The sequence below is a fragment of the Triturus cristatus genome, chromosome 2_2 (assembly GCF_964204655.1).
Source record: "Triturus cristatus chromosome 2_2, aTriCri1.1, whole genome shotgun sequence".
NCBI lineage: Eukaryota > Metazoa > Chordata > Amphibia > Caudata > Salamandridae > Triturus > Triturus cristatus.
Genome location: NC_140582.1, coordinates 129656871 through 130233586, shown reverse-complemented (window position 1 = coordinate 130233586; position 576716 = coordinate 129656871). Strand labels below are relative to the sequence as shown.

At 44.0% G+C, this 576716-nt stretch overlaps 1 long non-coding RNA gene across 1 annotated transcript; it reads right to left on the bottom strand.

Moving 5' to 3' along the window:
* Positions 1–41482: 41482 nt before the first annotated feature.
* Positions 41483–45578, bottom strand: LOC146861973 (uncharacterized). The gene is made up of 3 exons (XR_014978352.1): positions 45494–45578; positions 45120–45227; positions 41483–42915 (listed from the first exon to the last, which is right to left on the bottom strand). It is a non-coding gene; the product is annotated as an uncharacterized LOC146861973 (long non-coding RNA).
* Positions 45579–576716: the final 531138 nt, after the last annotated feature.

Below are 576716 nucleotides of genomic sequence, written 5' to 3'. Positions count from 1 at the left end.
GGAGGCGGTGGTTTCAAGAAGAAGGCAGCACCATTATTTGTGCTCCTTTCAGCAGTCATTAAAAAATTTCACTATTTTGATCTCTGCTCATGGCCATTAGGCCATCCGTTGTGATTCACCATCTCTAATGTTTTTTCTTCTTTTACCTGCTTCTGCTCACAGTGTTCTCTTGCAACTGACTGCTGCCACTTGTTGCGCTTTCTGTACCTGGTTGTCTCTGCCTTTAGAGTTTCTGGGTCTTCAAAATACTTCTGCTTTTAATGCCTCCGTACACTTGGCTAGCACAGCCTCTGCTGCTTCTCTGTACCTGATTGTCTCTGGCCTTTAATATTTTTGTACTGTATGAATGACGGCTCTGTGTCATGTTTTGGCACAGTACCTCTTGTGTTGACTTTTTCAGCAAATTTCTAGCTAATGACAAACACACTTTCTATAAGTCCTTCACGTTCTTCACAGGCCTTGCACTGGCTGAAGTGTTGCTTTGACTCCACATCGTTTTACACTTCGAATGAGGCACACGTGACATCCACAAGTAGTTTGCTGGACCACAGCAAACTCTCCTTAAGAGCACTTTTGGTTCTTTGAGTTGCAGGTTTCAGGTAATCTCCTATAATGCTGCCAGTTGTAGCATCCTACCCCAGCCAGGGTACCTGCATATGACCATGCCACACACAGAGCTTGGTATTACATGTCTTTATTCCTCCGTGTATAACCATCAACTGAACATTCTACATCATGAGCTCTATCACCAACACCCTAGCATTTAAACCACTGTTCTACAGAATCCATCAGGAAGTAAAAGGGTCCCGTCATCTCTAACTCACAAGACAATACAAAGGCCCTCGGAGGAAGCACATAACACAGTCTACACTATTTTAGGTGGAAGGGGTTATGTATTTTATTTTTCCTGACTGTCACCACCAGTGAGGGACAGGAAAAAAACATTTGCCCCACATTCTGAGAGAAAATTCACATGGTGTGAGAGACTTATTTTTTATATATCTAAAGCAAACTCTCTGCCTTTATCCCATGCACCAAACCCCAAATCTGGCCATAATCAGGACATAATAAGTATGATGCAGGCACTGTTTTCAAATTCACACTTATAAGTTGCTGCACTTGAGAGAAAGATTGCATGTGCATAACTACACTTCACTACGGTGGAATTTTATCATGAGAACAAACGTTGTATTAATTAAAAATATAGGCAATGTAGCTCAGTGACAGTGGCTTTGTGCCGATATAAGACAAGTGATTCAGAAATATTTTTTGAGATATATTGGTCTCAGACTAGCATAATCTCTGTTTCTAAATTAACACGTTTAAGACACTGCACATGAACAGCATAGTCACAACTTGTAAATCAGGTGCCAGATTTACAAAAGTTTTACATAACACAGCAAGGAAACTTGCTGCACTCTTTTGAGCGAGAAAGAAAAAGCTGATATTTGCCATATCTCCTAAGACGTGGCATACTTCTGCTCACTCCTCGGCCTCCTGGTGCACTGTTTGTTGCCTAGCACCAATGCAGGTATCCTTGTGTTATGCTGGAAGGATTTCTGGATTACAGGCACAATTGCTTTTGAGCAGGAAGGGAATCCTCCCTGCACAAAAACTATCCTAAGCGGCATATTACTTTTTCTATGTGTGATGCAGAATACATCTCCGATGGAAGGAACAAATAACAAGGAGAAATATAAATATTTCTCCTCCTTAGGTCATCCTTGTGTGGCACACCATTTTGGCTCAATCTCAGCTTGATGTGTTGACTTGAGATTAACATCGAGTCCTGAAATGCATGAACATGTGTCAAATGAACTATTCTTTCATCATGCCACAGTTTATGAGTTTTTAAAATGAGGAAACTATGAACAGCTACAAAAACCATGAAGAACAGACTTAACAAACAATGAAGGCATGACCATACCTCATTGTACTTTATAGTGCTAAATTCTTTATGGTGCCATTCAGAGTATGGCTGATGGTCCGCTGGTCTCCCAAGCCTGCAGAGGGATGTCCTCCACCATACTCATTGATCTCCTCCAGGATGACAGAGATATATGTCCTTACGGCAGAGTCTCTGCTGACCTAATTCTGTTGAAACCCCTGAAGCTTTGTTACATGTTTAGTGGCCTGCTCTTCAAAGTAATTTTTTAAGAAGCTCCTGAAGCCAAAGTTTGTTAGTAAAAAACAAAAAATAATCCATAACTGTACAAAAATAATGTGAGTCACAATTTTTTTTTAACAATAGTCATCCTCAGGTGCACATGCTTTCTTTCCCAACCCCTTTGACTGAATCAAAATAATGCTGGACACTCAAATGTGTAGTAGGTTTTGGAATGCGCCCGTTACCAAGGCTGGGCCTGGGGTTGACATTAGTATCTGACTGGTTTGTTTTGCTGAACTTTGAGGCCCTAATGAAGCATTGTACATTGGAACATTGTGTGTACTAAGGTGCATGAGCAGGATTGACTAAACATAGTGTAAAGTCATGTCTGTCACGCAGACACGAGGACATATTGAAACAAAGCGTTTTGTTGCCCTTGCGCCACGCAAGTAGACGGAAGGGTGACGCAACTACTAAGTTAGATTTATCAAGCCAAAGTACAAGGGTGCCTGTGTTGGCGCTAGGGAACACATTGTGCACCAGCGCAAGGAAAAGACAGCAGTTGGCCTTATAGTGTTGAATACGACACATTGCTGCCCTTTCCCTTACATCGCAGTGAAGCGCAGTAAGGTGGCTTGCTGTGCTGCGCTGCGTGATTTCTTGATGAATGTGCCTTAAGTGTTCAGAAGCTTAAGCATAAGCAAATCGTGAACCAATGAAAATAGAGTCACACATAACAACACGTATGTGTATATGCATTTGAACAAAACGTAAATTATCTTGAAATACAGTAACGTGATTTTAGTAAAGTGTATAATCAGCACTGCTTTCTTTATTGCTATTCTTACATTGCTTTGTACTCCATGATAAAGTAAAACACAGTGCAACAGAATAATGCCTATATATCACACTAACAGGCTGCATTCCCTCGGCGAAACATTCTATTCATTGTTTCTCAGTTACATTACAAATCATCTTTCTGTTCTTTGTTTATATTCTTGAAAAAGTTCTCATTTGACAGTGCCATATTAATACACATGTGGGACTTTCCAAAGGAGCACAAGATGAATTTAAAATGTTTGGATGAAGACGTTATTATTGTTGTTTCCAAAGGCAGTGTTTATTTATATTCATTGACTTTGCAAACAGCATTAGTGGACAGGATTGGAATGGCACAGAAAATAGGGCCGGGCACCTGTGTAAATGTAGACCCTACTGATGAATTACAAAGCTAAAAAAGTGGCCCATGTCTGATAAATGGAGTTGTTTTTAACACGTAATGACAAGCTGTCTAATTGGTTTGGTATGGAAGACTGCATGAATTTGGCCGGCAGGATGGCGGACGCGGCTCCGCTGCTGAGGCGCGCTGCCTAAGGGGTTCTCTCTCCGCGTCCGACTGATGGCCGACTGACGGCTATGCACATTTTCCCCCACCTGACGTCCTCTGAAGCAGGAGAGTGGTGCGAGCCGAAAAGGTTGAGACGCGAGGCTAAGACGCAAGGATACTGAGGCTGTTCCCAGCTGTCTCCAATGTGCCGCCAGACACAAGCTAGCGCTACAGTTTTTGGTGCTCGCAGCGCGAGGTGGCGGTCCGGTCGCGGACCTACGAAGACTCTACCAGGGGAAGCGCGGAGTGCATTTCTCCATTTCAGGATGGCCCCCCCTCGAAATACTCGACGAATCCGGGCCGGTCAAGAACCTCCTCATGAGCCCGCTACGGAGATTAACGAGGAGGAAGACTCAGAGGCGGTAAGCACCACTGCATTACATAGTCCTGTGGGGCCCCTTAGAGAAGGCAGGGGGGGTCTCATTGGAGCCGCTGGCTGCCCTCCTTCAAACATTAGCACTACTTGCAACCTTGGCAACCTTGGCAAACCCATTGTGAATTTCTTAAAGTCTGGGCAAGCCTCAGTTTTATTTCAAGCTGTCGGTTTGGAAGCCTCCACTCCGGGATTTCCAATAGCCGAGACTCTTAATGCCGCTATTGAGTGCGGGATGGCTAAAGATAGGGGTGAACCCTGTACTGTGCGTCCTGAAAGTACAGATAACGGTCACACTCTAGCAAGTCCACTGTCCGGGAGCGTAGATGTGGAAAACGCTGGCTTGTCCCCGCTTTGCGACGCAATGCTGGATGGCGCTGGTGCTGATGTCGAGTGCCTTGAATCACCAGGAGCAGATGGGGGAGCGACTGGGGGAGCGAAAAATCCAGCTCTACCACCAACGGAGCCTATGGAGTCAAAAATACATAAAAGTAAAAGCTCAAAAACTCATGGCGTCGGAGGCAGGGGCGGAAGGGGCCGCGGGCAGGGGAAGGTCCAGGCAGCAGGATTCACTCTCGGGGCTAAAAGCTCTAGAAAACTATCTGCCAACACCCCGAATAAAGATCTAGGAGTAAGTCCATTACGTAAATGGGTCTCTACTAAAGGCGAGGTGAAATCCCTGGTTGCCAGACTTTCCAATATCGGCTTACCTGCCAGACAGAGCCATCTATCAACAGGATCGGCAGGATTGGCAACTAGGCTTGAGAAGTCTAGCTCAGCTCCTGCTACCCCGGACTCCTCGGTAGCACTTTGCTCTCCGACGGATGACCAACTTAGTAACAACGTCACTGATGGTGTATCACCCCCTACCTATTGCGCAGAACCGGAACGTGATAGGCCTCCTGCTGCTCCTCTACAACGAAAAAAAGATCAGCTGAACGAAGCAATAGCACTACAACTTTCCTCAACCACCTTAATTACTCCCGGCCTATCACCCGCGTGTCTGGCGGCGGTCCTTGGACCAACCAAGGACTCTAGTGGTGCCGTATCGGATTGTTTGACAACCCCGCAACCGGAGCCTACTCTCTCTACTGTTCTCTCAGTACTGGCAGCTCAACATGAGAAGACACAGCACTACTTTCAACAGGCCAGTACAGACAGGCAGGAGATCAAACATGCCCTGGAAGAGGTTGTCACGAAAGTCACTAATCTTGGTATTGAAGTAACAGACCTTCAACAACGGGTCGCTGAAGTGGAGGAGGTTAATATCGCTACATGCGCCTCAATTAAAGCTCAGGAGCAGCTGATGTTGACCATGCAATCCAAAGTCGAGGATTTGGAGAACCGACAGAGACGTCAAAACCTGAGGGTTTTTGGGGTACCTGAGGGGAGAGAGGGAAATGACGCTCGGGCATTTATTGTCAACCTCTTTTCTAAAGTATTTACAGATCTCACTGACTGGGACATGGATTCGCAAGTACAAAGAGCGCACCGGCTCCCTCTCTCAGCAAGCACTTCCCGGTCCTCAAAATTTCCTCGACCAATCCTGGTTTATATAGGGAACTTTTTGTTGAGGCAAGCCATTTTCTTTAAGGCTAGACCAACTACTCCAATACAATATGAATCCATGTTGATTTTTGTCCGCTCCGACCTGTGTAAACAAACTATGGACAGAAGGTGGCAGTTAAGGCAGCTCATGGATCCATTTAAGGCTGTCGGTGCGTCAGTGTTTTTGCAGGATCCTGCCCGCCTCAAAGTGATCAAAGATGGTCACTCGCACATTTTCTTTAATGAACAGGAGGCTAAAATAAGTTTACTCAAGTGGCAACATCCCTCGAAGAAATGAAAGTGGGATTTGTAATGGTTAATGCATATGGGGGGGTTCTTTTTCTGGATCTCGCCCTCAGGAGTTAAGATATATGTGGTACTTTTTTGGTGGGGACTCTTGTAATACACATTTAGTTTTATGTTTGGATGTCGGTTCTCGGTTGGATGCGGGGGGGGGCCCTTGGGGGTGCGTTCTGGTGCAGTGCTGTCCTGACGACAGCGGGGAGCCTCTTGGGTGCCCAGCCACTGCGGCTGCCCTTCCAGCGGCAGCTGTTACTCAAGGGCAGTTCTTCCCCGGCAGGGGTAGGAACCAGGGGGGGGGAAGGAGGGGGGGGGGAGGTTGGGGGGTGGAGGAAACACATTAAAAAAAGTATGCAGGCTGACGAAGATGGATTTTGTGAATTTATATCAGTTCTTTTCTTTTCTTCTCTATTTTTGCTCATATTACAAGTAATAGGAAATGTATTGGGGTATCTCATGCCTGATCTTGCGCTGGAAGGTAGGCTTTGCTCCTCTCTTAAACAATGAATGAAATAAAGTGTTCAGCCTGGAATGTAGCAGGACTGAATAGCAGAAATAAGAGATCCCTAATCACAGAAGAATTAAAATTACACAACCCTCATATCGTTCTTCTTTCTGAGACACATATAGCCAGGAAAGACAAGAAACTACTTAATCAGTTGGGTTATGATACTGTGACCTATTCGAGCCTGGGAGATTCTATTAGAGGAGTGGCTATTCTAAAGGATAAACGCTTCAGAGCTGAGGTATTACAGACTCTTAGTGATAATGATGGTAGATGGGCGATTGCCCAGCTTTGTTTCGAGAATTTTAAATATGTCCTATGTGTGGTCTATGGCTCTAATACAGATGAACCAAGGGTTTTTGATCATTTGAATATTAAACTCTTGGACTGGGAGGGAGAACTTATCGTTATGGGTGATTTTAATTGCATAATGGATTATAAAATAGACACAACTAGGCCCGGCTCCTTTCAAAGGATGCGTTAAACTAGGTCATCTATTCTTGACCTATGTCGTATCCATAACATCAAAGATGCTTGGCGACACTTATACCCAAAATTACCAGGTTACACATATTACTCAGCACCCCACAAAATGTGCTCAAGATTGGACATGGCACTAATAAGTGATAATTTGTTAAAGATTACCACTATGATTTTATGCCCTCGCATCTCCTCTGATCACAATGCGATAATTCTTACAATTGCCAAACCACACAATAAGACTCTACCTAGACCGTTCTCTTTTCCCAGATATTTGATCTCAGACTCGCAATATTTGACACAGCTTAAACTACATCTCATAGAATTCATAGACATTAATATAGACTCAGCCTCGTGCAGTACGGTATGGGATGCTTGTAAAGCAAGTATTAGGGGCTTCACTCAAGCATATACATTTAGACAAAATTTGGAACGTAAAAATCGTAACGCCCAACTCATATTAAAAATAACCACCCAAGAAGAATTATTGGCTTCAGCGCTTCAATCAAACTCACCACTGACTACAGAAGTAGGACTAAAACTTGGAATTTTAAAAAACGAAGCTAAAACTAAGCTTATTCAAAAGAGCAGCATTAATATACATAAATTAAAAATAGCACAATATGAGGGAGGGGACAAAATCGGGAAAATTTTGGCTTATAAAGTTGCTGAGGACAGAGCCCGTACTCTGATTACAGGAATTCGAGGGGATGATAATAAAATGTATAATCAACCAACAGATATAATAAAACAATTTGCTGACTATTATAGAAAGTTATATACTCCAGAAAACACCCCCAACCCAGATGCAATTAGGGACTATCTGGACAAACATATAATTAACTTACAACTCATACCGGGGATTGACTCTCTGTCGGACAGCATCACAATGGCAGAACTACATCAGGCTATATCTGTGCTACCCGCAGGGAAGGCGACGGGGGAGGACTTAATACCTCTGGAAATATACAAAGTATGCTTAGCTGAACTGGAGTGTCTCTTTTTGAAGGTATTGCAATCAGTTGGGCTCAATGGGAAAACACCTAAGTCATGGAATAGGGCGAAAATCATTTTTTTTCTAAAGAAAGATAAACCAAAGGAGGAGAGGGGGTCATACCGACCCATATCCTTGATAAACTCTGACGCAAAAATATATGCTAAAATTCTGGCACTGAGACTGGCCCCTATTCTCCCCAAAATCATCAATCCACAACAACACGGATTTATAACTGGGAGAGACACTACCATACATGTTAATATGGCTATCACGGCATTCGATGTAGCAGAGCAGGAGTCCACCCCACTCGGTATGATCCTGCTAGACGCGGAGAAAGCTTTTGACCGAGTGGGGTGGGACTACTTATGGTCCGTCTTGTCTAAGATGGGGTTCAGGGGTCAATTTCTAAGGGGTGTACAGGCTTTATATGACAACCCAACGGCCTGTATTGGATACGGGGGTTTGACCACTTAAGAGTTTTTAATACTTCGTGGCACACGGCAGGGATGCCCTCTATCACCTCTGCTATTCGCCCTTTCATTAGAACCGTTTTTGTCTGCTCTTCAGTCCCAAACCCAAATTGCACTTTTTAATTCCGGCTTACAAACGCTTAAAATAACCGCATACGCTGATGATATCGCAGTTTACTCACAAGATATTAAGGAAGCATTGAAAGGTATTGTTTTCGAGGCTAATACATTTGGGGATATATCTGGGTATAAACTTAACTATCAAAAAACTCAGGTTATCGCTAATTACACCCCAGCCTCTTCGGTCCCCGAGATTTGCAAAAATGCTACATACCTAGGTGTTAAACTCACAGCTAAAATTCAAGAAATCAACAATTTGAATTATAATACACTTACAAAATCGACTATCTTATTACTAAAAAAATGGCACAGATTACCCTTGAATCTAATTGGGAGAATCAATTTGATAAAGATGAAAATATTACCTAAATATTTGTAATTATTTCGTTCTATTCCACTGATTTTAAATAATATGTTCTTTAAACAATTAGATGCTGCATTTAGTAGATTTATTTGGGGCTTTAAAAAAGCAAGAAGATCGCTGAATCTTCTGAAAAACAACTTAAACATGGGAGGTCTTGACTTTCCTGATTTTAAGATGTATTTTTGGTCCGCTTTTGTGTTGCGTATTCGCTCTCTACTTAAAAAAGAAGGAACACTTTTTTTTCACACTTTTATGTTAAAACAGGATTCAAATATGTTTCTGCTACGAGCTAACGACCCGAATTACTACAAAAGAGTGAAATTTAAGACTGCTAAAGCTCTAATAAAGATTTGGGGCAATATATCAAAACACTGTAAAATCACCTATTTTCATTCAAAGTTACCATTATGGGGCAACCCGGGTCTGCCGGGAATATTCAACGATAACAGTGCTTATAGCTGGGCTAGGGCGGGTATCAGTGTATTAGGAGACCTTTATGGAACACATGGGTTTTTAGATTTTAATACCCTTAAGATGCTATATGATATTCCTGAAACTATGAGATATAAACATTTACAGATACATGACTACTTGATTAATAAAAAACATCTTACGACGGTCTTAGATAGCGATATATTGAACTACCTATATTCAGCTAAAAATAAATCAGTAATAAGTGACACTTATCGTCTTCTAACCAGCTTTAAAGCAAATGACTGCTCTAAATTAGCTGATAAATGGGGAAAGTTAATAGGCGTAAATATTACACCGAGGGAGATAGAGTGTTCCTTGTCAAATATCAATAAAAGGGTCCGCTCATCTAGTTTAAGACTTCAACAGTTCAGAACGAGCTGTATGTTATATTATACGCCCAAAATAATAGCTAAGTGGTCTCACAACAATTTATATAGCGATCGAACAAAATGCCCTAAATGCTCGGCCGAGGCCGTTGATCTGGTACACATGCTGTTCTCATGCCCTACTTTTGGGACCTTTTGGGGGGACATTCAAAGAGTTTTAAAAATTAAGATGGTTCAACTACCCTCATTCAACGCTGCCTCGGTCTTGCTGGATATATATCCCATCTCTTTTCCACAGGCAGGCCTGGCCTCAATCCTCATGTCTTGCGCTAAGTTAACATTGGCAAGAGCTTGGACTCGCCCTGATCCTACGGTATGGGATTGGTGGACATTGGTAACTGAGATTCACTCGATGGAGTTAGCATTAGCAAATTTAAGAGGGATAAGCTCCTTGAGCAAATACGAAAAGAATTGGGGAACTTTTATGGAATGATCCGGCTATTGTGATTTGTTTAGTACTACGAAACATTCTTCTTTATTTATTTATTTTTTGTTATATTTACAAATGTATGCATCAATGTATATTGTCTCTTTTGCCTTTTGTCAGCCTGTTTACAAATAAAAAATAAAAAATAAAAAAAAAAAGGAAGACTGCATGAATTTGAGTTTGCTGCAGCAGCAGGAAATGCTTGTTTTAATATCATCGAAATGAATAGTAAAAACCAGCCAAGCACACCATAAAACAGGCCCACTAACAGGCAGAAGACCATAAAACAGGCCCACTAACAGGCAGCAGACCATAAAACAGACAAACTAACAGCCAGAAAACCGGCTCGTGGACTCACTCGTCAGACCATCCCTTTGGCCACTGCCTGTTTGCCCTACAGGCCAGTTGAACCCTGTTAGAGTAGACAATTTTTTCGGTGGTAGTGGCATTTTCACCACCCCTACCCTGATCAGAAACAAACACAGATGAGATGGGGAAGAAGAGGAAGATCAACATATAAAAATCAGCACAGATCTGTCACTGTTGGAAATGAAGGGGTCAGATTCCTCAGCTAGTACAGAGACATGAAAAAGTGTTGGAGTGTGAGAAATGCGGGTCTTCCGAGTCTCTTAAGATTTCCGTTGGCAGAGAGGCCAAGACTACACCACTGGAAACCCAGTTGTTCCCTGGCCTCCAAATTAGGTAGGGGAATTGCAGGTTTGGCTCATCTGGATAATTGCCAATTTGCAGGGATTCTCCTATCCTGCCAGTGAGAAAGTGGATATAAGTATAGTAGTCCACCTCAAGTAATAAAGTCATTATCCTTTAAAATCAGTTAAAGCTTCAGTAATTTATATCTGAGCTCAACCCCTGATAACTAATGAACATGAGCATGCAGGCTTAACATTGAGAAAATATGTAAAACATGTAAACATACCAAAACAGCTAAAAAGTAAAAAACACAACACAATTCCAGTCCAATTTAAAAAATAAACGCTAATTTTAAAACCAAAAATGACACCAGGTAACAAAATTCCTATAATGGGAACTGGCAATATGAATAAGGATAGCACCAAAAAACACTAAATATATCAATGCAGGTCAACGGATTGTCATAGACCTAGACACAATTTCAGGCCAACCACAATGGAATGTGGGTTTGATACAGCAACCAGGTTTCACCCCATTCGAGGTTTTACCTTGGCACTTACGGAAATATTTATGAGCCATGTTGCATCACGCAATGTGGTGCAAGAGCGATGCAATTCAAAAATCAAATTAATGAAGCCATGCAAGACCACCTTTCATGGCGATGAGTGTCTTCATAAATCTTGAGTAATGCAATGCAGTACAAGTTGCTTTGTGTTGATTTACTCTGCCCTTGGAAGGCGTTTTACGGGCATTGTGTGGCTGTTCCCACACAATTCCCATGGTTTTTGATGCATTCGCAGATTTACCAGAACTGGTAAGCCTTGGAATGCACTAGAAAGATGCACCTTTCCAGGAGAGGCATAGTGAGGAGAAATATCTTTACGCCTGCTTGTTACTTCCTCTTTCCATGTGTGCTGCATTCTGGTGAAGCTGGTCATTTTGGTGGCAACAATCTGCAAGTGAGAATGTAAGAATGGGTTCTCTAGTTGGCAGGTTGTTACCCTGTCCATGTAGGGACCCTTCTTCCTAGTCAGAATAAGGGAGTAACACTTCTGAAATAACCCCAGATGGTAGAAATAGTTCAGTTCAAAGCAAATTGTAGATGTGACACCATTCACACAAAGTACCTGGGATGCGTCACACAACCAAACAAAACGGGCCGTAGGGAAGGTGATGCGTGAGTTCCTCACACTTAGAGAAGGTGATGTATCAGTTCCTTGCTCTGGGGGAGGTGATGTGTCGGTTTCTTACTGCTGCTCTGGGGAGCTGATGCACCGGTTCCTTACTGGAGAGGAGGTAATGCGTTGGTTTCTTTCTGCGTGGGAAGGTGATGAGTTGGTTTCTTACTGCGTCCCCAACGATGCGACAAACTTGAAACCTCGATACGATGTGACGATCCGGGACGATGTGTGGATTCTTCCAGCTCCCAGTCTCTAAAGGGCCAAAACAACAGCAGGCACCTCTTTGCAGGTCAGAACTCCCAGCAAGGAAGTTCAGGGGAGCTAGTGGTGAAGTCTTTGTGTCCCTGAGACTTCAGAACAAGAGGCAAGCTGTGTTTTAAGCCCATGGAGATCTTCCTCAGGCAGGAGACACAGCAAAGTCCTTTTCTCCTTTCCTTGGCAGCAAGTAGCCACTGCAGGCCAACCCCAGACAGCAAACCGCTCAGGGGGAGTATTCCTCCTCAGCTCTTCTCCTTTGAAAAGGCTCCTCTTTTTATACCCAAAACTTTGGTCTCTGGAGGCAGAGAGTGTCTGTACCAAGCCAAAACCAGTCCTGTGGGGCACTTCGCAAGTGCATGACAACCTCCAATGTCAGTGTGAGCCCTGGCTCCAGACACACCACAGGGGGGCAGAGCCATCATTGTGGAAGACAGGCACAGCCCTATTCAGGTGCAGGTGCTACTCCTCCCACCACTCCAAATGCAGTCCAGGACTATTCAGCCCAGCCCTGACTCATCAGGCTCTCCGGAGCCACTGCTCCTCTCCAGACTCTGACACTCCACAGCCAGACATGCAAAACACAAACCTAGCAGAGGCACACTGGATGGTTAGACAAGAAAAGACCTACTTTCTAAAAGTGGTATTTTCAAACACAGAATGTAAAAATCACCTTCACTAAAAGACATTTTGAGTTTAGGCATACTAAACTTAATTTTCCTACCTTGTTCCCAGGGCCAGCTGTATTTAAAAGATGTTATAAACAAACTCCCCATTCTATCCTATTGGAACAGGTAGCCTTGCAATAGTGAAAAACTAAATTGGCAGTAATTCACTATCAGGACATGTCTCACTCATCAGGGCATGTCCTACCTTTCACATACACTGCACCCTGTCCGCAAGGGTGCCTAGGTCCTACCTTAGGGGTGTCAGACATGTGAGAAAAGGGAAGGTTAGAGCCTGGCAAGTGGCTGCACTTGCCAAGTCGTCATGGCAGTACCAGACTGCACACAGGCTCTGCAATGGCAGGCCAGAGTTACATTTACAGGCTGCTTCTGTGGGTGGCACAATCAGTGCTGCAAGCTCACCGGCAGCATTCGATTTAGAGTCCCCGGTCACACACGGTGCATTGTACTAGGGACTGACTAGTAAATCAAATAGCCAATCATGGAATCACCGATCCATAACAGTAATTTACAAAGGGAGCACTTGGACTTTGGCACTGAACAGAAGTGTCAAAGTGCCCAAAGCATCTAGGCCAGCAAAACGGAGTCCGACACATATCAAAAACACAGGGGGTAAAGGCAAAAAATGCAGGGGATACCCATGCTAATGGTGCCATGTCTAACAGGCTTTTTGTCACTACCAGGACATGCCACACAGTTAAGGCATATGTCTTACCTTTTAACTACACCGCACCCTGCCCATAAGGCTAGCTAGGGCCTACCTTAGGGGTGACTAATATGTAGTAGAAGGGAAGTCACAGACGTGGCAACTACTTAATGTGCCACATCACAGTGGCAGTAAGCTGCATGCACAGGCCCTGAAGTGGCAGAGGCCGGAGACAGGTTTGAAAGGCTAATTTGGTCTGTGGTGCAAGCAGCGCTGCAAGCCTACCAGTAGGATTTAATTTACCGGCCCTGAGTATATGAGATACCATTGTACAAGGCACTGATGGGTAAATTAAATGTGCCAAACAGGTGTACACCAATCTTACCAAGTTTAAATTTGAAAGCACATGCACTTTTGCACTGATCAGCAGTGTGCAGAGTCATAAAACCACACACAACAGGCCAGAAAAAATACAGGAGGAAGGCAATAGGTTCAGGGATGAACTTGCAAAAAGGGCCAAGTCCAACAAGCTCCATCTGTCCAAAAGCAATTCTGCTCTGCTTCAAGACAGTGAGAGCATTTTACATGATCTCGCTTACTCAAAGCAGAGCAGAGTTTGCTATGGACATAGCAAATAGCAATGTCCCCGGGGTTGGCATACTGGGACATTGCTGGAGCTGGCCCTGGCAGGTGACCACCAGAAACAAGCATCCTAAGACCGGTTTCGGGGTATCACCCCTCATCAGCCAGGCTAGCTTGAATTTAGTGGTGCAGTAAGCACAGGAGCCACGTCTGTGCATACCCTTCCATATGCAAATCAGTCTTACCCTGTTTCTCATGCTTGTTTCCAGTCCAGGGAGGACCTGGCTGGGCAGTTCAGGCTGGACTGTTCCTAGGAGGAACAAGGTCAAGTCTGATTTGCATATGGATGGGTCCAAACTTGGGTGGCGTGATGAGCAAATGAACAATAGATTAAGCCCACAGCTTTGTGACTGGGGGAGAATGTTTGCATTGTTCAGCATTACGTCCACCATTTGTTTCTTTTTTCACCATAAGTGGGAAGGGTATGCCCAGACCTGTGTCCCTTGCTCATTGCATCACTGGTTTCAAAGTAGTCTGGCTGATGAGGGGGTGATGCCCCGAAACAGTTCCGAGGATGCTTTTTTCACCTCTAGGGAGGTCCTGGCTTGGCAGTTCGGGCTGGACTGTTCCCAAGAGGAACAGGGTCAAGACTGATTTGCATATAGCTGGGTCCAAACTGAGGTGGTGTGGTGAGCAAAAGAACAATGGATTAAACCCAGATCTTTGTGACATGGGGTGAGTGTTTGCATTGTTCATCATTCCATCCGTCATTTGTTTCTGTTGCTTATGTAACCTTAAGTGCAAAGGGTATGCCCAGATGGGGGTCCTGTGCTCACTGCGCCACTGGATCAAAGCTAGCCTGACTGATGAGGGGTGATTCTGAAACAGGTCTAAGGATTCTGTTTTCTGGTCCAGGGAGGACATGGCTTGGCAATTTAGGCTGAACTGTTCTCATGATGAACAGGGCCAAGACTGATTTTCATATGGCTGAGTCCACTGTGGGGTGGTTATTGAGCAAAAGAACGATGGATTAAACCCATATCCTTGTGACTGGGGGTGTATGTTTGCATTGTTCAGCATTCCAGCCATAATTTGCTCCTTTTGCATTTGTCGCCCTAAGTGGGAAGGGTATGCCCAGGCTTGGGTCCTGTGCGCACTGCACCACTGGATTCAAGCTAACCTGACTGATGAAGGGCGATGCTTGTTTCTTGTCCAGGGAGGACCTGGTTTGGTAGTTTGGTCTGAATTTTTCCCTTGAGGAACAGGGTCAAGACTGATTTGCATATGGCTGGGTCCAAACTTGGGTGGCATGGTGAAGACGGGAGTACAATGGATTAAACCCAGACCGGTGTGACTGGGGGTCAATGTTTGCATTGTTCAGTATTCTGTCATCATTTGTTCCTTTTGCTTTTGTCACCTTAAGTGGGAATGGTTTGCCCTGAAGTGGGTTGCGTGCTTACTGCCCACTGGATTCAAGCTAGCCTGGATGATGAGGGGTAATGTCCGAAACCAGTTCCAGGATACCTGTTTCTGGTCCACAGAGGACCTGGCTTGCCACTTTCGGCTGGACTGTTCCCATGGGGAAAAAGATAAGACTGATTTGCATATGGCTGGGTCCAATCTTGGGTGGCAGAAGGAGCAAACAAACAATGGATTAAACCCAGATCTTTCTTACTGAGGGTGAACATTTGCATTGCATAGCATTCCATCCCTCATGTTTCCTTTTGCTTTTGTCACCCTCAGTGGGAAGGCAATGCCCAGACCTGCGTCCCATGCTCACAGCACCACTGGATTCAAACTTGAAGGTCTGATGAGGGTTTATGCCCCAAAACTGGTCCCAGGATGCTTGTTTCCGTTCCATGGAAGACCTGGATTGGCAGTTTGGGATGAACTGTTACCATGAGTAACAGGGTCAATACTGATTTGCATATGACTGGGTCCAAACTGAGGAGGTGTGGTGAGCAAAAGAACAATGGATTAAACCCTGATCTTTTTGACCGGGGGTAAATGTTTGCATTGTTCAGCATTCTGTCCATTCTTTTTTCCTTCTGCAGCCCTAAGTGATAAGTGTATGACTATACCTGAGTGCCGTGCTCACCGAGCCACTGGATTCAAGCTTGCCTGACTGATAAGGGTTTATGCCCCAAAACTGGTCCAGTATGCTTGTTTCCTATCCAGGGGGGACCTGGGTTGACAGTTCAATATGGAATGTTCCTATGAGGAACAGGATCAAGCCTGATTTGCATATGGCTGGGTCCAAACTGAGGTGGTGTGGTGAGCAAAAGTACGATAGATTAAACCCTCACCTTTGTGACTGGGGTGAATGTTTGCATTGTTCAGCATTCTGTCCCCAAAAAGTGTCAATTTGGGTTTTGTGGAAAGTTTTTGGGTGATCTGTCAAGTGGGGATAGAGTAAAAGGTGGGTCCACTCAGACACTCATGTACCCACTTACAGACTGTCTCAGAAACTCATGCACCTATTCACAGACAAACACAGACACTGATACACCCACTCACAGACCCACTCAAACAGTAATGGACCCACTCACATACCCATGCAGACACTCATGAAGCTACTCACAGACCTACTCAGACACTTATGCACTCACTCACAGACCCATGCATACACTTATGCCCCAACTCAAAGATTCACTGTGGCACTTATGCACTCACTCACAGACCCACTGAGGTGCTCATGCATCCACTCCCAAAGTTGCTCAAACACTTATTCAGTCACTAACAGTTGTTAAAGTAGCCGTTGTTAAAGGTCTTCTGAAAAAGCCGTCGCTAGACCCCGCGGACTTATCCAACTATAGACCCATCTCGCTCCTCCCTTGGATAGGTAAGGTCGCGGAGAAGCTTGCAAATAAAAAGCTGTCCCACTTCTTAGAGGCAAACCATCTGCTAAAAAACTCCCAAACAGGCTTCAGACCAGGTCAGGGCACAGACACCGCCCTCCTGGCGGCCGTAGAAAACGCGAGGGAAATCATGGACACAGGAGGATCAGTGGCAGTGGTCCTCCTGGACCTTAGCGCGGCATTCGACACTGTCAGCCACCAGGTCCTAGCCCAGCGCCTAGAGAACACTGGCGTACAAGACAGTGCGCTGAGATGGCTCACATCCTTTCTCTCCCGACGCTCCTTCCAAGTCTGGGAAGGAGAAAGCCGCTCACCCTCAATCCCCCTCCGGTGTGGAGTGCCTCAGGGCTCGTCACTGAGCCCCACGCTTTTCAACGTGTATATGGCCCCACTGGAGGAGCTGGTCGCCCCATTCGGAGTCACGATCGTCAGCTACGCTGACGACACTCAGCTGGTGGTGACCCTCTCACACCCCAAGCTAAAGCCCTCCAACCTGCGAGACTGCCTCTCCTCCGTCCATCAATGGATGGGCGACTCTGACCTAAAGCTTAACGGGTCAAAAACAGAGATCCTGCTCCTCGGTCACATAACCTCGAGTCTCCCCCCTAACATCTGGCCCACCTGTATGGGTGACCCCCCCTCCCCTAAGACAGAGGTTAAGAGTCTGGGAGTGTGGCTGGAGACAGATCTCACCTTTAGGACACAGGCTAGGAAAACAGCCGGCATCTGCTATGGGCTACTTAGATCATGCAGAAAGGTGCTCCCCCTACTACCATTCCTGTCCCGCCTCCTGCTAATTCAAGGCTTAGAGCTAGCAAGGCTAGATTATAGCAACGCTATTTACCTCGGGGCGCCGGAAGCCACCCTCCAAATACTACAAAAAACCCAAAATGCCACAGCCCACCTGCTCACAAACACCCCAGCAAGAACATCGGCCAAACCTGCTCTGAGGAAACTTCACTGGCTCCCCGTGAGGGAAAGAGTCGCCTTCAAGGCCCTCTGCCTGACACACAAGGTCCTGCACAACGCTGGTCCCCCCATTCTGAGCACTTGGATCACTCCATACAGACCGCCGAGAGCGCTCCGGTCTGAACAGGGAAACCTTATCGTTGTCCCTAGGGTGAAGAAAACCCGCATCGGCGGCCGTAGATTTTCGGTAAACACGGCCAGAAAATGGAACGCTCTCCCCTCGAATCTCAGAGCTGAACCAAACCTCCTACGATTTAGGAAGTCCCTCAAAACCCTCCTTTTTCCCTGATTTATTCGAAGCTTTCCTGTGCCCCCCCCTTAGGAGTCCGAGGTTTCAGCGCTGGGATACTCGAGGGTGACCACGCGCTCTATAAAAACCTAAAATAATAAATAAAAATAAATAACAGACCCACTCAGACATGGATGCACACACTAAGAGACCCTGTCAGACACTTATGAACCCCCAGGTCTACTCAGACACTCATGCAAATACTGAAAAAACCACTGAGATAATCATCTACCCACTCTCAGACCTATTTAAAGACTCATGAAGCCACTCACACACCCACCGAGGTACTCATGCACCCAGTCACAGACTCACTCAGTGACTTATGCACCCATTGACACACCCACTGTGACACTCGTGTACCCACTCGTGTACCCACTCAGACACTCAAACCCCCACTCACAGACCTACTGAGACATGTATGCACTCACTCACAGACCCACTGAGGTACTCAATTCAATTCAATTGAAGAAATCCATATTCAACCTGTCCTGGCCATAAAAGAGAAAAAACAATGCAGTATAATCAAGAAAAAAAGGTGAGAAAACAGAAATTAAGAGCATATAGACAGGTGCCATCGACGGTGAATAAGTCAAAGAATAATCAACATCAGCATAAAGTGCCAAGTGCATAATAATACTATATGACAAAATCAACCACAAAAAAATATCTAAAAAGGATAAAACAATACAGTCATAAGAGTAAACGCATGTGTTTATCCATCCATGGTCTTCCTTGCTCTAACTACTGCTTTAAGATAAGAGTTCACCCTGTAACAATGAATTGGGATCTTTGGTAATTGTAAGTGATGCAAGCCCTCTCTATATCTTTGATGCCTCAATGATATTAATAAAGGTTTGTTGTGGTCAGTCACCCCTACAGCTACTAACACACCCAATCACTAACTCATACAGGGACTAACACACCCAGTCTCTCACCTCTACAGCTACACACACACTCACTCACTCAGTCTCACATGCAGTCACACAGCTATTCACTCACCCATACAGCCACTCATACACTCAGTCATTCATTCATACATGCACTAACACACCCCATCTCTCAACTATACAGCCACTCATACAACAACTCACTTAATCATATATGCAATCACACACCCTTTCACTCACCCATACAGCCAATCACACAGCCAATCACTCACTAATACAACTGCTCACATACCTATTATCTCACTCATAAAACAACTCATGCTCCAACATGTTCACCCAAAAGGCCACTCACACAGCCAGTCACTCACTCATTAATGCACTCACACAGTAATATAGCCATTCACACACCCAGTCACATACTCGTACAGTCATTCACACACCCAGTTACTTACCCATACAGACACTCACACACCCACTCATTCACCAATATAGACACTAACACACCCAGCCAGTCATCTATACAGCCACTCACAGAACCACCCACTTAATTACACAAGCACTAATACACCCACTCACTCATATAGACACAGACACCCAGTCACCCCCTCATGCAGGCACTCACACACCCAGACACTCAACCATACACCCACTCACACACCTAGTCAGTCACCCATACAGCCACTCACATACCCACTATTTCACATATACAGCTCTGTGTCCCCAAAATAAGCCATAGGTATTCATAAAGTAGTAATTAAAATTAAGAAGAAATTAGCTTTAAAGTATAAGAAAACAGCACTCTATTTTATAAAAATAATTTATATAAACCATACTTATTAGCAAAGAACTAATATCAACTGCCTAACTTTAAAATTAAAAACAACCATTTACATAATGCTTTTTATTTATGTTTCCCAAATATAGGAAACCGTAATAAAGAGAATAAGAAGAAATGAATAGCAAAATAAAATGCCACCTTTCTATACTGCGAACTTTGCTAAGAAACCTTTAATTGTAAGTATATATAATTGAATATAAAAAAATGCAAAACCCTGTAAATGTTATTAAAACTAACACAAAGCTTGTATTAAACTAAACGAAACAGTTGTATGCACTTAACTACAAAAAATGTTTTATTTTAATCAGGCTAACATCATTCGCCAGTCCCTCAAGTAAGCAATACTTAGAAAAACCTGAAGAAACAATTCTACAAATTAAAATGACAGCAAAAATATAAGCGTAAAGTAAAAACTGTGATAAATTTGTTAAAAATATTTATGTTTCCTAAAATATATTTTTAAACTCACATAAAGAGCCACTTGTATTATTCCCCAAAAAGAAAAACTGTTAGTGTCGCAAACGGGATATACCTACAGTCATGAGAGCACAAGCAAACAACATATACATTGGAAATATGCAATACTATGCTAATACTTGTTAAGGGAGAGCTACTACCAGAAATCATATACTAATTAACATTAGAGAGCATAATCACCCACTCAAATTGACAGAAATAGAAGTGAGAAATGTTTTGCTAGATCTTAGAAAGGCTAGGACTAGTTTACAAAAACCCACAGGAATGATTTCAAGAAATATCTTAACATAATGTTCTTGACATAGACATACCACCTAATTCTACTACTGCACATAAGGAATAACCGTTCCTCATCCATGATTACAAGTACAATGACATGTGAATAAAATGTTATGCTACAGAAATTGACCTTATAATACTAGATGCCGATGATGGATAGCACATTTCAATCATTCCATCCACCACTCACTCATTCAATCATACCTTTAGTTTCCACATTACTTCATAATAAGCAAAATGCCACATAGTATTAATTACTAACCCAAATCAAAGCAAAAATGAACATCTGCTTCCCCAGGAAAATTATTACTATTTTTGAACTAGCAATGTTTATCGCAATATTAAAAATCGATCCACACAAAGTCATACAAGGCTGTGTCTACTAATTCAACCAGTGTATTTGGAGAAATCTCTAAAAATCTATGCTAAATGTAGAATAATCTACAAATGCCTAATTTGCCTAATAGATTAAAAAAAATGATAGTTCTAGCATATGTACCAGCTACAGAAGTAGCTAACCACTACAATCTCATCGTATCCCCACACTAACAAACACAAAAACAAATTAAGTCCCCTAATGCAGCAGTTCTTAATCTTTTGACTTGTGTGGGCCCCCACTGAATCAATGCTGCAATCCAGGGACCTCCACTGTGTCATTATTGGAAGCTGTGGACAACCATCCTAAGCGGTTTCTGTGATTAGAACCACAAAACACAAAAGTACAAAAACAAGTGCACACCATAGAAATGCTCAAATATTGAAATATGCTCTTCAATTAACAAACAAATATAAAAAAAAATTATAATTGAATTTTTAATTTAGCTTTTTTTATATGCTTGATTACTTTTTAGTTAATTAATTTTAAATATGTAATGCCTTGTGTACCCTCCCAGGCATCCTCAGATAACAGGTTAAGAACCACTGCCCTAATGGACTACTTTAAATATACTTTGGCCACAGGCTCCAACCCAAGTTTCAAATTCCATGGTGGACCATATAGGAAGGCACCATTACTCAACATGCCATAGCAAACAATGCAATTAAAAAGGGCAAAATGCCTCAGAAGCCACACTAGGCTGGGACGATGTGTCATCATCAAACAGCTGGATGTAGGCGACGATGCAAGTTGCATAAAGAGATGCATTGGGGTAGAGCCACGCAAATTTGGAGATGCATTGGAAATAGGGGACAATGTGTCACACAGTCCCCAGATTTGCCGAAAATGTCTTCTCAACTGGATCACTTTTATCTGGTTAATTAGTAAGTGCTACCTTGTTGGGTAAATGTCTAAAGCAAATTCTGCACTACAAAGGACCACAGTGTAATGTTTCCAGTGACCTTGTGTGCATGCAATTTCAGCAACATGATTAATCCTCCAGCGTCTTCATCCACAATTCTGTGAAAACATTAATCCTCGTCAAAAGAAGATGATGAGGCTGCAAAGAGGTGAATCTTCACCAAACAGGGGTACTTCCTCTTGACTCAATTAAGTAAGTGCTTTTTTGTTTGGTGGAAATGTCCTTGTATTCCGCTGCATTAATAACGCTTCACCAAAATTGCTGGAAATGCACTTAGGGGGCTTTTGTTAAGCAGCCCATCAATGTGGAAAATGGTGGGAAGACCTTTGAATAGTACTAAAGAATACGAGGACGATTTTGGCCCTTGGGACCCCATACCCCGAGGCCTGGCTGAAATTTAATGGGGCAGTAGGGCCGGTGGTCCACCTCCACAGGCCGGTTTCAACTCTGCCAATCCCATCCTTTGGGGCCTGGCCACAAACAAATGGGGGAGGGGGCCCTGTAGCCTCCTTCCCTGGGCAAATTATATCCCCAGGGACCCCATCCTTGCAGCCCAGCTGTGTGTCACTGAGTGCCCTGGTCCCACTCAGGGCAACCAGTGTGCAGAATGGGGGCTGCAGGGGGAGCCTCCAGCCCCCACTCTCCCAGCTGGCTCCTCGTCTCCTGTGGGAGCTGTCATTGTTGTTGCACATAGGGAGCTGCTAAAAAGGCAGCTCCCTGTGTGTGTGAGCAATATTTTCACCTCCTTCCCTGCTCGCTTGTCTGCGGACAGGGAAAGAGAAGAAAACATTGCTTCCAGCAAGCAGGAGCAGTTTGAAAACTCCAACTTGTTGGAAGCGGGGTGTTTGGTTTTGCCTGGTGTGAGCTGTCAGCTCCCACCAAGCAAAATTCACAATTTGTTGTGATTTTGTGGCAAGAATGTGAAAAAAAAGCTTTTTTGCCTTGGCAGGGTCCTTCTGAGACCCCAGGACAAAGACTACAGAGTTAGGATAATCCTATCTGGCATTCCTGTATTTAACATCACACACTATAAAATACATCCTAATGATGATTGTATTCACACCTAAACAGGAGGCCAGAGATAAAGTGGAAAATAATGTTAGGGTATAATCTTCAGTTTAACCTGTAAGATTTCCACATGATTCAATTTTATACATGCACAAATCTGCATAATAAATAGATGATAGCATTACAAGATAATCTAATTAATCTAAATGTCAACCCCAAAATATTTCCACTTTACACCTTCAAAAGATTGGGCCCTGAATGAGGACTCATCATTGTGATATAATGTTAAAAGACAACATGAACATTAAATTCACAACACTCACTGATGTGTAATAAACTAATGTTATTTCCCTTTGCAACCAAGATACAAAAGAAACTGAAAGACAAAAGGACTGCTATCTCATAGATGGATTACCTATCTGTAGGGTAGAGGGAGCTTCTGTGAGGAAGACTATACTGCCAGGTGTGCTGCCAGTTCCTCTTCTGTGTCCAGACCGAATAGCACTTTTGTTTGTAAGTCCAATATGTAATGGAATTCTAGACATCTGAGATTGGACACACAACCCTCCTCTCTTACATCCTGGGGCATGTGAATTTTGCAACAAATTTCTGTTGCTATTGTGATGTGTCTCAAAGTGTCTTGTAATAGAATATGATTGATCTTTATTGGCAATGGCTTGTGAACATTTAGGAATCAGTTTTTTTGCCTGGTGTATAGTGTTGCTAATATATTTAATTTGACATGGACATAGAATACAGTAAACGGCATAGGAGGTATTGAAATTTATCAACTTTTTGATTTTTTTTTACTTTTCACATCCTGGAGCTTAGCATGTGAGTACATTTTTGCTGTTCTTACACGCTTTGCAATACTGCAGGTGGAGAATCCCGCAATGCCACTTAACGTCATATTGGTGTCTTATACAGACAAATAACATTGGACTATTTGATCTTTTATAGACCTCCCTTTTCTGTATGTGATGCTAGGATGGTCTTGTATGTCTACTCCAATTACAGGATCCGTTTTCAGAATATGCCAGTTTTTATGAATAATGGTATTTATGGCTCCTGCATCTTTTAAAAAACTAGTGATTAGCCTGAATATTTGATCAGTCTCACTCTCCAGGATAATATCTAGAAGGATACTCTGTCTAGATGTTGTTGCTAGATACTGGGGCAACAGAAAGTCACCTGCACATGCTATGTGGTTATTTGACAGTGCCTTTTGAAATTAGCACTTTGAGACAAATGGTTCACCGCAGCCCAGGGTGTCCGGACCCATAGATATATGGGCACCTTTTCAAATGTATTTATTAAGCTGCTCTACAGATGCACAGTTCACTGATTCTGGAAAAGAAACCTTATCGATGGAAAACCAGACAACTTTGGGAACTAATGCCACCTGATGCACTGAAGACATTTGAGATGGCCGTGTCTCTTCATGCAGTGTTGGAGTTAGGGGGTATGCTTTAATGGATGATTCTGGTATATGTGTTCTGCTACCAATAGTGTGATATATCTGTTTATTAAGATTTGCTTAATGTATTATGTTCTATCTGGATTTGCATTTTTTTCCATAGACTAATCAAAAAAAGTTCTAAAAAAAACAACTAAAAAAAACACACCCAGGAGCGTTAGTAGTGAAATGAACTAAAAGTTGTTAGCATCAGCAGAACTAACTTAGGCTTTTTAGCATTAGCTTCACTACTTTGGACTTCCACATCATGATAGATTTAATACCCTGGGAGTTATTATAAATGGACAAAGTTCATTTTACAAAAATAAAATAATGACATAATTACTTTAGCAGAGCATATGTCTCTCAGAGACAGTTAGAAGGTATGCAGGCTATGATGCTAGCCATTAGTTGCTATTGAATTAAGAGGTGGGAGGTCTTGTCATAAACCACTATTCAGGAGTGGCACACCGGCATAGATCTCCTAAGCCCAATCAGGATTTATACTTAAGGTATTCTCTGCAGAGGAAAGAATGGGTGTTGTGTGTTTTCTTCATGGCCAGTGTAGTTTTACCAGTGTTAGCCTAACTGTGCACATTGTAGGCCTCATTTTCCATTGCACATGTTACAATATATACATGCTTGCTTTTGTGCCGCATTGTATTTCCACATGGAACCTGCATGTTTTCGCTCTGTGTTCTTTTCCTTGGATTCAGTCTGAGCATCACTGACAAGGTCAAGCAACAATGTCTCTTTTTTATTCATTCTGGCCTGCACTAGCACCTAGATATAACACGGGAATGCAGCTGTTGGAGAAGTGTGGCTCAATGGTTAGAGCGGCAGACCCTGATGCAGAGGTCTGGCCCAGGACCAGGGTTCAATTCCACGCCTCGGCGGGTCTTGGGCTCAAAAAATTCCACGGACCTGATAATTCTCGCCTTGGTGCATATTCCAATCATGGAGTCCCACTCTGCAACTCTGGGCAATAGCTTGCTTAATCTCCACAACGCTAAGGATGCCTGGCCTCCACCTTGGGGGTGCCCAGGAGTGGACGCCTCACAGGGAAAGCCAGGATGGGTTCCACAGCGGTATTCGTACAAGCGCCTTGAGACCCTTGCGGGTGAGTAGTGCGCTATACAAGTATCAATTTACAATTTACAAGTATCAATTTACAATTTACAGTTGTTTACCTGTACGCATGTCATGGCCTATCGATTAATACATGAGCTGCAAACACCCACATTGAATGTCAATTCTGTGACAAGAACACTGCATCTGCTGAGATGTAGAGTGTTCATCTGTGTATGCTAAGGTACAGGGTCTGCCCATAATCCAAGAGATCTTTCATATAATCATTTAGATTTATTAGCAGGTGTGGGCGGTTATGTTACTCTGTCTTATAAAATGACAGCACTTTTCATTGTATCTGGATTATTGACCAAGCTAACAGTATTATTATTATGCATTTTTTTTCTAATTGTGGCACGTATACTGCATACAGAGCAAAATAGTATCAAAAATATTAAAAACTCCCTTCGTGTCTCTTGTTTATCTTATTGTGGACAAGTACAAGTGAGAGAGCAAAAAGGTGTGTCTTGTCACCTTGATCCCTGGGAGAGTCAAGAGTGTTGTGTTCTGGGGATGCCAATTCACTTGTTTCTCTGGTATGGCTAGAAGGGCAATTGAGGACCCACAGCTAGTCTCACTCGGGCTCATGGATACTGAGTTAGTATGATGACTCAGTCTCCTGCGTGCTGATGTTCCATGGTCCCAAATATGTTTCTGTTTTAGAGCAGAATCCCTGAAACATGGGCAGGTGTTAGGCTCAGTCAGATAAGGAGTGTTAGGAGTCAGACAAGCTCCTGGCCATAACTTGTGCAACCTACCATGCTAAAAACACCAATTTAGCAAAGGTACACAAACAGACAAAAAAGTGAACAAGAGAATGATATGGAACCATCACAGGTGGCACAAGTTGCAGTGTGTTTTGTGTGCAGTGCTTATATAACAGGTACATTTTTGTGGTTTGACTAGTTTAAGTCAGAACAATAACTGTGTATTTCAGAGAATCTCACTGTTTTTTATATACTCTATTTTAAACTCCTGCTGCACAGTTCCAAAGGCAGTGCACAGTGGGCCTACAGCCAGGCCATGCTCCCAAACGAGCGTGGCCACCCTACCCTTCATTGCACGACCTTTGGCTATGAGCTGATGGAGCTGAATCTAGGCCCAGGCTTAATTTGCTTACGGAAAACATGCCAAATATGATGGGAGGAATGCTTGCAATAAGTATAACCACTGACAATGGCTCGGGGGGCATTCCAACCCATTTTTTCCTGGGTTGCTTGTGTTCCGGCTCAGGGAGGACCTTTCATGGCAATTGGGCTGGATTATTCTCATTGAAGGATGGCTAAGACCGATTTGCGTCTGCCTGTGTCTAATCTTCGTTGGCATGGTGTGCCAAATAATAATGGACTGGGACACAGCCCCAGAGAATTACTAGTAGCTGAGATAAATTCAACCATTCCACAAATCACTTTTTTGTATACTTAGGTGTGACTCCCTAAGTGGACAGGTATGGCCAGATGTGGGTCCCATGCACACTGTGCCACTGGAATCAAGCTATACCTGACTGATGAGCCTCAATAAGGCAAGAAATCAGTCTTGGGTTGCTTGTGATTCAGTTTAGCAAATGATCTGGCCTTGAAGGTCTGACTGGACTATTCCCACTGGAGCGGGGTCAAGGCTGGTTGTCATAATGCTGGGTCCAAACTAATGATGAATTAGGCTGATGCCTGAGTAATTGTCAGTGGCTGAGATTAATTCAAGTCTTCTACCCATCACCTTTTTGTATACTTAGGTGTGAAATTCTAAGTAGGACAGAGATGCCCTGACGTGGGTCAGTGCACATTTTAGCACTGGAACCAATATATACCCTACCAATGAGCCCTGATTAAAGGCAAAACCTGTCTAGGTTTGTTTGTTTTCTGGTTCATGGAGGACCTGGCCTGGAAATTTGGGCTATACTATTAACATTAGAGCAGGGTCAAGACTGATTTGCATATGTCTGGGACCAAACTGCATAGTGTGGAAATTAATGATGAATTGAAATGCGGTCCAATTGCCAGTGGCTGAAATTAATTTAAGCTTTCCGCCCGCCACTTTTTACGCTACTTCAATTTATTAGCTGCCAAGTATCATGCAGATTGTGGGTGTGAATCTCCTTCTCTAACCTGGCCACTAGAAACAGTAGACAAACAGTTCGCATTTTCCAATAAAATGTTATTTATTATGTGCTATTTGTACAAAACTTTTCTGTATCAAAATGATGGTAAATATTACAGTAATGTCAGCAGTTATTTTATAAAACAGGGTGAACAGTAACAATACCTAGAGCATGTTACACCACAGATTCCTTCTATTTCAATTAGATTAGCCTAACCCCCTCCTAATAGCTACATATATGTTATGAGCCTTCTGGTTATTGTATTGGCTCTGTGGTTATTAGAATATTCTTCCTATGTTTATGCCTAGCCATATAAATATCCCCACATACCTTAGAAAGTCATGCGCTATGAAGTGGTATAGCACTTTAGCATGCCCCCTTAGCAATCAGTGCATATGTCTGCACTGCCCAAATCCTAGATATGCCTTATGTCTCCTCCTCCAATGTTTCTCCATTGAGAGGGGAGGAGCCACTCTGCATAGCTTCTCATATCATCAGCCCAGTGCCTCTGTTACAGCAGCATAGAGAAGGCAAACAAATGCTGCCTTTTTGATTTTCATGCAAGTACGATTTGTGAGAGGCTGGATAACCTTGCAGCTTGTAATCACTGCACATAGTCATGCAGCTTTCAGTATTGTTATCAGGAATAATGTCAACTTACACTACTTAAAATAATATCTGGAAATAATATGGAGATCTCTCTCTCACACACACTGTTTGCATTGCCATTCAGAAGGCTAGCTTTCAAGGCCCTACGTCTTGCGCACAAACACATATTCTAAAGAGGTATTGTCCTCGTGTTGGCATACAGTCAGGGCTGGCTTGTGTGTAATGTATGTATTATCAGGAAAGCCCTGCACAAACAACAGTCTCTAATAAAAAAATAAACGGTTGACAATGAGCTTCCAGGCTCAGAGTGGTGCTAGGAGCAGCAATCTTATCAAGGGCACAAGAGGCCTGAGCTAGGAGACCTTGCACGAGAAGAGAGCTCGAATCACTTTTCAAAGTTGTCGAAAACCCTGAACGAGGAGCCAGCTGGGAGAGTGGGGGCTGGAGGCTCCCCCTGCCTGAGAAGAATTGAATTCCTCCGTTAGATGGAATAAAGATTTGTTGTGTCCGTAGATTGTTTGCTGTGCCTTTTTTCTTCTTTAATTTTGCATTTGGAAACCAGCCATTGTGAGGTATTGTAACCTCAAGTTCAGCACATAGCTGCTTGTAAATTTTATTTACGGTCTGCTAAGTGTTACTTTGAAGCTCCGTGGCATGAACAAACTATTTTCCTGCATAATTGGAGAGCTGCTTCAGTGATGTGGACAGAGTGGTGGAGACATACTGGAGATGGGTACTGGGTGTATTGTCCTTAGGCAGACTAACACCGGAAAAGAGGGCTTTTTGAAAAGCATGTGCCGTTTTTACAGTGTGACACGCTACTTTGTGGGATGCCACTTCATTGTTACCTTAAGAAATCTTTTGACTGACATAAACTATTGCTGATTGGTGCATTTGGATACATGTGTGCAATTTTCTGTTTGGATTCGTTGAGTTTTCCCTTCTCATTCACAAATTCAAAGGTTGTGTTGGGTTTTTATGTCTCTTATGTCACACTGATTGTCACGATGGCCGGGGAATTCTCTCCTCAGGATGACGCTGAAGTTAATGGGGTCCACCTCCCATCCGTCCCCAGTCCGGAGAACGTGTAACACACACGGACTATGGAGACAGGTGGGCGAGGGAAGGAAGGGAAGGAGCAGCTGGGAAAGGGATCTGGAGCGAAACAAGCACACCGTCAGACACCCGTCAGTAGTGACCCACTTGTTGCCTCCCCCCTCCCACTTTGCAGTGGTTCCTCACCTGTCACCTTCCAACCCGGGGTTTTGAGGGTTCTCTGGCCTGGCCTGCGTGACGCTCAGTTGAGGTTAGCACTGACGTATCACCGCAGAGCCCGGGCGAACCCTTGGGATCGTACCGGACGGGCAGAGGGACGCTGCCCCCTGGGAGCAAAAGCCAGCACTTGAACGGCAGTGCTTGATGCCCCCCAGAGCGCGTCCTGGATCAGGGTCACTTCCAAAAGAACGAGGAAATCGCCTCCCTGAAGGCTAAAGGAAAGAACAGTACTCACAGTTGTGCAGTGCTGAAAAAAGGAACGGGCGCTGCTACTCTAAACCCGGAACTCCATGGGCTGAGGAGCGCCCCAGTTCGCGCTTCTACTCTGGACCCGGTTCTCCGTGGGCAGAGGAGCGCACCAGTCCGCGCTACTACTCTGTACCCGGAACTCCGTGGGCAGAGGAGCGCGTGGAATGGATGTGGGACGAAAACAGGAATGTGGAAAGTTGTTCCGACGCTTACCCGCGTCGGGGCTCACCGGCGAGGTTTTCACCTTCGCGCTACCACTCTGGACCCGGTAATCCTTGGGCAGAGGAGCGCTGATGGGGTTTCCCTGGAGTCTGGAACGTTGAAGCTTGGGAGCTCCCCGCGGTCTTCCTTGCTTCAGGGAAGGCGGCGAGGTAACACTGCTGGAGACGGAGAGTCTGGATACAAGGACGAGGGTAAGGCCGAGGACGCAAGGCTGGAACGTTGATTCCGAAACAAGAGTGCGAACAGGACTGGCTGGAATCATCGGCACCGCTTGGTGTCTGTTGGCGGTTTTACCGCTGTCGCGCTCGGCCCCGAACACGTGGGGCGTGTTCTGCCGGGCGTCCTGGGAAACGTAGTTCCCCCGCGTGGCGGGGATGCAAGCGGTGTACTACCGGTTCTCGCCACCTGACAGTACACCCCCCTCCCCACCGAGTCAAGCGCCGCGAGGAGCACCGGGCTTCCCGGGACAGCGGCGGTGGAAGGCAGCCACCAGGCGGAGGGCGTGGATCGCCGACGCTGGCTCCCAGGAATGCTCCTCCGGCCCATACCCCTTCCACGCCAGGAGGTACCACACCCTGCACCGCACCAGCTTGGAGTCCAGCACCTTCTCCACCACGTACTCCCGCTCTTGCGGCTCCCAAACCGGAGGAGGAACACGTTTCACAAGACAAAAGGAGGGTTTGAGCAACGAGACGTGGAACACGGGGTGTATGTGCATGTGTGGTGGGAGGCGGAGCTGTACGGCCACGGGGTTGACGTGGCGAACCACCGCATAGGGGCCTATAAACTTGGGATTGAACACACTGGGTTTCTTGAAGGTGATGTGTTTTGTGGACAACCATACTTTATCCCCCTTACGGTACACAGGATTGGGCCTAAGGTGCTTGTCGGCCTGCGCCTTGTACCTGTCCTTTGCTATGCGGAGGTTTTCGCGGGCCGTTGTGAGGGTCGAGCGTATCTGCGCGAGTCGGTGTTGGAGATCGGGCAGAGTGACGCCAGAGCGAGGGAGCAAAAAAGGGGTGAAACGAGGGTGAAACCCAGAGGAGAGGTAGAAGGGAGTGTGTTTTGTGGATGCATGAACGGTGCTGTTATAAGCTATCTCAGCCACCCATAACCACTCCACCCAGGCTTCCGAGGCTTTGTTCACATAGCAACGGAGGTACTGCTTCAGGGTTTGGTTGAGGCGCTCGGTTTGACCATCGGATTGGGGATGGAAGCTGGTGGACAGGGACGATTGAATCCCCAGCTCGGTGCACCAGACCTTCCAAAAGCGGGCTGTGAATTGGGACCCCCTGTCCGACACGATCTCCAATGGAAGGCCGTGTAGCCTTACGATGTCCTTCAACATGAGTTTCGCCAAGGCCCCCGCTGTGGGTATCTGCCTGCACGGTATGAAATGCCCCATTTTGGTGAGGTAATCGATGACGACCACTATAGCCGTGCAGCTCTGATCTTTCGGCAGTCCCACTATGAAATCGACGGAGATCTTTTCCCACGGAGTCATAGGGGTCGGTAGTGGCCGTAGGAGGCCTTGTTGGTTGCAGTGGTCGGTTTTCATCTGAGCGCAGACGGTGCAGTGCTTGACCCATCGTAGGACATCCGGTCGAACCGACGGCCACCAGAACTGTCGCAGTACTTTTTCCTGGGTCTTGGAGATACCCATGTGACCGGCGCTGGGGGCGTCGTGACACCAGCTGAACACGAGCTTTCGGAGGCGGAGTGTAGGGACCAGAACTCGGGAGCCACACAAGGGGATGCCTTGCAACAAACGCCACTCCTTGTGGCTGCGCAACCAGGACGACCAGGCGAACGATTTGATACCCCGTTTCACTCCGTCGAGGAACGATCCGGTTTCCACTCTCCCCACCACGTTGTCGGGGGTAATGATGGCTCGTTCGGCATCTGCCAAGGGGAGACAGGTCATACCCTGGCGGGATAAGGTATCCGCCTTTTGGTTCTGGGTTCCTGGTCGGAACGTGACGAGGAAGTGGTACTCCGCGAAGAAGAGCATCCACCGTTGTTGTCTGGGGGTGAGATGCCTAGCAGACTGCAAAAACTGGAGGTTGCGATGGTCGGTATAGACCGTGACCTGGTGTTGTGCCCCCTTCAGCCAGTGTCTCCATTCCAGGAAGGCTTCCCGAATTGCTAGCAGTTCCTTTTCGGCGATCGTGTAGTTCTTTTCGGCGGGGTTGAGATTCCTGGACAAGTAGGCCACTGGATGGAGGTGGCCAGTGTCTGGATGCCGCTGTGACAGAACCGCCCCGACTGCGATGTCAGAAGCGTCTGCCTCCACTATGAACGGGAGTTCAGGTTTGGCATGGCGTAGGACCGGCGCGGTGGTGAATGCGGTCTTGAGCTGCTCGAACGCTCTCTGTGTCTCGGGTTGCCAGGAAAACGGAACGTCTTTGCGAGTCAGTTTCGTAAGAGGTGCCACCAGTTGGGAGAAATGATGGATGAAGCGCCGGTAGAAGTTGGAGAAGCCGAGGAAGCTTTGCACTTCCTTGACAGTTGTAGGTGGCGGCCACTTCACCACTGCTTGCACCTTCCGACATGACTTGTCCGGCGGGAGTCAGGAGAACACCCAGGAATTCCACTGTCGTCACGTGGAATTCACATTTCGTGAGCTTGCAGTATAAACGGTGCGCGCGGAGGGCTTGCAAGACCTGTCTCACGTGGACGACGTGTTCTTTCTCGTTGGCCGAATAGATAAGGATATCGTCGATGTAGACAATGACGGACTTATCCAGGTAGTCTCTTAAGGCCTCGTTGAGGAAGAACTGGAAGGCGGCAGGGGCGTTGCAGAGCCCAAAGGGCATCAAGAGGTACTCGAATAACCCATACCGCGTCTTGAATGCCGTCTTCCATTCGTCTCCTTCTCTCATTCGAACCAGGTGGTATGCCCCACGGAGGTCCAGCTTGGTGTACAGGGCTGCCTCCCTGACCTGCTCGAGCAGCACCGGGATCAACGGCAAGGGGTATTGGTTCTTTATTGTCACTGCGTTGAGCGCACGATAGTCAATGCAGCAACGCAACTCACCGTTGGCCTTTGGGATGAAGAAGAGCGGAGAGGCTGCGGGCGATCGAGAGGGGCGAATGAAACCCAACACGAGGTATGTGTCCAGATACTCTCGGAGGTGGCTCGTTTCGGGTCCAGTGAGAGCATAGACACGGCAACAGGGGATGACAACTCCAGGTTCCAGGTCGATGCGGCAGTCATAAGCCCGATGGGGTGGCAGCTCTTCGGCCTTCCGTTTGTCGAAAACATCCGCATAGGCGCTATACCAAGCCGGGAGCACTACGTCTTTCTCCGCCGCCGTGGCGATATGTTGCTGAGAGACCAACAGAGTGGGTGGAGGCGAGTCAGGCACCGTACAGTGTTGACGGCAAAAGGTGAAGCAAAAGGAAATGGTGTTCGCGGACCACTCTATGGTAGGTTCGTGTTTTCTTAACCAGGGTAGCCCCAGAATGAGTTTGCACCGGGGAGCTTTGATGATGTTTAAGGCCAACCATTCGCAGTGGGTCTCCCCGATGGTCATCCAGAGGGCTGGGGTAACATAACGGATGGGCCCCGAGTCCAACTCTTTCCCATCTACAGCATAGACGAGTTCAGGCGTGTGTTTGGGGAGAAGAGTGACCCCCAGCTTCTGGGCTTCGGTCTCGTCCAAAAAGCATCCTGTGGCCCCAGAATCAATCATGGGCCGAATGGTCCGTGTGGTATGGTCTATCACGACTTGAAGCTAGAGGAAGAAGTGGTCCGGCTCTGCCTCAGCATCGGCTTCCACCGAAGGGATGGAGTGGCGGCTTGAAGGCTTCCCTTCGAGGTCCTTCAAGCCCGGGCGTTTCCCGCCTCCACTTCTCCCGTCACTGCCGCGGCTTGGCCTACGCGAGGCCTCCCGACCTTAGGACGAACGGGACATTCTCTGAGGTAATGGCCTTTCTTGCCGCAGTACAGACAGAGGCCCTGCTTCCGGCGGTAATCCTTCTCACTCGAGGTTAGGGACGCTCTCACTGCCCCTATTTCCATGGGTTCGGGCCGGGCCGGGCCGGCCCGTGATCAGGTGCTCGTGACAGATCCGAGGACGGAGGGGGCCTTTCCTTTCTCCTGTGGTCTCCTTTCCTTTCTCGGAGGCGGTATTCCAACCGCGAGGCAAGTTCCATCATCGCGGCACAGGAGCGTGGTTGGGGATCTATTTGTGCAATGACGTCCTTCAATTCTTCCGTCAACCCCCGGTAAAAGATGGCTGACTGTTTTGCTTCAGGCCAGTCAGTTTCCGCTACCAGCCTCCTGAAACTGTTGAGGTATCCGAGAAAATTGGAACTGCTCTGTTTGAGGTCGAGAAGATCGCGATCCGCGGAGAAGGTATCGGCTCTTCGGTCGAAGGTTTTCTCGAACTCTTCGCGGAACGTATCCCAATCATAGAGCAGGGCGTTGTCCCTCCTGACGATAGGAACCGCCCATTGGGCCGCTTCTCCTGACAGGTACGAGATGAGGAACGCTACCCTAGCCTGGTTAGTAGCGAACAGCTTGGGTTTACAATGGAAGTTGAGGAGGACCTGAGTCATGAAGACCTGTACTTTCTGCATATCCCCATGGAACCGTTCAGAAGGGGCCAGGGGAACATGTGCGGGCATCTCTACCACTACCTGGGGCGTGGAGGCTGGGCCAATACTCCCGGCATCAAAGGGATTCCGTTGGATACGGTCCATCCGGGAGTGTAGGGCAGCGGTTTCTTGACGTGAGGCGGCTAGTTTACCCTGGACAAGAGCCAGGGCCGCCACTACGTCCTCTAAGGTGGTCATCCCTTATGACAGCGTGATCGGGAGGAGCGGTAATTCGTGGGCCGATGATTCTGTCACGATGGCCGGGGAATTCTCTCCTCAGGATGACGCTGAAGTTAATGGGGTCCACCTCCCATCCGTCCCCAGTCCGGAGAACGTGTAACACACACGGACTATGGAGACAGGTGGGCGAGGGAAGGAAGGGAAGGAGCAGCTGGGAAAGGGATCTGGAACGAAACAAGCACACCGTCAGACACCCGTCAGTAGTGACCCACTTGTTGCCTCCCCCCTCCCACTTTGCAGTGGTTCCTCACCTGTCACCTTCCAACCCGGGGTTTTGAGGGTTCTCTGGCCTGGCCTGCGTGACGCTCAGTTGAGGTTAGCACTGACGTATCACCGCAGAGCCCGGGCGAACCCTTGGGATCGTACCGGACGGGCAGAGGGACGCTGCCCCCTGGGAGCAAAAGCCAGCACTTGAACGGCAGTGCTTGATGCCCCCCAGAGCGCGTCCTGGATCAGGGTCACTTCCAAAAGAACGAGGAAATCGCCTCCCTGAAGGCTAAAGGAAAGAACAGTACTCACAGTTGTGCAGTGCTGAAAAAAGGAACGGGCGCTGCTACTCTAAACCCGGAACTCCATGGGCTGAGGAGCGCCCCAGTTCGCGCTTCTACTCTGGACCCGGTTCTCCGTGGGCAGAGGAGCGCACCAGTCCGCGCTACTACTCTGTACCCGGAACTCCGTGGGCAGAGGAGCGCGTGGAATGGATGAGGGACGAAAACAGGAACGTGGAAAGTTGTTCCGACGCGTACCCGCGTCAGGGCTCACCGGCGAGGTTTTCACCTTCGCGCTACCACTCTGGACCCGGTAATCCTTGGGCAGAGGAGCGCTGATGGGGTTTCCCTGGAGTCTGGAACATTGAAGCTTGGGAGCTCCCCGCGGTCTTCCTTGCTTCAGGGAAGGCGGCGAGGTAACACTGCTGGAGACGGAGAGTCTGGATACAAGGACGAGGGTAAGGCCGAGGACGCAAGGCTGGAACGTTGATTCCGAAACAAGAGTGCGAACAGGACTGGCTGGAATCATCGGCACCGCTTGGTGTCTGGTGGCGGTTTTAACCGCTGTCGCGCTCGGCGCCGAACACGTGGGGCGTGTTCTGCCGGGCGTCCTGGGAAACGTAGTTCCCCCGCGTGGCGGGGATGCGAGCGGTGTACTACCGGTTCTCGCCACCTGACACTGATGTTGACAATTTGAATGTGCAGCTCTTAACTCATGTTTTCATAGGATAAGTCTGATGTGTTTTCTGCTCTCCAGGGTCATCTTCAAATGTATCACTTGGAAACTGTGGGCCGGATTCACAGAACTAACTTAAGACAAAATCCTAAACTTACTACCATTTTGGTATTCACAGAAAGCACTTAATCATCAATGAGTAAGTGCTTTCTGTGAATACCAAAATGAGTAAGTGCCTTCTGTGAATACCAAAATGAGCAAATGGTAGTAAGTTTAGGATTTTGTCTTCAGGTAGTTCTGTAAATCGGGCCCAGTGAGTATATTGTCTGAGTACATAGCACACCATATGAATGTGAGGTATGCATATAAAGGAAAACCTTCCTGTTTGCCTGTGCAGTTACAAAAACTGTTTTACTGACTGATCATTATATTAAATAAGTGGTCAGATTTATGGGCTTGGAATACTCAATCTGGTATTACTAATACCATGGGTATGAGAAATATAGGGTCCTATGTTGTTCTCCTACAGCCCAGTATGGAATAGGTGTTAGTATGGACAGTTCAGTGTTGTCACAATGAGTCCAATAGTGAATGCGCAATTCCAGTCTTTTAACTTGGATGAAACCTCTGTGTATTTTCTGGGGCATTTCTCCACAGTATAAAATGCAGAATTATCCCACCAGGTAGTAATGGAGTGATGATACCTCATAACTTGTAATCCCAAACTGGCTCGCAACTCTGCTTACAAGCCAAATGGTGAATAACAAACTCGTAATGAGAGCCTAAGTGTATTTGACTCTCAGCTTGATAAAAACCGGTGTCAAGACATGAAGCAGTTACTACACACATATTTACAATGCGTGGCATTACCCCACATTTTTTACTCCGCAAAATCTTTTACAATGCAGGGCTTTACACTGCAATCCATCACGCCGAATTGTCCATTACAAGGCAATTTAATATTGTAACTCCACCGGTGCGTTGTAATGGGGAATGCGTTGTAATGGTTTGCAGTGTAAAGCCCTGTGTTGTAAAAGATTTTGCGGAGTAAGAAATGCAGGGTAATGGACTGCCTTGTAACACAGTCATTGTAAGGGTTGTTTACCCAACAGAGCATCACAGCATGAATGGTGGTGTTTTGCTAAAGATAACTGACAGTGAGCTACCATATTTAAATTTCACCCACATTAAGGCCAGCAATATTTTAATATAATATTATCCAACATAGTCCATGCAGACCCCAGCAGAAACACCACATTCTTATCACTTTGGTACAGTATTTGTACAGCCCCAATTTTGTTACTTGAAAAGGTGTTGTAATTTGTGGTTGTGCATTTACAATACAATTCCAAAAGTCAGACTTCGGAATACAAACTAGCAGGCAAATGGTGCAAGTCTTTCACATTCTGAGTGGCTCGAAATTAAAATATGTGCAATTCCCAATACGATATGTGTCAGGTTTTACTTGAATTCAATTATTTGGGGCTTTGTCCATCCTAATTGGTAATAATTAATCGATGAAGATAAAAACCCCATTCCAGTAGATTGGTCAGATCACATCCTGGTGCCATTATCCCTTTTTCTGGTGCCAGTCTCACACACTTCAAGAATCTGGGAATACTCAGTTTTATTTTGACAGTTCTCAAGGTAGGTAAGGCTCCCACCCACTCTGAAATAAACAATGATCTGCATCTCTTTAGTCGGTTCGGGCTTCTTCCCACCTATCCCGTAGGCCCAGGAAATTGTTCCTTTTTCTTCCCACTTCCCCCACTTGGATGAAACAAATAAGTGGCAATCAAGACATATCCACTCAGTTGGTCAGCAGAACGCCCAGGAGTCACATCCACTCCTAATTCATTCATTCTTCTTCTCCCTTTCTCGTCTTCTCTCCATCTGTTCTTACCTGGTTTAATTGCTCCCTGTCTCTTTCACTATCTGTGTTACTCCCTTTGTCTCTTTATCTATATTACTATTCCTCTGCCCTTTTCTCTTTCTTTCTCTGTCTGTCACTGTCTTTCTCAAACTTTCTATGTCACTGTCTTCAAATTCTCTGTCTCTCTTGATCTTCTTGCTTTTTCTCCTGTTTTCCCCACTCTCTCCAGCTTTTTCTCACCCCCTGACTCTCTCAATGCCTTTCTATGACTTTCTATGTCTGTCCATGCCTTTCACTCACTTTCCACGTGTCTCTCATCTTTACTGACCTCTTTCTCTGTCTCTCTGTGTCTTTCTATCCTTGTCTTCCTTTGCTCGAAGAGTTCTTAAGTTCAGTCAACAAAGCAACCCATAGATATTTTGTTCAGATTGCCATTACTGTCAATGGTGTTGCAAACCTATTCAATTTGAGGGTCAATCAATCAATCAAACAGGATTTGTAAAGCACTGCTATTCACCCACCTGGGTATCCAGGTACCGAGACCCATGATGCTTGGGTGGAATCAGTTAAACAACCAAGTCTTGAGTCCTTTCTGAATTCCTGAAGAGAAGGTAAGGTCCGGAGCTGGAGGACGGGGAAGTTCCAAGACGTCGTGACGTTGCAGGATATGGAACGTCTGCCACTGTTCCTTCAGTGGATGCAGGGGCTCTGCTTTTTCTCACTTTTTATAGTTTGCAGGTCAGAAACTGGGCTGCAGCCCATTTAACTGGGTTATCAGCTGAACTCTGGAAGATTGGCACTGATGGGTGATCCTCTGTGATTAATATGATGTGATATCTATATCAGTTTCAGTAAAATTAATGACACTTCCTTGATTTGGAGATTAAACGTTTTCTCATCTGGTAGTATGTCTCCTTTGTGGGTAGCCTGGCTAGCATGTGTTCTTGGTGCAAATCATACTTGATCCTAGTGCACAAGAATTCCTCCATCAATTTGATGTTTTGTCCGTGGACAAAGTATGTTATGGTGGAGTCAACAACATCTGCATCCATCCAGCTCATTAACATCTTTTGACATCACTGAATCGAGGGACCTCGAATCCCAGTAGCATTCTCTATTCCTTCCTTGTCTGCCCACCCTCCTTGATGTTCCACTGACTTGTTAGGGGCAATACCACTCAGCAGTAGGCAGCTTAAGCTGGACAAAGCCTTTTGGGGACTGCTTGAAGGACTCAAAGAAGTTCTGTTTAATGTCTGATAATCAATCTTCCTCCTTGTTCTTGTGGCTTGTTAAACCTAGAGCCATTCATCATAGAAATGGCTGGAGCTATGAACATCGTTTAGTGTGTATTTGAAGGGACTCCAATTCTCAAGAAGTTGTATTGTTTTATGTCTGCCTGCCAAACTTCCTTTCTGCATTCTGACCAGTTGGGCATATTGTATAAAAATGTTGGCACAACCCTCAAGAGGATAAATGATGCAAGTAGTGTTGTACTTAATCCTGGCTTCATTACGGAAATGCTTTCACGACATGGCAGTGATTACCTATTGAAGGCATCTACATGATCAGTACGGGGAAATACCTTTACAACGCAACTTTTACAACGCTGTGCTATTACAACGCATTTTTTACAACGCAAAATCTTTTACAACGCATGCTTTTACAACGCGTTCCATTATATGGTAAGTACTGTTACAACGCATATACCTTTACAACGCATTATTTGAAAATGCATTTACAACGCATGCATTTACAACGCATGCATTTACAACGCAAGATGTTATATGGTAAGTACTTTTACAACGCATATACTATTACAACGCATTTTTTTTGCAAAATATTTATCTTGTTTATTACTTGGGTAGCAGTAAAATTAATACTAGAGTATTATCATTTTTTTAATATAGCAATTCTAATTTAAAAAAGGTGAGTAGTTAATAAAAATATTAATACTTGAGTATTTTGTGTGGTAGAAATGTTTGGTTTGCAATTCTAATTTAAAAAAGGTGAGTAGTTAATAAAAATATTAATACTTGAGTATTTTGTGTGGTAGAAATGTTTGGTTGGTTAGCAGTTAAATAAATACTTGAGTATTAAAATAATTTTAAAAAATGCAATATTGATTTGAAATAAGTGAGTAGTTTATTAAAATATTAATACTTGAGTATTGTGACTAGTAGAAAAGTTTGGTTTGTTTGCTGATAAATTAATACTTTAGAATTTTTAGTTTGGTTTTATCTACTAAAAAATAAGTTTTAAAAAACATTAAAGAGTATATAATATTAAAATTTTAAGAAAAATGTTTGAGTACCTAATTTTAAATACTAGAGTATTTTTAACACATATGAAAAGACAAGAGTATTTATATGTTGAAAAGAAAGTGTCCTTTTATATAGAAATGGAATTGAATTTTTGAATTATTTAATATATAAATAAAATAATAATATATTACAAATATTAACACAAACATTTAAAAATATTTACAGTAATAAATATAACAATTTAACATTATTAAAATTTTAAAATAAGAAATAACAATTATAACTTACTGTTTAAATTTATTTCCCACGGTTTTCCATTTAAGTCTATGAGCGTGTTTGTCCTTCATTTATTTTGGCAGCCTCAGTATATGCAACCCGCGGAACAAGAAAAGAAGGTACAGAAAGTGAAGTAAGAGGAAGTTTTGAAAGGAAAAGACAATAGAGCCAAGGTAAGGAACATATTTAGTAATTTTACTTTTATTACATTACAATATTGGAGTTTATAAAACTTAATTAAAAATAATGACAGCAAACAATTATTTATTTCACAAATTTTATTTGATTTAAAAAACATGAAAAAAATAAACATATTTTTTCATTAATTTTTCAAAGTAAGTTTCATTTTTATAACAAAATAAAAATATTTTAATAACATATATTAACATTTATTTACAGTTGAATGTAAAAAAGTAGTCCGCCATAAATAGAGAAGCACGCGATGACGTAAGGACGTGTGCGTCGACGTAATGCGCCATTTTGCAGAGCATCGGAGGAGGAAGCAGCAGGAAGCTGATCTGCATCCAGGTAGGAAATATTTTCAGTTGATATTATAGATTAAACCTTTTAAAGGGATAGATATATAGTATGGAAAGAATAAGGGGAGGTTGCTGGAAAACTAATAGATGTTTTAAAAGTTGGAAAGCATGTCCACATTAATGTCATTAATACAGGCCTATGTCGGGTCATTAAAAGTAAGTTAGTTATTTTAAAAAAGTATGTAACTCTTTCTAAATAAAAAGTTACGGTTCAGACAGTTGATTTGTTTGTTTTCGAAGAAAAAAATGTACTGTCGATCTTCATTTCTTTGTTCAAAAATTGTGCGTACTTTTATATTTAGAATATCTAACGTTGAAATACAAATGATGATTCAGCTGCAATGTGCATTAAGGAATATGGTTTTATTTGTATTTTATACATCGGATTGAGTTTTGGTGATTGGTTTTGACGGAATTGAAATTGGATTTTTTCGGTAATTTGAAAAATGGCGTACCGATAATGATAAATGGTTCAAATACTATGGAACAGTAAATTTGTCATCATTTGTTTATTTTGGATGAAATGAAGATTTGTTTTAAAAAATGGTAAAAACCCGACTTGTTAATTTGTAAAAATTTTGTAAAAAAAAAACTTAATATGCAAATTGAATTATTGTAATTAGTTTAATTTTTGGCAAAGCAGGAAAGTAAGCAAATTCATTGTTTTAAAAAGAAAGAATGTTAGAAAGATTTTCCAGGTAGTCTATAGCCACACACAACGAAAACTGTTGTAGAATTGCCAATAGTCTCTCAGACATTTCCCTTGTTTTGACTGTTACTCGTGGGTTTAGACTACCTGCGAGTGTTTGTGCTAATCTCATTTCTTGGAAACTTTGCTCCTTCTTCAAAGTTTCCAAAAATGAGTAGAAGTTAGGATGTGGTTTTCCAATTGTATGATTGAAGGAGTTATGCCACCCCTCAATGGCATTGTTTGTTTTGGCCTCTCCCTCTAAACAACTCGTGTAGCAGTTCCACCACTCCACATGGAATCGTGGCTTCCTCCTGCGACCCGATCTGCTTAGGTGTCCAATCCATGTGTCCTCAAAATAATTTAGAATGGGTGCCAATTTTTCCTCGTTACTCGTATAATAAACAGATTCTATAATTGCAGTGTAGTACTCGTCCACACTATCGGGAGGAACAAAACAAAGTGCAGTTAATTTTTTAAGTTCAAACTGTAATTTGCTATCCCGAGAATATTCTGCAACTAGGGATGTTTTCTGTAGTTTACGCCAAAATGCCTGCGAAAAATGGAAGAAACATCCCTGAATTTGGGTATCCGTGTACGTTTTAGTGATCACATTGATCATGCTCAATTCGAAATCAATAATTATTTTTCGAGGACTTGCAGATGTTTTGCTTTTAATCACTGATAAAAGTTCAGTGTATGTTGCAGAAGTCTTATCAGGTAGCAAACTATACACTAAGGGAATTACACTATTGTTAATTTTCGCATGTATAGTGTAAATTTGAGTGAAAGGATGGGGTGTACTTTTAAACGTCCCATCCATCATCCAAATTTCACTACTTTCTAACTTAGCAAGGTTACGGGGGGTACTAAAAATTAAAATTCGTTTCTGAGGGTTTTCATTGTCATGCAGAAGGAAAGGTTCATCAGAAAAAGAAATAGAAAGATCATGAGGAATTCTAATGTCAGAAAATGTATGTGGTGTAGACAATTGAATATTACTTGCCTGCTTTTGTCTCTGAATAATTCTTCTCAAATTGGGTATTATAGGCATGTTGCTAGCAACATGACTGGGGACATGCTGTGCAACCTCCCTTAAAATGGATCCTGTAGAATCATTGGAGGTGCTTGCAATAGCTTTCATCTCATTTATTGTCTCTCTGATTTCTACATCCATTGCAGAGGCAGAGTGGTTATGTTCTGTGGTTTTCACAACCAAATTATCAACAGTAACCGCTCTGCCACTGCAATGGGTAGTGTAGTATTGCACGCACCTCCAATGATTTCTAGTTAAACTTATTCTTTCCTTACTATATATGTATCCACCATGGTTTAACAAATTTTTGCCCTTCCTGGATTTAATGAAGTTTGCTGCTCCAAGGCTAGACATTATCTGAAAAAGGAGAAAAGTTAAAAAATTTAGCCTGATATTTTAAAATATATGTATACAAAACATAACATGTACTCAATCCTTTCTTTTGCCTACTGATGCATCTACATGGAGTAAGAATAGCACATTGATACCCCTACACTATCCAACACTTTCCCTACTGCTGCACCTTCCTGGAGTTAGAATAGTAAATTGATACCCCTACACTATCCAACACTTTCCCTACTGATGCACCTTCCTGGAGTAAGAATAGTAAATTAATACCCCTACACTATCCAATACTTACCCGACTGATGCACCTTCCTGGAGTTAGAATAGTAAATTGATACCCCTACACTATCCAACACTTTCCCTACTGAAGCACCTTCCTGGAGTTAGAATAGTAAATTGATACCCCTACCCTATCCAACACATTCCCTACTGCTGCACCTCCCTGGAGTTAGAATAGTAAATTGTTACCCCTACACTATCCCACACTTTCCCTACTGATGCACCTTCCTGGAGTAAGAATAGTAAATTAATACCCCTACACTATCCAACACTTTCCCTACTGATGCACCTTCCAGGAGTAAGAATAGTAAATTAATACCCCTACACTATCCAACACTTACCCTACTGATGCACCTTCCTGGAGTTAGAATAGTAAATTGATACCCCTACACTATCCAACACTTTCCCTACTGATGCACCTTCCTGGAGTAAGAATAGTAAATTAATACCCCTACACTATCCAACACTTTCCCTACTGATGCACCTTCCTGGAGTAAGAATAGTAAATTAATACCCCTACACTATCCAACACTTACCCTACTGATGCACCTTTCTGGAGTTTGAATAGTAAATTGATACCCCTACACTATCCAACACTTTCCCTACTGATGCACCTTCCTGGAGTAAGAATAGTAAATTAATACCCCTACACTATCCAACACTTTCCCTACTGATGCACCTTCCTGGAGTAAGAATAGTAAATTAATACCCCTACACTATCCAACACTTACCCTACTGATGCACCTTTCTGGAGTTTGAATAGTAAATTGATACCCCTACACTATCCAACACTTTCCCTACTGATGCACCTTCCTGGAGTAAGAATAGTAAATTAATACCCCTACACTATCCAACACTTTCCCTACTGATGCACCTTCCTGGAGTAAGATTAGTAAATTAATACCCCTACACTATCCAACACTTACCCTACTGATTCATCTTCCTGGAGTTAGAATAGTAAATTGTTACCCATACACTATCCAACACTTTTGCTACTGAAGCACCTTCCTGGAGTTAGAATAGTAAATTGATACCCCTACACTATCCAACACTTTCCCTACTGAAGCACCTTCCTGGAGTTAGAATAGTAAATTGATACCCCTACACTATCCCACACTTTCTCTACTGCTGCACCTTCCTGGAGTTAGAATAGTAAATTGATACCCCTACACTATCCAACACTTACCCTACTGATGCACCTTCCTGGAGTTAGAATAGTAAATTAATACCCCTACACTATCCAACACTTTTGCTACTGAAGCACCTTCCTGGAGTTAGAATAGTAAATTGATACCCCTACACTATCCAACACTTACCCTACTGATGCACCTTCCTGGAGTTAGAATAGTAAATTGATACCCCTACACTATCCAACACTTTCCCTACTGATGCACCTTCCTGGAGTAAGAATAGTAAATTAATACCCCTACACTATCCTACACTTTCCCTACTGATGCACCTTCCTGGAGTAAGAATAGTAAATTAATACCCCTACACTATCCAACACTTACCCTACTGATGTACCTTCCTGGAGTTAGAATAGTAAATTGATACCCCTACACTATCCAACACTTTCCCTACTGATGCACCTTCCTGGAGTTAGAATAGTAAATTGTTACCCCTACACTATCCAACACTTTCAATAATGCTGCACCTTCCTGGAGTTAGAATAGTTAATTGATACCCCTACACTATCCAAGACTTTCCCTACTGATGCACCTTCCTGGAGTTAGAATAGTAAATTGATACCCCTACACTATCCAACACTTTCCCTACTGATGCACCTTCCTGGAGTTAGAATAGAAAATTAATACCCCTACACTATTCAACAATTATTCTACTGCTGCACCTTTCAGATTTTGGAAAAGTAAATTGTTACCTCTACAGCATCGTACATTTTAAAAATTGTTGCAACTTACAATGTTGGTCTAAATTACCTTTTTTTCCGAATTGGTTTTCTGGCAGACTCTTGTTCAGTGGTATTGGTAAGTAGGCTTGTGTAGACACTTTTGAGGTGATTTGTTGGGGAATGGATAAATAAATGTCTGGAAATGTGGAAAAAGAAAAAAATTAGAAAACAGTACGATGTTGAGAAATGTGTTTTGTACAATTATTCCACAAAAATTGCACATGTGATATAAGTTGCTGGACATAATTATTTCCGTAATGATAAACCATCCTTTAGACATGAAATATAAATCTAAAAAGGGAAATTTTAATCATAATTACATTGATTAATTATTTGAAAATTAGCTATGTGATAGTTAGTCAAATATTTAGGAGGTAAAGAATCTGTGCTGTAAAAATATACCTTGTTTTGGAGAATTTGCTTTTGTGGATGAGGTCGCTGAAGATGTTTTTCTTTGTAGGCTCCAAATTTTAGTTTTGTGAAAAAAATTCTTTTCTGTGGGGGAAAAAAGAGGATAAAAAGATAATTAACGGTGATTCGAAATGTAGTACCTGAGTATCTTTAAAATTAAACAGATATACAATATAACTAGTACTACATGATACTGTCCTAATCAATGCACCTTACTGCAGTAGGAATAGAGATATGTACCCCTACCATACACAAAAATATCACTGATGGTGCTCTGTCCTAGAGAAGAAATTGAATATTGTTTCTCAAAACTATCAATTAGTTTTCAAATTAGGTACGATACTGGAGGATTTATTGCAAAAGGAAGAATGAGTAATGTATCGTTTAAAAAAAATGGAAAAAATAACATACCTTTTCTAGTAGGTTTTTTGTTATCGTGCCTTTATCCTGATGCCTGCGTGAGGTTAAAAGGTTTTGGGGAAAAGATGTTCACTGTTTGAGAAAAAAAAAAGATAAATAATTGATCCTTTGTCAACGTTGTTAAAAAAAAAAAAAAAAAAAACGATTTGGAATAAGAAAAAGGAGTATGAGTAACAATTGGTGAGGGAAAATATACTACATATTTAATGCTTTTTTCAACAAAAATATTAGAGGTAATTTCCAAACTATTCCTAAACTAGTAAAATACTGTACATTCTTGGACTTAGATTAGAAATATTTCTCAAAGTAATATGTAACGCTTTTGCTGATGTGCTAACTAACTGAAGTCTTAGTAGAAATTGTTACGCCAGCATCATGGTAATATTTAGATTATTATGCGGTGAGATTGAGTTTTTTAAAAATAAATCATTGGCATACATGACTTTCTGAAATTTTTAAAAATAAATTTTACAAGTAAAACCATGACACATAAATAACATTTACCTTAACAATTGAGTTTGTCAGTCGTTTACGTGGTGGGGATGCCCAAATAGGTTCAGCTGCTGTGAAATGTAAAAATCTTCCGATTTTCTGGTTGAGGGAAATAAATTACTTGTTTTATTTTTGTGTTTTATTTTATTGATAATATATTGGAAACAGTTCATTTCTTCAGTTTTTATTCTTAATTGAAAAAATTTTTTTTGTGGCTTAAGAAAATATATTTTTCAAAAAACTAACGTTTAGATATATATTAATAACTTACTAGTAATTGCTCTGTTGTTAGGCTTTCTCGAGTGAATTCCGTGCTCTCTCTGAGGAGGTCGCAGTGCAGGTGACAGAGGGTCAGCTTATTACGTCTGCTCTCTCTGCTAGTTGATAATCAACTGAGTGCAAAATGGTGTCTCACTTGTATTTATAAGTTTTACTCTGTGTCTCTATTAATTTTTTTAAAAACTGCGTTCGTTGTGTTTTTTTTAATGCTTTGTTTTACTGTGGAAAATGATAATTTAAAAATGCTTTTAAAGAAATATTGTTTTTAATCATTTGATCCGTTTTGGCATCCATTTTGGAACATGTCTTTTGGTATTGTTTACATAGAAACTGTGGTAGGACAAGTTTTACAAGTGAGATGGGTAAAATGGCGCCTACGTGTATGTGTGTTATGTTTTCGTTAGTTTACTTACTTGGCGATCTATTCATGTTAAAAATGTGTATGCACTGTAATTTATTTTTTCCTTATTATTTAAAAACTTACAAATGTCTTAAAACTGATTTTTATGGGGAATTTTGAGTATTAATTTTAATACTCGAGTATTAATTTTAATACCCGAGTATTAATTTGGTACTGCATTTTAGTCGATTTACGTACAGTTCTTCTCCACATTTTAATACACTTCCCCACCCTAAAACCCCTAATTTCCCTGCATCCCGTGCCAGATTTTATTGTACTTTTAATTTAAAATTAAAAAAAAATCGCGTTGTAATGGTATGCGTTGTAATATACTTCGTTGTAACAGCTCTTTTCTTTATTGTTATAGGTTTTGCGTTGTAACTGAATTCGTTGTAAAGTAATGCGTTGTAGTAGTACTAGCGTTGTAAAAAATGCGATGTAAAGGTATGCGTTGTAATAGCATGCGTTGTAACGTCATACATCCGATCAGTACAGATCAATACAGGATACTATGTCTGGCACTCAATTTGTTCTGCAGCCTAAAGTTTTTGGCAGTGGTAGTGGCATCCCTCTTGAGAGTCCATTTAACCCCTTACCAGCAATATTTCAAAATCTCTGACTGGTTACAGAAAGGACCTACAGGCTAATGCCCAAAAAGGTATGTTGAGTGCCCCTTGCTGAGTTACACTATTGTGAAAATACAAATACACTTTACTGAAAATGTGTTTCCTTTCTTAAACTGGTTAAAGAATCAGAATTTCTTCATCCGAAAAACCTACTATTGGCCAGACAAACTACTGTCACATTCCCGTCATCAGACCCTACCAACACTTTTGTATGTATTTGATCATGCTGGAACATGTATCAGGCTTGCCCTGCTTGCCTTTTCTATCCATCAATGATACAAAAACAATCAGGACTACATTTGTGTCTCCTTGTGTGTGCCCTTAAGATATATGAACACAATTATCTTGTCTATTCCACATATACATAGTATAACTATACCCTAGAGGATGGGTAAAAGCAAACATTTTCCCAGGAGCCAAAAAGTGTGGTCTGTGGTGTGACCGAGGGCACACTGATGCAAGCAGGGTGTGGTCCTGTGAAACCGTAATGGGGGTGTAAGGTGGGTGCAGGGTAAGGGAAGCATGCACATCTAGTGGCTGGATTGTACATTTGCTGCAAGGGGTCTTTGAAAACTAACATTTTCCTAAAGTTAAGCTGGTTAAGGAAACCCTAGTTCTTTCTTTCTTTAACTGCATTTAACCTTTAAATAAATGCTTACCGGTTTAAGATAATTGTAATGTTAGTGCTGAGTCCAGTAAACAGCAACCGAGTGCTGCTGTTAACCAGGGGCCCACATGTAAAGGTGAGAAGGGCTGCATTTGGCTGAAAGCTGTACTTTGAATATCACTGCCCTAAAGGATTGTGAATGGTATAATGGGGTAGGGGTAATGTATGGTGACAACAATTAATACATCAACAATGGTTTAAAGGATTCCATTGCAAAGATTCAAGATTTGTTGTTGCTCGCTATATACAAAATGCCAATCTTTCTAGGGATCTCAGAAGCAGAGTATGATCTACATTATTATTATTAATATTGGCGTTCTTCCATAATTTCACAGTTTGTTCTTTTAACCTCTTCTGTCCTCTTTTCCTCAACCAGAGCCACTTAACATCTTATAACTGTATCTTATCACTGTATCCACATCTGCTAAATAGTCTTTATTTGGTTATGTTACAGTGGATCCCCTTTATTGAAGCATGTTATGTAGAGGGGGGGCTCACTTTTCAAAATGTTGAGTGGCGAGTTAGAATTTCAGTTAACAGAAAACATGTCATGTGAATTGCCTTGAAAGCTAAAATTAGCAACATAATGCTCCTCTGGTTTCGGGTGAGAGCTAGCTGACCCACAGTTGATGGAAAGAGGTGGGGTGGCATTGAGAAAGAAAGAAGAATATTTAGGTTGCAAAGTTAATGAATTTGTCACAAAGACAAGAGAAGGCATACTTTGAATGGTCATAAGCAAAATAACTCTTATAGTAACCTTACTTAGTCACATGCAAGAGTCCATGAGTCAATTTGCTAGAACAGAATGAGAAATGGAACAGATTTTTTATAATATTGAAGAGACAAAATCTAGCTTCGGAGGTTCTTCTGAAAATTTTAAAGGATAAGAATGTAGTTTGATTTTGAGTGGGCGTAATGGTATTTTCAGTAAATCTGTGTCAAGAATAATGTGAAATTACTGAAATTAATCAAATTACTTCAGCATAATTGAAATTCTGTGCAGGTCTATTGAAGAATCTGCCAGAGCAGCCAGAATTACCTAATGACCCAGAAACAGTGCGTAACAGTTTTTGTTAAAAACTATTGCTATGTCATAGCAGTAAGTTACTGGATTTGAATCCAGTTATTTACACTGATTGCTGTCTTCCACAGACATGCATATCATTTACATAATTACATGAACACCACTATAATCATGGACACACAATCTCTGTGGGGATGTGAACACCACTTTAATCACACACTATCTCTGTGGGTATCGAGACTCTACTATAATCACACACTATCTCTCTGTGGACTTGAACACCACCATAATCACACACTATCTCTGTGGGGACCTACACTCCACTATCACACACTGTCTTTCATTGCATTTGAACACCACTATAATACCACACTGTCTCTGTGGGTACCTAAACAACATTATAATCCCACAGAGTCTCTGTGGGGACCTTAACAAAACTATAATCGCACACTATTTATGTGGGTACCTAAACTCTACTATAATCACACACTGTCTCTCTGGGGAATTGAAAACCACTATAAGCACGCACTGTCTCTGTCAGGACCTAAACACCAATGTATTCACATCCTATCTCTGTGGGAACTTAAACTCCACTATAATAACACTATATCTCTGGCGATTTACACACTACTATAATCCCACACTATCTTTGTGGGGACCTATACATCACTATAATTTAACACTGTCTCTCTGGGGATGAACACCACTATATTCACACATTATGTCTGTGAGGACCTAAACTCGACTATAATCAAACAGTGTCATTCTGGAGACCTGAACACCACTATATTCACACACTATCTCTCTGAGGACTTGAACATACCATAATAACACATTGTCTCTGTTTGGACTTAAACATCACTATTTTCACACTCTTTGTGTGGGAACTCAAGCATTGTCTTGAGAAAATATTTCAGTGAAGGTTTGAACACAGTTATCATTACACATTGTAATCACACAATATCTTTGGAGGGAAGTGGATGTAATTACCTTTGCACAACATTTCTATGAGGAATTGGACATTCCAATTGTTACACATTATCTATGTGGATACGTGAATAAAATTTGCTTCACCCTCTACCTCTGTGGGAACTTTCATTACAGCTGTAGACACCTGCTCTGTAGAGAGTATGGTGCTATAGTGATAACATACCACAGCTGTGGGGCTCATCACACAACATCCCTATCCAGTGATCGCATACCCCCTCTTTGGGCATCATCGCACAGCATTCCTATGTGGTGATCACATACCATCTCTGTGGGCATCATGTCATGCCATCCCTACATGGTGAGCATATACCACCTCTGTGAGCATCATCACACATCATCTTTATGCAGATATCAGCATTACATGCAATGCCTAGGAAGATGTGTACTAACAGCTACTTTGACAAAAAATGTAAGTAACTGTTCACATTCGGACTCCACTTGGCCACATTACTTGACTCTATCTGTTCATTTCTCCATGGGTTAACTTTCTATTCTCCTAATATTCTGAGCATTAAGCGATCGGTTAAATGCTGTTTAAGATTGCTTCTGTTATCATGATATATTATGTACTCTGATACATTAATAGCATAACCTATCTCTCATGTGCCACTGTGGTATAAACAGATTTTGAGGTGATTTGTATATATTGATGCTAAAATAAATAATTAGCTATGTGCCTTTGATGGTATTCAGTCACAAATGGTAATTATGTAGTAGGTCCTCATAGGGATCGTAGCAGATTTTGAAGTCCCCACAGGGATGGTTCTGTGTGTGAAAAAATATAACAATGTATTTACAAATTTGAAGCTGTATCCTATATCTTGTATGTTTTCTTAATATTTTATGTCATTAGTATATTTTAAAAACATTGGGAAAGGTTAGTCCACACACGGCTGGTATCCACACATCGTCCCCACAAGGATGGTAACACATGTATGTGTTTGTGTATGTGTGTTATATAAGCAGTTCATTAAACATTCAAGCATGGGTATTTCACAAATATGTGAATAGCATCTATTCTACGAACACTCTGGATCCCTATTAGGACATTCTAATCAGATGACATAACCCTGGAGATCCACTGCCATTTGGAGAAGCTGCCAGGATGGCCCAAAGGACATCAATAGGCCTTAGGAATCTACCCATCCTCAACAAGAATCCTTCAGGTCCACTATGCCCTTAGGAAGACACAGGTCCTTTCCTATCAATGCTGTTGAGCACTCAAATAAGATTCTGGCATGGATCTCAGATGAGCGCAAGAATATCTATGACTGCGAGAAATCACTATCCCACATTTGACTGAATCCACTTTTGCCCGAGTCATTTCACTATTCTCCCTCTCAAATCGCTTCTAACACTCAGACCAATTTGCATCATGTGAGCACATGATCATGACACATACAAATGTGCATTAGGACAGTGTTTTCATAGTGTACAACTTCTGTTTGATAAACCTAAGCTAGCCTCACACAGGTTAAATTATCAGACAGAACCTGATTTTTAGATTGCTTAAATGTACACTACCCATTAATCTAGGCATCAATCCACTTTGTATAGCTTATCTCCTCAAAAATCTAGCACCAGGGAACTTATGTTCTTACCAAAAATAATCTAATATCAAAATCCAAAGGTGAAGTTTTTCACACATCACATGTCTTCAAACAATGACATGCTGTAATAGTTACAATGTCACTTTGGCATTTGTGAAGCATAGATGTCTCCAAGAAGGCAGTGGTATACTTAGATAAATAAAGTGAAGAATGGTGTTGCTAGCTTTTTCAAAAATACAGGTACTTTCTGGAGGTTATCCAGAATGGAGTTTTATTCGATCTGGGATAATAAATAAAGATGGTGTTGGTTCCATTCATTTTAACCAGTGGGATCTCCAAACATGACACAGCTTTGCCTCGAAATAACACATGTCATGGGATAGCAAGGGTGTCATGCGCCCGTAAACAATTCAGGAAATTGAGACCCCTTACCCTGGGTTTTTACTTTACAAACAGCCCCTAATTAGGATGAATGGGACCCTGATATGCCTAGCCCCTGGAGCCATATTATTGATAGCCATGCCTCTACAAACAAGGTAATTCAAAACAGTTTTTAAAGATATATCTACCTAAAGGCCTGATTAAGAGAGTACCCTTCTCGCCACATTTTTGTTTCACCTGTTCAAATTTGAGTTGGATTGGTAGCCAGGTTTATTACACCCGCAGCATAAAATGTACTCTGTCAGTGTAAACGTTCCTCCGACAGAGTGAAGGCTTTAGCATCGAATCCCAGCCTGGGTACTTGCAAATTGTCACGACACACACAGAGCTTGATATTACACATTTATTTCTCAGTGTGCAACCTTCAGCTGAACATTCTACATCATAAATTCCATCACCCACGCACTTATGTCAGGAACTTCGTCAGGAACCAAAAGTGTCTTGTCACATATAATGCACAAGACACTACATCTCCCTCTTTTTTAAATACAATGTACTAATAACACATATATACATTACAACTCTTCAATAAATAATTTTGGTGCTCTAATCAATAGCCCTTATCTGGTCATGTGAGGCCGCAGAGATATTGGAGCAGTGTTCGTGACTGGCATTGGTGACAGAGACAATGGTACAGTCATTGGGCTCTCTGGAGCCTCAGTTGGGGTCTCACTCCTGACATATGAGGTTGGCAGCGAGTGAGGCAGGTGCTTAAAATGCAAAGAATCTCATGTAATGGACGTTCCAGGACGATGAGCAGTCACCTTGTGTCCATTACTGACTACAACCAATCAAAAGGAGCATCAGTCTTGAATTTCCATTTCCGCCTGATGATGGCTTGTCTTCTCTGTTGAACATAGTGATTTGAGCACAGAGGCGTCTGTCTGCAAGGGATTCCATTTTGCGTTTGTGAGACGAAACAGTGATTGTAAATTTATCAATGTCAATAGATCTCTCAATGGTCCATTGTGGCAATTTGTTTTGTTTGGAGTTCCCTAATATTAAGGTGGCAAGGCTCTCACTTGTAGTTGAATGTTGAGTTGACCTGTATGCATGAAGTGTAGATTGAAGCACTGATTTGAGTTAAAACTTTTCCAGTGCACTGAACAGTCTTCTTGAGGGTACTCATAAATCTCTTGACCACACCATTTGCTGTGGCCAGACAAGTGTTCTTTTCTTATGCTTGATATTTAAATGCATGAGACAGTCTTTAGATTCCTGAGAATTAAAAGGCAGGCCATTTTCAGATTTCAAAATCAATGGAACACCCTCATTTGCAAAAATACATTCTAGTAGTAGTAGATGACAGATCTTCCACCAGAGGAAAATGGGTATATTCGTCAACAATTACAAGTAGATGATGTCTATTGTCCAATGGCCCAGTTGTCCAAACAAATCAATCGCAATCTTCTCCTATGCCTGCTTTTGGAGATCAGACATGTTTAAAGGATGAGGGGGCTGTCTTAGATGACAAACAGCTGCACAAATGGCATGCCTTTAACTATTTTTCAACTCTTTCATCAAGACACTGGAACCACACTTGATCCCTTAAAGCTTGTTTCTTACCAACAATTCCAAGGTGTCCCTCATGGGCTAGTTCAATGACTTGTTGTCTTGGACTGTCGGGTATGACAATTATCGACCCTTTTAAGAAGATGCCGCTGGGAGTAACTGAAAGTTCTTCTTGCACATTTTCAACTTTCTGGTATTCAAGGTCATCATGAAGCGGTCAAATATGTTTTCGTCATGACTGGTGTATAATAATACCTTTGAGTATTAGCAAATACCTGTCTGTACTCGTGGCAGTCTGATTGGTGTAAATGGTCGACATGTTTCTTGCCTTACAGCCCCTAACGGGTCGAGCAGCAATTCAACGCTGTCCACGGGACCCAGAGCAGGGGCAGGATGATCGCTAGTTGCACGCCACCCTCACGACCGAGCAACAAAGTGCTCTGTTAAATCCCGTCAGCGTTTGACCTCAAATCTTGGGGTCTCAACAAATTCCAGGCTAAACGTCATGGTACCCTATAATCAATGCTGGTGACACCAGGATGCCTAGCACCAGCATTGCGGTAGTGTAATAGTTAGGATCACCTTCTCTTCCTTCTAGATACCGGTCCTGATGAATTGGCGCTAAACCCCTTTAGGGATTGTAAGGCAAGAAACATGTCGACTATTTCACCAATCAGACCATGTAGGACCATTTTCTCCAGATAGGGCTCACTCATTTTAGCTAGGATAGTGCACCCTGTGAATAAAAACTATTTATAACACAGGGTAGTACTAGTACTATTTTAAATCACAGCACACACTTACCTCACTACCCTGACCACATACCCTCACACACCATACAGCTTCTTCAAAAAAGATCTCCGGCAAAGGACCCTTTGCGGGTGCCCGTTGGGCATTGCAGCGCTTGCCCGATGAGGAGCACAAACCCTATCATGAAGCATGACATCCTTCAGGGTGTGTGAGGGCAATCCATAAGAGACCTGAAAACTCCTCCACCTTAGGAACTGCACAATAACATTTTTCCAGTATTTTCTTGTCACTTCTTTTACTCTGTCACCTGCCAAATTCTTTAGATATTTAATGATCATTTTTTCATTTGCTTCTGCAAGGGCATCAATGAAATCTTCGAACGTTTTGACCCAGGTAGTCCATCTGTTGCCAATATTTTGCTTTTTGGCGGTATCAAAGGGAGGCGGTGGTTTCAAGAAGAAGGCAGCACCATTATTTGTGCTCCTTTCAGCAGTCATTAAAAAATTTCAATATTTTAATCTCTGCTCATGGCCATTAGGCCATCAGTTGTGATTCACCATCTCTAATGTTTTCTCTTCTTTTACCTGCTTCTGCTCACCGTGTTCTCTTGCAACTGACTGCTGCCACTTGTTGCCCTTTCTGTACCTGGTTGTCACTGCCTTTAGAGTTTCTTGGTCTTCAAAATATTTCTGCTTTTAATGCCTCTGTACATTTGGCTAGCACAGCCTCTGCTGCTTCTCTGTACCTGATTGTCTCTGGCCTTTAAAATTTTCGTACTGTATGAATGACGGCTCTGTGTCATGTTTTGGCACAGTACCTCTTGTCTTGACTTTTTCAGCAAATTTCTAGCTAACGACAAACACACTTTCTATAAGTCCTTCACGTTCTTCACACGTTCTATAAGTCCTTCACGTTCTTGCACTGGCTGAAGTGTTGCTTTGACTCCACATACACCAACCGTCGTTTTACACTTCGAATGAGGCACACGTGACATCCACAAGTAGTTTGCTGGACCACAGCAAACTCTCCTTAAGAGCACTCTTGGTTCTTTGAGTTGCAGGTTTCAGGTAATCTCCTATAATGCTGCCAGTTGTAGCGTCCTACCCCAGCCAGGGTACTTGCATATGACCATGCCACACACAGAGCTTGGTATTACATGTCTTTATTCCTCCGTGTATAACCATCAACTGAACATTCTACATCATGAGTTCTATCACCAACAACCTAGCATTTAAGCCTCTGTTCTACCGAGTCCATCAGGAAGTAAAAGGGTCCCGTCATCTCTAACTCACAAGACAATCCAAGGGCCCTTGGAGGAAGCACATAACACAGTCTACACTATTTTAGGTGGAAGGGGTTATGTATTTTATTTTTCCTGTCTGTCACCGCCAGTGAGGGACAGGAAAAAAAACATTTGCCCCACATTCTGAGAGAAAATTCACATGGTGTGAGAGACTTATTTTTTATATATCTAAAGCAAACTCTCTGCCTTTATCCCATGCACCAAACCCCAAATCTGGCCATAATCAGGACATAATAAGTATGATGCGGGCACTGTTTTCAAATTCACACTAATAAATTGCTGCACTTGAGAGAAAGATTGCATTTGAATAACTACACTTCACTACGATGGAATTTTATCATGAGAACAAACGTTGTAATAATTAAAAATATAGGCAATGCTGATTTGTAGCTCAGTGACAGTGGCTTTGTCCCGATATAAGACAAGTGATTCAGAAATATTTTTTGAGATATATTGGTCTCAGACTAGCATAATCTCTGTTTCTAAATTAACACGTTTAAGATACTGCACATGAACAGCACAGTCACAACTTGTAAATCAGGTGCCAGATTTACAAAAGTTTTACACAACACAGCAAGGAAACGTGCTGCACTGTTTTGAGCGAGACAGAAAAAGGTGATATTTGCCATATCTCCTAAGATGTGGCATACTTCTGCTCACTCCTTGGCTTCCTGGTGCACTGTTTGTTGCCTAGCACCAATGCAGGTATCCTTGTGTTATGCTGGAAGGATTTCTGGATTACAGGCACAATTGCTTTTGAGCAGGAAGGGAATCCTCCCTGCACAAAAACTATCCTAAGCGGCATATTACTTTTTCTATGTGCGATCCAGAATACATCTCCGATGGAAGGAACAAATAACAAGGAGAAATACAAATATTTCTCCTCCTTAGGTCATCCTTGTGTGGCACACCATTTTGGCTCAATCCCAGCTTTATTGATGTAAATAAATCTGGGATTACATCAGATTCCATGGGAGGATACTAACTAGGGAGCGCCCATGAACTTCCCATGGAACTTCTACCAGTATGAAATGTAACGCAATGCAGCGCAAGCCTCAGTATTGCAATACATTTCTTTACAAAGTTGTCAAGGCACCGCAAATTGCCGCTTTCATGACTTAGTAAATATCACTTAAGGACATGTGACACAAATTGGAAGACGAAACAAGGAGTAAAATGGATTATAAAAAAATAATTAATTCAACCGTCGCCTTGCTGTCAGAATTGTTGGATAAATATGAGTTGAGAAAAAAAAAATTTTGGTCTATTGCCAATTGCTTCGACAAAATGATGGCCCAACCTTATTTACTTTTTTATCACCAAAAACCCTTAATTAAGAAGAAATTTATGTTATTAAGGTTTGGAATCTATCCAACCAAAGATGGAACCCCTAAATGGGAGTCCAAATGGGCATCAAATATTTGTCGGCTTTGTGGGCAGTATGACAAAACCTTGCTGCATATAGTAACACTGTGCCCAAAAATGACGAAGGAACGGAAAATAATTTTAAAACCTATCTTTAAAAAAATGGGACTTAGGACTTGTAGATCGGCATTAATATTTTGCCTAAGTGGTGTCTATCTTTATATTATTCACCAATTTGAAAAATGTATGTTTATAGTAGAAAAGAAATTATGTAAGGTTGACACCCAAAGTAAATGTTAAATTTGTTAAGACTGTGAATAATTGATGTTGTTGCTTTTAAGGTGATGATGAATTAATTTTATGGCACTTTTTAATTGTTTGCTTTCATAATACTACTTTAAGATAATGTATTAATTGTCTGTTTTTAGAGTATTATTCTTAGATGATGTTCAATTTATAATGTTTATTATTTTTACCAAGTGGCACACGTGCACTTTATCCCTGAAAATTGTCAAGTCCTGTAAACTATTTTAAAAATTGAATTAATAATTTTGGAGTATCCCAAACTGGAAAAAGTGAATTGATTGTGGTTAATTTTATGCATTGTATCCAGGAATGTTCAATTAGATAAAGTGTGTGGTTTGTATTTATTTTGTCCTTTTTGTAATGGTTTTAATTAATCAACAAATAAATAAATCAATCAACAAGGACAGAGCAAGTCATTTGTAAATCTGGGCTTGATATTTGTCACGTGAATGTTCTTTTCTTGTATTCTCAATATGGGTAAAGTGGATTTGTAGCTTTGAAACTTAGGGCCTGATTTGCAGTTTACATAGTTTACACAGCAAACTATCAATGCACAGTTAAATGCAAACCACAGAATCCTGATTTATATTTGAATAGGCACATTCCTACATGTTATTGCACGAGTCAGTCAGCAAAGAGTCGAGCAAGAAGTGGAGAAATAGAGACAGGATTATGCCCTGAATATTGTTTTTGGCCTCAGGTCTTCCAGCTTCAGATATGAATGTTCTTGATGCTTGATTTAGATGTGTTGACTTGAGATTAACATCGAGTCCTGAAATGCATGAACATGTGTCAAATGAACTATTCTTTCATCACGCCACAGTTTATGAGTTTTTAAAATGAGGAAACAATGAACAGCTACAATAACCATAAAGAACAGACTTAACAAACAATGAAGGCATGACCATACCTCATTGTACTTTATAGTGCTAAATTCTTTATGGTGCCATTCAGAGTATGGCTGATGGTCTTCTGGTCTCTCAAGCCTGTGGAGGGATGTCTTCCACCATACTCATTGATCTCCTCCAGGATGACAGAGATATATATGCTTACGGCAGAGTCTCTGCTGACCTAATTCTGTTGAAACCCCTGAAGCTTTGTTACATGTTTAAAGGCCTGCTCTGCAAAGTAATTTTTTAAAGAATCTCCCGACGCCATAGTTTGTTATTGAAAAACAAAAAATAATCCATAACTGTAAAAGAATAATGTGAGTCATAATTATTTTACCATAGTCATCCTCAGGTGCACATGCATTCTTTCCCAACCCCTCTGACTGAATCAAAATAATGCTGGACACTCAAATGTGTAGTAGGTTTTGGAATGTGTGTCTCACGCGCCCATTCCCAAGTATCTGACTGGTTTGTTTTGCTGAACTTTGAGGCCCTAATGAAGCATTGTACATTGGAACATTGTGTGTACTAATGTGCATGAGCAGGATTGACTAAACCTAGTGTAAAGTCATGTCTGTCACGCAGACACGAGGACATATTGAAACAAAGAGTTTTGTTGCCCACAGAAGTAGACGGAAGGGTGACGCAACTACCAAGTTAGATTTATCAAGCCATGGTTCAAGGGTGCCTGTGTTGGCGCTAGGGAACACATTGTGCACCAGCGCAAGGAAAAGACAGCAGTTGGTCTTATAGTGTTGAATACGGCACATTGCTGCCCTTTCCCTTACATCGCAGTGAAGCACAGCAAGGTGGCTTGCTGTGTTGCGCTGTGTGATTTCTTGATGAATGTGCCTTAAGTGTTCTGAAGCTTAAGCAAATCGTGAACCAATGAAAATAGAGTCACACATAACAACACATATGTTTATATGCATTTGAACAAACATAAATTATCTTGAAATACAGTAACGGGATTTCAGTAAAGTGTATAATCAGCACTGCTTTCTTTATTGCTATTCTTACATTGCTTTGTACTCCATGATAAAGTAAAACACAGTGCAACAGAATAATGCCTATATATCACACTAACAGGCTGCATTCCCTCTGCGACACATTCTATCCATTGTTTCTCAGTTACATTACAAATCATCTTTCTGTTCTTTGTTTATATTCTTGAAAAAGTTTTCATTTGACAGTGCCATGTTAAAACACATGTGGGACTTTCAAAGGAGCACAAGATGAATTTAAAATGTTTGGATGAAGACGTTATTATTGTTTTTTCCAAAGGCAGACTTTATTTATATTCATTGACTTTGCAAACAGCATTAGTGGACAGGATTGGAATGGCACAGAAAATAGGGCCGGGCACCTGAGTAAATGTAGACCCTACTGATGAATTAGAAAGCTAAAAAAGTGGTCCATGCCTGATAATTGGGGTTGTTTTTAACACGTAATGACAAGCTATCTAATTGGTGTGGTATGGAAGATTACATGAATTTGAGTTTGCTGCAGCAGCAGGAAATGCTTGTTTTAATATCATGGAAATTAATAGTAAAAACCAGCCAAGCACACCATAAAACAAGCCCACTAACAGGCAGCAGACCATAAAACAGGCCCACTAACAGGCAGCAGACCATAAAACAGGCCCACTAACAGTCAGAAAACCGGCTCGTGCACTCACTTGTCAGACCATCCCTTTGGCCACTGCCTGATTGCCCTATAGGCCAGTCGAACCCTGTTAGAGCAGACAATTTCTTTGGTGGCAGTTTCATTTTCACCACCCCTACCCTGTTCAGAAACAAACATGGATGAGATGGGGAAGACTAGGAAGATCAACATATAAAAATCAGCACAGATCTGTCACTGTTGGAAATCAAGGGGTCAGATTCCTCAGCTAGTACAGAGACATGAAAAAGTGTTGGAGTGTGAGAAATGCGGGTCTTCCGAGTCTCTTAAGTTTTCCGTTGTCAGAGAGGCCAAGACTACACCACTGGAAACCCAGTTGTTCCCTGGCCTCCAAATTAGGTAGGGGAATTGCAGGTTTGGCTCATCTGGATAATTGCCAATTTGCAGGGATTTTCCTATCCTGCCAGTGAGAAAGTGGATATAAGTGTAGTAGTCCACCACAAGTAATAAAGTCATTATCCTTTAAAATCAGTTAAAGTTTCAGTAATTTAAATCTGAGCTCAACCCCTGATAACTAATGAACAAGAGCATGCAGGCTTAACATTGAGAAAATATGTAAAACATTTAAACATACCAAAACAGCTAAAAAGTCAAAAAAACAACACAATTCCAGTCCAATTTAAATAATAAACGGCACCAGGTGACAAAATTCCTATGATGGGAACTGGCAATATGAATAAGAATAGCACCAAAAAACACTAACTATATCAATGCAGGTCAACTGATTGTCATAGACCTAGACACAATTTCAGGCCAACCACAATGGAATGTGGGTTTGATACAGCAACCAGGTTTCACCCCATTAGAGGTTTTACCTTAGCACTCACGGAAATATTTATGAGTCATGTTGCATCACGCAATGTGGTGCAAGTGCGATGCAATTCAAAAATCAGATTTATGAAGCCATGCAAGACCACCTTTCATGGCGATGAGTGTCTTCATAAATCTGGAGTAATGCAATGCAGTACAAATTGCTTTGTGTTGCTTTACTCTGCCCTAGGAAGGCATTTTACGGGCATTGTGTGGCTGTTCCCACACAACTCCCATGGTTTTTTATGCATTCCCAGATTTACCAGAACTGGTAAACCTTGGAATGCACTAGAAAGATGCACCTTTCCAGGAGAGGCATAGTGAGGAGAAATATCTTTACGCCTGCTTGTTACTTCCTCTTTCTATGTGTGCTGCATTCTGGTGAAGCTGGTCATTTTGGTGGCGAAAATCTGCAAGTGAGAATGTAAAAATGGGTTCTCTAGTTGGCAGGTTGTTACCCTGTCCACATAGGGACCCTTCTTCCTAGTCAGGATAAGGGAGTAACACTTCTGAAATAACCCCAGATGGTAGAAATAGTTCAGTTCAAAGCAAACTGTAGATGTGACACCATTCACACAAAGTACCTGGGATGCGTCACACAAACAAACAAAATGGGCCGCAGGGAAGGTGATGCGTGAGTTCCTCACACTCAGAGAAGGTGATGTATCAGTTCCTTGCTCTGGGGGAGGTGATGCGTTGGTTCCTTACTGCTGCACTGGGGAGGTGATGCACCGGTTCCTTACTGGAGAGGAGGTGATGTGTCGGTTTTTTACTGCGTGGGAAGGTGATGCGTTGGTTTCTTACTGCGTCCCCAACGATGCGACAAACTTGAAACTTCGATACGATGTGACGATCCGGGACGATGTGTGGATTCTTCCAGCTCACAGTCTCTAAAGGGCCAAAACAACAGCAGTCACCTCTTTGCAGGTCAGAACTCCCAGAAAGGAAGTTCAGGGGAGCTAGTGGTGAAGTCTCTGTGTCCCCAAGACTTCAGAACAGGAGGCAAGCTCAGTTTTAAGCCCATGAAGATCTTCCTCAGGCAGGGGACACAGCAAAGTCCTTTTCTCCTTTCCTTGGCAGCAAGTAGCCACTGCAGGCCAACCCCAGACAGCAAACCGCACAGGGGGAGTATTCCTCCTCAGCTACTCCAGCTCTTCTCCTTGGAAAAGGCTCCTCTTTTTATACCCAAAACTTTGGTCTCTGGAGGCAGAGAGTGTCTGTACCAAGCCAAAACCAGTCCTGTGGGGCACTTTGCAAGTGCATGACAACCTCCAATGTCAGTGTAAGCCCTGGCTCCAGACAAACCACAGGGGGGAAGAGCCATCATTGTGGAAGACAGGCACAGCCCTATTCAGGTGCAGGTGCTACTCCTCCCACCACGCCAAATGCAGTCAAGGAATATTCAGCCCAGCCCTGACTCATCAGGCTCTCCGGAGCCACTGCTCCTCTCCAGACCCTGACACTCCAAAGCCAGACATGCAAAACACAAACCTAGCAGAAGCACACTGGATGGTTAGGCAAGAAAAGACCTACTTTCTAAAAGTGGTATTTTCAAACACAGAATGTAAAAATCCCCTTCACTAAAAGACATTTTGAGTTCAGGCATACTAAACTTAATTTTCCTACCTTGTTTCCAGGGCCAGTTGTGTTTATAAGATGTTATATACAAACTCCCCATTCTATCCTATTGGAACAGGTAGCCTTGCAATTGTGAAGAACACAATTGCCAGTAATTCACTCTCAGGACATGTCTCACACATCAGGGCATGTCCTACCTCTCACATACACTGCACCCTGTCCGCAAGGGTGCCTAGGTCCTACCTTAGGGGGTGTCTGACATGTGAGAAAAGGGAAGGTTAGGGCCTGGTAAGTGGGTGCACTTGCCAAGTCGTCATGGCAGTACCAGACTGCACACAGGCAATGCAATGGCAGGCCAGAGTTACATTTACAGGCTGCTTCTGTGGGTGGCACAATCAGTGCTGCAGATCTGTTGACTGGGTGTGAGTGTTTGATTGGTTCTGATGCTCCGTCCATCACCACCCCCTTTTGTACCGCTTTGTTTGCCATAAGTTGGCAAGGTATGCTCAGACGTGAGTCCCTTGCTCACTTTGCCACTGGATTCAAGCAAGCCTGGCTGAAGATGGCTCAAATGCCAGAAACCGGTCCTAGGAAGCTTGTTTCCGGTCCAGGGAAGGCATGGCTTGGCAGTTCGGGCTGGACTGGTCCCATGAGGCACAGGGTCAGACTGATTTGCATTTGGCCATGTCTGAACTGGGGTGGCAGAGTGGGCTAAAGAACAGTGATGGATCAATCCCAGATCTGTTGACTGGGTGTGAGTGTTTGATTGGTTCTGATGCTCCGTCCATCACCACCCCCTTTTGTACCGCAAGCTCACCGACAGCATTCGATTTAGAGTCCCCGGTCACACACGCTGCATTGTACTAGGGACTGACTAGTAAATCAAATAGCCAATCATGGAATCACCGATCTATAACAGTAATTTAGAAAGGGAGCACTTGGACTTTGGCACTGAACAGCAGTGTCAAAGTGCCCAAAGCATCTAGGCCAGCAAAACGGAGTCCGACACATATCAAAAACACGTGTCAAGGGATGGCTAATGCGGCACTTACTTTCTTCAAACACTTTGGCACAGGCGTAATCGCCGTCGCTACTACATGGACCACAGTTTCTTGGGGCAACATGCTGGTAGGACGAGCAGAGTGCGGCCAATCGGATTTGTTGTATTAAAGCTCCCTTGAGCCATTGGGCTGACGATACCTGGACCAGCACCTGCGCGCCATGAGTGGTACTTTACCCGATAATACTTTTCTGGCAGTCTACGCGGCAACCACACACTCACCTACTCCCTGCTGACGAGAGGCAACTACCTCGAAACACGTGTCCAGGGATGGCTAATGCGACACTTACTTTCTTCGAACACTTTGGCACAGGCGTAATTGCCGTCGCTACTACATGGACCACAGTTTCTTGGGGCAACATGCTGGTAGGACGAGCAGAGTGCGGCCAATCGGATTTGTTGTATTAAAGCTCCCTTGAGCCATTGGGCTGACGATACCTGGACCAGCACCTGCGCGCCATGAGTGGTACTTTACCCGATAATACTTTTCTGGCAGTCTATGCGGCAACCCCACACACTCACCTACTCCCTGCTGACGAGAGGCAACTACCTCGAAACACGTGTCCAGGGATGGCTAATGCGACACTTACTTTCTTCGAACACTTTGGCACAGGCGTAATCGCCGTCGCTACTACATGGACCACAGTTTCTTGGGGCAACATGCTGGTAGGACGAGCAGAGTGCGGCCAATTGGATTTGTTGTATTAAAGCTCCCTTGAGCCATTGGGCTGACGAGCCCTGGACCAGCACCTGCGCGCCATGAGTGGTACTTTACCCGATAATACTTTTCTGGCAGTCTACGCGGCAACCCCACACACTCACCTACTCCCTGCTGACGAGAGGCAACTACCTCAAAACACGTGTCCAGGGATGGCTAATGCGACACTTACTTTCTTCGAACACTTTGGCACAGGCGTAATCGCCGTCGCTACTACATGAACAACAGTTTCTTGGGGCAACATGCTGGTAGGATGAGCAGAGTGCGGGCAATCGGATTTGTTGTATTAAAGATCCCTTGAGCCATTGGGCTGACGAGCCCTGGACCAGCACCTGCGCGCCATGAGTGGTACTTTACCCGATAATACTTTTCTGGCAGTCTACGCGGCAACCCCACACACTCACCTACTCCCTGCTGACGAGAGGCAACTACCTCGAAACACGTGTCCAGGGATGGCTAATGCAACACTTACTTTCTTCGAACACTTTGGCACAGGCGTAATCGCCGTCGCTACTACATGGATCACAGTTTCTTGGGGCAACATGCTGGTAGGACGAGCAGAGTGCGGCCAATCGGATTTGTTGTATTAAAGCTCCCTTGAGCCATTGGGCTGACGAGCCCTGGACCAGCACCTGCGCGCCATGAGTGGTACTTTACCCGATAATACTTTTCTGGCAGTCTACGCAGGAACCCTACACACTCACCTACTCCCTGCTGACGAGAGGCAACTACCTCGAAACACGTGTCCAGGGATGGCTAATGCGACACTTACTTTCTTCGAACACTTTGGCACAGGCGTAATCGTCGTCGCTACTACATGGACCACAGTTTCTTGGGGCAACATGCTGGTAAGACGAGCAGAGTGCGGCCAATCGGATTTGTTGTATTAAAGCTCCCTTGAGCCGTTGGGCTGACGAGCCCTGGACCAGCACCTGCGCGCCATGAGTGGTACTTTACCCGATAATACTTTTCTGGCAGTCTACGCGGCAACCCCACACACTCACCTACTCCCTGCTGATGAGAAGCAACTACCTCGAAACACGTGTCCAGGGATGGCTAATGCGACACTTACTTTCTTCGAACACTTTGGCACAGGCGTAATCGCCGTCGCTACTACATGGACCACAGTTTCTTGGGGCAACATGCTGGTAGGACGAGCAGAGTGCGGCCAATCGGATTTGTTGTATTAAAGCTCCCTTGAGCCATTGGGCTGACGAGCCCTGGACCAGCACCTGAGCGCCATGAGTGGTACTTTACCCGATAATACTTTTCTGGCATCCTACGCGGCAACCCCACACACTCACCTACTCCCTGCTGACGAGAGGCAACTACTTTGAAACACGTGTCCAGGGATGGCTAATGCGACACTTACTTTCTTCGAACACTTTGGCACAGGCGTAATCGCCGTCGCTACTACATGGACCACAGTTTCTTGGGGCAACATGCTGGTAGGACGAGCAGAGTGCGGCCAATCGGATTTGTTGTATTAAAGCTCCCTTGAGCCATTGGGCTGACGAGCCCTGGACCAGCACCTGCGCGCCATGAGTGGTACTTTACACGATAATACTTTTCTGGCAGTCTACGCGGCAACCCCACACACTCACCTACTCCCTGCTGACGAGAGGCAACTACCTCAAAACACGTGTCCAGGGATGGCTAATGCGACACTTACTTTCTTCGAACACTTTGGCACAGGCGTAATCGCCGTCGCTACTACATGAACAACAGTTTCTTGGGGCAACATGCTGGTAGGATGAGCAGAGTGCGGGCAATCGGATTTGTTGTATTAAAGATCCCTTGAGCCATTGGGCTGACGAGCCCTGGACCAGCACCTGCGCGCCATGAGTGGTACTTTACCCGATAATACTTTTCTGGCAGTCTACGCGGCAACCCCACACACTCACCTACTCCCTGCTGACGAGAGGCAACTACCTCGAAACACGTGTCCAGGGATGGCTAATGCAACACTTACTTTCTTCGAACACTTTGGCACAGGCGTAATCGCCGTCGCTACTACATGGATCACAGTTTCTTGGGGCAACATGCTGGTAGGACGAGCAGAGTGCGGCCAATCGGATTTGTTGTATTAAAGCTCCCTTGAGCCATTGGGCTGACGAGCCCTGGACCAGCACCTGCGCGCCATGAGTGGTACTTTACCCGATAATACTTTTCTGGCAGTCTACGCAGGAACCCTACACACTCACCTACTCCCTGCTGACGAGAGGCAACTACCTCGAAACACGTGTCCAGGGATGGCTAATGCGACACTTACTTTCTTCGAACACTTTGGCACAGGCGTAATCGTCGTCGCTACTACATGGACCACAGTTTCTTGGGGCAACATGCTGGTAAGACGAGCAGAGTGCGGCCAATCGGATTTGTTGTATTAAAGCTCCCTTGAGCCGTTGGGCTGACGAGCCCTGGACCAGCACCTGCGCGCCATGAGTGGTACTTTACCCGATAATACTTTTCTGGCAGTCTACGCGGCAACCCCACACACTCACCTACTCCCTGCTGATGAGAAGCAACTACCTCGAAACACGTGTCCAGGGATGGCTAATGCGACACTTACTTTCTTCGAACACTTTGGCACAGGCGTAATCGCCGTCGCTACTACATGGACCACAGTTTCTTGGGGCAACATGCTGGTAGGACGAGCAGAGTGCGGCCAATCGGATTTGTTGTATTAAAGCTCCCTTGAGCCATTGGGCTGACGAGCCCTGGACCAGCACCTGAGCGCCATGAGTGGTACTTTACCCGATAATACTTTTCTGGCATCCTACGCGGCAACCCCACACACTCACCTACTCCCTGCTGACGAGAGGCAACTACTTTGAAACACGTGTCCAGGGATGGCTAATGCGACACTTACTTTCTTCGAACACTTTGGCACAGGCGTAATCGCCGTCGCTACTACATGGACCACAGTTTCTTGGGGCAACATGCTGGTAGGACGAGCAGAGTGCGGCCAATCGGATTTGTTGTATTAAAGCTCCCTTGAGCCATTGGGCTGACGAGCCCTGGACCAGCACCTGCGCGCCATGAGTGGTACTTTACACGATAATACTTTTCTGGCAGTCTACGCGGCAACCCCACACACTCACCTACTCACTGCTGACGAGAGGCAACTACCTCGAAACACGTGTCCAGGGATGGCTAATGCGACACTTACTTTCTTCTAACACTTTGGCACAGGCGTAATCGCCGTCGCTACTACATGGATCACAGTTTCTTGGGGCAACATGCTGGTAGGACGAGCAGAGTGCGGCAAATCAGATTTGTTGTATTAAAGCTCCCTTGAGCCATTGGGCTGACGAGCCCTGGACCAGCACCTGCGCGCCATGAGTGGTACTTTACCCGATAATACTTTTCTGGCAGTCTACGCGGCAACCCCACACACTCACCTACTCCCTGCTGTCGAGAGGCAACTACCTCGAAACATGTGTCCAGGGATGGCTAATGCGACACTTACTTTCTTCGAACACTTTGGCACAGGCGTAATCGCCGTCGCTACTACATGGACCACTGTTTCTTGGGGCAACATGCTGGTAGGACGAGCAGAGTGCGGCCAATCGGATTTGTTGTATTAAAGCTCCCTTGAGCCATTGGGCTGACGAGCCCTGGACCAGCACCTGCGCGCCATGAGTGGTACTTTACCCGATAATACTTTTCTGGCAGTCTACGTGGCAACCCCACACACTCACCTACTCCCTGCTGACGAGAGGCAACTACCTCGAAACACGTGTCCAGGGATGGCTAATGCGACACTTACTTCCTTCAAACACTTTGGCACAGGCGTAATCGCAGTCACTACTACATGGACCACAGTTTCTTGGGGCAACATGCTGGTAGGACGAGCAGAGTGCGGCCAATCGGATTTGTTACATATCAAAAACACAGGAGGTAAAGGCAAAAAATGCAGGAGAGACCCTTGCTAATGGTGCCATGTCTAACAGGCTGTTTGTCACTACCAGGACATGCCACACAGTTAAGGCATATGTCTTACCTTTTACCTACACCGCACCCTGCCCATAAGGCTAGCTAGGGTCTACCTTAGGGGTGACTAATATGTGTTAGAAGGGAAGTCACAGACGTGGCAACTACTTAATGTGCCACATCACAGTGGCAGTAAGCTGCATGCACAGGCCCTGAAGTGGCAGAGGCCGGAGACAGGTTTGAAAGGCTAATTTGGTCTGTGGTGCAAGCAGCGCTGCAAGCCTACCAGTAGGATTTAATTTACCGGATACCATTGTGCAAGGCACTGATGGGTAAATTAAATATGCCAAACAGGTGTAGACCAATCTTACCAAGTTTACATTTGAGAGCACATGCACTTTTGCACTGATCAGCAGTGTGCAGTCATAAAACCACACACAACAGGTCAGAAAAAATACTGGAGGAAGGCAATACGTTCTGGGATGAACTTGCAAAAAGAGCCAAGTCCAACAAGCTCCATCTGTCCAAAAGCAATTCTGCTCTGCTTCGAGACAGGGAGAGCATTTTACATGATCTCGCTTACTCAAAGCAGGGCAGAGTTTGCTATGGACATAGCAAATAGCAATGTCCCCGGGGTTGGCATACTGGGACATTGCTGGAGCTAGCCCTGGGAGGTGATCACCAGAAACAAGCATCCTAAGACCGGTTTCGGGGTATCACCCCTCATCAGCCAGGCTAGCTTGAATCTAGTGGTGCAGTAAGCACAGGACCCACGTCTGTGCATACCCTTCCATATTCAAATCAGTCTTACCCTGTTTCTCATGCTTGTTTCCAGTCCAGGGAGGACCTGGCTGGGCAGTTCAGGCTGGACTGTTCCCAGGAGAAACAAGGTCAAGTCTGATTTGCATATGGATGGGTCCAAACTTGGGTGGCGTGATGAGCAAATAAACAATAGATTAAACCCATAGCTTTGTGACCGGGGGAGAATGTTTGCATTGTTCAGCATTACGTCCACCATTTGTTTCTTTTTTCACCCTAAGTGGGAAGGGTATGCCCAGACCTGTGCCCCTTGCTCATTGCATCACTGGTTTCAATGTAGTCTGGCTGATGAGGGGGTGATGCCCCGAAACAGTTCCGAGGATGCTTGTTTCGCCTCTAGGGAGGTCCTGGCTTGGCAGTTCGGGCTGGACTGTTCCCAAGAGGAACAGGGTCAAGAATGATTTGCATATATCTGGGTCCAAACTGAGGTGGTGTGGTGAGCAAAAGAACAATGGATTAAACCCAGATCTTTGTGACTTGGGGTGAGTGTTTGCATTGTTCATCATTCCATCCGTGCTTTGTTTCTGTTGCTTAAGTAAAATTAAGTACGAATGGTATGCCCAGATGTGGGTCCTGTGCTCACTGCACCACTGGATCAAAGCTAGCCTGACTGATGAGGTGTGATTCTGAAACCGGTCGAAGGATTCTGCTTTCTGGTGCAGGGAGGACCTGGCTTGACAATTTAGGCTGAACTGTTCTCATGATGAACAGGGCCAAGACTGATTTTCATATGGCTGAGTCCACTGTGAGGTGGTTATTGAGCAAAAGAACGATGGATTAAACCCATATCCTTGTGACTGGGGGTGAATGTTTGCCTTGGTCAGCATTCCAGCCATAATTTGCTCCTTTTGCATTTGTCGCCCTAAGTGGGAAGGGTATGCCCAGGCTTGGGTCCTGTGTGCACTGCACAACTGGATTCAAGCTAACCTGACTGATGAAGGGCGATGCTTGTTTCTTGTCCAGGGAGGACCTGGTTTGGTAGTTTGGTCTGAATTTTTCCTTGAGGAACAGGGTCAAGACTGATTTGCATATGGCTGGGTCCAAACTTGAGTGGCATGGTGAAGACGGGAGAACAATGGATTAAACCCAGACCTGTGTGACTGGGGGTCAATGTTTGCATTGTACAGTATTCTGTCATCATTTGTTCCTTTTGCTTTTGTCACCTTAAGTGAGAATGGTATGCCCTGATGTGGGTTGCGTGCTTACCGCCCACTGGATTCAAGCTAGCCTGGAAGATGAGGGGTGATGCCCGAAACCAGTTCCAGGATACCTGTTTCTGGTCCACAGAGGACCTGGCTTGCCAGTTTCGGCTGGACTGTTCCCATGAGGAAAGGGATAAGACTGATTTGCATATGGCCATGTCAGAACTGGGGTGGCAGAGTGAGCTAAAGATTGATGATGGATTAAACCCAGATTAGTTGACTGGGGGTGAGTGCTTGCAATGTTCAACACTCCGTCCATCATCCCCTTTGGTTTTGCTTTGTTCGCCCTAAGTTGGCTGGGTATGCCCATACGTGGGTCCCTTGCTCACTTTGCCACTGGATTCAAGCTAGCCTGGCGGATGACAGCTGATTAGCCAGAAACCGGTCCCAGGATGCTTGTTTACGGTCCAGGGAAGACAGGGCTTGGCAGTTCGTGCTGGACTGTTCCCATGAGGCACAGGGTCAGACTGATTTGCATATGGCCATGTCTGAACTGGGGTGGCGGAGTGAGCTAAAGAATGATGATGGATTAAAACCCAGTTCAGTTGACTGGGGGTGAGTGCTTGCAATGTTCAACTCTCCGCCCATCCTCAACTTTGGTTTTGCTTTGTTCGCCCTAAGTTGGTAGGGTATGCCCAGACGTGGGTCCCTTGCTCACTTTGCCACTGGATTCAAACTAGCATGGCTGATGATGGCTGATTAGCCAGAAACCGGTCTCAGGATGTTTGTTTCCAGTCCAGGGAAGACATGGCTTGGCAGTTTGTGCTGGACTGTTTCCATGAGGCACAGGGTCAGACTGATTTGCATATGGCCATGTCTGAACTGGGGTGGCGGAGTGAGATAAAGAATGTTGATCGATTAAACCCAGATCAGTTGACTGGGGGTGAGTGTTTGCATTGTTCATCATTCCATCTGTCATTTGTTTCTGTTGCTTATGTAACCTTAAGTGCGAAGGGAATGCCCAGATGTGGGTCCTCTGCTCACTGCGCCACTGGATCAAAGCTAGCCTGACTGATATGGGGTGATTCTGAAACCGGTCGAAGGATTCTGCTTTCCGGTCAAGGGAGGACCTGGCTTGGCAATTTAGGCTGAACTATTCTCACGATGAACAGGGCCAAGACTGATTTTCATATGGCTGAGTCCACTGTGGGGTGGTTATGGAGCAAAACGGTTGCGTGCTTACTGCCCACTGGATTCAAGCTAGCCTGGATGATGATGGGTGATGCCCGAAACCAGTTCCAGGATACCTGTTTCTGGTCCACAGAGGACCTGGCTTGCCAGTTTCGGTTGTACTGTTCCCATGAGGAAAGGGATAAGACTGATTTGCATATGGCTGGGTCCAATCTTGAGTAGCATGAGGAGCAAATGAATAATGGATTAAACCCAGATCTTTCTTACTGAGGGTGAACATTTGCATTGCTTAGCATTCCATCCCTCATTTTTCCTTTTGCTTTTGTCATCCTCCGTGGGAAGGCTATGCCCAGACCTGCGTCCCATGCTCACTGCACCACTGGATTCAAACTTGCCTGTCTGATGAGGGTTTATGCCCCAAAACTGGTCCCAGGATGCTTGTTTCCGTTCCATGGAAGACCTGGATTGGCAGTTTGGGATGAACTGTTACTATGAGTAACAGGGTCAATACTGATTTGCATATGACTGGGTCCAAACTGAGGTGGTGTGGTGAGCAAAAAAACAATGGATTAAACCCTGATCTGTTTGAGCGGGGGTAAATGTTTGCATTGTTCAGCATTCCGTCCATTCTTTTTTCCTTTTGCAGCCCTAAGTGATAAGGGTATGCCTAGACCTGGGTGCCGTGCTCACCGAGCCACTGGATTCAAGCTTGCCTGACTGATAAGAGTTTATGCCCCAAAACTGGTCCCAGGATGCTTGTTTCCTACCCAGGGGGGACCTGGGTTGACAGTTCAATATGGAATGTTCCTATGAGGAACAGGATCAAGCCTGATTTGCATATGGCTGGGTCCAAACTGAGGTGGTGTGGTGAGCAAAAGTACGATAGATTAAACCCTCACCTTTGTGACTGGGGGTGAATGTTTGCATTGTTCAGCATTCTGTCCATCATTTGTTCCTTTTTGTTTTGCCTACAACTTTTGTGCCTTTTGACAAACCTTCTTGGAATTTTCCCCAAAAAGTGTCAATTTGGGTTTTGTGGAAAGTTTTGGGGTGATCTGTCAAGTGGGGATAGAGTAAAAGATGGGTCCACTCAGACACTCATGTACCCACTTACAGACTGTCTCAGAAACTCATGCACCTATTCACAGACAAACACAGACACTGATACACCCACTCACAGACTCATTCAAACAGTAATGGACCCACTCACATACCCATGCAGACACTCATGAAACTACTCACAGACCTACTCAGACACTGATGCACTCACTCACAGACCCATTCAGACACTTATGCCCCAACTCAAAGATCCACTGAGGCACTTATGCACTCACTCACAGACCCACGGAGGTGCTCATGCATCCACTCCCAAAGTTGCTCAAACACTTATTCAGTCACTAACAGACCCACTCAGACATGGATGCACACACTAAGAGACCCTGTCAGACACTCATGAACCCCCAGGTCTACTCAGACACTCATGCAAATACTGACAAAACCACTGAGATAATCATCTACCCACTCTCAGACCTATTTAAAGACTCATGAACCCACTCACACACCCACTGAGGTACTCATGCACCCAGTCACAGACTCACTCAGTGACTTATGCACCCATTGACACACCCACTGTGACACTTGTGTACCCACTCACAGACCCACTCAGACACTCAAACCCCCACTCACAGACCTACTGAGACACTTATGCACCCACTCACAGACCCACTGAGGTACTCAATTCAATTCAATTGAAGAAATCCATATTCAACCTGTCCTGGCCATAAAAGAGAAAAAACAATGCAGTACAATAAAAAAAAAAAGGTAATAAAACAGAAATTATAAACATGTAGACAGGTGCCATCGACGGTGAATAAGTCAAAGAATAATCAACATCAGCATAAAGTATAAAGTGCATAATAATACTATATGACAGAATCAACAACAAAACGATATCTAAAAAGGATAAAACAATACAGTCATAAGAGTAAACGTATGTGCGTATCCATCCATGGTCTTCCTTGCTCTAACTACTACTTTAAGATAAGAGTTCACCCTGTAACAATTAACTGGCATCTTTGGTAATTGTAAGTGATGCAAGCCCTCTTTAGATCTTTGATGCCTCAATGATATTAATAAAGGTGTGCTGTGGTCAGTCACCCCTACAGCTACTAACACATCCAATCACTAACTCATACAGGCACTAACACACCCAGCCTCTCACCTCTACAGCTACACACACACTCACTCACTCAATCTCACATGCAGCCACACAGCTATTCACTCACCCATACAGCCGCTCATACACTCAGTCATTCATTCATACATGCACTAACACACCCCATCTCTCAACTATGCAGCCACTCATACAATCACTCACTTAATCATATATGCAATCACACACCCTTTCACTCACCCATACAGCCACTCACACAGCCAATCACTCACTAATACAACTGCTCACATACCTATTATCTCACTCATAAAACAACTCATGCTCCAACATGTTCACCCAAAAAGCCACTCAAACAGCCAGTCACTCACTCATTGATGCACTCACACAGTAATATAGCCACTCACACACCCAGTCACATACTCATACAGTCATTCACACACCCAGTCACTCACCCATACAGACACTCACACACCCACTCATTCACCAATATAGACACTAACACACCCAGGCTGTCATCTATACAGCCACTAACAGAACCAATCACTTAATTATACAAGCACTAATACACCCACTCACTCATATAGACACAGACACCCAGTCACTCCCTCATGCAGGGAATCCATGATTACAATTACAATGACATGTGAATAAAATGTTATACTACAGTATTTAACCTTATAATACTAGATGCCGATGATGCATAGCACATTTCAATCATTCCATCCGCCATTCACTCATATATATCCCATACATTGTGAATAACACACTCAATCATACCTTTAGTTTCCACATTACTTCATAATAAGCAAACTGCCACATAGTATTAATTACTTACCCAAATCAAAGCAAAAATGAACATCTGCTTCCCCAGGAAAATTATTACTGTTTTTGAACTAGCAATGTTAATCGCAATATTAAAAATCGATCCACACACAGTCATACAAGGCTGTGTCTACCAATTCAACCAGAGTATTTGGAGAAATCTCTAAAAACCTATGCTAAATGTAAAATACTCTACAAATGCCTAATTTGCCTAGTAGATAAAAAAATGATAGTTCTAGCATATGTACCAGCTACAGAAGTAGCTAACCACTACAATCTCATCGTATCCCCACACTAACAAACAAAAAAACAACTTAAGTCCCCTAATGCAGCAGTTCGTAATCTTATGACTTGTGTGGGCCCCCACTGAATCAGTACTGCAATCCAGGGACCTCCACAGTGTCATTATTGAAAGCTGTGGACAACCAGCCTAAGCGGTTTCTGTGATTTGAACCACAAAACACAAAAGTACAAAAACAAGTGCACACCATAGAAATGCTCAAATATTGAAATATGCTCTTCAATTAACAAACAAATATAAAAAAAAATTATAATTGAATTTTTAATTTAGCTTTTTTTATATGCTTGATTACTTTTTAGTTAATTAATTTTAAATATGTAATGCCTTGTGTACCCTCCCAGGCATCCTCAGATAACAGGTTAAGAACCACTGCCCTAATGGACTACTTTAAATATACTTTGGCCACAGGCTCCAACCCAAGTATCAAATTCCATGGTGGACCATATCGGAAGGCACCATTACTCAACATGCCATAGCAAACAATGCAATTAAAAAGGGCAAAATGCTTCAGAAGCCACACTAGGCTGGGACGATGTGTCATCATCGAACAGCTGGATGTAGGCGACGATGCAAGTAGCATAAAGAGATGCATTGCTGTAGAGCCACGCAAGTTTGGAGATGCATTGGAAATAGGGGACAATGCGTCACACAGTCAGCAATGCGTTTGCCGTGGTTCATGCAGCAGCGGCGATGCGTCAGGGTTGACGGAAATGTACCAGTTCTAGTCAGCGTCACGTCATTGATGCATGAATTTTCTTAGTTGCAGCACTTGGTACCCAATTCCAAAGGCCCAGGACTTGATTGACACTACTTGGCAGAGCAGGATTCACAGCAGAAAAAGTTAATGTTCTGGTTGCAGGATGAAGAAATAAGTCTTTGCTATCCCTGAGTGTTCAGAAAACAGAATGCAAGCCAACAATCCCTTGAAGAGACTTTGATTCTGGGATTTAGAGATGCAGGTACAGTCATTCTCAATCCCAGGCAAGAGGCAGCAGGCAGAAGGCCAACACAGCAAAGGAGGTCAGGAAAAGGGCAGTACCTCCAGCAGCACAGTAGTCCTTCTTCCTGGTAGAATGTTCTCAGTTACTTAAGTGTTCTGTTTTGATGGTGTCAGAGGTCTAGTACTTATATCCAGTTGGGTCTTTGAAGTGGGGAAACCTTTAAAGAGATGCTATGAAGTGCACAAAACCCTCTTACCTTCCTGCCCTTGCTCCAGACTCAGTACAGGGGTATGCAACCCTTTGTGTGGAGACAGAACGCCGCACTTTCAGCTGTATTTGTCAGTTCCTCCCTCTCATCCTGCTCAGGATTAACCCGTCAGCATGCAAATAGCAACTCATTCACACCTACCCTTCCTGTGTGTGTGGCTGTATTGGGGAAATGCAGGAAGCCAGCTGTCACCCACCCCAGACCTATATTCTAGAGAGAGGCAGAAAGCACCAATTGGGTACAATAAGAAAATTGCAACTTTCTAAAACTGTCATTTTCAGAATTGCAATTTAAAAGTCAACTTCACCATAAGTTGTGCTTTAAAATTGTGATTCCAGAGACACCAAATTTTGTGGTCCCATCTCTTCCCAATTGGAAATTACACTTATAAGATCTAATAAGGCAATCTCAATGTTATACTATGGGAGAGATAGGTCATGCAGCAGTGAAACACAAATTTAAGAGTATTTCACTACCAGACCTGCAAAAAAGTACATGTCCTATGTTTTAAATGCACTTCACCCTGTCCATTGGCTGTCCATGGACTACCTTAGGGGTGACCTATATACAATAACAAGCATTTGCGATGAAATAGGTCTCACATTCAAGCGAGTTTGAGCTATTGACATTGTAAATGACAATGCCTTTTATTTATGTTTTGGGTTTTAAAACATAAATAAAAGGCATTGTCATTTGCACTACTAATAGCTCAAACTCTTGCAAATGCAAAACCTATTGAATTGCAATGAAGGGTCTTTTCCATCACTTGTCAGATTGTAAATATCAGAGGAAGAGACCGGCCTGCAACATCTTCAAAGTAGCAATAAATAATGCAGTGAAGAAGATGTGTAGGTGTTGTTAATTACACAGACACAAAGTGTGAAGTGAGAGTTATATATTATCTGATCTATAAACACTAACAAAGTGCTCCAACACCTTTTGCTCTGTGATTATACTGTTGAGGCTCAGGAGGAAGAGTGAGGGGAGCTATTTCCTGCCCTCTCCGTGATTTCAGTGTGCAGTGTGGCATTGGGTAATGTCATTTCTATCTTTGCCTTGATAAAATACACTCCAGCTGTAGCTGAGCCCTGGCTTCACATCCTGGTGCAGGGCTGTGCTTTATGGCAGCAAGGAGGGAATAAGGGATGGTCTTGGGTGCAGCTCCAGCCTCATACAGTGACCCTTCTATTACTAGTAAGTGTGAGGCGCTGAGGTGGTGGTATTGGTGGTGGTGGTATTGGCATTGGTGTTGGTGGTATTGGTTAATTTGGTGCTGGTGGTGGTATTATTATTGGTGGTGGTAGTATTGGTGGGGGTGGTATTGGTGGTGGTGGCTTTGGTGGTATTGGTTGTGGTGGTATTGGTCGTGGCAATATTAGTGGTGGTGAAACTGGTGGTGATATTAGCATTGCTGGTGGTGGTACTGGTATTGGTGGTGGTGGTACTGGTATTGGTGGTGGTGGTATTGGTGGTGGCGGCATTACTGGTATTGGTGGGGTGGTATTGGTATTGGAGATAGTATTGGTGATGGTGTTACTGGTACTTGCTTTTGGTGGTGGTGGTTGTATTGGTGCTGGTAGTGGTATTGGTGGTGATATTGGTGGTAGTGGTATTGGTGGTGGTATTGGTGGTGGTGGTATTGGTGGTCATGGTGTTGGTAGTGGTATTGGTATTGGTGGTGGCATTGGTATTGGTGCTGGCATTGGTATTGGTGGTGGTATTGTTATTAGTGGTGGTGGTATTGGTGGTGGTGTTATTGGTGGTATTAGTGGTGGAGATATTGGTGGCAGTGGCGGTATTGGTGGTGGTGGTTTTAGTGGTGGTATTGGTGGTGGTTGTATTGGTAGTGGTATTGGTGGTGGTGGTATTGGTGGTGGTGATATTGTTGGTGATGGTATTGGTATTGGTATTGGCGGTGGTAATGGTATTGGTGGTGGAACATTGGTGGATTTGGTGGTTGTGGTGGTATTGGTATTGGTATTGGTGGTATTTGTGGTGGCGTAGATGGTGGTATTGATGGTGGTGGTAATATTGGTGGTGGTGGTTTTTGGGGTGGTATTGGTGGTGGTGGAATTGGTATCAGTATTAGTGGTGGTGGTATTGGTGGTGGTGGTGGTGGTATTTGTGGTGGTGGTATTGGGTATTGGTGGTGGTGAAAGTATTGGTGGTGGTGGTGGTATTGGTGGTGGTATTGGCGGTGGTATTGGTGGTGGTGGTATTAGGGGTGGTGGTGGTGGTATTGGTGGTGGTAGTATTGGTAGTCGTAGTGGTATTGGTATTGGTGGTGGTGGTGGTATTGGTGGTGGCATGGTGGTAGTGGTATTGGTGGTGGTGGTATTTGTGGTAGTGGTGGTGCTATTGGTGGTTCTATTGGTGGTAATGGTATTGATGGTGGAGGTGGTGGTGGCATTGGCAGTGCTAATGGAAGTGGTATTGGTGGTGGTAGTGGTGGTAGTGGTATTGGTGGAGGTGGTATTGGTGGTAGTGGAAATAGTTGTGGTGGTTTTGATGGTCTTGGTGGTGGCGGTATTGGTGGTGGTGGTGGTGGTATTAGTGGTCGTAGTGATATTGGTGGTGATACAGGTGGTGTTGATGGTGGTGTATTGGTGGTAGTGGTATTGGTGGTAGTGGTATTGGTGGTGGTATTTGTGGTGGTGGAGGTGGTGGTATTGCTGGTGGTGGTGGTATTGGTGGTGTTGGATGTGGTGGTATTGATGGTGGTGTTATTGGTGGTGGTGGTATTGGTGGTAATGGTATTGGTGGTGGTGGTGGTATTTGTGATGGTATTGGTGGAGGTAGTGGTATTGGTGGTGGTATTAGTGGTGGTGCTGGTGGTGGTGGTATTGGTGGTGGCATTTGTGGTGGAATTGTTGGTGGTGGTGGTAGTGGTATTGGTTGTGGTGGTATTGGTGGTGGTGGTATTGGTGGTGATGGTGGTGGTATTGGTGGTGGTGGTGGTGGTATTGGTGGTGGCAGTATTGGTATTGGTGGTGGTGGTATTGGTATTGGTGATGGTATTGATGGTGTTGGTGATATTGATAGTGGTGTTATTTGTGGTGGTGGTGGCATTGCTGGTTGTATTGGTGGCGGTGGTATTGGCGGAGGTGGTGGTATTGATGGTGGTGGTATTGGAGGTGGTGTTATTGGTGGTGGTGTCATTAGTATTGTTGGTGGTATTGGTATTGATGGTGGTGGTGGTATTGATGGTGGTGGTGGTATTGGTGGTGGTGGTATTGGCAGTGGTGTTGGTGGTGGTATTGGTCATGGTGGAGTTATTGGTGGTATTGGTGATGGTGGTCGATTGGTGTTGGTGGTGGTGGTGTTGCTATTCATGGTGGTATTGTTGGTGGTGGAGTTGGTGGTGTTTATGGTGGAGGCGGTATTGGTGGTGGTGGTATTAGTGATGGTATTGGTTGTTGTGGTATTAGTGGTTGTGGTATTGGTGGTGGTATTAGTAGTGGTAGTGGTATTGGTGTGTGAAGTGGTGGTTTTGATGGTGGTTGTGGTATTGGTGGTATTGACGGTAGTGTAGGTGGTTTGTTATTGATGGTGGTGGTGGTGGTAAAGGTGGTGGTGGTGGTATTGGTGGTGGTGGTATTGATGGTAGTGGTATTGGTGGTGGTGGTGTTGGTGGTGGAATTGGTGGTGGTGGTATTAGTGATGGTATTGGTGGTGGTGGTATTGGTGGTAGTGGTATTGGTAGTGGTGGCATTCATGATGGTATTGGTGGTGTTGATGGTGGTGGTATTGGTGGTGGAATTGGTGGTGGTTGAGGTGGTGATATTGGTGGTGGTGGCAGTGGTATTGGTGGTGGTATTGGTGGTGGTGGTATTGGCATTGTGGTGGTGGTAGTGGTATTGGTGCTGGTGGTATTGGTGGTGATTGTGGTGGTATTGGTGGTGGGGGTGGTATTTTTGGTGGTGGAAGTAGTGGTATTGGTGGTGGTATTGATGGTGGTGGTGTTGGTGGTGGTATTGGTGGTGGTGGTATTGGCGGTGGTGGTATTGATGGTGGTGTTGGTGGTGGTGGTATTGCTGGAGATGGTGGTATTGATGGTATTGATGGTGGAGGTGGTATTGGTGGTGGTGGTATTGGGGGTGGTGGTCTCGGGTGTGATGTTGTTAATAAAACAGGCTTTTCAAAACAACCTGTCAGGTGGCTTTAGTACAGGTGTGCTGTTGTCAGCTTCAGCCCATTAGCACAGGATTATGTGCTACCTGGAATTCACATGAATTAATTTGCTAAACATTTCTTAATCCATTTTACTTGGGGAGTTTAAACAGACATGAGATTATGCCGGGTTAAATTGATTGAAAGCAGGCACCCGTGCTGCTTAAAAAAACACAAGCTGTTTCAGCTGAAAGCAGCACATGTCCGGCCTGCTGTGAGAGAAGCTCAATGTAGTAAATAGTGCTCGCAGACTAAATAACAGGTTCTGTTTAACAACTGAAGCAAAAGGGGCAGTTGCCATGGGAGGGTACAAACGAATCCAAAGGCAGTATTTATGAAAGACAATGACACAAGCCAATGAAAAATATGGGAGGGGAGTAGGCACTTCTCTCCCATACTCTACTACAGAGCGAGCAGCGCATGCGCACTTCCACTAGGCTCGACCTAAAATGAAGGTTTATGTCTGGTAAGTAGGCTAACTTACCAGGTCAACTTGGCAAAATTAGTGCTGCAAGCCCACTGGTAACATTTGATTCACAGGCCCTGGGGACATGTAGTGCATTTTACTAAGGACTTTAAATCATATATGTTAATTGTGGATAACCCAATGTTACTATGTTTTAAGTATAGAGCACATGCACTTTATCATTGGTTAGCAGTGGTAAAGTGCCCGGGTACCTATAGCAAGCAAAATCGAAGTCAGCAAAAACGGTCAAAAAGAGGTCAGAAGGCAAAAAGTCAGAGGAAACAATGCAAAGGAGGCCAGGTCTAACATTTGTTAAAACAACATTGTTTCAAGCCATGTGTAAAAAATATATTGCAATATAAAATGTATGCATATAACGTTATACTAAAACAATAACACTAATACATGTATAAACAATTTAAACATAAATGTGTATGAATGCAAATCATGATAAAAAGGTTTTGTACATGTTACTTATAGTAAAACGAGCATGACAAAAATACGCTATCTAATTCTTCTAGGGGCCTAGTCATGCATTGCTGCACAGCAAGCCACCTTACAGTGCTGCACAGGAAAGGGCAAGAATGCACCCTATTCAAGGCAATATAGTGCATTCCTCCCTTTTCCTCTGCGCTGGCACACTTTGGCAGCCTATCGCCTATGCATGGTGCAAGGGTGCGTGTGTTGCATGCAGGATTGTTTTTGTGCAGGAAGGAATGCCTTCCTGCACAAACGCAATCCTGACAGGCATATTCCTCTTTCTATGTGTGCTGCAGAACACACCACATATAGAAAGTGGAAGTAACGTGGAGAAATAAAGATATTTCTCCTTGTTGCGCCTCTGCTGGTATGGTATTACCTTTTGACTCATTCCCAGGTTTACCAGTTCTGGTAAATCTGGAAATGTGTCAAAAAACATGGGAGTTGCGTGGGAACACACATTGCTTGATACAAGAGTGACATAAACAAGCTTGTAAATAGGTCCCCTAGTTTCCGCCAACTAACCTTATTTGGGTAAGGTGTAACAATTTACTTTTTTACCATCAAGGTGCTATGAATCCATGCCAGTACTATGCAATTATAAGTAAAAGCCCATATAATGGGGATTAAGCACGTAGGAATGATAGTTACAGTTGTAGAACCACATGGAATTCACAATTCCATATGGTTTTAATGAATACATTTATCGTCTTCTCTTAGCAGTTGGTGGAGACCTGTGGGTTGGGGGATGAAGTAGAGAAGAGGAGGGCATGGGGGAGAAAAGTGGAACATGTTTTAGCAGTGGAGAGCATTGTGTGCCTCTCCATAAAAAAAAAAAAAAGGGAATAAGACTTTGCTACTGTTGCAGACAAAGCCTCTTGTGTTTTTTCCAGTTGTATTTATTAGCTAGAAATATATGGTTCTCCTACACCCAGAAAAAATAGGTGTGGAAAAACTGAGCCACTCGGAATCAGGTGCAGCAAAATTCCAAGCAGAAATTTCACTCCAACTGTTCTCAGTATCAGGGCCTTTACTTTTTATACTTAAATATCCATTCAGCAATTTGACTCAACCATTGACTTGAGACTACAGCGACTTCATGATGAGACCCAAGCCAATCAGGAATACTGACAACTAACCAAAGCCAACAATTGTAATTAAGGCTCCCAGTTTTCAGTTTTCAGTTTTTACTGATTTTTACAGATAAATACAGACAGAAAACTATATGTTTCCTCTCTGAATTTATTTTTAAAAGCGGAAAAATACTGAAAATTGTGCTTCTTGTGATTGACTGCCATGCTCTTTTTCCTGAATTCCAGGCCAACAGCTGAGCAGGCAGGCAGCAGGTCCAGTTAAAAAACAGGATGAGATTTGCTTCAATTCAAGCATATGTTAAGGCACATATGAAGTATAATGATAATATTTACCTGTGGGTGTAGTGTGTTGTTATATTTGGCTGCTTAATTTGCGAAAAAGCGACTGGCATCAAAGTCTGAGTGCATGTTCATCAGTTAAATAAATGTGGAAATTTACCACTTTACAACTCCATTTATTCTCAAAACACAAAATATGGATGAATACCAACAAGATGGTCAAAAAGTTAATATGGATGAATACAGACAAAATGTTAAAAAAATAAATACCATAAAACCGGGAGCCCTAATTGTAATCCAGAATGATGCCACATTCCATGAGCCAGAGCCTTGAAAAAGTCCCAGGCCTGTGTGCAATTTGCGACCAGTATTCTAATTTGTGAATCGACCTATGCACTAATAGGTCAGTTTGAAAATTACTGATTCCTAGTGGGTTGCAATTCAACCTACCTCAAGAATATTAATGAGTAGTTGGCAAATTGCAACCCACTTGGAATTGCAGCCATCACAGGGATGGTGACCTGCTTAGGTCAGTACACCAGCATCTCTGTGATTGCTTTTAAATAGAGCATTTTTTTCGTTAAATACAACCCGTTTTCCTTAAAGGAAACGGGATGCATTAAAAAAAAAAAATAATTGAAAAGAGTTATTTATATGTTTACGTTTTAAAATATTTTAAGAGTACTCTACCCTTAAATAAAAATGTCAACATTCAAAAAGGGCAGGGTTTTGTTGGGGAGCCCTTCCCATTTGCGAAAGCTTGCCATCTCGTCTGAGGAGGTAGTGAAACATTAATGTTTCAAGTCCGAAATTTGGTTGCAACACATTACTACTCGCCATTCCAATTCGGTACTTGGAAGGGATGCCCGGGCATGCTCCTTCCAAATACCGAATTGATATTTGACTGTAAAAACAAATTGTGATTCAGCAATGTGTTACTGAATTGCAATTTGGATTTGCTACACCAGGAAAAGACTTTTTATGAATCGGGACATTTGCAACCTCAAAAAGGCTTCGTACATCTGACCCACAATCCCTAGGTGGTCTATAACATGGGGCATAACATTCTAAGGTGAATAGCACTCCTGATCTATTCAATTGTACCCTCGAGGGGTAGTAGGACCCACACTCCCAATCAGAGTGCAGCTTGCACTACACTATTCTGCTGAAAAAGGAAAGGCATTATAGATCTAACCACATCTATGCAACTTGTCCTGTGTCTTAGCATCAACAAATCCTGTCCCTACAGGATTGCTTTATTTTCGAAGAAGGCAGCTAGCGCTGCACGCCTCTTGGGCAGTGTTTCATGTAATTTTGAACTGCCGAGAACCTGTTTAAAATGTAAACAAACCGAGTCTTCTGCATCCCATTGATATGCCTTTTCTGAGAGATAAGGTACAGCTGAGACTGCACTTTAAAAAGCAACCAAACAAGTAAACAGATTCAGCATATGAATATTAAATTGCAGTAACCTTGAGAGTGTGCTGGGTGAGCAGAGAGTTCTTTAAAGACTGGCTATATCCCCTTATGAATAATGATGTATGGAAAGATCTATTGGATTAGCTTAGAAGTCCCTAACTCCATAGAAAGGAATCAATGTTCAAAGTCCTAAACAAATCCTTTCTGACTGAGGATTTGAATATCTATATTATAAATTGGTGGTATTGACGGTAGTGTAGGTGGTTTGTTATTGATGGTGGTGGTGGTGGTGGTAAAGGTGGTGGTATTGGTGGTGGTGGTATTGATGGTAGTGGTATTGGTGGTGGTGGTGTTGGTGGTGGAATTGGTGGTGGTGGTATTAGTGATGGTATTGGTGGTGGTGGTAGTGGTATTGGTAGTGGTGGCATTCATGATGGTATTGGTGGTGTTGATGGTGGTGGTATTGGTGGTGGAATTGGTGGTGGTTGAGGTGGTGATATTGGTGGTGGTGGCAGTGGTATTGGTGGTGGTATTGGTGGTGGTGGTATTGGCATTGTGGTGGTGGTAGTGGTATTGGTGCTGGTGGTATTGGTGGTGATTGTGGTGGTATTGGTGGTGGGGGTGGTATTTTTGGTGGTGGAAGTAGTGGTATTGGTGGTGGTATTGATGGTGGTGGTATTGGTGGTGGTATTGGTGGTGGTGGTATTAGCGGTGGTGGTATTGATGGTGGTGTTGGTGGTGGTGGTACTGCTGGAGATGGTGGTATTGATGGTATTGATGGTGGAGGTGGTATTGGTGGTGGTGGTATTGGGGGTGGTGGTCTTGGGTGTGATGTTGTTAATAAAACAGGCTTTTGAAAACAACCTGTCAGGTGGCTTTAGTACACGTGTGCTGTTGTCAGCTTCAGCCCATTAGCACAGGATTATGTGCTACCTGGAATTCACATGAATTAATTTGCTAAACATTTCTTAATCCATTTTACTTGGGGAGTTTAAACAGACATGAGATTATGCCGGGTTAAAGTGATTGAAAGCAGGCACCCGTGCTGCTTAAAAAAACACAAGCGGTTTCAGCTGAAAGCAGCACATGTCCGGCCTGCTGTGAGAGAAGCTCAATGTAGTAAATAGTGCTCGCAGACTAAATAACAGGTTCTGTTTAACAACTGAAGCAAAAGGGGCAGTTGCCATGGGAGGGTACAAACGAATCCAAAGGCAGTATTTATGAAAGACAATGACACAAGCCAATGAAAAATATGGGAGGGGAGTAGGCACTTCTCTCCCATACTCTACTACAGAGCGAGCAGCGCATGCGCACTTCCACTAGGCTCGACCTAAAATGAAGGTTTATGTCTGGTAAGTAGGCTAACTTACCAGGTCAACTTGGCAAAATTAGTGCTGCAAGCCCACTGGTAACATTTGATTCACAGGCCCTGGGGACATGTAGTGCATTTTACTAAGGACTTTAAATCATATATGTTAATTGTGGATAACCCAATGTTACTATGTTTTAAGTATAGAGCACATGCACTTTATCATTGGTTAGCAGTGGTAAAGTGCCCGGGTACCTATAGCAAGCAAAATCGAAGTCAGCAAAAACGGTCAAAAAGAGGTCAGAAGGCAAAAAGTCAGAGGAAACAATGCAAAGGAGGCCAGGTCTAACATTTGTTAAAACAACATTGTTTCAAGCCATGTGTAAAAAATATATTGCAATATAAAATGTATGCATATAACGTTATACTAAAACAATAACACTAATACATGTATAAACAATTTAAACATAAATGTGTATGAATGCAAATCATGATAAAAAGGTTTTGTACATGGTACTTATAGTAAAACGAGCATGACAAAAATACGCTATCTAATTCTTCTAGGGGCCTAGTCATGCATTGCTGCACAGCAAGCCACCTTACAGTGCTGCACAGGAAAGGGCAAGAATGCACCCTATTCAAGGCAATATAGTGCATTCCTCCCTTTTCCTCTGCGCTGGCACACTTTGGCAGCCTAGCGCCTATGCATGGTGCAAGGGTGCGTGTGTTGCATGCAGGATTGTTTTTGTGCAGGAAGGAATGCCTTCCTGCACAAACGCAATCCTGACAGGCATATTCCTCTTTCTATGTGTGCTGCAGAACACACCACATATAGAAAGTGGAAGTAACATGGAGAAATAAAGATATTTCTCCTTGTTGCGCCTCTGCTGGTATGGTATTACCTTTTGACTCATTCCCAGGTTTACCAGTTCTGGTAAATCTGGAAATGTGTCAAAAAACATGGGAGTTGCGTGGGAACACACATTGCTTGATACAAGAGTGACATAAACAAGCTTGTAAATAGGTCCCCTAGTTTCCGCCAACTAACCTTATTTGGGTAAGGTGTAACAATTTACTTTTTTACCATCAAGGTGCTATGAATCCATGCCAGTACTATGCAATTATAAGTAAAAGCCCATATAATGGGGATTAAGCACGTAGGAATGATAGTTACAGTTGTAGAACCACATGGAATTCACAATTCCATATGGTTTTAATGAATACATTTATCGTCTTCTCTTAGCAGTTGGTGGAGACCTGTGGGTTGGGGGATTAAGTAGAGAAGAGGAGGGCATGGGGGAGAAAAGTGTAACATGTTTTAGCAGTGGGGAGCATTGTGTGCCTCTCCATAAAAAAAAAAAAGGGAATAAGACTTTGCTACTGTTGCAGACAAAGCCTCTTGTGTTTTTTCCAGTTGTATTTATTAGCTAGAAATATATGGTTCTCCTACACCCAGAAAAAACAGGTGTGGAAAAACTGAGCCACTCGGAATCAGGTGCAGCAAAATTCCAAGCAGAAATTTCACTCCAACTGTTCTCAGTATCAGGGCCTTTACTTTTTATACTTAAATATCCATTCAGCAATGTGACTCAACCGTTGACTTGAGACTACAGCGACTTCATGATGAGACCCAAGCCAATCAGGAATACTGACAACTAACCAAAGCCAACAATTGTAATTAAGGCTCCCAGTTTTCAGTTTTCAGTTTTTACTGATTTTTACAGATAAATACAGACAGAAAACTATATGTTTCCTCTCTGAATTTATTTTTAAAAGCGGAAAAATCCTGAAAATTGTGCTTCTTGTGATTGACTGCAATGCTCTTTTTCCTGAATTCCAGGCCAACAGCTGAGCAGGCAGGCAGCAGGTCCAGTTAAAAAACCGGATGAGATTTGCTTCAATTTAAGCATATGTTAAGGCACATATGAAGTATAATGATAATATTTACCTGTGGGTGTAGTGTGTTGTTATATTTGGCTGCTTAATTTGCGAAAAAGCGACAGGCATCAAAGTCTGAGTGCATGTTCATCAGTTAAATAAATGTGGAAATTTACCACTTTACAACTCCATGTATTCTCAAAACACAAAATACGGATAAATACCAACAAGATGGTCAAAAAGTTAATATGGATAAATACACGCAAAACATGTTAAAAATATAAATACCATAAAACCGGGAGCCCTAATTGTAATCCAGAATGATGCCCCATTCCATGAGCCAGAGCCTTGAAAAAGTCCCAGGCCTGTGTGCAATTTGCGACCAGTATTCTAATTTGTGACTCGACCTATGCACTAATATGTCAGTTTGAAAATTACTGATTCCTAGTGGGTTGCAATTCAACCTACCTCAAGAATATTAATGAGTAGTTGGCAAATTGCAACCCACTTGGAATTGCAGCCATCACAGGGATGGTGACCTGCTTAGGTCAGTACACCAGCATCTCTGTGATTGCTTTTAAATAGAGCATTTTTTTTCGTTAAATGCAACCGGTTTTCCTTAAAGGAAACGGGATGCACTAAAAAAAAAAAAAAAATGAAAAGAGTTATTTATATTTTTACGTTTTAAAATACTCTACCCTTGAATAAAAATGTCAACATTCACAAAGGGCAGGGTTTTTTTGGGGAGCCCTTCCCATTTGCGAAAGCTTGCCATCTCGTCTGAGGAGGTAGTGAAACATTAATGTTTCAAGTCCGAAATTTGGTTGCAACACATTTCTACACGCCATTCCAATTCGGTACTTGGAAGAGATGCTCCTTCCAAATACCGAATTGATATTTGGCTGTAAAAACAAATTGTGATTCAGCAATGTGTTACTGAATTGCAATTTGGATTTGCTACATCAGGAAAAGACTTTTTATGAATCGGGACATTTGCAACCTCAAAAAGGCTTCGTACATCTGACCCACAATCCCTAGGTGGTCTACAACATGGGGCATAACATTCTAAGGTGAATAGCACTCCTGATCTATTCAATTGTACCCTCGAGGGGTAGTAGGACCCACACTCCCAATCAGAGTGCAGCTTGCACTACACTATTCTGCTGAAAAAGGAAAGGCGTTATAGATCTAACCACATCTATGCAACTTGTCCTGTGTCTTAGCATCAACAAATCCTGTCCCTACAGGATTGCTTTATTTTCGAAGAAGGCAGCTAGCGCTGCACGCCTCTTGGGCAGTGTTTCATGTAATTTTGAACTGCCGAGAACCTGTTTAAAATGTAAACAAACCGAGTCTCCTGCATCCATTTGATATGCCTTTTCTGAGAGATAAGGTACAGCTGAGACTGCACTTTAAAAAGCAACCAAACAAGTAAACAGATTCAGCATATGAATATTAAATTGCGGTAACCTTGAGAGTGTGCTGGGTGAGCAGAGAGTTCTTTAAAGACTGGCTATATCCCCTTATGAATAATGATGTATGGAAAGATCTATTGGATTAGCTTAGAAGTCCCTAACTCCATAGAAAGGAATCAATGTTCAAAGTCCTAAACAAATCCTTTCTGACTGAGGATTTGAATATCTATATTATAAATTCATGAGGATGGGTCTCAAGGTTAGTGTGTATCAATATTTCAATATTTTATGACGCCCTTACTTATTTTTTGACACCGTAAAAGCAGCAGGAAAGGTGGATATTTAAGAAGTGAAGTCTGTAATATGGTCAGCATGTGGCAGCTCAGCCGCTATCCGCGCCCCGCTGATGAGTGCAGCTTTTTAGAAATCTGAATGTCTTCCATCCTCCATACACCGGTATAACGAGTAACATAAAATAAGCAATTGTAACAATCATTTATAACGCTCAGAAACCGCGCAAGTTTTTAATGATTTAGGAATCGATGAGGTCATCACCTTGTTCCATACTCAAATTTCCCGTTAGCTTAAGACACAGTTCACAAAAGGGTGAATTAGGATATGGCCAACTCGAATTCGGAAATGTTTGGCATTTCTCTGACATGCCCCCCATTCTTTTTTGCTGAAAAACGTATTGCATAAAAAGCCTCTTCTTTCGTATTCCTTTTAAGAATGTGCATTTCTCATTTTATAACCGTTCCCGTAGAGATTTTAGTGGGAGTACAGTTCGTGCTTCTTGACTCAATATAGAAAATTAAGCTGCATTCAGATACTTATTAGTATTTGATAAGAAATGACTTGACGTCATTTTAGTAAACTAATTACCAATGCTGGTTACTGCCCCATAAGGCGGGCTTACGCCTTAATCATAAACACTGTAGAGGGAATAGTCTAATGACCTGGGTGCACGGATATACAATGACCGGAAGTAATATTTCCAGGCTGTATACAGTAATGCATTGTATCATTGCAACCGTTTTGCTCGCAATGTGGGACTAACTTGCAGTCCCTGCATGTTTCTCCTGGTTAGGAGACTAGGGGCCAGATGTACGACGGATTTTTGCATGCGCAAATGGGTTTTAGACCCGTTTGCGCATGCAAAAAAACATGTGGCCCTTGTACTAACCGTATTTTGCAAGTTGCTAATTAAATAGAGACTCACAAAATAGGGTTAGCGACTCGCTATTAGGGAGGGGCGTTCCGAGGGCGTTCCGAGGGCATCCCTTCCTAATAGCGAGTCTGAACCCTATGTAAGAATGTTTTGCGTCCGCAATTGCGGTCGCAAAACATTCGCAGTTTACCACCCTCAAGAGGGTGGTAAAACATTCACAAATGTGAAGTGGTCCCCAGGGGATGCCTTCCTCTTTGTGAATGGGTGTACAAAGATTTTTTCAGAGCAGGCACTGGTCCCAGGGACCACTAACTGCCCTTAAAAAATGCAACCATTTTTTTTTTAATTCATCCCGTTTTCCTTAATGGAAAACAGGCTGCATTCTTTTTTTTCAAAAGCTGCTTTACTTATAGCAGTCTCAGACATGAAGGTGCACTGATCCCAGCAGGCCACCGTCTCTGGGAGTGCCAGCCATTCCCAATGGGGTCGCAAATTGTGACAGCCTCATTAATATGCATGAGGCGTGTAATTTGCGATCCCATTGGGAATCGAAAACAGTGTCTCAGTCACAGTTGTATATTGGTAATTATGAGTTGCAAATTGTGACTTGCAATTTGGCGCAATTTGCGAGTCGCAATTGCCAATGGTCGAGCATCTGGCCCTATTTCTACACAAAAAAACTTCTGAGGCTTATTTACAAGTCCATTGTACCGCCGGTGCATCATTTTTTTGCGGTGCAGTGTGTCAGCCCATATTTACATCGCCATGTAAGGTCACCCTGCGTGGCTTTTCACAGCCTTGTAAATATGGCCAGCTGTCACACATTACTCTGTGTGAAAGGGGTGTACCATGGGAGTTGCTCTTGGTGTTTCCACGCAACATCCATGGAACTTGATGCATTTGCAGATTTTACAAGGTTTTGTAAACCTGGGAATGCATCAGATTCCTACGCCTCCACATAAGGGAGGTGCAATGAGGAGAAATACTTTTATTTCTACTCGTTTTTTCTTTTTCAATGTGTGCTGCAAAATCAGAAAGAGGAAAACACCTCTTGTGTATGTTTTTGTCCTGGAAGGTGTTCCTTCTTGCACAAAAACAATCACCTCTACAACGCAGACACCCTTGCACCATGGCGCAAATGTGCTTGTGTTGGCGTAAGGCAGCCCATTGTGTGCCAGAGCAGGGGGAAAGAACAAGAATGCACCACATCTTGTAGATACAGCGCATTCCTGCCCTTTTCTTCTGATTTACAGCAGCACAGCAGGAAGGCTTGTTGCTCTGACGTGCGGCAAAATATTGTAAATGAGGCCCTCTCGCTTATAGAAGGTTATTTCAGGGCCAATTTCAGTGGCAGGAGTTTCTGAAAACAGAGGTAAAAATACCAGACAGTAGCCCATACTCTAAGTCAGGCACGGTGCTATCCCCTTCACAGGAGACACTCTCCACTCATAATCGGCTAATGGCACCTCATTAAATATACAGTTAAGTGCATATTTTTTACAATTACTGTTTTATAAAGCCCTGACTCAAACCCAAAAAAGGGGTGACAGATGCTGTAAAATTGAATAAAGGAGTGTAAAGGTCTTGAAAATGTTGCAATAAGTCGAATATAGCCAGTGCCTAATTTGTGCCTGTGTTTTCCAGTGTGCAGAACTAAGCATTTATTTTGTAAACTGGTACATATTTAAGGTTAGTCCATTAATTGGTGGCACTGTCAGTCTATTTTTGTTAAGAAAAAACACATAAGCAAAGTATTGAAATTATTAAACATACGATTGAAAATAACAATACCTGGAGGCTCATGGCATTCTTATAGCATTGGGTCAGCTAGTACAGTCTAAATTGTACATTTGTAGAACTGTGATAGCAAGTATGTGTTATCAGTCCTGGTATTTGGCAGCGCTGGCATTGACCTAAAGTGACACAAGCAGCAGTAGCATCCTCAGAAATATCTTTGGCCAGGCATTATTTTGCAAAAAAAAGCACTGAGCGAAAACTGGCAAAACCATGCATATTTATATGTTAGAAAGTGTGGTAAATTTGCAGGGGGAGAGAAGTATTTAATATATTTACCAAGTAAAGACGACATAAAATTAAATTTGAATGCTGTGCATCATAAGACACATGTTTGTCCTTGAACCTGAAAAAGAGAGTGATTTAGGGAATTTATGAGTCTAGTTCCTTGTTAGGATTCATGATATTCTGAGGTGTTCTCATACGCTCTTCATGAGAATGGAGGAAAATGCTGCGAGGTGATTATTGCAGGATATTACATTTGTGTGCCCTCTCCCAGGGAGGCAACTTAGAAGCAATGGTAGCATTCTTTTTATGAGCATTACCATTTATACATTTCCTAGATAAAATTATGTAAATCCACTACTGATACTTTGCCATTGACAATAACTATTGTGAAAAAATATAATGCACTTACACAAGACCAGGGGGCATTTGTACAAGCCCCTATCGCCACCACAGTGTCACTTTTTTGGACATTGTGGTGGCAATAGGGACTTAGCCTTATTTAGAAGGCAGCATTAAGCCACTTAACGTGGCTTAATGCATGCCTTGTAAATAAGGCACCCTTTCATGCTAAACTTAGCGTGAAAGGGGAGGGCAATGGGTGCTGCGGTGGTCATTCCACTGCAACACCCATTGATTTTGACGCTGCCCCATATTTATAAGGGTGGTGTAAATATGGGGCAGCGCCAAAATTTAGACCAGGGAACACGCGGAGAAATGTTTAATGTCTCTTTGTTTTGCTGTTTCCATGTGTGCTGTGTTGTGCAGCACACATGGAAACAGCAAAACACTATTGATTGTTTATGTGCAGGAAGCAGCACACATAGAAGTTACAAAACTCCATTTGAAGATTGTTTATGTGCAGGAAGGACACCTTCCTGCACATAAACAATCTTCTCCTGCAACGCAGAAACACTTGGACTACGGTGCAAGGGTGCCTGCATTGGCGCTAGGCAGCTACATTTAGTGCCAGCACAGGGGGAAATGCAGGACTGCACCATATTGTTGTAACATGGTGCAGCCCTGCGTTTCAGAAGTGGTAGAGCACAACGTTAAGTCAAGGAGGCTAACGCCACGCTCTGTCATTTCCATTGTAAGTATGCCCCGAAGTTCCATGAGTGTAAATCATGGTCCACACCAGAGTGCTGCAAAAACGGAAAAAGCAGACAATTTTGGATAATAGCCCTATGAACATCTTATACAAGAAAAAGCTAACCAATTTTCTAGAAGCTTCGCCACTTTCTTCATTTGTGTTGCTTTATAAAGCTCAACAAAAAAGTATACTTCAATCATGTGATATGAAGAGAGGTGGTAAAGGACGATGATGCAGCAATACATTTTTGAAGGCGATTAATCATGAGTTTCATAAACACAGGCATCACATAATTTATGAAGATTTTGGTCATCGTCAATAGACTAGGCCGCCAGAGGTAACAGTGTGATTGTGACCTTATCTGGACATAACCAGGAAAATCCACTAAAAATCCAAACTATCACCTTGGAAGATCTTCAATTTGCAATCTATTTGTGGATTGATTCATTAGAATGACAACCCATTAACCCATTCATAAACTCTCTCTTAGATCTCTCTTTTGTACTATATGCAGTTACACCGAGATGTTTGCCAGAGGCACTTGTTCTTGTACTACAGTAACAAGAAATTCACATATTTGTTTTCTGGAATGATATTATGACGTTGATATCTTAACCAAGAGCCTTCCTGTTCTTACATCCTGGAAGACCCAAAATCAAAAATATCATAGGTTCTCAAACAGGTATTCCAGTGTAATTGCTTGTCAGTAAATGTCCTGCAGAGTTCAGGAATTGTAGGTTTCAAATGTCTTGTAGGTGGTATTTTAATGATTGGCTCCCACTAAAGTTTGGTCTGCTTCTGCCAAGCTTACTAAATGTGCTACCAGATTTGATGTATTGTTTCTGGTTACAGCTGTGACAAAATTGGCAGGTCAATTTTGGCACCTAAATCTCCAATGGGCACTGTTTAAACTTTTGGATTGCATATATGCATTTCCATTTTGAAAATGAGCCCCTTTAGAAGTTTCCAGCTGCGAAAAATAGCGTCTGAAAAACCATTGATATACCATGAACTACATTTTTTGAATCCTTGTAGGACCCTCACTGGTTTAGAAACAGATTAGTTTGGCAGTATCTTCAACCTTAAAGTTGACTTCATTGCTCATGTAGGACTGCAAAATCTTACAAAATCTGTGTGCTAAAATGCAACTGATGTGTCAATGTCACAAATTGATGGCTTTGATTTAGCTTGTTCAAAATGGCTGTACCTTACCTTCATATTCATCTACTGAGGGTAAACATTTCTGAGCATTGATTGTCACTATGTACGACTGCATGTTTTGTCAATATTGATGAAGAGGAACGCTGGGTTGAATAATCCTAATGCCAGTGCCAAGCAAGCATCTCAAAGTTGGAAAGAGGCTTTGCTTCCACATATTGCCCTTTCAGAACTGCACAATATGGTGTACCACTTTCATGAAGACGAACAGTTCTGTACCTGTAATTACTGGGTGCCTGAATACGGGGGCCAGTTTTACTGGGTAGAAAATGCAGCTGGTATATTTAAGTTATGTTATGTTATGGTGATTAATTTATAAAGCGCAGTGGTTACCCTGGGGTGTCCTGGCGCTGGTTACCAATTTCTACTAGCTAATTACCAAGGAGTCAGACTATAGTTGAGCAATTTTAATGAGTAAACAACCAGGTTTTTAATGCCCGTCTAAAGGACAGCACATCTGGCAAATTTCTGAGCTGAGCCGGGAGATCGTTCCACGCCTTAGCTGCCCCAAAAACAAATCTTCGGCCTCCCCAGGAGACCTTTTTATCTTGGGGACCATTACCATTTTAGCACCTAATTAACGCAAATTTCTTGAAGGTGTATACCACTTTAACTGCTTCTGCAGATAATCAGACCCGATCCCATGAAGTGCTTTAAAAACAGTACTCAATGGTGTAACAGTGGAGAATTCACTGCATCTGACTCCACTTGCCAGGTTTTCCTTCTGACACCAGACCGCCGAAGTCACTCGCAGAGCTCGGAGCAAGGAGCAAGGAGCAAAGAGCAAGGAGTGTGGAGGACGCGGCTTTCTCCCTTTACAGCTCACACTCTTGCGGGCTGCGCTTTAATCCTAGCCCGCGGTTCCGCGGTTCCACGGTTCCTGTGGCCCCCTTGCAGTCCCTGTGCAGCCTGAGCGAGGAGGAGAGATCATACAGCCGCCTGTGATATTGCTTTCACTCGCTGCCGGGAAAGTGGCCCCGCTGATTGCTGACTGCCCGGCGGAACAGTTCCCTTCCTCACCCGGCTTCAGCTATTGCTCTTGGACATCCAGCGGCCTGACTGTGGGGGACCGTGCTTGTCACTTGTCGACCTTGTTGCTGCTTCGTTGGATTCGTTGGATTCGTTGGATTCCGCCAGCGGGAAGAAAGCGGGAGAGCGAGGAGCATACGAGCAGGTAGCTACCCTAACTGCCCTTGTTTCCCCTTGTTTCCCCCGCCTAATCACTACTTGGCTGGGAGGCGGTGCATGGCGCTGCCCGCCACAACTCTTCCACGATTCTAGTTCTAGCTCTCCGCGCCTCTCGACACGCGGCAGTAGGAATAGTGCGAAGAAAATACAAACACGAAGAAATACGAAGAGACGTAAAAAATAAAACATCAAGCACCGAGCACCAAGCACTACAACTCAGCAAGCCGGAGATGCGCTCAGGAAAAACCAGGGGTGCGCCTCCACTCAAGTCAAAGCATAAAACTAAGGAGGTACCCCCAGTTTCCACCGTAGCCCTCCTTTGCAGGCCGCCGCCTGAATCCAATCCACTAAGCAGCAGAGATTCAGACTTTACAGGGGAGCCTGCACTCTTGAAACCCTTCAGAAGCCCTGTGAGCGCAACCCACTTTGAGTCAAGTGTTGTGCTAACAGCGACCCCGAACAAATACATCGTACCAGCTTTGGACGCTGAGCAGAAAAAAGATATCGCAGCTTCTCACATGACCCAACCAAGGTCCCACGTAGGCCAAAATAGCAGAAAACGGGCCCTGATTACCGATTTTCTAAAAATCGCCACTATAACCGCTCCGGAAAACCAACACTACAACAACCCTAAGACCTCGCATTGTAACAAATTAACCCAGCCTAACATTGCCTTCACAAGTGAGGCCCTCATGGGCCCCTCACGGGACGGAACAGCTACAGTTACAAGGAGCAAGGACGACAGGAGTGGCTGGACAGTAACATCTAAAACAACCACTGCAGTCCCAAGTCTTCAAATTCTATCTTCTAACGTACTTCACTCCTCGGACCTGCACTCACAACCAATACCTGTCGTAACCGAGGCACAAATCCACCATCATACCCAGTCACCTAAGTCTCTCTTAGTATCCCCCTGCTTGAAGTCACCACTTTCGCCTCCACTCCTATTAGGCTTCCAAGACTCCAAAAGCCTCAATGATGATCCCATCCATTTTCAATCGACTTCAAATATTACGAGTTCTCTTGGTAACTTGATTACGCTATCTGGCAGTTGTCACTTTGTAGCGAATGAGCCTAATAATCACAACACTCATAACAGAGACAGTCCCGTACAATCATTACATCAGCTGGAAGTTGCACATAATAAATTCCAATATCCCAGCCAATTCGAAATACTGGAGAAGTCTTTTTTTCAGCCCAACACTAACAGATCCACCCCTGCCCCGTTACTTCCTCAATCTAAGGGCTTAAGTACAAGGGGCCAATCCTGCACGCCACCTAGAAGTCAGTGTCAGAGCAATTGGCTTCCAGCCCCCTCCAGTAACACGGATTACCATGATCAAGTTTTCAACGAAGAAACTAGCTGTTCCCCAACATCTTCTGTCTGGCCACTCCTGCTCAACACCCTAGATACTATAAGCAAAGCCATGACCCTCCATGCCAACAAACTTGATACCCAAGTAGATCTTTTAAATATTTTAGCCATTCACGTCCAGGGGATAGAACAAAAAATACACAGCTTTAACGAGATGATCATGAAGGTTCAGAGAGACCAAGAGACTACCTACCAATTGCGCCATTGCCACTGTACTCAAATTATCGACAAACGTGCTGCGGTCCCAATCCTACTAACAGACCTTTTGGACACCACCAAGAAGGCCCTTTTGAACAATTCTCCCAAGGCAGGGCAAGCTGAAGAGGACCTGCTGGTAAAGGATACGGCACATCCTAGGCTCAAGGAAGGCCAACTAATCGGCAGCATGGGCCAATCTTCGCTGCCAACTTCAGAAAATACACCAGGACATCTGGCCTCACCTGTTCATGATAACTCCAACACCTCGGCCTCCCAATTTTCCAACAATCATCACCATTCTCCTGGAACGCCGATTAAACCAACTAAGCCATTAACCAAGAGGGAGAAAAAACGCCTTAGAAAAGCAAGAAAAAGTAAACAATTAAATCATTCAATCAATGTAATTTCTGCCCCCCCTGCAGAGGGAAGGAAACAAATCACCAACGATGAGGTTCCACACACTCCGGCAGCAATATGCAACAAGGATTCCCCAATTGCCCAACTTGAGTCTGTCATTACACCAAGCAGCCCAAATTATACTAAAACCCAACAAACGCTGCCAGACAACCTATACAGTTTATTCAAACTACCCCCTAAGAAAGAGAAGCACCCCCTTGATACTTTGCCAAAACCAACCGTCAACTCCAAATTTATGCCCAGGACTGAATTGCACCATCCAACTACAACGAGCACTAGTGCGGAAAACATGCCTGTAGACAACGACCGGAAAGACTGCAGCAACTCAGGGAAAACTGGAAATAAAAAGGACAAACCAAGTCCGGGACGCATCGTCATCACTAATACAAAGATTAACAAAACTCCAATACTAGACAACACTAATGCCTCCCCGCCTCTGCCTTTGATGCCTTTAGGGTCTATTGAGGGAGCTCCCAAGATGGAACACAGCCCCGAACGTGTGCTGCAGTCTGAGATCTTCGCAGATAATAAAAAACTGGATTTCATCCCCCACTACGTCTCGAGGGGCAACCATGACTTTCTAACAGAAGTGTCCTGTTGAAGTTATTCAGGGCTTTACCTAACCTGAATCACATTAACTCTAGGGACATCAAAAGCATAGGGTTCTACCAGAATCAGCATTCAGTGGAACTCCAAGAATCAACCACCGCCACGTTCACTGACTCCCTCGTCACTGAGCAAATCTGGCAGCAGAGGGCTTCATTCGGAAAATGGGGCATTGAGTTAAAAAAGATCGACCCCCCACGTTATCCCAGTCCTTTACACATGCCCAAACAACCAGCGGGCCTGTTAAAAGGCGCAAAAAGGCCCAGAAAACCAAAGTCTTTTTCCAGGCATAGACTCCACGGTAAGGTCAATCACAATCACCTTTGTTCACCCCGAAGTCAGTCAGCCCATTGGACTCCGGCAATTCAACAAGCCTGGAATTCTCCAAACCAGGGCATGAAAAAATCCTAAAGCCGCCACAAATTCATCCAAAGGCTACCAAATTTGCTCCTGGAACGTGTTCGGCCTTGGGACGAAACTAGAAGATCCTGACTTTGTGGAGTTTATTCTACAATACAAAATACTCCTCTTCCAGGAAAACTGGTTAACAAAATCCACTCCCCTAGTAGGATACAAGGAATTCCAGAATCCGGCCTCAAAGGGGACTAATCGAGGGAGAGCAAAAGGGGGCCTTTCCACCTTTATTTCAACTGAGATTTCCGGATCCGCCGTGTCCATAGATCTTGATTCCCCCTGGCTGTTATGCGTCAAACTTGACACCCCTCCTTTCAATAGCTTATTGATCATAAACACTTATATTCACCCTGCATCGAAACAAAAACGGGCAAGCATCGATCATCTATTAGCTTCACTTGCCACCTTAAAACTTGCTTATCCCGACGCAAATATCATTTTGTCAGGTGATTTTAACATGTCTTTATTGCAAGAAACAAATGCCACTAGGCGGCATACTCTAGCTAAATCTCGACATGACACCCTCGGCAAACAATGCGCAGCTCACTTGTATGACCTTTCTCTGAGTATGCTTAACGGGCATGGCCCATCTGACATCCCAGCGGCATACACAAGGGTCACTCAAAAGTAAGCTTCAATCATCGACTACTCCTTCATAGACCACAATCTTGTTTCTCAGATAAATAATTTCCAAATTTTGGACAGAGCAGAGAGTGACCATCAACCGCAATCCTTCACACTTCTAAGTAATAACATTAATCCAACTCCCACTAACGCAAAGTCTCAAGAACTCCAATGCTACAACCTCAAACGCCTCATCTGGAAAAAGGACAATATCAGTGACTTTATGGCTACATGCATGAGCATCTTGGAGAAATACAATCTCGAACCATCCAGCATCCGGGCCTGGGAGACATTCACCATTGAACTAAATCAAAATTGGTCCAAATTGGCTATAGTCAAAAAAACAGGTAAATCGTTGGGGGCAGCATGGTTTACCAAAAGCCTGAGAATCCCAAAACAACAACTGAACAAAAACCTACGAAAATTAAGAACACAGGGCTCACCTCCGACTAAAGATCAACTGCTTTTAATCTCTAACTCTAAAAAGATCTTAAAAAAGATATTAAGGCGGCCAAGAAAGCATTTCAGGAAAATCTTTGGGTGAAACTCCACTACTCTTGCAACCAGCTAACTAATGGCAGGCATCGCCATCACAATTCGGACATCATGGAGGATACATGGAGAGCCCACATTGAATCACTATTCAATGAAATCTTCTCCCCAGGCTCCACTGACAGCAGCTCCCAACTCAGCAACAAAGTCACCACAAGAGACTCAATGAAAAACAACTTCCCCTGACTCAGCATCACCAAGAAAATTCACACACTTAACGGGCTAAAACAAGGGTGCGTGTTGGCACCATGCCTTTTTAACATCTATACCGCTGATTTGGATGAGCATCTTCGGTCAATCCAATGTGATCCTCCAAAACTTGGTACAACACCTATATCCAGCCTTCAATATGCGGATGACATCGTTTTACTGGCGCAAACACCAATTGGTTTGCAACGATTAATTATTGAACTCGGAGCCTATACCACTTTGGTCCATCTGACCATCAACCACAAAAAAACTAAGGTGATGAACTTTAATAAACATCATAACGCTAACCGTAAATTTACCTGGATTTTGGACAAACGACCTCTGACTGAGGTAGATTCATACAAATATCTCGGCTTCCAAATTGATCGCAGACTCACTTTTAAGACCCACATGTCTCAAGGTCACACGAAAACTAAACAGCTGCAGTTCACTTTCAAAACCTTAAAAAACAAACTTGCAGGGGGCTCCACTGGGCACTTATTAAAGGTCATAGCAGCAAAATTCCTGCCCTCCATCTCATATGGCACAGAAATCTTGAATGGCAAGGATGCTATAGGCCTGAATTTGGAACAGTCAATCCTCTTTAAGAAGCTGTTCGCAATTCCCCGACACATCCCGCAAGCTCAAATTCGCCTCGAGTATGGTTTAAAAAATCAGATCCCTGACAAACAAGGCACCCTAGTTAAGAATTACTGGAGGATGCGCGACGCAGAGGAAAACACACTCGCACATTACTGTTGGGCGGAAATTGAAAAGCAAGCGAGCTTCACAAATTCAATTTTCAAAGTTCTGAAGGCTTCCCTCTCAGCTCTGAAGTTGGAGGAGGCATGGCTTACAGCCTCCACCTACTCCTGCTTCAAACTATTGGTCAATAAAGCCACAAAACGGCTTTCCATATCACTAGATAAAATTGCCTTAGCAAAAAACAAACATGCCTGGGCCGTGATTCAGTCATATCAGAGGCTGCAACCCCAACCCTACTTGCAGGATCAAAACATTTTCTCACTTTACTAAGGCTAGGGTCATACCCCTCAAAGGACCTGACCCCAAAATGGAAACAAGCATGGCAATCAACGGAATGTCGCCTGTGTGGAGCTTGGGATGAGTCGTTACTGCATCTACTATGCATCTGCCCTGCCCTGGCAGAAAAGCGCAAAAAGGACCTCCGGGAGATCTTTAGGACGGAACAAATAAGAACTTGTAGAGCAGCAGTGATTCACTGTCTTACGGTCTCATCCATCCCACTGTCCTGCAGAGTCGTAAACTTCCTAAAAAATGCAGCAAAAGATTTGGCCAATACAGAATCCGCTAACTAACTTACGCTGTATTAGACTAACTGGTTTCAAAATCATTCGAAATTCTTGTTCAAATGCAAATTTTTTATACTTTTTATATTACCAATCACAATGTACATTCTTGAAAGTTTTATTTATGGTGGTATTCTCCACCCTTTTAAGGTTTTTATGAAATCAAATAAAAGTATATTTCTTCTTCAGTACTCAATGTTTTAAAAAGTATCCTCTTCCTGACTGGGAGCCAGTGTAGCTTCTGAATTTCCTTGGAAATTGTCGCAAATTTCGGGGTCCCGGTCAACAATCTGGCGGCTGCGTTTTGTAGCCTTTGTAATTTGTTCAGTAAACGTTCCTGAATGTTTAAGTAAAGGCTGTTGCAGTAGTCGAGCCTAGACATCACCAAGGCAGAGACCACTGTTTTCTGACTCCCTGCAGGCAGGAAAGGCAGAATTTTTTTCACTGTCCGCAAAAAAAACGTCGTACAGGAGGAAACTGAGTTAATTTGGGCCCCCAAATTCAGCTTGTCATCCACAATTACTCCCAAATGTTTTACTTTTTGAACTGGGACTGGGAGATTCCCCATAGTCACCGGCCACCAATTTGCATTCCAAAAATTTGGGGCATTTCCAAAAATGATGACCTCTGTTTTATCAGAGTTCAGCTTCAAGCAGTTTTCCGCCATCCAGTGACTCACTGCCATCATGCAATCGTGAAAGCTGTTTTCCACGCCGCCCTCCTGTCCTGGCTGCAAGGATACCACAATTTGGGTATCATCTGCATAGGATGTCAGATCGAAACCCAAGGTCTTAACAATGGGGGCAAGTGAGGACACGTAAACATTAAACAGGATCGGACTCAAGGATGAACCCTGAGGGACGCCGCAAGGCAGACTGAACGGCCTTGAGCAGAAATCACCCATGGAGACCACCTGGGATCTATCAGCCAGGCCTTGTCCTGAAGTCCGCATGCCCTTAGCTGATCCACCAAACGATCATGGTGGACCGTGTCAAAAGCAGCGGACAGATCTAATAATATCAAGGCGGCCCTTCCACCCATAACCACAGCCCTTCTGATCTCATCCGTGGTTTTCAGAAGTGCAGATTCTGTGCTATGACCACTTCGAAACCCATACTGTGTTTCATCCAGCGTCTGGGATCTCTGAAGAAAGGCCCCTAGTTGTATATTAAGAGCCTTTTCAACCATTTTAGCTGGTAACGGGAGCCTAGATATTGGGCGAAAGTTTGAGGGGTCAGCTGGGTCTAATTTGGGCTTTTTGAGAAGGGGTAAGATTGAAGCCTTTTTCCAGAGCCTGGGAAAACATCCGGTCTCAATCATAGCATTAAACACTGGGGTAAGGGCTTTACTCAGTGGTTCAGCTACTGATTTAGCAATGGTCACCGGACAGGGGTCATAAGGTGATCCGGATCTAGCCGTTTCCAAAAGACAACGTACTTGATCAAGAGGCCGACCCTCAAATTTCTCGAGTACTACTATAGGGGCATGATTCCCCCCCTGATCAACCTGGACCTGGCCACTCCCCCCTGCCGAAGGACCATTCAAGGCCGAAAAGATCACTTCTACTTTATTCAAGAAAAAGGAGGCGATCCTTTCACAGAGTTCCAGGCTAGGCTGTAGTGGAACAGGACGCGGGGAGGAGACATCATGAACAGTTTTGAAAAGAGCTTTGGCTGAGTCTTTAGCCAGCTCAATCTTATTCACCCAAAAATTTTGTTTAGTAACAAACAGTAGTTGTTTGTCGTTTGCTAACCCTTTCCTATAAGCCAGCCTATCTGCTTCCTTGTATTCTCTCCTCCATAACCGATCCAGCCGTTTACAAATAAGTTTACCCTGTTTCAGTTCCTCTGAAAACCAGTGGGCCGACGGTGGTATATTTGAGTGTGAGTCTGTGAAGGAGCTGAAGATAAAAAGTGCAGTCTGGGCTTGGCAAGTACATTCCCAGTATGCTATGCCAAAGCCACCCACAGCCTGTCTCCACTCTGGAGAGCCTCCATAATTATTGATCTGTGCCCTTCTTTTTAGCACCATAAACAAAATGAGAAATGGCTGCAGATTTGGAATACCTAATAAATCCCACAGTCAAATATTTCCTATATGGCTTACTTTTAATGGTTGTGAAGGTCCCCCTATATCCTGCAATGGAAATGTCAATCCCTTTGCATGAACAACATTTCAGACTTCTTTTCACTGATGGTGCCCTACATTTTATGGGGAATCTCATGAGATACAGCACCAGGTAAATGCGTGATTCAGGGTCTGAAAGTGCACTTTAGATCAGTGATTTATCAGTCTACTTCTCCTAGGTGCTTTTTCTATTATCCTGAAAGTATTGTAAATCATGTATTTATTGTATTTAATAACCTAGTTAATATAGGGAATATGGAACTGAAGTGTGTCACTGAAGGCAAATTGTATTCCCTCAATATATTTGTTGTGCTGCAAATGCAAATGCAAATGTTCTGGAAAATACTCATCACGCCTGCTCTCTTCGAGTGTAGAATATGTAAGATTTTAGCCTATTCCTCCAACCAAGGCAATCTCTCACATGAATCGACATAGACTAAAACATGACTAAAACATTGTGGCAGGACCTAGGGAACAATATAAACACTAACACCATAAGTAGTGGCGAAAGCACAAAAGATATCAAAACAGTTCCATGTTTTAACATACAGACTAAGTGTCAAATACTACTACTACTACTACAACGGATGTTAATGATAATCATATTAATAATAATAATCATCATCATCTTCTTCAACATCACCGTATGCAACATTTAAATTTGCTCTCTGTTTTCTGCTTATTTTGACCAGAAACTTTATCCTGTAGAATGGTAAAGTTCGCTGAGGTGGCCGTGAGGTTAAAAGACCAATACATTTCTTTGTCTCCCCAAAGGGGGTGGCAAAGGTCAAGCAATGGAGGTTTTCTCTAGTGTTATTGGCTGCTCTAGCATGGCAAGCCTTAGATAGTCTACTTGCAGCCTCCTGATGAAATGGCTACTACATAGAGTTAGATTATTTTACCTAAGTGATGGACCATATGTTGTTAAAATATGTTCTTTCCACTCAAAAATTACCCTTTTTTTAGTAATGTGGGTAACTGTAGATTTTGGGCCAAGATTTGACTGACACCCAAACAAATATGAAACCTATAAATGTCTGAAAACAGAGGTAGTTCATAGTGTTGTGACTTGCAAGGATCCCATGACATTGTTTTTACCCAGATGACCTTGCAAACCTCAAACATTGGTACAAACGTCCACTTTCCAGGTAGAAAATTCCAGAAGCTGCAAAGATCTACATAATGGACCAAGAACAGTACAAAAGAAATAAGACTATTACACAATTTCCAACTACTAATAGAGTCTCCAACTTTTGGGAAACTCTTTCTGGCTGAAGTCAATGTAGAGTTGCTGGTAGGCAGATGGGTGCGGACAAACTGAGATCAGAAAGTTCCCAATACTAACTTGTCCTCTATCAAACCAGAACTGTTAATTAATCAATATTACTGTGCTAGCATTTGATAACATTGTGTTGATCTAAATGCAGGCTGTATGTTGTGAATGCAATGCCACACACGGTGCCCATGCATTACAAAAGAGTGCTTACAATCACAGAGAGGCAGTCAGCTAAACTTGGCTTTTCTTGGAATTAAAGCACACAGCCCCATCAGTCAACAGTAATTTGTCAGCCTGCAGACCTTTTTCAGTCTACAAAAGAGAACTGGGATCAAATGACAAGGGAGGTGGAAAATAATCTGCACTGCCCCTTTCAGGCTGAACAGCCACACATTGATTACAAAAGATGACTTCTTGTAGCCTGTCTCCAAATGGACAGCTCTGCTGAGCAGATGGAAATATTGCTCATCTGGGTTAGTGGTACAATTATTGCAATACAGACAGAGAATTTTCCCAGCCTGTATCAAAGCCACAATGCGTTAAATGAACTGAAAATGTAGTGAGGTTTCTGGGGTGAACACTGATTATATTAACCGCCGCAACTTTGATTATTATTACTTGAACCTCACCTTTACCTCAACGGACCATTACTTCACTTGCCTATTAGTTTGACCTGGCCTGTTCTTTATTTCAAAATGGTTCTTGCGCTCATATTGGCAAGTCCTGGGGTCAGAATAAGAAATGTAATAACTCGGAATGGTAGGGTCAAGTAGGTTGAAACACTGATCAGTTAAACAGTGGTCTAAAAGAAGTAGTTGAATATTAGTATAGGAGTATTGACTTACACACTTTTATCTTTACCCTCATATAATACATGCTTATTAATTTTTACTATGTCAAGCCTTGAGGCAGCAGAATGTGTGAACAGTGGAATATTTTATTTGGCCTTTGATGCGCCAGACCACCCCCTTCTCTGGCCCTGATTCAACACTCCCATTCATTTTGTACTTGTACTGTGAACTGCCAATTGCATTATCGTATTTGGTAATCATGGCATTTACAGGGAACAGTAGTCCTCTGTTGGGTATCAGTGAAGCTGTGGCACCCAGCTCTTGCATTTGTCTAACAGGGGGTTGATGGAGTGCTTGAATGTCTTGACCAGAGTTCTGTTGGTGGTTGCATTATAGTGATTATATAATACTTTGCTCTGGTGTTATAGGTGTCGGCATGTTGTGCAGAAAGCCTTCAATAACAAGAGGGCCTTGGGGGTTCTGTGATTATTCCAATTCTGTCCTGCAAATGAATTGTTTATTGTCAGCAGGGTCTTTAGAATACATGGTTGTAGAAGACTTCGGCTTGCACATATGTGTTTTAATTGAGGCAAATACCTTCATATAGCTTTCCAATTTCCAAAGTAATTTAGAAGTATGTTGGCATTAAATAGAATTTGATGGGGTTAGAGATGAGTTCAAGCATTAGGTTCTCTATGGAGAAGTCTTTAAAGGATCTGAAGGTTTGGTCTTTTTTGTGGTGACATTTGTTTGCTGGAAGTACACTGAGCAGGGAGATAAGGACAGCAGAATGGTCAGTCCAGTCTAAGTGTGTGGGTGGTTTGCATTGGATTATTGGTGATGTTAAACAGATAAAATCGATCATGTGTCCTTTGGAGTATATTGGTTGAGTGACAAGCTGTGTCACGGTGAGTGTCTAGATGCGGTTGAAGATGGTGTCTCGTTTTTAGCGATCTTGTATTGTCCAGGAGGTTGAAGTCACCCAGGATGGTGGTGTGGTCATGTTGGTTGGACGGATGATGAGGAGATCTGAGAATCCATCAATAAAGTTCTTGTTCTACTCAGAAGGCCTGTAAATAACATGAATGTGGTGTTCTGAGTTTCAGAGAGAGGGAATTGGCATATCAGCAGCATCTTGAAGTTGAATGTTACTTCCTTGCCTAGTGTGTAGAAGGAGGAGGATATATGGATGACAGCAAGGCCTTCATCATTCTTATGTGCCCAGTCCACACATTTGATGCAGTAGCTTGTTGGAAGAAGGACGTCTAGGATATGTGAAGAGGTGGGGTGACTCATGTTTCTGTGAGGACGAGATGATGAAGTCTACTATGTATGGTGAGCAGAGTACTCCAGATCAAGTATTAATGTCATGTGTTGGTATGTGTGTTCTGTAGTTTGAGGGTGTGTGGTAGTTAGTGTGATGTGTATGATGTTGGTTCTATTTGTCGTGTGAATGCTATGCAAGAGTCTGGATTGCCTATATCTCAGTGAGATTGTGGGGACAGGCAGTATGAGGTGCTAAGTAAGCAACATGATAATAATCTTACCTTGTAGATTTCACTGTGACAAAGGTTCTGCCCCATGCCCCTTCAGGTCCTAACAGACCCAACCACGCAATGCCCTGTTCTGTGCCCACCTTTTACTGGGAAGGCCTGGGTGATGGGACACACTCAGGAGTTGACTTAAGTAGGAAGAAGGCAGAAAGTGATATCACTCCCTGGGCAGATGGATTATGGGAAATCCAGTGATGTCACTTCCCGTGCAGATGGATGATGGAAAAGTAAGTCCTTTTGCTTGGCTTCTTCCTTTAAAGGTGGTTTTGGCAGGAAAGCAGTAAATTAGGTTTGTGGTTAGAGAGATGATGGAAAATTCAGTGATGTTACTTCCTGTGCATATGGCTGGTGGGAAATACAGTGATATCACTTATTGTACTGATAGATAATGCTAAACAATCATCTCAAACAAGGGTATGTAGAGACTAAATGTTAAAGTCACATATGTTTGTGAGTTTTATAGTTTTTGTTGAGTAAAGAGAAGAGTGTACAGAATATCAATAAAAAATTCATCAGTGAAGTGATATTTTACAGAGAAAGCAAGCATTCTAACATGCTGTACCCACTAGTGAACAAAAAGATTTCAGCATTTGTCTCGATCTGACATTAAACTAAATGCAAACTTAGTAAACCATAACGAGAAGTGTTAAAAAGAAAGTAAAGACAGAAGATGAAGAGATGAGAGAAGGGGACAAGAAAGGACACAGAAAGAAAAGGAAATATTCAAAAATTAAAAAAAACTCTTGAAAATAATTATTATCATATCTATAATAATAAAACTCCATAAAAGCAGCATGAACATTCTGCAAAATAACAATATAAGAACAATGTTGTAAAACATGTATGTAATCAATTAGGCTGTGTTGCTTGCAAGTGAAGTCAAGTAAGTGGTGAGTGGTTCTGTAACGCCCTGAACATCTCAGGATCGTTTAACAGACACGATAATGAGAACGCAACCACTTGTGAAGGTTTAGTTATTTTAATGAAGGCAAAAATAATACAAGGAATAAACAAAGGTTATAGTCACTGGAATCCTCCAGGCTAAGTACGTTACCAGCCCACAGCACGGATGGTCCTAACCGTCCTCTGCATATACGCCGATCCCGGCGTATGCCAACAGAGGGCAGAAATGAAATGGCCGACAATGCCAATCGGTAGGCTGTGAGGGGCACGAAGAGTGTTGGGGTGAATCGAGGAGTCAGGGAAACACCCAGCCGGGGTCTCTACCTGAAGGGAGCAGCCGCTCAACCTCTTCCTCAGACTGCACCGGGACGCGGAGTCACCTCCTGGTGATGCGTCACCGATACCCCAATCACAAGCAAAGAAGACTGAACCGAGAGCAGCCGCTCGATCGATCCCGTGGACTTCCGAGTCTGTAACACGGCAAACACCTCCTGGTGTGCGTTACAGCTGGCAGTCCCTGTATCTCTGGTCGGGCTGGGAGTTACGACTCCAACCAGCATAAGCGCCACTGCGCTTTGACTCAGCCGAGTCAAAAAGCGAAGCTCAATGGTTATCCGGTAGAGCTTCCGGGTCCTTCACAGGTGACGATGGGGCAAGACACGGCCCAGGGAGTAACGACTCGACCTACCTCCGTTCTTGCCTTACTGGAGCACCACTCCGGAACACTGCTCTTCACTAAGCAGGTACGTCGGTGTAAACACAATATCCGACAGCGTTGTACCTCCCGGTTCCTCCCTTTATAGGGCGTGTTTTCCTTGAGTTATCTAACAGCTCTCCTGTTTACATAAGGGCGTGTTTTCCTTGAGTTATGTAACAGCTCTCCTGTTTACATAAGGGCGTGTTTTCCTTGAGTTATGTAACAGCTCTCCTGTTTACATAAGGGCGTGTTTTCCTTGAGTTATGTAACAGCTCTCCTGTTTACATAACCTCTCAACCGCTAAGCATCCTGGGAGATGTAGTCCGTTTTCGCTGGTTACCGTTTTCCTCCCCTCGCATGACAGGAATTCTTGACAGGTTCCCACAATTTTTCACAGTTGGCTAGTAAAGTGGTAGAATGTAGATTATATGGATGTATTTGATGGCTATGACATACCACATTCCACCACTATTGTAGAGTGATATTTTCTGTAGATTTCCGATAAGGGGTAACCACCTATGAGCCAATCACAATTAAGTGATCTACTAACTTGTCATACATTTTATAATGGGTCAAAACATTATTCATACCACCCAGAAACAAAGTAACACTAGAGAATGGAGTGTGAATCCCAATGATATCCCCTATGCGTGTCCAGACAAGCACCCAGAATTGTGATTATTTTTTAAATAAAAAAGACAAATTAAGGTAAGTGCCAGCATTTAAATTATAATGTCAACCAGTGTCTTGTTTGAGCAGTTTTAATTTGAGAAGGGATTTTGGGGTAAAAAAGAGTTGATTGTAAAAATAGCATAGCTTTGAGTAAGATTGGCTGGAGGTCCATAGTATTATCCGTTCCCCATATTTTCTCCCAAAAGGATATAAACTGAATTGTAAGTCAGATTCCCATGTCAGCTCAATTTTGAATTTTGGTCTGTCTGTTGAAGGTAATTTCAAAGCTTTGTAGATTGATGCAGCTTTGGATGAGTTAATGATGGAAGTAGGAGAGATCTGTTTGTTCTGACTTCGTATGGGAGAGAAACGGAATGAACTGAGTGTGGAGGTAAGTAATGGTACCATCAGCAATTGCTATTTCAGACATTTAGGAGAGAGAATAAATGAGGATGAAAGGGATGCAAAGCAAATGACTTCATTGTTATGTTGTGGTAATTGTGAAACAATAATCAAACTTTGATTGAACCAATAACGTTTTCCCATTGCTATAGAGCCATGTGTTGTACCAGATAGGACTTGGAACACATTTTTGGTACTGGGACAGGTGGGTTATGAAAATGGAACAGGCTTGGGATTTAACTGAGGGAATCCAAAATTTAGGGCGTTGAGACATATGAAGGATGTGCAAATGAGAGAAAAGAGAAATCAAGGCTAACTCCAGCAAAAAACACAATTTGAAATAAACATCAGGGGGTCGGAGAAACAACCTTGGCTTTGCTTGATACAAAAGGCAGTATGATACAAGGAAAAATCTGGGTAATTTACTCAACCTGAAAACTTGGGTAACTTCAGTCATTGTAATTATATGCAGGAGGGTTTTCCATTCCATGGAACTCTAGATAGAAGCTCATCGATGACTGGGTAGCATCATAAAGTAAAAATGAATGAAAGTAAGAATCATATTTTTGTGTCCAGTCAGCCCCACCATGTTAAGAGTAATGGTGACCAACGATGTGTTAGTTTAGTGATTTTGGAAAGAAGACCATCTGTATTAGATTTCAACGTGTCTCTAAAAATATTTTGGTATAAGATTCCCAAATATTTTATTTAGAGAGGCCATTTCTATGAATGAAGATTTTAAACAAAACATAGACAAAGGCATCACTTCTGAATTTTCAATATTGAGATTATAACCCAACACCTCTAAATATGGAGCCACATGTATCATGCATTTTAGCAGTCGCAAATGGCCCGATTCATAGAATCGTGTCTTTTACGACCAGTAAAATGCATTTTGGTATTAAAGAATTCCAATTTGGGATTCCGTACCGTGTTACTGAATCGCACTTTGGAATTGTGAATACATACAGATTAGGGATTGGGAAGAAGCATTTTTAGGGCATACCTTTCAAATACCGAATCATAGCGGTATGAAGGAATGTTTTGCAACTGAAATGCTGTCGCAAGTCATTCACATTTTACCACCTATTTCAAGTAGGTGGTAACACATTTGCAAACAGGAAGGGGTCCACAAGGGAACCCTCCTTCTTTGTGAATGTTCATAAAAATGTTTTTTTAAGAGCAGGCATTCTTCATTTTAGAACGCAACTTGTTTTCCTTTAAAGAATATGGGCTGCATTTTTAAAAAAAATTATTGCTTTATTTAAAAGCATTCACAGACATGGTGCTCTGCTGACCCCAACAGGCCACCTTCCCTGTGATTTTAGCAGTTCCTAGTGGGTGCAAATTATGACCTGCCTCATTAATAATAATGAGGTAGATCGATTTGCGACCCAATTGGAAGCGCTAACTGAAACTCATGGAGTGTCATACATTCAAATGGGGTTTGCCTAATTGTGATTCGCAGTGACTTGCAGTTAGGTAATCACTATTTGAAATAATGATACATGTTGCCCATGATCTTAAGACTTCCATAAATGTGAAAGGGAGGTTTCTGGTTTGGAAATATAAGGAAGCGTGTCATCCATGTAGGCTGTGAATTGAGTGTGTTTGCTTTTTAGTTGAAAAGCCCTCAGAGAGTTTCAGTCAATAAAGAAATGGTTCAAGAGCATGAATAAATAACACAGGCAATAAAGGACGTCCTTTCCTCATGGCTCTCTTAAGAGGGAAGTATGGAGATTATCCTCCATTGACCATGACAGAAAAACAGGGAGATGAATAAAGCAATGAAATAAGTTGAAGAAAACTTGTACCAAACCCATGCCAGTGGAAGGACTGCCCTAGGAAATGACAATCAAATGACTCTATCAAATGCTTATTCAGCCTATTGCCGCGAGGGAATGTTTAAGTTTGGGGGCTTTGATCAAAATGTTTAAAAAAAATAATTCATACGTTATCATTTATATTTCTATTGTTAAGAAAGCCTGATTGTTCAATACCCACTAGATTGGGCATCAAATCATTAAGGTCCCGATTACGAGTTTGGCAATGAATAGGTCTGCCACACTTGCGGTGGAGGTGCGATGGTGGTCGGGCACCATTGCACCAGCGGTCTCACCTCTCTATTACGAAAACGGCAGTCAGACCTCCAGGGTACCACGGCAACCACCAGGGATCCACGATCCCTGGCGGCCTGGGGAAGGAAGATGCTTTGCAGTGCCTCTGAGGCCCCACTAAGCATATTATGAGTTTTACCACCCCTAGCCTTTTCATGGCTGTGAGCCTGCCATGAAAAGGCTGGTGAGGGAAAACAAAGGGGGCCCTACAGGGCCCCCTGTTGCCCCCTGTGCAGGGGATGCATGCAGGGGGCACAGCCCTACAGGCACCCCTATTGCCTCTGTGCAAGGAGATTCATGCAGAGGGGCACATGACCCATTGTCCCCCTGTATGAATTCACCCACTTTCCTGAACAGCATGGACTGCACAGCTCATTTGATGCAGGAACGGCCTTAGGCTGTTGCTTTTTTAATAGGATCACAATGGGACCGTCGCACTGCCTGCCCGCCAGACAACGAGGAAACCATCCTCTGGAGGGTGGGCGGCAGCTTACTTTGGTGATCTGTGAGCGGGGCACTGGCATGGCGGCCTGTTCCCAGACCACCAAGGTCAAAATCAGGCCCCAAGTCTTAGGACTAATGCTTTGGCGAAACTCTTGCAGTTTGTATTTATCAGTGATATGGGGAAGTAGTTTTTGTATTGGGACAAGTCACAATCTTTTTTATGGAATGAGACAAATTAAATGAAGAAAAAATGCAACCGTAAACCTATCTGGGCTGAGCGCCATACAGTTGGAAGATGTTAAACTGCCAAAAACATTTCCTCCACTTGTAATGCTAGGTCAAGTGGAACCAAGTCAATATGCTCAGACTTGTGCATTTTAAATTGAAAGAAGTCAAACTTAAGGTTCTCTTCCAAAGGCTGAGATTCAGGGGTATATAGATCTAATAAAAAATCTAATAATTCTCTCCTCCATTGCAAGTACTTAACTAGTAAAGTACCGGTCTTCTTTTCACCTCCGTAATATTTAATATTAATCTTAAGTAAAGTACCACATGCTTTTTCCATGGTTGCTTTACATTGAATCTTTGCTGCCACCAGCATGTCTAAATTGGTTTTATTAGTTTTGGACATTAAATATTTGTGTTTTAATTGTATAATATCTATAAGAATTAGAGCACATAATTTCTCCAGTTATTAGATATGTTCTTTAAAATGAATCCTCTAGTGGCGACTTTAAAGGCTTCCCAAACAGAATGAAAAGTGTCTTCTGTACCATTAATATCAAAATATTTATCTAAAAATGTTTAGTAGGGTTTGAAAAACACCTTGTCAGATAATAAGGTGTTATTGAACCTCCACCTAGATTTAGATAGATTATATCGGAGACTGGGCCGGACTGGCCGGAGCGGACATCAGGAATTTCCCTGGCAGGCTGGAATGGTGGGGACCAGATTTGCAGTGTTGAGGGCTGGTTTTGTCACTGGGGATGTGTTTTGCCACAGTGCTGCAATATCAGCCCCCAATATAAAAAGCAGCAACACTTCACACTTGCACCCCCCTAGGGGGCTGATCTGACAAAATGGACAGGGCTGCTTTGGGTTCCCAGTCCGGCCCTCCTGTGACAATATCCAGGTCAGTACAGACAGGGACATGATCAGAGATCAAGTTTGAGTTAATCTCCAAATGTAATAGGCATTGGCACAAATTTCTACTAAGAAACACATAATCAATTCTGGTTTGGGACTTGTGAGGGATTGAGCAAATGGAAATTTTTTCGTGAGAGTGGTGGGCCAATCTCCAGGAGATAGGGCATTGTAGTTTATAGCGTGCTTATAAACTCTGAGGACTTTATGTGGAAGGAATCTCGTGAATGAGTGTCGGTCGAGATTGGGATCTATGATTTGATTGCAATCCCTGCCTAAAATAAAATTGTCTGCGAACTGTTGTTTCTTTTGAGCGATAGTTCTCCAGAAAATTGGGTCAGGGTGTGTGGTATCATAGACATTCATACTTGTAAAAGACATATTGTCAATTTTCAATGTAACTTATAACCATCTCCTCGCCCCGTCATTTTCTTACATCAAAAGTACTATATTTAAATGTTTCTGACGTAATATTGCCTCACCATTTTGTGTAGCATGGAGAAGGAAGAGTAAAGTTTGCCAACCCATTGTTTCTTAAGTTTTACAATGTCAGCATCAGTGAGGTGCATTTCCTGAAGTAGCACAAGATGACATTTTTGTCTAAATAAATGGGACCTAACACGTTGATGTTTAATAGGATTTCTGAAACCTTTCACATTACAAGTTGTTATTTCTGAGAGGCATTCAAGGAAAAGTGATCATTGCACATGCAATGCAAACTTAAGAATTTTAATGCTAAATTTTGAGAGAATCCTTCTGTAAGACAGTACAAAGAGGAAAAAAAAAGAAGAGAGAGATGTAATAGAGAAGGGGAATAAAAATCTCATAAAAGTAAGAAAAACATGTAGGCAACACAGGAGAAAATATCCTTGGTTACAGTATAATAGTTACAGACCAATGAGGACATCCTGAAGGATATAGAGAGTATGGAGCATCCGGAACTAGATTCAGATCCTCTGAATGGGGGAAACACAGATAATAATGAAAAATAAAATAGTGAAAAATATAGGTTGTTTCATGATAGGGATATAAAGGGACTGTAAAAAAAATGGAATGTGAAACAGGTACCAAAAAGGTAAGAACAATAGAGTAAAAAATACAACCAAAGGAAAATAAAAAAGGCAAACTTACCATTGGACACAGGCGATAGGTGTCATTGGGAGTTGTGCATAACACACTAGGGCAGGAGGAACTGAGACAGATTAAATACTCCATATAACACAATTGTGCTGAAATACAAAGGGAAGAGATACGGTTGTTAAATAGGACATTTTCTGGAGTCAGGGCGATGCCAAAAGGAAAAGAGCATTTGGTTAAACATAAAAGCAGGTTATGAAGGGTTGAGAAGGGTTAGCATACATCAGGTCAAAGAGACCTAAACCTTGCCAAAAAGATCTAAATCGGGCCCAAAGTATCCTTCATACGACAGCATTGGCCACAGGGTTTTATGATAAACTAGCGCTTAGCAGAAGGGGGTTGTAAAGCCATTTAGGGTTGGAGCCGGAGTCCAGAAGGTGTTAGAATATTGTGGTCCTATATATGAAAAGCCACAAATGAACCACAGACCCTGGGAAAAAGTATATCTGGGCCATTTGTTTGCTGTTTTAAATAAACAAAAATACAGATTTAGGAGTTCATTTGTAAACATATAACATTGCTGAGCAAGGGAATCAAACATGGCTCCTACTAAGTACACTCATCTTTTAGCAAACACAGCAGCAGCAGTTGCTGTAAACCCATAGAGATCCCCTCCATACATGCACTGATCTCCAACTATGATAGGCGGTCCCTACTAGGGAGCGGAGACCATCGTATCCACTCCGCTGGAGAGCAGTCAGGCCACCCGCCAGAATGTAAATGACCCTCTTTGTCTTATCTTTTGTGTTGCACAGTCTCTGTGTCTCTACAACCCACTAACACCTGCAGTAAGCCTTATCTTATTGATTGAGCTATCATAAGAGAGTGAAGTGCTGAAATGAAGCATACCTTGTCCTTTTATTAGGATGCAATAGCACCTGTGGCACTACGGTGTCAGTAGTAAATAACATTATATATAAAAGGTAAAGTAGTTCAGTAGCTGCAGTCTGCTCCAGTGCCCAAATAAAAAAGTAATTATAACATTCTATGAATTTAACTTTAAAGGTGTAATAACTTGCAGAAACAGCGTCTTCTTCAGTATTTCCACATTTATCAGTATAGATGTAACATCTGATTTTAGCTGAAGCTAAATCGCGCGCCTTTTCCAGCTGTAGTGTGGTATTGCGTGATTACATCAACACATTACAAATGCAGTAGTGCCACATTTGTAATGCACTTAACCCACATTACCCTAAATTGCTAAACGTCTTACAGTTTATGTGCTTCTTCCTTAAATGAAAGATGACAATATGAGTTTTTACCACAGCACACTTATTAAATATAATCTTTCTCATATAGTTAGTATTAAGAAGAGATGTTTTTCACTTTACGTCAGCATTTGGCTTTCAATCAATGGTGCATGCATTTTCTTTTCTTCATGTGAGCCATTGGTGTACACTTCAGTATTGAATTGAAAGCATTAATCTATGGGGGATTAGGTATCTTTGGCTCCTTATTTCAAGCTATTGGTTTCTTTGTTTCAGGAACACTTTACATATTCAACTGGGATATCAGTCTATAAACATTTGTCAACTATTAACGTTCAGATTTGAGGCACCAAGGGCCGAATTACAGAGAGTGCTCTGGTGGCGCAACAGACATTTGCGCCCACTTTGTACACCCCTCGGGCACTTTGGTGCTACAAAAGGGGCCGCAGATACTTGGTTTTGGTCTCTTCTGTAATACCGATAGGTGGCGTTCCCTCATTTGCATGGGGGTGAGCCAAATTCAAATGAGGGATTTCCTTTGCCTCTGCACCTGCTCTGCTCTGTATTACAGACGCGGGCACTGAGGAAAAGAAGCTCTCAGAAGGGACACTGACAGTGCACCACCAAGAAGGTGGTGCACTGTCAGTGTGCCCCATGAGAGCAGCCCTCTGGACCCCCCAGACATCCTCTTGCAGGCAGGTGCAGTCACTGACTACACCTGCCTGTAAGGGGATCTCTAATCCCCTTTGAATGTGCAGGTGGGTGCTGCCTACTCAGTGAAAACATGGAGTGGCTTCAAAGCAGCTACTCCATTTTTCACAGCGGGCAGCGCAAGTTCACAGCTGCCCTAGGGGCAGCGCATTCCCCATAATGTGGCATATTTTCATTGTTTCCACTGGTTACACCCTTTAAAAGGTGCACCCAGCACAAAAAAATGAAAATGCACCATTTACATAATAGAGGCCCAGATTTTCTTATTGCAAAACTGCATGATTTTTCTTCTCAGACAATCATCTAAAACAAAGCTTCTTTTATTGGACATTTCAACTGAGTCGATGTTGTATCTTGTATCATTTCAGTTGTTTATCTCAGTTGAAATGTTTAGTTACCATATTCTTTGGTAGTTGGGCTCTGTAGAGAGGTCTTTAGCTTTAGGCTTGTCTCTGTGAGAGTGCTTGTTCAACTGGACTGATTTAAATTATGGATACTATTTTGTCTCTTTGCAGTTCGTGATATTTTTAATATGGAAATTGCATTTTGCCACTGATATTAAATAATCCTTATATTTTCTGCAGTGGATAACTTATTAAAACTAAGCTGTTGTCAAACCTGGATGATGGATGAGACCTTCAAAATGTGCCCCAAACCATTCACTCAGATATACACCATACATGGTAATAGCCTTTTGAAAATAAAAGAATGCAGAAAATCTTTTGGTGCTCACTATACACTGTAGACCTTTAATGTAAGCATGTGAAGAGATGAGTTGAACGCAGGCTTGGAATGTTGATTTCTGACTTACACACAGCAGAATAAAGACATGTAAAAATACTCTGTGTGTTTGGTGTGGTTACAACTGGTGACACATTAGGGGATATGAAGTCAGTACACTGAAAGCTCTCTTCCAGAGAGTTTACTGTGGTCCAGAAAACTTTGCATGCCACATGTGCTGCAGTCAAAGTGCAGAATGGATGCTGGCACCAGTGGAGTCTCAGCGCAATGCCAGCCCGTATAACATGCTTAAAGTTAAAGAAAGCGACTTTGCAAGTCCATGTGTCGGTGGTCAGGAACTGAATGGAACGGCCTCAAATAAAAGGTGCTGTGCCATTACACAAATGAATGCCATACTCTGTATGGTGTAAGAATGCTAATGGTGTATGCAACCAGGTTATGAAAGCAGCACACAGATATAGTTCAGTACAAGTCAGACTGAAAATTCCTTTGCTATGGAACAGAGATTAACCAAGTGTTTGTGAAGAAACGTTTAAGCTCAATGCTGACCAAATATAATAAAATTATCTGCTTTCATGAACTAGTAGTGTACAAAGATTTATCTTCTTACTGAACCATTAACAAATATTCATTTGACAACGTGCTGGCGGCAGCCCTGGAAGGAGAGATGGGAGTCATACTTGTGGAGCTGTTCCTCCGAAGAAGTGTCCCCACCACCAAAGCTTCCGAATTGGGGTCCAGAACAACTCTTTAGGCAGCTATAATATAAAGAGCTCTGATGCAGAGCTCCAAGCTCCAGAACTCATTATGGCTGACCCCAAAGCCAGCACATCACAAGGCGCTAGAGGAAATCTGCTTGATCAAGTTCCACAAGAAACACCTGAGAGACCACTACTGTCCACCAAAATATGTCCAACTGTTGCATTTTTAATACTGCCAACTGCATTTTATACTTCCCAAAAATACAATATTGGCAACAGATGGATGGCATGGATAGAAACTTTTGAAAATGTCATAGATGCAATAGATTAAACATTTGATGAAAAGATTATAAAGTATCTGAAGAGCATGTATGGTGAAGGATTGAAAGAAGCCACGAAAAATGTTACCATACGAAGGTGAAGTGACATACTATCAAATCAAACAGCCATGAATGTCACATTTAATTCCGTAGCAGTTTGTTGAGAGACTGGATGTTCTGTTGAACCACCGTAAATTCAATGAATTTAATGTGGAGAAAGCTATCTGCCTCAGAGTAATCTATGGATGTCTGTCAGATTCCTTTCTACAATGAATGTGAAAGAAACTCTGAGCTTATTACCAGTCAGCACTAGGAAGTCTGTTTCTGGGTAGCTACGCGTTTTACAAGAAACTGTAACATAACATACAAGTCCTCAAGGATGCCCACACTAAAGATTGTGCTGATCGTCAAGTGAGTGCGTGAAGACCGAAGTGTATCAGTCATAGGCATGAAAGAAACCAGGCAAGGGACATAAGGCGATGGCTCCACAGAAAAAGAATATGTTTAACAAATGTGGACTGTCATTTCCACATGTAGGTAATTGTGCAGCCATTGGGCAGATATGCATCGACTGTGGTAAAGCCAACCATTTTGTGATAACTTGCAAGGTGAAGCGAGAAATCTGTCACCGCAGGATGACAAAATGGCGGGGCAAACGATACCTCAGTGACATTCGATGTGCTCTCAAAAAGCCAAGTGGCACACCAACTGAGGCAAATCAGCACCAAATGAAGTCGATCATCATCTAAATCTTCGACAAAGAGTTCCTCAGTATCAGTTTCCAGTGAAAGTGACAATGACAATTGTGCAATGGCAATGTTTACGTCCAAAAGGCATGTATATGTGGGACTGGTTGAATGTAATGAAAAAATCAAAAGTGAAGAAAACTCATCATGAAAAAGCCCCACAAACATTGTACAAAGATCACACTAAAAATAAACTGGTGTTCAATACCATTCATAATTGTTAGTGGTGAACTGGTAAATATCATCCCTGAAGAGAAGTATCAAGAATGTTCTCATTACCACAATGTAAGACTAAAGTATACACATGGGCTGCCTCAATGCCGCTAAAGAGTCAAGGTTCATTTGTAGCCACGATGAAACATAAGAACACAGTTGTACAAGCATCTATTCATGGTCTTCAAGAAACAACTTCAAGTGCCTGTTTGCAGAATTTCAGCACTGCTGCTGATATTGGACTGATATGATACAATGTGAATGCACATCATGAAATTGTAAGTCAATTTCCCTCATTATTTCAAGGGTTAGGAAAACTCCAAACAATGAAAGTAAAGTTACACATAAATGAGGATGTTCATCCTGTTGGTAGAAGGCTCAAACAAGTTCAATCAATCCATCAGGGGAATTGTAAGCGCGCTACTCACCCGCAAGAGTCTCAAGGAGCTGGGGGGGGGGGGCAGCAGTTCCGTTCAGCCAAACAGCCAGGTCCTCAGAGCCTTCCTGAAGGTGTTCAGGGTGCGGGCGCATCTGATGTCAGTCGGGAGCTTGTTCCAGGTCTTGGCCGCAATGTAGGAGAAGGATCTTCCCCTGGATCTGGCTCTGTGGATGTGTGGGGTTTCTGCAAGGAAGAGGTTGGTGGATCAGCGGTTTCCTTTGGGTACGTGGAGGTTCATTCTGTCGTTGAGGTATTTGGGGCCGGTGTTGTGTAGGCATTTGTAGGCAAGGGTGAGTATCTTGAAAGTGATGCTCTTCTCAATGGGGAGCCAGTGGAGCTTCCGTAGGTGTTGGCTGATGTGCTTGTGTAGCGAGATACTGAGGATGAGTCTGGCGGCTGTGTTCTGTATCGTCTGGAGCTTGTGGAGTACAGACTTGTTTATGCCGGCATAGAGGGCGTTTCTGTAATCCAGCCTGCTGGTAATGAGTGCGTGGGTGACTGTCATCCTTGTCTCGGGAGGATCCACTTGAAGGTTTTACGGAGGATGGGGAGGGTGTTGAAGCAGCTGGAAGTGACGGTGTTGGGCTAAGCAGAGGGGGCTGTTGTTTTCCTGATTTCGGAGTTCTCTAAGCCTGGTTTTCCCGCATTGCTCTAAAGCGCCGCTCGAATCCCGCACACTGCGTTATTTGCACATGTAGAATTTGAAAAATTGAAAACTGCATCAGTATTTTAAATATTTTAACTTGTTGCTCCTTATAGCCTGTTTTTCCGGTTTACTGTTAAAATCGCTGCTTAAACATTGCACATTGTGTCATTTGCACAAATTGAAATCTAAAGCTAAAATACTGCCTTACTTTTTAATTGGTTGCCAGATTGGGGGAGACTGTTCACTCGTTGTCCTGTTCCTTTGTTGCCTGCTCTCTGACGCTTGACCCAAGCGGACCCGGAAGTAGGCGGGTCCGCATTGCACCTGGGTTGACGCGTCAGCTGGGGGGGTGTTGCCGGATGCACACAAAGGGGCGCTGGGATGTCCGCGCAGCGGCTAAGCAGAGGGGGCTGTTGTTTTCCTCATTTCGTGGTTCTCTAAGCCTGGTTTTCCCGCATTGCTCTAAAGAGCCGCTCGAATTCCGCACACTGCGTTATTTGCACATGTAGAATTTGAAAAATTGAAAACTGCATCAGTATTTTAAATATTTTAACTTGTTGCTCCTTATAGCCTGTTTTTCCTGTTTACTGTTAAAATCGCTGCTTAAACGTTGCACATTGCGTCATTTTCACAAATTGAAATCTAAAGCTAAAATACTGCCTTACTTTTTAATCGGTTGGCAGATTGGGGGAGTCTGTTCACTCGTTGTCCTGTTTCTTTGTTGCCTGCTCTCTGATGCTTGACCTAAGCGGACCCGGAAGTAGGCAGGTCCGCATTGCACCTGGGTTGACGCGTCAGCTGGGGGGCGTTGCCGGATGCACACAAAAGAGGTGCTGGGACGTCCGTGCAGCGGGCGCATGCAGTGGGTGCACTGGCAGCATGCCCAAGGCGCGCCAAAGGCAAGCCCGTCTGTGCCCGTCCGCATCCGGAGCGCGCCCAGCGCCAGGACCCCTGCCTCTCCACAGGCATATCTCTACCATAGAGGAGAGCTGATGTCTCTCGATAATGCCCTATGCAGGCCCCACAATAGGGGTTTATCCTATGAAGCTACAGAGAATTGGGCCTGTACCAAATGTTCATATCAGAATAGGGGGCACCGAGAGGAGGAGGGTCCAAGCAATCCGCTGGATACGAGGCGTATAGCTTGTGTAGCCAACAACGGTAGACATAACGGGCACACCGTGACCAGAACCAATCGGCCCCAAATTATAAGCTGTATCCTTTTAAATGTCCGATCCCTACATAAAAACAGGTATCAAATTGAGGACCTGATTGAGAGCTGTTCACCAGATATAATCTTTTTAACTGAGACCTGGACGGACAGTACATTCGGTCCAGATTGGAACACTGCTCTACCAAGTGGCTATGTGGTCATCTCACAAGATAGAATAGGTAAGAGGGGGGGTGGGATAGCGGTTGCCCATTTAACACATCTAAAAATACGAGTGGAAACACCCCTAGATCTCCCCGCTGAAGTACTTTTCTTCACTATCTATTTAGGAAACTTTTTTAAGGTTCAAGGTCTATTAGTTTATCGACCACCCAGGCCTAAGGCCTCTTTCCCTTCAAGGCTCATGAATCATCTAGAATCCCGGATGGATCCCCATCCTTTTATTCTCTTGGGTGATTTCAACTACCACTTGAAACTCCTTAATCAGCCGGAGGCAGCCTTGTTGCTTGAAAATTTGGCAGCATTAGGCTTCAACCAAGTAGTCAAGGGTCCTACTCATAAATTGGAACACACCTTAGATGGCATCTTTATGAATAATATGGACCTGGAGATTGTCAACATCACGACTCTTCCTTGGTCTGACCATAGTGCAGTTCATTTTAATTTCAGGGCTGGATCACTAGTATCCCCCCTTGCCTTAAACTGGCGAAGCAAAAAATTTGACCTTTTGTCACAGGTGAATGCGGACAATTTAACTGCTGCGTTGGGATGCTCATGTCCTATTCATAGCAGGGATAACTCAGAGGCGGCACTGCTCTTCAATAAATGGCTGGCGGCCGCTGTTGAGGAAGTAGCACCGGAGAAGTTGCTTAGCACGAGGAGAATCAAACCATCCACGCCATGGTATAATAGGCAACTCAAGGCCCTGAAGTGCACTTGTAGGAGGGCGGAGCGCCTTTGGAGAGTGGACTACAGTATTGATGGTAAAGGCAGCTTCAATCGTGCCCTATTAGCATATAGAGATGCAATAATTGCAGCTAAAAGTGCTTTCTACGCGATCAAGATCAGGGAAGCTGGGAATTCAACCAAGGAGCTTTTTAAGACAATCACTGCTTTGTCTTAGCCCCCTCAGGACAACACTTATCGGCCAGACCAAGAAACATGTCAAAAGCTTGCCGTGTACTTTCAGGATAAGGTGCATGTAATTTATAAGGATTTTATGAGTCGGGACCCTAGTTCGGAGAGTCGTGGACAGTGGCTGACAACCAGTACTAAGTGCCATATTGGCCTTAGGAATTTTGCCCCTATTACGAGAGAGGAAACGTGTAGACTGGTTACTTTAACTAAATCAGGCTCACCCAAGGATCCCTACCCCCTTCAATTATGCATCTTGCTGCAGATTTGATTGCAGGAGAACTATCCTCCCTAATCAATCAAGTAATCGAGTCCGGCAGCTACCCTCTAAGCTGGAAGACGGCAATAATCAGACCGCAGTTAAAAAAGCCTACACTGGACCACCACATATTAAAGAATTACCGCCCAATCACTGCACTGCCTATTGCAGCCAAAATTTTGGAGAGGGAGTTAAACCGATCATTGACAGAATATCTAAGCTCCCACAATTTGCTTGACTCCTCTCAGCACGGTTTCCGTGCACAACATTCCACGGAGTCAGCACTTCTTGTGGCAGCAGAGGAAATTCACAGTATAGTGGATAGGGGAGGCAAGGCAATCCTTGTGATGTTGGACCTGTCGGCTGCCTTCGACACCGTAAACCATGCGGTGCTGATCCGATGGCTTCAGGAAATTGGCATTCAGGGGTCTGCGCTGTCCCTTCTCTCTTCTTTTCTGGAAGGTAGGGAGCATAGTCTGCTATGGGATGGGTTGCAGCCTGACAGTTTCCATCTGCCATGTGGTGTTCCGCAGGGTTCAGCGCTGTCATCTATGCTGTTTAATATCTATGTGACTCCTCTGGCCAAGCTCATTAGGAAGCATGGCTTCACGATCGTCTCCTATGCTGATGATTCCCAGCTCATAATCTCCGCGACTAAACAATCTAATGACATGGCTTTTAAATTCCATAGCTGCCTGTCTGAAATTATAAGCTGGATGCGGGAGAGTTTCTTGAAGATCAACACCGAGAAGACGGAGATTATCGAGTTTGGCCAGCGGAGTCCCCTGTGGAACGGATCATGGTGGCCGGTTGGGGCCGGGGAGTGTCCCTGCCCCATGCCCAAAGTAAGAAATCTGGGCGTGTTGTTCGACAACCAGCTAAACTTTTCAGCGCATGTCAACAGCCTCGCGTCATCTTGTTCCTCTGCGTAAGATTTTCCCTTTCATCGAACCAGATCTTCGTAAGACCGTTGTAGTTGCCCTTGTGCTGTCCAGATTGGACTATTGCAATACCTTACTGTTAGGGATAAATAAGACGCAGATAAAGAGGTTGCAGACTCTCCAGAATGCTGCGGCAAGGCTATTACTGAACGTCCCAAGAGATCAATCTATCTCAGGGGGAATTAAAACATTACATTGGCTCCCTGTTCAACAACGTATAGACTTCAAGCCTATATGCCTAGTACATAAGGCTGTCTTCGGTGGGGGAGCCAAGGATGTTCAGAAATTATTTATCCCCCATACTTCTTGCCGTGTGCTAAGGTCCAGCACTCGGAGTCTTATCAAGATCAATCGGATCAGGAAAGTCAGATGGGGCGGCAGAGCATTCTCAGTCTGTTCTGCTGGACTTTGGAATAAGCTTTCCTGTTCTTTAAAACTAACAGAAAATCATCAAGCATTTAGAAAACTGTTAAAGACACGCCTCTTCCAAGAGGATCGTATTTGAGGATTATGTCTTCCCTCTGTGCCTACCAGCGCCAAGATGCTTCGGCATTTGTGCGCTATATAAATCCTTATCCTATCCTATCCTATCCTTGACCTGTCTGCTCATGGAGAGGGAGAAGTTGAGTACAATGCTGAGGTTTGTGGCGTGGTCAGTGGGGGTTGGCGGGCTGCCGAGGGCAGAGGGCCTCTAGTTTTTGTTCCATGCCGATGGGGTGGTTCCAAGGACGAGGACTTCTTTCTCCTGCAAGTTGAGCTTCAGGCAGCTGTTGCTCATCCAGGCTGCGACCTCCTGAATTCCTTTCTGGAAGTTGAGTTTGGTGGTGGTGGGGTTCTTGGTGAGAGGATGAGCTGGGTGTCGTCGGTGTAGGACACTATGCTGAGACCAAGGTGTCAGACGATGGTGGCGAGGGGGGCCATGTAGCTGTTGAAGAGGGTTGGGCTGAACAATGATCCCGGTGGGACTATGCAGTCGATTTCTGAGGGTTTGGAAAGGAAGTGTGGCAGTCTGGTCCTTTGTCTTCTGCCAGTGAGAAATGATCAGATCCAGTCGAGGGCGGTTCCTTGTATGCCAGCATCGTGTAGTCTGGCTGTGAGTGTGTGGTGGGAGACGGTGTCAAATGCTGCTGACAGGTCGAGTAGAATCAGGGCTGCGGTGTGGCCTTGGTTGAGGAGGGTACGGCTCTCGTCTGTGGTGCGTGAGTAGGGTGATCTCAGTGCTATGGTTGCTGTGGAATCCAGATTGAGAAGGGTCGAGGATGGTGTTGTTTTCGATGAACCTGGTCAGTTCTGCATTGACGGTCTTCTCAGCGACTTTCGCTGCAAAGGGGAGGAGCAAGATGGACCGGTAGTTCTTGAGGTCCTTCAGGTCTGCTGAGGGCTTCTTGAGCAGAGGCCTGACTTCTGTGCCTTTCCAGTAATCGGGGAAGGAGCTGGTCTTGAAGGTGGTGTTGATGGTGCGTTGCAGTACAGGTGCGGCTCTGTAGTATATGTGTGGTTGGCAGGGGTCAGTGGGGGCCCCCGAGTGAATGCCTTTCATGGTCGAGGCAGTCTCTTCGGTCGTGATAGGTGTCCAGGAGGAGATGGTGGGCTGGCTGGCATTGCCGGAGGGTGAGCTGGCTGCGGAGTCAGGCATATGGTCATTGAAGTTGTCGCAACGGTTTTTGATCTTCAGGTGGAGGTAGGATCTGAGTTTGTCGCAGAGGTTCTGGGAGGGGGTGATGTCTGTAGCTTTGCTGCGGGGATTGGTGAATTCCTGGATGATGCTGAAAAGTTCCTTGGAGTTGCTAGATTTGGCGAGGATTCTGTTGTGGATGAAGGTCCTTTTGGTGGTTCTGATTTGTTGATGGTATTCCGTCATGGCGTCCTTGTAGTTGGTGTAGTTTCAGGTGTCTTGCCGTTTCTCCAGTTCGACTCCAGGCATCTGCAGGTGCGTCTGGCTTCTTGGAGGTTGGTGGCGATCTAGGCGGCCCTCCTGGGGCGCTGTTTGTTGGGGTTGTGTAGCGGGTCAAGCTTGTCTGTGCAGTTTGAGGTCCATATGTGGAATTCCCTGGTTGCGAGGTTGGCGTTGGTTGCAGCAGTGGAGGTTGAGGGTTCCTTCATGGGGGCGCGGAGCGGGTTTGGGTGGCTTGGGTTTGTTGATGAGGAAGTGTACACAGTGGTGGTCAGTCCAAGGGGGTTGCGTGGTGTGACTGAAGTGGACGCTGTAACCTCCAGCGAAGATGGGGCCGAGAGTGTATCCTGCCTTGTGGATCGGTTGCGTTCACCTTGCAAGAAGCTAATTAGACAAAGGTCATGTGCACACATATTGGAGTAAAAGTTAAAGGTGTACCCAACGGGTAATTACACAGAAATCAAAGAATTTTCTTGTTCTTGAAATAATGAAGATCCACATCAGATATGTCATATGCAAGTATCCTTTATATGTATTTTCATCAAGATAAATACAGTGTGAAACAAAACCACCCTTGCAACATGATGCAAGGGTGCCCGTACTGGCGCATGGCAGCTAATTTTGAAAGCACACGGATGTGTTACATTGTAATTACAACACAACCTGTGTTTTCAAAATGATGGCGCTCGGCGCAGCAAAATGGCATTTTGTTGTAAATGAGGCCCTTAATTTGTTGCTCCACTGCTCTAACACCATGGGTTTTTCCCATTGTAATAGTGCCTAAAAGAGACAGTGAAGAAGCTGTATTCATATGTGTTGACATATGTCTGGCCAAAAAGGCAGTTTAGTGAGAGACACATCCCAGTGACACATTGCTGATATGATAACTCAATTGAATGGTGCAAAGTTCTTCTCTCGACTCAACCTAAATAAAAGATATTACCAATTGGAACATGAAGAAAAATTCTGGTACATTACAAGCTTTTCTCCCCAAATTGGTTTGTTTCACTACAAGCGATTGAGTTTGTTAAATCATCTGCTGCAGAACAGTACCACGACATCATTCGATGTATTTTAGAGCCTGTAGTAAATGAATTTATCTATAGGGATGACACATTGATTTTCAGAACTACACAGAAAGAGCATGACAAAGCTCTCATCCAAGTTTGTCATTTGCTGAAAGATGCAGGCTTATCTCTAAATTCTGACAAATGTGAATTCCACAAAAAAAGCTTGAACTTCTTTGGTCATTTCTTTTCGGATGGGGTATGAAACCTGAACCAGTACAAGCATTGTCTACTGCAAATCCCCCATGAGACATCTCTATGTTACAGTGATTTCTTGGAATGGCCAGTTACTGTTCTAGATACATACAAGACTCTGCTACAGACAGTGTACTGTTACAAGAACTAATTAAAAAGAATGCGACTTTTCAATGGTCACGCAAATGTGAGAAGGGCTTCCAAAAGATCAAGCAAGCTATTGAGAGTGCCACTGAAGTGGGACAATTTCGTTCTATACTTCATTCAGATGTTGTAGTTGATGCTAGCCCTGTCAGGTTAGACGCAATCCTTGCACAGCACAACGGACAGCCAAAGACAAATCGTAGCATACGCCAGTAAAAGCCTGTCACAAATGGAACCTGATAAAGAATGTTTGCTAATATTTCCATGTGTTTCTTTATGGAAAGCCCTTCACAGTAGTAACTGATCATCGAGCACTGTTGATGATTTTCAGCAATCCCAAAGCCAAAATGCCTTCTAGAATTGATTGTTGCGGTTTAAGGTTACAAGCATAATAATGCACGATTCTTCATCGTTGAGGGAAATATCAGAATGCTGCTGATTATTTTTCAAAAGTGTCATTACAATGCCCTGGTATCATATTCAAGACAGCGGAGGCTTACACCAATTTTATTGTGAAATTGAGCAAACCAGCTGCCATGTCTTTAGAACGAATTGTCACTGCCCCGAGCCAAGACAGTGGCATGTTAAAGTTAAAAGACATTATTGTTCATCAATCGTGTAACCAGCAATATATACCTCTCACTAATGACACTGTGTATTTGAAATTCAAAAATGTAAGAGTTGAACTTTCAGTGACTTAAGAAGGACTCATTCTGCAAGGTACACAAATAGCTATTCCTGAAATTCTCCAACAGCAAGTAATTGACGTTGCCCATGAGGTACATAAAGGAATAGTTGCCTCTAAGAGCTCCCCGCTATTGAGTATGGTTTGTGTATCTCAACGAAAGGTTCAAAAAGAGTTGAAGACATGTCAACGGTCTTTCATTTCAAGTTTTTCAGCAACCTTTGAACATGTTAGAATTGCGATATCATGCATGGGGGAAACGTGCTATTGATTTCTTTGGTCCTCTGTGGAATCAACATTATTTCTAGTTATTGTTGATGAATACTCTCCTTTTCAATTGGTAGAAGACCTTTCATCCCCTTGACATGAAAAGGTTACACAAAAGTTAGATGGCATGTTTGCTACATGGGTTGTACCTGAAATCCTAAAATCTGACAATGATCCAAATGTTAACAGTGAAGCATTCTCTTTGTTTATGCTTTATTTGTCCTATAAACCACAGACCATTCCATAAAATTCAGAGAACATTTTTTTACAGAAAAGGAGAAAAAAACATTAAGGGATAGGGTAGTTTCATAACAATTCATGATTCAAATGCCATAAATAGTCATCATATACAATGCAGTTCATTAATATTTAGGGGTGGATATCTATACCTCAGTAAAAATATAAATACAATGCAATCAATGGATCATATAAACATGCAGACTAGATTGTAGGTTCTTGTAGCTACTGTCAGTTATCAACATCTATTTTTTCATTTATAATTTTTGGCTCTACCTGCTGCCTATGATTTTATTCTGTTCCCCATATTTGTGCAAATTTCCGGATAGCCCCTATCCTGAGGGAATTTAGTTATTCCCTTTCTTTTGTGTTTCTCATTTTTATTACCCATTGTGCGTGTTTTGGTGGAACCAATGATTTCCAATTTTGTAGAATCAAAGATCTAGCTATTAGTGAAGCATTAAAAACAAATTGTTTTCGTCACACCATTAAAGTAGTGTTAGTGATCCCAAATAAAATTACCATAGGATTGGGGTCTATGCTACATTTGAGTTGTTGACTAACAGATTGGAAGACCCCAGTCCAATAGACGGTCAATTTCGGGCAGGAGAAATACATATGAAACCAGTCCCGTCTTGAATGATTACATCTGGGACAATCAGATGATGTTTCTGGGAACAATTCATGCTATTTAGCAAGGGTATAGTACAATTGCCATTTTGAAAAGAATGCCATTCGTTTATAGTTTGCCCTACGTATGGCCTTGCTGGGCCATTTATTATAATCCTGCCATTGGGTTGCCTCTATGCGACAGCCCGTAATTTTTAGAAGGGTGCTTGGAACTATGTAATCATATATATGTTTCTGCAAGATGTGGTACCAGTTTCTGATTCCCACCATTTGTTTGATATACATCGCATAGGTGACGGCTTCAGAAAGTGGACACTCCGGGAGTTAAACTTTTTTAGATAGGCTTGAGATTTGAAGATAGGAAAAAATTAGGATAGAGACCTCTTTTATTTTATCTTGTCTAATTTGTCCCCAAGATTTAATTTCTCCTTGTATTACTAAATCTTTAACTTGATAGATGCCCAGCCTTTCCCAGTTCTTCACTGTCGGTGTATCAATTGCAACTCCCAGTTCCCTACAGTGTAGCAGTCTGGGTGTAAATGTGTAAATTGATACTCCTCTTTTAATCAATTGAGTCTATTCTGAATTATGCGGGGAGTCTTATATCGGTAACATTTGGGTAACTCAGGGATTTTAATAAAAGATTTTATATCTGTATTTTTTCCAATAACATTTGATGTAGATAGAAGTTAGGGCCATAATCTTGTGCTGATAATGCATGTCCAAACCAATCCAAGAGAGCGGCTTGAAAATATTTCTGTATGTGTGGAAGCCCTAGACTGCCTTCTTCTGATCTCAATCGCAATGTAGTTAATTTGGTGCATGGTTTCTTTCCTCTCCAAATACATTTCCGAACTAGTTGATTTATTTCTGTGAAATAAGTGTAGGGGATTTTGATAAGAACATTTGAGAAAACAAAAATAAATAATGGAAGTACTATCATTTTTAGCAATGCTACTCTTCCATTTATAGATAAGGGTAAATTATGCCTGCTATTAAGAATCTTACTAACTTTGTTTAGTGTTGTAGTATAATTAAGTGCGAAAAGTTGTGATCATTCGAAACCCAAATACCTAAATATCAAATAGGATTATGTGTTGGCACCCAACTCTGAAGGGCCTGGGGCATAATCTGATTGTGGCAGTTAAATAGTAAAATCTCCGATTTACTGAAGTTACTTTTTCACCCCACCCCCCAGCTTCGAGAATGCTTCAATCGGGTCAAATGTTTGTTTAATATTTGCCATTTCTACCTTAAGATGAAGTATTAATTCATCCTCGAATAATTTCAATTTGGGTGCCCCTGTTATTGGAGGTGTGGTTAAGGGGTTTTGACGTATCAAATTTGCTAATGGCTCAATACAAGGCAAATAAGACCAGGGATATAGGACAACCTTGCAGGGTTCCATTCCGGATCTCCACTGAGCCAACAGTGTATGTATTAGTAACTATTTTTGCCTGGGCCTTGTTATATAGTTTCTGAAGAAGGTCCACTATAGCTGGAGGGAAATCGAATCTTTTCAGGACCGTGAAAATAATTTTCATAATGATTGCCAATTTAGGATTGCTATTTGAGAAAAAGTTGATTCCCTGAGTTAAGAAGTTTGTATTGTTGGTAAGAGATCTTTCTTTTCACCACATTGGTCCTTGTGAACCAAACTTTGGTCGACTAGGCTGACTCTTGTTGCCATTATTTCCGTGAGAATTTTATAGTCTGTATTTAAAAGACTAATGGGTCGATAAGATCCGGGCATATCTGGAGGCTTGCCCTTCATTAAAAAGCTAACTAGCACTGCTTCAGTAAAAGTTTTGGGGATATTGCAACCTTTCAAAATCACATTGTATAAAGAAAGCAACAAATTATGAAATTATGTAGCTGTGCCAATTTTATAGAATTCGATGGGTATGCCATCGATGCCTGAGTCTTTACCACTCGGTGTGTTTCTTACCGTCGCACCGATTTCCATTTCTGAAATTGGTTCTACCAGTTGGGTTTTATGAGAAGGAGTTAAATGTGGTAATGTGATTCTATTCACGAAATATTCAATTTCTTCTAGTGGTTCAGATGTCGGAGCTCTATACAGTCTTTCATAATGGTTTAAAAAGACCTTCTTGATTTCAGCGGCATGGTGGAAATTTTGACCTTTTGTGTCATCAAAGATGGACTTCACCATGGCTTTATTATGATTTATATTTACACACCATGCTAAAAATGTACCTGCATGCTCACTTTCTTCATACCAATTTTGGAGACAAGATTTTTGATTTATTATTCCCTGATGTTCATAAAAATGTATGATATTTGCTGTGGCCTGTTTTAAATTGAGTGCCGTTGTTTCGTAATGGAATGAATGATTGATTCGACTTGCTACCTCAAACCTATATTGAAGATGTCTAGTTAATTCTTTTTTCTCTTTGATGATTCTGGCTGTGCGTGTAATTGCCTCCCTTCTGATATAAGCCTTGCAGGAATCCCATACCGCAAAATGTGAGGCAGATTTCAGATTTCTGATGGTAAACTCAGCGAGTAGTGCCTGCGTTTTTTTATTCCAGCCATTGTCTGTGAGCAGGGTTTTGTCTAATGTCCATCTGGGTCGCTCCCTAGGACCCATTTTTGCCTTGATCTCAAATACTGGGTCCGAGTGGTCAGGAAAGGAATTAGGAATAATCCAATATTCCCCTATTTCACACTGATGGGAAATTTAATAGACGTCAATTCTTGATGTTGTTTTATTTTTTATGAAAAACACATGAATTCCTTACTGGCTAGGTGCTGAGACCGCCATGAATCGAATAGCGCAAAGTCCCACATCATACTATTCAAGTATCTGGTGGTTAACGGTTTATTTTGGGATTTGTTCCTTCGGGAGAAGACCAAACCTAAATTCTGAATAAAATTGAAATCCCTTCCAATAATTATAGTTCCTAGTAGAGGGATTAAAAGTACAGCCATTTTTTCCAATGCCAAAGTTTCATCATGTAAGTGGGCCATAATAGCTGATTAAGTGGATAGTTTACTTCCCCAGTTTCAGACTGCCCATCACCCAACTTTCTAGGGGATCACTCATAGTCTTCAGGGTTGTGGTAAATAAAATCTTCTTTACCGGACTGAATTTCATACGGAATCTTAAGATAAAGTAAAATAGCTCAGAATAACAAGAGGCAGAATCCGTGGTATAGGAGGTTTTCTAAATGGGCTTTATTCCATTCAAAATGGCCGACTCGAGTCGCGGCCTTCAGGTTCCGTCACCACGAGGGTTCAGGAAGTGAAGTACAATACTTTATTGACAGACATGCATTTTTATAATAAGTACATTACAATGAAACGAATGTAGAAGGCGTAACATTTGATAAGAAAAGTGACATGACAGGTACGTAATCGAAACTAGGCGTAATAAGGAATTAAGGAAACATGATTGGCTAGGATTATCAGACATAGGTGGATCTATAAGATAATACTTGGCATAGATGCGCGCGCGGCAGCATGACGTGTGATTGACGTGCAACTAGGGGGTGAAGGGGACTTGACATTAACTCTACATATGGAGACGAAAAGTCTGAGGGGTCAAGTCAACCTAATCCCAAATCATATCTAACATCCTATGTTTAGAGAACTATGTTATCCACAAGGAAGGACTCTCGGACAGAATCTATTCTATACTAACTGTGTGTGCGTGTACAAGCGTCTAAGTGTCTATATGAGATGCGAGGGGCAGAAAACTTTCCATGGCAACAGGGCTATGAATCACTTGCAGGAGGACGGAAAGGCTGAGTCCTTTGCTTGTGAGCTAAAGGAAATGTTTACCTAAATCACTAGACAGGAATGCATCGGCTGGAGAGTAAAATAGATAATTTGAAGGTGAAATACAGCTTCTTGGCAGGCAGGCGAAGACTGGCCGAGGCAGGCACCGTTAGCTGCACAGGGAGTAGGACAAAGTTCATGGATACAGATGCGAGCTCAAGCTGAAACTGTCAGAGACAGAGAGCAGGGAAAGGCTTTGAGGACAGAATCGGGCCTACTTGCCTGAACTGTAAAAATGTAGTAATTTAGCCATATAAAGTCGGTGGCCTTTCATACTTAGGAATCGAATATCCAGCCCATCGATGGCGGATCTGACAGAGAACATGTCGACGGTAGACACACATATGTTTGCGTCTTAGAAACTGGAACTGGAGGGAACATACATGTACTTGTAACATGCATATAGAACCGTTGGGGTCCAAGATAGGGGACATAACTGATTAGGAAAATCCACATTTCCACATTCCCTCCTTGTCCCCTACTTGCCCTTCAAGAGATATCAATCTTCATCATTCCATCGATTTGCTCATGGAGCATCATTTCTTCTTCCTTCTTCTTCCGGCATTTTGAACGAGAACTGTGATATGGAATGCATGATGTGGCACACAGACCACAAATCGCTGGTCCATATTGCAGGCATAAACAACAACTGAAGAGCATAAGAAGGCCAATACCTAGGAAGGATAGAACTTTCCATCCCCAGGCTGATACCACACTCCAAAACCACCCGGACCACGTCCAAGTGCCTGGATTCTCGTGTATCTGGCTTACAATCTTATGAAGGCGTGTTATAGCTTTATATACAGATGGCGAATTTTCTGGTATGAATATGCAGCAGCTGGATCCGATGACCCTGCAAGCTCCGCCCCTATCGGCCAGGATGACGTCAAGGACAAGACGATTCTGGAGAACAACAATTCTCATCACTGATTGTTCCTCTGTCAGATTGCCTAGGGCGGCTATAGTCTCGTTTACTACAGCTTCAAGAGTCTTGGTGAGTCTGCGTATCAGCTTACTATTTGATATTGTACCTATATAGGGAAAGATACCTTTATTGAAATCTACATACTTGTCCCATGCCGTCTCAGTATAATCGACAACTGGGAGATCTCTACGCTCTCTTTTGTGTACTAAATGAACATTTCGATAATAATCAGGGGGAGCTAGGAAAACAGGTGGCAAAAGGAATGCTATGTAACAGGTACCATCCCAATCTAGAGGCAGACGCATATATGCCGTCTGACCACATATAAAGTAAGAATGGCGAGAAGCTCTAAATGAAGATTTACCTTGATCGCTATATTCTACTGTAGTAACGCATTGGCTATGGCCCATATGTATGGAACCAACTTTTCTTACACATAATTCACCCTTAACTGGAAATACTGACATAGTGGGTAGAATTAGTTCAACTTCGGATTTGACATTCAAAATCATAAGATTAGGCGTAAAATTACCTAATTTATACACTTCATTTTCTAAATCAGTTCCTGTTCTACTGGGGTGACCCTCCTTATTGGGGTGACAGACTTTGAATAAAACTAGATTCAGATTTCCCCATATCCAATGTTGTTGATAAACTGCTGTGTCTGGGTCTATGGAATTTAATAAACTAAACCATGCTCCACAGGAGCCATTGTGTGTGAACGGATGTGGAAAGAAAGGCAGAACTCCTTTGGTATTCTGATAGGGAGGGAGTCGGCCACACACCCAACAATTGGTGGCATTACTAGTCTGATGGGAATGATGTAACATACTAATGAATGTGTTATTGCGCAGCGCAAGTCTATAGGACAACTCATGTGGGGGTAGGTCACTAAAAGAATGTTCATCAGTTATATTGAAAGCACGTTTAGAAACAGGATAATACATATGCAACAATATACTTGCAGTAACTATTAAAAAACTCAAGGAAAACAAAATTAATAAAGTCACAATACAGTGGCTACGCAGTAATTTACAATAAGCATGTCGTTTCATTATGATTCTGGACTCTACATCATTCAGACCTAAGGGATACATGTCGGGACAGATTCAACCGCTTCACCTTGGAGAGGACTTAAACAATCAAATCGTCCGACAGTTTGGATCTGGACCTGAGTTTCTGCTTATAGATTTCGGTGCTACTGGCCTCAGCCAAGGGTAGCTTTGAGTCAATGGGGGAAGACACACGGGGAGTACTGTTTGTGTCAGGAGGAAGTCCATGAAATTTCTTGATATGGCTGGAATGCACCCAGCCTTTTCTTCCTTCGATCTTCACAGCTGTTCTGGTCGTCAGCAGGACCAACTTAGGAAGCCTCCACCTTGGCTCCAGTTGGGTTTTCCGATCGAAATTCCTGACGAGAACATAATCGCCGGGAATTACGTCATGAGGTTTCACCTCGGTGTTGTCGGGAAAAGCTGCGACTACCTGTGAACGACAAGATTGTAGTGCAGACATCAAGGAAGCCAGGTAATCTGTCAGCATATTACAGTCAACATCAGTTATTTTACGGGGTATAGGCGTCCCCCACATATTCGGTGGTCTACCAAAGATCACCTCATACGGGGATAGCCCTGCTCGAGAGTGTGCTACCATTCTCATGTAAAATAGTGCAACTGGTAAGGCTACTATCCAGTCAACACCTTTCTCCTTACATATTTTAGACAATCTGATTTTCAAAGTTTGATTATGTCGTTCCACGAGACCTGCTGCCTCGGGGTGTCGGACACAGTGGAATTTCCACTGATATCCCAACAAAAGTGAGACATGTTTCATTAATTCGGATGAGAAAGGCTGGCCGTTATCTGAATATACAACACGTGGTAGCCCGTACCGTGGGAAGAATTCTCGAACTAGCTGCTTGGCAGTAGTCGGGGCAGTGTAATCTGATACGGGATACGCCTCTGTCCAACGGGAGAGAGCGCAGACAACTACGAGAACATATTTGAATCCTCGACAACGTTCCATCTGAATATAATCCATCTGGAGGACTTCAAAAGGATGGTCAGGAGGCTGAAATCCACCCTGCTCTACGGGAACACTCTTTCCTGGATTAAACTGACAACATATCATACAGGTACGAACTTTTTGTTTAGCTGCTGCTCGTAAATGTTTGTTGAACCAAATGTGCTGAATGCTGTCTAGCATAGCCTTCTCTCCTAAATGTGCTGGACTGTGAACTGTAGCTATAATGGCTTGAACCATGGAATCAGGGAGAAACCATACAGATTTCTCCTTCGTCATCCATCCTTGATCTGTCTGGATCCCTCCTAGTTCAGTCCACTTCTTTATTTCTTCTGCTGTGGCATGTATCTGTATGTCAATTACGTCAAGTGCGGGATCCTTAATTGTCATACATTGTGTTGGTGCCTGAACTATTGGCTTTGTCATGTCTAATGTGCGATTCTGAGCAGTCTGTTTAGCTGTTCTGTCAGCTAAATCATTGCCTTGAGAAATGGTATCAGTAACCTTCGTGTGTGCTTTACATTTCATAATCGATATAGCAGTGGGTAGATGTATTGCGTCTAACAAGGCATGAATGAGGGGTCCGTGCTGAATGTGGGCACCATGGGAAGTTAAATAACCTCTCTCTCGCCACAGCACGCCGAAGTCGTGTACAACTCCGAATGCATAACGTGAGTCAGTGTATACATTAACTTTCTTATTTGTGGCTTGAATACAGGCTTGCGTTAGAGCAATAAGTTCTGCTGCTTGGGCTGACAAAGTATCTATACAATTTGTCTCAATAACTTTACTGTCTGTTGTGACTGCATACGCGGCCACTAAATCTCCTGTACTTGTTCTCATGCACGATCCGTCTACATACAACGTCAGGTCTGGATCTAACAATGGAACGTCTGTCAAGTCTTGTCTAGGTTTCGTCTTTATTTCAATGATTTCAACACAATCATGAGCTAGTGGGTCTGTTCCAATTACAGGTAATAGTGTAGCAGGATTCAATGTATTACACCGTCGGATCTCTATGTGTGGTTGAAACAATGTCAGTTCATAACCGGTAAGTCTTGCTATGGTCAAGTGTTGTGTTTGTGTTCGGTTCACAAGAACCTCTACTGCATGTGGTACTTGTACTGTCAATGGGTGTCCTAATACTATGGCATCGCTTTGTCTGATTGCTAAAGCTGTCGCTGCCACTGATTTCAGGCATGCAGGCAAAGCCTGAGCTACGAGATCTAATGTACTGGAAAAATAAGCACATGGCTTGCGTGATCCTGCTTGATCCTGAGTGAGTACTGACAAGGCAGTACCTTCGCGTTCTGTGACAAAGAGTGTAAAATGTTTGCTATAACATGGTGTTGCTAAAACAGGTGCTTGACATAAAGCTTCCTTTAGGCTTTCAAAAGCTTGTGTATGTTCCTGAGTCCAAGGGAGAACAGTCGATATGGCTGCCTCCTGTGTGGTTAACTGAATGAGTGGTTTTGCTAGAAATGCGTACTGAGGGATCCACTGCCTACAATATGAAGTGAGGCCTATGAAAGCCCGCACCTCCTTTTGTGTCTGGGGTATTGACATGTTAGCAATTAACTGGATGCGATCTGGTGTAAGCTGCCTTCCCTCCTTGGACAGCGAGTGACCAAGATAAATAACTCGCTGGACACAGAATTGCAGCTTAGAAGGGGACACCTTGTGCCCCTTGTCGGCTAGGAAATGTAAAACTGTCAGAGAAGCTTTTTCACATTCTGGCTCGCTTCTCGCTGTGATCAGCAGATCATCGACATATTGAAGCAGTGCAGTATTGACTGGCATGTGGATACTGTCAAGTTCTCGTTTCAGTGCTTGGCTGTAGATGCTGGGGCTTTCTGTGAATCCTTGGGGAGCGCGTGAGAATTTAAAGCTGCGCCCATTTAAACTGAATCCGAACAAGTATTGGCTTTCCGGATCTATTGGGACGCTGAAAAAGGCATTCTTGAGATCGATTACAGTAAAGAATGTTGCTTCGGAATCAATTGCTGTCAACAATGATGATATATCAGGGACCACAGGGAATTGTGGTACAATACACTTGTTTAGTTCACGCAAATCAATAACCAATCGGTACACTGGTGGGGCAGTAGGATCAGTTCGTTTAAGAATCGGAATTATCGGTGAATTACATACATTGGAGTCTGTTTCTACAACTACTCCCTGGGCAATCAGCTCATCAATGATTTTCAGCAAAGCCACTACAGCATCATGCGGTAACTTGTATTGTCGCATTCGTGGTAGTACCACTCCTGCTTTCAGTGTGACTCGATAGGGTGTAATGTTCATGCAGCCAACATCCGTAGGGCCTTGTGCCCATAGATGTACTGGTAAGGTCTGTAGTCGGGGATCCATGTCCCTAGACACATAGTGACCTTTAAAATCACGTAAAAACAACCTTACTCCTTCCGGAGAACAACATATTATGGCTCCTAGTGCTTTCAGAGTCTTAATTCCTAACAGATTTTCTGGGCATGATTTAGTAAGCAGTAAATCTGTAGTTCGTGTCAAAGGTCCTATCGTAAGTGGTAGAGGCTGTGATACTTCATTAACAATAGGTTTTTCTGAAAAACCAAGGGAAACATTTTGAGAGCCTGAGAGGGGTGCCCCTGGAACTTCACTTCGTTTTATAGTTGTTCGACTTGCCCCTGTATCGAGTAAGAATTTTCTATCTTGACCTAATAATTCACTATGTACATAAGGTCCTTCTTGATCTACAGGAATCTCGATAAGCGGTAAGTCAACTTCCCTCTCTAGGCTGGTTCATGCGTAGCGCTGATATTCAGGGTATTCATACTGTGCAGTCTGATACATTTGTCGTGTTGTGGTTTGTGTGGCAGTAGCAGGCAACGGTGGTGCAGCTGGCACAAACTGTATGGGTTGCTGTGAGGCTGGCATGGACTGTTGCTGAACTGGCATGGACTGTCCATGCTGCATAGCTCCTTGTTCATTCTGATCTTGTCTAACTAATCGTGGTCTCTCCTTTGCAATACCTGTAGCTATATTACGTTTCAGGACTGGACAATCGTGTACATAATGGCCTAGTTGTTTACAGTAATTGCAGGTTCCTTTTACAGGAACTGCAGAATCACCAGAATGTGTCACACCCTTTTTGTGACCATCTGCTGGTACTGTCTGAGAAACTAGCATTTTCATTTTTGTATCCTTCATGCGTCTATGCTCGTGTTCTTGTTCATCCCTAATTCTATTGTGATGATACTGTAACATTTGTAGCATTTGCGACGGAGTGTTACTTTGCCAGGTACTCTCGAATTTCAATATTCTATTCTTTACTGGAGGCAATGCATTTTCCACTAATTTTGTCACAAATAGATGTGGATATGAGTCACTACTTGCTTTTATACCACTATTTATACCAAAACATTTTTCAAATCGAGCATAATAATCGCTTGTGTCTTCATCTTGCTTTTGTTTGCAGGCTGTGATTGCACCCCAATCTTCCTTTTTTGTAGTTAATAAACGTGGCAGTACCTGTACTAGTAAACCTGGTAACAGTTTAACTTTATCCCCGAGCCCTGAACCTGCAGTTCGGCCCCTTTCTTCCTCTGCTAATGCTGTCCAGTCTATCTTTTGGTCTCCCACTTCCCACTCTTTTTCTTTCAGTTTTTCATAAATGCCAGCAGGCAAAAGCACCTTTAATATCGTCATAATATCAGGAAAGGTGTACTCTCCCATCAGTAACATGTCTTTAATTTCTCGGTGGAAACCCGCTGGGTCTTTATCATGACTAGGTACTACTTTCTTCATTTCTAATAATTCCATTTTTGATATGGGTGTGTAAACAAATACACGGTGAAACTCATTGTCTTCGCCTTTTATTGGGTGCACTTCTCGTAAGGGATTTTGTCTATCCATATAGTACGGCGCTCTTTCTCTGTGGGGCAGCGAGAGAGAATCCGGACTTACAAAAAGGACATACTGCTTACGTGACACTAATATCTCTTTAATTAGCTTGTTACTAGAACCTCTCCATCTGTTTGTGAGTAGTTCCGTTAATATATCAGGTAAAGGACCAGGGTCAGCATGTTGGCTCTTATATAATATGAGGAGTTGCTGAATCATATAGATTCCAGCTAAACGTTGTTCATCTGTACTGAGATTAAAAAACGTGTGTGCTACGGTCTCATCACCGTATTTTTCAGGACTGTCAATCCAGTGAACGGCTGATCTGGCTAATTCTTGCTCATCCATGGAATCGAGGAGGTGGTAACCCCTTCGTTCTCGTAGTATTTTATCTGCGGCTTGAAACGAATGTTCAGGAGACTTCAGATTTATTACAGGCGTCGGATACGTTCTGCTATTATTTGGACATACAGAGTGTATGGGATCAGAAAAACATCTAGTATTTTCACAGGATCTTCCTCTGCCTACATAGGCTATGGTCTCTGACTGTCTTGCGGAATTCCCTGATTCGGACACTTCATCTTGCTCGAACTCGTCTGTTCCCAATCTCTCTTCATGAATACGTTCTATTTCTTTACGGATTTTTCGGCACATGGCTATTATACAATTTTGCTTATCGTGTCTCCCTTCTGATATATTCTGACTCCATCTTGTAAGAATAAGCATTGCATTCGGGTCTACCCCCGAACGGTCTTGATTTCTGATCACACAGTTTATGAGGAAACGTAACAGTTCCCCCTGTATCTCTACTTTCTGGAATTCCATAGCTCTGTTAATACATCCTGGATCTCGTCCTGTTTGAACAAAATGATATATGTTATCTAGATGCGTAGTCATTCCTGGTAACCTTGCTAAATACTCTGCGGCTCGCCTGATACGTAATGATGCCAGGACCATTTCATCCTCTTTACCAACCACCGGGTCATATCTACAATTTACAAGGAGTTCTTTAAGCGTACGTTCACTTACGAATTTAGGTGTACGTGAATGCGCTGACTCTTGAAAAACAAGTTTATTTATTCTGGGTGGTGTAAAGGTACTGCTAGCACCTCCCGAGGCCCCATCTGGGGCGTCGGGTGTGAATGGGTTCGTCGAACGTGACACAGCAACTATGGGCGTCGACGCCCCTGTAGAATCGACTGCGGAGACAGATGCGGAAACAGATGTGCTTGCCGAAGCTTGCGTCGGGACTTGCTGTTGCACGGGTACAGATACCTGATCCTGACGTTGAACCCCTCCGCCAGACGGTCTATGTGGTGCGGCGTTAGCATACTCGGGAGCTGCGTCGTCTAGATATGAGGAAAGAAAGACATCTTCTGCGGTTCTGGGATGCCCTTTTGGATGTACCTTAATTGGAAATAATGGGGGTGGCAAGTCTTTTGGTATCTCTGGAGCAGCCTTAGGTAGTCCTTCGGCTAGAAGGGGATACATACCATTCATAAGAGCATTTCTTTGTCTATTTACTTGTTCTGATTTCACTCGGATACCTTCCTCAATTAATAGATTTTCTTGAACTTTATTTGAACTTTCTTTACTCCTCTCTTCTTGTCTACGTGCTTTTTCTGTTCGTCTATGAGATTCTTTACGCCATAACTCAACAGCGTCTTTCTGTGACTGTCTGACCTTTCTTTTCCATAACTCTTCCTCCACTTTCATGATGCACTCTGCATCCCAGGTTCCCGCTGCGGGCCACCTTTGACTTTCCGGCAATCCCTTGGTATAATCTACCCATAGATCAAGAAACAATATGGCATCTAAGCCATGCTTATGGTACATAAAATGCCCTGGAGTGTCCCTAGGAGGAATAGGAGCTGCTTCTTCAAGCACCCCTTTTCTGGTGGTAATCTGTCTTAACTTCGAGAAGAGCGGCATATTGACAACTGATCTGATACTTACTCTTGAACTCACTTAATACGAAAAACCACAATAATGAACAGTGAACAATGAACAATCATTCATACCACAATATTTGAACACTTTAAACATTAAACATTAAACATTTTAACAACGACCGACAATGATGACAGTCTGCCTAACTAATCACCACGCTGAATTCTTGACAGTAACTGAATACTTCGGAATACTTGATATACTGCTAAACAGTACATATACACTGCTAAACAGTGCAGACCGGATTTGTGTACCCAAATCCGTCTTGACCGGCACAACCTATGTGCGCGTCAACACGCCTCCCCGGCGATGGTACTCACCGAGTAGCTCCTTGAAACGGAAGGCCTCAGAGAAAGGACAGGACTCGATGACTGCGGACAGCGGACCCTCTGGACATCGGGATTTCGAGAAACCTGGTGGGCCTCGGTATACCTCGGATCTTGCTCTCTCAGCTAGGCTCTGGTCGGGATACTTCGCACTTCTCACCGCCTCGTCTGGGTTGATCGCAGCCTCAGTCGCCCCCGCTTGACCGGAGGGAGCTTACAGGAAATCCTGCTGGTACGCGTTTATGATCCGTCCAGCTGTGGCAGGAGACCGGGCCTGCAACGCACCGCCGGCGCGTGAGATGAGAAAGTGTCCCTGTTCGGGCGCCATTATGTGGTAAATAAAATCTTCTTTACCGGACTGAATTTCATACGGAATCTTAAGATAAAGTAAAATAGCTCAGAATAACAAGAGGCAGAATCCGTGGTATAGGAGGTTTTCTAAATGGGCTTTATTCCATTCAAAATGGCCGACTCGAGTCGCGGCCTTCAGGTTCCGTCACCACGAGGGTTCAGGAAGTGAAGTACAATACTTTATTGACAGACATGCATTTTTATAATAAGTACATTACAATGAAACGAATGTAGAAGGCGTAACATTTGATAAGAAAAGTGACATGACAGGTACGTAATCGAAACTAGGCGTAATAAGGAATTAAGGAAACATGATTGGCTAGGATTATCAGACATAGGTGGATCTATAAGATAATACTTGGCATAGATGCGCGCGCGGCAGCATGACGTGTGATTGACGTGCAACTAGGGGGTGAAGGGGACTTGACATTAACTCTACATATGGAGACGAAAAGTCTGAGGGGTCAAGTCAACCTAATCCCAAATCATATCTAACATCCTATGTTTAGAGAACTATGTTATCCACAAGGAAGGACTCTCGGACAGAATCTATTCTATACTAACTGTGTGTGCGTGTACAAGCGTCTAAGTGTCTATATGAGATGCGAGGGGCAGAAAACTTTCCATGGCAACAGGGCTATGAATCACTTGCAGGAGGACGGAAAGGCTGAGTCCTTTGCTTGTGAGCTAAAGGAAATGTTTACCTAAATCACTAGACAGGAATGCATCGGCTGGAGAGTAAAATAGATAATTTGAAGGTGAAATACAGCTTCTTGGCAGGCAGGCGAAGACTGGCCGAGGCAGGCACCGTTAGCTGCACAGGGAGTAGGACAAAGTTCATGGATACAGATGCGAGCTCAAGCTGAAACTGTCAGAGACAGAGAGCAGGGAAAGGCTTTGAGGACAGAATCGGGCCTACTTGCCTGAACTGTAAAAATGTAGTAATTTAGCCATATAAAGTCGGTGGCCTTTCATACTTAGGAATCGAATATCCAGCCCATCGATGGCGGATCTGACAGAGAACATGTCGACGGTAGACACACATATGTTTGCGTCTTAGAAACTGGAACTGGAGGGAACATACATGTACTTGTAACATGCATATAGAACCGTTGGGGTCCAAGATAGGGGACATAACTGATTAGGAAAATCCACATTTCCACAGGGTTTCCCTTTGATAATGGCAGGTGATAAGAATTGCAACCCCCCTAACGATGGCATTAGGCATGGGTGGTGAACTTCACTCCGTTTGCGGAGTTTGTGGAGTTTTCTGCACTCCGCACTGCGCAGAGCTCGTGGAGTGCATAAAACTCCGCTTCACGATGTTCAGCGCAGTTTTTTCCCGCTCGCGATTACAAACAGTTAGTTTGCGATCGCGAATGGTAAGTTCACGAGCGAGACCTGCCACTCGGGTAGAATTTCTACCCGGGCAGCAGGAATACCACCACCAACTGCAGTTCGCACTGCACTCCGCCACTTTAGTAACTTCGCGGAGTTCCGCGTAGCAAAACTCTGCGAACTACACCCAGGCCGGCATCTGCTGAGGACAAAAAGGCCTGTTTTATAAATTGTGGCCATTTGGGTAGAGGCATACTTTTTTTTAAATGTGTTTCATGAAGGAGAATGACATGTGGTTGATTTACCATTAACCATTGAAGTATGGCTCTTAAGTTTTTTTATATTATTACCCCCATTCAATTTGCATGAAAACAATATGTAGCGCCTCTTGTTCAGCCATTCATGTCGGTTAATATTATCTGACTTCTATCCATTGTATATATTATATTTCTTATTCTATTTAGATAGTAGGTTCCATTATTTCCAACCCTATGGTTGTGAAAACTGTTCTTCATTAGATCAGTGATTATTTTTTCCTTTTTTCCCCTCTACCCATCCTGAAGTGCCCTCTCCCCACAAGTCGGGCCTTTGCCCATCATGGACCCTAGCCTCCCCTGTGTCCTGGATCCCCCCGTGTACACCCTTACCCTGGCTATTGTACTTTGACATGGTAATAAGAGCTCCCCCACCACTGAGGAGATGGCGGCCAGGAGAGCAGAATAGCAAACAACTAAGGATATCATTGCTAGATTGTACCAAGATGGATAAGTATACCTGACACATTATGATCTTTCCATCGGCTTGCATGATTTCCCCTCCATCTATATCTCATAATGGCCCAAATTATATTGATTATTTCCTCTCTCTTTCCCCTCCTTGATTGAATGAAGGAGGATGCGAGCCAGCTCTAGAGACTGAAATATATATGACCTGCTTTTGAACAACACTTTAAGCTTGGATTGCTGTATTATACCCGCCTGTGCATTATAGCACCTGAATTTGTTAATCATTCCCACAACATTTTTGTGCCTTTGCACTGCTAAAATAGACATATCAGATTCTGAAAGTGAAGTTCTCAGGGAAAGTGAACATTTTTCTTTAGAAATGCTTGTGATAGAATCTGTTCTTTGATTCGGCAGTCGCCGAAGTTGACCAGTATCGTTCTTGGAAATTTGGGATTGGAAGGACTAATTCCTGGTACCCGATGGGCCCTATTGATGGTCAGGTCCCCAATATCTTTGGCGGGTTCCGGAAGAACAACTTTCCGTATCAGTTCATTTATAAATTGGACCGGAGATGTGCCCACTTCTGGATCTTCGGGAATCCCGATGAATCTTAAATTTGTACGTCTGGCTCGATTTTCCAAATCGTTCAATTTCATTTGCATGTCCTCTAGTGATGTTTGCAAGTTACTCAAATTGGTTCCCTGATCATTGTGTTTTGACTCTAATGAAAATACCTTCTCTTCGGCCTGAGTCAGAGGTGTTGAAAGCTGAAGAAAATTTTCATTGAGCTGGTCTAGTTGTTCATTGGTCTTCTGGTAAGCTAATTCCTGTGAAAACCTCATGTCGCAAAGCTCACGTAAGATCTGATTTAGAGTAATTTCAATAGTTGCTGACTGCAGGGAATAGACAGACATTGCTGTCGCTGCCGTATCTCCATCTGGGACGGTTGATTGTAGTGTGGCCGTAGCCAAAGCAGCCGACAATGTTTGATTATCTTATAGATCTTGTTCTACTTGTTCTTCTGCCGCATAATTAGAAGCTTCCCCAGTGGGTATCAAATGTGGGGGGTCTGGTATTTAGAGATTAGATTTTGCCATCACTTTTGGTCCTCCCAAAGAAAAAAGAGGGTACTTTGATTTCCCTATTGCCTTATTTGCAATTCTCTGGGTCGTGCCCTGTTGTTTATTTTGATTATCTTGGTGCTTCAGAGTTCCGGGAGCTTACAGATCTTTTGATAGAGTGCTGGAATCCAGTCCTACTACAGGTGTAGTGTCCATTAAAAGGCTCTCCATATTGATGTTTTTCACCAGATCCATTTTGATCTTTCTAACCCGCAGAGCTCGGTGCCTAGCTCGATCGGGAGATGGAGACGGAGTGAAGTGGTTGGAGGAGCGTGATTCAATGTCTGCAGTGTTTTGTTTGGAATGGGATTTTCTCCTCCTCTCTCCTGTCTTTCTTTTTTGCTGCTGAGGGATCCCTTGATATGCACTTTATTGAGTGCACGTTACAGTGTATTATTGCTACTTGTCGTAGCTTTCTAAAGTTCGTGGCTATTTGTTGGGAGGACGTGGAGTTAGCACAAACTGGTCACAAGCCGCATCCACAGTAGGCGAACCACTTACATAACCACCTTGACTTCCTCCTCTCAGGGGGAGCCTAGAGCTCATTCTCTGAGTTGTCTGACCCCCCTTAATAATGGTTTCTAGTTTCCAGTTTTCCAATTTCTCATCTCCTATACTCTTCTATTCTTCTAGTCTTCCGTTGTACCAAAGCCAGTTTGAGATAATTGATTGTTGAGCAGGTATTGTTGGACCAACTAGCCCTAACCACCATGAGGGTTTCTTTCCCCCTTCACCCCCCTTCTCTGTGCTGTTGAGTTACTATATTGCTGTGTTGCTATGTGCCCATTAAATATTTAAGTAGCGCAGCAGAGCACAACCCCGGGCACCAGGCACTAGGTGCTGCGCACTGAGCATAAGCCCCGTCATAGAGAGGGCTTTGAGTGTCTTGAGAGAGAGGAACAGGAAAAATAAAGATAGACGAAAAATATAAAAAGGGGTCAGGAGAGGATGCAGTAGTGTAATAGTTTCATAATAGTAGTTTGCAGATCATTTATTTTCCCTATTCAGGGACTCACCAAAAGCCGTCACACGGGTTGCACAAATAGGGAATGCAGTCAGGTATCCTAATCACTAGTTGCTGGTTGCTGGCTAAGGCTCAGAGCAATAGCTAGGTAACTTAGCAGCGCAAATCGTATGGTGAAGATCCACACCTGCATTCAGTCGCCTCTCGCCGTGTATCATATATACCCAAACAAGTGATACAAGTTGAATCCAGGCATCATGCTTCTCTGTTTCCTCCTTGTAGCTCCTTCAACTAAAGCCAACAGGGCAAAGACCAGATGCTGTGAGGAGAGGCTGATCACCGGCTGATTATTTATTTATTTATTTATTTAAAATATTTATAGAGCGCGGCTGTCACCTGGCAGGTATCCTGGCGCTGGTAGCTACTCCGGGGGTTTATTGCCGGGGGGGGAAAATGACTGTGGCTGGCCGGTCTAAAGGGGTGAAGGAAAGAGCCATGTTTTGATTCGTTTCCTGAAGGGGAGGAGATGGGGGATTTGGCGGATATCGACAGGCAGACTGTTCCACAGCTTGGCTGCAGTTACTCTGAACGATCTTCCCCCCGTCCTGGCCTTCTTACATCTGGGCACTCTCACAAGGCAGGCAGTTGTGGACCTGAGTGTTCTGATGGGGGTGTACCAAGAGAACAGACGTTGAAGAGGTCTGGGTCCTGCACCATGTAGTGCCTTAAAGACCAGGCAGAGGGCCTTGAAGGCAACGCGTTGCTTCAAAGGCAGCCAGTGCAGCTCGGCCAGTGCAGCGGTGGCCGAGGATCTCCTGGTCCATCCAAGAGCCAATTTGGCTGCTGCCGACTGAACTCGTTGGAGTCTGTCCAGTAGTGTCGCAGGAGATTCAAGCAGCAGGGCATTACAGTAGTCGAGGCGACTAAGAATAGTACACCTGACTACTAGTGCTCTGGCGGAGGCAGGTAGCAAAGGCAAGACCTTGCGCAGCGAGCGCATAAGGCCAGAGCAGGTAGCGACTGTTCTTGAGACCTGCGTTTCCATGCTCAGTTGGTGATTAAGCATGACGCCCAGGTTGCGAACAGTGGTGACAGGTGACGGGTTGTTGGAGTTTTCCGGGGGCCAGAATTCAGCGGGCAGAGGGCGGGGTATACGACTCGCAGGGCAGAACAGCACCTCGGTTTTCGAGGCGTTGAACTGAAGGGAGTTCTGATGCAACCAGCTCGCAGTGTCTCTTAGACATTCATGGAAGGCTTGCAAGGATATGGAATCTTCGCCTTCCCAAGAGAAGAGGAGCTGGGTATCGTCCGCATAGTTTACTGTGGTCATGTTATGTGATTTAATTAACGTGACCAGTGGTTTCAAGTAAACATTAAAAAGAATCGGACTGATAGAGGAACCCTGGGGAACACCGTGAGGGACAGGGGAGAAAACCGATTGGAAGGGAGGGAGGGATACAGCCTGTTTTCTTTCGCTAAGATAGGAGTGAAACCAGATCAGGGCCGTGCCGTCGATCCCTGCCTCTCTCAAGCGCTCGAGCAGAATCCCATGATTGACAGTATCGAATGCGGCAGACAGGTCTAATAAAATCAGGGCCACGGCTTGGCCCCTGTCTGCGCGCATTCGAAGCTCCTCCATGGCAGTGAGCACAGCAGTTTCAGTGCCATGGGCTGGGCGAAAACCAAATTGGAATTCGTCCAGAATGTGGTGCTGCTCGAGGTGGGCTGAGAGGCATTTACTGACCCAACGTTCGAGCACCTTCACCGGGAAAGGTAGGAGTGATATGGGGCGGAAGTTGGATAAACATTCTGGGTTTAGCGTGGGTTTCTTTAGTAGCGGGGTGATAAGCGCTTGCTTCCAGGGGCGGGGGACGAAACCGCAGCCGAGGGATTGATTACAAATCATCCGGAGAGTGTCAAATAGTTCGTGCCCACATGCTTTCCAGATTTTCGGAGGCAGAGGATCAAGGGGGGATCCCGAGGTGATGCCCTGTGCAACTTTTTCAAACTCGGTTTGAGAAATAAGGGGGAAAGCCAGTAGCCTATTCATAGGAGGGCAGGCTGACCTCAGAGAGTCAGAATTGGTGGAGCTGACTTCGGGAAGGGTGGGATAAGTGTGTGACGGGGGCGTTGCCAGATTGATGATGATGTTCTCAATTTTGTCAGTAAAAAACTGAGCAAGGCTGTCACAAAGGGACTGAGATGGGGGAATGGGGTTCTTAATGCAGTCGGGATGTAAGATGTTGTCCAGGATCTGAAATATACTTTTTGGACTGTTGGCCGCGTTGGCTATGGTAGAGCAGTAGTAATTCGCTTTACTCTCTGCGATGGCGAATTTGTAGTCACGGAGTGACTTTTTCCAGAGGATTTTATTGTTGTTGCAGTATCCGTGTCTCCACTTTCTCTCAGCCTGTTTGCAGGTAGATTTGAGGGTTTTCAGAGAGTCATTGTACCAGGGAGCGGGTGCTCTACCTTTAGGTTTACAGAGTTTAGTAGGGGCAACAGAGTCCGCGATGGAAGTGATTCTCGAGCTAAGGGATCTGTAATTGTCTTCCACCGAGCTGGTGGAGGAAAAACTTTCCTCCACCTCGAAGACTTTGGTGGAAATGCTGAGTTTTTCTAAAGCTTTCCAGTTCCGATAAGTGAATTGTGGTGGTGAGTGATTTATGGGCTTACTTGTTGTGGCGTTATTGATGTACAGTTTGATGAGCGAGTGGTCTGTCCAGCTCATGGGTAGAATGTCGCCTACTTGAGTTAGACCCGGGGTCGAGAAGATAAGGTCAAGCCGGTTACCTGCGGAGTGAGTGGGGTCCTTTATCAGTTGGTAAAGCCCCACACTATCACAGGACAGCAGAAGGTTGTCTAGACCTGTGTCTAGGCTGCCGTTTGGCCAAAGATTGAAATCTCCTAGGAGTATAAGTTTATTATGAGAGGTTGCCATGTTGGTGATAGTCGTGAGGAGTGCTTGCTGTTGCGAGAGAGAAAAGGCCCCAGGTGGACGGTAGCAGATAATCACCGTAAAGGTGACTCCTTGGTGGCAGTTTATAGTCAAACCAAAGAGTTCGGTTCCGGGTACGGGATCTATGTCTAAGGTGTTCATTTGCCACGAGGCTCGGAAGATGACGCCCACTCCGCCACCGCGGCCTTTGGGTCTGGGGAGATGAAGAATATTAAAATTTAGCGGGCAAGCAGCTGCTAAATCGGTCTCACAGTTTGCATGTGTCCAAGTCTCGGTTAGGAAGAGTACATCCAGATGGTGTGAATCTATAAGGAGATTGATTTCAGTGGCATGCTTCGGTAAGGATCTGACGTTCAAAAGGCCTCCTACAATTAGGTCCTTGTGGGTGAAGTCAGTTACAGGAGAAGCAGTTTCTTCAAAGGCAAGCTTACCTTCGTGCGCATACCCTCGGAGATTAAGCAGTGCATCCCGAGTATAGCAGGGGAAGAGTGGGCTGTGTAGGGCAGGGTTTGTGGCGCTAGGCGCGTCCTCGTCGCGGACGAGCGCAGACGAGCTTGCCTTAAGCGCGCCTTCAGCGCGCAGTCGGCGAGCCCGCTGCGCTCGTCAGCTGCGCTTCCGGTATTGACACATGATTAAATAGTGGTCGCTAGTGACGTAGGAGGGGGCGTGGCCATCAGGAGGTGGGCGTGGCTATCGTTCTCCCTCGGCGGTCAATGGCGCCAAGAACGAGTGGTTTTCCTTTCCCTAACAGCTAATATTCAGCTGCTGTGGAGATGAGGGCAGTGTGCAAATCAGGTATTTTTAAAAACAATACACAATTACAAGTTTAAAAATCACAGTAAAACGCCTCCCGGCTTTTCGCCTCAGGAGTTGGCCGTGTAATGGAGCCGCGCGAGTCAGCGCGCCCTATTTATCACAACGGAGGGGGCGTGGCCAGCAGGAGGTGGGCGTAGCTATCGTTCTCCCTCGGCGGTCAATGGCGCCAAGAACGAGTGGTTTTCCTTTCCCTAACAGCTAATATTCAGCTGCTGTGGAGATGAGGGCAGTGTGCAAATCAGGTATTTTTAAAAACAATACACAATTACAAGTTTAAAAATCACAGTAAAACGCCTCCCGGCTTTTCGCCTCAGGAGTTAGCCGTGTAATGGAGCCGCGCGAGTCAGCGCACCCTATTTATCACAACGGAGGGGGCGTGGCCAGCAGGAGGTGGGCGTGGCTATCGTTCTCCCTCGGCGGTCAATGGCGCCAAGAACAAGTGGTTTTCCTTTCCCTAACAGCTAATATTCAGCTGCTGTGGAGATGAGGGCAGTGTGCAAATCAGGTATTTTTAAAAACAATACACAATTACAAGTTTAAAAATCACAGTAAAACGCCTCCCGGCTTTTCGCCTCAGTTTCATTGTTTTTTTTATCTCCATCCCTCATTGTGCAGCCTTTAGCCCTCATTTCTGATGTTTCACACAACTGCAACTGCCAGCAGTAAACCTCTCTCTGCTGCACTTGCTCTCCGAATACAGCTAAAAACGATGAAAAAACGGACGGCATCAGGACCATTTTCTTCCCGCACTCGCGTTTTCATCCCAAGCTGCTGCTACCGAGCTGCTGCCCCTCCTCCTCCAGCGGTGAAGCTTAGCCACGAAGCATGGCGGGAGCTTTACGTCGGCCCTCCTCAAGCCATATCCTGGCACGAATAATCAAGAATTCAAAGAACATTGGCCTAGGGCAATAGAGGAGTGCTTTTTTGATGCTTTATATTAAGGTGATTTAGAAGGTCTTTGAATAGTTGAGAATTCAAAGACCTTCTAAATCACCTTAATAAAAAGCATCAAAGAGCACTCCTCTTCAGCCCTAGGCCAATGGTCTGGTAGAAATGTTCATATGCACTCTAAAGAAAGCTGTTCAGGGTGCTGGATTGGAGAAACTCAACCTGAATCTAATTTTGAACACTGTTCTTTGAGCTTAGCATTCAACCCCTCACTCAAAGAAAGGGGAAAGCCATGCAACTCTTATGTTTGGAAGAACTGTGATGACCAAACTGCCCCAATGGAACAACCTCAGATCCAAGAATGAGGAAGACATTTATGCTACGGACTTTAGTCACAAACAGAAGATGTAAATATATGCTAACAGACAATATCATGTAAAAGATGTCACCTTTACAAGAGGAGATCGAGTGCTTATCAGACAACACAGAAAAAGAGATTCTGATGCTTGTTTTGAGACTAAACCCTTTACTATCACTATCACCAAAGGACACATAGTGACTGCCCAGAGCCCTGGGAAGTCTCTTACAAGAGATTCCTTTCATTTTTGACATGTGACCCATTACTCACCAAACATCGATGTTAATGTGGAAACTGGATCCCAACGGACTGTTAATGACTCTGCATCTGCTGATAATTCCACCTCACCTGTGCAGATCACCGACACTTGGGCTGCCAGTTCACAGTTTCCAAGGTTTCCAATGACCCAATCAGGATGTGTGATGCAGGTGCCACAAAGCTTAATTGAAGAATTATAATTGCTTGTATATCTATGGTTATCTGCATATTTATGCATGTATTTATTATGTGTATTTATTATTTAGTTATTTATTTTGAAAAAGTTGTAACTTTGAGTGTAACAAAGGGGGAGATGTAGTGTTTTGTATTTAAAAGAATGCTGGAACTCTTTTGATACCCACTGTACACCGTGGGCCTGTGACATAAGTGATGGAGAGATGTATTGAAGGCAGGCTTAGAATGTTTTGTTCTGAAATACACGCAGCAGAATAAAGACGTGCAAAATTACACTCTGTGTGGTGTGGTTATTGATGAGTACCTGGGCTGGCAGGACGCTACAATGGGGAATATCACAACTCAAATATAACTTTTGTATATGCCCTACTATTAAATAAACAAAGTAGCACTCACTAGGACAACTTAAACCATATTAAACATTAAACGGACAGCTACTACCAACAAATAATATTAATAGACTTTAAGCAAGCCATGATTCAAACAATTTTAAAAGTCGACCCACACACAGCCATACAAGGTCAGACCGCCATAGAAAGGCTGTTGGAAATATACTTTGTATTCCCCATAGCTGTGCCTGAGCAGACACCGCCTCCATTTTGGGGATTACTGACTCAAAAGATTCCTTGTACCAGTCTGAAGCAGAGCAGAAGTTTCCCACAACATTTCCCTCTGACTGCCGGTATCGTAATACGGTGGTCGGACGGAAATCTCTGATATTGAGCGGAAAGCCTCTGACAAGCTGTCACATGGCTTTCCACCGGACATCATAATGAGGCCCATTGTTGCCTATTACAAATACACAACAGACTACTATGTTACTGTTATATCTAAACATTAGCAACACTAATTAAATAACATAAACTACTTCTACTACATGGAATTACATTTTCACAAAGAAATGTACGTATTCCCACTTCAAAATACACCATTTTGAAGAAGTTATCAAAACTAACAGTGTTACATATACTAATCCCATTCCAACGCAAACCTATTTAGGGAAGGTTTTGGACACTGAAGGGATCAGATTTACTATTCCCACTCCAATCATTTTGGAGAAGGTTTTTGACGCCAAAGTGGTCACATATACTATTCCCACTCCAATCTAAACCATTCCATTAGGGGAAGGTTTTGGACATTAAAGGAGTGACATTTACTATTCACATTTCTATTTAAACCATGTTGGGGTAGGTATTTGACACTAAAGAATTACTAATACCACTCCGGCGTATACCTATCTGGGGAAGGGTTTGGACACTGAAGAGGCCAGATATACTTATTCCCACTCCAATATAAATCATTTTGAGAAAGTTGTTTGACACTAAGGAGATAGTATACACAATCAATACTCCATAGTAACACCTACATTTTTCTGTATTAAAAAAAAAGACAAAGTACAAAACGCAATGACCAAAACTAAATTCTATGGGTTTAAAATGAACATTCAATGTATCAAAATTGTATGTTCATCATTTAAAAATAAACCTTATTATTTGATAATATTCCTAAATTGAGCACACTCTTAACATTATAATAATTTCACAATTCAAAGTAAAGAATAATGTGTTATATAAACAAAAACATTAAAAAAATATATTACATTTAACATAAAAAATATTCAAATATATACTCCCAATAATAGATTGTATACCAATATTATACATAATTGTAATTGCATTTTTCAGACTTATTTGTTTTAAAATTGTAATGTTATAAATCTACTATTTAATGCTTTATTAATGCATCATAAATATTCCACATTTGTTATATTTTCCTACATTAATTTTAATTTTGAATGAAGACATTTTTAAATGGAAACTTTATTCTAAAATATCAAATAAATTGTTTAATTAACATATTAGCAATAAATGAAAACATTGTATCATTTAAAACAATCAAATATTATAAAATATTACACATAATTTTGAAAACATTAATTTAAGACATTTGAAATTTGTAATTAAACTAAAGTTGCATAAATATGTACAATAAACAATTTGAATTTGAAAGAAATATTTTTGCTAATTTGTTTTATTAAATCAAATATTATAATATTCATGTTACAAAACCAATTTTCAAATATTGTTTTCATTTATAAAGCATTCAAAATATTTAATATATTTAATAATTGAAACATTTAATTCCAAAATGTGAACAATTCATCAAAAATGTGCATATCATAAAATCAAATTACATTCAAATAAAAAAAATAACATTTTAAAAAACTCCCCACCCTCACCCCTAAAAATCCAATATTTCACTACTAAAAGACAATATCATATATATTAATTTTACACATTATGAAAACTTAAAATAATATTTTTACAATTTTTAAAACATAATCCATTATTTTCCTAAACACACTAATTAGAGAAATTGCAAAAAATATAAAATCAATCAAACTAATATAATATATATATAAAATAACACTTAAAAATTATATTCTGTAATTCCTGGATAACCTGTACAATCCAACAAGCGCTCAGGCCCCAATTCTGGAACTGCTTTTATATTCCCAACTCAGAGCTCATTGCAGCCAACTTCACTCCACCTTCCCATCTGCGCCGGCGCAACTATATGCGCTACAAAACATCCTGATTCAGCCGTCACTCAAGAAACTCATTATTCGCATATACAACATGACACAGCGCAGCTCGCCGGTCCCGACACCCTCAGCGTTGGAGCAAAGGGGCAGAGATCTAACCCCAACTCCTACTGAGAAACAATGGATATATTGCTGTGCCCAGCTCCAACGCCTCTCACCCAACTACAAGCTCAGGCTCATTCACTTCAAATACATACATAGGCTGTACCACGTGCCCATACAACTACACAAAATGGGACTGACACCAGATGACACATGTTGGAGATGCGCTACAGTGTAGGCCTCCTTCCCCCATTTAGCATGGAAATGCCGGCCCATCTCACAATTCTGGCATAAAGTATTTGATATTATTGAAGAAGTGACAGGTTTTCGGCTTAACCTCACTCCCCTCAAAACTTTACTGGGTCACGTGGCTGAGGCACCTCCAGGCACGGGCCGCCTGACAGCCATGATACTCCTACTGGCCAAATGGCGCATTGCGATATACACTGAGGACAAGGCACGCCCAACATAAACAGGTGGATACTGGAAATCTCTTAATGCCAGGAGATGCTGGCTGCATATTGAGAGTTAGTGCCCATGGCATCAAGGCCCAAGGATATGCGGGCTCCGTTTGTCACATGGGCATCTACACGTAACGCACCACTGACCCCTACAACTCACGAGCCCGGCCTCACAAGCCTAAATGATACCACACCACCTTCACCTGGGCCCTAGCCCGGCTTCACTGGCCCATTGGGCTACTCGTAGAGCTCCCCTGCCGCACCCCTACACAAGAGTGGACTAGAGCTTCACGTACTGCAGATATCAAAAAGGGGGGGGAATTCATCTCCTGTAATCACACCGGCTTATTTCCCACAGTCAAACAATAAGATGAGGCCTAACTGTATTGTTTAATGTACCTCACCACTTAATTTGAATATGTATGGTGAATCTGCACCGCTGTCTATATCTGTCAGAACACCTGTTTGCCTGCCGTTACTTGTGATCTCTATGTTGCTGCGATGTACCTCCTATGACTTATACGATGTGTATTTGATGCAAAATATATAAATAACGTTTTTAAAAAGATGATATTCTATGAACATGATATTTTTTACAACAATATTAAAAAAAACTCTTAAAACTGTATTCTTTCCTTCCATATTGTTGTCAGTTGTATTTTTGACATCCTGATAATCTTGACGAAATATTTTGGTATCATGATATTTTGTATTTAATATTTTGTCCAAACACCATGTTCTATGTTCTCAGCAAAAAGGCAGATTTGCTTGTAAAACTTTGATGTGTGACTGAATTAAGTTAATTTTTGAGTAGCGACAGAGCACGGTGAAATAATGTTTGAAGTATATATATGGGCTGGAGAAAGTAATTATTGGTATAGCTGACAACACTTATAAGGAATAGTGATCTTACAAAACATGCAATTAAGTAGAGGGCGTTGACTTGTAGTGAGACTTCATAGTGTATTTAAGAGTGGACACTGGCTATTTAATTTAAAATTATTACGCTTTTGTGGGAATTACCTGCTATAATCTTAAATACTCTATAGCCCACTGACACCATGAAATCCAGTGCCACATGATGATCTGACATTCTCTTATATCAAGCTAGGGTTGCCTCGCAACATCAGTCAACATCACTGAGGGATCAATCCAAATATATTAATTGGCAATTAAGTAAGTACAGGTTAAAAAATATTAGCCTCTTAACGATTTACAACAATTATATAAATATAATACTATATAGCATCATTGTCATATTTGATATTTTTAATACATCAGAGTAGGATTAATAGTACTTAATATATTATATGAGAGAAATATCTATCCGGCCAGGAAAGGTCATTTTAGTTAGAGTCTTGATTTTGTTCAAATGTTATCATCACCATTTTTGCGAGCGAAGTAGATATATATAGAGCCTCTGATGCTTGACCTATTAAGAAACAGTGACACTTTGGGGCCGATTCCGATGTCAGATGGACTCAGGTCCGTCCGACATCGGTCAGGAGCCCCGACCTGCTTTCGTCGGTTACGGCCCTGCTAGTACGATGCGACCAAACAGGGTTCGGCCCCATTGTGTTCACAATTATGGATCTCTGGAGGTTGGGGTTCCCACTGTTTCAAACATTTTGATTGTTAACTGTGTAAGGAAAATTTTAAAAAAATAATTAAAAGAATGCTTAAAAATTAGTGAAATGCTATTGAAGGAAAGATTCACCCTGAAGGCAGCAAGATATGGACAGCTTAAATAAAATAAATATTAGAACCAGCTAGACATAAAAAATAAATGGAACTGGTGCATTACAGATTTACAAGACAGGGTTCATTTGTTTACTGAAACAGAAATGCTCTGTGCTGCTATCACCCACTTAAACCGAGGTACATTCCCGGTATTTTACAAGGAAGATAAAATAGTGTTTGTGGTGGGTGGGGATGCAACTTACATCTGAATAATCAGAAATGATTGCATTTTAGAGGAGAAACCTGTTAGTCAATATGAGAATAAGATAAGAAACAAAGTCTATTATGTATGTAGTATTTTGTGAAACCTAGTAATGATGTTATTCAACAGATCATCACCATATCAGGTTAAAATCAAGGCTCTAAAGGATAGTAAATTGCAATAAGGATATCCAGCAATAATTTCAGCAGTTTTAGCTTAAATCGCCAATTGAACCAAAAATGTTCCATGTAACAGATCAATAATTTTAATAGTCTATACAAATATGCCATGTTCTAAACAAAAATGATTTCTAGTAAACAGTGTGAAGGATAGACATCTTAAATGGAGAACTGCCACACAGACTGTTAGGGGCACATTTACTATTATTTCACGAAATGCGGGATGGAAAGCAATCCTGCAGCACTGCGTTAAAGGTAGAGAGCAGAATTTCCAAAAGTATGGCGTATTTCTGCTCTCTCCTTGACCTGGCACACTGTGTGCTGCTTAGCACCAGTAAAGGAACCCTTGCAGGATAGTCTAAGGGTGCCTGCGTTAGGGACATGATTGTTTTTGTGCAGGAAGAGACCTGCACAAAAATAATCCTTAGAGGCATATTCCTCTTCTGTGTGTGCTGCAGAATGCAGCACAGTGTTTAGACAGAATATTGGAAACAAAAATATAGTGGGAAAAATATAGTGTCAAGTAAATCGAGGACAAAAATATTCTATCTAACTATTTGCACTGATCTTCTCAATATTTTGGTCCTCTATGTTTTGGCACAATATTCTGTCCATGCAATATTTTTGTTTCCACTATTGTGTCAGTGATCCATGCAGCACACATGGAAAGAGAACATAAAGAGGAGAAATAAAATGTGTCCTGGTTACGCCTCTTTTGGTTAGGCACACCATTTTGGTGCAAACCCGGGAATAGAAGTCTGGGTAAATCTGGGTTTGCATCAAAATATATGGGTGGATGCATAAAAACGCCCATGTTCCACCCATGTAATGCCTACAGACGCAAAGTACTATAAGTTACTTTGTATTTACTAACCCCCACAGAGCCAGGCAAAGTGGATTTGTGTAGCTTAGTAAGTGCCAAAAATTATTTTGCATCGGGGCTGGGCCACAAAAGTGATGCAACCTTGCTGCAAAATAAAAGTTAATCTGGGCCTTAGGTTTAGAAGAAATCATTGGCTCTTATCAGGGGTATCTTCAAATGTCTTTACTCTGCATGGATTAATTGATAGTTGTGAATAAACTTAACTTTAACTTCTCTAAACATTCTTGTTATATTCAACATGTTTCTCCTCAACATGCATTCATGTTAAATTGCTGATTATTTTAATTGCAATCCAATGGCTCCCTACTGCCAACTATATTTTGTCGTACAAGTACATCACAAATAAAAGCATCCAGGGCACACTGACAATCATAATTCACTACAATGTAACTTTCTTAATAACCTCCTGATATCAACCTATCAAAAACAAAAAGATCATGGCATTGGGGTGCCCTGGTTACCCCTCAGCATTATGTCTAGTGATTTGGTGCTGCTTGAATGATGTCCTGAAATCTGTTGAGGGACATTGCATGACATCACAGTTGCAGTTAGTAAGACACAATTGCCAGGCTGTCTTGTGTTGTTATAGTTTGATATTACTAATGAGGATGGCATTTATAAGGCAGATTAACAAATAAATCATATAAATCATTGGGACAAAATCATAATTTAGATTTGTAATGCATTTTTAATAAAGAATGCTTTAAAGGTATTTCTGACAGGCGGATTTAGGCAAGGAAAGTACTTTCCTGAAACATGCAAGTTACATAGGTATTATCCTAGATAAAGAAGTATGATTTTGCAGGATACCAAACTTTTGTCATTTATCAGTTTGGGCATTCCTCTGACAAAGCTGATCCCAACAGACGGGTGCGTGATAAAACTTTGAACATTTCAAATATAGTTTTTGAAGGTCTTGACACACCTAAAGCTTCCATTGCAGAGTTTTGAATCTGACTGTATTGTTATATTTAGCTGTACCACAGCCTAACAGATACATTTGCTACATTTCATCACAAATCAAGTTAAAAAAGGGTCAAAGATCAAGCCACTCATCAAATGCATCAAATTGATACCAACAGCAGCCATAATATAAAACTGAAATCCAAGGACAGCCGAGCTGTTACAACCATGTGACAGTAAATATCTAAATGCAAAAACAACAATTGATGGACAGAATGCAGAACAATGTCATACATTCACCCCAGTACAGAGATCTGGGCCTAAATCCATTTTTTTTGCTCACCATGCCATTACAGTTTGAACCCAGCCATATGCAAATCAGTCTTGACCCTGTGCCTCATGGAAACAGTCCAGCCCGAACTGCCATGCCAGGTCCTCCCTGGACTGGAAACAAGCATCCTAGGACCGGTTTCGGGGTTTCACCCCTCTTCAGCCAGAATAGCTTGATTCCAGTGGCATGTAGAGCACGGGACCCACGTCTGGGCATACCCATCCCACTCGGGGTGACAAATGCAAAAACAACAGTTGATGGACAGAATGCAGAATAATGTCACACAATCACCCCAGTACAGAGATCTGGGCCTAAATCCATCGTTTTTTTGCACGCCATGCCATTCCAGTTTGAACCCAGCCATACGCAAATCAGTCTTGACGCTGTGCCTCATGGGAACACTCCAGTCCGAACTGCTAAGCCAGGTCCCCCCTGGACTGGAAACAAGCATCCTAAGACTGGTTTTGGGGTTTCACCCCTCTTCAACCTGGAATGCTTGATTCCAGTGGCATGGAGAGAGATATCTAAAGGCTCGATTACGGGTCTGGAAGTTCACAGACCGCCAGACTTTTGGGGGTGCTGCAGTGGCCGTCTTCTGACTGCCATGTTAAAATTAGGTGCTGCCAGGGAACCGCCATTCTCTAGGGGTGTTGTGGTGGTTTTGTGGCAGCAATATGCCTGGCGGGTCCGCCGCTGTCTTGCCAAGCATATTATGAGTTTCCTGTCTGCCATGGTTCTCATGGCGGTTCCTCCTCCATAAAAATCGTGACAGAGAAGAAACAAAGGCAGCCCTACAGGGGCCCCTTGTGCCTCAGTACCATGGGGTGCATGCAGAGGGGCACAATATTATTACCACATGAGCAGTGGTTGTGTCAATGGAAAATATAGAAGTGCATCAGCAAAAGAAAAGATTGCACTAACATTACATTAATGTTGAACACAGCAGCTTTATGCAGTCACTGAAAGAGAAGGGAGCCAGTAGTTAAAGTGGGCTGAACCCTTGCACCATGCTGTTGGCATCATTATATTAACTATACTAAATACAGCAGGTAGGATCTGTGCATTGCGCTGTATCAGAGCAATGGAAGGTTGAGAAAAACAACAAATAACAGACAAGAAAAGGCACATTGTTTCATGCTGTGATGGGTGAGCAAGTTATGAATCACGGCTTAACAGACCATCGGCGAAGCAGTCTGACCAAAAGCTCCACTCTGTATGTAAATTATTAATATTTTTGGGCGGAGAAAAAACTGTCTGGTATGATAGCTAACACTGTGACCAGAAAATGAATTCATTCAATAAGCATAAACAGTCCTCAGTGACAGATTTTCAATCGCAGCTGTCGCATAATATATTGTACTGCACGTGTTCAGTGTTTCTCAAGGCTAATGCCTGGTGTGCCGATATTTCCTTCCACATCTCAGTGCCTTTGTAACACGAGCACACCAATAAACATCACCGTTCCTGAGCAAAGGTTCACCATCTTTCCAGTTCAGAGCTCTCTCTCATCAGTGTGACTAGCCTTCTCAAAAACAAGCTGCTGTAGAACAATGCTGCTAGATGTGCACTTCCGTGTTTACAGTCCCTTGGTCTTCCTGGTTGCACAGTTTTCCCTACTAGTACTTTAATTCATACTTTCATCTAAGCCTAATAAGCCCTTCTAATGCATTCATGTTAACAGTCAGACACAGCAGGAATGAAGGTTATGGCACTGCTGACAATACCTGTCTGCCTCCGGCAGGGTTTTCTTGCCTAAGGGCCTAATTACGAGTTTGGTGGTTTTGGAACTGCCATGGGGTCGGCATCAGTCGGACCGCAGCACTGCTGGCAGTCTGACTGCCATATTAGGCAACATGCAATTACATAGAAGAAAGACCTCTGCGGTACCATCGCTATTAAATCCTGACTGTGACAATGCCTGAATATGGCAATGAGCCCGTTGGAGGGCAGACCACCATTGTAACTGCCATCCCAATTATGAGTTGCCTTACAGCCTGCATAGGGGAACAACCTTTACAACGCAACTTTTACAACGCACTACCATTACAACGCATTTTTTACAACGCATAATCCATTACAACGCATGATATTACAACGCATGACACTACAACGCATTTTTAAAAACTACCTTTACAACGCATTCCATTACAACGCATACTACCATTACAACGCATACCATTACAACGCATAATATTACACTATACTATCCAACACTTACCCTACTGATGCACCCCCTGGAGTTAGAATAGTAATTTTTACCCCTATACTATCCAACACTTACCCTACTGATGCACCCCCTGGAGTTAGAATAGTAATTTTTACCCCTATACTATCCAACACTTACCCTACTGTTGCACCCCCTGGAGTTAGAATAGTAATTTTTACCCCTATACTATCCAACACTTACCCTACTGATGCACCCCCTGGAGTTAGAATAGTAATTTTTACCCCTATACTATCCAACACTTACCCTACTGATGCACCCCCTGGAGTTAGAATAGTAATTTTTACCCCTATACTATCCAACACTTACCCTACTGATGCACCCCCTGGAGTTAGAATAGTAATTTTTACCCCTATACTATCCAACACTTACCCTACTGATGCACCCCCTGGAGTTAGAATAGTAATTTTTACCCCTATACTATCCAACACTTACCCTACTGATGCACCCCCTGGAGTTAGAATAGTAATTTTTACCCCTATACTATCCAACACTTACCCTACTGATGCACCCCCTGGAGTTAGAATAGTAATTTTTACCCCTACACTATCCAACACTTACCCTACTGTTGCACCCCCTGGATTTAGAATAGTAATTTTTACCCCTACACTATCCAACACTTACCCTACTGTTGCACCCCCTGGAGTTAGAATAGTAATTTTTACCCCTACACTATCCAACACTTACCCTACTGTTGCACCCCCTGGAGTTAGAATAGTAATTTTTACCCCTACACTATCCAACACTTACCCTACTGTTGCACCCCCCTGGAGTTAGAATAGTAATTTTTACCCCTATACTATCTAATACTTACCTTAAATGTAATTTAATATTATGCGTTGTAATGGTATGCGTTGTAAAGGTAGTATGCGTTGTAATGGTAGTGAGTTGTAAAGGTATTTTTTAAAAATGCGTTGTAGTGTCATGCGTTGTAATGTCATGCGTTGTAATGGATCATGCGTTGTAAAAAATGCGTTGTAAGTGCATGCGTTGTAATAGTGTGCGTTGTAACGTCATACATCCCCTGCATAAGGTGGTGGTCAAACAACCCAAACTGAGCTGTCAGAAAGTGAGGGATATAAGGCCGAAACTCACCTGTACTCAACTCTACACATCCAGTGCCACCATGGAGCTGCCCGTGCCACATCATGCCGCTCCTGTACCTGCTTGATCGCGTACAAAACTGACACCATTGCAAATGCAACAAATGGTAAGTCAGACTCCTATGTGCTGCCATAGACTTCTCAGCAAATAAATGCCCCGCCATGGAGCTGGCAAGGGGGTTGGGCTCCCTTGGTTGAACCTATTTTGTGGGACTCTGTTTGGGATTGTTTCAAATGTATAACCCAAATACATCAGTGTGATGCCCTTCTTGGCAAAGTCACTGACACTGTACAGGCACACTGTACATAAATGAACATGTGTTTAAATCTCACAATCAGTGATAGTGATGTGTGCATTACATTCTGTCACACAATTCAAACAGATCAACAAGTCAACAGAAAACATTTATTAAGTGCACATATCAAACCAGTTTCATGATTTATCTATAGGCTTCAAAGTTAGCATGAGCACATGCATGCATGCTATGTAAATGCAAAATGTTGGTTCCACTTATGTCAAATCTCCAGGCTGCTCCAAATGCATTGATTGACTTGTCAAAACTCCATCCTTATTTCCATACTATGATAGTTTTTCACCTTGCATACTTTGGTACTTGTAGTACACCAACGTCAAATTATATTTACACACTATTCACACAAGACTCAGTGCACAACAGATCTTTTTTTGCCTTATAACATATCAGGATGCCGTGAAGGTCAAGTTGAAGACCAATTTACCATCAATATGTGTTGTGGCATAAATCATGTTGCATGCTAATGCACATTGCACACTGATGAGACTCCAAACTTCATCACATGTCCACTACCTGTAAAGCGTAATGAAAGCTGTACTGAAGTTGTATAGTTATGTATCACATGTACCTTAGAATGTTGCCTTAACAAATTGAGGCCCAAAGTTTTGGGAGATAGATACTCCAACTTCACACAGCACAAGTCCTCATATAGCTATGTGAACATCCCAATCCTGATAGGTAGCGGTGATAACACATTCATAGATTGTATTCCTACAACCCTATACACCTTTGAAAGTTGTTGTACGTCTGTGAGAATCTATGACATGAAGATATGGGATCACTAGTCCCAATGGGATGGCACATCTCAGCACCTTTTGGTATTGCAAACTGAGATTGCTTTATAAGGATGAGTGTAGACACTCACATATGATCACTGCAGTTGTATATCTCTCTCCGTGATGCATGCCACCAGTCAGTGAATGATGTTTGAAACAGTGTTGCAGCTGAACTAACAACAGGCAAATGTACATTGGGCAACATGTAGACACTAATGTTGATGGCACCAGTGATGTTTGCACACTAATGTTACTGTTGAAGCACAACTTACCAATGCAAAGTATTGTCCAGTCACTGCATAAACTGTGCACTGTATGCAATGTCACATGTAATAGGGCCACCCACATGAGAGACAGTAGTGAGAGAACATAGCTCCTTACATAAGGAAGACAAGTGACTTGTGTGGTAAACTTGTCACCCAGCACAACTAAGAACATGACATGATTTAACACTTCACTCAGCCAGGTATTTGCTAAAAAATGAAAATTGGTTGTGGACTGGACTAAGCTGTGTTCCTGGTCATACAGACAATAAGCACAGCACAGCATATTGCACCTACTACCAGGCTTACACAAACAATTCTATTATATTTATTACATTGAGTTTTCTTCCATCAAGATTATGTTACATGTCTGCCAACTATTACACATGAAATGTAGTGTCAATCATACTACAGAATATAAGATGCAAGCCATAGAAAAGAGGTGTTCTTCTTGTCACTAGATCTAAGGATAGTACTAAAATAACAGTATTTGTATCAATATACTCTATACAGAGTGACACATTTGAAAAAGCAATCCCAAAACACTGGCCAGTATTACAAATGGAACAATAATTCAATTACGTCTTCGCAGAAAGACCCTTCTGCACACAGTAGGCACAAGACTTTGAAGGAGACTCTATATTAAAACTTTACTGGTGGTAGCAGAGCTCACCATAGAATGACAGAGACACCCTTGGGGACATTGCCATTCATGAATGTCAACAGTTCAAAATTAAAAAATCTTTATGTTTGACACAGGTAACTGCATTCACACATTAAAATGCCCTTACAGAAATAGCTATATATCGAAGCCTAACTGGAAAGTGAAGGTCATACTCCATGAAGATAGGAGTTGCAACAGGAACAACAATAGTTAGCAATAGCCGAACACTTACAAGGCATGGGCCAGAAAGTCAGCAAAACTTTGTTTCCAAATTGTGTACAGTATATATAAATAAACCAAGAGCAAGAGAACAATCCAATACGTTTATAAATGGAAATTATATGAACTAAAAGATTGTCAAACATTCAATGAAAGGAACTGAATGATAGAATGGAAATTTCATGGTTTCTGTGGATTTTTATGCCCTGGATTCCACTCAGAACAATCCATAAGTTGTTCCCACCTTCACTAGGCTGTTCCTTTCTCCCTTGTGTATTACTTTTAAATCAACTTAGTGTATCTATAACAGTTTCTTTGCTAGTTCTGGCTAACTCGCATGGGTTTTCTTTCTTTTGTTTTTTTGTAAACACATTGTTTAATTTTTTATTTTAGTTCATGAGATACAAAATTGCAGGTTAAAGATTTTCATAAATACATTACAAAAAAAGTTTCATTAAATTAGCCATAAATAGATAGGAACATGGAATCATCGAAGCCGTGCAAAAAATTCATTTGGAGTACCCAGTGACTTATTTAAACAGAGAGACCCAGGTCGATACTTGCCCCTAGATCCTCCTCCCTTTAAATCTCCCCTTCTTACCCTTCTGTTTATAAAGTGCTGTTTCTAAATTGTAGATATATATGAAGCGCCCCTTCCTTTGCTGAAACATCGGAGGTAGAGCGTCTAGCCATGCTGAGGCCACACAGAGCTTCAAAACTGCAATAGCAAAAAATATTATGCCTTCCCCAGCTCCTCTGTCAGCATCATCTACCCCTTCTAACATGAGCTGGGGAGATAAGGAGATGTTAACTTCAAGAATATCGCCAAGGAAGCCTACCAATTCCAAGCCAAGAGGCTTTAGACTAGGGCAGGTGGAGAACATGTGAACCAAGTCTGCAACAGATGCCTAGCATCTAAAACAAGTCCCCACATCCCCTCCCCATTTCCCACTTTTTGCTGGAGTTACATACAGATAGAAAATAGTTTTATAATGTTGTTATTGCAGATTTGGTGAACACAAAATTTGACACATCAAAATCAAGCGATTTAAAGAAGCTGGATTCTGATACATCAAGCCTACCCTGCCACTTCACATTGTTTCTCCAGATCGTCCCGGATCCCACCTAGTAAACAAGCATATATTTGCGAGATTGAGGGAACTATGCCCTTTGTTAACATTTCCATCAAGGGAATCTGGGTAAAGCCCGCTGCCCCCCGGCCTTCCTCAAGAGAAAGTACCTCAGCTGTAGATGTGAAAAGAAAATCCTGAGGCCCAATATTGAATCTGTCTCTAACCACTTCAAAAGACCTAATTTACTTCTCTGCTAATAAATCTCCAATCCTTCTGAAGCCCCCAGCTCCCATATGTCTAAACAATTATCGTGAGAAACCCTGGGTAGCTGATCATTCCTAAGTGGAGGAGTATACCCACTGAATCTGCCTACCCCAAGTTTCCTCTGGACACATGCCCACTTCAGAAAAGAAATCCATAATCTGAGTCTTGAACCGGGTTCTTTTTAAGTAACTCAACTCAAAAAACTTCAACAGACAGCCATTGGTAGTTGTCCCTTTCAAAAGCTCATACATTGAGGGGACAGAGCCTAACACATCTCTTTCCATTGCCTTGTTGTTAAATAACGGGTTATAGTAATGAAAGGGTGCCGCAAGGTGCTATAACTTAAAATTGGGGAGCCACACCTGCCCCTATCTCTAAGTAGGCACAGAAATGCTTTGACCCTCCTAGTCCTACCATAAAACCATATGAACCTTACCACCAATCTCTCAATTGATTTGAACCAGTCGTTAAGTAACTCCAGAGGAATCGTACGAAAAACATACAACAGCTTTGGCAATATCATCATTTCAACAAGATTGCATTTCCCCATTTTGGAGAGCTTCAAATTATCCCATCAATGCAAATCCTTCTTGATCTTTTCCATAATAGGGGATACATTTTAATCAACTATACAGTCCACCTTAGCTTTGACACTGTTCCCAAGTAGATAGCATCCTCTACAGTCCTACTATCCGAGGCAGTCATATGTTTATTTATCAAAACCTGGGTTTTAACTTTGTTCGAAAGAAACCCTGACTGATTCCCAAATTCTTCTGCTATCATTTCCACAGAGTGGAGAGCCCCATCTGGATTTGTGGTGACTATTGCCATGCAATCGGCATAGGCCAATACTTTGGTGTCCCAGCCCTGAAGAATAACAGGAGGTATGTACAGAGAGGCTTCCAGTCTCCAGAGAAAGGGATCGATGTACGATGCAAAGACCAGCGGAGAAGAGGGTCAGCCCAGTCTCATTCCCATCTCAATCAAGAAAGGCTCAGATTCCGCTTCCATTATTTGTAAAACGTGCATTGGGATTCAGATACATTACCCGAGTTGCATTGATAAAAGACGACCCCAGGCCGTTAGCCTCCATAGTCAGCCAAAGATAGTCCCATGACACCCTATTGAAGGCCTTCTGTGCATTGAGTAAGGTGACCCCCATAGGTTTCGTGAGGACCTTTGTAGTATCGAATAATGCTATTACTCGCTGTACATGGTCTGCAGTGCCTCTCCCCTGAATAAATTCATGCTGTTGGGGCGGAACAGGATGCCGTATTACACTACCTAGCTGACTCGCAAGGATTTTAGAATACAAATTGGCATCACTATTTAACAATGTGATTGGCCTACAGGAGCCCAAGGCTGTAGGGTCCTTCCCTTTCTTTAAAAAAAATGGCAATATTAGCAGAATTCCAAAAGCCTGGCGGGGGCGCACTATCTCTAACTGCTTTAAACCGCCCAAGAATTTCCTGATAAATTTCTTTAAAAAACTCCAAAGGAATCAAATATGTTGCTGCCGCTTTCCCTGATGGTAGAGCCTGAACAGCCTCCTGAAACTCTTCCAATGAGAAGTATGCCTCCAATAGCGATCTCTCCACCTGGGTAACTTTAGTACGTGGAACTAAATCCACATATTGCTCTGAAGGCTGCAGGTACCGTACAGGTGCAGCTTTATAGAGAACAGAATAAGACTCCCTAAATGCCTCTCTGACCTCCACTGGGTCTGTTAGCATGTTGCCTTGCAAACTCATTATCTGGCTAATATGCCCTACAGTCTGCTGTTCCCCTGACCTAACTGCAAGAGTCCGCCCCACCTGTTCACTATACTCATAACACTCCTGACTTTGAGCCAGGAATCTACTAGCGGTTTCATATTCCAGTTCTGTCAAGAGAGCCCTCTCGAAGGTCGATTTTCTCGCCACCTTCCCTAATTCTTCAAAGGGTATTTTGAAAACAATGGGGTTGTAATCGGATATCACTCTGGGAAAAAGTTCTGTGGTCCCTTAAGCAATACCTGTGAGACCAAAAAATAGTCCAAGTATCAACAAAAACTGGCCTTTGCAAAAATGATCAGTTTGTGTCCAGAACAAAACACTTGGTTTCTTAAAAGAACCCCCCACCCATCAACCTAGTTGGTGGTATGCTTCATCATTGGGTGTTTTTGGTGGTGAAGTGTGTGTAGTGATTTGTGATTTAAAACTGTCTACAGGGTGCCCCTCAAGAAAAGAGAAAATTTAATATGGGGGCCCTGTTCAGGGTTAAAAATTAATTGAAGCGAATGCCTTGCGAGTTTGGATTTAACTTATGTATCCAACAAAAGGGTTTACAAGTTCCAACCAGTCAATTCCATTAGCTGGATTTCGTCAGGACCAAAAAGGTTGTGAAAAGACTGGGGAGAGTTCTTCAGTCTAAGGGTGAAAAAAAGTGCGCAGTTGCTAAGGTGCATAACAAAAAGAAAACCTATTTGTTTTCTGAAGTTGTTTACCAGGAAGAAAACCGAGACACAAACAAAAATCATAAAGACACACGCAACACATAGAAATTCACAAATAGATGAGCCATGCTTGCACTCACGTGTGCATCTCACTGCGTCCGGCTTGATCAAAATGATCATAGTGGTGAGGACAAATCATACAGCTATGCGTGTATGGCATTAACATTTTAAATTCTTTTTTTCGTGTATAGATCTTTTTGGACTGTGACAGTCTCTTTAAATTGGACTCTATCCCATGTTTATAATGGGGTGAGGGCAGTATGGCTGATGGCTATAGTTCATCCAACATAGTGCAAACTGAGAAGAAATTAAGACGTGATGTATGTCTTACTTAAGTTGCTTAATGATACCTCAACATGGATCCCAGGGAGTGCCTGTAGTCACACACTAGAAACAAAAGAGAGAGAAATGAAGACTCTCATAACAGACAATCGAGTTGGTGCTGTTTCCCAGTAGAGGAGACCGGGTGCTCTTTACTTACATCATCAAGGTCTGCTACCCACCATCGTTACCTATTGCGGCCTGTTACCAGGGATCCTGAAGATGGCGTTTCTGCTTCTTCGCTTGCTTTTATGTGCTGGCGGTGGGAAGCGTCCTTGTGTAATGCGCCTCCGTGATGTGTGACACTGAGGCATGGTTTAGCATCCTAGTATGCGCTTGGCAGTGAAAAAAGACTTGGGCACTTCGCTTTGGTGTGAAAAGAGACTATTCCTAACTTGTATACTTATTAGTAAAAAAAGATATGACTAGGGAATTTTAACTGTGCACTGTGCCCCAACGTAGGTGATAATTCATGTGGTCTCTTAAATGAGGAAGGGACAACTAACTCTCATTTTCGGCACTCTATGCTGGGAGAGCTGTTTAATGAATTAATATACAGGTTTGATCTGGGTTTTGTGAATAATCTATGCCCATTGCCTGCTCCTATGCCATGGACTTCTAATGGCAGAGGATTATACTCTACAATAGATTTTATTTTAATATCAAATAGCTATGTGCCTACTCCTTATTCATTCGCTGTTGATGACATCTCTCTGAGTGACCATTTTCCCAAGTGAACACACTCATTTAGATAAAGACGACTAGTTGTTAGAAAATATGGTAATTGAAAAAACAAATGGATACACCTTGCACTGGTCAATGGTAGACCCAGACGGAATTACTAAGGCTGTGGTTGATAAATGCAATCCCGCCTTCGAGACATGTCTGAGTGAATCAGCTGCACCAGACATTATTTTATCCTCTTTCAAGTTGATAACTGATGCAGTAAGAGAATCTTTGTTTAGACAGAAATGCAGTAAGGGCCAATCACGAAGATGGTTCGACTCTGGATATACCCTGGCACATTCTAAGCTAAAAGATGCTTTACACGAGACCCTGAGAAATCTGGACAAAGTGAGGCAGAATAGACTATAAGCGAGCCATTAGAAACAGGTAAAGTATACTGGAGAACGTAGCCTGGAAGGCCCTTCATAAAGCATCTATACAGAAAGATGGCTTGGCGTTCTGGAAGGCAATCAAAGCAACTTTTTTTGACCAACGAAGCGGGACCGTCAATTGAAATTGCCATTATTTAAGAACACTGAATTAAACATTTCTGTAAACTATATAATGGCGAGATTAATCTTGATGCGATGGGTAGTAACGTTGAAGAGGAACACACTTTGGTTCCATTGTTCCCCCACTTAGATCTGCAGTTTACCTTGGATGAGGTGAAACGGGCACCCTCTGCAAGTCAGGCTGGTAAGGCTCCCGGCCCAGACGGGGTACCTGTAGATTTATACAAGTCAAACATTTCCCTGTGGGGCCCAATGATCATCCAGGTAATTGCTGCTAGCTGCCATACCCCTTTTTTATCTACTTTTGTGGAATCCAATATAGTTCCAATTTTTTTAAAGGGGGACTGGCAGGATCCTGGATGTTATAGACTAATCTCCTTATTGGATGCTATGACAAAAATTATAGACTGCATATTATTAGAACGTCTTCAGGACTGGGCTGAGGATAACTTGATTCTGTCCGACCTACAATAGGGTTTCTGTGCAGGAATGGGGACGGTAGAGCAGAGCTTAAATCTCTCAATTCTAGTGGGGAAATATACTCGAGCGAAGTAGGGAAAGCTGTTCTTAGTGTTTTTGGACCTCACAGCAGCCTTCGACTACGTGATTCACAGTAAAGTCTGGTCAACATTAGAAGCTATGGGGGTTGATGTTCAGATTATTTATTTTTTGAAGCATTTTTATACTGATGCGAAGGCTCGTGTACGTTATGGCTTAAAGGGTGAGTGCTTGGCCCCATTTCAAATAAGGAGGGGGGTCAGGCAAGGATGTGTCCTGGTCCCTTTTCTTTTTAAACTTTATATTAATGGTCTGGGCAAGGCACTCCTGAAAGGTATCAGGACTTTCCCCAAGTAGCTGGATGTCCCATACCAGCACTTTTATAAGCAGATGATGAGGTATTGATGTCCCGTACACAAGTAGGCCTACAGAGGATTTTAGATACTTTTTCAAGTTTTATGGAAGATCTTGAATTAAGAGTTAATACCTCGAAGACTTTCATTATGCGGTGTGGTCATGGTATCAAGAAGTTTAAGTACATGTTTGTGGCAGATCAGAAGATCGGGGTCACTAAGAGATTTTCGTATTTCGGAATTCTCTTTGACCAGAATGATACCTGGGCAAAAGCAGTCTCAGCAAAAAAACTCGTGCTACTAAGATCAATAAACACCCTGCCCAATATTGCTAAAAAAACAGGTAGGAGACCACCAGTAGAACTGATTAAAATGTATAAAGCAAAGTGTGTCTCCACTGCGGTTTATGGGGCAGGGGTCTGGGGATTTGCTGATCGGCCTCCAATTCAAAGGGCGGAAAATGCTTTTTTAAGATATATTTTATCTGTCCCGAATAGCACATCATCGTTTATCTGTCATGCAGAGCTGGGCCTTCCCTTTATTTCTAATCTAATAAAACTGGAGCCAGTTCTCTCATGGCACAGGCTCTAGACTAGAGAAGAAACAAAGTTAAATTGAGATATCCTGTCAGATACCTTGAAACTAGAAGGGGCCCTAAAGATTCCTCGAGTGAGATACGTTAGAAACTTCTTTCAAGATCTAGGTCACTTAGAATATTATACTAATCCAAGAACCATTGACTTAACGAGGAAGGATCTAAATAAGGAGTTTTTGAGGCTATTGGATACTATTAGAGTATTCTCTGAGATTACAAAGTTGACCGTTATGTATGATCAGCTGATTTTAACTTATTTTAATATTCAACCCTATTTAACTTTTGTACAAGGTGTCTTTGATAGATTTTTATCGACTAGAGTCAGGCTGGGGGTTTTTCATAGACTCGTTACCATTCCCAAAATGAATGATTGGGCACAAGATCTTGATACGTGTACTTGTGACAATCACTCTGCACAGTCCACGATACATGTTGTTCTTTTTTGCTAATGTTATCTTGATGGGAGGAAAGTTTGTTTATTACCGATTCTTGAAACACTGAGGCTCCGTCAATGCCGACTGGCTTTCCTTGCATTACAATTCTTGGAGAATGTGGATAATGTTTTTAGGATTGTAACTTTTTTTAAACGAGTTTTAAGTCAAAGGAAATGTATGACTATTTAATTACTTTTTATCTGTGACATGAAATATGACTATTTTCATAATCTGTAATACATCCCACTTTTTATGTATGACATTTTTATATGTTTGATATTTTAACTTATGAATTAATTGTTGTCTTAAATTTGAAAAAGAACGGGGCCCCTGGATACAGGATAAACCTTCCAAGGAAAAAACTACTTTGGAAAAGGGCAAGTAAGAATTCTTAGCTGTATGGCTGATACACTAAGTAAGAAGGAGCAACAAATGATGAATGTAAACCCAACTATAGATACATGATTTCTATAAGAAGGAAAATGATAACAGAATTGCGTATCTTTCAATTTTATTTGTTTTAGTTAAATATTATTATTCTTAATTAATTTTCAAAGATAATTTCTTATATCAAGATATAAAAAAACATGTAGTAGTGCCTATTTACAAAAAGTAGTGAAAGGGACAGTTACTTCTACTCATATCATTATTCAAAAAATACATGTACATAAATGCTCAATACAATCAATGATACAAAGTGAAGAGATGCAGTATACTCAGTTCACCAGCATTCAAGATGCTGCGCTTAATTGTCTCTGTTTTTGTATATCCCAAGATATTTACAATATATACATAAGGTCTGGAAGAGAATAGATCATCAATAATACGTGATGGAAAAACACATGGTGGAAGAACCAACGCGTTTCGGCAATGCCTTCATCAGGATTCCATCACTGTGATTAATAAGACAAAAGAATGTAAATAAAACAACGGTGCCGTTATGTACATGTGTAAACACAAAAATATGCATTAGCTCCTTCATGCAATTATCCAAAAATTGAATACAGCCATACTAGATGCTATGAACATTACAATTAGATGGTGTGGGAATTTAAAAACTCATGATCATTTCTGTTTTTTTATCATGCATGCCATTGTAATTTTCGATTGACATTGACCGCATTCATCATAGTATTTGCTCACTGACGGTTCCCATGATCACGAGTTTTTAAATTCCCACACCATCTAATTGTAATGTTCATAGCATCTAGTATGGCTGTATTCAATTTTTGGATAATTGCATGAAGGAGCTAATGCATATTTTTGTGTTTACACATGTACATAATGGCACCGTTCTTTTATTTACATTCTTTTGTCTTATTAATCACAGTGATGGAATCCTGATGAAGGCATTGCCGAAACGCGTTGGTTCTTCCACCATGTGTTTTTCCATCACGTATTATTGATGATCTATTCTCTTCCAGACCTTATGTATATATTGTAAATATCTTGGGATATACAAAAACAGAGACAATTAAGCGCAGCATCTTGAATGCTGGTGAACTGAGTATACTGCATCTCTTCACTTTGTATCATTGATTGTATTGATCATTTATGTACATGTATTTTTTGAATAATGATATGAGTAGAAGTAACTGTCCCTTTCACTACTTTTTGTAAATAGACACTACTACATTTTTTTTATATCTTGATATAAGAAATTATCTTTGAAAATTAATTAAGAATAATTATATTTAACTAAAACAAATAAAATTGAAAGATACGCAATTCTGTTATCATTTTCCTTCTTATAGAAATCATGTATCTATAGTTGGGTTTACATTCATCATTTGTTGCTCCTTCTTACTTAATTGGTGTCTTATTCTTTGTGCTTTTATGATTGTTTTATATGGCAATAGAATAAAGCCTTCCTTGACCTTGACCTTGACTAGTATTCGTGTAATTAACATTACAAAATGACGAAAATTACGAAAATTATTATTTTATGAAAGAGAACATTTCTCGACAGCGATCCCGGTGAATGGGACATCCCTTCATTATGTGTAATCAAAATCAGCAAATATGCGGTGTGTTAGTTGCGTGTTGGATATCCCACAACTAATGTTATTCCAGTTCATATTCTAATATCATAAATGGGTTTTGCGACAAGAGGCCAAGGTTATTCTGAGTCATTGTTTGGTTTTTAGTCGTGGATGAGTTTATGATGCCAGGAAGGGTCCTATAAATGTGGTTATTTTTCTGCACAAAAGTTATGTCCAGGTTAAAGAATTCCACAGAATATTATCATTTAACCCCTGTTTGTGGGTTGGAAGGCTGTTCGTTATTTAGCAGTACCTTCTCAGATGGGACTAATGTGTTGTTGACCTGTTCGATAATCAGCCTTTTGATGTCATTAGGTGTATGCCCTGCTTTCAAAAAGTGATCCGTCATTTTAGCATTGCGTTTGCAAAGGATGTTGCTTCTATGTTCTACGATCCTTATATTGATCTTCCTGCTGGTCATGCCAATATACCTCAGATTGCATGGGCATTTAATCATGATGAGGTGGGGGGCTAAGTAATAGGTATAACCAGGTTCCAGATTTTTCAGGCTGGGCCAGGCATCAATCACAAGATTTTCAAAAGATCTCAGAGTTTGCAGTTTATGCCCAGCATGGTGAGTTCTGCTGTTGCTGCATCCCCCTCTAGACCCATTTAAGTTTAGGTCCCTACATACTATATACGGTGTAGGCCAAGAAGGCAGCTCAACAGTTAGAAAATTAAATAATTCGAAGTCATCAAGAAATGGAACAGAAATTGAACACAGTGTAAAGGAGCTATTGCCTACTTTATTCTCCATTATACCCCATCTGCCATGTTTATCAGCTGAGGTTCAACCAGGTATGACACTATTTCACTTAACTAAGATAGCTACCCACTTAGTCCTTACATCCTGAGTAGTATGGCATACCACCTTAAGCCCTAAAGAATTCAGAATGACGCTGTTACTCCGGGATTTATGTGTCTCTTGCAGGCAATACGCACACATCTGCTGTTAGAAATGTAACATCCTCTTGAACCTGTCTTCTTTTAGAGCTGTCATTTAACCCACAGATGTTGTTAGAGGCTATACAAGGCTTATCCATTCCCCACCCATATTGCTTTGACCATCAGCCTTACCCACCTAAGTCAGACAAAAACCAGGCTAAAGTGCTACCAGGCTAGGCTGAATTTTGTATGAACCTGCCTTTCATCCTTCAATACCACTGTGACTTCCAACATACTTAGAGTACCTCGCTGCAATTTGAATACCATACCATCCTACACCCTTCGCCCCCACCCTTGACCATCCTCCCTCACCCAACAGGCCCTTCCCTTCCCACCAGTGAAAGCAGCTGGACACACCAGGTCTGTGTGATGTAGACAAAGTAGATCACCGTGAGGTCCCCACCTACACCCACCTCCACAACCAAACACACTAGTGTAATAACCTCAGAACTCTCCCTCCTTTCTGCTTTGAGAACTCCCAAAATTAAACATAGCTCAGAGAAATCTAAGACACAGACGAGAGGCTATACATTACTTCTGCCTGCCAGAATCTGCCCAAGATGTTCTCTAGCTTTTATTTCAGATGTAAAGAATGTTACAGCCCCTCTAACTACTGTTTTTAATCTGGCTGGTGCCAGCAGAAAGGCTTCAAATCCAGCAACTTGATAAGGCTTCATAACCTGCCGTAGACGCCACATGCGGTCTACCATTATATGGCAGAAGTCAGGGCAAAACAAAAAGGAGGCCTCTGAGTATTTCCTTCTTGTTTCTGGGCAAGCCTTCTCAAAAATGGCTTGGCGCAATAGGAAATACCAAAAAAATCTAGAATTGCTCTTGGCCGCCCTTGATCTCTGCTGGCCTGTGTAGACTTATAATGAATTAGCAAAACCGGTGGACCCTTTGGACTTCAGACTCCCAGTTCCATCCTGTAAGTTGGGGAAAGGCGCTCCTGAGATGGTCTAGCATGAAGGTTCGGATGTCGTCCCCTTCCAAGCCTTCCTCAATCCCAAGGAAAGAGAGATTATTCCTCCTTTGATGGTTCTCCAAATCTTCCAGTTTCCAGAGAACATCTGTAAGCTGGGCATCATGATACTTAGCTTGCTCTCTCACCGTTACTAGCTCAGTCTCCACAGCAGTAGTTTTCTCTTCTATATTGTTAAGCCACTCGCTGATCTCAGTGCAAGCCTTCCCGACCTTCCAGACAGCACCTTCCAGTTTATTTGTGGCATGCTGGCTTTTTTTCCATCTGCATGAGTCTCTGCCCGGTGCTCTTTAATTGAATCAAAAATCAGGGCCACAGCTGGATCGATAGTTGCTGTCCCAACAGCCTGTGGTACAACCAGGGATGTCCCTGTCTGAGCTAGTACTGTGTCTGACATCCTCAAGTATTTTTGTGTGGGAATAATCCCATTATAACCCGCTACCCATAATGTATTTCTTACTGTTCTTCCACAGTTCGGAGTTGCCCCTTGAGCTTTTCTGACATCTTTGATGTTTCAGGGCTGACGTTGGCGCTTCAAGTGTGCTGGAGCCATATAAAGAAGTGCTACCCCCAGCCTCACTGAGCCCGGAATTAGAGTCCTCGGAGTGAGAGCCGTCAGTGAGCGAGAAAAATTTGCCAGCCCCATCGGATGTGAGGTCAACCCCTGCCATACCATTCGGCTCTATATTTGGGGCCGGCTCGCTCATCCCACCTCCAGATTCTACAAGTCGGGAGTCTTTCACAGTTCTAAGGCCTTTGCCCAGGGCATTCTGAGACTTCTCTCGCAGGGTGCTATACACTTCACCCTGTTCACCTATTGACTTTAGCTGTTAATCCCCTGATGTACTTGAGGGGAATGCCCCAGCCGCTGCTACCTCAATCTCTTCCACTGAAACCAAGCAACCAGCGGAATCCCAGACTGATTATCCCGATTGGGCCACACTCCAATCCTGCTTATTCCTTTCCGGCTCCAAGATAGTTTGCTAGGGGGCTTGAGACCCCACTGCGTCCTTAAGCCTAAAAAACCTGGTGATAACCGGTTGTGGTAGGATAAATTGTCTTTACTCAGCCCAAGATCGCCCTCCTCAGGGGCCTGAGATTCCCCTGTTTTTCTAGCTAAAACCTGGGAACAATCTGGCATATTCCTCCTCCTCCCTGCACCCATATTCTCCAGCTGACCTTTGGGGTTACGAAAGTCCATCGGCTTACCTGCATTCCTTTCTGTATGAACTGGGAGAGACTATTGTCTCAGCCCTTGTGCATGTGATGTAGTCTGCACTGAAGAGGGCAACATCTCCCCCTTCTCTTTGGCTGTTTAGCCACTTTCGGAGGCATAGTACACCGTTCTATGGGGATTAGCCCTGCTGAGGGAGCCCAGAACTGACTCCGCCACTGCCCTGGAGATTCTTCATGAAAGACACGCCCACCTGCTCCAAACACACTGCAGAATCGTGTCAGAAGCCCTAGGACTGCGGTCAGCGCACCGGCATGCCTCCTCAGGAAATCCAATGTGGAGGATGTGGAAGGCGTGCTCACCATGCCGTCCCAGGAAGCCGCTGCAAAGACCGATCTGATCTGCTCTACTGCATCAACGGGAAGACAACTCCAAGCCGTCAAGCTGTCAGGGACAGGAAGTGCTGCAGGTAAGAGGGAGCAGAGGGTGTGGGTGGTGGGAGCTCGGACGCGATAGGACTACACTGACGCCATCTTGCTTTCCCTATACAACTGACCTCATAGCATGGGTTTTCTATGTGTATATCTTATGTAATATCTTTTTTAACTTGTTTTTTAAAACTCTTCTGCTAGACTGTCAGCCTTTGGGTGGTCTTCCCCAAAACCTCTTTGACTACTTTACATTCAATCTTTGCTGAAATTCATTTTTGATTCCCTTAGACCACTGTGCAATTTACCTCTGCTAACCAGTGATAAAGTGATTGTGCTCTCTCCCCTAAGCATGGTTTAATTTGCATAAACCTAATTGGCATATTTCATTTACTTTTAAGTACCTTGTAGAGTGGTATACTATATACACATGGCCTGTAAATTAAATGCTGCCAGTAGGCCTACATCACTTATTGTGCCACTCACTTCAGAGGCATTGTGTTTGCTTTGTTTGCCCTAAGTTGGCAGGGTATACCCAGATGTGGGTCTGTTGCTACTTTTGCCACTGGATTCAAGCTAGCCTGGCTAATGAGGAGTATTACCCCGAAACTGGTCCCATGATGCTTGTTTCTGGTTCAGGGAAGACAAGGCTTGGCAGTCCAGGCTGGACTGTTCCCATGAGGCACAGGGTCAAGACTGATTTGCATATAGCTGGGTCTGAACTGGGGTGGCGAAGTGAGCTAAAGAACGATCATGGATTCGACCCAGATCCGTGACTGGGGGTGAGTGTCTGAAAACTTTTCAATTGTGCACTGCCAGATACGCCAGTAATACTGACATATCTGTCATTCCTTGCGACATGATGCATCATACAGTAAATATGACGCATCCATCATGTCGCTAGGAGGGTGGAGTGAAAACTGTTGCATCGCTGTTTTCACGCAGCGATGCAACAGTTTTCATAAATGAGGCCCTGAATGTTTAAAATAGAGAAACGTCTGTAATAGCGAAACTATAAAAGGCATGTATTAATTGGTACGACACATAAAAAAAAAAAAACTTTTCCCAATTGATAGATTCTGTGCATAGAACCAGTTGGCAATGAATAAAAACGTCATTTTCATACCTAAAAAGGAGCTTGCAATCATATATTGGCTGATGGTGGAATTGGAAGATGGGGCTTTTATACTGCCAACGGAACGGTGGGGAAGATGCTTGCTGGAGTCTTCGCTGGGAAATAAGTCGCAAGTATCAATGTCTATGTTGTTTAAAATAGTAAAACCAGCACACCTAAGAAGAAATCACCTTTTCTCATCCACAGAGCCTACTGGACGCCTCAGAGGTTGTCAAAATGTGGGAGCAGAGGAGACGTGGCATGCCCTAAGTGCGGCAGTCCAAAAGAGGATGATGTACATATATTTGTAGAATGTCCTGAGATTCAGCCATTCTGGAGTGATGTGAGTAGGGCTTTGTCTACTGTGCTGGTTATGGACATTAAGGTAAGCGTCTTTTTGGTTATTTTTGGATGTGTAGATTCCCTCGTAATAATAACAGATAAGAAAGCAAGGTTGCTTTTTTATTCCATTTTGTTGGCACGCAGAGAAATATGCAAACAGTGGATAGCTGTATCCCCTCCCAGGTTCTTTGATTGGCTGACTTCTAATAAATATGTTGCTAGTCTGGATATGAAGGCCTTTAAAAAGCATGATTTCTGGTCTCCCTTAACGGAGTGGTGTGAGCAACAAATGAACAGCGAAGTCCAATGATATGCCTTCTCTGCCTCGTTTGGCTATCTGGTCTCCTCTTTGCTTCCCATTCTGTGCTTCGGCTCATGGGGAATTGCAGGGGAGTGATAGCGAGGGAGCATAGAATGGAAGACGGTGCTTCAAACAAACGAGGGCGGAAAAGGCTGAAGCCAATGTCTCCCTTTCTTATTTCTTATCTCTGTCTCCCTGCTTCCAGAACAAAAGGGCATGATACTCCATTCACAGGTGCAAATGGCATGGGGGCAGATTTATGTTTCCTGGCGCATCCCTGCAAATCAGCAGGGATGCGCCAGGGAAGATGCGTCACGCAAGTTTGCCCTTGCGCCACCGCAGATGCGCCGCATTTACAATGCGCATGCGGTGCATCGTGGCGCAAGGACAAGCAGATGCGTGACGTATCTGCCGGCGTAAGGTTGGCGCAGTGTTGAAGTTGTGTCGCAAGTGCAACGCAACTTCAGCACTGTGCCAACCTACCCCATTCCTAACATGGTGCGTCAAGCCTTACGCCTGCTTCAAGCAGGCGCAGGGTTTTGACGCATCAGCGTTGGGAAAGTGACTCAGTGAAATCTTATAGATTTCACTGAGTCACTTTTCAGGGGCATTCCTGCGATGGAATGCCCCCCCTGCGTGGAAACGCCCACATGAAACCTGACGCAGGTTTCATGTGCCGCAGGGCTTTACACCGTGACGCATCTCCATAGATGCGTCACGATGTAAATAGGGCGCAACGTGGCGCAGGGTTGACGCCGCCGCCGCGTCACAAAAGTGACGCAACGGCGGCGTAAAAGTGGCGCAACTCCAACATAGATCTGCCCCATGGTGTTTTTAGAGGCAAATGAGGCAAAAAAAAACAACAAAAAAAACGTCATTTTCAGGAATGCATTCCATCAATGCATATTTCATCTCCATTAGGAGAGTTCCTTGGAAACTCATTCATGAATTTTATCACCGAAGGAGCCCTCTTATTTACAAAATCACAGAGTAACTTAATCTGAATGTGTTTTTATATTCAGGTACACTTACATTAAAAAGTGACATTTGCTGTACGCTTTGGGGGCCTATTAGGATGGCGGGCGGACGCACCCTTGCGGTGCTGGGACCGGCCGCCAGTGGTGCGGTGATCCCGCACCGGCAATTAGGATGCCACTGCCACCGTGGCGGGGGTAAATTGCATGCAGGCGGTGAATAATGGCGGGCGGATCGTCACCGCTATACGGGCGGTGGCGATCCACCCGCCATTATAATAGACCCCTTTGTGTCTGCTACTTTAGTTTTGCTTCCATGAGACCCAACTCGTGCGGAGACATTATTGAACAACCAAGGATGCTACCCCTAGAAAATATGAGACATTGTCTGGTACTTGTAAAGCTGCGAACAAACCACCCCTAGGGGGTCTCAAGGCGCTAGGGGCCGCCGGGTAGATTGAGTGTAGTAGGGCTCGTCAGGGGTGTTGGGATCAATAGTGCAACAGGTGCTGTGGCACCGGGTCTCAGGAGAGTGAGAGGCCCTCTAAAGCCCCGATTTAAGTGTATTCCAATACCGTATCAGGGGATGGGACAGGCATGCCAAACCCTTTTAAAGGGTCCTGCGTCAAAAACGTTGTGATTGGACACCACATGTGGCAAGCACTTATTTCTGAGTTAAACAAAAAAAAGTGAAAATACGGAAACTCCAGCTTCCAACACCATCTACTGGTTTTAGCTGTGCTAGCTGCATCTGTAAATAGGATCGACTTGTTTCTAAAACTATAAAAGCGCACAGGGCCCTGACAAAGAGTGGGGACTGGGCTATAAAGTCCCCTCTGCCCCACCCCACCTTTTTCGACAGCCATGATAAGGGGCCAATTTCCCTTAATTGCAAAAGTGCCCATAATGCCCTTTCTAGGGAGGTACAGCTCTCAGTTGCATTGCTTTATGGGCTGGGCTACCAGATATTACCAGTAAGACATATCTCAGACTTTAAAATGCGATAAAAAATATAAAACCTAGGATAGCACCTTTATCTTTGCGAATGGAAATTTTGACAACTTTGGCCAAGAATCTCTGCGCTTTTAACGCGAGAGAAGCACTATGCCGTCTAGACTGACATTTTTCCGTGCCGTGAGATTGCATCTTCTGCAGTAGTTATTTGAGACAGCTAAAGGTCAGTATGATTGATGCGACTCTGTAAAGTTGCATTCCCTTGTCAGAGCCATGCATAGACATTTGCAGTGTAAATGCCAGGATAAAGAATGATAAAATCCCTACAGGTGATTATTAAAGCAGGCGTTTGGGTCCAATCAGGCCCACTTTGCCGCGAGCCATAAACATGGTTTGCGAGATGAAAACAGTTTTTTAGCTCTGAAAAACAACTTGTGCAATTATCTCTCCCTTATGTTATGGCTCCCAATATATGGTAATGTAAGTAGCCGTCATTCATATCCCAGTGACTGCAAATGTAATAGTTTTGTAGTAATTAAATAGTAAGGCCCATATTTATCGAGGTGTTGCGTTGCACTTGCACCACGCAAGGGGGCGCAAGGGCGACACAAAACCTAAGTGAGATTTATCAAGTCACGCAATCCCACCTTGTGTGGCCTTATGTGGTGGATAAATCTAGAGTTACGCAAGGCAAAGCAAATCTCTGCCCTACTTTGAGGCAAGGAGGCATTCCATGGGTGGAGCAATCCGTGATTTACCATTAGTGGTAGGCCTTGGGAATGCATCAAATTGCTATGCCTCCCCAGGTGTGACGTAATGAGGAGAAATACCTTTGTTTCTCCTAGATTTTTCCTGTTTCATCACATGCTGCATTCTGTAGCACACATAGAAAGAGGAAAAAGCCACTCTGGATTGTTTTTGTGAAAGACGTTGTCCCTTCCTGCACAAAGCAACCCTGCCTACAACACAGGCAACCTTACAACATGAGGCAAGGGTACCTGCTTTGGTGCTAGGAAGCCAAAAGTGCACCAGCACAAGGAAAGGGCAGGAATGCACTCTATAATGTAAAATAGGGTTTAATCCTACCAGTTTTCTTTCACGCAGCGCAGCGGGGTGCCTTGCTACGTTGCGCTGTGTGAAACAATGATAAATCTGCCCCTAAGTGTTGCTATTACAGAACGCAATGTCACTCATTTGATTGAACTTCAAAGGCTGACTGGCTTTGCTGACCCAACAGGGTTCATCTGGTGTCTCGACCCACTGAACTAAAATTTCCAGATCAGGTTTTTATGACAGCAGAGAAGTAGAGGTATTGGATATCAAAATGTTTTATTATTACCTCACTCAGGGTTCGTCTTTAGCATTGGTGCCCTTTTTCCTCAATGCAAGAAGGTGAGTTATTTGCTTTAGTCGGCACCAATAAATCAACTCCAGAAGGTACATAAAATATTTTCCTGTACGTTTTTTTGTCAGTGATTTTAAGAACAAAAAAGTAACTTTGTTTCTGATGAAGCTTAGGGGCATGTGTACAAGCCGCTATAGCCACCATAATGTCACTTTTATCGATGTTGAGGTGGCGATAGGAGCTGCTCCTCATTTACAAGGCAGCGTTAAGCCACGTAATGTGGCTTAACGCTGCCTTGTAAATAAGGCCCCCTTTCACGCTATGCTTAGCGTGAAAGGGGTGGGCAGTGAGTGTTGCCTTGGGCGTTCTACTGCAACAACTCGTATGTACAAGGGAGGAGTACATAGGAGACAGCGCCACAATTAAGACCAGGAAAAAACTGGTCTTAAGTTGGCTAAACGAGGAGAAATGAATTATTTCTCCCTCGTTCTTGCTTTTTCCATGTGTGCTGCCTTGTGCAGCACACATGGAAAAAGCAAAATGCCGTTGATTGTTTATGTACAGGAAGGTCCCCTTCCTGTACATAAACAATCCTTTAAAAAAAATGCCATTTTGTGACTTTCATGTGTGCTGCATGAAGCAGCACACATGCCAGTTACAAAATGACATTGTAGGATTGTTTATTTGCAGGAAGGGACACCTTCCTAACCATAAACAATCTTCCCTTGCACGCAGACACCCTTCCACTATGGGTTTACATTCTTGAAAATATAGTGCAGCCTTGCATTTCACAAGTGGTGGAGAGAGGCGTTAAGCCAGGAAGGCTAACACCTCTCTCGGCCACTTCCTTGTACATTTCACCCTTAGTCTTAGATATTTACATTAGCTTGCATCACAATTTTAATTTGTGGCGTCCCTGCATCTTAGTGTTAAAATCAGGAGCAATAATACACTTGAGCAAAAAACTTCAAGGCAGGTTTGTTTTTGGGCCCAATGTGTTGAATAAAGAGGAGCAAGGGAGCATGGTACATCCAGAGGGGTGTTGGGAAAAGTTCAAGCGTGTTTTCTTCACATGGAAATTGCAGAGTTACATTATATTTCGGACAAATAATTTCACAGGCATAGGGCAAATAAATAAATAATGCTGAACCAATATTCTGAACATTGGGGCCGCACCTTACCTCCATCACCCTTGCAATACACAAGGTGATACAGGGCTACGCAAAAGCTTATTTGAAATTGACAAAGCCCCGCAAGGCCTAATTTGAGTTCCCTTCTGTGGCTTTGCTAAGAAATGTAACATGCTGTGTTGCATTGCAGTTCAACTTGGGAGGCTTTCTACGGGTGGAGCATGGGCATTCCCATGCATTCATCCATGGGTTTTGGGGCATTCCTAGATTTCCCGAAGTTAGTAAAACTGGGAATGAGTCAAATTGCTACGCTATACCCAGTGACCCAGAACAAGGAAAAATCTCTTCTTTTCTACTCAATATTTCCTCTTTCCACATGCAGCACACATACAAAGAGTAAAATGCCTCTAAGGATTGGTTTTGTTCAGAAAGATGCCCTTCCCAATATGTTATGTTTCCAATCCATTGTGAGTATTCATCATGGAGTCTGACCATGGTTATATTTCCACATTTGCATACACAACCCTGAGTTTCTTGTTTCCTTTCTTTCCCAAGGTTTCAGCACATTCCCACACTCTAAGTAAAGCTGTTGCAGAGTACTAGATGGAACTAGCAGTAACAATGTCAATAGGTTTGGCATTTGTTTTGAGCTACTAAACAGATAACATATAGGGACACATGCACATACTCACAGACCAACACACAGGCATCCAAACATTCAAGCCCCAGTACAAACAGACCAACTATGATCCATATCCCTGTGCAACCTGGTACACAGTGCTAATCACCAGGGATGTAACAGATGTTGTTCATTATGTGAGACATGACTGTTGTGTATTGAGAGTGTTCCAGTTGAGGTACAGTTAAGGGTTTAAAATATACCATGATAGTTTTGAATTATTACCCTTTGTTGGTGTATGAAATATATTTCAGTTACCTAGCTCCATCAACGCTTCCTCTAAATCAATTGTCCTCATGTACAAGATGTTTGGAAACAGGCACACCTTGAAGCAGTACAAAACATTGTCAAACTGGTGATATTAAAATGCATGTAGATATCACATGATAGCAAATGCCTGCTGTGAGGAAATGGGGTGTATTATATGGTGTGGTTGTGCGACTTCACCATGTAATGCCCTTACTAACCCCTTTAGGACCCTTAGGTTTCATCGGTCAAACCCGCAGCTCAACCCTGGGTAGCTGTGGCACTGAGCAGCAAGGCTTGCACAGAGGAACGAGTGTAAAACATTTAAACAGCACCAAAACAATTGAACAACAAATTAGCACGACACTCAAGAAATTCAACACAAATGTATAAAAATAGACTATTTTTATAATAATTTAACACTCAAATGAAAAATATCCACCGGAGAATTCTTGAGATCTATATTTTACCAGCAATATTAAATCAAAGAAATTTTACTCACCGGCAAATAATTATCAGCAAAGGCAATAAACCGGACACTTATGGGGTCATTATGATAACGGGCTGATCGCCACCGCCCTGCCAGCGGAGGCGATCCGCCCATCATCACAACATGATTTACCCCCCCGCAATATTATCATGGTGGGAGGTACCGCGGCAGACGTAAAGTCCGTCTGACGCCTTTCTGCCGGTTGGCAATCGTTACGATTGCCGGCCATGCAGAGCTGGGGCATGAAATGGTGACGGTGCCTTCCACGCACCGCCATCCATATCATGATGCCGGGTTGTCAAGGATGTTCTATGGCGGCGATGCAACCGTGGAAAGGCAGGTGGGAATTGCTTTAGGGGCCCGTTGCGGGCTCCCGGTGGTGGGGGGGTGGGGGGCTGCACTTGGGGGGTACCTATGGTACCCCCCTACATTGCCATGTGCAAGGTGGCAGGCACCGCACGGTGCCTGCCACCTTGTGCATGGCAATGCAAAACATGCCATTTTGGCATTGCGGCGGGTGCACCCGCCAAAATGTCAAGATAGCAGAATGCGACCGCCAGGGTTGCGGTCGCATCCTAATCAGTGGTGCGGGACCAACATACGTCTGGCGGTTGGTCCCAGCACCCGCCTGCCATCCTAATGGGCCCATTAAAAATGTTTTCAAAGAAAAATTAGGTGAGTGTCAATGTGGTTGATTAGAAGTTCTTGGAGCCTACAAATGTGGCTGGGAACTAGTCAGGGGCACCATCAAGGTCCTCAAGAACAGTTTCCTTCACAGAAGAATCAGTCTATCAGCAGTTTCAGGCACTTTATCTATGGTGAAATGGATTCCTGTGGAGTGGTTCTGATTCAAGGAATAAAGGATGTTGCTTTATGGGTGCTGTGGATGCGATGTGGTTGATGTGGATATTTCTGCAGGGATCCCTCATTTCACGAAGATGATGTAAGGGTCCTAGTTGCAGGGTTGATGTCCCACAAAGTCCTCTGTGGTCTGTCTGAAGTCCAGTCACTTCTAGAATACTAGTAGCCTGTTGTCACGATCACAGGGCAATTCTTCCTGGGTTGATAACTCAGTTTTTCAGGGTTCCGCACCTCTACAACAACACTCCCAGGTTCAGAAAACTCAGGTGAAACTCTGTGAATTTGGGCGTTGGTGCTGCACGGCAGTGGTGATAGCGGCTTGAAGACTTTGGCCTACCAACTTGACCCATCAAGCTTCTTCAGCTGTACTGTTCCAGTCCAGCAAACAGGAAGCCTGTAAGCTGGCCTATAGCATTTCCTTGGCTTGACTGGGCTCTGGAGACAGCTTCTCATCGAGCAGAACATGGCAGGTACAGTCCCTCTCTTTGCAAGCCACCAAATGCAGCAGGTGCAGTCTCCTTTGGTGCAGCCTTTCTTTGCTGGTCCCGCAGTGCAGCTGGGTAGTCCTCTTTCGGTCCTTCTTACAAGTCGGTCAAGTTCTGAGGTCTGGGTGCAAAGGGTGCCTTCTTTATGGTCATAAAGTGCTCCCAAGGCAGGATGCTGTTGTGCAAATGGGCTACCAGGTCCCCTCCCACCTGGTGACATCTTTCTGTGGAGTGTGACATCTGGCTATCCCAGCATGCACCATTCTGCCTACTCCCAATATTGCAAGACCCCTCTCTCAGTGTTCAAACCTACTAGCCTACCCCTGGGTGTGCCTACCTCAGGGTTACATGCCCCTGGCAACTCATTTCCCCGCTACTAGTCTTGACCCAGCCTGTCTACCTCAACAATAGGGCAGCTCTCCCCTCTGGTGGCTTGACCTTTGAAGCCTGGCTTTTGGGGCTAACACCCAAGTGGTTTCCTGCAGGAGGGAGGTGACACCTCCCTGGCTTGCAATCCTCATTGTCCTACTTCCTGAGAGTCATTGGCATTTCTCTCCAGGAGGGCAGAAAGCTGTCTCCCGGAGCGGGTTTCATGTGTGCCCTGGAAAGCACAGGAGTCTCAAAGGCAACAAAATGGTAGTTTTTCTAAAACTGCACACTGCAACAAGTTACATTAATTTCGACTTGAGATACAAGTCGGGCTTAATGTAATGAGTTGTTTGATACTTTGGAATGCCACTTTGGTTACAGCATTCTGGAGTTAGAACAGCTGACAGATGACAGGTCATCATGTAACCCTGTACTCGGCAATTGGATGGCCAAGCCTTCCCATTGAAAAAACGGTTGTTTTGTGTGTTTTACTGTCAGGACATGTAAAGTACATATCCTGTCTATGTTATATGTTGGAGCCTGCCTTTAGGACTCGGCAGGCCTGCCAGAGGGGTGACTTATACACATGTCCAGCAGAAGTGTGGGCTTTTCAATTGCTTTCAATGGCAAAGTCAGGCTACGAGTGCACAACTGCTCTACCAGTCTGCAGTGGTGGACTGGGAGATTTGTTTACTTGTGGGACCTCCAGGGTGGTACAATCACTGCTACCAGCCCTGGGGCACCTTTCTAACCTACTTTCCCTCTGGACCAGAGTACCATTTACTAGGGACTTACAGGTAAGTTAGCCATTTCCAATTGGGAACAGCCAATTCCTAAAACACTTTAGGTTCAGGGCTCTGGCCCTAAGGTCTGAATAGCAGGCCTCAGTGCAGCAGTATTGGTCGAAAAACTTGGGTGCGCCATACAAAAAGAGGCATTTACTTACACCTGCCTTTGAAATGATTGCCATCTAGTTATTGCTTCCTTTTGACTGCTGCTTCACCAAAGTGAATAGAATGTAGGAGAGGAAATGGGCTGTGGAGTGAAAGAAGAAAGAAGCGAGGTGGCTTGGGTACCTCACAAGGGGTGTAGCGAGATAATATTGATGTGGAAATATCAAGTTGCATGAATATTGAGTCGAGAATATCGATGGTGTAAAATATTGAGGTAAGTTTTTTCGTTGTTAAAAATATCGATTTTTATGTAATTTAGAAATATCAATTTTGAAAATATCGATGGCAAAAATATTGTTGTAAAATATCGACTGTATTGTTTTTGTTTTTGTTTAATGTTTATTTATTTTTTTATCACTTTGGTAGTAGTTATTTTATATCTTTAAATGTATTTTCTAATGTTAAAATGTTTGTTTTTATTGTATTTTCATTTATTTTTAGGAACAGGATGTTGGATTTATAGGGGATAAGGGTGGGGAGTCATTTGAAAATATTATATTTGTTTAAAGTGTTAATAAAGTGATAATTATTTTTAGAATTTTATGTAAAAGTTTGGGGGAGTAACTTGAAAATATTTATTAACATTTTTAAATATTTTTTCAATTTTATGTGACATTTCGGGGCGGGATGTTGGGTTTATAGGGGATAAGAAAGGGCTGCAATTCAAGAATGATGGTTTTAAAGAAATTTTAATTAAAAAAAATTATTGAAAGAACTAAATAATTTTTTTAAGTGCAAATAGGGTAATGTAAATTGTATAAAATATGCTCAAATATTATTTTGAATAAAAAATAAATATATATATGATAGGAAAATTATTTGTATATTTATTTATATATCATTTATTTTACATTTTTTAACTATTAGTACATGTTTCCTTTTATTTTGAAAATCTAGACGGAAATTTAGAATTTAATATTTATAATTTTTTTGTTTGAAGGGATATATCAAAATGAATTATCCTTTTTTTAAATATTGTAATTTATAAGGGATTATTATTATTATTTTTTTTTTTACAAGTTCTTGAAAATGTTTTTGTTACATTTTTTATCAGGCAAACAAATTGTATATTTTGAAATATTTTAGTTTTTATAGTTTTGAAAGTTCCGTCCATCATTTGTTTGCTGTAACACTTTTCACCCTAAGTGGAATGGATATGCCCAGACATGGGTCCCTTGCTCACTGTGCCACTGGATTCAAGCTAGCCTGGCTGAAGAAGGGTGACATACCCTGAAACCGGTCCAAGAATGCTTGTTTCTGATCCAGGGAGGACCTGGCCTGGCAACTCGGACTGGACTGTTCTCCCTTGCTCACTGTGCCACTGGATTCAAGCTAGCCTGGCTGAAGAAGGGTGACATACCCTGAAACCGGTCCAAGAATGCTTGTTTCTGATCCAGGGAGGACCTGGCCTGGCAGTTCGGTCTGGACTGTTCCCATGGGGCACAGGGTCAAGACTGATTTGCATATGGCTGGGTCCAAACTGGGGTGGCGTAGTGGGCAAAAGAACGATGGATTTAACCCAGATCTTTTGACTGGGGGAGAATGTTTGCATTGTCAGCATTCCGTCCATCATTTGTTTGCTGTAACAATAAACACCAGGCCACACTGTCTGACATCTTGAATGTCAAGATTGACTCACTGTCATGGAAGCATGGTTCATGGTGACCTATCTGGGCTATGGGGGAGGATGAGTGCTAGCTCTGACTATATGTACAAGCAGGCCCTCTCACACACACACCCCTCCCACCAACACAAAAACCCACACCTGTGACTATGCACAACCTGAGAGTCAAGGCAAATGTACTCCCAAGCTGCCGGACACTGGGCCCTGGTGTGATTTGCACCAGTCCATGATGGGATATATGATCAAATCTAGATTATAACAAACAACACACCGACAATGTAGCAGCAAAGCACACCATGCACAAATAATTAATAACTTAGCACTAACTCACAGCAAGGCAATGTGCTCAAAACACCAGTCACATACAGCAGACATCTTGTTTGAAGACATTCACTCCCAGGAAAGGGGAGTCACAGGAAGGGAGGTGGAGATTGCTGGGAAGGTGGGTGTAGCCAAAAGCATGATGGGAGCTGTAGTCACAGCTAACAATCCACCTCCCACATGGCCCATCAAGCCCACCTTGATCTATGCTAATTTCACAGGGAGAGGAAAAGTACTGCCAAGATGGCAGACACTGGGCTCTGCTGTGGGGAGCACAAGGCCCTGTTGGGAGTAGTGCTTAAAAAAACACCAGGAATCACTGTCTGACATCTTGAACGTCAAGTTTGACTCACTGTCATGGGAGCATGGTTCATGGTGGCTTATCTGGGCTGTGGGGGAGGAGGAGGTTCCTCAACGACTTAAACTACTATAAATGCCTGTCCTACACACACCTTCTCATCCAGACCAAATAACACTCTTGGGACTAGTCAGTCCATGACAGTGAAGTAAATGTACCAGAGAGATGGCTGACACATGGGCCTGATGTATGAATTGGCCTCAAGTCACACCTAGGCTCAGGCCCTCTCACACACATTCACACTCTCAGCCACCTTAACTGTACATTTCCACTCACTGTCTGGGGATGCATTGTTCCAGGGCTGTCCCCTTGGCTGGCTGTGAAGGTGTGTTGAGTACAGGACAAGTGGTGAGATGCAGACATGGCACACATCTAAACACATGCACAAAGCACCGTAAACAATATTATTATTATTATTATTGAAAAAGCCAGGAGCTGACAGGGCTGAGCTGAAAAACTATCGGCCTATCTCGCATCTCCCTTTCTTAGCTAAGGTCATGGAGCAGCATGTCTTGAAAGTACGATCCGGTTTTCTTGAAAATTCTGAGCTACTCCACCCACGCCAGGCCGGCTTCAGAGCCCACCACTGCATGGAGCTAGTTATGTTATCTGTTCTTGATGACCTCAGATTAAAGGCTGATAACAGAGAGCCTAGCGCCCTAATACTCTTAGACCTCTCCGCAGCATTCGACACGGTCAGTCATTCTATTCTACTGACTCGACTGGTGGATTTGGGATTTAGAGGTGCTGTCTACAATTGGCTAAAGTCCTTCTTATCGGGATGATCGCAAAGGGTTCAACTCGGCGATTATACTTCAATCAGGGGTGATATTCCCTGTGGCGTGCCTCAGGGCTCTGCATTATGCCCTCTGCTTTTCAATATATACTTGCAGCCCCTAGTGACTGCACTGTCCAATCTGGATTGCCGAGTTTTTAACTATGCAGACGACACTCAACTTATCCTGAGTATTGACAACTCGGCCCAAGCTCAAGAGACAGTTCAAAATATCCTAAGATTCACCACTAACTGGATGACAGTTAATTCCTTGAAAATTAACCCTGACAAAACGGAGGTCCTCGTCATTCCAGCAAATAACAACCTCTGGAGTGGCTTGTTTTGGCCCAAAGAACTTGGGACCCCTCCATGTCCGTCACCAGTCATGAAAAGTCTGGGAATCAAGATCGATTCGGAACTCTCCTTGAGTCACCAGGTCTACTCAGTGGTGGGCATCTGCACCGGTGTCCTGAGACAACTGAGGAAACTGGCCCCCCTCCTATCAGTTTCCTCTATGAAATCTATAGTCTCAGCTACTGTTCTATCGTGCCTCGATTATGGGAATGCGCTCTATCTAGGACTCCCGCTGAAACTTATGAATCGACTCCAGGTTGTACAGAACGACGCCGCCAGGCTGATTTTTAGTCTTCCTAGGAGGACCCATGCCTCATCCTTGCTGCACAAGCTACACTGGTTGCCTGTCAGACAGCGCGCAAAATTCTAAAGCCTGTGCATTGCTCACACAACCCTCCATGGCCACGCCCCCGGCTACATAAGGAACGTTTAGTTAAATACGTGCCAGGGCGAGTACTTCGCTCTACAGATGCCTCCCAGTTAGTCTGCCCTCGGAGCAATCTGGCTACCAAGGGTGGACGAGCTATCTCATTTATTCTGCCACGACTCTGGAACCAACTGCCGGATACTTTACGAAAGGAACCAGGTTTGCTTCCTTTCCGGAAGCTGCTAAAAACTCTGTTATTTAAAGACACCTTTTAACCTAATTCACCACCAGGACTGTCCGTACCGGCTTGAATGCAACCTCTTTTCTGTCAAGCGCTAAGAGACCTGTTGGTATATATGCGCTATATAAATAAACATACACATACAAATACAAAATACATCAGTGACAAGGGATACCTGACAGTGAATGGAATGGCCACAGATAGATAGCTGACACTGTTGCATGGTGTCATTTACACAAAGCGCTGTTGTGAGCTGTATTCAACTCATACATCATGCAGCATTGTCAGCATCCTTGGAACTACACTCTCCTCACTGCCATTGACACTTTGAACACAAGGAGTAATAGGGACTGGGTGGGAGGAGGGGTACAACTTACATCAGCATAACCCAAGCACACCGACCTCTCGACCTCACAGTTATCATCATGGAAAAGCAAAAAAACATCCTTGGGTAATTTATCTGTCCATGAAAGACAAGGACAATATAAATGATGGGATTATGTACAAAGTACAGCAGCAACAACATTTGCTACAGTAACACAATCACATGTGTGCAATTAGATGACAACTAGGAACACATATGACCAAACAGTATATCTCAAATGCACAAAACATACAGGACTGTGACTATGTTTTTAGACACACCAATGTGACTCAAAAAGACATACACAAATGCCAGCACACATGCACAAACCTTGCAACACATGGTAAGAGGAAGTGCGTGTATGTCATTTAAAAAGCACAAATGTGTTAAAGGACAACACACCTGTGTCAGGCACAGTGTGCCACTTGAGTTTCAATGGCTGTGCACAGTCAAAGAATCAATACATGAGCTGTTCATGCACAAGGCTCTACCTGTTCAGCAAAACACATCCAGTTAAGATTACAATGTTATTAACCAATATAGGCTTCTGTGTGTGGCAATTGAGTACAATGTAATGTACGTACAGTCATCATGATGTCCCATAGCAAATGTACTGTTTGAGATCCCTTGAGCTGTGCAAAACCACAACATACATTGGGGCTTATTTACAAGCCCCTTGCGCCACTTTTGCGTCACTTTTTCCATGTTAAAAATGACGCAAAAGTGGCGCAAGGGGCTTGTAAATAAGCCCCATTGTTTTTATTTCTGCTACCTATAGGGCCTGCTAGGGACAATGCAGGAACAGAATAAGAATCCCAGTTGCAGACTCAGGTTGACCCTGAGCTTTCCTTTGTGGATGTCTCTCAGTCCTCTTCGGACGATGATGAAGACCTGGCTCCTCCGGTGTGGATCAGCATGCAGCACCAGCACCTGTAACTGCAGGACCCCCTGCTACCACTCCAGCAACATCTGCCAACACCCAGATGACCTCTACGAACACAGACAGACCAAGGCAAGAAAACACCAACGGCACAGCCACACAGGGCACTCTGGAGTTGGCGGACAAAAACACTGGTGTCAGCAATGAAGGAGGTTCAGTGTTGTCTGTGTCTGGGTCCTGCTCATGTGGGTAGGGGTGGTGTGAGGGTACGCGGGGTGAGGTCACGTCCCGAAGATGGTGCTGCTGCGCAAGATGACCCACAGTTAGGACACATCATAAATGCATATAGAGAATGCAACGGAGACTTTGGCCAGGTAGTTGGGATCCTCAAGGACATGCAATATCAGCAGGCTGCCCATTATGCTAAAATGAACTCCCACATTCCATGATGGTCTCCCACATGTCCAGGAGGGAGATCCACATGTCCAGGATGGAGTCCAAAATGGATGACCTCACTGAAGTGCACAGGGACATACTCACACGCCTCCGCCAGATTGCTGACAACATGACAACTCCTCCGTGTGTGCCCACTTCATCTGTTGCCACTACATCTGCAACTGCCACAGGGAGGGATGAGGACTGTGGCGGAGAGTCCCCGGCATCGCAGCAACCTGCACCTGAGGGTCCTTCTCAAAAGAAGAAGAGGGGTAGTCCGAAGAAGGACAAGTGAGAGGCAGCTGGCCATGCATACCCCCTAGGAAGTGAACACCTGCTCCTAATATCCTCCATTGTGTGCAAAGCGTTCCCCTTGTTGACTGTCACTGAACTCTCCCACATGTGATGGAGGGTCTAAGTTGGATCAAAGAATCAAATGACTGTGGACTTGGCTCTGAAAATTTCATCTTCTACCGCTGACATCTCATCTGTGAACTCTGGATTTCTAGCACCGTATACAGCACCATCAATTATCTGTCCTATTTAACACATGCATTGTAATTAAATCATATTCACACAATACTTGCCTCTGTTGTGTATTAAACACTGTTTGTGACATAGAGATGATGACCCGAAAAAGAAATACTTTGCAGGGAAACAAGTACAGCAATTGAAACACAGTCTTGTGGATAATTGTGATGGGACACATATGTGAGATACACACTACAAGGTCAACACAACACAAGTATCACATGGCATACATACTCATTGCCTCCACTATTGCAATCTGAAAAGACACTTCAATGCACAAACACTAAACATCTTCAGATAAAGTGGAAACCAGGCCACAGGTACAGTATGCAAATACATGTTGGATGTGTGTATACAGACGAGGTGCACCTCAACGTGCAGCACAGGTTTATTACACAGTCACAACATGTTGCCTCCACAACAGATGCAAGTTAACCACACAGTGACAATAAGCACAAATTAACCAAGAGAGACCAAAATGTTTGTCATTGGGTGTGTGGCACCGCTTCCTGTTTCCAACAAAAGTCGCAATCTGTAACAGCGTTGTGTGTTTTGGAGGTCACATGTCACCAGACAACAGCCAAAGGACCCTGTGAAAGAGAGACATAGAACAGTCTTTACATAACTAAGGGGCTTATTACAATGGCGGCGGGACCTCCACCATCTGGCTCCCATTTCCCCTGCCACATAAGGATGGCTGGGGGAATCATTCTGCAAGCGTGGTGAGTGCAAAGAGCGCTGCCACGCTTCCGCCACCGGCAATCGTTGAGATTGCCTGGCTGAGCGGTTCAGACCGGGGATATGATGGCGGTGCCTGCCCGATCACAATGCTGGCATCAGCCAGCCATTCCATGGAGGTGGAAAGGCTGGCAGAGGCTGGCTTCGGGAGGCCTGTTAAGGGCCCCCTCTGTGGTGGGGGGCCAGTTGTGCACTGGGGGGTACCCATTTCCATACACAAGGTGGCAGGCACCGTCCGGTGCCTACTAAGTTGTGCACGGAAATGCACAACATGACCATTTAATATTGCGGCGGGTGCTGCAGCCAGCAGCACCTGCCGCAATGTAAAATTGCTGGATGCAACCGCCACGGTGGCGGTCGCATCATAATTAAGGATGCGGCACCGCTGCATTACAGGCGGGCGGTCCCAATCCTGCTATGATGGCGGGCAGACTCAAGTCCGCCCGCCATCGTAATCAGCCCCTTAGTTTCTACAATCATCTCCAATGGACATTCCATACACAAGTATTATGATTTGTGACCAAAAGCTAGGACTCATGTCAACACTATACTGGTGAACATACTAACTCAATGGACACATAACTTCAAGGATCATGTCAAGTAGCATACACCCACACGTATGCACAGATATTGCACTACAGACACATATCATGCAAAGAAAAAGCTTAGTCAAGTCATCACTGTATACTCACAATCATGCGAAAAAGTTGTTGAGGAGCTGTCTCTGAACATCCTCCACCCCTCATCATCACTGGCAACATGACCCAGGGCTGGATCCTCCCCTGTTGGAGGCTGCTGGTCATCGTCATCTTGGATGAGAGGTAGCTCTTCTCTCACTGCCCGGTTATGAAGCATGCAACACACAATGATGATTTTACACACCTTTGCTGGTGCATATTGTAGGGCCCCTCATGTACGGTCCAGGCAGCAAAATCTGCTTTTCAGTAGTCTAAATGCCCACTTTATTACTCGCCTGGTCCACCCATGTGCCTCATTAAATGAAACTCAGCAGGGGTGAGAGGGTTCCTGAGTGGTATCAGCAACCACTGCATGTTGGGGTATCTGGAGTCACTTATATTGAAAATAAATTAAATCTCACATGTCTGATAAGAGGGTACAACCTGACATACAAACAACACACAAAATTAACAGATATTACACAACAACAAGCCAGGCACGCTGAGGTGGCAGCTGTGACATCATCTGTGGGATCCTACTATTCCTCATGATGTACGCGTCATGTGCTGATCCAGGGAAACATGCACAGACATGTGAGATCGTCATGTCAGGCAGACATACCACCAGGGCATTAATAGAGTGAAAATGTTTCCGATTCCTGTATGTCTGTTCATGTGCCTATGGTGGTACCAAAGCCACATGTGTACTATCAATGGATCCAATGACATGTGGCATTCTTCCCAAAGCATAAAAGTCACTTTTGATGTCTGCAAATTGACGTGGTGTTGGAAATTTGATGTACTGGTTCAGAAATAGCAACACTCCCTCCAAAACATCACGAAGCACACAGCTAAACATTATCTGTGACATCCCAACACCAGTAGCCACAGTGTTCTGGAAGTTTCCTCTGGCAAAGAAAATAGGTCTGCCATCACCTTCACCTTGGGGGTCAGCACTGATGGATATGGCCGTCCAGGTTGCAAATGTGGGGTCAACTGCTCTGCCAAATCCTCAATTAGTGGTCTGGTGAAGCGGTAACGTCGGATGTTGTCATGTTCAGCCATGGTTTCTAGGTCTAGGAAGGGTCTGTGGACAGCTGGTCTCCTGCAGTACATAGGTAAGAAAGAAATATTATCATTTCCCTTTCAAATGTGGCAATGAACATGTAAATTATCACATGCTACATCATAGCAAAACTCAATGAAGTCAGGTGTGTGCTGTTGAGCATGGACACAGATGTCAGCTATGTGCCCCTCACCGAGCATCTCAGGTCCTGATGGTTAAACAACAAGTGTGATGCTGTGCTGTGAACAATCAATGGGATCTGTCACAGTACATCTCAACAAATGTCACATACCAAACACACACCTCAGTGACTAGTGAAGATAGATGTGTTGTCCAAATGACAGGTGTTTGAAAGGTCCACACACAGGAATCTTGTAATGCCACATGGACACTGTCATGATGTAACGTCTGACGTACACATACCATTACACCCATGAAACACACATGATGTGTTTCAAAATTTGTTTGCATGGCAAACATGTATGTCTGTGACACACAGACACAACAGCAACTCACATGCCAAATACAGATGGATGTTTGAAACGATTTACATCTACAACATAAAAAAGGATTGTGTCATTAGCACAATACGCAAATACTGTGGCTCAAGTACACTTTGTAACACACAATCCATTACAGCTGTTATTCAGGGTGTATGTAACATGTGATCACACAATGGGCCCCTGGAACTGTGTCCAGGCCTAGGGTGGTGATCTGCAAAGCTGTCAATCACAGTTGTGAGGTGCATCTCATTCAATGGATTTGGTCCCCATGAAACATGGCTCATCATGGAAGTGTGTGCTACAAAGAGCTCTGTCCAATATGACATGTGAAGCTATTTACCCACACATGTAATGAAGCAGGAAATGTGGTTTCCCATACTGTGTGACAGGCTTATTGTTTGGTGTAGAGCACCGGAGGTTAAGCCAAAATAGTGCAGATTGAATCCTTTGGCGGTTTTCTGTAATGGGGACAGACTAGGGTGACTATTCAAAAGACGCGGCATACTCTGCAAGAACAAGCCGGATGTGTACATTGGATATTTGCCTTCTGTGGGACAGACGCGGGTGACTATTCAAAAGACATGGTGTACACCGCAAGACCAAGTCCAACGCATATATTGGATATTGGCCTTCTGTGGGACAGACACGGGTGACTATTCAAAAGATGCGGCGTACACTTCAAGCCCAAGCCGTATGCATACATTGGATATTGGTCGTCATGGGGACAGGCGCGGGTGACTATTCAAAAGACGCGGCGTACACTTCAAGCCCAAGCCGGACGCATACATTGGATATTTGTTGTCATGGGGACAGACGCGTTTTAGCAGCATGTACGAATCGCATACACACAAATTCGGTTGGGCAACAACAACAATGTATCCAAATCTATAGTGTCATTTTTGAACGATGCGGTAGGCGTGTGTGAGGCGTGCAATGTGATGAATTGGACAAATTCAGATCTTGCGAACGTCTCTGACCTATCTCTTTGGACCCATGGAACAGAATCCGCCACAGATATAAGGCTGTCTCTTCCCAAGAGACTTCACTTGCCTGCACTAAATGCTACCTGCCTACATCACAACCTACCACAGCTGCTGTCTCTGCATCCTCTGGATTCTGCAATGGCATGTACTGTGGAGAGGGCCCCAGCTTTCACAGATGATGAAACCCAGGCCCTGATGGACAGCCTCCTTCCAAAGTACAGCAAGCTGTATGGGAAAACAGGAGAGCAGGTGAGTGTTGATTGCACTGACTTCTCAGTACACCATGTTTCCTAACAGGCACTACTAGCATTCAGATCACCAAGGACATGCATGCACACATAGTCATTGTAATTCTCACAGTGTGTATAATCATATACTTGACAGGGACAGTGAAGTAAAAGTATATCCTGTGCTATTTCATATCATGCACTGAACTCATGTTGTTAAGGCAGGCTTGCACACAGGACAACTGCAACCTGCTGATACTTGAACTTCCTTAATACATTTTCTGCCCTACTACCAATGACCTATATGTCCACGTGTGTGATGAACAAACATGTAGCATGTGTAGTAATGGTGTGTCACTATGTCATCCTTACGGGTTGACGCCCATCAGAAGCATGAAATTTGGTTAACCATCATCCGGGCTGTGAGATCTATTCAAATGCCACATCCGCCAATGCCAGAAGAGGTGGCAGGACCTCGGTGGCTGGACACGGAGAATTGCTACAGTCCAGCTGAAGCTGTCACCTCCTCGCAAAAGGGGTGTACGATGGACCCTAACATCCAACACGTTCCGGATACTCACAGTGGTCTTCCCTGACCTGGATGGGCAGTTAAAGGCCAGACAGCAGCAAGGAGGGGGCGAGTTTGAGCCAGTTAGCTGTACTATGTCTGACATGCATGTTGCACTCCCTCAGCCTGGTAACACTCTCACAAGTCGTGGGTCTGCTGAGACAACACTTGTGTGCCAAAATGTAAAGATGCCCCATTGTCTTCTTATGCCCAGGTGTGTCCCTTTCCGTCTGTGACTAGACTCCTGTGTATATGCTGTAGCCCAAGGCGACTGTGTACAGCACCATGTGTGACAGGTGCTTGTCTGACATGTGTCAGCAAAATGACAGAAATATGACCTGCACTCTGTGTCGTACATACCTAAATGGACGATGAGATGATCAGGGTAAACACAGGTTTATGACATGAATACTGCACACAAATGCAGCAGGTAAGACCAATATTGGTGTCTCAGACAAATGAGCTGTATTTGCTTAAATAATGCATGGCAACCAGCCTCGTACTCCCACTAATGCCATGTTTCACATGGACCAAGGACAGGTATGCCAACTCAGGCCATCAGAGACACTGTCATAGCCCATTTGTCTGTGTCAGACAACACTTCAACCATTGTAAGTGAAGATTTTTGCGTCTGACTCTGTATCAGTGTGTACAGGACGAGCAATTTTGATGGCACATGTGGCCAATGTATCGGATATGGACAGAAATCTCATGTATGTTAATTGGCTCGGAACACAGGACTAATCATGCGTGTGTCATCCCTTGAATGTGCATATTGGTGGCTTAAACATATATGTGTATGCTGCATTACTTCCGTTTTTGGGAGTATACAAAATTTTCCTGTATTGAGATTTGAGACTTCATATACTCCAATGTCACAGTTAAACAATGTGAGCTTGTCAACAAGTTACAATTCTATGTAGCACTTAGGGGACATGTATACTTGTGCATTACAGATGTTACTTGCACAGTGTATACATAAGTGTGACCTGGTGCTGACTGTTAAATCTTGATTCACTGCCCTGGTAACAAGAGTCAGTACAGACCGTTTAGACAGACAGGACTGTGGCATAGTGTGGCACATAAAAAGTTTAGGATGCTGTTTTATACTTGTCAGTTGTCCTGCATGCAGACCATTTTAGCATTGGAGTTCACAACATGAGCCCACATTGGTTACTGTGGATGGGAGTATGTTCATCATGTAAACTTAGGGATTTGTTCATCCCATGTGTGTGCCCACTTCCAGACTCCCTTGCATGAGTTGGGACATGTTTGTGATAAGACCTGACACTCAGGAGCATTACAGATCAGACACAGGCAAGACAGTGTCCTGTTGGCCATGTACATAGTTTAATTTGAGATACATCTAAGAGATGTTACCATTGCCATCATGTGTTGGTAACCATGATTCACTGGCAGACTCACAGGTGACCTATATACATATGTGTGATGTAAAGGAATAGTGGCTATGACATTATGCAAGGCCTTGCTCTGTGATGTGAACAGAAATCTAGTGTCAAGTATATGCAGATGATTAATGTGAATCTGTTTCCCCTACTTGTTCACAGCATCATCAACAGCAACTGAAGGAGTGAGGTCCACAGACCAGGAGGAAGTGGCTAGCCAGATGGAGTCCACTGTGGAGGAATATGAAGAACCCAGTGGCACAGAGGGTGAAGGGAGCCACACTGATGCCCGCTCAAATACATCAACATCAGCTTATGAACCATCCAGCTCCAGTGATGACTCCCTTGTGGTGGTAAGTGTTACCAAAGTGGAGGCCACACCCAGAGTCTGTCCCCACCACCACCACCTCCACCCTCACAGATACTCCCATTCCAAAGGTCCGTGAACACTCCCGTGTGAGGGAGCGTGTCTCCTTTGGTCCAAGCACCACCCCCCCTAAATCTGTCACCCCTGCTGCCCTGAGTGTGGAGTCTGTGGACTTGCTGAAACAGTTACATGTGGGGCAGACATCCATGCTGAATGTCCTCCATGCACACACCAGTCTATTGACCTAATTGGTGTCATACATGGAGGGTATATCATCAAAAATGTATGCCCTACAGTGGACAAATCAATCCATGGCTTCCTCACTGATGGCAGCAGTGTCCCTCCTACAACAGTCCCTCGCCCCACCTACCTCTGCCCCATCCACAGTCCACACTAACCTAGCTCCCCAAAGCACACTCACACAGGCACATGCTCACACACCAACAGACAAAAGCAGCACACAGCAAGCTAAGACAAAGTCCAAACAAACACGCACGTACGCACACTAAGGGGACTGACATCACACACACAGGGGATAGGCAAAAAAATACACACCCCATCGACAACCACTGCGCATTCCTCAGCTACCTCTCCCTCCAAAAGCCCTACCCTTGACTCTCCTGCAACCCCCCCTTCCCAGAGGGTCTGCCTCTGTGACCTAGGCCTCTTTCCCACTGACACATCAGTTCAGACCTGCAAGGGGAAGAGGAAGTCACCACACACATAGAGGAGACCTCCATCCGCACCAACACCCTCCCCTAAAAGTAGGAACACTGAGGCCCCCACACGTATATCCCCCAGGACGAAGAAAGGCAAAACTCCACCACCATCCCACACTTCATGCCCGAAACCTATATCCACCCAAGCCAAGACCACCCCTCCCAAAGTTCACACACCAAAAGCCATCCCCTCTTGACCCGCACACCATAACACAATCCCCAAGATGATAAGGCCCTCACCCCCTACCACAGGCACTTCCACTCCCACAACACCACACACTCAGTCACTTCCTGACTAACCATGGGTGGTGAACTCCACTCCGCTCGCAGAGTTTATGGAGTTTCCTGCACTCTGCGTTATGCAGAGATCGCGGAGTAACAAAAAACTCCACTTCGCATTGCGTAGTGGCGTTTTTTTCCTCTGTCGCATTCGTCAACGTCAAGTTGTCAACCGCAAGCGAGGAAAATCAACCTCCCTGCGAGATTTTTCTTCGTTTGTGATCGTCAACATCAAGTTGGCAAGCCCGAGCATAGAAAATCAACGCGGGGGGTCAGGTTTCTCATTGCGAGTGGTTGCGTATGCTCGCGACAGCTCGCATTGAGAAACTGCCTGTTCACGATGAGAAAGCTGCCGCTCGAGTAAAAATCTTCTTGAGCGGCAGAAAAGAAAAGCAGGAATCGCTTGCACTGTGCATGGTGCCATTCGCAATGATTGCACAGTGCGGACAAGCATCTGGCATTGTGCAATTACCTCGAACAGCATTTTCTATTGTACTCCGCCGCTCGCGTAGCTCTGCGTAGTGTGGCGAAGTTCTTTTTCACTTCGCGTAGTGCCGCGTAGGGCAACTCCGCGAACTCCGCCCAGGGTTATTCCAGACACTACAGTGGAGACCATGGCCCCCCAATCTGACCTGTCCACTGCAGTGGAGCCCCCACCCCCACAATCTGACATGGGTACTGCAGTGGAGCCCCCACCCCCTCAGTCCAACATGTCCACTGCAGTAGCTCCAGAACCCCCTCAGTCTGATTTGTCCACTCCAGGTGCCCCCAATCCTCCCATTACCCATCCTGCTACACCCTAATCCTGTCCCTGCGGTGCCTGGCCTGCCCCAGAAGATGCCCCTCCTTGGGGAGTTGTCCCCTAGTGAAGTCAGTGCAGACAAGCAATGGATTAAAACTCATCCTATGTAGCCCCTCAAGGACTCATTGACATGGACTGGCCATTGGCCTTGTTTATTTGCGAGAATAGTGATTTCACATTTCACTGCTGAATAAAGCAATGTTTTGTTATTTTGGCTAATTTGTTTTGGATGTAAATAATGTTGCTGATTATTGTACTGCAAATGCTGTTGTTTAAGGCCAAATCATGATAGAGTGATGTGATGGACTGCCTGAGGTCCATGGGATATGTTTCCTATTACAGTATGTTGTTGAGTCGTTGTAAGCTGAAATGGTTTGTTGTCACGAGCAACATTATTTTTGACAAGGAGTGTATCATTATTTTCACAACCTCCCATCTTTGGCGTACACTTTAGCAAATATGTTGGGCTTGACATTTATACTCATTTTTAATGTTTCTAATGGTATGTCCCCCTCCAATGGACATGCATATTAGCGCATTGATGATGAACAAGTCATCTGTGTCATTGGTGCCACTTGGGAAACATGGATACTGACAACGTGCCGCCGACTTGGGAAACACACCTGTACACAGGCTGATGGGACCAAAGTATTCTGTGTGTTGTATGACTAAGCTTGACACAGCGGAACTTCAACTGTTGTGAAATCACCTCTTGGCAGTGTGTTTCTCTGTGACCTTTCCTAAGCCCATGGTATGTGTTCAGTGATCATTAATTTCTGATGTCGACAGCCCTTTTTCTACCCAAACTGTAGTCCCTGCAGATGTTCCTTTCTGCGAGTCTGGCAAAATTCTCCATTGATTTGTCAGCCTATTTGACTGTGCGTGCCCGTGATGTGGGTGCATGGGACAAATTGAGTCAATCTGGTGACCGCCCTGGTTTGGTTGGTATAAGTGCCTGCACAGTGTGTAAACTCACATGCGACATAATTAGGATTCACATCTGTGCTACCAACATTAGCGTGTTTTTTAATCTTTCTCCTGTTTTCATGCATTTGGCACATGTATGTGTGTATGATTGCTCACACTCAGCAGATTCTTCCCTTCCCTGTCACCTGATGTCAACGTGACTTATTTGTACATCTCCTTGAGTGTATCATTGCTCCGGGCCAGTGTTGGAATTCCCTATGTGTCTGTTACATTACACGTTATGCACATGTCATCTATCCTAAGTGGAGTGACAAATTCCATCATGTATTATTCCTAGCTATGTGTCGTGTGTTTGTAAAACACAGATCCAACCACCACCCCTGGGATTTTCATGGGTGCATGTGGAATATCACCATTCAATGGAGGCTTAGCTGCTGCACATTGTGTGTGATCAAGGTGTGTGGTGTTTCGACTGCCCAAATGTGACTCGCCTATTGGCATGGCCCCTAGCTCTTACAGGCCATGCCCTGTGAGTGATGTTTGGGACTGTGTAAGGGAATGTGTTCTGGAAAGACATGTGACACAGTGCACAAGAGTGAGTGTGCTCCAGAGTATGGTCCACATCATGATTTGGCATCACAGTGAGTCATCAGACAGGATACTGTCACCACAGTGTAGTGGCCTTGAGGTTACCAGGGATGGTGAGTGAGTTGCCTGATGTGTTGTTTGGAGTTCCACCAAGATTGTTCCACAGGTGACTGTTGTTGACCTGCACATCAAACAATGCCAAATTGCCAACAGTCTGTGATACAATGATGGAGATGCATCTGGGTTATACTCAGGACACATATGTCTCAGTGGAGTTTAGACCACCATTGTGTGTGGGGAGCTTAGGGACACTTACACACACACATGCTGTGTTTATTCTGCAGTGTGTGGTTGGCTGGTTGTATTAGCAAATCTTGGCCCGCGTATTTCTACTGGCTTTGTGAGCAGTGATTCGATGTACAGTTTTTTTTGTTTAGCTACTGTCCCTGGGACTCCAACATCTTCAATCTGGCCATTCATCATACTCTTGATTTGCCATTGGTGCCACAGTGTGGAACAGGATCTTGTCTACACTTAAGTGTCTTGTGGATTTCCTTTGTATGTGTGTCTGTATGTGAACAAATGTGTGGTTATGCATTTGGATGGTCACTTCTTTCATTGTTAAAATGAACATTGGTGGCAGTGTTAGCACACAATGGCAATGCTTGTCTCCACATGGCAGGTTTTTCTTTGTAAGGCACAACTATGTCTGCCTCAACAGATATGTGCTTTTTTGGCACACAACCACTACTTTATCACTACATTGCTATTGGTTTTAGGCCTCGGAGAGTCATACATGATTGTCTGCACATGCTGGGAGTCTGAACCCCACACTCACCTTTTTGTCCCTAAGCTGATGGGGGTGTTACAACCCTTGTCCCCTATGTGCTTGCCACCGCTGGGGGTTTGGACCCCACATCCATATTTTGGGCACCACACTGATGGGGGTATACCCCATCTCCCCTATGTGATTGATAATGCTGGGCGTTCGATCCCCCTATCACCTTATGGTGACAACACTGAGAGAGGGGTAATACCCCATGTCCCCTATGTGCTTGGGCACTGCACTGATGAGGGGTATACCCCATCTTCCCAATGTGCTTCACAATGCTGGGTGTTTGATCCCCTATCACCTTATGGTGACAACACTGATGTGGGGTGATACACCACCCCCCTATGTGCTTGTCAATGCTGGTGGTTTGTACCCCACAATCTGCCTTTGTTCACTAGAGTGATGGATGTAACTGCATTTGGTTGCATGATGTGTTTAGATGTTTGGCCACAATACCCAAACCTGGCATGGGAATAGGGGGTAGTGTTTGACCCCACCTCCTCTGGGGTGGACTGTGTTTGGGGAATGGTCATCCAGCCCTTCTGGGGTGGACTGTGCTGGGGGGATGGTCATACACCCCTTCTGGGGTGGACTGTGCTGTGGGATGGGCATCCACCCTTTCTTGGGTAGACTGTGCTGGGGGATGGACATCTACCCCTTTTGGGGTGGGCTGTGCTGGGGGTCGGCATCCCCCCCTTCTGGGGTGGACTGTGCTGTGGTGTGGGCATCCACCCCCTGTGTGTGTTTTGGCTTTCACTGGCTGGTAATGTATTAGTGGGTGGTAGGTGTCTGACTTACCATCTGCGACGTGCGCATCGGTTCTGATGTTGATTAGGCGTACAGTATAGGGATGACATGCATGATCGGATACATGGCAGCTTCGTTTCGTATGAGGTGTTCATGTTGTGGCACGAATCGGACCTGATGTACTGCTCTTCCGGATGATGTGACGTGCTGGAGGTGGTGACCTATTTGGCGCAGAGGAAGTACGCATTGTACTTGCCCGGCCGGAAACTGCTGCGGTAGTGGTTCCGAGCGAGTCCATTCTGTGTTTATGGAGGTATACTTATTAAATTGACTGAATCATTGCTAGTTCAAAGTCAATTATTATTTTTTGTGGGAAGTAGTTGTCATTATGTTGTTTTAATATTGTAAGGAGTTCTATGTAGGTGGTATTTTGCTTGTTGGGGAGTAGTGCTCATATGAAGGGGATGTAAGTGTCTTCATACTCGCCGTGGATGGTATACAGTTAATAAAAAGGCATGGGGCAAACTTTGAATGTACCATCCGTCATCCATGTTTCGCAGTTTTTTAACTTTTGAATGTTGTTGTTGGGGGCAAATATAATTCATAAAGATTGAATTTATCATCTTGGTTTGTGAGAGTGTATTCTTGTGGTATTGTGATTTCTGCAAAAGTTTGGGGGGTGGGTGGTGTTTGAACAGTAGCTCTTTTAATTCTTGCTATTAGCCATTTTAGAGTGGGGATGGATGGTAGTTGTCCTGTCACATGTTGAGGAACCCTAGTTAGTAAGTTTTTTTTATATTTGAGTACTGGTCTATTGGAAGCTTGTGCTTGCTTCTCTGATAGCTACTAAAGCATCTTTGACCTCGATTTCTGTGACGCTAGGGAAATAGTTGTGTTCCCTGACATTAATAACATTTGTTTCGACTGTTGTGGCTCTCCCATATAAAGAAGTTTGTAGTATTTACTACATTTCCAATGGGTTTTGTTTCCTGTTATGTTCTCTTGCGTGTAAGTATAGCCCATGTAGCACAGAAGTACCTTTCCCTTTTTTGTGATGTGATGAATTTTGCTCATTCTTCAATTTTTTGTATATCTGTGAATATATTTATATATATTTATTAATTATAAAGTATTGAAGAATAAACATGTTTTATAAATATTATATCTGAAAATAAACTTACATTTTTCTTGATTTGATTTTCTTGTTGGATATTGTTTTGATGTTCTTGGTTTATTCACTAGTTTCTTTTTTCTGTTGGTTTAAAAGGAAAATGTTATTTTTATTAAAGTGTTACATTTAGTTTGATTATTTCATTTTTTGTCTCTAATTTCTATTTAATTGTAAAAAACAAAACTACTATTTTAAGTTGCTGAAGTTTATTTCGTTTATGTTGTTTTGTTGAAGTTCATAGAAGCAGTTAAGAGAGAAGTATTTGTTAGTTATATTTTGCTTTTTTATTATTTAAAAAAAAATATTTTAATCTATTTGTTGGTTAAGTCATGTACTTACTTTGTTTTATATTTTTCGTTAATGTTGATTTTGTACTTGTCTTGGAGGTAAATCGTTGTTTTGAATTTTCTAGGTTGAGTTTTAGTGAAGTATAATTTGTGACATATAAAGGAAAACATGTTAGAGTTTTAGTTCATTTATTTATATTTTTTTAAGCTAATTTTATTTATTTAATTGAAAAGTGTTGTTGAGTTTTTCTGAGTAGTTGATTGTGTAGTTCTATTTTGTTCTGCTTTCTGTCTCAAAATGTTTTGTGCTTCTTGAGTTTTTGTCTGTTTCACTGTACATTTTGTGTTCATTAATTGATTGCTTTTATAGTGTTTATTTAATTAGTTAGAAATTTCTATTGGTTTTTGTTGGTTTAGTTAAAATGTATTTGTTGAGATAACGTTTTTAGATTTTTTTCACAGTTATAATTTAATTTGTTTAATACTAATTAGGTTTATTTAATGTTTTGTTTAATTTTGTTAACTTGTGTAATTAAAATGTATGTGTAAATAAATGTTTTATATATATATATATATATATGTGTTTGTTTATTTTTGATAATTGTGATTTTTTATGTTGTATTGGTTCTTTATTTGTTTTGGGTTTTTCAGTGTATTACTTTGTTTTTTAGTTTTATGAAATTTTTATTTTTTGTGTTTGTTTTTAATGTTTGGTATATGTTATTTTATTGTATAATGGGATTGTTTATATGTATTTTTCGATGTTTATCTTGTCGATATTAATTACATTGATGTTTTTGTTGTGTTATATGCTATTTTAATGTTATCAATATTTTTGTGTTCTTTTTTCTGTTGTCTATACTTTTATCAACATTTTTTTTAAATATATTTTTTATCGATGTTTGTGTCATTTCAGTTTTGTGTATTGGGTGTCAATATCTTTGTACATGATGTTATTGATGCTAACAGGTTGAATGGTTCTTCCGTCTGCAGCTCACAGTTTTTGATTTGTCAGCTAGGTATGCAGATGGTTGCCGTGGACACAAATGTGAGAAATACACATTCCTTCCTGTCAGGATAATATGGAGTCCATTACGATGGCGGGCGGACACCGCAACGGCAAACGGGACCTCCCGCAAGAGGCGAGGCGGTCCCGCAAAGGCAATTAGGATGCCACCACCATGGTGGCGGTGGTATCCCGCATATATTGCATTGCGGCGGGCGGTGCTGTAAGCAGCACCCGCCACAATGCAATATATGCATGTTGTGCATTGGCATGCACAACGTGACAGGCAACACGCGGTGCCTGCCACCTTGTCCATGCCAATGTTGGGGGGTACCATAGTGCAGCCCCCCCACCCCCCTGTGGTCCCGCAACAGGCCCCCGAAGCAAAAACCGCATGTCTTTCCATGGTGGAGTCTCATGGCTGAAACAGTTAAACTCACTCTGCTCTGACGTTCCTTTCTTGGGGCTTCTCTACTGTTGGAAATATACTTTCCATGAATGTTGGTGGCACATCCAAGATGTGAATGAACTATTACCCATGGGTCAGATTTACAAGCCCCTTGCGACATTGTTGCGCCGCAGTTGCGTCATGTTTTGTGATGCAGCAGCAGCGTAAAAATGCGGCCCATTTACAACGTGACGCATCTAGTGAGATGCGTCACATTGTAAAGCCCTGCGTCACATAATACCTGCCTCAGGTATAATGTATGCAGGGTCGGCGTTCCAATGCAAAAAAGCCTCTTAGAAGTGATGCAGTGCAATCTACAAGATTTCACGGCGCCACTTCTAGGACGCCACTGCGTCAAATTCTTACGCCTGCTTGAAGCAGGCGTAAGGAGTGACGCAGCACAATGAGGATAGGCATCCTCCTGCATTGCTGGAGTTGCGTCGTGCTTGCAACACGACTCCAGCAATGCGTGACTTTTGCATCAACAGATGCGTCAGAATTTCTGACGCATCTGTCAATCCGTGCACCATGGTGCGCCGTATTGTAAATATGGCACATCCATAGTGGCGCAAGGGTTTCTCAAAGTGGCGCAGGGAAAGTGACGCATCTTCACAGATGTGTCACTTTCTTGTAAATCTGCCCCCAAGTGTTTTGGTACATTTGGAGAACAGATCTTAACAATGTTATATGCAAACCGTCACTTTAATCATTGTACACTTTGCCCATTTAATATGCACCGAAGTTGCACTGTTTCTCTCAATGTTACATTTATACCTGTTACTGCAATTGTTGCAGAATTCACCAACTGAGGTTTACCAAAGTTACACTATTTCTCTTCCTTTTCCAGAAATCTTCGACGCACCTCCTGGCTAGCAGTGAATCCAGGTAAGTCTATGTCTTTAGACGCCTGCTCCTTACCTTTATACAAGTGAATGTGTAGTTCTTATCTCACATTGTGCTTTTATCATGCAGGTCATAGGATTCCTGGAGTCGTTCCATTGAAGATTTGCTGTACCTCTGGGAACAAGATAACATGTAAGTGGATATGAACTCTGGGGCACACTTCAGGTTCAGAGTTCCTACCCCACCAATGAATGGTTTTGGATGAGGAGTGAGGTCGACAGATGGGGCATTGCTTAAATAGCATCACAAAGCCCAAAATGGCAGCTGAACCTCACAAGATTTCAAAGTACAACACATACAACATACGTTGGAGGTGAAAGGCACATTTAATGAGCATTCAGCCTGAATTATTCTTGGGTTTACTTACCTTGGCCCAGCATCAGAACAGTGTGTGGTCCCTGAACAGATGTCACAGCCAACCTTGTGGTAGAAGTCAGTGTGTGTTTTTGATTCTGGGAGGACCTCATTGTACCTACAATGATAAGTGTGTTTTGCAACTTTACATTTCTGCAGCCACATGTGATGCACTCAATTTCTGGCACAAAGGATGAGCTCAAGCAGTTGTGTGCACCACCGTTGCAGAAGTGTTTTAAACTTAATATCATGAGTGATCCCACATATAACTTAGAATGGTCCCACTACCTAGATGCAACCTATATCACAATGACATGACTATGAATCCTGAGGTAAGGTCCACTATCGTGTTTTGTTGATGGCCAACAAAAAAGCCAGCCAATTTAAGAAGTACATGACCAGCTGTGTGGACTGGGCAATTTAATGTATATTGGAAACATTCGAAGTTGGACAGTGGATGCATTGTCAATACTACTGACACTGGTATCTCACTTCTTGTTCATCATTACCATATTTGTGCAAATTGGATTTCTTGATTAGGTCTAAAGACACTATTACAATATAGATTGGATTCCCAGGTCTGGGACTGTTGGTGAAATACATGTTATGTTCCACAATTAAAAAGGTATGATGAGCCAAGACATGTTATATTTTGTCTTTCGCCGTTCACAAATATAATTTGCTAAAGGTGAATGTCCATTGACAACTCCAATAGTAATGCAGCTATTTTTTCATTTCTCGTTGACTTTCATATGTGGGCACTATATGTCCCTCTGTCGTCTCCTGACAATGTATGCATTTTGACCATCTCCTGGCCAGTTTGACTTAGCAGTTAGTGAGGGTGGTATGCCTTTCTCTGACCGATGTCGATTCCTCCCAGTAGATGCAGGGACCTCTGCTACTGCAGTTGTCTGTGCTCTGGCTGAATGTGTCAATGGGTGAGAAGAGAGAAAAGTAACCAAATGGGAAATGTCCTTGTGGAACTTTTCAGGGATTTCCCCATTTCTTCTGCATGCTAACAGTGTTGTGAAGTACTGCCGCAGACGGGGCATGTAGGAACAGCGGTGTGTTGGGGATGTAATGGAGTGACAGGGTGGGAAATAAACAACAGAATATGTGTATGACTATTTTGATCTGATGATTCTCTCACCTTCTGCTTTGTAAATGTTGGCTGGCACAGGGTGATTTACTTCTTGGATAATTTGTGGCATGTTTACAAGCCCCTTGAAAAACATTTACACCGGCGTTGCGTCACTTCTGTGACACAGCGGTGGTGAAATACAGGTGACACATTTCGACTTATTCACAACATGAAGCATCTATGGGGATGCGTCACGTTGTGAAGCCGTGCACAACATTAAACTTGAGTCACTTTTCAGAGGCTGCTGCGACGCAACCTTACACCTGCTTGAAGCATACGTAAGGAGTGGCACAGAACGTTAGGTATGGGCGGTCCATGGACATTGTTGGAGTTGCGTCACACTTATAACACGACTCCAGCAAATCACCCCCCCTAATGCCATCAGATGCAACACACATCTGTCTATCACTGCACCACAGTGCACCGCATTGTAAATGCGACGCATCCGTGGTGGCGCAAGAGTTGAATTGCGTGTTGCATTGTTACTGGTGCATCCCTGCTAATATTCGTCAATTGCTACTTAGCAGGGTTGTGTATATACGGCAACAGTACTGTGCCCATGTTTTCAAAAGTGGGGGAGGGATTTGCCATTTTTAATGCAGCGGATTCTGGGACTTGTGGTGCTACATACAGAGGGTGACACATGAGTCTCTGACTGACTATATTTTTATATACACTTTGGACAACTTCCTTACTCACAATGACAGTGCAACACAGACAATCTTTTCATGCACTTTTTCGTTTCATCCCATTTACCTGGTACCACGTAGCGGACGTCACTAACAAGCAGCCCATGGGCCAAGTGGGGGTGTATTGTGGTAAGGATATCCTCCTCCAGTGGGGTGAGATGGATGCGGGGTCCAGAGTATGCAGCAGGGAGGATCCTGTTTAATTTGATCCTGGAGTACTTCTCCTTCACACTCTGCCTTTAATCCTGCCACTTCTTCTTGATGTCCTGGACTGTGCGCCTCTCCTCCCCCATTGCTGTGACAGCAGTGGCTAATTGCTGCCATAGGGCTGCCTTCTGTGTGCCACTGGTGCAGTAGGGTGGGAGTCCATATAGGCATTTGTGGTGCCTCACTATATACTCCACAAGCATGGTGGTCTCTGCAGTGAAGTTCTTCTTCCTCCTCATTAGTTCCATTTTTCTCTGGCGATGTCAGTGTAGTGAACACAAACTCTCTGTGGCCAAACGTGTTCCTTCAATGTGTGCTGCTTTATATGTTTTGTGGTGCTGGTCAATTAGTGTTAATTGGCTTCAGCTGGAGCATGGTGGGGGATGGTAGGCACTTGCAACTTCATGGCAAAATGGAGCAGTTGGCTGGGATTGGCTGCAGTGTTTCAGCTGAAGCATGGTGGGGATGGTAGGCACTTGGACAGGTCTTTACCCTTGGCTAAAATTATCAACGGCCACAGTTCGTAGATTCCGGCCTGTAGGCGGAGATTCCGGCCTGTGAGCAGAATTCCCACTCCGGGTGCGGAATTCCCGCTCCGGAAGCGGAAATTCCGGCCCGAGTGCAGAAGTAGTAAGTGCATTCTGTGAATACCAAAATGGTAGTAAGTTTAGGATTTTGTCTTAAGTAATTTCTGTGAATCGGGGCCAAACTGCTTTCATTCATAAATCTCTGCCTACACTTTTTACATTGTTATATGAAGTGTAATTTGACAAAGGTCACAAAAATGAAAAATAACGTATATAGGAATAAAATGTTATTAGGAAAATGTAAATAATATTAAAAACAAAAGCATTGGATAACAGTATAAATGTTTTTCTAGTGGAAATCTAATAAAGGCATGTGAGAAAGCCATCCTTTTGGGTCTGATCACACCCATTTTTTGACTGGTGATAACTGACTCTGATTGTGCCCTGGGTTCTGCTTACCAGACCCAGGGCCTGTTCTCTGATTATAAGGTATATGGTACTTAGGTTGAATTATAATTGATACTAACAGCATGCCTCTAAGTCACTGGTATTTAGTAGAGCATGAAGGTTTAGAGGCCCAGTAGAAGTGTGCTCCACTGTTTTGCCTGCTGTCATATGTAAAGTCAGCCCTGCTTTTCAGGCAGCCTTTATGTTAAAAACATTTGTAAATTCGACTTTGGAATTATAGGTACTTCCAAAGTCTCAAACCACCTTATTTCTGCATATACATCACACCAAAGTTCTCCCTTAGTGCCCCAGGGGTAGGGTTTCTTGTAACTAAAAGCAGGGACATTGTAAAAGATGTTTTATATGTCCTGGTGAGGTCAAAACTGCCAATTGAATAACATGGGAATACTTTATTAAAGTATATTTATTGAAAGAAAAGAGCTAAAATATGCTTTAAAGTATTAAATTGATAGTTAGAATAAATCCAACAATGTGCCACTGTTAAATGTAGTTTAAGTATTACAGAAAATACGTTATAAAACTTAATTTTCTGTAAGCCAAAATCCAGCCTTCCAGCAGTCTTCTCCTGATTAACCAGCCTCTGGCAGGCTGAGCCAAGTTGTCTTGATGAGATGTGAAGTGGTCTAACTAACAAAGGATTTCCTGTGGGAGGAGAACTTCAAGCTTCAGTAAAAATGGCAGGATGGGGTGGAATAGCCAAACTGGGTTTCAAAAAGAGAATGATAGTTTAGGGCACCACAATCTCGCTCCCACATCCTGCACCTCCAGCCAGACGGGAACCCCAGTAATTAGATTAGCAGAGGGGGTGGAAGGGAAGAGTTAGGGAATTGCAGCCATGCCAGTGCGATGGCTCAGCCAGATCTAACCCTCCAGGAGAACATTTCTCCATTTTGGATTTTGGAAGAACAGTGCTTTCTGGGTCAAGAATATTGCGCACTTTGGAGAAAGCAGTCATACACCTGAGTGGCACCCTGCATAACGTTGTTCACTGGTGCCCCCTGTGTTGTGCCCAGGAATTCGAATAGCTATGGGAGAACTGCCAACAACTCAAATCCCTGCCTGAAATAACAAGGAGAAGAAGGACTGCCCTGCTGGAACCCTGATTTGCACCCCAAGGATTGTACTCTGAAAGACTGCACCTGCTGCACAGTCTGGGACTACAGCCCTAGGGACTTTGCCTGACTTCACAAGGATTAAGGAGTGGACTTCCTGAAAGCAACAACTTAACAGAGTTCCACCTGCATAATCTTCATGAAGGAGGACTCAAATGTAGTATGTTCAGTGGACATTTATAGATTTGGCCAGGTGCATTTTTTGAAAATGTTGTCCCAACATCCCAAGAACCATCTCAGAGCTTCTAGACACTTGGAGCAGTTGAATCTACAAGAGAAACTTCAGGAAGAAGTTCCAGAAGTTTGGAGAAGTTTGCAGCAACGTTGGCAAAAAGCTTGATAAGGTGACCGACCCATCGTTGAGAGTCTATCTGCCGACATTGAACCCTGACCTGGCCTAGATTTCAAATTTGTCCAGCTGAATGCTCCAGAGCTTAAGACTTCCAGGAGTTGACCAAGGACTTGTGCTGGACCTAGCCAACAACGTCAACACAAATCCACCCTTATGAAGTGCTCAACGTTGCACTCCATTGCGGTCAGGCTAAAACTTTAACTTTGTCACTGTCCAGCATGAACACATGTCCCAAGTTGGCACTTTTGTTTTTTAAGCACTAGAAAGTGTTTGCTCTTTAAAAATTCATATCTCCAGTTCACTTAATTGGATTTCAGAAATTCTGGTGTCTATTTGTTCATAAAAAATATAACCTTTCTTTATCAATTGGTCTTGAATTTTTATTGTGAGGTGTGTCTTACTTATTTAATGTATTGGTGATTTTAAATGTTTTACACCTGTCTCCTGAGTTTAGACTGCCTGCTCGCAGCCAGCTACCAAGGGGTTGTGCAAGGGAATCAATTATTAAGTCCTTCACTGAAACTTTTATTGTGTTTGTTGCCTTATTACTAGTGGTAGGTCCCTATTTATCAAATGAGCCACTTCCCAACTGGCCAGAAATGTGAAGGTTCCTTGCAAGACTTGAACATGTGAAAGCAGCCATATAGAAATTGATTGTTTATCCCACTAAACGTTTATTCCTTCAAGTCCTGATGCTTGTCTAGATGTAACAAATCTTCAGCACTACCAGTGAATAGGCTGTTGCTGGAATTACTTTTGCAAGAACAGAGATATTTGTTGAACAATCCCTCTTTAGCGGCCAACAAACAGGTAAATGCTCAAAGGGGGGGGTGGGATAGAATCCTCTGAGATGAAGAAGGCAATGTTGTGTTTTTTACAAATAGAATTGCCAGGCTCTCTCATTCCGTTAAGGAGTTACACTTATTATAAGTGTAAACCATTTGGAAATGTTCTGGTTGCTGCCATGAAGAAAATTCTTCAAATCATCAAGACTGGCTCATTGACATTCCATGCACTTTTCCCAGTTGCAGGAGAGCCCATAAAACCTGATTCTATATCTACAAAAGAATATGTAGTTTTACCTTGTCCACTAGAATTCCGGCACGCAACAGTATTCTCTGCTCCTACTACTTCGGGCACCCTCAAGTCTCAGACACAAGAGAAATGCCCAATCACCAGGTGCTCCGCTGAAATGTTTTTAGTCATGCAATGGTTTACTCTTCCTCATGTTGTTCTGCATCCTCCAGCCAGAGGAGGAAAGTTTCACATTAGCACACGGTCCTCAATGGAAGGGAAATATCTTTTCTTCCTTTAAAACTTTGGTTCAGTAGCTGACTATTGCTACAAGTCTTGAAGCAATTTCGCTGAGAAAAAGTTGAGGACAGAACTGAGGATACCGCAGACTCTTCCAAACAGCAGGGAAGTTTCATCTTCAGTTAAAGGCTGATTCTGTTTTTATAATGGATCAGCCAGGGTGCCCCCAAAAGTAAAGCAGTCATTAATTTGTCATGTGGTAAGTGTTAATCCTAACAAAATCCCTCAGCTTCCTTCTCCCATGTTTGGAGCAAAGAATTGCAGATCCCACAATGGCAATATGATTAGTTATAACAAAACTTCCCTTGAAGTCCATGCACTCAAAATTCAATATGGTGAATCCCTGTTGCACAGTGTGGAGCTCTAGCCACCCCCAGCTCCACCTCTGAACTGCTCAGTTTAGCCCACAAGGCTCCAAAGGAAATATCCTCCTCTAAATGACCAATTGCTGTATGCCTTCTGTATTGGCTGAATCTACTGAATATGGAGAATCTACTTCAGTGAGGCAAAGGTACCGCAAGGTCCATTTTAGATGCATGCCCTTCACAGCCCTGAGGGCATTTGCCACTCATCCAATTACCTTTGAAGTAACACCTGGCAGGCATATGCCACAAACATGTAAGGGATGTCCCAGCACAGAAATAATACTCATGCCTTTTTGAATCACTTCTCTGAGTTCAAACAAAATATATTTCGAGTTACACAACTGGAACAAGGGCAATAGTAATATGAATGCCCCATAAATGACCATTTTAGCCCACATTATGTACATGCTATGACACAGGTTTAGATAGCCCTTTTCCTATCAAATGTGTCACGGGCCCTGCACACAGACAATAAGTAGTCTTCCCAGAGAGAAAGGTAACACACCTTGGGAAGGCATATCGGAAAATAAGGAATGCTCTTTTGAACAAAGCACCTATTGTTCACCCAGTTGAGCAGACTAAAGCAACATTGGGTGTCAAAATCATGGTGTGCACACAAGTACATGGCGTGAACATGGTAAAAACATAGGTTTTCTGACAGCTTCATTATTGAATATCATTATTCTGTTATTGACATATTGCTCATGTATTTTGTTGCTTGAATTCAAAGTGGTCTGCCCCTGTTTGGCCTGTGATTACCTAGACATTTTAAAAATTCTTCTTCAAATATGCATCCAGTAATATAAACCTGTGAGTTTTTGAAGATTAAGCTAGCATAGAGAAGGTGCAGAGCAGCACTTCTTAACCTGGGGTAAGAAGACTCCCGGTGGTCTGTGACATCTAATCATGGGGAAAACAACTGCTTAGAAAATTGAATAATATTAACAGATTATTAAAGTGTATGCAAATAAGCAAAAAACATTCTGTAAATATGAAGGAATTTGAAACTGGAGGATAAAAAGGAAGTTGCTTTCTTCAAGTTGATATGTGGAAGCAGTGCAAATTCAACAACAGAATATAGCATGAATGATGGGTAGGCTCAATTGAGTTTAGAAAACTTCCAACCAATTCATTAAAATTACAATTTTGATTTTCTTTAAATGTGTTTGTGAATGAAATAAAATATTTAAACATTTGTGTATTTGTTTTATGAATTCTTGTTCCAATATGTTATTGTATTGTTTTGAGTTTCATCCCAGCTTACAGTAACTACTCAGTGGGGGGTATCTGCCTTCGAATAATGATTAAGGGGAGTCCCTGATTTACAGTAGTGATTAAGGGGGTTCACCAAGTCAAAAGACTAAAAACCACTGGCGTAAAGAATTGCTAATGAACTCATAGTAGAGTAGCATAGAGCATTGCTAATGAACTCCTAGTAGAGGTTAGCTACAGATGATTGAAAGACAAAATGAATCTATGAACTCTAATACAGTTCTGAGGCAACCCCAAGACAATTTAAAGCTTCAGAAATTACCCGCAATTGCGTATTGGAGGAAAGCTTTTAATTTTAGAACTCATGGGTTCTAAGCCACTGAACAAAGATAGAAGCTATAAAAATGTATTAGTATATGTGTAAGAGAGTCCGACACAGAGTCCCTTGCAGCCCATGACTTACCAGGGGTCTCAAACGAAGATGCCGAGAATGCTGAGAACGTCACAAGCCTGGAAGACAAAAGAGAAAAAGTGGGTTAAACCATTTCTCCGGGCCTGTCCCCTACAGGAAGGAGGAGGAGCCCGCTTAGGAGAAGACCAATCAGGGACCCTTCAAGTAGAAGAAAAAGTCCTCACATCATAACAGGAAGAGTTCGGGATGAGGTCAAGAGGCGGAGCCATGAGGAGCTGGAGAAAGCTGCGAAGGGAAGCCCAGGTGAAACGCCAAACTGTGGAAATGGAAAATTAGAGGAAGACTCTGGGGATGAAGAGGAGACGCCTGAGGAGTGGAGCAAAGATTGGAGGATTCCCCCAGGAAATGCGCATTTGCCGCTGCAACTTAGAAGAGTTGCGACACGGGCAGTGAGTGAGCAGGGACATTTTTTACATGGTGTAGGTCACTGTGGCACTGGGGTCAGACACTGTGGGAGCGGGATTAGAAGACTCTAAGGAACCATCACTGATCTTTGAAATTGATGTCACATATTATTACAGACCTGTTGCAGGCGGCCCAATGGCAGAGGGCAGATATTGTTTAAATGTGAAAGTGAGCACGTTATTTCTGCTTGGTGAATTTTCCTCTTCGCTTTACTCAGTACTGCCAGATAACCCTTAGGGTAAAGTCTCAGGGAATGGGTTGATGAATATTATAGGGCAGCTAGAGGGGTCTTTGTGATATAGCCAATGTGGCTAATTACGAAACGTTCTTTTTCCTATAAGTTTTTCTTTTTTTTCTGACTCCCCAGTGGATTATCCTGTGCTTGGAGATTTCAACCATTACTTATTTGACAGCCAAGGTGTGAGTGAGAGTGGGACAAAAAAGACAAGGACAAAACATACCCTTCCCTAGTACTAATCACCTCTCACCCATCCCTAGAGAGCATGTGAAATACCTTTCTTGACACCTTTGGTGTGGTGAAGGACACTATCTCAGCTCCCAGGCAGAACATCCAGATACTCACTGTCCGTTTTTCTTCATTTGAACCTCCTGGGGATTTATGTCTGAAGGAAAATGACCTGTGAAAGAAGAAAAAGAAAAAAGAGTATTCAAGCAGAGAAAATCAGGAATCCAGGAAAATACATTAAACAGTTCCTATGTAAAATTCATTCTGTGAATAAAGAAGCAAAATTTTAAGCGCATATCAAGCCTCCTAGCTTTTATTTCTGCCCATCCCTCCCACAGTATACTTCATAGTAACCCCAGAAGTATACGCTGCTTGTAGAACCCAATAATACATATATATAGGTAAATAAATATATAAATTCAGAGGCAGCTTGCTGTATTGCGCTCCTAATAGTTTACGCATTATCAAAATTATATTTCCAATTCAGATATGAAAAAAGAAACCCATTCGTGCTATATCATCATCTTTGTTAACATTTAATTGTTTCATAAAATACATTGTCATTTTATTGTACGTATAGCATTATTTGTTGCAGAGTGAGTAAGTTACTCCCTGCAGGGATGGAATAAAACATGCATTGGTGAGAGAAAATGCACAAAGCTGCTAATTTTTTATGTGTTGTTTTTATGTGAAACGAAATTGTTCTATTCTTTCATCACCTAGGACTGCTTCATTATTTCAAGCTGAAAATTAAAAAACCTCCCACTCACTCTCAGACATTTCTACTTGACCTTTGCCAGAGCAGTGAGCCGAATATCCAAATTTGTCTGTGATAGTCCTTTTTAGATGCCTGGGAAATAAAGAGGAGTTAACATTATCCAAATTTTTCAATTTGCAGGGTAGCTCATTTGGCTACAAAGTGAGGACTGGAAAGGCAATAAATGGGATTAAATGAAGGTTTAGTACAAATTCATAGCCAAACTTATGTATGCAAGTCTCAAGAATGTTTTAAGAATACAAAATCACTACTGACAGCAAAATCATCTAAATAGCATGAAGCACACAAGGAATTTAGTAAAGGCAATGCAGAAAATGAGGAACAAAATCTGGTGATTAGTATATGATGTCCAGTCCTCTTACCTATACATGAGTAAATCTAAATTACCTAACTAACCCTAAACTAAGTAGTATTAGTAGCGGAAACCCTAATTTGATCTAGTAAAGGAGGAAGGTGTCAACAGTGTAAAGACTTCTGTAGAAGTTCTCCAAAATCAGAAGTATTGCATAGCATAAAGCCTCACAACAGAAATTTAACAAAGAGGTCTGTACCCCTCTAAGTCTAAAATGAATCTATCTATGGCTAAAGTGTGACCAATTAAAACTTCACAGAACATTTGAGAATCCAACATCATGTGTCCCAGTACTTTCCCGCCATTTCACAATAGAACTGACAACCATATTCAGTACTCCCATTTCTTGGTCCAAACATCAGAACGTCTTTGCATTCCTCCTGTCTCTAGATATAACATGAATTGGGGTCCATTCTTTATACATTAGCGCCTCTCGACCTTGCCAAAAGGTCTCCTCCTGAGCCTCCCTATCTCTATACACAATGTGCTAACTAACTATGAGATCATATGAAAGCACCTGCAAAGAAGAAATCATTGTAAGCCAAGCAAACTTTCACATTGAAGTTTAAACATTAGAGTCCAAATGCTTAAGGCCTTTGGTCAAGTTAATGTAGTAAAACACGTCATTACACATTTAAATACATAGTTATGGATACACATATTGTTATAAAATAATTATATGATACTATTCAAATGAATACATAAGTATGTATAAAGTTAACACCATTAGGCAAACTACACAATTGCAAATACATATGGAAACAGCAATTTGGTATCACTATAAAAAAAGCATCAGTATGTGCACTCATACACATGTCTGTAGTAAACAGCAAATACACTTTCAGTATTTCAGTCAAGTGCACCACTTAACTTTAATGATATTAAAGCACACAAATGTTTGGTATTGCATGCACATATATATGACAAAGTTGACACGCAAAAGGGTGGTACCAAAATTACAGTGCTCCACATTCAATATTCTGTTCAGTGTGCCCTACAATTAGCTGGTGAACCCCAGTGCATGACAACAGAAGTTGTGCTATCCAGGCAGTGCATGGATGCTTCTTAGAGATGTTTAGTCAAGAAACTGGGCGCCGCTCTGAAGGGAGACTGAGAGAGCAAATTAACCCATCTTCCTAGGTCTTTTGGGAAGGCTGGCTGCAATGTAAGATGAGGTGAAGGTAAGGCTACTGCTTTGACCTTATAACCGCAACACGTGGAGATGGATCATTTAGTCTCTATGTACAGGAACATAGGATAGTGGCGATATTAGCTCTCTTGGACCTGAAACTGAGGCAACTTGTTCCATGTTGCAAACAGCAGAGCTAGGACCAGGGGATGATGGAAAAGCACAAATGGCGCCCCTGCCAGTATTTAGACACTGGAGGTCGGCGTTAAGCGGCCTCTCCCCAGAGGTGATTGCTTTAATTCCTCCTAGAGATGGGGATGAAGGCAGGCCTGTAAGCAAAGGGATGATGTAACACAGGAAAAGACACAGAGGCATCAAAGGAGACAGTGCAGAAGGAGAGAACCACTGGAGTGGGTGACCTAGACCTACGAAGATGAAAGGGACACAGCACCTCGACAGAAGCAGGAGGGGCAGCAGTTGGACAACAGGCCACAGAGCACCAAAAAGTGGGACAGTTGACATTCATGAGGTACTGTGCAAGCATCCCTTGAGGGAATACATCCTTTTCAGATTTAGGTATCCAGGATCATGTAGATTGACTAAGGTAAGAAGAGATGCATCATGGGGTAGGTGCTGTGAGAGCAACAGAGGGAACAAAGGAGGATGAAGGGCCCTGTGCTTACTTAAAATAGACTGGAAGTGTCAAGGCAAGCTCTGCTGGAGAGGAGCATCAGGTAGGACCATGGGGTATAGTGACAAGGTTAGGAAGCCAGGTGAACATGACATAGAATTTGTTAGGGGAGTTGAAATGTGAAAATTAATGGACCTAGTTAGTCCATTGTCTCGGAATGAAAAAAGCAGCTAGTGCACCTCCAAGTGCCTGCAGGTCTATAGTGGAAGATGAGACTGAGGAGGTGGATTCAGAATCATCTGAGGGAGATAGTATTGAAGAAGATGAAGTGGAATGCAGTGGAGCAGCTCCTCAGGAATGGATGGTGGCTTCCATGATAGTGGTATCTCAGTGTCAGGAAAATAGAAGAGGACTGCGGGAAGTATTATGTACCTCGAAAGTAGCAAATGGCCTTTCACCTACATTGTCCTACCTTGCTCTGCATAACGGTTCTAGCACTGACCTTTAACCAGTTATGTGCTGAATAAATGGCGATTGGTTTCCTTGAAACTAGCCTCATTTAATATGCATGATGATTCTTAGAAAAGTCCCTTTCAAGTGATGCACATAACAGGATTAACATACCCTATATAAAAGTCAGGGTCATCCTCATCCTCATCCTAGGGCGAAATAACGAAATGATTGATTGAGCAAAAAGTAATGTACTGTTTCCACAATCCCTGCTGGACAAGGGTTGTCATGTTCGATGGTTGCCAGAAACTATTCGCTCCTTGCAAGGTTTGGGGGCTTATGTTGGCACTGTGAGCTAGCTGATCTATAGGCTGACATGTCATGTCCTTTGGGGGTGTTCGGAATCAGTCTAGACACCAATCCCTTAGTTTATTTTACCTACATACATGCATATCCTATGCATTTTTAGAAACTACACGACAGAAGAGAAGTGGGACAGGGTAGAGGGTAATATGGTGAGTTGTGGTCCACTGATACCTGCAAGGGAACACAGGCGGTTATCAGGGGGCAGTGCAGATAACAGTATGGAGGCCAGAGACAACATCCAGAGGTGGTCTAGGGTGGCAGGTAAGCTGAGTAAAGTCTCAGAAAGGGAGAGTGAGGGTGATTCCTGGAATAAAGAACAGATAGGTGATGAGAGTGAGTGTTTGGGGTGATAATGGCTAGAAGATGGAAAGTAGGTCAGAGTAATGGCTTTAGATTTGAACAATTCTAAAGAGCATGGTTGGATATCTAGGACATATTTTTGCAAAGCAGCAAAGACTGGGATGCAGAAACAGAGGATGAGAGGCAGTTAGGAAAGGGAAAGAAAGGAGAAAACATAGAAGGAGAAATAATGTGAATAGTGGACAGGGCTGAACCTGGGTTGAGCAAAGAGGTTGAAAAAGACAGAGCAGGCTTTGAGTTAAATAGAAGTACTGGGGTGAGTAACAATGAAGTGTTCAAGGAAAAGTCAGCAATAAAGACATCCAATAGGAAACTATTTTATATGGGCATTGTCGTACCACTAGGGGAGGCTTTTATTTTATATGACAAAGAAAAAAATATGGCCAAGTAAATAGGTTGACAGATTTAAGCTTTTACATTGGGAGACATGTTGTTTCTGGCTGAAACATGCCTAACAGAGGAATACAAACCAGATATCTTAGCTACACTTCCAGAAAATTACTATCTCCTACAAACTAACAGGCCCTCAGGAAAAAGGGGGGACGGGGGCTGTTGCGATCAAAAAAGAACTGTCTTGTACAACCATCTCCCCTTTAGAAATGGCTCTAGTAGAGAGTCTTGTAGTCGAACTGGACTCTCCTAACAGTACAATGATATGTTGCCAGATTTCCCTAAAGTTCTCAAATGCCAAAGTTCTCGTCATAGGTGATATGAAATATTGGGCCAATGAGGCGTAAGGGGGATTGGCAGCTAGGGAACTAACTGAGTCCCTTATCTGCCTAAACCACACCCAACACACATCCATACTCCCACGCACATCAAAGGCCATGTACTTGACCAAGTACCGTCTATTAATCTCACCCTTCAGAACTTAGCTATCCTGCCTTGTGTATGGTCAGATCATCATACTATTAGTTTCCCTCTGAGTGATATAACTCTGCCTAAATCCTCGCTCCATCTAAAAGGCACTGCCAGAAATTGGAACCACATAAATATGAAATCTTTATGTGATACGCGGACTCAGGGGAAGCCCACAAATCAGAACAATATAGACAGCTTTGAGAAGGAGATTGCCAAATGGCAATTAAATGCTATCAACATCCATGCCCCTTTACAGGTCAAAACCTCTCATATTAGGCAGCATGAAGCTTCCAAATGGTTCACCACTGACCTAAAAACTATCAAACTCAGTGTATGTCAGGCCGAAAGGAAATGGCACAACACCTACTCAACAAAAACCAGGAAGCAATACATTGTGAGCCTCATGGCTATAAAAAAGCCATTTTAGAGACAAAAAGAGTATTTTTCACTAATAAAGTACTCAATTCAAATAACAGTACCTAAGATATTTTCAATATTGGAAAATAATTTTCTAACCCTGATCATGTGACCCCTCCCATCATTGCCACACAGAAACTATGCAATGATCTGAATTCCTTCTTTGTAGACAAAATAAAAAGAGTACAAGAATCGATACATTCTAGCAATAATGATGTAGAAGAACTATTAAGTAATACCAACTCTGCTTCCTTGGCCACATTTTCCTGCCTAAATAAAGGACTCCTCTCTGAACTCTTAATTTAAAGCAAAGTCAGGTTCCCCTTAGGAAGTATGTCCTTTTCATATATCAAAATCTATCTACTTGGCTTTCTCAGACACTATTCTTGCCCTACTGAATCTCTCCCTGGCCCAAGGAATTGTGCCGTCAGCTTTTAAAGAGGCAGTGGTTATTGCACTGCAAACAAAGCAAGGCATTGATCCGCTAAAGCTGGATAATTACAGGCCTATATCCCTTCTTCCCTAAACTATTGGAGATGCAAGTAGTGAAATCATTGAGCTCCTTCAACGAGGAAACACATTTTCGAGATGCCCTTCAGGCTGGTTTTTGTCCATTCCACTCCACTGAATCTGTTATACTCTTTGTCATGAATGATCTAAAAGGAAAGACGGATGAGGATTGCAGGCAGGCACTGATTCTCTTAGACCTGTCTGCAGCATCGATGCCATTAACCATGACATTCTCTTGGATCGTATCGCTGCAGCTGGCCTCAGAGGCGCTGCTTTGAGTTGGTCCAAATCCTTTTAATAGGACCGTAAGCAATCGGTGTGGCTTTCACCCTACAAATCAAGGGGTATATTATCAAGCCAGGCAATAAAATTATCGCCGCTTTAGCAGCAGAAAACTGCCGCTAAAACGGCGATAATGGGCTTGATAATATTCTCTATGGAATTCCAATTTAAGCCCATGTTAAACGTCCTTCACATTTAACATGGACTTCAATTGGAATTCTATAGAGCATATTATCAAGCCCATTATCGCCGTTTTAGCGGCAGTTTTCTCCTGCTAAAGCGGCGATAGTTTTATCGCCTGCTTGATAATATGCCCCGAAGTACTGTAGAAATGAGCTGTGGAGTTCAGCAGGGCTCCTTGCTTTCTCTGCTCAAAGAACAACGGTCCTCCACCCTCAAACCGATTGCCCCAGTACTTGACATCTACAAGGCAAGAGGGGTGAGTGCGGCGCTTTACGGAGCAGAGCTTTGGGGGGCGCAGAATGTGGATCAGTTGACCCGTTTAGAAAATAAGTTTTTGAAGGATTTAATGGGCCTCCCTTATAGTACCCCCACCCTTCCCTTACTCCTTGACATGGGCTGCTGTCCTATTAAAGACCAGGCAAGGTTGCGCCCTCTACTCCTCTGGGGCTGCATATGGAGAGTTCCGGAGCTTGTTAGTTATGCGGAGGGGCTAAATGAGGTTTTATTAATGCCTGGTTGGCATAAAATAGGATGGTTGAGGGATGTTAAGCGGTTGCTGGGCGAGTTGGGTCTTGGAGGGGCCTGGCAGTCCAGGACCGCACCATCCAAGTCTGTCCTGAAAAAACTGTACTGGAAATGGGTAATGGATTCCAGAAACTCTAATCCCAATCTATGTAGATGTTCTGCTGAATTCCTATTAGTAAAGGAGGTGGCACTACTTGAGCCTTATCTCGATATCATTTCAAAATTTGGAGATAGGGCTTTATATTTTAAATTTAGGATAGGTGTGCTGCCTGTGTATGAGTTGACCGCAGGATGGAAGGTACCAGCACATACTACTCCTTTCTGCCCTTTCTGTGAGACCAGGATTGAGTCGGTTTCCCACCTTTTATTTGAATGTCCTGCATATAAAGCTCCTCGCCTCAGGTGGCTGAAACCCCTATGTAAAGAGCTAGGCACAAGACAATGTAGTGAGGCTCTCCGTATTTTAAAATCCGACACACGCCCTTTATTCGCCTGTGGTATGGCGAAGTTCTTAAATTGGGCATGGTCGATCAGATCAAAAAGGCTTTTGTATGTTGTTTAATTATGGTTTTAAAAACTGGAATTTTTATGTAATTTATCTATGCCATTCGTATCTTGAACCTGCATAATTGTTTTCGTATGAATTGGCCTTTTATTTTCTTTTTAAAAATAGATGTATTGTATTGCTTTTAAAGATATGTTTTATATCGAAATAAAGCCAACTTTGACTGACTGACTGACTGATTCACTTTAATGTTAATATTTCTCTGATTCACTTTAATGTTAATGTTTAATGCTCTCTCATATCTAGTCTTTGTCAGATGGGGATCAAGATCTACAACTATGCTGACGATATGCAGCTGAAGTTCACCATTGAAGAGTCAACAAAATCTGAGGAGTTTCTTAGAAACTCCATGCTACTTATCAAGATGTGGATGAATAGCAATCAGTTAAAACTTAATTCAGAAAAAACTGGAATCATTATCCCCAAAAACGAACGTTTGCATTGGACTCTTGCACACTGGCCTCCAGAGTTAGGCTCTGCACCCACCCCCAAGACCACGATTAAAAGCTTGGGCATACAGATAGACTCAGTTCTCTCCATGAGCACGAAGATTGGTTCGGATATATCTGCATGCTTTTTCCAACTCCGGAAACTGCGGAAATTCAGACAATTTTTCAGCAGAGAGGCCAGCATCCAAATTACTATTGCCCTGATTCTATCCAAATTTGACTATGGAAATGCGATGTATCTTGGCCTCCAACTAAATCAGAAACACTGTCTGCAGATGGTACAGAATCAAGCTGCCAGAAATATTTACCAACAAGACAGACAATGTAACATCAGACCACTGCTGAAAGAACTTCACTGGCTCCCGGTGGAGTAGTGCTCTCAGTTCAAAACAGATTCCATCCTGTTCAAAGCTATACATGGCATTGGTCCCAAGTACATATCTTCAAGAATTCTCAAATACCTACCCCGGCGTTCCTTAAGATCCATGCACATTAATCTATTGGTAGTCCCCCGATTCAGATGCAAATGGACAGGAGGGTCACGGTTTTCAATACTGGGCCACCAATTTCGGAACTCCTAGCCTACTACCTAAAATGTCAAAACGGACTGCGATTTTGAAAGATGCTGAAGACTTGGCTTTTCACTCAAGCGCACAATGAGACTGAACTTTTCTCACACCGGTTACTCCACACCCAATTCCAGCGCCAAGAGACCTGCAGGTGAAAGTGCGCTTTAGAAATTTAAAATAACATAATATAACAGACAAGGTGTAGTGAAGATTCAAAGGGGAAGTAGGTAGCCAAGTGGCTGAGGGTGCCTTCTATTATTGATATGAGGTTAGCAGTTTTCACTATTTATATCAGTCTATATAGTGACAGTATAGTGCTATTTAAATATTTAGACATCACTATGATGGCACAAATTAGCTTTGAATGACTAGTGTGGTTAGGCTGCAGTGAAGAATTCTGCGTTAACAAAAGGCTTGACCCCCATCATATCATAAACTGAGATTAACAATGAGCTGTGGTTACAACTCATGACACCTATTAACTGGTTGGGTCAGTTCATAATGCAGTGGCCTTCCTCTTCCCTGTTGTCTCTTTCTAAGGTGTCCCACTGTTGGAGGGTTGGAAGAACAGGTGAAAAGCATGAACACAAGTGCCCACAGGTTTTTCGCATTTCATACGTGGGACCAGTGGGAAGAAATGTGCCATCTCTGAAGGTCAAGTGTGATGTTGTACAGGACAAAGTGCTAAAAATGGGTTGAAGTGGCAGAATGGGGACATTTTATAGTTCTGCCAACCACCCAGCTGATCATTTCATTTGGTGGCAAAGAAAGTGGATGGAAAACATTGGATAATACGCCACATTATTGGCCAGGGACAAACTCAGGTAATGACTACATTGATCACAGAGAATCTTCTGTGTCTTATTTAAGTTTTTACTATAACATTTCAATTATCTGCAGGTGTTGAGGAATGAGATGTGAACGAAATATACTGAATCTTAATTCCATCACACAGACTATTTACATTTAGCAGGCATTTAATCTCAAGGTCATATATTTATGGACATCGTAATGAGGATGAGATGTTCTGTTGCATGTAATCTCTTTGGGATGTTCAGGAAAATCTTTAAGAAGTAGTGGGGGAAGAGGTAGGGTCAGTGCAAGGGTGCTCTACCCCGTGAGTGTTTTTAACTGGTTTGAAGAACAGGAGACTGTAATGAGCGCAGGAGACTAATTAAAACACTGGTTGTCATAGGGGGTTGAGGTATAAAGTAGCACTAGAAAAGAAGTAAGGGGGCTCCATAGTGATAACATGCTTAGGTGTTCTGTTAGATTCTATGGCCATGTTATCTCAGTTGCTAATTATTAAATTGGAAAGACTGCAGTTGCTGTTACAGGACATTGTATTTAGACAGAAGAATTAGTTCACAAAGCAGCAATAGCTGTTAGGATACCTCAAATTAACCTTTTTCTTTTTGTACAGTAATAGTGGAGAGATGATGAGATTACAAAATGACCTATGGCCCGATTCATAGAACTGACTTAAGACAAAATCCTAAACTTACTACCATTTTGGTATTCACAGAAGGCACTTACTCATTTTGGTATTCACAGAAGGCACTTACTCATTTCGGTATTCACAGAAGTTAGGAGTCCTAACTTTAGGACTCCTAAATGCCTTCTGTGAATACCGAAAGTCTTAAAGTTAGGATTTTTCTCAGTTTAGGAGTAGTAAAGTTAGGACTCCTAACTTTAGGACTCCTAAATGCCTTCTGTGAATACCGAAAGTCTTAAAGTTAGGATTTTCCTCAGTTTAGGAGTAGTAAAGTTAGGACTCCTAACTTTACTACTCCTTTTTTTTAAGTTTAAGTTTATTGAGACCAGCAAGAAAATACAATGTACAATCAAAATCCGGTCAGACAACATGAGTAATTATGATATGAACAATAAAGGATATTAAGCATAAAGGGTACAATAAACACGGTGTCCTAGAAAAGAAAAAGGGGAGAAAGAGGAAGAAAAAGGGGGGGGGAGCAATATGAATTTCATTGGAGAGAGTTCAGAGGAATCGAGGGCAACAAAAGAGGTAAAATGAAGCATTACATTGCATGTATTTTAAAACTCTAAAACGCATATAGTGATATAATGGGAGGAGTACAGTATGCAAGAAACAATAATAAATTATTCAAACAAAAGACAACGAAACTAAATCAAGGCGGTTTGCGGACATCGTCCGATGTTCTGACAATAGCAGTAATGGAAGTATTCGAAGGGGGGGAAGCAGATAAATATGTAGTGAGAGGGAGCCATAACAAATCCCTTTTAATTGCTAGTGATATAGGGGTAACATAGTTGGTGTCAAGTCTGTGATTAAAACAGATGGCGTTCCACCAGGCTCTGTAAGTGACTTTATCCGCGTGTTTCCAATTCAAGGTGATTAGATGTAAGGCTATAGCAATTAACAAATCTATTAACTGACAGTGTGGCGAAGGTTGAGGCCATGAGGGGGATAAGGAACCAAGGAATATATTTAAGAGGGAAAAAGGAACTTTAGTGTTAAATATCTTGTTAATTTGAGACCAAACTAAGAGCCAGAATTTAGCAATGTTAGGGCAATCAAATAGCATGTGTTTTAAGTCAGCCTTTAAACATGAGCAGGACCAGCAGTGTGAAGTGGTGGAAGAAAAGGAAGCCAATTGTGCGGGTGAATATAATGCACGCTGGTATACAAAATAAAGAGTCTGAGTGGTATTGGCCGCTCGTGAAGTTTTATGGATCTTTAACCACAGCTTATCCCACAAAGAGACAGACCAGGATTGTAATAAATCTTTTTCCCATGCCAGCTCAGTCCTTGTTTTGCACCGCGTTGCAAGAGATAAGAGACCATTGTAGAGGGAAGATGCAGAAGGGGAAGCGTCTATCAATGGAAACAATGTAGAGCAAGTTGTAGGGAGATTTGGAGAAGGTGGGAGCGATGAAAGATATTGGCGAAGAGAGGGAAGCAGAAGGTCATATTGCTTCTTACAGGAATTAGGAAGGGCAAAGTTAGATTTGAGGACTGAGAAGGATAGAGGTGCACCATCCATCAAGAGTTGGGAAATCCACTTCAAGCCCTTGGAGTGCCATATCTTCCAGTAGAAAGCACGATTCTTAATACGTAGTAATTTATTGTGCCAAATAGGTTGTTGAGAAAGTGAGTTAAGTGAGGGATAAGAGGCTGGTAGGAGAGGAGTTAAAAGTTTTCGCGTGTGAGAGATAACAGGATGACGCAAAGAAGAAGTGTGCGCAGAGAAAGCAAGGGATTCCAAAAAGGCGAAGGGGGAAGTGAAAAACTTCTCGATGCTAAGCCAAATTGGAGGATAGGTAGGAAGGTCCGAGGAAAGCCATGAAGAGGCTTGTTTTAGGGAAAATGCGTGGTGATAAGATTTAAAGTCAGGAAACTTAAGCCCACCATTTAATTTATCTTTTTTGAGAGTAGATAAGGCTATCCGAGGGTGCTTACCTTTCCAGAGGAATTTTAGTAAAGTGCGATCTAATATCTTAAAGTAATAATCTGGGATGTGTACAGGAATCATTGAGAGAGAATATAAAATGACGGGAGCAAGCATCATCTTAATAGAGTCTAACCTACCCCACCAAGAGAGAAAAAGAGGGTGCCACTTGGTAATAGAATCTTTTAGCTTCTTAGTAATGTAATCAAAATTGTGTTTAAGAGTTTCGGAGATAGACGGGGAGAACCATAATCCTAAATATTTTACCTTAGAGGATTGCCAGGAAAAACCGGTATGATCAAAATAGTGTTTGAGACACAAAATATTGAGGGGTAAGACTTCACATTTATCACGATTTAGGCGGTATCCTGAAAGTTTTGAAAACGCATCTACTTGGGAAAGGAAAGGAGGAAGAGAAGTATCGGGATTGGAGCAGTATAAAAGAATATCATCTGCATAAACAGACATTTTGACTTGGCTGGAGCCTAAATGGAATCCTGTAATTAGGGAGTCCTGTCTAATTTTGGTAAGGAAAGGCTCTAATGCCACTACAAATAGGAGAGGGGATAGGGGGCAACCCTGCCGTACACCTCTTGAAAGAGAAAAATAATCGGAGACCTTACCATTAGCAAAAATAGACGCCTTAGGACCAGAATACAAGAGAGAAATCAAGGAAATTAACTTAGAGGGAAACCCTATCCACTGAAGAGCATGGAACATAAAGTCCCAACCAATCCTATCAAAAGCCTTTTCGGCGTCTAAAGCTATGGCAGCAAGCGGGTAGTCTAAGGAAGAGGCCTTGCTAAGAATGTTAAAAAAGACTCTAGAATTATCAGAGGATAAGCGACCTTTTACAAAGCCCGATTGTTCCGAACCAAGAAGCTCAGGTAAGATTGGGTCAATACGTAAGGCAAGAATTTTAGCAAAAATTTTATAATCCGTGTTCACTAAAGATATCGGGCGATAATTTTTACAGAAAGAGGGATCTTTGCCTTCTTTGGGGATTAGGCAGATCATAGCATCTTGGAAGGTACCTTGAGATGTTCCGTTTGCGATAAAAGAAGTAAACAAAAGAAGAAGTTGTGGAAGGAGGAGTTTCGAAAAGTGTTCATAAAATTCAATGGTAAATCCATCAGGGCCAGGGGTTTTCCCTCGCCTCAAAACCGATACGGCATGAGAAATTTCTGCTAATGTGATATCTAGCTGCAGTGAATCAAAATCAATATGTTGCGAGGGAGGAGAAGGGATGGATTGGAAGTAGGAGGAAAGATCAGATTGAAGAGGTTGGGCCTCAGGGGTGTAGAGAGTTTTATAAAAGGAGACAAACTCATTTAAGATATCTTCATCCTTGAGAAGAATGTCACCATTGGAATCCTTCAGAGACTCTATCCTAGTTCTGTCCCGCCGAGATTTTAGATAGTTGGCCAGTACTTTCCCCATTTTATTCTGACCTCCATAGTAACGAGCACTACTCTTCAGAAGATAAGAAGAGGCCGCTTCTGTGGATGCTTTGTTGAAGGTAATTTTGGCAGTGATAAGATCTTTCAAAGAAGCTTCAGAGTACGAGTGGTAATAGGCGTATTCTAATTTTTTAATTTTGGTAAGCAATTGAGCCGAATGTTTCTCAAAAACTTTTTTCTTCCGAGAAACAAAGTTAATAATAAAGCCTCTGGCAGCTGCCTTAAAAGAATCCCAAATCATAGCAGGGGAGGAATCATGAGTAGTGTTTATGGTGAAGAATTCCGACGCAAAAGAACTGAACTGGCTGGAAAAATTAGGATCTGCAAGCAGCGAATTATTAAAACGCCAACGTCCAGCACATGGGGTGTGAGGAAGAAGGTCAAAATCAACAGAAACCGGGGCATGGTCTGAAATTAAAATGGACCCTATTTCTGATTGAAGTACGTGTTGCGTTAGAGGTTTACTTAAAAAGAGGTAGTCAATACGAGATTGTGATTTGTGTGGGGGGGAGAAAAAGCTATATTCACGGAGATCAGGGTGACACAATCTCCAGATGTCAACTAAAGACTTTTGACGAATGGTGGAAGCAAATTGTGAGTGCATTTTGTTGTTTACAAATCTGACTGGGGAATTCCTATCTAAAATGGGATCACAAACTTGATTACAATCACCCCCAAAAACAATATAATCATCTGTAAGGGAGAGCAACTTATCAGAAATATGTAACCAAAAAACATTGTCAACTGAAACTGGAGCATAAACGTTGAAGAAAACCACTGGTATTTTGTCAATAAGTAATTTAACAATTAACCAACGACCTTCAGAGTCAGTTTCTTGAGAAATCACCGATACATTAAACTTTTTATGAGTGAGAATAAGAACACCATTTTTCTTACCTAAAGCTGGAGAAGAAAACACATTACCTACCCAACATCTTTTTAATTTAGATGCTTCAGCCTCAGGAAGGTGGGTTTCCTGAAGGAAAGCAACATCAGTTTTTAACTTTGCTAAGTGGGAAAGAACTCGTTGTCTTTTAATGGGATTGTTCAATCCTTTAACATTCCATGTGATAACTCTGAACTTGACTGGATGAGATTGAAGTCAAAAACCATGAACATACAATGCGATAAATAGGGTTGAGAATGAGAAGAGTAGAGAAATGAGAACTCAGAAGTGCACAAAGAAGAAGAAAAGAGAGGAAGAGATTAAAAACAATAATATTAAGAAATTCGATAAGGGATAAGAAACATAAGCAAGGAATATGGATTTGCGAATGACCAAAGAAAGGGAGAAGAGGATAGAATGAGGGAGGTGTAAGCGGGAAGAAAAGAAAAGGAAAAAAGAAAAAGAAAAAGAGGAGAGGAACAATGGCAGAAGACAGCAAAAAAAAGCATACAAATAGAATATGAACAAAAGGCATACTTACATGAAGAAGATCCAAGAGAACAAGGGGGAGGGGAAGAAGCCACACGAGACAGACAGCCCATCCAGGCTGACCAGACGGAGGACGAGGGGGAAAACGCCAATAAAATAGGATATCTACGGATGCGAGAGAGAACAAAAAACAAAAACGTAAAAACTATTTAGCACAATAAGCGATGAAGAATAGGAGAGTTAAAACAGAACAAAACGATTAGGTACCAACTCAAATTAAGAAGACCATCCAAGCTACAAAAGAACACCAAAGAATACATGAGGGACGGTGATAAAGAGAAGCAATGAATGGAAGAACCATAAGAAAAATCATCAGAACATCAAGTAACATTTGAAGACGAGGGTCCCGAAGCTTCCATGGTCTCCGTCCTGTGAAAGTTTATGAAACTCTGTAACTGCTGCGGATCTTCATAGGATGTCGTCTTGTTATTAAACGTGACCTTAAAGAGGCAGGGGTGAAAAAGACCATAACGCGCTCCCATGGCACGAAGAGTAGGTCTCATATCAAGAAAGGCCTTACGTCTGTTGGCTGTGGACTTGGCATAATCTTGAGCGAAAACCAAAGTGGCGCCGGACCAGGTGACTCGTTGAGAGGATTTAGCCGCTGACAAAACCTTTAGTAAGTCCGTGTACTCCAAAAAGTACAAAATGACACCTCTCGGCCTCTGAGAAGAAGATGCACTCGATGGAAGACGTCCTAACCTATGGGCTCGTTGAATGTTGAGAGCGGTGCCTTCCGGCATATGGAGAATCTTGGGTAGAAAAGTTTTAAAGAAGGTAGGAGGATCCGACCCCTCTGATCCCTCCACCAGACCATAAATACGCAGGTTGTTCCGCCTATTACGGTTTTCAAGATCCTCGACTTGGCGTTGGAGGGCAGACACTTGAGATTGAAGGTGAGAGACATTGGTGTTAGTGTCTGTAAAGGAAGACATATGACTTTCAACTGCAGTAATTCGTGAATCAAGTTGAGCCCAAGTGTCAGTGAGAGCTTGTAGTTTATTATTTGTTTCCTCCATAAAGGGACGAAGGGCCCTAATTTCTTCCAATAGTGTTTCCATGGAGACAGGCGAGGTCGATTTAGGAGGAGAAGGCGGGTTGTGCTTTAAACGCTTGGTGACAGACTTCACAGCAGGCACTGGCGAGGGAGAGGGATCCATATTCTCCGTAGGGTCTTGTGAGAATAACAGTGAATCCTCTAGTTTGGAGAAGGCAGTAAAAACTTTTGAATTTTTGATGAGGGTATGCTTAGGCGTAGGGTGTTTAGCAAGTGAGCCTTTCGTTCTCCCCATAAGAGGCAAGTCCAACAGTCCAAGTGAGTGAGAGGAGCAGAGACGTGGCCCAGAAGGAGAGTAGCACTGGTTAAATGGTTAACATCACTGACAGATCCAGCAAGTATCAGCAAGCCTCATTGAAGCGCGTGTTGAAACGGAATTAAAGAAATAGTCATTGAATTGACGTATCCGAAAAAATGAGGCAGTTCCATAAAACTGTTTCAATATCTGAGACAAGAACACTTGTCAAGAACAGCCATGAGTGAGGAAGAACTGTGTTATCTGAGGAGAACAGCACAGAAAAACACTCTCGTGAGGTGCATGCATAAAATGGCGGCTGATTCGGAGAAGAAAACGCTGCACAAACTACGCACCTTCCGTATTCTACAGATATGTATCATTAAGATTGTCCAAAGTTGGTGAAAAAATGAAGAAAAAGCCAGAGGTGAGCAGAAATAATAGCCAAAAGGGGGAAAAACCACTTTTGCAGCATGCTTCTTCAAGTCATTAGCTTACATTCTCCTCAGGCGAAAAAACAAAATGGCGGCCGTTCCGAAAACGGGGCCTCCGAGGGAATTAAAGAGGATTAAATGTAGCTTACTGACATAGCGACTGCAAAATTCGGTGCTCCGGATGTTCAGACAGCCTGTCCTCACTTTGTGGCATCCTCGTACTCGTAGATACGAGAGAAAAAATCGGCGTTATCCTCCCGACCCCGGGAGCGTCAGGGAAAAGCCGCCATCTTCGTAAGGCGTTAACCACGCCCCCCTAACTTTACTACTCCTAAACTGAGAAAAATCCTAACTTTAAGACTTTCGGTATTCACAGAAGGCATTTAGGAGTCCTAAAGTTAGGACTCCTAACTTCTGTGAATACCGAAATGAGTAAGTGCCTTCTGTGAATACCAAAATGGTAGTAAGCTTAGGATTTTGTCTTAAATTAGTTCTGTGATCCGGGCCCCTAGTCACATCAACGGCTGGGATTTTTTACGACACATTTGGATCTAGAGGGGGTTTAATAGAAGTATCACTGGTCTGCGGAGTGCTCACTTAAGAATGGAATTAAGAATAAACATAATATTGCTTTACTGAAGATGTACCAATGGTACTAGCATTGAAACCATGTGGGAAGGAGATAAGTAAAAGAAACATGACATTAGTTGAGGACAATGCGGTGGGGATAAGGGATGATTAACAAGATGTTTGTCAATAACAAGCAAGTGTTTGTTGAGAGAGTTAGTGCTGCAGCACTTGCAATTTGAACAATATCCGTGTGTGCTATATTAAAGGCTTGCATAAGGTGGAGGCTGATGCTATAACTCATTTGTAGTGGTTGAGTTTTTGTGGGTTGGTCATGGATTTGGAGTTGCAAGATATAATAGTGCTGGAAGACATGTGACCATTTGGGAAATTTGACACTGTGACTCATGGAAGGCTTACTGTCCACGTTCCAGAGAACATCATATTATCAGAAGAGGAAGGAATTGTAGTGTAGTGGGACAGTAAGGGTGGACAACAAAAAGTTGTATGTGGAAGACAGGTGGAATTGTGTTGTTAATTTTGATATGACTTTCAATGTGATGAGAGTAGCAACAGTGACCTTATCAGGAAAAATGGCATGGATAGCATAGGGACATCTTTTGGGATACAAGCCATGTAGACAAACGTTTTTGAGGTGTATAATGGAATGATAGGTAAGATACAGGGTGAGAGGAGGGTACAGGAGAATAGTTATCACCATTGACATTTTGTTTGGTCTTGTTGCTCAGACAAGATTGAGTGTGCATCCATATAGAGGTTATGGTGTTGTAGTCAAATTGTTACATTGCTCTTCTTCCGGAGGGAGATGCAGAGTTGAATGTGAAGAAATAAATAGGTTGGATAGACCTGTGACATGACTAGAAGAAGTAATGAAATCGATTCAGTCTGTTGGTTGCCATGCTTAAAAAATGTCAACAGGTTGGATATCAAGGCATGTGGAAGAATTGCCAGTATCCACTAACCAAATAAGCTCTATTATTAGGCACACAAGCGCCTAGTAAGGTACCTCCAGCAAAAGAGGAATTAGGTGCAACAACATTCGTAGAACCTGATTGAGAAAATAAAGTAGTAGTAGGATGACTATCTTAAAATGTGACTTGATTACAGAAGTAAATGTACCCAACATGCTGTCCATGAGACCTTTGACAATTACTTATCAAAAGCCTTGCAGTGGCACAGCAGCACTTTGGAGCATGAGTTAGACAATGTTTTCCTGAGTTTGTCAGCAGGGCTATCAAGATGGGAAGCATTAACCTCATCACATTCAGGAAATGGCACTGATTGAGGGGTTGTCCTAATAAGAAACATTTACAAGAAGAAGGCCCTGCAGTTGCAACTTGAGAGACCCTCCACCGATAGATGCCTCTCTATCAATTCAATTTCTAAGGAGATTACACCAACAGTACAGTCAAGATAATAGTCAGTGGTGGAGTGAGAGAGGCTGTTATTAACCAGCCTAGAGTTACCTTGAGTCGCACTCTTCCTCATCAAACAGGGGAATGCCTAGCGACAAAGGGAAGACAAAAGTGGGGTGGCCCAGCCACTACCAGGCACCTACAGGAGCAGATGGGCTCACTCTTGGCCCAGTCATTGCCAAGGCACAGCCAGGCATGATATGGGTTGTGGGACAGCATAGCAAAATATATAGGGCCTAGCTTCTCTGTCTCTTCCTCTTTCCCATCTTCAGGATCTGCTGCAGCTGGGTGACCTGCGATGTGCAGTTCTTGGCTTCCTCACAGGAAAACATCTAGTAAACACCAAAAGCATCCAGTGCTTTGGGAGAGAAGACCTCACTATGCAGTGCCTAGTTCCTCCTTCTCCCAGCCTTTAGGACCAACAACAGCAGGGTAGCCTTGAAGGTGTAGTTGTTGGCTGTCTGCCAAGTAAAAGTCCAGTAAACACAATTATACGTCCCATTCTGTGGGAGAGTAAAGCACACTATGTGGGGTCTAGATCCTCCTCCTCCCCCCCACATTCAGGGTCCACAGCAGAAGTCTAGGAGATGTAGTTCTCTTCTAGTCAGAAGTCCAGGAACACTAAAAGTGTCCAGAAGATGAACAGTCAAAATCATGTTTTGCTATTCAAAAATGCTTCGAAATGCTGTTCCTTTTCTAACAGTTGGGACTGGGGAAATAATGCTCTGTTATTAATAGTCGTTTTGCTTACATCAGGCAACTGTGGTTCACATGAATTTAAAATAGCAGCCATTTTTACAAATGTAATTACATCATTATCATTCATGTTAATGATTTCTTCCAACAACTTTATACGCAAATATATATAGTTTTTTGCTAGTATAGTAGTCCTCAAATATTTAATTTCTTTAATGGTTTAGCCAGTTGTTCATCAAATCTATGTATGGTTGGGTAGATAACTGAGTAGACAACCTATATAGGTAGCCCTGCATCTACATTGTGTTAGCAATACAGTTTGTTTCATATTAATATATGCTTATCTTATACCTGTCTCCAATCTGAGAGGCTGTATTTGAATACATTTTCACAACCAAAGGTCCTTTTTCCTGATTTGGCATCTGATTGGATCAATGTTAAATGAATCAAAGAATAGCAACATAGAGAATCAATACAACATGCAAGGGGTAAGTTTAACCCCTTCGCCGCGGCACGAATTCTGCTGCAGCGCTGGGGGGGGTGCGGCGTGAGCGTGGCGCCGTCATGCTCATGACGGAACCACGCCGTCATGAGTCACGGGCAAGCTGTGCTCATGACGGCGTGATTCCGTCATGACTCCGCCCACTTGCATTGATCGCCCGCACAGGCGGGGAATCAGTGCCACGTGGGCGGAGCGGCCGCCAACGGGCGCAGCATGATGGAACCACTCCGCCATTAGCACACGGCGCCCGTGGCTCATGACGGAGTGGTTCCGTCATGAGCAGGGAACGGGTTAAAACTGATTAATTTAAAGGGGTGAGTTGATTATTCACCTCATATTCTAATGTGGGAAACAAAGCCTCTGGATACACTTTAAATTTTGGTTATGATATCATTAGGATGATATTGCTAGGTAAACTGATTAGCAGTGGTGAGTCTGATATTTGTGTAACTGAGCTGCACCTCTATTCAGTTTCTATAATACCTATTGCAGGACAAAACATACACTTTGATTAAGCCCGATTAAATATCACACAGTTTTATTTTGCATAGCTAGCAATAAATACCCACTCATCCAAATGGCCACCAGTGTTTGGGACAATCAAACCACATCAGCTACATAATGCAAAGCCAGTCAATCTCATAGTCCTTTATAATGGAAGATTGTTCTGTAAAGTAATACGGGTCAGCTATATGAACGGATTTGCTGGTGGCAAACCCTATGATTATGTTATTCATGGAGGTTGCACCAGTAAATGTAATGTTGGAATGTACTAAACCCATTTAGTAATTCGGTCACAGGGGCTTAAATGGGTGTATGAAATGATACCGAATCAATAGTTGATAGGAGTGTGTTTATGGGGTGTCTTCCTAGTATCAATTCCATGTAGTAATCTTTTGCAACTGAAATCCGGTCACAAAGTATTATTATTTTATCGACTACGGAAAGGTAGTGGGAACCCATGTGCAAACATGGAAGATTCCTCAAAGGACTCCCCCCCCTTTGTGAATGGTCAAAAACATTGTTAAGGTGTACAAGGTTGTCCATGGGACCACTGCTTATTCTTTAAAAAAAAAAAGTATTATTTATTTTCTTTATACACAGCCTGTTTTCCTTTAAGGAAAAGGAGCTGCATTTAAAGAAAATATTGCCTTATTTAAAAGCTATCACAGTGTTCTTTTGGCCCTAGCAGGCCACCATTCCTGTGATGGCAATGACTTGTTGTGGGTTGCTATTTGTGACCTTCCACATTAATATGCTTACAATAGTGTTGTGCAGCTTATACTTTCTCAGTAAAAACTGGTGCATTTGTTAGACAACACAAATGCCAGGATTGTGCGGAACTGATTCCAGCACACCTTCCGGATATGCTGCCCTGCAGTCTTGCTAGCTCACAGTGCACCATCTGCACCCTAAACCTGACCAGGTAACAAATGGAATGTGCAACCTCAGAACATGATAACCCTGACTCCCCTGGAAAATCATGGTAACAGATCTAGAAACCTTTGCGTTTGGTTACTTATGCATTCCCCAGTCTACACAAGAAATACACCATGCAATTTTTATTGAAGCTTTGTGATTCTTGAGTAAAATATGTGTGCTGTGATAATCAATAGAAGGAAACAGACTAGTGTGAACAGCATTACGAGAATGGTAAAGAAGATATACAGTGCAACCATTTTGCTATTGCATGTAAGTATTGTAATATATTGTACTCCTACCTAGCACTACCTAACCTAGTGTATCTAGGAAGAATTAATCTGCCAAATCCTTGTAGGTTTATCTTCCCATTACCTGTGGGTATGTGTCATCTTGTCTTGATGGTGGAGAGCTAGGCAACATCCCTCGCAGAAGTAAACAGGAATCAGCTGTGCTGGAATTAGGGCATGGGCAAGACCTCTCATTGCCAGCAAAATCTCCTCTAATTAAACAAAGGAGGTGATGCGGTTTATATAATAAACATCAACCATGCTGTATTGCCGAAGTTCCAGTCAGGCCGCTATTGTTTATGCTTTTACTTTAGTTCTGTCGCCCAACGGGCAAAACAAATAACAAAACTTTGCATAGTGAACTTAGCCCATGTACAGAATGTTCAAGGTGTTTTATAATGTGCCTAGTAGAACTGTAAACCAGGCTCAGTTCAGAGAATATTATCCTGTACCGGCACACAAAGGAATGTGTGTAAAATGTCGCCGTGTTTAAGAAAGAGGCAACTTATTAACGTGATCTTTTAAAATGGTGATGTTTCTACCCGGCCCTGTAATGTGACCAAATAACAGTAGGTCAGACTCCGACCAACTACAATTCAAATTTTTAAGAACAGACCTGTTACCAAATAGGTCGGTTCTTAAAAACCTTTCTGGTCATAAAAATACTGGTCACAAATTGTGATCAGTATTTTGAAACCAGTAAATAATACATATGACCCAAAGTTCTGAGTCCAGATACTGTAAATGCAGATTATAGAGGGGGACGTTTATGCTTTCATCTTACTCCTTATATCAACCAAGCTGTGAGCAAATATTTACTTTCTCCAAGGATCCTATAGCAACCCACATACTGGTGTACAATAATCATATTGCCTTCAATAATGAGGAAAGGATATCCAAACACTACAGTTTTTTTCCATAAACTATCTCTGTCTTTCAAATCAAAGTCAGAGGAAATGTCCATGTAATACATTTCAGTAAATTTGATTTTTCACATGTACATCTCTAGCAAGTGCAGTGAGCAAAACACAATTATTAATTAAAGAATGATTTGATTGAAATCTGGGTACAAATTAATTGCTTCTACTTATTTTAATAATTCATCGTATACTGCCTTATCCACCTGTCTAAACATCCAAGGAAGACCACGTTGATCAGGCTTACTGCCCACCATTTTTTCTTACCCAGAATGCCCTCAAACATCAATCTTTGGCTAAAACAAGAGATTCTTCGCATATTTCTGAGAGGGATCATTCTGGAATTAGCGTGGATTGACCAACGTCCTACCACACAGTATTTCCCTACTTTTCCTGATTAAAAAGTAAACCACTTGTATGGGATGGCTTAATGGACCAGACCAGAGTAGCCAAAACGTAAACCCTAAGATTTGTAGTGTAAAGTAGTCTTCAGATGGTTATATTTTTGGTCCATTCCAATCATAAGTGTCAGTACTATTTTATTGGGAGACATGTGGGAATGCAGAATTGTAAGACTTTTGCGATTCGCTGGAAGTGCTAAAGATGTCTCTGAACAAAAGGGAATTTTGTTTGTTTTTTCCCTCAAAATTTGACATTTGCTGGGCCTTCTGTGTAAGAAAATGTGCTTTGCTCCATGCAGTCCACAAAGTCCTGGATTCCCCTTTGTCAGAATTTCTGGAAACAAATGGGAAATAAGTGAGAAAAGTAATATTGTGATATGGCTCTGGCTCAAATCCAAAGGGTAGCTCATTTTCATGGGAACAGTTTTGGCTTTAGAGGTGGGGGTACAATCCAATTCCAGTTCAGGCTGATACACCATTGTTTTTTAAAAAATAATTAAATGCTCTGGACCTCATTTATGAGGCCCCTTGCGCCGCCAGAGCATCACTTTTTGTGAAGTTCCATGGTGCAGGAGCTTGCTCCATATATATGTGAGGCTTAATGCTGCCTAGTAAATATCGTTCCCTTCAACACAATTTTCTGCGTTGAAGGAGCGTGCAATGGGTGTTGCTCGGGGCGTTCCCAGCAACATCCCTGGCACTTTGACACTGCCCCAGATTTATGAGAAATAGTAACTCAGAAACAGCACCAAAACTTGTGCCTCCCTGGGGAAAGAGTAAGGGAGGCATAATGAGGAGAAATATCTTTATTTGTCCTCGTTTTTCTTTTTTCTGTCTGCAGCACACATAGAAAGTGGAAAAAGCCTCTTGTGATTATTTTTTACAGGAAAGTTTCCCTTCATGCACAAACATAATCATCCCTGCAATGCAAGCACCCTTGCACCAAGGTGCAAAGGTGCCTGCGTTGGCGCACGGCAGCCCATTGTGCACCAGAGCATGGGAAAAGGACAGGAATGTGCCAGATCAGATAGATAACAGCACACTCCTGCCATTTTAATTTGCTGTAGGGCCTCAGAAAGGCCTGCGGCACTCTTCTATGGCAAAACCTTATAAATGAGTCCCTTAGTGTCTAGATAGTTTTTTAGCCTTCTCAAGTAGGGCAGATTGAGGATAAATCTCCAAAATCTGCTGCCTGCAACCATAAATAATTGTAGGTTTTAAGGGGTGGGAAGTGCAGCTGGAGTCAAGGACAGGCCGTCTGACCTATTTCTGTTTTGTTTTTGTTTAGACATCAAACCCTGATGTCTAGTGGGCTTTCTGCCCCCTTTCAAGATGGCATATTTGTAGCAAATCCCCTAATCTGGCTGCAATGGGAGGCTGAAAGACTGGGGGTTAAGGGTGATGGTTGCCTCATGCTGCCAAAACTGTCTGTTCCTGCCACCATTATTTTTATTCAGTCATCAAACCTGAGGTCTAGTAGGCTTTCAGCCCCCTGGGCCAGCAGATTGTGGGTAAATCTCCCTATCTGCCCTCCCAAGGGGGCCAGAAAAACTGTTAGGGTCTTCAATAGGCGGAACAATTGTCATACTTTAGGGGCTATGCCCCCCTTTTGAAAATGCCCTTGTGGAGCAGAGGGTGGAATCTAGAGAGGCAGATCCCGGCTTGGAGATTGCCCCCCTGTAGAGTTCCCTAAACAAAGAGGAAACTGGGAGAATACCTTAGAAAGAGGTGATTCTACCATTTTCATCAGTACCAATCCCAGGCAGCCTGGTGTTTGGAGGTGGCTGAGCTACTCTTCTATTGTCAAACTGTAATCAGGATAACTTGAATAGCTAGTTCTAATTTCACTTTCAGATGTGATGCCGTCAGTGTGCCATGCACACTGATCATCACTTACCAAAAAACCTCAGTCTGCTAGTGAGCTCCACCACAACACCCAAAGATTGGGGCTACAAAAGGGAATCCCCCTTGAGAGAGCGCCAGAGGGATTCCCTCTCCATAAGGATGGGACATGACTTTTGCATTCTCCACATTACAGAGGTGGTGTGGAGAACGTGTATGTCATGTCCACCGCACTCAAGAGATTAAGTGAATTCATTTCTGATATGCCCTTAGCAACAGCTGTTCCATTGATGTATATTGGGCATTCAATAAACACAGACAACAGGATCTGGTTCAGCAATGGAACATTACACAGCTTCCTCCCAAATGTGTACTATTCGAGTGCAACTTCACCACGTACCCCAATCCGCTGCCTCTCAGATAGGTTAATGGAAATCTCTGGTCGCCACAGTTATATACATAAATATGAAAGTGATGCTTAGGTCACCATATACAGTTAGCCTGTACACTTCCCAAATGACATGAGTGTACAAAAAAAAATCATCATTGTTAATGTCCAGATATTTACACCGTCGTTCATCACATCATAAATGACAATGTCAACGAATCAAACCATGTTCTAATCATGACCATTGTATCATAAGACCATTTTACCCCAAAAGCGACTTATCAAATACTCAATTCAGAATACTAAGTGGACAAAATGGTTCCATCAGGATACGCAAATTATAGTAGCCAACCGTCAAACTACAATAGTGCCCCCCGTCAGATTAACCCCATTGTGAGGCTTCCACAAACCACTTCATATTCGTTCCCCAACTAGTTGATTCCCCACATAATCAACATGGAACCCACCTGTTGATATATTAAACTCTTTGAGGCACAAATTGACAAAAAGCACTAAAGTCTATAAACCATGCATATCTAAAAAGAAGGCTGTCTGGCCCACTCCGCAGATAAATAAAGTACATTCCAGAAAATAAACAATACAAGAGAGAAACAGAGGCGTATTATTTTCATTCCAACTATATTCTAAACTCATAAAATCTATGTTAAAGCCTAAATGACGGCTAATGGTGTCTGTGTGTAAGTTACAACTGCCAGCAAATGGCACCACCAAAAAGGTCAAGAGATAGATATCACGCACACCAATTGTTTGTCAAGAAATTAGTTAAATCCTTAGCAGGTAATTTGCGTGCAGCTAGAGGAGCGACCCCTGAACCTAGGTCGGTAGATAAATGTTAGTTGCACTGCCCCATTCGGGGTGGTGTCCCTCTATGCGCACAGCACTATGGGGTAACGAAGTTACTAATCTTCACAAGCATGAGTTTGAGTCAAAAGTTCATTTATTCATAATGAAAAGTATGTTGCCATATTGTAAACTTCAAATGTTAAGTCACAACGATATCAACGGATATCCTCTATGCATTTCGGGTAAAACCCTTCATCAGGAGGAATCCTGTAACAGAAATAGGAGAACATGTTGCTAATCCCCTTAAAATGCAATAATTAAACAAAGCATACAAAAGAGTAAATGACATTGCCCTTCCGTGAAAGGTCAAAATTAAACTAAATAGAGTTACTCGAAAGAGTATATGAGACAGTGTTGCAGTAAAAACTGAAACGAGAAGAAGCACAGTAACGGTGAAACTTAAGAGATAATAACGGTGAGAAGTGAAAAATAAAATACAAATAAACTTGGATGGTGAGAGACACCACGCGTTGTGATGCGACAGTAAGTTCAACATATATGCGAAAAAATCAAACTTTGAATGAACCTGGGTCAAACACAGGTGCATGAGTTAATACGTGAAACTGCGTGTGTGAAGTTGTACATTTGAAGCGCTGGGGTGAACGCTCAAGCGTTGTAAACAGGCTAATAAACGTGATAAAATCAAAGGAACAGGGTCAAAGGAATCAGGGTTAGAAGAGAAAATTACCTCGATTCGTTGGTGAAACGAGCATGGTGAAATTGTGCCGATCCGGAAGATCGTGAATTGTAACGGTCACCATGTTAAATAGGAGATTGAGTGATAAACAAAAAAAGAGGACTCAAAGTGCGGCGGCCATCTTAAAGATGCAAAGTGTATTAGTAGTTGTACTATTTATCGGCAAATGTGAACCAAAAAAAAGCAAGAGATTTATATGATAACAAAGGTTTACCAAAAAAGGGAATGTTGAAATGAAAGACATGTCGGAAACAATAAAGTTAGGAAAGTAAATAAAGTTGAAGGGGATAACAAAGTTCAAAAGAAATGTTCAAGAAAATAAAATAGGGAAAAAAGTTCGGAAATGTTAGAAACGTTGAAAACGAAAGTATAGAAAATAATGGTTGAAGAAGGTTAAAAGAAAAGATTACGAAAAAAACAATAACATTGAAAAAAGCATTAAAAGGTAATCAAAACATTGTAGAATTAAACGTAAATACATGAATTTTCACACAGGCATCGATGCAAAGTCAAATAAAGCAACTGAGTTCAAGGCGGTCATTCAGACCATGTGGTACCATCGAGTTCATTTTATATATCCAAGATGTTTCTCTTTGGATCAAGAATTTTCGATTGTCACATCCATCTTTTAGTGGGACTGTCTCGCACACCAAAAAGCGTAGTTGACTGACATTGTGTTTGTGTTCGTTGAAGTGTATTGCTACTGAAGATTTGAGATTGTTGTTGCGGATATTACTTTTATGTTCATTTAATCGTATCTTCATCTTTCTTTCCGTCTTCCCAATGTATGGAAGACCACATGGGCATTTCAACATGTACACGACGTTTTTGGAATCACAAGTTGCAGACACAAAGAGTTTAATATTGTGACCCTTAGTTGGGTGCTGTATGTTGTTGCCTTTGATAATGTTGTTGCAGTTGCCGCAGTTATGGCAGGGTATGGTGCCCTTATATTCAGAAATACACTGTGGTGAGCTTGTTGGTTTCAGAAGATCCATGAGATTTTTGCTCCTTTCATAGGCGAACAGTGGTTGATCTGAAAAAATTTGGTTGAAGTCAGGCTCCATACGTAACAAAGGCCAATGCCTAAGGATTGATTTTCGTATGTTGAAACTTTCAGTTGAAAATTTGGTCACCATAACTAATCTCGCATGTGGTTCTGAGGATGTCGGTTGTTTGTTTAATAATGATCTCCTTGGTTTGTTTAGCGATTTCTCAATAGCCTTCTCTAGAATTTGTGATGGATAGCCCCGCTCAGTAAAGCGTCGTTCCATGTCTGAAGTTTGTTGGTTCAGTTGATCCGGCTCAGAGATGATGCGTTTTATCCTGAGGATCTGTGAGTATGGTAAGTGACGTTTCAGTGATGGCTGATGAAAACTGAGGTAGTGTAGCAAGTTGTTTCTATCAGTATCCTTCCTGTACAGGGTGGTTTGAATGTGTTGATTAACAATGTAAATGGAAACATCAAGGAAGTTTATGTGTGTATCACTGATTTGAAAAGTGAATTTCAATCTGTCGTTGATGGTGTTGAGATCCTCAATCGCTTCACTCAGGATGGGCTTGGGACCCTTCCAAATTAAGAAAATGTCGTCAATGTAACGAACAAACAGTAACAAGTGGTTTACCCATGGTGTGGTGTGTAGAATATGATCCAACTCAAACTTATGCATGAACAGGTTGGCATAGCAAGGGGCTGCACAATTGCCCATCGAAGTTCCATTCAGTTGAAGGAAGAATTGATTATTGTAACAGAAATAGCTGTGGTAAAGTGTAAAATGTAGAAGCTCCATTAAGAAAACTTGTAGATCGTGAGGAGTCTGTGATTGCAAAAGAAAATGTTCCGTGGCCTCCAGCCCCATGTCATGGGGGATTGAGGTATATAAAGAAGTCACATCTATAGTGCAGAAGTACATATCAGTTTCCCATGGAATATTGAAGTTCAAGAGGATATTCAAAAAATCCGTGGTGTCCTTAACAAAGGTAGACATGGCCTGCACTAAAGGTTGAAGATGTCTGTCTATGTACTTGCCAACTGGTTCATGGAGCGAGCCTCTGGTGGAAACAATGGGCCGCATAGGAGGATCCAATAAGTTCTTATGTATCTTGGGTAGCATGCGTAAAGATGGATTTTTTGGGAATCTAGAAATCAGAAATTTCTTTTCCGTATCACCAATGGTACCAGATAGGACTGCTTTGTCCACCAAGATCTGTAATGTTTTCAAAATAGCCGATGTAGGGTTGTAATCCAGTCTAGAGTAGGTGTTTGAATCTAGCACATATTCATCTAATTTTAGAATGCAGTGTGTAGTATCCATGGCGACAAGTGCGCCGCCTTTATCAGCATCGAGGAAGGTGATACTGATATGTACTTCTGCACTATAGATGTGACTTCTTTATATACCTCAATCCCCCATGACATGGGGCTGGAGGCCACGGAACATTTTCTTTTGCAATCACAGACTCCTCACGATCTACAAGTTTTCTTAATGGAGCTTCTACATTTTACACTTTACCACAGCTATTTCTGTTACAATAATCAATTCTTCCTTCAACTGAATGGAACTTCGATGGGCAATTGTGCAGCCCCTTGCTATGCCAACCTGTTCATGCATAAGTTTGAGTTGGATCATATTCTACACACCACACCATGGGTAAACCACTTGTTACTGTTTGTTCGTTACATTGACGACATTTTCTTAATTTGGAAGGGTCCCAAGCCCATCCTGAGTGAAGCGATTGAGGATCTCAACACCATCAACGACAGATTGAAATTCACTTTTCAAATCAGTGATACACACATAAACTTCCTTGATGTTTCCATTTACATTGTTAATCAACACATTCAAACCACCCTGTACAGGAAGGATACTGATAGAAACAACTTGCTACACTACCTCAGTTTTCATCAGCCATCACTGAAACGTCACTTACCATACTCACAGATCCTCAGGATAAAACGCATCATCTCTGAGCCGGATCAACTGAACCAACAAACTTCAGACATGGAACGACGCTTTACTGAGCGGGGCTATCCATCACAAATTCTAGAGAAGGCTATTGAGAAATCGCTAAACAAACCAAGGAGATCATTATTAAACAAACAACCGACATCCTCAGAACCACATGCGAGATTAGTTATGGTGACCAAATTTTCAACTGAAAGTTTCAACATACGAAAATCAATCCTTAGGCATTGGCCTTTGTTACGTATGGAGCCTGACTTCAACCAAATTTTTTCAGATCAACCACTGTTCGCCTATGAAAGGAGCAAAAATCTCATGGATCTTCTGAAACCAACAAGCTCACCACAGTGTATTTCTGAATATAAGGGCACCATACCCTGCCATAACTGCGGCAACTGCAACAACATTATCAAAGGCAACAACATACAGCACCCAACTAAGGGTCACAATATTAAACTCTTTGTGTCTGCAACTTGTGATTCCAAAAACGTCGTGTACATGTTGAAATGCCCATGTGGTCTTCCATACATTGGGAAGACGGAAAGAAAGATGAAGATACGATTAAATGAACATAAAAGTAATATCCGCAACAACAAGCTCAAATCTTCAGTAGCAATACACTTCAACGAACACAAACACAATGTCAGTCAACTACGCTTTTTGGTGTGCGAGACAGTCCCACTAAAAGATGGATGTGACAATCGAAAATTCTTGATCCAAAGAGAAACATCTTGGATATATAAAATGAACTCGATGGTACCACATGGTCTGAATGACCGCCTTGAACTCAGTTGCTTTATTTGACTTTGCATCGATGCCTGTGTGAAAATTCATGTATTTACGTTTAATTCTACAATGTTTTGATTACCTTTTAATGCTTTTTTCAATGTTATTGTTTTTTTCGTAATCTTTTCTTTTAACCTTCTTCAACCATTATTTTCTATACTTTCGTTTTCAACGTTTCTAACATTTCCGAACTTTTTTCCCTATTTTATTTTCTTGAACATTTCTTTTGAACTTTGTTATCCCTTTCAACTTTATTTACTTTCCTAACTTTATTGTTTCCGACATGTCTTTCATTTCAACATTCCCTTTTTTGGTAAACCTTTGTTATCATATAAATCTCTTGCTTTTTTTTGGTTCACATTTGCCGATAAATAGTACAACTACTAATACACTTTGCATCTTTAAGATGGCCGCCGCACTTTGAGTCCTCTTTTTTTGTTTATCACTCAATCTCCTATTTAACATGGTGACCGTTACAATTCACGATCTTCCGGATCGGCACAATTTCACCATGCTCGTTTCACCAACGAATCGAGGTAATTTTCTCTTCTAACCCTGATTCCTTTGACCCTGTTCCTTTGATTTTATCACGTTTATTAGCCTGTTTACAACGCTTGAGCGTTCACCCCAGCGCTTCAAACGTACAACTTCACACACGCAGTTTCACGTATTAACTCATGCACCTGTGTTTGACCCAGGTTCATTCAAAGTTTGATTTTTTCGCATATATGTTGAACTTACTGTCGCATCACAACGCGTGGTGTCTCTCACCATCCAAGTTTATTTGTATTTTATTTTTCACTTCTCACCGTTATTATCTCTTAAGTTTCACCGTTACTGTGCTTCTTCTCGTTTCAGTTTTTACTGCAACACTGTCACATATACTCTTTCGAGTAACTCTATTTAGTTTAATTTTGACCTTTCACGGAAGGGCAATGTCATTTACTCTTTTGTATGCTTTGTTTAATTATTGCATTTTAAGGGGATTAGCAACATGTTCTCCTATTTCTGTTACAGGATTCCTCCTGATGAAGGGTTTTACCCGAAATGCATAGAGGATATCCGTTGATATCGTTGTGACTTAACATTTGAAGTTTACAATATGGCAACATACTTTTCATTATGAATAAATGAACTTTTGACTCAAACTCATGCTTGTGAAGATTAGTAACTTCGTTACCCCATAGTGCTGTGCGCATAGAGGGACACCACCCCGAATGGGGCAGTGCAACTAACATTTAACCACCAAAAAGGTGCATTCCACCACTGTGGTTCCCATCCATTTGTTCCGGATGCTAGCTAGCCAGTCATCCTAGCCCAGGTGATTGGTCACCCAACTAATCAAAGGCAGCCAAATGCTTTTTTCTTGTCTCCTGGCCCTTCTGCCCTTACAATTATGTAATGACCTCTATAAACTATAAATGCCCAGCAGGCGCCCATACCGTGCTTGCATAGTAGGAGATTCTAAGCTCTTCCACTCAGCTGCAATTAGGAGCCGAGCTACTGCCATTGAAATAAAGATAAAATACATCTGTCTCAAGTCTCCATTACAAAGGCTGCCACAGCCGGAGAGCATCACAACAGAGCTTATTTGGATTTCTTTCCCAAACAGTTTCTGCTAGAAAGAGTCAGGGGCATATGTACAAGCCCCTAGCACCACGGGAACGTCACTTTTTGTGATGTTTCCACGGCAATAGGGGCTTTGCCTTGTAAATAAGACCGCCTTTCACACTATGCTTAGCGTGAAAGGGGTAGGTAGTTCATGTTGCAGTGTGCGTTCCGCCGCTACACCTATTGATTTTGACGCTGCCCCCTATTTACAAGGGTGGCGTACTTAGGAGGCAGCACCAAATTAAGACCAGGGAAAACCTGGTCTCAAGTTGGCAATACGGAGATAAATTCTTTAATTCTCCTCATTTTTGCTTTTTCTGTGTGTGCTGCCTTGTGCAGCTCACATGAAAAAAACAAAAAGCCTTGGATTGTTTATGTGCAGGAAGGTCCCCCTTCCCGCACATAAACAATCTTAAAAAAACTACATTTTGTGACTTCCATGTGTGCTTCATTAAGCAGCACACATGGAAGTGACAAACTGGCATTTCAGGATTGTTTATGTGCAGGAAGGGGGACCTTCCTGCACAGAAACAATCTTCCCCTGCACACAGACACCCTTGCGCTATGGTGCAAGGGTGCCTGCATTGGCGCTACACTGCTAAGTATAGCGCCAGTGCAGGGAGAAACGCAAGGCTGAACCATATCGCTGTAAATATGGTGCAGCCTTGCGTTTCTGAAGTGGCGGAGTGAGCCGCTAATGCCTCACTCCTCCACTTCTGTTGTACATATCCCCCTCAATGCCTTCCTTATGTGATTGCAATCTCTCACAGCTGAAAAACATATGAGCCACACCTGCCTTCCCACTCCTGGGTAATTTATCATATCCCTCTTACCCCACTCCAATAACTTAGCTGGAGTAAATAAAGCTTGATTATAGTGTTGTACTGTTGAGCTCTCAGGTTGGATGAAAGAAGAACCTTCATTCCTACCCCTATTAATGTCTTTAGGTCCACATCCCCTTCCCCAACTTAGTTGCCCAATTCCTTCACACCTTCTCTTGGACATCCGGGACTGTATTCGTTAACGATTCATACATTTTACCTATCTTGTCCCATATATATAATATATAATAATATATATAATATATATATATAACGCAGTGTTATAATTAGGAGTGGACTTCATACGAGCGAAATGTACCAAAACAATCCCTCCTCTGTAGGTATTTATAAAAGGTCCCAGCCTCTAACCCAAAGTCTTGCTGCAGTTCTAAGAATTCTAAGAATGAGCTCATTCTGTGCACCTAGAGCAGTGTATATTTTGGAAGTTACAACATTACTGGAACGTGTGAAAGACAGGATGCGTTTGTATCAATAAGAAAGCATCAAAGCAATAAGTGCATTGTTCTTGAAAAAGTATACAGTACGTTGAAAAAAAACACACCAAGGAAGAAAAAGGAAAGGTGAATTCGTTTCATTCTATTGATCTCACCCACAAATAATTTTCTCTATTTTTGAACCCATAACAAAAAAAAAATCAATACTTTGCAAGACATCATCATCATCAGTAATTTCATGTAAACGTACCTTCCTGGCACCTCAGGATATATATATCGTTCAGATCACATAATGAAAAACATATTGAAATTGGATACTGTAAAAGCGGAGCATCTGTATCAAAAACAGATCTTTGAGGAGCGAATCTTTCCTTTTAAAGGCAGAATTGTCTTCTATGTCCAGTGATGGCAGCTGGTAAAGCAAAGCCTATCAATATAAAAGAACACTTTTAATATTAAGATATATTTCTGCCTGAAGACTTGAGGTTCAGTCTTCAATTATTAGCCAGAGTAAAGGGCTGTTTGTGTTCTAGGAGATCCTTCATAGCAAGAAATGCATTGTGAGGTGCATGCAAAAATGTATATTTGTTTCATGGAACTAAAGGAGTTTCACTCTGTGCTAGGGGTTAGTACCTCTCTGAGGATCTATGGCAGGGAATGACACTTTATGCCTTTAATTGGACTTGCGGCTGGTGAATGCAAAAAGTGGTGTATACACAGAAGTGCATTACACAAGTGAGCATATAAAGCAAGACCGATGCAAGATCTTCTCAGGAGAGTTTCTTGAGAAAATGAGTGACACAAGTAATAATTTATTCAAATAAAAAAGTTCTCATTTAATCAATCTTGAGATGAGGAAAGGGGAGTGGAAGCTGGGGATTTGCACCTCAGACCGTGGGGTCAAACACAGGTCTTCCACTGTATCTGAAGGCTTGTGTGTGTGTGTGCTTAACAAAATATTTGTGATTCTATACAGGGTGTCACAGGGCCCAAATTCACTTTCACTGGAAAAGTCATGACATCATCTCGTGCTCCATCACTTTCAAAGTTTGCCAGCCGCCATTTTTCCTATGCATTTTCCATAGAATTTTTACAGCAAAAACTGCTGAATGGAATTACACAAAATTAAGCAGGAAGCTAGATTTTGCTTCAGAAAACGTGCTTTTTTTGATTTTCTGGGTGTATGGGGCTGTGTCAGCAGGACACTGCCTTGAAGCACAGAGTTTTTCTTTTTTCTTTTAATAAAAAAATCCTGAAATGGGATTTTTTTTGTTGAAAAAAAAATAAGGCTCCCCTCACCATGGGAGTCTTCTCCCATGGTGGGGGGAACATTATTATGATTTTACTGTCTGTCATCCCCAGGTTTTCCCTGGCGGTGGGAAACAGTAAAATATGGCTACAAATCCACCCATCATAAATTGGGTGGGTTGACATGTAGGCTTTTCTCTGACAGTGGCTGTGAGAGCAACTTGGCCACAGCAGATCTGGAGAAGTAACCACCATGGTCAAGTTGATAGTCCGCCCAAAAATAAGTTGTTTGCTGGGAGGGAACTCCATCACTCCCAGTCATGAGATTATTAAAGAATATAGATAAGGGACAAGTTAGGTATACCCTGCCTCTTTATCCCTGGTGAGGGGGTCCCAGTGTGACCACTCCCAAACAAAAATAATGTTCTTTATTAAAAAAGCCATGATACTGTGGAAAGGAGAATGCTGCCCAATGGTGCCCGGGGACTCCCCCCCCCCCCAGGGACTGAGTATTACAAAGAGGGGAGGGGGCACACGAACCCCCTCCTTGAGCCAAAAAAGGCCCTGAAGATCCAAGGCATGTGTATTTCGTTTCTGTCAGGAGCTTTAAAAATACTCCTGCAGGGTGGGAGTAGACATGTGCTTCCCTGTCTGCACTCTTGTGAGCAGGGAAATTCAGATTACTCCTGCCTGAAGTGAGCAAGTAAAAACAGCTGCTCCCTCTGTACAGTAGCATCTGGGCAGTAGCAAATCAAGCTTCTGATGCACCTGGGATGGGTGGATGTGGTGACCTGTCAGAGCCACAGCGGCCTGAGGCTCCCCCATGGCCCTCAACAGTGTGTGCTGTGGGTGTGTTGGTGGGCACAAGGACAACCACATAAGGCACCGGGATGAGGTCCTCGAGGCCACTCTTGGCTCGGGGATGGAGGATATGCACCCTCCTCCCCTTAAAAAACATAAAGGTCCTGCAGGAGGGGAGCTTACAGTGACTCTGAAATTGGGTCCCCAAACACATTTTCCAAACTTCTCATAGGAAAGCTAAATACAGCTACAACCAAAACAGCTGTACAGAATTACACCACGTTTGTCATAAAGCTGGATCTTTACTCAGAAAGCTTGATTTTTGTGACTTGGTGTATGTTTGGTGTGGGACCTTGAGGATCTGAAAATCCAACAGTTTAAAAGAAAGCATCCGATTGGTTGCCACATCATCAATAAAGGTTTTACAGCAGCAGTTTTAGGACTCTGGGACTCAGTCCCCTGTCCTGAAAAAAATATATAAAAAAATGTATAGGGAGCATTGTATTAATGCCTAGCACACTTAGCTCTGGTAGAGGGTCCCAGAGGGATCGCCTGGGGACACAAACGTAAATTCCTTTTTTACAGTACTGAAGCAGTCCTGTAAAGAAAAAGGAAGGCTCCTGCTCTTTTAATTTTATCACCCCTCCACTGGACAGGTCCTGGGACTTGCTTTTATACTATTTAAGTCAATTGGAGTGTACAGCCCCCCCTTCCCAAGCAATTACAAGGCCCTGGGGAACCCATCCCCTGAGGCCGTATGATGTTTCTGAGGGGAGGGGGCTTGCAGCCCCCATCTCTGAGTATTCAGAAGGCAATGCGGACCAAATACCTCAGACCCAATATCTATATTTATGGGGAGGGGGCATTTGCCCCACGAGCCATTTTAAGGCCCCAATCCCTGGGCCAAGTTCATTTCAATATGGAGGGAGGCATTCAGCACCTCTCCCCGAGCCATGGTACTGTACCAGGGACCCTATCCCTTATTACCAGGAACATTTTAATTTGGTGATGGGACATGTATTCCCTCTACCCTAGCCATGTTCTGGACCCAAGGCCCCCGTTTCCCGGGGCCAGATCGCTGTTTGGGGCATATATACAAGGATTTAACTCTGCCGTAGCATTCATTTTTTGACGGTCTGGCAGCTTTTTTCTTATCGCCATATTTACAAGTTGCCACAAAGTCCAGTTAGTGGAATTGTTTTCAGTGTTAATGTAAATTTTTTCCAACGCCACTTCTGTTAGTGTGACTTACCAAAAATAAGAAGCAAGGAAGGTGTTTCCACGTAAAAGCTCCCACAAAACACACAACGCATATTTACAAGGATTTCCTTGTACGTCAGTAAAAAAGAAAAACTGCAGCTAAAAAACAAAAACTGCTGCTAAGTCCGATCGTGGCGGGACGCGGTTGATTTCTTCGCCGCCCTACGCTGGACAAACCATGATTCCATAGATCCAGAGCTTTCGCTTTTGCCGGTCTGATCCTGACTTCTTCCACATCGTCGATGTCCCTCTGGACACGGCCACTTTTCAAGCCACTTATCCTTGTCATCAGCCACACCAATTACAGTTCAACACGCTGAATCTTTCGGCAGCGCCGATGTCTCTTTAGGCACGGCTTTCTTCACAACTCCAGCACCATCCAATTTATGCCAACCCGGTCTTGAAGATGATCCTAAATCACTGAATCGAAACATTGTCGACCTGTCGGCGCAATTGATGGTGCTCACCTCCTGCGGGAGCACACCAGCACAGGGGAAGGCTCTGAATGTTTCCATCTCTTGGTGATTAAGCACTTAATTGCAATTAGTCCCAGATCTATAAACCTGGAATCCACCCTGTGCAAAGCCTATCTACGGAAGAGCCCCAGGAGACATACATCCCAGGTACATGCTACCCTCTGCCTAGTTAAGCCGGCTAAGTGTGCTGTGACGCTACGCCAGTACTCATTGAGCGAAGGCAGCCCCAGATCATATAAATGAGATCCGGGTCAATCAGCTTACATCTGGGATGACAAATATCTGTATGCCGGAAGTTCATGTTGATCTTAGCTGGGGTCAAATAGGCTCTGTGCAAAACATGTTACTGTGTGAGAAAGAATCTGGCATTTCTAGGAATTTGGGTAGGTCCGTCAAGAATAGCCACTCATTCGCAGTGTGGGCATGGGTGGGTCAAGTCCGCATCCCAGCGATGTCGAAGAGACATTAATGGGTGTGCTGTGTGCATTGCGCAGTGAGCTAGCAAACTGCTTAGTGCCCATCACGAGTATGTCCGCAATGCTGTAAGTAACGAGTTACAAATGTAAAAACTGACTTGGCGGCAGTCCACCATCCACTACTAAGGCACCAAAGGGCATCAACAACCCATCTCGGTATAGGTCGCCCAAGGCTTGTAGGTCAATTACCTGCCAGGCTAATAGTTCCAACCCTCGGCATGCCTTGCAGCAGTAATGCCTTTGCATACATGATGGCAGAGAGCGTGAGACTCACGCAATGGCATAAGCATTTATACATCAATAAGGACATTGTTCCAATTTGGAGGTGAAACAATATTAGTGACCACCTACTCAACGTGGAAAGTAGAAGAATTACAGAGAGAGGGAAAGAGAGAGGAAGAAAGAGAGAAAGTGTAGAAGGGAGGAAGAAGTGGAGGGGAGGGAGAGGTGAAGGTGAAAAGAGGCAGAGAGAACTATCCCCAGTATCAAGGATCCAATCCCGAAGGGGAGGACTCAGTGTAGCCTCTTGTTTGCCCTCACACACCCCGAAGGATGTTTTGCTTCATCATCGGGCTTTTTATTGCTCCTCGTCGGGCCAGCGCTGCAATGCCCGACGGTCCCCCGAAGGGTCTCTTTTGCGGAGATCTTTTAAAGAGAAAAAGCCGATAGGTGAGCGCGAGTGTGTGGGATAAAACGGGGGAGAAGGAAAGGATCCAAGAAACAGGTGGTTACGTGCGTGCAAAGTTAGTGAATAAAATTACCTAGTGGTGTCCAAATACGCTTTTTTAATGTTGCGGGACCCCTGGTAAAATAAAAAGACCAGAAGGTCAGGGAGTCACTAGTGGGCGCAAGGTGCTTATGTGACTCAGAAAAAGGTCGACATGTTTCACGCCTGCTTTGCCTATAAAGGTCAGTGGCGTTTCTTCAGGACCTAACTATGTGAAAGGATGTGCACGGTAAATATGTGGGTTCCAGGGATTGGGAAGGTAACCCGCGTCAGTGAAAGGGAGTGTTTGGTTCAAAACTGCGGGGTGCAATGACCTAATTAGCAGTGTAAGTCTAAGAGAAATTTCCTCAGAGCATTCCAAGACTTGTGTTACCCTCGTGTGTATGAGTGAAGGCTTCCTAGGCTTGGCCGTTGGCTGCCCGCGCCCTATTTGGGTTGCGTCGGGGGCCGGCTCATTCAGCACCTACCCTCTGCCAGTGGCTGCCTGCCAACTTGGAACAATGTCCTTATTGATGTAACAATTAATACTGGAGCACGGACATTGGACCATAACTAGCTCCTGGCCCCCCCTTCTTTTGTTGATATAAAAGCATTTATACGTCACCTCCAGCATTATCTGGGTGGGCACCCCACCTCTTCTCCCGGGATGAAAGAGCGACAGAACTGATGAGTGCATCCACACTGGCGAGAGCGCAGCCATTTCCCCAATATTTAGTCCACTGGCCCATCTGGCCACCCAGTGCAATTGTGCTGCCGGGTAGTAGTGCTCCATATTAGGTACTGTGAGGCCTTCCTGACCAACTGGTAAGTATAGCTTGTACAGTGCAACCCTGCACCATGATCCATTCCATTTGAACTCACACATCATGCATTAGGAGGAATGGGAGACAGGAGGCCGAATATACACTGGCAAGGTAGTGAAGAAATACAGTAAAAGGGGCAGCACCACCATATTAAGTACCTCTATGTGGCCCATGACATTCAGGGGTAGACTCTGCAAGAAGAGCATCTGTGACTTGATGGCTGGTATCGCCCGCGAGATGTTCCCCTCTAGTAGGTCCACTGACTGATGATATGCACGTACTTCAAGGTACCGGAAGACAGTGGGCTGCCACTTTACAGGTATATCGTTAATGACCAGTGTGGGGTTGGTGCAAGCCTGGTTGAATAGGTACAAGCAAGATTTCACCCAATTCACACTGAGACCAGAGAGGGACGCAAATTCATTGAGGATCCATGCCAAGTCAATAGACTTCCCCTTATGTCCCAGATGTAGAGGAGCAGGTCTTTCGCGTAGAGGGAGATGGCATGCATTCCTTCTCCCAAGGGGATACCCACTTCCAACCCACTTCCACAAACGGCTTCCGCAAGTGTCTCTATAGCTAGCGAGAAGAGCAGATATGACAGCAGGCATCCTTGCCTGATACCTTGACTGATGGGCACAGGGTTTGACTCAAGGGCACCCGTTTTAACTCTAGTGGAAGGAGAGGTGTATAACAGACACATTATGTGGAGATATCAAGTCCCGAGTCTATAGCGGGATAAGGTGGCAAAAATAAACTCCCATTCTAGGGTATCAAATGCCTTGTTCAAGTCGAGCACCAGACACCCAGAGTGAGGCCAACGTGAGGCTGAATATCTGGCCACACTGAAAAATCAACACAAATTAAGGAACATAATCTGGGAAGGCACAAATCGGTTCTGGTCAGCGTGCAACAATTTGGGCAACAGGGGACTCAAACAATCTGCCTGTATTTTGTTTAGGATTTTATAGTCGTTGTTTAAAGGTGTCAGTGGCCGGTAAGAGCCCAAGAGCATTGAATAGCTATCCAGCTTAGGTAAAGAAACAATCAGATCTTCAAGGAGAGAACCTAGGAGGATGGTGGCTTCAAGCGAATCCTCATACAGGGAAAACAGGCAAGGTGCCAACACAGGAGCATATGCCTTATAATATTCTGCTGGCAGCCCATCTGACCCATGTGTCTTGCCCATGATCAGAGCTTTGACAGCCTCCCCGACTTCCAATAGTGTGATCAGCTCCTGCAGTTCCGCCCGCAGTTCCAGCGTAATGATGGGCAACAGAGTTGAAGCAAAGAAGCCCGCTAGATTAGCCGGATGAATGCTGGCAGCAGACACATAATGCTGGCAGCAGATATATACAAAGGAGGCACTCCATGGTTGGGACATGAGCAGTCCCATGCAACCACCCGTGGATTTTAATGCTAAGCTCTATCTAATAAAAACTTAGCGAGGACTTCGCAGCACTAACATTAACCCCTCCTTGAAGAAGACATAAGGTCAGAGAGAAGTTTTCTATTCTTAAACCTTTCCAAGCTTTGCATGTGTGCCACACTCAACAGTTCGCACACAAAGTGGCAACAATGTTAATATGTGTCTGAGCATGCTATTATTTACTAGAAGTGTACCATATGTTTGATATCAAACACAAACTGGCACTATGAAGCATGGTTGTGTGCCTTGGCTCAAGATAATCATAAGGATGCCAGCGTTGAGACAGAAAACTAGTGGCATATTTTAGCCAGTCCAAACAATACATGAAAGATGATTTACACATAATGGGGAAGAGGGCTGCTGTCTGCGACAGACAGACCACGCATAAATTGGCACCCCATTGGTTTCAGCAAGGATTGTGGCAGTGATTAAGCTATTTCTCTGTAAACTATTTCAGCTTGCAGAACCCAATGCCCTTTCTACTGCTGCCTAATGCCAAGGCCACTGTTATCTACTAAATATCACATCATAAAAAAATTAGATCATTTGGACCATTCCATGTCACCCAAAGCTATAAGAATGGCCTGACAAAAGTATATTTATCGTAATTTAAAATAGTTTTTACATACTTGCTTTATATGCCCTGCTTTAAAATTGATAGACAGTACCATATTGTGGTGGACTGTCAGAAATAAGTGCCGGTTTTGTGAAATAACTGCTGATGCTGAGTGTTGGAAAACACCATCACAGTTTGAGGACTGCTTGGGCAGATACTCTGCTGTGTTTCAGAATACTGCGAATTTCAGTCTGCTATATTAACTGCAGAACATCAACTACCACTATATCATCAAGGTAAGTATATATAAGATTAGTTTTGATTTATTATTCTTAAATCAACATCTACTTACCTTGATGACTATGCCAAGGTAATAAGATGCTCAGTTAAGACTACTAAATCTACTCTTACCTATATGTTCTTACCTAGGTGATAAAACAGCTGCTGATATTTTGGAGTAGATATTCAGGTACATGCATCAATGTAGGCTTTTGCGATTCCTTATTTGGGATTATTAAGGAATCACAATTAAGGAATTGCAAAAGCCTATGCATTTAGGAATCACTATAAAATTAGCGATTACCAAACATTCCTTAATTGTGACTCGCAATTTGAGAGCCGGAATTAAGGAACGCCTTCCCATTCATTCCTATAGGCCTACAGGCCCATAGGAATGAATGGGAGATTGCATGTGCAATTTGCGAGTACCAATAGGTACTCGCAAATTGCGCATGCAATTTCAAGGGTGCAAGGGTGTCAAAAGGACACCCTGTTGCACCCCTGAAATTGATCTGTGCACACATGTTGCGCGCACACATGCACCAAGGGCATGTGTGTGTGTAACCCACAACTTGGAAAAATGCCCTTTAGCGCATGTTTCAAAGTTTTTGCAAATTACCAAGAATTACAAATTGATGGTAATTTGCGCTCCCTATTAGCAAAATCGCAATTTGCGATTCCATCATGCATTGCATTTAAGGAATTGCAATTTGCAATTCCTTAAATGCAATTGCAATTTAAGAAATCTCAATAATTTGTGATTTCTCAAATTGCGAGGGGGTGACAGGTTGATGTATCGCAAAAGCCCTTTTTGAGGGCAAAAATGGACGATTTTTGAGAATCGCACCTATCGCGCTCGCAAAAATGGTTGATGCATGTGCCTGTTAGTTTTTAGGTCGATATTAAAAATTCGCTATTTTGGCAGATCATCAATCGGGCTAGAGTGAGCAAGCAGGCTTCTTCCATGGTACTAGAAACTCCATATTTTGAGGACTGCAAAAACATCACGACTTCAACGTTTAAGAAGAAGCTGAATATTTATTTTCACTTATTAGCATGAGTTAAATAAACACTATGATCATTCAAGCTAGTATGTATTGTAGCCTTTACTGAAAAGAGATCCCAGTGTCTAGAGAATTTTTTTATATCACCTTTGCATTCAGGTAAATGAAAAAATGCAGTTTGTGTGACGGCAGCATATTTTTTGCAAATAGGCCTGTGCACCAGGCCAATCCACTATAAAGAGCTCTTTACTACCAAATGTGCAAGTTTATGCTTTGTTACTAGCAAGTGCTTTTGAGGCAAATCATTTGCGCAAATAGTGAAATGTTTAACTTACATGTTTACACATTTGTTCCCAGATTTACCAAGTTGTCACATAATGCAGCGCAGCACACATAGCTGCTGCACTGCATTGCATGGCTTGGAGAAAACAGGAAAGCACCATATCAACAGAGATATTGCGCGATCGTGCTCCAATGATGTCAGGGTAAATCTAGCATAAGTTGTGTACTGAAGGTGTAACGTTCTAGTATGAAATACTCAGAGTAACTTGAAATCTTTTCCCACTTCAGATGTGTGCTATACAGTGCAGCACATATGCAAAGTGCAAAAAGGTAGGAGAAATAAAAGCATTTCTGCTATGTAATGCCTGTTTCAAAGAAGTGTTATTTTTGGTGCAAACCCCATTGTACTATTTTTAGTAGATAGGGTTTTGCATCAGAAACCATGGATGTTTGCATGAGAGTGCTGTTGTAATGTGCCTTCTTTCAATGTTATCAATGTTGTAGTATATGCATGCATGAGTTCTAGAATTGTTAAGATGCTCTGAGTAATTTGCAGAATGTTAGGGGCAGTCTACTTGAGAAACTGGCCAGAGACGGTTGGGTGGCTGAGGTGTTCTATCAATATAATTTACAAATAAACTACCAGCTTAGAACCAACTCTTCTTGCATCCTCTTCATTGATGAAACCACTTTGTAACACTGGCGACGACTGGGCAAGTACAAGAAGAAAAAGAAAGAACAGCTCAACTCCAAGATCCTGCTCTCTAATACGAGTTTAAAGGGCTTCAAGAGGAAATTACAATTGTAGAGCTATCTACAAGAGTCTACAAGCATCCACTGGCCTGACTCTCCACTTCAAGAATTCTGCCTCAGTCGTCAGAAAGAAGTTTAATGTGAGAGGTTTGGTGACACTTCATTCAAGCTTGTCAAGTAAGATCTTTTCATTTTAAAACCTGCCTACTTTTGGGTGTAAGCGCTGCGCTCCTTCCTGTTTGCAAACTTTTTTCGCATAAAACTGAGAGCGGGTATATTACATATTAAGCGCGCTTAGGATTCGCGTTTATCTTCATGTACGTTAAATTTGAAAACTTACCTCACGCTATCCTTGAGGCGTTCTCGTGACACGGCCTAACGAGTCAACATAGAACCCTCTCTTAATTGTTTGACTTGGAATGATGTACAGGTTCTGACGTATCTGGAAGGCAGTGTCTGTGTGCGGCATTCAAGTTTGATTGACTTTGTCTGGAACGCGGCATGGAACGCAGCGTTTGCCGCATTACTGAATATTCCTTGCCTTTGACTCCTTAGCAACGCTTGTTTCCTTGACAACAAGTACATTGCTCAACTCGTCAGTTTTATGAGCGTGTCACGAGCAGAGAGAGTAATTTCTCCCGCTGACATGCACAGCTTAAGATCTTTATATTATTAATCACGGCCAACGGCGTGTCAAGAGCAGGGAAGTATTTTTCTCCCGCTGACACGCACTACTTACGGTGTCCATTTTCAGGCTTACAGGAAAGTAAACGTACTAACACAACAGTGAGAGCGTGTCAGGAGCAAGGAATCTAATTTCCCACACTGACACGCACAGCTTTAAATTTCATTTTCTAACTCTTTAAAGAAAATTTTGATAAAATTGAATGACATCTTTAAGATTAGTTTTTCTTTACTGCGCTGGCACACACAGCTTGTTACTTAAAAAAGTGTGTCAGTTATATTTGATATTTCTACAGCGCTGACACACACAGCTGGATTATTGTACTTATTCTCTTCACGATGACACACACAGCGCGCTGACACACTCAGCTTGTTTCTTAAAGGAGTCAGTTATATTTTTTAGTTCAACAGCGCTGACACACACAGCTGGATTATTTTGATATTTTTCATCACGCTGACACACACAGCTTATTTATAAAAAAAGGTTAGAGTTTTTATTGAAAAAGTGTGTTTAAAGCGGAAAGAATTAATTATTGCTCTGATACACACAGCTGAGGACAAGGAGAAAGTCAAGTTTAAAAAAAAAAGAGGAGTGTTAAAAACAAAATTTGACTATCGTATACATGCACATCGTCATTGTTTATTAATTGTCTGCAACATTGGCCATGCAAAATGTCACAGCACTTCCTTTCTTCCTACAATCACCTGGTGATCCACCCATCAAATGGTCAAAATGGAAAAAGGTTTTTGAGTGATATGCTCGTGTTTGTGGTACTTCCCTAAGTGCTGAAAGGAGAGCAGCCTTGCTCCTACACTGTCTGGGATCTGAATGTCAAGATGTCTTTGATCATCTTCCTGATGTTCCAGATAGTGTTGCAAAAGACCTAAATGAGTATGAAATGTGCATGTACATGCTTGATGCTCATTATTTACCAAAAGCTAGTACAATATTAGAACGTTATCATTTTGGGCACAGATTACAAATAGAAGGTGAGACTATTGAGAATTACGTAACAGATCTAAGACGTCTAGCTTCTTCTTGTAAGTTTGGTTTACTGATAGAAGAAAGAAATAGAGATCAATTTATGCCGGGGTGCATATCTGAAAAAGTGTGTGATGAGTTATGGCTTAAGGAAGAACCTTCTCTAGATGAAGTTTTAGTAGTAGCCAAGTGTATTGAACATTCCATGGAGTGCATGAAAGATATCAAAAAAGATCTCAATAAGGAGGTATCAGTCGTTGATTCAACTTCCAGTCTGAATCCTAAGTCCAAGAACCTTTAAGATAAAGCTCAGGTTAAAGACAAACAGGTGTATAAATTCCAAGGTCAGTTCAATGAAGATAAAAAATGTTACAGATGTAATAACACTGGACACCGGGCTAATGATAAATCTTGTCCTGCTTTCAATGCCATTTGAACTTATTGTAAAAAAAAGGGACACTTTGCCATTGCTTGCAGGATTAAATCTTATAGACAAAAGGTCAATGAAATAGGGCATGATATATCTACGGAAGTACATGATTTTGAGTGTGGACAAATTATTGTACAAGTTGGGGGAGATGGGCCTTTGGATTACATTCTTGTTGAAGGTCAAAAGACGAAAGTCTTATTTAATTCAGGTGCAAAAAATATCATTGTTCCAAGTACATTTTTTGATGATAAATTGGGAACTAAAGTTGATCTTCTTAAGGCTGATATTCGTCCTTTTGCATATGGTGGAGACCCAATTGAATTGTGTGGTAATTTCATTGGTTTTACAGAATATGAAAATCGCTTCACCTCTGGCAAGATCTATGTATCCAAGAAAGGGGACAGTATCATAAGTTGGTGGCATCAGAAAGATCTTGGTGTTATGTTAGATCCCAACAACACTCCTCCTATAATTCTAAAAGACAGAGAACCTGTTAAGCTGGTAAGTCATGACTCTCTCTTACAAAGTAATCTGATGGATGAATACCCTCAAGTTTTTGGTGATAAACTTGGTTGCTTGAAGGGTTATTGTCATAAGATAAAATTGCCTCCAGGCTCAATTCCTGTTTCAGGCAAAGTATGCAACGTTCCTTTTAGTGTGAAAGAAGAAATGCTTAGTGAGTTGGAGAAACTCAAATCTCAAGGCATTATTGAGGAAGTTGAAGGTACGTCCTGCTTAGCTCCAGTCGTAGCGACCAGGAAGGCTGATGGCTCTTTAAGATTATGTGTTCAACTCAGGCAGCTCAACAAATGTATACAGGTTGAAAAATACCCTCTTCCCAACATCTCAGACCTTCTAACTATGGTGAGGGGTGCAAAGATTTTCAGTACCATTGATTGAACTTCTGCATATCATCAGATATTGTTAGATCAGTCCTCAAGAGATTTAACTGCTTTTGTTACACCTTTTGGGACTTTTAGGTATGTCAGACTACGATTTGGCCTGGTATCCACTGCTTCAGACTTTCAAAGTGCTATGGAAAGAGTGTTAATTAATGTCCCAGGAGTATGCGTATACCAGGATGACATTTTGGTTTATGGTAGTGATGAATCTGAACATGGAAGCAGAGTCCGGCAAGTTTTAGACAGACTTAGTGCGCACAATCTTACCATAAAACTTGAGAAGTACAAGTTTGGTCTTGACAAGATTGATTATCTTGGCCATTCCATAACGGCTGATGATGTGATTCCCAAGGCTGAGTTAGTCAACACCATCGAGGATCTAACTTCTCCCTCATCCAATGAAGAACTCATGCGCTTCCTTGGTATGGAGGAGTATTATAACAAATTTGAGCAGAATTTTGCTGAAGTCACATTCAACATGAGAAATTTATTTTAAAAAGGGATAAAATTTGAGTGGAACAGAGAATGTGAAGAAGAGTTTTCTGATATAAAGTGTAAATTGTCTAATGCTCCTAAACTGTGCAATTTTGATCCTTCCAAATCTTCTAACATTCCGACAGATGCAAGTATTAAGGGGCTGGGTGGTGTTTTGTATCAAGGTGGCACAAGTTCTGATAATTCCATCATGTTTGTTTCGAGGAGCCTTAAAGGAGCCGAGTCTAAGTACTCAGTCATTGAAAGGGAAGCTCTTGCGGTCTATTGGGCCATTAAAAAAACTGGAAACATTTCTATGGGTACCTCATTTGTAGTCAGAACTGATCATAAACCATGTGTGAGGTATTTTCTAATAAAGAGAGTGACTCAATTTCACCAAGAATTTTAAAGGGGATTGTTGGTTTACAGGGTTATGATTTTTCTGTCAGATATATTCCTGGTTCGGAAAACCTAGTGGCTGATACTCTCTCTAGACTAGTCCCTGCTTCTCAATCTGATAGTCATGTCGATTCAGCCTTCAATCATTCACCTGATTTTGTTTGTGAAATTGATTATAAAATAATTTCTCAGAAACATTGGCGCAAAACTTGTGATGAAGATAAAGTTATTCAGAGCTTGATGAAACTCATTCATGATAGTTGGCATCATAAAGAACAAGGAGGTTTGTCTTTGAAAGACTAAAGGTGCATGAAAGACCAGTTGTCTTCTGGTGAAGGTATGCTATTTAGAGGTCATAGATCGGTTCCTCCAATTGTCTTAAGGAAGGAGTTGCTAGATTTAGCACATGATGCACATTTGGGCATTTCAAAAACCAAAGAGAGAGTGCCTTCTACATACTGGTGGCCTGGCATGGATCTCCAGGTTGAGAGTCTGGTTAGGGAATGTCTCCAATGTTCACTGAGTGAAAAAAGTCTTAAGATCAGAACTCAACCTATGGAAATTAGGTCTTGGCCGTGTGGGCCTTGGAAGGACATTGTTCTAGACATCTTGGGACTAGTACATGGAAATGGACATGAAACATATGTTGTTGTTGTGATAGATCTGTACTCCAGTGGCCTGAAATTTCTTTTGTTAAAAATGTGAATACTAAAACTATTATTGATTTTCTCAAAAACTTGATCACAAGAGAAGTAATACCAGAAACTGTATTGACGGACAATGGTGTCCAACTTGTTTAAAAAGAAATGGAAGAATTTCTTCTTAATTGTGGCATTGTTCACAAAAAATGTGTTCTTTACCACCCAGAATCGAATGGGACTGTTGAAAGATTTAAAAGGGTCATAAAATAGACTAGTTCCTTAGCAAAACAAAACTGTCTTGATTGGAAGGAGGAGGGCTCTAGAAGAGTTGGAGTTTATTGATTTGCACCTCATTCAACAACTGGTAAAACTCCTTTTCTTTCATTTCGTAATAGACAGCCTGATGCTTTTCTGGAACCACCGTGGGTTAATAAATTTCTTTCTGACAAACGTGGTGTTCCTGATTTGAACTCCTGGAAGGAGAAAGAAAACGAAAAAAAATTAAAAAGTAAGAAACAATATGATGTCAGACATGCTGTTAAGAAAACAAAGGTTGCTGTTGGTGATCTTGTAATGATCAAGAAACCTGGGTTCTGTGTTCCTGGTTCTAAATTCTGAAAACCTTTGAGAGTTATTAAGCTTTTTGATATTGCTGTGAGAACCTCAGACCATAGGGTTTGGAATCTTGGCAGGGTTGCTGTATGCGGGGAGAAGGGCTTTGACCATTAGAGTAACAATATTCAAAATGATGCTGATAACTCTGACTCGATGGTTCCAAAGAGATCCAAAAGGGAGACTCGTGTTCCATCATATCTTGATGATTATTTTGTGTAATTTTGTTTCTTTTACTGTTCTTGTTTTTTATTTTAATTTGTTCATTACAGAGGGAGATGTGGTGTAATGTGCCTCTTTCAATGTTATCAATGTTGTAGTATATGCATTCATGAGTTCTAGAATTGTTAAGATGTTCTGAGTCATTTGCAGAATGTTAGGGGCAGTCTACTTGGGAAACTGGCCAGAGACGGTTGGGTCGCTGAGCTGTTCCATCAATATAATTTACAAATAAACTACCAGCGTAGAACCAACTCTTCTTGCATCTTCTTCATTGATGAAACCACTTTGTAACAAATGCCCATGTGGGCCCTCTCGACGCAGAGTAGTATAACTTTCAGACAACTTTCCAGTGCACTGGAAATTAAAGGTACTCTGTGCTGGGAATGCATTCCATAGGTTGTGCCTGGGTGCTCCCACACATCCACCCATAGTTTTTGGTGCATTCCCAGATTTACTAACACTAGTAAACCTTGGAATGTGTCAAATTGGTCTGCTTTCTCAGGGGAGCGTAACAAGTAGAAATATGTTTATATCTCCTCTTTTTCCCCCTTTTTTTACATGTGCTGCATTCTTCAGCACACAAAGAAAAAGGGAAAAACCTCAGAGGATTGTGTTTGTGCAGTAAGGTCTCTGTTCATGCACAAATACAATCCCGGCTGTAATGCAGGCACCATTGCAGCATGGTTCAAGGCTGCCTGTGTTGATGCTTGGCAACCACAAGTGCGCCAGTGCAGAGGAAGAGCAGGAATGTGCCATTCCTTAGTAGATATGGCCTCTTCATTTGACACAGCACAGCCAGTTTTCTTGCTGCATTGCGCCAAATTGTAGTACATCGGTCCACAAGTATATAATACAATTATCTATGTTAACCTAAACAAAAACTACCATCAGGTCGCCATTACTATGCAATAATTTGCCTTTCCTGTTGTGCAGTCTCTGCTTGAGGTGCTCGCAGGGCTATTTTTGCCGATATAATACATAGGTTTTAAAGATAATCAAGAGCCAAGAGGCAAAATCATAAGGACTATGGACGTCTGCAAAAAACTGTCCAAAGCCGTTAACAACATGTCTGCTGCTTGGTAATATGAAAAACATTCAGCTGAATACATGCACCAAACATATTCCATACAATGTCGTGGCATGCTCTGCTTTTTTAAATAAAATTACCAAATAGAAGTGCAAAATCAGATTTGCTTCCTTTTAAGGGTAATTCTCTGTTTAAAATATCCTCCTTTATATCCCTGCGACTTACTTAAAATTATTTATTATAAGCAATTTATGTATTGTGTATAGATTCTCACCAAGTGCGTTTTTCCCTTTCTGTCCTGGCATTAACATCTTACAGGATGCAAAATAGGGCAAAACCTGTTTGATCCACTGTATATTGCTTGTGTATATTGTGTTGCAAGGTTTTTGGCCTGTTTTTTTATTTGTTTTTATTGTAATGCAAAGTACCTGGGCTACGGGCCCCATTTGCATTGCATCAAATGACCTGATCACATACTCCTGATGAAAACTGAACGTATCCTTGTTCAATTAAGCTCCTAAATTATAGACTAGCTGGCTCTTTTTTCTATATATTAAAATGGTCTTACCTTGTTAATGTAAATTTAAAAAGCCTCTAAAATGAAGTTACAGAAAAGAGAGTAAAGTCTATAAGACATAATTTAAGGGACGTTTGGGTTTTCATACAGCCACTCGACCATTCTCTTTGGCAACAAAAATATGAGGCAGTTTAAAAATTCAGCAAACAAATCACTTAAATTGTACATGGTTTTCATTCTAAAACAAGCTTCAGAGCTTAGGTCTGAAGACTTGTTAGAAAATGGTCCTGTGATTTATATCTGCTGTGTTAGACCTGGAAGCAATTTGCAAGGGTGCACATGAATAATGCAGATGGAGAACAGCACGAGTTGAAACCATTCAAAGAAAGTAAATGAAGTTCCTTTAAAAAATAAAATTGGAATATACAGCAAAGCTCTGTAATTTGAATTATTCACCAGGATTTGTAATATTGTATGAGGTTCCAAAGATCAGTATGTAGCTGGGAATGGAGGACAATGTTATCATCAACAGTGTAGAACATTTTTTTGACACTCAAAGGAAACAAGAACCGCCTGATGCAGAGGCTAGAGAAGCCGTTTAGAGTTATACAAAATCAGAGTCAAAGGCTAAAAAAATAAGCTGCACCGAAGACTTCAGGCCGTGCTCAGCCAGTAATAACCATATGTAGAATAGTAGTGTCTGTACATTTTGGCCCTTATTACGAGGGGCCTGGTAATTAGTGTGATATTTCAGCACCTGATAAAATCCAATTACTGCTTCAATATCTGCGTGTTCCAGAAAATACAGTGGGGCTTATTTACAAGCCCCTTGCGCCACCCGTACGTCACTTTTCCCATGTTCAAAATGACGCAAAAGTGGTGCAATGCACTTGTAAATAAGCTTGAGTATTTCCCCCCTGATAAACGACAACCGATTTGACTTGCCCATATTTACCACAAGACTAAAAACTGCAATATGTGCGGTAACACAACTAACTGCACATATTGCAGTTAATCAGACTCTTCATAATGAGGGCAACAGACTGTAAAAACATAGGACCTGATTACAAGCTGAGGCGTTATTTATCGCCCCTGATGAATAACAAGAAAACTGGGTAGTTATTTATTGGTGTGACAACACCTTTTATGAGTTTATGTTGTATAATGTGCGGGTTTTGGTGGTTAACGCACCACAATTTGCATGATACGGTAAATACCATATGTGTTCCCCTATTAGGTTTGACCTTCCGAAATTTAACGGATGTTGTGTTACTTAACACATCGGATAATTATCGGATGCGTTAAATAAAACCAAACTCATAATTCCGTACCATGCCTAAACACGGGTCTAGGCATGGGACAGAATTGACCACCCAACTTGTAATCAGGCCCACAGACTCGAAAAGGTTCTGCTGACATCTCATTACCGTTTCATCTCTCTTTAAAGAGCACAGATCACCGAAGTGCATAGAACAAAAGCTCTAATGGGAAAGACCTCACATGCCACTACATCTCGCAAGCTATTTCTTACCAGTTGAGGCAGGGGTCTGCTCATGCCTCACTAGGAAGCAGAACTGCCACACAATTCTGAGAACTGAAAAGTGCTCATATATCATTATAGCATGCCTAATGCTATCAAGGGCTATAACTAGGTCCAGTTACATTACTGCAGCATATTTCGCTTAATATAAGGAACTTTGCTGTATGCTTGTTATGCAAAATTCCTGAAATTGTGCCATTATGCCTGTCGCATAATTACACCATCATTCACTCCAATAATATAACACAGTACCAATGTGAAAACATTGCAAACAACCAGAACGTGAGCGGCTGTTGTTCACAGCAATAGTTTTTTCGTGTTGTTTTTGCTCCAATTCGTCCTTGCGTCAAAAATTTAAATGAGGATGCATTTTGTACTAAAATATATACCCAATGATAAATATACATTTCACATAATTACACATCATTTTCCATAATTTTTCTGAAATTTTGCATAATTACACAAAAGCAAATTATCCAAATTTCACTCATCCCTAGCTATAATATTGGAAGCCAGCACTTGACAAATCGGTTTAGCCTTGGGCAGAAGGGCTTTAATGGTGTTAATCGCCTAAATGTTCTCAACAGTGGAAAACTCAAGAACACAATGAAATGTTGGAACAAATGGTCCATAACAGCCAATGTTTCTGTTTTGCTGTATTATTTCACTCAGTCCAGTTCCCAATACATAAAGAACAAAGTTCCTTATCATCCTCTGCTGTCTGCGCATGGACAGATATGGACACTAAGGTTTGCAGCCAAAGTCACCAAGAGACTCGTAAATGCCCAACTGACCGCCTTCATCGAAGAGAACTTCATCCTGGATGCCTCCCAGTCTGGATTCCAGAGCAACCACTGCACCGAGACCACCCACCTTGCCACCACTGACGACATCCGCATGCTACTCGACCAGGGACACACTGCAGCCCTCATCCTCTGGACCTCTCCGCCGCCTTCAAAACTGTTTCACATCGCACACTCGCAGCCAGACCTCATGATGCGGGGATACAAGGAACCACCCAAGACTGGATCCAATCCTTTCTCTCCGGCCGAACCCAGAGGATCAGACTCCCTCCCTTCCTCTCCAAACCCACCGATATCAACTGAGGAGTACCCCAAGGATCATCGCTCAGCCCCACACTCTTCAACATCTACATGGCTGCCATCGTCAGACAGCATGGGCTCAGCATTGTATCCTACGCCGACAACACCCAGCTCATCCTCTCACTCACGAAGAAGCACGAAGACACCAGACTCTGTTTCCAGGAAGGGAATGAAGAATGTGGCAGCCTGGATAAAAGACAGCTGTTTGAAGCTCAACTCTGAGAAGTCCGAGGTCCTCATCCTCTGACCCTGCACATCTGCCTGGGACAACACCTGGTGGCCCGCCGCCCTCGGGAGCTTCGCCCACCCCCACAGACCATGCATGAAACCTCGGCATCATCCTCATCTCCTCCCTCTCCATGATCCGCCAGAACAATGCCGTCACCTCCACCATTTTCAACTGCCTACGCATCCTCCGCAAGATTTTCAAATGTATCCCCCCCAATGCAGAAGAACCATCACCCACGCACTCATAACCAGCAGACTGGACTACAGCAGTGCCCAATACGCCGGTATCAACAGAACCCTTCTACACAAACTCCAAACCATCCAAAACACCACAACCAGACTCATCCTCGGGACACCGCATCATGAATACATGACCCAACACCTACGAGACCTCCACTGACTCCCCGTCGAGAAGAGGGTCACCTTCAAACTCCTCACCCACGCCTACAAATCACTCAACAACATCAGACCAAAATACCTCAATGAGAGATTATCCTTCCACGTACCCAAGAAGAACCTTCGATCCGCTGACCTCGCCCTGGCAGAGGTCCCCCGCATCAGCAGAAACAGAACAGGCGGGAGAGCCTTCTCCCACATCGCAGCCAAGACCTGGAACAAGCTCCTTGTGAACATCAGACGCTCCAGAACCCTGCACACATTCAGGAAGGACCTCAAGACCTGGCTCTTTGACTGACCCGGAGCTGCCCCCCAGTGCCTTGAGACCCTCACGGGTGAGTAGCGCACTCTATAAAACCCTGATTGATTGATTGATTGATTGATTGATTGATTGATTGAAGGTTGTCAGCATTTATCCCTCCAGTGTCATCTTCTTCAGATTAAAACACCAACTGCTCTATTCATCTTTGTTCAAACTTTCATTGTACATAGATTGAAGACATACAACAGCACAAAGGACATACCTGTCACTTGTTAAATACATTTGACCTTCTCATTTCGGTGGGACAACTTAAGGACTTGATTTAGATCTTGGCGGACAGGTTACTCTGTCACAATGGTGACAGATATCCTGTCCCCCAAAATATAAATCCTGTTATATACTATGGGATTTGTATTTCGGCAGATGAAATATCCTTCACCGTTGTGACGGAGTAACACATCCACAAAGACCTAAATCATGCCCTAAATTTTTCCATGGTCAAAGGACTGATTTCAACCTGGAGATAATCAGTAATTGTAATACAACTAGATCAATCATTGCCTGAAGTGCTTATCAATCTTTTGCGCAGCTCAACACAGCAAGCCACCTTGAGCTGAGTGCAAGGGAAAGGGCAGGATTGTGACATATTTAACATTTGAAGGCACATTCCTGTCCTTTCCTAGCACTGGCGCATTTTGGGCTGCATAACACCAATGCACGCACCTTTGTGTCATGTTGCAAGGATACCTGCTTTGTAGGCAGGATTGTTTTTGCGCAGGAAGGGTCACCATTCTGCACAAAAACAATCCTGAGAGGATTTTCATCTCTCCATGTGTGCTACAGAATGCAGTACACATAGAAAGATAAAAATAAAACTAGGAGAAGTAAAGATATTTCTCCTTTTTAGGGCTCACATGGGAAGGCCTAGCATTTTGATGCATTCCCAGGTTCTGCTCTAATGGTACATCAGGGAATGCACCAAAATCCATGAGGGAATGCATGGGAACACCAATGCTCCACCCATGGAACGCCTCGCTGGGGCAGAGTAATGCAAGGCAGCGATTTGCACTGCCTTGTATTACGCTAGCTTTATCAAATCATGCAGAACCACGCAAGGTGACCTTGTGTGGCTTGATAAATTTCACTTAGGTTTTACGTCATCCTTACTCCCCTTGCATGGCAGAAGAGCAATGCAAAACCTTGATAAATATGCCCAAAGTATCTATGAACATAACAGAAACATTTCACATGATCTGTTAACAATGGCGTGAAATTTTGGATTAACACTTGTCTGAAGTTTCTAACATGCTTTCCATGTAGCCTCCCATTCAAATGCCAGAGCAGGTACTGAGCATGCCTGGTGCTGATATTTCTATTTTCAATTGCTACAGCAGTACCCTGTAAATCTAGTTCAGTGAAAAGTAGCAGGACAGGTGAGTTGAGACATAACATAACAAGCAGAGTGTTACAAAAAATTGGTATCCGATATGACTAGGTAGAAGTTTGCAGGACTCTTCATGGGTCGCATACACATGGTGTTTGGTTATTGCACTGTTTGTTACTCAACAAAACACAGGGCACATAAACCCAGTTTGCATTTTTTCAATATATCAAAGCTCTTTTACGTGTCACAAACGTCCTTCAGATCCCCCAAAAGGGATTTTGTGATCAATTACAGATCAGATTGTGTGTCGGTAGGGAATATTTCAATGGTTTGTGCCTGTGAGTTGGAGTGCTAACCCTATCACAAATGGAAATCATGTTGGTTGCTTTGAAAAAATAGACACTTGTCCAAATGGTCCACTACCAGGTCACCCTGATGTGTTTCCAAATAGGAACCCTTTTTCTCAAAAGTAGCATCTGTCTCTTCAGTGAACACAGGTTTCTTTGAAAAAAGAAAACCCAATTTAGGAAAGCAAGGGTAGGGAGTGATGTGAACTGTTCCATGCAGATCATCAACCCTGCATCTGCAGCCAATCACACTGGATCAGAAATTCTGACCAGTCTTATTGATATTCCTAAGGCTGGTTCTTTTCTGAACCCTGTATTGACAATTTGGGATGGCACATATTAGTGCATAGGTCACATTGCAACTTGCATTCCAATCGGCAACCCTGTAAGTGTGCAACTGAATCCTCCCCGACTTTCAACCGGAATAGTACCTCAGGGCCAAAGCTCCCTGACACCTCTAAATCCAAAAAGGGAAAGTACACAGCTATCTTATTTTGCCAATCATTCAGATACTCTGTAGTATTATGTTAAAAATGGTATAGTAACTCCTACTCCCTTTTTATCGCCCAGTCCTACTAACCAATCTGATCATACACACTCCACATCCAATCCCTTTCTGCTAACTAGCCTTACACATGGAAAGCTATTCCTGAGAACATTGAGTTGGCGGTAAAACCAGATTGGAATCCTTATAATCTGGATTTGTACTAATTTATATTAAAAAATATTTTTATCCTGCTCCAGGACTGTATAACTTACATAGTAGTAACAATGCTGAAGTACAGGTTTATTCATCCAAAACACTGACAGAAACTCGTAAACCACCAGCAATCCCAAAGTGTGAAGAGTGAAACAAAGAAAGTGGGAATGGAAGGAGCGAGGGCAACAATCCATTATAAAGCACCAAGATGATTGCACAGCAGATCTTCTCCATGAAGGATTCTTACTCCTAGAAGATGTCTTGACCCCATCTGCTATGGTGTCTTATTTTGGGTCAGCATTGAAACTTATAGCATGGTTATCCCCCCATTGAATATAGATGCCTTTAGGAGAGGGAGGTTTGTTTCCCAATTACTAGGAGAAGGAGACTCCCATGCTCATCAACCATACACTCACTTGCAGCCTTAACACTGCCACTAACACATTTGTCAAATCATCTAACACTTGAGCATTTGCTGTCTTGTGTGATTGCGCTCCCTTTGTTTACTTTTTTGTATTCCCTTTATGTACTGTCATTGAAAGTACTGCATATGTGACATGAAAAACCGCATCCAGGCATTTCAAACATGATTCCTCATTCGATAAGATTAGCTGTGCAGTCTCCATCATAGAATGTGCATGCAAATCTGCACCAGATATTATAATGCAAGAATGAGTTGCCACATCTGATGAATCTGGACCTGGAAATATTAGGGGCAGTTTTTGTTGTCCATAAACAACACTCTGGGGCCTATTTACAAAGGCATTTCACCACAGGAACATCACTCTTAACGAGGTTCCTGTGGCGCAATCCCTGCTCCATATTTACAAAGTGCAGTTAAGCCACGTTTTGTGGCTTAACGCCGCTTTTTAAATATGGTACCCTTTCAAGCAGGTACCTGCCTGAAAGCGGCATGCAATGGGTGTTGCTGTGGGCCTTCCACCTCAACACCCACTGCTTTTTGACAATGCCCCAGATTTACAAGGATCTGTAAATATGAGGCCGCACCAAAGACTAAAGACGTGCAACAGTAGGAGTTAGAATGCTGAAACAAGGACAAATACTTTTATTTCTCCTTATTTTTGCTTTTTCTATGTGTGCTACAGAAACCAGCATACATAGAAAGAACAAAACGCCATGAATAATTGTTTATGTGGAGGAAGGTGTCCCTCCTTGCACATAAACAATCATTTAATAATGATGATTTGCTACTTCTGTGAGTGCTGCAGAATTGCAGCACACAGAGAAGGAACAAATCGCCATTATTGATTGTTTATGTACAGGAAGGAACACCTTCCTGCACATAAATAATCATTCCCTGCAACACAGGCACCCTTACACTATAGTGCAAGGGTGTCTGCATTGGCGCTAGGCAGCTAATTTTAGTGCTAGGAAAAACACAGGGGTGCACTGTACTGTTGTAAACACGATGTATCCCTGCGTATTTGAAATATCAGAGTGCTGTGCTGTCAAATTTGGCGCAGCTCTGCTCTCCGACATTTCCTTGTACATATGCCCCTCTTTTCTAAGTTGCAGTTGCAGTTATGCAGAAATACAAAGGGGGCCAGGGGTTTGTGGATGTCAGGATCTGAGAAAATAGCCAAAATATAGCATTGGTAGTCCATTTTGTCTATTTTTGCAGTTTCAGCCTACTTGCAGTTTGTGGTTGAAGTATGTGTAAAAACCAGCAATGAACCTGAAAGCTATACGTTTCTTATTTCAGCAAGGGGTCATTTGTGGAGATTGGCTATTGTTTTCCAAATGAAACTAATCACTGCATAAAAAATAAATTATGAAAATAAGTAGGGGAAAATAGCAATTGGTGACATTTTCATGTGTATATATTTGCCCTAATAACCCGTTTACAAAATTAACAAACCATTTGAACCATCTGACTCTTCTGATTGGGATATGCAGTGATGGTCATAAAACACACGTTATACCCAGAGCCAACAAATGAACAGAAGCTTCAAATTACGCTTTACTGTTTACTGATCATGTAGCAAATCATATGGTAGAATCTAATGAATGAAAAATGGGTCTGAAGGAAACCTATGTATTACTGAAATATTCACAAGACACTGAATTTAAGAATATAGGTATCTGTGCACCTTTTAATTTGGTGTTACCCATACAATTGTGATTCAGAGGGCAATTTGCAAAATGTCACCCTTATTGTATATCAGCTTACATTTGGAAGTCTATAATGTAGGGAAATTCAATCAATAATGACAAATGTTAAACTACTTTGAGTGTCTACCCTTTTCCCAATAAAAATGCTTCCCCACTGTGTGGCTGGCCTAGTACCTGCAAAACAAAAGTCCCCAAAACATAACATGAAGACATCACCATTTCCTGTCAAACCAATGAGCAGTTTTGGTTATGGGGTAGCACTGATGTCTTTGAGCCCTTGGTTGGTCACTACCCAGGGAATTCTACCATAACTGAGAAGTTTAAAAAAACTAGAAACCCAGAAGAGTCCATGGTTATGTGTCTTACATGGATCCAAGAACTGTTTGTACCCATAATGCCCTTCAAACCCTGAGGTTTGGAAAAAACGAACATTTTCCTCACAGTACTGTTGGATGTCATTCTGTAATCAATGGTGATCCACATATTTCCTATTACCTAGTGTTTCCACCATTGTCCCAATAAAAACATACTCTCACTTGTGTGCCTCGGCCTAGTGCCAATAATACCCAATAAAAACATAAACCCACATGTGTGGTTCAGTCTAGTACTTGCCACAGTAAAAGCCCCGAAACACAACATGGAGAGAGCAAATTGTAACACTCAAAATCAACCCTATTTTTGCAATGTGTGTAGCTGTGGCTTTTGGGCTTGGACTTGCCTGCCACTGGTGGACATCTACCAAACCCAGACATTTCTAAAAATGAAACACCCACTGTGTGTCCATGGTGGTCATGCTTGTGTGAATCCTCATACCGTTTCTTATAAACATGGCCCTAAAAACCTCAAACAGTAGCAAAAACACGCATTTTATTTGCATTATTGTGAGAGAAAGTTCCAGGAGCTATTGTCATCCACACATTTATACCATCCAGCATTTCCACACTTTTTCTACTAAACATGGTACCCCACTTGTATGGCTTGGCCCGTGACAGGAAAGGACCAAAATAAATCAATAGAAAGATAATATTTTTCCACTAAAAATTGACTTTTTTTATGTGGGTATCTGTTGATTTTGGGCACGTGTTCAACCGCCACGCTGGAAAACGAAATCCATACATTTTTTAAAATAGACACCTTGCGTAAAATTACAGATTTTAATCATATTTTTTGGTGAGAGAAAATCCCAAAATCTGTACGGATCCACAAAATTCCACCTAGTGTTCCAAAGTTTTTGGGAATTAAAACAGTAACTCATTGTGTGCCTCAGCGTATAACCTGCCCCATGACAGACCCCAGAATGCAATGTGGAGACATCATCATTTCCTGTAAAAAAATCACCTGAAATGGTGATGGGTAGCTGGGTTATACCAACCCCTGTTTAGAAGCCCAGACATTTTTTTAAACTAAACCCTACGTGGGAGTCCAGCATGGTGTGCCTTGTGTGTATTCCACAACGTTTCCCTATCCATAATCCCCAGCAAAGCCCAAACTTTGCATAAAATCATGCATTTTTTCACATTTCTGTGCTGGGAACTTCCAAAATCTGCAGCATTTTTATCAGGAGATGCGTTGAAACACTGGGTAATGTAAATGTTTCGATTCCCACATGTTTCAGAAGTTTCCATCACTGAAATTTGATGAAACTGAATGATTTTAGGCAAAGCTTGAAATAATTGTGCAGTCTACACAAGGCACACCATCCTGGACTTCCCTGGGTATCTAGTTGTCAAAACTGTCTGGTTTTGGTAGGTTTTCCTGGGCTTTTGGGAGTTTTTTACAAACAAGCTCCTAAGGGAATTCTTGATGGTGCCTTCAAATTGTACTGCAAGCCACAGTGCCAGCTTTGTAAAGTTCACTTACCCGCAGGACTCCAGCATAAAAGTTATGTACACAAAATCTATAAAAATAAGAGATTGAGCAAGCTCCCATAAATCTTTTCACTTTGTCCTTACTGGGAATGACAACCTGCAGGATTTAATGCAGTGCCCTTTCCTGTATATACTCTCAGGCTGTACTCATACCCAGTAGACCTCTTGCACAAAATGTACATCTTGATGCCTTAACAATCTGTTCTGCTTGCTACATACTGCCTGAACAGAATGTTAAGGTCTCTTTGACCGCTCTATTCTTTCCTGGAGTATAAATCTCTGGAAACTTGGCAGACAAATGTTCCAGGACAGGCCACATTTTAAACAACCTGTCCTGGTCTGGGTTGTCCCAGGGCAATGCAGGAGAATTATCATTGAAATTCAGCATACTCTGCAAAATCAAAATCTTTTATTTTCTCACAACTGATGCATAGCTGGATGTTGTGGAAACCACACATTTAGATGAGTAGAATAGTAACGTTGCATTACACACTACTCGCAGGTTCAGTGTCAGGCCCAAATACGTTTTTAACTCCCCAAGTGATGTGGGAGTCCATAGGTGTGCCCTGAAGTAAGACCTCACATTGCTTCTATGCTCCCTCAAAAACTGTTTGCCATTCAAATTTGTTTGGTGCACAATTTCGTCAAATAATTTTTAATTAAGAAAGAGATGGAAGTGTTCACTAGGCAAAAACATGAAGAATTGACTTTACATCAAGCATCCACAGTGAATGATAGAGTTTGTTGCTGAACTGAAATAGGAGTCTGCCAAGTGCGCAATTTGCCTGTGATCATTGTGGAAGCTGCCTTTATTCTGAGTTGGTCTACTCTGTCACTTAGTCGTAGCTGAACAGATTGTTCTTGCAAAGAGACATCACCACTGCCCAGGCATGTTCCTCGAATCACTAGAAGACAAACCCTCATTGGAAGGAACTCTGACTGGAAAACAATTTCAAGAATCTACTTACTGATCCTCTCCCTCAGATGCTGACTCAATATTAAACCCTGCCTTGGAGCTCTCCTCCATTATTTGAATTAGAGCCTGGGAAGCACTCATCCAGTGGGATAGCCTCATTGTTTTCTATCTAAATCTTTCTGATGTACTTGTAGAGATAAATGCTTTGTTTCTGTATGAACTCTAAAAATGTATGCAATGGTGTGAGAGTGGTGTAAAGTGTGATCACATCACGAGTTTAAAAAAAAAAAAGCACTTATCTGACTCCACACTGTAAGGCAATTAACTTCTCCAAAGAAGTTAAAAGATAAAAAGATTGAAAAAAAAAATCAATTTGCAACACACCCAGTAAGCCATGTGCAACAAGTGCCCCTCTGCTTCAACCTGCCCAGCATATTGCGTCACCCCATTTCCACCAGTGACTAGGTATTGTGCCATTCATATTTCATTTCCACTTAGATCAGAATACATCAAGAGGCAATAGGCATAGGTAAGCCCACTTCATCCTAAGCCACTCACATTTTACTTCCATCTATCACAGCATAAGTGCCATTGTCCAGTTATTTTGCTATTCACATTTTATCCTCCATGACATACGTATGAGGCCTATAGGCACCCCCATTCCTTTGTTTTTACCGTATTGTTAGGGGACGGTTTTAAAATGCTTGGTGCCTGACTCGTCCCCTGGTGACAATAGAAAATCAGTAAATCATTGTGCCCCTTGGGGGGTTGGTCCATGTTTTGGAGGCCAACTCCCCTAATAAAAACCAGATCCCTGATGTTGAGTGGTATTCTTGCTCATGAATCACTGTGTGCCTGAGATCCATGAGCAGGGAGCTGTTTGATCGCTCAATCATTGTTCTACCCATGGGATGCCAGATAGTCGTAAGAAGCAGAAGTGCAAGCACATAGCTGCCAAAATGTCTATTTCCTTGGAGGCCAAGTGCGCTCCTCTCATAGGCCCAATGGGGGCCTCAAGGGAAGGGAACATCTTTAAAAATACTTTTTGCCCCTCTGGGGGACTCAACCCATGCCAGAAAGGCCACACCCTCAAAATGCACTCTCTGGACCCTGCTCACAGCCCACGACCCATAGGCAGGGATATGTTTATAAAAAGGCATCACTAGAAAGGAAGTCTCTCTCCTTTCCATTGATGCCTCACTCAAATGCAGAGGTGCGGGCTAGGGGAGATACACTACCAGACAAACATAGAGATGCCCTTACCTACTCCTTGTATCACCATAAGGTGGGATGCCACTGATGAAAAGGACACAGGGAAGGGGAGGAGACTAAAGTGATTCTGTACCAGCCCCCGCAGGTGCCTACATCAGTGGAAGTCTCTGGTGCAAACAGTTGAGCTTTCCTTGCACCCTTCTAGCTGGATCAATCATTGATATTTTCTGCATTGTGTAAAAGGGTGGTGTATAGGGTTTTAAGGGTTCAGGGAGGGGTGGTCTAGGGAAGTAGTAAGTAGTTTCTAAGCTTCAGGGATGGGGAATATATGCTTATATGGCATAGGTATATCTGTAATAAGTGGACTTTAGGGTTATGGTGGTGGTAAGTGGATTTTAGGGTAATGGGGGTAGTAAGGAGGTTTCCGTTTTCAGGAATCGGTAGTGTAGGGGAGAAAACAGATTTAAAGTTCAGGGAATGTTAGAAGTAAGGGGTAGGAAGGGTTTAAAGGGTATTGAAATTGGCAGTGTCTTCAGGGAGTAATATTGTTACAATTCAGTGTGCTAACGATAACTTGTGACGCTCCTGTGCACTGGTTATGACCTAACATATTACATCAATAATGACATGTTTAATGACATTATTGATGAAATCACTGATGACATCTCAAAATAATTTGTTGATGACCTCACTGATGACATCACCCAATGAATGTGAAATTTTGCTATATGATTTTCATACTTGAAGGTATCAGCGAGTCATACTTAGATCCAACATTCTACAACCGCTGTAGTGCTAATGGGTATTTCTTTTTGTAACATTCAGGACATAAAGCATATCTGTCAAAGCACTAACATTTAGCAGGGATTATGCTCTTTTTTCTGGTATTTAAGTGCATAAGAAACATCATGCCTCTGCAGACATTATTGCCATCAGCAATGTATTAAACCTTAAATATTGTTTAAGAGTGTTTGGTCATAAATTAAGTTAATGAGATGTGCCAATTAAATACCTAATCTGACATAGAATTTTAAGTCAACAGCTTCCCATCTATTAGGGATGTTTGTAAAAATACCTAATGCATTTTCTTGAAAGGAGCAGAATAACGTACACGATTACAACAATGCTTACAATTGTTCTGCAATTTGTACTGTTTGTAAATGAGTCACCCACACATTATATATTCCTCAACAATGTATAATGTCCCAGAATTCTCACTTAATTTCTGGAAACAAATATCTGTAAGTTTTAAATCTCCACTTTATATACAAATTGTATATAATACTTACTGACAACTCTTTAATATCAGCATGTACACAGAAACGCACAGATGAATGATGCATTCCAAGCTTAAACTCTAGAGTTTCTCATATATTTTGGCAAGAGTACTTTGATTTAGGCCACAACCTATTTGTAATGTACGTCTGCAACTCTCATTAGTTGCACTAAGTCTCTCCCATGTTTAAAGGAAGTACTGTTCTCACTCTTAAAATTGTATTTTAGTTAACTGTGCACCACATAAATTTCACTGTACTGAATCAAATCAGACTTCTCCTCAGGACTACACTATTTATATATCATGGATGCACACTTGTACATATGGTCAATGTATGCTGTCGATCAGAATAAGTTTATTGCTCGACACTCCCTGGCCTGCTTGTTATTACCCTCCTTAATGTCTGATGTGGGGAGTTGCACACTCTTGAGGTTAGGGCCAACTGTAACTCGTTGAGTACGCAAGTTATTTTGAAAAATTGTCATGTGTATTTTTCCCAAAATTGTATACACAACGATAAAATGCAATTTTGATTCAATTAAACTTTGTGTAGTTTCACAATGTAACACTTGTCACAAAGATATCTAGCATATGTATTATATAATGTTTCATAAAAGCCTCTATATTGTCCTATAATATTTCCAATCATAAATTGCGTCATACAGAACTTTTTACGCTTTTGGTCTACATGTTTCATGCCTACATTGTTAAAAGAGATTGAGTGACATTTCTTTAGGACTAGGATCATGGACGCAGGGTAGGTTAATGGATCACCGCTTGTGCCACAGCAAAATTGCTGAAGCTGCAACTACCATGATCACCAAGAGGACTATACCTTACAATAGGAGAGTCACTAATATTAAAAGGATACACACTCCAGTGTAAGTTGCATGATACATTATCCACAGGAATGGGGAAATTCCCACTGTAGAGTACCCCTACTCTCCTTGAGTGAAGATGAGGTACACCTATCTAGTTTTTGGTCCTGAAGAAATGCCTCTCAATCTCCTTTGATGATTCAGTCATGAAACATCTCGACCTCACATAATTCATTGGAGTACACCATTGCCATCCAAGAGAAGTTAGGATCATCATTTCCCTAGACTTTCCTCACTTTTTAACCGAGACAGCGATATTGTCACTTAAATGCACTTTTCCTTTAGAAATATCAATAATTTTAGATCACATTTCATTCAAATTTTCTGACTGTTTTACTAAGGATACAATATATAACTCCAGTACAACTTTGACAAATTTATAAGATCTCCTGCAGAGAACACTCGTTGGGGGTCAATGGGCATTGCAGCGTCAGCCCAACGAGGAACAGCCCAATGATGAAGCTTGCCACAATTAAACACCTGGAACTGAGATTCTGGAACAGTATACTTCTTTACTGTTATTGTGTAACACTGCACCGGGGAGGTGGTTCATGGATTTTGTCGCATTCCTAGATTCACCATTAGAAGTAAACCTAGGAATGTGTCAAAATGCTGCACATCCCCAGGGGAGGCGTAGAAAAGGGAAATATCTTTATTTGTTTTTTATTTCCTCTTTCTATGTGTGCTGCATTCTGCCATGGTGCAAGGGTGCCTAAACGGGTGCTAGGCTACCAAAAATATGCCAGGGCAAGGGAAAGAGAGGAATGATCTGTATGATGTTAAATATGGTACATTCCTGCCCTTTTCCTTTACTGCAGTACATTACAGCAAGTTGGCTTGCTGCCTTGCACTGCATGAAAGTACGATCCGTATGTCCCTTTGAGTTTCATCCCGTGTGACAGGACTTTTAAAAATGCTCCAGCCAGGCAGGATCAAACAGAAGTATCCCTTCCTGTTCCCATGTGGGCTGGGCAGCTGACGTGTCTTGGGGTAGGCTCCCTGGGAGATGGGGTCCCCGCATGTGAGCGGGCCCAGTGTGATGGGGTCCCCCAGGCCAAAGAAGGCTCAGGGGTGGGGCTGTGTGGAGCCCCTCTCTTTCAAAAGAGTAGTGGCTTCGGTATGGGGGTGTCCAGGGCCTGTAGAGGCTTGTGGAGGGTGTCCACACCCCTCTCAAAAATACGGTATGCCAGGGGAATGTAGTCAGCGGGGCTTAAAGTGGCCCAATGGGGGGGCATGGGCATCTTCCAAAAAGAACAGCGGCCCTGGGGGATGTACCCCAGGGGTTCAAAAATAGCCCAAGTGTGGGGCAGAGGGCCCCTTTCGCCCTAAAATTATGTCGGGCCCAGAGATGGGCCCCCGGGGCTGAAAATGGCATGGGGAGGGGGGCCGCACTTGACCCCCTCACATTAAATAAAAAACTTCATCCCCAGCACTTTTTTTGCAGATCCTCTGTGAAATGTCAGCAAAATATTTTTAAAAACTGCTTTGGCCCTCGGAAGGATCCCTCTGGGACACCACCACCAGGCCTAGAGGGTTAGGGTATCTGTATGCTGGCCATTATGCATTTTTTTAGGAGTCTGGACCAAGTCCCAGGTCCTAAGATGGCTGTAACCACTTCCTGGTTGAGGTGATGGCAGCCTATTAGATCTCACTTTGAGAACTGTCATATCTGCGGATTCTCTGCAGTGTGTAATTTACAATTATTTTTAACCTTAATTTCTCTAAAACAACTGAACTGATTTGCACTAAAATACATAAAACACTGTTTCTGGACCAAAACCTAGCTTTGTGCCAAATTTGGTCTAAATCCATTGAGCCGTTTGGGCTGTAGCGTGTTGTAAAGGTCCTATGGAACAATGAATGGGCAAAATGCCCTTGTGACTTCCCCTTTTTCTCAGCCCCCATTTTACGGATGGCTACGAAATTTTCCAAGTGCATAGTAGTTAAAAAGTAGCACTCTTTTGGACAGTTTCATGGAGATTTGTAAAACAGAGTCAAAGTTATTAGCAACACAAAAAATGCATTTCCTATGGAAACGTGATCCTAACTATAACTGCCCAATGGCGACCGCCACTAGGTTACATACTTCCCAAGGCATTCACCACTCTGTAGTTATAGTTAACAACGTTCCCATAGGAAAATCATTTTTTGTTTGCTTATAACCTAGGCCCATTTTGAGGAATCTTTACAAAATTTCCAAAACAAAAGTCTCATCCCCCTCAGCACCTTGCTAGATTGGTTTGGGGTGATCTGTCATGCAGGGGCCAAGAAAAAGGGGGGGTCCTAGAGCTATGTACAGTGCTATGTTGTGTTATTCTGCCCTGGTAAAGGTGTTCCATGGGCGTTGCATGGGTGTTCTCATGCCATTCCCACAGATTTTGATGCATTCACAAATTTACTAGTGCTTGAAAACCTGGGATGGTTCTAAAATCTTACACCTTCCCAGGGGAGCCGTAATGAGGAGAAATATCTCTATTTGTCATTGTTTGTTCCACTTTCCATGTGTAGTGCATTTTGCAGCACACAAAGAAAGAGAAATATGCCGCCCAGGATTGATTTTGTGCAGGAAGGCTGCCCCTTCCTGCTCAAAAAGCAATCTAGTATGCAGCGCAGGCACCCTTGCCTCATGATGCAAGTGTGCCTGCTTTAGCACTAGGCAGGTAAAGGACCGCCAGTGTATGGGAAAGGACAAGAGTTCACTGATAGAATATTGATGTAACAAACATTGATGTTCTAAATATCAGGAAAAAAATATGGACTGCAAAAATATGGACTCCAATACCATAACAGGTATATACAAAAATATTGAATCAAAAATATTGAGGTAAAAAATATAGATGTAAAAAATATTGATTTAATAATATATAAAAATAAAATAATATATAGTAAATATATTAAATATTAATAGCATTTTTAACAAAATAAAATAAATATAATATACATTTTAACTAAATATAACAAATACATTTAAGTTAAAAAATAAACACACAATCATAAAAATGTATACACAGCCCCACCAACGCGGTTTCAATAACACAGGTTTATTATCGGCAAAGAAACAGACTTGTTTTGAACTTTCGTCCTTTATTACGTAATATATATATTGAGTCAAACAAATTCCTTCGTTCCAAAGAATTGACCGGCCCTCCAGAGGTATGTTTCACTCAAAGCTTTTATTTATTCGGTGATGGCATATCTACACCCGCAGCCTTGGTCACCGTACTAAACCACGTTTGTTTCATTCATTAAATGCATGCACCTTTTCCCTAAAAGAGGAGGGGAAAGGACACGAAATTGACATAAACAGAGGACATTACCCATTGTATACATGAGGCATTTGGGTTAAAATATTTGGGCACCATCTTGGAACATGCATATATTGCTGGCAATGCTCCTATATATTGGAATACATTCGCATTTCATTTCAATTTTTTTAAAACTGTTTACAAAAGATTCACTTTGACCATAATTTGTAAAAAAGTTTCAAAACGATACACAATTATTTCATTATTGATATGACATTAAACAAAACCAATTTCAAACTCATAAATTGATAAATTGAAGAGGGAAAGTTCCCCAATCTATAAATTGCTTTAGTGCATCAAATTAGAAAGCATAGTATATTGCACATATTTAAAATGTGTATTCTATTTATTGTCACACCAGCCTAATACATTCATTTCAGTGTATTAGGAAAAAATCAGAAATGTTTACTGGTATTTCAGCGAAAAGGAAAAAAGAACATCTCAAATCCTAAATTTCATAAAGTGTGTGCTAATAGTTCCTAAAGCTGCCTTTTTTCCCACTTTCTTTCCTCTAGTGTTAACCAAAGTTTCATACCTCTTGTGTCTAAAGTGCTAATGACTGATTATTGTATTTATTTCATAAATGTATCTCTTCTTTTTATTTGATTTTTTACTATTGGCTTTTTCAAGTGCTAGTTCTTCCTATTTCTAATTAAAGTGCTAATATTAATAAAGTGCTAGCGCATATGTCCTCCTCCACAATTATTATTTTTCCTTAAATCTAAAAGATTGCGTCCTTAAATGTGCAGTTCTATAGCTTATTTAGTAAAGACATTTGAACAAATCCTCTTCCACATTTAATCCATTGGGCTCTTTACTGTCTAATTCCAAAATATAATATGTTTTTTAGTTTCCGTAGTTCCTTTTCCCTATTGACGTCCTTCTCCTTTTAGGTACTTCTGCTATACAGGTATAGTGCATTAATGAAGAATTACTTTGATGTTTCTTTTCAAAGTGCCTAGCCACAGGGTAGCTTCGATTATTATTGCTTATAGCACGCCTGTGTTGCAGGATCCTTTTATGAGTTGGCAAGGCAGTGCTGCCTACATATGTTTTTTCACAAGGGCACTTTAAAATGTACACTGCAAAACTTGATTCACAGGTTAAAAATCCTCTTATCTTTACAGTTGTATTAAAAACCATCCTAAAATGTTAAAGATTTTCCCAGTGTTGACAGGCTTAACATTTTGAACATTTTCAAAACCTTCTCTCTGTTGTAACCAGGTTTGTCTTCCAGTATTCTCAATGTATTTACTTGTCACTATATGGTCTCTCAAGGACTTAGATTCTTTTTACGTTATTTCTGGATACTTCTTAACCTGTGATCGTATTACTGGGTCACACCTAATAAAGTGCCAGTGCTTTATTAAAATTAACCTCACCTCTTCATGTTTTGTGTTATACGTTGTTATGAACCTATGTGTTTTTTCTCCCTGTCTGTGCTTATTCTTCTTGCCACAATTTTATAATCTTCCACTACTGTGCTACATGTTCTTCTAGCCTATACAATTCTCCAAATGGAATACCCCTAATTAGGAGTGTAGGATATTAGCTGGCCGCATGGAGTATTGTATTTCTAGCTGTAGGATTTCTAAAAACCGCGGTATCCAACTTATCTCCCCTTACCAACACTCTTACATCTGCTGAAGCATGAATACGTGATCAATAAAAGTCAACCAGAGTAAAACATTTTCTGTCCATAAATATATATATATATATATATATATAAATAAAATATATATATATATAATATATATATATATATATATATATATATATATATATATATATATATATATATATATATATATATATATATATATATCACTGATGACATCATCCAGTGACTGTGTGTTTCTGTAAAGTTTAAATATGTTTACTATATATAGGGAAAGGCGTATTGAAGACTGAGTGGGTGTATAAGTGTCTGAATGGATGATTTAGTAGCTGCGTGACTGACTCTATAAGTGAGTGAATTAACTTTTCTTACTGAATGCATGGATTAGTGAGTAAACTGTGTGAATGTCTGTATACGTCTGTCTGTTGGTGTGTGAGCGGCTGCATGGGTTTGCGAATAGCTACATGAGTTTCTATATGGGTTATTGATTGGTTGTCTGAGTATCTGTATGGGTGCCTGAGTGTTTGTGTGGGTGCGGTTTATGTGACTCTGTACATAGATGTGGGAGTGGGTGATTCACTATGTGCATGGTTTCAAGAGTGTATCTTTGATGGACTGTATGGGTGGGTGAGTGTGTGTATAAGTGTGTTAGTGAGTGAATGTATATCTCAGTTGTATATGTGTTAGTGACTACATATGTGAAAGGCAGTATATATGTGTGTTGGAGTATATAAATGGCTATAACTGAGAGTGTGTGATTGTGAGAATGGCTGTATGGATGAGTCTGTGCTTGTATCAGTGATTGTAAAAAAGCGTAAGTATGTGCTAGTATTTGTATGAGTAAGTGAGCTGGTGTGTGTTATAACTGTATAGGTGAGTAAATGGGAGTGTGATTAATTATTTACATCACTGACTAGGTGTGTGAGTACCTCTATGGATGAGTGGTGGTGTGTGAGTGTCTATATAGGTGTATGAGTGCATATGATAGTCCTGTACTGAGTGACCACAAGTATGAGTGACTGTACGGGTGAGTGAGTGGATGTGTGTGTAGACCTAAGAATCAGTGAGTGGGTATCTAGTTATTGGTCTTGGAGTGTCTATGTTTTTGAGAATGGCAGTCTGTAATTTAGAGTGGGTGTATCAAAATTTATATTAGGGTGTGAGAAGATGCATCAAATTATCACATGGATGAGGTAATCAGTGATGTCATTTGAGATGTCATCAGTGATGTCATGAGTGATGTCACTGACCATGTCATGAGTGATGTAATATGTGACATCATCAGCAGTGCATTGCGGGGGCATGAGTTATAGTTAGCTGAACTAACTATAACGCGGGAATTTCACGGGTTTTGTATGAGTGCAATGTCCAACTAACTATAACTTTCCCTAAAACCTATGTTTTTTTCAGTGAATGTCTAAGGTTTTTTTATGCTAATTTCTAACTATAACGTGCCTGAAACCTATGTTTTTTTCAGTGAATTTCAAAGGTTTTTTAAATGCAAATTTTTTAGTGTGATAGTAATTATACCTATGTTTTTTGTACTGAATTTCTGGAGTTTTTTTTAACTGTTTATTTGTAAATATATTATTTATTAAATAATATTATATACTTTTCTGAGATTTGCAATTTTTTTATTTAAAAAATTAAAAAGTAAAATATACTATAATTATTTTGTTTTATTTTTTTATTTTAATATTTTTTTATTATTGTCTTTTTTTTTTTATTGTTGGAGTCACGCACCGAAAGCGTATCTAACACGTCGGGTGCGCGTACCCAAGTCGCCATTTTGGGAAAGTCGTGAAGGATCCACGTACGGTGTGCGAAGGGTGCGTGTTTTTCAGTTACGTCATATATGAATAATATTACATGGTGTGTGCGTTTCGTATGCTACTGGCATGCGACTCCTGCTCCCGCCTATTCGTGAGACATGCGCATTACCATACGCAACGCTTGCGCGGTGGCGGGCCCTGCGTGACGTCATATACGTGCTAGGGCGCGCTTGTTGCACGACTCCCGCGAAAGATTTTTAATTCTATAATGAGATGTATGTGTCTTTAATGTACATATTAGGGCAAGAGATTATCTAAGGTATTCATAAAAATAATATATTTCTACTTGTAATAATCTTATATTATTTTTTTTATGTTTTTGCGAAATCGCGTCGGGTGCGCTCTTTGTGAGCGCAGGGTGCGCGCATCCCATGTGACCTCAAATAAAAGGATTTGATTAGTTTATAACATTTCCCGCTGTCTCTATCGAAGGACCCCACCCATTTTAATAATTCTTCTTGGACCATCTTCAGAGAAGCATCTCTTCTCCAACTTGAACCTGTTTGTTTTTTTTGGGTGTTTTTTTGTCAAGTCGGATCAGAAATGGCATCTGGAGAAGAGCAGCAGGTACTACTACTTTCTGAAGAAGAAGTGATGGAAGAAGACCCACCCAAGAAGAGACCAGAGTCTGTTGTCTGGAAATTCTTCACATTTCTAGATGGACAGAAGAAGGTGAATGCAAGAAAGGTGACATGCTTGCTGTGTGGGAGGGTCCTGTCGCGAGGCAGTGAGAAGAAATACTCCTGTGGGACAGCAAGTATGTACAAGCATTTGCGAACCATTCACACCCAGAATCTTGCTCGGGAGGAAATGAGGAGTGCTGAGGAAACTCCAACAGCTGCTAGCACCTCCTATGGACATTAGGGCAGAATTTGCATTTTTGGAACAGCACTGTGTGAATTGCAAAAAAATGATCTGCTGCGACGAGCAGTCGGTGGATGCAGTTTGTGCTGTCCAATGTTACCACAGCTGTTAATGTTTTTTTCTTTTTCGTTGCTTTTGGAATGAAAACTAATTCCCCCAAAAGTTACCTGTTTACTTTGCTCCTTTTTTTGTTCAGTTTTTGAAAAAACACCCCAAAAAATACAAAATTGTTCAAAAAATTCAAAACAAATACAAAAGAAAAAAGAAGAAAAAATAAATGTTGTCACAACTACCTTATCTGGTTAAAAAAAAAGAACTATAATTGCATGGTAATGTGTGAAAGTTTGGTTGAATATTTGTGTAGAGCATGATTGACTGAAAGAATGCATTAGTAGTGTATGGTGAATGTATAGGGGCAGATGTATGAGGAAGTGCTGTAGCGTGGCACTGCAAGCCTTTTTATTGTACTGCACTGCAGCACTTCTGAAGCACAGAGATGCGACATATTTACATGAATATGTCGCAACTTTGTACTTTCCTCTGCACTGGTGCACAAACTGTAGCCATGTGCTGGCCCAGGCACCCTTGCACCATGGTGCAAGGATGCCTGCATCACAGGGAGATTGTTTTTGTGCAGGAAGGGACACCTTCCTGTACAAAAACAATCACTAAAGGCATTTTCCTCCTTCAATGTGTGGTGTAGAATGCAGCACACATTGAAAGAGGAAAAAATGAGGAGAAATGAAAACAGTTCTCCTTGTTGGGTCTTGCTACGCCACCTTTAGAGTGGTGCAGCATTCACACACATGTCTAGATTTATGATTTCTAGTAATCTAGAGATATGTCTTGTTCCATGGGTGTTGTGTGGGAACATACACAGCAACAGCCATGTAACGCCCCTTCAACAGAAAGTGTTGCGTGTGAAGGGGCTGTATTTACAAGGAGAGGAAAAGCCATGCAGGTGGCTTTTCCTCTCCTTGTAAATATGGAGCTGCCCCCAGCACCACCACTACATCACAAAGAGTGATGTACTAGTGGCGCAGGGGGCTTGTAAATCTGCTCTATAAGAGCTTACATATTGGCAGAGTAATACGATAAGTACATAGTGCTGGATGGATGATTGAGGAAATGCATGGGACTGACAGGAGGAATCCTAAGCTGCATATGTACTACTTCAGTATTTACTGGAGTGTACCAATAGTATGTATGTGGTTAGAGGTTTGTAGGCATTGTGCACAGTATACTGTAGGTGTACTTGTGTTAGTGACTAGGCCATTTCATAAGTACATGACTAGTAACTGGAATGATTACAGTGGTGCAAACAGAGTACCTGGTGAATTTATAAGTGCTTAGGTATTGGCGGAGTGATAGGATAAGAAGATAGTGCTGGATGGGTGATTGAGGAAGTGCATAGCAGTAACAGGAGGATTGCTAGACTGCATGGGTAGTACCTTAGTATTTACAGGAGTGTTCCAATAGTATGTATGTGGTTAGAGGTATGCATGCATAGTGCAGTGAATACTGTAGGTGTACTTGTGTTAGTGGCTAGGCCACTCTATATGTATATCTTTAGTCAGGATAATTGCAAGAATGGAGAGAGAGTGACAGTGTGATTGGAGCACTGCATGAGTACTACCTAGATTATTGCAAGAGTGAATCAGCAGTCTACAGGGGGTTAGGGGCCTGCATAGATTGTGCAGATTTGACTGTAGCACGGTGTCTCTTCATGCCAGAATCATTGTACAAATGCATACACAGTGACTGAGTAGATAGAGTGCTGGTAGTTCACAGCAAGGTGAGCTAATAAGTGCTTGTGTTTCGGCACAGAGATTAGATAAGTGCATGGTTCTGTCAGGATTATTGCAACAGTGGAGAGAGAGTGACAGAGTGATTGGGGCTCTGCATGAGTACTACTTAGATTATTACAGAAGTTAATCACTAGTCTACCTGGGGTGAGAGGCCTGCATAGATTGTGCACATTTAACTGCAGCACAGTGTCTCTTCATGCCTGGATCATTGTACAAGTGCATACGCAGTGACTGAGTAGATAGAGTGCTGGTAGTTGACACCAGGATGAGTTTTTAAGTGCTTGTGTTTCGGCACAGAGATTAGACAAGGGCATGGTTCTATGAGGATGATTGCAACAGTGAAGAGAGAGTGACAGTGTGATTGGAGCACTGCATGAGTACTACCTAGATTATTACAAGAGTGAATCAGTAGTCTACAGGGGGTTAGAGACCTGCATACAATGTGCACATTTAACTGTAGCACAGTGTCTCTTCATACCTGAATCATTATACAAGTGCATAGCTAGTGACTGAGTAGGTAGAGGGCTGGGAGTTCACAGCAGGGTGAGTTCATAAGTGTTTGTGTTTTGGTACAGTGATTAGATAAGGACATAGTTCTACTGAATGATTAGAGTATTGAAAGGAGATCATCTGAGGAAAAGCATAACTACTTGGGTACTGACAGCGGTATTGAATTAGTACATACCACTAGTAAATTATTCAATGGTTAGTACCTGATGTATTTTAGAGATTAATAAGCAATGAGTAGGTGTTTAAAGGTGTGTATGAATAGTGCCTGGCTGAATGTAGTAGTGGATGGATAGTGTTTGTAATATGTAACCTTATCTTTACAGTAGTAGATATCAAAATATTGTAAACATTTTTTGCAGTTGTTTGTTATATTTTAAAGTTTAAAAAGATTTTAACTTTCAAATTAGGATCTGTAAAAGAGAAGAAAAAATACAGTTATAATATATAATATTATCATTTTATAAATACAACATAATTTAAGCATAATATAAATTATTTTGTTTGCCTTTTTTGCTGTTCTCAGAATATATTGAATTTAACTATAAATAGTGATTTCAATGTTACTCGTCATATAACAGCGGGCAAAAAAAAATCAAGAAGATTGTTTAAAAAAAAACAAATCTGTGTCAAAAATATTTTCAACATAGTGAACTATCTCTGCACATTGTATACAAATAACATCCTCAATAACATTGCATATCTTGCAAATCACACATATATAAAACACTTCTTTGTAAGAGAATTGTGTTACTACAAGATAAAAGAAGCAAAGCAATAATTCAATCAATAATTCTTCATAATTTCCATATACTCTAAATGATCTTTACAATATATGCTGTCAGAATATCCCAGAAAAAGTGCTTCATTCACATTAATATCTCTAGGCCAAATGATATTCCTGAAATCCTTTATCCTGAAATTGTCCAAAGTAATTGTATTAATATAGTTTAACATATACCCAATAGGCCGAATTATGTTCTTAGAACTTTGGCTTTAAGAATATTAGGTATGAATTTGGTAATTTGTTTGGTGAACAATATCTAAATACTAAATGAGCATCATTACAATATGTCCATCCTTTATTGCCTTTCAAATAGACAGTGTAATGTACAGATGTTGTAGAAGGTCCATTGTGGAAAATAATTGCTACTGCTACAAAAGTTCTTCCTGATATTGATAGTTGACTTGCTACAAAATTTTTAATTAAAGTTTCCAACTTTCTTCACACAGCTGTACAACGTTGTATCAATAAAATTATATATTGTCCACATGTTTCTATAAATAGTGTTGATAACATTTCTGATGTGCATTGGCTACACTCCATGTTTTGATTTGCTGCTTTAACTAATTTGTTGAAAGACACTGTTTTACAATCTGGTATTGTTAAATAAATAAATCTCTCAGTGTCTATGTTAGTGGTAGAAGTAAACCTGCAATTTTCACATTCGTGTTCCCACTTATAATGAAGTCCAAATAGATTTTCAATTTGTATTCCTTCCTCTTCTAATACTGCAGGCATATACATTAGAAATTCCTGAGCATCTTGTTGCATTTTCTGTGTAAATTGTGTAGAACCAGACCATAAATCCACAAGATGTCGAATATCAGAAACAACTTGTATTTTACTTTTATCAGTTCTTCATTTTTCAAAAATAGAATGCAGCAAGGAACAAAACATTTTTTTATGATTCTCCATAATTTGCTGTTGCAGATATTCTAGAAAAAATACAACATTTGCCACTACATTAGCATAGCAGTTGATACCAGAACTATTTTCTAACTGATATCCGACAATCTCTTCAATAGTGTCCTTTTTCTTTTTGCTTGGAATTTCAACATTATCCTCATTTTTTTTCTTCTCTTTAACTTCACTACAGATATTCATACTCATACCTTCTTTTTTGACCTACTACACGCTTTTCATATACAGGATATTCACCTAAATTGGGAGCCTACAGTCTCCTTAACCGATTATACTCTCTTACACAATTTACATCTGCACAAATCTTTCTCTCATCAAAATCAATCAAATGCAATCTAGATAAAGTTCTGACTCGGGACAAAGCAACATATACCATACCCTCTTTAAATACAGTACTTCCAATGTTTACAAAAGCACTGTCTACACTTAAACCTTGAGATTTATGAATAGTCACCGCATATGCCAAAGAAAGAGGAAACTGTTTTCTACGAACATACAAATCTTTAAAACGCAAAAAACGAGCAGAACAACGAGCAATTTGTTTTACTTCTTCAAATTTGATTTTCAAACTTTCAATTCCATCTTTTTTTGATTATTAACAAAATCAACAACTTTTCCCATTGCTCCATTTACTAAACCTTTTTCCACATCCAAATTACGCCGTAAAATAACCCAACAGTTTACACATACATATAAATTCTTTTCTAAACCAGCAGTTTTAGATATGATTTTTCTAAAGAATCCAATTTTGTTTTCAGTTTTTCTGTCAAAATAATATTAATTCCTTCATGCTCTATTTTATCAATTAATCATAACACACAGGGCAAAGGAGACCGAATTTGAAAATGCAGGTTGTTATTTATAATTAGAAGTACAAAAACATAATTACAGTAACCATAACAATCTTGTGTGAGCACTGGAAGTGAAGTGATGGGTGAAGACAGCGCAGTGACACAAGGGTGCAAGAGCAACGTGAGGCGGCGCAAATTAAATTAACAATAAGAGTCAGGCACAATATTTACAAAACATTAATCATTACAACATTATTTCATAATTGGGGCACGACCCTTTACAAGACCGCAAATAACGTTGAGAGGTCGACGGCGTTTCGAACTCGTTAGCTTGAATTCATCATCAGGACTACAGTTACAATTGCTCCAATTAGTACTTCTAAAAGATAAGCAGAAAAATGAAAAAAGAAGGGAATCAGTGAAGAACCCAGAAAATAGATTAAGAAGGGGGTGAGAAAAGACAGAGAAAATACCTGATATCCACAAGTAAGGGAATTGCTGGATCTGTCTCAGCAAGGTACAGAGTTCTGGGCGTAATTATGGTGATTCTAATATCCAAAAGTAAGGTAAGTGCTGTATCAGTCCAAGTGGGTATAGAATTCCGGGCGCAATTGGGACGGCTCTGAAGGATAACATTAATAGTATTAATGATTATAACTCAACTACAGAGGCGACAACAAAGCCAAGGTACTGTATACATGGGCGCTTACCCATAGTGAAAAAGGTGGTTGTAACTCCGGGTGGTAATAAGTGCACGCTGTGGTTAAGTTGGCAGCTGTCTAAAAAACAAATTAGGATCTGTTAAGGATCCAGAAATTATAGAAAAACGCCAGCAATCGCGTGTGTCTACATCGCGAGCGCTCGTCAATAAAGACGCTTACCGACTGAAATGAAATCAGGGTAACATTCAATTCATTAAAATTATTCAAGGAAGCCGGGATCAAACTGGTTTGCAATCAGCCAAGGAAACTAATGAAACATCCTCAGCTCACGGACGTTAGAGAACGGAGTATAACCGGCAATGGCCGGTATCATGTGATCAAGGAATGAAAGTACAACTAGAGCGAGGGAGAGAAAGCCCACAACAGTACCCCAGGGGAAAGGTGGAAGTGTGAACGGCCTAGGAAGATGGCCAACCACAACAGCAATGAAAAACCTATTCAAGCATTTTCATTATCTTTGTTATCCGTTAGACTTATAATCCAAACTTATGGCATTCTCAATAGAAATTCAATGTTAAACAATATATACATACAATTATACAAACATAAACAATAAAACTTGAAACGTACTTCATAAAGGTCAAACTAAAATTATACAAACAATTATTACGAGAAAAATGTTTTTGTTAAGTGAAAAAGTAAAAGAATGTGTACATTTGTATGATAATACAATAACAGGGGGCAGGATAGGAAGGGGATGGATAAATTATATAAGAATAGCAAAAATCCAAACAGTTCATATCTATGAAAACCATTCACGGTAAAGGGAAAAGGAAAAAACGTACCATACTGAACAAAGCTAAGGAGAGAAATGTCTTAAATGTACACAATAGCTGCATTCCACTCATCAAGGGAATTCAAACCCTGTGTTACCGAGTTGCAGCGGGTAATCCATCTACACTCGCACTTGTTAAGTAGAAGTTGAAGGTTACCTCCGCGGATAGGCAGTTGTGGTCGGTCTATGACTTGCCATATCATGTCATTTTCAGAATGGTTACAATCTCTGTAATGTGTTACCAGAGGTGCAGTGGTAACATTGCATCTGATGCGACTCTTATGTTGCGAGATGCGTTGTTTGATCATCTGCGTTGTCTGCCCAATGTAAACAAGGTTACATGGGCAGCGAATAGAATAAATCACATTGTTGGTGCGACAATTTGAGAATTGTTTCAACGGATAGGTATGTTCAGGTGTGACAAATACTTTCGTGTTAAGTGTCAGTTCACAAACATTACAATTCTGACATTTAAAGTGACCTATGACCGGCGGGAGCCCCAACAAGGTCGTCACTGATAAGTCACGTTTTTCTTTAGATGGCCAAGTAATGGCATGGACCAATTTATCAGAAAGATTCTCACCCCTTTTGTATGAGAGTAACGTGGGATCTGTGAAATGCGGAAATGTACGGAGCAGTGTCCAATTTTTTTTGATAATACTCCCAACTTTATTACTTGATAGACTAAAAGTTGAGACAAAAGGAATCCGCGTATTGGTACGTTTGATAGTCGGCGTCAAGATAATATCACTATGGCTATACCATGCCCGTTTAAGGGTTCTGTTAACCAAACATTTGGGATAACCACGGTTAGTCGGTTTTCAGAAAGAATAGCAGCCTCCCGAAAATAATCCTTCCGCCATTTACAATTGCGGCGGATCCGAAGGAATTGTCCATATGGTACTCCGTCGCGTAAACCACGAGGATGATAACTCGAATACAAAAGTAAAGTATTCCGTTCTGTTGGTTTTCGGTATAGTGTAGTACCAATGGTACCTTCTTCAACATGTAAAACCAGGTCAAGAAAAGGGAGGTCATTCTTACGGATGTCTGAAGTAAAAGTCAAATGTTGCAACAAAACCTGAGCACACCCATCAAATATACAACAATATGTTCGTAATCATATGAATCGATTTGTTAAGGTATGATATCCAGTCTTCATTTATTGATTCTCGCTCCAGCTAACACGTGTTTCGTCGCCTGGGAGTACCCGCGACTTCCTCAGGGCTGGAAAATGAACAAATATACATAATTTGTTTGTCTGTATCATAATCAATGTGTATATATCTCACACTCCATAATCACTGCTTTGGTCAAAAATCGGTGGAGCCCAAAGTGAGGAACACATCAATTTGGTGACATATGTTACAAACATCATGATAGTTTCCACATGTATACCTAGGTACTAGACACCCACGTTGCTAACACAGAGTGACATCAGTATAAATATGTCCCACAAAGGCCAAGAAGAGATTGCATGTAATACACCTAGAACGTGTATATTGACAGTCTATCCACAAGTGAAACAAGAAGTCCCAAAACCAAGTCACGGTAATAGTTTGCATGTGTTGTAACGAACATATCTACCTTGTGATAGGTAATTCTGTCCTGTTCATTTAAATGAAAAATCGATTATGTATCCAGTATGTCGTTCTGAAATGATATATATGTGTATCAAAATACATCATCACATATGCATTTATTAGTGGGATTGGAAACCCAACATTCATAAAAGCGATAGCCAGTATGGTAAATCGGATCTTGAATACACTTTCTAAGTTCTTGACGGATTGCCGGTTATAGTCACATATTATGAGCTAAGATTGAGTACAATAGACTTTATTATGGACTGTAGAACAGTGAATTGACTAGTGAGGACATATTATGCAGTCTTAAACTGTTTGCATATTTAAATCCAGCTATGGCGCGTGGCTGTTGGAACTTAGAAAGTGTATTCAAGATCCGGTTTACCATACTGGCTATCGCTTTTATGAATGTTGGGTTTTCAATCCCACTAATAACTGCATATGTTAGTGACCTTATTTTGGTTACATGTACTTTAGCGTTATCGTGCTTACCATGTATTTTGATACACATATATATCATTTCAGAATGACATACTGGTTACATAATCGATTTTTCATTTAAACGAACAGGACAGAATTACCTATCACAAGGTAGATATGTTTGTTACAACACATGCAAACTATTACCGTGACTTGGTTTTGGGACTTCGTGTTTCGCACGGGTTTCAGCCACCTTGCCAATACATGCTCCAGACATTGGATGGTTCTTGGTATCGATACTGCCATCGAACATAGTAAAAAATAGTTAGAGATAGCTGAACTTGAAAAGCTGATCTTAGCGGATACCACTATTGTTGAGGCAAAAAACCTTTTGGATAAGGTAAACACTACAATCACCACTTTCCATACCTTTCAACAGAACAAAACAAATTTTTTTTTTCAAAAAGACATCAAAAACTACAATAAAAACCAAACTTACCCATATTTGTTGGATACCTTCTATAACACACCATACCAACCTGCTAGGACCAAAAACTGGGGTAGATTTCGCAACAACCAGGCAATCACTTTTTCCGATTCCTCCAATACGTCGGTAGAAGATTCAGACAGTGGGGAGGGCACAAGTACAGGTCCATCTAGACGTCCTCTACCACCTCCTCTTCTTCCTACTAATTTTTTAGGAACAGGTCGCGGCCGCGGCCGCAGGAGACAGAACTATCATTATCAGTTCGCAGTTGAGAGACAGACCCGCCAGAAGTTCTATCAATGGGGGCCACAGCAATAATGAATACTATTCTGCCTCCTAATTCGGTTTTTTCTAACATCTCTGATTTTGTCCCTTCTGTACCAATCATGCCAGCTCAAGCTGCCCCATTACTACCTACTGGTTTAGTCCCCGATACTACTATATCTATCTTCAATCTGTCTAAATATCCTTTATCTACTGATGAAATTTCTTTACTTAGTAAAGGTCTTTCTTTTGTCCCAACGGCACGTAGTGATTTTTTCAAGTTACAGGAGGATTTACTTTTATTTTTTAGACGTTTTCGTCGGAAATATTTTTTCTCAGATAAACCTGATACTAACTTTTGTGTGGGGTCACAGTTTAAACCCCCTTCAACCTTTTTGCCTCCTGCATCTATGATGCCACATGAAATTTTATCCTCTGAAAAAATTGTGTTACATGACATCAAACAACTACAACAACAATCTGAATTTGTGCCTTACAATTTGCCACTTACTGAAAAGTTAGCTATTGGTCACCTTAGCGATAATCAGAACATCATTATCAAACCTGCGGATAAGGGTGGTGGTATAGTGATAATGGATCATGACAAATACGACACTGAGATTCTTCGCCAACTTAGCAATGCTACACATTACCGTAAGCTTACATCTGACCCCCTTACTGCCATTCAAAATAAAATTTCCACGATCACCACACAGGTGCTTCACTTGGGCATCATTAATAAGAAGGAACATTCTTTTCTTAATAACCCACATCCTAGGACACCGGTAATATACACCTTACCAAAGATTCATAAGAATGCCTCTACACCTCCTGGACGACCAATAGTGTCTGGCTGTGGTTCTGTACTTGAGCCCTTAGGCAAATACATTGATTCTATCCTCAAGGAGTTTGTCCCATTAACTGACACCTTTGTTAAAGACAGTACCCACTTACTTAACATTATAGAGGATCTACCGTTTGACCTAGAGTCAGATCTGATGGCAAGCTTAGACATTGAATCGTTGTATACCAACATTCCTCAGTCTGATGCGCTTAAAGTCATAGAAGACCTAATGAACACTAGACCAAGACTTATACGTATCCCAACTACTTTTTGATTGAACTCCTGGATATAGCCTTGACCAACAATTATTTTTTGTATAAGGATTCTTTTTACCTACAAACCAAAGGAGTCTCTATGGGTTCTTGTTTTGCTCCTAATTTTGCGGTCCTTTATGTGTATCATCTAGAAAAAACTATAATTTTATCAACTCAAAATGCCTTCACAACCAATATTTTTCTGTGGCGGAGGTACATAGATGATATTCTTTTATTATGGCACGGTACCCATGATGCATTAGCCGCCTTTGTCATTTGGATAAATAATTCCCAACCACATTTGACTTTTACTTCAGACATCCGTAAGAATGACCTCCCTTTTCTTGACCCGGTTTTACATGTTGAAGAAGGTACCATTGGTACTACACTATACCGAAAACCAACAGAACGGAATACTTTACTTTTGTATTCTAGTTATCATCCTCGTGGTTTACGCGACGGATTACCATATGGACAATTCCTTCGGATCCGCCGCAATTGTAAATGGCGTAAGGATTATTTTCGGGAGGCTGCTATTCTTTCTGAAAAACTGACTAACCGTGGTTATCCCAAATGTTTGGTTAACAGAGCCCTTAAACGGGCATGGTATAGCCATAGAGATATTATCTTGACGCCGACTATCAAACGTACCAATACGCGGATTCCTTTTGTCTCAACTTTTAGTCTATCAAGTAATAAAGTTGGGAGTATTATCAAAAAAAATTAGACACTGCTCCGTACATTTCCGCATTTCACAGATCCCCCGTTACTCTCATACAAAAGGGGTGAGAATCTTTCTGATAAATTGGTCCATGCCATTACTTGGCCATCTAAAGAAAAACGTGACTTATCAGTGACGACCTTGTGGGGGCTCCCGCCGGTCATAGGTCACTTTAAATGTCAGAATTGTAATGTTTGTGAACTGACACTTAACACGAAAGTATTTGTCACACCTGAACATACCTATCCGTTGAAACAATTCTCAAATTGTCGCACCAACAATGTGATTTATTCTATTCGCTGCCCATGTAACCTTGTTTACATTGGGCAGACAACGCAGATGATCAAACAACGCATCTCGCAACATAAGAGTCGCAACAGATGCAATGTTACCACTGCACCTCTGGTAACACATTACAGAGATTGTAACCATTCTGAAAATGACATGATATGGCAAGTCATAGACCGACCACAACTGCCTATCCACGGAGGTAACCTTCAACTTCTACTTAACAAGTGCGAGTGTAGATGGATTACCCACTGCAACTCGGTAACACAGGGTTTGAATTCCCTTGATGAGTGGAACGCAGCTATTGTGTACATTTAAGACATTTCTCTCCACATCTTTGTTCAGTATGGTACGTTTTTTCCTTTTCCCTTTACCGTGAATGGTTTTCATAGATATGAACTGTTTGGATTTTTGCTATTCTTATATAATTTATCCATCCCCTTCCTATCTTGCCCCCTGTTATTGTATTATCATACAAATGTACACATTCTTTTACTTTTTCACTTAACAAAAAAACATTTCTCATAATAATTGTTTGTATAATACTAGTTTGACCTTTATGAAGTATGTCTCATGTTTTATTGTTTATGTTTGTATAATTGTATGTATATATTGTTTAACATTGAATTTCTATTGAGAATGCCATAAAGCTGGATTATAAGTCTAACGGATAACAAAGATAATGAAAATGCTTTAATAGGTTTTTTCATTGCTGTTGTGGTTGGCCATCTTCCTAGGCCGTTCACACTTCCACCTTCCCCCTGGGGTGCTGTTGTGGGCTTTCTCTCCCTCGCTCTAGTTGTGCTTTCATTCCTTGATCACATGATACCGGCCACTGCCGGTTATACTCCGTTCTCTAACGCCCATGAGCTGAGGACGTTTCATTTGTTTCCTTGGCTGATTGCAAACCGGATTGATCCCGGCTTCCTTGAATAATTTGAATGAATTGCCTGTTACCCTGATTTCATTTCAGTCGGTAAGCGTCTTTATTGACGAGCGATCGCGATGTAGACACACGCGATTGCTGGCGTTTTTCTATAATTTCTGGATCCTTAACAGATCCTAATTTGTTTTTTAGACAGCTGCTGACTTAACCACAGCGTGCACTTATTACCATCCGGAGTTACAACCACCTTTTTCACTATGGGTAAGCACCCATGTATAAAGTACCTTGGCTTTGTTGTCGCCTCTGTAGTTGAGTTATAATCATTAATACTATTAATGTTATCCTTCAGAGCCGTCCTAATTGCGCCCGGAATTCTATACCCACTTGGACTGATACAGCACTTACCTTACTTTTGGATATTAGAATCACCATAATTACGCCCAGAACTCTGTACCTTGCTGAGACAGATCCAGCAATTCCCTTACTTGTGGATATCAGGTATTTTCTCTGTCTTTTCTCACCCCCTTCTTAATCTATTTCCTGGGTTCTTCACTGATTCCCTTCTTTTTATTTTTCTGCTTATCTTTTAGAAGTACTAATTGGAGCAATTGTAACCGTAGTCCTGATGATGAACTCAAGCTAACGAGTTCGAAACGCCGTCGACCTCTCAACGTTATTTGCGGTCTTGTAAAGGGTCGTGCCCCAATTATGAAATAATGTTGTAATGATTAATGTTTTGTAAATATTGTGCCTGACTCTTATTGTTAATTTAATTTGCGCCGCCTCACGTTGCTCTTGCACCCTTGTGTCACTGCGCCGTCTTCACCCATCACTTCACTTCCAGTGCTCACACGGTTGTTATGGTTACTGTAATTATGTTTTTGTACTACTAATTATAAATAACAACCTGCATTTTCAAATTCGGTCTCCTTTGCCCTGTGTGTTATGATTAATTTCTTTGTTCTAATGATCCTTTTCACATGATTGACCAGTTGAGACATTGTTCCTTTGTTATTATAATTGCCCGGTCTCAATTGGGTTAACGGGTTTACTCCTGTTTTGCTTTGCCTATTTTATCAATGGCTTCCATTTTTATTATTAGTTCATTTTCCAGCTTTAAAGGTTCTTCATTGAATGTACAACACTCTTGCAGTGTTGGCATGAGGTAGATTATAGATGCAATTTTTTTGCATATTTTTGCAGGAACTATATTTTCATTTGGGAACAAGTTGGTAAGTAGCCGACTTTGCAATGCTTGTTTTCCATGTTCTGTCAATACTCCAATTCTTATATCTTGAAGAATGGTTCCATAATCTTCATCATTTGCTTGTCGCATATTTTTAATGAGTTCTTTGTACTCAAAATATGACCAAATGGTAACATTTCCAACACTTCCCAAAGACTTTCTGGTGTCTTCGTGCACAAGCATTTTAAATACTGGTTGCCCTTTTACAGGTGTAAGTTGCAGTAGATCACCAACAACTATCACATGTTTTCCTGCAAATAAGACATCGTATTCTGTTTTAAAAATTTGCTGCATTCTTAAATGCACAAAAGCAAGCATTAAGTTTGAGACCATACTCACCTCATCAATAATCAGAAGTTTAATTTTCTTTCTTTCTGGAGAAACTTCATAACAAGCTTCTGCAGATAGCTTGTAATATTCCAATTTATTTTCATGTTCCACAGGTAGCATTAGTAAACGATGTAATGTAATTCCTTTAATGTTGTGTGCTGCCAATCCAGTTGGACCAGTTGGAGCAGTTACAACACAAGAACAATGTGAGTCAGTTATTTTCCGTAGATAAGTGGTCAAAACTTTAATCAAGAAAATGTTTTCCTCTACCAGCTTGACCACTGATATACATTTGGATAGGTTGAAATGATGTGCATGTGCATTCCTTCTTTTCATGAACAAAACCATGGTCCATCTGTTCTCTAACTTGCTGATATATTTCTTTGTGTTCAATATTTAGTTGTTCCAAGTTTTCTAAGTCCATAATGTCTTCTTGAGCTTGATGCATTGCTGTTTCCACTTCATTCATAGTGATTGCTGCTTCATTTTCAAGAATTGGTTGTCCTAGTGCTGTGGTTCCCAAAGTGTGCGCCGCGGCACCCCAGTGCGCCGTGATGAGAGGCCAGGGGCGCCGCCGCACAGGATGTGGGTCATGGTAATTGCAGCCGCAGCGCAACACTCGTCTGTCCGTTGTCCGTGAAGGAGAAGGATTCTTTAACCGATGCCATTTGTCCGTAATTGCTTGACTCCGATGCTGTTGAGGTCGGGTGTAACAGACGCCGATTCAGTACCGAAGCTCAGACCCCCAGCAGCATTGGAGAGGCACAGCGGGATGGCAACCGTCACACCTTCAGCCCTTGATGAGCTGTCTTTGAAGGTGACTGAGAGGGAGGGGCTGCAGCTTCAGGCGCAGGGGCATCTATTCAGATGCAAACAGCCCTGAATGCGTCATGTGTCATGTCTCTGCAACTTAGATTGGCCTCACACCTTCCCTTTCTACCCAGGGCCCCAAAAATCGTAGAACCGGCCCTGATTACACCGAGGCAGCACGTGGTTCTCTCCACAGAGCTTAATTCCTGTTACTAAATTGTAAGCAAACCTCGGTTCTTAAAACATGCAGTCTATAATGTAATAAAATAAAGAAATGGCACAGTCGCACCCACACTGATTAACAAAGTATGGAGGACAATCAGTTAAATCAGTTCTTTTGGAGTATCTCCTTTAAGTTCTGTACATCACAGTGGGGGATGGCAAATCTAATATTTTAGAAAGAGAGCCTGTCGTCTCGTTGTCTTGTTCAGGAGGTGGTGAGGAGCCCTACCCCACCCTGGAAGAGACCAAGATGATACTAGAATACTGCATGCCCATCCCTGTGCCCACCCTGGTGGATCCTGTTCACCCTCCTGTGATGGCTCCTGCCCCCCACCCCCAGTGATGGCTCCTGTCCCCCCATGTGGTGGCTCCTGTCCCCCCCGCCTGTGATGGCTCCTGTTCCCCCTGTGATGGCTCCTGTCTCCCTGTGGTGGATCCTGTCTCCGCCCTGGGTGGCTTCTGTCCCAGTCCTGGAATGGCTCCTGCAGCGAGGGTGAAGTTCTTGATGGGCCTCTTCTCAAAAAGGCTCAGCTCAAAATTAATATTAATTTTTACACTCACCATCCTGAATTTGCACCAATGCCAGTTGGTCACCCTACGCATCACAGTGAATTTGGCTGAGAGAAAGAGCGGTGCGTCCTGAAGCAATGCAATAAAAGGCTGCAAGTTTGTAGAACAGCTGAATTCGCATTACAGTTCAGCACAATTACACTTGGAAGTTATTTTGCCAAATTGTTAGTGAATAATCATTACACCAAGAATTTGAGGGCGAAGAGGGGTGTGTGGGGTGGGAGGAAAAATACGACTTTGAAGCAGATGAGCCAACACTCATGCAGCAAGTATGACGGGAGAAGTACTCCTACATTTATGTAAATGCAGGTCTTTAAGTGGGATGAAAAAACTGGGGGGTCTCAAAGGGGTGTGGCTAATGTAATAAAGGGCGCTGCTTAATCTGTGCTCAGCATAGTGCGTTGCCTGACTGGTAATTTGCTGCTTCTGTCATTGCATCCAGATATATAATACAACATTACACCTACAACAAGCCAGGACTATTGGCTGTGCCAATGATTCTTAGTGGCATAACACAAATAAGCAGCAACTATGGCTTTGTTGTATATAATATTGAAAATGATTCAGTTCTGAAATGATGAGACTGTGAAAGAACTATAACGAGTCTTTTTGAAGTTACCTCAAAGGCAGTGAAGTGACTTCTACAGAGTTAAGATTTTTTTTTCATCCTGAGGGTGAAGGCAAAAATGGAGAGCCCGATAGGGACCCATCTTGATAGCTGCATTTTAGAACTGCACTGGCAGGACCCAGCTTAAAACACTGGGTAGATGGGATCTGGTGAGCAATCTTGGGTTCATCAGAGCCCACCCCATGTAACGCCACAGAGCTCCTTGAGCCTTTCTCTAGCAATTGAGATGTACTTTATAAGATCTGTGTGATTGTAAATAAAGTTTTATGATGGTGATGGCTACTCTCTGAATCCTTCATCACGTCTAGGCTTGATTCTTCATGTAGACCAGTGGTTCCCAAAGTGTGTGCCGAGGCACCCCGGTGCGCCGGTAAAAAAGTGGTGGGGAGCCACGGCCAACTGCCAATTAGGTCAAGGGAGCCATGGGTCAAAAAAGTTTGGGAACCACTGTCCTAGTGGATCTTGACTCAGCGGAGCAGAACTTTGACTGTCTTGAGAACTGTCTCTAGCAATCTCAGCTGCAATAGTAGCCTCTTGATCAATTTCTTCACTCAAAGTTTTCAGATAATTTGCAAAAACTGGGCATTCAATGCTATCTTTACATGCAATAATCTTCATAGCACTGAAAATCTCCAAGTAATTCCAATACCGTACGCCAAGGCTTGAACCGTTGCAAAAGTAATAAATAGTAAAATTCTCTTCTATCAGCAATATCACAACTCAGTTTCCTTTGATTAATCAGATTTCCTTTACTATGTTTCACCAAACATTTTTCTTAAAACTGTAAAATTGCAGCACTTCATAGAGACATTTCTTCTCAAGATGAGGACTTCTATTTGGATAGTATGTCTCAAACAGGTTTGTTTTGACAATATCTGTACTTTCCGGTTCATTTACTGCTAAATATTTGATTTCTTGTATAGGTTTAAGTACTTAATTTCGCGTTGCAGCAACACCTAGACACCCCCAAATGATCCCTCTTGACTTTGAATATAAACTTGCAGACGACAACTGATCCGAGCATTCGTACGCTCCAATCTCTCGATGGGATAACATCTTCAAACTAAAACTGTACAATTTCTTACTAAGACTCTGCTCGTGGGAAATTTCTTCCCACATTTCTTTCAACTCCATCTTTTCTGATTTTGTTATGTATGATATTACATACTGAGCAACAGCAATTGAATTGTCCACAACATACTGGATATCCATATTAGCATTCCACATTGAGAGAATAACTGGATTATAATCATTGATATACTTTGATTCTTCACTTCTCAAATTGTATGTATTTTGGGAGATTTTCTAGTGATGGTATGTCTCACTGCTGACATGAAACCGTTTACTCTTCCTTTGGATATTACTAGACGTGGAAATCCAAAACGACATTTGATATAAAAGTTTTCCTTCGACTTGTATTTCTGTCGACAATATTTGCCAAATCGATGACTTTGGAATCGTAACACTTGTTGCCTTAAGGTGTTTTCTTCTGTTCTTTTAGGTATTGCACATGTAACATAATCTTCAATAAAAGATAAAACAGTGTCATCCTAATCAGTTCCAAATTTGGGTGCATCCTTGATCCATAAAAGCATATGTATTCGAGGAACACCTCTAGCTTGATACTCCTTTCTCCAAAATAAATCAATAACTTCTCCAAGAGGAGGATTCTTTTTATTGCAGATAAAAGACATCATAGCTTCAAACCTATGGTTGAAATATCTGCATACATTTACAGGATCCAAAGAGCACAATTCTCCAGGTGTCTTATATCCAATATTTTTAATATTTGAATTTGTTTCTCGAAGAAATTCAAGTAAATCATCCCAAGCGTATTCAGCACAGCTTAGGGTAGCAAACCACGTAGGCGTTCCAAAGTTCCTTAGCATGCATTTAAGTTCTCCATGACGACGATACCAATACTCATTAGTACCGTGCTGACATGCCATCAAATTAATCAGTTGAGATTCTAAATCATCATCTCTCTGATGTACTTTATCCATAAATTCCTTTGCAGAAACATTTTGAAGATGTACTCCTGTTTTTAATATGTGGTTGACTGCATATGAAAGTCCAGACAAGTCACTCTCAAACAAAAGATGAAATATATATGGGATACGTTGTCGAAATCTTGGATCTTCTGCATACAATCTTGTTGTCCGATATTCTGATGCAGGAATCTGCACTGATCGTTCGTCATATCGACCACCTTTTCCAGTTGGGAACAGCTGCGGAAAACGAGCTTCCAAACTTTTTCCCCATACACTCATGGAAGTCCCCTTCACTTTCTTCATTTGGAATAATTCAATAGTATTCCCCATCACTTCTTTTGAATGAAGTGGATGTACACTATAATGTTCATAAATTTCTTCACTTTTGTACATGTCAACCTTTTCAATTTGACCACTTGACGTTTCACTATCATCTCCTAAAACTATTTCTTCTTCTTCTACATACACATTTCTGTAGTAATCATTGCTTTTTATAAGATATAATGTTGCCTTTTGCGCTTTCCTAACATCAACTAATTCCTGCCAGATTTTTTACTCTTTGTTTGAACACCATTAACTAGAATAACTAGTGGTTCACTTTCTACAGTCTCTACACCAATAGTTTCAATATTTTTTTTTACATTTAGAGGTAAATATACAACTCTACCTTTTAATCCTCTCTGTAAATCTGTAGGAGGCAATCTACCTGTTTTAGGCTTCATACAAACAATAGCCTGAAATGGGTGCACACATTGAATTGGAATAGACTCATATGTTTTTAAATCTGTCAGTTCTGGAGGAATAGTTACCAACTCTAGATTATTATGGACAGCTCTAGCAGGCATTTTATTATTGTCTAATTTGTTATAACAATATTTACAAATACGCTGATCAGTACCCAAATCAAAGCAATCCTCTACCAACAAATAAGTTGCAAATTCCTTCCACTTATCATTCTTTTCTCTTTCACTTTTTAAATACAGATCAGCAGTCCTAGTCCGATTTTATAGTGAGTTCATCGACAACAAATACAAGTATAATTTGGCCTCTCACACGAAATTTCCTTAAACTTTGTAATTTGTTCTTCAAACTTCTCTGCACTACTATTTTCCACATTTTCTTCAACACCTACTTCTATCAATGTCTCACTTTTTCCACTCTTCTTCAGGACCAAAGTAAAAAACTCTATTTCATCACATATGTTTTTTACATCTGATACTGACCCATGCAAAAGAGCACTGTTTAACTCATTTAAAATTATAGCTGGACTTTTTGCGTAATACAATCTTCTGACTAACTTCCGCATATGAGAATGATGTACTGCTAACATTCTAAAATGATGAAAAACACTTTGACATACTTTTCTAGAAAGACAAGCCAGAGAATGATCTTGCAAACCAGTATTTTTTCTCACACTGCAAGGATCTAGTCCTTGCAACATCTTAATCTTTTTTTTAAGACTTTTTTTACTATAAACTCGTAAGAAATTGCGTAAAATATCAATAGATTCTTGTTGTATACTACATATACTGCTACAATCCCAAGTTTACACTGGAGCTTTAGGACGTCTCCCTAGAACTTCATCAGCTATCACTTCTACATTTCTGGGAACCATCTTCTGTTTCTCAATTGGACAACCATTTCTAAGCTCAGAAGCTCGACCACTGGTATCAACTGCAAGCAATAATGTATTGGTTTGAAAATAACTCTCTTCATTAACCCCTTGAGTGCCCATGACGAGATTGTCTCGTCATGGGCGCGGTTGCGCTGTGCCCATGACGAGACTATCTCGTCATGAGCCCCGCCCGCTAATGTAACGGCCGGCACAGGGCGGGGAAAGGGCGGGGCACTCAAGGGGTTAAAAAAGGCTCTGACCTTGAACTGTGTTTCCATTCACCCAAACAAATGTCACAAAAATGACTTCTGTTAATTAGTCTCTTCTTAGTTTTTGGCCTTCATAAAATGTATTGATTTATTAAGTGATCGAATTCTGTTTAAAACTAAAATGAATAATTTCCTTTTTAATTGAAAAGCCTACTCTACAATAGTTCTAATCTGTTTCTTCTTTTTATAAAATGCTGATCTTCTTTTATATTTCTTCACATCTTTCAACAAATTAGAGACAACTCTATTGTAAAACATTCTCTTTCTAATTTCTTCATACTGAGTATTCCTCCTTTTACCATACAATATTTCCTTAGAATGTGATTTGTCATTATTCTTGCTTTTTTTCTTCTTATTCTTTTTTGTTGTTAAGGCATTCTTTGTACTTTCCACACTGTGCACACTGTTTCTAGGCTTCCATTTTTTTTAATAAACTGCTTTGTTCTCTTACTGCAAGATTTTTTCTTTTTCCCCACATGTTCTTGCTCATCTAATTCTTGCTGTTGTATTTTCTTCAAATAATACTCCTTTTTTTGTTGTTTCCTCTTTTCTGTTTTCTTAGCCATGGTAAGTTTTTCTAATGATGTTGAACATCATCTGTTTAAAAAAAATATATATAATATTATTCAAATAAACCTATAAAATATACTATTGTATTAGTAAACAAACATGTTCTACATAAAAATCGTTTAAACACTTTGTTTTGAAATCACAAACCATTTACTGCAGTATACAGGTAGTAATTGAATAATTCTAGGACTGAATAAGTGAATAAGTAGTGTTTACGTGTTTTGAGGACTACATCAATATTGGATACTTGATTGTAATACTGTAAGTCTTAGTACCTGGGTCATTGCATGAGTACATAAGTACTGACTGGATAATAGGAGTACTGCATGAAAAGAGAATGGAGTGATTAGATAAGGACATGGTACTGGCTGCATAATTAGAAGACTGCACAGAGAGTGACAGTGTGATTACTGCACTTCATGAGTACATCCTGTATTTTTGCAGGAGTGAATCAGTAGTCTGCAGGGGGTTAGGGGCTTGCATAGATTGTGCACATTTGACTGTAGCACAGTGTCTCTGAATGCCTGAATCATTGCACAAGTGCATAGACAGTGACTGAGAAGGTAACGTGCTGGTATTTGACAGCAGGGTGAGTTTATAAGTGCTTGTGTTTTGGCACAGACATTAGATAAGGACATAGTTCTGTCAGGATGATTGCAAGAGTGGACAAAGACTGGTAGTGTGATTAGGGCACTGTATGGGTACTATCTGGATTATTGCAGGAGTGAATCAGTAGTCTACAGGGGGTTAGGGGCCTGCATAGATTGTGCACATTTGACTGTAGCACTGCGTGTGTTAATGCTTGAGTCATTTTACAAGTGCATGGACAGTGACTGGGTAGGTAGAATGCTGGTAGTTGACAGCAGGGTGAGTTTATAAGTGCTTGTGTTTCGGCACAGAGATTAAGGGGCCGATTCCGATCCTGTATTTTTGTTTTCTGTACGACTCGTATCCGTAATTTTTCCTGTACTAATCGTACAAGTCCCGTCCCACCCGTGAAGTACGATTCGTACGGGAAAAATACATACGGATCGGCCCGATCCGTATGAATTCGATCGGGAAAAGTTGTACGAGACGGACCTGGACACTTTTCCGTACGAAGCCTAAAAATACAGTCCGACCGTACAAGTACGATCCGGTCCGGCTTTCAGATTTAGGATTGTTACGGAAAACGTCCCGTACATGGGGAATGACTTCACCCGCTACAAAGCAAACATTGTACAATGCGTATCCCGGGAAAAGTAGTTCCCTGGGTGCGAGTCGTACAGGGGTACGAGTCGTACAGGCCCCCCCATGCATATGTACGCACCTCTCGACAACATCGTGTATGTACACACCTTACAACAACATCATCGCGTATGTATGATGCGTACCCCAACATCGCGAATGTACGCACCCCACAACAACATCATCGCGTATGTACAGTGCATACCCCAACATCACGTATGTACGCACCCCACAACAACATCATTGCGTATGTACGGTGCGTACCCCAACATTGCATATGTACACACCCCACAACAACATCATCGCGTATGTACGGTGCGTACCCGAACATCGCGTATGTACGCACCCCACAACAACATCATCGTGTATGTACACACCTAACAACAACATCATCGCGTATGTACAGTGCGTACTCCAATATCGCGTATGTACACACCTCACAACATCATCGCGTACGTACACACCTAACAACAACATCATCGTGTATGTACGGTGCGTACCTCAACATCGCGTATGTACGCACCTCACAACAACATCGCGTATGTACACACCGTACATAGGCAATGTAAAACAGCATAAGGAGGGTCTATTCGACTCGCACAACACCACAAAACACGTCTACAGTGCACAAACCATGGAAATGAATGACCTGGCCACATCCAAACAGGCAAACAGAGGGGCAAACTCACAACCGCCCCTTGTAACACACCCACCAAAAATTCAATCTGAGGCTCACCCACAAATGGACCAGTAAAACGGGCCCACACACACAAACCATGAGCCTTTGCAACAGACTCACTGCAGCTAGAGAGCACACACCAACAGCTGCACCCATCCACCTTAACATATACACCTTCACACAGCCTCCTTCACACATACCCCCTCTTCACATTCATACCCACACCTTCACATTCAGACCCACACAACCATCCACACCCTCACCCCACACCATGCCCACAGACAAGAATCCAAAGTTCACAAGGAAGGAGCTGGAGATCCTTGTCAATGAAGTCATCAGAGTTGAGCCACAGCTGTTTGGAACATTTGTCAGACAGACCAGCATAGCCGAAAAATCCCGCCTGTGGCAGAGGATCGTCGATAGGGTGAATGCTGTTGCACCCATCAGAAGGACCAGGACTGAATGCTAAGCCAGGTGGTACGATCTGCGGAGGGCGGTCAAGCGAAAAATGAATGACGACTACGCCCAGAGCAACATCACTGGAGGTGGTGGGCCCCGCAGACCAGTACATTTCCATCCCTGGGAGGAGAAGGTGATGGCCCTGCTTCCGCAGGTGGAAGTACATGGACTTCAAGGACTTCCAGAGCCTGGTGAGTACACAAACAACTTACGTAACATGGGGGTAATGGCATCCACACCCCAACTACACAAAATGCACGCAACTACCCCCAAGCCCTCACCGGCCAGAACCACAGTCGAAAACAACGCTAATGCCAATAACATGTCTATGCCCCATTGAGAAAGCAAGGACATGCTATGTCCCATGCTACACGAAGCCCCAACCCAAGAATGGATGTCCTGTATGCTGGGAGGGTGGGTGTCACAAAACGCATTGTTGAACTCCAAATCAGACACAATTGCCCTCATCCCATATCGCCCAGGTACATACCCATGCACCATGCGCAATGCACAGGGATAGGGAAAGTACTGACAAGATAGCTGACACTTGGCCCGGGTGTAGGCAGCACAAGGCCCTCCTGTGACCAGTGCAAACACAAACACCAAGACAACAAGGTCAGATATCTCGGACAGGAACTCACACTCACTTTCATGGCAGCATACTCCATGGGGGGACAGCTACATCACCTGGGAGCCCCAGTGCCAAATCACACTACAGCCACCAGCAGGACCAGTCACACATACCCCTTACACAAGCAGACACCCCTCAGACAGGCAATGGATTTACCCACTGTCACAATGGACATGTAACACAACAATACCAATACATAGCCGAAGAAGCATCCAAGCCAAAAATCTACATGTCAAAGACTCAGGAGAACATAGCAATCTGTCCCCCCCGCAACATACCCATCCACAAGTGAACATTGAAGAGAATGCTAGGCACATACAACTACCTGGAGGAACAGTGCCAACTTGAATGTGTATGAAACATGGATGTTGCATGAAACAGCATTAACATTGTCTGTCTCTCACACACAGGGCAACGTGATGAATCTCTCCCCAACAATGGGGGTGAAGAATCACAGTCCCAGGCTCGGGAGGAACCTGATCCCACCGGCAGCGATGCCTATCAACACTCCACGGATGACCCCGACTGACCTGGACCCTCTGGTGTCCAAGCCCCTGCAGCACCTGGTTCAGGAACATCTGTGCCAAACACAACCCCCATTCCTGCCACATCCCAGGAGACACCGAGGAGTCCTGCCCACAGTGAACAGCTGAGCAGGAGGGACAAGGTGCGCTGGGCACCCAGGAGGAGGCAAATAACACTGCCACTGCCATCCCTCAGAGGTCCCGTAGACCCGATGTGCCCACAACGGCAGCCCATGCTCGTGTGGGCAGGGGTGGTGGGGGTGGAGGTAGGCAGAGGCGAGAACCAGACCAGCCAGCTGAAGGGACCGGTATGTCACACATAGACAACATCATGGACTCATACCGGCGTGATACCAGGGAGTTCAGCCAGGTAGTGGTGACCCTCACAGAGATGAAGAACCAGCAGGCCGAGCAACACACCAGTCAACAAGAACACCAAGGACGGATGGATGCAAGACTGGTTGAGCTCCTGGCGGTGCAAAGGGACATAAGCCCTTCCCTCCATTGGATCGCCGACAACATGGGCAACCCTCGCTGTGCCACCAGGCGAAGACCACCACCAGCCACAGGGAGGGAGGAGGAGGAGGATTCGTCCGACGGAGCATCCCAAGCATCGTCAAGGTCTGCATCTGAGGGTCCCCGGAGGAAGGTGGGTCGTCCACGGAAAAGACCGTGAGAGGCAGCGGACCATCCACATCTCCCAGGTCACCTGGCGTGGCACCTGGCCTCCATGTGCGACAGCATCACCTCATTGACTGACATCATCTGCCACATGGACTTGCTGGTCACAGTCTGACCAATGATGCCAAACACTGTGGCCTGGACTCTGATGACTTCAAATGCCAATTATCCCATCTCCCCCTGTGAACTTTGGATTCTATGGTCCCTGTATTGCACCTTTTTCTGTGCACAAATCATGCCCCAGACCTATAATAAAAAAAATTATAATTGTAATTTGATGTTGCAGTCATTTAGCATGAGTCCACAACATACGTGTGGGGATAGTATGCCTGAGTGTGGATCTAACTCCAGCCATCCCTAAACTTGGATCTGAGTCCGGTCGAGGACACACATGGCTCACAATGTATCACCAAATACAGACATGGAGCCCAATACTCACCCGTGATGGCCTCAAGCTGCTGAGGGGGGGCTTACAATACTGCTCAGACAGACCAATTTGGCAGAGTATCATGAAGGTGTAGAGGTCATTGGTCATGTTGAGGTGCCCGGGGAGGGAGTCCCAGGTCTGTTTGGCGAGGTGGGAGAACTATCTCCTGCATGCAGTTATTCTGTGGATGTGATGAATGGTGGCCAGTGCAAGGTGGGATGCACGGAGTTGGGCCAACAGACGTCCAAGGTCGGTTTTGGGTCTGGGGTTGTGGACTGCCTCCTGAGAGTGGTTGAGGAGTCTGAAGGTGATCCTGCAGCAGACAGTGAGCCATTGTAGCTATCTCAGGTGGACGGTGATGTGGCTGGGGCGGGGAATGTTGAAGATGAGGTGTGCGGATGCACCCTGGATGTGGACAACTTCTCCTGCAGTTTTGCTGTTGTTCCTCCGTAGAGGGTGGTGCTGTAGTTGACCCGGCTGGTGTTGTGGACCTGGGGGACGGTCTGTCTTGCCTTGGAGTGGATCTATCTGTGGATCATTTGCAGCATGCAGAGGGTGTTGCAGCATGAGGTAAAGATGGTGTTGAGTTGCATGGTAATTGTGAGCGATGAGTCCATGAAGAACACCAGCTTGCGTGCGTGGCCACTGGGTTCTGGTGCGGTGCCCAGGCAGGTGGGACACAAGGAGTTGACCCAGCCGTAAGGGGACAATCCTCAGATGATGACCTCAGTCCTGTCCAAGTCCAGCCTCAGGTGGCTGATGTTCAGCCATTCGTCAATGGATCTCATGCCTTCTTGAAGGTTGGATCTGGCAATGGCTGGGTCTTTGGTGAGGTTGAGGAGCAGCTGGGTATCAATGACATACGAGATGATGATGAGGTTGTGTGCGCATGTGATGATGGAGAGGAGGGTCATGGAGACATTGAAGATTGTCACACTGAGAGATTAGCCCTGGGGCATGGGCCACATGACCCCAGTGTACTACATGCTGCAGGGTGGAGGCCGACTCCCTGGGCCTTGCTGATGAGCTACTTGTTGATTTAATCCTGGGCCCTCCTCTTGATACCAGTGTTGGAGATGTGTGAGCTGACAGTGTGGTAGCACATGGTGTAGAATGCCGTTGAGAGGTCAAGGGGGGTGGTCTCACCATTGTTAAGCAGGGCAAAGTTGTCATTGGTGGTGGCAATGATGACGGTTGCAGTGGTGTGATTACTGTGGAAGATGTTCTGGTGCCGGTTGCCTGGAGCTGTTTACGCGGAGGAAGTTTGTCAGTTGCTCGTTGAGTGTCTTCCTGATGACATTTGCTGAGTAGGGAAGCAAGGTGATGTTCCAGGAGATCCGTCCGTTGTTGAAGAAGGGCCTGGGTGTCTGCATGCCTCCAGCTCCCATGGAATGTGGCAAACTCAAAGGAGACATTCAGGACGCCCTGGACGTGGGATTCAAGGATGGGGAATGATGTGTTTGAGATGTTGTGTGGGAAGGGGCCTGATGGAGATCCAGAGTGGATGGTGCACATGAGCCTGGTGGTGTATTTGCTGCTAACAGGAGTCCAGAACCTGAGGGGGGTTTGTCCCGCGGATAATAGTGCTGTCTGCCTCACGTGTATGGCCATGAGCTTGCAGTGGTAGAAAGTTGCAAGGGATGTGATCTGCCTTGCAAGGGTGGGGTGTCTTTTGGATGGAGATCTGCTGTCAGTTCACTCACAATGCTGATGAGCTCCTTGATGTCGTGTGTTTTGGTGCCTCGGCCCTATCTGAAGGATCTCCACTTGTCCTTGCTGATGATATGGTGATGGCTGTGTGTGCGTTTTCCAGGGCTGTAAGTTAAATGAAGGTTCTTTGTGTTGCAAGGTTTGCACAAGAGTCCGGCTAGATCTGTATGAGTCCAGTAGGTCTGCCTTGTCCCAGGTGGCTTAACTATTGTTGTGCTTCACAGGAAAGTCTATCAATGTGGCAAGATTGTTGGATCAGTAACTGATCCAGTGTGTGAGGTTGCAGGGCGTGTCGGTGGTGGTTCGAGTGTCCCACATAGCTTGTCTGTGGTGACTTACAACAAGCATCTTTGGGGGATCGGTAGCGGGGTGTGGGGCAGTGTGTTGCTTGTCGGAGACGTGGATGCAAATGTTGATGGACCAATGTTGGATGGTGGTGTGGTTCTCCTCCAGCAAGAAGTTACTGGCCCCCAGCCACATGTAGCCTGTGGAGGTGAGGGCGTGCGTGCAGATGTACATGTTGATGGCTTTGCGGAATTGGCCATGTAGGCCTGGAGATCTGTAGATGAGTGTTAATCTGAGGGTTTCCAGGGGGTTGGAGCAAAACCGGTCTTGTGACTCTGAGGGTGTACTTTGGAATAAATTGCAATTCATCCTCCGGGATTGTTGTTGCCGTCCCTGTGGGTGATCTTGTATCCCTCTGAGATGGCAATGAAGTAGTTGTGTGCTGAGGATGCTTTTGTCCAGGTTACTGTCATGAAGGTGATGTGTGGGGCTGTTGTGTTGAGGAGGTAACACAGTCCAATGGCATGCTTGTGGACGGAGCGGGTGTGATGTAGGAGGCACATGACCTGGTTGTTCTGACAGGGTCTGTTAGGCGGGGCAGCGTTGTGTAGGCAGTTGGAGTTGCACACTCAGCATGCAAAGGTGTTGAGTGTGCGCTTAGGGGTTGCCTGATAGCAGGCGGTTGATTGTCTGGACGACATTGCTTGGAGGGTGGCTGCAGCATGAGCCTGTTTTGTGACGTGGGTCATGCAAGGACCAGAGGGTCGTGCACTGTGCACGTTGCAGGCGCAGACGATCCTGCCTTTGGCACGGCGTTGGTGCAACAGTGGCACAGACAAGCTGCTGGCTGCATTTAGGAGGGGGAAGGGAGGAGCATTTTGGAGGTGTGTGGGTTGCAGAATCAGGGCACTCGGTGGGGCGGTTCTGCAGGTGAGGCAGCAGCAGGGGGAAGGGGTGAGAAACTAGGCAAAAATTAGCACACAAAGACAAGGAGGTCAGAAAGGCACAGTGCAACAGGTGTATGTAAAGGAAGGAGTTTCAGGTTACTCATGGGTCACTCAGAGAAAATGTATGAACAATCAGCAAAAAAGACGGCCACAGGATCAGGCAACAAAAAGCGGAGCTGCGCACAGGAGACACACAGTCAGCAGGCGTTCACGTCCCGTTGTGGGAAGCAACCTGCACAAATACATACACAAACAGGTACTTCATGCACAATACATATTATTTGCCATGAAGAACTGCATGCATGTTGCCGAAGTACACATACACCCACATGCTCAATCTTTGACAATTATGCATAGATGACGCATGCAAACTGGCAAGATATCTGCAGTGACAGAGATGAGGCACTTCGGATTGTGCTGAACACCTTTATTACACAAACTTTCACTAAGGGAAATGCATCCATATGAACAGACTCACAGGTCAGTTGACAGAACATGTGGGACATACGCTGGACCCCCCCTTCACAACACGGATGTTGTAAATCCCAATGAAGTGGTACACAAGTTAAGGGGATGAGCCAAACACATCCTGCTGCACACGGAGAGGCTGCAATTCACCATAGAGCCTGTTGTTGTTGTTGTGATGTCCCACACTATGTCCACCAGTAGCATCCGCAATGTTTCAGAGGCAAGGTTTACGCACATTGATGCCTACATCAGGCTCCACACTCCACTACAGATGACTGTCAAGAAGGGGGAATATCATGTCATGGGAGTGATGCTACATGTTACATGCTCCATGCTGAGAAGACATGTATGCATGGTACCACAACATGCACAGAAGCAGTCCCCACACATTCCCAACCCATACCACCCACAAAAAGCTGTGCTGCTATCCTTACCCAAACTGACATTTCCACATGTCCGTGCATGGCACGTTGATTCAGCACACATTGCAATCCTCATGAGGAATAGCAGGAGGACAAAGATGACACAAGCAGACAACAGGCGCAAAAACCTGGGAATGACAGACACACAAGAAGTCACCTAAAACAAATCTCGCCGTACACATGGGCAGTTACAAAACATGAACAATGTTGGACACATGCAAATTTCAAAGAAAGTCTCTCTGCAAAACTGTGTGGCATGACATCATCACTCGAGTGACACATCAGTACACACATCCAAGTCACTTTGCATTCAGTCAGCTGGACACACACATTGCAACACATGCCACTCAATGCTAAAAGCTTGCACACTCATACCCAGTGCCTCACCATTATGAGAAGAAGTTGCGTATGAGCTGACTCTGGATATCATCCTTCTCCTCCTCATCACTTGTCTCGTGACCAAGCCCTGGATCCTCCACGGGTGGATTTTCCTGCTCATCAGGATCAAGGATGAGTGGCACTGCCTTCTCAACGGCCATGTTGTGCAGCATGCAGCACACAATGAAGATTTTGCACACCTTCTCCGGTGCATATGGGAGGGAGCCACCTGTCTTGTCAAGGCACCAGAATCGGCTCTTAAGTTAAGGAGTCCAAACGTCCTCTCAATCACTCGCCTGGTCTGCCCATGTGCATTGTTGTATCGGTGATCTGCAGCTGTTCTCGGGTTAAGGAGAGGTGTCATTAGCCATGGCCTGTTGGGAAATCCAGAGTCCCCTACATGGAAACATCATGTAAATAAGTGGGTCAGGTGATGCCGTAAGAGCCAAAGATACCGCAACACACAGGACAAACAGAGTATACCCACCAACAAGACATGCACATTCACTGTGCAGACACAGCATCAGTTGTGGCACCCTGCTACGCCTCATGGTGTAGGCATTGTGTGCTGATCCTGGAAAACGTGCACAGACCTGGGAAATCTGCATGTTAGCAAGACACACCATAAGGGCATTTATTGAGTGGTAATTTTTACGGTTGCGATAGGCTTGCTCCTGTGCCTGTGGTGGTACCAAAGCCACATGTGTCCCCATCAATGGACCCAATGACATGGGGCATCCCTCCCAGGGCATATAAATCACCCTTTACATCTGTCAATTCCTCAGGAGTTGGAAATTTGATGAATTCATCAAGGTGCTACAACATGGCTGCCAAACATCACGCAGGACACGGCTGAACATTGTCTGTGACATCCCACCAACATCACCTATGGTCAATTGAAAGGTACCTGTTGCAAAAAAATGTAGGGCTGCCATCACCTTCATCTTGGGGGTCAGCGCAGTAGGATACCTGTGTCGCGGTGAGGAAATATGAATTTTGTGATCAGTTATGTCCCCTATCGTAGACCCCAACGGCTCCATGTGCATGCTATAAGTACATGTATGTTCCCTCCAGTTCCAGTTTTGAAGACGCAAATATATGTGCGTCCACCGTCAACATGTCCTCTTTCAGATCTGCCATGAATGGGTCAGATATTCCATTCCTAAGTATGAAAGGCCACCGACTTTATGTGGTTCACTTTCCACATTTTACAGATTCAGGCGAGTAGGCCCAGAATTCTGTCATCAAGCCTTTTCCTGCCTTCTGCCTCTGAAAGCTCCAGTCTGAGCCTGCATCTGTATCCATGAACTTTGTCCTACTCCCTGCGCGGCTAACGGTGCCTGATCCAGCCTGTTGCCTGCCAAAAACTGTATTTCACCTTCAAGATTATCTACTCCGCTCCTCATCCGATGCATTCCTGTCTAGTAGTTTAGGTAAACATTCCTCCAGCTACCGTGCAAAGGGCCAGGCCTCGCTGTCCACATGCAAGTAATTCATAGTCCCGTTACCATGGAATATTCCTACCCCCTCGCCTCTCATGTAGACACTTAGACGCTTTTACACGCACTAACAGTCAGTATAGAATAGATTCTATCCTAGAGACCTTTCCTTTTGGATAACACAGTTCTTTAAACATAGGATATTAGATATGATTTGGGATTAGGTTGACATGACCCCCAGACTTCTGTCTCCACATGTAGAGCTAAATGTCAAGTCTCCTTCACCCTCTAGTTGCACGTCAATCACACGTCATGCGGCTGCGCGCGCATCTCTGCCAAATATTTCTGCTGACATTGCAGGATTCTTTTATGGATCCACCCACTTGTGACATCATGTATGATGACGTTTAATAAATTACGCCCATATATCCGCCTCTATTAGTTACGTATGCACATTTTATCTGTACTATCAGCTGTTACGCCTCTTGCATCTGTTTCACTGTAATGCATTTTCTATAAAACTGCTTATCTGTCAATAATGTATGCCCTTCCTTCCTGAACTTTCGTGGTGATGGAATAGAAAGCCTGCAATTCGAATTGTATTCCTTTGTATAGGAATAAAGCCTTTTAAAACCTCTAATACCACGGATTCTGCCTCTTATATTTACTGAGTTATTCTTACTAGACTTTACCGCATAAAAAATAGTACCGGTAATGAAATATTTACCACATAAATTGGCGCCCGAACAGGGACACTTTCTCATCTCATCTCACGTTGCAGGCCCGGTCTCCTGCCACAGCTGAACGGACAAAAACGCGTACCTGCAGGATTTCCTGTATCTCCCTCCGGCCAAGCGGGGGCGACTGAGGCTGCGATCAACACCCAGACGAGGCGGTGAGAAGTGCGAAGTATCCCGACCAGAGCCTAGCTGAGAGAGCAAGATCCGAGGTATACAGAGGCCCACCAGGTTCCGAAGTTCCGAAGTTCCGAGTCCAGCCGAGTCGAGTTCAGTCCGGTCCAGTTTCAGTTCCGTTCCAAGGCCTTCCGTTCCGAGCTACCCGGTGAGTACCATTACCGGGGAGGCATTTAACGTGCACATAGTCTGTGCCGGTCAAGACGGGTTTGGGTACACAAATCCGGTCTGCACTGTTTCAGCAGTGTATCTGTACTGTTTAGCAGTATATATCGTATGTCTTGCATATAAATCAGTATTATCTAAATGTCAGTATTATGTCATTAACTAGTTTTCTATTAGTTATCATCGTTCGTAAAACTGTTAAGTGTTAAATGTTTCAATACGTTCTATATATTGTGGTGTGAATGAATGTTCATTATTGTGTTCTTTGTATAAAGTGTGTTCTAGTAATAAGGTCTAAAAATGCCGCTCTTTTCGAAACTAAGACAGATCAAAACTAGAAAAGGTGTACTTGAAGAAGCTGTTCCCATCCCACCTAGGGACACTCCAGGGTACTTTATGTATCATAAGCATGGCCTAGATGCCGTCTTATTTCTTGATTTATGGGTGGACTACACCAAGGATTTGCCAGAAAATCAGAGATGGCCCGCAGCGGGGACCTGGGATGCAGATTGCATCATGAGAGTAGAAGAAGAATTATGGAAAAAGAAAGCCAGACAGTCACAGAAGGATGCCATTGAATTATGGCGTAAAGAATCATATAGACGTACAGAAAAAGCACTCAGACAGGAAGAGAAAGGTAGAGAGAATTCAAATAAAACTCGAGAAAATCTATTACTTGAGGAAGGTACCCGAGTAAACTCAGAACAAGTAGATAGACAAAGAAACACTCTTATGAATGGTATGTATCCTCTTCTGGCCGAAGGGTTACCTAAGGCTACCCCGGAAATACCAAAAGACTTAACTCCTCCATTGCTCCCGATAAAAGCACATCCCAAAACACATCCCAAAACCGCAAAGGATGTTTTCCTTTCCTCCTATTTAGATGACGTAGCTCCCGAGTATGCTAATACCATACCACACACACCGCTTGCCGATGGTGTTCAACACCAAGAGCATCCGTCTGTATCCCCGCAACTACAACCTCCTACACAAGTTCCCACAGGCCCGTCCGTTTCTACAGTTTTTCCCACATCTACAATCTCTATCCTACGTCCAACGAATCCTTTCGTGCCTAGCACCTCAGATGGTGCTACAGGAGGTACGACAGACATGTTTGCCACCCCGCCGCGAAATAAACAGACCCTTAGAGATTTAGCACTCCAACGTACACCCCAATTAGCGACATCCGACATGTTTAAAGAACAGCTTGTGGATTGTAGATACGATCCAGTGCCAGGTAGACAGGACAAATTGCTCATATCATCACTACGTATACGACGAGCTACATTATATTTAATGACGATACCAGGAATGGGTGAACATCTAGACGAAATATATCGCTTTGTCCAAACAGGGCGAGGTCCAGAAAGTATTAACGAAGCTATGGAATACCAGAAAGTGGATGTCCAAAGACAACTACTACGTTTTTTCATAAATTGCGTAATTAGGAATCAAGACAGGCCCGGGGCAGATCACGATACCATGCAAAGACTTGCCAAATGGGGTCAGAACATATCAGAAGAGAAACATGATAGACAGGCGTGTATAATCGCCATGTGTCGAAAGATCCGCAAGGAAGTAGAACGAATACATAAAGAAAGACGAGAAACAGACAGAGTAGAATCAGAAGAAGAGGAGGAGCAAGAATTAGAACAATTAGAAACGATAGCTTATGTAGGTAGAGGAAGACCCCATAATAATACTAGAGGCTTTAATGATCCGATACGTCCGATACGTCCAGAATGTGATAGACATTTTCAAACCCCTATGTTAAATACAAGATCCCCTGAACACTTATTCCAAGCCGCTGATAAATTACTCCGAGATCGAAGGGGGTACCACATACTCGATTCCATGGACGAACAAGAATTAGCCAGGTCAGCAGTACAATGGGCTGACAGTCCCAACGAATACAATGATGATGTACTTGCACACACGTTTCTGAATCTTGACCCATACGAACAGCGTTTAGCTAGTATATACATGATTCAACACCTCCTTATATTATATAAAAGCCAACACTCCGATCCAGGACCCTTACCTGACATATTGACAGAACTACTCACGAATATATGGAGAGGGTCAGGTACTGATTTGATTAAAGAAATTCTAGAATTTCGAAACCAATATTTAACTTTCGTATGCCCAGAACACGTTCCAGTTCCCATTATGGGAAGAAAAATGTATCACATAGATAGACAGAACCCGTTACGCGAAGTGCACCCGATCAGAGGTGACGGTAATAACTTTACCCGCGTGTTTGTGTACACGCCTATAACTAAACTGGAATTATTAGAAATGAAGAAAGTAGTACCCAGCCATGACAAGGACCCAGCAGGTTTCCACCGTGAAATAAAAGACATGCTACTCATGGGAGAGTATACCTACCCCGACATTATGAAAATATTAAAAGTCCTATTACCCGCCGGTGTTTACGAGAAACTCAAAGAAAAAGAATGGGAGGTGGGAGACCAAAAGATAGATTGGACAGCATTAGAGAACGAAGAAAGGGCCCGAGCTGCAGGAGCAGGGCTTGGGGAAAAGACTACAGCACTAGCAGGGCTACTAGTGCAGGTACTGCCACGTTTATTAACTACGAAAAAGGAAGACTGGGGTGCAATCTCAGCCTGTAAACAAAAGCCAGATGAAGATACTAGTGATTTCTATTCCCGATTTGAAAAATGCTTTGGTATAAATAGTGGCATAAAAGCCAGTAGCGAGTCATATCCACATCTGTTTGTGACAAAATTAGTTGAAAATTCTCTGCTGCAAATCAAGAATAGAGTATTGAAATTCGAAAGTACTTGGCAAGGTAATACCCCATCACAGATGCTACAGATGTTACAATATCACCACAATAGAATTAGAGAAGAACAAGAACACGAACAAAGACGTATGAAAGATACGAAAATGAAAATGCTTGTTGCTCAGTCAGTTCCAGCTGATGGTCATCTAAAGGGTGATTCCGCAGGTCCTACGAAAGGGACATGCAACTATTGTAAACAACAAGGTCATTATATACACGATTGTCCAGTCCTGAAACATAATATTGCCACAGGTAGAACCCAGGAAAGACCACGTCTATCTAGACAGGATCAGAATCAACAACAAATCCCTCAGCATGCACAACCTAGATTAGCTCCGCAACAACTAGCTCCGCAACAGGCAGCTCCACAACAGATCGTAGCACCACCACAAGCGCAGCCTATTGCTGCAACGCAAGCAACGACACAACAGATGTATCAGTATGCACAAGCAGATTATCCCGATTATCAGCGATACACATGAAACAGCCTAGAGAGGGAAGTTGGCTTACCCCTTATTGAGGTTCCTGTAGACCAAGAGGGACCTTATGTACATAGTGAACTATTAGGGGAAGACAGAAAGTTTTTACTTGATACAGGGGCAAGCAGAACGACTATAAGACGCAGTGAAGTTCCAGGGGCACCCCTCTCAGGCTCACAGAATATTTCCCTTGGATTCTCAGGAAAACCTATCATTAATGAAGTAACACAACCTCTTCAACTTACGGTCGGTCCATTGACACGTACTACAGATTTATTGCTTACTAAATCATGTCCAGAAAACTTGTTAGGTATAAAAACATTGAAAGCTCTAGGAGCTATAATATGTTGTTCTCCGGAAGGAGTACGACTATTTTTACGTGACTTTAAAGGTCACTACGTGTCCAGAGACATGGATCACCGACTGCAGAATTTACCTACACATTTATGGGCACAAGGCCCCACTGATGTTGGTTGCATGAATATTACACCATATCGTGTCACACTGAAAACAGGAGTAGTATTACCACGAATGCGACAATACAAGTTACCACCAGATGCTGTTGTGGCTTTACTGCAAATCATTGACGAGCTCATTGCACAAGGAGTGGTTGTCGAAACCGACTCCAATGTATGTAATTCCCCGATAATTCCGATTCTTAAAAGAACGGATCCAAAAGCAATCAATCAATCAATCAATCAAAGACATTTCTAAAGCGCACTACATACCCGTAGGGTCTCAAGGCGCTGGGGGTCGGGGGGGTGCCGCTACTGCTCGAACAGCCAGGTCTTCAGCTTCTTCCTGAAGGAGAGGTGGTCTTGGGTCAGGCGCAGGTCGGTCGGGAGGGAGTTCCAGGTCTTGGCGGCCAGGTAGGAGAAGGACCTTCCTCCTGTAGTCGCTCTTCGGATGCGGGGGACCGCGGCGAGGGCGTGGTTGGCTGAACGGAGGTGGCGTTTGGGAGCGTAGAAGTTGATTCGGCTGTTGAGGTAGCTCGGGCCTTGGTCGTGTAGGGCTTTGTGTGCGTGGGTGAGGAGGCGGAAGGTGATTCTTTTGTTGACGGGGAGCCAGTGTAGGTCTCTCAGATGTCCGGAGATGTGGCTGGTTCGTGGGATGTCGAGGATGAGTCTGGCTGAGGCGTTCTGGATCCGCTGGAGTCTCTTCTGGAGCTTGGCGGTGGTACCGGCGTAGAGGGCGTTGCCGTAGTCCAGTCGGCTAGTGACGAGGGCCTGGGTGACTGTCTTCCTGGTCTCGGTGGGGATCCACCAGAAGATCTTCCGTAGCATGCGTAGGATGTTGAAGCACGCCGAGGAGACGTTGTTGACTTGTCTGGTCATGGAGAGGGAGGAGTCCAGGACGAAGCCCAGGTTGCGTGCATGGTCTGTCGGTTTGGGTGCGGTGCCCAGGGCGGGAGGCCACCAGGAGTCGTCCCAGGCGGAGGGTGAAGAGCCCAGGATGAGGACCTCCGTCTTGTCTGAGTTCAGTTTCAGGCGGCTGGTCGTCATCCACTCGGCTACCTCTTTCATCCCTTCGTGCAGGTTGGCTCTTGCGGCGGCGGGGTCGTTGGTCAGGGAGAGGATCAGCTGGGTGTCGTCGGCGTAGGAGATTATGCTGAGGTTGTGTTGGCGTGCGATGGCCGCGAGGGGGCTCATGTAGACGTTGAAGAGGGTGGGGCTCAGCGAGGATCCTTGGGGGACGCCGCAGATGACTCTGACTTGTACGGTGGTAGGCGGACTCTCTGTGTTCTTCCGTCGAGGAAGGAGATGATCCATTCCAGAGCCTTGTCCTGGATTCCGACGTTGCTGAGGCGCTGTACTAGGGTGCGGTGGCAGACAGTGTCGAATGCCGCGGAGAGGTCTAGGAGGATGAGGGCCGCTGTTTCTCCGTTGTCCATCAGGGCTCGGATGTCATCGGTGGCGGCGATGAGGGCGGTCTCGGTGCTGTGGTTGGCTCGGAAGCCAGACTGTGAGGGGTCGAGGGATCCATTCGTCTCGAGGAAGGCGGCCAGCTGCTTGTTGACGGTCTTCTCGATGACTTTGGCTGGAAACGGGAGGAGCGAGATGGGGCGGTAGTTCTTGAGTTCGGTGGGGTCCGCTGTGGGTTTCTTGAGTAGAGCGCGGAGTTCGGCGTGCTTCCAGCTCTCGGGGAAGGTGGCGGTGTCGAAGGATGTGTTGATGATGTCTCGCAGGTGGGGTGCGATGACAGCGTCGGCCTTGTTGAAGACGTGGTGAGGGCAGGGGTCGGTCGGTGATCCGGAGTGGATGGAGTTCATCGTGCGGATGGTGTCTTCGGTGCTGATCGGGGTCCAGGCGTGGAGGGTGGTGGTGGGGGGTGGTTGTTCTGTCGTGGTGTGCGTTGGTTGGTTGTTGAAGCTGTTGTGTATGTCCGCGATCTTGTTGTGGAAGTATGAGGCGAGGGAGTTGCAGAGGTCTTGCGATGGGGTGATGTCGTTGTTTCCTGCGCTGGGGTTGGATAGCTCTTTCACGATGTTGAAGAGTTCCTTGCAGTTGTGTGCGTTGTTGTCCAGCCGGTCCTTGAATGCTGTTTTCTTGGCGGCGCGGATCAGCTGGTGGTGCTTCCGGGTGGCAAGCTTGAAGGAGGTTCTGTTGTCCGGTGTAGGTTCCCTTCTCCAGACTTTCTCGAGGGCTCGGCAGTTCTTCTTGGAGCTCTTGAGTTCGTCGGTGAACCATGGGGCTTTCTTGCTGCCGGGTCTGCTGGGCGGGGTCCTCAGCGGGGCGAGCTCGTCCGCGCAGTTGCTGATCCACTTCGTGAGGTTGTCGGCGGCCTGGCTGGGGTTCGCTGAGCTGGCAGGAGGGTGCTGGCTCAGGGAGGTGGCGAGCTGGTCGGCTGTGATCTTGTTCCAGCTTCTGCGGGCAGCCTGTTGCTGGTGGTGGTGGGTCGTCATTCTTTTGAAGGTGAAGTGGACGCAGCTGTGGTCCGTCCATTGAAGCTCTGTGGCGTGGCTGAAGTCGATGTCTGTGCAGGAAGAGAAGACTGCGTCGAGTGTGTGTCCGGCGAGGTGGGTGGGGGTGGACACCAGCTGCTTGAGTCCAAGATTGGCGAGGTTGTCGAGCAGGGTGCTGGTGTTGCGGTCGTTGTTGTTCTCCAGGTGGAAGTTGAGGTCCCCCAGGAGGATGTAGTCAGCGGAGGGGAGGGCATGCGGGCTGACGAAGTCGGCGATGTCCTCGCTGAATTGGGTGCGTGGTCCCGGAGGTCGGTAGATCAGGGTGCCTCTGAGGGTGGTCTTCGGGTCGGTGTGGATCTGGAAATGCAGGTGTTCAGCAGTGGTCAGGGTGTTGTCGGTGCTGGTCGTGAGACGGATGGTGTTCCTGTGGATGATGGCGATGCCTCCTCCCATCTGGTTGGCGGTGCGATCCCTCCGGGTGATCTTGTAGCCCTCTGGGATGGCGATGGCGATGTCGGGAGCTGAAGAGGCGTTCATCCAAGTCTCCGTGAGGAAGGCAACGTCCGGGGCTGTGGCGTCTAGGAGGTTCCAGAGTTCGATGGCGTGTCTGTGGACGGAGCGGGTGTTGAGCAGGATGCACTTGAGGTGGGTGCTGCTGGTGTTCGACTTGGCGGGTGCTGGTGCGAGGCAGGTCCGGATGCAGGTGAACTTGCAGGCGTGGCAGCTGAAGGGTCCGTGGGTGCGTCGTGGTGTGGCTCGGTAGCATCCTGGGAATCGGCCGGTGTTGAGTGCGATGAGGGTGGCGGCGGTGTACGTCAGGCGGGTCGGTCGGGGTCCTCGTGGGCCAGGGGTCCTGGCGCTGGGCGCGATCCGGTCGCGGACGGGCGCAGACGGGCTTACCTTTGGCGCACCTTCGGCGCTCAATCGGTGCTCCCGCTGCGCGCGTCCGCTGCGCGGTCGCTCTGGGGACGTCATTAGAAGGGAGCCGGTCGGGAGGGTCTGCGGGGAGGCGGGAGCGCGGTCCAAACGGCTGTCGGGGGCGGGGCCACGGGCTGGGGCGGCGGGAAAAGCAGATGTGGGCTCGGCGGCCCTCGGGAGGCTGGGGCAGCGGGAGCGGCAGCAGGCACAGGAGCGTGGGGGTGACCAGGCCGAAGGCGCTGTGGTCACTCCCTAGATCTTGGTCTGGCTCCCCTTAAGAAGGGAGCCGGTCGGGAGGGTCTGCGGGGAGGCGGGAGCGCGGTCCAATCGGCTGTCGGGGGCGGGGCCACGGGCTGGGGCGGCGGGAAAAGCAGGTGTGGGCTCGGCGGCCCTCGGGAGGCTGGGGCAGCGGGAGCGGCAGCAGGCACAGGAGCGTGGGGGTGACCAGGCCGACCAGTATATCGATTAGTTATTGATCTGCGCGAACTAAATAAATGTATAGTACCACAATACCCTGTGGTCCCAGATATCTCTTCATTACTAACAGCTATTGACTCAGAAGCAACGTTCTTCACTGTAATTGATCTCAAGAATGCTTTCTTTAGTGTCCCAATAGATCCGGAAAGTCAATATCCGTTCGGATTCAGTTTAAGTGGACGAAGTTTTAAATTCACACGCGCACCTCAAGGATTTACAGAAAGCCCCAGCATCTATAGCCAAGCACTGAAACGAGAACTTGACAGTATCCACATGCCAGTTAACACTGCCTTGCTTCAATATGTCGATGATCTGCTGATCACCGCCCGAAGCGAACCTGAATGTGAAACAGCGTCACTGACGGTTTTGAAATTTCTGGCCGACAAGGGGCACAAGGTGTCCCCTTCTAAGCTGCAATTCTGTGTCCAGCGAGTTGTTTACCTTGGGCACTCGCTGTCCAAGGAGGGAAGGCAGCTTACATCCGACCGCATCCAGTTAATTGCTAACATGCCACCACCCAAGACACAAAAGGAGGTGCGGGCTTTTATAGGCCTCACTTCATACTGTAGGCAGTGGATCCCTCAATATGCATTTCTAGCAAAACCGCTCATCCAGTTGACAACACAGGAGGCAGCCACATCGACTGTCCTCCCTTGGACTCAAGAACATACACACGCTTTTGAAAGCTTAAAGAAAGCTTTATGCCAAGCACCTGTTTTAGCAACACCAAGTTACAGTTAACAGTTTACACTCTTTGTTACAGAACGCGAAGGTACTGCCTTGTCAGTACTCACTCAGGAACAAGCAGGATCACACAAACCATGTGCTTATTTCTCTAGTACATTAGATCCAGTAGCTCAGGCTCTTCCTGCGTGCCTGAAATCGGTGGCAGCAACAGCTTTAGCAATCAGACAAAGCGATGCCATAGTGTTAGGACATCAATTGACAGTACAAGTACCACACGCAGTAGAGGTTCTTTTGAACCGCACACAAACACAACACTTGACTATAGCGAGACTCACCGGTTACGAACTGACATTGTTTCAGCCACACATAGAAATCAGACGTTGTAATACGTTAAATCCTGCCACACTGTTGCCAGTAAGCGGAACAGATCCATTGGCACATGATTGTGTCGAAGTCATTACTATCACGACGAAACCCAGACAAGACTTGACAGATATCCCTTTGTCAGATCCGGACTTGACATTGTATGTAGATGGGTCATGTATGAGAACAAGTACAGGAGAGTTAGTGGCCGCTTACGCAGTCACAACAGACACTGGAGTCATTGAAACAAATTGTATTAACACTTTGTCAGCTCAAGCAGCAGAGCTCATCGCTCTGACACAAGCCTGTATTCAAGCCAAAAATAAGAAAGTCAACATATACACAGATTCACGTTATGCATTCGGAGTAGTCCATGACTTCGGCGTACTGTGGCGAGAGAGAGGTTATTTAACTTCTCACGGTGCCCACATCCAACACGGACCCCTCATTCAAGCCCTATTAGACGCGATTCATCTACCTACTGCAATATCGATTATGAAATGCAAAGCCCATACAAAAGTTACCGATATCATTTCTCAGGGTAATGACCTAGCTGACAGAACAGCTAAACAGGCTGCTCAGAATCAGACTCACACAACTGACACGACAAAAACAATAGTTCCGACACCAACACATTGCATGACAGTTAAGGATCCCGCCCTTGATGTCATTGACATACAGACACATGCTACACCAGAAGAAATAAAGAAATGGACTGAATTAGGAGAGATCCAAACGGATCAAGGATGGATGACGAAGGAAAAATCTATATGGTTTCTTCCCGACTCCATGGTTCAAGTCATCATTAACACAATACATAGTCCAGCGCACCTAGGAGAAAAAGCTATGCTAGACAGCATTCAACACATCTGGTTTAACAAACATTTACGAGCCGCAGCTAAACAAAAAGTTCGTACCTGTATGATATGTTGTCAGTTTAATCCAGGTAAAAGCATCCCCGTAGAGCAGGGTGGATTTCAAACTCCCGATCATGCTTTTGAAGTCCTCCAGATGGATTATATCCAGATGGAACGATGTCGAGGATTCAAATATGTTCTCGTAGTTGTCTGTGCTCTTTCCCGTTGGACAGAAGCCTACCCGGTTTCAGATTACACTGCCCCGACTACTGCCAAACAGTTAGTTCGAGAATTCTTCCCACGGTACGGTTTACCACGTGTTGTCTACTCAGATAACGGCCAGCCGTTCTCATCCGAACTAATGAAACACGTTTCCCTTTTGTTAGGCTACCAATGGAAATTTCACTGTGTCCGACATCCCGAGGCAGCAGGTCTCGTAGAACGCCATAATCAAACTCTGAAAATTAGATTGTCCAAAATATGTAGAGAAAAAGGTGTCGATTGGATAGTAGCCTTAAAAGTTGCGCTCTTTTACATGAGAATGGTAGCACATTCTCGAACAGGGCTATCCCCGTACGAGGTGATCTTCGGTAGACCACCAAATATGTGGGGGACGCCTATACCTCGCAAAATCACTGATGTTGACTGTAATATGCTGACAGATTACCTGGCTTCCTTGATGTCTGCACTACAATCTTGTCGTTCACAGGTAGCCGCAGCTTTTCCCGATAATACTGAGGTGAAGCCCCATGACGTGGTTCCTGGCGACCTGGTTTTGGTCAGGAATTTTGACCGAAAGACCCAACTGGAGCCTAGATGGACATCGCCAAAATTGGTTCTACTAACTACAAGGACAGCCGTGAAGATTGAGGGACGCAAAGGGTGGTTGCACTCGAGTCATATCAAGAAATTTTATGGACTACCATCTAGTGTGAACGCTCAGCCCTGCATTCCCTCACAGACAGACTCAAAGCTCCCCTTGGCTGAATTAACAAACTCTGAACTTTACAAACTAAAATTAAGGTCTAGTAAGTCAGACAATTTGATTGTTTAAGTCCTCTCCAAGGTGAATCGGTTGAATTTGTCTCTGACATGTATCCTCTAGATCGGAATAGAGAAAGAAATCAACAGATGCAGCTTAAGAAGCATGCGTATTGTAAATCACTTCGTAGTCACTGCACAGTAACATTATTAATTTTGTTTTTTCTAAGTCTTCTGATCATCATTGTCAGCATACTATTGCATATGTATTACCCTATTCTTAAGCGTGCTTACAATGTAACTGCAGAACATTCTTTTAGCGAATTACCTCCGCATGAATTGTCCTATAGATTTGCGCTGCGCAACAACACATTCATTAGTATGTTACATCATTCCCATCAGACCAGCAATGCCACGAATTGTTGGATATGTGGCCGACTCCCTCCCTATCAGAACTATAAGGGAGTTTTGCCCCTCTTTCCCTATCCGTTCACACACAATGGCTCCTGTGGAGCATGGTTTAGTTTGATTAATTCCCTAGATTCAAATTCCGCAGTTTATCAAGACAACTGGGTATGGGGAAACCTGAACCTAGTTTTGCTTAAAGTCTGCTACCCTAACAAGGAGGGACTTCCCAAAAGAACAGGAACTGATCTAGAAAATGAAGTATATGGATTAGGTAATTTTACACTTAACCTCATGATCCTGAACGTTGAATCTGAAGCTAAACCAATCTTGCCCGCCATGTCAGTATTCCCAGTAAAAGGGGAATTATGTGTAAGAAAGAATGGTTCCATACACATGGGCCATAGTAAATGCACCACTGTAATAAAATTCAGTGATCAAGGCAAGTCTACATTTAGAGCTTCCCGTCATTCCTACTTTATATGTGGCCAGACCGCATATATACGTCTACCTCTAGATTGGGATGGTACCTGTTACATAGCATTCCTTTTACCACCTGTTTTCCTAGCTCCTCCTGATTATCACAGAAATACCCATTTAGTACACAATAGACAGCAGAGAGATCTCCCAATTGTCGATTACACTGAAACAGCATGGGAAAAATACACAGATTTCAATAAAGGTTTCTTTCCCTATATAGGTACAGTTACTAATAGTAAGCTGATACGTAGATTAACCAGAACCCTTGAAGCAGTAGTGAACGAAACTATTTCCGCCTTAGGCAATCTAACAGAAGAGCAGTCTGCTATGCGGATTGTTGTGCTTCAAAATCGTCTTGTCCTTGACGTCATCCTGGCCGATAGGGGCGGAGCTTGTAGGGTCATCGGATCAAGTTGCTGCATTTTCATACCAGAAAATTCGCCGTCAGTATATAAAGCCATAACTCGCCTTCATAAGATTGTGAGCCAGATACACCAGAGTCCAGGCACCTGGACTTGGTCCGGTTGGTTTTGGAGCGTGTTGTCAGCCTGGGGATGGAGAATCCTATCCTTCCTAGGTATTGGCTTTCTCATACTATTCAGTTGCTGCTTATGTCTACAATGTGGGCCAGCGATTTGTGGTCTGTGTGCCACATCGTGTATCCCACATCCAAGTTTTCGTTCAAGATCCCGGAAGAAGAAAGAAGAACAAATGATGCTATATGAGCAGATCGATGGATTGATGAAGATCGATATCTCCTGAGGGTCCGTAGGGGACAAGGAGGGAATGAGGAAATATGAATTTTGTGATCAGTTATGTCCCCTATCGTAGACCCCAACGGCTCCATGTGCATGCTATAAGTACATGTATGTTCCCTCCAGTTCCAGTTTTGAAGACGCAAATATATGTGCGTCCACCGTCAACATGTCCTCTTTCAGATCTGCCATGAATGGGTCAGATATTCCATTCCTAAGTATGAAAGGCCACCGACTTTATGTGGTTCACTTTCCACATTTTACAGATTCAGGCGAGTAGGCCCAGAATTCTGTCATCAAGCCTTTTCCTGCCTTCTGCCTCTGAAAGCTCCAGTCTGAGCCTGCATCTGTATCCATGAACTTTGTCCTACTCCCTGCGCGGCTAACGGTGCCTGATCCAGCCTGTTGCCTGCCAAAAACTGTATTTCACCTTCAAGATTATCTACTCCGCTCCTCATCCGATGCATTCCTGTCTAGTAGTTTAGGTAAACATTCCTCCAGCTACCGTGCAAAGGGCCAGGCCTCGCTGTCCACATGCAAGTAATTCATAGTCCCGTTACCATGGAATATTCCTACCCCCTCGCCTCTCATGTAGACACTTAGACGCTTGAACACGCACTAACAGTCAGTATAGAATAGATTCTATCCTAGAGACCTTTCCTTTTGGATAACACAGTTCTTTAAACATAGGATATTAGATATGATTTGGGATTAGGTTGACATGACCCCCAGACTTCTGTCTCCACATGTAGAGCTAAATGTCAAGTCTCCTTCACCCTCTAGTTGCACGTCAATCACACGTCATGCGGCTGCGCGCGCATCTCTGCCAAATATTTCTGCTGACATTGCAGGATTCTTTTATGGATCCACCCACTTGTGACATCATGTATGATGACGTTTATTAAATTACGCCCATATATCCGCCTCTATTAGTTACGTATGCACATTTTATCTGTACTATCAGCTGTTACGCCTCTTGCATCTGTTTCACTGTAATGCATTTTCTATAAAACTGCTTATCTGTCAATAATGTATGCCCTTCCTTCCTGAACTTTCGTGGTGATGGAATAGAAAGCCTGCAATTCGAATTGTATTCCTTTGTATAGGAATAAAGCCTTTTAAAACCTCTAATACCACGGATTCTGCCTCTTATATTTACTGAGTTATTCTTACTAGACTTTACCGCATAAAAAATAGTACCGGTAATGAAATATTTACCACAGCGGTTGGAGGTGTGGTGCCAGCTTGTCGGTCAAGTCCTCAATCAACTGTTGAGTGAATCTGTAACGTCGGATGCAGGCACGTTCCCTCATGGCAGCCAAGTCTGGCATTGGTCTTGGGACAGGAGGTGCACTGCAAGACATTGTTGGGAATAATGAAGATTGAGAGTCTGCCAACATCAATGTCAATGAACATAGCACATGCTAAACTGCTAAAAAACATCAGGTAACTATGGAGTCTGGTGTGTGCAATACATCCAGGACACATATGCCAGCTTGCTGGCACTCCTACGAAAAGCCAGATACACCTGTTGATTGTCAAGTCTATATGACGTGCCCTGAAATGAGCTGGGGCAAGTCTGAGTGAACAGCCAGAGATATCACTGGAGTGACACACATCCACATAGCTGCATTGAAAGGATGTCATCTCATCCAGACAGTTGACTGCAAGGCACACGCACAGGTCACATGGAATGTCAAATGTACATATGACACACATTGCGATGAAGGGGTACACGTGACATTAATTTAACACAGCCATTCAGACGACGCAGACATGTATGCCTTGGAAAATATGATGTCCAATGCACACAGACCCTACAGCTGTGGGAATCCACATGTGGCATGGTGTGCGTAGATGTGTGCCATGCCCATCTCCACACAGACCCATGTTAGATGCACCAACAGCAGATGCAGTTGACGGAACACTAACAGCAAGCTCATGGGAACACATGACACACACCTGACATAGTCACATAGGGGCATGCTGATCGAGACATGTCAGTTGATAGAGTGTCCCTGGCCTCAGGAGACAGGTGCGGGTGTTGATGACTGTGCCATACCACTGCTGCTGTGCATGACACAGTTTTACTACAGACACACATGTGGCAAGTGTCAAGGTGATGCGTGCCACATAGTGCCCCATCACACATGACATGTATACACAGGTCATCACACATCAATTGTGCAACTAGATGAGATGACCTGTGCAATATCACTGGCTGACGCACCTAGGGCCTGCACATGAAAGTATGCAATGACAAGTCCTTGATGGACATCCTTGTGCGACTCGTAGCCCTCCATTCCTGGCATGTGTACACCTGTATTACCATTGTAAGTGTGTGAAATGCACCGTACACCGGTAATCATCGTGTGTGTATGCTTCGTTTCACTATTGTACTTGTGCCGTAGGGGTACATGTGAAACACACCGTACACCCACAATCATCGCGTGTGTACGCTTTGTTTCACTATTGTACTTGTGCCGTAGGGGTACATGTGAAACGCACCGTACACCCGCAAACATCGCGTGTGTATGCTTCATTTCACTATTGTACTTGTGCCGTAGGGGTACGTGTGAAATGCACCGTACACCCACAATCATCGCGTGTGTACGTTTCGTTTCACTATTGTAGTTGTGCCGTAGGGATACGTGTGAAATACACTGTACACCCACAATCATTGTGTGTGTACACTTCGTTTCACTATTGAACTTATGCCGCAGGGGTACATGTGAAACGCACCGTACACCCGCAATCATTGCATGTGGACGCTTCATTTCACTATTGTACTTGTGCCGCAGGGGTACGTGTGAAATGCACCATACACCCGCAATCATCACGTGTGTACGCTTCGTTTCACTATTGTACTTGTGCTGTAGGGATACGTGTGAAACGCACCGCACACCCGCAATCATCTCGTGTTTACGCTTCGTTTCACAATTGTACTTGTGCCGTAGGGGTACGTGTGAAATGCACCATACACCCGCAATCATCGTGTGTGCATGCTTCGTTTCACTATTATACTTGTGCCGTGGGGATACGTGTGAAACGCACCGTACACCCGCAATCATCGCGTGTGTACGCTTCATTTCACTATTATACTTGTGCCGTAGGGGTACGTGTGAAATGCACCGTACACCCACAATCATCGCGTGTGTACGCTTCGTTTCACAATTGTACTTGAGCCGTAGGGGTACGTGTGAAATGCACCATACACCCGCAATCATCGCGTGTGTACGCTTCGTTTCACTATTATACTTGTGCCGTAGGGGTACGTGTGAAACGCACCGTACACCCGCAATCATCGCGTGTGTACGCTTTGTTTCACTATTATCCTTGTGCCGTAGGGGTACATGTGAAACGCACCATACACCCGCAATCATCGCGTGTGTACGCTTCGTTTCACTATTATACTTGTGCCGTAGGGGTACATGTGAAACACACCGTACACCCGCAATCATCGCGTGTGTACGCTTAGTTTCACTATTGTACTTATGCCACAGGGGTACATGTGAAACGCACCGTACACCCGCAATCATTGCGTCTGTACGCATCGTTTCACTATTGTTCTTGTGCCTCAGGGGTACGTGTGAAATGCACCGTACATCCACAATCATCACGTGTGTACGCTTCGTTTCACTATTGTACTTGTGCCGTAGGGATACGTGTGAAACGCACCGCACACCCACAATCATCGCGTGTGTACGCTTTGTTTCACAATTGTACTTGAGCCGTAGGGGTACGTGTGAAACGCACCATACACCCGCAATCATCGCGTGTGTACGCTTCGTTTCACTATTATACTTGTGCCGTAGGGGTACGTGTGAAACGCACCGTACACCCGCAATCATCGCGTGTGTACGCTTCGTTTCACTATTATCCTTGTGCCGTAGGGGTACATGTGAAACGCACCATACACCCGCAATCATCGCGTGTGTACGCTTCGTTTCACTATTATACTTGTGCCGCAGGGGTACGTGTGAAACGCACCGTACACCCACAATCATCGCGTGTGTACGCTTTGTTTCACTATTGTACTTGTGCCGCAGGGGTACGTGTGAAACACACCGTACACCCGCAATCATCGCGTGTGTACGCTTCGTTTCACTATTATACTTGTGCCGCAGGGGTACGTGTGAAACGCACCGTACACCCACAATCATCGCGTGTGTACGCTTCGTTTCACTATTGTACTTGTGCCGCAGGGGTACGTGTGAAACACACCGTACACCCGCAATCATCGCGTGTGTATGCTTCGTTTCACTATTGTACTTGTGCCGTAGGGGTACGTGTGAAATGCACCGTACCTGTGTGTGGATTTCAAAATTACATAGGGGACACATAAGGGAGAAGTATTAGGCCCTAAATGCATGCTGGTTGTCATGGATACTGAGTTTTCAGTTGAAATGTGTCCATCAGGTGTCCTGGAACAGTCAGTTGGCCACAAAATACAATGTTGCAAAGTGGTTGTTGACTTGACATGATGCTCAAAATTTGAACGATGCGAATGCGTGTCATTGGTGTAAGTTTAAAGGGATTGGAGTAAACGTACGATGCAAATGTGTCTGACCAATCACTATGTACTCCTCAAAATGAATGCCGCTCAGCAAGACAGATATAAGGCAGCCAGAACCCATGAGAGGGAACTTGCCTGCACATCGAGTCGACCACACTGCTGCTGTCTCTGCTTCCTCTGGACCATGTCACATGCTGTGGAGAGGGAACAGATCATTCACCCTGGAGGAGAATGAGGCGTTGCTGGCCTGCCTGCTCCCACAGTACACCAAGCTGTATGGGAGACCAGGGGAGCAGGTGAGTGCTAACTCCACTACCTTTGCCTATGCACCTGTTGTGTGACTGTCAATATTGTGTCCAGGTGGGACAGACATGCAATGCTGTTTAGAGTGGGTCCCGGGGGGAAGCATGCTGATGTCTCTCATGCAGAGCATGATGTAGTTCCTGTGTGCACTCCTCACTTGCATTGTGCTTACTATGACTTTCACTGCATAGTGCATGACACATTCAGCCTGGCAAATCCTTGGTGGCTTTTTTTCCTATTGTCCTGAGGTGATTCAGTGGTCCCCCTGGTGTGACAGGTGACTGTACCCACAGATGTGTATGAGTTGAGTGGACCTGTGGTGAGAGTGTACAAATGATGTGTACGACCTCATGGACATTGATGTGTGTGAATGTTCCTTGTCATGTGGGTGAGTGTCTATGTGAAGTGTTGCACTACAGCTGCATGGAGGAGGCAACAGATCTACCCATCTGATGTGACAAGTAAGCCGTGCTGTGTGTCTGACTTGCAGAGCTAGCACGACACCTGTGACACCCCACTGGCAACTGGCACATGTGAAGAGTGAGGGTTGTATCCGCTGTTGTCAATGACAGGCGAGTGATCTGTGCCTGGGTGTGTCTGTCTAGTCTGCTGAGGGTGCATCAGTGGAGTGGGACATGTGACTGCTTGACACGTGCTGGCCATCAGCCTGCTGTTGCATGTGCTGCACAGTGTGTGCCATGATCAGTGAGTGTGTTGCACCCCTCATGCCACCTGTTGACTTTCAATGCCATGTAGTGCATTGGGGCTTGCACACAGGCCAATTTCTTATTGTGAATGATGCAATTCCTGTCAGGATCCTATGCCCTGTTCAACATTTAAAAGATGTTCAAATGTGTGTCTCTGGGACATGGAGCAGGTGTATTGATGTTGTGTCACTTTGTCATCCTGACAGGTAACTGCCTACGAGAAGGGGGAGATCTGGCGGGTCATCGTCAGGGCCGTGAGATCTGTGGGGGAGCTTAGTTGGAGCCTGTCACAGGGCCGCAAAAGGTGGCAGGACATGCAGTGCTGGACCCGGCGGATCGCCCGGGTCCAGCTGGGGATCGACACTCCTCGCCCCCACGGCGGGCGCCAATGCCTGACCCCCCACATGAGCCGTGTCCTGGCGGTGGTCTTTCCTGACCTCGATAGGCAGTTACAGGAGAGACTGCAGCAACACGGGGGTAGGTACATGGCTGTTTGTTGTGTTATGTGTCACCAGCTTTTGTAAGTGCTCTGTAGCCTGGATACACTCCCAGAGTTTATATGTGCAGTGCATTTTCTGTTCCCCAATGTCACCTGGTGCTCTTTTTCATCCCTTCCTCTCCTTGACATGTGTCCCCTGGTCTGTGTGTAATCACATTTGCACATGGTCATCTAGGGTTCCAGTAAATCTAAGTGCACATTGCTTTCTGCATCATGTGGGAGGGTGGTCTGTGACTTGTGTTGGTACCTTGCCTGTGCCATGACCTGTTCACTATGTTGGGGGTCCATATTTGTTGGCACTGATGATGATTCTCAACATAGGTGTGTGAGGTTTCAACTGAACACCCTTGCAGCATGCATGACCAATGTTGTGGGCTCAGACATGATTTGCATGAGTGGGAGATATGCATAGTGCCATGACGTTTGCTCATGGTACAGTCAGCTCATTCCAGGAACACGGAGCAGTGTGCCCACTACAGTCCCCTGAGACACCCTGGCTTCCTAATCATGTGTGTCATCCAACACTGTGCACATTCTCTGTGGGTTCAGCATAGGTCTGCCTCTGTGGCATTATTCCCTGGCCTAGTTTGTATTTTTCTAAAGTGTGCTACATGTGTCCACTGGACAGGGATACACCATTTTGCTTGTGCATACTCACACTGGGCAGTTACTGTGTGGCTATTCACAACAATCTGTTGATGGTTGTTTGTCACAAATATGTGTTGCCAGCCCCAGGAGGTGATGTTGTGTAAATCTAGCAATTTTTGCTGCATAATTTTTGTTACCCTGAATAAGAGGTGTCACTTCTTGATCTGTATCAATCACGTTGACTCAGGTATGGGTGGTTGTGCGGGAAAGGCCTACATGGGCACCCCTGATTTTTCATTGCCAGGTCTGACTTGTGTGTGAGACTTGGCTGTACAAAGAATCACCGTGCAGTGCCCATGTGATGCTGGCCAGTGATTAATGTTCGTGTTTTGCAGCCTGTGTAATTTTTTCAAAAACATGATTCCTGCTCATATGTTTTTGGCACCTGTGTGTGGTTCAGATGCAACGCCGTTTGGACTTTGTGTGCTGACATCTGTGTGGACATTCTGGCTTGCCATGAGGGTGTCTCCACAGTAGAGCTATGCTTTTTAACAACCCAATTGCAGGCCCAATAGCTTATGCATTGTCCTGGGTGTGGACATTGGTGCCACTCCAGATGACAGGCAGTAGGTCATATGTGTAGCCAACTGTGTAATCAGGTGACGGATGGCCATGTGACAACTGACATAAGTCAAGTTGTTACTCTAAAAAATATTGTACCTTGGCACTCACAGCACTTGTCAACAGTTCTTCATGTTTTAAATGTGGTAATTTGATGATTTGTGTTAAGAACACTGATGTGCCTACATGAAAGATGTCTCCCAAGGAAGTGCATCCCAAACAACATTTCCACTTTCATGGACCACGCTGGCACCTTTGCAAAGAAGCCACTGTTAGAATTAAATGGTGTTGCAGATTCTCCATATACATGTTCCCACAGTGGTCTTGATTTTGCGAGACTCCTTTGTTCTTGGTGATACAACTGGGCAGTACAGGGCTTACATATGTGCGGAGTAATCTAGCTGTTACTCATGATGCATTGCCTGATATGCACTCTGACCAATTGTTTTTGTGCTCATGTGTCAGATGTATAAGGTTTCTTCTCCTTGCCCACAGCATCATCATCTACAACGGAGGGAGACACCTGCACGGACCTGGAGGAGGGACCCAGCGACAGTGCCACCAGTGCTGTAGAGTCAGGAGGAGCCAGTGACACGGAGGGCGAGGGGAGTCAGTCAGAGGACCTGTTTGGACACTATACCAGCTACGACGCCGACGGGTCCGACACTGACCTCCTCGAGGAGGCAGAGGCTGCAACACCACCTGGCAGCATCCCCACATCTGTCCCCGCCTCCTCCGTTACCATCTTCGCCCTCCCAGTTGCTCCCGTCCCTTCTGTCCGTGCAGAGGCCCAACATGTCTCCTTCCGCCCAGGCACCGCACACCCCCTGCCCCTGTCACCCCTGCTGCCCTCAGTGAAGAGTCTGTGGACATACTGCGGCAGTTGCAGGTTGGGCAGGCATCGGTGCTGAATGTCCTCCATGGACACACTAAACTGCTCACACAGATGGTGTCGTTCATGGAGGGCATGTCAGCAATGATATCTGACCAACGCAGGATTCTGTGGTCCATGGACTCTTACCTGACGGCAGCAGTTACTCTCCTGCAGCGCTCCATCCCCCCACCCCAGACCCATCCACACTTCCCTCTCCAATGCCTGTCCAACGCACACCCAGACAGTCACGGGCACGCACCCCACCAGATACAGCCGGCACACTCCCAAGTAAGGCAAAGTGCACACCTCCTGGCATGCATACTCAGGGGGATGTAGGCACACCCACAGGGTCAGGGGACAGCCGACATACACGCAGCCACAGTCGCATGCCGCAGTCCTCACAACCCTGTTCCTCCAAAACCACTCCCCTTGCCTCCCCTGCCAAACGCTCACTCAAGAATATCTTTATGGGTGAGCTGGACCTCGCCCCCACTGAGCGACCACCCCACAAGCAGGCGAGGAAGTCCCTGGGCACGGGAGTTGAGTCCCCCACCATGTCGACCCCCTCCCCCAAGAGAGCTGCACCCCATCCCTCACCCACCACACCCTCTGTTGACCCTGGGGAATCCACTGGTGCAGGGGTTAGGCTGGACGTCCTAGCAGCAGCACCACGCTCACCTCCACCTTCGGCGCTGCCCCACCCCCTGTGGTGGAGACATTCCCCCTGCACCCGCCACACCTACCCTTCCCCCTCCTGTCCCTGCGGTGCCTGGTACTGCCACAGATGATGCCCCCCCCGGTCGACAAACCTTGAGGTTCCTTTGTGCAGGCAAGCTAGGGGTAGACGCTGTCCCCTACGTCCCCCCTTGGACTTGAAATATGGACTGGCCATTGGCCTCTGTACATAGTCTATTTTTCGTTGGTTTTTTTTGGTGCTGAATACAGCCTTTATTTTTACTTTCAACACTATTGCATTTCAGGTACTTGATGTTGGTGATGAGGCTCCTGGAGTTGGTGTTCTGGTAATGTGTTAGGGTTCTGAGAAATGTTTTTGTTTGATGGTCTTGAGGTGGACCATGGTATCTGTGTGCCATCACAATGTCTCTGCAAAGAATCATTGGTAGTGTGTGTTAGTTTTGTTTTGAGACATTGTCCCAAGGAGTGTTCCTTCCTCTGTGGCACCTGACATCTTCCCTGCAAACAGTTGCACAATTGTTGTGCTGACCTTTGTCAACATTTCCTTTGTTGGTGACGGATCCCTTCAACAATGGCCATGCCTGCTCACCGATGTCTCCTGTCTCCTGTTAGGGATGTGTCCATACCACCATGTAGGTGTGGTCATCTGATAATGATGTACACCCCCATATCTCTGTCCACTGCTGGGAGTCCTCTGCACCCACCCCCATGTCTGTGTCCACTGCTGGGAGTCCTCTGCACCCACCCCCATGTCTCTGTCCACTGCTGGGAGTCCTGTGTACCCACCCCCCTATGTCTGGACACTACTGGTATTCATCTACACACACACCTCATATTGCAGGCCACTGCTGGGAGTCCTCTGCACCCACCCCCATATGTCTGGACACTGCTGGTATTCATCTGCACACACACCTCATATTGCAGGCCACTGCTGGGAGTCCTCTGCACCCACCCCATATCTCTGTCCACTGCTGGGAGTCCTCTGCACCCACCCCCATATCTCTGTCTACTGCTGGGAGTCCTCTGCACCCACCCCCATGTCTCTGTCCACTGCTGGGAGTCCTGTGCACCCACCCCATATGTCTGGACACTGCTGGTATTCATCTGCACACACACCTCATATTGCAGGCCACTGCTGGGAGTCCTCTGCACCCACCCCCATGTCTCTGTCCACTGCTGGGAGTCCTCTGCACCTACCCCCATGTCTCTGTCCACTGCTGGTATTCATCTGCACCCACGCCTATATGTGTGGCCACTGCTGGTATTGATCTGCAGCCACCCCCATATGGCTGGCCACTGCTGGGAATCCTCTGCACCCACCCACCCCCTTGGAGCAGTACACTGCTGGCCTGGACCTACACACACATAAATATGAAGGTAACATGCAGGGCCAGTCCGTAAGCCCACATTCCTGGCGTATTTACGCCTCGTATCCCAAATGTACTGATGCCGTAGGAGTACGTGTGAAACGCACCGTACCCACGCATTCATTGCGTGTGTACAGTCCATATCACTGTTCTACCTGTGCTGTAGGAGTATGTGCGAAATGCACCGTACCCACACATTCATTGCGTGTGTACAGTCCGTATCACTATTCTACTGGTGCCGTAGGGGTACATGTGAAACGCACCGTACCCACTCATTCATTGCGTGTGTACGATCCGTATCACTGTTCTACTGGTGCCATAGGAGTACGTGTGCAACGCACCGTACCCCCGCATTCATTGTGTGTGTACGGTCCGTATCACTATTGTACTTGTGCCATAGGGGTCCGTGTGCAACGCACCATACCCACACCTTCATTGCATGTGTACGGTCTGTATCACTATTGTACTTGTGCCGTAGGGGTACGTTTGCAACGCACCGTATACATCCACTTTCGTTGTTGCGGTACGCAAGGGTTGCTGGCCACGCCCCCCCCCAAGTGACCAGACCCTGGTGGTAATGTATGGGCTCCATATTATAGGTTTGGCTTTGGGTATGGGGTATGTTTCCTGCCCCTTACCCCCCGTGGCCCCTGGGTGTTGTTCTCACCTTTTGCGGTGTGTGCGTCGGGTCCGGTGCACCAGGTCGTAAGCTAGGAGGACCGGGATGACACGTACGATGGGGTTCATGGCATGTACGTCGCGTACCGGGGCTCCGTTTCGCAGCGGTTCGCGTTGAACTCTGCTTTTCCGGCTGTTTTTGGCTCCCGTAAAAAAGAGCCGTACGGAGTGACGTAGCGACGAATCGTACTTGCTGGGCCGGAAACCGCTACTTGAATGCGTCCTGACGTCACGTACAAGCTGTTCCGGATCAGAACCGTTGTTTTTTTTTACCCGTACGGTCTTTTGTACAAAACGTACGGAAATTGGCTTTCTGTACGAATTGTACTTCCTAGGTTGTACGGAAAGTATACCGGGTACGAATCGTATGGAGAAAACGCTCCGTACAACGATTCGTACAGCCTTTTTTCCAGGATTGGAATCAGCCCCTAGATAAGGGCATGGTTCTGTGAGGATGATTGCAAGAGTGGAGAGAGACTGACAGTGTGATTGGGGCACTGCATGAGTACTACCTAGATTATTACAGGAGTGAATCAGTAGTCTACAGGGTGTTAGGAGCCTGCATACATTGTGCACATTCAACTGTAGCACAGTGTCTCTTCATGCCTGAATCATTGTACAAGTGCATACACAGTGACTGAGTAGATAGAGTGCTGGTAGTTGAAAACAGGGTGAGATTACAAGTGCTTCTGTTTCGACACAGAAATTAGTTAAGGACATGGGGGCATATCAGCAACAACCGGCGATAATTATCGCTAAGCGCACTTAGCGCTAGGATAATTATCGCCGGCTAGCGTGGATTTTTATCGCTGAGATAGCTTGCTATTAGCAACGCTTATCTCAAAAGCGATAAAAATCCTAGCGCTAACTGCCAAACGTGAGATTATCACTGGAAACCCAGCGATAATCCCACGAAGTTTGGCGATAGCCTGCTGATAGGGCCTCACATACTTAGCCATGATATCCACCTTACATAGGATATCATGGCTAAGTCAGTTTCAAAGCAGGCGTAAGGAAAGTAGCGATAACAGAGGTTATCGCTACTTTTCTTGTCGCTATGCTGCTTTGCGTGAGGCTTGATAATAGGAGAAATGACGCTTAGCGACATTTCTCCCGTTATCCTGGGGAGGAGCGCCCACTTTGCATCTCATTAGAGATGCAAAGATGGGTGTTAGGAATTCAGGCACTAAGGCAAGTTTTCAGCGATAGCATAACCTTGCTAATATAGCGATAAAATTATCGCCGCTTTTCGGCCAAAAACAGCCGCAAAAGCGGCGATAATTTTATATCGTCGCCTTGTAGATATGCCCCATGGTTCTGTCAGGATAATTGCAAGAGTGGAGAGAGAGTGACAGTGTGATTGGGGCACTGCATGAGTACTACCTAGATTATTACAGGAGTGAATCAGTAGTCTACAGGGGGCTAGGGGCCTGCATGCATTGTGCACATTTAATTGTAGCACAGTGTCTCTTCATGCCTGAATCATTGTACAAGTGCATGGACAGTGACTGAGTAGGTAGAGTGCTGGTATTTGACAGCAGGGTCAGTTTATAAGTGCTTGTGTTTTGGCACAGACATTAGTTAAGGACATAGTTATGTCAGGATCATTGCAAGAGTGGACAAAGACTGGTAGTGTGATTGGGGCACTGCATGAGCACTATCTGGATTTTTGCAGGAGTAAATCAGTAGTCTACAGGGGGGTAGGGACCTGCATAGATTGTGCACATTTGACTGTAGCACGGTGTCTCTTTATGTCTGAGTCATTGTACAAGTGCATGGACAGTGACTGGGTAGATAGAGTGCTGTGAGTTCACAGCAAGGTGAGTTTATAAGTGCTTGTGTTCCGGGACAGAGGTTAGATATGGGCATGGTTCTGTCAGGATGATAGCAGGAGTGGACAGAGACTGACACTGTGATTACTGAACTGCATGGCTACTACTTGGATTTTTGCAGGAGTGAATCAGTAGGCTGCAGGGTGTTATGAGACCGCATAGATTGTGCACATTTACCTACATACTACATGCCAAAAAGAGTAAAATGTAGTGGTTTTCTTTTGAACTACAAATTGCCAATTAAATCTAGAAATATGCAACATCATCAAACTGAACCTCTCAACAGACTTAATTAGGAAGAGAAATCAACAACACCTTTTTTATGAGGATTTCTAAAACCACACAAACTGTACAAACTATTAACAGAATTGTAATCCTTAACACCCTATATGATCATCTTGCAAACAACACAGTTGTACCTCATTTTACCAAACTATCTATCATAATGCCATTTTATTGAACTATACCTTTATACTAAAAAAAAATATGCATGCCTAATAAACTGCACCTTATATAAACATTTTTAAAAATACACATTCTTCATGCATATTTAACCAATTAATAATAAATAAGAAGCATCATTCAACTATACCTTTCAAAACACTTAATAATGTATATATTAGTACACCTACTATTCAAATACAATAGAAATGATTCCAATATATATTTGTACATTTCATAAATTACTTTAACCGGCAGATTTTCATATAAATGTCAAATCTATATTACATAAATCTCTTAAAAATATAACTCACCTTTTAAATAAATCTGTTGAATGAAAAATCTCACACACTCAGCCAGGATTTTCTTTTTCACACAGAGAATGTATTTGTAGATGAGCACACTCTCCAATGTAAAACCAGTAATGGCAATCTTTCCCTCTAATTTTCCATACATATGCACATAACCCACAAATGACATTGCTTCCCAGTGTTTTTCAAATTGAAAAATGATTTTTCAGTGGTCACAGAGAATAATACTGACATCTTCACCCCTTTTCCTTAATATCAGTTTCCATTGCAACAGGTCATGCAACATTCAACTTAGCTGCCAGGTCACAAGTTCACCACGCAATGTTGCAAATGACAACAGCAGGTGTGGTTGACTTTGCAAAGCATGCCCTTATCCTTTCTGCTGTACCTTTCAAACATTTCCAAATAACCAAAAAGAAACAAAGTAAAATGCACCCTATATTTGAATGTAGAGTGTTGTCAATCAGCCAATCAAATCTCTACTTTCTTAAAAATAGCATGTTGTCCACCATTTTAGATAGATTTCATTCTACCACCTGTCTACCTCAGGTACAGACCTCTTCTGATTACCTACAGAGATCCCTTCAAGATGCTTTCAGTGTGGATTGTTGGGCACAGCTATGTTTTCTGGTGGAAAGGGTATGCTGAAGGCAGAGGTATTGTCAAAGACCTAGCTTTGCAAAATGTACATATTAAGTGGATTGGACAGAGAGGATTGATGCCATTGGTTAAAACGTTTATGCACTTCCAACCCCCTGACCTCATGATTGTGCACTGTGGTGGCAATGACCTAGGCACATTGACTGGGGTAGGTCTGGAAAAGCTAATGAAAGACACCTTTGCAGAATTGATGTTCCCTTTTCCCCAAACTGCCTTTGTGTACTCTAACATATGCCAAAGACAGAAATGGAAGTGGTCCAATCAATTTTGTCGACAGATTGAGAAAGCTAGGAAAAATATCAATAAAGCTGTTTCTGCTTATCTCAGAGACCATAGTATGGGGTCCATATACAACAACAATCTGAATTTTGATATGGATGGTATCTAGAGGAGTGATGGTGTACACTTCACAAATAAGGGAAACAGAGTCTTTCTCAACAACTTAAGACTCTGCATCGGCACTTACATATAGCTACAAAAATCTCCCAATAAACACAAGGGCTCTTTTTAGAGCCACCCAAGATGGTAATATATAATATAGGTTTTTAATGAAAAAATCTTACATTTTTGTATTAGTAGTCGCGATCCCAGTGCGTTCACACCAGGGGGCTGTGCTGGGAGTCGCGCACCCCTCATGTTCACACCAGGGGGCCGCACTGGGAGTCGCGCATCCCTCGCGTTCACACCAGGGGGCCACACTGAGAGTCGCGCACCCCTCGCGTTCACACCAGGGGGCCGCACTGGGAGTCACGCACCCCTCGCGTTCACACCAGGGGCCGCGCTGGGAGTCACGCACCCCTCGCGTTCACACCAGGGGCCTCGCTGGGAGTCAAGCACCCCTCCCGTTCACACCAGGGGGATGCGCTGAGCACCACACTGGGGACGAGGCTCCTACCACTAATTTTTATTCGCCCCGAGGACCCCATCCCCCGGGGCCTACTCACTTCATTGGGGACTGTGGTGGGAGCCCCAATGCCCCCACAGTCCCGCCGGCTCCCCGCGTCCTGCGAGTGCCGGCATTGCTTTTCCACATTGGGAGCTGCTGACATGCAGCTCCCCGTGTGAAAAAGCAATTCTGCTTTGGATTTTGGAAGAGAGAGCAGGTTTCCCTACTCTCTCTTCCAAAATCCAAACTAGAGTTTGTACGGTAGAGCGGGAGATGTGCTCCCACCCTACCATAGCAAACAGCAGTGGCCCGGGTGGCGGTCCCCAGGGCCATCAAAGGCTCCAGGAGGGGGGCCACATGGCCCCCTCACATCTTTTGCCAAGCCCCAGGGAGGTGGTGGTTCACGGCCCCCGCATTTTGACAGTTAGTGCCCCAGGGAGGTTGTGGTCCCCGGGGCATATGGGGGGCTTGAGCCCCCGCACACATTTGTTTTTATATATATATTTTTTTTAAAATAGAGCCCCAGGGAGGTGGCAGTCCCCGGGGCTGCGGGGCCTCGGCGGGTCCCCGCTTTACATTTTCCAAATCCCCCTGGGACCTGGCTCACCCTGGGGGTTAAAAATAACAAAGCGAGAAAACCCTTGCTTCGTTTATTTTTTATTTTTCGCCCGGATCCGCGCACCCAGCACACATTCCACTTTTTTAAAATAAAAATGCTTTTTTTGGTCCTTTTGGGACCCCCTGAGCAGGCCTAGGGGGTCAGGGTGTTTCTACCCTGCCCCCTTTTCTTCTTTGTCACCTTTGTTTCCCTGTTTATTTCTGACTCGCTTCTACCGAGTCACAAAATGGCTGCCAACACTTCCTGGTTTGGAGTGTTGACAGCCAATTAGAATAAAGCTTGTGGTCGGGAGGGTCTGCGGATCCTCCGCAGACATAGATATCGAAACTTTTTTTTTGATTTTCTCAGCAACTACTGAATGGATTTACACCATTTAAAAAAAGGGCACTTTCTGAACCAAGCACTAACTTTTTGCCAAATTTGGTGTAATTACGTTTAGCAGTTCGGGCTGTAGCCGTGGTGCAGTTCGGATTACTCAATTACCCCTTGCTTCCACGGACAGAATGAATTCTCAGTCACACGCACATACACACATTATACGCTGGTGGGGCCCATAACACCAACATTCATTCTCTCAAACTATCCGTGCCTACAAAGGGACATCAGTTCCTAACCACAACTGCTCTCTCTGATAGAGGAAAACCACTTCCCTTGGATCACCCTAACACTTCCTCCATCAATAGGTCGATCAAATCATTTAGTTGTTATTTAGTTTAATGACACCTTAACTCTCAAACCAATCAATAAACATTTCAATGAAATAATCACCCAACACAGTAATTCAAATATTGATTTTCTTTTATCTAATTAAAATGCAGGTTAAATCTTAATAATGCAATATTATCTTTTGTCATATTTACCTATTCTGGCTAAATGTCGTTCTCTAAGTCAGAACTGGTCCGCAATAAGTTCGTCAGAGTTTTTTATCATATAGAGTCACCGTCCTCTCCGTCCGCATAGGGATCTCTGATCATCGATTCTCCGTCAGTAGTTTCTGCATAAAGTGGTGATGAAGTGGGTAATTTCTCTCTCTAGTCTACTAATATTTATACTAAAATTTACATTTTCTCATTTCCCAAGAATCAGATTGGCTGAATTCAAATACATCTCAGTACATTAGGAAACATTTTCAAATTCTCCCATGCAGGAAAAGTCTCAAAGCAAATGTATGGGAAAGAATATCCATGGTCCTAAATGTATCAGTTCGTTGGAAACAGGTTGGGTTCGACAGTTCATATTTCCAATGGGCCTGGTCTGACAGGTCACACAAGGGACACGAGCGAAGTCAGTGCAGGCGCCTTTCTCCATTGTTCAAATGATGATGTAATGTACTTTAGTTAGGTTTCAGTCGGCAGCCATCTTTTGGAAGGCCAGAATAGTCAACTTTAAGCAAAGAAACTCAAAATCGTAATTAATACATAGAAATGATTAAACAGTGTTATTCCCTTGCTAATACCCTTATGTGTATGCATTTATCTAGCCATATGCAACATCCAAAGCCGTTAATGCTGGTTTATTTAAGCGCAAATCACAATAACATTACTCAAGCAACATTTATCGTTTTAATATGCATACAAACTTAGTTCACTTATTAATTTTAGCCATGCAAATGCATTGCCTCGTGTGTTATTTCTGTTAATAAGGTTGGTTTAGTATCTTCACATCATGCTATTAGTTATTATAATTAATTATTAATCATTTTAATAGAAACATATATAAATGGATTGGGTATATAAAAAGAAAATATTTTACCCGCTCCATCATTCCCCCCTTTGGTGATTTTATCACCACAAACAAAACCCACAAAAAATCAATTTATTTTCCCCTTTTATGGAGATTTGAAATGTTTTCTTGCTCAATTAAAATTCTGTTTTTCCTTCATCTTCCCTTTTTGTCTTGTCATACATACTCTCCTTCCATTCTTCCAATTCTATCTCGTTAAAATCTCTTTCTTGTTTCTTTTCCTTTTTTTTGATAATTTCTCGTCTAATTTTCTTTTTATTTCTTCTATGTCTGCAACACATACATCCTTATCTAAGTATTAATAATATGAAAATCACACATGTTAATGGAAATAATATTTTCCCTGATATTGTACTACCTAATTTACCTAAGAAAGTTTTAATAGCAGCCATCTTATTACTAATTCTAGTCCAGATACTTTCAACCTCCAGTGGTTTGTTTTCATCATGCAGTTCTGTAATATTTTTAATATATACTTTTAGATCTTTGCTTTCATCAGGAATGTAAGTGCAACAATGTTGAACTTTCAGCATTCCACAGACTCCACCCTCTTTTGCCAATAAGATATCAAGGGCAAGTCGATTTTGCATAATCATAGCACGCATAGCAACCATTTCAGTATTTACCAAAAGAAATCCTCCAGCGGTGCTTGTTGACAAGCGATCCACTATGGTTGACAATTTCCGAATATTATTTGCATTCAAAGATATTCCCACTGCTGGTATCAAGGCTCCAAAAATATCACCTACTATTTCTAGCCAAGTTTCTCTTCTACTACGCATTAGTAGGTTATGTGGTTCAATATTTTCTACTCTATCCATGTGAAAAATCTTTGGAAAGACCAGGCCAACATAACATGTGCCATATCAATGGTCGGGCAACCTGTAATACGCCTTGTTCCCACAAATATAATACAGTCCAGGAAAAACTGGATCTTCTCCGCCTCTAAATCCCCATCCAGATGCAATAAAATATGTATCATGACACTCACTTGTCCCTATATAATAATAATCATATTGGGATCTTTCCCTCATAATGCATAATTTGCCTTTCTGAAGTGAATCTATAGCTATTGTTGGTCTAGCATCACCCTTTGTCTCCTTTTTCCCATCTATTTCCCAAATGTTTTCCCCTTCTTTATGTCCTTCTGCATTTTTATGTATTTTCAATCTCCTCTCTTCAACCATATCTAAAAATGTTTTCTCTTCTGTCTTCAAACTACAAGTTAAATTGTTCCTAAAAATATATTCAAAGTTAGTTCTTTAGTCTCTATAAAAATCTCACCTAGTACATTAGCAGTTTTGACTGGATTCAATTCATTATTCATGGACAATTGTCCAAGAATGTTATCTATATTAGACAGATTATATTCTAATTACCCTACTTGATAAAATATACTAGTTAAAACGCTACATGTTGTTCCATAAGTTGCTGGTAGGTGATGATAAATCACCCTTCTGAAACAGAGGCAGGTAACTGCATCCATACGTAGCAATCCCTTACGTCCATTGTTCTTACATATTCATAAAAAACATTGCTAGAAAAATCAGTTATAGACCTATCCTTGTGCATATGCTCAGTGCTTGTTTTAAATGGAACTTCCTTTTTTGAACTCTTCACTATGTTAGTCGTATTATCTGTATGCCCTAGTGTATCTAAAATTACTTTGAACGATATCAAAAGAGCTAGTACGCTCCAAAGAAGCATTAATAGTCCTGTACAACAACAACATGTCTTGCACCATCTTCTCATAAAGGTACATCTACTCTTGTTATCATCTATGTTAGCCATCTTGCTAAAATTGACCGTGTCTTTTGACTTAGCCTCTTCTACTCCGCTTCTTGTATTTTCCCTGTAAGAGCAAGGCCCTCATCAGGTGATCCAAATTCTTTAATTTCTTATTCAATCCTTTATATTTTCTACAAAGACTTCCTTGAAATCACTCAGCTTGGCCTCTCATCGTTTTTCACTTCCTTCTCATCATCCACATACAGAATTTCCTGATCTTCCACTTCTTCTCCGATATCGGATAGGATAACTCTCAGGATTTCCGCTGTTTCTTCTTCCTTCAATACTTTCAGTAAAGCCTCCTCTGGATTTCCTTGACTATCTGCCTCTTCTCCTTGTTCAGGCAGTGCCACGTACGTCCATTCAGGTGACTTATACTTCTGGTTTGATTTTCTCGATCGTTTGTTTCCTTCAGACACTTCTGTCTCTCCCTCCTTTTCTCTATCCTGACTTGTTACTTCATTCACTTGTTCAGCTTCTGAGGGTTTGACTCGTGTCAATCGATATCTTAGTCTCTTTTATTTTGTTTGGCCAAAGATCTCCTTTAGCATTCCTTCTTGTTTTACCGTCTTTACTGTTTTTTCCTCAATACAAGTTCTCTTCCTTAGAACTCGATCCTCTGGTATTTCAGTTGCACTGTCTTCAGATTCTGTCTCGTTTGGTTTTTCTTTTTCAATAGTCTCTTTTTCCACCTCTTGTGTTTGCCCTACTTCTGTCCCTCCTCGGGTCTCCGGCACACAATTTTCCTGCTGACTACTTGTCCCTTCACCTAGCTGTGTGTTGCGGTTCCCTACAACTCCTCGGGGGTCTGTCCCTCTCTCTCTGTGACTGTCCCTTCTTCTTCTTCCAGAATTTCCTCAGGTGGAACTTCTTCTACTCTTTCGTTTGGTGTAAATGTTACTTCTGATGGGACATTCTTTTCTTTTCTCTTCTTTTTTCTGCGCTCACCACTGGCGTTTTGCTCATCTCCAGAATCTGAACCATCTGAAATCTGCAATCTCTTCTTCAGAATTTCTTCTCTGGGAGTTGGAACTAGTCTTGGCTCCTTTTCCCCCCTTTCAGGATTTTCTTTTGACTTTGAATTCTCATTGCCTGAATCAGCACTTGATTCTGAATCATCGAAGTATTCTTTTCCAATGCTATCTGTTGGATTTGGAACTCTCAAAGTGTGACTTACATGTATCCAAATTTTCAGTCCAGCACACTTCACAGCAGTTGTTGTAGTCAAATTAACTTGCCTTGGCCTTCCCCACCTTGGAACCAGGCAATTCCTTCTTCTGTGGACTTTTATTCTCACCCAGTCACCTGGGCTTAGGTCATGGGCTGGTTTTCTCTCAAGGGTGGTGGCGTCCGCTCCAACCTGGTGAAACACAGAATGGACTGCGTCAGCCAGGCCTTTACAGTAATCCAAAATCATGTCATCAGTTATTGTCATCAACTTGTTGACTGGAACAAATACGTGTCTCATGGCTCGTCCCATGATAATTTCGTGGGGACTCAAACCTGTAGTTCTGTCTGGAGTAGATCTAATTGTCATCAAGACTAGAGGCAAGACATCAGGCCAATTCATTCCTGTGGCTAAACACATTTTCCCTATTCTGTTTTTGATCGTACCATTTATTTGCTCAACCACACCAGAAGCCTCTGGTCGAAAGGCACAATGTAGTTTTTATTGTACACCCAATGCTTCACAAATCAATGCCATGATCTCATTGTAAAAGTGTCTTCCTCTGTCTGATTCTATGGTTATTGGGAACCCGTATCTTGGGATGAATTCCCTCAACAAGAGCTTGGCCACTGTGATTCCATCATTTGTTCTAGTTGGGTATGCCTCCACCCACCTGGAGAATAGACAAACTACCACCAGAACATACCTCAACTTGTTATAAGGGGGCATTTCAATGAAATCTATTTGCATTCTGGTGAAGGGTCCTCCATCTCAGCCTATTGTACCTAGGCTCACCACTGTTTTCCTTTCAGGATTGTGCTGCTGACATATTAGGCATCTTTTACAGAGACTCTCTGCTATCAACCTGAATTTTGCATTGTACCAGGTCTGTTTAAAAGCCCTTATCATGGCATCTCTTCCCAGATGTCCTTGGCCATGATACATCCGTGCCATGGTTGACATCATGCTATCAGGCATTACTGGTCTTCCATCCCGATAGACCCACACATGATCTTTCTCCCTTGGTGCACAACCTGCTTTTACCCACTGCTTCATTTCTTCATCTCCTGCTTCATCCTGTAACTGCCTCACTTCTTCCCATGTTCCCACAACGTTAGTAAACATTATGGAGCAAGAAAACATCTCCTTTTCCTTTGCCCTATTGATTGAATACTGATTTCGGGCACAGTACTGAGCCATGTCATTGGCGTATCGGTTCCCAGTAGTGATATAATCACTACCTTGACTATGAGCAGCACATTTTACCACTGACAGTTCTTTTGGCAACTGTATTGCTTCAAGCAATTTTCCCACCACTTCTGCATTCTTTATAGGAGTTCCACTTGAGGTCAGGAAACCTCTCTGCAGCCAAAGTTGGCCAAAATCGTGGACAACTCCAAAGCCGTACTGGCTGTCTGTTATCACAGTCACTCTCACATTCTTCCCAATTTGGCATGCCCTTGTCAATGCCACTAGTTCTGCTACTTGAGCGGATTTAACTCCTTTCAAGTGTGATGCTTCTATGACTGCAGCAAGAGTGCATATAGCATAGGCCGCACTCAACAATCCTTCATCTGTTCTCAAGCATGACCCATCCACAAACAATACATAATCACTTTCTGGCATTGTTAAATCCTTTATGTCTGGTCGAGGTTTTGTTCACAAATCAAGCACATCCAGGCAATCATGATCAACATCATCTCTTACCTCCACTCTCTCTGCATCATGCAAAAGTTTAGCTGGATTCACATTCACACATCTTTCCAGACTCACATTGGTTGCACCTAGAATGACCTTCTCATACTTAGTCAGCCGACTATGTGACATGAACTGTGTTCAGCTCCTCCTTAAGAGGATTGCCACATTATGAGGTACAAACACTCTTACTGGATACCCCATAACGATTCCCTCACTCTGCTCTAGGCTTCAGCATGTAGCAGCTACTGCTTTCAGACACCCGGGCAAACCTATCGCCACTGGATCTAACATTGAAAAATATGCAACTGGTCTCCTTTGCCTTCCATGTGTCTGTATTAACACTGAAAGTGCACATCCATTTCTCTCACAGCAGTATAGTTCAAATTCTTTCTCGTAGTCTGACATTCCCAAAGCTGGGGCTTCGCAAAGACTGTTCTTTAACTGTCTGAATGCTGCCAATTCTTCTTTATTCAGTTCAAGGGGGTCTTTAACCTCACTTTTTGTCAATTTTACCAATGGTTTGGCAATCAAGGAAAAGTTACTTATCCACTGACGACAGTAACCAACCATCCCTAGGAACCTTCTCACCTCTCTTTGGGTCATTGGAGCTCTCATTCCTCTAATAATTCTGATCCTGTCTATGGTTACTTTTCTCAGCCCTTTTTCAATTGTATGACCCAAATATTGTACTTTTTTTTACAGTATTGCAATTTTGTCGGAGATACCTTTAGTCCTCCATCTGCCAAATGATTCAGCAAAGCTATTGTGTCCGTTTCACAAGCCTCGCGTGTTTTTGACGCCACCAATAGGTCATCAATGTATTGAACCAAAACTGAATTTTCAGGCATGGTAAGACTTTCCAGAGATTTCTTTAGCAACTGATTGAAAATGGAGGGGCTCTCTGTGTACCCCTGTGGGATTCGGCACCATGCCAAAATACACTCTCCAAACCGAAATGCAAAAATCGGCTGGCTGTCATGATGCAACGGAGTGGAAAAGAAAGCATGAGACAAATCAATTACTGTGTACCATTCTGCATCATGGGGAATCTGATACAAAATCACTGATGGATTTGGAAAAATGGGACAACATGACACAACAATCTTGTTAATCCTCCTCAAATCTGGCACAATCCTGAACTTCCCATTGGGCTTTTTCAGTCCCATTATAGGTGAGTTACATGGGCTGCTCATTATTTCTCTCAACACTCCTTGTTGAATCATTTTCTCAATTAAAGGTGTCACCCCTTCAATTATTTCGGGTGTCAGTCTATATTGGGGAATGTTTGGATAAACCACTCCTTCTTTTAGTGTAATCTTTACTGGATCTATATTTCTCATAAGGCCTACATCTTCTCCAGTAAAATCCCAGACTCCTGCCTTCACTGACTGTTTCAATTCTTTGGGTAGTTCATCTGGGTTAAATACTGCATAAGTTCCTGTAATTCCATTTTCTTGATTAGCTATTGTCATCTTATACAGTACATCCTCATCTGGTGTCTCAAATGCTATTCCATCTGGAGTACAGAATATGGTGCAATTCATTTTGCACAGAAGATCCCTTCCTAACAGATTCACAGGATTAGTTTCGCACACCATGAACAGGTGCATGTCTGTGTATTTCCCTATTTTAACCTTTAACGGTTCGGTAAGGTAGGTCCTAATCTGGGTGTTTGACACACCAACTACTTGGATTGTTTCATCCGAAAGAGGAAGATTTTTCACATCTGCTGACCTGACAGTAGATCACGTAGCTCCAGTGTCTACTAGAAAAGTAATGTTTTCATCATTAACTTTCCCATCCACAAATGGTCCTGTCTGATCTATTTCTAGAGTTGCACCAAGTACACACCCTTCTTCCTCTCTTCGGTACCGTCAATGAGTCTCCTCTGACTCACTCTCGTCATTTCGCAGCCAATATTGTGACACAGCGCTCGCGCATTGCGGTTTGTTTACCTGTTCTTCATTGTAGAATCCCGCTTCTTTGCTATATCTTTGGGTGTTCCTGCTTTGCGGGAATGGCGGTTTTGGCACCTGATTCTGTGGATTAACAGCCTTCTGCTGTTGCGGCGGTGGGTCACTCACCTCACACTGCACCTGTGAATTCAATGATGGATTTTCATTATTAGTACTTGGTGGATATTTACACTCGGATTTCCAATGCCCTAACCTTCCGCAATTGTGGCACGGAAACTTCTTTTTAGCTTCTTCTATATTACCCTTTCCTTTTCCTGGGCCAAATCTCGGTTTAATGCCTGGGTTATTAGCTTGTTCAACCTGCTGAGCTTCCTGTCTCTCTGCGACTTTCACTTGAGCCCACATTGCCTTTTCTTTTAGTTTTCGCTGCTTTGCCTCAATCTCATCACTAAAGTATTTAGCATGCCTTAGGATGTCATCTATTTTCTTGCTTTGCCAGTCCACGGTATGCTGCTTAATCATTTCCCCAATTTCGAGACGCAAACCATACACAAATCTGTACACAAAATGACTTAGGTCCTTTTCTCCCAGATTGTCATCTCCACTAAACTGTTTGAAAGCTAATATTAGCCTTTCATAGTAAGCATGAACTGATTCTTTCGCTTCTTGGTGTGTTCGATCTATTTTAACCCAGTCTGTTTCTTTGGGAGGCACTTTGTTTTTCAAAAACACCATAACTTGTTCATATTTCTTCATTACCTCAGGGTCTGGTGCTCCGGTTTTGGGATCTATCGGGTATTCTTTAGTTGGCCAATCTATGACTATCTTACATTCTGCCCCTAGATCTGCTGGCACTATCATGTCAAATAGGCTATTTAGATCAATCCACAGTACCTTTGACAACTTAACAAATCTGTCTACCTGTCTGTACCACTCGGCTGGCTTTTCTCGCAATCGAGGGAAGTCATTTGTAAATGACAAAATGTCCTGTCTTATCCAGAGGACATGCACATATCCCCCTCCTGGAATCTCTCTCATGGGAAATTCTGTCACTACCTTTTCCTTCTCTCTCACAGGAAATGCTGGAATCATCCAGCTTCCTATACCACCTGCTTTTCCATTTGTCCACATCTCCCTATTTCCTCAACATAGTGATTATGTCCTTAATCTTCCCTATTCGTCCTGCAGTGTTCAGATTTTCAATATATTTTTCCGTGAAATCCACTCGATAAGGCTTCTGTAAAGCTTTTACCTTGTCCATGTCAAATCCCATTTCACTTGCTATTTCTGCTAGTCTGTCATGTAAATTCTTTGCTCTCCAAGTGATGCTTTTACAGAAAAACAACAATTCCTCATCTTGGTAATTTTTCAGCTTTTCTGTGGGGATAGTTCCTACTATTAATTCTTCTAACACCACGCGTAATTTTGCCACATCAATAGTTTGGGATTCCTTTTCTTTACCTTGCAAGCCCTTCAGCCATTCACTCAATTCGTCTGTGGTTATACCCACTGATTTTTCTACATTCGCTGTTTCTGTCATTCTCTGTGGTTCTAATAATGGTCCCCCTACTATTCTGCTTCTTTCTACAGTATCAGAATTATAAAATGGATTATTTGACACATGTAGTTCACCTTCACTCATGGTGTGTCTCCAAGGATTCTCTTTAAATCTCAACAGGGGCTGTTCCGCTTGTCTATTGTTCACATACGGAACTGTTAGACCATGCTCATGTTCTTTCTGCTTCTCAAAAATGGGCATAACTGGACCTATGGTTACAGGGACTGTATTTGCTTCTAGATTTTTAGTCAATTCTCTAATTTCCTCTGTCAGTTCAAACGTGGTTTTCGCTAGTTCCCTGGAATTTTCACTCTCTACCTTATTTGCCGTCTCTCTTTCCCTAAGAGAATTCCTTCTCTTTACATCTGGAGTCGTAACTTCTGTCTTAATGATTCGCAGAGTTTCCCTCTCTGGTGTACCTTCGGTTCGCGTTTCTGATTCCTTCCTGTACGGAGGTGGACTTTTGTAAAACATATCATCTAGGACATCATCTATCTCATTTACTCCGTACCTTCTGGGTTCTACATTATGCTTCTTCTCTATGCATTTCCTCCCCTCACTTTCCCCTGCAGTTCTTACGGGAAACAGTCCTTCAGTCATACTTGCATCTAGCCATCTTCTCATTCGATCACAATGAGTTTCACGATCGTTTGGCCGCCCGAACATATATCTATATCTACTGCCATTTCTCTGTTTTTCTCGCTCATGCATCTCGTCTTCCCACTCTGTCAACGCCTCAAACTGCATAGGCCTAGGTCGCGGATCTAAGCTCATCATCCTCTCCCGTAAGTTCCTTAAAATTGCCAAATTAAAGGAACCATTTTCTGGAAACGCTAAAACTCCGTCTTCCTTTGTATATTTTGCCCAATTGTCTAACCAGATGCAAGTATGGTACCCATATTTCGCAACCATGAAGGATGCGGGTGTTTTCGTTGGAGGAAGTAACTGTCCTTCCCTAGTCACAATCTCTTTGTCTTTCACAAACCATCCTTTTATTTTACTAAACAAGGATTTCTTCTTTTTCTCGGATGAATGATAATACATTTTCCTTTCTCTCATAAACCCTTTAGTTTTTTCTGCAACTGTACGATCTTTAGTCCAATAGCAACGCGACTCTCACTCACGCACCAATCCTGGTGCGTCTACATCACTGTTACCATCTCCAATCCCTGCACGACTCACACTAATGCACCAATCCTGTAGCGTCTACGTCACCCTCTACTTCTCCAATCCTAGCGCGGTTTTACACTGACGTACCAATCCAGAGCGTTTTATGCCTCTAACTAGCCATACAATCCCAGCGCGATCTTCTTGACGTCTGCAGTCGTTGCAGCAGCTCCTGCTCCTGACTCCTGTCTTCAGTCTACCCCTCCTTTACAAAACTATTCGGTAGACTTTTTTGTTTCAAATTTACAATACGATTAGTTACAACATACAAACATCTCCATTGTCTGCTCCGCTAACCACAGAATAGCAAAAGACCTTTCCCACGAGAATCCTGTTTTCCCCGAGAACAGCGCTTACCTCTGCCCTACCACAGAATCGTTACTTCCGTTGATAAAGTAGCACATCCCTCTACTTCACCCTTCTGCCAAGCATCAATTAACTGTTTCTCCAGATTTAAAACACATGGTTGGAAATGCAATGCTCCTGAGAACTAAACCCAGAGTTTCGCAATTAACCCGAATACTATTTCATTCACGCACTTTCACACAAGAAAATGTAGTTCATTCACACAGAATCCTGTCTTTTCCGAGAACAGCGAACCGTCAGTCCTACAACAGAATTGTAACACACGTTAACAAAGCAGCGCTTACCTCTACTTTGTCCTTCTAACGAGCTCAGAGAACACCTGCTACCTTTTCAGTGATAAGCGTTATCGGTATGCCAATTGGTTTCCTGGTATCTAAGACCAAAATTTCACAGGTAACCCTTTGCTATCATTCACACTTCTCTCACACAAAGTATACCACTAATGGCAACACACAACGATGCTGCCGAATGGAACCCAGACAATGCGCCGTGCAACTTCAATTGTGACACGTTCCTCCCGTGTACCTACGGGCAACCACAATCCCGTCTTTCCCAAGAGCAGCACTTACCTCTGCTCTACTTCGGAACTGTTATCAATTCCAGACTTCCTACCTCCCAGAAGCCGTACAGACAACATAAAAATCAATACGACTTCAACATTTAGGTGCCGATCACGATCCGGTAAAAAATTTCCCCGGGCGACTCGTATCCGGCCTTTTCACCGTACGAATCGTACAAGTGCCCTACGAACTGGCAATCACGATTCGCATGGTAAAAAGTCCATACGAACCGCAATCGGAATATTTCCCCACACGTCCTCGGGTCGGCAAATGTGTCCGACATGTCCTCGTACGATTTACCGTACTAATGTGAAAGGTGAAGTCCGACCGAGGAATCACGATCCATCTCGTGCGTCCGAGGCAACAACCGTATGGAAAAAACACCGTCCGCACCGAACTCCCATAGCAACCCTGGAGACATGTGCCCACATACGCGCCCAACACTCCCCCCAGCCCCCGTACGTCCGACACGTACCCCCCGTGTATGTACACCCCCACCCGTCTAGGTACACCCCAGTACGTTCGAGTCGTACCCCCACCCCTGTACGTGTCGTACCCCCGTGTACCTACACCCCAGTACGTTCGAGTCCTACCCCCACCCCTGTACGTGTCGTACCCCCGTGTACCTACACCCCAGTACGTTCGAGTCCTACCCCCACCCCTGTACGTGTCGTACCCCCGTGTACCTACACCCCAGTACGTTCGAGTCCCACCCCCACCCCTGTACGTGTCGTACCCCCGTCCATGTACACCCCAGTACGTTCGAGTCCTACCCCCACCCCTGTACGTGTCGTACCCCCGTGTACCTACACCCCATTACGTTCGAGTCCCACCCCCACCCCTGTACGTGTCGTACCCCCGTCCATGTACACCCCAGTACGTTCGAGTCCTACCCCCACCCCTGTACGTGTCGTACCCCCGTGTACCTACACCCCACTACGTTCGAGTCGTACCCCCACCCCTGTACGTGTCGTACCCCCGTGTACCTACACCCCAGTACGTTCGAGTCCTACCCCCACCCCTGTACGTGTCGTACCACCGTCCATGTACACCCCAGTACATTCGAGTCCTACCCCCACCCCTGTACGTGTCATACCCCCGTGTACCTACACCCCATTACGTTCGAGTCCCACCCCCACCCCTGTACGTGTCGTACCCCCGTCCATGTACACCCCAGTACGTTCGAGTCCTACCCCCACCCCTGTACGTGTCGTACCCCCGTGTACCTACACCCGAGTACGTTCGAGTCCTACCCCCACCCCTGTACGTGTCGTACCACCGTCCATGTACACCCCAGTACGTTCGAGTCCTACCCCCACCCCTGTACGTGTCGTACCACCGTCCATGTACACCCCAGTACGTTCGAGTCCTACCCCCACCCCTGTACGTGTCGTACCCCCGTGTACCGACACCCCATTACGTTCGAGTCCCACCCCCACCCCTGTACGTGTCGTACCCCCGTCCATGTACACCCCAGTACGTTCGAGTCCTACCCCCACCCCTGTACGTGTCGTACCCCCGTGTACCTACACCCCACTACGTTCGAGTCGTACCCCCACCCCTGTACGTGTCGTACCCCCGTGTACCTACACCCCAGTACATTCGAGTCCTACCCCCACCCCTGTATGTGTCGTACCACCGTCCATGTACACCCCAGTACGTTCGAGTCCTACCCCCACCCCTGTACGTGTCATACCCCCGTGTACCTACACCCCATTACGTTCGAGTCCCACCCCCACCCCTGTACGTGTCGTACCCCCGTCCATGTACACCCCAGTACGTTCGAGTCCTACCCCCACCCCTGTACGTGTCGTACCCCCGTGTACCTACACCCCATTACGTTCGAGTCCCACCCCCACCCCTGTTCGTGTCGTACCCCCGTCCATGTACACCCCAGTACGTTCGAGTCCTACCCCCACCCCTGTACGTGTCGTACCCCCATGTACCTACACCCCAGTACGTTCGAGTCGTACCCCCACCCCTGTACGTGTCGTACCCCCGTGTACCTATACCCCAGTACGTTCGAGTCCTACCCCCACCCCTGTACGTGTCGTACCACCGTATATGTACACCCCAGTACGTTCGAGTCCTACCCCCACCCCTGTACGTGTCGTACCACCGTCCATGTACACCCCAGTACGTTCGAGTCCTACCCCCACCCCTGTACGTGTCGTACCCCCGTGTACCTACACCCCATTACGTTCGAGTCCCACCCCCACCCCTGTACATGTCGTACCCCCGTCCATGTACACCCCAGTACGTTCGAGTCCTACCCCCACCCCTGTACGTGTCGTACCCCCGTGTACCTACACCCCATTACGTTCGAGTCCCACCCCCACCCCTGTATGTGTCGTACCCCCGTCCATGTACACCCCAGTACGTTCGAGTCCTACCCCCACCCCTGTACGTGTCGTACCCCCGTGTACCTACACCCCAGTACATTCGAGTCCTACCCCCACCCCTGTACGTGTCGTACCCCCGTGTACCTATACCCCAGTACGTTCGAGTCCTACCCCCCACCCCTGTACGTGTCGTACCACCGTCCATGTACACCCCAGTATGTTCGAGTCCTACCCCCACCCCTGTACGTGTCGTACCACCGTCCATGTACACCCCAGTACGTTCGAGTCCTACCCCCACCCCTGTACGTGTCGTACCACCGTCCATGTACACCCCGGTACGTTCGAGTCCTACCCCCAACACAACCTCCTAAGTATAGAGCGCACCCCAGGGCCCAACATCACAACTGCATGTACGAGTCGTACCAACCCACACACAAGGACAGCACCGTACAACCAAATGGCCCATGTACACACCGTACACACGCTCAAAACGCACGTACACAACCAGGACAAAACAAAACAACACAATAATACACCATTCGAATGGCACAAAGCCACTAAACATGGCCAACAAACACTACAAATACACCTTCACTGACCTGCAACTGCCAAAGACAAACAGAGGCCCAAGACACCACCACTACTTATAACACACCCACCAAAACTTCAAACACTGCCACACCCACCCATGGACCAATAAAAAGGGCCCACACACACAAACCATGAGCCTTTGCAACAGACTCACTGCTGCCAGACACCACAGAACCATACTACAAGCTACACCACAACTTACACTTGCACACCTTCACACAACCACCCTCACAAACAACCCCTCAACACATTCACACACACACACCCACAACCATCCACACCCCCCCAACATCCACACACACCCCCCACCATCCCCACCCACACCCCTCACCATGCCCACTACCAAGAATCCAAAGTTCAGTAACCGAGAGTTGGAGGTCCTTGTTGATCAAATCCTCAGAGTCGAGCCACAGATCTTTGGAACATTGGTCAGAAACACCAGCCTTGCAGCAAAAACAGCCATGTGGCAGACCATCGTCGATGCTGTGAATGCTGTTGCGGACACCAGAAGGACCAAGCAGGAATGCCAGAACAGGTGGTAAGATCTGCGGAGGAGGGTCAGAGCCAAGAGGCAGGAGGAACACGACCAGGCCAACGCCACCGGAGGAGGGCCCTCCCGCAGACCCGTACAGTACCATCCCTGGGAGGAGAGGGTGATGGCCATACTGCCGGTGGAGGCAGTCGAAGGATTAGAAGGACTCCGAGACCCGGGTGAGTACACAAACAACGCACCTCACATGGGGGGAACGGCATCCACAACCAAAATCACTAACAGGCACGCAACCACCACAAGCCATCGCATGACTCAACCACACTCCATGAGCACGCACATGCATCTGCTGCCACCATGCCCCATGCACCCAGCTGGACAATGTCAAGTCACAGGCCACAGAAGACAACAACACATGACACGGTAACCAGGATGGCGGGAGGCTGGGCCCCAAAAAGCACATAGTGCAACTCAGAAGCAGACAACAATTCACTCTACCCATATGGCCTAGGTCACAGCCAGACAAACAGTGTGTCCCAACACAGGAATGACTTGCCAGCAAATGGCGGACGCCTTGCATCAACACATGGGGGTGAAGGCACTGTTTTGCACATGACAGCAGCTAATGAACAGCCAACATTGTGAAAGAGTGGCAGCACACACCACCACAGCAGCAGCGCACAGACACACATCACACCAAATGGGTGCCAGGAGATCAGAAACAAACTCACATCAACAAGCCAAGGGCCACTCAAAGATCTGCTAACAGTGTGTGCCCAGGAAGCTGGGCCGAGGTGACAGAGGGTGACACACGGAGGGAGGGAGAGGGGGACACAGAGGGAGGGAGAGGGGGACAGAGAGGGAGGGAGAGGGGGACAGAGAGGGAGGGAGAGGGGGACAGAGAGGGAGGGAGACGGACAGAGGGAGGAGGCTGACACACGGAGGGAGGGAGAGGGGGACAGAGAGGGAGGGAGAGGGGGACAGAGAGGGAGGGAGAGGGGGACAGAGAGGGAGGGAGACGGACAGAGGGAGGAGGCTGACACACGGAGGGAGGGAGAGGGGGACACAGAGGGAGCGAGACACAGGGAGAGCTAATCAGCCGTGTTGCGTGTGTGAATGTCTGCTCGTCAGGAGGTAGACTGCGTGCATGTAGACAAGGATGGCCAGTGCCAGAACCCCCCCTCTTCACCATGGCAAAACACAGGGCCATGTCACAACCTGTTCACGAGCACAAGGACAGCTACCTGGATCATATAAGTGTGTGGATCCACTCCATGTGCACATGTACAGTGCTACACGGAAGGCGCCAATGCATGGCTCGCCACACCTGCCCACTCCACTGCTGACTGCAGTCACACTTGACGCAGCAAGTAAGACTGTGCCACACATAGTTAAAGGGGCCAAACTGGTGCCCAAGGGACACACCCATGCACAAGTGCACTGTGAGTGGAATGCAAGACCGATCCTAATTCCAAGAGGAAATGTGCCAACTTTGAAACTGATGAAACATGGATGTTGCATGGACCAAAATTAACATTGTCTCTCTCACACACAGGTCAACGTCGTGGTGCACCCTCCAACACTGGGGGGGGAACACTCACAGGACCCGGATCTGCAGGAGCCCGATCCCACCGGCAGCGACCACTCTCACCACTCTGCGGACGACCCCGACCGGCCTGGCCCCTCTGGTGTCCAACCACCTGCAGCACCTGCGTCAGGTACAACTGTGCCAGCCACCACCCCCACTCCTGCCACATCCCAGGAGACACCCAGGATCCCTGCCCCAACACCACAATGCAGCCAGGCTGGCCAGGAGGGACACGGTGTCCCGGGCACCCAGGAGGAGGCAGGCGACAACGCCAATGCCACCCCTCAGGGGTCCCGGAGACCCGATGTGCCCACAAGGGCAGGCCAGGCGCAAGTGGGCAGGGGTGGTGGGAGTGGAGGACGGCGGAGGCGCGAGCCTGACCAGTTGGCTGGGGATCCGGTATTTTCCCATGTCCGTAACATCCTGGACTCATACCGGCAGGACACCACGGGCATGGCCCAGGTTGTGTCCACCCTCAATGAGATCAAGGGGACCCTGGATGAGATAAAGACCCAGCAGGCCCAGCAACATGCCTGTCAACTGCAACACCAACGGAGGATGGAGGACAGACAGGCTGAGCAAGTGACGGCATTCCAGGGGATTCACGCTACACTCCGTCGGATGGCCGACACCATGGCCAACCCTCCCTGTGCCAGAAGGCGGAGAACATCACCACCCACAGGGAGGGATCAGGAGGAGGAGGAGGAAACATCCGACGGAGCATCCCAGACGTCGTCACGGCCTGCTGCTGAGGTTCCCCGCAGGAGGCCGGGTCGTCCACGGAAAGGACCGTGAGGGTGGCTGCTACATCACCATCTCCCAGGACACCTGGCCTGGCACCTGGCCCACTGGAGCAACAGCATCACAGCATCAAGAGACATTCTCTGCCACATGGCCCTGCTGGTCACTGGCTGACCAATGTTGACAAAGACTGTGGCATGGACTCTGAGGATTTCCAATGGCAAGGACACCAACTCCCCTACTGAACTTTGGATTCCATAATCCCGGAAAGCCCCTCACTTTTTCCCCCCCCCCCATATTAAATCACACTATGAAGAGTAGATGCCTGCTGGTAGCATTATTACCTAACATGTGTCTTGTAAAGTCTAAACATGCCTGAGTCATCTTTTGTCTTCAACCATCCACACCCTGGGGCCTGAGTCTGGCACAGGACACATGGGTCACAGTGTATTAGGCAAGACAGACATGGAGCACCATACACACCCGTGATGGGCACAACCAGCTGAGGGGGTTGCCGAACAACCGTGCTGACACACACATTGAGTACACCAACAGTCATGCGCAGAGGTCAGGGATCCAGTCCAGTGTCCTGGGGGGCACCCAGGTATGTGTAGACAGGTGGCAGAACCATGTCCTGCAAGCTTGAGTCCGGTGGATGCAGAGAATGGGGGCCTGGCCAACGTTGGATGCATGGGGATGGCACATGTCACAATACCCACACAGTCATGGACATCATGCCCAATACACAGTCTCAGCCCACACACACAGCTTGCATCTTGCCACTCGACACATTGACACATAGCCACAATCAGGGAATACCATGCCAGACATGCAGGATGCACCGTGGCAACACACCAGCATTGACTGAGAAGAGGCACCTTGGAGGCATAGGGACACCTTTATTAGTCATGTATTCGGGATTGCAGAGGCAACTCGAAGTACACATGAACACATCATGTGGAGTGACATGTGGGTCCAACACTGGCACCCCCCTTCTGCAGCACAAATGCGTGTTCGCCATGGAACTGGCACACAAGCGTCGGCTAACAGCTAAATACCCACAGCTGCACACGGAGAGCCTGCCATACACCATAGATCCGCTGATGTCGAAGTCCCACACCATGTCAAGCCAATGCTAACCGTATGTGTCCGAGGGCAGTGTCACACACATTGATGCCATCATCACAATCCACTATCCCATCACTGATGCCTGTCAACCAGGCAGACCATCTATTCAGGTGTACACAGCTGCATGTCGTGTCCCATGGGGATGCGACATGGCTGCAGAGGAACAACACATCGACAGGGGCAGTGTGCATACATCGTGAACAACTGCCACAACCAATACACCCCAGATGCATCCCTTACCCCATGGAGACTTCCAAACGTGTCCGTGCCTGTAACGCTGAGTCAGCCCACGATGTCATGTCCATGATGAATAGCAGTGCCACAACAATGCACTCAGCAGACGGCATGCGCAGGTACCTGGGGAAGAGAGACACACAAGAAGTCAGCCACAAAAAACACAGCCACTTGCATGTGCATTTACTCGACACATGTATGGATGACAACATGCTAGGTCATTATTGTGACTGGGGAAATACTACCATCACTGCCACCATCACTCCAGTGACACACCCACACACACCTCTGACTCACGTGCCATACATGCAGGTGGAGACACACATCACAACGCATGCCACACGGGGACCAATGCGTGCACACTCAGACACTGGTACTCACCACTAAGCAAAGAAGTCGCGTATGAGCAGAGTCCGGATGTCCTCTTGCGGCTCCACATCCTCCACATCACTAGCCCCATTGCCAAGCCCTTCGTCCTCCACGGGTGGATGGTCCTCGTCAAGTTGATTCAGGATGAGTGGCACAGCTCTTTCAACTGCCATGTTGTGCAGCATGCAGCAGACCATGAAGATCTTGCAGACCTTCGCCGGGGCATAAGGGAGTGCACCGCCGGTCTTGTGGAGGCACCGGAATCAGCTCTTCAGCATGCCAAACGTCCTCTCTATCACTCGCCTTGTCCGGCCATGGGCGGTGTTGTAGCGGAGCTGGGCCGGCGTGATGGGGTTGCGGAGAGGTGTCAGCAGCCAAGGCATGTTGGGATAGCCAGCGTCCCCTACATGGGAAGCACATGGTCATCGTTAGAAGTGGTGAAGCGGTCGTGCTGGTAGGCTATACAGAATTCAGGACAGACAGACTGTACCCACCAACAACACATGCCCGTTCGTTGCACAGCTGCATCATCATATCAGGCATCCCGCTACGCCTCATGATGTAGGCATCGTGTGCTGATCCTCGAAAACGAGCACAGACATGTGAAATCACCATGTTGGAGAGACACACCACAAGGGCATTGATGGAGTGGTAGTGCTTCCGATTGCGGTACGCCACCTCCCGTGCGTGTGGTGGTACCAAAGCTACATGTGTCCCATCTATGGACCCAATGACATGGGGCATCCCTCCCAGGGCATAGAATCCACGCTTGACCTCAGTCATCTGTTCAGGGGTTGGGAACTTGATGAAGTCATCCAGGTGAATCAACATGGCCTCCAAGAAATCATGCAGCACACCGCTGAACATGCTCTGGGACATGCCACCAACATGAGCTATGGTATTTTGAAAGGTACCCGTGGCAAGAAAATGTAGGGCAGCCATTACCTTCAGCTGGAGTGTCAGTGCCGTGGGATACCTGTGCAGCGGTTGCAGGTGTGGTGCCAGTCTCGCCGTCAACTCCAGAATCAACGGTTGGGTGAAGCGGTAAAGCCGGATGCTGTCATTCTCCTGCATGGCAGCCAAGTCTGGAATTCTTCGGGTAAGAGGCGGCGCTCTGCAGTAATTTGGAAGTGACAAGGAAGAGTGAGTGCACTACGACAACAACTCATGTCTACTGAGCACATGTTAATCTGGCAATACACACATGCTACATAGGGAGTCAGGTATGTGCTACATGGCCAGGACACGTATGGATGCAAGGTGGCACTCCTTCCAAGACCCAGCTACACACGGAGATTGAGAACCTCCCCATGCCACGCCATGGGAATAGCTGTGTCCCAGTGTAAGTGAACAGCCAGACGCAAGACAGGAGTGACATACACCCACACATCAGCAGAAGTAGGATGCCGATTGCAGAGACTGGTAGCGGAACACTGGAGCCACAGGTCACATGACATTACACTAGGCCAGCCCACACACCTTGCCATGAAGGTGCACATGTCATGACTCACCACACATTCCTTGTGAGGATGCTGACATGGCCTTGTCACGCTACTCCGTGTCCCATGCATACATGTGCACCTCACATCCGATACCACATGTGGGATGGTGTGCGGAACAGTGTGCAATGACAATCTACACACAGACACATGTTGGTTGCTGCAACGGCTGCAGCTTTTGAGGGTGCTACAACATCAACCTGATGGAAATCCCCCACACATAAATGACATAGTCACATTGTGCACTGTGGGTAGTGACAAGTCAGGTGTCATAACCCCTGTACCGGGCATCATGGGACACTTCCGTGTGTTGGTGTCCGTGCCATGCCAGTGACGCTCACCCCAAGTGCGCAGTACGACATGCACACATGTCAAAGGAGTCAAGGGCATGCCTGGCACACATCGCACCATCACACAGTACATCTGTAGACATCTCATCATACATCTGGTGCCTTCTCAACTCAGGAGTAATGTTCCACATCACAGGCCGTCACACCTGTGCCCCACACATGTAGTGATGCACAGACGATGCCTCGATGTCAATGATTGGACAATTGTGTCCATCCATGGACAAGTATGTCCACCCTATCCCTACCTGTGTGCCGCCTGTCACCACTGTGATGTGTGAAAACCGCTGTACTGCTGCCAAGAGGGCCTGTGTACGTTCCCATATCACTATGGGAGTGCTGCCATATGTGTACCCATCGTGATGGCGAGCGTACAGGCGTGTGTACGGCCCATACCACTATGGGTGTCCTCGCGTATGCGTACTCGTAGTGATAGGGAGCGTACTGGCGTGTGTACGGCCCGTACCACTATGGGTGTCCTCGCGTATGCGTACTCGTAGTGATAGGGAGCGTACAGGCATGTGTACGGCCCGTACCACGACGAGTACGCATACGTGAGCACACCCATAGTGATAGGAAGCGTACTGGCGTGTGTACAGCCCGTACCACTATGGGTGTCCTCGCGTATGCGTACTCGTAGTGATAGGGAGCGTACAGGCATGTGTACGGCCCGTACCACTACGAATACGCATACGCGAGGCCACCCATAGTGATAGTGAACGTAGTCATGCGTGTACGGGCCGTTGCAATGCATTTGGGGCGCCCTAGGTCTCCGGAACGCACCGTACCTGTGTGTGAAGCACAAATTTACATAGGGGACACGTGAGGGACAAGTATTAAGGCCTACATGCATGCTGGTTGTCATGGAGACCAAGTTCAAAATTCGATTTTCTTCTGGAAGGTGAACAGCAGAAGTCAGTTGGAATTAAAATACTTTGTTGCAATGTGTTTGTGGAGCTGACATCATGCAGGAGAATGAAACCGATAGAGAACACACAGACTGCTAGGTTTGAAGGGATTGGTGGAAACATAGGATGCAAATGTGAGTGACCAATCACTCTGTACTCCTGTGCATGAGACTGGGCAGAAAGGCACATATAAGGCAGCCAGGTCCCATGAGGGAGTACTTGCCTGCACATCTTTGCATTCGTCGACCCAGCTGCTGCTACTGATTCCCTGGAACTATGTCAAGGGCTGTGGAGAGGACACAGCCATTCACCCTGGAGGAGAACATGGCTCTGCTGGATGTGATCCTCCCACAGTACTCCATGCTGTATGGGCGACCAGGGTATCAGGTGAGTGCATAGGCCACTGGCACAGACTGTCCCTATGTTGTGACTGTGACTTCTGGCATTGTGTCCTGGTGTGACACACATGCCATGTACTGTAGGGGGGGTCCCAGGGGAGGGATGCCTGATGTCTCCCAGCAGTGCCCTGAGACGGGAGGGGTGGGGGCCTATCACTAACAGCAGTGCCCTGAGACAGGTGGGGTGGGTGCCTATCACTAACAGCAGTGCCCTGAGACAGGTGGGGTGGGTGCCTATCACTAACAGCAGTGCCCTGAGACAGGAGGGGTGGGTGTGGAGTCCTCCCAACAGTGCCCTGAGACAGGAGGGGTGGATGCAGGGTCCTCACAGCAGTGCCCTGAGACAGGAGGGGTGGGTGTGGAGTCCTCCCAGCAGTGCCCTGAGACAGGTGGGGTGGGTGCCTATCACTAACAGCAGTGCCCTGAGACAGGTGGGGTGGGTGCCTATCACTAACAGCAGTGCCCTGAGACAGGAGGGGTGGGTGTGGAGTCCTCCCAGCAGTGCCCTGAGACAGGAGGGGTGGATGCAGAGTCCTCCCAGCAGTGCCCTGAGACAGGAGGGGTGGGTGTGGAGTCCTCCCAGCAGTGCCCTTAGACAGGAGGGGTGGATGCAGAGTCCTCCCAGCAGTGCCCTGAGACAGGAGGGGTGGGTGTGGAGTCCTCCCAGCAGTGCCCTGAGACAGGAGGGGTGGGTGTGGAGTCCTCCCAGCAGTGCCCTGAGACAGGAGGGGTGGATGCAGAGTCCTCCCAGCAGTGCCCTGAGACAGGAGGGGTGGGTGTGGAGTCCTCCCAGCAGTGCCCTGAGACAAGAGGGGTGGATGCAGAGTCCTCACAGCAGTGCCCTGAGACAGGAGGGGTGGGTGTGGAGTTCTCACAGCAGTGCCCTGAGACAGGAGGGGTGGGTGTGATGCACAGTGTGAGCCTTGATCATTGCTTGTGACATTGCCATCATTCCACCTGTGTACCCACTATGGCACGTACTGCTTTTTCCCTTACCAGGGGATGATGTCCCTATGACAAAGCTGCAATGCGTTGGCTGCATGACATGCCTTGTTGTAACCAGCTAATTTGTTATCATATGTCTCTCTGTGACATGTGGCTGGTGTATTGATGTGGTGTCACTTGTTCTTCCTCACAGGTAGGCGCCACTGCCAAGGAGCAGATCTGGCTGACCGCCGTCAGTGCCGTGAGGGGTGTGGATGGTCGGAGGCGGAGCATGTCCCAGGTGAGGAAACGCTGGCAGGACATCCGGTGCTGGACGCGGAGGATTGCACGGCTCCTGCTGGGGGACTCACCTAAGAGCCACAAGAACCGCGGCCGCCGCCGTCTGAGCCACCTCCACAGGCGTGTGCTGCCGGTGGTCTTTCCAGACCTGGAGAGGCGCTTACAGGCGATGCAGCAGCCGGAAGGGGGTAGGTACATGTGCGTTTGTTGTGTGTCACCGGCATTTGTAAGGGCACAGTAGCATGAATTCACTGGCAGGGTTTAAAGGTGCTGTGCAGATCCTGTTTGCCACAGTATAGCTCTGCGCCCCTGCCACCCTTCCCCTCCTTGCAATGTGTTCCCTGGTCTGTGTGTAGTCACTCCTTCACAAGGTAATGTAGGCTGGCGCTTTGTCCACGAGAACAATGCCTGTAGCATCATGTGTGGGGGTGGTGTGTAACAGGTTTTGGGACCTTGCCTGTGCCCTGTCAAGTTCACTGCATGTGGGTTCCATGTCAGTTGGCACTGATGCTGACTCCAGACATGGGAGTTGGTCTCTCATGTGTCATGCCTTACAGCGCGCATGTCCTATGTAGTGGCCTGTGACATGATGTGCATGAGTGTGCGATACGCATAGTGCAGGAATGGTGGCGTGTGTTGCAGTCATTCCCATTCAGTAGCATGTAGTTGCGTGCCCACTACTGTCCCCTGGGGCACCTTTTCCTCAGTGGTGTATGTGTCATCATAAACGTGGACACTCTCAGTGTCTACAGTGTAGGTTGTGCTCTGTGCCATTGTCCCCTGGCACCATGTATATAGACGTGCTATTTTGTACAGGTCTCCACTGTGCAGCCTGACCTGATTGTCCTTCTTCATACTCACAGTTGCCAGTGCCTGTGTGTCTTGTTATACTCATCTGAGGATGGGCACTGGTACCTCATTATTTGTACAGGCGCACCTTGGCTGTTTGGCGTCCAATCTTGCATTTTGCCTGCCCCTGTGTTTATCACCCAGACTATGAGATGTTGGTGCCACCTGTGTCTCAACAATTTGCCTTGTGTAGGGGTTTGTTGGGGCGGGCAATGCCTATATGTCAAATCCTGATTTCTACTTGCTGGGTCTGGGCAGTGTGTGATGTTTGTCTGGACACACACGCAAGGTGCAGTGACCGAGTCATGTTGGGCATGTTTTCAGCATTACCTATGCAGCATGTGTCTCAAGTTCATGGATATGGTCCCTGGTCATCGGTATTTTCACCGACGATGTGTGGTGCAGATGCAGTGCTGGATTGTCCCCAGGGCCTGGGTGCTATTTCAGACTACGTTTCCTGTCTTTAGCTATTGTCTCATGCTCTCCATGGTGTTTCAGTGGCATGGTGGCTCAACCAACTGTGTGTTTCATGCCCTACATCGGTACCTTGTTTAGTAGATGTTAGGGATCTTCCTTTTCAGGCTATGCAATGTTACCTATGTAGATTGGACTCATGTGACTGATGTGTACAGCTGTCTGATTAATTTCTGTCTCTCCACCCTGCCCACAGCATCGTCGGGGGACACAGAGGGAGACATGGACACAGGCAAGGCGGAGGGACCGAGCACCAGTGCCAGCCGTGACATCGGGGCTGGCACATCGAGTGGGACAGAGGTGGAGGATAGTGCGGCCGAGGACCTGTCGACTGGCACGTCAGAATACGAAGCTGACAGGTCCGAGGAGGAGGTCTCCGAGTGGGCGGTGGCTGCACCAGCAGCTGACAGCGGAACAACACCTCGCACCGCCCCCTCAGTTCCCATCAGCCGCCTCCCACTTGCTCGTGTCCCTTCCCAGCGTGCCCGGTCACCGCATGTCTCCTTCCTGCCAGGCACCGCACCCCCTGCCCCTGTCTCCACTGCTGCCGCCAATGCTGAGTCTGTGGACATCCAGCGGCAACTGCAGGTTGGTCAGGCTGCGATCCTTAATGTCCTCCATGCCCACGGCAAAACCCTCACCAACATCGAGGCATTCTTGGAGGGCATTCATTCATCGCAGGCTGACCAACGCAACTTGCTGAGGTCCATAGACTCCACACTGACTGCAGCAGTGGGTCTCCTGCAGCGCGACCTCCCCCCCACCTACCCCTGCCCCATCCACACTTCCCACTCCCATGCCTGTCCCATGTACACCCAGACGTCGGCATGCACCCACATCAACAGACACAGGCACCACACCAGCAGGGAAGGTCCACCGCACTCCTCCTGACACGCACACACAGGGTGAGGTAGGCACACCCACTGGGTCGGGGGGCAAACGTGTGACACGCAGCCATAGTGGGAGTCCGCATTCCACCCAGTCCACTCCCTCCAAATCCCCTCCCCTCAGCTCTCCTGGCCACATCTCCCCCAAGGACTCCTTCATGGCCGCTCTGTCCCTGAGCCCCACAGTTACACCACCACGCAAGCGGTCAAGGAAGTCCTCGGTCAGGGTGGTTGAGTCTCCCCCCCTGTCTCCACCCTCCCCCGGTGGCGCTGCGACCCATCCCTCTGACCCCCCCCCTCCTTGGGGCCTGAGGTCCCTTCGGGTGCAGGGGACTCCCTGGAGGACCTTGCTAAGATGTGTAGTGCCATCCTGGCCTCCGCCTTTGGCACTGACCCACCCCCTGTGGTGGAGTCCTCCATCCCTGCACCCACAACGCCGCCCCTTTGCCCTGATGTCCCTGCGGTGCCTGGTGCTTCCCCCCCCCCCCTGATGCCCTCACCAGTGTGGAAGACGATGCCATTTGACTGTGCAGGCAAGGTAGGGGACACGCATCCCACTGTGTCCCCCATCCAGCTGAGAATCATTGACTGCCCTATGGGCTTTGTGAATATTGAACTGCCTGCGATCCACGGACATTGTGCTCTTGCTGAATAAAGCTTAATTTTGTTTTCATTATCACACTACTGCTATGCTAGTATTGGTGTTGGTGGGGCTGCTACATGGTTTTGGGTGGTGTTTAAGGGTTTGGGTGTGTGGGATATGTAGTAGTGTGCTGCTCATTGGGGGGACCCTGGGATCTGTGTGCCATCACAAGGTGTCGGCTAACTTTCTTTGTTCATGTAAGCAGTTACTGCATGGTGCAATTGTCCCAGGGTGTATTCCTTCCTCTGTGTACCCAGATTTCTTCCCTGCAGGGTGTTCACAATGTTTAGCGCAGAGCTCTGTCTACATGAGCTGTGTGTGTGACGGAGCCCTTCTACTTTGGCCATGCATGCAGGGCCATGTCTCCACCTGCAACAATCGTGGCATCCTTGGTGATCACTGTACTTGTGTGTGGAGTCTGTTGACATGAGTTCATGGGGACATGTTCCCTTGTAGGCAGTATGCATGTGGGTAATTCCGGCCTCACACACATGTGTTACACCCCTCCTGTCTCAGGGCACTGCTGGGAGGACTCCACACCCACCCCTCCTGTCTCAGGGCACTGCTGGGAGTGATAGGCACACACCCATCCTGTCTCTGGGCACTGCTGGGAGGACTCTGCACACAACCCTCCTGTCTCTGGGCACTGCTGGGAGGACTCCACACCCACCCCTCCTGTCTCAGGGCACTGCTGGGAGTGATAGGCACACACCCATCCTGTCTCTGGGCACTGCTGGGAGGACTCTGCACACAACCCTCCTGTCTCTGGGCACTGCTGGGAGGACTCCACACCCACCCCTCCTGTCTCTGGGCACTGCTGGGAGGACTCCACACCCACCCCTCCTGGCTCAGGGCACTGCTGTTAGTGATAGGCCCCCACCCCTCCTGTCTCAGGGCACTGCTGGGAGTGATAGGCACACACCCATCCTGTCTCTGGGCACTGCTGGGAGGACTCTGCACACACCCCTCCTGTCTCTGGGCACTGCTGGGAGGACTCCACACCCACCCCTCCTGTCTCAGGGCACTGCTGGGAGTGATAGGCACACACCCATCCTCTCTCTGGGCACTGCTGGGAGGACTCTGCACACAACCCTCCTGTCTCTGGGCACTGCTGGGAGGACTCCACACCCAGCCCTCCTGTCTCTGGGCACTGCTGGGAGGACTCCACACCCACCCCTCCTGGCTCAGGGCACTGCTGTTAGTGATAGGCCCCCACCCCTCCTGTCTCAGGGCACTGCTGGGAGTGATAGGCACACACCCATCCTGTCTCTGGGCACTGCTGGGAGGACTCTGCACACACCCCTCCTGTCTCTGGGCACTGCTGGGAGGACTCCACACCCACCCCTCCTGGCTCAGGGCACTGCTGTTAGTGATAGGCCCCCACCCCTCCTGTCTCAGGGCACTGCTGGGAGTGATAGGCACACACCCCTCCTGTCTCAGGGCACTGCTGGGTGGACACTGCACACACACCTCCTATTTCTGGATATGTACGCTTGGAACATACACGGTGGGGGTACGCTCCATGCATTCGAGGTGAGGGTACGAGTCTATTTACACTGGTGTGGTGGGGGTACGGTCCGTGAGTCCGCGGGTGGGGGTACGGGTCGTACTTACACTGTTGGGGTAGGGGTACGCTCCATGCTTACGCGGGTGGGGGTACGGGTCGTACTTACACTGTTGGGGTGGGGGGTACGCTCCTTGCATACGCGGGTGGGGGTACGGGTCGTACTTACACTGTTGGGGTGGGGAGTACGCTCCTTGCATACGCGGGTGAGGGTACGGGTCGTACTTACACTGTTGGGGTGGGGGGTACGCTCCTTGCATACGCGGGTGAGGGTTCGAGTCGTACTTACACTGTTGGCATGGGTGTATGCTCCATGCATACGCGGGTGGGGGTACGGGTCATACTTACACTGTTGGGGTGGGGGGTACGCTCCTTGCATACGCGGGTGAGGGTACGGGTCGTACTTACACTGTTGGGGTGGGGGGTACGCTCCTTGTATACGCGGGTGAGCGTACGGGTCGTACTTACACTGTTGGGGTGGGGGGTACGCTCCTTGCATACGCGGGTGAGGGTTCGAGTCGTACTTACACTGTTGGCATGGGGGGTACGCTCCATGCATATGCGGGTGGGGGTACGGGTCGTACTTACACTGTTGGGGTGGGGGGTACGCTCCTTGCATACGCGGGTGAGGGTACGGGTCGTACTTACACTGTTGGGGTGGGGGGTACGCTCCTTGCATACGCGGGTGAGGGTTCGAGTCGTACTTACACTGTTGGCATGGGGGGTACGCTCCATGCATACGCGGGTGGGGGTACGGGTCGTACTTACACTGTTGGGGTGGGGGTACGCTCCATGCATACGCGGTAGGGGGTACGGGTCGTACTTCCACTGTTGGGGTGGGGGGTACGCTCCTTGCATACGCGGGTGGGGGTACGGGTCGTACTTACACTGTTGGGGTGGGGGGTACGCTCCTTGCATACGCGGGTGAGGGTACGGGTCGTACTTACACTGTTGGGGGGGTACGCTCCTTGCATACGCGGGTGAGGGTACGGGTCGTACTTACACTGTTGGGGTGGGGGTACGCTCCATGCATACGGGGGGGTAGGGTCCGTACATATCCGTCCCCACGCTATGTGATGCTTGTGCGGCCCGTAGCCAGGCCTTTGCCACGTGGGTACGATCCGTCCCGCCATTGTTGGGGTGACGTGTGTGTGGGCGTGGTACGACTCGTACCCACGTACCTGTCTGGTTGTGTTGCCGGTTTGCGTGGTGACGGACTTCCGTTGTGGCGGTCGCTGGCTTATCAGGACACGCCCCCACCCCCTCGTGGTGACCAGGGCATGGGAGTCAGGTATGTCCAGGCCATGTGTGGTGTGTGACTTATGTGGTTGTTTTGTGGCCTGCCCTGGTCCTGCCACCCCCACCCCACCCCACTTTCCCCCCTCCCTTAGTTATTCTGACCTTCTGCGGCGTCTGCGTCGTAACCTGTAGAGGAGGTGGACTGCTATGAGGGCAGGGATGACTCGTAGGTTCGGGTCCATGTCTGTCCGTCGCGTACTGGTACTCCTTGATCGCGTCGTCCTGTCGCGTACGGGTCCTCCTTGATCGCGTCGTCCTGTCGCGTACGGGTCCTCCTTGGTCGCGTCGTCCTGTGTGTCCGTCGCGTACTGGTCCTCCTTGTTCGCGTCGTCATCTGTCCGTCGCGTACTGGTGGTCCTTGTTCGCGTCGTCCTGATTTCCCGGCAGTTTTTGGCTGCCGGAAAATATTCACCGTGCGGGATGACGTCGGTGCGAATCGTAATTCCTGGGTCGTGAATGGCTGGCTGCGAGCGTCCCGACGTCAGGTCGGCGCTTTCCCGGATCGCATTGGTAGGTTTTTTTTGGTCGGTCGGGCTTTTTTACGATTCGTACGATAATGGTGTACCTGTGCGAATCGTAATTCCTTGTTTGTATAAATTGACGACTGGGTACGCGTCGGACGGAGATTATGCTCCGTCCGACGGTTCGTACCCGGTTTTTACCGGATCGTGATCGGCACCATAGTGTTATTACATATATCAATACCAATCAATAATCGATAAGCTATATACATGCCAAAATCATTAAACCAAAACAATAAAAACCATCTCTAGCTACCAGAAATACTGGTGCAGTTCGGATTACTCAATTACCCCTTGCTTCCACAGACAGAATGAATTCTCAGTCACACGCACATACACACATCATACGCTGGTGGGGCCCATAACACCAACATTCATTCTCTCAAACTATCCGTGCCTACAAAGGGACATCAGTTCCTAACCACAACTGCTCTCTCTGATAGAGGAAAACCACTTCCCTTGGATCACCCTAACACTTCCTCCATCAATAGGTCGATCAAATCATTTAGTTGGTATTTAGTTTAATGACACCTTAACTCTCAAACCAATCAATAAACATTTCAATGAAATAATCACCCAACACAGTAATTCAAATAATGATTTTCTTTTATCTAATTAAAATGCAGGTTAAATCTTTATAATGCAATATTATCTTTTGTCATATTTACCTATTCTGGCTAAATGTAGTTCTCTAAGTCAGAATTGGTCCTCAATAAGTTCGTCAGAGTTTTTTATCATACAGAGTCACCGTCCTCTCCGTCCGCATAGGGATCTCTGATCATCGATTCTCCATCAGTAGTTTCTGCATAAAGTGGTGATGAAGTGGGTAATTTCCCTCTCTAGTCTACTAATATTTATACTAAAATGTACATATAAAAGTTACATTTTCTCATTTCCCAAGAATCCGATTGGCTGAATTCAAATACATCTCAGTACATTAGGAAACATTTTCAAATTCTCCCATGCAGGAAAAGTCTCAAAGCAAATGTATGGGAAAGAATATCCGTGGTCCTAAATGTATCAGTTCGTTGGAAACAGGTTGTGTTCGACAGTTCATATTTAGAATAGTAACATTTGCTTCACGTTCAGGGGCATTGGAACCTCGCCCAGGGTAGTCTTCATGGGCATGGTCTGACAGGTCACACAAGGGACACGAGCGAAGTCAGTGCAGGCGCCTTTCTCCATTGTTCAAATGATGATGTAATGTACTTTAGTTAGGTTTCAGTCGGCGGCCATCTTTTGGTAGGCCAGAATAGTCAACTTTAAGCAAAGAAACACAAAATCGTAATTAATACATAAAAATGATTAAACAGTGTTATTCCCTTGCTAATACCCTTATGTGTATGCATTTATCTAGCCAAATGCAACATCCAAAGCCGTTAATGCTGGTTTATTTAAGCGCAAATCACAATAACATTACTCAAGCAACATTTATCGTTTTAATATGCATACAAACTTAGTTCACTTATTAATTTTAGCCATGCAAATGCATTCCCACATGTGTTCTTTCTGTTGATAAGGTTGGTTTAGTACCTTCACATCAAGCTATTAGTTATTATAATTAATTATTAATCATTTTAATATAAACATATATATTTGGATTGGGTATATAAAAAGAAAATATTTTACCCGCTCCATCAGCCGTATCTAAAGTTTTCTATGGGAAATAACATGGAGAAAACATGTTTTGGGACCCGCCTTTTTTCTTGGGCCTCGCTTGCCGAATCACCCCGAAATTTTCAAGATAGGAGCTGACCGTAACGGGCCATACGTTCGTCAAACGGCGCCAAAGTTATTGGGAAAACAAAAAACGAGTTTCCTATGGAAACTAGGTCCTAACTATAACTACCTACTGGCGACCGCCAGTAGGTAATATATATATATATATATATATATATATATATATATATATATATATATATATATTACCTACTGGCGGTCGCCAGTAGGTAGTTATAGTTAGGACCCCTTTTCCATAGGAAATCCGCAACATTCTATTTTGAATAACTTTGGCGCCGGTCGACGAATCCTCGCGAATTTTTCAAAATAGGTGGGGCGCTATGCTCCGCTCCTACCCTGAAAGTCTCGGGGGGATTCGTCAAGCGGGGGCTGAGATAAAAGGGGGGGTCCCAATACGCGTTTTTGCCATGCATTTTTCCATAGGACCTTTAGACAGGGCTACAGCCCGAACTGCTGAACAGATTTACTTGAAATTTGGCAGAGAAGTAGTCCTCTGGTCAAGGAAGTGCCTTTTGTAGGTTTGGTGTAAATCTGTTCGGTAGAATCTGAGAAAATAGCCTTTAAATCAATATATATATCTGAGCCAGCTTACGGTGCGCTTACGGTACGCTTACCGTACGCGTACGGTGGCGTGCGCGAGCGCGATTCTGATTGGCTCTTAGATCTTAGTAAACATTCGAATCGGCCGAAACCAGGAAGCGGCGTCCGCCATTTTGTCTCTCGCACGGAGAGTGATTTTTAAAATATGAAGCCCAAAAACATGTAAAGGGGCTGTTTTGACAACTCCCACCCACATAGCCATGTTGAGGGAGTCCCCAAAGATCCCCCAAGAGCAAAAACTGAATTTTTATTTTTTCGGCAATTTCGCCGATTACGCGTACCGTACGCGTACGGTAAAAAAATTGAAATTAAAAAAACACTATCCACACTCACCCCACCCCCTGTGCTTTTGGTGGCCGTAGGTCACCAAATGTACAGGGCATAATAAAGGTGTTAAAAAACTAAATATTGTAAACATGGAATTATAAATTCGAAATAAAAAAAATACTATCCACACTGACCCCACCCCCTGTGCTTTTGGTGGCCGAAGACCACCAAATGTACAGGGCTTATTAAAGTTGATAAAAACCGTGCACGGAACGAACTGCGTTAAGTGGGCGCGCACGCCACGAATGGCGTAAAGTAACTTAGCATTTAAAAAACCGTACAAATTCACTGAAAAAACCATAGGTTTCACACACGTTATAGTTAGGAATTAGCATTTAAAAAACCTTGCAAATTCACTGAAAAAACCATAGGTTTCACACATGTTATAGTTAGCGGAAATTTTACTGATAAAAAACTAGTTAAATTGACCCGTTATAGTTAGTGCTGGCAACTATAACTCACGCGACCGCAATCTTCTGCTGATGACATATGTGTCTTTATGAAAAAAAAATATTTGTGATATATGTATAGCTAAAAATGTATGGAAGAAGACATGGGCAAATAAGTGTCTAAATACAGTATTAGCATCAGCAGAGGATTGCGGTCGCGTGAGTTATAGTTGCCAGCACTAACTATAACGGGGCAATTTCACTGGTTTTTTATCAGTAAAATTTCCGCTAACTATAACATGTGTGAAACCTATGGTTTTTTCAGTGAATTTGCAAGGTTTTTTAAATGCTAATTCCTAACTATAACGTGTGTGAAACCTATGGTTTTTTCAGTGAATATATATATATATATATATATATATATATATATATATATATATATATATAATCTACTGGCGGTCGCCAGTAGATAGTTATAGGTAGGACCGAGTTTCCATAGGAAATCTGAAAATTCTATCTTGAATAACTTTGGCGCCGTTTGACGGATCCTTGCGAAATTTTCAAAACTAATGGGGTGCTCCGCTCAGCTCCTACCCTGGAAGTCTCGGGGTGATTCGTCAAGTGGGGGCTGAGAAAAAAGGGGGTCCCAAAACGCGATTCCCCCATGCATTTTTCCATAGGAACTTTAGTCGAAGGTACAGCCCGAACGGCTGAACAGAATTACTTGAAATTTGGCCAAGAGGTAGCCCTCTTTTGCATTCAAAGATATTCCCATTGCTGGTATCAAGGCTCCAAATATATCACCTACAATTTCTAGCCAAGTTTCTCTTCTACTACGCATTAGTAGGTTATGTGGTTCACTATTTTCTACTCTATCCATGTGAAAAATCTTTGGAAAGACCAGGCCTACATAACATGTGCCATACCTATGGTTGGGCAGCCTGTAATAAGCCTTGTTCCCACAAATATATTACAGTCCAGGAAAAACTGGATCTTCTCCGCCTCTAAATCCCCATCCAGATGCAATAAAATATGTATCATGACACTCACTTGTCCCTATATAATAATAATCATATTGGGATCTTTCCCTCATAATGCATAATTTGCCTTTCTGTGGTGAATCTATAGCTATTGTTGGTCTAGCATCACCCTTTGTCTCCTTTTTCCCATCTATTTCCCAAATGTTTTCCCCTTCTTTATGTCCTTCTGCATTTTTATGTATTTTCAATCTCCTCTCTTCAACCATATCTAAAAATGTTTTCTCTTCTGTCTTCAAACTACAAGTTAAATTGTTCCTAAAAATATATTCTAAAGTTAGTTCTTTAGTCTCTATAAAAATCTCACCTAGTACATTAGCAGTTTTGGCTGGATTCAATTCATTATTCATGGACAATTGTCCAAGAATGTTATCTATATTAGACAGATTATATTCTAATTTCCCTACTTGTTAAAATATACTAGTTAAAACGCTACATGTTATTCCATAAATTGCTGGTAGGTGATGAGAAGTCACCCTTCTGAAACAGAGGCAGGTACCTGCATCCATATGTAGCAATCCCTTACGTCCATTGTTCTTACATATTCATACAATAATTTTGAAAAAAAATTGCTAGAAAAATCAGTTATAGACTTATCCTTGTGCATATGCTCAGTGCTTGTTTTAAATGGAACTACCTTTTTTGAACTCTTCACTATGTTAGTCATATTCTCTGTATGCCCTAGTGTATCTAAAGCTACTTTGAAAGAGATCAAAAGAGCGAGTACGCTCCAAAGAAGCATTAATAGTCCTGTACAACAACAACATGTCTTGCACCACCTTCTCATAAAGGTACATCTACTCGTGTTATCATCTATGTTAGCCATCTTGTTAAAATTGACCGTGTCTTTTGACTTAGCCTCTTCTACTCCGCTTCTTGTATTTTCCCTGTAAGAGCAAGGCCCTTCTCAGGTGATCCAAATTCTTTAATTTCTTATTCAATCCTTTATATTTTCTACAAAGACTTCCTTGAAATCACTCAGCTTGGCCTCTCATCGTTTTTCACTTCCTTCTCATCATCCACATACAGAATTTCCTGATCTTCCGCTTCTTCTCTGATATCGGATAGGATAACTCTCAGGATTTCCGCTGTTTCTTCTTCCTTCAATACTTTCAGTAATGCCTCCTCTGGATTTCCTTGACTATCTACCTCTTCTCCTTGTTCAGGCAGTGCCACGTAAGTCCATTCAGGTGACTTATACTTCTGGTTTGGTTATCTCGATCGTTTGTTTCCTTCAGACACTTCTGTCTCTCCCTCCTTTCCTCTATGCTGACTTGTTACTTCATTCACTTGTTCAGCTTCTGAGGGTTTGACTCGTGTCAATCGATATCTTAGTCTCTTTATTTTGTTTGGCCAAAGATCTCCTTTAGCATTCCTTCTTGTTTTACCTTCTTTACTGTTTCTTTCCTCAATACAAGTTCTCTTCCTTAGAACTCGATCCTCTGGTATTTCAGTTTCACTGTATTCAGATTCTGTCTCGTTTGGTTTTTCTTTTTCAATAGTCTCTTTTTCCACCTCTTGTGTTTGCCCTACTTCTGTCTCTCCTCAGGTCTCCGGCACGCAATTTTCCTGCTGACTACTTGTCCCTTCACCTAGCTGTGTGTTGCGGTTCCCTACAACTCCTCGGGGGTCTGTCCCTCTCTCTCTGTGACTGTCCCTTCTTCTTCTTCCAGAATTTCCAGAATTTCCTCAGGTGGAATTTCTTCTACTCTTTCGTTTGGTGAAAATGTTACTTCTGATGGGACATTCTTTTCTTTTCTCTTCTGTTTTCTGCGCTCATCACTGGCGTTTTGCTCATCTCCAGAATCTGAACCATCTGAAATCTTCAATCTCTTCTTCAGAATTTCTTCTATGGGAGTTGGAACTAGTCTTGGCTCCTTTTCCCCCCTTTCAGGATTTTCTTTTAACTTTGCATTCTCATTGCCTGAATCATCACTTGATTCTGAATCATCGAAGTATTCTTTTCCAATGCTATCTGTTGGATTTTAAACTCTCAAAGTGTGACTTACATGTATCCAATTTTTCAGTCCAGCACACTTCACAGCAGTTGTTGTAGTCAAAATAACTTGCCTTGGCCTTCCCCACCTTGGAACCAGGCAATTCCTTCTTCTGTGGACTTTTATTCTCACCCAGTCACCTGGGTTTAGGTCATGGGCTGGTTTTCTCTCAAGGGTGGTGGTGTCCGCTCCAACCTGGTGAAACACAGAATGGACTGCGTCAGCCAGGCCTTTACAGTAATCCAAAATCATGTCATCAGTTATTGTCATCAACTTGTTGACTGGAACAAATACGTGTCTCATGGCTCGTCCCATGATAATTTTGTGGGGACTCAAACCTGTAGTTCTGTCTGGAGTAGATCTAATTGTCATCAAGACTAGAGGCAAGACATCAGGCCAATTCATTCCTGTGGCTAAACACATTTTCCCTATTCTGTTTTTGATCGTACCATTTATTTGCTCAACCACACCAGAAGCCTCTGGTCGAAAGGCACAATGTAGTTTTTGTTGTACACCCAATGCTTCACAAATCAATGCCATGATCTCATTGTAAAAGTGTCTTCCTCTGTCTGATTCTATGGTTATTGGGAACCCGTATCTTGGGATGAATTCCCTCAACAAGAGCTTGGCCACTATGATTCCATCATTTCTTCTTGTTGGGTATGCCTCCACCCACCTGGAGAATAGACAAACTACCACCAGAACATACCTCAACTTGTTATAAGGGGGCATTTCAATGAAATCTATTTGCATTCTGGTGAAGGGTCCTCCCTCTCGGCCTATTGTACCTAGGCTCACCACTGTTTCCCTTTCAGGATTGTACTGCTGACATATTAGGCATCTTTGACAGACTCTCTGCTATCAACCTGAATTTTGCATTGTACCAGGTCTGCTTAAAAGCCCTTATCATGGCATCTCTTCCCAGATGTCCTTGGCCATGATACATCCGTGCCATGGTTGATATCATGCTATCAGGCATTACTGGTCTTCCATCCCAATAGACCCACACATGATCTTTCTCCCTTGGTGCACAACCTGCTTTTACCCACTGCTTCATTTCTTCATCTCCTGCTTCATCCTGTAACTGCCTCACTTCTTCCCATGTTCCCACAACGTTAGTAAACATTATGGAGCAAGAAAACATCTCCTTTTCCTTTGCCCTATTGATTGAATACTGATTTCGGGCACAGTACTCAGCCATGTCATTGGCGTATCGGTTCCCAGTAGTGATATAATCACTACCTTGACTATGAGCAGCACATTTTACCACTGACAGTTCTTTTGGCAACTGTATTGCTTCAAGCAATTTTCCCACCACTTCTGCATTCTTTATAGGAGTTCCACTTGAGGTCAGGAAACCTCTCAGCAGCCAAAGTTGGCCAAAATCGTGGACAACTCCAAAGCCGTACTGGCTGTCTGTTATCACAGTCACTCTCACATTCTTCCCAATTTGGCATGCCATTGTCAATGCCACTAGTTCTGCTACTTGAGCGGATTTAACTCCTTTCAAGTGTGATGCTTCAATGACTGCAGCAACAGTGCATATAGCATAGGCCGCACTCAACAATCCTTCGTCTGTTCTCAAGCACGACCCATCCACAAACAACACATAATCACTTTCTGGCATTGTTAAATCTTTTATGTCTGGTCGAGGTTTTGTGCACAAATCAAGCACATCCAGGCAATCATGATCAACATCATCTCTTACCTCCACTCTCTCTGCATCAGGCAAAAGTTTAGCTAGATTCACATTCACACATCTTTCCAGACTCATATTGGTTGCACCTAGAATGACCTTCTCATACTTAGTCAGCCGACTATGTGACATGAACTGTGTTCAGCTCCTCGTTAAGAGGTACAAACACTCTTACTGGATACCCCATCACGATTCCCTCACTCTGCTCTAGGCTTCGGCATGTAGCAGCTACTGCTTTTAGACGCCCGGGCAAACCTACCGCCACTGGATCTAACATTGACAAAAAATATGCAACTGGTCTCCTTTGCCTTCCATGTTTCTGTATTAACACTGAAAGTGCACATCCATTTCTCTCACAGCAGTATAGTTCAAATTCTTTCTCGTAGTCTGGCATTCCCAAAGCTGGGGCTTCGCAAAGACTGTTCTTTAACTGTCTGAATGCTGCCAATTCTTCTTTATTCAGTTCAAGGGGGTCTTTAACCTCACTTTTTGTCAATTTTACCAATGGTTTGGCAATCAAGGAAAAGTTACTTATCCACTGACGACAGTAACCAACCATCCCTAGGAACATTCTCACCTCTCTTTGGGTCATTGGAGCTCTCATTCCTCTAATAATTCTGATCCTGTCTATGGTTACTTTTCTCAGCCCTTTTTCAATGGTATGACCCAAATATTGTACATTTTTTTACAGTATTGCAATTTTGTCGGAGATACCTTTAGTCCTCCATCTGCCAAATGATTCAGCAAAGCTATTGTGTCCGTTTCACAAGCCTCACGTGTTTTTGACGCCACCAATAGGTCGTCAATGTATTGAACCAAAACTGAATTTTCAGGCATGGTAAGACTTTCCAGAGATTTCTTTAGCAACTGATTGAAAATGGAGGGGCTCTCTGTGTACACCTGTGAGATTCGGCACCATGCCAAAATACACTCTCCAAACCGAAAAGCAAAAATTGGCTGGCTGTCATGATGCAACGGAATGGAAAAGAAAGCATGAGACAAATCAATTACTGTGTACCATTCTGCATCATGGGGAATCTGATACAAAATCACTGATGGATTTGGAAAAATGGGACAACATGACACAACAATCTTGTTAATCCTCCTCAAAACTGGCACAATCCTGAACTTCCCATTGGGCTTTTTCAGTCCCATTATAGGTGAGTTACATGGACTGCTCACTATTTCTCTCAACACTCCTTGTTGAATCATTTTCTCAATTAAAGGTGTCACCCCTTCAATTATTTCGGGTGTCAGTCTATATTGGGGAATGTTTGGATAAACCACTCCTTCTTTTAGTGTAATCTTTACTGGATCTATATTTCTCATAAGGCCTACATCTTCTCCAGTAAAATCCCAGACTCCTGCCTTCACTGACTGCTTCAATTCTTTGGGTAGTTCATCTGGGTTAAATACTGCATAAGTTCCTGTAATTCCATTTTCTTGATTAGCTATTGTCATCTTATACAGTACATCCTCATCTGGTGTCTCAAATGCTATTCCATCTGGAGTACAGAATATGGTGCAATTCATTTTGCACAGAAGATCCCTTCCTAACAGGTTCACAGGACTAGTATCGCACACCACGAACCGGTGCATGTCTGTGTATTTCCCTATTTTAACCTTTACCGGTTCGGTAAGGTAGGTCCTAATCTGGGTGTTTGACACACCAACTACTTGGATTGTTTCATCCGAAAGAGGAAGATTTTTCACATCTGCTGACCTGACAGTAGATCACGTAGCCCCAGTGTCTACTAGAAAAGTAATGTTTTCATCATTCTGATCTATTTCTAGAGTTGAGCCAAGTACGCTTCGGTCCCGTCAATGAGTCTCCTCTGACTCACTCTCGTCATTTCGCAGCCAATATTGTGACACAGCGCTCGCGCGTTGCGGTTTGTTTACCTGTTCTTCATTGTAGAATCCCGCTTCTTTGCTATATCTTTGGGTGGTCCTGCTTTGCGTGAATGGCGGTTTTGGCACCTGATTCTGTGGATTAACAGCCTTCTGCTGTTGCGGCAGTGGGCCACTCACCTCACACTGCACCTGTGAATTCAATGATGGATTTTCATTATTAGTACTTGGTGGATATTTACACTCGGATTTCCAATGCCCTAACCTTCCGCAATTGTGGCACGGAATCTTCTTTTTAGCTTCTTCTATATTACCCTTTCCTTTTCCTGGGCCAAATCTTGGTTTAATGCCTGGGTTATTAGCTTGTTCAACCAGCTGAGCTTCCTGTCTCTCTGCGACTTTCACTTGAGCCCCCATTGCCTTTTCTTTTAGTTTTCGCTGCTTTGCCTCAATCTCATCACTAAAGTATTTAGCATGCCTTAGGATCTCATCTATTTTCTTGCTTTGCCAGTCCACGGTATGCTGCTTAATCATTTTCCCAATTTCGGGACGCAAACCATACACAAATCTGTACACAAAATGACTTAGGTCCTTTTCTCCCAGATTGTTATCTCCACTAAACTGTTTGAAAGCTAATATTAGCCTATTATCACTTTGTTTTTCAAAAACACCATAACTTGTTCATATTTCTTCATTACCTCAGGGTCTGGTGCTCCGGTTTTGGGATCTATCGGGTATTCTTTAGTTGGCCAATCTATGACTATCTAACATTCTGCCCACAGATCTGCTGGCACTATTATGTCAAATAGGCTATTTAGATCAATCCACAGTACCTTTGACAACTTAACAAATCTGTCTACCTGTCTGTACCACTCGGCTGGCTTTTCTCGCAATCGAGGGAAGTCATTTGTAAATTACAAAATGTCCTGTCTTGTCCAGAGGACATGCACATATCCCCCTCCTAGAATATCTCTCATGGGAAATTCTGTCACTACCTTTTCCTTCTCTCTCACAGGAAATGCTGGAAAAGTTCTGTCTGAGGTATCATCCCACTTCCTATACCACCTGCTTTTCCATTTGTCCACATCTCCCCATTTCCTCAACACAGTGATTATGTCCTTAATCTTCCCTATTCGTCCTGCAGTGTTCAGATTTTCAATATCTTTTTCCGTGAAATCCACTCGGTAAGGCTTCTGTAAAGCTTTTACCTTGTCCATGTCAAATCCCATTTCACTTGCTATTTCTGCTAGTCTGTGATGTAAATTCTTTGCTCTCCAAGTGATGCTTTTACATAAAAACAACAATTCCTCATCTTGGTAATTTTTCAGCTTTTCTGTGGGGATAGTTCCTACTATTAATTCTTCTAACACCATGCGTAATTTTGCCACATCAATAGTTTGGGATTCCTTTTCTTTACCTTGCAAGCCCTTCAGCCATTCACTCAATTCGTCTGTGGTTATACCCACTGATTTTTCTACATTTGCTGGTTCTGTCATTCTCAGTGGTTCTAATATTGGTCCCCCTACTATTCTGCTTCTTTCTACAGTATCAGAATTATAAAATGGATTATTTGACACATGTAGTTCACCTTCACTCATGGTGTGTCTCCAAGGATTCTCTTTAACTCTCAACAGGGGCTGATCCGCTTGTCTATTGTTCACATACGGAACTGTTAGACCATGCTCACGTTCTTTCAGCTTCTCAAAAATGGGCATAACTGACCCTATGGTTACAGGGACTGTAATTGCTTCTAGATTTATAGTCAATTCTCTTATTTCGTCTGTCAGTTCAAACGTGGTTTTCGCTAGTTCCCTCGAATTTTCACTCTCTACCTTATTTGCCGTCTCTCTTTCCCTAAGAGAATTCCTTCTCTTTACCTCTGGAGTCGTAACTTCTGTCTTAATGATTCGCAGAGTTTCCCTCACTCTGTTTCCTGTATGGAGGTGGACTTTTGTAAAACATATCATCTAGGACCTCATCTTCTATCTCATTTACTCCGTACCATCTGGGTTCTACATTATGCTTCTTCTCTATGCATTTCCTCCCCTCACTTTCCCCTGCCGTTGTTACGGGAAAAAGTCCTTCAGTCATACTTGCATCTCGCCATCTTCTCATTCGATCACAATGAGTTTCACGATCGTTTGGCCGTCCGAACATATATCTATATCTACTGCCATTTCTCTGTTTTTCTCGCTCATGCATCTCGTCTTCCCACTCTGTCAACGCCTCAAACTGCGTAGGCCTAGGTCGCGGATCTAAGCTCATCATCCTCTCCCGTAAGTTCCTTAAAATTGCCAAATTAAAGGAACCATTTTCTGGAAACGCTAAAACTCCGTCTTCCTTTGTATATTTTGCCCAATTGTCTAACCAGATGCAAGCATGGTACCCATATTATGCAATCCATGAAGGATGCGGGTGTTTTCGTTGGAGGAAGTAACTGTCCTTCCCTAGTCACAATCTCTTTGTCTTTCACAAACCATCCTTTTATTTTACTAAACAAGGATTTCTTCTTTTTCTCGGGTGAATGATAATACATTTTCCTTTCTCTCATAAACCCTTTAGTTTTTTCTGCAACTGTACGATCTTGGTGCGTCTACATCACTGTTACAATCTCCAATCCCTGCGTGACTCACACTAATGCACCAATCCCGTAGCGTCTACGTCACCCTCTACTTCTCCAATCCTAGCGCGGTTTTACACTGACGTACCAATCCAGAGCGTTTTATACCTCTAACTAGCCGTCCAATCCCAGCGCGATCTTCCTGACGTCAGCAGTCGCTGCAGCAGCTCCTGCTCCTGACTCCTATCTTCAGTGTACCCCTCCTTTACAAAACTATTCGGTAGACTTTTTTGTTTCAATTTTACAATACGATTAGTTACAACATACAAACATCTCCATTGTCTGCTCCGCTAACCACAGAATAGCAAAAGACCTTTCCCACGAGAATCCTGTTTTCCCCGAGAACAGCGCTTACCTCTGCCCTACCACAGAATCGTTACTTCCGTTGATAAAGTAGCACATCCCTCTACTTCACCCTTCTGCCAAGCATCAATTAACTGTTTCTCCAGATTTAAAACACATGGTTGGAAACGCAATGCTCCTGAGAACTAAACCCAGAGTTTCGCAATTAACCCGAATGCTATTTCATTCACGCACTTTCACACAAGAAAATGTAGTTCATTCACACAGAATCCTGTCTTTTCCGAGAACAGCGAACCGCCTGTCCTACAACAGAATTATAACATACATTAACAAAGCAGCGCTTACCTCTTCTTTGTCCTTCTAACGAGCTCAGAGAACACCTGCTACCTTTTCAGTGATAAGCGTTATCGGTATGCCAATTGGTTTCCTGTTACCTGAGACCAAAATTTCACAGGTAACCCTTTGCTATCATTCACACTTCTCTCACACAAAGAATACCACTAATGGCAACACACGACGATGCTGCCGAATGGAACCCAGACAATGCGCCGTGCAACTTCAATTGTCACACGTTTCTCCCGTGTACCTACGGGCAACCACAATCCCGTCTTTCCCAAGAGCAGCACTTACCTCTGCTCTACTACGGAACTGTTATCAATTCCCGACTTCCTACCTCCCAGAAGCCGTACAGACAACATAAAACTCAATACGACTTCAACATATAGTGTTATTACATATATCAATACCAATCAATAATCGATAAGCTATATACATGCCAAAATCATTAAACCAAAACAATAAAAACCATCTCTAGCTACCAGAAATACTGGTGCAGTTCGGATTACTCAATTACCCCTTGCTTCCACGGACAGAATGAATTCTCAGTCACACGCACATACACACATCATACGCTGGTGGGGCCCATAACACCAACATTCATTCTCTCAAACTATCCGTGCCTACAAAGGGACATCAGTTCCTAACCACAACTGCTCTCTCTGATAGAGGAAAACCACTTCCCTTGGATCACCCTAACACTTCCTCCATCAATAGGTTGATCAAATCATTTAGTTGTTATTTAGTTTAATGACACCTTAACTCTCAAACCAATCAATAAACATTTCAATGAAATAATCACCCAACACAGTAATTCAAATAATGATTTTCTTTTATCTAATTAAAATTCAGGTTAAATCTTTATAATGCAATATTGTCTTTTGTCATATTTACCTATTCTGGCTAAATGTTGTTCTCTAAGTCAGAACTGGTCCTCAATAAGTTTGTCAGAGTTTTTTATCATATAGAGTCACCTTCCTCTCCGTCCGCCTAGGGATCTCTGATCATCGATTCTCCGTCAGTAGTTTCTGCATAAAGTGGTGATGAAGTGGGTAATTTCCCTCTCTGGTCTACTAATATTTATACTAAAATGTACATATAAAAGTTAAATTTTCTCATTTCCCAAGAATCCGATTGGCTGAATTCAAATACATCTCAGTACATTAGGAAACATTTTCAAATTCTCCCATGCAGGAAAAGTCTCAAAGCAAATGTATGGGAAAGAATATCTGTGGCCCTAAATGTATCAGTTCGTTGGAAACAGGTTGTGTTCGACAGTTCATATTTCCAATAGCAACATTTGCTTCACGTTCAGGGGCATTTGCACCTCGCCCAGGGTAGTCTTCATGGGCATGGTCTGACAGGTCACACAAGGGACACGAGCGAAGTCAGTGCAGGCACCTTTCTCCATTGTTCAAATGATGATGTAATATACTTTAGTTAGGTTTCAGTCGGCGGCCATCTTTTGGTAGGCCAGAATAGTCAACTTTAAGCAAAGAAACACAAAATCGTAATTAATACATAGAAATGATTAAACAGTGTTATTCCCTTGCTAATACCCTTATGTGTATGCATTTATCTAGCCATATGCAACATCCAAAGCCATTAATACTGGTTTATTTAAGCGCAAATCACAATAACATTACTCAAGCAACATTTATCGTTTTAATATGCATACAAACTTAGTTCACTTATTAATTTTAGCCATGCAAATGCATTCCCACGTGTGTTCTTTCTGTTAATAAGGTTGGTTTAGTACCTTCACATCAAGCTATTAGTTATTATAATTAATTATTAATCATTTTAATATAAACATATATAAATGGATTGGGTATATAAAAAGAAAATATTTTACTCGCTCCATCAGCCGTATCTTAAGTTTCCTATGGGAAATAACATGGAGAAAACATGTCTTGGGACCCGCCTTCTTTCTCGGGTCCCGCTTGCCGAATCACCCCGAAACTTTCAAGATAGGAGCTGACCGTAACGGGCCATACGTTCGTCAACCGGCGCCAAAGTTATTGGGAAAACAAAAAATGAGTTTCCTATGGAAACAAGGTCCTAACTATAACTACCTACTGGCGACCGCCAGTAGGTAATATATATATATATATATATATATATATATATATATATATATATATATATATTATCTCCTGGCGGTCGCCAGTAGATAGTTAAAGTTAGGACCGTGTTTCCATAGGAAATCTGAAAATTCTATTTTGAATAACTTTGGCGCCGTTTGACGGATCCTTGTGAAATTTTCAAAACTAATGGGGCGCTCCGCTCAGCTCCTACCCTGGAAGTCTCGGGGTGATTCGTCAAGTGGGGGCTGAGAAAAAAGGGGGGTCCCAAAACGCGATTTCCCCATGCATTTTCCCATAGGAACTTTAGTCGAAGGTACAGCCCGAACGGCTTAACAGAATTACTTGAAATTTGGCAAAGAGGTAGTCCTCAGGTCAGGGATGCGCCTTTTGCATATATGGTGTCAATCTGTTCAGTAGTTCCTGAGAAAATTGCAGTCAAAAGTACATAAATATCTATAGGCGCTCACCGTGCGCGCACCGTGTGCGCACGGTGCACGCACCATAACGTGCGTGAGCGTAATTCTGATTGGTGGTTACATGTCAGTCAACATTCGAATCGGTCGAAATCAGGAAGTGTTGTCCGCCAATTTGTGTGTGACAGTGAAAAAGAAAGGTGGAGAACGTGAAAAGGGGGCAGGGTACATAGTTCCTGACCCCCTAGCTTTTGTTAGGGGGTCGCTGAAGGACCATGAAGGGTGAAAAAAACATATTTTTTTTTTTTTAAATCGCGGGGTGCGCGCACAGTGCGTGCACCGTCGCGAGGTGCGCGCATGGTGCACGCACGGTGGGGATAAAAATCATTAAAAAATAGAATTAAAAATCAAATTTAAGTGTTTAGCTGTTAGGTGACTCTAAAAAGATTTATAGGGTGCCGCACGTGTTCTGCTGTATCTTGCTCTCCATTAGGGGAATGCTGGTGTCCTCATAAGAGAGAAGAGCATTGCACGCATTGCACCGTATATGCACCCTCTTAAACAGAGGATGTATATCCAGAGGAACAGAAGCAGGCGAAGCTGCCGCCGCAGATGAAGTGCTTGGCTGAGCTGCCGATGATGTGCTCGGCTGAGCTGCTGCGGATGTGCTCGGCTGAGCTGCTGGAGGGTTTTCTCTAGCAGCTCGAGCATAAGCCACAGGATGCACATCTCTAACGTGCCTGATCATAGTGAAGATACTAAAAGAGTATTTCTTTTTAGGATCTCCTCTTGATAAGACACCATTACAAATAGTGCAGGTGACTTTTGGAGCATTCACCTTCTTCTGCCCCTCTGGAAAAGTAAAAAATTGCCATTTAAAAGAGTTTTTCAAATTCCTCTGTCTCTGTGGCACAAGGGTCTCCTGCTCACTCCCAGAAGATGACTGCTGCTCTGCCATTCTCAAGTACTGGAGTACTGGAAAAGCTGCTCAGCTCCTTCTCCCAGGGAATCAGAAGTAATAATGAGGGGAGTGGGTGTGGTGTTGGAAGTTTCTGGAACTGAAACTACTATAAACCAATGAAAAGTGTTGTTTCTAAATCACATGACCTGAAACTACTATAAACCAATGAAAAGTGTTGTTTCTAAATCACATGACTTGCCGTGCGTGCACCGTGCGCGCACGGTACGCGCATGGAGTATGAACGCGCGCATGCGCGTATGCGCACAGAGCACGCACGCATGCGCGTACGGAGCACGTGCGTACGGAGCACGCACGATGTACGCATGCGCAGGTGGAGCACGTACGCATGCGCACACAGAGCATGTACGCACGCGTGCACCGTGCGCGCACCGTGCACGCACGGTCAAAAACACTTAAAAAATTAAAAGTGTTAATAAGTTCATAGAAGATATTAACTATGCTGTTCAACTCTATCCAAATAATAAAAAAAAACTGAGCCATTCCATATTACAGGATAAAGTTAACCTATAACTATATATATAGGTAGCTTATTGTAAAATAAATATTTAAAAAATATAATAATACATTCATAAATTAGCATTTAAAAAACCTTGCAAATTCACTTAAAAAACCATAGGTTTCACACACGTTATAGTTAGGAATTAGCATTTAAAAAACCTTGCAAATTCACTAAAAAAAACATAGGTTTCACACGAGTTATAGTTAGCTGAACTAACTATAACGGGGGAATTTCATTGGTTTTTTACGAGTGAAATGTCCAGCTAACTATAACATGTGTCAAACCTATGGTTTTTTCAGTGAATTTGCAAGGTTTTTTAAATGCTAATTCCTAACTATAACGTGTGTGAAACCTATGGTTTTTTCAGTGAATTTGCAAGGTTTTTTAATTGCTAGTTCCTAACTATAACGTGTGTGAAACCTATGTTTTTTTCATTAAATATATATATATATATATATATATATATTTTGAATCAAAATGCCCATCAGCGAGCTTGTCACTAATGAGAGTACCGTCGAGTGCCGTCCCGTTGCTGATGGGCATTTTGATTCAAAATATTTGCACGGCAGCCCTTGCCGTGGGGACAGAGCACCATTTTCTCTAAAAGGATGAAAAGGCCGTGAAGAGAATTTTTCTATTTCACGTTGCACGGCATTCTCATGCGTTACAAAAGCCCGTTTTACCGCATCCCATCCTACGAAGGAAGTTAAATATGGTTTTAATGTGACAACCTATGCACTGCACCTACTAAGGAAAACAATGGACACTCACCATTCAGGACTACAAGTCCCAGGATACTATCAGGCCAATGAGGCCACGCCTACCAAGTGCGAAATTACTAAATAAAGGAATACAATGGTGAACCCGCAGTGTGTCTTTGTCAGCCCAAGAAGAAGAGGCGTAAGGCCTCGAAACGCGTCGGCTTTGTGATCAATTCCTGGGAGCAGGCAGGCGAGCTGCAGAGAGGCTTGTCACTAATGAGAGTACCGTCGAGTGCCGTCCCGTTGCTGATGGGCATTTTGATTCAAAATATATATATATATATATATATATATATATATATATATATATATAGATATATATATAGATATATATATATATCAAACCAGTTCCTTTGACAGGAAAAATCCACACGCACTCCCTGGAGTGATTATCCATTCATTTTAATCAATTTCATAACATGGCATGGCACATCAAGCAGGTTAACCCAACGCGTTTCAGTCTTCTCAGACCTTGTTCAAGGTCTGAGAAGACTGAAACGCGTTGGGTTAACCTGCTTGATGTGCCATGCCATGTTATGAAATTGATTAAAATGAATGGATAATCACTCCAGGGAGTGCGTGTGGATTTTTCCTGTCAAAGGAACTGGTTTGATATTGTAACGGCTGACTCCGCCGTCTCCACGCCGATCGCACCGCCTAGAGCACCGGGATGCCGTAAAATTGAGTCAACGCTGTGACAGATATATATATATATATATATATATATTCACTTAAAAAACCATAGGTTTCACACATGTTATAGTTAGCTGGACATTTCACTCGTGAAAAACCATTGAAATTCCCCCGTTATAGTTAGTGCAGGCAACTATAACTCACGCGACCGCAATCCTCTGCTGATGACGTCAGATATTACATCACTGTATTTAGACACTTATTTACCCATGTCTTCTTCCATTAATTTTTAGCTATACATATATTACAAATATTTTTTTTTTCAGAAAGACACATATGTCATCAGTGATGTAATATCTGACGTCATCAGCAGAGGATTGCGGTCGCGTGAGTTATAGTTGCCTGCACTAACTATAACGGGGGAATTTTTCACGAGTGAAATGTCCAGCTAACTATAACATGTGTGAAACCTATGGTTTTTTAAGTGAATTTGCAAGGTTTTTTAAATGCTAATTCCTAACTATAACGTGTGTGAAACCTAAGGATTTTTCAGTGAATTTGTACGTTTTTTTAAATGCTAAGTTCTGTATTTTTATTTTTTATTTAAAGTTTTTCACATGTGCGCGTACTGTACGCGCACGTTACGCAGTTCGCGGAATTTTTCCGTTTCTACCGTACGCGCACGCTACGCGTACTCCGCGATTTTTCAGAAAAAAATTAAAGGAAATTTTGCCCCTTTGGGGTCCTTCTGGGACCCCCTGACAAAGGCTAGGGGGTCAGGAACTGTCCACCCTGCCCCCTTTTCACGCTCTCCACCTTTGTTTTTCACCCCCTCAGACTGCGAGAGACAAAATGGCGGCCGACACTTCCTGGTTTCGACCGATTCGAATGTTTACTAAGATCTAACAACCAATCAGAATCGCGCTCGCGCACGGCAGCGTGCACGTACATTAAGTTTTACCGTACGCGCACGGAGCGCGCCTATAGATATATATATGCTTTTAAATGCTATTTTCTCAGGAAATACTGAACAGATTTACACCAGACCTGCAAAAGGCACATCCCTGACCTGAGGACTACCTCTCTGCAAAATTTCAAGTAATTCTGTTCAGCCATTCGGGCTGTAGCTTGGACTAAAGGTCCTATGGAAAAATGCATGGGGAAAACGCGTTTTGGGACACCCCCTTTTCTCAGCCCCCACTTCACAAATCCCCCCGAGACTTTCAGGGAAGGAGTGGAGTGGAGCACCCCACCTATTTTGAAAATTTCGCGAGGATTTGTCAATCGGCACCAAAGTTATTCCAATAGAATGTTGCGGATTTCCTATGGAAACACGATCCTAACTATAACTATCTACTGGCGACCGCCAGTAGATAATATATACATACATATATATATATATATATATCAATAATTGGAGAAAAAAATACATTAAACATTCAACTATTAAAAAACATAAACTTACATTTCATAATACAATATGTGCAACAGTAGGGAAAGAGTTGTATAGCGGAGGGGTAAAAAAAAATGTTCCCACTCAAGTGATAGCATCAGTAGGGAAAGTGTTGTATAGCGGAGGGGTAAAAATAACTATTCACACTCCAAACAGTGCAACTGCAGGGAAAGTGTTTGATAGCGGAGGGTTAAGAATTACTATTACCACTCCAAAGAGTGCAACAGTAGGGAAAGTGTTGGATAGCGGGGGGGGATAAAAATCAATATTCCCACTCCAAGGAGTGCAACAGTAGGGAAAGTGTTGGATAGCAGAGGGGTAAAAATTACTATTCCCACTCCAGTGTGTGCAAAAGTAGGGTAAGTGTTGGATAATGGAGGAATTAAATTTACTATTCCAACTCCAGTGAGTGCAACAGTAGGGAAAATGTTGGGTAGCAGAGGGGTAAAAATTACTATTCCCACTCCAAAGAGTGCAACAGTAGGAAAAGTGTTGAATAGCGGAGGTGTGAAAATTACTATTCCCACTGTAGTGAGTGCAAAAGTAAGATGAGTATTGGATAATGGAGGAATAAAATTTACTATTCCAACTCCAGTGGGTGCAACAGTAAGGAAAATGTTGGATAGAGGAGGGCTAAAAATGTACTAATCCCAGTCCAGTGAGTGCAACAGTAGGGAAAATGTTGTATAGCGAAGGGGCAAAAATGACTATTCCCACTCCAGTGAGTGCAATAGTAGCGAAAGTGTTGGATAGCGTAGGGGACAAATGACAATTCTCACTCCAATGAGTGCAACAGTAGTGAAAGTGCTATATAGCAGAGAAACAAAAATTACTAATAACACTTAAACAATAAAAATATATATATTACCAAATTTTAAAAATCTTAAAAATAGATAAACAATATTTTAAAAATATAAAATTATACATATTAAACATATAAAAGAACACATATTATAATATTCATTACATATAACAAAAACCTTCAAATAATATATACAATAAATCACTAAAAATATTTATAAACAATAATTGTTTTGAAATATTAAATATTAACAATCAAAAAACTATTTAAAACTTAAATGTATGTATTTTATTTCCTACCAGAGAACACCAGAACAATAACAAAACACTCCTACATTGTTAATAAACTGTATTTATATAATTAACATAATTAATAAACAATTAAATAAATTGAGTACACATGCTGTAACATTATAATATCCACAACAAACAAATAAATTAAACTATAAAATAATAAAACACAATTAAATATTATTTTTAAACGAAAACTATTACTATTTACAACTAATAATTAAATAATTAAAATTCATTTAAAACTCACCCTTTACCCCTTTAAAAGTAAAAGACACACACACAAAATAAGCAATTACCTAAAATAAATATCAAATAATGAATATTAATTAACAACGATATATAATTAATTAAATCCAAATTACTTCCCACCCTTTACTCCTACAAAAACCACAACACACAACTAAAGGTAATTACACAATTACCATAATTACTTACCAAATAATTTATTAAAATTCATTAACAACCAGTTATTAATTGATCAATTAAAAACAAATTTCCTTCCACTTTTTACACCTATAAACACCACAACACACACCTAACATCAATTATAAATTTACCAAAATCAACAAACAGTTAATTAATTAAAATTAATGAACAGCCAATTATCAATTTATAATTAAAAAATAAATTACTTTCCACCCTTCACACCGATAAACTTCACAACACACACCTAAAATGAATTATACAATTTCCATAATTAATTATCAATTAATTGATTACAACTAATTAATAACCAATTGTTAATTAATTTATAATATTTTAATTAACACATTTAACACTATAACATATCAATAAAGCAAATATATTCATAAATAAAAATGTATCAAATAAATGTAATATCATTAAATTACTTCTCAACCCAGTCCCCTATAAACCCACAACCTGCTACAGAACTAAAAACACTAAATTTCAGTACAATGAAAATATATATAATTAAACTACTTCCCACCGTATTCCCCTATAAACCCACACCCCGCTACAGAACTAAAAGCACAAAATTCAAATAAAAAATATACCAACTACTAAGAATGTAAAACATATATTAAAAATACAAACAATTCGTATACAAAAAAATACATCACATACATATTAAACAATTCAATGTTTTTAAAATTGATATTACTTACCTTAAATCGATATTCTTGGCCATCATATCTTGCTGTCGATATTTCTGACCCACGATATTAATGACTCAATATTTGTGCAACTCAATATTTTCTACTCAATATTCTGTCTCTGCACCAGGAGAGGAATGGGCTGCATCACCTTAAATACTACACATTCCTGCCCTTCCTCTGTCACATAGTGACTTGCTGTGCTGCACTGTGTGACTTCTTTATAAATTAGTCCATTAATGTTTTGATATTTATTTGGATGTGCCTTGATGTCTCTTACTATGAATGTTTATGCTTTGCAGTAGTACCATTAGCAGCAGGAGCTATTCAGTGTGTGCACCAAATTGAAAGTAGGGTACAATTTTAGGATGTGCAGGGACACATTTACAAAGATTTAATGCCTCCGTAATGTCAATTTTTTAAAGTTATAGCAGCCTTTTTCATTATCACCACAATTATAAGTTGCCGCAAAGTCCAGTTAGCGGCATTTTTCCAGCGTTAATGACAATTTATTACTGCATCACTTCTGTTAGCGTGACCTATCGAAACTGAGATGCAGGGTAGGCATCCCCACATAAAAACTCCTGCAAAACACACAACACAATATTTACAAGGAATCCCTGGTAAGTTGCTAAAAAAGAAAAACTGCCACTAAGGGGTCGATTCCGGCCGCAAAACAAACCGACCGACACGGACCAGGACCGGATACCGACCGACATGGACCAGCGCCATATACGACCTGTGCAGTACGATGCAACACGTGTGAATTACAACTGACAGGTACAGAATACAAGCCGTACGACCGAGCCATAGGGAAAATAGTGAACCGGCCGGAAAACCGACGCGATTTTCACCGACCGACACAAACCCGGAATGAACCCGACCGACCCGTACCCGCGATGTACGATCTGCGCAGTTCGATGCAATGCATGTATAACCAGACCGGCTCGCACGGAGACCAAGCCGCATGACCGACACGCACAGACAACCGGGCCCACAAGCATTAGAGACCTTCGCGACCGACGCGTATGCAACACCGAAGATAGGCAGCATGAACGAGGCGGAGAAGCCCGCACGAGACAACATGAGAGTCCGTATCCGTCAGATAAACGTCTCCTTCATGCCTCCAAAACCCAAATGAAAAAAGACAAAATAAGGACCAAACAAAAGCAATGACAAAGCCAATAAATATCAAATAAAAAAAAACCTGGGACAAAGACACACCCACAACTCCAACTATAAAAAGGACTACAATCACTACCATCATCCCTTGCAAACAGGAGACACAGCCAGCAGCAAACACCATTACCCAGCAACCACAGACACACTCACAACTGACCCATCACACAACCCACACACCATCAGCACCTCATCCAAAAGCACACACACATACAGCCATCAAAACCAACACCAACCCACCCTCTTGAATGAGTCTCTTGTGCAGGGCAAGGTTTCCACAGCCTTTAAGAACGCTATTGAAGTCCCTTTATTGAAGAAGCCAGGGGCTGACCCACTACATCTTTCGAACTATCGTCCCATTTCTCTCCTCCCTTTCTTGGCTAAGATCCTAGAGGCCCATGCGGCCAGCTGTCTCTCCAATTTTATAGAACAAACAGACTACCTAGAGCCATGTCAAGCTGGCTTTCGGCCTGCTCATTCTACGGAGTCTGTGATCCTTGCAGTATTGGACACTCTGAGAGCGAACTCAGACAAGGGCATTCCCCAGGCCTTGGTGCTTCTGGATTTGTCGGCCGCATTCAACATGGTCGATCATAAAATGTTGATGGACTGTGTCGAGCAGGCCGGCATATAATTGGATTAAGTCCTTTCTTGAAGGCAGGACACAAGCGGTTCGACTTGGTCCTTGTATTGCCTCTAAGCTCGCCATTACAAGCGGGGTGCCACAGGGCTCGTCCCTATCCCCACTCCTTTTCAATCTTTATCTTAGGCCCTTGATTCACTCATTAAAGGATAGAAAGATAAAGACCTTTAACTATGTTGACGATCTTCAGCTTGTCTTCACCTTGGATTCCTCTGACTCTGCTCTTGAATTTCAAGCCACCATGCTTCACATTCAGCGTTGGATGGACTGCAATCATCTCAAACTCAACCCGGGCAAGACGGAATTAGTTTTGCCTGGGAAGAGTGAGATCTTTTGGGGCCATCATTACTGGCGGACAAAACTAGGTGTTCCCCCCACTTCCTCATCCGCTGTGAAAAACTTGGGGGTCACCATTAATGCTGATCTGTCACTCAAAGGACAAGTCGGGGCAGTGGTCTCTGCATGTTTCTTTCAATTGCGTAAAATCCGTATGGTCGCCCACTTGCTGTCTCATTCAGCACTTATACAAGTCGTGATCGCCTTGGTCCTCTCGCATCTTGAGTTCTCCATCTCCATTTATCTTGGCTTGCCCCTGTTTTTACTTAAACGTCTTCAATTAGTGCAGAATCAGGCTACAAGATTAATTCATAAACAACCTAAATGGCAATCTGCCAGACCATGGCTATCTAAACTTCATTGGCTACCAATTGCCCAACGTGCAGCTTTTAAGACAGGGTGCTTGATCTTTAAAGCACTGCATGGTAGGAGTCCTAAATTCATTAGTTGCATGATTGCAAAGCATGCCCCACTGCGTAACTTACGCTCTGCTCAACTTCATCTACTGACTATCCCTACCTTTAAGCTCAAACGTCAAGGAGGGTGCAGGTTCTCCTACCTCGCCCCTAAATTTTTTGGAACGCTTTGCCTCTAGCAATCAGGATGCGCGACAATCTGTTGGGATTCAGAAAGGCGCTTGAAATGTGGTTGTTTGAGCAAGCTTATGCATGAATTCCTGTGCCGTAACACTACCCAAGTTTAGCGCCATGAAACCTTTCGGTGACCGTGCACTTTTACAAGTTTTTTCATAACATAACATAACATAACCCTCACTTGCACCCTCACACACACATCCCTCACCACCACCACCCATCACAATGCCCCAAAGAAGAATCCAAAGTTCACAGATAGTGAGTTAGAAGTGCTGGTAGATGAGATCATCAGAGTAGAGCCACATTTGTTTGGTACATTGGTCCAAAGGACCCTCATGTCACAGAAAACAAAGATGTGGGCGAGGATTGTGGACAAGGTGAATGCTCAAGCACCAGCAAGGCGCACAAAGGACGATATCCAGAACAGGTGTTATGACGTGCGCAGGAGGGTCAAGAAACTCATCGAAAAAGATCACGACCTGAGTCAGTGCACCGGCGGTGGCTCTCCTGCCAAACCAGTCTACTTCAGGACCTGGGAGGAGAAGGTGCAGGACATCCTACCACCAGAGAGCGTCCATGGGCTAACAGACATACCAGAGCCTGATGAGTACACAAACAACATACCCAAGATTGTGTGGCAAGGGGACAGCAAAACCATGCACGCAAGCAAAGCTACACTAACCAATAGATAATCATCCCACGATGTGTATGCCAGTCAGACAAACACAATACCTTCCATCTCATAGTGACTTGGAACTGTGTCATGACATGCACCAACCTACAAACAAATAGAGCAAGGCAGTGGCACAAAGCTACATCGACACTCCCAGACAGTTTGCCACCACAAACACACTACCTCACAGTGCAGCTGACTGACAGGAATAAATAGTGGGGATGCAGGTGAAGTGTATCCAAAAGCATAATGGGGCCTGTAGTCACAGATAATGCTCCTCCTCCTGATTGGCCCATCAACGGAACATGCCCACATCACATGGAGTAGAAAATGACTGACAAGATGGCTGACAGTGGCTCCTGCTGTGGGGAGCACAAGGCCCTGGTAGGGCATGTGCGCAAATCAGAAGCAGGACACTACTGACTGACATCCTGAAAGACAACTTGCACGCCCCACAATGGAAGCACGTTTCATGGTGGGATGTCTGGACAGGTGGGAAGGAGGACTGGCAGCTCTGACCATACTTACCAGCATGTGGAGACACACACACCCCTCAACACAAACTCCACACTACTCACCGGGTAGAATGCATTGACCCACACCTCTGTGAAATATCAGCAAAAGATACCCCATACTGGGTGCTGCTGTGTGAAGCACAGGGGCTCTCTTTGGACTTGTAGCCAAAACAAACACCAGGATTTCACAGTCAGCCATCTTGCCATTGCTGTCACACACCCTCACAGGGAAGCACAGTCAAGAGGAAGGAAGTATGAGCATTCTGGGAAGGGGGTGTAACCAGGAGCATGATGGGAGTTGCAGTCACAGACATTCCCCACCCACCCACATGGCCAAGCAAGCTCACACTTAACCAAGCTCACCTCACAGGGAGTGGGAATGGACTGACAGGATGTCTGACACTGGGCTCTGTTGTGGGGAGCACAAGGACATGCTGGGAACTGGGCAACAACAAGATCAAACTCTGTCCGTGACAAGCTGGGAAAGAGCAATGTACAGGCAGACATCTGTTCGTAAAGTTGAAAATGTCATGTTTGTGAACCTTTGATGCATGTAGAAACATAACTCACATCGTGTGTTTCTTCCAAACACAGGTGGTGCTGGGCACTCAGCACCAAATGAAGAGGATTCCCAGTCCCAGACTCTGGCGGACACTGAGCTCTCTGGTTGACTCCGTCTCTGTCCTCTTCGGATGATGACGACCAACCTGGCCCCTCTGGTGTGAGTCATGATGCAGCACCAGCAGCATCAACATCTGCACCCCCTGTACCCACGCCTCCAGCATCTGGAAACTGACAGGGCACCCCGCCAACACAGACAGACCAAGGCCACTGAACACCCACAGCACAGGGACACGGGACCCCCCGGAAGCTACAGCAAACACCACCAGCAACACCACCCAAGGGGTCCCAGTGTCACCTGTGTGTCCCGCCGCTGGTCCTGCCCGTGTGGATAGGGGTGCTGGGAGGGGTGGGCGGCAGAGGGGGCACCTTGCAAAGAGTTCTGGACTGCATGATGACCCCCCAACTGGCATACATCATAGATGCGTACCAGGATAGCACCGGAGAATTTGGCCAGGTAGTGGGGATCCTCAAAGACATGCAATAGGAGCAGGCTGCCCATCATGCTCGCATGGAGGCCAAGTGGGATGCCCTTACTGCGGTGCATCGGGACATAATCCAATGCCTCCGCCAGATCAACACAAACCTGTCCACTCCTCCCTTTGTGGCCACACCATCTGTTGCAACACCATCTGCCAGCGCCACAGGGAAGGAGGAGGACTCTGGTCGAGAGTCCCCTGCACTGCAGAGGCCTGCACCTGAGGATCCCCCCCCCAGGAAGAAGAGGGGTCGTCCGAAGAAGGACATGTGAGAGGCAGATGTCCCAGCACATCCCCCAAGGCCTCTAAACCTGTTCTGGACAATGTTCTTTGTGCGCAACCCATTCACTTTGTCCAATTGCACACAACTCGCCCACATGACATGGAGGGTTCATGTTGGGCCAATGTAGCTGATGACTGTGGACTTTACTCTGGACATTTCATCTACCAGCACATCCAACTCTAATGTGAACTTTGGATTCCAAAACCAATGTACAGCACCCACCATCCTGTGCACTTTCCTCAAACATGTTTGAAAATAAACTCACCAGTACACCATACTTGCCTCTGTTGTGATTCCAACTTGTCATGTGTCATGGAGATGTCGATCTGCTACACAGCACAGTGCATGCCAAATACTGCAACAATGTGACCAACGTTAGGTGAGTCATGGTGATGTGACACATGTGAGGGAGACACACCACTATGGCACCACAACACATACTCACCATGGCCATGTTACTCATCACACACAATGATGTCGACCTGAAAACACATTGGCATGCACAGACACAACACCAACCCCAGTCAGTGGTAACAAGTCCACAGGTGAGGTAAGCAGATGTCAGTCAATTCAATTCAATTCAATAGTTCTTTATTCGATGATTAAAAATCATCATAAAAGAGTACACATATATACAGTTAAGACAATATTAAATCAATATACAGAACATTGAATGATTCTATGTGCATACAAATATTTTGTTGTTCCCATACAATCCTCGTGGGTTACTTCCTGGGTCTGACAATTTAACAAGTCTGCAGTCTACATAATTAATACCGGCCTCTAGAAACTCTGAGTCTAAATGCAAATTTCAAGAAGCTAATCACCGCACATAATGTTAACGGGTCGCTAGCCCTTTGTAAAAAGGTCAATGCCTCCGTGGCACGAGTAAATCTTGCCTTTTTCAAGATATCTTTTAAAAATCTGCGTCTAGGGATGGTATAAAGGGGACATAAGAGTACAAAATGAAGGGTGTCCTGCGGAGACTTATTGTCGCAGCCGCAGGCACCCTTCTGCTCAATTAATTTACTAAAACCTGCTGGTTCAGCTAATAAATATGGTAAAAAATTGAGCCTAAAACGTGACATTAAAAACCTCTCTTGAGCATTAAAGAGAACACAAAGGTACGGTTCCATCCCAACGGTGGTTTCAAGCCTACTATATATGCTCACAGTGGGTTTACTTCCTTCTAGAGTACTCCTGGCCAATGCTCTTGATTCCAAAAAGATTCTCTTTAATTTAGACTTATCCTGGGCATTGATCAGTAAGGGATTTAAGTACAACTCTTGATGGCCCATACTTTCTAGAGTGGTCTTAACATAATGGATCCATGGAATTTTCAAATGTTTGTCTCTGCCCAAACAGTCTTGTATAATCAGCCTGCTCAATGCAGCATCAGGGTTCGACCAAATTCTGATCCAGGCTAGGATTGGTCTAAGATTGATCAAATCCTCTAGGTAGGGTCTTCCAAGTTCTTTGTGGACAATGAAGGCTGGTGTGCAGTTGGGGACTTTCAATATTGAACAAAATATTTTATTTTCTTCAATTTGCAAGCCGTCCAAATTTGTGAATCCCCATACTTCTGAGCCGTACATAGTTTTTGGGCAACACATTGAGCCGTACAAGTTCATTGTTTGTTCTGGGGCCCAGCGGCCGACTTTTCTCCCGTAACCAGAGATTGCACCAAAGGATGCCACCAATTTCCCACATCTTTCTTGTACAAGGGGTGTAAATTTTAGAGACTTGTCGAAGAGCACCCCTAGATAAGAGAATGTTTGCACCCTTTCAAGAATATGGGAGCCAATTCTGTAGGTGAAACCAGTCCGTGGCTTGTTGCCTGCTGTCATTACATATGATTTTTTTAAATTGACAGACAAGTCTATTGCTTCCATAAATTTGACGAACCCATCAATGAGAATCTGCAAGCTTTTCTGGGTCCGTGCCAGAAGCACCGCATCATCTGCGTACAATAACACTGGGATGTTGCGTGAGCCTACCCTTGGGCAATCTGCATTTAAATTAATAAGTGATTGTTCCAAGCTATTAATATACAACGAGAACAAAAAAGGAGCTAAAATACATTCCTGCCTCACCCCACGTGTGCAGCTGAAAGATTCTGTCAGTCTCCCGTCTTTGTTATAACGTACCCGTGCAGAGGTTTCTCTGTGCAATTCCCTCAATATGTGGATTATCCCAGGGTCGAGTCCGAGTTGGGTCATCATTACCCATAACTTATTCCTGTTAACGTGGTCAAACGCAGCGGCCAAGTCCATGAACCCCAAATACATAGTTTCATTGGTGGTTTTGGTGTACTTTGCTATCAGCATGTATAGGTTCAGGCATTTGTCGCTGGTAGACCTGACGGTCCGAAAACCATACTGGGCATCTAAAATGATATTTTTGTCCTCAGCCCACTCAGACAATCGGTTCAGAATCACTCTTCCCAGGATTTTAGCAGTAACGTCTATCAAAGAAATGGGGCGGTAACATTGGGGGTCATCTTTATTGCCCTTTTTAAAAATGGGTACTATGATGGCCGTTGACCAAGACCGTGGTAAACCGACCATTATAGTTGCATTTAATACTCGAGTAATGATAGGCGCCCAAAGATCCACCTGGCTCAGAAACAGATCTGGGGGGGATCCCATCTGGGCCTGGAGCTTTATTTTTGGTGAGTCCCTCAATGCCCATTCTAATCTCTTGCAGGGAAAATACAACCTGATTGCACACTAGATGCATCCCCCTCTCTTTTGATGAATCCTCCTCCCCGTGATTATACAAACCCTCAAAGTGAGAAATCCACTGTTCTGGGAGAATGTTTGATGCGACCTCCGGGGCATTATTATCTTGAAAACAAGGGGAGTTTATTAATCTCCAAAATTCTGTGATGTCCCTATTTTCAGAAGCCTCCCTCAGGGCCGCCCATGCTTCCCCCTGCAGGGTAACTTTCTGTCTTTTTAACTCCTTCCTGTATATGGACCTGCATGTTTTGACTTCTGCTTGATCCCTTGGTGTGCCACTAAGGGCCATTTTTAGGTTTTTTAATGCGAGTGTACAACCCCTGTCAAACCATTTTGGTGCGTTAGAGTAAGTTTTCTTGGGGGCCTTGACCGACAATAGCTCATCCACCAGACTCGTTATTTGTCCAAACACTTTTATAAGGCGAGCCTCTGTCACCAAGGGGTCTAAGGACTCGTCAATGAGAGACTTGCCTCTATCCATCAGAGATTTGTAAAATCTAGCCCCGTCCATTTTTGCCTACTTAAGTCTTCTGCCCTGGGCCGTTACCCGTTCAGTGATACCATCCACGGGCTTAGTCTTTTGCTTACCCAGATGCAGGAGCTCCATAACCAAAGGGTTATGGTCGCTGAACGGGCACCACTCGATTTCTACTTTTATGATCTGATTTTTTAGGCCTCTTGAAACTAAAATATAGTCTATGTAAGACGAGCACCCTCTCCCTTTAAAAGTAGGGGGGAGTCTTCCATCCGGACCCAAGGGCATCATGTCCACTGTATGCTCGAGGTCGTAGGAATGAATCAACTTACCCCATTCAATACCCCTTAAGGAGTGGCTAAGGTGGGGACCTTTTTCTACGGGGCATTTTGACCAGTTGATACTGATCGGGAACAACCCTGGGCATAAATGACAGTTCAGGTCCCCCATAACTAGTATCCGGGGTGCCACAACCCCATGGATGGGAGCAAGTTCAAATTTCAGTCTGACATCCAGTTCCCTCATAGTGGTAAAATCATTTTCCGAAAGGGTGGCATTATACACATTGAACAAAACGAGACCCAGCCTTTTATTACTAAATCTCAGGGCCTGAATGTTCCATGCAAACCAGTCCACCTTGGACCATTTGCCTTCTATATTTAGATCAATATATGTGATCAAACCACCCTTAGCCCTACCTGAGGGGGTATTTTGAGCCGGCGTGAAAAAACATTTGTAACCAGCCATATGAAGATGGATATTATCCAGAGCCCAGGTTTCTTGTAGGCAAATAATCTGGAAATGGGCCATATACTGTCGCCATTCCTTGTTATGAAATTTCCCTGCGATCCCTGCTATGTTCCATGAAATAATTTTCAGGCCCTCTTTCTCCGTGGTAACGGGCCCTACCGCTACCATTTCTTGAGTGGAATTAACCCAACCCCCTTTCTTTCTATAGGGTGGTTTATACATATCACTGTCCTGGTATCTTAGTTCTATGGCTGTGGTACCTGTCCCTGAGGGTATATGTACACAACCCCCCGCCAGAGGGTCTGGGGCTCCTACGGTGTTTGATAAAGTCCTACACCCACCTCCCCCTGGTGATGTCTGCCCATTTTGATTGATCAAACCATGTCGGGGAGAGATTCCTTCTTTCGAGTGTACCTGATCGGATATGTTCAGTTCTGTGTCAACCTGTTCTAGGCATGAATGGGAGTTGGGTAGTCAGTCAATCTCCTCTAGTGACCTTAATGGGGCAAACCTATTTGCCCAGCGTGGGTGCCTTCCTTCCCAGGAGCCTATCATTTGACGAGGAAAATTTAAACCTCCATTTACACCAAAATTCCATCCCGTCACACCTCTCCCTACATTATATTGTCCCTCTTTTAATACCTGCTGACTTGCATAAAAGTAACTCAGAGGTAGTGGCCTTATGGCTGTCATGCGTCCAGATGGTCCATGGCTCAAGATATGCTCGACCACCCTCCTGTCCCTAAAGTTGGCAATAATACAGTTTCCCTCGATATGTTTTGGCCCACTCCCTATCCAATTCACACGTCTAACCAGGAGAATTTCCCCATCCTGGTTGTTGGATATTGGTCGTTTTGATTAAGCCAAAAAGTGAGTTTGTTTTTTAACTCCTGGTGGGATTCTTTCTGGGCCTCTTTTAATTCTGGAACCCCGGCAAAAACAACAACCAACGGGCACGCTTCCGGGGGGAGATTTATAGTGGGGAGCCTCTTGTCTATTGGGGTGGACCTATCTTCGTGGACAGCTGCATCACTTAAGGGACCAACAAGGGGTTGAGGCTGTATATCCGGCTTCTGTTTGTCTACTCTGTTATTGGGGCGCAATTCACTCACACTAAAAGTGTCTTTGCTAGGCACATGTTCATAGGGAGCAGGTACATCATGAATTTGTGCAGATATTATTTGTGCATTCCTACTATCCCGAAAATTATTCGGCATTTGAGTTACTGGGTTAGACTCTAGGGTACTAATGGGGTTACTTAAAGAACCTGTTACACTGTCTTTTGTCACTCTATTCTTTAGTTCACTTAAGATTTTGTCCAGCCTACTTGTCACCGGCTTCAGCTGGTTAATTACCAGTATTTCTAGCTGGGCCTGTAGGTCTGACATAATCTTATTTATCCAAATTGGGGGGTCTGCTTGAGAAGGCGTCTGTGTGGATCGGTCAACCCCAGTAAAGTTTCCTCTGAGTGAGTTGGTGTGCGTAATTACACTACTTATATTCTTGCGCCTTCTTTGAGCGCATTTCTTCTTTTTATTTGTAATAACACGTATGGTGGGGCCTTGTTCCTGCTTGTTACTAATGGGAATCGATTGGGCACATGATATGTCCTTCTCACTAATTCCTGGGGAGTTGGGGGGTGAGATTAGCATGACTTCCTGCTCTTGGTCTTGTGTTGTTGAGATGGGGTCAGAGTCGGGGGTTAAAGACAAGCGCCACTCAGTGCACTCAATTTCACTTGACACGACCCCTAACGCTCTTTTTAACATGCGATCAATGGCAGTGGGCTGCATAATAACAGGAAATACAGAGCTAGTGTCCTCTTTATGTGTCAGAGAGGCCTCAGCTATATTACGCTTCGCTCTCACCGAGCGTGTCAGTGTTTTGCCTGCCATACTTCCCCCTTTTACAAATCACTGCTGTGCCACTATCTTGGACTGTTTAGTTCACCCCCCCGCTATCACACTATCACTATACCACACAAGCGAAAACAGGATGATAGCGTACAGGGCCTCTACACCTCTACTTACAAATTTCAGACAAAATAGTCCCAGCAACAATTACGAATCCGATGGTGCAGGCACAGGAGAGTGAAATATATCTGTCCTCTTTTGCCCCAAGGTCACTCAAAGCGTTACTCACATGTAGGGCCCCAGGAGGACCTGATCAAGGGGATGGCCCAGCCCGGCCTCTTCTGGCCCCTGACGGCCACAGACGGCCCGCCCTCTGCCCGGGCTCAGCCCGGCGCCGCCCGCGTGCGTCCGCGAGGCAGAGGGGGCTGTCTTCTTTTGAACGCCTCCAGGCGCGGGAACCAGGCAGTGGGCGGTATCGCTGGGCAGGCTGGGTAGTGTAGTCCGCCCCACTCCGCGGCCGCGCGATGTCAGGAGCGCGGCGGTGGGGGCGACCACAGCTACTGAGCTCCTGAGCTGCCCCGAGTTAATACCAACAGGATGGCCGGCGGACAACGGCTGCGTGACCTCCTCCGGCGTTGCTTCCAGATGAGAAAGTGCTCCCCGCTCCCCAGTGGGAGCTCTCCTCTTTTGAACGCCTCCAGGCGCGGGAACCAGGCAGTGGGCGGTATCGCTGGGCAGGCTGGGTAGTGTAGTCCGCCCCACTCCGCGGCCGCGCGATGTCAGGAGCGCGGCGGCGGGGGCGACCACAGCTACTGAGCTCCTGAGCTACCCCGAGTTAATACCAACAGGATGGCCGGCGGACAATGGCTGCGTGACCTCCTCCGGCGTTGCTTCCAGGTGAGAAAGTGCTCCCCAGATGTCAGTCAGATGTGGGAAGACAGACAACGCACATAACAAAGCGTAGCACAGGTTCATTACACATCAGAAACATGTTTATTCCACAATAGTTGCAAGGTAATTCTACGTAACAGTGGACACACGCGCACAAAGTTTTGGAGAATTGAAGTCCAGGGATGTGTGGTACATCAGTTGATGGGAATTGACAACTTCCACACTGGTGTTGGATTCCGGGTGTTGGGGTTCAGTGTTGACCAAACAACAGGCAAAGTACCCTGGGAAGGACAGACACAAGACACAGTCAAAAGCACAGCAGAACAGGAGAGAAATGCAATGCACATGCACAAAACATGTCGCAAGAAACCTACACAAAAACAAGTTAGCAGTACTACCCTATTGTGGAGTACACACCACCTGAATGGACACATCACTGCACGCATCCAGTCAAGTGGCACACAGACACACTCAGACAGCAACAGAGCAGCCACAGCACATTCCAGGCTAACTCCATACATTGACATAACAACCCTGGAAACTCACATTCAGGTGAAGAAGTTGTTGATGAGCTGTGAGCGGACGTCACCCTCATCATCACTGGCATCTTGGCCAAGGCTAGGATCCTCCACAGGTGCCGGAGGTTGGTCATCGTCATCGTCATCCTGGATGAGAGGCACCTTCTTCCTCACTGCCATGTTGTGCACCATGCAGCATACAAGGAATATTTTGCACACCTTTGCAGGCTCATATGGGAGGGCCCCTCCGGTCTTGTCCAGGCAGCGAAAGCGGCTTTTCAGGACGCCGAATGTCCGCTCAATCACCCTCCTGCTCCAACCATGTGCCTCATTGTAGCACATCTTGGCTGGTGTCAAAGGGTTCCGGAGGGGTGGCAGCAACCATGGCATGTTGGGGTATCCGCAGTCACCTACACACACAAAAATGAACAAGTAGCTGAGTTTTGTAGGAGTGCGGAATACAACATTGACAAACACACACAATGAGAAACAGTCAGTACACACTGACAAGCCAGGCATGCTGAGCTGGCATCTGTGACAACAGCGTTGCAATGCGACTACTCTTCATTATGCAGGCATCGTGCGCAGAACCAGGGAACCGTGCACACACATGTGTGAAAGACATGTCAGCAAGACATACCACCAGAGCATTGATGGAGTGGTAGTGCTTCCTGTTTCAGTATGCCTGCTCATGTGCCTGTGGTGGTATCAGGGCCACGTGTGTCCCATCAATAGATCCGATGATGTTCGGCATCCTCCCCAGTGTATAAAAGGCATCCTTTATTTCAGGGAGTTCAGCTGGGCTCGGGAACTTGATGCACAGGTCTAGGAAATGCAACATCCCCTCCAAGACATCGCGTAGCACCCGACTAAACATTGTTTGCGACATACCACCAGCAGTAGCCACAGTGTACTAGAAGGTACCAGTAGCAAAGAATTGCAGGGCTGCCATCACCTTCACCTCTGGGGTCAGTGCTGTGGGGTATGTCTGGCCAGGTAGCAGATGTGGCACCAACTGCTGCGCCAACTCCTCAATCAGTGGCCTGGTGAAGCGGTACTGTCTGATGCAGTCGCGTTCCTGCATGGTCGCAAGGTCTGGGAATGGTCTATGGACAGCTGGTGCCCTGCAGTACAGAGATGCACAAAGGAAGATTGTCTGGTCATCCACCCGTGTGGCCATGACCAGGCTCAATATCACATGATAGATCATGACATTACACAATGTACTGAGGTGTGTGCTGTTGGGCATTGACACATGCCACCTACATGACCATCACCTCACATCTCAATTCCACATGTCCACATGAGTCCCATGTAGTGCAATGACCAATCATCTGGCTGTGTCACCCAACCTATTTACTGCTGTGACGTTACAAACACACACCACAGTGACAAGTGAGGCCTGATATTTCCCAGGCATCACAGATATTTGCCATGCAGAAACCCAGGGTCCCTGTATTGCCACATCGACACTGGCATGGACATAGCGTATCACGTACACACCACAAGGCAAGCATAAGTCCCACAGGTAGTGGCCACTGTTGTTCCTGCAGGCCCTACATGTACGTCTCTTAGACACACACACACCATCAAGGTTGATGTATATACCACATGGATGTGGAGACTGTCACCCATTGGGCACATTTGATCAGACACATCTGAAACACAACATGAACACAGACTGTGGGTGCACATCAGTATTGTGGCTACAGGTCTCACTGTGACGTACATGCCATCACCCCCTGGAATCAGGGTGTATCTGACATGCCCCAAACATATCCAACATGAAACTGTGTCCGTGACTCATGCCCATTACTGTACAATTGCACATCACAGTGGTAATGTGCACAACACACAAAGGATTCTGCCCCCATGTACACGTGCACAGCCTGGTAGTGGCTGCACAAAAGTGACACCCAACAAACCAAATGTGGCCCCCCCCCAAACACCCAGGGAATGCAGCCTTACATGCCATAGACACTGTGTGGCCAATGCTGTAGTGTGTTAGGTGTGCACAGGTGTCCCTGGAAAGTAATTGCGTGTTGAATCCGTCGAATAGTCACACCAATGAGGTCCAACGCGGGTGACAATATGTACGCATTGCATGGTTCATGACCGAGCCGTGCGTACGCTTTCTCATTGACTGCAATGAGGTCCGACACGGGTGACAATGCATACGCATTGCACGGTTCATGACCGAGCCGTGCGTACGCTTTGTCATTGACTGCAATGAGGTCCGACGCGGGTGACAATGCGTACGCATTGCACGGTTCATGACCGAGTCGTGTGTACGCTTTGTCATTGACTGCAATGAGGTCCGACGCGGGTGACTATCATGCATACGCATCGGGCAGGCATGGTCCGAGACAGGCGTACGCCTTGGCCATTGAATCGTATGGAGACGGGTGTGTGTGTATTTTCAAAATACGCGTTGTACAGTCAGTTGACCGAGCCGGGCGAACCCATTGGCTCTGGACTGTCATGGAGATGGATGCGGATTCAAAACTTGTACGAGTTGTGCACTGGAAAGTCAGTTGGATGCCTATAACAATGATGCATTTTCAAGTGTTTCATGAAGGTGAAGATTTGAACGATGTGGAAGGCGTGTACGAGTCGTACATTTCCTTGGATTGGCCAGATTCATAGAATGCAACCGTGTTGGACCTATCACTGGGGACACATGGCACAGAGTCTGCCTCTGCAGCACAGATATAAGGCTGGCTAGCCCCCAGGGAGCTCACTTGCCTGCACTACATGCTCCTGGACCACATCCCTGCTACCATTGCTGCTGTCTCTGCATCCTATGGCTCCTGCTATGGCATGGAGAGGGCCCCAGCCTTCACTGAGGAGGAGAACCAGGTCTTGCTGGACGGGCTCCTTCCACAGTACAGCAAGCTCTATGGGAAACCAGGGGTGCAGGTGAGTGTGTAGTCCACTGCCTTCCTAATTATGCATGTTGTCTGACTAGCAATACTAGCAGTGTGTACACCAGTGGCAAGCATTCTCACTGACTACTTTCATCCCCCAAAGTGTGTATGTACATGGAATGAACAGGTGTCCTGCTGCTAAAGTGCATTAGTGCAAGCTTAAACTATCCAGGCATTGCTAACATTTCAGACATGCAGGTGATTTGTCCTTCCCCATGGTTGCACTACCTGTCTAACTCATTTCCCTTTGTGATGATGACATGTATATCCAAATGTGTGCAGCACAAATCTGGGGCATGTGTGTTAATGGACTTTTAAATTTGTCATCCTCACAGGTTGATGCCCATCAGAAGCAGGAGATTTAGCTGACCATCGCCCGGGCAGTTTGTTCATTGAGGTTCTACAAGCGCCGGATCCGCAACTGCCAGAAGAGGTGGCAGCACCTTCAGGGCTGGACCCGGAGGATAGCTAGTGTCCAGCTGAAGCTGTCACCTCCATGCAGGATGGGCGGACACCGGACCCTGACCCCCCACATGTTCCGGATACTAGCGGTGGTCTTCCCGGACCTGGATAGGCAGCTGAAGGCCAGACAGCAGCAGGAAGGGGGTAAGTCCATGCCTAATCTGTGTACTATGACTGACATGCTAATTGCAGCCTTTTGGCCTGGTCACACTTCCACATTACGTAGGTCTTGTAGTCCAATACTCAGGTCCCTCAATTGTGTGATGCACCCACCTCATCTGTTCCACAGGTGTGGCCCCTACAGTCTGTTGCTTGTGTCACTAGGGCACTGTGTCCCTGCAGTCAGCTATGCTTCATCTACCGGACAGCATCTGTTCCCATGACTCTGTTGTGTGTTTCATGGGTGGGTCAATTGTTTGCCCAGTGCCTGAGATCTGACATGTGATCTGTGTGTGCCCTTGAGATGTGTTCTAATTGCTGGTCTGACTCGCCACCTGTGGCTGGGGTATTCCAAACAAACCTATGCAGCAGGGGACTCTCATTTTGGGGCCTCAGGAGTATGTTTATCAAGTATGTCACACTTGCTTAGCCACCTGACTACTGTCCAGGGCCAAACACTGTTTCATGTAGACCTGGGCAGGCGTGCCTCCTCAAGGGCATTTAGAAACACGCTGTAATCTCACTCCTGTGTATTCAATTACAGGTTGTGCTTGGTGACATGTGCCCTCAGGTGTCTGCCTCTGTGTCATTATGGTGTGGATTGTTGTTACGTACAACTGGGGTGTCCATGATTCTGAGGGTCAGCAGGACATCTGAGATGTGACTGTGAGAGACAAGACCTGTGTGACATATAGGTGTGTGATCATCTGACAGCGCACAATGGTGTATGCAACTGTGTCCTTCATGCAGCTGGGTTACATGCATGGCAGAGTGTGATGTGTTAATGTACATGTAGTTGTGTTTGCAGAAACTCATATGTCTGATTTGCATGATGTGGGGTCTTCTGGGTCCTGGATATGTTGTTTGCAGGGGATGGGCAAGTGCACCAGTCATCTGCAGAGTTAGCTTTACCCCTGAGCTAGGATTGTGAGTCAGTGCATATTGTTGTTGTCTGGATGCCCTGCCCCTGTGACAGGAGACAGTGTTGACTGACTCCAGGCATCCCAGTGCCATGGCATTTAACTTGCTATGAGTGATCCTGCATTGTGTTCAAGTGTGCACCATGCACCCCATTGTGGCATTGCCCATCAGGACATGAGAACATCATAGTGTGTGTTGCTGGCATGCATCACAAACATGTGAAATGAGTCTCTGCCCATCCCTTCATCAGGACACCTGTACTGAGTCAGTAGCAAGAGATGTGCTATGTGTATAGTGACATACTTCTACATGTTCACTTGCATGTCCAACTAATGTGTGGGTGGAGCATGTCGGCACATTGGGGTATTAGCATCCAACATGTAACAGACATATGTGTGCAAGTCAAGGAGGGATATGTGTGCCATGGTTGATGTTGAGAATGACAATTGGCTTATTCTAAACAGTGTTGGCACTTTGAGCTGTGTTCAGCTGATGATGCCAGGGCTTGCCCTGTGATGTGATGTACTCACTGTGGTGTGTGAAGTCGGTGCAGGTGACTGATGTTGTTCTCTTACTTCCTATTCCTATCCAGATACATCCACGGTCACAGGAGAGGACAGCTCCACGGACCAGGAGGAGCCCCAGAGCCTGACAGGGACAGAAGGAGAGGAGTTGGGGGGACCCAGTGGCAAGGAGGGCGTGTGGAGCCACACAGATGAGTCATCAGCACCATCACCCCCAGCTGAGGGCCACAGCAGCTGCGAGGATGACTCCCTTGTGGAGGCGGGTGTCAGCAGCCACCAAACCCCAGCTAGTGAGGTTGTCCCCGCCACCACCACCACCACCCCCCCATCGGCTCCCATCTCAGAGGATCCTGTGGTCCCTGTGGGCTCCCGTGTTCGTGAGCATGTCTACTTTGTGCCAGGTATGGCACCCCTTGTCCCTGTGTCCCCTACTTCCCTGAGTGAGGAGTCTGTGGACTTACTTAGACGGATCCACGTAAGGCAGACGTCGATGCTGAAGGTCCTCAATGCACACACAAGTCTGTTGATGCAACTGGTGTTGTTCATGGAGGGCATTTCATTGGGCATGTCTGCCCTACAGAGGACCAATCAGTCCATGGCCTCCTCCCTGATGACAGCAGTGTCCCTCCTCCAACAGTCCCGCACCCCTCCTACCCCTGCACCACCCATGATTCCTAGCAGCCTACCTGTCCCAAGCATACGAACACCTGCACATTCTCACAGAGCCACAGATACGGGCAGCACACAAACACCCAAACCACGGTCTAGACATGCACACAAGCAAGCGCAGGGGACTGATACAACACTCACAGGGGCTGGTTTGCAGACACTCACACAGTCATCCACAACCACTCAGCAGTCCTCCGAAACCTGTCCTTACCAGCCCCCTTCCCTTGTCTCACCTGCAACTCCATCTCCCCAGAAGCTCTTCCTCTGTGACCTTGGCCTCTTCCCCACTGACCCAGCAGATCCTGATTAGAAGGGGAAGAGGAAGTCCCCACACACAGAGGGGAGTGCCCCTCACACCCGGACACCCTCCCCCAGGTGCAGTCAGACTGTGACCCCCACCCGTAAGTATCCCTGGAGCCGGAAGAGCAAGACTCCCCCGCCACCATGCAGCTCCAAGACAAAGTCTCCATCCTCCATCCCCCAGGCCACCACTCCAGAGGTTCCCCCGCCACTACCTACCCCGGGTTCCCCCACCCACAGATACACCATCCCCAAAATGCTAAGTCCCTCCCCCCTACCACTTGCTCCTCCACACCTGGTCAGACGGTTAGTGCCACTGATGTGGGGACCATGTCCCCCCTGTTCTGCTGACCTCACCTGCACCCCATTCCACTCCCATGGATGTAGGCACTGCAGTGGAGTCCACGACAACCCCGCCTGACTTGGGCACTGCAGTGGGGACCCAATCCACTCCATCTGACCTGCCCACTGGAGTTGTGCCAGCACCCACCCCATCTGACTCGTGCCCCACAGTTGTGACTGCACCCCCCACTTCAGTCAGCTCCACTCCAGTTGCAAGTGTCTTGCCTGCATCCACCACCTCTTCACTGCCTCCTTCTGCTGCGCCCTGATCCTGTCCTTGCAGTGCCTGGCCTGCCCCCATGTATGCCCCTCTGAGGGGATGACCCCGGTCCTTGGCAGTGCAGGCAAGCAACGTGTGACAGTTGTCACTCTGTTTCACTCCTTGGCATTTGGACATGGACTGGCCATTGGCCTTTTGTTTGAACGGACGTTTAACTTTTAATATGCTGAATAAAGCTTTTTTCTCTATTCCTGGGAACTTGATTTAGCTGTACATTATGTTGATGATGTTTAACATGCCCTTGCACCTGTAATGCTTGGTTTCCAATGTTGAATACTGATGTGTTGATATGAGGTACTCCATGTGGTCCATGAGATATGTGTCCTATTCTGGTGGATATCCATGTCATCCTTTGCAGCTACCTGGTTGTGTCATGATCAACTATTTGTGGACATCTCTGTGAACATTTCCTTTTCATGGTCACATCTCTGGCTTGCACCCATGCACATATGATGTTCTTCCCATTGTCCAATATGTCAATTTCATAGAGTTTGTGCGCATCACCTCTGGACCTACAGGTGTGGACATCATTGGTATAGGAGCAACTGGGTCCTCTGTGCAACTTGCTAGACATATGTTTTGAGTGGGGAACAACCTTTACAAGGCAACTTTTACACCGCACTACCATTACAACGCATTTTTTACAACGCATAATCCATTACAACGCATGATATTACAACGCAGGACACTACAACGCATTTTTAAAAACTACCTTTACAACGCATTCCATTACAACGCATACTACCATTACAACGCATACCATTACAACGCATAATATTACACTATACTATCCAACACTTACCCTACTGATGCACCCCCTGGAGTTAGAATAGTAATTTTTACCCCTATACTATCCAACACTTACCCTACTGATGCACCCCCTGGAGTTAGAATAGTAATTTTTACCCCTATACTATCCAATACTTACCCTACTGATGCACCCCCTGGAGTTAGAATAGTAATTTTTACCCCTATACTATCCAACACTTACCCTACTGATGCACCCCCTGGAGTTAGAATAGTAATTTTTACCCCTATACTATCCAACACTTACCCTACTGATGCACCCCCTGGAGTTAGAATAGTAATTTTTACCCCTATACTATCCAACACTTACCCTACTGATGCACCCCCTGGAGTTAGAATAGTAATTTTTACCCCTATACTATCCAACACTTACCCTACTGATGCACCCCCTGGAGTTAGAATAGTAATTTTTACCCCTACACTATCCAACACTTACCCTACTGATGCACCCCCTGGAGTTAGAATAGTAATTTTGACCCCTATACTATCCAACACTTACCCTACTGATGCACCCCCTGGAGTTAGAATAGTAATTTTTACCCCTATACTATCCAACACTTTCCCTACTGTTGCACCCCCTGGAGTTATAATAGTAATTTTTACCCCTACACTATCCAACACTTACCCTACTGTTGCACCCCCTGGAGTTAGAATAGTAATTTTTACCCCTACACTATCCAACACTTACCCTACTGTTGCACCCCCTGGAGTTAGAATAGTAATTTTTACCCCTATACTATCCAACACTTACCCTACTGATGCACCCCCTGGAGTTAGAATAGTAATTTTTACCCCTACACTATCCAACACTTACCCTACTGATGCACCCCCTGGAGTTAGAATAGTAATTTTTACCCCTATACTATCCAACACTTACCCTACTGATGCACCCCCTGGAGTTAGAATAGTAATTTTTACCCCTATACTATCCAACACTTTCCCTACTGTTGCACCCCCTGGAGTTATAATAGTAATTTTTACCCCTACACTATCCAACACTTACCCTACTGTTGCACCCCCTGGAGTTAGAATAGTAATTTTTACCCCTACACTATCCAACACTTACCCTACTGTTGCACCCCCTGGAGTTAGAATAGTAATTTTTACCCCTACACTATCCAACACTTACCCTACTGTTGCACCCCCTGGAGTTAGAATAGTAATTTTTACCCCTATACTATCTAATACTTACCTTAAATGTAATTTAATATTATGCGTTGTAATGGTATGCGTTGTAAAGGTAGTATGCGTTGTAATGGTAGTGCGTTGTAAAGGTATTTTTTAAAAATGCGTTGTAGTGTCATGCGTTGTAATGTCATGCGTTGTAATGGATTATGCGTTGTAAAAAATGCGTTGTAAGTGCATGCGTTGTAATAGTGTGCGTTGTAACGTCATACATCCGTTTTGAGTATGTGCAGATTACTTAGGGGAGACTCACGTACCCAGGCTGTTGTGACCAGAGCCTTCAGTGTGTGGTAACTGATGGCTGACTGACCAAGTGTTCTGCTGACATGAGTGAGACGTGCTGTGAATATGTTTCGCACAGCTGGGCTTCCACAGGAGTTGGGTCCCCTCAAGTAAGTGTATTATCCCGTGACATAGCCTGGGCCCATGGTGTGTGTTGTATGATCATGTGTGTGTGTCCCACATCCCTTTTCATACACAGGCAGTGTTCCATTGATATGTTCCTGTTGTTGATGCTTGCTGAGTGGTACTGTGTTCATCCCACTACTTTGCCATGGGCTACCGGATGTGTGGGTGCATGACACACTACTGTTAATTGGTGCATCATCATTGGGATTTGTCAGTTCTGTGTGGTGATGATGTTGTCAGACACAGATGGGACACAGTCAGGGTTCCCCAAGGCACTTGTTTATTTGCAATATCATGTAGTTGTCCCTTGGTGGTACCTTTCAGTGATTGAGACATGTGTATGTGTGTGTGACTGCTCCCACTTGTCGGGTTCAGGGCTGCAATGTTGGCAGGCGTCAGCATGTGTGCCTTGTGGTTCTCCTTGGCTTCTGCATTGTCCTGGGACTGTGGCAGGTATTCTGAAGGCTATGTGAGCTTTGACGTCATGGCCATGTACCGCATACTGTGCAGTATGTCTGTCATTCCCCAGGGTTGTAAACTGTCCTTTTGTGATGAGTCTGTGCACCTTAGTTCCTCCCAACATTCCTGTGTTTGTCATGGGTGCATGTGCAATGTCACCTGTCCATGTGGGCTTCACAGATGCACATTGTTGCAGTTAAAGGGTGTGTGGTGTTGAGGGTGGACTGATGTAAATGTTTGCATGGATGGTCCCCTAGCTCCTGTTTGTCCATGGATGAGGGGCCATGCTGAGTGATTTGTGTTTGTGTATGTGTGATGTACTTTTGTGGAACAGGACACATGTCTGGGTGTCCCAGTTTGTACGACATCTGCCTTTGTCATCACAGTAGAGGTGTCATGCATGCTTGTGTCACCCCAATGTCTGGTCACTGGGGGTAGTGCTGTTGTGTGTCAGCCTCTTGCTGTGTTAGTTGGTGTTCATTCAAGCTTGTGTCACATGTGTCTGTTGTGCTCCCTCTCATCTCACAATGCCTGATTGCCCACTAAGGGTGTTCCAAGGATGGTTTACTTTTGTATGGCACAGTATCCACATCTGTGTCACTGTGGTTCAGCCCCCATCATGTGTTGTGTAGTTGCCTGGGGATACCGAGACACACACACACACACACACATGTTGTGTCAGATGTGCAGTGTGAGGTTGCCTGTTTGTGCTTGTGCATCTGCATCAGTGCATTGGTATTGCTGTTGTGGGCCTTTGTCTGGATGCTGTTTCTGTGATTTTCGCTGCTGTCCCTGTGAGTCATATCACATCATTGTGCACATTCATCCTGGTTGTTAAGTGCCATTGCTGGCATGGAATGGGAGTTTGTGAGCTGACACCTACAGCCTACACAGGTTGTTTTGATTAGTGTGTCTATTTTCAAAATGTGTGTATGCTTTGTGATGGTCACTTCTGCTCCTGTATCATTGTACACTGTATGTATTGTCAGCTCCCATGTGTGGTGCCTGTCTGCACATGGCCGAGAGTGTGTTATGTTTTCACAGCACTGTTAGCCTCACCACATCTCTGTGGGAATGGGACACAACCACTACTCTGCCCCAGAAGTGTTTAATGTGTTGGGAGCAGGGATCATACATGCTGTTTGTTATTTGCAGCTTTGACCATGATGACACTTACCTTTTGGTCACTGCGATGAGGGGGGGTTTAGACCCCATCACCACAATGCTCAACATCTGCTGCAGTTTGGAAGCCCACACTTAACTTTTGTTTTACACAGTGAGGGGGTGTTCTTTTTATATTGACACAGTGCTATAGTGATGCTTGTCTTGTGTAAGGCACACTCATTTGTTGGTCACACATGTGCTGTTAGTTACATTGTATGTTCGAAGTCATAATCACTGTTGTGGGCATTTGTCACAGACTACACACTGTTGTCATGATGTTAGGGGGATGCATTTTGCTGACATACCTAATACTGGAGTATGATGGATGTGTGGCGCATCACCCATCCTATGAGTGGGGGTGGCAGGAGTGATGGGTAACAGATCCCCTATGAGTGGGGGAGGCAGGGGTGATGGGCAACAGTCCCCTATGAGTGGGGATGGCAGGGGTGATGGGCAACAGGTCTCCTATGGCTGGGGGTGGCAGTAGTGATGGGCAACAGGTCCCTATGAGTGGGGGTGGCAGGGGCGATGGTCAACATGTCCCCTATGAGTGGGGGTGGCAGGGGTGATGGGCAACAGGTCCCCTATTGGGTGGGGGTGGCAGTAGTGATGGGCAACAGGTCCCCTATGGGTGGGGGTGGCAGTAGTGTTGGGCAACATATGCCCTATGGCTGAGGGTGGCAGGGGTGATGGGCAACATAAGCCCTATGGGTGGGGTGGCAGTAGTGATGGGAAACAGGTCCCCTATGGCTGGGGGTGGCAGTAGTGATAGGCAACAGGTCCCCTATGGGTGGGGGTGGCAGTAGTGATGGGCAACAGGTCCCCTATGGATGGGGGTGGCAGGAGAGCTGGGCAACATGAGCCCTATGAGCGTGGGTGGCAGGGGTGATGGGCAACAGGTCCCCTATGAGTGGGGGTGGCAGGAGTGATGGGCAACAGGTCCCCTATGAGTGGGGGTGGCAGGGGTGATGTTCAACAGGACCCCTATGGCTGGGGGGGCAGGGGTGATGGGTAACAGGTCCCCTGTGGGTGGGGGTGGCAGTAGTGATGGGCAACAGGTCCCCTATGGATGGGAGTGGCAGGAGTGCTGGGCAACATAAGCCCTATGAGTGGGGGTGGCAGTAGTGATGGGAAACAGGTCCCCTATGGGTGGGGGTGGCAGTAGTGATGGGCAACGTAAACCCTATGAGTGGGGGTGGCAGTAGTGATGGGCAACAGGTCCCCTATGGGTGGGGGTGGCAGTAGTGATGGGCAACATATGCCCTATGGCTGGTGGTGGCAGGGGTGATGGGCAACATAAGCCCTATGGGTGGGGGTGTTAGTGGTGCTGGCCATGCAACCCCTATGGTGGGCTGTTGTTAGTGGCCAGGATGCGGATCCCCTGTGTGTGTGCACCATTTTGCGGGTACGTGTCGTTTGTTTGTGTGATAGTTATCTGACTTACCGCCTGCGCCGTCGGCATCGGTTCCTGATCCAGTCATAGATGTAGAGTACTGGTATGACCTGCGCGATGGGATTCATGATGTGTTCATGTCATACACGCTGCTTGTTGCTCCATCTTGTACCCGCTGCAAGCTGGTCCGTCTCGTAGCTGTGGATTGAGTTGTGGCGCGAATCGTAGCTGATATGCTTGTTTTCCGGATGATTTGTCCCGTGACGTACGTGGTGACCCGTCCGGCACCTAGGAAGTACGTATCGTACTTGTCAGGGCGGAAACTGCTATGGATACTGCTTCCGGGCGACTCCGTTCAGCGTTCGGAGTTACGGCTCGGACGGAGAATGGAGCTTGAATCACAGCCTACGTGTCGGTCGTGTTTTTGGCAGTTATACGCATCGTACTTCACCTACAGGACGGACCGGCTACGGTTACGTGTCGGTCGCACGGTAAGGCTATGGACAGCGCTCGTATTAGAAGCATTTTTAACATCAGAAATTACCTGGTAACAAAAAGGAGGCTAACACAGTTGTATTTAGGGAGAACACTCCCAAATCATCTTTTTCAACCTCAACAACGCCATGGAACTTTTGTTACTATAACTAGGAGCACCAAGAAGCCCACTGCAACCACGACGACCACCACCACCACAGAGGCAGCGCCGGAGAAGGGTGTGGATCTACTGACAGAGGATCACCCTCACATACCTCCAGCCAGTGTAGGTCATAGCCTATTACAGGCTAAAGGGGGTCCATTGCCTCCGCCTCAACCAGATTGCACCAAGGATGCAGCCACATTCCAGGACAGCACCAACATCCCTCCATAGACAAAGCTACTTGCTGTAATCCACATGCTGCCCTCAGAGACTTTTCAACCAACCACCACCAGAGTGGCAGGAGTATCACAGGCATCGTTCTCCAGGTTCCTACCCACTGTCCTGGAAGCCACAATTATCCTGACACCGCAGTAACTCCACTTCCCCAACATTGTGCAAGACTAACTCACTAACAAGTGAGCCATTGCTGGCTTTCCGCATGTGTTGGGGGCAATGGAACGCATCCATATGCAACTTTTGCCTCCTGCAGAAACTTCACACATATAGAGCAACTGGAAACACACCTATTCAATGAATGTGCAGGCTATTGTTGGCCATCTTGGTGTCTTCATCAATGTCATGGCAAGGTACTCTTGCAGTGTTCGTGATTAATATTTCTTCCGTCCATCTGCCATCAACAAGCGGTTCCAGAATGGCACCTATATCAATGGACTGCCTGTTGGTTAAGTGCAGCTCTAACACACCACACACCTCAAGGCACTCAATCATGTAGGTGAACAATGTCAAATTGCTCATGTTGTGAATTACATTAGGTGTATATTGTTGATGTGCCCACTTTAAGTAACAAACATTTATTTAATAAGCCACAACTAGGGAATAGCCAGGAAAGTAAATTACCACTCACTTTGGTAAACCATTTTCCAAGCACAAGTCTTTCTATCCCTTACACTATCTTTTGTAAAGCACAACCTATGTTGTATCTCTACTTGAGTTCTATCCTACTTCATTTTCCTTTACATCTTTACTAATTTGCAGTCTGCTTTCCTTCTGTCCTGCTGTTGCTTTGCCTTTACAACTAACTTAAGATTACACCTCCAGTTATTTTGAGGTAATTTATTTGGGTCACTGTTTCTAAACCCTTTAACCCCTTCGGTGCTCATGACGGAACGGTTCCGTCATGAGCCACGGTTGAGCTGTGCTCATGACGGAACCGTTCCGTCATGACCACGCCCGCGCAAGATTCCGTCAGCACAGCGGCGGAATCTGCGCAGCATGGAAGGGGTTAACACACAACCGTAGCCTACTATTACACGCCTCCACTGTTGATAAGTTTCTCCTCCTGCCTCACAATGAAATTTCAGCCACAGATGATAGTTAAGAAGGGATGTAAAACACATCTGTTCCAAGCGCCCATGTTCAACCTGGTATAGTGTGTGCTGTCCTATGCACTGCCATTGGACATGTTGACATGCACTAACCACTGTAGGCCTCAGAAACCAGTCTCATGGGATGAGGGACTGTTAGCTGTCATGATGCTATTGTGGAAGACATGGCCAATTCCTCACTACCTGGTCATGTCACCAATGTATGCTGAACAATGCAAAGACCAATAGGTATACAGTAAGGCAGACCACTACAAAGGACATCACACACTTTGCAAATGTCAAAATTGTTCACCATGGAAAATTTAATAGCCATCCACAACCAAGATCAATTTAGACCACACACTCGTATATATATCCAATGCAGTGGGTCTATTTGACAGTATGCAATTGGTGTGCCTACCTACTGAATCACAACTGAGGATACATAAGCATAGGTATCATTCTCATCTACACTATGATTAGTACCTGTAAACTGTATCACATATAGTAAGAGGAATTAGCTCAGGTTCCATTGCTAGGTTTGTGACATATGTACTACATGACCTAATGTCTTCTGCAGACAACAAGATTGCACATTCACATTGTGGCAATGGTGGCTGCTCAGTCAGGCAAAAACATCCTTCAGTCAGTAATTGTACAGAGAACAACATGGATGTTGTATACGTCAAAGTGCGACTCTATGCGGAACTCTCGCCTACAGCCCTCCCGGACCTCGCGCCCCATCCACAATTACCTTTACAGAACTCATCACGCCCCATGCCCTTGCCTTTATGGACTACGCACTGCTTGGAGACCTGAATTTCCACCTTGACAACCACAGCAACCCCAACTCCACTGCCCTCCTGGACAACCTCGTCAACATCAGACTGAAGCAGCTCTTTACCACCCCCACCCACAAGGCCGGACACACACTCAATCCCATCTTTGCAGGTGAAAACAACATTCGCTTCAGCCACACCAAGCAACCCCTCTAGATGGACCACCACTGCGTCCATTTCTCCTTCTCGAAACCCAATACCCACAAGCCTACACCCCATGCAGAAACTGGAGCAAGATTACCTAAGAGCACCTCAACTCTGCCCTCAGCCGTACTCTTTCACTCACCACAACCGATGCCAGCTCTGAAGCCAATGAGCTCCACTGATGGATCACCAACTGTGCAAACACGCTCGCCTCCCTCCAGAACTCTGACAGACAAATCACCACAAAATCAACCTGATTCACCACACACCTCCGAGAATCCAAGCGCACGTGCCGATGACTCGAGAAAGCATGGAGGAACAGCAAAACCTAAGAAGCACGCACCGCCTATAAGACCGCCATGACAGAACACCACCAACTCATTAGGTCCACAAAAAGGAACTTCAACCAGGACCGAATCCTCTACAACTTCCGAAACTCTAAGGAACTCTTCAGCATCATACAAGAATTCACCCAACCCCCCCAGCGAAACCTCTGACATACCTCCCTCCCAGGACCTCTGCAACAAACTTGGCTCCGTCTTTCATCACAGGATCAGAATTCTTTACAAAAACTTTCACAAACAGAACCAAGGCACCAACACAAAACCAGCCTCCAGCAACACCACCCAGCCGACCATCACTGCCACCACAGAAGACTCCGCACAGACCTTGAGGAGCATACGCTCAGGAGCCCCCACCGATCCCTGCCTGCCACACATCTTCTGCAGGGGGAACAACCTTTACAACGCAACTGTTACAACGCACTACACTTACAACGCATTTTTTACAACGCATAAGCCATTACAACGCACTACACTTACAACGCATGACACTACAACGCATTTTTAAAAAATACCTTTACAACGCATACCATTACAACGCCTACCATTACAACGCATAATATTACACTACACTATCCAACACTTACCCTACTGTTGCACCCCCTGGAGTTAGAATAGTAATTTTTACCCCTATACTATCCAACACTTACCCTACTGTTGCACCCCCTGGAGTAAGAATAGTCATTTTTACCCCTATACTATCCAACACTTACCCTACTGTTGCACCCCCTGGAGTTAGAATAGCAATTTTTACCCCTATACTATCCAACACTTACCCTACTGTTGCACCCCCTGGAGTTAGAATAGCAATTTTTACCCCTATACTATCCAACACTTACCCTACTGTTGCACCCCCTGGAGTTAGAATAGCAATTTGTACCCCTATACTATCCAACACTTACCCTACTGTTGCACCCCCTGGAGTTAGAATAGTATTTTTTACCCCTATACTATCCAACACTTACCCTACTGTTGCACCCCCTGGAATTAGAATAGTAATTTTTACCCCTATACTATCCAACACTTACCCTACTGTTGCACCCCCTGGAGTTAGAATAGTAATTTTTACCCCTATACTATCCAACACTTACCCTACTGTTGCACCCCCTGGAGTTAGAATAGTAATTTTTACCCCTATACTATCCAACACTTACCCTACTGTTGCACCCCCTGGAGTTAGAATAGTAATTTTTACCCCTATACTATCCAACACTTACCCTACTGTTGCACCCCCTGGAGTTAGAAAAGTAATTTTTACCCCTATACTATCTAATACTTACCTTAAATGCAATTAAATATTATGCGTTGTAATGGTATGCGTTGTAATGGTAGTTTTTAAAAATGCGTTGTAGTGTCATGCGTTGTAAGTGTAGTGCGTTGTAATGGATTATGCGTTGTAAAAAATGCGTTGTAAGTGCATGCGTTGTAAAAGTGTGCGTTGTAACGTCATACATCCCTTCTGCAGAGCCGCTTCTGTCATTGCACCTGAACTATGACGTACAATCAACAGCACCCTCAAAACAGGCACATTCCCCAAAGACTGGAAATGCGCATAAGTCATACCCTTCCTTAAGAAGCCCTCCGCAGACCTGACAGACCTGAAGAACCGCAGACCCATCTCTCTCCTCCCCTTTGCCACAAAAGTCACTATCAACAACCAGCTCATGAATTTAATAGAATCTAACTCGATTCTCGACATTTCTCAATGCGGATTCCGCAGCAACCACAGCACCGATACCACCCCACTAGCTGCCACGGATGACATATGCTCTCTCCGCGACCAAGGCCACACTGCAGCCCTCTTTCTACTTGACCTCTCAGCAGCCTTTGACACCGTCTCTGACCGCACACTAGCCGCCAGACTCCATGACGCTGGCATTCAGGGAATGGCCCTAGACTGGATCCGCTCCTTCCTCGCCAGCTGAACTCAAAGAATCAGACACCCTCCTTTTCTCTCTGAACCCACAGAGATCAGATGCAGAGTAACCCTAGGATCCTTACTTAGCCCCATGCTCTTCAACATCTACATGGCCACTCTTGCAACCATCGCTTGAAAGCACGGACTCAGCATCATATCCTACGGGGACAACGCCCATCTCATCCTCCCCCTCACCAAGGAACCCAACATCACCAGACACAATTTCTAGGAAGGAATAAAGGACGCCACATCCTGGATGAGTAGCAGCTGCCTGAAGCTCAACTTGGAGAAAATGGAAGTCTTTATCCTTGGATCCACCCCCTGCATGTGGAACAACATCTGGTGGCCCCTGCTCCTCTGCAACCCTCCCACAAGCATGGACCACACCCGCAACCTCGGCATCATACTCAACTCCTCCCTGACCATGGACCAACAGATCAAAGCTGTATCTTCCACGTGCTTCAACAACCTCCACAAACTCTGCAAGACCTTCAAATGGATCCCCTGAAACCAGAAAGACCATCACCAATGCACTCATAACCAGCAAACTAGACTCCGGAACGCCCACTATGCCGGAATCAACAAATCAACACTCCACAGATCCAGACCATCCAGAACGCCGCAGTCAGACTCATCTTCAGCATTCCACAATAAGCCCACATCATCCAGTACCTACAAGACCTCCACAGGCTCCCCGTCTAAAAGAGAGTGACTTTAAATCTGCTCACACACGCCTACAAATCCCTTTCATAACACTGGATCCCAATACCTCAGTGAAAGAATCTCCCTCTACACTCCCAAGAGAAACCTCCACTCTGCCAACCTTGCCCTGGCTGAAATCCCTTCCATCTGCAGAGCCGGAACGGGAGGAAGAGCCTTCTCCTACATCGCGGCCAAGACCTGGAATGAACTCCCGCTCAGCATCAGACAAACCCCCACACTACAAGCATTCAGGAAGTGCCAAAAGACCTGGCTCTTCGAATGAGTCGGGGCTGCCCAAAAACCCCCCAGCACCTTGAGACCTTCATGGGTGAGTAGTGCTCTTTAAAAATCCCTGATTGATTGAAACTAAAGCACATACCAACACTTTGCTTTGCATTCAGGTTAGCTCATCCTTCTACACAATCAGCGATGTACAGTGGCAGAAAAATGAACACGAGGAACGATGTGTACATCCAGATATTGTCCAGGACATTCATTTAACCACACTTCATAATGATCATGAACAATTAGACATTGAGAAAGCAAAGCATTCCATGGGCAAGAGGAGATATGACAACTTATATGAGATAGCAAATCAATTACAGACAGTAGTACTAGAATAGTTAAGCAGAACAATGCAGCATTACATCACAAATCAAAGATACCTATCCTATACAATTTAACAACAGGCAAATAATTGGGGTAACTGAAACACCTCAGCTATAATCCAAATGCCCAGACTGTGCAGCAAGGTCCCTTATACAGACAACACATCTCCTATTACAGCTAATAACAATGTCTCCAAGGGCATATTGTGAGTGTTACAGTGGAAATCTGCACTGCTGGTGCCAGTGCAGACACACATTGAGTGGATACCAAATACTGTCAAAGATATGGTGTGCCCTCGCACCAAGGTGGCTCGTCTTGCAGTCTACTTGTCCAATGTTTCTGTGCAACCTCACAACACATTTAGGGGTACATGCATCAACATAGACAATTGCGATTCTTAATTTGCGATTAAGGAATCGCGATTAAAGAATTGCTATTGCCTATGCATGTAGGAATCTCAAAAAAAATTGCGATTCCTACAGATTCCTTAATTGTTACACGCAAATTGTGAGTCACAATTAAGCAATTGATTCCCATTCATTCATAGGAATTAAAGGGAATTGCATGCACAATTTGTACTCGCAAATTGTGCATGAAATTTCAAGTGTGCAAGGGTACCAAAAGAATACCCTGTTGCACCCTTGAAATTGTTAAGTAAACACATGTTACGCACACACATGCCCCAAGGGCATGTGTGTGTGTATCGTGGAACTTTGAAAAATGCACTTTAGTGCATTTTCAAAAGTTTTTGCAAAATGCCATCAAGTTTCATTTGACTGTAATTTGTGTCCCCTAAGAGCGAAATCACTATTTTAATGGAATCATGCATTGCATTTGAGGCATCGCAATTTGTGATTCCTAAAATGCAATCACAATTCAAGTAATAGCAAATTTAGCGATTACTTCATTTGCGATTTTTGCATTTGGGATGATGCATCCCAAATGCAAAAATACAGGTTGCAAAGGGGCAGATTCTGAGAAGCTGCCTGTTTGCAACCATTATTTCCTTTTATGCATGTGGCCCTTAGTAACTAATATATGGTGTCATCACAGTGGACAGTGTGCACCAAAATGTGTTGACAAATATCACACAGGGTCACATGCTTACACTTTCAAATCCATGCCTGACACATTGAAAATTGTTGATCCAGAACAAAAATGTTACCAAATTTTGTACCAAAATGAAGTAACTCCTACAGATAGTGCTATGTGTTATGTTATCGTAATTATGATGATTTTCTCTTTGGAATGGGTCACATACATCCAATAAAGTGACTCATGTCAGACAAGTGTCTTGGAAATCATGAGGTACACATTGACATTGTTGAATAATCACATCCTATAATGCATTTGCACATTGCTGTATATAAAACTGTGGATGTATCACAGAGGATCACACCAATGGCAGTGTAGTTATGTGTAAGCTATTAACACCCACGTCATGCTAAGAGACTAATGTACATTTTCTCCATTTTCTGTTTCAGCTGGCCAAGGCTATGCCCTCACATCATGGGTGATGACACCAATCAAAATTACAAACCCACAGGCACAGAGGGACTACAATGTTGCACTTGGCTTCACCAGGGCCATAGTTGAAAGGATATTTGAAGTACTAAAATCCAGGTCTAGGTGCCTGGACATTTCTGGTGGGAGGCTCCTGTATCTGCCACCGTTGGTATGTAAATTCATACTAGTCTGTTGCATACTGCATAACATTTGTGTCAGGACTGATACGCCACTGCCTGATGATGTAGAAGATCAGCAAATTCTGATGATGGAATGGATGAAGAGGAGGATTAGAGGCAACCTGATAGTACATCAGCAGCAAATTTGAGGAGGTATGCAATAACCAATAACTTTTTCAAGTAATGTCACATGAAATCATTTTTCATGTGCAACTGTGCACAAATTATTTCATCTTACAATGTATTTAAATAAACCATCACTAGAACAATATCTTGTATGCTTTATTCTTGTAATGAGAAGGTCAGTAGTCTGGGATACTGTTGCTGTTCCACAAATAGTGTCACACAGGGCAATCACCTAGCATAGTATATGACAAAAACAAAACCAAAAGCTGGATTGATAAAATGTTTTGTGCATCATAACTACAAAATGCAGGTAGAGCATCATTGTGAATTACAATGTGCTTGACGTTTTGTGCCCTAGGCACCATCAGGTGCATCTTTGTTTTAGAGTTTAGGATTCAAGATAGTCTGCTTATGATGCATAGATGTATCTGGCAGCAGACTGCTCATATCACTGCCGAAGGTTTGTTAAGAAATCTTTGTGTACTTTGTCACACTGAAAATATGTGTACTGACATAATTCCCATACCTACATAAGAATGATGAACAGGAACAACTTTAGGTGGGGAGGCTGAAGATTTAAACAAAGAGATAGCAGGATTAACTGCTTCATAAATACAGGGTAGGTAATACATCTTACACCAAACAGAAACACAATGTCAGGTCTTGCATGTGATACTTCCCCTATACCTCACACATGTGCCACTGTAACGATAGATTTGTAAATGTCTAGCATTACAAACACTGTGTATGACTCCTCTTTCAACACTGAACTGATCTTAAATTGCCATAAAATTCAATGCACAAACACTGAAGTATTGGTTAGACATGAAACAACTGAGAAAGCAATATCGTACACTATTGTGTACATAGGCCAAATAGGATGAAAGTGCAATGAAGTGAAATGTGTGGATGTCCTAATCCCACCACCATGATTGTGCCATGGCAAGTAATTTTGACAACTTGTGCTATCCTCATCACATCACACTTTCTGTGTGTCTACAACCACAAAAAAAATGATGCCATAATCATGGGTATAGTGCATCAGGGATCCTAACAAGCATGGCAAATACATGCAAGTAACCTATAACTAATCTCAGCCTCAAATGCAAATATCATGTGCTCAAAATGTACAACCAAAATATAGTACCACAATGAAGAAGCTAGGTAATTCTACACTACCAATGTAAATGTTGATAGGTAACTGTATGTAAACTAGGTATTTGTTACCACTACGAATATCAACATATTACCATATTTGCAAGCATAGTTGGACACAAATAAGAACATCCATTCCTAGGAAATGGTCATGTCACATACTGTTGTATGTCTCCAGGAATGCGGACAACACTCATTAACACAGGCCTGTATTCCATTTGCATGTCACATCATCACATGCCACCATCTACTCACACATTCATGCACATATGGCCACTTCCGCATAGTGTCACATAAGCAACTTTTGCTGGAGCATGCAGGACACACACCTAAATATCGTTACATGGAAAAGGACATTTATAATGTGTTTTAAACCCCTCAGGCCACATTTTCCAGTGGATACCAACAACAGAACATCACTTTTTGTAATGTTCTGTTGTCAAACTCACCCTCTCCTGATTTTCAAAGTGGCTTCAAGCCACATAACGACTGAATGTGGCATTCAATGATAGGCACATGCTCCACTTAGCAATTAAGGGGGGATGCAAAGGATGTTGCAGTGGCTCTTCAGCTGCAACATACTTGGCCTCATGGTGCGGACGCCGATTTAGTCATCTGAGAATGTGGCCAAATATTTATTGGCTATGAAAAGGAGGATTAAGAAGGGTGATACAAGGATAAAGAATAGTATTTACCCTTCAGTATGCTATGGAAATGTGTAATACACACTGCTGCATACATTGACACATCCAAATCAGATTCAGATTTGTTATGGGTAATCTATGAGGAAAGGTCAGAGGCTGGTGTTGTGCACACTTGTATTGCATAGTGCGCGGTCTTGTCTTAACACACAGGTATGAGGCATATGTACAAAACATATTTGGGGCATCCCTGTACATGCCCTTGTGGTGGTGTCTAACCATCAGGGCCGTCCCTGTGCGGCACATGTGTGCCATGTACAAAAGTTAATGGGCTGCTTGGTTGTATATCTTTGTGCATGAAGGGACACCTTCCAGCATATAGAGTTTTTTTCCTGAAAGTGAAATTGCCCCGTCCATGTGCAGAGAATGAAACTCACAAGTACTCATTACATGTCAACTAGTCTTGCCTGTTTAATGTCACACTGTCAGAGTTGTCAAAGTTGAATCAGTCCCAGACGTGTTAATCAAGAGAAGCATTGAAAGTCATGTATGTAGTGGTTAACTGTACAACACTACACCAATGTCACACCCAGTTACTGTAATGGACTGGTGTGGCAGTGAAAAATGGACAAGATGGAGTAAAGCCACGTTAGGCATCTTTGCACAACCCTGGGTATATGGTCATGTAATTTACTCTTTAAGCAAATACAAAAAAGATATTCCGTTCATATTTTTGCATTGTATGCATGCAACCTAATCTTTTTCACAAGTAGTAAATGCTTAGTGGACGAATATGTGTGTGTCTTAGCCTCATGACAGTGGTACACACCTTGCTGGAATGGGGTATGTAACTGCCTCATATGTATATACACATACAACCTTTGGATACCAGTGTGACTCCAACTAATGCATGCATTGCCAATCAAACATTGTGAATTATGGTGCAGCATTAATGTGTGTAGGTTTGCATGTAGACAGCCTAGACATTATTTGAACGAAACACATCTGATCAAGGAATGTCACATACACAACATTGGTCAAATGCCATAGCCATAGACTGTTACCAGGCATACAATCGCATGAAAAATTGTACATTTACAGATCATCTATCATTTAGCAGGATTTTCTTTCCCACCTTTCAAGTTAGCATTCATTTTTTCTTAGCGGCTATACAATACACTTGCAAAGTACCTGCATTGACAATGGAAATTTCCCGCTAAGCCTTTAGCTGTAAAAAAAATTATGCAAACTCACATAATGAGCCACAAACGGACAGGAAGTGATGTTAGCATGCATCCTGTTTCCTGGAACAGTGCTGTACACTTTCACTTTTAATCACACGGTTAGTGTCTTTTGAGCTGTGCAGTTTTGTTTTGAGGAGTGTGGTGATTCTGTTTGGTGAAAGTGTTTCTTTGGAATATAGTCTGCTGTCCTTACTGTACCTGTCAAATCCTGTGTCACTGTTAAGTCATGTTTTTTGTGTTTTGTCTCTTGTTTTGTCGGGTGCGTGTTTACGGGGTATATAGTTGAGATATTATATATTTGTTCTCATTTAGTTGGGTTTTTCTTTTTTTAGTGGGTTTAGAAATTTTGGGGGAGATGTTGGGTGAAGGTTGGGATGGGAGGATGTCGGAGGAAGCATTTGGAGCTTTCTTCTGGTTAATTACATTTTACCTTCCTAGAATGGTTGAGAGTTGGCGACAAGTTCTAAAAGGGCACAATGTGAACGTCAGAAAATTGCGGTGGGACCGCATTCACCACCACATGTATAGGATCTTTGATGTGGACAGGACTGTCCAACAGTTCAAACATCTGTGGCAGGATTGCGTTGCCATGAGAGCGACCTATTGGACAACCTGGGGATCATCGTTAGAAGGAAAGATGGTAAGCAAATTTACATTATTGTGTGCTTCCACACTGTGTGTATCGTGGAAACAGCTGTTTGCAATGTTGATATTTTACTTTAGAAACAGGCATTTCACAATGTGGTGGTGCAAAATGTTGCTGACTAGCACCAACTCAGGCACTCTTGCACCATTTTGCATGGCAGGCAGCATTGTAGGGAAAGACTGTTAATGAGCATGGTAGGTGTCCCTTCCTGCACATTGACAAATTGTAAGTTTGCATTTCAACTAATATGTTCGTTGCTATATGTTACACACATAGATTTTGCAAATCATCATTTAGTGATGATTAGAAAAGTGCATGAAGGGTCACCTTACTGTACAACAACTATTACACAATGTTAAGTCTTGATATTATGTGTCTGCTGCTTTAAGTAGGCAAAATTTGAGCGGAATACTTGTAGAAAGGTCAACGTTTGAACATGTTCGTTTATGCTAACACCTCCAACTCTGAGTTGTAAGAAATGAGTTAGTCACAGACTTGATGATCTGATCTAGCGACACAATATCTGGTTATTGTGTTTCCTTATCCAACACCAAACCTAATGCCTGCCCTTTGCTGTAGTGGAATCGTGTGCTAAGGGCCATATTTACAAGTTGGGCCAAGCCATGCTAAGTTGCCCTGTGCAACATTTGTATCCATTTTCATAAGCCATCACCAGCAGAGCACACAATAAACACTGTCAGCGTTGGCTTTAAGGCAATTGTTAACATACATCCAAGTATGGGAGGACAATTGTAGACTGAAGTCTGAGAGTCTGATGTACTTGTGAGATGTAAAAACAAAACACCTTGCAGTCTCTGACATCTAAGTGCGGTAGGTTTGGTGTATTTCTGACATTCAGCTGTGAATAGGTTGCTAAGCAATGTCTGATGTGACTGCCACTCTCAAATTGTAGTCACAAGAGAAGTACCCATTGCTTCCAGATTGTCTCGTACTACACAGACCTGCATTGAGCATTTGTTGTGTGTGAGTCAGTCAATTCACACCCCTTCCTCTAGGCAACATGATCTGAAACATCTGAAAATATGGCTAGATGTTGTCTGCAGATGAATTAAATAACACTCTTGATACATATGCCATTTATGACTGATCAATACTCCTATTTCTTGTGTCCCAGCTGGATGGCCATTATTCACACAAGGTGACGTGAATGCCTCCAAGGACCCCCCCTCCACTGATGAGTTTCTTAGTACATGTATGTTTAATCATCTAATGAGTGTTTGTGATGACTGGTCTGGTCAGTTGATCATCCCACTCTGTATGTGCATGACATGAATATCACCTCACCCCTGAGGAGGCATATTTGTGTGAAGATGCAGTAGCATAAAATGTTGGAAATATATGGGGCGCTGCATTCCAATATTTCCTGAACGCAGGGATGGGCTGTTTGTACAATGCTACAGGCCACCCCTGTTTTTTATGAGACATTTGCCATCTTAAGTTGCCTAACTCCAAACCAGGTGTCTGCATTCGTGCGAGGCAGTCAAAGAGGTCCTGGTGTTTGTGAAACCAGAGGGGTGCCCCTTATTTGTGCACAGTCTTTGCTTCCATACATTTCCTACATGTTGGAGCTGATTGTCTGATTCATTTCCATGGCACCATGCTACAATTGAAAGTACATATGTTTGACAATGTGATGTAGCCAACTAAACTCCCCACCATTTCTACCTGTCTTACTTTCAATTTGCTCATTTTTGGAGCACTGTGGTACTGCTACTTGCCTTGTGATATTCAACTACTCACATGCTTGAAGTAGATGTTTGCAGCATGAACACTGGATATGTAGCTGTGGAAACACATCTGACTATGTAGTGCAAAGCATTTGACACATGGGTGTAGTTTTCATATGAGTAACACTTTGGTGCCTTGTAGTATGCCTCTAATGCACCCAGTGCATATTATGAGTATGGACAAATGTCATGCCTTGGGTCCACAATGGGCCTGTGACTCAGTCTCCTTGGGTGCATTCCCCTGGTAGACTCTGTCTGAGCTTATGTAAAAATCAGCATTTCAGTTAGGAGAACATCCACTGATGATGTAGACTGTGCCATTGCTATGTGCCATGCCAAACATTACTATAAAGGTAACAATTTGATGTTGTGGTATAAAATTGACTTCACATGTGATTTGCTCAATGGAGCTTAATGTGGAAAAAGGTTTTCTCAGACTGTTGCAATCCTGTTATAGTTAATGTGAGTGTTGAAGAGACTTCTTAGCCCCTGTTATTTGTCCTGTTTCTAATATCTTGTCATGTGTGTATATCATTACAGACAACATGACACTTGAGGCTGTGAAAGTGTTCAAGCAACGCAAGGACAGGTACCGGCATGTCAACAGAGTTGACAAGGGCTATTGGAAGCTGGAGGGTTCTGGAAAGCATTCCCTCAGCGTGTACCAAAAGCAGCAACGCCTAGTGGTGGTGTATCAGCCACTGTAACACAACTTGCCCAACACCCCACACCATCTGTAGCTGTACCACAATCTGTACAGGCCCCACCTTCCCCACCTGCTGCACCATCGAGAGCTGAACAAGCTGCTGCACCAGCACCACCTACCCCACCACCGGCACCATTCTCAGCTGCACAACCTGCAGCTCCAGCGCCACCTGCCAGAAAATGATTGGAATCATTATTTGGCAGGGATGACCGTAGACTGATGTTAAGTGTTAGGATAAGGTTGTTTAGGTTAGTGTATAGGAACTTTAGCATAAGGTAGCATAGTGTAGGTAATTTTTGTAATTTAGTAATTTAGCATAGGATAGGTAGGTTTCATGTAGTTTAGTTACTCGTTTGTTCATAATAAAGGTATCCTGTTTTGAAAATTGTACTATTAGTTATTTATGATGTCCATCAGAGAGGCATTGAGCTAGATGTTCTGACATTTGTCATCATTTTACAAATTGTGTTTTGACTACAAAGACTGAGTGAATTCATCAAGGGACAGGGTACATTCATACAGCCTATTGATTGACATTATCAGACATGCATACAATGTAGAGTGTAAAAGGTGTGTGTTGTCATTGCATGGGGATAGGCTGTTAAATAGGTTGACCTTTCCAAGATTACTCTGTGTTGTCTTACACAATATGGAATAGGTTGACCTTTCCAAGATTACTCTGTGTTGTCTTACACAATATGGGTCATATTTACTCAAATTGTGACCAAGCGCAGCATTAGCCTTCTTGGGTTGACGCTGCACTCTGCCAGTTTTGAAATGCATGGCTGATCTGTATTTACAAGAAAACGGTGCATCCCTTCATATCCCCCTGCACTGGCGCTATTTTCATATGCCTAGCACCAACACAGGCTCCCTTGCACCACAGTGCAAGGGTGCCTGATTTGTGGGAACTCAGCTTTTTTTTTGCACAGGACGGTGACCCTTCTTGCACATAAACAATTTTCAAAGGCGGTTTATTACTTCCATGTGGGCTGCTTTGTGCATGTGCCATTTTTTTACTTTTAAATATGTGCAGGACCGTGCATCTTTCTGCACATTAACATTCATGCATGCCGTTTTGCTTAATTTATGTGTGCTGCACAATGCAGCACACATAAAGGACAGCAGGAACAAGGAGAAATACAGAATTTCTCCTTGTTACATACTGTTAAGACCAGGTATTGCCTGGTCTTAATGTTGGTGCTGCTCCATTTTTCCACCACACTTGTAAATCTGAGGCAGTGTCAATGTCAGTGGGTGTTGCGGCAGAACACCCACCACAAAACCCCTGCCCACCTGGTAAATGCTAATTTAGGGTGGAAGAGTGACCTATTTGCTAGGCAGTGTTAAGCCACATCAAGTGGATTAACGCTTCACTGAATAGGCTGCAAAACCCCTATCACCACAGGAACGTCAGTAAGAATGATGTTCCTGTGGCAATAGTGCCTTGTTAATATGCCCCATTGAGTCCTTCACACATGTTCTGACATTTCACTGCCTATCAATGACCCAGAAGATGCAGAGTCCACATTTTCTACTGTCCTCTGTATTTGTTGTACTGTCTACGCAGATTTGGCATTTTTGCCCGGTTCTTTTAGCAATGGCTCCGAAATATGCACATAGGTAGGGGATGTTTAGACAGAGTCCTTGTGGGGAACATGTCAAAAGACATGTAGAGGAATAGGAAATCCTCAGTCAGGAGGATTATTGCAGTGTCATTGGGGAGCAATGGCCACTTTGATAGTCCAAAAATGGCCACGGTGAACTTAGTATTTTCAGTCTGAGGACAGTGATAGGTGATGTTTCCAGGCATGATGGTATGCACAGGGCGAAGCAGAAACTGTCCATTTGACACGGATGTATGCTACCACTGGCTTCTCCTTATGAAAGATGAACCTTCCACATCTTCCTCCTCTGGTTTGTGTGGTGTATTCCATGAGGGTGATGTTGGCATTGCGGCAAGCAAGGGAGACACAGACAGCAGCATTCATCTACGCCAACTAATGAATCATCACTACAATGAGGTTGAGCTTCAGGCTTTCCAAAACTCCAGCAATGTAGCCGTGGCAAGCAGCTATGTTGAAATCCTGCTTCTGCCCCATGGTTTCCAAGATTTTCATCTTTGTCCCCAGCTCTTTGGCCACATTGCTAGTGTTGACAGGAAGGTTGGTGGCACATCTGCATCAAGACACCAGCGATGTCAGTCAGGGACTGCTGTATTCCACAGAGTGGAGAGTAGGTGCCTCTAATGGTAGCTACATTATCCCTATTGGGAATGAGGCATACACGGATCCCCTCAAGTGTGACTGCCTGGGTCTCCACCCCACCCACAATGATCTGCCATCTCACACTGGGTTCCTACCGCACTACTTGAAAATATTATCTGTGGGTCCTCAGAGACCATGTTTTTGGCTGTGGTAGTAGGGGGTGCCAGCTGGATGTTTGCTGGGGTACATGGAGATCCCAGGATGCTTCTGTCTCTCCCCGGGTCCAGAGATGGGCTGCATATGTAGTGAGCTCTTGGAGGGTGTCAGTGTTGATGTCTGGAAGAACTTCATCTACATCGTCATCATTGTTGATGATTGGGGTAGGGTGCTGACAGGAAGGTAATGTTTCATCCTCTGCAATGTAAAGGGCAGATACTATTTTTTGTGTCTGTTACATGTTAACATGTAGTTTAGCATTTGACAACCTGAGTGCATGACACTTTACATTCCTCTGTGTTACATGGTACACCTGTTACACAAAGCTTTGTATGTCACTTCAGAATGCCCCTAATTGTTCCAATTGAGCTGTTCATGATTTAGACATTAGCCCTGTATGCCAACAGTAAGGGACATTTTTACAAGCCCCTACTTCTAGCGGTAACTCATCTATTCAGACCTTCCTGTGGTGCTAGGTACTTCACATTATATCCAATGCAGCGTCAAGATACTTTACGTGGCCTAAAGCTGCATTATGAATAAGGCCCCCTTACACACTACACTTTGCGTATAAGTGATGGCCGCTAGATTTTGAGGTGTACATTCCACTGCACTCCCATTGATGTTGCCACTGCCACTTATTTACAAATATGGCATGAGTAGGAGACCGTTAAAAAATGTAAGACCAGGGATACTGTGGTTTTCACATGGCAAAACAAGGAGAAGTGCTTTATTTCTCCTAGTTTTTGCTTTTTCTATGTGTTTTGCAGTGTGCAGCACACATAGTACCATCAAAATCCCATAAATGAATGTTTAAGTGTAGGGAGGAACACTTTCCTGTACATACACAATCATTACCTCTACACAAACACCCTCACACTTAGGAGCAAGGGTGCCTGTGTTGGTGCAAGGTAACTTAGATACCCATAGGCACGATTGCAGATTCAGGAGGGAACCATAAATTTGACAATCGACTCATCTCAGATATTTCAAATGATGAAGTGTAGTGCTTGCAATTTTTAATTAACCCCATACCTTGCCATTTTGCGGAAAAACTACTGCATAGTGGCTACGTCTTAAGCTTGTTTTCAAATGGATATCACTGACGTCCTTCATGTTTCATCATTTGCATGGTAGGTGTTATGCATGATGTGAGACAGCTTATGTATTTCTTCTGAACACATGTATGTATGCAATGATCCCTCTGTGTATTGATGACTAAGGTCAGAACAAACAACTAACTGCCATACAGTTAAGTACCCATATTGGTGAGTAGTTTATCCTGTACCTACTACTCTTGCTTCAAATTATGTTGCAATCTGTTAGAAGGGGACGGGTCATGCAGCACACCAGAAGATGTTTGTCTGGGGGTGATGGTGAGATTTCACCACTTAGACACCTTAGACAAGATTTTGAAAAGACATGGTGTGGCGACATTTTTAACTGTGCAACCAAGCATCTTTCTCCAAATACAGGATTGGGCCAGAGTGAAAATTGTGCGTGCCCTCTCAGCCTTTCCACAGCAGTGACAATGATGACAACATGCAAGCAGCAAAATAGAGAACTTTGAGGCTGGGTTCAAGGATGGGTGCAGTGGTGCATAGCTGACCTTTGTAGAACATTACAGGGGTGAGCATATAGATGAGGCATACTGTAGTGTACATGGTCCTTCCATGCATTTCTTACAGGAAGAACGTTGACACAAAACAATAACTATGCATTTTCTCCCTGCCACATTTGACTTTACCTAGGGCCCACGTTTCATGTATGTTAATGTGTGTCAATGACAATAAAACCCTGGGCCATAAATACAATGTCATACTGCCAACAGAACATCACTTTAAGCAACTTTCATAAGGATCAATGCATTTTATTGAAAATTTGAAAGGCAGCATGCAGCCAATTAACATTCATCAGTTCAACTTTGTGAATGAGGTCCCTTCTCAGACTTCACTTACCATGGACGGAATGGTGAATGTGTGTTTCAATGAGCCTTCTATCGACAACAGGCATGTTGATACTTTAATAAACCCATTCCTACAATGCTGGGGGCAGAACCAACGACTTAACACTGGAAAACACTAAGGAAATTTTTAAGTGCACCTTGCACCTCCAGTATGTAATTTTTACTCATTATGAACTAGAGACACCAGCAACACAAGTTGCTTGCAAAAGAGTGCCCAGTTTTCAGGAGCCAACTTCATGAAGATATATCCAATATTTTGGGATCCTGGTAAGTGTGCTGGATTAAGCTGTACACATCGAACCAGCAAATAACAATTTACTAATATTTGTGGCATATTTAGAAACCCCTTTCACCACAGCAACATCACTATTTTATACTTTACTGTGGCAGAATGGGCTTCACCTTATTTACAAGGCAGTGTTAACACACTTGATGTGGCTTTGCACTGACTTGTAAATTAGGCAATCTTTCACACTATAATAAGTGTGAAAAGAATGTGCAATAGGTGTTGCGGTGGGTGTTAGACCACAACACCCATTGATTTTGAGGGCTCCCCGTTATTTACAAGAATGGCGTTAATATGTGGCAGTGCCAAGATTAAGAGCAGGAATAACTAGGTTGCAACATTGCGCAACAAGGAGAAATACTAGTCTTGTCTTGTTTTTTGCTGTTTTTATGTGTGCTGCATTGGGCAGCCCATATTAAACAGCAGACCAGCATGCATTATTGGTTATGTGCAGGAAGGTGTCCCTACCTGCACATATACATTTTGCACTGCTGTGCAGACACCTTAGAGACATGTTAGCAGGGTGGTTGTGCTTGTGTGCTCATTATGTGATACCAAAAGGACCGAGGGGCATGCTGGGATGTGCTGTATTTAGTGTGCACACAGCACATCCCTACATTTCTATTCTGCAAGGGCAGTGGGCTACCAGTTCGGAGTTGCCACTGCACTCCACAATGTTATGGTATGTATGCACCATAGCTTGCCAAGGAAGCACATGACTGCTATTACATGTTGTGCTAATCTAGGATAACCATGTGACTTGAAACACTACTTGCTGAAAACATTTAGTTCAGAGACACATGACTGCTCACTTGTCATTGTATGTATTCATAAGTGCTTAGTTACTATGCCCTTACACCGCCAGTAATTGACTTTCACTATAATTTTAAAAGATATCAACTGCTTAAAGGGCATGTGAATAAGTACCAGAGAACCTATGTGGCTAGCATTTGATCTGCAAAACGTGTGGGCGGGCAATGAGACATAGGTACCTACCCGGGAACAACATTACTCATTCCACCCCAATGTCCCTGGTTGTTATTTACTCTGTTGCTGATGTAGTTGTTCATATTCAGCACTGTCGTGTCCCTCAACTCCAACCACCAACTCCTCATAAATAAATGCAGACACCTGTTCCTCCAAGGCATCAAGTTACTCTGTGACACAGGACTCCCACCTCCTATCTGAAGTGCCGCCTGTCGATTGCTTCTCAGTTTCTGCTTAGTCTTGCACTTCATCATCCTAGCACCTTTGCATTCGGTAATTGTCCTCTTGACTTCTGCTACAGAGTTCACCTTGCTGTCAATGGACTACCAAATAGAATTTTTGGTCCCCAATGACACCTTGGAGCTGACGAAGAGCTGGTGTTGATGCTCCATCACCTCCACAATCAGGATCTTACTTTCCTCCAGACTGAATCTGGATGTCCACTTCCCCATGGACTCTGGCTGGTCATCCTGGCTGTTGGTGGGGTTTGGGAGGTTGTTGTTTGGTGCTGAACTGGGTCCAGGCTGCTCCATTCTGCATTCAATGTTTTCTTTTTTTCCCTTAGCAGATAATTTGTTGTTTATTTTTCCCACTAGATGCTGAAAAGTGACGTCAGGCTAACTAGCATGAATTTTCTTGCCGCTAATTGGCTGGGTGTCACTTTCTTCACGCTAACATGTAGTTTTGTTATCATCTTGACGCTAGAGTTAGAGTTAATTTTCATGGCTGCTAGCTGATCCTAATGCATTGTAGCAATGTCTTGTAAATACATTGCAAACATAGCGTTAGGATTTGGCGATCGGCAGTGGTAAAAGAAATTGCGGCTAAGCAGCAGAAAAACTGCTTTGCATCAATTCTTGTAAATATGCCCACTGTCTTTTTTTAACCTTGCCGCTTCATTAGTTGCTTAGCGCATATTAGTTCACAGGGAAGTACCAATAATTGTGTCTGTGTGTACTGATTTCAGGGTTTGGGGAGGAACTATGCACTACCAGCAGCAGATAAAAGATTATCTGTCAGTACTGTCTGACTCTTCACGTCCTTCCCCATTGGAGTATAATTCAGGAGAAGGGGCGCGAGACACCTCAGAGTTTTCCTTTTTTTAAAAAAAGCTAATAGTGTCCTTTTGGGATCATGACTTATAACAACTGTGACCCGAACAATTTCAAGGAACATGACGCAGGTGAAAATCTTTTAATATGGAGAGCGGTCCCCCACCAGAAGTGGGGAATCAATGGCCTCCACTGGCATGGCAGGTTGGAAAAATGTAATGACCTAATTGTATAATACCCCTCTACTTCCAATACACTACGGGTGCAAACATTGTTTTATGTTTGATAATTCCTGTAGCCTTTGTGTGCCATGTGCCAACAAATCCAGCACAAAGGCTTTCTGTGCACATAGAATTCTTTGCAGGCATGTTTACAAAATGAAACAATTATTTGTGAGGATGTTGACTCCAGAAATATGGATCATTTTTTATATTTTACTTTCACAAGAAATGTTATTCCGATGTACAACCAATTAACCTGGCCTTGGTTACATCTCATTCATATTACCAATGTGGCCTAAACTGTAATAAAGGCTTGGCTGAATTCCTTCAGAATAAACACATAAGAAAATATGGATCTGAGTCTTTACATGATAAAATGTAAATCTAAATAAAAGTCAGGAGAATCAATGTAGGACTTGAGATCCTTTAATATCCCAAAAAGTATTCAACATCTGGTTAGTGCAAATTAGTTGTATGCTACACTCCTACATTATGCTGGTCAGATAATTGTTTACAGGTTCAACTCCTGTGCAGTGAAAATGCTAACAAGAAGTGACATGAACAAGATGGTTGTGAGCCTGAAAGGGAGACATTTTTCTTGGAGAAATAATTTGCTGGCTTTCTGCACAATAATTATTAGTGATGACAACAATTTCATTTTTTCCGTTAAGCACGTGATCAATGAAATCATATCAAAATGCACTAAGTGCACAAAAGATCTAAACTTTACAAATAAAGGAAATTTATCTGTTAGCAATAAACAGTTATACTGAAGAGGATTGGAAATCTGAAATTATCTAAGAATATATCTGCAAAATGTTCTTGCTGTGTGTTCAGATTTATGGGGAGAGTGGTCGGCAATGTTATTTAATTCACTGCAAGAAGTCAAATGTATTAAAATATACAATCTGAAATATATATATATATATTCACTGTTTCAGGGATGTGATTGTTAGGCTCATACTTCACATGCACAAAACCAGAGAAATTCAGCAGTTATAGTTAGCTGAGCTAATAACTCACGCCCGCACTGCACTGCTTAGGACCTCAAATATCAAATTACTCATGACATGGTCAGTGACATCACTGATGACATCTCAAATGACATAACTGATGACATCATCCAGTGGCTGTGAGTGTTTTTTAAAACATTTCTGAGTGTTAAATATACATACCAAGGTATATTGGTGAATCAGTGTGTGTATGAGAGCCTGATTGGATGATTCAGTGGATGCATGAGTGACTGTATAAGGGAATAAATAAGTGTCTCAGTGAATGTATAGGTGAGTGACTTATTGTTTGAATGTCTGTCAGTTGGTGTCTAAGTGGTTATATAGGTGGGGGAGTGGGTATGTCAGTTTTTATATGGGTGAGTAATTGGTTGTCTGGGTATGTGTATGGGTGTCTTAATGTCTGTGTGAGTGGGTGAGAGCATGTGTAACTAACTGTATGGATTAGTGCATGGGTGAGTCAGTGGCTGTATGGGTTAGTGAGTGTGTGTGTAAGGGGCTGAATGGGTGAATGAGTATGCGTATGGTTGTGCCGGTAAGTGAATTGATGTGTCAGTGGTATATGAGTGAGTAACTGCATATGGGAAAGGCAGTATAGGTGAGTGTTGGGTTTGTATGAGTGACTGTATGTGTGACTGAGCGATTGCAAGAGTGGCTGTATGGGTGATTGTGTGCTTGTGTCAGTGACTGTATAGTTAAGCATGTGTTAGTATCTCTATAAGTAAGTGAGTGGGTGTATGTATCGTTGTATAGGTGAGTAGGTGGATGTGTAATTGACTATGGGTGAAGGACTAGGTATGTGAGTAGCTCTATGGGTGACTGACTGTGTGAGTGGATGTTTGGGTATATGAGTAGACATATTAGGGCCGATTCACAGAACTAATCTGAGGTAAAATCCTAAACTTACTACTTTTGGTATTCACAGAAGGCATTTAGTAGTAGTAAAGTTAGGATTGTGTCATAAATTAGAATTTTGTCTTAAATTAGTAATTTATCTTAAGTTTAATTTAAGACAAAATCCTAATTTAAGACAAAATCCTAATTTAGGACAAAATCCTAACTTAAGACAAAATCCTAACTTAAGACAAAATCCTAACTATACTAATACTAAACGCCTTCTGTGAATACCAAAAGTAGTAAGTTTAGGATTTTGTCTCAGATTAGTTCTGTGACTCGGCCCCATTGGTGGCTGTATTAGTCAGTGAGTTGGTTATTTGTCGCTGTATAGGTGAGTGTGTGCTTCTGTCATTGACTGTATTGATGAGTATGTATCAGTGGGTGTGTCAATGGTTATGAGAATGCTAGTGTGCAGTGGGTGTATGAAAGATTATATTGGAGTTTGAATGAGTACGTCAGAGACTATGTGAAAGGTGTCATCAGTGTTGTCATTTGAGATGTCATCAGTGTTGTCACTGACCTTGTCATGAGTGATGTAATATGTGAGGTCATATGCAGTGCATAGTGGGGGCAAGTTGAAGTTAGCTCAGCTAACTATTATTGTTGGATTTCTCTTGTTTTGTATGACTGAAATTTGAGCCTAGCTATAATGCCTCTGTAAATTGTATTTTTTCGGTGAATTTCTAAGTTTTTTAAAATTCCTTTTCCTAACTATAACGTCCTTGTAATCTTTGTTTTTTTTCGTGAATTTCTAAGGTTTTTTAAATGCTAATATCTAAGTATAATGTCCCTGTACCTTTGTTTTTTCAGTGAAATTCTATGTTTTTTAAGTCTATTTCCTAACTACAATGTCCCTGTAACCTCTGTTTTTTTAGTGGTTTTCTAAGGTTTTTCAAATTCTATTTCCCAGCTATAATGTTAATGAAACCAATAATTTTTTATTCGATTTTTAAGGTTTTAAAATTTTACTTTCTACCCTAAAATTGCTCTATAAGGTGAATTTTTAGCTTGCTTATTTTAGTGGATTAATAAGTGTTTTTTTTCTTAACATTTTTTATATATGTGACGATGTCGCGATACCCACGGTGACATCACGAAAGGTGCATGTTTTTCAGGAACTATTAAACATGTATATAGACAGACTTTATTTAATAGCAGACACTAGTTGTTTAATAATTTAGAGTTTATATTTGAGTTTGTGTGACGGTTTTGTGAAAAAAACCTATTCAATGTGGTCTTTTACATATTCGCAGTGAGTCTGTAGACCGTGGCGTTGTCCGTAGTTTGGAACACATACTTAGACATGTTTTAATTAATATTTAACACAAGTTGTTCATTGATATACTCTTTAAACCTTACTTTTGGAAGACTTTTTTCAATTAAAAGCTTTTTATTTGGAGTTTTTGTGGGATTGTGGAAATGCTGGACGTCATGATGACGTTGGTCACCGCGATGAATGCATGTTTTTGGTACAGTGTATAACACATATTAATACATATTACCTTGTATGATATACATTTGGGGTTTAACCTGTTTGTGCATCCGATGGCCGGGAGCCGTCCGACGTCACAGTGGGGGTTTGACTCAGACGGCTCCCAGCTGTCCTAGCACCCACCCACGGGGGAAGCCCTGGCGCCCCCTCTGTGGGCTGCCCTTTAAGGTGCCCCCACAGGGGATGGCCTTTCCCACCCCCCTCCATGTCATCTAATGACGTCAGCGCGCGATGTCTGCTGATGTCATTGCTTCCAGCGCGTCCAAGAAAGAGGAGGTAAGTTTCTCCTCGGGGGAGGGGGTATTTAAGCGATAGAGGCATTTGGGGGAAAGGAAATGGTTTTCGTTTCCACTGATGCCTCTTTTGAGCATTCCTGCTCCACGATCGTGCTACGGTGCTATCGTGCAGCAGGAATGCCCACTAGACACCAAAGGAATTATTTTTCTTAATTAAAAATCTGCTTAACTGTTTGTGGGGAGCCGCCCCTTAGACAAGGGTCGCTCCCCTTATGGGGGCAATGTGTTTAGGCTGTGTCTGCCCCCCTAGGGTGCAGGTCTCGCCATTTTTTTGTGGTCCACTATACCACCAGGGATTCATTTGTTAAGAGTGTCCCCTTGGGCAAGGGTCGCTCCCCTTTGGGGGCAATGTTTTTGGCTGTCTGCCACCCTGGGGGGCGGACCTTGCCATTTTTTTACTGGCCCACTAGACCACCAGGGATTCATTTGTGGGGAGTGGTCCATTATGCAAGGGTCGCTCCCCTTTGGGGCAATGTTTTTGGCTGTGTGTCCCCCTGGGGGGGCAGATCTCGCCATTTATTTTTAGTGGCCCACTAGACCACCAGGGATTCATTTGTGGGGGGTGGCCACTTGGGCACGGTTCGCTTCCCTTTGGGGTTAAAGTTTTTGGCTGTCTGCCCCCCTGCGGGAACAGATCTCGGCATTTTTTCTTTGTAAGTGGCACACTAGACCACCAGGGATTCATTTGTGGGGAGTGGCCCCTTGGGCAAGGGTCGCTCCCTTTGGCGAAGCATCAATTTGTCAGTTTCTGCCCCCCTGGGTGGCAGATCGGCTGATTTTTTTTTTATATGGACACTAGGCCACCAAGGATTTTCTTTTGATGTTGGGGAGCAGCCCCTTGGACAAGGGTGGGTCCCCTTTATGGTAGGATGTTTGTGGCCATTTCTGCCCTCTTTGGGTGGCAGATCAGTAGTATGTTTTTAGGCCCATCTGCCCCCAAGGGGGGCAGAAGCCACAAGACAGCAGGTTTTTTTTTTATTTTGGTGATGGGGAGTGGCCTCTTGGGCAAGGGATGCTCCCCTTTAATTGGGGTGAATAATTTATTTATGCCCTTAGGCCCACCTACCCATTAGCTTAGCTGTTGGATTGTGTGTGGACTGGTGCATTATTTGCATGTGTGATTGTAATGTTTTTTTTCCTTTTTATTCTAGTGTAAAGCTTTTGATTCTTGTTTGCGGTTTCGGCAGTGGTTGTTCTGCAGTTTTGAGTAGTTGCATTTATTTGATAAGAAAAACATTTTTGTTGTGTTTACTCCTAATGAGTATTATTTTCATGCATGATTGAATTATTTTTTTAAGTGGTGTTATAATGGCAGTAAATTTTAAATAGTGTTTTGAGCATGAAGTTCTTTGCGATTTGTTTTGCATTGTCTTATGTGTAATTTTCTTTTTTCTTTTTTGGTGGGATATTGTTGATCCTTACTGTGTTTGTGCAGAATAGGTGGTGGTGAGTCTAGCTGTTTCTGGCAAGTAAGTAGTATAGTTTTGGAGCATATAGGTCTTTGTGATAAAAACACATTTTGTTTATTGCTTATTTGACAAAGTGCTTGTTGTTGTTGATTTGTTTGGCAAGTTACCTGTATTAGTAAGGATTATGGCTAGCTGTGGAATTACTGCTCAGCAGGTGGTTGGTATGCTTTTTGAATGTTCCTCTGAGCAGGATTATGAGACTGACAGTGCGTCTGAGGGATTGGAGGAGTGCAGGATTCTGGCTTTGAGTTTTCTGTCCACGAGGAATCATTTGATGATGAAGCTGCTCCCAGTGCAGATGAAGCTACTCTCAGTGCAGATGAAGTGCCTGTTGTAAAGGAGGACACTGATGTGTCGATGGTTCAGCAAGAGAGATCGGGATTGCAGCCTGAGGCTGCAAGACTTCCTACTGGAAGTGCTGGATTCTGGGTTGATCCAAACATGGTGCAGCCAGTGTTGGCTGCCTTTAGTGGTGATGCAGGGTGTAGAGTGGTTTGTGAATTCTTTTTGCATATAAAGTTTTTTCAGTTGTTCATGGATGAGGCATTTTTGGCTGAGATTATTGAGCAGACTAATTTTTATACTGTAAAGTTTTTGAGGGACAACAGTGTCTGACATAGGCCCCACTCTTGAGCTACCAGGTGGACTCCTACAAATCTGGATGAGATGAAGAAGTTTTTGGGTTTTACTTTTTTGATGGGCTTGATAAGGAAGCCGTCCCTGGCTTCATATTGGTCTACCAGTCCCTTGATGGCAACGGCCACATTTCCTGCAATTATGAGTTGTGATCGGTATTTACTTTTGCTTCGGATGCTGCATTTTGTTGATAATGCGTTGGCATTGCCACGAGATCACCCTGACTGTGACCATCTTTTTACGATTCGGCCTGTTCTTGATCACTTTGTAGATCGATTTTCAGAGATCTATACTCCAGGGAAAGAAATAGCTGTTGATGAATCTTTGGTCCTGCTCAAGGGCCGTTTGGTTTTTAGGAAGTACATTCCAAGCAAGCATGCATGTTATGGAATTAGGATGTGTATGTTGTCTGAGAGTAGGACAGGATATGTCTATAATTTCTGGGTGTACACTGGTAGGGATTCCACTATTGACCCCCCTGGTTGTCCGTCCACTTTTGGAGTTTCAAATCTTGTTAGAGGGCTGTTTAACAGAGGCCACCATTTGTACCCTGAAACTTGTACACTGCTTTGCAATTGTTTAAGGAATTGTTCATAGTGGACACTTTTGCTTGTGGCACAACTGGCTCTAACTGTTGAAGTACTGGGTATTTTAGTCCCAGCGGTGCAGGGGCACACACCCTAAGACTTCGGGGTTTCACCCTGTTCCGGACCTACAGAAACACAGAGTCTTCTGGGTGAAGTCAAAGAATCGTTTATTGGCTGCAGACCAATGACAGATATCCTAGAAGTACAACAGCGTGTATGTTCTCAGGAGACTGCTGAAAATCATAGGAACGGACTTCTCCTTAAGTACAAAATATCATGCTCCAGGCACACATTCCTTGGTTTACGATATGGTAATATGCAAGTGTACATTACAAAGAAAAGGCAGAGTCATGATGACCATCCCACATTCCAGTTCGGCCAGCCCACAATGATTTACACCGGAAGGTTCAGATCCCATGTTTGAAGTAAATAGACCCCCCAATAAACATGAGCATCTCCTGTTTTGGGAAACAAGTAATAAAGCAAGAACAAGCAGGTGTAGAAGAGATTAGCCGGGGGATTGTGTAGAATGAAAGGGTTTTATGACGGGCCAAGCCCTGATACGAATCACAGGTGGACGGAGGAAGGGGAGCTCGTGAGACCGGTTTGACCCGGGGCAGCAGAGCCAGCTGCCCAGGTCACAGAGAAGTCAGAGGGGAAGCTCATGTACTGTGAGGCCCGTATTAACTCCATCATAGCCTATGTGAGGGCAATGACAAGATGGCCACTGCTTCCAAAATGGAACCCGCGTAGTTGAGCAGAATACGTGTACACAGTGCGTTCGTAACTAGAACGACACGCAAAGCACTCGTACGTGCCGCATTTACCATTTGCGGTTCGTTAATATCAAGATAGACAGGGGTAGGGCCCTGTCCCCTACGCGGTTCCCGAATATCAAAGTACGACAGACCCTCCTTTTGCCCTTACATAGGCAATCACTATACTCATCTTAATCCGAGTCTAGGTCAATGTTCGCAAAGTCATGGAGATGTTGCTGTAGCATCATCCTATTACTTAGCTCGTCCCTCGATACAGGTTTCCTTACACATAAGGTAGCACAGAGGCCACATATCGCGGGAGCACACTGTATACACAGACAGAACAGGAAAAGAATGGCTAAGATCATTCCAATGACCATCAGAACTTTCCAACCCCAGGCAGATATCATTTCCCAGAACCATCCCACCAGTGACCAATCTCCCTTATCCACGTGTATGGCTTCAGATATTTTATGGAGTTTGGAGATGGCTTGATACACTGTTGGAGCATTATCTGGTATGAAAATGCAGCAACTGGATTGGATGACCTTGCATACCCCACCGCGGTCTGCAAGAATAACGTCTAGGACCATGCGGTTCTGCAAAGTCATAAGGCGATCCGCTTGGAGCTCAGCTGTCAAATTACTAAGGGCACCAGCCGTTACATTGACGGTGGATTCAACCACACGAGTCAGCTGTCTCAGGTTCCCACTATTGACCATAGGTCCCCAAAACGGCAGGAAACCCAAGAAGAAGTCTCCTGCTTCCTGACCGGCAGTGTCCTCCTTACTGATCACACCTCTCACAACTCTGGTCTTGTGATAATCAGAGGCGGCAGTAAATGTCGGCGGTAGCAAGTTCGCAATATAACATGTGCCCGAGAAATCAGGGGGCAACCATGTATAGGCTCGATCATGACAGATGAAATATGTGCCCTTAGCAGCCAAAAACGCAGGGGAAAACTGTGACGGGAAAGTGTACGTTTCAGTACAGTCACTTCTTCCCAGTTGAGCCCTAGGGTTCTGACCATTACCCTGTAAGCAGAACCGACCCATGTGGGGTACGACCCAGATTGGAGATGAGATTTTCCGCTGTCTTTCACCCAGACTAATACTATACCCCGTCGCGTTCCATCCCATATAAGGTCTCAGCTCTTCTTTGGGAATGGATGAGTATGCATTAATATCTCTACTCATATCGGCAACTCCTTTCATCAAAGCCTTATTATTGGTGATGGGTCTAATGGAACGCGGTTGGCGAGGGGAGTATGTATCTAGAGCATAGAGAAACATGGTTTGGAATGCCCATGACGATCCATTGTAACTGTATGGTAGCACCAGGTAGGGAATACCCTTGTTAATGGTATGTGGCATTAACCCACAGACCCAGCAATTGGTCGTATTCATTACCAGTTGGTGCTGGTGCAAGAGTTGGATAAACGAGTTATTTACGAACTCTGATCGTCGGGTCTGTTCGTGCTCAGGCAAAGGGTGAAAAGAATGAGAGGAGGCAGTAGAAAGAAGTATAGGCTGTTGAGTGGGTGCAATGGGTTTTGGAGCAGAGAAAAACACACATCCTACAATAAACATTATGATACTACACAGTGTAAAAAGGCACAAAAAGACGAAACATTTACTTCTTACAATTCTACACATCCTGGTTTGAAAGTTCATTTCTTCAATCGGTCTCTCCATCTTACAAAACTCCATCCTCTACTCGGGCCGCTCGCGGTGGATGAGTTTCTTCTGCTAAGGAGTACGCCTGTCAGTCCAGGGAAACGCCCTAGACCAACCAGAACCGTCGACCTAGCGTCTTCGGCCTGTACCCCAAAGTCTTGGCACCGCGACCCTGCGGCAGAACCCGGATGGTGGTTCGAAAAACAAAAATCAAGAAAGTCCTTCAGATGGGAGAGCAAAAAATGTCAAAAGGGAAATAATGAGGGAATCTTTATTTGTCCATGGGTCTAGGTCTCAAATTATAGCGGAGACGGCTAGGTGTTGTTTGGTCTTGAAAAAGAAGTTCAGGCTCAGTGGTGTCCAGTCGACTCGATGGCGGCACAGCTTCCTGCAGAATATTGTCACTCTCTTGGACTGAAGCTGTGTCTTTTAGGCGTGCGTCACTGAATGGTACAAAACGAGGTACAATGTCTGTCTCTGAGTCGGTGATACCCTCGTTGACCCACTGGTCATATGGCAGAGGCAAGGGGACTACCTTGCAGTGTGTACCATGGATCCAGTGCTTCTTCCCTTTCACTCGCACTGCTGATCTTGTCGAAAGAAGAACAAGATGAGGGCCGATCCAACGAGGCTCGTCGTTGCCCTTACGCTGGAAATTCCGTACTAGGACCCACGAACCAGGGTTGATGGGGTGTCCAGGAGGTTCAGAGGCTTGGGGAAGAGTATCATGTACCTGTTGGTGCAAAACACGCAGTTTAACAGTCAAATCATACAGGTAATCGAGCAGCACTGGATGCTCAATCTCGCTAAACTTAGTGGGCCTTGGCACACCCCATACATTAGCCGGGCGGCCAAAGACCACCTCGTAGGGACTAAGTCCCACTCGTGAGTGTATCGTCATTCTGGTGGACAAGAGTGCTAGAGGCAGGGCATCAGGCCATTTAAGACCAGTGCTCGCCTGAATTTTGGCCAACTTGAGCTTTAAGGCTCCATTGTAGCGTTCAACCAGTCCAGCTGATTGGGGGTGATTTGCAGCGTGAAATTTCTGCCTTATGCCTAAACCTTCACATACATTCTTCATCACTTTACCCACAAACTCACTCCCGTTATCACACCACACCATTCTCGGCATCCCAAACCTGGGGAAAAACTCCTTCACAAGGGCTTTGGCTGTGGATAGAGCAGTGTTATCTTTCAGAGGATAAGCCTCTACCCATTTGGAAAAAGCACAAACAACCACCAATACATATTTCAGGTTGTTGCATCTTTCCATGTGAATAAAGTCCAGCTGCAAAACTTCGAATGGACATGATGGGGGTGCAAAGTGACCAGCCGGAGTTGGGGTTCCCCTACCAGGGTTGTACTTCAAGCATACCATACAATTCTTGACCACATTCTCTGCACATTTGGGAATTCCAACATTCTGCCATACTGGAGCCAACAACTTACAGATACCTTTTGTACTGATATGCGCCATTCCATGCGCCATAGTAACCACTGGAAGCACATATGCATCAGGCAACAACCATCGTCTATGTTCCGTCAGATCAATCCAACAACCATTCTCATCCAACTTACCCATACTCTCTCTCCACTTGCTTAACTCTTCTTCTGTAGCTTCAGCCTGAAGCGACTTCACACTCTCTATTGTGTTCTCACATATTCCCACATCATTAACCCATCTTGCGGGGCCTGCAACATACATTCTAGTCTTCACATTCTGTGCGGTTTCTCTCGCGGTCTCATCAGCAAACGCATTCCCACGTCCAACATCATCGGTGACTTTCTTGTGCGCACTGCATTTCATGATCGCAACTTGCAAAGGTAGGGTCAGTGACTCAAGGAGATCATTCACCAACTTGCCATTCTGAATTTTAGCTCCATGCGATGTCAGGAACCCACGCTCTTTCCACAAACGCCCAAAATTATGAGCCACGCCAAAGGCGTACTGGCTATCTGTGTATATGTTCACTCTCATTCCTTCAGACAACACGCATGCTCTCGTGAGGGCAATTAATTCTGCTGCTTGGGCCGAATTATGTGGCACTCGTGCAGTTTCCACAACCGTATGTAAAGTCGTGATAGCATATGCAGCAGTCGTGTCACCATTAGGGAGCTTGAAACAGGACCCATCTACCCATAAAGTGCCGTCACACTCAGTCAGGGGAGTATCTTTGAGATCTACTCTCCCTTTCGTCTCTTCTTCTGTTCTGAACAGACAGTCATGTTGCTCAATCTCATCTGAGTCTGCTGGAATCGGCAATAATGTGGCTGGATTCAGTGTATTGCATCTTTTTATGTGTATGTGATTCGCTAACAGTGTTAGTTCATACCCTGATAATCGCGCACTAGTCAGGTGTTGTGTCTTGGTTCTATTCAATAATGTGTCTACAGCGTGTGGAACCATGACAATCAGTGTGTTGTCCATTACCAGACCAGCAGATTGTCGGATAGACATCGCTGCAGCAGCTGTCGCTCTCAGACAGCTTGGCAATGCCCTCGCTACAGGGTCCAAGGTGGATGAGAAATATGCGCATGGGCGCGGTCTGTCGCCAAAAGGCTGTGTTAACACTGACAACGCACATCCATCTTTCTCGTGAACATACAACGTAAAAGGCTTACTGTAGTCGGGAGTACCCAACACAGGAGCTGAACACAACGCATTGCGCAATTCCACAAAACTTTTCTGGCACTCTTCAGACCATGGGATAGGATTCGGTGTGTCTTTGCATGTTAAGGCTAACAAAGGTTTTGCCAACAAAGAAAAACTAGGGATCCAATGCCTACAGTATGAGGTAATGCCCAAGAAAGCACGCACTTCTCTCTGTGTCTTTGGCACACTCAACTGTGCAATGGCTTGAATTCTCTCTGGGGTCAGTTTCCTTCCCTCCTTCGATAAGAGATGACCTAAGTAGGTCACTTCTTGTCGACAATATTGCAGCTTAGAGAGAGACACTTTGTGATGGAAAGCAGATAAATGGCGCAACAATGACAATGTGGCGTCTTTACAGATCTTTTCGGTATCCGCGGCGATCAGTAAATCGTCCACGTACTGGATCAGAATAGCGCCACTAGGTAAAACAAGTGCATCAAGCTGCGCTTTCAGAGCTTGACTATATATGGATGGACTCTCGCAGTAGCCTTGGGGAGCGCGTTTGAAGCGGAAGCTTCGGCCACCCAGACTAAAACCAAAAATGTCTCTGCTCTCTTCTGCAATTGGGATACTAAAGAAAGCATTCTTTAAATCGATCACTGAAAACCATGTAGCGGAGGCTGGAATCATCGTTAACAAGGCAGTTATATCGGGGACAACCGGAAACTGAGGCACGACAATCTTATTAACCTCTCTGAGATCAATCACAAATCTGTAAACAGGTGGCTGTGAAGGGTCAGTTCGTTTTAAGACAGGTAAAATCGGGCTATTACAAACGTTGCCTCTTGTCTCTTCAATCACACCCTTATTAATCAAGTCGCTGACAATGTCCAACAATGCTTTCTGCCCTTCATTAGAGATCTTGTACTGGGGAATACGTGGCAGTCTAACATTAGTTTTTAGAGTCACCACATATGGTGGTATTTCCAAGAGGCCCACATCATTGGGACCAGTAGCCCAAAGGGCATCCGGAAGGGATGACAATTCAGGTGGCATCGTGTTTTTAGACAAGTACATTGGGGAAACCACTGTCTTGCCTAATGTAAGTTGTACTCCTGAAGGAGAACAATACAGTGTAGCGTGCAATCTTTTCAACAAATCTAAACCCAACAAATTCTCACCACAACCTGTTGTCAGGATCAGGGGCGCTTTCAGCTCACAAGGTCCAACAGAAAGCGACATGGGACTAGAAATCGGGTTCCTAACTGGGGCGCCAGAAAAACCTACTGAAACATTTATATCGCCAGACAAAGGTGCGCCAGGGAGTTTGGAATGCATAATTGAACTCTTTGCAGCACCAGTGTCTAGCAGAAAAGGCTCCGTTACATTTGCTGTAGTCACCTCAACATACGGTCCACTCTGATCCACTGGCACTGAAACAACTCCCTCTCTCTGTCTATGGCAGTCCTAGTAACCATTATTTTCTGCATCGCCATCTTCTGCATAATAATCATTATTGTAATACTGAGCCGTATTACCAGTCGCATTGGCTTGCTGATCAAAACTATTAATTGCGCTTTGGGGCGGAAGAGGACGCGCATTTTGGGGAACACTTCCACGCCCTCTGCCTCTAGGAGCTTGCTGACCACCTCTACCTCTTGCGCCATACGTATTACCATTCCGTTGCATTAATTTAGGACAACTATATTTAAAATGACCTTCCTCTTTGCAGTATGAACATTGGTTGGGACCTACAGGGACACGTGGTTGATAATACCCATTCATTTGCTGGTTTGTCTGAAATTGTTGGGGTTGGTGATAGACACCTTGGGGTTGTCTATAATTATTACCACCGCCACGTGGTGGATAGGCCTGCTGTAGAAGAACCTTCGTTTTTAGTTCCTTCGTTTTCTTCTCCGTCCTATCTTTCTCGTCTTTATCTCTGTTTTCATAATACTGTGCAGTAGCCAGTATTTGCGCCGAAGAGGAAACGGCCCAAGAACTCTCTGAATCTTTCAACTTTTTACACAGGTCAGGGAGTAAATTCTGCACAAACTTGTCCACAAACAACCGTTGTCCACCCTCAGTACTCATATCTTGCCCACTGTGATCAATAAACGTTTCCTCAAACCTAGTAAAGAAGTCTGACACTGTCTCATCTTTCTTTTGCTTGCATGCGGATAACTTGTCCCAATTTACGCGCATCGCAGGCATTATTGTCTTCATATACGTAATGATTCTACCAGGCAATTCAGCTACTAAAGGTTCTGGTTTCGCACCACCCGTTTGTCTAGCATCAGCAGCAACAATGTTAGCCCATGTATCCCCTAGTTCTGCATTGTGATCTACATTACGAATTGATCCCCATAGAGGCTGTGGAACAACATTACCAAACAACATGTCTATGTCGGCCAGATTCATGACACATGACCCTGCTGTCTGTGACAACTCTTTATAATAACCTGCTGGGTTTTTACGGGGATCAGGTAAGGACTGCTTAAGTGCTAACACCTCAGAGCGCTTCCATGGAACGTGAACCCAAACACGTTGGAAATGCGCTGGCACAGCGGGGTTAGCACCGACAGCTGCAACCGCTTCCTTCCATACCGGGGGATTTTCTCGCATAGGGTATTGTCGCGCTTTCGCCTTACTCCCCACAAGGACCTCATGTTCAAACAATGACTGTTGGCAATCGTCATTCCTTAAGGACAGTACAATCGCAACTGCTTTGTCTACTTCGCGGTCCACAATTATACCAGTTCCAAAATCGCACCTCACTCTACACAATTCCTGTGGATTCGGATTTCTACCACTATCCTCCAATTCTTCACAGAGAATTTCGCACATTTTCTCAAAGACGTATCTCTGTTTCGGGGCATCCCATTGATGGAACGTGTTAACAACCGATTCCACATCATACAGTGAAGGAAAAACGATCCATCTGCGCGCCATGTGATCTATTACCTTTTTCTCATCGGGGTTAGGCAATTGGCTGCGCAACTGCTTACGCTGTACACCAGGAGTTGCACCAGATGACCCAAAGAGAGGCGACATTAATGTGGTAACCACATTAGCCAAACGCTGTCGCGCTGAAGGAGAAGCTGAAGCGAGAACAGGGGGAAAAACAGAGGGAAGAAAAGAGGATGTAGAAACAGGTACTGGAGTGGTAGAAGGAAGAGTATTAGGGGCGGCAGTTACTGGATCAAGCAAAGTCGCAGGAAGTGCGGGGACAGTTGGAAGCACTACTAGAGGCGCTTGAGAGGACTGCGCTACAGGAACAGGAACTGGTTGCAAAGCAACTGGCGGTTGCGGCAAGGCCTGCAGTATATGCGCTGGAGGCGGCATATTTACAAGCTGGGGAGGCGCCGTGGCAGTTTGAGCATACGGGGGTGGCGAACTCAACAAATGTGACATCAAGGGATCTTTCTCCTTCTCTTCTGACTCATCCTGCTTAGAATATGGCAAAGCCGGGTAACATTTGTCAATCCCTAACTTACGCTGCCTGTGCAATTGCTCATTCATTTGCTCCTCTTCATTGTCTTTAAATTGTACAGCTGCTTGCATTACTGACATACCTCTCTCTCTCTTATTCTTTTTCGCTAACTTAATTTCCTTCTGTTTGGCTTCTTTTCGCCATAAGCGGAAAGAGTCAAACATCGCCGGCCGGGCTTTCTTCTTAAACAATTTAATTTCCAGATTATCGAGAATATCGGTATCAAAACTACCATTTTGGGGCCATTTTAAAACACCATCTTTCCTGGTGTAGTGGATCCACACTTCGTTATATGCAATGGGGCCTACGCCATGTTTCACATAGAGCTCATAAGTTGGAGTTCCAACCGGAGGAACCGGACATGATTCTTCTAGCTGGAAATCTTTTCCACAACCCAAACAGAATAACTTACCAAATAGTCTAGAACCAGGCATCTTCGCTCACTAGTCTAGATCCAAACGTCAAAGGATTATCGATTACGATATTCTCGTGAATACACGAGTCCTCTGGCTTTGGGGTTTGCAAACACCAAATCACCAATTACCAAATCAAACCAAACGATCCCGAGGGATACCAAAACAAATGGGAGACGCTCCACTTATACTTAACTGAATATTGCTGATCGATGACGTCACCAGAAGACTCTCTCGATTGTTTCGCTCTCTCAAACTCGTCAAGGGTCCAAAACAGGTCGATTAATCAGGGCAGCAGACCTTCGTAGCCGTCGGGACGCGGAGAACCTCGCAGAAAAGACTTTCGGACCACGTCGACATGCAGGGGTCGATGAAGTGGCGGCCTTCCTCCGGAATTTCCACACGAAGCTCCTCACGAACCTCTGGCTTGGACTGGTACCGCTGAAATCGGCCCCACGTTGGGCGCCAAACTGAAGTACTGGGTATTTTAGTCCCAGCGGTGCAGGGGCACACACCCTAAGACTTCGGGGTTTCACCCTGTTCCGGACCTACAGAAACACAGAGTCTTCTGGGTGAAGTCAAAGAATCGTTTATTGGCTGCAGACCAATGACAGATATCCTAGAAGTACAACAGCGTGTATGTTCTCAGGAGACTGCTGAAAATCATAGGAACGGACTTCTCCTTAAGTACAAAATATCATGCTCCAGGCACACATTCCTTGGTTTACGATATGGTAATATGCAAGTGTACATTACAAAGAAAAGGCAGAGTCATGATGACCATCCCACATTCCAGTTCGGCCAGCCCACAATGATTTACACCGGAAGGTTCAGATCCCATGTTTGAAGTAAATAGACCCCCCAATAAACATGAGCATCTCCTGTTTTGGGAAACAAGTAATAAAGCAAGAACAAGCAGGTGTAGAAGAGATTAGCCGGGGGATTGTGTAGAATGAAAGGGTTTTATGACGGGCCAAGCCCTGATACGAATCACAGGTGGACGGAGGAAGGGGAGCTCGTGAGACCGGTTTGACCCGGGGCAGCAGAGCCAGCTGCCCAGGTCACAGAGAAGTCAGAGGGGAAGCTCATGTACTGTGAGGCCCGTATTAACTCCATCATAGCCTATGTGAGGGCAATGACAAGATGGCCACTGCTTCCAAAATGGAACCCGCGTAGTTGAGCAGAATACGTGTACACAGTGCGTTCGTAACTAGAACGACACGCAAAGCACTCGTACGTGCCGCATTTACCATTTGCGGTTCGTTAATATCAAGATAGACAGGGGTAGGGCCCTGTCCCCTACGCGGTTCCCGAATATCAAAGTACGACACTGTAAAGGTTACCAAAAAGAGATTGTTTGCAAAAAGATTCAGAGGAGGCAGTGCCTAGGTAGTGAGGAACTGCTAGCTGTGAAATTTGTGGACAGGAGGGATGTGTACATGCTGACTACCATTCATGATGAGAGTACTTCACCTGTGACTGTTTGGGGTCGGGTTGCTGAAGTGCGCAAACCTGTGTGCATTATAGACGACAATAAGCACATTGGTGGTGTTGATAGAATAGATCAGAGGTTGGAATCTTACACTGCTGATCGTAAGGCTTACATTAGGTATAAGAAGTTGGCCATCCATCACTTCAATTTAGCAACTTTTAATGCTTTTGTTGTGTTCATGGAGTGTTTTCCTGCATCAAAGATGACTTTTGTTCAGTTTCAGGAGTCTGTGATAGGCAGCCTTGTTGTTGTGGAACAGGCAAGTGTTCCTAGAGTTGGAGTGGTGGAGGATGTGGCTAGATTGAAAGATCACCACTTTCCTGATTTAATTGCTCCCACGCCCCCCAAAGAAATCCCTGTAAGAGATGTAGAGTCTTCTTGTGAAGAGGTATTCTGAAGGAGAGCCGTATGCTCTGTTCCGTTTGTCCTTCTAATCCTGGGCTGTGTGTGCCCACATGTTTCAGATTATATCACACTCAAAAGAGTTTTTGGGAGCAACCGTGAGTCTATTAGTGTACTGCCTGGTCTGTATGGTTTTATATAGCTGTTGTTCAGTTTCACGTTTGGCAATAGAATCATGTCTTTAGTTACTGCTATTGTTTGTGTAGTTATAGTTTTGTATCTAGTTGCAATTGGTTTGTGTTCTCTTTCTTGTTAAAAAAAATTTATGACTGTGTGCGTGGACTGGCGCTTGGCTAGCGGTGTGCGTGGACTGGCGCTTGCCTGGCAGTGTGCGTGGATTGGCGCTTGGCTGGTGGTGTGCGTGGACTGGCGCTTGGCCGGTGGTGTGCGTGGACTGACGCTTGGCTGGCGGTGTGCGTGTGCTGGTGCTTGGCTGGCAGTGTGCGTGGACTGGCACTTGGCTGGTGGTGTGCATGGACTGATGCTTGGCTGGCGGTGTGCGTGGGCTGGCGCTTGGCTGGCAGTGTGCGTAGGCTGGTGCTTGGCTGGCGGTGTACGTGGACTGGCTCTTGGCTGGTGGTGTTCATGGACTGGTGCTTGGCTAGTGGTGTGTGTGGGCTGGCGCTTGGCTGGTGGTGTGTGTGGCTGGTACTTGGCTGGCAGTGTGCGTGGACTGGTGCTTGGCTGGCAGTGTGCGTGGACTGACACTTGGCTGGTGGTGTGCGTGGGCTGGCGGTTGGTTGGCCGTGTGCGTGGGCTGGTGCTTGGCTGGCAGTGTGGGTGGGATGGGGCTTGGCGGGAAGTGAGCATGGGCTGGCAGTTGGCTGGCAGTGTGTGAGTAGTGACTTGCTGCTGGTCATTACACACTCTGCTAGTCAAATGCCACTGCAGAGACCAGCCGGTGTGATTGCTGTGTCAGTCATGTGGGCATATGAAAGTGACGGGCCTTTGAATGGCGCTGTCTGTCGATGTGAATGTTGTAATGTGCTGGGCCCGCTGCTGGCGGTGTGAATGATTGTGTGTGTCACATATGAAAGATGTGTGAATGGCCTTGCCTTGCCATGGCTTTACAGCTCATGAGCATTGAGTCATTGGTTCAGGTTTTTAACCTTTTAAATATTAACAGTGCATTTCCTTTTTGTGAAATCTCTTGTTTATTAAAATGTTACGCTCTGACCCTTCACTCACCCTCTTGCCAAATCCAACCAGTATGTGTGAGTACTTAAGAAATTGTTCATTTTGAAGGAATATTTGTCTTTTCTGTCTCTCTCTGCCAGGGTGTGCATTGTCTCCACATTGTCTGTGGATGTGAGTGTTATAATGTGCTGGGGCCGCCGCTGGTGGTGTGAAAGTGTGGGTCAAGTATGAAAGATGTGGTAATGGCCTGTAAAGAGAATGGTGCCTTGTCGTGGCTTTCCAGCTCACGAGCTGTGAGTCATTGGTTCAGGTTTTTAACCTTTTAATTATTAGCAGTGCATTTCCTTTTTGTGAAATCTCTTGTAAATAAAATATACATTTTGAACCTTTCACTGACCCTAATGCCAAATCCAACCAGTATGTGTGTGTACACTTGAGGAACAGATGGATAGGGAGTCATATTTGTCTCATCTGTCTTTCTGTGCTAAGGTGTAGTCTGTCTCTAGGGAAAATTTACCAACATTAAATATTTCTGCAAAAGTAAAAGAAAAATGGGGAGTGCTGGGTGGTGTAATCTCATGGATCCCAACAACTTTTTTTTACTCACTATGCCATGCAAACCTCAACATGTGACTATAGTCATGCATTTTCCTTACATTAATGTGACATAATATTCTGTTGTCACAAAAACCACAATTTTCCTACCACTCAGCATTCCTCTCAGGTCTCCCGATAAAAATGGTACCTGACTTGCGTGGGTGGGTCAAGTACCCACGACATCCAAGGGCCCAAATCCTATTGAGGCAACATCAAAATTACCTTATCGCAAAACAACCTGGTTTTGCAATTGGGGTCCCCTGGGTTTTCTGGCCCCGGGCTCTGCGGCTATCTTGGGAAACTACCAAACCCACAAATTTCTGAAAACTAGACTCCCGGGGGAGTCCAGTGAGGTAGGCTTGCGTGGATCCCCAATGTTTTCCTACCCAGAATCCCCTGCAAACCTCAAATTTATCTGAAAATATCACTTTTTTCTCAAATTTCCGAGTGGGAATGTTCTGGAATCTGCGAGGATCCACAAATTTCCTACCACCCAGCGTTCCCCCAGATCGCCCAATAAAACTGGTACCTCACTAGCCTGGGTGGGTCAAGTACCCGTGACAGGCAAGGGCCCAAACCCATTGAGGCAACAATCAAAATGACCCACCTCAAAACAACCTGGTTTTCCAAGGGGGTCCCCTGGGTTTTTGCATGGGCTCACCGTGCCAGCTCAAATGTCCTACCACCCAGCTTTCCGCTTGTTCTCCCGAGAAAAATGATAGCTCACTTGTGTGGGTGGGCCAAAGGCCTGTGACTGGGGAAGAGCCCAAAACATAGGGATTAAGGGTATAGCATTGAGAATTTTAAGAGCTAAATTTTTTTTAAAAATACGTTTTTAGCCGATTCTGCATTGGACACCCACACAAGTGAGGTATCATTTTACTTGGGAGACTGACAGGAAAGCTGTGGGGTAGGACATTTGTGCTAGCACGGTGATTCCACGCAAAAGTCTAAGGAAAAGGTGATTTTTTTCAACTTAATTTGAGGTTTGCAGGGGATTCTGGGTAGGGAAACTTTGGGGGATCCACACAAGCAATACCTCATTGGACTACTCAGGGTATTTAGTTTTAAGAAATGTGTGGGTTTTGTAGGTTTCCTAGATGGCGGCGAGCCCAGGGCCAAAACACCAGGTGCCCCCCCAAAACCAGGTAGTTTTGTTATAGGTAATTTTGAAGTCTCTACAGTATGATTTTGGCTATTTCCTGTTTCAGCCACTATGCTTATCCACACAAGTGAGGTCCCATTTTTATTGGGAGACGTAGGGGAATGCTGGGTGGTAGGAAATGTGTGTCTACCCAGTGATCCTACAACTTTCCCACACAGAAATGTGTGTAAAATTTGTTTTTTTCAGCACAATTTGAGGTTTGCAGGGGATTCTGTGTGGGGAAATATTGGGGGATCCACACAAGCCTTCCTTTCCTGGACTCCCCTGGGTGTCTAGGTTTCAGAAATGTGTAGGTTTGGTGGGTTTCCCTTGATGGCTGCCGATCCCGGGGCCAAAAACCCTGGGGACGCCCGTTGCAAAACCGGGTTGTTGTGAGGCGGGTAATTTTGACGTTGCCTTAATAGGTTTTGGGCCCTTGCCTGTCACTGGTACTTGACCCAACCATGCGAGTATGGTACCATTTTTATGAGTAGACCTTAAGGAACGCTGGGTGGTAGGAAATTTGTGGATCCATGCAGATTCCAAAACATTCCCACACAGAAATTGAGAAAAAGGTGATATTTTCAGCTAAATTTGAGGTTTGCAGGGGATTCTGGGTAGGAAAATGTTGGGGGGACCACGCAAGCCAAACTTCACTGGACTCCCCCCGGTGTCTAGTTTTCAGAAATGTGTGGGTTTGGTATTTTCCTAAGATGGCCACCGAGACCTGGACCAAAAACCGAGGGGGCTCCCCTTGCAAAATCAGGTTGTTTTGTGATAGGTAATTTTAATATCGCCTCAATAGGTTTTGGGCCCTTGCCTGTCGCGGGTACTTGACTCACCCACGCGAGTGAGGTGCCATTTTTATCGGGAGACCTGGGGGAACGCTGAGTGGTAGGAAATTTGTGGATCCATGCAGATTCCAGAATTTTCCCGCACAGAAATGTGAGAAATAAGTGATTTTTCCAGCTAAATTTGAGGTTGGCAGGGGATTCTGGGTAGGAAAGCGTTGGGGGGCCTATGACAGCCATACCTTGCTGGATTTTCCTGGGTTTCTAATTTTCAAAAATGTAAAGGTTTGCAAGGTTTTCCTAGGTGCCGTCAGAGCTAGGGTTCAAAATCTACAGCTAGGCTCTTTGCAAAAAAAGGGTCAGTTTTCACTGTGAAAAAGTGGTGTGTCCACATTGCAATTTTGGCCGTTTCCTGTCGCAGGCACTAGGCCTACCCACACAAGTGAAGTATCATTTCTCTCGTAAGACTTTGGGAAATGCAGGGTGGGTGGAATTTTGTGGATCCACACAGATTCCAGAACTTTCCATCACAGAAATGTGAGGAAAATTTGTTTTTTTGACAAATTCTGAGGTTTGCAAGGAATTCTGGGTAACAGACGCGGATGAGAGCCAGACAAATCACCCCATCCTGGATTACCCTGGGTGTATAGTTTTCAAAAATGTATAGGTCTGCTAGGTTTCCCTATGTGCCGGTAGAGCTAGGGATCAAAATCTACAGCTAGGCACTTTGCAAAAGAAGGGTCCGTTTTCACAGAGAAAATGTGGAGTGTCCACGTTGCGTTTTGGGTTGTTTCCTGTTGTGGGCACTAGGCCTACCCACAAAAGTGAGGTACCCTTTTTCTTGAAAGACTTTGAGGAATGCGGGGTGGGTGGAATTTTGTGGATCCACGCAGATTCCAGAACTTTCCACCACAGAAATGTGAGGAGAATGTGGTTTTTTGGGACAAATTTTGAGGTTTGCAAGGGATTCTGGGTAACAGAACCTGGTGAGAGCCAGACAAGTCACCCCATCCTGGATTCCCCTGGGTGTCTAGTTCTGACAAATTTATAGGTTTGCTAGGTTTCCCTAGGTGCCGTCAGAGCTAGGGTTCAAAATCTATAGCTAGGCACTATGCAAAAAAAGGGTCAGTTTTCACTGTGAAAATGTGGTGTGACCACATTGCAATTTTGGCCATTTCCTGTCTCAGGCACTAGGCCTACCCACACAAGTGAGGTATAATTTTTCTCATAAGACTTTGGGAAATGCGGGGTGGGTAGAATTTTGTGGATCCACGCAGATTCAAGTACTTTCCACCACAGAAATGAGGGGAAAATGTGTTTTTTGGGACACATTTTGAGGTTTGCAAGGGATTCTGGGTAACAGAACCTGGTGGTAGCCAGACAAGTCACCCCATCCTGTATTCCCCTGGCTGTCTAGTTTTAAAAAATGTATAGGATTGCTAGGTTTCCCTAGGTGCCGGCAGGGTTAGGGGTTCAAAATCTACAGCTAGGCACTTTGCAAAAAAGGGGTCCGTTTTCACTGTGAAAATGTGGTGTGTCCACGTTGCATTTTGGGCCATTTCCTGCTGCGGGCACTAGGCCTTCCCACACAAGTGAGGTACAATTGTTCTCGAAGACTTTGGGGAATGTGGGGTAGGTCGAATTTTGTCGATCCACGAATATTCCACAACTTTGCACCACAGAAATGTAAGGAAAATGTGGTTTTTTGTGTGCACATTTTGAGGTTTGCAAGGGATTCTGGATAACAGAACCTCGTGAGAGGCAGTCAAGTCACCCCATCCTGGATTCCCCTGGAAGTCTAGTTTTCAAAAATGTATAAGTTTGCTAGGTTACCCTAGGTGCCGGCAGACCTAGGGTTCAAAATCTGCAGCTAGGTACTTTGCAAAAAAAGGGTACGTTTTCACTGTAAAAATAAAGCGTGTCCACGATTGCGTTTTGAGGCATTTCCTGTCGCAGGCACTAGGCCTACCCACACAAGTGAGGTACCATTTTTATCAAGAGACTTAGGGTAACACAGACTGTAGAGCAACTGTTATTACCTATTGACTTTTGATGCATTTCTGCCTTCCAAATGAAAGACAATGTGTAAAAAAGGAGTCACTTTGAAAAATGTCCTATCATTCTCATGCTAGTATGAGTACTCACAATTTTAGAAATGTGCAAATATCTACTGTTTCTAAACTCTATATTTTGTTCCAATTTCAGAAATACATAGGTGTCTTTCATACCGATTTTTCCATGTATATATTTTCCCAAATTAATTGCCATATGCCCGGTACATTATAAAAAATCATTGCAACACACTGCTCAGTTATTGGCTCTGGGTTTTTTGGGTTGTTGGTGAACCTACAAGTCCTATATATCCCCACAACCAGAAAGGTCCCGCGGATTTAGCGGGATATGGCTTCCAAACAGCTGTCATAATTAGAAGAAGTTACAGGTGAAAACGGTGGCACAAATGGCTGCTTTATTCAACTAATTTTCAATTTTTCCTATTTTCAACTGTTAGTTTCCATGAAGAAACCTTAAAGGATCTACACAAATGACCCCTTGATAAATTCAGAATTTTGTCTAGTTTTTTAAAATGTATAGCTTTCCAGGATTCATTATTGCTTTCATACCCATATCTACCATTAACTGGAAGAAGGTTAAAACCACAAAAAATAGCAAAAATAGGCTATATCCCAGTAAAATGCCAAAACTGTGTTAAAAATGTTGGTTTTCTGACAAAACTCTGTCAGTCCCTAAAATCTGGAAAAATGGTGATTTCAGCCCCACAAACCCTTTGTTGATACCATTTGCGGGGAACAAATCAGACTCTTTCATTTGCAGCACTTTTTTCCCATTTCCCCCAAAAAAACAAAATGTTGCTGTATTTTGGCTAATTTCTGGGTCCCTTCCCTGGGTACTTTTAGAATCCCCATGATGTTGGAAGAAAAGGGTGCAAATTGGCATGGATACCTTATGTGGTCAAAAAGGTACCTAAGCTTAAACTACCCTATATAGCCCAAAAAAGGTTTAGCACGGGGGTGGGGGGCGGGGGGGAAGGCCTAAAAGCAAAGGGGTTAATATCAGTCAATAAACATTTATATTTGACTACTTATTTTCAAACAAAATGTTATTCTGTTCAATTTCCAGTCTTCACAATAACGCCAATCGCCAGGAAGATCATGTGACTGGAAACAAAGAAATATGATTGGATGATACTCTTTTCAACTATAACTTTGCGAAGAACACACCCATACACCTTTCTGGTTCATTCTCTAAGACCACTTCAGTAATCAATCAATCAGGGGTTGGTGAAGCACGCCACTCAGCCGCGAGGGTCATAAGGTGCTAGGGGGCGGGGAGCAGGTCATGCAGCTCTGATTCAGCTGAAGAACCAGGTCTTGAGGTTCTTCCTGAAAGTATGCAGAGTGAGGGAACGTTGAATGTTGAGCAGGAGAAGGTGTCTGGAATTTTCTGGTGTCATTTTGACAACTTTATTAAACAAATGACAACTGAGACAACAGAACAACAACAGGGTGAAGAGTAGCAACAATAGGAAACCCAGAAAGTCCACAAAGTACATTCTAAAGAGTCTGAAGATGAGGGGATTCCACAGAAAACAAGTATTTCCAAAGCAATAGGTCTGCATTCGAGAGAGTTTGAGCTATGGGTTGGTTTTCCAAACGGATAAATGAAAGGCGTCATGTACAATGCCAGTAGCTTGAACTCTCACAAATCCGAAACCTATTGCATTGCAAATGCTTGTTTTGCATTTTCTAACCCGAGTCAGATGGGTATTCCCAGATGTGGGTCCCCTGTTCTCCATGCCGCTGGAGTCAAGCAAATCTGGCTTATGAGGGGTTAAACCCAGAAACCAGACACAGGATGCTTGTTTCTGGTCCAGGGAGCACCGGCCCTGGCAGGTTGGACTGGACTGTTCCCATGGGGAGTAGGGTCAAGACTGGTTTCCATATGGCTGGGTTTAAATCGGAATGTGTGGGGAGCAAATAAACTATGGATTTAGGCCCTGATCTGTGTACTGGGCTGAATGTTTGACACTGTTAAGCATTCTGTCCATCAATTCTTTTTTTGCAGATGATTTCAGACAAATCTCCCTCAGCAAGTTCTTAACAGATGAGTCTATATTCCGCAAAGTAAAATGCTCTAACATAACTTGCACCTCGCCATCAGACTTAACAAAGTTTACCATGGGAACCATGTCATTTGGGGCTGGGATTACATCCTTCAGGCTGTGGCCAAGATGAAAGTTCTCAGGGTTCTTCCAAGCAGGACTTAAGACCGGCCACTTTCAAAATACAGCTTGAAAAAACTCTCCACTGCTGAGGCAGAATGTGAAGCATCTAGCTCCCTGAGGCCCATCTCAGAGTCATTACCTTCCTGATTTAGAAAACTTGGCTGTGGTGCAACCTACTTGCTACCAACCCCTGCCTCTTTTATGCCTGGAGACCTGATCAGCATTCATGATTCTGACGAGAGATGAAGGTTCTGACCGACTTGGGCACCTAGGCGCACAGAGACGGTGGAAGGGAACGAAAGATCTTTACATGTATTAAATATAAACCCATCTCGATAGCCTTATCCTTTTCTTTATTCACCTCAATACTGTTCATGGAAAAAAAGCTTGAAATGGAAGGATAAGACTTCAGGTGAAGCAGTTGAGACTTTTCCGGAAAATAGATTTTTTTAACTTCAGAGTATTATTAGACCACTTTTTGCAGCAATTAATCTGCTATAACGTAATATCCTTAATGCCATTTTATCCAGGTCAATGGTAAAAGAGTTGGAACTCACACCAAGATAGGTTGATTCCAACTACCCACACCTCCAAGTGAGGATTTTCTATTATTATACTGTAGTTACTCACTCACTGAAAACTCAATAGACACTGGGCGCGGATCACCCCTGCTTCCATGAAGTGGATAATACTCCAGGCTACCCAGAACCATTCATGCAGACGCTACTGCAACCACCTCCACAGAAGGGCCTGATGTATCCTGTATATCCAAGGCGCTTACTGTGATTTCATTATGGGCATGTCCTCCCACTATAAACTTCCTCTGTTGGACTCTGTGGGACTTTTATAGAACTTCCTGGGGGCTCTTGATGGCACATGCTTTGGGGTCAATACACAACGCCAATGATCAGTAGCCTCAGCTTTCTAAGTCTTAGTCCCAGGCCTTAGTGGTGAAAAAAACTGTGTGAAAGAGAGCTGCCAAGGTTTCAGATTACTATGTGTGACAGTTGCATAACTTCAATGTAATTGTGAGTGACATTTCAACGTCTATGAGTGACACTTTCTTGCTTGCAAAATCAAGCAATGAAGATGAGGGAGACATATAACTATCACAAATTACACACATTTTAGCAATGAGAAACTCTTAAGATAAGATCATCTTAAAACTGCAGCAAAGCACCAGTAGTGGAAGAGCTTGGCATCAGGGTTTTAACTGGAGGTCTCTAAAAGGAGTGTGCATAGCCTATGTAATTATGCGTATGGCTTAAACACAATTTAAATGTTTCCACATGCAGCCCTTTGCAGCAGAAAGAATTACTTCTAAACCAATTTTATTGCCAGCTTATATCATACTCCACAACTGGGGCAGAAATGTATATGGTGTAATCACAACAGAATGTCCCATCTTTAAGCAATGCTTGCAAATTCCTGCAGTGTTCCAGTGGAAAAAAGATTTCCTCTTAACTACTTTGGGGCAGATTTACAAGCCCCTTGCGAGACATTTACACCGCCGTTGCGTAACTTCTGTGACGCAGTGGCGGTGTAAACCATGCGCCATGTTGCGCCTTATTTACAACGTGACGCATCTAGGGAGATGCGTCATGTTGTAAAGCCCTGCGCTACATTAAACCTGCGTCAGGTTTAATGTATGCAGGGTGGGGGTTCCACCGGAAAAAGCCTCGGAAAAGTGACGTAGTGAAATCTACAAGATTTCACTGAGTCACTTTTCCGACGCTGCTGCGTCAAAACCCTAAGGCATGACGCAGCATGTTAGGTATGGGCAGCCTCTGAGCATTGCTGGAGTTGCGTCGTGCTTGCGACACGACTCCAGCAATGTGCCGCCCTTATGCCATCAGATGCGTCACGCATCTGTTTATCCTTGCGCCACGATGCGCTGCATTGTAAATGCGGCGCATCTGTGGTGGCGCAAGGGTAAACTTGTGTGACGCATCTTTCCTGGTGCATCCCTGCTGATTTGCAGGGATGCGCCAGGAAACATAAATCTGCCCCTATGGCCGTAAACTCTTCCTATGAAAATGAGAGAATGAAAGAACATGTCAAGGTCATGGGGCTTTACAGACACTTGCATCTATTATTTAACTCAACTGGTACATCTACGGATGCCACTAGCTGGAAACGATACTGCTCTATCAAATCCCCTTTGACATTAAAAAACAATTTACTGCTAAGACCGAAAAAGGGGGGGCGGCAATAAAAAGGAGAAAACAGACTTTTTGTATTTGTAAAAGGTAAAATGTCTCAGTCTATTAGAGTAATAGCCAACAGTAGATTTACCAATCACAGTGGTCACGTGGCATTTATCTCACTCCCTCGAGGTATTCAGTACTCCACCCATCACAAACTTAGGTGTGACCTTGGTTGTATTTTTAAAATATGTGCTAATGTAGAGTTGCAGAATTGAAACAATAAAACTGTGTACTTTTTAAAAAACACACATGCTGTCATTTGTGTCTCACTTTATGCACGCAAGAGTGCGGCAGGTTCATATCAGAGAGGCTAGAACTGCTTTTATCACTCAGTCTGGTGACTTAAACGGCTGGTATGTAGCAAGTAACATCACCTCAAGAAAACCATGAGGGCTGCGGCAGAGGTGAGTGCGTGTCTGGTATGTTGGCGAAATACACGCCGAGTGTTAAAGCTGTTCTGGCGGAAATGCTTTCATTTGTCAAACCGCTTTTTAAGTAGCAGATTGTAACGCTTTTAGGGGCATATCAACAAGGGTTTTATCTCTGCTTTTTTGGCTTTACAAGCCAAAAAAGGAGAGATAAAACTAGCGCCCTATCAACAACAGGGTGCTAACACGCAAATTTGCATGTTAGCACCCTTTTACTCTACGCTTCCCCTTGCATCTCTAATGAGATGCAAAGGGGGCGTTCCAGAGTAAAATAATAGGAGAAATGTCGCTAAGCGACATTTCTCCTATTATCAAGAATGTCGCTAACCCTGTTAGAGACAAAAAAAGCAGCGCTAACCGCGGTTAACGCTGCTTTTTTACGTCTGGTATTTTTCTGACTTAGCCATGATATCCTATGGAAGGAGGATATCATGACTAAGTTTGCCTGTCCCTATCAACAAGGTAACGTGAGATTATCGCTGGGTTTCCAGCGATAATCTCATGTTAGCCTGTTAGCGTGAGGATTTTTATCGCTATTGAGATAAGCGTTGCTAATAGCACGCTATCTCAGCGATAAAAACTCACGCTAGCCGGCGATAATTATCCTAGCGCTAAGTGCGCTTAGAGATAATTATCGCCGGTTGTTGTTGATATGCCCCATATTTTCTAAATGCCAGAGTGTTTTCCAAAAACAGAGGACCACAGTTTGGAGTGCCGATATGCTGTAAGAGTAATTTAGCTTTTCAAGCGCTATGGCTAATCAAAATGGAACCATGGGAAGTATTTCTTACTGTAAAATACAGTCAGAAATGCCATTTTAGGATGAACAAAATCATGTTTGTAGAGCTACAACAATCTGGGTGGACGTAACTCGGGACAGTGCGACAACACCCCTCAGATGTAATATTTTAAAATGAACCTGCAGCTCCTTCGCTGGGGATGGTATTAGTCATATGTTTCCGACTGAAAACCCTCAGCATTACTCCAGGGCCTCTCTCCCATCAAGCCACTGCCACCCACCGACTCACTGACTCCGTGAGGTGTCCCTCAGCAATAATTGGATTTGGCGCGGGCTTCATAAGATTTAATATAACAGCTGCTAGTGCTGACAACACATGGAGGACCAGGCTGGTGCGAGCAACAGGTAACGCCGAGGCTCTCCCCTGCGTACTGAGCACCATGAATATGTAGCACCCACACACGCACTGGCCAGCTAACTTCCTCACATTGCAACAAACTCCCTGCTCTGGCTGCAGGACGTGGTGCCAAACACCCCTGCGGAGCCATGTCTCACATAACCTGACTGGACCCCGCAGTCTAGGTTGTAGCCATTGGGCAGTACCTCAACGTGATGTTAGACTATCTGAGAGGCACGGACAACGGAAGGGAGGGCGGGTTTGTAAAGAAGGCACAAAGCACGTCGTGCCTGAAGTAAGAGAAACTGGATAAAGAAAAAAGTGCTCACAGTCTAAATAACACATACCATTTAACAACCAAAGTAAATTGTCCAGTCGCCATTAGAGGTGACAAATGAAGAGGATACAGTACTACAGAGGGACTAACAAGCCTATTTGCGAATCAGAAGCCAGCATTTAGGCCGGAAAATGGCACAAACCTGTGGCAACTATGGGTGGAGAGTGGGTGGGGCTTCTATTCCCTACTCCACTACAGCAGATTGCCAGAGCGGTGCATGGGCGCTGGCTCAGGCTCAACCTAAAAAGCAGCATCATATGGCAGTTCTTCACAATTCCTTAAGAAGTATCAAAAACAGTGGCAAAAATTTTGTAATGCAGAATTTTTTTAGAGAATTTTTTGAGAGTTATAAATAAAAAATAATCTTCAATAAACTTAAATGCTCTACCATCTGCAAACTTTCCACAACAACCGATTGAAAGCTGCGAAGAGTCAACGAGAGGCTGAACATTCATCTACATCTTTAGCAACTGCATCAACACCTGGACAAATAGTGCCTTCTGAAGTTCAACAACAGTCTCAAGGTATTGCACCTGGATTGAGCCAGGTGGCAACTTATTGTATGGACTATGGAGATGTGGTTAGTGCTGGTGAGAAGAGCATAACAGCTTTCTGAAGCAGTTTAAAGACTCACAAATGTTGATTTTGTCTTTAGGTTCTTGCAGTATTCTCTTGTTTTTTTAGAGCTTCTTCAAGTTTTTCCACTGCCAGTTGCAGTAAATTTTTGCTTCAAAAATTGAGAAAAAAAAAAGGATCAAAAGTAACCAAAAAACCTAAAAAAATGTTTACAGTTGGAAAAGAAGCTGAATAAATGAATGATTGTATAAGTATGTCAATAATATTTGCAATAGTGAATGACTGGATGAGTGGCATAGTGAAGAATTAATGAATGCAAGAGTGGTACATGGTTAATGGAATCCATGCATGGATAGTGCATGATTGAATAGATGTGTGCATGGGTAGTGCCTGAAGGAATGGGTGACTGCACGAGTAGTACCTAAGTGAGCAGATACATGCATTGGTAGTGCCTGAGTGAATGGATTAGTGCATGAGTAGTGTGTGGGTGTTTGGATGAGAGCTTTGGTTGTGGCTGGGTGATTGGATGAGTGCATGGGTAGTGCCTGATTAAAAGGATGAGTGCATGAGTAGTACCTGAGTGGATGGATGAGTGCATAGATAGTGCCTGGATAGTCGGATGAGTGCATGGGTATTGCCTGAGTGAATGTATCTCTGCATGAGTAGTTCCTGAGTGAATGGATGACTGTATGGGCAGTGGCTGGGTGATTGGATGAGTAGACTAAACAAAGAAAGGCAGTAGGGAACTCTGTGCAGAGTAATCTGTAAATATCTCCAATTCAAACCTTCCAATCAGTGTTAATGCTTCTAGGTCACCCTACAACACTGTAAAAATGTAGACCAAAAGTCCACATATAATACAATTATTAACAACCGGCAACTTGAGCAGAAACACAAGAGTAGAGGCACATATAAAGTCCAAGTCTCAGTCCATCCAATATTCTTCTTGCTTTATTCCAAGATCTTTAGGTATACATCCATATTTCAATCTTCTTAACACTTGTTGTCCAAGCCACAAACCAAGCCAACATGTTCGTCTATACGGCTGTAAGCCATAGACTTCATCAGGGCTAGAACAAGAGCAAAGCAACTAGATTACAATATATTACTCCAGTCTCTTACATGGATAGTATAATGAGTCCTTCAACCAAGGCGTTTCTGCTAGTGGTTGACATACGATATGATAAAAAGTATAAACGTGTCATGAAGGGGCAACTTTCTACTTCAGTGTGACTCAATGGTAGAGGGAAAAGAGAAATTAAAGTAAAAGAAACTCACCACTAAAGTGCATACTTGCGCTTTTTTTTTAAAGATAGACATTGAAAGAGTTCACATATAAAAAGAGAATAGTCAGAAACCAACATTACCACACCACAAAGTGTGGATAATAAATGCTACATACACTTACCAAAAATGAAACTAATCATTATGACTGTGCTCTTAGAGTAAAGATAGGTTCGCAATATTTAGAAGTGTCCTAAAAGAGTAAAAAAAACGCCAGGTTCATCAAACTAAGAACAAGTAACAATAAACTGACCACAGTAAAAAAGAAAGGAACAAATTAAGCACAACCAGGTCAGGTCCGTCTTGTCCTACATCCTAGTCTACCTAGTGATGAGATCATGGGACATCGAGTCCTAGCATAAGACGCACGCACTGCCTCGAGTCCTAGCATAAGACGCACGCACTGCCTGGAAACGTAAGCAGGATTGCTTTTGAGCAAGGGGAGCTACATGTTAGCAGCTCCCCTAGCTCAAAAGCAATGCTGGCTCCTGTGGGAGACGGGAGCCGACTGGGACTGTAGAGGCATTGGGGCTCCACCCATGGTCCCCAGTGCTAAGGGCCGGCCCCGGGGAATGGGGACCCGGGGCCAAAAGTGACCCAGGAGGGGGGTACACTCGGCCCACTCCCCTCTAATTAAAAAAAACTACGGAAGGCTGGCCCCGGAGGATGGGGTTCCCAGGGCCATAATTGGCTTCAGGAGGGGTGCCACGTGGCCTCCCTCCAAAAAAGTATCACAAATAAAAACAAGACTGGCAAGGACCCGAGGGATGGGGTACCCAGGGCCAATAGTGGCCCAGGGAAGGGGGCCACGTGGCCCCCTTCCCATTTTTTTTATTTAAAAAAAGCTGAGAACATACTCAGGCCCTGGGGGATGAGGTCCCCAGGGCCCAAAACAAATTAAGGGAAGGGGGGCCACACATCCTACTTCGAAAAAAGCAAAAGCCAGCATTCTCCGGAGGCCCCGCCCCCTCCATGCACTGCTGTGCAAACGCGCCTCCTGGAGACATCTCTGGAGTCCACTCCCCCCTTTCTCCTCCACTCGGCAAATGCATCTCCTAGCAAACTACTCGTTGAGGGATGAAGTCCACTTTATTCCTGAGGTACTTTGGGGGCCAAGAAGCCCTCCTGGTACCTATGCAGCGAAATTCCCGAGCTCTCATCGGAGGCCCAGCACCCTTTCTCCACCACACTGCAAACGCATCTACTAGTTAGTTAAAGAAGTGTTTGCAATGCAATAGGTTTCGCATTTGTTGAGAGTTAGAGCTATTGGCGTTGTAAATGTAAAAGTGTTTTACTAATACTTTTTGGAATGGATGTACGTTTTGTGTGGTGTAATTATGTGGTAAATTGTGCAGTGAAATTATGTGGATAGAAAGTATGTGGTATTTAGTGTGTAGGAATTATGTAAAGTGGGATTATGTGTTATGGAGAGTAATTATGTGGTATGGTAGTCTTTGTTGTGGAGTGGTAGCCTCAGGTTTAGTCTTCCTTGTTTCCATAGATGCTCAATTATGAAGTCAGTGAGACAAAAAAATAGAAGGAATCACTGAGGAGCACTTGTGGACCTAGTCAGAGGTATGAGCAGGGCGACTGGAATTATGCGACTGTTTGGCTGCACCGACTTTCGCACAATTACATTTTTATTTCTGCACATGTCCTACCTATGTAGGGATAGTTAGAAATTAGGATTTAAAAAACCTATGAAATTCACTGAAAAAAACCATTGGTTTAAGGGACGTTATAGTTAGTTGGACATTTCACTCATACAAAACCAGAGAAATTCAGCTGTTATAGTTAGTTGAGATAACTATAACTCGCCCCCTGCAATGCACTGCTGATGATGTCACATATTACATCATTCATGACATGGTCAGTGACATCACTGATGGCATCTCAAATGACATCACTAATCAATTAGATCAGTTTTTAAGGGAACATTGTAAAGATGTGCTGGAGATTTCATGGTAAATTTGGGCCTAAAAATTAATTATTCTACATCATATCCTATGATAATGGGACCAACAAAATACTAAAACCAAAATCTTCGCAATAAACAATCATGTTATAGGAAAGGTTGATAAATTCTTCTAATTAGGCATCTTGCTGGCTGAAAAATTGTCCTGGGATCCCTTATTGAATGCACACATCGAGTCTTTTAAGAGGGTTGGCTTCAGTATTGATGCCTTCTCTAGGCGACTAGGCTATAGCCATATAAAGTCTGTAGTAGCAGGAGTAGTTACTTTATTTGGTTGTAACACCATCAAAGTTTACAGCAAAACAGAATAAAACATTAAAATAACAGTACAAAGAACATAAACCATATTATTACCTAGTACACCGTAACCATTATGGGCAAAAACAGCAGCACCTCAAGTACATAGTGAATACACCTTGAATCAAATACCACTGTCAATATAAATTATACAATACAAATAAAATACCAAACAACAAGAATACAAAACATAAATATAGCTAGTATCCATATACAATGATAGCACCATACTTAATAGCTGCCCTCATCAAGGTCTTTCCTCTGGTTTAAAGTGCCAAGTGCTTCAGAGATGTAACTGCTGGTACCACATTAGTATTACAAAATCAATAAGATAACACCATAAATAGGGTCAATACAGAATAGAAACACATAAATATATTTCAATATAATACAGTAAAACACCATGGGCCCGATTCACAGAACTAACTTAAGACAACATCCTAAACTTACTACCATTTTGGTATTCACAGAAGGCACTTACTCATTTTGGTATTCACAGAAGGCACTTACTCATTTCGGTATTCACAGAAGTTAGGAGTCCTAACTTTAGGACTCCTAAATGCCTTCTGTGAATACCGAAAGTCTTAAAATTAGGATTTTTCGCAGTTTAGTAGTAGTATAGTTAGGACTCCTAACTTTAGGACTCCTAAAAGCCTTCTGTGAATACCGAAATTCTTAAAATTAGGATTTTTCTCAATTTAGTAGTCCTAAGTTTAGATTTAGGACTACTAAATTGAGAAAAATCCTAATTTTAAGAATTTCGGTATTCACAGAAGGCTTTTAGGAGTCCTAAAGTTAGGAGTCCTAACTATACTACTACTAAACTGAGAAAAATCCTAATTTTAAGACTTTCGGTATTCACAGAAGGCATTTAGGAGTCCTAAAGTTAGGAGTCCTAACTATACTACTACTAAACTGCGAAAAATCCTAATTTTAAGACTTTCGGTATTCACAGAAGGCATTTAGGAGTCCTAAAGTTAGGACTCCTAACTTCTGTGAATACCGAAATGAGCAAGTGCCTTCTGTGAATACCAAAATGAGTAAGTGCCTTCTGTGAATACCAAAATGGTAGTAAGTTTAGGATTTTGTCTTAAGTTAGTTCTGTGAATCGGGCCCCATGAGTTCAGTACATAAAAAGGCAATTCAATTAGCAAATGAAGAGTAAAATAGAGCCCATAATCATTAAGCTGTTTGATTTTTTAAAATTGGATTACATTTGTGCCAAACTGCTTCTAGGAATTTACTGACAGCTAAAACAATTCTGAAAGACAGGTCAGTCTTTAGTATCCTTAACGCTACTTGATAACGTGTAACCCCCAGTTCCCGACATATGGGGATGATCCATTTACTATGGAGGATGAATACTCTGGGAGGAAAAATAGTAGGTGTGATTTGTTTTTGTCACCCAGATTGCACATAGGACAGGTCAATGTTGCCTGTGCTTTATTCCAGTTGTGGTTAAATGATCTCACAGAGGGTGCCGCGAAACAAAATTGTATAAAAAGGCTTTTAAGAAAGGCTGAAGGTATGAAGTCTAATATTCCTCCAAAAAGGGGTAGAAATTTAAAATCTGAAAATGTGATAGTCAAAGATCCTACAAAACTTCTACTTGTTGTCCCTTTGTTAATACAAGCCCGATAGGTGGTTTTTAGAAGGGTTATATCAGTTTTTTTTATTTTATTTGGTAGGACAGCCCAAAATCTATGAAGACCTAGCTTACCCATCCAAGAGAACACATGCTTAAACCATGGGAGTGATCTAGCACCTGGTTGTTTAAGAACATCATTTAGGGAATCCCCATAGTTAGCAAGCCCTGGTGTGCACCAAAGATAGATCCAGTATACCAATATTTTCAAGGCAGCCAGATCAGTTACTCTTTTTTATCCCAATTCTAAATACAATGGGCAAAGAGGTATACTACAGGGGACACATAATGCTTTCCGAACAAAGCTATTTTCTGCCATTGCAAGGGGCTGGGCATCAGCATAGCCCCAGACTTCAGCTCCATAGAGAGCAGCCCCGTGTGCCTTGGCCCGATAGATCTCCAAAACTGGCGACACTACATGGGTCACCGGTTTTTTGGTGTCCTCAAAATGGCATTTTACCTATGTTTTATAAAGTCTGTAATATACCTTTATAATGCAAAGTGTGTTCCAACTGTATCCTTTGGTGCAGCAATTTGGGGATATAGGACTTCTACTACCATACAAGCGGCTGAAAATAAATATTTTAGAAAACTGTTATGAATTCCACAGAATATACCTGTAGAAATAGTGCATGATGAAATGGCATGACTAGTGCCTGAGTGAGTGCATGAGTGCAAGGGTACTGCCTGGTTCATTAGATAAGTGCATGGGTAGTCCCTGAGGGAATGGTTCAGTACATCATTAGTGTCTAAAGTAAATGCATGAGTGTATGAGTAGTGGCTGGGTGATTTAATGAGTGCATGAGTAGTGACTTGATGATTGAATAAGTGCATGGATAGTGCCTGAGTGAATAGATGAGTGCAGGGATAGTGACTGGGTCATTGGTTAAGTACATAGGTAGTGCCTAATTTAATGTATGAGTTTATGGGTAGAGTCTGAGTAAATAGATTAATGAATGGGCAGTGCCTGAATGAATGAATTAGTACATAAGTAGTGCATGAGCGAATGGATGAGTGCATGGGTAGTCCCTGAGTAAAAAGGATGAGTGCATGAGTACTGCCTGAGTAAATGGATGAGTGCAAGGATAGTGACTGAGTGATTGGATAAGTGAATGGATTCTGCCTGAGTGAATAGAAGAGATTATGCATAGTGCCTGAGTAAATGTATGAGTGCATGAGTAGTGTATGAGTGAGTGGATGAGTGCAACATTACTGCCTGGGTTATTAGATTAGTGCATGGGTAGTGCATGAGTGAATGAATCACTGCATGCCTAGTACCTGAGTGAATGTTTGAGAGTATGGGTAGTGGCTGCATGATTGGATGAGTGCATGGGTAGTGTCTGAATGAATGGATGAGTACATGGGTAGTGCCTGATTGAATGCATGAGTGCAAATGTACTGTCTGGTTCATTTGATAACTGCATGGGTAGTGCCTGAGTGAATGGATCAATGCACCAGTAGTGTCTAAGTGAATGCATGAGTGTATGGGTAGTGGCTGGGTGATTGGATGAGTGCATGATTAGCGCTTCAGTGAGTGCATGAGTGCAAGGGTACTGCCTGGTTCATTGGATAAGTGCATGGGTAGTGCCTGAGTGAAAGGATCAGTGCATCAGTAGTGTTTAAGTGAATTCATATATGTGTGTGGGTAGTGGTTGGGTGATTGGATATGTACATGAGTAGTGGCTGGGTGGGTGGATGAGAACATGGGTAGTACCTTGATGATTGAATGAGTGCATGGATAGTGCCCGAGTGAATGGATGAGTACTTAAGTAGTGCCTGAGTTAATAGATGAGTGGAAGGATAGTGCCTCGGTCATTGGATAAGTGCATGGGTAGTGCCTAATTGCATGTATGAGTGTATGGGTAGTACCTGAGTGAATAGATGAATGAATGGGCAGCGCCTCAGTGAATGGATTAGTACATGAGTAGTAAATAAGCGAATGGATGAGTGCATGGGTAGTCCCTGAGTGAATGTATGAGTGCATGGGTACTGCCTGAGTGAATGGATGTGTGCAAGGATACTTCCTGGGTAATTGGATAAGTGCATGGATACTGTGTGAGTGAATGGATTAGTGCATGAGTAGTGCCAGGGTGAATGAATGTGTCCATCAGTAATGTATCAGTAAATGGTTGAGTGCAAGGGTAATGGCTGGGTGTTTGGATGAGTGCATGGGTAGTGCCTGAGTAAATGAATAAATACATGGGAGTGCCTAAGTGAATGGAGTAGTGCATGAATAGTGCCTGAGTGAATGGACAAGTGCATGGGTAGTTCCTGATTGAATGGATGAGTGCATGGGTAGTGACTGAGTGAAAGGATTTGTACATGAGTAGTGCTTGAGTGGATAGATTAGTGCAAGGATAGGGCCTGATTCATTGGATAAGTGGTATCTGAGTGACTGGGTGGCTGCATGAGTAGTGTCTGAGTGAATGGATGAAGGCGTGTGTAGTGCCTGAGTGAATGGATTAGTGCATGAATAGTAACTGGTTGATTGGATGACTGCAAGTGTACTGCCTTGGTAAAAGGTGAATATATATGGAATACACTGATGAAATCTAGCGTCTTCTGTATAAAGTCTACTACATCTATAATCAGCTTCAGGTATTTGCACAGGCCTCTCAGTATACCTGCCAACTACTCCAGTACGAAAAAGATGTGGGACACACTGAGTTTCTAAACTTTTTTCCCACACACTTAATAGAGCTCCTTTTGCCTCCTTCATTTGAAACAGCTCAATGGCATCACCAATAACCTCTTTAGAATGCAAAGGGTGGATGCTGTAATGTTCATACATCGATTCGTTTCTGGACTGATCAACCTTCTCAATCTGACCTGTTGATGGAAATGTCTGATCCTTCATATGTGTGATATCTTGCAGGCTTTCCACATTTCTATAGTAAACATTGCTTTGTATCAGATATAAAGTTGCTTTTTTAACTTTGGTAACATTTACTAACTCCTGCTGTATCTTCTTGTTCTTGGTAGACACACCATTTACAAGAATTACAAGTTCTTCTGCTAAATCAATATCTACCCCTACAGTTGAATGTTTTTCTTGACATCTAATGCAAATACACTACTCCACCTTTTATACTTTTCTGCTGCTTTGTTGGGGGTAACTTTCCTGTTTCTGGCTCCATACACACTTTAGCATGGAATGGATGTATAGTTTGAATAATAATGCACTCATAAATATTTACACCTTGAAGTGCTTCCAGAATAGAAACCAGTTCTAACTTGTTATACACATCTCTAGCAGGCATTTTAATATCCTCTAATTCATTGTAGCAGTGGTTACCTATAACTTTTTGTGTGGACAAGTCAAAGAATTATTCTACAAATAAGTATTGTGCAAACCGTTGCCAGTTAACATTATTCTCTTTTTCACTTTTTAAATATAAGTCAACAGTCCACGTTTGATTCTTGTTGTGAGTGGGTTGACAACATATACAAAAATACTGTGTTCAGTACATACTGGGGCATATTCTCAAGGAGCTATTGCCGAGTTAACGACACATAATCGCAGTCAAAGTTGTGATAAATTTATCGCCCACTTTCTCAAGCTGGTGTCAATAGCCCATAACGCCAGTTTACTCGTGATAGCAGCCGCAAAAAAACTTCGCCACAGATGACCCCGGCAACTATCGCTAATGAGATGCAGAATAGGCGTTCCTGTGCCAAAAGCCGCGACAACGCCATTCCGCAACATTCTCAATGACGAGCCAGATCGGCGAAAAGACCACAAAACATGCGATAAGGCGTGCTAGCAGCAGGAAATAAACACCTGCTCTGACCTGGTGTAAAGTCGGACGGCAGGCTGCACCACAGAAGGGAGCCCAGCCCAGAGCCACACCTGAAGAACAACAGATGCCATGGAGCCACTGAACATGCGGTCCAGACACCCAAGAGGGTCCCAACACCCACCACCACCACCCCCAGGACCGACACGGAGTCAGCGCAGACAAAGACAGCGACCCTCTGAAAATGCACCAACCTAACAACCCCAACACCAGAGAATGTCATTGCCCACTACATGCTCAAAGGGACAACCCTCCTCCGCATCCTGACCACCATTGCCCACAGGCTGATGGTACCAACACAGCAGACAACCAACATCCCACCTCAGACAAAGCTGCTGGCCTTGCTGCACGTGTTGGCCTCTGGTACCCTCCAACCAACATCCGCATTAGACAGTGGAGTCACACAGCCAGGCCAATCCAAGTCCCTCACAATGGTCATGGATGACACCATCATCTTGGTACCCCACTATCTATACTTCCCATACACTGCGCAGGAACAGCCGGAGACCAAGCAAGGCGTGTACGCCAAAGCTGGCTTCCCGCATGTGTCAGGGGGCAATTGACTGCACACATGTCCTATTAGTGATCCCTGGCAACACTGCACACAATAAGCGCAACAGAAAGCGCATGTATCCCACCAATGTGCAGGCAATAGTGGACCACACAGGAATCTCCACCAACACCGCCGCCAACCACCCAGGCAGTGTGCATGATTCCTACACCTTCCGACGTCCATCATCAACCTGCGCCACCAGGATGGCACCCACGGAAATGCACTGCTCGTTGGCCAATACCAAATGCACACACCACACACCTCAACTCCACAATCATGCAACACACAACACAGGAAATGCACACGTCACAAGCTCACATACAAAATGCGCACCCACCAGACACGACAGCACAACTCACTGTGGGAACCTGGGCCAGACATGTACTTTAGCCATCAACGGCATGGCACCTCGGCCACACAATAGCAGAATGTCAGAAGAGGTGGGGACCAGACATATGCGAGGAAGGCAAGTGAGTGATGAAAGAGACTGTACACAATGCCAAGTGAGGTGTGGATGTGCTGGCCAGACTGCAGTATGCAGACCACATACATATCCATGTCGACACACGCCGCTGGTGTTTGGAGTGTATTGGACAGTGGACGCAACCATGTCAACCCAGTCAGTGGGGAAGATCGTGGAAATGTAGCTTGTTACATCCCCCCGTAAGCATGAGAGGAGTGGGCTAGCCCGGCATATGCCAGGCCAGCGTAGGGGTGTGAATGAAAGGCACGTAACTCTGGGCGTGGTCCTCTTCTGGAATGTCCAACGTCTCTGCCAGGGCGGCACCTCTCACCCCGCTACAAGGCAGAGGCCATGAGCGGTGTTGCCAGCGATCCTGTGTACCTGCTGCACCCCAGGACGCTGGTCCCCGAACCAGTCCTGTCTGCCCCTGTGCAATTAGTCCTCAATGCCCACCTGCCGACTTGTGCGGAACACGGATGCTGGCTCTGCCGATTCAAGCTTTTGCATTCATTGAATGGAATTGAAAATACAACCTTCACATAACGAAGAACGCGCCATTATGACTACACATTAAGTGAGGAATCTACAACCCACAAGACTCTGCGGGTGTGTGACAGGGCCGAATACCCACTCAGGTTGCCCCAGACAGTCCTGAGGAAGACCCGCAAGGCCGAGGTCCCGAATCACCCTCATAGCCCTAAGTCGGGTCGAAACGTTGACGCCCCTATAAGTAGCCTGGACCACGAGCCTACCCCCAACGTGCTGCATAAGGATACATTTATGTGTAAATTTTCATTGTACTAAAAGAAGTTTGATTACTTATACGTGGCCAGGCCAGAAAAGACTGTGAATTGTAACCAGTCGAGCATTTGAATGTTGCTAACCATTCTCTGTCCCACTGCTTTGAAATTCTACTTCACCCCCTCCACACCTGAGCACTTCTTCTCTTGCACATTCCCCCTTGGAGCAGCCTACTTTCCCTACTTCTCCTTAATTGATACAGTCAATGTATTAACTATTCACCATATTATATGAGAATAAATATTTGGTGAAGTATACTTTGGTTGTTGCACTTCTTTAGTTTAAAACAATGAATCGATTACCGTGAGTTTAAATTTTTTTTGTTGATGCTCAAGAAATTATTCTTAAATATGTTAATAGAAAATTGATTTTTTTTTAAATTTCAAATATAAGTCTAGGACCATTGTTTTTTGTATCACATTGTACCCAGGTCCGTGACCATTATTGGGTAAGCCCATTTTTGTAATGGCCACCTGTCGACACCGGCGTGTGTCGAAGAGGGCCCACCACCTGCCAGTGCAATCTCCAAGCCCGAGGCCTGCGATCTTGGCAGCCGCCTCAGACCATCACAGCCTCCGCAACACATGCTCACAGTACTCCTTTCTCGTTGACGTACTCCACTGGCATGCACAGCGGACAAGTAGGTCACACATTGGCGCATGTATCCCACCAATGTGCAGGCAATAGTGGACCACCCGGGAATCTCCACCAACACCGCCGCCAACCACCCAGGCAGTGTGCATGATTCCTACACCTTCCGACGTCCATCATCAACCTGCGCCACCAGGATGGCACCCACAGAAATGCACTGCTCGTTGGCCAATACCAAATGCACACACCACACACCTCAACTCCACAATCATGCAACACACAACACAGGAAATGCACACGTCACAAGCTCACATACAAAATGCGCACCCACCAGACACGACAGCACAACTCACTGTGGGAACCTGGGCCAGCCATGTACTTTAGCCATCAACGGCATGGCACCTCGGCCACACAATAGCAGAATGTCAGAAGAGGTGGGGACCAGACATATGCGAGGAAGGCAAGTGAGTGATGAAAGAGACTGTACACAATGCCAAGTGAGGTGTGGATGTGCTGGCCAGACTGCAGTATGCAGACCACATACATATCCATGTCGACACACGCCGCTGGTGTTTGGAGTGTATTGGACAGTGGATGCAACCATGTCAACCCAGTCAGTGGGGAAGATCGTGGAAATGTAGCTTGTTACATCCCCCCGTAAGCATGAGCGGAGTGGGCTAGCCTGGCATATGCCAGGCCAGCGTAGGGGTGTGAATGAAAGGCACGTAACTCTGGGCGTGGTCCTCTTCTGGAATGTCCAACGTCTCTGCCAGGGCGGCACCTCTCACCCCGCTACAAGGCAGAGGCCATGAGCGGTGTTGCCAGCGATCCTGTGTACCTGCTGCACCCCAGGACGCTGGTCCCCGAACCAGTCCTGTCTGCCCCTGTGCAATTAGTCCTCAATGCCCACCTGCCGACTTGTGCGGAACACGGATGCTGGCTCTGCCGATTCAAGCTTTTGCATTCATTGAATGGAATTGAAAATACAACCTTCACATAACGAAGAACGCGCCATTATGTGAGGAATCTACAACCCACAAGACTCTGCGGGTGTGTGACAGGGCCGAATACCCACTCAGGTTGCCCCAGACAGTCCTGAGGAAGACCCGCAAGGCCGCGGTCCCGAATCACCCTCATAGCCCTAAGTCGGGTCAAAACGTTGACGCCCCTATAAGTAGCCTGGACCACGAGCCTACCCCCAACGTGCTGCATAAGGATACATTTATGTGTAAATTTTAATTGTACTAAAAGAAGTTTGATTACTTATACGTGGCCAGGCCAGAAAAGACTGTGAATTGTAACCAGTCGAGCATTTGAATGTTGCTAACCATTCTCTGTCCCACTGCTTTGAAATTCTACTTCACCCCCTCCACACCTGAGCACTTCTTCTCTTGCACATTCCCCCTTGGAGCAGCCTACTTTCCCTACTTCTCCTTAATTGATACAGTCAATTTATTAACTATTCACCATATTATATGAGAATAAATATTTGGTGAAGTATACTTTGGTTGTTGCACTTCTTTAGTTTAAAACAATGAATCGATTACCGTGAGTTTGAATTTTTTTTGTTGATGCTCAAGAAATTATTCTTAAATATGTTAATAGAAAATTGTTTTTTTTTTAAATTTCAAATATAAGTCTAGGACCATTGTTTTTTGTATCACATTGTACCCAGGTCCGTGACCATTATTGGGTAAGCCCATTTTTGTAATGGCCACCTGTCGACACCGGCGTGTGTCGAAGAGGGCCCACCACCTGCCAGTGCAATCTCCAAGCCCGAGGCCTGCGATCTTGGCAGCCGCCTCAGACCATCACAGCCTCCGCAACACATGCTCACAGTACTCCTTTCTCGTTGACGTACTCCACTGGCATGCACAGTGGACAAGTAGGTCACACATTGGCGCATGTATCCCACCAATGTGCAGGCAATAGTGGACCACCCGGGAATCTCCACCAACACCACCGCCAACCACCCAGGCAGTGTGCATGATTCCTACACCTTCCGACGTCCATCATCAACCTGCGCCACCAGGATGGCACCCACGGAAATGCACTGCTCGTTGGCCAATACCAAATGCACACACCACACACCTCAACTCCACAATCATGCAACACACAACACAGGAAATGCACACGTCAAAAGCTCACATACAAAATGCGCACCCACCAGACACGACAGCACAACTCACTGTGGGAACCTGGGCCAGCCATGTACTTTAGCCATCAACGGCATGGCACCTCGGCCACACAATAGCAGAATGTCAGAAGAGGTGGGGACCAGACATATGCGAGGAAGGCAAGTGAGTGATGAAAGAGACTGTACACAATGCCAAGTGAGGTGTGGATGTGCTGGCCAGACTGCAGTATGCAGACCACATACATATCCATGTCGACACACGCCGCTGGTGTTTGGAGTGTATTGGACAGTGGACGCAACCATGTCAACCCAGTCAGTGGGGAAGATCGTGGAAATGTAGCTTGTTACATCCCCCCGTAAGCATGAGCGGAGAGGGCTAGCCCGGCATATGCCAGGCCAGCGTAGGGGTGTGAATGAAAGGCACGTAACTCTGGGCGTGGTCCTCTTCTGGAATGTCCAACGTTTCTGCCAGGGCGGCACCTCTCACCCCGCTACAAGGCAGAGGCCATGAGCGGTGTTGCCAGCGATCCTGTGTACCTGCTGCACCCCAGGACGCTGGTCCCCGAACCAGTCCTGTCTGCCCCTGTGCAATTAGTCCTCAATGCCCACCTGCCGACTTGTGCGGAACACGGACACCGGCTCTGCCGATTCAAGCTTTTGCATTAATTGAATGGAATTGAAAATACAACCTTCACATAACGAAGAACGCGCCATTATGACTAAACATTAAGTGAGGAATCTACAACCCACAAGACTCTGCGGGTGTGTGACAGGGCCGAATACCCACTCAGGTTGCCCCAGACAGTCCTGAGGAAGACCCGCAAGGCCGAGGTCCCGAATCACCCTCATAGCCCTAAGTCGGGTCGAAACGTTGACGCCCCTATAAGTAGCCTGGACCACGAGCCTACCCCCAACGTGCTGCATAAGGATACATTTATGTGTAAATTTTCATTGTACTAAAAGAAGTTTGATTACTTATACGTGGCCAGGCCAGAAAAGACTGTGAATTGTAACCAGTCGAGCATTTGAATGTTGCTAACCATTCTCTGTCCCACTGCTTTGAAATTCTACTTCACCCCCTCCACACCTGAGCACTTCTTCTCTTGCACATTCCCCCTTGGAGCAGCCTACTTTCCCTACTTCTCCTTAATTGATACAGTCAATGTATTAACTATTCACCATATTATATGAGAATAAATATTTGTTGAAGTATACTTTGGTTGTTGCACTTCTTTAGTTTAAAACAATGTATCAATTACCGTGAGTTTAAATTTTTTTTGTTGATGCTCAAGAAATTATTCTTAAATATGTTAATATAAATTTGATTTTTTTTTAAATTTCAAATATAAGTCTAGGACCATTGTTTTTTGTATCACATTGTACCCAGGTCCGTGACCATTATTGGGTAAGCCCATTTTTGTAATGGCCACCTGTCGACACCGGCGTGTGTCGAAGAGGGCCCACCACCTGCCAGTGCAATCTCCAAGCCCGAGGCCTGCGATTTTGGCAGCCGCCTCAGACCATCACAGCCTCCGCAACACATGCTCACAGTACTCCTTTCTCGTTGACGTACTCCACTGGCATGCACAGCGGACAAGTAGGTCACACATTTGGAACTGAGTCTTGATTACACCATGGCAGAGCACATTAATTATGGCTGAGTGTATGTCACCATACACCCTTCGATGTGGTGCCACTAGGTCTTAGTAGTTCATCACAACCGCAAGATTCTGTTGGCGCATGCGGACTACTGCTCTCTGCCTATGCTGCGCTTGAGTAGGTCCCAGAATTGGAACTGAACATCGATTATTCAAAGGCAGTGCACATATCATTGCACAAAAGGAGAGGCGTAAGTGGATGACGAGTAGCATTTGGGAGGAAAAAAGGATCATCATTACGGAGGTGATTGAACACTTCCGACAACTGCCCTGGTGTCACTAACTCTGTGCATCGCGAGCCTAAGACACGTGGCTGTCACCCACTGTTGACCGCTGCCTCCGGCCTACACTGCGGTCCAGTAGGTCACAGAGTCTTGATTTGGCAATGCCAGAGTTCATATCAGTGTACCGGCATCATCGCGGACTGCATCTCCTCTCAGCCCCGGTGCCACTAAGTCTGTTCCCCGACATTCATGGACACTCTCTAGTCATACATTGGTGGCGTCTGAGTCCATGGACTAGGGGGTAGCTTTCATCCTCATGCAGCTGATCCCGAATTGGTGGTGGCAGCAAGGCTGTCGCTTTCCACTCCTCCAATTGCTGCTTCCAGATAGCTTCTGTCCTCTGCATCATGCCCTGGAGGACACCTTCCACTGTCCCCCGCAACCCTCCGCCATATTCACCTTCGACATCAATGAGGACCCGTTCAGTCTGCGTGGCCCTACCTCAGTGGACCGCAAGTCCCGTCCCGTGGAGGGGTGCCTGTGCCGGCCGCTGTGCATCCAAGGCCACTAACTCTGTGCAGCTCAAGTAAGGGATCTTTTCTGAATGAATATTGGATGACCTCTATGACCGTGGTCTTGGGGTCATCGACACCATGTGCATGTGGCCCTGTGCTGTCCGATGCCTCTGGCCTCAACTGCGGACCACCAGGGCTCACACATCAAATCAAGTCCTGACTGGCCCAGACGTTGCATCACCGCAGGAGGCACATGCCACCATCGCCAGGGCCAACTCCACCCACCATCTGCCAGAGTCAAAACAGTGGTACTGGCAGACTAACGGAGTGTCTCAAACCTGTCGTAGATGCCATCATCTGCCTGAACCCCTGCTCAGCATTCCAGGTGCAACTGACTCAGTGCACCGCAACCCATGGACCATTACTGATTGAGTTTTGTGCTGTGGAGATGTTGCGTTCCAATGTCACCTCAGGCAGTGTGGGAGACCTGGGACATTGATGAGGAAGTTGATGCAGGTCTAACACACCCCACTGCATCTGCATCAGGAATATCTCGAATGGACACAATCCTAGTCATTTTCATCACATGAGCGCACTCAGCTCTAGTGCCCCAACCTCAGGACACTGCAACTCACGGATACTTCTGTTTGTATGTTGGGTGACCTCTGTACTTGCTCCGGCTCCCTCCATGTTGCTCAGCTGTTGACTCTGTTATGCAGGTGTTTTCTGTTTCCATTGCACTGGTGTCCACTGTTCAAGTTGTTGCCAGCACCAAGCACTCTGTGCGGGCTGGCTTATACTCACCCCACACACATCCAGCACAGGCGTCACTGTACATGTGGCCCTGCCAATAAAGGGGCCTGGCGCACATGCCCGTAGCCATTTCAACATAATATCTGTGTGTGTCCATGTGGTCTTGTTGTATGCATGAGAGCCCTGGGCCCAATGACATTACATTGTGCTGTGCCCGCTGCCTACATGTCACCGCAGGCAGCGGGTTGGAGCTTGGACATGTAGCTTTGTCGTCACCCACTCAATTCATAAGGGGAGTGGACTGGGCCATCATACGCAGAGCCAACATGGGTGTGTGACTGATATGTGGGTGCCCATGGGCGGGGTTCTGTACTGAGAATGTGCATCTGCATGTGTCTCTATGGTAGTGTGGGTCTTCTTTGTGAGGTGTAGGTGGTCCCTGAAGGGTAATAGACACCCACGTATGTGATCTAGTTCGCCTTCCATGGGTTCGGACCACCCCCGCACCTGTTCGGCCACCTCCTTTTGGCGTTCTGACACCTGGCATTGGGGTGCCATGTGTGGGTCAGTGAAGTGTTGTGAGCCAGCCGTGCTTGTGGGTGCTTCATGCTGTGTGGTCTGTTGCAGGGGCTGGGTTCCCCTATAAGTAGCTTGGCTGCCCTGATCCTGGTGGTGGGTTGCATGGGATGTCCATGGGCTGTTGTAGGGCATCGAAGGTGTGGTGGTCCTCTCCGGCATCACTGATGTGTGGTCTTCTGTGCTCTGCTGGAGGTGTTGTGTGTCCTTCTGAAATGTGAAGGGGAGATGCATGTTGACATTGTATTGACATGTATGTTGGCGCATTGTTCTTGTTTACATGCAGACTGTATGACAATGTACAATGTGACTGTTTTGGAGGTGCAGGATTTCGATGAGGGACGTTGTACATTTGAACTAAATGACGGATGTGAGGTTGTACGCGTACATTTCCATTTCACAGTTTCCAGCTCTGTCAGATGTAGTAGGCCTGTTTCTGCGCATATGCGGAGCCAGTTGTGTCCTCTGTTCTGCAGTGTCTGGGTAGCACATTGTACCACATTGTTGTCAATGTGGATGTGCTGTTAATGCTATGCCAGATATGCCTTTTGGCAGCGGCTTTGTGCCTGGTTTAGATTTTCACATCATGCCAGCGCCTCTTGGCCTCCTCCATTGGCCTCCTCGACACTGCGACTGCATTCCCGGTGGTCTAATTGTGGGTCAATTGATGGTAGTGTTCTGTCACCTCCGTGACGCTGATCTGGTTTTGCTGCGGACTGCACCTCATCTTCCTCTCCCTATTCTCCCTGGCCTTCCCCGACCCCGTTGTACCTTGCTGGTGGTCTGTGGGGTTTGTGGGGTTCGTGTTGGCCTCTGCACTCGGTAGGGTGCATCCATGTTGCTGGATTGTTTCTGGTGTTTGTAGCTTTTATAGTGCATTTTCACGCCAGACGCATGGGATTTGCAGGCCTGCCGGCGGTTTTCGCTGCTTTTTGTATCGCGATTGGCCTCATCGCAGCTTTTTTTGCGTTCGTGTTTCGCATTTTTGCGGCATGCCGTTGATTTCAACACGGCCCTTTGATGCATTATCTGGTGACTAGTTCATGGTACCACCGTGTTGTGAATACTTAGTTGACACACTGTAATTATTCTGTGATAGACTGCGATGTTGAGAGTTGCGTTAAGTTACTTTTCCAATGGTTATCACATGTTCTTGAGAATATGCCCCACTGTCTTAAATTTTTTAATCTCTTCTTGAAAACTATAAACTGTAATACCTGTGTCCAGTTCTGCAACTCCTCCTGTTTTCAACTCTTCAATTTCCCTACAGTCTTGTTCTGGACCAAAGAAAAAAAATGTGCATCATCACAAACCTTTTCTACCTCTGCCACAGGACCATGCAAAAGGGCTATATTCATTTCTCCTAAAAATAAAGGAGGAGTTTTCACATAGTACAGCTTCATAACTAAAGTTCACATTGCTGAATGGTGTACAGCTAACTTCCTAAAATGATGAAAGGCGCGTTGACACACTTTCTTGGATAAACAAGCTAGGGACGGTTCTTGCAAATTTGCATGCTTTCTCAGTTTGCAAGGATCCAACCTTGTAAAATACTTATTTTGTGTTTTAAACTTTGCCTTGGAAATATACGTAGGAATTTTCTTAGTATATTAATGAATTGCTGTCTAATACTACAAACACTAATACAATTCGGTTGTATACAGGGGCCTGACTACGTCTTCCTTGTACCTCTTCTGCAATAACTACATTTCTAGGTACCATCATCTCTTTCGCTATGGGACTGCCATTCTTCATTTCATAACATCGTCCTCTTTCATTAATAGCATGAACTAATCTGTTATCCTGCAGATAGCTTTCTTCATTAAAGAAAGGTTCTGTACTAGAAGTATGTATTCATTCTCCACTAAAAACTGTGCAAACGTTACTTCTATTCACCAATCTTTTCTTCTGGTTTTGTCCCCTCATGTACAACACCATTTTATCAAGACTCTTCATTCTATTTAAAATCAATATGAAAAGATTACTCTTCAAAGCAAAGGCCTTATCATCTACTCTCTCAACTCGTTCTTTCTGTTTCAGTGCCTCTCTTCTTCTTCTATACTTCTTAAAGTTTCTCAGTATATTTACAACTACTCTACTACGAAACATCCTGGCTCTGATTTCCTTAACCTCCTTCTGTCTCCTGGTTAAGGTGTGTCCATCTTTGTTGCAATCTTTTCTGCTGTTCTTGCAATGTACACTTTGCCCACTCTCATAGTTTCTCATAGTTATAATTTCATTTTCCTTATATTGTAGTCTTTTCAAATTTCCACATATATTTTAAGAAATTACTTTGTCTTCCTGCCAGTAGCTCTTTTTTCTTTCACCACTTTTTCTGCATTTTGCCCTTTTTCTAACTCATTTCTGCTGAGATGCTGTAGTTGCTTCAGTTGCTTTTTCCTCTGAGCTTTTCTAGGCATTTTAACTGGGTGTAGGTATGCAGATATTGTTCTGTAAAACAAAACAAGTATATTTGTTTTTTCCCTAGCACACATACCACTGCTTTACTACTGACTTACACAGTATTAGTTATATTTTTACATTTTAGCACACTGTCCCAACACAGCTGCACCATTTCTCACTTCTTGCTTATACATGGTGAAAGAACAGTTTATCACTTCTGTAGTAAATTTTAACATGAACATCATGCCAAGGGGGCATATTTACAATCCCCATGCGCCGCCAGTGCCCCACTATTTTTTTACATACTGGTGGCGTAGTGTGGTGCTCCATATTTACAAGGCCACATAAAACCTATCTGCACGGCTTTCCATGGCATTGTAAATACGGGCCTTTTTCACACAGCACCTTGCTTGAAATGAGTGTGCCATTGGGTTTTGCTGTGGGTGTTTGGGCGCAACACCCATGGATTCTGCTGCATTCCCAGATTTACAATGATTCGTAAAGCTGGGAATTAATCAGAATCCTACACCTCTCCAGGGGAGGAGTAGGAAGGCCCAATGAGGAGAAATATTTTTATTCCTCTTCGTTTTTTACTCTTTTCCGCATTCTGCAGCACACATAGAAAGAGGAAAACACCTCTCATGATTGTTTTTGTGCAGGAAGGTGTTCTTCCTGCACAAAACAATCATCCCGGCAACATAGGCACCACAGTGTGAGGGTGCCTCCATTGGCCCAAGGCAGCCAGTTGTGCATCAGTGCAGGGGAGAGCATGGGGATCCATCATATTGTTGTACATATGATGCATTCCTGTGTTTTGAAAGTAATACAGTGCGGTGCAACCGAATTGGCTTGCGGCTCTGCGCTCCATTACATACACTCAAGACTGTAAATCCAAAAAGACAACTAAAGAGCTATTTGTGTGTCTCTCTACCACTGTGTCACTAGTGTATTTAGTATCTCAGTAACTTTCTACTCAAATGTATCAGATTTAAATTTTTGGAAGCCCTGCATATAATAATCTTTATCCGAGCAACTTACTAATTCCACCGAGTACTTGCAAAGAGTGTGTGACAGGTTCCATATATAATTCCCCAGATGCTTCTAAAAGACTACATATTCCTCAGTAAAACTTTTTATATACATGGGTTTGTGGTTGAATACATAAATACTTCCTAGATGATTGAATGAGTGCTTAGGTAGTGACTAGGTGATTCCCTGAAGATACAGGCACTGCCTGGATGATTCCCTGAGATTGTGATAACTCTGTAGGTCATTCCATATCTGCATAGTTACTGCCTGCATGTTTGCATGTGTATACCACTAGTATCTGGGTGCTTGGATGAGTGCATGAGTAGTGCCTGAATGATTAGACAAGTGCATGACCAATGCTTCAATCATTTAATACATGCATTGATAATGGTTGGATGATTAAATGAGTGCAACTCTAGTGCCTGGATGATGCAGCAGTGCATACATAGTACTTAGGTGTTTTATAGAGTGCATACATGATTGTTTAACTGCATGTATAACACCTAGCCGATTGTATGAGTGCATGACTAGTGTTTCAGTGATTGGAAACTGCCCATTTGTTTTTGGTTGAGTGAACAGGTACTGCCTGGATGTTCAGATAACTACATGGGTAGTGCCTGGATAATTGAATTAGAGTATCAGTAGTGCCTGGCTGATTAAATGAGTGCATGACTTGTGTCTGAGTGGTTGCATGAGTCCTTTGTTAGAGCTTAAGAGAATGGATGAAAGTAAGTGTCCTACTGGGGTGATTGTATTAGTGTAGGAGTATTTTCTCAGTAATTAAATGAGTGCATAGGTTTTGGATGGATGAGAGGTGTACTACAATGGTACTCCATACGTAATTAGATGAGTGCATGAGTAGTGCCTGCATGCTTGCATGAGTGCAAGTATGTGCCTCAGTATTTCAATGACAACATGGGTTGTAAGTGGGTGTTTAGATGACTGCATCGGTTCTGCGCAAGTGTTATAATGACTACATAGGTAGAGCCATGTTAAATGCATAAGTAAATGGTTAGTGTCTGGGTGATTAGATGAATGTACAGGTAGTGTCTGTATAGTTGAATGACTATATAATTCTGCCTGTCTGATTGCAAGAGTACATGTGTAGTGTCTGGGTAATTGAATAACTCCATGGATAGTGAATCAGTGATTTTATGACAGCCTGACTAGTGGCTGGGTGATTGCATGAGTGCCTGAATACTGCCTGACTGACTGTAAATGTAACTTTATTGCTGTTAGATACATAACAGTTGTGACTATATCTCTGACTCATTGGTTATCTCCTTTTGCCAGAATAAAACTACCTGTTTTACTGTACATATCCTTATCTACTGAGCTCTGTGTGAGTGAAGTCTCGATTAGGCCTGGGCGGTGAACTCCGCTCCGTTTGCTGAGTTTTCTGCACTCCGCGTTCCACGGAGCTCGTGGAGTGCAGAAAACTCTGCTCCGCTTAGTGCAGCGGAGTTTTTTCCATGCTCGCACTCGCAAACGTTAAATTCACAAGCGCGAGCTGCAGCTCGGGTAGAATTTCTTCCTGAGTGGCAGGAAGACCAGCGCGAGTGGCAGTTTACACTGCACTCCGCCACTTGTGGAACTCCTCTGAGTTTTTTTGGCACTTTGCGGAGTCCCGGGTAGCCAAACTATGCCCAAGCCCGGTCTAAATATCACACTTGATATATAATTGCATACATGGCTCTCTTGGAGCATACATTGCTTTGTTACTGAGCATCCACATGCATCAGCAACATTCTAAAAAATGTCACAGCACAAAACCTTTTGTGAATGTCATACTTACATCATTTCTCAAATACCTCTGTTGCTTCTGAAACATGTATTCAGCATTTCTCAAACAAAAGTTACACTCCAAATGAAGCTAGCACAAGAACTCTCGAGTCATTCTGCTCTATTAATTTTCATCAATTTTAAACAAACCATATTTAAAGAAAAAACACCACCCTCACCCTATACATGAAATTTTCCTCAGCCTTACTGAATATAGATCACCATGTTAACATATACTCAATTTCCTAATAGATGTACACCTTCAAGCCATTTTCCACCATAGCTTTGTGTGGCCACAAGAACCATATCTCACCATCTAAGCATATCCAAAACAGTCATATAAGATAAAAACCACATTGACAAACACCTCCCAGTACATACCTCACAAGTATTACTTCTTTCTAATTCATAAACAAGCAGACAACATGTTCTCATCTTTAATTCATGACTACACTTGTCCTGTTTAACAATGTTACTAAAAGTACTACAGCTCCCTGAATGCAAATAACAAATGTATCTATTCTGCACATGATATTTAGACATTTAAAACACTCTTAGTTCCTCTTTGCAACTTTCCACAATACTATACTATTTTGTTTCACTAAAGTACACAAATTCATTTTTCTCTTATCTCCCACAACATTCACCACTAACCTCTTAAACACATACCCTCCAATAGATACAGCTAATCTGATATATTTTTTCTTATCACAGTAATACTCTTTTTATCAAACTCCCATATCCATATTCATTTCTAATGTAATTTTTACAAAGGATTGTTGTTTTAGCTCTTTATGGATAGTTTTGACACTGTTAGGATTTGTAAAAACTAACAGAAGAATAGTACACCACTCTCATACAAAGCAACCATAAAATGGCATCCTCTTTAACTTTGCACTCTGTGAGCATGAGAAAGGCAGAAAATTAAATCATGTCTTACATTTTAGACCACGCTATCACCACTTGTGAATGGTTAGTATCTATTAACCCTTTCCCTCTCTTTCAAAAACAGATTCCTATCTATGTGTGTTTGCGATGTATTTGTGATGATCACGAGGAAACCACAAATAAAAGGGAGTTCAAACCTATATCTAGCTTAATTTATTTTATTTAAATACTGCACAACAGTTTATTACCTAGTCCTGAGTTAAAAACGAAAGCTTGCCATCACTTAAATTGGGTCATCACTCTTCAATATTTAAAAAAATGTTCTGTATCTTTAACACAATTCCCATAATACACTCTTAGCTCGGTGTACCTAGCAACCCAGTGGAACCTGTAGGTCACAAGTTCACAGCACATTCTAGAAGGAACATGCAACTTCCAAATGAGATACAGCAGGTATGGTTTACTCCACGGATTAAAAAGCAAATCCATGTCTGTATTACATTTCTTTTTTTAAACAAGAGCCAATATTAAGACTTCTTGTTAGGTATCCAACACACTACGTAATTGTATTCACTTTAATGCTCACAGCATTAAATTAAATATATCATTTAAAAAAATACAAAAACCCCTCAATTTTAACTGCTTTTCGACCTCATTCAGCTCCAGCCTTCTCCTAATTGCTATTGCTCCTTCGCTTCAATATCCTTAGAGAATGGATTGTGGGCCACAGCTGTTATCTATTAGGCTAAAGAGGCTGCAAAAAAGAGAGGTATTGACAGAGACTTGGGCATGCCAACTGTGCAGATTACTTGGGAGCATAGCAACAAGGCCGTGATAATTTCATCGCCTAATCAACAAGACGAGGCTAACCCCTGTTAGCGTGAGTTTCTCGGCGATAGCTACCGGATTTTTATCGCCTTCCAAGCCAGCGATAATTATCGCTAATGACATGCAAGGTAGGCGTTCCTGACTGAAATTTCATGAAAAAAGTCGCTAACACAGCTGCTCCATATTAACAAGGTTATCTCCAAAACGCTTAGCTACAAAAAAACGCACGCTAACTCCCGCTAACTCCAGTTTCTAACATCTGATAAAAACCTGACTTAAACTGGAGATAAGTGGGTGTATATAAGGGAGAGTTGGCCCGAGCTTTCCAGAACAGCCACAGAAGCCATGGAGATAGTCATCCTGAAACTCGGACTCCCACCAATGCTGCAGCAACAACAACAACCACCGCCAATGCCACCACCACCAGGACCACCACCACCCATGCAGCGACGAAGAAGACAGCGCTCACTGCGCAGACGTGTCTACCTCACAGACTTAAGGCCAGAGGAAGTCATAGCCCACTACAGGCTCAAAATGACATCCATCCAGCACATCCTGACCCTCATTGCCTACAGGCTGATGCCACCAACACAGCGGACAACCAATATCCCTCTGCAGACAAAACTGCTCGCTGTGCTGCACTTCTTGGCCTCTGGGACATTCCAACTAACAACAGACAGAGTCGGTGGAGTATCACAGGCATCCTTCTCAACCTTCGTCCCCACTGTCTTGGATGCCATACACAGCCTGATTCCACAGCACCTATACTTCCCCAACACTGTGCAGGAGCAGATTGCCATCAAGCAAGGATTCCATGCCATTGCTGGCATACCACAGGTGATCGGTGCAATTGACTGCACACATGTACCATTTGTGCCCCCTGCGGACAGCGAACACATCTACCGCAACAGGAAGCACACCCATTCAATGAATGTGCAGGCAATAGTGGACCACCGCGTTCACAAATGTCGTTGCCAAATTTCCAGGGAGTGTGCATGATGCATTCATCTTCAGACAATGCATCATAAACCAGCGCTTCCAGGATGGCACATATGGAAATGCATTGCTTTTCCCATGTGAGGGAAACTAATCAGCCGGTGGTGAACGCCGAGTAGAGAGAACGAAATGGTGTAAGCAGATACCCCTGACGAAGGGCTGAACATTAGCCCGAAATGCATTGGGTTTTGAATAAAGAAATGCTGCACTGAACTACTTTTGTATTTGGATCATATTTCCGAAGAGACCTGGATGGGCACACGTTAATATGAGAAGCATTCCAAACACATGATGAAACATATGTGGATAAATGAGAGAAGAAAAACGCATGATAAACTTTATGGATAAACTGGATGAATGTTGCGCAAGATGAAATGGAGTAAAATAGGTTGGATCTGGTATCCTTCACATGCAGTGCGTCTGGGAGTGGAGCACGGGCTACGCGCTCCCCACATAATTTGTTTGAATGTAAGCTGTGCCATGTGTGGCCAAAATCATTTGAACATTCATATGGCGGTGACTGCAACAAGTGTGGATCAGTGCTATGGCTAGATGTTAGGAGAGCCAGACTGCCTGTCGGTGTCTGTGGTTATTGTGCAGGTATCATTCCCATTTTGGACACTTGTAGTGACACTTATGCAACTGTGCAGCAAACACCAGCAAAAAGGATGGTTTTAGAATCAACACTGAGACAATGTACTCAGCATTGATGCCGCTAAATAGCCACAAGCAACACATGTCTAAACTAAGTAAAAAAATTGCAAAAAGAACAATCTCAAAATATGTCAACACTGCCAACATAGTATGCTTAATGAATCATGTACACATCTCCCTATTACATCTCATAGGTGATCAAGGATATGCTCTCTGCCCGTGGATGATGACACCAATTAGAAACCCCACCACCCATGCACAGAGGCAGTACAATGCTGCACATCGACGCTCACGTGGGATCGTGGAGCGTACATTTGGCGTGCTCAAGTCACGTTTCCGGTGCCTGGACATTACAGGTGGCAAACTGCTGTACAGCCCAGAAATGGTCAACAAAATAATAATAGCATGTTGTGTATTGCACAACATTTGTGTCCGCACAAATGCTCCCTGGATCGAAGTGCCTGCAGCACCGGCCGATGACCAAGATGAGGAAGAAGATCAACAAGGTGGCCCACACACCACTGCCAATGCTGCTGGAATTGCCCGAAGGGACAGGATAATAAACAATTATTTCACTTGAGCACATCACATTGTGACTGACAAAAATAAATACATGTATATGGAAATTTGCCTCAAGAAGTGTTTGTGGCAATAAACAAACTCAACACACATACCCTGTCTGCAAGTTACTTTCCTGCATCAGTATATCACTATGAAATGTTACCATTGTACAATAATTGCAAGTAAGAGTCCAAAATGACAATCCTGGGGTGTATGTGTCAGCATCACAGAGAGTTAACAGGGTGTCAATCGTGCACAACTTGACTTTACAAGGAGTAAAATCTGGCACAGAATTCATCAATGCTTGTGTCAAATAGCATGCAAACCATGATTCACAGGGTGTACTTATCATTAAAAATTGAAAATTCATGTGTTTGTAAGTGCCAAATTATGCATTTCATGGGTAATTCGGTGTTAAAGTGTCCGGCCAAATCTGAAAATTGGGCATGGAATGTTGATCAAATCTGAGAAGTGGGTGTTGAATGGGGCTCAGTTTGGAAGAATGGGTCCTAAAATGGGTGCAAATGTTAAATTGGGGTGTGAAATGGTGCCAAGCATGAAAATATATCTCTGCATGCATCCAAGACATTGAATGAGCCACCAGCAGAGCTCACATGCACACCATCTCTGGACACCTTCAGGAAGACCGTCAAGACCGGTCTCTACTTTGAACAAATCAGCTCATTGGCAGTAGGACCCAACCGACAAGACGAACTATCTGACCATCTCCCTGCACCCCGAGTTGGACAAAGTCACTGAGAGACACATAAACACCCAGATGACTGGCTACATTGAAGAGAACCCCATCATGGACCACTCCCAGTCTTGTTTGGGTATCAAGCACAGCACCAAGAACTTACACCATGCTGACAATGCTTAAATATGCATGTCAGTTGACCTGTGTCACATTGTGGAAAACACATCCTACTACACCTCTATGCAGCCACAAACACCCTCTCACACACCACACACCACATGCCAGACACCACCACAAGGGTAAATAGACATAATATCGAAAAAAAAATATCGAGTAGCAAGAATATCGAGTTTATAATATCGAATGGACAGAATATCGACTTGCAAAAATATAGTGGTGAAGAATATCGAAAAACAGGTAAGAAATATCGATTGCAATAATATAGTTGTTAAAAATATCGATTTTTTTATAGTGTTTTAAGTGTTAGTATATGTGTTAAAAGTATGTATTAATATCGGAATGTATGTTAGAATATTTTTAAATTATTGAATTTTATGTTTTTTTATTTTTTTGTAATTTAATTCCGTAGCGGGTTGTGGGTTTATAGGGGAGTAGGGTGGGAAGTAATTTAATTATAGTACATTAAATAATAATTTATAGGAATTATTAATTATTTTTAATTTAATTTTGCGTTTTACTTCTGTAGCGGGTTGTGGGTTTATAGGGGAATAGGGTGGGAAGTAATTTAATTATATATTATTAAATAATAATTTATAGGAATTATTAATTATTTTTAATTTAATTTTGCGTTTTATTTCTGTAACGGGTTGTGGGTTTATAGGGGAATAGGGTGGGAAGTAATTTAATTGTTATTAGTTAATTATTAATTGGTATTGCAAATTAATTGGTTGTTGATTAATTATTAATTGGTAAATAATTAGTATTAATTGGTAATTAATTTGTATTAATTGTTTAATTGATAATTATGTTAATTGTATTCATTTAATATTTGTAGCGGGCAGTGTGTTTATAGGGGAATATGGTGGCAAGTAATATAATTGTAAATAAATAATTATGTAATTTATTTGTGTATATTGTTAATTAATATATCTTTAATTTAATTTTGCATTTTACTTCTGTAGCGGGTTGTGGGTTTATAGGGGAATAGGGTGGGAAGTAATTTAATTGTTATTAGTTAATTATTAATTGGTATTGCAAATTAATTGTTTGTTGATTAATTATTAATTTGTAAATAATTAGTATTAATTGGTAATTAATTAGTATTAATAGGTAAATTGATAATTATGTTAATTGTATTCAATTAATATTTGTAGCGGGTATTGTGTTTATACGGGAATATGGTGGGAAGTAATATAATTGGGAAAAAAAAAATATTTAAATAATTTGTGTATATCCTTAATTAATATATTATAAATTAATTATTAATTGGTATTATTTGCATTTATTATTGTTTGTTATTGAAAAACAATTGTTTGTTAATTAATTATTAATTGTTAATTAATTAAACAAAAATGTATTGGTATTTAAAAATGATCAATTCTTGTGTGATTGGTAATTAATGGTAATACTTGTTTTTGTATTAATAATTAATTAATTTAAAAATAAAAATACATTTATTATTTTCTCTACTATTGCACTTAATTGAGTGGGAATAGTAATTTTTACCCCTACGCTATCCAATGCTTTCCCTATTATTGCACTCTCTGGAGTGTGAATAGTAATTTTTACCCTCCCGCTATCCAACGCTTTCCCTACTGTTGCACTCACTGGAGTGGGAATAGTAATTTTTACCCTCCCGCTATCCAACGCTTTCCCTACTGTTGCACTCACTGGAGTGGGAATAGTAATTTTTACCCTCCCGCTATCCAACGCTTTCCCTACTGTTGCACTCTCTGGAGTGGGAATAGTAATTTTTACTCCTACGCTATCCAACGCTTTCCCTACTGTTGCACTCACTGGAGTGGGAATAGTAAATGTTACCCTCCCGCTATCCAACGTTTTCCCTACTGTTGCACTCTCTGGAGTGTGAATAGTAATTTTTACCCCTACGCTATCCAACGCTTTCCCTACTGTTGCACTCACTGGAGTGGGAATAGTAAATGTTACCCTCCCGCTATCCAACGCTTTCCCTACTGTTGCACTCTCTGGAGTGGGAATAGTAATTTTTACCCCTACGCTATCCAATGTTTTCCCTATTATTGCACTCTCTGGAGTGGGAATAGTAATTTTTACCCTCCCGCTATCCAACGCTTTCCCTACTGTTGCACTCTCTGGAGTGGGAATAGTCATTTTAACCCCTACGCTATCCAACGCTTTCCCTACTGTTGCACTCACTGGAGTGGGAATAGTAAATGTTACCCTCCCGCTATCCAACGCTTTCCCTACTGTTGCACTCTCTGGAGTGGGAATAGTAATTTTTACCCCTACGCTATCCAACGCTTTCCCTACTGTTGCACTCACTGGAGTGGGAATAGTAAATGTTACCCTCCCGCTATCCAACGCTTTCCCTACTGTTGCACTCACTGGAGTGGGAATAGTAAATGTTACCCTCCCGCTATCCAACGCTTTCCCTACTGTTGCACTCTCTGGAGTGGGAATAGTAATTTTCACCCCTACGCTATCCAATGCTTTCCCTACTGTTGCACTCACTGGAGTGGGAATAGTAAATGTTACCCTCCCGCTATCCAACGCTTTCCCTACTGTTGCACTCACTGGAGTGGGAATAGTAATTTTTACCCTCCCGCTATCCAACGCTTTCCCTACTATTGCACTTACTGGAGTGGTAATAGTAAATTTTACGCGCCCGCTATCCTACACGGAAAATATTGAATATTTTTTATTAATATCACGTTAAGATATATGTATTAATGTTTTTTTTTACTTACTTTAATTATTCATTAAGTTTACTGTTATTTAAGTATTTTTAAGTATGTGTCAGTTAATTATATGTATTATTTCATTTATTTAACATTACTTTTAAAACATTTAAAAAATTCGATATTTTGACTAACTATATTACTTACAACGATATTTTGGATTCGATATTTTTGTAATTTCCTGTTTGGAGATAGGACTTCGATATTTTGGCATTCTATATTTTGGCATCGATATTTTTGTAAGTCTATATTTTTGTAGTCGATATTATGTCAGTGATCCCACCACAAGGGGATACAAGGAAAAGCCCTCTCCTGGAGTACAACATGGAGCGTCACTAACACACACGTTTTGCTATATGCACATGTCCCCACTCACTGCCATTGCTAGACAGTCGGGGTAAGCATATCATCCCACACAGACAACACACAGCACATCCTCCCCCTCAAGAACAACACAGAAGACACAAAAGCCAGCTCCCAGGAATTAATGTCGGAACTAGCAGATTGGATGACACACCTCGGAATAAAGATCAACTGTAAGAAGACTGACCTCCTCATCTCTGCTCCATCCAAATCTGCATGGGACAACCTCTGGTGGTTGACAGCCCGTGTGAGCCCGCCCTCACTGACAGACCATGCATGCAAGTTTGGCATCATCCCAAGTACAACATCATCCTGCCCAGCAAGATCTACTCCATTGCATGCTACAGCTGCCTACAGCCGGAACCTAATCCATCACAACGTATAACCCTAGGAAGTATAACAATTGGCTAAAACGCACTCATCCACAGCAGACTGGACTAATGCAACAAAATCTACGCTGGGAAATACAAAACGCCACTACACAAGTTATAACACAGCATGAAAGACGCAGACACACCTGTCTTCAGAAACCCACATTCCAAACACAAGAGCCAACACATGCAGAACATCCAATGTAGCAACAACAAGGGGAAAGTAAGCTGCTAACTACTCACACACACATTCAATTCACTACACATCATCAGCCACAAAGACATCCATGACAGAGTCAACCTCAACATCCCCAACAGGAACAGCTGCTCTGACAACCTTGCCCTTGCAGACTCGACCGTGATCGGCAAATCACAAGGCAGAGGGGATGATATGAAAGTCAAATTCACACAATCTCACACCCAGCATGCTAACATGCGGAACAACAAGACATGTCTATTTGGATGAGTTGGAGCTGCACTCCTACTCCCCCACAGCGCTTTTGGAGCCGCACGTGTGAGTAGGGCACATCATGGCCACCCTTATTGTCGGATTTATATGCACACATACTCATCACCTTCAGACCACCCCAGGGGAGTACTACCCTTACAATTCACATCCCTTTTTGTTATGAATGTCTGTGAAATAACACAAAGATGTGGGGATGAGTAATGTCACATGCCATTTTGGGTGTTGACTGTCTTGGAACATAAAAGGTAGTCTGTGTATACCCCTGAGGAAGTGTTGGCTATGGAACAACAATTCCCATTCTGTTGTGTGCAGTGGAATACACAGTACCTGGACCTACAACTTGCTCCGACTCTTGCCTGTACAGCGAAGCTCAAATATCCAACACTATAGGATGAGACGGATAAGGCGATGGACTCATGCTCCAAACTGCGCCTCACTTGTTTTTGAGGAATAGTGGGAGGGTTAATGTTGAGTCTTCCACGTATTTCTAAAGTATGTCAATTTGGACACATGGTGTCCCACCACCGTGCACTCATTCAATTGCAAGCCATCATAACTAAGTCTGTCAGGGAGGGCTAACGGACTTGCCTCCCACATGTGCAGTTTACATGGCCAAAAATTAAAGGCTGTCTGGGATTTCACCTCATTGGTGGCTACTAACAATCACATGCTTCTGATACATAGTTGAATGGAATAGGCTGCTATGGGAGAAAGAACGGAACTTCGTGGACCAGTCTGTGGCTTGTAAAAACATCTGGATCTAACTGTGGCTAGCCCATAAGCACTGGCCCTGGGGCTTGGACTCTTTGCCGGTTAGTGCGCCCACCCACAAGGTCTTGGACAGGGTGGCAGTATGGAAGGGGTGGGCTTCTTTCCCCTCACCAACGAACTACAGCGTGGATAAACTTGACTTGCCCCCGGATCAGGAATCAGTGAAATTCCATTGCTGGCAAAAACAGGGCTGCAAGAGCATAGGGTCTATCTTTGATCTAGAAGGGCTTGTGCCATGCCTGTGGCCCATACAGGATTATGATTTTCACGCTGCTTTTGTGTATTCAAAATGGCAAATAACACACTGGGTCACGGGACTCGACGTTGGTTACATCACATGCAAAGTGGTCAGCGCGTAAGGAGGACAAACATTCCGTCATATCTGAGCTGTACAAAAGGCTCATTACCACTTCGAGTGGTCAGTGCACAAAAGTGCAGGTTTTGATGGAACTGTAGCTGCGGAGGCCAACCTAAGCCAAAGAATAGGAACGTATCCTGTATTGCGCACACCACACTGTGCACAGTGTAGCGGGGGCTGGAACCCCCTACAAGGTTGGCTCTCATTGTTGTCACACACCTGTGCAACTACATGTCTGGTATAACAGCCAGCCAGATTGCTGCTGTCAGGGCTGCAGGATGACTGGTACACTTGTGCACTTACTCTGGCATAGTCAAAAATTGTAGAGATATTGTGGTGAGTCCTTAGATAACATAGATACAGCGTGCGACATAGCAATGCCAGGCGCACCGGAGTACACTCTCCTTGGCCTCTCACATCCGAAGGTCTTCTCAATAACATCCCTCAGGGCTAGGCAAATAGTCACAGCTTTGCTGGTGGACAGGCCGGTTATCCTAGCACAGAGGGGGAAAATGGCATTTCCAGGGCTCATGTTCTGATTACAATGTCTAAGGAAACTATTAGCTCTTGAGCGCCTGTCTCGGGCTGCAGAGGGAAGGGTGAGAGAGTTTGTCCACTCCATGTTTCCCCTTTGTGACTTCATTGTCGAGAGATATGAGGGAAGTCACATGCCCAAAGTACTTGCAGGTCTGATGCATACCAACGATGGGGCAATCATCCTCTGCCGGTCACACAGTGGAGTGACGAGGGGGCCCCCTTACACACATATTGCGTATGCTTACTCTCATCTAGGTAGGCTGAAACTATTGCGGAAGGTGGGGTTGTGGGAGGCTTATTGGGGGAGGGGTGTCTTTTTGCACTTTTTCATGATTGTTCCACTTCTCAGTTCTACATGGTTATTCATTGGAAAATGGAAGACGCTCCTAGTGGCTTTTTGGCTCTTCCGGTATGCGTCCGGCCTCCGGGTGGCGGCTTCAACGCTGTGTAAATGCACACAATGCGTGCACGTCTGACATCCGGATGTAGTCAGCAAGCTGGGTTCCCAACATTAGCCTGCCTTCCTATAAAAATAGGTAACCCTCAAATGGAGTTGGCCGTCATTGTGCAAACCTATCTTCACATTGTATTGTTGTGCAGGGACCACAGTATTGGCCTGAATGTCCATCATTGGCATATGAATTCCAGGATGTGAGATCCACATCGCAAACACGATGATATATCCCACGCGCATTTAAAGGCACATGGCTGGACACACTCCCCAATACGATATCAGCATCAGGCCAGTATCAGCCTCTTAGCGTGAAGAAAACCATTGAAAGCTATGAAAGATGCCGCATACACATTACAGTAAGCATATTGACATTAGCGGGTCCTTAGCGTGCAGATTCTGGTCGCATGGATGCTGCATGATTCCATTAGCTGCCCCTTAGCGTGCAGATTTGGCTCGCTTTTCATTACACTGTATGCATACACATTACAGAAAGCATATTGACATTAGCGGGTCCTTAGCTTACAGATTCTGGTCGCATGGATGCTGTATGATTCCATTAGCTGCCCCTTAGCGTGCAGATTTGGCTCGCTTTTCATTACACTGTATGCATACACATTACAGTAAGCATATTGACATTTGCGGGTCCTTAGCGTGCAGATTCTGGTCGCATGGATGCTGCATGATTCCATTAGCTGCCCCTTAGCGTGCAGATTTGGCTCGCTTTTCATTACACTGTATGCATACACATTACAGTAAGCATATTGACATTAGCGGGCCCTTAGCGTGCAGATTCTGGTCGCATGGATGCTGCATGATTCCATTAGCTGCCCCCCAGCGTGCAGATTTTCATCGCTTTCATGAAAACAGGCCGCATACCCATTACAGTATCAGCCAGAGTACAGTAGCGGCCCCTTATCGTGCAGATTTTGATCGCTTTTCATGAAAACGGGCCGCATACCCAATACAGTATCAGCCAGAGTACAGTAGCGGCCCCTTAGCGTGCAGTTTCTTGTCGCTATGTCAAAAAAATTGTCTCAGGCACACAGGAAGTGATCTATGCCTGCTTCCTGTCTCCATGTGTGTGGCATTCACTTTCACTTTCTCTTTTGAGCACATTGTGTTGGATTTGGATGAGTGAGGAGGTGTTTTTGGTATTGTGCTGGTGGAGAGTGTGGCTTGGAGTGTTGCTGTGTTGCTGTGTCCTGTCTAACGTGTTTTTGGGAATTGTTTTACATTTAATTTACGTTCTACTGTCTACTGTCCTCAGTCTTGTTGTGTTTTGTGTGGTTTTTTTCACTATTGTCCTCCTTGGGTTTTCTGTTTTGTATTCTGGAGTTGAGAATTGGGGTGTGTGGAGATGCCGGGGGTGGGCAGGTCAGGGTGGATGTCTGAGGAGGCATTGAGGGCTTCCTGTGGCTGGTGCAGTGCTACCTGCCTGTGATGCTGGAGAGGGGAGGTCGCATCCTCCAGGGGTATGGTGTTGCGGTGCGCAAGTTGCGGTGGGAGCGCGTGCAGGCGCAGATGCTCCGTTGCTTCAAGGTGACCCGGACAGTGTGGCAGTGGAAGCACCGCTGGCAGGATATGCTGGCGCAGGAGGCGGACCTGCTTGATTACACCGGTGTCCTGTCTGGCATCCAGTGTGGTAAGTACCAATTCCCTTGTTGTCCACAACTAATGTTACGTACATGTATGAGTGACGTGTGTGAGAAAAAGATAATAAGGCATATGTATCAAAAACCATAGTTGCAATTCGCAAATAGCGATTTTTGGAGAATCGCAATTAGAGAATCGCAAAATGGGAGGTATGTAAAAATTTGCACATATGTACCAAAATCATATTGGGCCATATGTAGGTAGGCTGTGTTTTGCGATTCTCTAATTGCAATTTTTAGGGAATCGCAATTAGAGAATAGCAAAACGCTCTGTAGGTAGGATTAGCAATTTTGTTTGCGAATCCCACCTATTCCTTATTTGCGATTCTCTAATTGAGAATCGCAAATAAGGAATACCTTGCCATTCATTCCCATGGGCTAAAAGGCCCATAGGAATTAATAGGAAGACATTCTCAATTTGCGATTCTCAATTAGAGAATCGCAAATTGAGAATGCAATTTCAAGGGTGCAAGGGTGTCAACATGACACCCTTTTGCACCCCTGTAATGAGCATGGGTGCACATGTGGCTCACATACATGCCCTAAGGGCATGTATGTGTGCCACATGGCACTTTGAATAATGCAAAAAACTGCATTATTGAAAGAAATCGCAAATTACCATCAACCTGAAGTTGGTGGTAATTTGCGATTCCTTAAGCCAAAATAGCACAACTTGGGTGCTTTCTACATTGCATTTAAGGAATCGCTATTTGGGATTCCTTAAATGCATTTGCAAAATAAGGAATCGCAAATTTTGCGATTCCTTATTTTGCATGCAGATTTTCCTTCCTACATCCCACTTAGCAAAATTGCGATCGCAATTTTGCTTTCTACATATGGCCCATTATTCCTTAATTGCGATTAGCAAATTGCAAAATTGCAATTAAGGAATAGCTTCCCATTCATTACTAAGGCCAGGAGGCCCATAGGAATGAATGGGAAGTCATTCTCAAATTGTGAATCCAAAATTGCTAATCACTAAATCTGATTTATTTCTAAGGTGCAAGGGTGTCATGATGACACCCTGATGCACCCCTGAAATGAGCATGTGTGCGCATATGATGCACATACATGCCATAAGGGTCTGAATGTGCGCCACATGGCACATAGAAAAATGCTAAAAAGTGCTTTTTAATAAGAATTTGCAACATACCACCAACTTGAAGTTACTGGTAATTTGCAATTTCTTAAGGAGAAGCCGCACAACTTGGGTGCTTGCTACATAGCATTTAAGGAATCGCAATTTGCGATTCCTTAAATGCTTACACGAAATTAATGAAAACCAAAAACAGCGAGTCATCATTCTTGCGATGCAAAAAAGGCTCATACATCCACTTTTGAGATTTTGTCTTCACAAAAGCTGTTTTCGTGTGAATGTCAGCGTTTGCGAATAACAAAACGCTTGATACATATGCCCCAAGATGTTTTAATGCTGCCCCAAGACTGTGATACTGTAACAACATGGTTAATGCAATGCAACTTTCGATAAATACTTGCACATGATGTCCTTGACCTTGGATTTGCATTACACACTCTTCACACTACAGTGTGTGCAACAGTACGGAAGGTGTTGGGATAGTCTCGACAAATACACATTATTGATGTGCGCCATGCAGTGCAAGGTGGAGTGACGATTGGCGTTGCAATGACTGGTAGAGTAACTGTGCCACTGGAAATACCACATAGGAATCGACATCCCCGGTGTCAAACATCCCAAGAACACACATGCCTAATGTGAGCTAATACTCGGCAGGAAGGGTTGCAGGGGCATGGCGGTGTTTGCATGTTGAAGTATATCAAGGGGTGTGTCTGTCGAAGAGCAATGTTCAGACTTAGTGCTTGGAGATGGGGAGCAACGTTGCCTGTCAGAAGTGTAGCGGAAGTATGCCACAGGCCATATCTGCAAGGTAGGAAAAGGAGCAGACTCACAATCAGGTCACTCTGGGGCGGGGAACATGGCATGGGCCAGCTGGTTGGATCATCGGGTCCTTTGATGTGCCATGGAAATAGAGTTGGATGTTAAGGTATGTTTGCCCAGTGTTGTGGATGGCTGTGTGATCCTGGGTGCACATTTTGAATGTGACTCTAGCTTTGCTGTGGAGACAGTGGAGTGTGCGCAGGTGGTGGGAGGTGTGACAGGGTCCTGGCAGTGTGATGATCAGTCCTGTGGTTGCATTAGAGATGTTCTGCAGCTTGCGGTTGTGGTTCATGTTAAATATGTCATGGACTGTGTTGCCGTAGTAGGGTGAGCTATTGCACAGGGCATGAGTGAGTGTCTTTGTGTGTCTGAGTAGGAGTCATTTGAGTGTTTGACATAGGAGGCAGAGTGTGTGGAAGCACGATGGTGAGACCGGATAGATCTTGCAATTATCTTGGATATCGGAGTCCATGATGGATTACATGTCGCGTGCTTGGGCCGTGTTGGGGTGGGTCCCCCATGCCTTGTGAGGAGCCTCTGTAATTACATGTGTGGAGGTTTTTGCGCATGATGGGTACTTCTCTTTTGTTGTTGCTCACTTGTATGCAGCTCTTTGACATTCATCTAGCAAGCTCTGCCATTGATTCACAATACTTGTGTTAGCTGGAGTTGGGTTTGCTGGATGTGTTGAGGAGGAGTTGCCAGTCGTATGCCTATGATACAATGTTGAGTCCATAGCTAATCACGATAGTGGTGTGCGGAGACATGTAGATGTGAAAGATTGTAGGGCTGAATGAGGTTATCTGGGGGACTCCACGGCTGGTTGTTGGAATCTCCAACACAACAGAGGGGTGTCTGACCCACACGTATGTACATTGAGGAAGGAGCAGATCCAGTTGAGGGCCTTGTCTTGGAACCCTTTCTTGTGGAGTCTGCATATTGGTGGCCTTTGTGAGACAGTGCTGAAAGCCGCTGCGTATGGTCAAGAATGATGATTCAAATAGTTTTTTTGCGCCCCGTGTGGATGAGGTGCCTTGATATTGGGTGAAACAACTCAGTAGTGCATCTCAGCCAGGAGTGATGTTTTGGCTGTGCAGCCTCTGCTTCCACATGTTTGTGTGTGGATGCCATTCAAAGTAGGCCCAGTCATGTCGCCAACATGAAGTCCACACCACAGGGATGTTGCATTGTTTGTCACTGTAACAAATCACATTGTGAATATGCCACGTTTGCTGGGGTTTCCTAACAACACCTATTTGCGTTTGTCCTCTCACAGATGGCCGCCAACCTATCACCCAGGGGGACATTGACCGTTTCCGGGACCCACACGCCACTGGTGAGTAGTGACAAGAAACATTGGCATGTTGCGTGGTCATGAGTGTCTGTGCCAAATGCAGCACATTGTTGATTATCAGTATGGGTGTGTATCTCATGTCAATTGCCTATGATTTGCTGAGGTGTTCAGCCTTTCCGTACTGTGTCTAATATGGTAGTGTAAAGGAGTACAATGCATCTCATTCCGAGTTGTGAGTTTGTACATCAACAGTCATTGATACACGTGTCAATGTATGTGCCTATTTGCGAGCTAATAATGCGGCCAACTAGGCATTTACACTGCAGTTTTGATGGCAATAGGCCACTAGCATTTACTCCCATGTTCATTTGCGCAGCCTAAGCAAGATGGCACACTTACATGCGGTTGACATCGTCCAAGGGGCGTGCAGTCGGTGTAGCATTGTGCACAATGAGGCAGTGCTATTATGTCCGTACAAGGTCATACATCTTGGCACAGTGATGCCTAAGGTATGCTGCATAGCACAGAAGCAGAAGTGGCAGGGTGTAACTCAGATCCAATATTGTCAATGGTGTGTTACACAAACACATTCCATAGATGTGTACGTCAATTGCGAATTTATATTTGTGTACTGCTATGGTGTTGACAGGCTAAGTCCGTGTGGACATACCAGGCTGGAATCAGGATCATGTGTACCAACTCATCTGACACAATTGGTGACATCACTTAACACACATTTCATTGCCATGCATTAGCTATGCATCATTTGATGTCACATAGATGAGCTAATCAGGACTGCCGCAACAAGATCTGCGTCTACACATTACCCATAACAATTACACAATCCTCATGCAGTGCCGTTCAAATGACATCGATGGGCACATTGCCCAATATGTGTGCACTTCATGGCAGTGCTCAGAAGTAGCTTTAGCATAGGTTTTGCACAGGTAGGAGCTAACTGACGCAATGCACTTTGGAATCAGTAAGTATTGTGGACTCAACTTCAGTGTGGCTTAGTTTGTAGTTCCATATATGTATGTTAGACCTGTGCCCTTGGGTCTCCTCAGCAATGTGAATCTGTTGTGAACAGCTAGAGATGTGACGTGCAATGTGCTACATCACAACAATCTTTGGCCAACACGTCCCGTGTTTGGCTATATGCCAGGAGAGTATGCTTTGCTATCATTCTTTGCGACACTACTTCTGTCCTGCAACAGACTTGTACATGTTGTCAAACATGCATATTGTTAGAAAGTGGCTAGGTATATGCTGTTCCCAAATAGGTACGGTGTGCACAGAGTCCACAGTCACCAGAGTTTGTGCATTGGTTAAAATTAGATATGACCTTACTCTATGAAGTGTCACCTTGGTCAAGCAGTAAGGCAGTATCAGAGGACAGTACAAATCCTTTGTTGTACACACTCAGTCAGCAGGTGGTCTCACACACTCAATAACTGAACTCAAGGCCACTGTTTTTTATAGAAAAATATATGTTTGTTTTATTTTGTAACCAACAATAGGTATCAACAGATACTTACTCAGATTGCGAGGCTTTAGTTACATACTTTGGCAATGTGCCATTGACTTTGGTAGATAATAGTTACAAGTTGTTGCAATAGGCAACACAATTTCAAACACAATAATACATTGAGCTCAATGTGAGTTTGAAGTGATTTGGTAATGATTACTTCCAGTCATGGCCTGGATCCTATATTCAGTCCTGTGCAAGGTCTTGGAAACATGTGAGTATATCCGTTGTAGTTGCTGTTGTGATTTTCCGGAAATAATTTGCAAGTACTAAACTTGACCCTAAGAAGATATGTGAGTCACTGCCAATGATTTCCTATGGAAGAAAAGAGTGTGATTGGTAAGTACGATTGTGAGTGGTTTTCAGGGTCAGTGCTGGGCAACAAGATCCAGCAATAGGATCTCTCCTAATAGCAGTTGAGTTGTTCCATTTCTGTTAGTTGGTTGTTTCCAAACAAAACTTGTAACTTTTAGGATCTCAACACTTACAAGGATTTTCTTATGAAACCAATCAATGTTACCCTATGGAATACGTTTGGTTTATCGGTTTTTTGGTAAGTACTCGACTGGCAGAGTTAATGTTCTGGGCACAGACTCAAGGTTCACCCAGGCTCAGGTTTGTACAGTTGGTACACCCTCTGTGGGACTGTGTTGGACGGGGGCAGAGGGAGTGTTGCACGATGTTATTAAATGGGAGGCAGGGGGTCCTTGGTTTCTGGCTGCTGACTAGCAGGCCACACGGCTGTGGCAGCTGGGGTCCTGGTCACTGGCTCAGGGAAAATGTGGGAAGTAGGTAGGAGTAGAAGTTCCACTGCCAGGGCCACTCGGGCAGGTGGGTGCAGGGTGCCTTTGACATTTTGTGCGCTCAATGGATTGCAATGGGACAGCTTCTGGGCAAACCAAGGCTGCAAGCTCGGGCCGCAGTTTCTTCATGTGCCCCAACCACTTTGTGAGTTAAATTGGGTATTTGGAGGGTGGGTATGTCCGCAGGAGTCGGGCATAGGGGGCCTCAGTGCGCCGGGTGCTGGGGTGACTTTTGGTCTGGGTAAATCTTACCCTCTGTTGATTGTGGCCGTGGGGGTCCCTGGTTCTGAGGCTGCAGGCGTCATAATGAGCGTCACGGTGAGACCTTGGTGGACAGATTTGGGTTCACAGTTGCCGCGGGGGACGTCATCGGGGTCTTTGTCCACTCCAACACAGGCCAGGCTTGTCCAGTGAAGGGTGTGCAGGCTTTGCGGTTCCGTGATGATGCCAGGGGTTTGAAAATTGCTTTGGGCAGAGCTACTGCTCATGGGCCTCCCATATGATCTTAGTCACAAGGTAGCCAGGTCCGCAGGGGTTTGTGATGTTGTTGGCCGAAAGTGGGTCTGGGCTGTGGCAGGAACAGTTTCAAGGGTCGACAGGCCAGTAGGGCTGGGGCCAAAGCAGTTGGTGTCTTCGTCTTCTTAGCAGCAGCACGGTAGTTTCTTTCTTCTTGCTCTTCCTTACTTTTTCTAAATCAGACAAAGGAAGCTTCAGGGTGCCTCTAAATACTACGTTTATTTTTGTTACAGGTAGGTACAGGGCAGGGACCAATGAGTCCCTGCCCTGGGGTGGATACACACACTATCCTGCCACTCACCTGTGGGAGTGGGCCAGTAGCCTAGTCCTGATTGTGCAGGGCTTCACATCTTCAAGATGGAGAGCGCACGGAGATGGGATTCACCTCGCCTCCCCCACCTGAGGGTTGGTGTGGGCAGGCTGGAATATACCCTGTCCTTATTTTATGTTTCCGGTCAGTCTTCCCGCAAGAGTGGGTGTCAGAATGGGGTGTTGGAGGCAGTTTTCTGAGTACAGCCCGTGACCTGTTGAAGCTCACTGAGTCTGCATGCCTTTGAAGGTTCCCCCTGGCCATCCTGGGGGAGGAGACCTAGCACCCCGCACAGCAGGTGCATTATTGCAGGCCCAGGGGAGCGGGGGCTGTGCACCCTGGGGTCCAGCAACTTGTCTGATGTGTGGCAGCCTAGGCAGCCTCCCAACCAGACGTGGATTGTAGGTTAGATGTCCATGGTTAGACAATTGTGAGTGTTAGTGGTTAGGGAAGGAACATAGGCCCTGGGCACCTGATTGGGAGGAGTCCAGGGCACACTCACTCAAAGTCCATTCAGCAGTTCCTCAACAAGTGGGTGAATACCATGCACGAAAGATAGTAATTTCTCACACACATGCCATACATGTAGTGTGACCAGATTTGGGATATTGCTAGTTGTGCCATCGGATGAATGTTGTCAGTGCAATTTTGGCTGTGTACTCTTGTGGGGCACCCTGTGGGCCTTCTTCACTCTCTGACTCCGGTTGTCTCATCTTTGCCGTCATTGCAAGTGTTATTTATTTTGAAACACTGTGCCCCCTTCTGATGGGTTTAGTTGTATTGCTCATTTACATTTCTTAGCCTGTATTTGGACACGTGTTTTTCAAACCGCCTCCGTTCTCCCTGCCCGCCACAGTTTCCCCTGCTGAGCCGCACAGCAACACGCAGTTTCGTAACACCCACATGCCAGGCTGATCCGCCAAACTCCCCTTCCACTTGCATACATCCACGCCGGGTATGTTCAAAATGCAGGAACATCCTGGGTCCGAAAACGCAACTACACACGTTGCCAATGCGATGCTGGCACACTCAACGCCCTCAACATAGAACGATCACACACCTGCTTCCTTCCCAGAACAGTACGCACACAAGGACACATCTCCATCCGGAACTGCATTGTCACCAGCATTGACTCTGCAAATCCACCCACTGTGTTGTAAGCAAACTACCTCAGATGCATTGTCCCCAACACCTGCCACAGATGCCAACACACAAGTGAACTCTGGGACTTACTCAAATCTACCTCCCCAGACATGGTCTCCATGACAGTGACCTAATTGTACCCCGCCTCAGAACACTCTCTCGCCATAGCCATCCTGTGCAGCAACAAGATCAACCACAGGGACCGCACCAACGGAGTAGGACTATGAATTGACATTGTCAACAGGAACACTTGCAGATTCTCAAACAACCACGACAACATCCTCATCAACGCAAGACACATGCACATCCAGACCCACAACAATTCAAAAAACACCCTCAGAGTAACCCACGTCTACATAGCCTACAGAACCTGAACACAGTTCTGCATCTCCATCACCAACTTTGTCGGTACACACGCCCTCACATCCACAGACTACATCCTTCACGTCGGGCTGAACTTCCACCTCGTGTCCATTGATGGCACCGTATCCACCACCCTGACTGACACCCTGGCCACCCTCAGGCTCATACAACTTGTCACAACACCCACCCACCACAACAGCCACACGCTTGACAATATATTATCCGCAAGCTCCCACGTCTACTCCAACCACCCAGCCAACCTCCACTGGAACAACCATCAACGCAGCAAATTCGCATTCCATGAAGACACCACGCGCCACCACACCCTACAGATCCACTGGCACTGCTGGAGCACAGTCACAGAAGCACAGCTAACCATCAACCTTGCCTGGAGCACAACCACCCACACTCACTCCAGCACCCAGAACGTCAGACAAGGGATAGGCAACAGCGCAAACCCACTCATCCAGATTAAGACACACTCCAACAGACACACCAGCAAGTGAGCCAGCTTGTGCGATGCAGAACACCAGGCCTCAATGCTGCTCTGCCATGAGCTAGTGAAGAAAGACACCATCAACTCCACAGATACGCAATTGGGCCTCCTTCAAAGACCGCATTGGCAACAACGCACACACCAGCTAAGTGCTCTTCAACCTAGTGAAAGAACTCTCGTAAACCATCTCCAACAACAACACCATCCCACCTTTGCAAGACCTGTGCAACTCCTTAGTTACTTTTGTCCATCGCAAGGGTGCAGCCATCCACGACAGCTGCAACGCCATGACTAGCACTGAGGTCTCCATCACCACTAATCCCATACACGGCAAGCCCCTGCTCTCCTGGACCAATGTAAACAACACAAACACAATGCACATCTGGTACTGCATCCACTACGGATCTACGTCAGGCACATGCCCACACCACATCTGCTCCAAAGCCAGCCCCACCATTGCACCCCATTTCTAGATGAGCATCAACATCTCCCTCGTAAATTCAACATTGACGTTGAGCTGGAAGCACGCCGATATCAACCCCTTACTCCACAAACAAATGACTGACCCCAAGGTCCGCCTTTTGCTTCTGTCCCATCTCTCTGCTGCCATTCATGTGAGGTGTCATTGCGAAGACCATCAACAGACATCTGACCCACTAACTCTATGGCAACAGCATCCAGGATCCATCCCATTTGCGCATCAGCGGCAACTCCTGCAGCAAACTGGACACATCTCCACCGCCAATGACATAATGCCACAGATGGACAACAGTGAAAGAGCAGCACTCATTGACCAGTATCTGTGATTTGACTTCAACACTGTCTTGCACTGCACACTATGCACACGCATACACGACAACGAGATCCAAGACAAGGCTCATGACTGGACAGACTCCTTCCTCTATGGCAAAACCCAGTTCACCCTCCTCCACCCTTCCTGCTCAGAGTCCACAGTAATCTTCAGCGGATTACCCCAGGGCTCAACCCTCACACAACATTGCTCTACATGTACATGTCAACACTTGCACACGTTACCCAACTGCCCAACCTCAACATCATCTCCTACGAGAACATCAGCCAGCTGATCTACTCCCTCACCATGGCCACCCTCAATTACACAACCATACACCATGTAGGACTGTAAGACGTTGCTGAGTGGACGAAGGACTGCCAACAGGAGTTGTACATCAGACAAGACAGAAATGCTCATCCTCAACTCCACCCCCTACGCATGAGGCACCTCCTGGTGTGCAGCAGCCCTGGGAACAGATCCAGCAACAACCACCCATGCATGCCCCATGGGGTTCAACATCATCTCTACTCTCTCCATGCCAAAGCAGTGAAACAACATCTCGTCCTCCTGCTTCATCACCCTCCAGATGCTTGTCAAGTTCAACAGGTGGATTACCACCAAGACATGGAGTACAGTCACACAGGCACTCAGCAGCAGCAAGTTGGAATACAGTAACATCCTCTATGCAGGAGCCTCGACCAAACTCTAATAACAACTTAGATGCATTAAAGACACCTCTGCACGCCTGGTCCTCAACATCCCTCGACGACAGCACATCACACCCCACCTGTGAGACCTGCAACGGCTCACTGCCAACAAGTGTCTCACCTCAACGCACAAGAACCACGCACACAAGCCACTCCAGAACACCGGACATGCATACCTCAACAGACGACTCAGCTTCTGCAGCCCAATCCAGCAGGTCCGCTACGCTGACATTGCAATTGCCACAGTCCCCCGCATCTCGACAGCTAACTCCTGCAAGATTTCAGTATGCCACCTCAACGCAAATAACTGGAACACTCTCTTCACCCTCCTGCAGCAGGCACAGCACATGCTGACATTAATGTGACTCCTCAATAACGGGTTTTGCAAGCAATTTCGTTGCGCGCGCTGCATCGCATTGGCGATGCAGCGCACGCAACGAAATTTGTTTTATTCATTTTTTTCGTAACTTACCTGAAATCGGCCGTTTGCCGCATTTTGCAATCCCCCCCCACCCCTCCTCTGCGCCATGTCACCGCCCCGGTAAAACGCCCTACACGGGCCATCACTAAGTGGGAGAGGAAGGGCAGTGAAATGATGTTGTGTACAAACCGACAGGCCTTTGTACATCACTGCTAGCTGAACTTGCACATCACCATGGTGGCAGTTTCATCCTCAGATTCGTCCGATGATGTGTCGTGTGTCTCACATTTGGGCAGTGGTATGGTGGGAACAGCACTGTGAGGGACAGACACATCAGGGTGCGGAGCTGAGGATGTGGATGCGCAAGCAGCAGATGTCACAAGACCGTGGGGAGGTAAAGCTGGCATGTGGAGAAGCATGGCCTGCCATATCTGTTCCAGATTGCGCTGGTGTTGAGCCGTGGCAGCCATCTGTTGGAGCTCCCTCCGCTCCCTGGACTCCATTACCCCTGCCAGTTGGCATAATGCAGCAGAGACACTGCTGGAGCTATCCTGCCGGGACAGTGTGTCCACTCTCCGGATCAGGACCCCAGCAATGTCATCCAGGGAGCGTTGGATGTGATTGATGGAGGTGTGGATGTCTGGAAGCCTTGCAAAGTTGTTTTCAAGGCGATTCAGACACCCCCTCAGCTCCACAAAGTTGACTGCCAGGCTCTCCAAGCCCACCCACACTAAGTCCTGTGTCTCCCGTTGGACCTCCAGCACCATGGTTTGAAAGGCCGCATATGTGCTGGCTGGGTCCTGGGAGGCAGCTGTGGTTGGAGGTGCTTGCTGCTGGGTGGTTTGTGCAGGGGGTGGGCTGGGCGCAATGCTGGTGGGTAGCCCTGCTACTGGAGTTGGTGTTGCGAAGGAATCGAGGAGATGCTCAAACTCGTCCATATTGATAGTTGGTGTTTGGGATGAGTCATCGTGGTGGAGTGGGTCATCCCGCTGTCCAGGAGGTGTTGTCGCTCCCTCTGAAATGTTTATGGGAGATACAGTTTAACAGTGGTATCCATGTATGGGCATGCATTATTTGACTTAACAATCAGACTGAGGGGGACTGTACATGATAGATCTTTTGTACAATATGCATGCTAGTTACTGGATGGTGATTATTTCAGAGACATCACAGATGTGTGTGTGTACTTGTACGTTGTAATATCACAAGTTGCCTAGGTGAGAAATGTGTCTTGACAGTGTCTACACACAAATGCTACCTGTTGTGTCTTGGTTTGTGTTATGTGACTGATGCAATCCGCCACACCTATTAGGCAATGTTGATGTACTCCGATTAGTATGTGTGTACACTGCATTGTGTGATGGTGGCACCTGCTGCCTTTGTTTAGTTGCCCCTTGTCCCTTTCATGAAATGGGCCGTTGACTTCAGTGTATGGACAATGCAGACATGTGTAAATCTGTGTGAATGGTGTATCCTTGTCAGAGGAGTGACACTTGTGCATAGTAGGTCATCAAGTGTCTTGTTCACATCAGGGGTTGTGTGTACATAAGTTTGTGCCAGGGTGTGACATGCTCCCTTGAGGATGAGTTCTACACTCCGCAACATCAGTGAGGTCTCCTGCACCATGTGAATCTCTTTGTCCTGCAGGCATGCTATCCATCATGCCCTATCACATGCCTTATCAGTGTGGCTCAAGGAGTTGCAGCTTTGCAGGGGCTTGCACATGTGCATGTGTTTAGTGTGCTATTGGTGATGTGTGATGAGTGCCCACTATTGGTACATTGGCAATGGAAGCCTACTTGGGGGCATGTTATCATGGACGTCCATGGTGTTATCTGCGCTTTAGCAGCAGGAGACTTCCGCTACAAGCGGCAAAGATGTCCTTGGAAATGTGCCACACATAATTCCAGGAGAAGCACATGCTTTGATTAGAATTCTCGGCTGCATGTTATCAGGCACATTATCACCACTTCGGTGTCTGTTTCTGGCCGCTGAAGTGGCGATAATTTTCAGAACTTCCTTGATTATATGTGCCGTATTGTTTCTACAAAGCTGCACTGTGTAGGACACATGTGCCTCTAAGTTGCTTTGGCTCCTTGCAATTTGAGTTGTGTGCATTGCGTCTGTCATGTTTAATCTTGCTTCCTTTCAGAGTATGGTGCAGCATGTATGGCAAATATTGTTGCTATCTGAGCACACAGTGTCCACAACCATTACCCACAGATTTTGTCCCACATGTGGAGTGTGTGAGGCAGTGTTGGGCCGTATTGTGCATCATACTAGGCGCAAACATTCTAGACTCTGCATGAGCGGTTAGATTTTCAAAGGGGGGACTACATACTCCATGCAGCGATCACAGCGGATATTTGTGCGCATTGTAAAGGGGACCAAGCATGACCTGAGCTTACTGTAGGGCGCAAATACATATTGACAGCAGCTGTAAAGTTTAAGGCAGTCACATGCCTGTACATGCGCATGGGTCTCGTGGAGCTGCCCCCTTTGGACAAACTGAATTGAAATGGGAGGTAGATGTAGTTCGAGAGATCCCAGAAAGGGCTTGTGCAGAGATTGTAGAGTAAGCATGGAGGTGCAGCAGGCACACCCGCTTCCAAAGGCTTATTTAAAATGTTTTACATTGCCTTACCTCACACCGGCAGAAAGTCAATGCATGTTTCTACACTGACTCATAGGCATGCACAAGGGTTCAGGGAGAGGGGGCAAACTTTCCTCACATGATTTGGGGGTGTCCACTTTAGGCAACGTATTGGACCATACTGATGACAGTATTGAATGTGTTGACAGACAAGGAGGTTGATCTGTCGTAGGGGGCTTGTATCCTACATTGCTTCCCACACACAGCTCAACGTTTGCTTGCCGCAAGTTTATGGATAGGGTATTATTATTGGCCATGAGGGGATATTACGATGCACTGGAAGGCAAGTGGGGCCACGAGTTTAGATCAATGGGAGTGCCAGTTCACCAAATGGGCAGAGTGTGATGGGATAGTTAGGCTACTACTGGTCAAGGGTACAGTGGGCAAGGGATCACTTGATGCAGCTGGGGCATGTGACCATTTATTTGGCCCATTTGTGGAAGAAGACAGCGAGTGCAATGTCAACACTGAGCCAGGTGAGCTGGTACCAGGCTAGTGCCTTTATAGCGTGTAGATGTGACCATTCCACACCATTGTAGACATGCATTAGGGGTGAATCTCAAGCGGCAGCCTGTATATTGTGTTTTTGGTGTTTAGCTTCTGGATAACACAGATTACCACAGATTACGCACTGGTAAGGCTATCAAGGAGTACAGAGCAACATGGGTAGTGACATGCCTTGAGGGATTGTGGACCAGACTTTTGTATGGATTAGTGCTGGTGATGTTGGTTTATATGGCCTGTGTTGTTATTTGTTTTGTATGCCCCTTTTCACATGGTTCTTAATATTGAAGGTAGTAGAGGAGACATGTCATTGTGACAAGCCAAGGATCCTATGCTCAGAAACATGAACACCATAGTGAGTGGAGCTGGACTAGGGGCCATATTATCAGGATCAGTGTTAATATGATTGTTGCTTTAGCGGCAGGTAACAGCCACTATAGCGGCGGTGTTGGGCTTGATGATCGGCCCTCGTGAATTCCCATAGGAGTCCATGTTCTGGTGTTAACATGGCCTTCTCTGGAAATTCCCTGGGGCATATTATCAAGCCCATTGCCGCCACTTTAGTGGCGGTTTCCTGCCGCTAAGGCAGCAATGATTTTAATGCTGATCTTGGTAATATGTCCCTAGGTTTGAACAATTGTTAGATCTGAAGATCTAGCTTACGCAGACTTGAGGAATTTTAAATTTTGCTATTGAAAATAGTACATGCCATGCGTTGACGTGGGACGGAAGAGGGTGGTGGGTATTATGGACAGGGAGATGTGTGCATGCAGGTGAGTTGCCTTTGGATGACTGAATGGCTTTCATGGTGCGCCCCACATTGCATTTTGCAATGTAGAGCACACAACTAAGGGCCAAATTATCAGGGGCAGCATTACAGATTATTGGCACTTGAGCAGCATAGAACTGCCGCTTAATCGGCGATCATGGCCTTGATAATATGTCCTAGGGAATTCCAATAGAAGTACATGTTCTGGTGTGACCATGGGCTTGTATTGGAATTCTCCAGGGCATTTTTTCAGGGCCCTTATCGCCACTTTAGTAGCAGTTTTCAGCCACTCAGGCAGCTATTATTTTGACGCCGTCCTTGGTAATATGCCCCATAATCTGTATTTTTGTTGTGACATTGCATGTGTTGTCGGTATGCGGAGTGACTCATTACTTTCTCATCTTGCTGTACACAGTGCTGCATAGCATGTACAGGCAAGGGGGCACTTTTGCAGTACAGGCATGCGGTTGTCACAATGTCCCCCTTGCCTCCTCACCACACTTATACAAATCTTCTTCAGAAGTCCGCAACTCCCAAGTACCAAAATGAGTATGCAGTGTGAATATGACTGGTCCCGTGCACAAGTGAGCATGCCAGTGACAGGCTCAGCACACCTGCAACATTGCACATGTGTCTGGCTTGTGTGCAAGGTTGTGTGTGGCCCTCCAAGTCACCCTTGTTGGCCACGCACATCCTTGCACTCAAGTCAGCCACATGTGCTATTTTGCAGGTGTGCTGTTCTAGCTGTTGGCATGCTTACACGTGCGCGTGATCAGTCACATACACACTGCATACTCATTTTGGCACCTGTGAGTTGCGGCCTTGTGGAGATGATTTGGATATAGGTGCGCATTTTGTGAGCATTGTGCGTCTCTACGTGATGTGGCCTTTTGGTATGTGATGTGGCACTTATTTTGTGGTCTGATGATGTAGCTAGACTGTGTTTTTCTGAGGTTTTAGTGCACATTTTGATGTCAGTGTGTCCCTCAAAGTGTGTCTAGCAATGTTTATGTGTGTCCATGCCACCATGCACAGGGCTATCTGGGACCTGAACCACAGTAATTGTGGGTATGCAATGCTATTTATTGTACATGTGTGCCATTGTGGCCATCCACCCCGTCCACCCACTCCATAGTTTTTACTCACCCTGTGGTTGTATCTGTTGACCTGCAGCGGTGTCCTGACCCGGCACTCCAACCTCCGTCTCCTCTGTGATGACTTGCGCCACCAGTTCCTCCTGCTCATCCCGCTCCAGCTGCGGCACGGGGCTACCACCTCCGGTGGCCATAGCTGCCCTCCGGTTGGCAGCCATCTTCTCCTTGGTGTTCTTCTTGCTGTCGTTCCAGCGTTTTTTCACCTCCTCCATGGTCCTCCTCTTCCTCTCTCCCACAGCATTGACCTTGGCTGTGATCTCCTCCCAGATGTGTTTCTTTATGGACAATTGCACTGTCTTCCTTATGAACAGCTCCTGCTGGTGTTCAGCCACCAGGCTATACAGGACCTGATTCTCCTGGTGGCTGAACCTGGGGTTCCTCCTCCTTTTCCTTCCCCTGGCTCTCTCCCTGCTCCTCCTGGCTGGCTGTGAGGTTCGCTGCTGTCTCTGCGCTTGGTCCTGTTTCCTCCATGTCTCTGGTCTGGTCTGCTCTCTGGTCACTGGAATCCATTTTTTTTCCCTGCTAGGGGGCCTTTTATAGTGCATTTTCCCGCTTGTTGCGTGCAAAATGCAGGCCTGTTGTCAATTGTCAGGCTGATTTTTTAGATAAATTGCTTATCTCTACTTTTCGCAGCTTAGCGTGCGTTTTTTTATCGCCGGCGCTAAGATTTTATCGCCATCCCTAAGCGCCGGAACTGATTTTTATCGCTGGCTAGCGGCGCCTTGTTGATACGTCGCTACGGCGGCGATAAACAGAGGACTTCGCCGGTGATAAAAATGTTCGCGCTAACAGCCCTTAGCGATAATTATCGCAATTTCTTGTTGATATGCCCCTTGGTTTGGCCAGAGAGGGTTAAAGCTTTATCAGTTGCTGGCTTAGGTTAAATCCATTGTGGATTGCCAAGCTCCTCACCTCATGATTGTATACTGTGTCACAATGAACTAGGCACATTGACTGGGGTGGGGCTAGAATTCCTAATGAAAATATCCTTTGCAGAACTGATGTCGCTTTTCCATCACTCTGTTGTGGTGTACTCCAATATATGCCAAAGACAAAAAAGGATGTTGTCAAATCAATTGTGTCCACAGATTCACAAACCCAGGAAACATGCTAATAAAACCATTCCTCAGAGACCATTGCATGGTCTGTATCTGTAACAACAATCTGCGTTTTGAAATGCATGAGATTTACAGAAATGACGGAGTGCACTTTAGAGATGAAGGCAACAGGGTGTTTCTAAGTAACCTGGAACTCTACACCTTGCTGGGCTGCCCTATGCCAAAGAAAAAGGGCAGGAATGCACCCTATTTAAGGATTACTGTACATTGCAGTCTTTTCTCCCTGCACTGGTGCTGTTTCGGCAGCCTAGCGCCAACATAGTCACCCTTGCACCAGGGTGCCTCCGTTGCAAGCAGGATTGTTTTTGTCTTTTTATGTGATCTGCAGAATGCAGCACACATAGAAAGAGAAAAGAATGAGAATATTTCTCCTCATTATGTCTCACGTCAGGAGGCGTCCAGATTAGGCGCTTCTCCAGGTTTACATGTTTTTAGAAATCTGGGGCAACGTCAAAATTCAAGGGTAGTGCATGGGAAAACCCACTGCAAAGCCCATACAATGTCTTCCAGGCGCAGAGTAAGGCAATGCAGCGATTTGTGCTGTGTTGCCTCACTCAAGATTTATGAGGTCACTCAAAGCCATGCAGTGTGGCTTTGTGTGGATTCATAAATAGGTTTGAGAGTCCTGAGTCATGCATGTACCACTTCACATAGTACTAAAGTGATACACACTCTCATAAACAAGCCCCTTGTGTAATGCTTTTGTGACTGTTTCCAAGACTCTGGCTTACCTTTATTTGCATTGTGTTCTCCTAATTCAGTCATCCAGAGTTACTGTGCCTCTGTTTGCTGACATTCAATCTTCCTCAGTTCCCTAGGACCTCTTTGGGTGTTTTTGCCCAGGGATGTGTTGTTCATAGGATGTTGCCTCTTAGGTCTTCCCTGCCGTTGTCTCTTTGGGGTATAGCTATACTGACATGTTCTCATGGGTGTTCTGTCATATGTCCCAGTTGTTTAATCTCTTGTGCTGGGTTCTTCTCTCTCTGAGACCTGCACTTGGAGTTTCACTGTTCTCCTTCCCTGCTGTTCTTTGTGTGCGCTTGTGCTCGTACCATCATCATGGCCTCTCTCGTGGCAGTTCATTTTTGGGCTATGGGTACAGCTGCTTTCTTTACGTGGTGGAGTCGCTTTTTATGTCTAATGTTTATAACATTCTTTCCACCCCATCCTGCCACCTCTTTTCACTTGACTTTGTGGTTTTGTACAGTTCTCTCCTCAGCTACCGGGGCTGATCAGTGGTGTAACACAAAATGATAGGGTCTTGAGCAGAAAGTGAAGAGGGGCCCTTGAGTCTCCCATATCTCACAGATATTCATGGACTTTCGGCTGAATGGGACAGTACCCCATGAAGGGTTGGGGGCACCTAAAGGCTTGGAGTCCTCGCCCCACAGAGCCTGCAGGGGCGTTACACTGCTGGGGATGATTACAGACTGTGCTCATGTTATGAGAGATCAATTTTGTTACCACAAATAAGCTAAAATTCAAAGCAACTATAAATGATAAAACACACTACAGTTGTTTTCTAATATATGTCTCTTGTCCTTTGGTGAGTGTTCGACTTGGGGGTCTCTAGTTGGCACAGGTATGCACTTGTGACATATAGGGACCCTCTCCTCTAGTCAGGGTAAGGGGGTACACTCCTAAAATAACCCCCGCTCACCCCCTTGGTAGCTTGGCACGAGCAGACAGGCTTATCTCAGAGGCAGTGTGTAAAGCATTTGTGAACACATACAGTAACCAAGTGACAACACTACAGATGGACACCACACAGGTTTTATATCAAAAATAAGTATTCTTTATATAGATTTACCACAAGACCATTAAACAACAAAAATACACAATACTGTTACTTTAGATGGTAGTATTTCGCTTAGTTCTCTTAAGTTCTTAAATGCGACACTTTAAGTCAATGTACCTTTTAGATGCGGCACGCAGGGCAACGAAAGGGTTGCAACGATGTTGATGCGATGAAGTTCTTGGTGCAAAGAAATAAAGACGTGAAGATCTTCCAGATGCGGCACGCTTCTCCGATGTTGCGAGAAGACTCGACTCGATGCGTCAGCTGCAGCGGCGACACCCTTTACGTGATGTGACGACAGCGGCCTTGGCAGCGGCACTCTTCTCCGACGTTTGTGAGACGCTTCCGCTCGATGCGATGTTGCAGCGGCAGCAACCCTTTACGCGATGCGACGACAGCAGCTCCGACGGCGGCACGCTTCTCCGTGGATGCGAGGAGCTTTTCTTGATGCGGTGCAATGCGACAACTACGATGGCTGCAATGGCGACACGCTTCTTCCTCGATGTGAGACTCTTCTCTTGATGCGGTGCAATGCGTCAGCTACGATAGCTGCGGTGGTGACACGTTTCTTCGGTGTTGCGAGACACTTCCTGCATGATGCTGCAGCGGAGACACACTTTACGAGATGCGACGACAACAGCTCCGACGGCGGCACGCTTCTCCTTCTTGAGTCGCGCTTCCAGCTCCTTGCGACACGCAGTCCCTCAAAAGGCCCAACAACAGCAGCAGGCACTTCCAAAGAACTCTGGGGAGCTGGGGGGTGAAGTCTGTTGTTTCTGAGACTTCAGCAGGAGGCAAGCTCTTTTCCAAGCCCTTGGAGATCCTTCACAAGTTGAGCAAAAGTACACATAAAGTTCCTTTCTCCTCTCTTTGGCAGTAAGGCAACCACTGCAGGCCAATCCCCCAGGTTCAGGGATAGTTTCCTCCTCAGCTTCTTCTGGTTCCTCCCTCAGCAGAGGTTCTTCTTGTTTTCCCAAAGTGATCTAAATTCTTGGGATCAGGGTTCCAATATTTATACCCAGAAATCCTGTGTCCTCTGAAGGCAGAGGGGCCTTTGCCCAGTCCAAACCAGTTCCTGAGCACTCTTTTTACCAGACTTCTCCTTTCCTTTCACAGTGCAGGACAGAAACATTAGACGCCCCACAGGAGCTGGAGCCAGCATTGTGGAAGGCAAGTACAGCACTGGAGCACTTTGTTTACAGGATTCCTTCTCTTCATTCACTGTGCAGGGCAGAGACATCAGCCGCTCCCCAGGAGGTGGAGCCAGCATTGTGGAAGGCAGGCACAGCCCTATTCAGGTCCCAGGTGCAACTCCTCCCACCCATCTGGATGCAGATCTCTCTAGTCACCACTGGGACACCTCACCCTGTCTCCTGGAATACCCCAGCCCTGTCACTCAAACTGCAGACAAAGGAATACATACAGCCAAGCAGAGGCAGGTTTGAATGGTTAGACAAGAAAATGCCTACTTTCTAAAAGTGGCATTTTCAAACACAGAATGTTAAAACCAACTTCACTAAAAGATGTATTTTATCATCCTGAGTTCAATCATACTAAATTCGAATTTCTACCATGTTCTCTGAGTCAGTTAGGATTATAAAATGTAATAACCAAACTGCCCATTCTGGCCTATGGAGAACAGGAAGCCTTGCAATAGTGAAAAACGAAAATGGCTGTAATTCACTATTAGAACATGCCACACACACCAGGGCATGTCCTACCTTATCCTTACAATGCATCCTGTCCTTGGGCCTACCATAGGGCTGTCTGATATGAAGAAAAGGGAAGGTTTAGAGACTGGCAAGTGGGTGCACTTGCCCAGTCAGCATGACAGTACCAGACTGCACGCAGGCTCTGCAATGGCAAACCTTAGACACATGTTTACTGGCTGCTTCTGTGGGTGGCACAACCAGTGCTGCAAGCCCACCAGCAGTATTTGGATTACAACCCTGGGCACTCCTGGTGCACTGTACTAGGGTCTGACAGGTAAACCAAACCAACCAATCATGGAATCACAAATCATACATTAAGTTACAAAAGGGAGCACTTGCACTGTGGCACTGGACAGCAGTGGCACACTGCCCTGAGCAACTACCAGCAAAATATACATGAGGCACAGCGAAAAATGGAAGGGAGACTCACGCCAATGTGCCAGGTCTAACAGTGAGGTATTTCATGAAGCTTTGACTTGTTCTGTTTGGCTTTGGTAATAAACTGCAAACTGCAAACACCCAACTACAAAGGAAAGAGACACGCTTTTTTCTCTTTTATTTGTGACTGATGAAAAAGGCCAGCGAAATTTCAATCTCTTCTCTTCTTGCTAAAGCTTTAGAAAATGCTTGTGTCTAGTACTCCCAAGAGTCCAGCCAAGTACTTTAGGTGAATTCGAAATGCCACTGCTGGAGAAAATTAGCTCATAGCAATACAGAGTCGGCTGACGTTATTTAAGCTATTTAAAGAACTAAAGAACTAAAAACCTGATGCTTCTTTTTGTATCTGATGAAAATAAATATAACAAAACCCGATTTTCAAGATTATATTTTCTCTGCCAAAACATACTTTCCAGTGGTATTATAAATCATGCCCTCTACTCAGCCGAAAGCCGTAGCCTGACACAAAAGGAGTTGAAAGCGCAGTGTGAAGAAAACAACCCCATCTGAACTCTCTTGAGGTCAGTTAGTTTAATTAAGTTGTATTTCCTATTGTAAGGTTCTTGATTAAATATGCATTGATTCTCTAATTATTATTTTTATAGATGCTGTAATGAAGTTAAAAACACAGGTTTCCTAAGGGATCGGAGTGAAAAAACTGCCCAATGGAAACTAATAGGCTCAAATGAAATGCAATTTCCATTCAATAGTGCATTAAAGACAGACTTTTGGGCTTTGCCGAGACTATGCACCCCGAAAATGCCAGAGATTCTCAGTGCCACAAGATAAATGATATTTCTCTCTTTGGTTACTAACTAATTGGGTAGTGCAGGGATAAAGCTCGTCCAACCTGAAGATGGCCGCCATTTAGGCGAGCTACGTCGGCCGCATATCCATGTGAAATAATCTTCGTTATCTGGTGACGTGATATGCCGCCACAGCCACCTCGTTGACGTCCTGCATGGGTGGAGCAGCTCCTGGTGCTGCAACTGTGCTGCAAAAAAGGGCAGGGACGCCAAGAGACAATGATTGCTGTCAGCCCAGTTGTGGCAGGCATTAACCCCTTCGCTGCTAGGCCTACACCCCCCCCCCGTGCTAAGCCTTTTTTTTGGCTATTTGGGGTAGTGCGCGCTTAGGCCCCTGTAACCTTTTGACCACATAAGGTATCCACGCCAAATTTGCGTCTTTTTTTTCCAACATGATGGGGATTCTAAGGGTACCCAGGGTTTGTGGATTCCCCTGGAGGGGTCCCAGAAATTAGCCAAAATACATTTTGTTTTGTTTGGGAAAAATGGGAAAAACGGGCTGCAAATGAAAGCGTCTGGGTTTTTCCCTGCAAATGGTATCAAAAAAGGGTTTGTGGGGCTGAAATCACCATTTTCTCAGCTTTTATGGAATGACAGACTTTCGTCAGAAAACCAACATTTTTTACACAGTTTTGGCATTTTTCTGGGACATAGCCTATTTTTGCTATTTTTTGGGCTTTCAACCTCCTTCCAGTTAATGGTAGAAATGTGTGTGAAAGCAATAATGGATCCTGGAAAGCTATACATTTTAGAAAAGTAGACACAATTTTGAGTTTAGTAAGGGGTCATTTGTGTAGATCCATCAAGGTTTCTTTATAGAAACTAACAGTAAAATATAGGAAAAATTAAAAATAGTTAAAAAAGCAGTCTTTTGTATCAACGTTTTCACCTGTAACTTCTTCTAATTATGACAGCTCTTTGAAAGCAATATACCGTTACATCCGCTGGACCATACTGGTTGTGTGGATATATAGGACTTGTAGATTCACTAAGAACCCGACGAACCCAGAGTCAAAAACTGAGCAGCAATTTGCAATGGCTTTTTACCGCGTATATAGCAATTATTGTGGGAAAAGGTATACATGGAAAAATCGGTATAAAAGACACATATGTATTTCTGAAATGGGCACAAATTATAGAGTTTAGAAACAGTAGATATTTGCACATTTTCAAAATTGGGAATACTCATGCCAGCATGAGAATTATCGGTCATTTTTCAAAATGACTTCTTTTTTACACGATTTCTTTGATTTGGAAGGCAGAAATGCATCAAAAGTCAATAGGTAATACCAGTTGCTTTACAAATCTTAATTACCCTAAGTCTCCTGATAAAAATGGTACCTCACTTGTGTGGGTAGGCATAGTGCCAATGACAGGAAATGGCTCAAAACCCAACGTGAACACACCACATTTTCACAATGAAAATTTACCCTTTTTTTGCGAAGTGTCTAGCTGTACTTTTTTAACCCTAGCTCTGCCGGCACCTAGGGAAACCAACCAAACCTATACATTTTTGAAAACTAGACACCCAGGGGAATCCAGGATGGGGTGACTTGACTGCCTCCCACCAGATTATGTTACCCAGAATCCCTTGCAAACCTAACAAATTGTGAAAAAAACACTTTCCCCAAATTTCTGTCGTGGAAAGTTTTGGAATCTGCGTGGATTCACAATTTTCCACCCACGCCTTGTTCCCCAAAGTCTTCCGAGAAAAATGGTACCTCACTTGTGGCAGTCGTCCTAGTGCCCACGACAAAAATGGAGCAAAACGCAACATGGACACATCTAAATTTCGCTGTGAAAAATGACCCTTTTTTGGCAAAGTGCCTAGCTGTAGTTTTTGAACCATAGGTCTGCCGGCATCTAGGGAAACCTAGCAAACCTATAAATTTTCGATAACTAGACACCCAGGGAAATCCAGGATGGGGTGACTTGACTGCCTCCCACCAGGTTCTGTTACCCAGAATCCCTTGCAAACCTAAAAAATTGTCCAAAAAAACACATTTTCCCCAAATTTCTGTGGTGGAAAGTTCTGGAATCTGAGTGGATCCACAAATTTCCACCCGTCCCGCGTTCCCCAATATCTTCTGAGAAAAATAGTACCTCCCTTGTGTGGGTCAGCCTAGTGCCCGCGACAGGAAACGGCGCAAAACGCAACGTGTTCACACCTCAATTTCGCTGTGAAAAATGACCCTTTTTTGGCAAAGTACCTAGCTGTAGTTTTTGAGCCATAGCTCTGCCGTCACCTAGGAAAACCTAGAAAACTTATATATTTTTTCAAACTAGACACCCCGGAGAATCCAGAATGGCATGACTTGACTGTCTCCCACCAGGTTCTGTTACCCAGAATCCCTTTCAAACCTAAAAAATTGTCCAAAAAAACACATTTTCCCCACATTTCTGTGGTTGAAAGTTCTGGAATCTGCATGGATCCACAAATTTCTACTCACCCCGCGTTCCCCAAAGTCTTCCAAGAAAACTGGCACCTCACTTGTGTTGGTCAGCCTAGTGCCCGTGACAGGAAACGGCGCAAAACGTAACTTGGACACACCTCAATTTCGCTGTGAAAAATGACCCTTTTTTGGCAAAGTGCCTAGCTGTAGTTTTTTAACCCTAGCTCTGCCGGCACCTAGGGAAACCAACCAAACCTATACATTTTTGAAAACTAGACACCCAGGGGAATCCAGGATGGGGTGACTTGACTGCCTCCCACCAGATTATGTTACCCAGAATCCCTTGCAAACCTAACAAATTGTGAAAAAAACACTTTCCCCAAATTTCTGTCGTGGAAAGTTTTGGAATCTGCATGGATTCACAATTTTCCACCCACGCCTTGTTCCCCAAAGTCTTCCGAGAAAAATGGTACCTCACTTGTGGCAGTCGGCCTAGTGCCCACGACAAAAATGGCGCAAAACGCAACATGGACACATCTAAATTTCGCTGTGAAAAATGACCCTTTTTTGGCAAAGTGCCTAGCTGTAGTTTTTGAACCATAGCTCTGCCGGCATCTAGGGAAACCTAGCAAACCTATAAATTTTCGATAACTAGACACCCAGGGAAATCCAGGATGGAGTGACTTGACTGCCTCCCACCAGGTTCTGTTACCCAGAATCCCTTGCAAACCTAAAAAATTGTCCAAAAAAACACATTTTCTCCAAATTTCTGTGGTGGAAAGTTCTGGAATCTGAGTGGATCCACAAATTTCCACCCGTCCCGCGTTCCCCAATGTCTTCTGAGAAAAATAGTACCTCCCTTGTTTGGGTCAGCCTAGTGCCCGCGACAGGAAACGGCGCAAAACGCAACGTGGACACACCTCAATTTCGCTGTGAAAAATGACCCTTTTTTGGCAAAGTACCTAGCTGTAGTTTTTGAGCCATAGCTCTGCCGTCACCTAGGAAAACCTAGCAAACTTATATATTTTTTCAAACTAGACACCCCGGAGAATCCAGGATGGCATGACTTGACTGTCTCCCACCAGGTTCTGTTACCCAGAATCCCTTTCAAACCTAAAAAATTGTCCAAAAAAACACATTTTCCCCACATTTCTGTGGTTGAAAGTTCTGGAATCTGCATGGATCCACAAATTTCTACTCACCCCGCGTTCCCCAAAGTCTTCCAAGAAAACTGGCACCTCACTTGTGTTGGTCAGCCTAGTGCCCGTGACAGGAAACGGCGCAAAACGTAACTTGGACACACCTCAATTTCGCTGTGAAAAATGACCCTTTTTTGGCAAAGTGCCTAGCTGTAGTTTTTGAGCCATAGCTCTGCCGGCACCTAGGAAAACCTAGCAAACCTATACATTTTTAAAAACTAGACACCCAGTGAAATCCAGGATGGGGTAACTTGACTGCCTCCCACCAGGTTCTGTTACCCAGAATCCCTTGCAAACCTAAAAAATTGTCCAAAAAAACACATTTTCCCCAAATTTCTGTGGTGGAAAGTTCTGGAATCTGAGTGGATCCACAAATTTCCACCTGTCCCGCGTTCCCCAATGTCTTCTGAGAAAAATAGTACCTCCCTTGTGTGGGTCAGCCTAGTGCCCGCGACAGGAAACGGCGCAAAACGCAACGTGGACACACCTAAATTTCGCTGTGAAAAATGACCCTTTTTTGGCAAAGAACCTAGCTGTAGTTTTTGAGCCATAGCTCTGCCGGCACCTAGGAAAACCTAGCAAACCTATAAATTTTTTAAAACTAGACTCCCCGGAGAATCCAGGATGGCATGACTTGACTGTCTCCCACCAGGTTCTGTTACCCAGAATCCCTTTCAAACCTAATAAATTGTCCAAAAAAACACATTTTCCCCACATTTCTGTGGTGGAAAGTTCTGTAATCTGCGTGGATCCACAAATTTCCACCCACCCCGCATTCCCCAAAGTTTTCTGAGAAAAATGGTACCTCACTTGTGTTGGTCGGCCTAGTGCCCATGACAGGAAACGGCGCAAAACGCAACGTGAACACACCTTAATTTCGCTGTGAAAAATTACCCTTTTTTGGCAAAGTGCCTAGCTGTAGTTTTGTAACCATAGCTCTGCTGGCACCTAGGGAAACATAGCACACTATACAGTTTTGAAAACTAGATACCCAGGGGAATCCAGAATGGGGTGACTTGACTGCCTCCCACCAGGTTATGTTACCCAGAATCCCTTGCAAACCTAAAAGATTGTCAGAAAAAACAAATTTTCCCCACACTTATGTGGTGGAAAGAACTGGAATCTGCGTGGATCCACACATTTCCACCGATTCCGCGTTCCCCAAAGTCTTCCGAGAAAAATGGTACCTCACTTGTGTCGGTCGGCCTAGTGCCCTGACAGGAAACGGCACAACATGCAACGTGGTCACACCTCAATTTCGCAGTGAAAAATTACCCTTTTTTGGCAAAGTGCCTAGCTGTAGTTTTTTAACCCTAGCTCTGCCGGCACCTTGGAAAACCTAGCAAACCTATACATTTTTGAAAACTAGACACCCAGGGGAATCTAGGATGGGGTGACTTGACTGCCCCCCTCCAGGTTCTGTTACAAAAAATCCCTCGCAAACCTAAATAATTGTCAAAAATAACACATTTTCCCCACATTTCTGTGGTGGAAAGCTTTGGAATCTGCGTGGATCCACAAATTTCCTCCCACCCGGCGTTCCCCCAGGCCTCTCCATAAAAATGGTACCTCACTTGCATGGGTGGGTCAAGGACCCGCGACAGGCAAGGGCCCAAAACCTATTGAGGCAACATCAAAATTACCTACCACAAACCAATCTGGTTTTGCGTGGGGGGTCCCATGAGTTTTTAGCCCTGGGCTCGGCAGCTATCTAGGGAAACCTACCAAACCCACACATTTCTGGAAACTAGACACCCGGGGGAGTTCAACGAGGTATGGCTTGCTTGTGTCCCCATCATTCTCCGACGCAGAATCCCCTGCAAACCTCGAATTTCGCCCAAAAATTCACCTTTTCTCACATTTCTGTGTGGGAAAGTTCTGGAATCTGCATGGATCCACAAATTTCCTCCCACCCAGCATTCCCCCAGGTCTCCTGATAAAAATGGTACCTCACTTGCGTGGGTGGGCCAAGGACCCGCGACAGTCAAGGGCCCAAAACCTATTGAGGCAACATCAAAATTACCTATCACAAACCAACCTGGTTTTGCATGGGGGATCCCATGAGTTTTTGGCCCTGGGCTCAGCAGCCATCTAGGGAAACCTACCTAACCCACACATTATTGGAAACTAGTTACCCTGGGAAGTCCATCGAGGTATGGCTTGCTTGTGTCCCCATCATTCTCCGACGCTGAATCCCCTGCGAACCTCGAATTTCGCCCAAAAATTCACCTTTTCTCACATTTCTGTGTGGGAAAGTTCTGGAATCTGCGTGTATCCACAAATTTCCTCCCACCCATCGTTCCCCCGGGTCTCCCAATAAAAATGGTTCCTCACTTGTGTGGGTAGGCATGGTGCCTGCAACAGGAAATAGCCCAAATTGTACTGTGGAGACTTCAAAATTACCTATAGCAAAACTACCTGGTTTTGAGGGGGGCACCTGAAAATGTACCAAAGCCAAACATTTTTTAAAACTAGACACTCGGGGGAGTCCAATGAGGTATGGCTTGCGTGGATTCCCCAACGTTTTCCTACCCAGAATGCCATGCAAACCTCAAATTTAGCTGGAAAATACACATTTTCCACATATTTTTGTGTGGAATTACAGTGTCGACATAAATGTCCAACCCCACAGCGTTCCCCTTTGTGTCCTGAGTAAAATGATACCTCACTTGTGAGCTGTAAAACCACGGCAAGGCACCAACCGCTTTACAGGCCATTCACACACCTTTCATACGTGATATACACAACACCATTCACACCATCAGGCACAAAATCAACACATCACAACATTCACAAAAAGGGACAAGGTACACCCTGCTTCAGAAAGACAAAAAAGGCAAATATTACTCCATAGCCATCTAACCCTCAAGCACACACACATACTGGTTGGATTTGGCACGAGGGTGAGTGATGGTTCAGTATATACAATTGTATTAGAAAGTGATTTCACAAAAATGAAATGCACTGTTAATAATTGAAAGGACGAGAAAAATGAACCATTGACTCACAGCTCACGACAAGGCACCAACCTCTTTACAGGCCATTCATACACCTTTCATGCATGTGACACATACAAAACCATTCACACCGCCAGCCACGGGCCCATCACATTACAACACTCACACCAGCAGACAGCACCATTCAAGGGCCCATCACTTTCACACGCCCACATTCCTGACACAGCAATCATACAAGCTGCTGGATTGCGTGGAGTGGCGCTCAGCTAGCAGTGTGTGTAGTGACCAGCAGCAAGTCACTACTCACACACCGCCAGCCAAGCACCAGTCCACGCACACCGCCAGCCAAGCGCCAGTCCACGCACACTGCCAGCCAAGCTTCATTCCACACACACTGCCACCCAAGCTCCAGTCCACGCACAATACCAGCCAAGCGCCAGTCCATGCACACCACCAGCCAAGCGTCAGTCCACGCACACCGCCAGCCAAGCACCAGTCCACACACAATGCCAGCCAAGCGCCAGTCCATGCACACCGCCAGCCAAGCGTCAGTCCACGCATATCGCCAGCCAAGCGCCAGTCCACATACAAAGCCAGCCAAGCGCCAGTCCACGCACTTCGCCAGCCAAGCGCCAGCCCACGCACACCGCCAGCCAAGCGCCAGTCCACGCACACCACCAGCCAAGCGCCATCCTACACACACCGCCATCACATTTAGAATTTTTTTATACAAAAAAAAAACACAAACAAATTCCAAATAGATACAAATCTACTAACACAAAATCTGACACTAAATACATTGCACTAATGCCAACCTTGAAACAGAATAAAAATGTTTAAACAATACAGACCAGGCGTGTGGTACGCTCTAAAAGAAGCAGGCACACACAGCCCAGGGTTAGAAGGACACTCGGGGCAGAAAGACGAGTCTCCTTACGGAAACCTCTTCGCCTGCATCTCCTAGTGGGAAAGTCTTTTGAAGATGTGGGAGGAATGTAATCAGGAAAGTGGCAATCTTTCAATCGAGCCACATCCTCCACCACTCCAACTCTAGGAACACTTGCCTGTTCTACAACAACAAGGCTGCCTATCACAGTGCTGAAACTGAACAAATGTCAACTTTGACGCAGGAGAACACTCCTTGAACACAACAAAAGCATAGAAAGTTGCTAAGTTGAAGAGATGGATGGCCAACTTCTTATACCAAACTTAAGCCTTACGAATAGCAGTGTAAGGTTCCAACCTCTGATCTACTCTGTCAACACCACCCATGTGCTTATTGTAGTCTAAAATGCACACAGGCTTGCGCACTTCAGCAACCTGACCCCAAAGAGGCACAGGTGAAGTACTCTTATCATAAATGGTAGTCAGCATGTATACATCCCTCCTGTCCACAAATTTCACTGCTAGTAGTTCATCACTACGCAAGGAACTGCACTGTCCCCTCTGAAGTTTTTTGCAAACAAGCTCTTTTGGATAACCTTTACAGTTAGAACGGATTGTGCCACATGCAAAAGTGTCCAATTTAAACAATTCCTTAAACAATTGCACAGCAGTGTAGAAGTTATCAAGGTACAAATTGTGGTCTCTGTTAAACAGTCTTCTAGCAAGATCCTACACAATTTTCTCTGAATCTCCAAAAGTGGACGGACAGCCTGGGGGGTCAATAGTGGAATCTCTACCAGTGTACACACGGAAATTAAAAACATATCCTGTCCTACTCTCAGACAACATATACAGCTTAATTCCATAGCGTGCCCTCTTGCTAGGGATGTACTGCCTAAATACCAAACAGCCCTTGAACAAGACCAAAGACTCATCAATAGATATTTCTTTCCCTGGAGTATAGATCTCTGAAAATCGGTCTACAAAGTGATCAAGAACAGGCCGAATATTATAAAGATGGTCACAGTCAGGGTGAATACGTGGCAACACCAAAGAATTATCAAGAAAATGCAGCATACGTAGCAAAAGTAAATACCGATCACGAGTCATAACTGCAGGAAATATGGCTATTGCCATCAAGGGACTGGTAGACCAATATGAAGCCAGAAACGGCTTCCTTATCAAACCCATCAATAAAGTCAAACCCAAAAACTTCTTAATCTCTTCCAGATTTGTGGGAGTCCACCGGGCAGCTCTAGAGTGGGGCCTAAGTTTGTCACTGGTGTCCCTCAAAAACTGTTCAGCATACAAATTAGTCTGCTCAACAATCTCACCCAATAATACATCATCCATAAACAACTGAAAAAACTGTATAGGCAAAAGAATTTCACAATCCACTCTACACCCTGCATCACCGCTAAAGGCAGGCAACACCGGCTGCACCATGTTTGGATCAACCCAGTGTCCAGCACTTCCAGTAGGAAGCCTAGCAGCCTCAGGCTACAATCCAGATGCCTCTTGCACCATCGGTACAGCAGTATCCTCCTCTAAAACAGGCACTTCATCCGCACTGAGAGTAGCTTCATGCACACCAAGAGTAGCTTCATCTGCACTGAGAGAACCTTAATCATCCGATGATTCCATGTTGAGAGAAAACTCACTGCCTGAATCTTCCCCTCCATCCTCTCCCTCAGACGCATACCAACCACCTGCTGAGCAGTCATTCTACGGCTAGCCATAATGCTTACTAATAAAGGTAACTTGTCAAATAAGTCAACAACAACAAACACTTTGTAAAATAAGTAATAAACAAAATGCACCTTTATCAGAAATACCTATATACTCAAAATAATACCACTCATTTGCAGAAGCAGCTAAACTCACCACCACCTACTCTGCACAGACACAGTATGGATCAACAATATCCCATTAAAAAAGAAAGAGAAACGAAAATTACACATAAAACAATGCAAAACACACCGCAAACAATTTCATGCTCAAAACACTAACTAAATATACTGCCATTATGACACCACTTACAAAACAATGCATTCATACATTACAATATTACTCATTTGGAGTAAATACAACAAAAATGTTTTTCTTACCAAATAAATGCAACTGTGCAAATCTTCAGAACAACCACTGTCGAAACCACAAACAGGAATCAAAAGCTTTACACTAGATTAAAAAGGAGAAAAAAACATTACAATCACATATGCAAATAATGCACCAGTCCACACACAATCCACCAGCCAAGCTAAGGGGTAGGTGGGCCTAAGAGTATAAATTAAATATTCACCCCCGTAAAAGGGGAGCAACCCTTGCCCTTGAGGCCACTCCCCAACACAAAAATATATATTTTGAAACCTGGTGTCTAGTGGCTTCTGCCCCCCCTGGGGGCAGATGGGCCTAAAAACATACTGCTATTCTGCCACCCAAAGAGAGCAGAAATGGCCACAATTATCCTCCCATAAAGGGGAGCGACCCATGTCCAAGGGGCCGCTCCCCAACATAAAAAAAAAACCCTGGTGGCCAAGTGGCCCTACAAAAAACAAATCAGCTGATCTTGCCCTCAGGGTGGCAGAAACATGCAAATTAATGATCCCCAAAGGGGAGCAACCCTTGCCCAATGTGCCACTCCCCACAAACAAATCCCTGGTGGTCTAGTGGGCCCAATTTTTTAAAAAACACGGTGAGATCTGCCCACCAGACACAGCCACAAACATTGCCCCCAAAGGAGAGCGACCCTTGACCAAGGGGTCACTCTGCACAAATAAATCCCTGGTGGTCTAGTGGACCCAATATAAAAAAGATGGTGAAATCTGCCCCCCCCCCTATGGGGACAGACAGCCAAAAACAATGCCCCCTTGGGGGAGCGACAATTGCCCAAGGGGACACTCCCCACAAACAATTCCCCGGTGGTCTAGTGGGCCTAATTTTTTTTAGAATTGGCGATCTGACACCCTGGCGGACAGACACAGCCACAAATATTGACTCCAAAGGAGAGCGACCCTTGCCCAAGGAGTCACTCTCCACATATAACTCCCTGGTGACCTAGTGGGCCCTAGATTAAAAAATGGTGAAATCTGCCCCCCCATGGGGGAGGCAGCCAAAAACATAGCCCCCAAAGGGGAGTGACCTTTGCCCAAGGGGCCACTCGCCACTAAATACTCTGGTGGTCCAGTAGGCCGTTTTTGTTTCTTTTAATGCAAAATCTGCCCCCCCCCCCCAGGGTGGCAGACAAAGCCAAAATTATTACCCCCATAAGGGGAGCGACCCTTGCCTAAGGGGCAGCTCCCCCAAACAACAAAAAAGTACTCAACATCTAAAACAAAAAAATCCCTGGCGCTAGTGGGCATTCCTGCTGCACGATCGCACGATCGTGCATCAGGAATGCACAAAAGAGGCATCGGGGGAAAGGAAAACCCTTTCCTTTCCCCCGATGCCTCTTTTGGTTAAAATCCCCCCTCCCCAGCCCCAAAACTTACCTGTCTGTTCCCCGACGCGCTGGAAGCAAATGGCTTCCTGCGTGTTGGGGAACAAAGGGAAACCTCCAATGACGTCAGCGCGCCTTGCGCGCTGACATCATTGATGATGTTTACGGGGTGGGTGGGGGGAGGAAGGGGAAGGGCTTCCCCTGCCTTCCCCGGTAAAAATACCAGGATCCGTGTCCCAGCGCTTCCTCTGTGGGTGGGTGTCATGACGAGCTGGACTCGTCATGAGCACACGCCCACTGTGTGCCATGACGAGTCCAGCTCGTCATGAGCACCCAAGGGGTTAAGCAAGGGTGGGGGGGTCATGCGGGGAGGAGAGGGGAGGGTCGCGCTGGGAGGGGGGTCACCGGGGGGGTAATTTCATAATAAATAAATAAAAACGTACCTGTCCGCAGACCAGGTCCCTCGTCTTCTCGGCTGCTGCTCCTGCTCTTCTGTCTTCATCAGGAACAGGGAGCCGGCAGCCTCCCTCCCCTAAGCCAATCGCAATGCTGCAATGGCAGGGTTGTGATTGGTGCGGACACGTCCCAACCATTGGCTTACAGGGAGGCCATGTTCGCAGCCTGCATGGAGAAAGGGCAGAATGCGCATGACTGGTTTGGGCGTCCCCAGAGGGCCGACTAACCAGTCATTGTGCCCTCAGGAGTGGGCACACCACTTCTCCCCTGTTCGCAGACCTGCCCCACCCACCCGCCCGCCTGCAACTAAACATAAAATGGTAATGATGGGAAGTTATTATAATGGTATGTTTCTGCTTCTTGCACTGCGAGAAAACAGTAGGCTGACGCTCCTCCGCCCTAGTGGAGAAGCCGCCCCTGTGTCAGCTGCGCTGCTGTGGAGCAGCGAGGGCCGAGGGGCATGACTGCAGTGCAGAGGAATCAGACTGTGTCTGCCACTCACACTTGCAGGGCCCGAGGGGGCAAAGTGGGTTAGATTCCAGTCTGTGGGAGTGGGGTGTGCCCTGGCCTTTGCGGCAGACTGGGGTCAGTGAACTGGGCAGCTAGTGGACACAAGCAGGGCACCGGAGCTGGGGGGAGCTGCAAGTACTGGGTTGCAGTGCTTGCACTGGTGCAGGCCCGTGGGATGCATCAGGTGCTGCTGTCTCCTCTCTGTGCGGCAGGGATGGCATAGATATAGACCAACCCCTGAGAATGCAAGATTGGCTAGGTAAGGGCCCATCTCTGTGAGGCCTGACTGTCAAATTGACTGGAGACGCATTCGGAGTGTGGTGTTGAGCTGCTGAACACTACTATAGCCCTTGCTGTGATTGGTATTATTGTTGAGCCCAGTGAGTAGTGTCTAGTTTGCTTGCCTTGGCGGATTTTGAATTGTATTTACTTCCCATCACCTGGGCGACTACCTTGGCTGCACCTTGCAGGTAAGTATACAGGGCCCTGGATTGGGGACGGGTCCGCTCGAGGACTAAGAGGCTGTAGTGATGATGCTAGGGCCCCTGCAGTATTGGAAGGCATGTGCTGTGGCAATAACAGTTGTTACTTCTGCAATGTTATCTGACAGGTACACTTGTGTATACACTGCCCCGGGGGGGCCTTCTGAGAGTTGCTCGGTCTACCTGCTAATTGGCTACTAGTGGTGCCTGTGGGGCTGGAGGTTCCCTCCTCTGTGGCCCAGGGGATGACTCTGCATAAAGGGCAAAACGGATAAGAAGCAGCCCAAGCTGCAGTTCGAACTGACGAAAACCCTCAAACCTCATGCCCTGGGAAGGGCAGAAAGCTGAAGCAGACCCTGACTGCTATGCAACACAGCCTCACCAAAATTGACAGAAAGATTGATGCACTGTCCTTTAGTATGAATTGGATGGCAAAGCACCTAGACAAGCATACGCTTTGATATGGTAAAGAGGCATGTATCAGAGGTCGAATATGAACAGGTTACTGCATCTGCGTCCGAAAAAAAGGCGGAGAAGGTTTTATCTTCCTTGTAGGCTAAAGCAGGGTATTTTGAAGCTTGATCATGCTATAACAATCTACTCATCGTAGCTCTGGCTGGATCCACAAACATGGGCAATATGGAGAGGTACGTGCAACAACTACTCATTGATCTTCTGGGGCGTGCAACATTCTCTGCCAGAAACCGGTCCCAGGATGCTTGTTTCCGGTCCAGGGAGGACATGGCTTGGCAGTTCGGGCTGGACTGTTCCCATGAGAAACAGGGTCAAGACTGATTTGCATATAGCTGTGTCTGAACTAGGGTGGCAAAGTGAGCTAAAGAATGATGATGGATACAACCCAGATCTGTGACTGGGGGTGAGTGTTTGAAAAGTTTCAGCACTCCGTCCATCATCTCCTTGTGTTTGCTTTGTTCTCCCTAAGTTGGCAGGGTATGCCCAGACGTGGGTCCCTTGGTCACTTTGCCACTGGATTCAAGCTAGCCTGGCTGATGAGGGCTGTTAGCCTGAAACCGGTCCCAGGATGCTTGTTTCGGGTCCGGGGAAGACATGGCTTAGCAGTTCGTGCTGGACTGTTCCCATGAGGCACAGGGTCAAGACTGATTTACATATAGTTGTGTCTGAACTGGGGGGCAAAGTGAGCTAAAGAACGATGATGGATCTAACCCAGATGTGTGACTGGTGGTGAGTGTCTGAAAAGTTTCAGCACTCCGTCCATCATCTCCTTGTGTTTGCTACATTCTCTGACATATACATGCTCATCATTCCCTTGAGCTGCATCTTGCGCCATGGGCAATGCCTTGCCTGATCATTGCAAAGCTGTTTAACTACAGGCCCCGGGAAGCGGTGGTCCGCCGGTGCAGGGAACTTCAGGTACTCTGCGATGAGGGCGCTGAACTTTCTAGTTTCCTGGATTTTACGCAACAGGTCCAGGAGGCGCAGAGGCAGTTTATTCCGGCTAAGCTCAAATTTCAAGAAATGCACCTGGAATATGCTATGCTCTACCCTGCATGCCTGTGTGTGATGGTGGATGGGAAGGTCAAGATCTTCAGTGACCCCCAACTGTTTCTGCAGTTCTTCAAGCAGAGTGCAGTGGCGGGTGCTCAGCGGCGTTCACCAAGATCTGAGGAAAGATAGTCAACAGCGTCACAGGACCTGGAGAAGCAGGACTAACACCATCCATGCCTTATGATTTAGTTACTGTCACTGTTTGTTATATGACTTTTAGGGCCCTTGCTCATCTGGCCAGTCCCTCATACAGTATGGTTCTGTGTGGGTACTTGGAGTTTGTGTACTATTTGATTGTCGCTCGGGGTCAGAGATTAGGGCCCTGGGGTACGTCTGCAAATGTTCTGTTATGATTTCACAGGTGCCCGAATACTTAAGTGTTTCTGTAGCCTGGTTGTGATATCCTTTACTTTGCTCTGGATATTTAAATCAGTATCCGCTGGTGGACGTGTGGCAGCTGCTTGAGTTTCCAGTGTTTGACATGTGTTATATGTTTTTCAGCACACACTATATATAGTAGTGGCCCCCTGCACCTTGGTGTATGGGTGAGTCCGGCAGGGTAACATCTGTCCCTAAGTGGACTCCACAATGTTTTGATTGGGGTTATGTTTGTTGGGCACAGGCTGGGTCTGGGGTGGGATGTTCATTGCTGTGTTGTTTGCTAGTGATCACACTGTGGGTGGGGGGGTGTCATGTTCAACACAACCATCTCCTGTGCGTTAGGGAGTGCTGACTGTGATGTTAATGCATTTTGTGAGGCATGGTGATGGCTGAAGGCATGGTGGATGGTGACGGCATGGATGCTGGAAGTCCATTGCTGTTAAGGTTACTTACTTAGGAGGTCAGAGGGCTAAATGATTGCAGGAAATGTATGGGAGTTTGAGACATACTTACAACGACTTATTATAGAGGTTTCTATACTGTAGGAAATGCACAGTGACGTATGAGGGGCACAAGCTATGTGGCAGGTTTCACCACTGATTTGGGTTCGGAGGAACTGCGGCATTAGGATTCACAAAGTGTGTGTAGACCAAGGTCACCGTTATGTGGTTTTGCGCTGTCACAAAAATAATTTGGTTGTATTGTTGGTTGGGGTGTATGGTCCAAACTACGAAAATCCACAGTTTTATCATGCTTTGCATGCTCAACTTGTTCAATGTGGTGATCTACCCCATATATGGTGAGCTGATTTTAATTGTGTCTTGTGCTTTGATCTCAATCGCTTTCAAAATTATATTGCAGAGCAGTGTGGTTTGCTGGATGCTTGGCAGCATAGATTCCACACGGGTAAAAGGTACACTCATTATTCCTTGATACACAACATTCACACACTTGTTAACTACTGGTTAATGTCTCGCAGCCTGGTGTCTCATGTTCGGCAGTGTGAGCACTTGCTGCATACATATTCTGATTACTTGCTGGTGCTGCTAGTACTAGAGATGGAACTTTCGGAACCTCCAGAGTTGCCCCATTTGATTTACTTACTCAAGCCAACTATGCCTCAGTGCATTATACGGAAGCTGTATGAGTGCTCCCAGGAAGCGTGAGGGCAGAGTTATTAAGGCCCGACTGGACTGGCAGGAGGATTTGGACCTACTTATTAGCAATAAGCAATGGACTTATTGCTGCTTGGTCTTTAGGTCTATTTCTCCTAATGGTTGGCATTGTTTAGTCCATTTCAAGTACCTCAATACGATGTATTGCACACCGACTCAACTGTTTCGCAATGGCTTACGGGACAGTTTTTGCTGCTTTCACTGCGGGGAATGTGGCTTGGTTCTGCCCTGGTGTGCACTGTGCAGCGCTTTTGGGTCGCAGTTTTGGGGCAGTTCCTAGATATCACTGGCAAGAGCATCGCATCATCCCCCTTGCTGGCTCTGATGGGCTATGAGATAGATGTCTCAAAGACCTTTAGGCACTTGGTCACCCAGGACTACTGCTTGTGAAGTTCAGAATATCGATGAGCTGGGCGAAGGGGTCGCTTCAGTCACTGAAAGAAAGGCATGCAGACATGGCATATTGCAACACACAGTCTGATGCTTATCATGGCTTGATGCTGGCCTGTAGCAGCCCTAAAATATCACTGCCAGGCATTTCTTGCATGAGCAGATGATGATGGAACTGCAGCTGAGGGGCAGGGAACTGAAGGGTCGTTGCCAGTGGGTTAGCATCTATTGAGCCTTGCCCACTGGATGGTTGGATATGTTCATTCTTTGCTGCATGGTGTGAACCCCAGGAAGCGTTGGGGACACGTATGTGTGCCCTAGACCAGTGATGAATATAGTAGATGTGAGTCACAGGCCATTGGGCTGGGTTTTCCACCAATAAGGGGACTGTGCTGGGAGTGTCATCACTTTTTATTGTGTATCGCTCCATGTATTCACAATTGTTACCCCTACTGCTTGATCTGTCATTGAGCTGTCTGTACTCATAACACTTAGAGTGTATGTACCTCGCCAGTGTTTAATGTGCCATTATCTGCCATATGGTTGTTGAAATTGAAGCTTAGAATAAACTGTGAGGCATTACCATGAGGTGTAAGCATCAAGAAATAATGGATTTTTCAAGTTTTAGTATGATTTGCGTATCATCAATGTAATTGTAGTAAAGGAGGATGAAAGGTGAGATGAGTTCCAGAAGAGTGACAAAGAGACAGGGCCTTCAGGAACTCTAGCTGTGGGGGAGGTAAGGAGCTGGTTCTATAGGGGAAAGTAATATGATAAAGGCTTTGTAGGGTGGTGATCAGTGTCAAAGGCAGAGCCTGAAAGTGCTGCAACTCCATTTGAGTCCAAACTAGTCTTGGTTTCAATAAATGTGGCAATGGACGTGATCTTTGTTCTGCAATGGGGGCAGAATCAGCTTTGTTTCCTTCAATGAAGGTTGATAATTCAGTGAATGTTGGTATTTCAATGAGTTTTCCACATATAAGGAATCTTTGTTTTGTTCCGGAATACCCCAGATTTGAAGGTTTGGTAGGAAGAGAGATTTTATAGACAATCGTCAGACAATAGTTGGGAATGGTTTTGTGAAAGATGGATGCAGCACTGTTGTCTAACCAGTTTTTATAGCTGAAATGCAGGTGAGCAGGTTAGGGCTGCCATATGATATAATTTTCTTAAGAATGCTGACTCCTCCATGTCATTGCGCTGAAGGCCGCGTCCTTTGCTTTAGGGTGGACTTTTCCTGGCAGATCCAGCTGGACTGTTCCCATTGGGGCAGGGTCAAGGCTGATTTGCATATGGCTAGGCCCAAACTGAGGTGGCATGGTGTGCAAAATAACATTGGACTGGTTCGTGGCATGAGTAATTACCAGTGGCCAAAATTATTTTAAGCATTCCATTCATGAGTTTTCTATAGACACCCCAAATACCTCTGATTCCTCATGGAAACCAGAGCAGGATGCTGCTATTGAACCCAAATACAGTGATACATGTCTTAACAATAATCTTGGCTCTGTTGGCTGTCTTTCTGCACCTTCAGAAAACACTTGCAACAGACGGCAATAAATATCGCAAAGCGAGCTTAGCGTTTTTTTATTTATCGCCGGTTATCGCTGGAATTTATCGCCCGGTTAGTGCGTTATTAACAACGCGTTTCTCAAGGGTGATAAAATTCCAGCGATAGAGGTGTTGTAGGAGGGGGTATTGCTGGAAATCCAGCAAAAAGTCACAGGAATGGCAAAAACGTTGTTGATAGGCCAAGGTGCACTCTGCCTGATGATCCACCTGCCATTGGATAATCCAGGTAAGTCAGGTTTTCAGCAGCCGTTAGTTTTCGGAGAAAACCGCGGTTAGCGCGGATTTTAAAATCACTAACCGTGTTGTGGGCCGACTTGTAAATATCGCGATATGCACGTAGCGATAATTTACATGGTATTCCGTGATAGGTACGTCCAGTGATGCCCACTTTGCATCTCATTAGAGATGCAGAGCGAGGCGTCGGGAAAACGGCTGCTAACATGCGCTAATTCATGTTAGCACCGCCTTGTAAATAGGGCAAAAATATTATCTACCCTTTTTTGGCTTTTAAAGCCAAAAAAGCGGAGATAAGGCCCTTGATAATATGCCCCTTAGTGTTTTTAAAAAAAAAGAAACTAGCTGGGTAATGGCATGGCCACTAGATGCAATTTAACACCTTCTTTGAGTCATTAGTAGTGGTGTCACTGGGAGGATCCTCCCCACAATGGCCTTAATATGGCACCACTCCTGGCTTGCGCTGTGCAAATGAAGTGCTGTGCATGCACAACTCTCCAAAAAGGAAAAAGGAAATTCTTCACTTGGATCAGAATTTTCTGGCCTTCTCCCAGACGTGCACTCACACTAGGGTACCAGAGGGTGGTTGCTGGATGTTTTGTTTCCTAATAAATATACTATATTCCATTAGTGTAATAGAAGTTGTTACTGCAGTTTGTGCTCAGTGTTCGTGTGTATGCATCTCTGTGTGAGTGTGTCCATGTGCATGTTGCTCTGTGTTTCACTCCCATGGCCTGTGTGTTTCACTCCCATGGCCTGTGCTGTATTTATGCTTTATGTGTGTTTGTGTATGAATGAAGCTGATACTGTTGCTGCATGTGCAGTTCCTGTGTAGCCCTCTTAGCAGTAAAAAAAAGGATTGCCTTTTGTGTACTATCGATTTAAAATAGTTTGTCATGTATTGCAAGCAGATGACTGAAAAGGTATGCTATCTAGACCCCAGCACTAAGGACTTAGTCAACATGCCAACCTGAATCAGATAACCAGTTGCACTGAAATCATTCCAGAGCCCACTGAGAAATATGTGGGCAAGATGTGTTCTAGGTAACGTTCTATCACAGGAGATGCTATAGGAACAATTAGTGGAACCCCCCAAACCCTCTTTCATTAAGAAACAACACACAAGAACAAGAGAAAACAAAGAATACATTTTAAATATTTATGTTAAAATCAAAATCCTAGCTCAGTGAGCAACTAGAATTGTACCCACAATGAAGAGAAATAATATGGCTGCAGAAACTTTTATCATAAGTGTGAATAACAGATACCACTCCAACATAGTTGTTTCTATTATTCTGTAGCAATCCTACCCTCATACTGCTATTTCTAAGCATAGAGTTTCATGAGACAATCGTGGTTGACTCAAGGGGGGAGGCTGTAAAGGAATTACCCACGGAAGTAGTGTTGACTTTTGTGACAGTGCTGGAACCATAGCCTTCGTGACCACCCTAGCACCACTAGAAGGACCTGCACAAGATCTTCCCGTATGTTCTGTAAAACCTGAGGAATCAGAGGGATATGAGGGAAGCAGTGAAGAAGACCTTGAGGCCATTTCACAGAGAACCCATCTATTACCAATGCCTCTTTGACTGGGACCAGAGAGCAAAAGTGGAGAAGAAGAGCATTCTTCTTTGTCGCAAATAGATCCAACCATGGAAGAATGAATCAGTGCTTAATTTCCTAAAAGATTGCATGTGAGAGACAAAGGGACACCAAGGATGGAAACTTCTGCTCAGGTGGTTGACAGGCCCATTCTCGAACCCTGGAAGATATATTACCTTCGGAGAATGGAGATTGTACCAAGTACCTAGAATTGAAAGGATTATTCCCCCCTGACTGTTTATATAGGCTACCACCAACAGGTCGTTACATTGAATGCAAACCAACTGTTGCCTGGTATGAGGGAGAAAAAAACCACAGAGCTGCCGTGACAGCTGCCAATTCCCTCAAATTGGGTGAACATTGATACTCCTGACACATCCATCTTCCCTGGGCTGTGGAGGACCCCAGGACTGTATCCCACCCCATTTTGCCAGCATCGGTTGAAATCCACGGTGTCAAGCCATGCAGTCAATGGGATGCGTTGATTCTCTCCAAGCAACCGCAGCATCGTTTTGGTCTTGTTTTATTTATAAAATCATAACCTATTTTTCTAACCTGGATTGGAATCATTTGTGGTGTTTTCACTGTATTGTTGTATGAAGTGTTGCACAAATACTTTACACATTGCCTCTTAAGTTCAGTCTGACTGCACTGAGCCAAGCTACCAGAGGGTAAGCACGGGATAATTTAGGTTGTGCTGTGACCTACCCTGACTAGGATTGTGTTTCCTGATTGGACAGGGTGCATTCCTCTCCCAATCAGAATCTGTACTTCATAGTTTTGACATAAAAGACCACAATGGTCCAAGACATGATGGACCAATGACTAAAGGTGAAGTCTGCTCCATGGAATTATGATTAGGGTAGATGCCATCTCTCCCTGAGAACGCAACCATACCCTTGCTGGGGATTCATCACAATGCAACAGTTCTTTTAGATGAAGAATCTATTTGCATATTTCCTGTGGAGAACTAAAGACTTCCCTTATGTACATACACAACTGGGCTCGAATAACCTGAAATGTTTGAGTGAGGATGCATTGAGACATATTGAAACTGATGAGAAAACCATAGTTTTGAAGATGAGTGCAGACCTTGTTGACATCGCTCTTTGCTTTAGAAAAAGAAGGACAGCTGATTAACCAGTCATCAAGTTAGGGAAATACCTGCATACCTTTATAAAGTAAAATACCCAGCAATGGAGCCAAGAGTTTTGTAAAACCCCTTGAGCCTGAGGGTAACTTAAATGGAAGGACTGGAAACTGCTTATGCTGTTGGCCCATAGAAAACCACATAAACTGTTGATGAAGTGGAACTGACTGCCCCCGATAGCAGCAGCTGAAGGGAACGCCCTCTTGTAACCAAAACCACTTGCTTTAGAAAAAGACTTGACTTGAGAAATCAGCTTTTCCTTTTCAGCAGTCTTTTAAATCATGCCCTCCAGTGGCGTCACTAGGGTTGGTGTCACCCAGTGCGGTAATTTATGGTGTCACCCGTGCGGTCCGCCCCCCCCCCCCTGCATCCCCCTAGTGACACCACTGCCACGCTACACATAACTATAAAAATATTTTTTTTATCCTGGATAAGGGAAAGGAAATCGGGATGGGAGAGAAAAATATTGGGCACATATAACTCCAATAGTATCAAAGTAAGAATAAAATATTTAAAAAATATGCAAATATGGCACCTATTTATAGTTACAATGATATAGAAATAGCTAATATCTCAATAATACAGTCCATGTAATGTGTGTGAATAACTTCTTGTTGTAGACTTACACATATGTTTAATACTTATGTTTAGAGAAACATTGTCCACTCTACATATACTGTAATCATTATGTACCCAATTCTACCAGAAAATATACACACTACAGCCATCGCTTTTTTTCAGTTACTAGTGAAATTCAATAGGAATTAGCATGTCTACTAATTTGCCCTACAACAGAACACTGTCTTTGTTGTATCTGATTAGGTTTTGAAACTGTCCCATTTTTTGTTGGGCCACACAGCCTCCTCATCAGCCAGTCTTTATTCTGTATTAACAGTGTTTCTCCCGCTCATAATGACGATTTCGTCTGCACCGAACCACAATTTACCTTTGCACATTTGATTGAAATTGCTCTGGGAAAAGAGCAGAGAGGTGGACAGTTGGTGTGAGCGCTCGGCATCGGCCCTTCCAGACAAAGCAAAACATTTGTACTGACAAGGAAGGGAAAGGTTATCCCAGGGGAGGTGGGAGATCGAATCGGAGATTATGGAACTTTCATTGTCAGCGCACTCCAGCCTGGATTGGCTCCATCAAACTGAAAGAGAATATGTGACGTCACTTGAATTGCGTGTTCTGGTAACTTGCCTAAAGGCAACGCCCTACCTACAGTGACGCCCCAAAGCCCACCAACAGTAGGCGGGTCTTTCACGCAGCAGTGACTTCCTTCATCTAGGACGAGTCATTAAGGAAACTGTTTCTAATACTTGAGGCTCTGCTTCAGCTGTTTATAACCTACCAACCACCTGAGCCGTTCCTACCTGGAATCTTCGCCGCTCCTGGGGCCCCGACGCTGTTTGTCCCCTCTGTGGCCGCTTCCTTCCATCCCGATGTTCGCAGGGGGAGACTACAGCTCCCAGGCTGCCTAGCGGCTGCTACGCGCTTCCCGCGCCCGGAGGCTGCGATAAGAGCGAGGCTCCCCCGGCGGAGCGGGGGTCTGCTTCAGCTGTTTACAACCTACCAACCACCTGAGCCGTTCCTACCTGGATTCTTCGCCGCTCCTGGGGCCCCGACGCTGCTTGTCCCCTCTGTGGCCGCTTCCTTCCATCCCGCGGTTCGCAGGGGGAGACTACAGCTCCCAGGCTGCCTAGCGGCTGCTACGCGCTTCCCGCGCCCGGAGGCTGCGATAAGAGCGAGGCTCCCCCGGCGGAGCGGGGGTCTGCTTCAGCTGTTTACAACCTACCAACCACCTGAGCCGTTCCTACCTGGATTCTTCGCCGCTCCTGGGGCCCCGACGCTGCTTGTCCCCTCTGTGGCCGCTTCCTTCCATCCCGCGGTTCGCAGGGGGAGACTACATCTCCCAGGCTGCCTAGCGGCTGCTACGCGCTTCCCGCGCCCGGAGGCTGCGATAAGAGCGAGGCTCCCCCGGCGGAGCGGGGGTCTGCTTCAGCTGTTTACAACCTACCAACCACCTGAGCCGTTCCTACCTGGATTCTTCGCCGCTCCTGGGGCCCCGACGCTGCTTGTCCCCTCTGTGGCCGCTTCCTTCCATCCCGCGGTTCGCAGGGGGAGACTACAGCTCCCAGGCTGCCTAGCGGCTGCTACGCGCTTCCCGCGCCCGGAGGCTGCGATAAGAGCGAGGCTCCCCCGGCGGAGCGGGGGTCTGCTTCAGCTGTTTACAACCTACCAACCACCTGAGCCGTTCCTACCTGGATTCTTCGCCGCTCCTGGGGCCCCGACGCTGCTTGTCCCCTCTGTGGCCGCTTCCTTCCATCCCGCGGTTCGCAGGGGGAGACTACAGCTCCCAGGCTGCCTAGCGGCTGCTACGCGCTTCCCGCGCCCGGAGGCTGCGATAAGAGCGAGGCTCCCCCGGCGGAGCGGGGGTCTGCTTCAGCTGTTTACAACCTACCAACCACCTGAGCCGTTCCTACCTGGATTCTTCGCCGCTCCTGGGGCCCGACGCTGCTTGTCCCCTCTGTGGCCGCTTCCTTCCATCCCGCGGTTCGCAGGGGGAGACTACAGCTCCCAGGCTGCCTAGCGGCTGCTACGCGCTTCCCGCGCCCGGAGGCTGCGATAAGAGCGAGGCTCCCCCCGCGTCGCGGGACGCGCGCGGGCGACGCCGGGCTAAGCCCGGGCAAAGGGCGGGCCGTCTGAGGCCGTCCGAGGTCGGAGGAGGTCGGGCCGGGCCACCCCCTTATTGAGGAGTGCTGGACGTCACGTTCTCCCGCTGCAGATAAGGTACTGTGCTACGGCAAAATGACTTCTAGGTAGTGTGTGCTGGACTTGGTTTGTTTGCTGCGGAACTTTGACCTTTTTTTCCCGCAAATTGTTTGTCTACGGACCAACAGCTTGTACTCTGCCGTTGCTGCTGGGCTATAATTATGGGTAAAAGAAAAGCTGTAGAGGGAGGGCTGATGAGCACTGGTAAAAAGGGCAAAAAGTCAAAGAAGAATGTCCATGCCGCTATGAACTGTGTCCTGACTAGAATAGAGGAGATTGTACATGATTGTGAGGACACATTACATGACGAGCAAGCGGGGAGTCAGTCAGTCAAAGGTGCCCCAAAGATCATTAGCACAATACCATCTATGTTTCATACCCAGCGCCTGACAAAACAACAAAAGTCTGACCCCGCTCCTGTCATTCTTACTCCTGACCCGCAACTTACTTCATCACAGGCCATGGCTACCTCGAATGCCCCTGAAGTAGTCCCAATAATCCCGGACCCTGCCCTCCAAGCCTTACTATGTACCAACAGGTTTGCCTCTCTCGACCCTGACTTGTCTCATCCATCTAGCCAGGCTGTTGAGTCCATAGTGGATCCATCGATCGCTACCAGGTGTGATGCTGATAATCTGGCAGCGCTCTATGGTAGAATTGAGAGATTAGAGGAGTTGGTGGCTGATCTTGGTAAGAAAGTGGAGAGTCTTATTCTGAGCAGGGTTCCCTCTTTGACTTCCCCTGTTCTCCCATCTGATCCTGGGGTAGCTCCTTCTACGAAGAAGGCTGGATCACCCAAGCCTACTCTCCCTAAAACGAATTTTGGTCATATCAATCTGGGTGTGCATGACGAGGGGAGAAATACCAGAGGAAATGCCCATACCAAGCCTTGCCAAGACATGTTGAGACGCTTTGACCTGCCAAGCTTACCCATTGTAGCTCCTCTCTCTAGACGCACTTTTAGTTCTTCTTTGCCATGCAGTAACAACCCTACACCCTACATTCCAGCTCCCCCGGTGACTCCTTACCCTGTGTATAACAGCTTTCCTGTTTTCATGACCAACGCTCCAAAATTGACATCACGCTGCATCGTTGAAAACAGCGAATCCTTACATAATAAAGTCATACACTGGTTGAGACATGTAAGAGGCTGTAGATCAATCATTAGAGAGGACATCATAAAGGTAAGGAGGCTTTCTCGGGCACACTCTGGTTCTGACTGCATAGAGATAGTTTTTGGGGACCCCGTCTTAGCTGAAAACCTACTCCTGCTTGAGTATAGGACTTCACCCCCCGCACACTCCTCAATCCAGATTCGCAAGTCTCCTGTCTGGACTCATCAGAGGGAGGACGAGGACTCTGGCTTAAGACAAGTAGACTGACTATATAACGCATGTACAGGATCCCCATTATATCCGTTTACATTGCATTCTGTAGTGGGCCCACCCTCGAATACCACCTCAGCTCTCAACCCGTTTTTAATTGATTCAGGTGAAGTTACTGATAGTCTGAAAGCTGATGAGGGCCGCCAAGCTAGTATGGCAGCAGATATAGGGACCCCCCTAATGCCATCCCCCTCGGGTATTATTAAGATGTTATCATGGAACATCGCAGGGCTAAGGAGGAACCTCCCAGATCCTGACTGGAGTGATTTCATCGACAAGTTCGACGTTATCCTCTTTCAGGAAACCTGGAGTCTGGTTCCCCTGTATAGATCAGGATTTACTACTTTTTCTGTCCCAGCTATTAGGTCCATACGAGGTCGTCCCTCTGGGGGTCTCTTAATTTGGGTTAATATTAGCTTGAATTGGGCAGTCAAGAGCCATGCAACTTCATCTGATGACCTTTTGCATATTTCTATCAAGGGGCTAGTCCATCAAATACCTCTTGATATATTCAACATCTATGCTAGGGGCAACCCTGGCGGTCAAGTAAGCCAGACCGTTTCAGTTCTGGAGTCTGAACTCTCAGCAATCTCCCCCAAGGCAGGTGTCATAGTTGCCGGGGATCTAAATTGTACTTTTGAGCCCCTGAGCAGCGATGACATTTTGGGTATTGGCGATATAGACTCCAAGCAGGGTATCCCCCAACTAACTCTTCCACCACTAAAAAAATGGTCTAAGAGAGCTGTACAAATTAATGCTCTCACTCTGGAGTTCAACTTGAGGGCCACAAATGGACGAACCCTTTCAGATGGATCGGGTGCCCCCACATTCACAAGAACTGGCGCCCCCTCACGCATTGATTATATCTTGTTGAGCACAGAGCTTTGGCCAGACCTCAGTGATATGGAAGTGGTTGATAGGCCCGAGAGCGATCACAATCCCTTATTTATGCAACTCAGGCGAGGGCTCGTTACTACTTCTATTGAACCCTCAACTATTCAAAGGCCCGGGGCTAGAGAGGTTGCCCCCACGAATTGTAACAGACGCCTGAAGTGGCCAAAGGTGGTAAAGCGAGAGAGGGACCTGTGTAAAATCAAAAGCATAGTCGAAGAAGGCATTGTAGCTCTGGACTTGCCCACAGGCTGTCTCTCGATGACTCCCCCCCAAAATGACTTCTTAGAAGTCTATCATCGGACGGTAGCACGGGTTGGGAATTTCTTTGTGACTCAGGAAAAGGGGGATCAAAAGCGGCATCCCCCAAAAACAGAAAACCCCTGGTTCTCACAAGATTGTAGGGCTATGAGACAGACTCTATCTAGAGCCATTAAATCCAAGGATCAGCTAGCTATCACCAATGCCCGGAAAATGTATTATACCACCATAAGAAAGGCAAAGCGTCTGTGGGACGAATCCCTCTGGCAGGATTTAAAGGACGCAGCCCTATTAAAAGATTCATCTTCCTTCTGGAATCTTATAAACATCAGTACCAGGGGCGGGGCAGATCCAATCCCGAATCATATAACGGGGTCCCAATGGCATTCACATTTCTCTAACCTTTATTCATCCAGGGAAAGAGAAGGCCATGAGGAGCAGTTGCCGGCATTGGAGCATCCGGAACATCTGGAGCTAGAGCCCGTCTTTGGCCTAAATGAGGTCCTTTCTGCAATTAATACAATTGCCCCGGGAAAGGCAGCTGGCCCCGATGGTCTCCCAGGTGATCTACTGCTCCATGAAAAAGATCTCTGGGCTGAATTCATCCTTCGGATCCTAAAAAATCTAGCTCTAGGCTGCCCAATTCCGGACTCCTGGAAGGGGGCGGAGGTGGTGGCTATTTATAAGAAAGGGGATAGAGGGGACCCTGCCAACTACAGACCGATTAGTTTAATCGACGTAATTCAAAAAGTGGTTGGCAGAGTCCTCTTGACCAGGATTAAGGAGTGGATAGACGAGGAGGGTATTCTGAGCCACCTACAAGCAGGTTTTAGGGAGGGAGTAGGTACCATTGACCAGGTCTTTAGATTCTGTATTATATACTGGAAATCCGTGGTCATCGAAAAAGGCAGCCTATATTTGGCATTTATTGATTTAAAAACAGCCTTTAACCTGGTGCCACGTTCACAGCTGTGGCAGGTACTGCATGACCTGGGCATCCCTCCCCTAACTCTGGACCTCCTGAAACGTCTCCACGTAGGCAATTTTGCTAAAGTCAGGTGGGGACAACAGGGGCAGCTCACAGAGAGGATCTCGGTTGAGAAAGGTGTGCGCCAGGGCTGTGTCATGGCCCCGACCCTGTTTTCTCTCTATATAAATGGTGTGGCAGACTATTTGAGAGACGACAGGGTCGATGCCCCAACCCTGTGCGGGGAAAAAATATCTACCCTACTCTTTGCTGACGACACTCTCTTGATCTCGAAAAGCCCTATGGGCTTACAAAGACTGTTGTCCCGCTTCTCAGAGTTCTGCGACTCCAGAGGGCTGCAAATAAACACGCTGAAAACTAAGCTGATGGCGCTATCTCCCTCTAAAAACTTTAAGAACAACATCAAGCTCAATGGTACATCTCTTGAGCTAGTGGACGCCTTTGATTATCTCGGAGTGAGGGTAAATAACAAGCTTAAATGGGCTCCGCACCTCTCAAAAATGCTCCTTGCCCACAAAAGAGCTGCAGGTGCAATATCGAGACATCAGAGGCTCTCATATAGCAGGCCGATAGCGGCGGCTGTTAAAGTCTACGAGGGGAAGGCACTGTCTGCAGCGCTCTATGGGGCGGAATTGTGGGGTTTCGAAAATCTGTCAGAGCTACTTAGATCCGAGAACAAGTTCTTTAGGGACTTAGTCTCGCTTCCCCTGTCCACCCCGCTGGTTCCACTCCGTAGTGACCTTGGCAGACAAAACATCAGTAATATGGCAAGGTTGCGCCCTATACTATACTGGGCAAGGATTAGAAGATCCCCTGAACTCCACCACTTTGCCGCTGCCCTGGACGAGATATTAAACCTGGGAGCAGATCATAAGATTCCATGGGTATCTAACTTGAAAAAACATCTGCAGAAGATTGGTCTGGAAGAAGCCTGGGCGAGCCAGGTTCCCCCTCCCAAATTTACGATAAAAAAAATCTATTAGGATTGGGTTACGGCCGATACCCTAAGAAATCAGGAGGGTGTGCTTACCGTAAACTTCCTGGATACAAAACCAGCTCCCAGCCTGGAGTCCTTTATGGACCTCATTGAATCACCTGAAGACAGATCCCTATATCTCAAATTGAGATATGGTACGCTCCCACTCTATGATTTTCAAACCCGCTGGAGTAAGGTCATCACGTACTCAAAAGGCTGCCCAGGGTGTGCCTCGCCCACAGAGTCTATTGGCCACTTCATGTTTGCCTGCCAGGCGTACAGGCAACCAAGACTAAGGTGGCTTAAACCTGTTTGCAATAATTTGGGTGTAAGGTCCGCTAGGGTGGCACTGCGTATCTTGACCTACGACACTACTGTCCCTATTGTAATCTGTGGGACTGCCAAATACCTGGGATGGGCCTGGCGATTAAGACGCAGGTTGCTCAAGGCGCACCACCGACAAGCTAACCACCCACTCCCCTGACCCTGTGACCATTACTGTTCACTTTATCTACTACAGGGTATTTGTGAAATTGTTACGTGTATATACATGCTGTTTTTTAGTCTTTTTAACCATGCATGGATTGAAGCCACTTGTTGTAGTATATTTTTAAACTGTTTTTATCACACATTGCACTGCACTTTTATGATATTTTTATATGTCGAATAAAGTACTACAACAACTTGAGAGTTTTGCGACAGGCCAATGGATTCTGGGTTTTGTTGTCTTGCCACTTCCATGAACCTGTAATATGCACACGCGCGGCATATCTCATGCTGCGCTCGTGCTCTGTGAGCATTTCTCTTTGTAATGTTATTGTTTAAGTCGACACAAGTGTGGTTCTGTTTTAACGTTCGTGTCTATTTCATATGATACCCTGGGGGTTAGAGGGACCGCCCACGTGTGTGCAGCGTCGTTCAAATCCTGAAGGGAAGGTATATTGGGAGCATTGTTAGGACGGTTGCAGCATTCTCTATCCTACCACCTTACTGTAAACACCTGTTCCACCACACGCCGCCTTGCCATTTCCTATGGAATATTAAATTTAAAAGCATACGAGCGCACGTTCCCCCTACCTTGACGTCCTGCATTTCGGCCGTCGTTCAGGGGAGGTGGCGCAGAGACAGGCAGGCGGAGGCTGCTGGCTCCTGGAGGAAACTTCTTGCCAGTGACTCGGTGGACGAGTTGCAGGGGACGCTGGAAAACTGCCCCGATGAGCAGACTCTCCCCGTGGCCCCTAATACAGAGAACATTTTACGCAGGCATACCGAGAGCTGGGCTCACCTCGAGCTCTTGGCGCGCCCGGACACCTGAGAGTTATTTTTTTTCGCGAGGGAGGGAGTCAGTGACGCAGCCACGGACCCCGCCGCTTGCAGGGAAGTATGCAGGCACACATAATGGCCAATAGGAAGTCAATGGCTCCATTTCGAAAGTACGCCCCCAGTCTCCCGATGGTGTGGTGTCACCCCTTGTGATGGTGTCACCCGGTGCGGTCCGCACCCCCGCACCCCCCTAGTGACGCCACTGATGCCCTCTAATTAATGGTCAAAAAGAGAATGACCATCAAATGGTAACTTTATCAATATGGGTGTTTTATATGAATCTGTCTTCCATATTTGCATCCATAGGGGACATCGTGCTGAAATTGCTGTGTCTGATGCTGCTACTGAAGCACAAAGATAATTGCATGATAAATCCACTGAAAAAATGGACCTGCTGTTCCATTACACTCAGGAGAGACAAATAGTCTGCATCCTCAGACATACGGTAAGCAAAGTAATGAAAGTCTTTCAGGAGGGACTGTACCATATAAATAGTATAGGTGTCAAATCTGAGGGAAAAATTAGAAGCTGCATAGGATCACTTAACCACTCCCTTCAACCGGATCCAGAGAAGAAGCATTTTCTGCTTCAATATTTTATTGGAGGACAGGCCTGTCAGGTTTTTCCCTTTAGCTACAGTAGAAAACTTTATAGCAAATAAATTCACTGGGTATCGCCTTGCTAGGAAACTATGAAAGGAGGATGTATCCACCTCTCTCCATTCATTCTCTAATATTTGTCTGATAGCTGCTTGTATTGGAAGAGACTCAGGCTCAGGGCGCATGTATTGAGAAAGGAAATCCTCTTCTCCAACCATAGGCTCAGATGCAGGAAGGCCAATATTATCGCTTAAGTGCTGCAACAAATCGGAAAGATCAGCCCCCTGAATAAACCGGCCTCTTTTTTGGTCCTCCTCTGAATCACCATCAGGATCAACCATTGCCTCTAAATGAGGCACCTTTGTTGGTGAACGGCCTTCTCTGACCTTGAATGCATCTTCTATAGGCTGCTGAATCATTAACTGTATGACAGTCACTGTTGGGGATCCCACAACGGTCCTGGTGCCTCCTCAACCGCCTATTCCATTCTGCATAATTGCTGGAGTTACACCACAAAAAAGCCAATGAAAGTCATGCGCCGCCACGGCTTCAAAACCAACCAAAACTTCCATTAAAGCAAGTTTTAGTCCGGTGTAACATGACTCGTCTACCCTGCCTACTGGAGCAAGGCATCGATGGGCAGAAATCAAACAGTAATTAAAGCTGCTATATCAGGATTTCATACTTGCAACAAATTAAAACATTAAAAAAAACATAAAAACAAAATAACACTTATCTGCATCAGCTAGGGTCACAGGATGCAGAAAAGAAATGACCGGAAGTGATATTGATGATCCTCCTTTTTCAATTGACTGCTGGGTAATGGCAGCCATATTGAGAGGATTTTCAAATCAGCTAGGGAAGAGGTTCTGCAGGACGAAGATGAAATCTCACAGGTAAGGAGTGGACTGGGGAAGATGGACGAGGAAGAAATAAGCAATGGTTTTCTTAATTTTTTTATTAACCACTGTACATAATAGATTTTTCGTTTTCATCTAACAATTGAATGTGTTCTGAAGAAATGTAACTTGCCTAATCCTTCAGATGAGGTGAAATCCATACGAAATCCATATAGTTTAAAAAGTATAAATCATAGAAGCCAATAAATGTTTAAAATCTGTAAAAGCCCCTGTCCACATAAGATTAATGCTGCATTGAGCACATTTTTGCATGGGTTTTCTCCACATATGTTGCAACTCTTTAGCTCTGTATAAGCTCTGGAACAAGGGATGGTTCCTTTATAGCAGCTATGATAATGGTAATTCCCAATCACATTCTCTAATCACAGGAAGATAATGTCTTAGCGATCAGCTTTAGACACTTTAAAAAAAAAATCGGATTGCAAATTAAATGGCAAGATTTTAGCAAGTCACTCGGCTGCAGAGCTACAATATATTTGACATATTGATCAAGCTGGATTTTTAAAGGTGAGCTTACCTTTTATTAATGCTAGGCTTTTAGGTAAAATCATAACTATGCAGCAATAGCCTTTATACTAAATCCGTGGGCCTTTTATATATAAAGAATTTGGTATGGGACAGGGATACAGAACAATGATTCGTATTTTATACACAGAATCTATAGCTTCCTTTCTAGTGAACATGTTGATCTATTCGTAATTTTTACTAGAAAGGGGTAACAGACATGGCACCCTTTTTTAAAAATTCGTTTTAGTAGCAATTCACCATTTTCGTTATCAGGAAATTTCACTGATATTGCAAACATCAACATGTCAGGGTTTGAGATCAAATTGTCATACTAATCCAAGGATTGTCTGAGGTTTCTCATTATTTTCTGACCATTCTAGCAAGCAGAATTTCCTCCAACACAGAGGTATTCCAATAATAACATGTAGGAACATGATATTAATGCTTTAAAGGTTATACTTCATACTTAAGTATTTTATTTACAAAGCTTTTACACAGCACAAATATATGTATTGGGGACTATTCACAAAGACATTTAGGAGTATGTAAAGTAGTTCTTCTGTAGTACTCATTTACATACTCCTACATGCATTTGTGAATTGACTCTTAAACGTCTACAATTGGAATACATTTGGATTATTCAGACGCATATTTATATACATTTAGCACCAGTAGAAAGGACTATGTCCCCTTTCCACTTTTACTAGTAGGGAGTTTGACGTTTCAGGGACAATTCACACAGGCAAGTAAGAGTATCTAAAACAGTACTATTGTAGCACTACTACCCATACCCATAAATACGTTGGGAATTGACCTCATCTTCTCTAGAATTATAGAGAAATTAAAAAACTATCGCCAGGAAGTTCGTTATTATTATAAGGCATATGTAGCCCGTCAACACACCCAGGTTAGGCTAAAATGCAGGTCTTAGAAAATCTCACTTTAATCAATGGTAGCGCCTCGAGACCCTACGGGTAGGTAGTGCGCTCTATAAATTTCTTTGATTGATTGATTGATTGGCACAAGCAGCAGGTATTTCCTCAGAGAAATGAATGTTTAGTTCAGCAGGAACAACAATGGTAAAGTCCTGAAAATAACAGAATTCTTTTTTTTTTAAATAGGCCCATAAGGGGGCTTATTAACAAGCACAGTGTGCCAACAGAACGCCCTTTTTAATTACATTCCGGCTGTGCACTGGGCTTATCAATATCAATGAGGTCATGTAAAGCCACCGTCCGTGGCTTTCAATGGCCTCATAGATATGGTGTGAGGCAACGCAGTGCAAGCTGCTGCGTTGCCTCACACAGAGATGGAGAGGAGTGCCATGGGCATTATGGTGGGTGTTCTTACGTAACACATATGGCATTTGATACATTTCCAGATTTACAACATGCTGTAAACCTGAGAATGTGTCAAAAGCTTGTGCCTCCCAGAGAGGGGGGGGGGGTGTAGGAGAAGCTTAACAATGACATACAATATTATTTCTCTCCTCATTGTTCCTCTCTCTAAGTGTGCTGCATTCAGCAGCACACTTAGAAGTCGTAAATCACCTCCATTGATTGTTTTTGAGCCCAAAACAATCATCCATACAACCGAGACACCCTTGCACCATGGCGCAAGGGTGCCTGCTTTGGCGCAGGGCAGACCATTGCGTGCGAGCATTGTGAAAGGAGACAGAAATATGCCATACCTCATTAATACAATGGAATCCGCCCTTTTCTTTTGACGTAGGGCAGTGTACCAGGAAGGTTTGCTGCGCTGCCCTACTCCATAATATTTTAAATGAGGCTCTTAATGAGCAAAATGGCACCAAAAATATTAAAATCAGATAAGTGGAACCAGACATATGATTTGTTTTAAAGTGTAAGGTCTAAAGCACCGAGAAAAAGTTAAGGCAATTGTATAATATCAGTTTATGTTTGAACAAGACGTATGTGAGCTTTTGGGCTGACCCGATGGATTGCAGGCTAGGTAAGACAAGCGGGTTACACCGGTCAAAGTTTTTGCCTTTGGGTTTAGTTTAATTTTTGGTTCTCAAATTCTTTTACCAGCACAAGGTCCAAGGATCCCTTGAGGTTAAATATCTTGCAATCAAGCTCACACTGAAGCTGTTGATTTTGATGCCAAAAGCTCTGAGTAAGACAGAATTGGCTTTCATGGTCAATAAAGCCTTCTTCATTCCAAGGACACAGATTTGGCACTTCGCCCAAGTCCAAGGTTTTACATTCAGATTTAGTTAATTTTTTGTTCTCACAACCCACCTGCAAGGCAAGACTGTAAGGTGTAAGTGGGCCGGGACCTAAAAGCTACAGATACGATTGCCACTAGGTGCTGCTGCACCAGTTTTCAGCACTGAAAAAGGCTAAGAGTAGGTCACACCTGGGTCATTCACAAGCCTTCAGTCTTCTCACCAGCTTTCTAAGTGCAAAGTCCCTCTCCAGCTAGGGCCATTGCATGGCCCAGTCCACACTGATGAGTTAGGTCTTCTGGGAGTCTAAAGTTTCTTCTGCTTTTAAATCTACATAGCAATAACAGTAGGTTAAGAACTTGACCCACAGATAACAGTTCCAGTCCCTGGGTGTCAACTGTAGTTAGTTGTCTTTGAGTCTTTTGCTTCCATCAGTCAAAGTCTTCTTCTGAGATCCAGGAGTATTCTGAGGAGGTGGTGGTAAGGGGCAATACTTGTTTCGCACTTAACAATTATGTACTGTCAATGCTGACTACCTCACACACTGTTTGTCTTTGGTTTACTGTAGTAAGTCCCAGAGGTGCAAAACCAAAATGGCTGCTGCCATTTACCACTGGAAGGATCTCTTTCCCTCCCATAGCACTTCCTTATTTGGATGAGGTGCCCCCACTCCTTGTCAGGGCTGTAATTTTCATCCTGCTGGAGCTAGAGTCAGACAGTTTTAGATGGCCTGTTAATGAAAGGGAGCAATACATGCCAGCCCTATGTGCTTACAGGCATACTTCACTCCCACTGAAAGCTGTCCTAAATGCTCTAGGTAAACTTGTATCAGCAACCAAATAACTTAATCATATCTAGTCATATCATACCAATCTCCACTAAGTAGCACGGGTTTACTATTGAGGCTAGTATAGCATTTCATTTTAGCTATATGGTGTACAAAGATGCTTATGCAAAACTCTCCTCCTTACTCCTCCTCACTCCTCAGTCTATTGGATGGGACCAGAACTCTGAGAGGTAAAAATAACACTGTTCTGAAGCCTCCATGTTTGAAAACTGCTTATCCTCTGCATCAGTCCTTAACAGGAGCCAACTCCTTTTCATGGAACTCTCTCCCTTCATACTTGAGGACCAAAGCAACACTGCTGTCCTTTTGTAAGTATCTAAAAACACATCTGCTTTGACTATACCTGGCCCATTAAGCCTAATGTGATTCATCAATATCTTGCTTTATTTGTAGTTTGGTCTGGTCTACCCCCTTCCCATTTGACTCCTTCTCATTGTTTATGACCTTCATCCATCAATTCTATACTCTTCTCTTTTTTCTCCTAAGGACCTTCAGGTTTTCATCCAACTTTTTGCTTCCCCTTTGATCTCTGCTTTCGCCCTTGACTGCTCCACTTCACTCCCCATCTTTCAGTCTCTTTCCCAACATTCCCTGCACTTACCCTCCCCCTTTCACTTCCCACCACCTTCTCTGTACATACTCTTAGTTCTTATCCTCCATCTTCCACTCTGCCCATCGCCTCTTTCATCCCTCCTATCCCCTGTTATGGGCCTTGCTCCCTTCCACACCACTTCTGTATACACTTCCTGGCCTGGCCCTTCCTTATTTTCTATTTCATACTACTGCTTTATACTCCTGCCCCCACCTACCACTTTCACAGGGTACTTCCCCAAATCCTCTATGTTAGCCCCTCTCCCATCCTCCCATCAATTCCCTGTCATCTTCTACCCTATTCTGCCTTCTCTTTACCCTCCCTCTTCAATCTGTTCCACCCTATCCTTTCTCACTTACTCAGTTTCCCTTTTTTGCCAAATTCCTTTCCTTGCTCACTCCCTCTCCTATCCACTTCACTACACTCAGTCCTCTTCTCTAGTTCCCTGTTTGTCCCTTAACATTCCCTCTTTCATACCAGCTGCTTTCTTTGCCCTAATACTGCCTCCCATTACATTGTCCTTGTGTACCCTCTTCTACCTTGTCCTTACCCTCCCATCCTTCATCTACATAACAACCAACCCTATTTTACTCTCAGTGCCTCTTTACTCCAACTCCCTTTTTCTCCCCTTTACCCCTTTCCTTCCACTTCACTCCCACCATGCCCCCCTTTATAGTGTCAGTTCCTCCCTTTATCTTTTTGTGGTATATATCTAGTTTTGTATTTTCAGTTAACATTTTTGAGCCTCTGGCTAACACTGACTCTTAGACCATTGTGCCACTGTTATGTTGCCATCTAAAAAAAAATTCTGTACATGCCAGTGTTCAGCACGTTTTGATATTGTTAAATAAATAACAATTAATGAACCTCTTTTTGCTCTCCCAACTGTTCAAGTACCCCTTCCACATGGGTAATCTATGATAAGTGACCAGTTGTTGACAACATTCTTCACTCCTGGCCCCAAAGGCCTAGCCATTGACCTTTGGGAGCAGATAGCCTGAAGAATGTCATATTCTTAATCTTATTTACATCTTATGTCTCTTTTTTATTGGAATGAGTGGGGAAACAACCTTTACTCTGAAGTTTATTCTTTGGATTACATTTTCCACTCATTTTTTACATAGTAAAGACTGGTTGCACGCAAGTCTTTACAACACAAGACAAAGCCATGCATTTGAGGGGGCTTAGGGGGTCTCCCCCCAAAAAGTGTGGTAAAAGTATGCATGGTAGTGGAATGCATGGTGAAGGTGTTTCTAATGGGAGTGAATGTAATTGTGTGGTAGTGGTAAGCATTGTAAAGTCTACAATGTAAAGATGTGTGTGGTAAATAAAGGCGTGGTATTGTCATACAACCGGACGGGTGTTATTGTTATGCTTCATTTAAGTTTTTTAAATAATTGACTTTGGTAGCATATGTGTAAGAGTTTTCCTCCCCTTATTAGCATTGACCTTTGGCCTAAATTTGTTTCAGTGTCTTTGTTATGTTGTCCATGATATGCTAAAATGTAATAAAAGAACTTAAACCCAAAAATGTAATTATGTGATAAAAAAAATAAACAGGTTGGAAAAATGATGTTCATGCTCTTACCAACAATGTGAAATTTCCCACAGAATCCCAATGTAAAATTTGTTTAATTTCACATACCTTTAGAGTAAATTCAAGGTTAGAGCTGCAACCAATATTACTAAAAGATAACTTGCAGATGCTAATAAATATTTATTCATACTCAATTCGGAATGTAAATCATTTGCCAGCAGTTACTTACAAATTTGCTTCATTGGAATAAAAAAAGTATACTTATACATGTGCTATGAAGCTTATCTAACTTGTTTCTACAAAATAGAAGGAAATGCCCTATGACCTAATTGGCTATGTGAGAATTAAGAAGACATTACTTTCCATTCTATAAGAACTTCAATTTGGTCTGTGGGTCAGATTCAGAATAGACAATAGTGGAAAATGCTTCCAAAATATTAGAACAAAAAATAGTTTACTTTAATTTGTATCATGAACTTTGCAAGGGTAGTAAATGATAAAATGATCTTCCTTCTCAAACTTGCTGACATTCCAAAAATTTCACAATATATTAGGTGGCATATAACTTTTATAGGACAGTCCTGAAACATGCAGTACCCAAAATTGACCAAATGTAAATGTATCTAAGAAAACGTAATGGAAACTGGATTAAAGGAACCTTAATTAGTCTGCTATCTAGGGAAACACAATGACATGTGAAACGATTAAGCTGCCTGGAGGTCACATGTAATTATACACTAAGTTCACACACTAAATGCAATGTGGGGCTGAAATGCTGAATCATGGAAACTATCTTTGTTGCTTACAATCAATTACTACTGTTAACAACAATATACGACAAATAAATGCAGTACTTTTAACTCGGTACAATTGCCTTTGCTGGAACCTCTAACAAGATGCTTGAAATAATTACCTATAATTGCATCACTCCCATATTTAATGTTCTTCAGTCTGATCAGATTATGTTTGAGTGTACATAATTTAATGTTGAATTTCATGAAAACAATTATATCTCCAAGTGGTACAGTTAAACAATGAACTGAAACAACATTTTCCAAAGAAACAATGGATTAATTTGGTTTGAAATTACCTATTCTCTTTTCATTCAGTAACACAATGCTATCCTGTACTCAAATAAAGAAATGGGTTAAGTTCAGTCTTAAGTTTATTTCATACAGATATTATAAAGGAGAACTAAATAATGTTAAGCCATGAGAAATATTCCCAAGATTCAACTCAATACTTTGAACACTTGGGGTATTTAGGCTCAGATCCAAACCCAGAATTGAAAGGGGACTTCTGATCCTCCACCTATTGTGTGCTCCAATTTGGAAACTTTGAGGTCTTGGGTAGACTTCAGCTGTGACAAGCCACATTAATGCTGCAATATCTTATGACTGAAACTATTGAAAAGGTAGGTTGTTCATGACCATAGTGTCTGGAAAAATGTAAGGATCAATCTCAATAATTACTCCAGACAAATGACATATATACTCTTGAAGATGAAGTCTAATTTAGCTAAACCTGCAAGTCAGCTAATAAGTTAGTTCTTGCTTTGTCTGTCTACAGTAATCTGAAGTCCATGAATTTGAAGGTAACCTAATATTGACATCTTGCTGAGAATGGCAATGTAAGTACCGTTAATTGGGTAGAATGGTGTAATCCTTACACACAGAAGTCGTGTGGAATGAAGAGCTTTAAAAACATTTGTATTTAAAATAAACTTTACAGAAGATATGCAAATAATATTTGTATATAGCATGTTTTATTGTTTTTTTCTGAAACATTCTGTCTTAGATGGGCAGGGTTTGGTACTAATAGGGCAATACCAAACACATGCATTCTGTTTACTACAGTAGCATCTTTATGAGCATATGGATGCTGACATTAACGGTACAATTAACCCAGTGATGGCAACATATATCAGAATATTACCAAAGCAATTATCTCAAAACATTCCATAGCTTAACCCTAACCCACCCTTCCCTTTCACCCGGAGAGTCATTCAGAGAAGCGGCCTGAATGAACCACTGCAATTATTCACCTTACTGGCAGTATAATGAAAAAGGTCCGCCATATGGGGGGAGAACCACATGCTGCTCTAATAACCCTCTCAACACCCCACATAGACAGGGGTTCTGGAGGGAAACTGGATATTGGTCAGTTTATTATTTTAGTGTTCCACGTCTGGGCATATGTAAAACGGTACCCAGGGCAGGTCAGGTTCAAAGGGGGCTTTCATCATTTTCTCTCTAGAGCTTAACATCCAGTATTGAAGAACCCCAGAACGTTGCTATAGGCTGTTTTCTCAGGCCACATCTCTATTCAAATATTATTTGCAGCAGGACATTAAAAACCTAAAATTATTATTGAACCAGGGTGGGATAAATAAATGGAGTATTCAAATCATCACAATCAAAACAAGTCTGATGAACTGGAGTGTGACCATGATAGCTAATGTGCAATTAAGCTAATTTGGTGATTAACATTTGTCTAATAAACACTTACCATCACCAATGTCATTGTTTTAACACACTATTTACTTTAATTTTGCAACAGAAGCAATTAGAGATATTTTTTGCTATACTTGGTAAAGTCAGTTGTGTTTTTTATGAGAGCTCTTCAGTAATATACGGCATGTGGAAATGGTGCTCAAGGGCTATTGAGATATAAGTAAATGTGATGCAACAATTTGATGGCAGTGTGTCAGATCAGAATTATTTGTTATATTTCTTATATGATAGAAAGTTAATTAGTGGAAATTTCTTAAATCATATTTAAGCTTACTATTTTAGAAGATTTTGTTTGTTATTAATTATCTTAATTCTAATTACATTTCAACTGAGAGTTAAATACTGAAGAAAACATGTTCATCTAGATTTTGGTTCAGTGTAAATATTTCACAAAACAGAGGAGTGTCAGTAGTAGTTCTACTGGAAACAGTCAATAATTGTCTCATTGAAGGATCCTTAAGATGCTTAACTTCTAGTAGACGTCATCAGAATAAAGTTGGTATGCTCAAACAATCAAGGTTGCACCCTTCACACTTAAAATATTTATGGAACAAGAAAGGGAAAATGCTACAAACCTGGAGAATGCAGTTCTGCAGACTCTATGTAAGAGGATGCGGTAGGATGAGAGGTGCAATAAGGGAGCCCTCATGCATGTTTGACAATTAGTGTTGAAAATAGAACCATGGGACTAAGTGATGTTAACTGATAATCACATGCTCCCATACCCAATGTGCCCCCACATACAAATGGTGTCATTTTGTGGACCTCATTTCCAACCCAGCTGGATAAGGTCAAAGGCTATGTGATGCAAGGGCTTCATAAGAATAGATTGGCTTTGTGGGGGTTTTGTCAAACACCTTTTGCAAGAAATAAAATATTGAGAGAGCAAGCAGTGTAGTAAAGTCGTAAATTAGCATTAAAAGAAGATATTTCTAACAAATCCTCCCTTTCAAACATTTTTGATGCTGATTTCCCAGAAACTCCATTCCTCTTTAACATAGATTAGCAGTCACTGTACCAGTGGCTTAGGGCTCCACATTATTCACAGAAGTACACCAATTGAGCTTTTTATTACTGGTGCAGCAGCATTCTGAGGCACAAGACTGTCTCAGCTTAGAATATCACAGGTTCGCAGGGCGCAAAATCCTAAAGATGGTGGTTTCTGTACTCAGACCAAAATCCCAATAGTCCTCTGGACTGGTTCAAGGAAATCACTTTCTTTGATGTTTGAAACAAGATGGAGTAAACAAAGATTTATTGAGATGGAACCGTGCTTCTAGTGCTCTTTCCACAAGTACTAGGAATTTGGCAGACAGTTACTTGCCCTTCCTTCTTTGTACTGACTTCTCCTGGAGGTCAACAGTACCATACTTTCTCATTACAGTATATTTTCCCTCAGGGGATGTGGCAAATTCATTTCCTAAAAAAATTAAACCGGTCCCCCTAAAAGCAGAGCAGATATGTTAGTAGAGTGTTTCTAGCAGGTCATAACTACTATAGCTTTATTTGCATTGAAAAGTCCAAGCTGGGAAGAGGGCTTGCTAAAAAGGAAAGACCTGCTTCTTAACATTTCCAACTCTAATATTTCATCCTGGTCTTCTTCTGGTCTCACTCCAGAAAGGTATTCCAAAGAGAAGGAAAGATTCAAAACCTGAGTGCAATGCCCGGTTGAAAAAATTACATGAAAGAGAACTATGTGCTACCAGATCATTGGTGATTGTAAAACCTTAATTTGAGCCACATGGTGGTTTACATTTGTTTCTGAGCCTACTCTCTAGCCCGGGATAGGTCAATATATCACAGGACACGTCTTAATGTATTTCTCAAATCTTCATGAAAGCTGAGCCTTTGGCATTAATAGCTACTGCCATAAATATCAAATTGTAAATTTAATGCAGTAAGGGGTATTAGGTATATATGTGGACTTGTTCAGGTAACATCATACATTGTTAGGTGTAGTCGAAAAAAGTCCTACTTCAGAATCCTATAATTACTCATATGTGAGGGCAGCACCTGTTCTTCTCAGGGAGTAAAGTGAACTGTAGTTCTAATAATTTAAAGAGATAGGAGGCCAAAGAAATACTCTACAGGACATGGTACTATGGAGTAAAGTGAATCAGTTTTGAATTCATTTTAATTATGTTTATCATCTGTTCTCCCTCATGTTGTAATGGGGAGAGAAACAATCAATGAACTTAGTCACTCCACAAAGCCATGGGTGGCACTTCTCAAGCTAAGAATTCAATATATTCCAGACCATTTTCCAAAGTTAGAATGTAAAGCTTGACTCAGGAACAAAGCAACAATATGTGGCAACATCCATAAATGCAAACACAAGATAAACCGTATTATATAGCAAAATGCATTTCTTGTAATGAAAGCAGGAATTAATGCTGCCTCATTTTTTGGAGCATTAATCGTCTCAAGAAGCCAATGTGCAGATGCCATGTAGTTCAAGCAGAAAGATGTCTCTGACCAGTCTGACCAGTTAGTCAAGCTCTGGTGTCCAGCCTCTTCTGAGTATAGAGATGGAGTTCATGAAAACAGAGAAGATACTTATTCGTTGGCTCTAATTGTGTTTGGATTTAATAGCATGGGTGATAGATATTCAAGAGCCAATTGAGTCATCTCTAGTTAGATTGATTGGCTTTGAAATTGGTGCACATTCATCCAACTGAAAGGGTGTTCGTTTTTCCAATGACTTCATGAAAGAAGTGCTTAGTGCTGAGTTCACATGTGGGGAGCACAGGAGACCAGATATTTGGCATGTGTCAGGAAACTGCACTCATGCTATTGAATCCACCAGGTGCTGCTGCTTCACCTTTCCTTGAGGCTGGTGAAATCTACCAGCCAATGGAGAGATATTAGATGCCAGTGATGTACAATAAATAGGGTGGTAAAGCAGCAAAGAAAGAGTCAAGAAAAATTAGCTCCCCAACTAATTAATGGTCATCGACCCACACTTCACCCACATTATTCTTTTCCTGTTAGTCATTTATTGGACCAAAGGTTGGAACCCAGGCTTGTCAGCTTTGAAAAACAAATGCTTCTTCACTGTTGATCATTCCAAACACCTCTCATGGACGTTTTGTGATTGCCACTGACTCCAAAAGTTAGCCAAAGAGGGAGATGCAAATTGCGTTGGGGACTAGAGGCCAAGATAGTCCAAAAAACTAAGGGTCATATTATCAAGCACGGCGTTAACATTATCGGCGCTTTAGCGGCAGAAAACTGCCGCTAAAGTGGCGATAATGGGCTTGATAATATGCCGCAGAGAATTCCCATAGAAGCCCATGTTGACACCAGAACATGGACTTCTATGGGAATTTTCAAGGGCATATTTTCAAGTCCATTATCGCCGCTTTAGCGGCAGTTTTCTGCTGCTAAACCGGCGATAATTTTTAACGCCATCCTTGATAATATGCCCCAACATTTCTAATCACACCCACCGCCTCCTTCCACATATTTTGTTTCCCTTTTTTGCTCCCATTTCATCTTTTTATGAACCAACCAAGGCAAAATGAATAGCACTCATTCATGCACACTACCTATTTATCAAAAAATGCTGTTGACGGGAGACACAGGGCTGTTTCATAAAGAGGTATAATCCAAATCAAGAGTGGCCCAAATTTGCTGCGTTGCATTGTACAAAGGACAGAAAATATTTCCACAACCAGATTTAGCAAGAGCCACCTACCAATGATGTAATTGCCAAGTCATGCACTAAATCTGGCTTTTCTGCATCATCCAGCATCTAGGACTGTGTGTGTCAGTCTGTACTATCTAATGTATGCTTTGACCTGGAGGGACAACGTCCAGTGCAAACTCCTACATGTAGACATCATCATCATAGGGGCCAGACATGTTAAAAGTGTTCAAAGGGCAAATCACATGTTACATGCATGCATGTATTTGAGGCAATGTACTGCTTGGCCCCTTGTTTCTACCTCCTTTGGTGCTTGGATTCGTGGCAAAGCAAGATCATACAATGTTATTAAATCTAGCCTTGCACCAACACCTATGTCCATTTTTAATGGTCTGCCCAAGACACGCCGCTTTGCATATGTTACTATGGAGATGGCGCAAAGCGGTGTGTGTGCATAGTATCAGCCAACATTCACCGCAACACAGCTTTTGCCTGTGAAAATTGATCCATCATTCCTTTTTGTGTCACTTTCTGATGCATTCCATTTCCATGCTTTTCAGTGGCAATGCAAACCCTTAAGAAATGTGACCCTAAATATTTTATGAAAACGATTTATTGAGTGATGAATGCAACTTGAATGCTCGTATTTAAATATACTTTTTATCCTAACTATTGTAATCTAATAGGTCGTTCTCTCTGAAGGATATGTCTCTTTGAATTATTCATCTGTGAAATGACTTCCGAATTCGTTATCCTTTTAAATGCTGAAGGCAGTATTCTGTGAAACACGTTGATAAATATGTTTCCAACGCCAAGTTGAAGATTTTTTAAGAGGGTCTGTTTAGGGAAAAATACACGTCTTCTGAAATATGCTTTGGGGGCACACTGTTATTACTCTTTTTCACTGCGGCGCTGGGAGTCATAAAATCTCCTTCACAGTTGACCTGTCACTGGCCACGTGAATGCTTGTTTTATAGAAATTATATTTTGAAACAAAAAGATCCCCTAGGTTCATTGAAGCCACGAGGGATTTTGAGGTCTGCGGCAGGCATAAAATGACAAAGAAGCCCCAGCCTGGGGCTTTTTCTACTTTAGAAATAAATCATGTCAGATACGGCTCAGAATTAAATTAACATTTAAGACTTGCTTTTAAGGTGCAGTACAGGATC